A 517,500-nucleotide genomic window follows, 5' to 3' on the forward strand; every position below is an offset into this window, starting at 1 on the left:
CCCATTGAAGTCTATTGCGGTTCGCGAACTTTAACGCGAACCGAACCTTCCGTGAAAGTTCGCGAACCCGGTTCGCGAACCTAAAATCGGAGGTTCGGCCCAACTCTACTCTGGACCTCCTCCACGCATCCAGACTGAGAACAAGGGCAGTCAGGTTCACGAATGACCGGCTCCATCCCGGCAGCCGCTTCTTCAACCGCATGCGCTCAGAATACCGTTACAGGGCTATTTCCACCAAAACCTCCAGGCACAGGAACTCCTTTTTCCCCCAAGCAGTGTGCCTTCTGAACTCAAATCTCACACACAGTATAACTAAATAGCACATCTGTGACCCAGGCCTAAATAAATATGTACTTATCCTGTGGATTACCGCAGGTAGTTTTTTGCTCTAACATACCTTAATTCTTCTGTACTGCACATGTTTTTTGCACTACCTCGTTTAATGTCTTTGTCTGCTCGTCATTGCATGCTTTGATGTACTATGCTCTATGCTGATGTGTACCACAAACAATTCCGAGTGTGGCAACTGCTGCACTTGGCGAAATAAAATCTGATTCTGATTCTGATCAAGGCCAACGTGCAAGTGAATACTCTGGCCTTAAATACCCAAGATGCAGAGCAAAAGCCCAGCCCCCAGAATTGACAGTACCTCCTGCAATAAGGTGTCAGCTGATGACATCACAGCTGACACCCCATCAGACACGCATCCTCAGCCTATAAAGGCAGCTCTGAGCTGCACGCGTCCTGCCTGAAACAACACGCCTAACCCACATCTACAGGGGAGCCGGGGATGCCACTGACCAAAGAGGAAGAAGAAGCTTCCTGCAGCTGCTCCACACTATCAGAACAGCAATCAGAAAGTGTATTTTTTATTTTATTTTTTTACCTAAAAAATGCATAGGAAATAAAGTAATTACTGAAAATAAGCATTGCCCACAAAAAGCTGAATATGTGTAAAAAAACAAGACACAAATCATTTAGGTGAGATACGCAGTAATAAAGTTATGGCCAAATAAATGGGAGGAGCACTGACAGGAGAAAATGGCTCGTGGTGGAAAGGAGAAAATAGCCTGTGGCGTGAAGAAGTTAAAGAACTTCATTAAAAAAAAGTGCTTATTTCTATAAACCAGCGCGGTCACAATACATAAAAGCCATTAGCCAAGTGATGCTGCATCCTTTCTCTAATACTCTAAGATTTTCTTGAGCATTTTGCTGCACCATGCCATCAGATCCTCATCTGAGACAATCTTGCTTCACCTGACATTTATAAGACACACAAAGCAATAGCTTCAGACTCTAAGACAACTTCTCACGAGAAAACTGATATGAGGCAAATGTCAATGTACCTCAAGTCATCTCTGTGGAAAACCATGTGGTGCATCTTGTTTACCAGTTCACATACTAGGGCTCTACCTGAACTAATAACCTTTCCCTAGATGGGAAAAACAGTAAGCACATTAAGCTTTGCTTGTTTCCTATGCAGTACTTTGGTAAGGTGCATTAAGTGCATTAGTGAAATTTTCTGGCTGCTAGTGGCATTACAACACAGTGTGGAGGCAATTGAGAGCTACTCAGCCACAAAGCAGTAGGGCACTTGAAATTACAGAACTATGTCAGTGCATATTGAGGCATATGTTGCATATTTATTTATTTATTAATTCATTCAAGTATTTATATAGCGCTGACATATTACGCAGCGCTGTACAGAGTTTATGGTCTTGTCACTAACTGTCCCTCAGAGGGGCTCACAATCTAGTCCCTACCATAGTCATATGTCTAATGTAGTGTATGTATCATAGTCTAGGGCCAATTTAGGGGAAGCCAATTAACTTATCTGTATGTTTTTGGGATGTGGGAGGAAACCGGAGTGCCCAGAGAAAACTCATGCAGACACGGGGAGAACATACAAACTCCTTGCAGATGTTGACCTGGCTGGGATTCGAACCGGGGACCCAGCGTTGCAAGGCAAGAGCGCTAACCACTATGCCACCGTGCTGCATAGAAGCTGTCTACTTACTGTATAGTCAATAACAGCATAGCTACAACCTTTGAATAGCCTTAAGATTAGCTCAAGAACAGTACACAAAAAGCTCCACGGAATGGGTTTACATTGTAGAGCAGCTGCATCCAAGCCTCATACCAACAAGTTTAATGTACAGTGTTGGATGAAGTAGTGTAAAGGATGTTGGATGTGGACTCTAGAACTGGAGACATGTTTATCATGTGAAGTGATTAATCCCGCTTCTCTCTCCGACAATACGCTTATTTATTTCTTGTATTTATAAAGAGCCAACATATTACGCAGCACTGGACATTAGTTAAGGTTACAGACAATACAGGAATACATGCCAACCAGATCACGCAGAACAGAACAGTATGAGTACAAAGTAATGCTTAATACGGGCATATGGTAATGGACGTGCATGAACAGGTAGGAGACATAAGGAGGAGGACCCTGCCCAAAGGCTTACAATCTAGAGGGAGAGGTGGGGACACCAAAGGTAGGGGACCAGAGTTCAGCTTCGGGTTTAGAGCATGAGTGGGGGTAGGCCAGAGTGAAAAGGTGAATTTTGAAGGCCTTCTTGAAGATATTGAAGGAAGGGGAAACCCTAATGGGGAAAGGTAGGGAGTTCCATAGTGTTGGAGCAGCTTTTGAGACGTCCTGGAGGCATTCATGGGATTGGTTGATGCGGGGGGCAGTCAGGCAAAGTTCATTGGAGGAGTGGAGTGAGCGACTAGGTGAGTACCTCTGGGTAAGATTGGAAATGTAGGTTGAACAGGTTTTGTGGACAGATTTGTAGGTCAGACACAGTATCTTGAATCTGATTCTGGACTGGATAGGAGGGATTCACAGAGGGGAGCCGCCGTGGTGAAGCGATGGGAGGAGTGGATAATTCTGGCTGCCGCATTCATGACTGACTGCAGCAGGGGCAATCGGGTCATAGGGAGACCATACAGAAGGGCGTTGCAGTAGTCAAGGCGGGAAATTATGAGGGCATGGATGAGGAGGTTTTGGATGTGGGGGGTGAAGGAGAGTGCGAAGTCCAGGGTGACACCAAGACGGCGGGCTTGAGAGATAGGGTGATTGGTTGTGTGTTTAACAGTGACATTCACCTTTGGGAGGGTCAGGGATGGCTAGGGGTGGAAAGATCATAAATTCCATTTTGTCCAGGTTTAGTTTCAGAAGCCTTGCGGACATCCAGGAGGAGATGGCTAAAAAGCAGGAGGAAACCTTGTCCATGGTAGTGGTGGATAGGTCAGGGGTGTGGCGATAGATCGGGGTGTCATCTGCATACAGATGACAGTTAAAACCCATGGAGGAGATAGTTTTGCCAATTGATAATATGTATAAGGCGAACAGTAAGGGGCCAAGGACCGAGCCTTGGGGGACTCCCACCGAGAGGTGGTTGGGGGTGGATGAGGACTCATTGAAGGAGGTCGTAAAGTTGCGGTTGGAGAGGTAGGATGAGAGCCAGGCCAGGGCGAGGTCCTAAATGCCCACGGACTGGAGGGACTGGAGGAGTAGGGGATGGTCCACTGTGTCAAAAGCTTTTGAAAGGTCAAGGAGGAGGAGAATGGAGTATTTGCCTTCAGCGTTAGCTAAGGTGAGGTCATTGACCACTTTGGGGAGAGCTGTTTTGGTTGAGTGGGCAGGTCGAAATCTAGATTGCAGTGGGTCTAGCAGGGAGTTGGCATTGAGGTACTGGGTCAGGCGTTTGTGAACCAGACGCTCAAGGAGTTTTGAGGCAAAGGGGAGGAGGAAGATAGGGTGGCAGTTGGAGGGTAGTGAGGGAGGGGTTTCTTGAGCAGGGGTAGTACAGTGGCCTGCTTGAAGTTTGAGGGGAAGGTGCCTGTGAATAGGGAGAGGTTAAACAGGGCAGTGAGGACGGAGTAAGTCAGAAGGGACGGGGTCAAGGGGGGAGGTAGTTTTAATGAAAGTCTGCAGTAGGTGGTTGTGTATGGAGAATGGCAGGAGAATGGTATTTGCCTGACTGCATTGTGCCAAGTAATCAGTTTAGTGGAGGGATGATTATAGTATGGGGTTTGTTTTTCAGGGGTTGATCTTGGTATCTCAGTTCCAGAGAAAGAAACTCTGAATGCTTCAGAATACCAAGACATTTTGGGTAATTTCATATTTACAACTGGGAGCAGCTTAGGGATCCCCCCTTCCTGTTCTGACATCACTGCCTACCAGTGCACAAAGCAAGATCCACAAAGACATGGATGAGAGAGTTTAGTAAGAAAGAACTTGATTAGCCTACACAAAGCCTTTATTTCAACCTAACAGAACACCTTTGGGATGAATTACAGTGATGCCTGTGAGCCAGACCTTTTTGGCGAACATCAGTGCCTGACTTAAAAAGTGCTCAAAAAATCCCAAAACTCCCAAACTTTATGGAAAGTCTTCTGAGCGGTATGGACGAGCTCAGCATGGCCCAGGGAGATTTAGAAAAAAACAAAAACTTTTTGTACATCATGTAGCTAGCACTTGGTTAGCTACATGTGTTGCCCGATTGCAGCCGCTGCCCCCGATCGCCGGCATTATATGTACCCCCCGCCGAAGCCCGCGCTGGCACAGCCTCTTCGATCACCACCAGGCGTTGCTATGGCGAGCATTGGGACTGCGCATGACATTGATGACGTCATGTCCGATCATTGCCATAGTGACGACTGAAGCTGAAAGAAGAAGTTACGGCTCTCGCGGGATCCCGGAGCGGGAAATATTGCCAGCGGCGATCGAGGGCGGGACACAGCACCAAGGCGATCGGGGGACACATGTAGCTAGCCTAGTGCTAGCTACATGATTTAAAACAAGTTTTTTTTAAAAAAAAGGACTCCCGCAGACGAAAGTCTGCAACAATTGAAAGCCAGGGAGGTTAAACAATACCAGTTACCTGGCAGCCCTGTTGATCTATTTGGCTAAAGTGGTGTTTGAACACCACCAGAAACAAGCAGGCAGCCAGGGCTGGTTCTTTCATGATGCAAGGTCTAACATTTGCATCAGGCGCAGAGATTTTAGGGGCAGCATTTTTGTACTGTGTGTACCTTCCTGAGGAGGAATGGAGTGGCTGAGGGTGAGCAGTTTGATTGTCAAAGACTCACAGCCAGCCAGTGTGCTATTGTGGTGAGCTGCAGCATGTCATGTGAAAACATTAAATGAAGCAGAGTAAATTGTTGGGTGCTGTGCGATCATTCCAAATCTGGGTGGGGGCGTATTCTCACAAGTTTGCCTCAGGCAGCAAAAAGTCTAGAACTGGCCCTGCATGCAACTAATCTTGTCATATACGCCTGATCTACTGCATGCTTGTTCAGGATCTGCAGGCAGAGGATCAGTAGGATAGCCAGGCAACTGGTATCGTTTAAAAGGAAAAATATTGTAGCTTTCATATTGCTCTTGTTACAGTTGTCCTTTAAAGTGTACCAGAGCTTAAGGAAATAAAAAGTGTTATACATACCTGGGGCTTCCTCCATCCCCATAAGCTTGGATCATTCCCATGCCGCCGTCCTCCACTATCTGCAGCTTTGGTATCGGGTCATGTCACTTCAGCAAGTTGGGGCCAGTCTACGTAGGAGAAGTGCGCCCTTTACGTATCTCTCCAGCAGGTGCTGGAGAGATACACAAAGAGCCCACTTCTCTTACGTCAGACTGGCCGTGATTGACAGAAGTGACGGGACCCGATACCGAAGCTGCAGACAGTGGAGGACAGTGGCGAGGGAGCTATCCAAGCTTATGGGGCTGGAGGAACCCCCAGGTATGTATAAAACTTTTTATTTCCTTGAGTTCTGGTTTCCTTTAAAGCGGTTGGGTGGGCCAACTCCATATCAAAGAAACTGTGGATTAAGAATGGGACATTACAGTTCATGTGGGTAAAGGCAGGCATCCCAATACTCTTGGTAATATAGTGTAATCAGTGTAATTTATTAAAATGATTACAGAAAAACATACGATAAAAAATAAATAAGACTTTAATATATGCATCTTAAAAAGTTTAACATGACAAATAATTACAGTTTAAAATATTGTACTTAAATACAAAAAGATGAAAAGAAACTATATGACATATAACATTGTGAGCCCAGCACCAATAAAACATTTCCATGTTCTTACAAATCAAAGTCCATTTAATTTTTTTACAAGATTTTGATAAATTTCCCTTTCGAGTTTCCATGAATGGTTGGTGTGGATATATTGCTTTGCGTTATAAATAATTTTCCTTTTAAGAGCTGGTTCCCTCATTAGTCTTATGGACAACTGGACAAATTCCTAAAACACAAAACAGAAAATGAGTTAGAAAAAGAAGTCAAAACATACTGAAAGTCTGAACAAATAATCGCATGACATACAGTATTAAAAGGGCATACAAAACTTGAGACCTGTATTATTACAGTATAATCTAATTATATTAAACTCTGCTATAGTAAACATCCGGATATAGTAAACTAAATATCCAGGTCCCGGCCAAACACTTTTATAAGTATTTGGGAGCAGCCCCGTTTCTTGCCCCGTGCGGAGCGTGCCGCCGCCCGGGGCGCTGTTGGGAGGGGGGCGCTATAATGGAGGGGGGAGCCGGAGCCACGGGGAGGGCAGCCCGACCTCTCCCTCCCTCTCCTCTCCCGGGCGCCCTCCGTGCTCCCCCCTCAGATGCAGAGTTCGTGAGCAGCAGGGAAGCGCTGTTTACAACTCACCGGCTGCCTGGCTCCAAGCGCTGCTCTCTCGCCGCTGGTCTCCTCTCTCTCTCTGTATACGTACTGATACACGCTGCTTCCTGTAGCCGGAAGCAGCGTGTATCAGTATGTACACAGAGAGAGGAGACCAGCGGCGAGAGAGCAGCGCTTGGAGCCAGGCAGCCGGTGAGTTGTAAACAGCGCTTCCCTGCTGCTCACGGACTCTGCATCTGAGGGGAGAGCACGGAGGGCGCCCGGGAGAGGAGAGGGAGGGAGAGGTCGGGCTGCCCTCCCTGCGGCTCCCCCCTCCATTATTGGGGGCATCTACCTATCTAACCTATTCTGGGGACACCTACCTAATCTAACCTACGCTGGGGGGCAGCTGCTAATCTAACCTACGCTGGGGGGCACCTACCTATCTAACCTACACTGGGGGGCACCTACCTAATCTAACCTACACTGGGGGGCAGCTACCTATCTAACCTATACTGGGGGCAGCTACCTAATCTAACCTACGCTGGGGGGCAGCTACCTATCTAACCTATACTGGGGGCAGCTACCTAATCTAACCTACGCTGGGGGGCAGCTACCTATCTAACCTACACTGGGGGGCACCTACCTAATCTAACCTACGCTGGGGGGCAGCTACCTATCTAACCTACACTGGGGGGCAGCTACCTATCTAACCTACACTGGGGGGCAGCTACCTAATATAACCAACACTGGGGGGGGGGGGGGCAGCTACCTATCTAACCTACACTGGGGGGCAGCTACCTAATCTAACCTATACTGGGGGGCAGCTACCTATCTAACCTATACTGGGGGGCACCTACCTAACCTATACTGGGGGGCACCTACCTAACCTATACTGGGGGGGGGCAGCTACCTTATCTAACCTATACTGGGGGGCAGCTACCTAATCTAACCTATTCTGGGGGGCTCCTGTCTAATCTAGCCTATACTAGGGGGCACCTACCTAATCTAACCTATACTGAGAGGCACCTACCTATCTAACCTAGGGGGGGGGCGCGATTTTTACACCCTCGCCCTGGGTGCATTTTAGCCTAGAAACTGCACTGTTTTGGAGTAACGCCTTGTATAGTAAACGCTAAATAGAAATTATATTATAGTATACCTGTTTTTCGGCCACTGTGGTATCCTATATCTTGCTATTGGAGCCGTGGTCGGTGGGTAGGTTAGCAGTCACTTTTAGCCTACTCACTATCTGCACACTACTCTGGGACTGTGTGGATTACCTTAACCACTTTGCACCCAAACCTCGTTTCCCACTTAGGCTAATTTCACACCAGGACGTTGTGTTAGAGGGGGCGTTAAGGTCGCATAACGTCCCCCTAACGGAACGCCTGGTGGTGCTGGATCTGGACGTCAGAGTGAGCCGCGTTGTGCAGCTCACTCTGGCGTCAGTGATGCCGTGATGCGCACTCTTGTGCGCATGCGGCATCACGTGGTCCCGCCGGCCAATCGCCGCACAGAGTGGCCGCTCCAGGAAGTAAACACTGCACGTCACAACGTGCAGTGCATATTAATTAGCCATGTGCCTGGCCGCTCTCCGCTCCTCCACAAGATTACTGAACATGTGCAAGCAGTCTAACGCGGCTCAGCCGCGTCTAAAGTACTGCATGCAGTACGTTGTCTTGTGACGCAGCGTTACAATGTAACGCAACGTGGGCACTGTGAACAGCCCCATTGATTTTTCATTACTGTGCGGTGGGCTGCGTTACAGGCTGCTCTAACGTGCGCCTGTAACGTCCCACTGTGAAACCAGCCTTATGGACCAGAGCAATTTTGACAGTTTAGCTATGTCCTAATTTAATCGGAAATAACTTCATCCCTACTTATGACACAAATGAAATATATATTGGTTTTTTTTTAAGACAAACTAGGCTTTCATTGTATGCCATTTTTTCCCCTCGAACAATTTTGTGTTATATGAAATTTAATGGGAAAACAAGGAACAAAATAAAAAAAAAACACATTATTTCTCAGTTTTACCAATTCCAGTTAAAAAGTGCTACTGTAGATAAAAAACACATTTTGTTTGGCTATTCTTACCGCTTATCACAAAACTTAGATTATGTTCCTGTCACAATTTATGGTGAAGATATTTGATTCTGAAATAATGCTACAGAGTGTATTTTTCACTATGAACTGAGAAAATAAAAGTATTTTTAATGGTAAAAAGCAATCCCATTAGCTCAGGAAAACATATATTCCTGGTCACCAATTAATGCTGCATCAGATAGTGCCAAAAATGTGCATAGGAGCAAGCCCAATCCTGCACAGCACTGCATCTGCTACAAGATGTATATCTACTGACCTCGTGGCTTAGATGAAGTCACAGAGGACGTATATATACTGTAGTGGTGGATGAAGTAGTCTAAAGCACCAGCCAGTGAGACGTAAGCTTCCTGTGTAAGCTGGTGCCTGATTACTGAGGGAATTGCCTGTCATCTTTGACTTGATTGTGCATGGCTGCAACACTACAGTATCATCCAGGCTACACAGAAATGTGAATAGGAGAGCACAATATAAGTATTGTACCCACATTGACTGGTGCAAGCTGTTGCACAATTTTTGCATGCAAATCCCTGCATATTGAGAACTGTGCATTTTGATCTAGCTTAAACATTGTCTGTGCTCGCTTGTTGAAGCATTAAAAAATAAATAAATAAAATACTCCCAATAATTGACTGAATTAAGATGCAAGAGAGGAGAGAACCGAGAGCCCAATATGGTGTAGTAGGTATTGACAATTGGTAAATATTAAAGAGTAGAATAATACTCACAAACCAGGGTTACCTCCAGGTAACCACTGTAAAAGCAGGTGAGGAGTTTGACCTGTCCCCACTCAGGATTAAAAAGTCGCTCTCTGTAGATGAGGAAAAAAGGGGTATCCCCCTCCACCAAGGGTGGATGTAAAGTACAATATAGGCTGAACAGAGGCGCCAATAGAATAAAAACAGTAATTAAAAAGTTAAAAGTTCGCTAAGGAGGCTAGGGTGGCTCCGCCCCCTCCAAGCAGACACAGAAAACTGTGTAATGTAAGCAAAATAAATTTATTGGTACACTCCAGGGTAAAGATATACAACGCGTTTCGCGGGTATGAGCCCGCTTCCTCAGGCAGTAGAAGTAGGAGTACACTATTGGGGGGAAAAACAAACACAAAGGCACGTATTGGTGTGTGGTAAGACAAAAATGCTCACATGATCGTTAATCTGCTTGTTCTTAAATATGCGTTAATTGTTACAGAGGGTTATGGGGGAGTGTTGAGGTGGTTAACATGCTGCGGGGGATTTTAGGGTTTTGGTGTGCAATTGGATGGACCCGGGGTGTGGGGAAGGTATGGGGAAATTTTTTTCCTAAGTTCATTTTTTTCCCCATACCTTCCCCACACCCCGGGTCCATCCAATTGCACACCAAAACCCTAAAATCCCCCGCAGCATGTTAACCACCTCAACACTCCCCCATAACCCTCTGTAACAATTAACGCATATTTAAGAACAAGCAGATTAACGATCATGTGAGCATTTTTGTCTTACCACACACCAATACGTGCCTTTGTGTTTGTTTTTCCCCCCAATAGTGTACTCCTACTTCTACTGCCTGAGGAAGCGGGCTCATACCCGCGAAACGCGTTGTATATCTTTACCCTGGAGTGTACCAATAAATTTATTTTGCTTACATTACACAGTTTTCTGTGTCTGCTTGGAGGGGGCGGAGCCACCCTAGCCTCCTTAGCGAACTTTTAACTTTTTAATTACTGTTTTTATTCTATTGGCGCCTCTGTTCAGCCTATATTGAATTAAGATGCAGTACAATAGTATACTTTATGTGCTTGAGTATGACAATTTCTGATATGGTAAACTACTTTGCCCGGTCCCTTGGAGTTTTCTATAAAGGGTTTCTACTGTAGAATGCTTTTATAAAGAATACCACATTTTCCACAACCCTTTACAGAGTATATCGAAAACAAGTCACATCACTCCTTCATTGGGGTTCACAGTCTAGTGCCCCTACCACAGTCTTTAGGTAACTGTTCAAGAAGAATCCAGTTAACCTAACAGTATATTTTGGGATATGAGTAGAAACTGGTATGTCTGGAGAAAACCCATTAAAACAGAAGGAGAATATACAAACCACAAGCATAATGTGCCAGTCAGAATCCAAACTTGGGACTCTAGTAAGTGTATCTAGCTAACCACCAAAATCTCATAAAAAGGAAGACCCACCATAAGATAATGAATCATTAGAAGAGTGCTAGCTGAGTCTTCATGAGCATGGTGCAAGGTGTACCTCACAAACCGCTCAGAATCTGTTCTTAGCTACATATGCTACATATGGAGTGTTGAGCTATCCACTGGCTTCTTTATGTTTTGGGCCATAGTTCTGAATTTTTGCAAGAAGTGGCCGGTGCACTCTTTTTTCTCACTTTTCCAGGAAGATGTGGATACTTTGATAAAGGCTTCAATGTAAAAAAATAATAAAAAATAAAAGTAGGGTTTAATCAAGGATGACACTAGAGCACAATGATGAATGCTTCAATGGTGCCACTAAAGGATGCTGAGATAAAGCACATCAACATTTCAAGTTCTTACAGGGTCTCTTTTTTAAGCAATTTTGCCGTTTCATGCTCTGATCAAGATACCCTGTGGAATTCTGACATTGTTTGTCTTAGCTTGCTCAACATTAAAGCTTGATACTTTGTTGAACCACAACAATGGGAGCAAAATCAATAAAGCGTTATGTCTGCATTATGGAGCAGGTGAAATTTAGGGGTGTTTAAAATAATGCATTGAAAGGACCTTTCAATGCATTATTTTAAACACCCCTAAATTTCACCTGCTCCATAATGCAGACATAACGCTTTATTGATTTTGAGATACCTCTGCTTTCATAAAAACGTTGTTCAAGGCAGATCTGACAGAATGGTTTACAGTCCCCGAGGAAACGGTAAGGCTCCCCTGTCATATTCCCAACCAGCTGCATCATTATCACAGGATATATGAAAGGAATGTCTGTATTGTTGCTATAAGTATTAGTTCATGGAAGGACAGAATTATTTTATTGTTAGAAGAATAAATGACCAAATTCACCTTTTTCCATGATTCTACTAAATGCAATATGTTCCACTGCTGTTGTTTATAGGTCCATATATAAAACGAATAACATGTTCTTCTAAATGCAAGATTTCTCTATTAGTGCCAATTACAGTATAAAATGTAGATGCTGCCTTGCAATGTTTACTCCTCTTTAAAGTGTTTGTTGCTAAAGAGGCATAACAAGCAGTTTTAGCTGTTGCTATGCCGGGGAATGTAGGGCTGCTGCTAACAGTCTGCAAACAATGGTGATAACAAGGACACTGCAGTCTGTATCAACAAAGTACATTACTTTTACATTTCAGTCATTTTTTTCTCAAGGGAGCAGAGTAATAACATCAACATTAAGAGAAACACTCTTTGAACAATAGTTTTGACATCACAAAGAGGTGACTAAGTTAGGCATACACACAAAGATTCATCTCTATGATTTAAAGGAATACTATCAAAGTTTTTTTTTTTTTTTTCTAAACACCTTTAATGGGCAGAAGGGATTTCCTGGTGACATATAGTGGTAGTAGAAGGGAAAAAAACAAACAAACAAAAATCCTTCCCCTTATCAGGCCTTCTGGAGAGAAGAAGGTGTGGACAATGCCGAAACACGTAGTTAAGTCAGATGGCTCTGTGCACCCTGCAACTGCTGGTGAGACGTCTCCCCCACACTCTCCATCAGACTTCGAGCCCTGGCCAGGCTTCAGGCAGTTCGGGAGGACTCACTGGCGGCCACCTTGATGAGCGCCTTATACACAAACACATTGTAAGTGTACATTTTGTTGTTTCTTATACATCTATAAAGTTAATGCACTATTGGAGTGCTCCCCTCTTGTATTTTTTCTATAGTTACTGGTGCCATCCAGTATCGGGAGCTGCTCCATATATAGTACACCCAGCATTAAAGGGCCATAGTCACCTGTCACTTAGCGCAAGTTTATACATAACTTTCTTCTGGAGAGCTAGGGTGACTGGGCGGATATAAAAATGTGTAATGCTCTCTCAATCCCTCTGCACACTGTCCTGCTTGGATAAACAATGCACGTTATGCCGACAGGAGAGTCATGTGGTGCCGGCAGATTTCAGTCAGTCTGATTCGATGATCTGCCCGCCCATAAGACACTGGGTCAGATTTATCAAAGCATTACCAACAGCTTTCTCTTCTTAAACTGTTCTAACCAACAGAGGAAGTGTTCTCCATGATAATAAGAAACTGCTCAAATCCTATGTAGTAGTGGCAGTTAAGCGTGGATTTTTAGAGCAGAACTACAGTTAAGAAAAGTGCAAATCCATCCCTAAACTGTCACAGAATAAGTTCTTAATAGTAGTTCTACAGATAGTGCAGCAGTGCAGGCTAGACCTGATTTGTGAACGGCTCCCCCCCCCCCCCCCCCCCCTGCTGCAAGGTGTCCTAAGAAGCTGTTCTATGCTTAATCCTTCCAGTGCTGGGCATTGATGCGATACAGCAGATGCATTGGTTACTTTAGCAACAGCAATCTCCCTCACACACTGCACTTCCTGAGAGACTTTCCTAACTCCTCCTATTCCTAAGTTTAAGAAGGAATTTGCACTATTTAGTGATTTCTTAGGATGTCTGAAACAATTCTGCACGTATTTCTAAAAACCTATTCATATTTTGTCTCAGACGCTCTTGATAAATGTCTCCCACTATCCTGTCAACATAACATGTGGTGTTTATCCAATCAGGACAGTGTACAGAGGAAATGAGAGAGCGTTACACATTCTTATAGCTGATCGCAGCCCGTCAGTCACCTCCCCTCAACATGCTAGCTCTCCAGAAGGCCTGGTAAGGGGAAGGATGTTTTTTTTCTCCTTTAACTACCATTATATGTCATCAGGAAGTCCTTTCTGCCTATTAAAGTTTAGAAAAAAAAAAAAAAAACCTTTGATAGTGTTCATTTAATAATTTCTTGGAAAAAATGCTGACAGAACCCCCTATTTTAATATGAAAACATAGGACTGCTCTTGTTTTAACCATTCATTTAATACCCGCTAGATTGTTCTTACGGTGGCCATGTTCTATTCTCAAAGGTAGTCACTCTACCCTTTATAGCAAAAGGGTCATACTATCCCAGGAAAAAACAACAACACATATATAAGTAGATAAATACTTGTTCTACTTTCTTAACATGTATTGTACTATCCACATTTTTATTCCAGTGAGTTTTGTATAGTAAATACAGGAAAACTATTCCAGACGTTTTCCATCTCTACTGCCTCTGACTGAAGTCAATTCTGACGTCATTTCCTCCTTAGGGCTGGTGCACACCAAGAGCATTTCAGAGCGTTTTTAAAAACTTGGCTAATGTATTTCAATGGGATGGTGCACACCAGAGCGATTTGTTTTTTTCCAAAAACGCAAACTCGGGTCCTGCAGCATTTTGCTGATTTCTGAGGTGATTCAGCCTCAATGTTAAGTACAGGAAAGTGGATAATTGCTCTGAAAAACGCTAGATCAGAGCGATTTTTCAAGCGTTTTTATTACAGAAGCTGTTCAGTTACAGCTGTACTGTAACAATACATAAAAACCGCAACACCAACATGCTCCAAAAACCACTAGGCATGTTTAGAAAATTGCTCAAAACATGCCTAGAGAAGTCAGAAAAACCTCTCCAAAAACCGATAGCGTAGGCGGATCAGCTAGCGTTTTTTGGTGTGCACTGGCCCTCACTCTTTTTTCCCCATCTGCCTGAAATTGTGTATGCATTGCCCGCCCTCCTCCCTGAGTCTTCAGACACTCCCACTGAGCTCTGTACTATGGTGTTTTTGCATAGATCGGATTTCAGCAGCTGCTGCATAGTGGTGAGGCGAGTCATCTTCTGTTTTGCTTCTCAGCCTCCTGACACATCTGAGTCACACAATCTTCCTCTAAACTGCATTCAGCCAGTCAGCGAGGAGCAGGAATGTGGGAGGGGAAGAAGGGGAGGAAACAAGGCTTTCCGTATGGAGGTCAATGTACGAGAAATGAGTCAGGGTGTGTACACTTCCTGCAGAATAGATGTTTTATTAACGTCCTATTTGGACTAAAGGTGCACAAATAGGATGTTTATAAAAGTCTATTTTGTAGGAAGTGGTTATCGTTCAATCACCAAAGGTTTCCCCAAGTTCATTCCCTCATAATTCATATAGTCTACCTTTCATCTTGTAGTTATATATATTTGTATGCATTCAGAGTTGAATTATTCTTTAATTTGGCATCGATTTATGGAGTTCTTTCATAAATGAAAAGGTGAACACCTTATGCCCAATCTGACTAACCTCTGTCTTCATTTTTCTGATCTTGCTGTATTATTACATTTCCACCAAGTCAGTAATTGTATCAGTTTACCTCTTGCCACACATTCATTTGTGTACTAGATAAAAAAAAAAAGGCTTTATGTTGTAATTTACTTCATTCTCTCTCACAAGGTAATTGAGTTTGGAATTTCAGCCAAAAAGATCTCCACTGGACTTTCATCCTAATATAAATGATACAAAGTCCATAGCTTTGTGGACAGGCAATAGAAAGCAGCAATAATGCAGCCTCAGGAACAAGGAACAACCTCCGGCAGGGGAGGCATACACCAGTGTACAGTAGCTCTTTCTTGCGTACTGACAAAAAGAACACGTTGCCATTTCATATACTCTTTTCTCAAGCACTTCCCTTTTTATCCCAGAAGCGTCACTTGGCCTATTACTGTTATGCCCTCCTCTACCAACCAATCACATCTCTGTGGGCAAAGACTGACCATACAGAATTAATGGGGAACTGCTTAACTGAAGTTCCTGAGTCACTTGCCACATTATAGGGGAGGGTTTTTTCTCCTATAAAGTATCAAGCGTCCACAAGCCTCAGGGATCAATCTTTGTAGAAAGCGGGGAGCCCCAGTGGGTAGAGGGGTCCATCAAGCCCCTCTTACAATAGTCCAGCCACAACAAATTTCCCATACAGAACTCAACCCTCCAAGGATATATAACCAACTTCTTTTATAGCATGTTAATTGCAGTGATACAGCATAAAAACAGCACTTTTTCTCCCCCATACTGCAGTCACTCCTGAGGCATCGTAAATTCTGGGTTCACAAATTTAGCTACAAGCAGAGAGGATGCAATATAGGCTGAGAAATCACTGCCCTGAAGGGTGGCTTCAAATCGTCAAAAGATAGATTAATAGCAGAGACTAAATTTATAAATTGGTTCAAAGCTGCGGAGACAAACGCTTGAATAAGGACAAAACCGTTTTATATTGGTATGAGGCTGATGATATTTAATGCCATAACTCTCTCATCCTATATTGCATTCAAATGGAAATAATACTTATTTTGCGCCACACATGAATCTTATACTTAAAAAATACTGTCCAATATAATTCACATAAAGTCCTTTTAGTGCGCTGTGTGTCATCCACGTGTAATCAAAATACAAAAAGAAGAAATCCACTGCTCGCTTCCAGGATAACCCTGCAAAAAAAACAGCTCAAAATAGTGTAATACGGTGCAGTACCCAATGTGTAAGGGAAACAAAAATCGGATAGTCAGATTTCATATAACCAACACACTGAACAACCAAGTCCATCGGGTGGATGGGGGGAAGCAAAACCCAAACAACCGGCACCATACCAAGAAAGGTATAATTCACCTAGAGCCCCAAGAGATTACAGACCCCCCAGGTCGGGTAGGTCCCCAAGGGGTGGGGGTTATGGAGATGGTAACCCACAACATCCTAGGAGCAATGGCCAAGTTCCACCATACAATGTGGAGCCCCCAAAAGGAAATATACCCCTATATAATAGGTATGAACCATTTAATTTATCTGACGATCATTTTTTAGATTTGCAGAGGGGACCAGATTGGGGTCGGGGATACCCGGAGAGATGGGAGGAGGAAGCTGGGATAAAAAGAAGAATAGGAGAGGAAACAGAGGAGGATACAGGGAGCAAAAGAAGAAAAGGAAAAGGTATATTCAATATTAGTGGCATTGAGCTTAACCACTTAACATCTCAGTCGCTTTCAGCTTATGCATCCGAGCAATGTTCACCTCCCATTCATTAGCCTATAACTTTATCACTACTTATCACAATGAACTGATCTATATCTTGTTTTTTCCGCCACCAATTAGGCTTTCTTTGGGGGGTACATTTTGCTAAGAGCCACTTTACTGTAAATGCATTTTAACAGGAAGAATAAGAAAAAAAATGAAAAAATTCATTATTTGTCAGTTTTCGGCCATTATAGTTTTAAAATAATACGTGCCTCCATAATTAAAACCCATGTATTGTTATTGCCCATTTGTCACGGTTATTTCACCATTTAAATTATGTCCCTATCACAATGTATCGCGACAATATTTTATTTGGAAATAAAAGAGCATTTTTTCCGTTTTGCATACATCACTATTTACAAGCTTATAAAAAAAAAATAGAGAGAAATATTTCATCTTTAAATAGATATTTAAAAAGTTTAGACCCTTAGGTAAATATTTATGTTTTTTTTTTTTTATAGTAATTTTTTTTTGGTTTTTTTTTATTAAACATTTTATGTGGGCATTTTTGGGAGGGTGGGATATAAAAGTGTTTTATTTGGGGAAATATTGGTGTATTGTAGTGTTTTTGGGAATTTACTTGTAGTTTTGCTTTTTGGCCACAAGATGGCAATCTCGATTTTTTTTACATGACGTCACTCTAAGCGTACAATGTACGCTTAGAGGGACACAGCTTCAGAAAGAGCGAAGCTTCCGAGAGAAGCTGTCGCTTTTTCAGCGGGGGAGAGGAATCAATGATCGGGCTCCATAGCCCGATAAATTGATTCCGTGGCTACCGACTCCGCGGCCGGGAGTGCGCGTGCACGCGCGCGATCGGCCGCGGGAGCGAGCGGGAGCGCGCCTGTCCTCCTTGACGTTTTTATACGTCAAGGAGGACAAAGTGGTTAATGAAGGCCAGTTAGATTTGCGAGACAAGGGCCTCAAATTCGCCCCCTCGAAAGGATTGAATACATTTGAGACTTATGATGATGTTAATAAATATGTGCGTAAACTCAATATGAAAAAATATTTTTTAACCATTTATGCCGCCCGGACATGAAGCTCACGTCTGGGCGGCTGCTCTGCTGCGGTGCCGCTTTTCGGGGCGCTCCTGCGCACGATCGCAGACGTGCCCCCCATGCCCCAGTGGCGTCCCTTGTAGCCCTGGGATCAGTGAACAGGAACATGGTTCTCGATCACCGATCCGTGTCTCCCGCAGAAAAACCGAAGCGCTCTTACAAGAGGCTTCAGTCTTTCTGCGCGTCAAAATTTCCGCATCCCCCTTGTGCCTCCGCTTAGCGAGAAGCATAAGGAGGGAAAAAAGAATGAAGGTGGCCATCTTGAGGCCAAATAGTAAAACTACATCTACATATTTTTTACAATACAATTTACACATATAACAACATTAAAAATTAACTGTTTATTTCCCACACCAATATACCCAAATAACATTTTTAATGACAAAAACAAATGACAATAAAAAAAAAAAGACATAAATAGTTACCTAAGGGTCTGAACTTTTTAAATATGCATTTGAAGGGGGTATACGATGAACATTTTTTAAATTATAAGCTTGTAAATAGTGATGGACGCAAAACGGAAACAATGCACCTTTATTTCCAAATAAAATATTGTCACCATACATAGTGATAAGGACAAAATTTAAATGGTATAATAACTGAGACAAACGGGCAAATAAAATACATAGGTTTTAATTATGGTAGCGTGGATTATTTTAAAGCTATAATGGCCGAAAACTGAGAAATACACACACACGCTGCTTCCTGTTAGCCGGAAGCAGCGTGTGTGTGTATCAGCGTGTAGGCAGAGAGGAGACTGGCGGCGAGAGAGCAGCGCTTGGAGCCAGCGAGGTGAGTAGTTTTGCATAGCGCTTCCCTGCTGCATTACTCTGCACTCCAAGGGGGGATCGGACGGAGGGCGGCCCGGGGAGAGGAAGGGAGGGAGAGGTCGGGCTGCCAGTGACAGTGAGGAGTGTTAGCACGGACGGTCTTGGGAAGTACATTAAGCCGGGGAAAGCGGGACACCGAAAACGGCAAGGAAAGTATCAGCACTGGGCCTGCAAGACACACCGCTGTGATATGCCAATTAACCCTTTGGAGTCTAAGTTGCTGGAGTAGTGCGAGAAGCGCAGTTGTGATTTTTAATTTGTCTGGAGATACTGCGCAATTAGTTTTTTAAATGTTTTATTGAAGAAATTAAAGGCCTTTTTATTCTTGATGTCCGGATATGCGTCACTGAGGTCTGAGTGATACATACAGTTTGAGCGGGTCCCCCACCTGATTGAGAGGTGGCTTCAATGTGGTGAGCCTCTCTGTTTGCGTGGGTGGTGGGAGTACAGCATAACACCACTTTGAGCACCTGCACAGTTGTGGTGAAGCACGAGTGAAGCATATAATTAAAATAGTATTACGCTATTTTGAGCTTTTTTTTTGCAGGGTTATCCTGGAAGCGCGCAGTGGATATCTTCTTTTTGTACTATATTGCATCCACTCTACTTGTAGCTAAACTTGTGAACTTGGAATTTACGATGCCTCTGTGACAGTCTGAGTCCCAATTCTGTGAGTATTGTGTAAACAAGGAGTCTTATCTCAGATAACAACCTCTCACCCCATTTAGATGTCCTGTTTCACTTAAAGAGGAACTCCAGTGAAAATAATTGTAAAAGTGCTTAATTTTTACAATAATTATGTAAACGTGATTTAGTCAGTGTTTGCTCATTGTAAAATCTTTCCTCTCCCCAATTTATATTCTGACATTTATCACATGGTGACATTTTTACTGCTGGCAGGTTATGTCACTGGAAGGAGACACTGCTTGCTTTTTTGGCAGCTGTAAACAGCTGTTATTTCCCACAATGCAACAAGGCTCCCACAGTGTAATGTCAGAACCATGGTCCTGACATCACACTGTGGGAGGGGTTTCACAACAATAGCAGCCATAAAGAGCCCCCTGATGATGCATTTGTGAAAAGGAATAGATTTTTCACGGGAAAGGGGGTACCAGCTACTGATTGGGATGAAGTTCAATTCTTGATTACAGCTTCTCTTTAAGGCATCTTAATGACATGTATTTATGCTTGAAAAAAATCTAAATGGCCCTTTTGATGTTGCATGTATATAGCTCGAAACAAAATGATATAGGCCCCGAAACGATCGTCGGCTGAGATGATTTGGTGTGTATTATATGTGTGCATTGGAACAATAAAAGCACGTTGTTCCTTGAAGACTGTGTGCGGATTCCTCTTCTGACTGTTGGATTATCGCTGCAACAGGTTCCAGCACCAGCACTGCTCTACCATAGGTGTGAAATTCTATCGATTGAATGGACTGCATGTATATAGCTGTCGGTTCCAACAACGAGGAGGGCTATACAGCCGAAAGCTTGCTTTCTCTTATTTTTTTAAGCCCCTAAATGGTATCATCCTGATTCAAAACGTCTTGCTTTTACTTATGGCTAACACGGTACATAACCCTACTGCTACAGATAAGTAAAACAAATGCTTAAAAAAACCACAGAGCAAGTGCTGACTATACTGGCACTACCCTGTATTGCTCAGAGCAGCATGTCCCTGCAGGCAGGGGAAGTGAGACCTCACCCCTGCCTGGCAAGCGGCCATCTCCATTACCAAGACTGCATAAGCTGTTTGTGTAGTGTAATTGTGGCATATTATTTAATATGTCAAGAGTGATGCATATAAGTGCACCTAAGAGAGTTGCTGCTTACTTAGGGCCTGAGCCCACTGATGCAGGTATATCAGCTCTGCAGTTCCACATCAATGTTAGAGATGCTGAAAAGCAGACCGAAGCGGATACAACTGCATAGGTTGGCTCAGGCCCTAAAGGGGAACTCCAGTGAAAATAAAGTTATAATAAAAAGTGCTTCATTTTTACAATAATTATGTATAAATGATTTAGTCAGGGTTTGCAAATTGTAAAATCTTTCCTCTCCCTTATTTACCCTCTGACATTTATCACATGGTGACATTTTTACTGCTGGCAGCTTTTTTGGCAGTTGGAAACAGCTGTAGACAGCTATTTCCCACAATGCAACAAGGTTCACAGACAGGAAACTGCCAGGACCATGGTCCTCACAGTTCAACACAATATCAGTCATACAGAGCTCCCTGATGATCCGTTTGTACACTGCCGTGCTAAACCCCCCTAGTGACCAGGCCTTTTTTCAAAAATTGGGCCACTGCAGCTTTAAGGCCTTGCTGCGGGGCTGCACAACTCAGCACACAAGTGATCCCCCCTCCCCCCCCCCCCCCCCCCCCCACCAACAGAGCTCTCTGCTGGTGGGGTCTGATGGCTCCCCCAGTGTTTATTTTTTTTATAAATAAATATTTTTTGATCACATTTTACTGTTATTTTTTTTATTTTTTTAACCCCCCTCCCTCCCTCCGCCAGCTAATCAGCCTGATCAGTTTTCATAGGCTTCAGCCTATGACAGCGGATCACAATTTTGCCAATGCCTCCCAGGGGGAAGGCCGAGTAACACGGCTGTCCTCAGTACAGCTCTGCCTTAGATCGCAGCGCTGTACTTAATTATTAGACGGCGGTTTAACAGTCTCCGAGCGGCGATCGCTGCTGGGAGACTGAAGGTGGGGTCAGGGCCGGCGCTACCATTAAGGCAAAGGAGGCAGCTGCCCCAGGGCCCCAGAGCTTGTAGGGGCCCCCAGTGGCTACAAGAGGAAAAAAAAAATTTGCAAATCGGCCTTATAGTTTTTGAGAAAATCGATTTTAAAGTTTCAAAGGAAAAAAAATACACATTTAAAAACCTACCGACTTTAATGGTTAATAGCAAATCCACCTTAAATGCTAGAAACCCTAAATTTGCAGGATATGTTAAGGAGATCATTATGATTAAGAGGAAAAAACTATTTTTCAAAAAGACCTTATAGTTTTTGATAAAATCGATTTTAAAGTTTCGAAGGAAAAAAGTATACTTTTAAATGCGGTAAATGTCACTTTTAGTAGCAAACCTAATGGTAGTGTAATTTTACATGCATCAAACGAAAGCGCAATAAATTTCCTGACGGGGTTTCCAGGGGGTCTATACGCAGCCGCAACGCTTTGGCCAGGGATCGCTATACAGCCGCAATATGGCTGTATGAAGATCCCAGGCATTTTTTCCTATTTTCCCTCAAAAAATTATTATGTTTAGAGTGTGGGAATTTTTTAAAAAAAAAATTATGTGGGGTCCCCCCTCCTGAAACTTTTTAACCCCTTGTCCCCCATGCAGGCTGGGATAGCCAGAATGTGGAGCTCCGACCGATTGGGACTTCACACCCTGTTATACCAGCTGCAAAAAAGGTCCCCTAATGCCGATTTTTGTTCCGGGGTATATGTTGGGGGGGCCCCCCAGGTTTATTTTTCCCTGGGGCCCCATTGTTGCTTAAACCGGCCCTGGGTGGGGTGGAACTCCGTCATCAGAGTGGAGATGCGCGCGCATCAGCATGTGTCCTCTCCTCCAAAGCCCATTCCCAGCCGTTCACGCAAATCGGCGTGGAGCGGTCCTGGGGCTGCTGCACTGCTCAAACCAATCGGTGTGGAGCAGTCAGCAAGAGGTATAAATGTAGCAGATGACTCATAGGGCCTATTACTGATTCCCCACAAGTGAGCCACCAGACATCTTGTATTGCCCCTCTCTCATAGGTACTAGGGGGGCGGGGCTTCTGACAATTGTGCCATCAATGACCATGACCCAGTATGGCAGTGCTTCACACATCAGAGTGACTAGCTCACATCCTGATCAGAAAGAAAAAATGCTCAGTATTCCAACTGACTTGCCTGGCTAGACTATAAGAGGATGGTTGCTCAATTCAAATGCCATGAAAACATTACCGACCCCACCTCCATGACCCACCCATAAAGATTGCTGTTAACACAGAAACTGTGATCACAGGTGCAACCACACCTCCCTAGTGACCGGCAGCCTGTGTCTTAGCCCTTTCTATAAGCAGACTGATACAGGTGTTCATATTACAGTAGCAGGAATTACATGCAGCTCCACTGCAGTATCTCCCCATGACAAGTGCCCCATTCTATGCATCCCTGCACACATACCTCCATTACATGCCGCCATCACATGTGTCCACAGAACAGTATTCCTCCAATATATGCTATCACACATATACAGAGCTCAGAAAGGAACATGATGAGTAACACATGTTGTGAACAAGTCCTCCTCAGTCATACAGCCTTCTCTCTTCACTGCATCTGAAAGCAAGCAGCATATTCCTACATACATACACTGCCTGTTGTAAAGTAAACCTGCACTGAAAAAGTTCCCCAAAAGGGTACTTACCTAGGTAGAGGGAAGAATTTGTTTAATCCAGAGCATTCCCCTGCCCCCCTCCTTCTCGCTGTTCCAGTGTTGAATCCTCCAAAGCCCTTTCTTTTGCTGAGCCTCAGTGGCAGCTCTGTGCTATTTCGCAGGTTGCAAGCCGTCCTGTGCCTGTGCAGTGTGGCCATGTTTGTTAGTATGGCACCGAGCTCACAAGCTTTGTGGGTCGCAACCCTAGAAGGGCAAGGAGGAAGGAGATGGGGGAAGCCTTGGAGAATCCAGAGACTTCACTCTCCCAAGGTAAGTATGTGGTCTTTTTATGTTTAAAACTCACAGGTTTGCTTTAACTCTGCTACTTCAGGTCAGGTCACCACATTTTAAAAGATCATTTTTTGCTGCAATAGCCTATTCTAAAACAAAATTGCGGTACTTATGCACTCTATTTACTAAGCAATATATACATCTCTACCTGGAGTTGGGCTCAAAAATTCAGGTAATAAGGCTGCATGGCCATATAAAACAAACCTTGTATCCCACCTATTGCAAGCATGTGTTAATAAAGTTAAACAGACAGATCAATAAATAGTGACAAGGCTCTGGATGCGATATCAGAACCCATAGATCAAGTCATTATTTCATTGAGTTGCCAGAGGGGGGTGCTAGAGCAGCACTTGAACAGCCTGACTTTTGAAGTCAGAGGTTCATGTAAGATTTTGCTAACATACAAAGAGTTGGAATAACTAATAGAGTAATCTCGTTCTGATGCACTTCACTGTCAGAACCATATAAATACACCCACACATTTTCCTTCCTATCACAATAACAATGCCGTTTCAGGGTTATCAGACTGATATAAAATGCAGTACATCATATTCAGACATCTGCTATCTAAGTGGGATTGTCAGAATGTGATATGTGCACAAAGCACTTATCTGAAAATACATGAATAAACCACTACATGAACAGTGACACAAAATGGGAATGATAACAACACTGTGCCTAGGCATGCCACATAAGGCTTACATTTACTGGAACACGTCTCCATTACAATTCCCAAAAATTTACTTTTATCTTTTACATTAACAACATTTTATCTAGATTCAGACACAAAAAGTCAGACTTAATATTTCCAGGTTAGAGTAAGGGCCTGTTTCCACTAGCTGCCGCGTGTGGCTGTGAGACGCACAGCGGCACTTCCTGGTCTGCGAGTATGCAGACGGATCCCAGGATTCGCTGCCTCACCGCATGATTAAATGCTGCAATGCCAGCTGAATCGCTAAGGCAAGCGATTCGAACGGTGGCAGCATTATCCCCTATGGCACTTTCCCTGTGCGATTTGCTTGCGGGGAAACTCTGTGGATTCGGCCCAATTTCCGCAGCAGTGGAAACAAGCCCATAAAGAGCTGTAGGTACTTTAGGCCGGGTTCACACTATAGAGCACACACATCGGATGCATAAACAGCAGGCTAAGCACATCCATTCAGGACGTGAACGGATGCGCTGGCGCTGTTCATACTGGTCCCTGCGTTTGTGTCACCACAATCGATACTTCTGCTGCTTTTCTCGTCGCCTATGCTCGTTTCTGTTGCAGAAGGATTACCATTGGTTCTTTTGCAAGCCGACAGGAAGCACTACAAGTATCCAAGGAAATCCCGCTACACCAAGAGGTAGGGTGAAGTAGAAAAAACTTTATTTTAAATCCATCTTAATATAGCTATGATTAAGGAGCCACACACTGCTCCGATACGCGTGAGCTTTTTTATCTGTACACTGATGATGGATTAAAGCGGAATATAACCCTGCATTTCAACTTTGCTCTAAAACATTATTTACAGTATATTATATGGAACCAGCATTTTTTTTTTTACTAGACCAGCATTGGAAGGGTTACACAGGGCTTTAAAGTCCCTAGAGATTTCTGCAGACCATCCGAACTTGAGTTAGATACTTTTTGTTTACATAAATGTATCTAAGTGTTTATTGTGACTCATCTCTCTCACTGAGAAGGAGTTGGAGGACAGCCAAAGAGTGTGTAACATTTCTAAATATATACGTATAACTAAATAGAATGTAACTATCTGAACGTCTGCACGGAACTTAAAACCTCTGTGTTTAACCCTTTCAATGCTGGTCTAGTAAAAAAAAAATGCTTTTTGCATATAGTATGCTGTAAATAATGTTTTAGAGCAAAGTTGAAATGCAGGGTTATATTCCACTTTAAGATGGATTTAAAATCAAGTTTTTTCTACTTCACCCTACCTCTTGGTGTAGCGGGATTTCCTTGGATACTTGTGGACTTTTGGCGCTGACTTCCCTGCTCCCATCTGTGTACACACGTGAGTGCAGCAGTCTACTCCCCTCTTTCTGTATTGCTCTATATAGGAAGCCCTACAGTTCCTGGTCCGGGACGGTGGCACTGAATTTCTTAAGGTTAAGTAGTGTTTTTCATGTGGGGCGGAAAGCCAAGTGGGATCAGACACTGTCCGTTTCCATAGGCTCATATTTCCTCTGATTTGTATTGTCTCTTTTGGTGTTGCATGTATATGGCTGCTTGCTTTAACAACTTTTCAGCATACAGGATTCAGGTCTGGTGAAGGCAGAATAGCCAAAAGCTTACTCTTTTTTTTAACCTCCTTAGCGGTATGCTGAGAGACACTGTGACAGGTATGCCGCTCAAGAGGTTTAACAGGCCTCATGAGTCACCCCCCTCTAAAACGAATAGGTTATCCGGCTGTATAAGATCATAGCAAGCACTAGTTTAGCTAGTACATGTGTCGGCACCCCCCCCCCCCCCCCCCGATTGCCTCCGATCCCACCAATCAGTCCGCTTATACTTTACCCAGCCAGGCTCCAGCGATCGCCGCAGCCTCCCAGCACAGCTCTGGTCTTCTCCATGGGGAGGATCGGGTCTGCGCATGACGTCAGCGGACTGATCAGGGGGATCGGAGGCAATCGGGAGGGTGTCGACCCCATGTACTAGCTAGACTAGTGCTAGCTATGATCTTATACAGCCTGCTAACCTATTCGTTTTAGTGGGGCGAACTCAGGCTAGCAAAACCTCCTGAGCGGCGTAATGCTCAGGAGGTTGAGTTAGCCAATAAATGGTAAAATCGTGATTCAAAACTTCTTGTATCTCCATGAAGGGGATATATGTGGCCAGCAACAAACTTAAAGCGGACCTGAACTCAGAAAGTCTTCTCTGCACTAAGAGATGCGCAACAGCATAATATCCTTTAAACAAAAAACATTTCTTCGTTACAGCTGATACAAATCCTAAAATAAATCTGCACTGTTTCTACTTCCTGATTCATGGAAGCAGACATATTGCTAACATCCTGTGCTTTCAAATGAGCTTATCTGCCATAGGCAGTCATGTGACACAGGGGAGAGATCAAATTACAACTTGTGAATAGACACAAATGAGGGGGAATTAAACAGGCTAAACTCTCTAAATGCATACAGGCTGCATTTCTCTATGTTTTCCTTCTGTCCTGTTCAAGAGTTCAGCTCCACTTTAAGCAGGTGAAGCATGTCAAAGTAACATTCAAATCATCTAAAAGAAACTGTAATTCATCAGATCAGGTTACCTTTTTCTAGTTGTGGCATAGTTCAAATCTAAAACTAAAATGTCTATTTTGGGTACTTTCAGTAGTGGAGAGGCAGCATGCATGCAATGAGACCGAGCAGTGATTGTAGCTGAAATCTATACCCTATCAGGAATAACAGGCGATAATGGGTGTAGAGAGTTCAACTATCTATGTCCACAATAGGTTAAGCAAGTGGTTTTAATGTTTTATAGAAATCAGTATATTTTCTTTTACAGTTTAAAAAAAATCCATCTAATCTTTAATTGTGCAATAAAGGTCAGTCGCTCTGAATCATGGCAACAGAATGCATTTACCGGTAATTTTCCATCTAGAACAAGTGCCTTTCTCCTTCTTAGCATACTTCTTGTAAGTACGTGGGTAACTTTTTGACATTTGTTTTCTTGCATATGCCTTGAAGAGCATTTTTTTATTTGATTTCAAAGTTTTCCTTTTGGCATCAGATCAATAAACTAATGTCTTTGTTCAGTTCTCATCTGAAGACTAACTGAATTTGATGAGAACATTTTCTTCCCGTAGCAATATGTTGCTGGACCTTGCTCACTTGCCAGGTTAATGCCCGTCCTTACAAGAGCAAGCAGCGCAGACCACAGTGTGGGGTCCAGAGTTACACGCAGCATATGTTACTTAGAGCACAACATCAAGGCGAATCCCTCTCATCTTTTTATCATGAAAGAGCCACAGAACACTCTTTTAAATTATATTTTAAGTTTCCAAGTAATATTCTTTCAGGACCATTTCAATTTCTGTTTTCAAAGAAAGAGCCTGGCTATTCAGACAAAGCCAGAAATAGACAATGAAATCACTTTTATTTCATTTTCTTGGATTATTGTAAACTACCAATTCAACATTACCCTCTTATTATAACCAAATAATAGAGAACGGTTGTAAATTCAAAAGCTGTTCCAAGACTTCAGCATTAATTTGCACAGGAAGAGGTGAGGAATATGGGGACCAGTATCTGGCACCAGGGATAAATCTGTGCCTGTGTCCATACATGCAGAGCATTTCACGTAGGGTGCATACACACATCCAATTTTGATTGGCCAGTATTCAAAGTTTACCACCTCCATGTAGTATATGGGCCCACCTACACAATCTATTCATAGCATCCAAATCTGTTGGCTCTCACACTACATGCAAGAGGTAAAACTGGTCAAACAAAATTGTATGTATGTATGTATGCACCCTTAAAGAAAACCTGTAGTGAGAAAAACCACCTCTGGGGGGTTCTCACCTGGGATGGGGGAAGCCTCCAGTTCCTATTGAGGCTTCCCTTATCCTCCTCGGTCCCACGGCGGCTGCGATAAAGCTCCCCGAACAGCGAGGATGTAAATATTTACCTTCCCGGCTCCAGCGCAGGCGCAGTATCGGCTCTCCGCTCGGAGATAGGCGGAAATAGCCGATCGCTGTTGGGCCGCTCTACTGCGTAGGCGCAAGTCTCCTGCGCCTGCGCAGTAGAGTGGACCCGACAGAGATTGGCTATTTTTGCCTATCTCTGTGTGGAGAGCCACAACAGCGCCCCCGTTGGAGCCAGGAAAGGTAAATAAATCAGTGCTTATCAGGCTTGTCGAGGGAGGATTCCGGGACACTTCGGGGGAGCCAGCGCTGGACTGCCTGCAGCTACATGGGAAGGGGAAGCCTCATTGGTACCCTGAGGCTTCCCCCTCCCGAGGTGAGTACCCTCTATGGGAACTTTTTTTTGTTACAGGTTCTCTTTAAGATTGCCAGACATAATACAATAAAATTATTCAATTTTACAGCTATTCGATAAAAACGATCGGTTGTACAGAAAAATGGAAAGCTCTTTTTTTTATTTGGTCAAAAACTCTGATGGAATTGTCCCTTTTTTATATATTGATTGGGAATGGTGTGATTTTTCTGATCGATTGTTGAGAAAATTGAACGGTGTAGGGTATTGTCAATTTCTTATTCATTTTTTCAGAGTTGTCAATTTTTTTCTCATAATTGGGGAAAAAATGAACACACAGGTGTGGTACATTGTTCAGATTTTTCAAATGTTACAATCAATGTGAAAAATTAATTGCAATTCTTAAATTGAAAAAAAAAATTACAAATAGTATATGGGTCCACGTTTAGAGTGACTTCAACACTGCCAGAAACAGCTTACATATTTGCACAATATCTTGAGAGATTGCACCTTCAGATTACCACAGACTGAAAGTTTCCAGTAGTTTATAAGGAGGACCACCGTAACTGACAATAGTCGTTCACAATACACGGTCTGTTATCTACATGCAGTGAAGGATTCATGTGAAATGGAGCTCTAGGCAAGATCTCAGATATGGCTCTCCATGGCTTCTTTGGTAAGATAAGATAAGGAATGGGTGTCAGAAAAGGAGCCAGCCAGGCCCCTGGACTCCCACCAGGACCTAGGCACCTGCCTTGTGGTCGATCCGACTCTGCCTACATGTCAGAGCTCCTAGAGCCTTGTCACAGCAGCAGTCACCCATGTGACTTTTCTTTCTGACATTATACTTGCAATTGCTCTTCTCATTCAGCTTCTAAGCCTTGCACCGGGCTCTAAGGTCACACTGGGATCACAGGTACATTAAGTATCAGTACATTAAGCAGGTGGGGAGATTAGACCTGACCCCACTCAGGATTAAGAAGTTGCTCTCCGTAGATCAGAAAAAGGGGTATCACCCCTCTAGCAATGGTGGTCTTGTACAATGTAAAGGTAAAGTGAGGAGGCAGTAGGATAAAAAAGGTAAAATGTTTAAAAATAGAGGAGGCAGAGGTGGACCTACCTCCTCCAAGTAGACACAAATTGGTAATGATGTTGCATCAACAAAATAATTTATTTATACACTCCGGAATCTTGGCGGGTATAAATAAATTATTTTGTTGATGCAACATCATTACTAATTTGTGTCTACTTGGAGGAGGTAAGTCCACCTCCGCCTCCTCTATTTTTAAACAGTTTACCTTTTTTATCCTACTGGCGCCTCTGTTTACCTTTACATCATTTGAAAGCAAACCACCTCAAACCCCCTGTACCCGCAGCACATAACATCAAGAGGAAGAACATCAAGAGTAAGAAACATGCATCTTATAAGTTCACATGTCAGATGACTGCTGTGCCGTTTCCCCAGCTAAATCATTCCTTCTGCTGAAAGAGTGCTGTGTCTAAGGCAAATGATACAGCATTTGAAAACACCCCATTAAGAGAGCCTGTCTCCAAGTGTCTTACCTGGCAGTGTGGGATCAACAGGAGAAGCAATCATTTGGCCACTACTATCTACCTGTTTTTCAGTTTTTAGTCTTTTATTGTTATGGCTATACACTGCTTTCATGAGGCCATTTTAAGGACAATTCGGAACTTTAATCTTCCCTATGTGATGGAACTATATAGCTATAGTGATGGAACTATATAGCGTAGTAAAAACCCATCAATTACGCTTCAACCACTCATTCTACACACGATTCTCATTCGCTGCTGCAATGCATCTCTATTCTGACACTTGATGACACTCAGGGAGAGTAGGTGGCCATTGGATGTTGCAGATGATTTTGACCAAATATGCATCTAATCAAACCATAAGGGTTTATGCCATTGTAAATTGTCCAACAGAAATCAATTGTACGCATTCTATTGACATTAGGTGATTTCCAGTAAAGGAAGCTAAGGCAAAATATTTTTAGCGCTGGTGTGAAAGTAGCTAAAAAGAGATTCCTACTGCAAGTACTGGGCACAGGATGTCTTCCTAGTGGAGGAGAAGAAAAGACACAGGCTCTAAAGGTGCCCACACACCATACAGGTTTTTAAACTTTCTTTTCAATTTAAAGGAGTTCTTTCGCGAAAAAAGTAGGCAGTTAAAAAATGTGACAGATGACAGGTTTTGGGCCAGTCCATCTTTTTAAGGGGGATTCTCAGGGCTTTCTTTGTTTTCAACAGCATTTCCTGAACAACAGTTGCAAAATTTAACTGACATAATAGTGTGCAAGTGATTAGGGAGGCCAGCTGGTATCTTGCTATTTTGGCAGTTAAACTGTTGTTCAGGAAATGCTGTTGAAAACAAAGAAAGCCCTGAGAATCCCCCTTAAAAAGATGGACTGGCCCAAAACCTATCATCTGTCACATTTTTTAACTGCCTACTTTTTTCGCGAAAGAACCCCTTTAAGACTTACAGTTATTTTCTGTTTCTTTGTAACACTTCAAAAATCCAAACAATGTAAATGTCAGGATCTCTCCTGTAGCATGTTCTGACTTGTCTGCTTGCATTCGGTTGCGCATTCGCCGTGAGTCTTATTGACATTTGCAATCACTCTGCAGTTCAGAGCAGTTCAGGATGCTGTCAGGATTCCTCCTATGGTTTGCTGCAGTTGAACTGCAGCCAGATAGCCCTGGATTTCCTAAATGCACGTTGTTGCATAGTACTGCATGTATTTGTTACGATTGTCTTTCAGCTAGCAAATGGTAATCGAGACAGCTCAGGATTGAATGATTACCATTCAGCTGTGTGGAAATTTGCATACCTGCATCCATTGGCTGATGCCGGCATAAAAGTCTGCCTCCCATTTCAGACTCTGCCCGACATAGCAGTCAGTACGCTGATCTGCTGGGCACTTTGTCACACTGTAATAGATCTGTTACTGTAGTCCTATGCGACCTTATTACTTGTGCTTTAGCTAGTTCTTGATAAATATATATGCATACCTGCTAATATATATTTATCCGTTAGTTGAGCCGTTTGTTATTTTTCTGTATTATTGTTTATTGCCTTGTTTCTATGCCTGATGGACGTTCGCTGCATCCGCAGTGGGCCAGTGAAGTCCACTATCCTGATAGCTTGGATTCTGCCATCACCACTTTAGTGACTGGTAGTATTCCTGCTACTCTAGTTTCTGGGAACATAACTATAGGCTGCAGTTGCTATTAGTTACATTCTTTCCTGTAGCCTTGCCTGTGTGGATGCTTGCTGGTGACTGGTTTTTAACCTGCTTGCTCTGCTTCTGTGGACATGACTGTGAGCTGCGGTTGCTACTAGTTACGCTCCAATCTATAGTCCTGTCTTGTACCTGTCTGAATGCTTGCTATCGCTAGGGCAGCGCTTAGTCTTGCAAGCATTCGGTCTGTCTTTCTTGTATCTGTTTTGTTACTTAGCCAGAGGTTCAGACGGAATCCGCTCTGGGCAACAGTCAGTCAGTCTATCTGTTCGTTCCTTGTCTGGTTACTCAGACCATAGGCAGAGCAACATCGCACTGCGTTGCCATTGTGTCTTATTTGTAGCAATATCGGAAGCCCAGAGCTGCAGTTACTTGTTTATACAACCAATAATTTTATTGGATCACTAGTGACCTTAGCCCGTTTAAAAATGGGCTAGGTCTGTCACTGCGCATACACGCGCGCCTTTTACAGTTTTGTATTACCACAGCAGAGTAGCTTGTTTCATAAACTGTAGGCAATATTATATGAGCCATTGGGTCACAGCAACTAGTCAGAGCAGTTAGTTGCTAACTAGAGTAACAAGCTGCTGTGGCTACTTTGAGAAGCCCCTAATGTAAGTTACTAACTGCTATCCCTCAAAGCTGTTTTAATACATATTAAATTAAAGCTACAGGTATTATTTGTAGCAACTATGTCACACATGTGACATGACCCTTCTCAACTGCCCTTGCTCATTTCTACGATTATAGAGATTTACATTATCAAAAAACTCAGCATAATTGGTATACTGGGTGTCTTGGATAAACCCCACCCATTATTTTATATATAATAATGTAAGCAAAAAATAAATACAAATAAACGCTTTCAAAAACTAAATCAACCATGAAAAAAAACAACCTTTGAAGTGCTTTAAATGTAAAAAAAAAACATGTTACCTGAGGGTCAGAGAAAAGTAGACCTGTATCTTCGTGTCTTACTATTGCAGCATTGCCTGGGATATCCCTTGCCAGTACTGGCACTTCCAGATCCATAGCCTGAGGAGACAAAGTAAAGAGGTCAGTGTGGGCTGGAGTTTATTCATATGCAAATCCGAGGCACAATAAATAGTTCTCAGTACTTATTTATTGGCAGGCAGTACTGTGCAATGTGCTGCACGGCAACCCTGGACCCACCGGAATGCTGCATGTCACACTGACTTCCACACTGTGCACCCCCTTCCCAACCAGTGCATGTTAGCTGCCTAGGAAATGTCACATAGGCAGTACTGTGCACGGTACAGTACAGCAACCCTGAATCCACCGGAATGCTGCATGTCACATAGGCAGGCAGTACTGTGCACTGTGCAGACCAGGAACCCTGGACCCACCGGAATGCTGCATGTCACACTGACTTCAACACTGTGCACCCCTTCCCCACCAGTGCATGTTAGCTGCCTGGGAAATGTCACACAGGCAGGCAGTACTGTGCACTGTGCAGACCAGCAACCCTGAATCCACTGCAATGCTGCATGTCGCACTGACATCCACACTCTGCACGCCTTCCCCACCAGTGCATGTTAGCTGCCTAGGAAATGTCACATAGGCAGTACTGTGCACGGTACAGTACAGCAACCCTGAATCCACCGGAATGCTGCATGTCATACTGACTTCCACACTGTGCACCCCTTCCCCACCAGTGCATTGTTAGCTGCCCGGGAAATGTCACATAGGCAGGCAGTACAGTGCACTGTGCAGACCAGAAACCCTGGACCCACCGGAATGCTGCATGTCACACTAACTTTCACACTGTGCATGCCTTCCCCACCAGTGCATGTTAGCTGCCTGGGAAATGCCTGCATAGCTTCATATATTATTTCTGTAAATAAAACAAAAATATAGTTGCAGCAGCAAAACTTATTTTTCAATGCAGAGCAAGCAAACTTGTACATCTGAACTGGACAAGCTGAAAAAAAATCCTAACATAAAAACATTGTCAAAAGAACTGAATACTAGTTTATAACTACTGTAGCTATAACCTCCCATATCACAAAAGCATACTGATCAGTTAATTTGTTCCCCTGCAAAATTGGCCTTTGTCTACGATTATGGTAGGAATTACACTGCAAGCTCCTCAGGAACAGTACATGTGTTGTATAGCTTTGCAGCGGATGTCATATAAATAATAACAATTGGGGCATAATTGTTATGTGTTTATCAATTCTTTACACCTGGAATAAATCTCGAAAATGTCTGCACTTTTACTGGCTGGTTGTCAAAGGCAAGCCTATTGCCAAATCAGATGTGCTTAGTGAGAGTTACAGGGACAATTATAACAAAACTAGCCAATTTATATTGTTGTTATTATTTTTCATTTATAAAGCGCCAACATATTCAGTGGCACTTATATTGTTACTGGACATTATTTATGTAATACATTTATATGAGCCCTAAAATCAGCCTGTCTCTATGCTACTGGAAAAAGGCAGGACCTCAGCCACATGCAAGAGGTGAAAGTGCAGCTCACTTAGAGGGGTAATGGTGCCCATACATGGTACAATTTTTAATTTTTTTTTGAATGGTTAATTTTTGTTCGACTATTCAGTTACATCAAATAAAAAGATTTTTCCAACATATCCGATTTTTATTGAAAAATGGGATAATCGTTCTTTTTTCTTGATAAAAAAAAAAAAATAAATATATATATATATATATATATATATATATATATATATAAATATATATATATATATATATGTGTATTTTTAACTTTCATTTGATTTGATTGTTTTGGTTGAATAAACAGGAAAAATCAAACATTTATCATTGTACCATGTATGGGCACCATAACTGTAACTATAACACCCATTATCGTTGCCATGAGGACCAAGGACATTGTGGACTTCGACCCGGACCTATTCCACCATTCTTTTCTTTCGAATTCGCTTTGTAGCTGTGAGATTCTTTTACATAAAGAGGACCATTACTGTATATAACTTAATGAATAAGATTGCTTATCTTTGTAATATTCTTTTTCAAAAGATTTAGTCAATGTTTGCCCATTGTAAAATCTTACTTCACCCCAATTTGCATTCTTACATTTTTACTGCTGGTTAGGTGAATCGCTATTATTATTTCTTTATTTCCCGTATATACTTGTACATAACCCGACCCGCATATAAGCCAAGGTACCCACTTTCCCCTCAGAAACCAGGAAAAAGTGATTCACTTGGGTATAAGCCTCCTCCGCAGTATAGCCCCCTCTACAGTAGCCAGATGTGCCTCCAATACAAGTCAGCCTTCCTTCCCATAGCCAGATGTGCCCCAAGGATTATACAGCTCTGTCACAAGAAGCAACTAGATGGCGTCATAGATATTAGACACAGCAATTGCACACAGGAAGAATCCCCAATTATTGAACAGCTGACAATGCTGCTTGCAAATTCTGCTCCACAAGCCAGGGAACACAGATAGTCTTGAGCAGCGCATTCTGCACACCATGTTGCAGTGGATGGGGAGCACGGACACAGCAGGAAGCCAGCTGGCAAGAGTAGGTTCACTACTGCATGATCCTTATGCTCCTCTGCCAGTAACAAAACCCGTTCCACCATCCATTCTGCTCCACTGACTCGCATATAAGCCGAGGGGGTAACTTTTCAGCACATTTTTTTGTGATGAAAAATTAGGCTTATACGCAAGTATATAAGGTATATAACAGCAACATCTTCTGTAGTGCCCTAGACCAGAGTTCCCCAACCCTGTCCTTAACCTCCTTGCCGGTTTTCCCGACCTGAGCTCGGGGTAGAAAAAATAAGCTATTAGCGGTGATCCCGAGCTCAGGTCGGGGTAGGCATTGCAGAGCTTTACTTGTGGTTGTGGAGTCACGCACGCGATCTCGCTGCGCAGCGGGACTCCAGCCTCTCTCCCCGGCAGTGTGGGGTCTTTCCCTGGCCGCCGGGATCCCCCATGTCCCCGCTATTCTTCCGGGGACCCGGCAGCCAGTTGGAGCAGCGCAGCCGTGGTGGTGGCAGCAGAGCGGTGGTGGCAGCGTGACGTCATCAGGGACGGGGCTAATATTGAAAACGAACTTTTCTATATTAGAGAAATATAGAGAAGTTCGTTTATATGTATATTAGCGCCATCTTGTGGGCAAAGAGAAAACTGCAGCACAGGAGCCCAGGAAGGTACATTTTTTTTTTATTTTGCTGCAGATCTCCCTGCCAGAATGATTTTTTTTCAGGTTTTAGGGTCTGAAAGAGTGGAAAAAATTGCACTGCTTTTAGACCCTAAAATCTGGAAAAAATCAGACCGCCAAGGAGGTTAAGGCCCACCAACAGTACATGTTTTGCAGGAAACCACTAACATTAACAGGTGTTACAAGAAAACAAGAGAGAACACCGAGAGCCCAATATAGTGCAGTATGTACTGGATTGATCTGGGTGATGAGAGGCAAGTATGTAAAGTAATACTCACAAATATGGGTTACCACTAAGGCAACCACTGTAAATGCAGGTGGGGAGATTAGACCTGTTCCCATTAAGGCCTCGTTCACATCAGGGCCGTTTCTGTGCGCTTTTCACAGCGCACTGCCCTGTGCGTTCAGCAAGGTATTGATTTTTCCATGTAACTAAATGTAGCTGGTTCACATCTATGCGCTGCGCTGAGCAGCGTTACAGAAACGTAGTGTTGCAGGCATTTCTGTGCGTTGCCTCCCAACATATCATACAAATTTACGGGTTATCAGCCACCTTAATGTGCCAAGTATCAAAATTTTATTAGTTAGGGAAAGGGGACCTGGAAAGCGCACAGCAATGCAAGTGAATGGGTGCGCTTTTTTAGCGCATAGAAGCGCGTACAAGCGCATAGAAGCGCATGCGTTTTTTACCCCCAATTGGAGAAAAAAATACATTTACATACAAAAACAAAGTTTTATTGACAACTGCTGCTGGTACAACAAGCAAAACGTGCTTTAAAGAAGCGCAGCACAACGCACAGAAACGCGGACGAAAGCGCGCACAAGCGCATGCGTTTTTTACCCTGCGCTTTAACACGTTTTTCAGCGCAGCAGATGTGAACGAGGCCTTAGGATTAAGAAGTCGCTCTCTGTAGATCTGGAAACAAGGGGTTAACAGCCTTCCACCATGGGTGGACTCGAACAACGTGGAAATGAACAGAGGCACGAAAAAAATAAAAGTAGCTAAAAAAATATTTTAAAAATGGGGGAGGCAGTGGTGGCCTTACCTTCCCTAAGTAGACACAGAAAACAGGTTGATATTATATCAACAAGCAAATGTATTCATATATACACTCCAAAGGGTCATCACAACGTGTTTAGCCGGTGTGGCCCCGCTTCATCAGGCAATAGGGGATGGAGCTCCATCCCCTATTGCCTGATGAAGCAGGGTCACACCTGCAAAAGGCGTTGTGATGACCCTTTGGAGTGTATATATGGATAAATTTGCTTGTTGATATAATATCAACCTGTGTTTTGTGACTGCTTGGAGGGGGTAAGTCCACCACTGCTTCCCCCCCCCCCCCCTTTTTTTTTTAGCTACTTTTATCCTTTTGGCGCCTCTGTTCATTTCCATATTCACAGGTGTTGTAATTAGTGTCTCACTGGAGCTAATTATCTACCTCTGTGGATTTCTACAAAACATGCACTGCTGGTGGTACAAAACAAAATACAGTAGTGGAAAGCATGTATACATACACAATTAGGACATACAACAATTCAAATGCATATATTGTTCATGTGTGGTTTGAGACGTCACCAATACTGGTACATGTACATATGATAAATGACAGAAGAATAAGCAACACAAAGGAGGAGGTCCCTGTCCTTGCAGGCTTACAATCTAGAGGGTAGTAGGTTGAAGACATTAGGGAAGGAGACACAGGGGTTAGTGGATGAGGCAGTAAACCTCCAATGCTACCTATAGCAAGTTATAGGCTTGTCTAAGTAGGTGTGTTTGGACTAAACAAAAAGAGGATTCCTGATGGGAAGATATCTAGAGATTAGAGAGGAAATGTAAGGAGGAGACAACTTATGTATCACAGTCTCTGTTTTGTTCCTGTTCCGTTTGGACATCACTACGGATCTTTTTTTTCCTATGACATAAACAGGAACATCACATGATCTCCCAAAGTGCTCTGGGGAAAATGCAGCATGACATCACAGCCTAAAGCTCGTCATACACTATACAATTATTTTGCCCAATTAGACATTCAATTAAACAAAAACCCCTTAATTGGTAAACAAATTGTATTTTTCATCGGTACTGTGATGTTAAATAATTAGAAAAACTCTGCATGCAAGTGAAGACATCAAACTTACATATAACAAAATACATCATAAATGTAAATCAGCTTTCTTGGCTTCTGAATGATGCAATAGTATATAATGTATTTTAAATGGAGAGAAAAAAGTCTCTGCGTCTTATATGCCCTATGCAAGGAGTCCCCAACTTACAAACACCTGCCTATACAAACCGCCAACCCACCTCGTCGGAGACTGCCTGCATTGTCCCCCCTGTGCTCTCGCTCCCCCTGTAAGCTCCACTGCGCCCTGTGTCTCCCGCTCCCCTGTGTATGTTCCTCTGCCCCTCCTGTGTCTCCCGCTCCCCCGTGTATGTTCCTCTGCCCTTCCTATGTCTCCCGCTCCCCCGTGTATGTTCCTCTGCCTCCTACCCCCATGTCTCACGCTCCCTCATGTATGCTCCTCTGCCTTTTGTGTATAATTTGCATAATTAGCAGCTTGGCTCACCTAATCTAGGGCTTCCACAGCGACTGCAGACATAGAGCTGTCTTCTGCCGATGAAGCTATTAGCAGAAGCTGGCAGCAGGGGAGCAGTGAAGGAGAGGAGAGGCCTACAGTTGCTGCAGGAGCCCGGGGTAAGGGGAGCCAAGCTGCTGATTCTGCTAAATACACGAGGGGAAGAGGAGCATACATGGGGTGAGCAGGAGACATGGGGGCAGAGGAGCATATAGAGGGGAGACACACATGGGGGGGGAGCGAAGGGCAAATGGGGACAGAAGGGGACACACCGGGGACAGAAGAGAACACGCTGGGGACAGAAGGTAGCACATGAGGTACACAGGAGGACACAATCATTGGGGGAGAACATCTACACGTAGCTCCTGGAATATAGACGCACCAGGTTTAGTATATATATTTTTCCCCCTGGTTTTTGTCCTGTAAACCTAGGTGCGTCTTATATTCCAGAGCGTCTTATACGCTGAAAAATATGGTAAGTCGTACAAAATTATAGAGCCACAAAAAGCTGCACATCACTATGAATAAAACATAACAATCTCAAAAAAGTTTTTTTTTTTGAGAGAGAGTACCGTAATTGTATATAAGACCTTAAAAGACTTGTGGCAAAGGCAGCTTACTGAGTTCTTCAAAGGAAGATGCTTGCTTTTAGAAAATAAATGGAAAGTAAAGGTTTGTAATGTTGACTTTCGTTCACCGGTTACATTCAAGGATGCAAACACGTGTCACTTTATGTAGTGGGAAAATCTTTGCATTTTTCAGAAATTAACATTTGAAGCTGAACACTGAACCGATGACCAGCAGATGTGAATGCAGGAAAGTTTTTCAGTACTAATTGTTTCCCGACTAAGATCTTACAAACCGGATTCTGCAAAAGGACAGAGAGGTTCAGATACTGCGGGATTTATTGATTTTTCTGTATCAGTATAAAACATTTTGGCATTTACAACACAGTGAAGATAGCATTGCCTTGTGTGGTTTTATCTGTGCGTGTCTTCCTGACAGAGTTATACAGAGGTCACAAGGGAGCAGGAAACAAGCCCTTGATATCATTTTTATTTCTTCTGAATAAAGAGATGTTCTTATTGTCGGATGTTTGGAAACATCTCCATGGCAACTTAGACGTATTACCTTTAAAAGGGGTTTTAAAAAGAGTTACAAATAGTAAACAAAATAAACTCCACTAAAACACCTGAGCAATTACAGTGAAATATGTGCAGTGCAAATAGAATGTGGAAAAAAAACATGCGTTAATAACAAATAATTTACTGCTGTGGGTCACAGAACAGTCACAGAGTTGCACAAAAACACCTTCAAAAAGAAATGCATGATCCTTAAAGGACAAATGTAGCAAGAGGTATGTGGAGGCTGCCATATTTATTTCCTCTGTGTCCATCTGCACCCCTTCCTGCACTGCCTGGGGTACACTTTAAGGAATAAACTGGCAAGTAGTAGAGATGGTCAGCAAGATGCACATACTGTTAATTCCATCCTGCATGAAATTTTCATGCAGATGGCATACAGCTTGGAATTTGGCCAATCAAATTCAGCAGGAATTGCATCTGATTGGTGCAATTCAGAACTGTATGCAATTTACATTCAATTTGTAGCCTAGTAAGAATTATTAGCGCCTCACTGACCAGCTCTAGTAAGGAGATGTCTTGATCAGCTGGTAGATTAGCCAATGCAAATCAGTTTTCTACCACTTTTGAATTGACCAAAGCTGATTCAAATGTAAATCAGAACTATCTGACTGACACTATATACATCAATTCAAACTCTTACATGCATCATCTAAACAACTAACTATTATTGCAAAGGATAATGCCAACGCTTACCTCAAGTATAGCTGCTGACATCCCTTCTGACACTGAACTATTTACCACTGCAAAGCACCTCTTCACCACAGCCTGCAGGTCTGCTTGTGGAATTTCATTTACCAGGTGAACTCCAGAAAGACTGACAAAAAAAGAACAACATTTACCTAGAATATCTATGCTTTTAATTAACCAGACAATGTCCCGACACTCTTCATTCACATTGAAATATGGAAAACAACAGGTCATCAAGCTGATATTTTCGGTCCATCTCTGGAGAATACAAAAGAATCCTTCTGAGCCAGCCGCTAACATAATGGAATGCACTAGGTAACATTTGCACTTAGAACAATATGTGGTTGCAATGACATTAACTGTGATGGTGACCTTAATGGGCACTATTTCAATTGTGGTCAATGCAGAGGCAAATGGTACAGGTAGCTGCCAGTAATACTGCAGAGCTACTGCTTAAGATTTCCCAGCTGCCAGTGAAAGGCTGTGATGTGTAGTTGGTATTCATTTGGTCCTTTAAGGAGAACTCCAAAATGTGATAAATATGGTCTCTTAGTTAAAGCAAACCTGAAGCAAAAATAAACCTATGAGATAAATTGTACATGCAGTACAGCTAAGAAATAGAACAAAAGCAACAAAGAAAAGAGTCTCATATTGTTTTCCAATACAGAAAGAGTTAAGAAACTTCAGTTATCTATGCAAAGGAGCTTTTTGAGCTCCCAACTTGGGTTGCTACAGTGTTGCTTTCTGAAGCAATTAAACAACCAAGAAGCAGTGAGAGACAGGTTTAGAAGAGGTTTTACTGCGGAAAAGAATCATTAGCTCTGCGTTACAACTTAAAATACAGAGCGTGGTTTGTAAGCTGCAAATATGACAAAATGATGCAATGTTATAAATAAAACTATATAACTGAAAATAAAAATATGAGACTCTTGTATTTGCTACTTATGTTCTATTCGGTATCTGTACTACACATACAATTTATCATAAGTTTTTTTTTATGCTACAAGAGGGCTATAATCTTTGTATATTTCTAAGGCTTCTTATACTGCTCAGAACAGCATTTTGAGAGCAGTGTTTCATAAAGTGAGTTTAAATGAGCTTTCAGAAAATGTTTTCCACATACACTGCTGTGCTTTGTAAAACTATCAGTAACCACCGTCAGGCTGGAGTGAGCAGTAAAGCAAATAACATGTTTTGCTGCATTTCTTCTGACTTTTTCAAGCAGGTGAGTTGGCCAGCTGGCTAAAGAAAATGTTGCCATCTTGTCCATTTGGTCATTTTAAAGGATACCAGAGCTGAAGTACTGGCGGTAGTGCGCAGGCACATGCTGCCAGGAGTTAAGAAAAAGTGGGGGGAAGGCTGCGCATCCCTAGACATGCGGCCAGGAGTGCCTAACGGCACAGTGACGTCCCGGCTGCGCTATCCTGCACACTACCGTCCGAATCCGGTGACCTAGACTGAGCCGCGGCAGAGGATGTAGACTACAGAGGAGAGGGACAGGGTGAGCGGTGGGCATAATGACTACATCTAATACATACCTGCTCCCCCCCCCCCCCTATTTTTAATAAGTACTTCACCTCTGGTAAAAAAAAATTAAAAGGTGTAATTACAAATGGTTTTCCTACAAAATGCTGAATTCAATAAACAATGGAGTTATTCTTTAATAATGGGTTCAACTTCTCTCACTGCTACAACTCCTCTCACAGCCAGACCTTTTTCCACAACTGTCTCTGCAATGTGCCAGAAAAAGAATTCAATTTCCAACCTTTACTTTTCTTGCAAGAGTAAAGATATTGATAAGGAAAGAAGATATCATTTCAAATCTAGAGTTCCTCCTAATATATTATATAACTAAAAGTCAGATGTTCTGACCTTGCAATCATGTGAACTCTGTTCCAGATGATTGCAAGGTATTTTTAGCACAGTTAATCAAACATCTCCTTATTTTATCTGAAATTCCTCCAGTTTGCTTAGGGCCATCTCTTTTAATTAAATAAAAAAGGACACACATATGTATTACTATTCCTAGAATAAAAGAAAAAATGGCTTCAGTTTCTAACATGCATTCAGGTTACTTACGATATGATGTGAAAATAGAACATATATATATCCAGCAATCTAAGGCCTAGGCCTTCAACATAGAAAATGCACCAATGTAGGTACTTTATTTTGAAAGTAATAAATCATATGTAAACAAAACTGAAAACACATTTTAGTTAAGTAAAAGCTGTAGTGAACAATGAGATACAATTTATATACTGCTAGGGCATATTACGAATCCATGTAAATGTGGAAAGGAGTACATCTGATAATCTTACCCATACCAGGAAGTAAGAGGTAAGCACAGGCTGAGGATCGAGTGCATGTACAAGTGTCATTCAATGATCACAGATGCCGGATCTTTTAATGACTGCTATCTCTGAGCATTGTTCCCCTTCTTGTTCCTCCCACCATATATAGGGTTGCCACCCAGCCGGTATCTGGCCGGCCCAGCCGTTAATTTTGCTACAAAGCCGGCACCGGATTTTTTTTTTTACCGGCAAGTCATTTGCCGGTAAAAGGCTAAACTGACTCCTGTCTTGGGAGGCTCTTTACTGCGCAGTGGCTGTACCAGGCTGCTCTGCCCCTTCTCCCTGTCACCTGGCTGTGAAGATTCGGCCACGCTGAAGCTCCGCCTCCCAGCAAGTTTTGAATTGAGCGTGTTCTTGCTGGGGCTGATGGGGAGCAGAAGCTGCCGCCAAGAATTCAAGGAGAGGGCTGCGGGACCTGGCACTTCATCGCACTGAAGAGGAGCGATGGAGCAGAACAGCAAACTGAGGAAGGGGAGAAGACAGCCAGAGCCAGCAGCAGCGTGATGAAGAATGCATGTCGGGGAGGAGGAGCAGGTCGTATACGCTGTCTGGCTTGTTTACTTTTTGTGTCTCTCCCCCTCCTCCCCTCCTCTCCCTCCTGAATGTTGTGTGTGGTGTGGGCAGAAAAGGTGTGTATGTGTCTGTGTGTACAGTGTGTGTGTGTGTGTACAGTGTGTACAGTGTGTGTGTGTGTGTGTACAGTGTGTGTGTGTACAGTGTGTGTGTACAGTGTGAGTGTGTGTGTACAGTGTGTGTGTGTACAGTGTGTGTGTGTACAGTGTGTGTGTGTGTACAGTGTGTGTACAGTGTGTACAGTGTGTGTGTGTGTGTACAGTGTGTATGTACAGTGTGTGTGTGTACAGTGTGTGTGTGTGTACAGTGTGTGTGTACAGTGTGTACAGTGTGTACAGTGTGTACAGTGTGTGTGTATTGTGTGTACAGTGTGTGTGTGTGTGTGTACAGTGTGTGTGTGTGTGTAGGTGTGTGGTGTGGGCAGAAAAGGGTGAAGACAGAGATCTGTGTGTCTGTGTGCGTTCGTGCGTGTGTTTTTGAGTGGTGTATGTTCGTGTTTTAAATTGGGGTAGTGTTTTTGTGTCTCTCTGTTTGTGCCGTGTCCTGTGTGTGTCTGTGCCACATCCTCTGCGTGTGTATCTCTCTGTGCCCCTTCCTCTGTGTGTGCGCCTCTCTCTGTCGCCCGTCCTCTGTCCATCTCTCTGTGTGCCCATTCATGTGACATTGTCGGCAGCACTTTATAGAGTATATAGTCATGTCACTGACTGTCTCCAGAGGAGCTCACACTCTAATCCTACCTTAGTCATAGTCTAATGTCCTACCATATTATTATTATTATGTATTTATATAGCACTGACATCTCCTGCAGCACATTACAGAGTACTTAGTCATGTCACTGACTGTCCTCAGAGGAGCTCACACTTTAATTCTACCATAGTCATAGTCTAATGCACTACCATATTATTATTATTATTATTATTATGTATTTATTCAGCACTGGCATCTTCTGCAGCACATTACATAGTCATGTCAGGGTCTGTCCTCAGAGGAGCTCACAATCTAATACTTCCATAGTCCTAGTCTAATGTCCTAACATTATTATATGTATTTATATAGCACTGACCTCTTCTGCAGCACTTTACAGAGTACACGTCATGTCACTGACTGTCCTCAGAGGAGCTCACACTCTAATCCTACCATAGTCATAGCCTAATGTCCGACCATATTATTATTATGTATTTATATAGCCCTGACATCTTCTGCAGCACTTTATAGAGTACATAGTCATGTCGCTGATTGTTCACAGAGGAGCTCACAATCTAACCCTACCATAGTCATAGTCTAATGTCCTACCATATTATTATTATTATTGTGTATTTATATAGCACTGACATCTTCTGCAGCACATTACAGAGAACATAGTCACATCACTGACTGTCCACAGAGGAGCTCGCACTCTAATCCTACCATAGTCTAATGTCCTACCATATTATTATTATGTATTTATATAGCACTGACATCTTCTGCAGCACGTTACAGAGTACATAGTCATGTCGCTGACTGTCCACAGAGGAGCTCACAATCTAATCCTACCATAGTGTAATGTCCTACCATATTATTATTATTATGTATTTATATAGCACTGACATCTTCTGCAGCACATTACAGAGTACATAGTCATGTCACTGACTGTCCTCAGAGGAGACCACAATTTAATCTGTATTATAGTGTACCATAAGTCCTAGACTTTTTTTTCCCACTGTATCTTGTTACTTAGCTTCCACTGCACCCTAGAACCTACTGCATGTCTGTCACCCACTACTTGTTAGCATCTTCTCATGCTGGATCCACACCATACAATTTTTTGGCAGATTTACCTGCCAGATCGATTATTTACAGCATGCCCGATCTGAGCATCAATCAATTTTTTTGAGCAATTTTCTGATCGATTTCTTTTAGTTTCTATGGAAATCTATCAGAAAATGTCTCAAAAAAAAAAAATCGATCCTCAGATCGGACATGCTGGAAATAATCGATCTGGCAGGTAAATCTGCCAAAAAATTGAGAATGAGAAGATGCTAACAAGTAGTGGGTGACAGACATGCATGGTGTGCATCCAGCATTACTACTGTCACTTGTCTCCTGCTGCCTGCCTATCACTACCAGAGATGTAGCGAACGGTTCCCGAACCGTTCGCCGGCAAACTGCTCTGCTATTCTGGGCCTCTTACTACTTCCGGGTCGCAATGACCCGGAGTAGTACGCCTGCACTGCCCGGCAGAGCGCGTCCTAGATCGCGCTCCCGTTGCCGGGCACTTTCTGCGCATGTGCGTGACGTCATGAGTGACGTCACGCTCATGCTCAGAGAGTGCCCGGCAACAGGAGCGCGATCTAGGACGCGCTCTGCCGGGCAGCGCAGGCGTACTACTCCGGGTCATTGCGACCCGGAAGTAGTAAGAGGCCCAGAAAGGTTCGCCAGGCAAACGGTTCGGGCCATCACTAATCACTACCTGCTTTCCACTAAAATATATTCATTAATATCTACCTTTAACTAGAATCTAAAGATCACCACAAGCCTCTCATGTGAATCGATCAATCACTACCAACCTGCCACTAGAATAGTTGATTAATTAAGGTAATCAAGACGGGTAAGTTTACCTTTCTGAATTTGATTTGCCCCATCCAAAGAAGTGATATAGCCCCTGCGAAAGCTTATACTCTGTGCCTGTACTGATAGTAAACTCACTGAAGTGTTGCCTGATCTTTGCTCCCTCCAGTATGTACAGTGTAAGCGGTTACTCTGTGCATGTACTGATAGTAAACTAGCTGCAGTGTGTGCTGATCTCTGCTACTCCCAGTATGTACAGTATAAGCTGTTACTCTGTGCATGTACTTATAGTAAACTAGCTGCAGTGTGTTCTAACCTCTGCTACTTCCAGTATGTACAGTATAAGCTATTACTCTGTGTCTGTACTGAGAGTAAACTAGCTTCAGTGTGTGCTGATCTCTGCTACTTCCAGTATGTACAGTATAAGCTATTACTCTGTGTCTGTACTGAGAGTAAACTAGCTTCAGTGTGTGCTGATCTCTGCTACCTCCAGTATGTACAGTATAAGCTGTTACTCTGTGCCTGTACTGATTGTAAACTAGCTGCAGTGTGTGCTGATCTCTGCTACCTCCAGTGTGTACAGTATAAGCTGTTACTCTGTGCCTGTACTGATAGTAAACAGACTGCAGTGTGTGCTGATCTCTGCTACCTCCAATATGTACAGTATAAGCTGTTACTCTGTGCCTGTACTGATAGTAAACTAGCTGCAGTGTGTGCTGATCTCTGCTACCTCCAGTATGTACAGTATAATCTGTTACTCTGTGCATGTACTGATTGTAAACCAGCAGTATTGTATGTACAGCATTAGCTGTAAAGCCTGATTCACACATACAATTTTGATTAGCCAATTTTACTACTTCTAGGTATTAGGAGAGCTCAGCTCTGTTCATAGTACTGTATATAAAGTCTGTTGGCTCTCATACTACATGGGGGTGGTAAAATTGGTCAGTGATTGACCAATCAAAATTGAATGTGTATGCATCTTTACTCTACGCCTATACTGATAGTAAACTAGGGGCTCCATCCAACATTTTGCTGGGCAGGCCCTTCAGGGGTCTTTCACACCAGAGCCCTTTTTCCGCGTTTTAACGCAAAGTCTATACTTTGCGTTAACCAAGGTAAAAGGAAAGTCCATAGACTTTCCTTTTACCTTTCACACCCGACGCTGCGTTTCGATACGTTGCGGTACGACGCGTCCCGGCGCATTTTATCGTCGGGATTCGCCGTTTCCCCTTCGGGTTAATTAACTACTACCGCCGCTACTCAGCGTCGCACCGGAGTTTCCCGACGACACACTGCAACGCGTGCAGGAGCCGTTCTCCTGCACGCTTTCAGTGTGTAACCAGCCTCATCTTTAGGTTACACGCTGCTAAGTTCATGTACATTTGGCCACGCCCACTCTCTGAATTACCACACCCATTTTTTCCGCTGGTTCTCCCTGCCTGGTGCCCGGATCTCCTGGGATCCTAGCAACGCCCCTGCCTTTCACCCCTCTTCTAAGATTGGCAACAATTCCAGCCAATCACCAGCGAGTGTTGCCGTGCCCCCTGGCTGTGTTATTCACTCGCACAGGCTGGGGTAGGAGGAGGAGTCGGCAGCTGACAGTTCTTGCTGCCTTTGTGAGCTGCACATGTGCCCGGTCTCTGTGCTGGCTGGCTCCACTGTACGCAACAATAATGGCTGGCTGTACAATAGATAGGACCTTTTAATTTCTCTTCACCGGCTGGGAGTCCCATCTAAGGGATACCATGGATAGGTCTCTATATTTTAATGTTATGCCTATTATCAACCATAATCTGTTGTAATCATGCCCTCTTCTTACTGTTCTTGTTCAATTTTGGCAGTCATCTTGTGCAATCTTGGAGGAAAAAAGGGCGTAACAGACCACACCCACTTTTAGGCCACACCCCACAGGTCACACCCCCAAGCCGGTATTTTTTTACCCAAAAGGTGGCAACCCTAACCATATACCACTTCATTGTGTACCATGGCCCTGTCCCTCCTCCCCTCCCTATAGAAACAGTACTATGTTGTTCTGTTGGAGTAGAGGTACAGGTCTCCACCCCTGAATTGTCACTCAAAGGATCCCTTCAGATGACAACAGTGTGCATGTGTACACACCTTAAAGCTCACCTGACATGAGAGGAATACGGAGGCTGACATATTGATTTCCTTTTAAACAAGGCATATTGCCTGGGTGTCAAACACACAGTGGAGGGTATTGCTTGGAGGCAGTGTCAATGATGAGTTAATCCCTCCTCCCTCCCCCCAACAGTCTGCTGTAAAACTCTGTGGAGTTGGTACAAAAATCTTCAGACTCAAACTCAATCTTCTCAGTTTACGATACCACAGACTCCTCTAAATTACATACAACAATCTTGTTGATTGAAAGTATATAGCATAAAAGGCATTTCATCACTGTCAATGCTTAGGAGTTTTAAAGCTATACTGAGGTGGCATCTGCTTTTGGGAACAAAATAAAACTCCTGGCCAAGAAGCTGACACTGTACTCTGTTGACCATCTAAGCATGTCATTGCCAACGTGAATGCCCCAGCATGTGGTTTGTATAATAAGATTCACCGGAGCCCCATATGAGCTGAGTTCCAGCGTGTAGCCCTGCCACCTTCCAGAAAAAGGCCTCTACCTTTTCTATATCTGATATAGAAAAGGCCAGGGACATTTTCTACAAGAGGGCAGATCTATGCACTGGAATCCAGCTGACACGGGGTTCCAGTGAAGCTTATTAAACAGACAATGTGTTAGGACATTTTAACTTTTAAGCATTAGCATACCTCTGCGTTTTTATGTACACCAGAGATGCATTTTAAAGAGACTCTGAAGTCTCCCGAAAATGAGGTTTTTACTTTAAAAACGTCATTAACAGTATTGCCCCTCTTAAAACGCAGCAGAACCGCGGCTGAAAACCCCCTCAATCACCCCAAACTCACCCCTTTATCGGCAGGCAAAATCCACGACGTTCTTGGTCGTGGATTTTGCTGCCGCCTCTATGCGCGTCAATCAGCGCGTATCTCCGCCTCTCTCAGTGAAGGAAGACAGAGGGGTGGGGGAGAGGCGGCGATCCGGGCTGATTGACGTGCATGGAGGCAGAGCTGCGCTGCCTCTATGCGGAAGGAGCCCGTGATGTACCCCCGTGAGTTTGGGGTGATTGAGGGGGTTTTCAGCCGCGGTTCTGCGGCGTTTTAAGAGGGGCAATAATGTTAATGAGGTTTTTAAAGTAAAAATCATTTTCGGGAGACTTCAGAGTCTCTTTAACTAAACTTAGAAGGATATAGCAGTAAAGTAGCTGTCAAATAGAAAAACATAGTCACGTATTTTGTAGTATATACAGGCGCTGATCCAATCTTTATCTCATGTGTATGTTCCACCAGCTGCTCAGGATCAACCACATCCACAATCGGTTCCAAGAAAAATTGCATACAAATCCACAGCGCTTGGTACTCAGATCGGCATCTGCAGTAACCCCACAGTGCTCAAAATCATGTTTCCATAGTGACCATCACCAGAAATAAATCGAGAAAGGTCATTTCTCCATCCAAGAAACATATAAACATTTATTAGAAGCTGAATCTACATCACATATACAATGACTTACTTCCAGGGTCCTTTTGACAGGGACCCTTAGTAGTTAAAAGCATATAGTGTAACCCAGTACACATTTAAAATCCAAAAACGATCTCATATAAGTTGCCCAGTCTCCAGTTCCTACCGGTTTCGGCCTTGCGCCGTCATCAGGGAACGTTCCCTGTCAAAAGGACCCTGGAAGTAAGTCATTGTATATGTGATGTAGATTCAGCTTCTAATAAATGTTTATATGTTTCTTGGATGGAGAAATGACCTTTCTCGATTTATTTCTGGTGATGGTCACTATGGAAACATGATTTTGAGCACTGTGGGGTTACTGCAGATGCCGATCTGAGTACCAAGCGCTGTGGATTTGTATGCAATTTTAAATAGAAAAACATGAGGAGAAAAAGTCCCCGGGTCTTATATGCCGTGTACAGGGAGTCCTCGACTTACGATTGCCCGCCGAAACGAACTGCTGACCCCCCCCCCACTATGTTAGGGACTCCCTGTATTGTGCCCGTGTATCATCCACCAGTCCCCCCATGTCTCAACTGCCTCTCGTGTGTAAATACAATTAGTGGCAGCACTGCTCGCCTAATCCACAGTTCCAGCGTGAACACAGTCCTCTCCTGCATGGCTCCCCTAGTGCCGGCTTCTGCTGATGACGCAAAGCACATGGGGAGCAGAGAAGACATGCGGGAGGACCTGGAGGATGACAAAGGGAGACAGAAGGGGACAAAGGAGGACATGGGGAATGGAAGCCTACACAGGAGGACAGAAGGAGACAAAGGAGGAGAGGACACAGAAGAACAGAAGGGGCAAAAAATGAAATGAGGACAGGAGGGGGCAAAGGAGGAACCACAGGGGGACATAGAAGGACACTGGGACTGAGGAGGACACATGGGGGGCAGAAGAGAACACAGGAAGACACATGGGGGGGGCACAGGAGGAAACAATAATTGGGGGAGAACATCTACAAGACCCTCCTGGACCATGCACCAGGTTTAGTATATTTTTCCCTTAGTTTTTGCCCTCTAAACCTAGGTGCGTCTTTTAGTCAGAAGTGTATTATATGCCAAAAAGTACGGTATATACATCTTAACCAATGTTAACTTTTTTTTTAATGATCTTAAAAGCAGTATTTCATCCCACTGTAGAAGGTACTTACGTTTTTAGCCTTGTTTTGACTTCTTTAGTAAATATTGGGTCCACCTGAAAAAAAAGTGGAACAATTAACCACATTGGCAAAAAATGTAACATCAATGTTTCTAGACCTGTGGGAAGAATGACCACGTAGGTTTCAAGATTCAGACTGCTGCTAGCTCTTATAAAAGGAATCCTGGTGTGAGAAGCATATGAAGGCTGCTATATTAATTTCCTTTTAACCAATACCAGTTGCCTGGCAGTCAGGCTGATCTCGTTGGCTGCATTACTGTCTGACTCACATATCTGAAACAAGCATGTGGCTAATCTTGTGACATTAAATCAGAATACCTGATCTGTATGCTTGTTCAGAGTCAATGGATAAAAGCATTAAAGGCAGAATATCAGCAGGACAACCAGGCAACCTGTATTGTTTTAAAATAAAATATGTCAGCCTCCATTTCCCCTATTTTCTCAGGTTCCCTTTAAGGCCTCTTTTCCACTAGCAGCTAAAGGCAGTGAATTCCCTGTCTGTCAGCTGCTCCCATCCACCCATCCAGACGCTTGTTAGTGCTTGGCACAGGCTGTGGAACAGGTAGCCCCCCCGCCCCCTCCCCCATGTAGTTGCATCAGATGCAACATGAGTCGTTTTTTTTCACTGCAGGGTAACACTGCTGTGTGCCAATTGCAGCTAAATGGCTCTTGAGCCAGCAGTCAAATTGCTGAACTACTCAACAACTGCTCTCCTGAGCTGCTGGGACATTCACCTTGCATTTGGTGGAATACTACAAAATTAAGTTTTCAAAACTGCAGCAGTGGGGTAGGGTGGGGATGGGGGAATGTAAGCAGTGATGACACAGAAAGTCAGGTTAATGGTTTCCCACCTCTTGCCTATTCACATAAATGATTTAAGTTGGTGAAAAAAAATCAGCTTTAAAAATAAATTGTATTCTTTGACATTGGTCTTCTTGTCTAACTGAAAAGCCATCATACCACAATAATGGTACCCTACTGCTGGCCTATTTAAAATTATTACTCAGGATACTTATTGATCTAGACCAGGAAGTGGCGCTGTGTGCTGCTAAACATGTGCCAGGCTGTGTTTTTTTCTAAGTATATTTTAATCATTTGTAGTGAACGTCAATACAGACATAATTGTGTCTTTTGTGTGGCAAGAGAGCAGCTTGTTAAATATATGTGAGCAGACATTCCTCTATCTTAGGGAGTTTTTGTAAGTCTTCAATATATAATAATACATTTTAATTTCATTAGGGATAGTTGATGAGATGCTTAAAAAATCTGAATTGATACAAATTTATGCTGCATAAATTTGCATACAATTAACCTCTTCCCAACAGGTGGTGGGAGGGTGGCGTCACCCGGGCCACCTAACTCCGATTGGCGTCAGGTCCTGGAGGCGAAGATTAGCAGGAAATGCATGTGCACATGCGCGCGGGTCGCCCGATGACGTGCACAGCGGGGATTCTTTAACAGCCTGCCAGCCGTGCTCAGCGCTGGCAGGCTGTTACAGAAAAAGAAGGCAATTATTTATGTGTACAGCGCTGCGATCTAGCACAGCACTGTACAAGGGACAGCCCTGTCACTTAACTATCCCACTGATAGCCTCACAATCTGATCACATACATAGGCTTCTGTATGTATGGATCGCAGTGTAGGACCAATTTAGGGGGGGGGGGGTGTACAAAAAAATTACTTTTTTTTTTTTAAATTACAAAAAAACAACAACAACAAAAACAGACACCAGCAGCAGCAATCGGAGACCTCCAAAATACAGAAATTATAGTGGCAGGAAAAGGAGGTAAGATTAATTTTGCTGCTAAGTTGTATGGCTGAGCAATAAACTATTAAAGCTTCAAAATGCTGAATTGTGAAAAATAGCCTGGTCACTAGGGGGGTATAAGCCTGTGGTCCTCAAGTGGTTAAACTATCATTTGCACCAACTCAAAATGATTTGCATCTCACTGGCCATCCTTTACTATCAATCAATCAATACTATCAACTACATTAACCGATGTAACCTGATCACCATTCCTTGCCTTCCCAGCTCTCCCCCTCCCATATTTGGGGCCCTCTGGAATGCACGCTCTGTAGTCAATAAACTAGCCCATGTCCATGATCTGTTCATCGCTAATGCTTTCACCTTCCTGGGGCTCACTGAGACATGGCTAACCCCATCTGATACTATGTCTCCAGCTGCCCTTTCATACGGTGGCCTCAAGTTTAGCCACACGCCGAGATCAGGTGACAAACATGGGGGTGGGGTGGGAATTCTTCTTTCCGAACACTGCTCCTTTACACCGCTTGCACCTGCACCTTCTTTGGCTTTCTCTTCTTTTGAGGCTCATGCTGTCTGCATCTACTCCCCTCACCACTTCCAGGTTGCTGTCATCTACCGGCCTCCTGGACAAGCCTCCACCTTCATTGACCACTTTTCAACATGGCTTCTCCACTTTCTATCCACTGACATTCCTTCCATCATCATTGGGGACTTTAACATCCCCATAGACACTAACTGTTCCACTACCACAAAATTCCTCTCACTCACCTCATCCTATGACCTCTCCCAGTGGTCCTCAACCTCCACCCACAAAGATGGCCACACTTTGGACCTAGTTTTTACCCGGCTCTGCCCAGTTTCCACATTTAATAACTCCTTATTCCCCCTTTAAGATCACAATCTCATAACTTTTACAATCAGCCCCTCCCTGCCTCCTCCAGCTACCGTAGTGCAGCCATCACGCCTATGCAGGAATTATCACAACATCAACCTCTGCTCCCTAGCTGACTCTCTAAAACCCCTGGGCTCCCTGTCATCCTACACTGACCCCGAGTCAGCATCCATCTACTACTCCACCACAGTCACCGCTGTCATGAACACAGCCGCCCCTCTCACCAACTTCCGCCCCAGCCCTGGCTGACTGATCCCATCAAACAACTGAAAAGACAGTCCAGGGCAGCAGAACGTCAGTGGAGGAAAAGCTCCAATGCAGATGACTTCGCCCACTATAAAAACACGCTGCTGCAGCTCAGGGACGCTCTCTCACTTGCAAAGCAGTCATACTTCTCTACACTCATTTCTTCACAATCCCATAACCCTAAACAACTTTTCAACACCTTCAGCTCTCTTTTCCACCCCCGCCTCCCCCTACAACCACAAGCTTGTCTGCAGAAGACTTTGCAGCATATTTTGTGAGCAAAATTGAAACACTACAGAACAGCTTTCAAAAGCAACCCTCTTCACCGGTCCAATCACCTCTTCCTTTTTCCTCTCTGCCCGGCAGCTCCCCTACTATCAACTATCCCTCTCCACATAACCAATCACCCACTCAAACCTCCTCACCGCTAACAATCTTCTCAGCCTTAACTGAACAGCGTCTTTCTTCACTAATCTCTAAAGCTAATCTTACTACATGCACCTCAGATCCTATTCCCTCTCATCTTATCCCCCAGCTCTCCTCCCCCCTCATTCCTGCTTTAACAACACTGTTTAACCTTTCCATCTCTACTGGCATTTTTTCTTCTTTATTTAAACAAGCTATCATAACACCACTAATCAAAAAACCCTCTTTAGACTCTACTGCCTTTTCTAATTACCGCCCAGTCTCTCTCCTTCCATTTGCCTCCAAACTTCTGGAACGCCACATTTACTCAGAGTTGTCTAACTTTCTCTCTGCTAGTTCCCTGTTGGACCCCTTCCAGTCTGGCTTCCGCCCTCAACACTCTACAGAAACCGTTCTCACTAAGGTTGCCAATGACCTCCTAGCTGCTAAAGCCAAAGGCAGATTTTCGGTACTAATAGATCTGTCCTCTGCCTTCGACACTGTTGTTCATACCCTACTTCTCCAGACCCTCTCAACACTGGGAATCAAGGGCCTAGCACACTCATGGCTCAACTCTTACCTGTCTGGACGTTCTTTCATGGTCTCCTATGCCAATACCAACTCCTCTCCACGCCCACTGTCTGTGGGAGTACCACAAGGGTCAGTCCTTGGACCCCTCCTCTTTTCCATTTACACCCATGGCCTGGGACAGATAATAAGCTCTTTTGGGTTTCAATATCACCTCTATGCTGATGACACCCAAATGTATTGTTCTGCCCCAGACCTCTCCACACTACTATCAAAAATCCCCGAATGTCTATCTGCTGTATCTACATTTATGTCATCCCGCTTCCTTAAACTCAATATGAGCAAAACGGAGATTGTGATATTTTCACCTTCGCTCTCTGTTCCACCTCCCATTGTCACAATCAATGTAGATAACACCCCAATAGCATAAACCCCCAAAGCTCGTTGCCTAGGGGTAACTCTGTACTCTGAGCTCTCCTTTAAACCACATATTAACACTTTAACTACCTCCTGCTACTTCCATCTCAAAAACATTTCCAGAATCCGTCCCTTCCTTTCACAAGAAGCAACTAAAATGCTTGTGCATGCCCTAATCATCTCCCGTCTTGACTACTGCAACACCCTACTCTGTGGTCTACCAAAAAGCAGACTGACACCTCTCCAATCCCTACTAAACTCTGCGGCCCGTCTCATCCACCTCTCTTCTAGATCCTCTGAGGCAGCCCCTCTCTGCCAATCCCTCCATTGGCTACCAGTTGCCCAAAGGATCCAGTTTAAACTTCTCACACTTGCATACAAAGCTCTACACAAGCTATCACCTCCATACAATTCCTCTTTAATCTCCAGATACCTCCCCGCCCGGACCCTCCGTTCCTCACAGGAGACCCTTTTGTCCTCTAGCCTAGTCACCTCCTCTCACTCTCGCATCCAAGACTTCTCACAGGCTGTCCCTCTCCTTTGGAACTCCCTCCCTCAGCCGGTTCGTCATGCCACGAGTCTGGAAACCTTCAAACGTACTGTGAAAACACACCTGTTCAGAAAAGCCTATAATTTGCTCTAGGCAGCACTGAAGGCACACTGGTTAACCCACTAATCATTGTGTTTCCTTCGCATTTGTTTCCTCCCCACTACCCTCTAGATTGTAAGCCCGTAAGGGCAGGGACCTCCTCCTAGTATTTCTCATACTGCTGTTATTTTAACATATGTACATGTACCAACTACATATCAACTATGTATTTATCTATATTTATTCTGTACAATGTCATGACTGTACAGTGTCTTGTATTTCTTATGTATATTTGTTCCCCATTATTTGTTTGTATTATGAACAGCGCTACGGATGATGCTGGTGCTATATAAATAAAAAATAATAATAATAATAATCTTTAATTGGTGTAATATTTAGACACTTTCTGCCAATTGCAATTGACCCACTTTCAAGTTAGTTCGATATGATTTGCACTAAATTTGAGGGCCACACAAAATATTTAGCATTTCATTGATAATCTCTATTTAACATCATCCATAAATGCTCAAAAGGACAATAAAAGGACTGTAAAATCCTAGAGCACCAAGAGTGGAAAGGAACACATATCAGAATATAGAAAGATACAAAACAAACTTAAAGAGAAACTCCGACCAAGAATTGAACTTTATCCCAATCAGTAGCTGATACCCACTTTTACATGAAAAATATAATGATTTTCACAAACAGACCATCAGGGGGCGCTGTATGACTGATTTTGTGCTGAAACCCCTCCCACAAGAGGCTCTGGTACCGTACGGTACTCTGGGCAAACTGCCACAATGTAACAATGACACACACAGGAAATGGCTGTTTATAGCTGTCTGTTAAAGCCAGAACAGCTACATAATCTGCCCACAGTAACAATGTCACCATGTAATACATGTCAGAATGTGAATCTGGGAGAGGAAAGATTTTACAATGAGCAAACTCTGACTAAATCATGTATACATAATTATTGTAAAAATTAAGCACCTTTTTATATTAAATTATTTTCACTGGAGTTCCTCTTTAAGAGAAAAAAAAGACTTACAACAATATATAATAAATGCCAAATTATACATAGTAATATCTCTATGTGTGTAAAGTCAGACTTACCATTGGTCCAATAATGGCCAGGTGAACATTTGGTTCCCTTTCATGCCACTCTAAGAAAATGGATATGCATTAGATTGGCACTAAAAGATTTCATGTAATTTTAACGTAGCGAGCATGGAGTGGAAGCATCTAGAATTAGTAAAGCTTACAGTGAGTTGCTATGATTGCAATTTAATTAACAGCAGCAGAGTATCACCAGGAGAACGGTTATTCAGATTAGGCAAATATTTGTGCAGCCAGGCGTGTTACTGCTGCTTAGGGGCAGTCAGTACAGCATGCACTTTTAATATTTTATGCTCTCGTAATATCGGCAGCAGATACTGAATTCTAAGACTCTCACAAGCAGGTCATACATTTATTTATTTTTTTGGCTTGTTTAAGAAAAAATGCTGAGAACAGTGAAGTAGAGCCCTGCTTGATTACTATGTTTCAATCTGTGGAAACAAAATAGTCAGGCTAATATTAGCTTATGTCTAGTAATAGTCATCTAGAAAGCCAGTATCTACCATCGATTGGTGTGGTTTGTCCACCCGCTTGCATGTCACAAAAGCAAATCACGTAAAATGGGAAATCAATCAGCAGTAGCAGAATCAGCATCCAGATTTTATGTTATCATCAATATTTATTACATATCATTTGAAATTTGATGTGCTTGATTTCAGATTAGGGTGAAACTTAAAGCATTTTTTGGGTTATAGTTATGATCCCACCAAGTTTACACTGCAGTTTGTGATGGAAGAGGACGATGTCTTTCTATCCCTATAGAGAATACATTAATAGGCAGCAACAAGTAATACGTGTCAGTGTGTCTACAGTAGATTTTCCACGGAAATGTATAAGGAGAATGTACTGCAGATAAATTGTCTAAGATATTCAGCCCATGACAGAAGAAAAAGAAAAGTTAGATCTCACCTTACTATATTTCAGATCACAGCTTTACAATTAGTTTCCTTTACACAGGTAATAAACACAGTTGCAGTTTGTGCACACTATTGAAGTGTTACATTGCAAATAAATATAAAATTGCCCTTGTTTAATAATCCTAAAGCAGAATAGTAGGGGTTTTAAAAGATTCACCAGCTATTCTGGAATATCTGCATGAAAGCATTCAGCAAAATACCATTTTGAAATTAGGAAAAACAAACGCGTATGCAGGGCCGGATTTCTGCCTAGGCCATGGCCTAGGGCGCCTAAGGGGCAGTAAGTGTATGCAGCAATAGTGCAAAAAGTGACAACTGACCAGCATCTATAATGTTACTCAATCATGCCGCCCATGGGCTGTGCAGCTGCCTGCTTCAGTTACACTTCCTCCTGTCATCCCCTCTGCTCTCCTCTGTGGCCTTCTTCCTAAACATATCTTAGATGCGCTGAGACCCGCTCCATCCGCGGCCGCCGGCCCTGCATTACGAGCTTGCTGATAGGCATTACATTCGCTAGCAGGCAGCAGGCTGGACGGGCAGGAGTCTCGCACGCACCTGATAATGGATGCAGGGATCAGTTTCTCCGTTCTCCCCCTCTCCTGGGCTATTAATACGAGAGCTGGCAAGGCTCTTCCCAAGGCTTGTGAAGAAACCAAAGTGCCCTTTTCCACTACTAGCATTACAGAATGCTAGGTACAGCTAAACTGATAGAATCCGTGTTGACTGTGTCCATTTGTGTGATCTGTTTGCAGCGTAATTTTCTCCCAATCACAACTGTCGTCCTGCCGCATTTCTGTGTGATTCAGCTCATATACTTTGTACAGGGGCATAATAAAATCGCATAGCATTTTAACGATTTGGCAATTCCTGCTTTTTTTTTTTACTCCTGGGGCAAACTGCAAAACCGACCGCAATTGCGCTGTACACCTGATGGATCGTGGTGATGGAGATTGGAAAGAAGCATGATTTCATTGCAACGCGATTGGGCTTCCTAATGGAAAAAAAAGAGTCCTAACAGTCTAGCCATCCTATAATTCCCTGCAGGCAGGTAAGTGTTACTTAACTCGTAGTGCTGAGATCCTGCCTTCAGGTAAGAAGGTTTTGGGAAGGAAGAACTTGGAACCACTGCTATGAAAATGTATTTAACCTTATTCTTCTATTAGATGGGTTTTCTGTGTAGTCTGATAGGTGGGAAAGCATTAGTAAAATCTAGAAAATCAACTAAGTTTCAAGGAACACGCAGGATTAATTGATCTAGAATTACCTCCTCGCATTCAATTATACAAGACTTTGCATGTGGCTGACCCATCCTCTGGAATGCCCTTCCACAGCACATCCGTCACTTGCCAACCTTTGAAATCTTAAAACGCTCCCTCCAAACTCACTTTCTCAGACAAACATATGCTCTAACTTAGGCCATTCCCCTTCAACCTGTCAAAGTTTTACTCCTTACTAGATAACCTTAACAGGCACTGTGCCTGTATGTATACCGCATACCTCCCCACCTCTTGTCCCCCCTCCCGTTCCTTTAGATTGTAAGCTCGCAAGGGAAGGGCTATCTCACCCATATGTGTCTTGGATTTTGTTGTTCATTTCATAGCTTGCACTCTGTTATAAATTTTATTAATCATGCTACATCTGTCATTGTAACCACCAGTTCTGTATTTTGTACCATTCTCCATATTTGATGTAAATTATTGTCTGTATCATCATGTACCCCTTTTTGTTTTCTTGCTTTGTACAGCGCCATGGAATATGTTGGTGGTTTATAAATCAATAATAATAATAATTGATGGACTGTGAGTTAGATACCTGCTTGGGTCTAATTTTTCTGGTCTGTGGTCTTTATCTGATCTGATTTTTCTGGTCTTATGGTCTTTATCTGATTTTTATCAGATTCTTCTTTGTGAAAAAAAATCGGCTTGTAGGAAGCCATGTGCACACTTTGTAGTTAATAGCCAGATAAATGTCTAGATAGCATTAAATTGAGACATATTTGGTATAATTTCCACCATGAAAAGTAGTATAATAGATTTTAGGGTGTTTTAAGGTTGAGACCTACGTCATGTGAATTCTTTTTAGTGTCAAACTGAAGCAAAAGCAATAAAATTATTATTTTTATATTCTTTGTACCTAAATGAATGTTATATAAGAATCGGAACTCACCATCCAAGGTTTCAATTGCGATGTGCTCAGCTAGACATGCAGCACTCGGGGTCAAACTTCAAACAGAGAGAAGAAGCTGGCACCATCGACTTAAATTATGCTCTTTTATTGTAATGTCACATACAGGAAAAACAGTGACGTTTCGGAGCGTAGCTCCTTTTTCAAGCTCATCTGTATGTGGACTGACACAGTGTGTTAACAAACATTGCTTTATATACCCAGTACAGCTCGTAGCAACTATTCACAAGCATTAATACAAATTGACCAATCACTGTTAGTCCCAGTAAAGCAGACCTGATGGGGAACATATGCTGCTTTAAGCTGATAGGCGCGCTGACCTGGATGCCAACCTCCTAATAATGCATTAGAGTCAGACCAACCTCACTACGCAATGTCATCTGGCAGTGCGGCTAACTGAGTGCATCATCTCCTGAAGGGAAACAATGTACACGCTCGGGGAAAGGGCAGGGCGATAAAAGAGCATAATTGAAGTTGATGGTGCCAGCTTCTTCTCTCTACTTTGTACCAAAAAAAAAAAAAAAAAAAAAAAGCGACAGGATATTAAAGAGAATCCATAAATCATTACTTCCGGGACTCAGTGTTTTAAATATATATGTCATTAGGGTATAGTACTGTTATTTCTATTTATTTTTTATCAGGGCTTGTAATTATTGATACAATGAGACAAAATAAGTTACATGTTTTAATAACTAGGATCATTAGGCAAAATAATATGTTTTTATCTACAATGGCACTGCTTATTTAAAAAATATAATGGATGAAAATGGAAAAATAGTGGTGTTTTTTTTGTTTCCATATTTACCCTTAAAATGCATTGAAAATGAAATAATTACTGGAAAAATATATCACACAAAAAAAGCCGAATTTGTCCTAAAAAAACCTGTATAGATCATTTAGGAGTGATACATAAGTAGTGAATGTTATTGATGAACAAAGGGGAACAGCACTAAAATGTGAAAAAAATGGTCAGAAGTGGTTAAATAGGAATTGCACTCCTACTAAAAAAATGCATACATGTTTTAGCAATAAAATGTACTTCCAATATAAAAGAGAGAGCCAGTCATCAGCAATGCAGGAGGGTGTGGCCACAGCTTCGGCAGGATTTTGTAAAAAAATAAAAATATCAATCAAAAAACGTGTGTATGTGTGTGTGTGTGTGTGTGTGTGTGTGTGTCTCCATCAACTATATAATGAATTATGGCTGTGCTGGTAAGTATTCAACTCCAAGACCCCCAAACCTCCAACAAAAGTGTGGAGCTCAGGCAGTTTTAACTACTTAAGGCAATAAGTGTTTATAAACTTCCTATTTGAGCACTTGTCCCCCGGGCCCATTTTAACTCTTCAATGGAGGGCCGATAAGTGGTTAAATACTATGTGCCATCAGACAGGCAGACACAGAACATTTATATGTAGCTTTTCTCCTGGTGCATTTAAAGCACCAGAGGTGCAGCCACGAGGACACACTCTATAGGCAGTAGCAGTGTTGGGGAGTCTTGCCCGAGGTCTCCTACTGAATAGGTGCTGGCTTACTGAACAGGAAGAGCCGGGATTCGAACCCAGGTCTTCTGTGTCAGAGGCAGAGTCCTTAACCAGTACACTATCTAGAGGTAGAAAATTACTATAAATCGGCTGGATAACGAGACATTTAAAACAGAAGCATTATTGTCACTTTGTTTACTACAATATTAGCTGTAAAGAAAGTTTACTGCTGTAATGATGTAATGATGGAGGTGTTCACTGTTCCAATCAATAATGATCAAATTCAGCAAGTTTTGATTGAATCTGCCAGTAACTTTCCCCATAAAAATGATCAACACTGTTCAATCAAAAAATATTAATGTGTTAAGTTAGTGCAGCGAAACAATAGTTTTTGTACTGTTTATTAATTTGTACAAAACTACTACAGCTGAGACTTTTGATACATTCTGTTCAAATTTCTGATAGAATTCTGAAGGATATAGTGGTTAGTTTGCGGATATTCCCAAATCAGTGTAAAAGCATCAGGTCATCTTTGGTCTATGGCCATATTAACAGGAAGAAAATGTGAAATCTATTTTCTTCTACTCTGTATGCATGGAGACACTGACATACTGCATGTGCAGTAAATACAGAGCGAAGTCCTGATGACCAGGCAAACTAAAGGGCACAGATGGAAGGAGAAAATACTCACTTTTCATTATTTGGAATAAAAGCACATCTACCATCTGTGCCCTCACGTGACCCTCTTATCCTCCAGATTACCGGAAGCAGTAGTGCCTCGGGGTAATGAAGATCGATGTACAACAAGAGTATTGCAATAGACTTTTTTTTACTGCTTCTGAAAAGGGCACATGTGCTATAAAGCAAAAGTTACCCTCTAAGGTCACCATTACAAATACATTTCAATGAGCAGCAACTATGGACTGTTTTAAACCAATGTAAAGATCAAATTTAAAAAGGCATCACTCATGATGGCCGTTATGGTGAAAAAGTTATGGGGAGCATCAAATCTAAATGACCGTAACTACGATAAAATGTAAAACAAGTTGTTACTAGCTTAAAGCGGTATGAAACCCTGACATCATATTCAGTAAAAACACAGTTTCCTACTTTTTATATCCAATATGGTTATCATATTTGCTTTTGTGCATAAGTATTATTATTCATTTAGAAATTACAAGTTTCCAAAGTACACTTTTTTTTTGCTCTGAGAGCTGACTTTGCATTTTATTCATGACTGCTTTATTCATCTTCTAATGTAAGCAGAAATGCTTTCTGGTTGTCTGACTGTGTTCAGGAGAGTCTGCAGTGTCAGAAGTGTTTACATTCCTCACTTGATACAATTAAGTAAACACAAGATAACATTATCTGGGAGCTTCTATGTCTTGTGTTTAACCCTTTGAATGAGAGAGAAAAGAAGACATGCTGGGTTTCATTCCGCTTTAAGATACTTAAACCAGTGAGAGGGTGAATACAGTAAAAGGACTACAAAGACAAGGGCGCTGTACTGTACTAATGTTCTACTGATCCATTCTGTGGTCAAGCAAAGTCATCAAAGACACAGAACTGAGCTGTTATTACTTTCAGTAGACACGTGGTTTGAAATGTGAAAGGTGGTGACTGTTGCCACTCATTAGCCCTGTCACTAGTTTAACTACCATAACCACATAATAAGGTACTTTAACATAAACCTTCCAGTTTCTAACACATAATGAAACAATTTTGTTTAGTTTGAACGTTCACCTGCTGCCCAGATATAGGAATTTGTTGATGAACAGATGAAGGAATACATTTATCTCAACTATCGCTAAATCATTAAACATTTTATACAAAATTCTACCAGGTCCACCTCCATCCCTGTCTCAAGGCACTCAATGAGTTCTTTGACAGTAAAGCAAAATCGTGGTTGTGCACCGATGGAGCTGCAGTAGCCACAACTGGAGATCCACTAGCAGATATTTTGCAGCTGGCACTGGTGCAAGCAGAAACAGCAGTTCTCTAGCCTGGACTCTGCACAGTGTGATTCAATATAGCAGGGGTCCTCAACCTTTTCCGGGCCAGGGACCACTTTCTGACCAAATCTTTCTCTAGGGACAGCGGGGGGAGTGTACTAGTGGCCAGTGCCGTGCGCAGCGGGTTATGGGGGGGGGGGGGGGGAGGTGCGGAGGGCTGGGGTGCGGCGGCATAGCTAGCATAGTTGCCCCAGTATAGGGAGTTTAGTTGCCCCAGTATGGCTAGTATAGTTACCCCAGTATAGCTAGCATAGTGCCCCAGTATAACTAGCATAGTGCCCCAGTATAGCTAGTATAGTGTCCCAGTATAGCTAGTATAGTGGCCAGTATAGCTAGTATAGTGGCCAGTATAGCTAGTATAGTCTCAGTATGGGTAGGTAGTGCCCCAGTATAGCTAGTATAGCTAATATAGTGCCCAGTATAACTAGTACAGTGCCCAGTATAGGTAGGCAGTGCCCCAGTATAGCTAGTATAGTGCCCAGTATGGGTAGGTAGTGCCCCAGTATAGCTAGTATAGTGCCAAGTATAGCTAGTATATTGCCTTTGGATGGGCAAATGCATCTGCTGGTCACTAACCGCAGAACCCTTTCCAATTTGACATTACGGCAGGCAGGACCTATAATGTTCTTTAAGCTTCAGCTGCTTGATCAATTGTTTAGGCCAAGTAGGAGATCATCCAAGCTGGTGGTGGATCCCATGTGGTTACTCATGCATGTGTTGCTCAGGTTGTAAACACTGCTGCCCAGTTTACATACAGTGCTTATCTAATTGTAAAAAATAATGATGGTTTTGTCAGAAGCAGAAGTATAAAAGAATGCTCAGATAGAAAAAGTCCTGATCAACAATACTAGCTTTGGGCTGCAGCAATTCTTGCATATCTTTGCTGCTAGCATTTTGTGATTACTATCTGATGTCTGTTTTTACATACATCTGCTCCTTATCGTCCCCCTGCTCATCACTGTGCAGGTCCATACCTTTAAACCTTCAACTTCCTCTCCTCCTGATCATGTGCACTAGCTTTCTGAGTTACCGGTTTGAGACCACAGACACAGTTATGCTCCTCCTGAGAGCAAGGATTGGGCAACAGTGCTTTGCAGCTCTTTGACCTCTCCCTCTGGTGGTTTTAAGTCAGTAATCTAGATGCTATGCCATAACAGTTCTGCAGACTGAAGTTTTTTTTTCAATTGCTTCTGAGTGTTTGGAGGATTTGGTTCAGTAAGGAGTAGGAGGAACCTGTTCACAACTCACTGCAACCTGCCTGCTCTGTAGGAAATAGAGGAGAAGCTGGATTCAGGTGACAAGCTTGTCTTTGTTCTTAAAGAAAACCTGAACTGAAAATTAAAAGTCAAAATAAGCATACACAAGTCATACTTACCTTCCATGTAGTCTACTCCTCAGTGTCTTTCTCCTGTCCCGCATCCTGTTTGTTCACTGTGATCAAGGGAATTTTCCGTCCTCCATTTTGAAAATGGCCATTACCCATAACAGCTTTCTGGTCAGCACACAGTTAAACTGTAACATCGCCCACGTGAGCCATAGGGAAACATAGACATTACCTGGTACATCAGTTTTCCTCTCAGCTATAACTGACAGCAACTGATATATTTCAGATCTGACAAAATATTGTCAGAACTGGAAGGGATTATTGTCAGAAGAAAATGGTGAGCTTCTGAGAGGAACTGATGACAAGGTAACTATGTAATGTTCATTTGAAGTTACCTCATGTGTTTATTTTAAATATTTTTACTCAGTACAGGTTCTCTTTAAGTATTGAACTTCACTTCAGGTTCCCTTCGAGCCTTGTACACAGACTGTCGCCTGCAAGGATCGATAATTGATCCCTTGGATTGACAGCTTGGGGCAAAGTTCTGCACAAACATGTCACTTGTCTATAGGTTAGTAATGTGTTCAGTTGCTATGGAGAGGGGAGGAGAACTGACAAGGTGGTGCATAACAGAGCGGCATATCGTAGGCAGAGTCTAATCTCTTGCAGACACATCAAGGAAGCACAAAAATCAGATTGGGAGCCACTGAACACACCCTAACCTGCTGCCTCAGCCGAGGAGCATCTAACGTGTATACAAGGTATGAAAATATCACCCTCATCCAGAGATCAGCAATCCGGTATCCCTCAAGACAAACCACTCCCCATGGGTAAAACCAGCGCCTTTTAATCAGTCATTAAAAACAAAGTATCCATAGGATCCTCATTAAAACCACATAACACATCTTATATTCACTGTCTATGCAAAAGCCCTCTGGCCACAGCATTATAAGCTGTCTTCCTCAAGTCCAGCGTGCCTCCCTTAGCTCCACTACATCGGTTTCATCAGCACAGCTGACTCATCAGGGGCTCCTGTGTGCTGACTCATCAGGGGCTCCTGTGTGCTGACTCATCAGGGGTTCCTGTGTGCTGACTCATCAGGGGCTCCTGTGTGCTGACTCATCAGGGGTTCCTGTGTGTTGACTCATCAGGGGCTCCTTGCATCAGGGGATAGTTTAAAAGCACACATAGGTGGATTACCTAGTTCATCAATCAGCTTGTACTATGATCTGTTGTTTTTTTATTTTGTTAAAGGTGTATTGTGATCAAGAGTGGATGTGGTAATTGGTTGCTGCAACATTCTTTTCAACACTGAGCGCTATGCGGATTGGATTGTATGTACACAAGGCTCTACTTTTCTTATGACAACTGCTAAACAAACCTCTCTTATTTTATAAATCTGAGTTTCCTTCATTGTATGTGAAAAAGTGAAATGGTCAATTTGAACTTAAATACCATTTACGATGTGGTTTTTGTCATTAGTACACCAAAAGTTATTAAGGATTGCAAGGGCTTATGGACTTTTAATCATGTGCAGGACAGTGTCATGTCTCCAAATTGAACGTACAAATACAGTATAATATATTTAAACGTTATGTTAGACATACAAAGAAAAGGGGTTGAACGGAAAAAAATCATTAATAATGATAATACATTACAAACTGTAAAAAAAAATTGTGCAGTCAAAATGCCAAAAGACTACATCGGCTGAGATACCACATTACACAGATAGATGGCAGCTGAAGCCTAATTGCAGCTCTTAGCTCCGCATTATAAGCAGTGACTTGAGAGAGGCTGGTGATCTGTGAACAGGAATTCAACCGAGCTGCATGTTCAGATCTCCACTGTGGTAAGGTTTTAACAGTAGTGATGCATACAACTCAAATTCCAGTATCTATGTGTAGCTGTATCCTCCCATTAGTTTTATTTTTCAAATACAGCAATGTGTTCTTGCACAAGCTGTATAAAGTAGGACTCTAGTTTTCTTTATGCTGTAGTATATGACACAAATCATTTTGATGAGGTAACTGATCTGCTGGTCTGGTTTGTCTGAATCCTAAATCAGAACCTCATGTCTCACTTCTTCCTGAGAAGGCAGGAAGCAGACACAAGACATGGTCACACATACAAATCACCTCATCCGATCCATCACTACCTTCTCTGACAATTCTACGCCGTCAACTGATCATTTATATAAAATATACCCGAAATAGCTTAGTCTACATTTAAACGTGTACCTTTTACCCAAAGAAGCTTGCATTTAGATTAACTGCTCAGAAAGCTGATGAGTGAATTACATTTTTAGTAAATGACACAGTGAAAACGAATGAAGCAATTGGATTAGCTTTCATTCACATTGGTTTCTTAATTAATTTATGGTGTTTAACCAACCCCATCAAGCACCAAAATAAATAGAGAACTAGAAACATGAACATTTTATAAATAATTACCGGTACATATTATCCCATCTGAAAAGTTTGGCAGTTTTTTGATTCTGTTTGATCCCCCAGGAAGATCTGACCATTTTTGGAAAGATGAAAGTCAGGTCTTTTCTTTGCACTGGGTCCTGAGTCAATGCGCACCCCATTCCCAAGTTAAGGGGGGGGGCTGGGGGGGGGGAGTTGAGGGGGGTGTCCCCTGCACTTTGCTGCAAAGAGCACAGTGGAATTGAGTATCCTGCCCATGCCAGTAAGAAAGAGAGGAGATGAGGGTGCATAGCTGCGCTGCTCCTTCATCTGTAATGAGAGACCCGGGGCACTTGACATAAGTTTTGAAGACACAGATTTATACTGCGAAGGAAGAAGACGACCTACCGAGTGTGCTGCTTATCATCATGTCGGACAGTCCAATATTCGGGTATCCGAACTACCCAGATAATCCGAACTTTTTTCACTATCCTTGAATAGCAATTCAGATATTTTTTTAAAATCCGAATAGCACTTTCCGACCAAACTCAGATTTCCCATCTGAAATCCGAAATCCAGGCGGATAATATCCGAGCAGAAGTCAAAATCACCTTCAATGGCAAAAATCTCTTTCAAAGGCATTGAGAGAGAGCTCAATTTAAAAGCGATTTAAAGCCCACTTCTGGTTTTCTTCCCGGATATCCGAATCCGGGCGAATATCTGGGATACTGGGTTAGGATATCCGATTCGGATTCCAACATTTCAAACTCGGATATCCGATTCGGATTGGATATCTGGGTATCCGGATCCGAATTCAAGCCAGATTTTAAAAAGGGATATCCGAGCAGCACTGATGTCGGGTTCATACCGTACTTCTGTAATTGCACTTTCTGCAGCCAAGTTCAGGGGACACCCCTCTTTCAAAACCCCATAACTTGGGAACTGAGCATCGTACCGACTCAGAAAGCATAAACAGAAAGCCGGGATTTTCAGCTTTCCAAAAATGGTCAGCTCTTCCTGGGGGAGCAAACAAAACAATAACAAAAAGCTGCCAAACTTTCCAGATGGGATAATACGGAAGTAACTAATTGCCTTAGGCTTGGTTGGTCGGTAACACACAGAGGACTTCTGTTAAGTCTTCTAAATTTCTTTGCGCATTGAGTTAATTCAGTATATTCATATCTAGATAAAAAAAAAAAAAAATCTATCACCCCCAGACACGTTAGCTGATCCATAGGAAGTCAACATTTTTTAAAAAGTGTGGGACAACTTTTTTTTTTAAGACTAAAACAACTTGCCACATAATCGGCACTGCTGACCTGCAGCACTGTTACTTCTTTTTACCCTTCCGATGGCAAACATGGACCTCCCCGTCCCATGCACTTACTCCTATGCACTGACTCCCCCACACTCACAGTGGTAAAAAGAACAGCTGGAATGATGGACAATCCATGAATAAAGGGAAAAGAGCATCCGCTTTGCGTTTGTCGTCTTAGCTATTAAGTCTATTGGTGGGTGCCCTAATGTCTGACCGGGTTTGCAGTTAACTAGGGCCCAATAAAAACTGCCACTATATTAGATATGCCCCTGATATGGAAAACGCAGTCCTCCACCACATTGTGTAGTAAGGGAGGAGGGGGACCCAGTCAATCTTTTTCCTGTGAACTGGCCCTGCACACATCCTTCCTGTGCCCCACAGAAAGAAGCACAAGAAGAAAGTAGGTGTGGCCAGGTGAAGGTTCTAAGCAGAGAAAAAGAACTCGAAGTATGTTGTCAGCTCTATACTTTGTGTGCATATCTCTGGGTCATGTTTTCCAAAGGGGATTTCTCAGGAACAGCTGCAAAAAAGAAAACTGTTCAGTAGTGACACAGTACTCTCACTACTTTTACTAAAAATCAGGGAAGGTGAACTAGGACTTAAAGGCAAAGCACCTGAACAGAGAATCTGTTTTGAGACAAAAATTAATAAAATAAAAGTTTAAAAGTAGTAAGAAATGGTAGGCTTTGTATTTCTATCATGAGAGGTCTACTTTAAATTATTATAAACAGTTTAATGCATCAAATACTCAAAACTCGTTAAACCTCTGTCCGAATATGCTTAAACAGATTTTAGAGATCTTTTTAAAATGAAAACAGTATATCTTTTTTTCGTCTAAGCCAGGATTTGAAAGCTATCTTTAGTTTTCTTCTGTAAAGTCTCATTCTTGATATCCTCACTTTTTCTACTGCTGCTTGTGCTAGCTGCTCCCTGCACTGCACTACTCTGTCTTCTGTAGGCAGTGTTATCTCAGACAAGTCTAAAGACGGAAATGAACTGTGTAGTGTCAGACAAAAAGTGTCTGATGCAGGTAATGTATTTTTCAGAATCTGCAGAGCAAGATGGCAGCCTCCAAGATACGTGGACAACCCATTCTGTAAGCTCTGGTCAGCTAGGCAACAGGGCAATGTGCATCAATGAAATAATGTTATTTTGGTATGTAGAACATGGCAGAGATGAGATTAACGGAAGCAAACATTAGCTGATGTTTCTATTATTTTATTATTACACTTTATGTGCATGAGCTCTGTGTTGTATAATTAGTCATTGGAAGCAAAAACTCTACACAAACTGATAATCATTAGGTTGTTTGTTAGTAACACTTTTTCAATCAGCAATGGCAGGTGGAGGGGGACAAAAAAGAGGCATTTCATACGAGGGATGGTCAATGAGATGTAAATAATTTCAAGTTGATGCAGGATTATGCGAAATGTGTATGCAAACGTATGCATCTTGAAAACAGACCAACCAAATTTTACCTCAGCAGGATTTTATTGGTTCATTTTAATCTGCATTAATTTGCATATTGCGGCATCAACTTGAAATTATTTGTATCTCATTGACCATCCTTATTTCCTACATCAGTGTTTCTCAAACCTGTCCTCGTGACTCCCTAACGGTGCATGTTTTGCAGGCAACCTCACCTCTGCACAGGTAGAATAATTAGTGTCTACATGGAATCCACCTGAGACACTAATTACCACACCTGTGCATAGGTGAGGTTGCTTGCAAAGCATGCACCTTTGGGGAGTCACGAGGACAGGTTTGAGAAGCACTGTACTACATTATGGCATATAAGAGAGATTTATTCACCATGAGAAAAGAAGCATGAAATACCCTGTGCCATAATAATTGGTGTATTTCAGACTCCCCAATGGTTTATATATTTCAGTTTATTATTCTTGCAGTTGCCTCTTAATTCTCACAATTTTGTTGAGTTACACAATGACAAAGTGCTCGAGTATGATTTTCAATCAGCAATTTGGCCAGCTGCTGAGCTTTATCAAATCTCACCTTTTCAGAGCTGGACACAATTCCTACTGAAATGTAAACATGTAGAAATAGTAAAGACAAATCTTAAAAATAATTAGCTTAAAATCCTATTGACATTAAAAATAGAAATGCAACTTCCAATGTGAACAGATGGATTAGCATCCACTTAAACAAGAATTCCCAGCCTAGAATCCTGCCATAGCAACAGAGTTCCATTCTGGTTACCTGACACAGGCGCAATACACGCACACAGTGCATACATACAAGCAGTTTGTCAGAGTGAAATGCACTCAGTTTTTATTTTTGAAACGCAGAAGATAATCTGCTAAATCTAAAATGCATTATTTACAACAGAAACTAATGAAAACTAAATTGGTCTATAGAAGTTAACAATGGGGGAAGGAAGCATATGTAGCATATGCAGATAAATGGGACACCTATGTAAACTGGAAAGATGATGGTCAACTTTAAAGGCTCATACACGTGCAACTTTTTCGCATGACCAACCCAACCGCATGACCAAGTGGTTACGCGACTTGTATTTTTCACGCACCAACCAAATGAATGACCAACTCATTTGTATACCGCGCACGCAAGTGGAACGACCGACCACAGAATATGGCCGCATTCAAAACAAGTACAAGTTATGCAAATGACTTGTGCACACGTGGCCAACTGCATGATATCAGCCCAACTACCCTCCAACAGACCAAGTTTGGACGATAGTTGGGCAGAAAAGTTGCAGGTGTGTATGAGCCTTAGGAATACATGATGAATAGAACAAGGATAGCTTAAATGGCTGCTGATACAGCTATCTTTTAGTGAATCACTTAACCACTTGACCTGTGTCCCCTGCTGACACCAGCACTGTCAATAAAGTCTACGGTAAATAAGTTGTGCTATATCTAATCTTCTCCTGGCCATGGTATTTTGCCGAGTTTGAATTTTAACTCAGTTTTTTTTTAATAAACTACTATTTTTTTTTTACTTGTTTCCACTGTTCCCCTTAACATACAAAACAATGGTGACAATAGCATGTATGGGGGCTTTGCTATTAAACGCTGTCAGTACAAACTTATGTAAAATGATGCCTAATTATGGTTCCTTAAAAAAACAGACACTAACTTAAGGAGAGGGAAGGCTCTGGGTCCTATAAAGCCTTCCTGTTCCTCTCCTGCTCCAGTCGTTCCAGCGCTGGCTCTGTAATGCGCATGTGAGAGAGAGTGCGCTCGCTCATGTGCAGTGCGGTGCGGCCAGTCTTCAGGAGCACTCTAGATGGGAGAGGAACGGAAAGGCACTATAGGCCTAAGAGCCTTTCCTCTCCTTAGGCTAGCATCTTTTTTACTTTTTTCATTTTTTCACTTCAGACTCCCTTTAACGGTTGCAGTTAAAAAATTCAAAAGAAACAAGGGCAAGTTCTAAGTAGGATTGGTGATGTGTATACAGGTTTACTTTACCATGCCATGTGTCACTTCAGGGTTACTTTAACTACTAGCCGACCGCGTCAGCCCCAGGACCACCTAACGCCAATCGCCGTAAAGTCCTGGGGCTCTGTTTTGCAGAAGATCGTGCACAAGCTGCGTGTGCAATCTCCTGATGGTGGGCGGAGCAGAGCTCCGCCTTCAATCGCCGCTCAGGAGACTGTTAGACACCGAAACCGCCGTCTAATTACACGTACAGCGCTGCGATCTGCAGCAGCGCTGTACTGGGGACAGCTGTGTGACACGGCTGTTCTCTCCTGAGGCACAGAGGTGATCGGCTGTCATAGGCTGAAGCCTATGACAGCTGATCACAGGGATTGGCTGGCGGGGGAAGGGAGGGGGGTTTACAGTAATTAAAAAACCCCACTTATTTTTATAAAAAAAACCATACAAATAAACAAACAAACACGGGGACAATCAGACCCCACCAACAGGGAGCTCTGGGGGGGGGGGGATCCCTTGTATGCTGTGTCGCGTGGCCCTGCAGCTTGGCCTTAAAGCTGCAGTGGCCAATTTAATGAAAAATGGCCTGGTCTTTAGGGGGGTTTAACACTGCGGTCCTCAAATGGTTAAAACTTGACAGCCAAAAAAACTTGCCAAGGAGTTCTTACATTTACTGATGAAATGAATTTTAGCCCAGATATTTCATAAAAAAATTATACACTGTCTCAAGAAGACAAATGAACATTGTTACCTCTTTTCTGCCGTGCAACTGTTCCTAATTTCCCAGGTTTTGTCTGTGGGAATTACGGTCTCTGACAATATGTGCTAACAAATGTCTGAGTTCCCTATAATGAGAGTAGCACAAGGCAGTCAGAACATGAGCTATGTTTCTAGTCGGTGTGCCAGGTGACCATGTCTGCATTTAAGTAGTGCATAATGAAGCAATACAAATGGCAAAACTACATTCACTGCTCATGTATAATGCTGGTCAGCCCTTCTGTCTTATATGAACAGACTATAATAATGTCAGAATACTTGCTAAGAGAGGGGAGATATGGCTATGCTATTTTCTTTTCCTTTGGAAGAAGTAAGTGTGGGGATGGGGGGAGGGGGAGAGTATGTTTCAAAAAGGTGCCCATAACAAAGGGCTGGGTGTAATGCCGATAGTCGAATATATTAGCAATATTCTACTATACCCGATTCCCGGTAGTAGAATATTTACCAATATTGTACTATATCACCACCTCCGCCCCAGAGTCTCACCTCTTTGGAGACACAGGAAACTCTTATACGTGCAGCCAAGTACTCCAGCTTACAGCTGCATAGTCCAGCTCTCCCGCTCTTTCTGTCCCATGGCTGGGTTACCAGAAGCAGCTCTGCATTTTGCAGCCATAGCCGGCAGCCTGGCCTGCTCCCCATGAGACCAGGCTGCTGCCCCTGTCAGTTGGAACTCAAAGCAGGTAAAAAGGATAGTGGCTTAAAGCTATGCCCAAATTACACAGCGCTAATTACATAGCAGCCTTTAGCGTACCAGGCGTGCCCCTGCGACATTTTTGCCTGATTTTGGGGGGAAAGGGGAAGCATGGCTTTGTCCATTATAACAAGGTAAGAAGGGGGTGTGCGCGTAGTTATACTTGTTAAACTGAAGCATCTATGCTTGTCATTTGGCATGGCTAAGTTTAGATGAGGGAAGGAGGGATGGCTATACTTATTCGAGAAGGTAATATGGGTATATTTGCTGGGGGGCAGGAGGGTTGTATTATTTTCATTCTGGGATGCAAATTATACATATTGGCAAACACACATATATATTCAAAAATGACGTTTTTGGGATAGGCTAGGTAGAGTAGGTAAAGGTTGGCATCCGTACTGTTCTCTCACTAAATGCTCCTGTGGCAGGGTCTTCAAAATGAAATCTCTTCAATGAGAATGTACACTACATCTGTGGAGGTTTAGAGCTGAATGTGCCTGCAACTTTCTGGTGTTTTCCTCTCTAGGTAGAGAGCAAATGACAAGAGGGAGTGAGGCAGAAACTGCCCCACTGGGACACAGATGCAAAAACAACCCTTGTTTCCTTGCACACAGTCTTACCTTTCCTCGTTTTCATACAAAACTCAAAATAAGGTTCCACTTTACATGTATTCATGCAGTATGTGAACACCCAGTCAATAGCATTAATTATACTGATTATCTACTGAGCAGCAAAACATAATGCTTATATTCAAATATAAACTGATCCAAGTATAAACCTCAGACACCGTAATAATAATTAAACCGAGTATAAACCTTGGGTAGAAACAGAGGTCGCTACTTTTAACAATCCAGTCCCCATATTGCTTCTCTGGTGAGCTAGTGATCCCCCTTCCCTCCCCATATAGCATTCCCTGGTGTCTAGTGGTGACCACTCCGGCCCGGGTAAGATACTTTTCCATCGCTTTTGCTGTCAGGCTGGGAACACACTAGGCAGTTCGGGAAAGGTAGCGTTTTGCGACATATGCGTTTTTAGTGCGTTTTTTTCCCCGCACATGCGGTTTTCTTGCGTTGAGTGTGCGCTTTAATGCGTTTGGACTACGCATATATAAATCTCATAAGTGTTTTGAATGTTTTTGTGTTCTTTTTTTATGCGTTTTATGCAAATCACTAGGAAGTCAACAGGAAGCAGAAGTACTTCATCAAACTTTAAAAAAAATGCATAAAAAATGCATTCAAAACACATAAAAAAACGCACTAAAACGCAATTCCTCTGCATCACCATTGACTTTTATTATGTGCTTTTGAGATGCTTTTTGGAAAAATATGCAGCAAGACCTGCGTTTTTAAAAACACACATTGCACAACGCAAACATATGTGTTTTTTTCATGCAGCCCATTGACTTGCATTATGTGCGTTTTCACTGCATTTTCCGCAATGCTAGTGTGGCGGGAACACCAGGTATGCTGTATGGGAGAGGTAGGGGGACCACTAGACACCACTTGAGTAGTGACTTATGTTTTTTCCATGGGGGGGGGGGGGGGGGGGGTCATTTTAAGAGGAAAAAAAAATCTTGTTTTATACCAGAGTACATGTGGTATGTCTTTGAGCCAACTTCACCTGCATTAATAAAAATATTCAAAACATTTCAGCAGGCAGCAGCCCTCATCTGGGTCACATGTGGCTATAGTAAGGGTTTTTAAATGTATCGTGAAATAGCAATTGTGGAACTGCAGTCAAACACACACGTGCAGGCTGTGCCGGAAGTATTCCTGAAAAAATAAGCCTTGTGCAAACAAACTCACAAACTGTTTCCCATGTGGTTTGGGACTTGCTCCCTAGGGAGACAGTTCAGGGCTGGGTGATGTACAGACTAGCAATGCGTTCTGTTACTATGGACAGTGGATAAGGGATGACATGGCACATGACATAGTGGCTTCCTGGGGGTGGAGTGAGTAAGAGGACAATGCTCTCGGGAATCACACGCCAGATCTTTAGGCATTGAGGTTTCTGTACACGTCAGATTCTTGGCAGAGTTTAATCCAATGTATGTACATCCTGTGGGTGTGCAAACAACTGCAATAGCACAAGCACTAATCTTTTAGCAATTCAATATGCGGTCTGATATAACACAGATAAGGGTTGTAAACATCTGCCATATAATTTTTAGATAATTCTTCAAAAGCTCAACACCGGTTATCTGAATCACGTATGTGGTCCAGCACAGGAAACCTTAGAAAATCACCCCCTAAGCTTACAATAATGAAGAAGTCATCATTCTGAATACATAATCAATAAATCTCACCTGCAAAAGTATCAGCAAGGTAGAGGGGATCTTTAACTCTTCGGAGGCCACAGATCAAGAGGAAAACATGAGCATTTTCTAAATTCTGCTGAATGCCTAAAATACAGAATACAGAATGATTCCTTATAAACCAAGGCAGTGAATTCATACACAGATTTCCATCTTTGATATAAGCATCTATAATGAGTGTTGGCTTGTAACTGAAAAGGGGAAAGAAGAACAAGTTTGGATGGTTGGAGGGTTCATTGCCACCCTCTTCAGACTACGCACGGCAAATACTGTGACAGAAAAACACTAGCATAGTTATGTGAAATGATTGCAAGTGATTAATTCATCACATATTTCAGGAAAAAACTGTCTATGAATAATTCATATAGTACTTCTCGCTTAGAGCCAAGAATCACCTCAACTTCCAGACAAGGGTCAGAAGATTCTCAGCTTGTGAGATCATGTCAGATTACCACACAATACAAACTGGCTCACGCAGGGCAGGCAGCCCCCTCCCCAGCTGAGTAAGCAAGCCAGCACTCCAAGATTCATGTTTGACTGCCGTATACTAGACTGTTCTATTAAGCCTTGTATAAAAGTATGAGGCCTGTCGCCTGCAGGAATTGGGACTTGATCCCTTGGGTAATAGTTCAAGGCCTCATTCTGTATAAACACCTATAGGCATTATGTTGCTATGGAGGGGGCCGGACTGACTGCCTCAGCCAAAAACCATCTAGCATATGTATAAGGCTTAATTCTACTGCCTTTCACTTACTAGTTCAGTTAAAGTGAACCTGCATCCAATTTATATAAACTAAACCTAACATTACATATGTTACGATCTTATGATTGCTTTGTGATGGTCAGAGTTGTAAATAGACCCCACCCATTCCTTCCACACTAAACTGCTCTGTCTGGCCAACTGCCGCCACGTCTTCTTTTTAAAGGGAACCTGAAATGAGTAAAATTATTTAAAATAAACACATGACATAGCTGCAAATGAATATTACCGGTACATACTAACCTCACTGTCAGTTCCTCTCAGAAGTTCACCATTTCTTCTTACAGTGATCCCTTCCAGTTCTGACAATATTTTGTCAGAACTGAATTATACCAGTTGCTGTCAGTTACATATCAGCAGCTGTCAGTTACAACTGAATGTGCAAGGTAATGTGCATGGTTCCCTATGGCTCAAGTCGGTGATATTACAGTTTAACAGTGTGCTGACCAAAAAGCTGTTATGGGGTAATGGCCATTTTTAAAATGGAGGACGGAGGATTTCATTGATCACAGTGGACAAATGGGATGCAGGAGAGGAGAAAGAGATTGAGAAGTAGACTACACAGGAGGCAAGTATGATCTGAGTATGGTTATTTTGACTTTTTATTTTCAGTTCAGGTTCTCTTTAAACTCATCTCCAGGATTAATTATACTGTTTTGTCCCATTACTAACATAAAGGAGTTCCTCATCCTGCTACCCTCCCATAGTCATTGTAACCCTTCAAATGTTATGTAGTGATGACATCATATTCAAGCCCTCATCTGTTTCTAGAGGAGGGCTGTCAAATCATACCAGAGGCCCTGACTTTTATTGTAAAATCTTACGCCACTCATCCCCCGCCATTGCAAATTATTGGAGTAGAAGTGTAATGCAGAATACTCACTTGAAGATGCAGGAAGATGCATCACAGTAATGTAAACCAACGACGGATGTTCTCCGATCCATCTTCCTGCCCACAGGAACACGCGGTTCAAAGGAGAGTTCAAACAATAGCGGCACTTTGTGCATGGGTCGTCAGTGATCTTAAAGAACCAGACCGATGTGATGATCATTATCGCTGCACGTCGCAAAGCACTGGTTGCATAATTGCGCACTCATACCCGCATTGCGGAAACGATCGCTCTTTGCTCAAAAAGAATTGCCGGTCATCAGAAGAATCGCACACAAAATCGCAACATGTACAGGTGAAGGTGCACCAAACATTTCAGGAGAAGCACCACATACACTGAGGAAGGCAAACCCAGAGGAGCAGGTTTCATTTGTCCATTAGACATTGAAAATCTGAATAGTAAAACATTTAGGCAAAATCAATTAGAAAATTATTATTTTCACTCATATCTGCACATGCATTTAACTTACTAAACTAATTTTCAAAAACAGTTTTGTACTAAAAGAGGTAATCTCACTGTTTTCTTAATTTATAGCATATTGTTTGTCTTCCATGTATTAAACAGACATAACAGTACTTCATAATCCTTTTATGGAATTCCGAGCTACCTTCTGCCTTGAAACCTTAACAACACACTGCAGCACAGAGATATCTGCAAACAACATTGCTGAATGTCCCATTCTGCTGTTCAGCGGACAGATCAATATTTACTGACTTTCTTTCCAAAGCCCCATTCAGCTACACTACACAATGCCTTATAACTTCCTGTTTAGTTTCTACTTTTTCCCCAAGAACATTGCCGGCACTTTGTTAAGTTCCATAAATACTAAGTGTTGGCCTTTTCTGCCTCTTAATAAAGGATGCAATGTTTGCTGATTGACGTTCCGTATATACACCGGGCTAGTAGTTCTGTTGATTGCAGAAGTATGCAGGCAATGTAATGTTTCTTCTGCTTCAGATGCCTTATTTACCTCCTTTGATAAACAGCAGACCTAGCATTTTGTACAATTTGAACATTTTTAAGCTAAGCCACAGAAAACCAAGAGCAAAGCCAATTATAACCCATTAGTGAAGCATTAGAGAAGTACATATTATTAAAAGGCATTTCCATCCAAATGGCAAAATGCTATTTAAACTCCTACATGCTTGGCAAATAATGTTCTAAGGTAATGCATGGCAGAGAGGAAAAAAACAGAGGGAAAAGTTATGAAGATCATTGCTTAAAAAGGAACTTTATTGAATATAACTTACTGAATAAAGTTGTTCATTTTTACAATATTTACTTATAAATTATCTAGTAAATGCTCGCCCATTGTAAAAAATTACCACAAACTGATTTACATGGTTCGTATCTGTACTGCCGGCAATGTGAATCACTGTGGATACTCCTTCCTCACCCCTGGGAAGTAAGGAGAAACATCACATAATCTCCCAGTGTGCTTTGCGGCAGAATGCCATGTGTACAGACTATTTCTGCCATAACAAGCACAAGTATTGAACCCAACTAATAACAAAGCCATGATGCCCTCTCCCCCTCCTCTATAACTCTGTAGGCTATAGATCTCCTGCTGTGCAGCCCCTTGTATTGTCTTTTAAATACAATGCTCTCAATAGATATCATCTTTTACATAACGTTGGCCCCAGTAGCCGCAAACCCCTCCATTAGAGTGAACTCAGTATAGTGGGGCTCCTGTTGCACTGCTTTTCATTGGAGTAACCCATATTATTATTTCCTCCATTACAGTGCCCTCCCATTATAGTGTCCCCAACTACTGTGCTGCCTGTTGTAGAGCTCTACATTATAGTGTCCCCATTATCAAGCTCTCTGTTACATTGTATGGGCCCTGCCCTGCCCAGCTTAAGCAAACCCCACCTGAACTAAGAGATGAATGGAGCCTGTAGTACATATATAATGATTCCCGGTCAGAGACAGGTATCCATGTACTTAACTAACATCCTACATTTTCTGAGGGTGGGAGGTTAGGAGGGAAAGATTTGAAACATACTCCTTTGAAACTTACTCCTAGCAAAGCCAATACAGAGAGATATGGAGTATATCATAAAGCTTGTCCATCCTTATAGTCTCTTGGAAGCTAAAGTTATCAGTGCATTTATTTTCAGCTGACCACAGGACATTATACTATCTGTTCTTAGAAGGGATGGACAATGAGACACAAAAAAAATCTAAATTGATGTAGGATTTGACCAAGATGGCGCCGCACCGGTAGCCACAGCCACAGGGCTCCGGCTTCATTTTCTCCTGTCCCTCTCTTTCTATATGTTTTACCCCCTAACCCTCCTTAATCTATAGAGGAGGATGCGGGGAACAAGGCAGAGACACGGACTGGCTCACGGAGACAGGTTCTCATCTACCGGATGGCTGGCTGGGGGCTGCCAGCTGATCGCACGGTGAGCTGATCAGCCATGTGCTCCCCCACTGCCATCTCAGGGCCGCTGCGGGTGGCGGACTTTCCACTGCCGTAGAGGGGGATGCACAAGAGAGAGGATCTTGTCTCGCCGCTCCATACCACTGAGATCGAGGAGGACGCCGGTGGCTGCATGACTTCTCAGCCACACTTCCCTCCCGGCCCCTCACCACGTGGGGCTACTTCGCCGCTGCTACCCAGGGACTACTTCGGCGCTGCTGCCCAGGGACACCAGAGGCCACAGCAGCGGAGGGAGACCACCCAACCACCGCGGCCCATGGGAGAGGCCACACGGGAACCCCCTCCATCCGGCAGGGCCACCAGCAGTGCTGCTCCGTCTGCTGCGGGTGAGTGCCCGCAGGAGAGGCCACACAGGATCCCCTTCCTTCCATCCGGCAGGGCCACCCACGGTGCTGCTGCGGGTGAGTGCCCGCAGGAGAGGCCACACAGGACCCCCTTCCATCCAACCAGGGCCACCCACAGTGCTGCTCCATCCGCTGCGGTGAGTGCCCGCGGGAGAGGCCACACAGGACCCCCTTCCATCCGGCAGGGCCACCCACAGTGCTGCTCCATCCGCTGCGGTGAGTGCCCGCGGGAGAGGCCACACAGGATCCCCTGCCAGATCCGGCAGGGCCACCCACAGTGCTGCTGGTGAGGGCCCATAAGAGAGGCCACACAGGATCCCCTTCCATCCGGCAGGGCCACCCACAGTGCTGCGGGTGAGGGCCCATAAGAGAGGCCACACAGGATCCCCTTCCATCCGGCAGGGCCACCCACAGTGCTGCGGGTGAGGGCCCATAAGAGAGGCCACACAGGATCCCCTTCCATCCGGCAGGGCCACCCACAGTGCTGCGGGTGAGGGCCCATAAGAGAGGCCACACAGGATCCCCTTCCATCCGGCAGGGCCACCCACAGTGCTGCGGGTGAGGGCCCATAAGAGAGGCCACACAGGATCCTCTTCCATCCGGCAGGGCCACCCACAGTGCTGCGGGCCCACAAGAGAGGCCACACAGGATCCCCTCCTGTGCCCACGGGAGGCCACCCACAGTGCTGCTCCATCTGCTGCGGGTGAGTGCTCCATCCGTCTACACCGCTGGCTCACCTCAGCCGCTTCGCCGCCGGCTTCGGCGGGAACACTGCCCACCCGAGTGTCCTCCATCCACAATGCTGATTCCTCAGCACTGAGGCTTCATCGTCGCCGCCGCAAATGAGAGCATGTGCCACCATGGTGCTGCACGCGGGATGAAGCGGGTCGCTCTATCACAGCTTGGAGGGTCAGGCCTCCGCTACTGCTTCAGCTGGCTCGGGGCCTTTTCTCCATCGAGGGATCCCTTTCACTGCCGCTGCCTCGGGAGATCCTTGCACATCAATTGGACTGTTTGTCGGACCCAGGGGAGTTTTTTTAATCTGCAGCCCTAAAAGGACTCTGCCTCTGTCTCTCTCTTCTTGCCTTGGTTCTTCTCTTTGTCTCTCTTAGCTATCCCTTCACACTTTCTCTCTCTCTCTTTCTCTATCCACTCTTTTCAGGACACACTGCTGGCATCTGGAACTGCTGTGGAGCGAGCGAGTGCCGCCGATAGTTGGCAGGCAGCTCCCCTCACATAGCACTCCTGATTTCCCCACGCGTTCTTCACTTCAGTTATGTGCGATATGTACACATAGGCATATGCTTACTTGTACTATTGTATGTGTATTGTACGTGTTGAATTGCATGCATGTGTTTGTATTTGTACCATCTCCGACCCTGTATGAGCCAAAAATAATTCCGGGTACAACTCCCGTTGTACTTGGCGAAATAAATATGATTCTGATTATGAAAATGTTCTATGCAAATGTGGGCAGTTTGCAACTCACCAATAAAATTCCACATTGACAGAATCTGATTGCTCCAATTTCAAGCTGCATAATGTGCATACACATTTGCATAATCATGCATCAACTCAGAATTATTTGCATCTCACTGACCATCCCTACTTGATAGCATTGAAAAACATGTAACATACATCAATCGTCAACATCATTGTATATTTCCAGCAAGTATGATGATGGTATAAAGAGGCAGTAGTGTATGCTAGGGATAGTCAATAAGATGCAAATAGTTCCAAGTTTTTGCTGGATTATGCAAATGTATGCATCTTAAAAAAGGACCATTCAAATCTCACCTCATCAAGATTTGATTGGTCCAGGGGCGTTTCTAGGATCCTTCGAGATCCAGGGCACTTTTGGGCACTCCAGCCAGAAAATGGGTGTGGCCATGCACCAGAACATGGGTGGGATCATGGGTGGAGCCCGGCCCAGGAAAATGTTGGATGAAGCCCCCTCTCCATTGATAAACATAAAAAAAATGCAGCATATCACATAAATAGGCAGTGTCACTTAAACATAACTAGGCAGAGTTACCTGGCTTCTGTGCTGCTGGCTGGTCTGGCTTTCTGCTGGCTGGCAGTTCCCCCATAGCATCCCCTGACCTTCTAGTGGACACCCTCCCATGCTTCCACAGGCCTTCCATTGCAGCACCACAACTCCCAGCATGTCCCCATAGAAGAATCACAGCTTCCTGCATGCCCCTATAAAGGCACCACAGCACCTGGTATGCCCTCCATTAATGCATCACAGCGCCCAGCTGCCACCACAGCCCCCAGCATGCCCACATAGTGGTACCACAGCATCCAACATACCCCAATTGATGCACAACAGCTCACAGCATGAGGCATTGAGGCACCACAGCTGACTTTGCCTAGAGGACATCCGGGGTACCCCAGAATAGATCCGGGGCACGTGCCACTGATTTTTGGGGCTAGCAATGCCCCTGGATTGGTCCATTTTCAAGCTGCAAACATTTGCATAATCCTGCAGCAGCTTGAAACTGTTAGCATCTCATAGATCATCCCTAGGCAATCCTATCTTCATCAGTAACTCTGCCACCCATCATTAAGTTCCACTCTCATCACTTTCCCTCTCCCTCCGATGGGTTGCAACTTGCCAAATGCGCCTTTAATTGTGGCCGGCCTTTGCTGCCACTCTTCCTGGACCCTACAATTGGCCAATGGGGTATTGGAGAAAGAGAGAAAGTCCCAAAGAATGCCTATCAGGTAGACAAATGAGAGTTGAACAAGACATCCAGCTAAATTACTAAAAAAGGAATACCACAAAGAACACTGGAAACTCTAGGTCAGTGTTTCCCAACCCATTAATGTGTCGCGGCAGCTTTGGTCTGGGTATGTGTCACGGAAAATCAGAGAAGTGCAGCCGGCCAGAGTAATGCTACAAAAAAAAATGTAGTGCTGATGTTATTCCGTTTTAGCCCTCCTCTCCACCCATGAAGTGCCGCCCTGTTTCTCCACTGAAGCGTCTTCCTCTTCCCCTGTACTACCCTATTTGTCCCCTGGAGCATGCTGTACCGTCTCTCTCCGGCAATCCTTTTCAGCGAATGCATACAAGCTCACGGGAGGCAGGGCTGAAAGTTCATGGTGCTGGTAGTTTCTATGGCCGGGTGACTGCATATTGCACTGTACAGCAGCTGTGTTCCCTCTTCTCCACTAAGCATACTAAGCCAGCCACACCTACCTCTCCCCAGCCCGCACCCTCACCTGCCTCTCCCTACCCAGCACCCTCACCTCCCTCTCCTAACCAGCACCCTCACCAGCCTCTCCCTACCCAGCACCCTCACCTGCCTCTCCCTACCAAGCACCCTCACCTGCCTCTCCTACCCAACACCATCACTTGCTTCTCCTACCCAACACCTTCATCTGCCTCTCCTACCCAGCACCCTCACCTGCCTCTCCTAACCAGGACCCTCGCCTAGTCCCACCCCAGCCAGCACCCTCACTTGCCTCTCTTACCCAGCACCCTCGCCTCCCTACCCAGCACCCTCACCTGCCTCTCCTACCCAGCACCCTCACCTGCCTCTTGTAACCAGCACCCTCGCCTTGTCCCACCCCAGCCAGCACCCTCACCTGCCTCTCCTACCCAGCACCCTCACCTGCCTCTCCTACCCAGCACCCTCACCTGCCTCTCCTAATCAGCACCCTCACCTGCCTCTTGTAACCAGCACCCTCGCCTTGTCCCACCCCAGCCAGCACCCACACCTGCCTCTCCTACCCAGCACCCTCACCTGCCTCTCCTACCCAGCACCCTCACCTGCCTCTCCTAATCAGCACCCTCACCTGCCTCTTGTAACCAGCACCCTCACCCGCCTCTCCTACCCAGCACCCTCACCTGCCTCTCCTACCCAGCACCCTCACCTGCCTCTCCTACCCAGCACCCTCACCTGCCTCTCCTACCCAGCACCCTCACCTGCCTCTCCTAACCAGCACCCTCACCTGCCTCTTGTAACCAGCACCCATGAAGTGCCGCCCTGTTTCTCCACTGAAGCGTCTTCCTCTTCCCCTGTACTACCCTATTTGTCCCCTGGAGCATGCTGTACCGTCTCTCTCCAGCAATCCTTTTCAGCGAATGCATACAAGCTCACGGGAGGCAGGGCTGAAAGTTCATGGTGCTGGTAGTTTCTATGGCCGGGTGACTGCATATCGCGCTGTACAGCAGCTGTGTTCCCTCTTCTCCACTAAGCATACTAAGCCAGCCACACCTACCTCTCCCCAACCCGCACCCTCACCTGCCTCTCCCTACCCAGCACCCTCACCTCCCTCTCCTAACCAGCACCCTCACCTGCCTCTCCCTACCCAGCACCCTCACCTGCCTCTCCCTACCCAGCACCCTCACCTGCCTCTCCCTACCAAGCACCCTCACCTGCCTCTCCTACCCAACACCATCACTTGCTTCTCCTACCCAACACCTTCATCTGCCTCTCCTACCCAGCACCCTCACCTGCCTCTCCTAACCAGGACCCTCGCCTAGTCCCACCCCAGCCAGCACCCTCACTTGCCTCTCTTACCCAGCACCCTCGCCTCTCTACCCAGCACCCTCACCTGCCTCTCCTACCCAGCACCCTCACCTGCCTCTCCTACCCAGCACCCTCACCTGCCTCTTGTAACCAGCACCCTCGCCTTGTCCCACCCCAGCCAGCACCCTCACCTGCCTCTCCTACCCAGCACCCTCACCTGCCTCTCCTACCCAGCACCCTCACCTGCCTCTCCTAATCAGCACCCTCACCTGCCTCTTGTAACCAGCACCCTCGCCTTGTCCCACCCCAGCCAGCACCCACACCTGCCTCTCCTACCCAGCACCCTCACCTGCCTCTCCTACCCAGCACCCTCACCTGCCTCTCCTAATCAGCACCCTCACCTGCCTCTTGTAACCAGCACCCTCACCTTGTCCCACCCCACCCAGCACCCTCACCTACCTCTCCTACCCAGCACCCTCACCTGCCTCTCCTAACCAGCACCCTCACCTGCCTCTTGTAACCAGCACCCTCACCTTGTCCCACCCCAGCCAGCACCTCACCTGCCTCTCCTACCCAGCATCCTCACCTGCCTCTCCTACCCAGCACCCTCACCTGCCTCTCCTACCCAGCACCCTCACCTGCCTCTCCTAACCAGCACCCTCACCTGCCTCTCCTACCCAGCACCCTCACCTGCCTCTCCTACCCAGCACCCTCACCTGCCTCTCCTAACCAGCACCCTCACCTGCCTCTTGTAACCAGCACCCTCACCTTGTCCCACCCCACCCAGCACCCTCACCCGCCTCTCCTACCCAGCACCCTCACCCGCCTCTCCTACCCAGCACCCTCACCTGCCTCTCCTACCCAGCACCCTCACCTGCCTCTCCTACCCAGCACCCTCACCTGCCTCTCCCTACCCAGCACCCTCACCTGCCTCTCCCTACCCAGCACCCTCACCTGCCTCTCCCTACCAAGCACCCTCACCTGCCTCTCCTACCCAACACCATCACTTGCTTCTCCTACCCAACACTTTCATCTGCCTCTCCTAACCAGCACCCTCACCTGCCTCTTGTAACCAGCACCCTCACCTTGTCCCACCCCAGCCAGCACCTCACCTGCCTCTCCTACCCAGCATCCTCACCTGCCTCTCCTACCCAGCACCCTCACCCGCCTCTCCTACCCAGCACCCTCACCTGCCTCTCCTACCCAGCACCCTCACCTGCCTCTCCCTACCCAGCACCCTCACCTGCCTCTCCCTACCCAGCACCCTCACCTGCCTCTCCCTACCAAGCACCCTCACCTGCCTCTCCTACCCAACACCATCACTTGCTTCTCCTACCCAACACTTTCATCTGCCTCTCCTAACCAGCACCCTCACCTGCCTCTTGTAACCAGCACCCTCGCCTTGTCCCACCCCAGCCAGCACCCTTACCTGCCTCTCCTACCCAGCACCCTCACTTGCCTCTCCCTACCCAGCACCCTCACCTGCCTCTCCTACCCAGCACCCTCACCTGCCTCTCCTACCCAGCACCCTCACCTGCCTCTCCTAACCAGCACCCTCACCTGCCTCTTGTAACCAGCACCCTCACCTTGTCCCACCCCACCCAGCACCCTCACCTGCCTCTCCTACCCAGCACCGTCACCTGCCTCTCCTACCCAGCACCCTCACCTGCCTCTCCTACCCAGCACCCTCACCTGCCTCTCCTAACCAGCACCCTCACCTGCCTCTCCCTACCCAGCACCCTCACCTGCCTCTCCCTACCCAGCACCCTCACCTGCCTCTCCCTACCAAGCACCCTCACCTGCCTCTCCTACCCAACACCATCACTTGCTTCTCCTACCCAACACCTTCATCTGCCTCTCCTAACCAGCACCCTCACCTGCCTCTTGTAACCAGCACCCTCGCCTTGTCCCACCCCAGCCAGCACCCTCACCTGCCTCTCCTACCCAGCACCCTCACCTGCCTCTCCTACCCAGCACCCTCACTTGCCTCTTCTTACCAGCACCCTCACCTGCCTCTTGTAACCAGCACCCTAGCCTTGTCCCATCCCAGCCAGCACCCTCACCTGCCTCTCCTACCCAGCACCCTCACCTGCCTCTCCTACCCAGCACTCTCACCCGCCTCTCCTAACCAGGACCCTCGCCTAGTCCCACTCCAGCCAGCACCCTCACTTGCCTCTCCTTCCCAGCAACCTCGCCTCCCTACCCAGCACTCTCACCTGCCTCTCCTACCCAGCACCCTCACCTGCCTCTTCTAACCAGCACCCTCGCTTTGTCCCACCCCAGCCAGCACCCTCAACTGCCTCTCCTACCCAGCACCCTCACCTGCCTCTCCTACCCAGCACCCTCACCTGCCTCTCCTAATCAGCACCCTCGCCTAGTCCCACCCCAGACAGCACCTCACCTGCCTCTCCTACCCAGCACCCTCACCTGCCTCTCCTACCCAGCACCCTCACCTGACTCTCCAAACCTAACACCCTCACCTGACTCTCCTACCCAACACCCACACCTGCCTCTCCTACCCAGCACATTCACCTGCCTCTCCTACCCAGCACCCTCACCCTCACCTGCCTCTCCTAACCAGGAACCTCGCCTAGTCCCACCCCAGCCAGCACCCTCACCTGCCTCTCCTACCGAGCATCCTCACCTGCCTCTCCCTACCCAATACCCTTAACTATTCTCATCCCAGCCAGCACCCTCACAACATTAATTTCAGGATTATTACTGTATTCATTTTTCTACTATATATATGTGATGTGTCACGGACTTCAGAATGTGCGCCATGATGCGTCACAACTTGAAAAAGGTTGGGAACCACTGCTCTAGGTGATGCAACAACCCTTGCCTGGGTTACCTCACACCATACAGAGCATTACTGAAAGGTTAGGGAGGTAGTATTTGTGTAACTAAAGTCATGTGCAATCACAATAAGCAAGATTTAACCAGTTCACCGCCAAGGGTTTTTACTCTAACGGACCAGAGCAATTTTTACTTGTCAGTGCTCCTCCCTTTTATTCCCTAATAACTTTATTACTACTTATCACAAGAAAATGATCTATACCTCGTTTTTTTCACCACCAATTAGGCTTTCTGTGGGTAGTACATTTTGCTAAGAATTTTTTTATTCTAAATGCATTTTAATTAGAAAAAAACAAAAAAATAGAAAAAAATCATTATTTCTCAGTTTTCAGCCATTATAGTTTTAAAATTAAACATTCTCCAGTGGGTAAAACAAACACATTGTATTTGCCCAGTTGTCCCGATTATTAAACCATTTAAATTATGTCCCTATCACAATGTATGGCGACAGTATATTATTTTGAAATATAGGTGTTATTTTTCTGTTCTGTTTTTTTTTGTTCTAGCCATAATTACAAGCCCCAATGTAATAAATTAAAATTAATTTTACCCCATAAAATATAGATTAAAAAAAACTGAGTCCCTAAGGCAAGTATTTATTTATTTATTTTAAGCTGATTTATTTTTTTACAAGTGTTTTCTTTTGGAGGGGGAGTGTTAGAAGTGGAATTTTATTAATTTTATTACTCATGTGTATGTACTTGTAAATGTATGTATTTTGTACGTGTCATATACTTTTTGGCCACAAGATGGCGCTAGTGAACACTCGTTATAGTAAGTGTTCACTTTTTTTTTTTTACACACTTTATTTAATTGTTACATTTCCTGTTTTTGTGAATGGACGTAGCTGCTGTTCGCGGTCACGTCCATTCACTCCAGGCACTGCGATTGGGTAGAGGACCGTTTGGTCCTCTTTCCCAATCCCTCAGCATGGGATCCTGATGGAAACGGCGGCCGTAGCGGCGCGCACACGGCGGTAGCAGCGGCGGGAACGCGCGACTTATTAATACGTCATGTTGCCGTTAATAGGGTAAAGCATGACGTATTAATGCGTTAGGATGCCACTAAATGGTTAAATAAAAAAACAAAAAAAAAAGATAATTCCACGCTGTAATGGAATTTTTAAAAATAAGTTCTTGCTATAGGTACTGCAGGTGATTGCAACAACACAAATCCTAATTCACTAATTCTTTTACGATCCTTTCTATAGTTTGACCTAGGCAAGGACTGCAGACACTTGTCATCTCATAGATATCTGAAACTCAATCCTGGTTTGCTACATCACTTATGGCCCATACTCACGGGCTACAATTGTCGCCGCGACAGGTCGCCCGTGAGTATGAGGCGTTGCACGGGCGCGCACCCCGAACCGTCGCTCGTCGCTGCTGTCGCCAGGCGATTGCAACTCCACCGCAACTGTCACTAGTCCGCGTGAGTTTGCGGACTAGCGACAGCAACCTCCATAAAGAACATGGAGCTTCCGGCGGGGGGAGGAGGAACGTTGGCGACAGCTTCCGTCGCACCGCTGGTCCCTCTTCCGCGTGTGTACGCGGAGGGACGTGGCGACGAGCTGTCGCTTAACTGTCGCGCACACGCTCCCGTGTGCTAGCGACAGCCCCAAAAAGTTGCCCGTGAGTATGGGCCATTAGGTTCTCAAGCATTGTCACTGTTCTCCCACTAAATCAGCATTATTGTCATTAGTCTGTTTAATTGCTTTGCAACATGATCCGGACTGTGCAGACTGTGGTATGTTCGATAAGCTACTCTTATGCCTGGTACACACCATGCAATTTCCCGTCAGATATATGGGACACACAGTTTATTTCCAACAGGTCCGATCTGATTTTCGATAATTTTTCTGGTCAATTTTGGATAGAAGTGATAAGAAAATCGGTCAGAAAAACGACTGGAAATCAGATCAGGCTGGTCACTTATCCCTATTTATCATATAACATTAGTATTTTAGTCTTATGTATTTTGGGTACAGTTTCTTTTCTGTGTACCCATCTGTGAAAAAGTTCATCACTTCCTGTTCAGACAGGCAGTGGAGAATTCTCTCCAAGAGTAAAGCGTTGTACACACTCTAGATCAGCCTTTCGCAACCTTTTCTTTCCCTGGAGGAACGCTGCAAATAAATTTTGGATCTCAAGGAACCCCTGCAAACATTTTTTTTGGTCTCGAGGAACCCCTACATTTATTTTTCATTTTTTTGGTCTTTAAAAGTAGGTGAGGCTGTTAATTTCACTACCTCCTATTACACTGCCACTCATTATACTGTGCTCATTATTATTCTGACTCCCAAATTTAGTGCTTCTTTTTACAGTACATTCATTCATTTAACCTATTTGCAAACACAAGCAAACTGCAGTATGCTCTATGTTTGTGATTGGGTTGAAAGCGGATCACACAAATTTGTACAGAACACCGTGATTACTATGCTAATCACAGTGCCCTTGCGATCAGTAAGGGCCCTTTTCCACTACGGCGTTTGCGATGGCTGAATCTCAAAACCGCAAACCGCTAGTGATTTTTCAAATCGCCACAGTTTGCTTTTAACATAGGAATCGTGGTAGGTCATTTCCACTACCGCGATTCGTTTTTGAGCTGATCACGATTGCGCGGCGGAGCGATTATTGCCGCGATTTTGCTATGCAGTGCATAGCATAGCAAAATCGCGATCACAAACATCGGGAAATCGCCGGTAATTTTTTACCTTTTGCAATTCAGCAATCGCTAGCGTTCAGCGTGAATGCTAGTGACTGCTAGTGGAAAAGGGCCCTAAAACGGATGCGAATTGAAAAAAATCAGATCAAAGCGCATGCAGGGTGGAGGGGCCCAAATAGTCACAAAGTGAACCTTGGGTGATCCTTTAAGTTTCAATAGCAGATCTGGAGTTAATGCTTTCAGCTATGCAGCTGCAGGTGAATGTCTGATATACAAATCTAGGATTGAACACCACTATTATGCCTCTTTGTCACTATCTGTACTACATCATACCTGGAAGCATGGAGTGCATAGAGCCAAATGCAACTTCCCCACAGCATCATTTAGATGGTCAGTGGTCACTTGGTGACAGAGGTTACAAATCCAGGAAAAGTGAGTAGAGTATGCTCCAGTATAAAACAGTCAATCAAATTTCAGCCATTTATTTTAAATGGGAATATGTAAACTGCAGCCATTCTTACACTGTTAAATTCTCTCCAAGAGTAAAGCGTTGTACACACTCTAGATCAGCCTTTCGCAACCTTTTCTTTCCCTGGAGGAACGCTGCAAATAAATTTTGGATCTCAAGGAACCCCTGCAAACATTTTTTTTGGTCTCGAGGAACCCCTACATTTATTTTTCATTTTTTTGGTCTTTAAAAGTAGGTGAGGCTGTTAATTTCACTACCTCCTATTACACTGCCACTCATTATACTGTGCTCATTATTATTCTGACTCCCAAATTTAGTGCTTCTTTTTACAGTACATTCATTCATTTAACCTATTTGCAAACACAAGCAAACTGCAGTATGCTCTATGTTTGTGATTGGGTTGAAAGCGGATCACACAAATTTGTACAGAACACCGTGATTACTATGCTAATCACAGTGCCCTTGCGATCAGTAAGGGCCCTTTTCCACTACGGCGTTTGCGATGGCTGAATCTCAAAACCGCAAACCGCTAGTGATTTTTCAAATCGCCACAGTTTGCTTTTAACATAGGAATCGTGGTAGGTCATTTCCACTACCGCGATTCGTTTTTGAGCTGATCGCGATTGCGCGGCGGAGCGATTATTGCCGCGATTTTGCTATGCAGTGCATAGCATAGCAAAATCGCGATCACAAACATCGGGAAATCGCCGGTAATTTTTTACCTTTTGCAATTCAGCAATCGCTAGCGTTCAGCGTGAATGCTAGTGACTGCTAGTGGAAAAGGGCCCTAAAACGGATGCGAATTGAAAAAAATCAGATCAAAGCGCATGCAGGGTGGAGGGGCCCAAATAGTCACAAAGTGAACCTTGGGTGATCCTTTAAGTTTCAATAGCAGATCTGGAGTTAATGCTTTCAGCTATGCAGCTGCAGGTGAATGTCTGATATACAAATCTAGGATTGAACACCACTATTATGCCTCTCTGTCACTATCTGTACTACATCATACCTGGAAGCATGGAGTGCATAGAGCCAAATGCAACTTCCCCACAGCATCATTTAGAGCCCCTCAGTGCAACATGTTTAAGGGAACCCGAGGTGAGAGGAATATGGACGCTGCCATATTTATTTCTTTTTAAACGATACCAGTTGTCTAGCAGTTATCCTGATCCTGTGACTCGAAATACTTTTAGCCATAGACCCTGAACAAGCAAGTAGCAGATCAGGTACTCAGCTGACTCAGGTTTTACTGGATTTGCCATATGCTTGTTCCAGGGTTTTGACTCAGCCAATACTTATGCCAGAAGATTAACAGGGCTGCCAGGCAACTGGCATTGTTTACAAGAAAATAAGTAGGGCAGCCTCCATATTCCTCACACCTCAGGTTCCCTTTAAGGCAGAGAGCAAGACATTTACCGCAACTATTCAGATGCTTGCACAGCTGAAGCAAGGATTGCAGTTATAATATTAATGGGTTTTGTTACCATTAGAAACTAGGCTGGGTAGCATCCAAACTCCATCTCTCAATACAATATCCAGTACATAATCAGTATATATATAACCAGTATATAATACCACTCTGTAAGGTAAGGATGAACAATAAAGTCATAAGGGCCTACTCATAAAGGTGCTTTTCAGCCAGGCACCATAAAAATCCCAATATTTAATAAAAGTGGCAATGAGTTTAAATGCTTGCCCCTTTTAAATGGTTCAGCCTGTTTTCAGTGATTTCAACATCTGCCAATATGTATCAGCAATAGCTGTAATACTTGTACCGGGGCAATAACCATAAACGCTACTGTATAGATTGCCAAATATCATTTGTTTCTTTATACAATGTAAGACAGAATTTACCACTTCAACGGTAGATAACACATCTGACTTCAATAAAGCAGAGTGGAGAGCAAGTTATTGTTTTCAAACATATTTTCACTACTACTACAGATCATGTAGTGGCAGATCAGAGTGGCAATCTATGTCCGCTACTGAAGTTAAAGGGAAACTGAAGAGAGAGGTATATGGAGGCTGTCATGTTTATTTCCTTTTAGACAATACCAGTTGCCTGGCAGCCCTGCTGATCCTCTGCCTCTAATACTATTAGCCATAGCCCCTGAACAAGCATGCAGCAGATCAGGTGTTTCAGTGGTTCAGACTTATAAGTCTGATCTGACAAGACTAGCTGCATGCTTGTTTCTGGTTTTAATCAGATACTACTGCAGAGAAATAGACCAGCAGGGCTGCCAGGCAACTGGTATTGATTAAAAGGAAATAAACATGACAGCCTCCGTATACCTCTCTCTTCAGGTCCCCTTTAATGGTGGCCAATTTTCTTTTTTCTTAATTGGCACACGGCTGCTTGCCAATTTTAATCCAAGGTCTAATTCAAGTAAATGGTGCTGTGTACTGGCACTTAAGGGCACTTACGGCAGGCAATCAAAGCATTGATCGCCACTGTAAAAAAAAATAAAAAGTTAGACTGCCTTTTTACAATTATGGGCATCTTACTGAAGCAGGTCTTTTTGGCACGCTTCCTACCACACCCGACCTGGGCGCCGCCATAGAGGTAACGTTACTAAGTTTATAGTGGCTTTTAAAGGACATATGAGGCAAGCATGTTAATCTATTAGTACTTTCCTGAGGCTTTCCTCCAGCCCTTAGCAGTCATTTCGGTCCCTCGCCGCAGCTCTGGTCCTCCTCTGTGTCCCACTAGCCACCCGTAAAGATCGCCTACCCGCCGGCGGGATGGTGCTTCTACGTATGTGTCCAAGACACCAGGCGCGTACTGTGTCTGCACAGTACTACGGTGCAGACGCAAAACTCGCCCGGCGATGTGGGTGCATGCGCTCTCAGAGGCACGTGCAGAAGTGCCGGCCGGACAGCGATCTTTACAGACGACCAGCGGGACACCAAGGAGAACCAAAGCTGCAGCGAGGGGCCGAAATGACAGCTAGGGGCTGGAGGAAAGCCCCAGGTAAGTAAAAATAGATAAACATGCTCGCCTCATATGTCCTTTTAAAGTGTAATTCGGGTCCCGGACGCCAAATTACTTCGCCCTCCTAGTTGCTATGACCAGGAGGGGAATAGTATTTAATGCCCAACTAACCGGGTGGCTAAATAATACGTACGTCATCTTAAAGAACACCTGAAGTGAGAGGGGTATAGAGGCTGCCATAAGTATTTCCTTTTAAAAAATATCAGTTGAAAGGCAGTCCTGCTGAACTCTTTGGCTGCAGTAGTGTCTGAGTCACACACCTGAAAATTCAGTCAGAAACATCTGATTTGCATGCTTGTTCAGGGTCTGTGGCTAAAAGTTTTACAGGCAGAGCATGAGCAGAGCAGCAGGCAATGAGTATTGTTTAAAATAAAATAAATATGGCAGCCTCTTTATCCCTCTCGCCTCAGATGTCCTTTAAAGGGCTAATCTGATTTTTAAAAGTTGAGAACAAAGAAGTAGCGATGAATTGGCAGATTTTCCATTCTTTATAAATCAGCCCCATAGGAAACACTGAGATGCTATAGTAATTGCTCTGAGCTCTGGGCTCCCAGGGCATTCACACAATGAAACGTAGTGCGTTCAGGCACCTCATTTTTCAATCTTAATATCGGCGTTCATACTTGCCCAGTGCTTGTTTTTTCTCTAAATATATTAACAGTTAAGAATCGAGCCAGTCTGAAAAGATTGTTCTCACAGAGGGAATGGTTATTATTATCCAAGTATATATGTGCAGTGTTGTGCTATGATTTATGACGGACGTTATAACTTGGCACTGCTACGTTTAAAACTGGGACACGTGTACTAAAAAAATGACACTTTCTTAAAAATGTGATGAACCTGCTTTGTGGCACGGCTTCATTCGTTACACACAGCAGGGACTCTGGCGAGGCAGACTGGGGGGAAAGAGTACGTAATCATCCTTTAACAACTCCTTACCTGACAGGAAAGAGCTTCAATTCTTTCTCCAGAAAGCACTGTACCTGGCCTTTGTGGAGGCAAACTGAAATCCATATTGGATTTAGAGAAATGCTTCATTCGGATATGTATGTTACCTCACTAATCATGGTCTAACGATTGTGCAGTATCTGTACTTTTCAGTGTTTTACAGCTGTTCTGCAGCAATGCTCTCCCTCACACTGCAGAGGGAGTAGAAGCTCCAATGACAAAGGCTAGTGATAAACCATGTAGTAATGCTCCCTGCATACTTGGAGATGTACAGTGGACCTATTTAACTACACAGGTATGGGTAATTAGGTATTTATGTATTAAGCTGTCTAGCAGTACAGCTTGTTTGCATTTCGGGCAGATAAACAGTACACTGTTGAATAGCAGCTGATTCCTCATTCCTCCCTCCTGTACTCAAGTACCGCCAAGTATAAAACGTTATCAGGTGCAGCTGGAATGATTTATTCTCGAGTGTGGCTGAGGAACTATAATTGTCAGCATATGAGTAAAATAACAATAATCAGGTTTAATGATGTATGACCCACAATAGAAATCCTGGGTAAAGTCCACGGCTCTCACTGGCAGTACCAATGTCAGTTTTACATGAAACTTGCTCTAACGAGCTGTCTCCTACTGGTCAATGGACTAAATAAGTTTACATTGCTTTTAATGTATGTATTATTGGGCAATGGTAATAGGACAGTGGGGCTTCTATGAGATACTGTGACAAGCTCTAGCCATCCTAGCCAGTGGCCAAGTAATCTTTCATGTCACCGGTCTTCTCCTCCACCTTTGCCAGAAGTCTGGCCACAAAGTTGTCACCGTTCAGGAAGCTGGTGAAGTGCTCCTGCAGCGACGACATGGCTACACCAACCTTCCCCGCAGCTAGGTCTAGGTCTAGTTAGCTAGCCTGCCTCAGCTGGTGGCCAATCACTGGCAAAGAGGCTTGTCAGGAGCAGGTGCAGGTGATCTCGGGCAATTGAAAGGTGTCAGCTAGTAACAGTGGTGGACATTACACATAATCTTCCTTCAGATTTATTTTTTTAAATCGCATGCTGACAATTGTGGTTCCTCAGTCAATCTTGGACATAAATTGCTCTGATGCAACTGATAAAATGTTATACTTATGTTGGTACTTGCCAGCGCTGTCACCCGAGTAAAGAAGGGAGCAGCTGATACATGAGGAATCAGCTGCTATTCAACTACTCACTGTGTACTTTTTTACTACCTGAAATGCAGACAAACTGTTCTGCTAGATGGCCTAATATGTAAAAATAAATAAATAAATAAAATACCTAAAAAATTACTTTTATTGTTTCCTGTTAAAAGCTGACTAACTCTTATAGACACAATCTGCAAAACATATGCGGGTCATCCAGAAAGTAAAAGTAATTTGCTTTTATCTGCCACGCAAGATATTCTTTGTGTGCAATTTATCTTGACTCTGTCAGGTCAGCCTTTTCTCTCCCTACACTGCTTTTCACATGACTACAGAACACAGGTAAATGTTTATTCAGCAACATTAACATGAAACCCCTAATCCCTTCAATTCATAGGAGGAGTGTGATGCTACTACAAGGGATTGAATGCTTCATAAAAAGATATGTTAAATGATTAACCGTTTGATGACCAAAGTGCTAAAGACCAGGCCATTTTTACTGAAATGGGCCACTGCAGCAGTGGATCCGAGGTGAACCTTTACTCACTGCATACTTGTGTTCCTTTCCTATGGCCCCGGGAAGATTTTTTAAAATAAAACTTGCGCTATAGTCTTCAGCTAGCATTTCGCTAGCTAATTATGTCCCCCAAGTGCCTCCGGTCCCCACCGATCGCCTCCGATCCCTACCGGTATACATACCCCCCAGGGATCCCGCGATGGCGCAGCCTCCCAATCAGCTCCAGGCTTCGCTATGGGGAGGATCGGGACTGTGCATGAAGTCATGACGTTGATGACGTCATGTCCGATCGTCGCCATAGCGACAGTGAAGCTGGATCGTGAAGCTGCGGCTCTCGCGGGATTGCGGAGGGGAAAACATTAACGCGGCGTTCGGGGGGTTTAGTTGGTTGCCGGGGGGCTTGGGGGACATAATTAGCTAGCGAAGTGCTAGCTTAGGCATATAGGGAAACTTTTATTTAAAAAATCCTCCCGTGGACGCAGCCTCTAAAACTGCGTACTGCCAGGGAGGTTAAATAAACATATTTTTGCTTTAATTTTAACAACCCTCCGTCCCCTGGCCAGCCTATCACAGCGATCGGCTGTGATAGGCTTCAGCCTATCACTGCCGATCACTCTCCTGTGTGACAGCCGTGTCACATGGCTGTCCCCAGTACAGATCCCCAGCAGATCGCAGCGCTGTACTTACTAGAAAGACGGCTAACAGTCTCCTTATCGGAGACTGAAGGCGGGGCGGAGCTCCGCCCCCCCAAGCAGGAGATGCACGTGCAGCCTGCACACGATCTCCTGCATTGACTTGACGCCAATTGGTATTAGGCGGTCCTGGGGCTGCCGCCAGGAGCGGTCATACTGTAGTTAAAGGACAGCGATCAATAAACATGTTTTAAAACTGGGTTGGGAATTGTTTATGTGTTCCTAAGTACTGCAGTAAATCCTTCCCACCTTACCTGTTCATTGCATGTTAAAAAATTCCTTTTAAAATCATTGTTTCCTTTACTAAGAGCATGGGAGCAGTGAAACATCTCTCTACAGCTGTTAATCCTGTGTGTACTTTTTATTTTTTTTGCAGGTGCCAGTTCTTGCTAGCTTGAACTGCAGCTGCTGGTTTTCAAGCTCTGAATGAGTTGCCCAGATAAGATGCTGGGCTTTCAGGGATAGAGTTAACCAGAAGGAAATGTATCTCTTATCTGCTGCATGAGTAAACGTTGTCTGCTGATTGTGTGCGAAACCTAATGCTGGGAACACACGATTTAATTTCCTCTCTGATCGACAAGTAATCTGATGAGAATTTGTATTGTTTGTACATATCCAAACTGCTTCCGATCGATAACAGGATCAATTTTCCCATGATAGCTTCAAAAAATTTACCCCGTTATCGAACGAGAGCAGATCGGACATGCCAGAACTAATCACAAGATCCTGTCAGGAAAGCTTTTCACACTAAAGTTTTTTGCTGTCAAAGTAAAATACTCTGTTCTCTTCTAAAAATGCAGAGACTAGCATTGGCTGTGTTGTCTCATTTCACATGAAGCGCAGACTCCCCTCTGCTAATAGATTGTTCCAATGCAGCTAAAACACACAGTGTACAGCTTTTGGCTTTGATATTTACCATGAAAAGTAGAAAAATGCTTGCACAGTTATTGAATAATACTTACATTATTTGTACATTGTAATTTTAGAACACTTGGTAATTAATGGCTGTCTTTTAAATAAAGGAGGTAATTAAGTAGAGAAATAATCTGAAGGTACGACAGGTGAAAAATTAAAATTTTCATTAAATGAAAACAATGGTTATTTTCCGGATGGCCCTCATACAACGGGGGAGCATATCAGAGTAAAAGAAAGAAAATGCACATCAGGCAACCTGGTTTATTCACTTTGTTTACCTGCATTATGAAGAAAGGTTTCACAATTAAAGTAGAAATTTGGCAGTGTTAAAATTCCTGAAATCAAAAGAACAAAAACAAAACAATATTAAAAAGAGCATAATTTGCATATACAATTCTTATGTTGAGGTTTATATTCATTTTAATCAATGCATTTAGAATTTCATTTATTTAAAGCAAACTTGTGTCCAAAATGTGCTTAATAATTCAAATGTATGAGTGTACTGCCCCAATCTGGTTTATTTTTGTGGTGCATAGATGTTAAATTCTGGTTTTAAATCCCTAATGGGTTGAGGGCACCTGTCTGCTAAATGTAGCTTCCTCACTGTATTTCAGAATGTCCGTTGGTTGTCCTGAGCTGTTTGTCCTGCTTCCAGTGTTGTCAACACTGTCTGATGAGCACACTACTGCACTGAGCTGCAGCAGTGCGCTCTGCCAACAAAATGCTGCATGCATCTGGTGCACAACACTATGCTGTCCAACTCAATATAGCCTTATGGAGTAAACGCTGCAACATTGAGCCAGGGCTGTGGAGTCGGAGTCGGAGTCGTGGAGTCGGAGTCGTGGAGTCGGGCAATTTTGGGTGCCTGGAGTCGGAGTCGGAGTCGGGAAAAAATGCACCGACTCCGACTCCGACTCCTAATGAATTTGTAACTGTAATTAAAATAGAAAATATGATAAAATGTTCTATTTCTCAGATAATAGTCATGAAAAATAATGTATATATACAGTAATAGCTGTGCTTAGTCCACAAAAATGAAATAAACCAATCAAAATTAGTTACTTGTGCTGCTTCAATAAAGCAGTCCCAGTATTTTTAAGGTCAGATATACAGATCTGATTGTGACTGTATATATGATGCGTACACAGGAATCTCTTATATATACTAAATAACATCTATGCTGTAAGAATAAAGCCTGATGTGTAGCTGTGTCACTAATAAAGATGGTCAACAAGATGGAAATAATTCTGCATTGATGCTGATTTATGCAAATGTATGCACTCCCTTTGCTGATGAAATCAAATAATTTGATATGTTGTTAAAATTTGGTTTGGTGACTACAAATTAAAGGGTAACTGAGACGGATGAAAAGTAAAGTTTTATACATACCTGGGGCTTCCTCCAGCCCCCTTCAGGCTAATCAGTCCCTCGCTGTCCTCCACCACCCGGATCTTCTGCTATGAGTCCTGGTAATTCAGCCAGTCAGCGCTGTCCGGCCGCATGCCGCTCCCACAGCCAGGAACATTCTGCACCTGCGCAATAGTGCTGCACAGGTGTAGTATGCTCCTGGCGGCGGAGTGTGTGCATGCGCACTACGCCTGACTGGCTAGAGTACCTGGACTCAAAGCAGAGGATCCAGGTGGCGGATGAGGACAACGAGGGACTGATTATCCTGAAGGCGGCTGGAGGAAGCCCCAGGTATGTATAAAACTTTAATTTCATCTGTCTCAGGTTTACTTTGTTACACAGTAGTACTATACTCTACATATGCACTCCCCACAGAGCTGCAGGGAATCCACTGAGAATGCTGTGCACATTGAACACAGAGGTGTTGTCGGTTTACAATCTCCTCATTCCCCTGCAGAGTACCTGCACATCATTCTTACTTGTACCCACACTTACATTGCCTAGGGCCTGATAGATGTTCTTTGTTCCGGTTTGTACCTTTTACAAGTACTCTTACCAAGGACTAGTTTTAGTCTAAAGGGAATAAATATAGTAGTCTACATATCCTTCTCACTTCAGTTGTCTTGTAAAATTCCTAATCGTTGGCAGTTAAGAGACGAATTTCATGTTACATACTTTTAATCAACAAAATTGTAATATGCAAATTAGAGGAGTCGGAGTCGTGGAGTCGGAGTCGGTGGAATCCTAAACTGAGGAGTCGCAGTCGGAGTCGGAGTCGGTGGATTTTTGGACCGACTCCACAGCCCTGCATTGAGCACACAGGTGCCCAGCGTTTCTGGAAAACACACAGGCCACCAGCTTTTTAGGAAAAAATAGATACAAATTCTGTGTCTATACATTTAAGCAGATGAAACAGCATTTTGGGCAGCATGGTGGCGTAGTGGATAGCACTCTCGACTTGCAGTGCTGGGGTCCTTGGTTAGAATCCCAGCCAGGGAATTATCTACACAGTTCCTATGGTCTCATCAATTCTGCGTGGGTTTCCTCTAGGCACTCCGGTTTCCTCCCACATCGCAAAAACATACAGATATGTTAACTGGCTTCCCCCTACATTGTCCCTAAACTACAGTGGACACATTTGTGGTAGGGACTAGATTGTGATCTCAGAGGGACAGTTAGTGACAGGACTATATATACTCTGTAAAAGCATTGCAGAAGATGTCAGTGCTATATATAAATACTAAATAGTAAAAATGTTTTGCACCTACTAAATGAAACAAATATTAGAGTTTACAACATACATATAATAACATCAGACCCAAATCTACACCTGGTCAATAGTGTAATAATAATGCAATACAATTTATGCCCCTCTGAAGATATACTCTACGAGGACCTCTCAGCTGACTACTGTTTACAAATACTTCTGTGCAGCAACTTCTATGATGTATACACTGTACACACCGATATCTCTGCGTTTTTCCATCTCCCCCATACCTCTCCCAGTAAACCCCCCACTGCTACCCATGTCTTTGTGAATATTGTTCTCATGTTTATGATCTGTCATCAAAACTGAACTTTGCTCCCAGCATATGCCTGTTTCTGTCCATGTTCAGAAATAAGGGAGCGCTCACGTGAAGAAGAATGATAGCTCAAAGCAGTGATCAGACCAGATCTACGAGTTATGCCAGCAAGAATTGAAGCCAAGGATGCAGAAACATTACAGATGCATTACAGCATACACAGCATAACCGCTGTTGTGGAGAAGTGTAACTTAACAACAGGCAGCAAAGGGGTCTTCTCTTCAGACAAAAATAATCAGTTATGTAAAACTTTAAATTCTCCCTGAAGGGCCTTTTTCTACTAGACGCGAGTCAATACGAAAATCAAATTCCGCTCGTACTGCTGATTGCAACAGCACCGCAATAACATGTAAATTCACTGTACTGTTTTTCAAGCGATTTGTTTTTCCCCAATTTATAATCGCCGGCCTGCACAATTTTTGGTGTGTTTGAGCTCATTCCCAACGGATATCGGTGCAATCGTGGGTAGTGTAAATAGATCGCATTTCGTAGTGGAAAACCAGACTAAGGCTCCCTGCACACTGCATGTGATTCCGATTTTAAATCGTTTTTTACATCTGATTTTTAATCGTTACTGTGTTTTTTCCTCCATTTTTATGTTGATTGTATTCAGGGAAAATCGGAATTGCAAATCGGAATGCGGAAACGGAATCACAAAATGGATTTGCAGTGTGCAGGGAGCCTAAAGGTACAAAACAGCTAATACCGGAACTGAAAACTGAAATGATGAAATAAACTTATAATATTATTATATCATCATTAATATCATTATTTTCAGTTCAGGTTTGCTTTAGAGGCTATAGAGCTGGGTTTATGCACACAGGAAGGTAACTATTGTTGTCTGGAATCTCCAGTGTGAAGGTTAAAGTGAAGTAAAAGAACGGGGATAGCGTTCAGGGATCATTTTGTACAACACATATACTGTAACAACGCTCTGAAATTTAAAGGAAACCTAAAGCAAAATAAAAGTGGCAAGTTTAACTTACCTGGGACTTCTTCCAGCCCTCTGCAGTCCTCCTGTGCCCTCGTCATGATTCCACACACCTTGAAAAAGCAGCAGTGCCCTTCTGACAGTTGCACGTGCAGCTCCGGGTCATGCACCTCCTGATCGCGCTCCCATAGTCAGTTGCGTTCTGCACTTGCGCAGTTTGTAAGAACTGGAACTGGCCAGAATAGAATGTTCCCGGTCACAGGCGAGTGATTGAAGAAGCATATGGTCAGAGCCACGCATGGGCAGCAGTTCACGACTGGCAGAGTTGGTCAGCTTTCAGAAAGTTACTGCTCCTGAACAGTGCAATGTGAATTGAGGGTGAGGGACCAGGGAACTTTAGGGGGCTGAAAGAAGGCTAAGGTTAGTTAAACTGGCATCTTTTACTCACTTTAAATACCCTTGAGGCCTCATTTACACTTCCCCGCATCCCCATCGCAAGGGCAATGCAAATCTATGGTGCGTATCCGAGATGAAAAACTAACTATAACAAGTAACTTGTCTATATATCTTATCTAAAGTTTACATAGTTTACACAGCAAATCTAGCTGCAAACAGCTTCAACAGTTTATGATTATTTATTCCTGTGATACAATGAGAGTGGCCATGTTCTGTCACATTACACACAGGCAAGCTGCTGTGCATCTCCAGCCCTCAGCCTGTAAAAAAAAACTTCACTCTCCTCTCCTCCTCCCTCCTCCCCTCTGCCTCTGAAATCTCTATCTAGTAACCTCCTCCTCCTCCTGCCCATACTGCCATAAGCCCTTGTTACTAAGGCTGAGAGTGCCAAGGCTATCTGGAGAAGCTGTGGGCAAGGCTTGTTTAGTTTATAGGGAATTAGAGTATTAAAACGAAACAAAAAAAGTATTTGGCTTGAGGAATGCCCCATAAACATTATGAAAGGAACACAATTATGCAATGAGTAAAAGTTTATACAAGATCCACTTTAACGTGGTGCGACGCAGTGCGCTAGAAGTATCTATACTGCTGCATTCTCATCGTAAAGACTGCAGCACAGATTATGCAGCAATGCAAGTCAACGGGTGAAGCAGCAAGTGTGCACGACAGAAGCTCGGTCATGGCACCTAATTTTCAGCACTGCAGCTCTTAAGGCCCTGTTAACAATTGGGCTCATTTACTGAGGTCTCCCACACTCAAATTCGGAAGCAAAATGACAGCCTATTGAAATCAACATTGCTTCTCTTGATTCATGTGTGGGAAAAAAATGACTGCAGCATATCGCATCGGAATCCCCATAGCCGCATTGGATCCGGATGGGATTCTGCGTCAGCAAAAGTGCCGCATCTGTCTCGGCACTGTGTGGAAAGTAGTCTTATTCTCTTCTCATCACTTCTTAAGCCTGGTATACACCATGCATTTTCCCAGAGATGGGTCAAATAGATAATTTCCAACAGGTCCGATCTGATTTCCGATTGTTTTTCTGATCGATTTGCATAGAAGTGATCATAAAATCGATCAGAAAAACGGACATCTGATCGGATCTGACAGAAATTATCTTTCGACCCATCTATCTGATGGAAAATTGCATGGTGTGTACCAGGCATTATATAGGTATAGAAGTCAGCAAGCTTTCTTTGCACCTCTACAGATTTAGGCTCAGTTCACATTAAGCCAGTTCGGAACGAACAGAGCAGTGGCTGTTCTGATAATGTTTTCTGTCCCATTAGAGTCCAGAACAGATCTTCACCGCTGACCGGAAAAATTGTGCAGGTCAGAATTTTGCGATGTGTTTACCATGTATTCCAGACTGACAGTGTGTACAGATCATACTAGGGACAAAGCAGGGACAGAGGTGTGGCTGGCATCATGGGGGGGGGGGGGGGGGGGGGGGGCTAAACCAGAGGTGGTTTAGCCCCTCCATGATGCCAGCCACTAATCTGGAAGTAAGGGCCGCGTGGCCGAACACTTCTGTGTTCCCTGCTGAATGCTGCCCAGGAGTCGGGACCCACCAAGAAATGAACACTATTGCACCTTTTGAACTGGAGCACCTTGGCCAGCACTGGCAGATGTTAGTAATCGGGATCCTTAGCAACGTCAGCCATCACCGCTGGTTTCTTTCATGAAGAACTGGGTCATCACTGCTGAACCTTTATCTCCCTATGCCTAGAGCGACGGGTGGCGCCATGGTATGGCAGCCTCGGCTCTTGGCTTTCGGACATTATCCCCCCCACCCTTCCAGAACCTGTATGAGCCACAACCAATTCTGGGTACAAACCCCCTTAGTACTTGGCTAATGATTCTGATTTTGAGTTGCAGTGTAAACCGAACCTTAGTTTCAATTTACATCAGTTACAATTTTCATGTTACTGACTGGTTCACTCTACTGATATTCAAGATACAATACAAGACTCAACTGAGTAGCCAGGGGGAAGAGTCAGGTAACCCAGATTTAGAACTTTCTATCTCCACTTGAAAAGGATATGAAAACTCCCTTAACCACTTAACGACCGCCCCCAGCCGATGGGCGGCGGCAAAGTCCGGGCCCAAACGACCGCAATACGCCCATCGGCGGGGGCGGCTGCGGGAGTGGCTATGCGGCGATCGCGTCATTCGTGACGCGATCAGCCGCCGGGGACTGGCTCCGCCCCCCGTTCGCCGTAACCCGCCGGCCGTTCGGAAGCGCCGGCGGGTTACTGGCATCCGGATCGCCGCTGCAACAGTGTATAATAGGCTTTGTAATGTATACAAAGCCTATTATACTGGCTGCCTCCTGCCCTGGTGGTCCCAGTGTCCGAGGGACCACCAGGGCAGGCTGCAGCCACCCTAGTCTGCACCAAACACACTGATTTCCCCCCCCCCTGCCCCCTGATCGCCCACAGCACCCCTCAGACCCCCCCCCTGCCCACCCCCCAGACCACTGTTTGCACCCAGTCACCCTCCTAATCACCCATCAATCACTCCCTGTCACTATCTGTCAACGCTATTTTTTTTTTAAGTCCCTAATCTGCCCCCTACTCCCTCCTGATCACCCCCCCACCCCTCAGATTCTCCCCAGACCCCCCCCCAGACCCCCCCCCCCCGTGTACTGTATGCATCTATCCCCCCTGATCACCTGTCAATCACCTGTCAATCACCTGTCAATCACCCGTCAATCACCCCCTGTCACTGCCACCCATCAATCAGCCCCTGATCTGCCCCTTGCGGGCAATCTGATCACCCCCCCACACCAATAGATCGCCCGCAGATCCGACATCAGATCACCTCCCAAATCCATTGTTTACATCTATTCTCTCCTCTAAACACCCACTAATTACCCATCAATCACCCCCTATCACCACCTGTCACTGTTACCCATCAGATTAGACCCTAATCTGCCCCTTGCGGGCACCCAATCACCTGCCCACACGCTCAGATTGCCCTCAGACCCCCCCCCTTATCAATTCGCCCGTGCAATATTTACATCTGTTATTCCGGGTAATAACCCACTGATCACCTGTCAATCACCCATCAATCACCCCCTGTCACTGCCACCCATCAATCACCCCCTGTCACTGCCACCCATCAATCAGCCCCTAACCTGCCCCTTGCGGGCAATCTGATCACCCCCCCACACCAATAGATCGCCCGCAGATCCGACATCAGATCACCTCCCAAATCCATTGTTTACATCTATTCTCTCCTCTAAACACCCACTAATTACCCATCAATCACCCCCTATCACCACCTGTCACTGTTACCCATCAGATTAGACCCTAATCTGCCCCTTGCGGGCACCCAATCACCTGCCCACACGCTCAGATTGCCCTCAGACCCCCCCCCTTATCAATTCGCCCGTGCAATATTTACATCTGTTATTCCGGGTAATAACCCACTGATCACCTGTCAATCACCCATCAATCACCCCCTGTCACTGCCACCCATCAATCACCCCCTGTCACTGCCACCCATCAATCAGCCCCTAACCTGCCCCTTGCGGGCAATCTGATCACCCCCCCACACCAATAGATCGCCCGCAGATCCGACATCAGATCACCTCCCAAATCCATTGTTTACATCTATTCTCTCCTCTAAACACCCACTAATTACCCATCAATCACCCCCTATCACCACCTGTCACTGTTACCCATCAGATTAGACCCTAATCTGCCCCTTGCGGGCACCCAATCACCTGCCCACACGCTCAGATTGCCCTCAGACCCCCCCCTTATCAATTCGCCCGTGCAATATTTACATCTGTTATTCCGGGTAATAACCCACTGATCACCTGTCAATCACCCATCAATCACCCCCTGTCACTGCCACCCATCAATCACCCCCTGTCACTGCCACCCATCAATCAGCCCCTAACCTGCCCCTTGCGGGCAATCTGATCACCCACCCACACCAATAGATCGCCCGCAGATCCGACATCAGATCACCTCCCAAATCCATTGTTTACATCTATTCTCTCCTCTAAACACCCACTAATTACCCATCAATCACCCCCTATCACCACCTGTCACTGTTACCCATCAGATTAGACCCTAATCTGCCCCTTGCGGGCACCCAATCACCCGCCCACACCTCAGAACGCCCTCAGACCCCAGCCCTGATCACCTCGCCAGTGCATTGCTTGCATCTATTTCCCCCCTCTAATCACACCTTGAGACACCCATCAATCACCTCCTGTCACCCCCTAGCACACCTACCCATCAGATCAGGCCCTAATTTGCCCCGTGTGGGCTCCTGATCACTCGGCCAAACCCTCAGATCCCCCTCAGACCCCCTTCCGATCACCTCCCCAGTGCATTGATTGCATCTATTTTCCCCTCTAACCGCCCCCTGAGACACCCATCAATCACCTCCTGTCACCCCCCTAGCACTCCTATCCATCAGATCAGGCCCAATACATCCCGTCATCTAAGAGGCCACCCTGCTTATGACCGATTCCACAAAATTTGCCCCCTCATAGACCACCTGTCATCAAAATTTGCAGATGCTTATACCCCTGAACAGTCATTTTGAGAAATTTGGTTTCCAGACTACTCACAGTTTTGGGCCCGTAAAATGCCAGGGCAGTATAGGAACCCCACAAGTGACCCCATTTTAGAAAGAAGACACCCCAAGGTATTCTGTTAGGTGTATGATGGGTTCATAGAATATTTTATTTTTTGTCAAAAGTTAGCGGAAATTGGATTGTTATTGTTTTTTTCACAAAGTGTCATTTTTCACTAACTTGTGAGAAAAAATAAAATCTTCTATGAACTCACCATACCCCTAACGGAATACCTTGGGGTGTCTTCTTTCTAAAATGGGGTCACTTGTGGGGTTCCTATACTGCCCTGGCATTTTAGGGGCCCTAAACCGTGAGGAGTAGTCTAGAAAACAAATGCCTCAAAATGACCTGTGAATAGGACGTTGGGCCCCTTAGCGCACCTAGGCTGCAAAAAAGTGTCACACATGTGGTATCGCCATACTCAGGAGAAGTAGTATAATGTGTTTTGTGGTGTATTTTTACACATACCCATGCTGGGTGGGAGAAATCTCTCTGTAAATGGACAATTGTGTGTAAAACAAATAAAAAAATGTGTCATTTACAGAGATATTTCTCCCACCCAGCATGGTTATATGTAAAAATACACCACAAAACACATTATACTACTTCTTCTGAGTACGGCGATACCACATGTGTGACACTTTTTTGCAGCCTAACTGTGCTAAGGGGCCCAAAGTCCAATGAGTACCTTTAGGATTTCACAGGTCATTTTGAGACATTTGGGTTCAAGACTACTCCTCACGGTTTAGGGCCCCTAAAATGCCAGGGCAGTATAGGAACCCCACAAGTGACCCCATTTTAGAAAGAAGACACCCCAAGGTATTCTTTTAGGTGTATGATGAGTTCATAGAAGATTTTATTTTTTGTCACAAGTTAGCGGAAATTGATATGTATTGTTTTTTTTTTCACAAAGTGTCATTTTCCGCTAACTTGTGACAAAAAAAAAATCTTCTATGAACTCACCATACTCCTAACAGAATACCTTGGGGTGTCTTCTTTCTAAAATGGGGTCACTTGTGGGGTTCCTATACTGCCCTGGCATTTTAGGGGCCCTAAACCGTGAGGAGTAGTCTAGAATCCAAATGCCTCAAAATGACCTGTGAATAGGACGTTAGGCCCCTTAGCGCACCTAGGTTGCAAAAAAGTGTCACACATGTGGTATCGCCGTACTCAGAAGAAGTAGTATAATGTGTTTTGGGGTGTATTTTTATACATACCCATGCTGGGTGGGAGAAATCTCTCTGTAAATGGACAATTGTGTGTAAAAAAAATCAAATAATTGTCATTTACAGAGATATTTCTCCCACCCAGCATGGGTATGTGTAAAAATACACCCCAAAACACATTATACTACTTCTCCTGAGTACGGCGGTACCACATGTGTGGCACTTTTTTGCACCCTAAGTGCGCTAAGGGGCCCAAAGTCCAATGAGTACCTTTAGGATTTCACAGGTCATTTTGCCACATTTGGTTTCAAGACTACTCCTCACGGTTTAGGGCCCCTAAAATACCAGGGCAGTATAGGAACCCCACAAATGACTCCATTTTAGAAAGAAGACACCCCAAGGTATTCCGTTAGGAGAATGGCGAGTTCATAGAAGATTTTATTTTTTGTCACAAGTTAGCGGAAAATGACACTTTGTGAAAAAAAACAATTAAAATCAATTTCCGCTAACTTGTGACAAAAAAAAAAAATCTTCTATGAACTCACCATACATCTAACGGAATACCTTGGGGTGTCTTCTTTCTAAAATGGGGTAATTTGTGGGGTTCCTATACTGTCCTGGCATTTTAGGGGCCCTAAACCGTGAGGAGTAGTCTTGAAACGAAATTTCTCAAAATGACCTGTGAAATCCTAAAGGTACTCATTGGACTTTGGGCCCCTTAGCGCAGTTAGGGTGCAAAAAAGTGCCACACATGTGGTATCGCCGTACTCAGGAGAAGTAGTATAATGTGTTTTGGGGTGTATTTTTCCACATACCCATGCTGAGTGGGAGAAATATCTCTATAAATAGACAATTGTGTGTAAAAAAAATAAAAAAATTGTCATTTACGGAGATATTTCTCCCACCCAGCATGTGTATGTGTAAAAATACACCCCAAAACACATTATACTACTTTTCCTGAGTACGGCAATACCACATGTGTGGCACTTTTTTGCGGCCTAACTGCGCTAAGGGGCCCAAAGTCCAATGAGCATCTTTAGGCTTTACAGGGGTGCTTACAATTAGGCACCCCCCAAATGCCAGGACAGTAAACACACCCCACAAATGACCCCATTCTGGAAAGTAGACACTTCAAGGTATTCAGAGAGGAGCATAGTGAGTCTGTGGCAGATTTCATTTTTTTTTGTCGCAAGTTAGAAGAAATGGAAACTTTTTTTTTTTTTTTTTTTTGTCACAAACTGTCATTTTCCGCTAACTTGTGACAAAAAATAAAATCTTCTATGAACTCACCATGCCTCTCACTGAATACTTTGGGATGTCTTCTTTCCAAAATGGGGTCATTTGGGGGGTATTTGTACTATCCTGGAATTTTAGCCCCTCATGAAACATGACAGGTGCGCAGAAAAGTCAGAGATGCTTGAAAATGGGAAAATTCACTTTTGGCACCATAGTTTGTAAACGCTATAACTTTTACCCAATCCAATAAATATACACTGAATGTTTTTTTTTTTATCAAAGACATGTAGCAGAATAACTTTCGCGCTCAAATGTATAGGAAATTTTACTTTATTTGAAAAATGTCAGCACAGAAAGTTAAAAAAGTCATTTTTTTGACAAAATTCATGTCTTTTTTGATGAATATAATAAAAAGTAAAACTCGCAGCAGCAATCAAATAGCATCAAAAGAAAGCTGTATTAGTGACAAGAAAAGGAGGTAAAATTCATTTAGGTGGTAGGTTGTATGACCGAGCAATAAACCGTGAAAGCTGCAGTGGTCTGAATGGAGAAAAAGGCTCTGGTCCTTAAGGGGCGAAAAGACTGTGGTCCTGAAGTGGTTAAAATGCCATCAACACATAGCAATATTAACCCTTTGCACTCCAAAATTCAGCCTGTAAGGCCTCGTACACACACCTGAATTATTAAGCCGATAACAACCACCTCAGCTGATTATCAGGCGTGTGTACGGCAGCCGGCAACAACCGACCCCCAACTTGCGAGCGGTCCTCCGGGGAGGTTACTCAACCCCCGCAAAGCTGACATGTGAGTGTGCAGCCCGCCCCAACGATGTCGTCCAAGGGGGTCAGGTCCTGATCCCCGACGGGCAACATCCGTCAAAAGTGTGTACACACCTCAACACAGACAGCAATAAAACACTAGCATTTTTAAAGTGTTTTTGGATGACAAGGATAGTCCAATTTGTGGGTAATTACTTGTCTAAAAGCCTGTTTCCTGCCTAATTGTTGCTCCATTACCTCTATACCTTTACAGTCTATTTGTTTATAAATGGTGTCAGTTTGAAAGTTTATTGCTCCCTGCAAATTGGTCTGATATATAAAAAAAAGGTAGGAAAAAAAAAATTTAAAAATGTATTTATATTTATGCCTCTATTGCATGTTGTTGATCTCCTACATTCTGGAGTGCAAACATATAAGAATATTTATGATTCCATATCCTGCTTTAAATCACCATATACTTAGAATTAGAAAAAATACGCAACACTGTAAAACCAGTAATCTAAGAAAAATTAAAAAACAAAAGCAACCAGTCTCCATGATGTTATCAAAACACAGCCGGCTGTACACTCACTAGCTCACAGCCACCAGCCACGCACCAGATCCTTAGGGTCCCACAACACCAAACACCCACTTGACGAAGGCCGAAAGAGGTCGATACGCGTGGTGAGGCGCATGCTACCACTCTCCCAGCACTTGCAACGCACCACCGGCTTGCCCCTGCTAAGCCTATTTGTGTCCACCAGCGGAAATTACCATGGAAACGGCTGGGAACAGGGATGCTGCGGGCTTCACTCATATCAAACAGAAACCAGTGCTCACATGGTTCAGACTGCAGTTTAAGCTTGATGGACTGAGTAATGCAACATGGAACATCCGTTCCTTCAACCACTTTAGGGCCGGTTCACACGGACGGCAGGCGGCGTTGGGGCGGCCAGGAAGTCGCGTCGTCCTGTGACGTCCCGTTCGGTGGCGGCGGTACAGAGATCGTCGCGATCGGCGTTTCTCGTCCCCGCAGGGGGACATATAGCCGCGCCGGCTAGCCGTCCCTGGACGTTGCATGCGGCTTCTAAGGACGGCCGAAACGATGCGTTAAATCGGGATCAGAACGCCGCGTTTATGCAATCGACGGTAATCGACGGTAACCGCGCAATGCTAAACGCTCCTATTCACTTGAATGGGAGAGTTTAGCCGATGGGTCCCGAACGCTTGACGGTAGACGCCGCCAAGCGTCCGTGTGAACCGGCCCTAAATCACTGGACAGCTGGTGGGGTGAGAGTCTCTGTGAGGCAACATTCATCTGTAGTGACTGCTTGCACGGAGGATTATGCATTAGTCCACACACAGTTGCCAGTTTAACTCACAGTAGCTTGCCAGTATAGGCCAAAGGCTGGAAGATTTGCAAATTGTTTGCTTTGAACTGTTGTGCTGCTAACTGGGACTCTTCTCTGCTTTGCCTAAATTACACATGATAACTAATTGCCATCTGCCCAACACCATCAAAACAGTTTGTCTTGTGCTTTCTGCGGGTTTATTACCACTGTAATTATTTTACTGAACACGCAGATCAGTGCTGGTGTATTAATTGGGTGTTTGGTGTTGTGGAACCCTAAGGGTCTGGTGCGTGGCTGGTGGCTGTGAGCTAGTGAGTGTACAGCCGGCTGTGCTTTGATAACATCATGGAGACTGGTTGCATTTGTTTTTAAAATTTTCTCAGATTACTGGTTTTACAGTGTTGGGTATTTTTTTAAATAAAGTATATGGTGATTTGAAGCAGGATATGGAAACATACAAGTACTGTTGTTTCCGCCAGATCCAGGCTCCCCCTTTGGGGTACCACCTCTTTACAATAGCCAACGTGTTCCAGAATCTTTTTGTATTGTAGTGTGCAAACATATAATACGTATGGTGAAGTTCCCTTTAATTTTTGAAGGCCATGCCGGTTTAGCAATGCAAGGCAGTTGGCAACGGGAAAACACATTACCAACACTTCTGTTTATACTTGGCAAATTTAAATGATAGCATAGAACTGTACAAAAACAAATGCCATTTCATTTTCAAAACAGTAAAGAATACACAGCCCTTCATTATATAAGCACTGTCACATTTAATAATGCTAGAAAGTCTTACCTTGAGCTTGGATGTGTATTTTATAGATTGCTTGTGGCTATGAAATAATGAAAAAAAAAGAAGAGGCCTTTTTATTACAGAATGAAAACAACATAATTCACATATTGAAAGGTTTTCTCTCTCAGTAAAAGCAAAAGTTTTGACTTTCCTATTGAAAAAAGTCCAGCAAAGTTTCAGCGCACTGCTAGGGTTCATTTGTTGCTATGAGCGTCTTCAAATGGTCATAAAATGTTCTGGGTTTTTTTTAGTCAGCAGGAAGTAAAAGAATTGTAAAGAGCTATTACAACTATCACTATACTGAAAGGAGAAGTTTGGGTTCCCAGAGTTTACAGGGTTTTTCTATTCTAGCCACTCCAGCCTGAAAGCTTTCTGGTTAAGGAGGCGGCTTATTTCAGCGGTTCTGGAGGTGTGTTTAGCTTCTAAGGGCAACAATGGTTAATTTGCATATATTCAGCAGTGATGCACTGGGAGACATCCCGAGCTCACTCCAACCTGAATTATCGCAAATTCTTTCAGTTTTTCTTGTTTTCCTTAGTATTTTAGTAAGGGGGCTTTTAGTACCAATGTAGCCCCTCACACACTCCAATGAGTTCTGGTTCACCATGAGCTTGCTGGTTAGTCTGTACCTCTCGATGTTACAAACCCTACTCCATAGAGCCAAATTAATCCATGCCATGCACTGATGAGGATCAAACAATCCGAAACAGTCTGTATGCATGTTGGATTATTATGGCTCTGTACAAATTAACAAGCTGACACATCATTGCATTCCAGCAGTTCTGGAGGTGTGTTTAGCTTCTAAGGGTAACAATGGTTAATTTGCATATATTCAGCAGTGATGCACTGGGAGACATCTCAAGCTCACTCCAACCTGAATTATCGCAAATTCTTTCTGTTTTAAGAAAGCAAACTCTTGTTTTTCTTTTAAAAACATGCAGTAGCTGTGCTCTGTATAAGGGCTGAGTGAGGACAAGTACTTAGCCAAACATTTTACTATTAGACAAATTTAGACACAAGCATTGGACATAACTATAGACAAGACAAGACAAATAACATTTGTATCACGCTTTTCTCCTGGCGGACTCAAAGCGGCAGAGCTGCAGCCACTAGGGCGCGCTCTATAGGCAGTAGCAGTGTTAGGGAGACTTGCCTAAGGTCTCCTACTGAATAGGTGCTGGCTTACTGAACAGGCAGAGCCGAGATTCGAACCCTGGTCTCCTGTGTCAGAGGCAGAGCCCTTAACCATTACAGCATCCAGCCACTGAGCTATAGCCCCTGCAAACACTGGAGGTCCAAATTAGGAGGGCACAGGGGAGGTGCGGTCCTGTTCCTATCTAATGCAGAGCAGCAGCGCAGCAGAGCATTATATATACCTACTCTCAGTGCGATGCAGGTCTCCTCCACTTCCTGGTGATTTTGCAAGCTCCATACAGCCAGCCAATCACCATGTGGCTTCAGTATTTAGCAAACTTACAAGGAAGTGGAGGCAGGGCCGGCGCTACCATAGAGGCAAAGGAGGCAGCTGTCCCAGGGCCCCAGAGCTTGTAGGGGCCCCCAGTGGCTACAAGAGGAAAAAAAATTTCAAATCGACCTTATAGTTTTTGAGAAAATCGATTTTAAAGTTTCAAAGGAAAAAAAATACACATTTAAAAACCTGCCGACTTTAATGGTTGATAGCAAATCCACCTTAAATGCTAGAAACCCTAAATTTGCAGGATATGTTAAGGGGATCATTAGAAATAAGAGGAAAAAACTATTTTTCAAAAAGACCTTATATTTTTTGAGAAAATCGATTTTAAAGTTTCGAAGGAAAAAAGTATACTTTTAAATGCGGTAAATGTCACTTTTAGTAGCAAACCTAACAGTAGTGTAATTTTACATGCATCAAACGAAAGCGCAATAAATTTCCTGACGGGGTTTCCAGGGGGTCTATACGCAGCCGCATCGCTTTGGCCAGGGATCGCTATACAGCCGCAATATGGCTTTTTGAAGATCCCTGGCATTTTTTTCTATTTTCCCAATTTTTTTTTTATATTCAGAGTGTGGGAATTTTTTTTTTTTTTTAATTATGTGGGGTCCCCCCTCCTGAAACTTTTTAACCCCTTGTCCTCCATGCAGGCTGGGATAGCCAGAATGTGGAGCTCCGACCGATTGGGACTTCACACCCTGACTATACCAGCTGCAAAAAAGGTCCCCTAATGCAGATTTTTGTTACGGCTTATATGTTGGGGGGGGCCCCCAGGTTTATTTTGCCCTGGGGCCCCATTGTTGCTTAAACCGGCCCTGAGTGGAGGAGACCTGTATTGTGCTGGGGGCAAGTATGTATAATATTCTTCTGCACTGCCGCTCTGCATTAGACAGGTACAGGACCGAGCTGACAGATCTCTGCAGGGGGGTCAGGCTGAATGTTGTTACACCCCGGATACAAGGCATTTAAGTACTTAGAGTAAATGTGAAGCGGCACAGTGCTGGGCCCCAGTGAAGTTCTTCAACCAGTTTGGTTTAATAAGACTATGCTTGGGCAGCCTTTGGAAGTACTCCTGTTCCCAAATACTTCCTAAGACGAGTGGATGCAATCGGTTTCACATTTGTCCATTGGGGGGCAACAAATAAAACCTAAACATCAAATTTCTTATGTAGTGAAGTTTTTTACCTTGGAAGGAGGGAGACACCCCAAAAAGTATAAAACACTTTAAAGCAGTTTAAAAGGTAAGAGAAACTTAACTCAGGATGACACAGTTTAGGGTAAAAAGAGGTAGGTTATTAGTAAAACAAAAAGAAACAGAACAAAAAAACACCAGACAAAGCGTTTTACGTGAGTCAACCTGCTACAGGTAAAAAAGCTCATAGCCTAGAGCTATTTTCAAGGTAAAAATCAAAATAAAATAGCTCCATGAATGCATTTCACGACTCTTACTAAGAATGCATAACTAACTAGCTACAGTATGATCTTTTTTTAGTATGTATAATGATATTCATTGATGCAACTATTCTAGTCTGATTTTTACTTGATTTTATTTTGTAGCACTTAGCCATGAGCTTATTTAGCGGTTTATTTTCACACTATTTACTGACTCAAGGAAGTGAGTCGACTTCCATGAATCTGTCTTGTGTGTGTTTTTTTTTAGAAATAAACTACCTCTTTTTTAACCCTAAACTATGTCATATTAAGGTAAGTTTCTCTTCGGGCTGGTTCACACGGACGCTTGGTGGCGTTTACCACCGCCGTCCGGGACTCGTCATTAAACTCTCCCATTCAAGTGAGTCAGATCGTATGTACCGGGCTTTTACCAGCGTTTGCCGTCCGTTCCCAATTTCCCCCCCTTGTTCGGGGCAACCCTGAACGCTACATGTAGGGTCGAAAAAAAAGGTCATTTTTATTTAAAAAATAAAATAAAAGTACATTTAAATTAATAATAAAAAAAACAAACAAACATTGCAGCAGCAATCAGATGCCACCAACACAAATCTCTGTTGGTGTCAAGAAAAGGGTGCAATATTCATTACAGTGCAAAGTTGCATGGCCATGCTATAAACTGTTATATCTGCAGTGGACTGAATTGTTAAAAACTGCCTGGTCACTAGGGGGAAGTAAGCTTGTGGTCTTCAAGAAGTTAAACTCAGGGCTGCAGTCACCATCTGCAGAGATCTTCAATCCCAGGAAGGTTAAATCTGTTCCAACTTTTACTTTTTCTCCATCGATTTGCATATGGTTCATTGGAGCAGATGACATGACTTTAGTTCTCTTGATATTGAAATGACAACAAAGCGGAAAAAAAACTTATGATATAATGAATTGTATGTGTAGTACGGATTTTGGAATGGTAGGGGTGTGTCAACACCCTAGACAAAAATACAGGAAACACAAACGGGAACCCAGTAGTGAAATACGTAGAGATGCAGGATTAAATGAAACGTAAATAGATTTTCTACTCACAAAAGCAGGTTGCAAGGGGAGCAACCAACCACAAAAAGCAGGTGGAGACAATGAACCCGTCTCCACTAAGGGTGGCCCAACTGGACCTGGATACAGTCACTCTACTTGAAAACAGTGACAGACGACTAGCGGGGTCAGGACCACTAGAGGTCTGCCTGGACCCCTCCAACAAGATTTGTTGGGGGGTATACGAAGCACATTTGGGGGAAGAGGCGCCCTGGTATGTGTAAAACTTTTAAAAACAGTTAAAATGGAAAGAATTGAGGTGGCTTACCTCAACAACGAGAACTTCGTAAACACAACGGATATTTATTGAGCACAGGCAACGCGTTTCGCGGGTCTGAGCCTGCTTCCTCAGGCCAATAAAAGGGCCAATTAGATCAAAGCCGTCCAACATAGGAAGCCTCCCTAAAGCAGAAAAAATTACCTTTTGACATTTATGACTAGTCTCTTTAACTCTACCTCAGTTTCAGCCATCAAAGTGGTATCATCGGCATAGCTCAGATTGTTAATACTGTATTCCTGGCTGCTATTTTAATTCCAGCATGTGACTCATCCAAACCAGCTTTCCGCATTACATAGTTGGCATACAGGTAAATAAATAAGGAGACAATATGCATCCTTGCCGCACTCCTGTACCAGTTGTGAACCAGTCTGTTATACCATACTCAGTTTTAACTGTTGCTTCTTGATTTGCATATAGATTCCTTAAAAGGCAAATGAGATGGCCTGGTATTCCTATGAGAATCTGCTACAGTGTATGATGATCTACACAGACAAAAGCTTTTGACTGATCGATAAAGCAAAAGTAAATATTCTGGCATTTCTTTGTTTTCTCTATTATCCATTAAATGTTGGCAGTATAGTTGGCACTCTTGTGTTTTCCATATTTGATGGCAAATTGCCAACAGCATTCCAACAGCATCCTCATGCAAGCTTTTCAGAAGTTCTACCGGGATACCATCACTTCCTAGAGCCTTGCTATTAGCAACATTATTGTTATTAGCAAGATGCTTGGTTAAAGGATAATAGAGCCGAAAATCCTCGGACAAATGGGGTGAGCTGGCATATATAGTGAGCTGTCCTAATGGCCACCCCTCCCCCTGTTCTCCTGTGTCCCCCTCCTTTCTCTTCTAAAGCCTCCTGGCGGCCTCTTCCGGGTCACCGGAGTAGGGCTCAACTGCGCAGGTGCCAGCCCAACTTGTGCACAACCCTCAGCGCACAAACGGGAGTGCTCTGTGCATGCGGTAATCATGACATCTTGAGCAGAGTGCTCCCGGCTGCAGTCACGCGCTGTGGGATGTGCGCAAGGCGGGCTAGCACTTTTGCAGTGGAGTCCGACTCAGGCGACCCAGAAGAGGTCTCCAGGGGGGCTTTAGAAGTGAAAGGAGGGGGACACAGGAGATGAGGGGGAGGGTGGCCATCAGAACAGCTCACTATATGTGCCAGCTCTCCCCATTTGTCCAAAGATTTTTGGCTCTGGTATCCTTTAAGATTGGTGGCAGACATTGATCATTTAGTTGGTTTACCAGTTTGCACCTCTAGATTTGGATTAAAATTCAGCAGAAATCTTGTTCCATACAAGTTGCTTTACCAATGCTAGTGGCTTTGTACTGCGCAATTCAAAATAAAGATATGCAAACGCTGTTCCAGTACTACCACTCCAAGCAGACTTCAACCCCCCCAATGCTCCCAGCTGGCACTGATCAAGTGCAGAATGGATAATTTGATTAGCTATCATTCTACTCGAAGTACAACTTTTAAATACAAAACAGATTTTAAATACAATTAAATACAATTTTATATACAGATTGTTGTTAACTAGGGAGGGGACACATAATATACTTTACTATAATATACAGTATGTTAGATTTGATAAACATTAAACCTAAGTCTACATGCTCCCACTGGGCAAAATAATCCAGAACTATGGCCTAGGATACCATTGTTATGCAGATGACACACAACTGTATCTGTCCTTCAAGCCTGGAACCCAAGACCCATCAGCATCCATAAATGCGTGTCTAGTGGATTTACAAAATTGGATGAACACCAGCTGGCTGAGGCTGAACTCTGACAAAACAGAGGTGTTGGTGGTAGGTGGTCCACACATGATGGATAAAGTTCAAAACGCTCACCACCTCAAACTAGCAATTGGGGGAGATACTGTACAGTATAAAGACTCTGTGCGAAACCTTGGGGTGATCCTGGATGGAAATCTAAAACTCAGACAGCAGGTATCAGCTGTCGTCAAGTCTTCCTTCTTCCATCTAAGAAATATAGCGAAAATCAAACACCTTATCCCAGCTGAAGACCTACCTGCCCTGGTTCACGCATTTGTATCCTCCCGCCTAGACTACTGCAACGCCCTGTTAATCAGATCTACAGATAAGGTTCTGCGCCCCTTACAGCTAGTACAGAATGCTGCAGCCAGACTCCTAGCCAATGCCCGCCGCAGCTCACACATGACAAGACAAGACAAAGACAAGACAAATAACATTTATATTGCGCTTTTCTCCTGGCGGACTCAAAGCGCCAGAGCTGCAGCCACTAGGGGGCGCTCTATAGGCAGTAGCAGTGTAAGGGAGACTTGCCAAAGGTCTCCTACTGAATTAGTGCTGGCTTACTGAACAGGCAGAGCCGAGATTCGAACCCAGGTCTCCTGTGTCAGAGGCAGAGCCCTTAACCAGTACACCATCAGCCAACACATCACCCCAGTACTGCAAACTCTTCACTGGTTGCCAGTAAAATGGAGAATCAATTTTAAGATCTGCCTGCTGACATTCAAGGCTCTACACCACATGGGACCAAAATACATAGCGGATCTATTGGAACTTTATGCCCCTCCACGCACCCTCCGCTCTGCCAACAAGATGAAGCTGGTTATTCCCAGGATACACTTAACATTTGGTGCTCGGGCCTTTTCCTATGCAGCCCCTACTCTATGGAACTCACTTCCACAATCAGTACGAGAGGCTCCTTCTCTGGACAGCTTTAAAAAGAGGCTAAAAACTCACCTCTTTTCCCTAGCCTTTGAGACTGCATAATGCAGGGTCACAGCGCTTTGAGTCCCCAGGGAGAAAAGCGCTATATAAATATTATTGTTATTGTTATTGTTAAAGGAAATATATTAAAAAGGGGGCTTGCATTGCTTTGCTGACTGAATATTGCTCAGGATAAGCTGTTCTGAGGCAAATGGAGCAAAGCAGAATCTGATCCCATAAAAAATGGGATGATGTGGAAAGATGGTAAATGGCCAATGTCAGGTAACAGGTGCATATCAACCATCCACCACATAAAGGGGATTGATGCGCAAAAGTACAGTAACATTGGCATGCACAGACCATGGTAATGTTACAATTACTACCCGCAGCATCTAGCATTATTTACGCTATTAACACAATATGTGGTACTTGAGTAGAGTGAGCGTTGCTACGGTAAGGAGTGGTAACAGTATTACCGTAGCAACGCTCATGCTTCTCGAGTACCGCGAGTTGGGCAAATTTGTGGTACACACTGACCCTAGTAATGGTAATACTGCCTGAACTTTCTGTGCACTGCAGTATTACTGCACTTTTGTGCATCAACCCCAATTCTGGAGGTTCGCATAGCGCATATGCAAGATGCTATTTACTTCTTCCACATGCCAGTCTCAGGCCCTGTTCACTGTGGTCAGCTGCACTGCAGAATAGTCCGGCATGTCAACTCACTACCCATACAATTCTGTGGGGCTGTTCACAGTACTGTGTTGTAACAGATCACAATATAACTTGCTGCATGCTGGCTTTGTATTAAAATCTACATCCAATCTCCATTGCAGTTCACACACATTTTAACACGTGCATTATGCAACTGACCGCTATGAATCCAGCCTTAATCTAATTTTCTAATTTTCAACACAAAATCAGTTGGTACAAAGAAATAGGCAAATAAACAATACAATACCCAGTGTTTTGCTGCAACCTCTCTTATCTTGTTTGTAAACGCAACCACGAATCTGAAGCAAATGAAAAGAAAGAAACTATTTAAAGAATCCAGCAAAAGATAAGCATAAGAGTCCATGTGGATTCATTTTCAATAAACTTTCTCCTAGGAGATTATGCATGTGATTCACACACAGTATGCAGGAAGAAGGGAGTTAGCTGTGCAATTTAAAAATACTCATAAATTCACAATGTGATTTTTGTGCGGCCCATAGCCTTACATTATGAATGATTTTCAATGTGTTTTCACCCCATCTGGCAAAACACATGCAAATCAAATAAATCTGCTCCCAGCACAGGGGAATGGGAAAAAACCGACGCAAACATGGAGAAAACATGCAAAGTGACTGCAGTCAGTGACCTTGCTGAGACCTGGGAGCCTATTGCTGCAAGGTAAGTGTGCTATCCACCACGCCTTCATGCCACTCATGGCCAGCATGGGACCAATGGATGTATTCCAACAGTCTAACCATAACACATAGGCGGTATTGCCAATTGCAGACTCCAGGGAGATTGATGGCTAAAGATCGTCAATGAGATGCAAATAATTCTAGCTTGCATTCAAAATTGTGCTTTTATTAAAAAAAATGCAATGCAAATTGTATGGAAATTGGAATTGGGCCAGACAGTTTCAGCAGGAAGTGCATTATTATTATTGATTTATAAAGCGTCAACATTTTCCATGGTGCTGTAAAGCGTAAGAAACAAACATGGGTTACATAATAATGCAGACAATGGTAAACAGCAAATACAGCCACTGGTCCGAAATACAGAATTGGTAGACTTAATTACAGTGAGAAGTGTTATAGGACAAATAAAATGTACAACAAATTCCAAGACAAAAAGGGGTGAGGATCTGCTGCAAACAATATACACAACATTTGCATGCAAGACAAAATTAATTGCATCCCACTGACCATCTCCACTGATGGCATTATTTCTGCTATATATGTTACAGGCAAAGTACGAAACTCAGGCATTCTATAGAATGCCTGACCATTTTAGGCAAAGTACAAAGTGTTACGCACTTTGCCTAGGCATTCTAAAGAATGCCTAAGACAGGTTCGGCAAAGTGCGAAATGTCTGTTTCTGTTACGTACTTACGTCTCCGTGGCTCCGCGGAGTGACGTCACAGCGCACGAGTGACGTCACAGCGCACGACGCTCGCTGGACGCGGCAGGATTGTCTGTGTGCAGCAGGCTCGGTATCTTTTAGAGCACTAGCCAGTAAGCTATTGCGGAGAGGGACTCTAAATGACAGAGGCGTGCGCCTTGTCACCAGCTTAGTGCATCTCATCTCTGCATACCCCTGTACCTGGAATCAGGTAGCTTGTAAAACAAGGAGCTGGCTGTGTTTTTCATTTTTGATGAAGTTTTCTGACCCAATGAGTGGTTATACACCACTGATCTGTTTTTAACTTTTTTTAAAAATAAACTGGTACGCTTTTACGCGATGTGGAATCCGCTTTTTGCTTACACAGACTGGGAATAGCCAAGAGAGGACTGCCAGAGAGGCTGCGGGGTGGCCAATACCCCGAATGCGAGCATTGGCCTTGGAGGCCTAGAAGTCTGGTGAGTCTTTCCCCGAAGGGGGGGCTTTTTCATTATATGACATATTTGCTGTGTCTAAGAAGGAACAGGCAGAGAAGAGCGCTTAACCATTTTTACTGAAGAAAAGTACATAACAAAACAGACATTTTGTACTTTGCCTAACCACTTCAGGCATTCTATAGAATGCCTGATTTCGTACTTTGCCTGTAACATATACATTACAGGGGAAATAAAAAAAAACTGTTAAACCATCTATATTTGAATTTCAACTCAAATATGTTTGCAGACACACAAGATAAGGTAAGGATAAACAAAAATTACATAAAATGTAAGGGGAGGAAATGTACCGTACATTTTACATGATGTATTTACTCTTTTTACAAAGGTTAATCTGCACTGATAGGTTATAGATGCACAGTCTTAGGTTATAGATGCACAGTCCCTAGTTTAGCTTCTATGTGACTAAACTGGAAGAAAATGTAAAAGATTACACAACTATGTCATCTCACATAACAAGAGGGGGTTCTCTGTCAAACTAACTCCCTTTCAGTTCCTCATTTCTGCCAGCCTGGCATGTGACCTGTTCAAGGTTCATCACTTCCAAGCTCTAATCATCTCTTTACACAGCAGGTCTTTATCAATAGGTGTATCTGCTTCCAAACTGAGGGTTCTACCACTCTACACAGGGAGAGAAGCAAAATCTTCACATATTACTTAGTTACAACCCCCACTCAAAAAATGCAAATGAAAATATAATCATAACCTGCAAATCATAAACTATTTAATCGAAAATAGTACAAAGACAGCATACCAAATGCTTGAACTAGGAAACATTGTTCTTTAAATATATGCTTACAGGTAGTCTCCGACTTACGAACTTCTGACTTGTGAACGACTAGAAAACGGGAACAAGGCAAAAACATTTTTTTTTCCTGAAAGAATCTGTAGTATTTGAGAAAATCAATTTTAAAAAATCTAATAAAAATAGTTTTTTAACTCAGTAAAATGACATTTTGCTGCAATACACTATACCAGTGATGGCTAACCTTGGCACTCCAGCTGTTACAAAACTAGAAATCCCATCATGCCTCTGCCTCCCCAAGTTATGCTTTGAGCTGTCAGAGTATTGCAATACCTCATGGGACTTGTAGTTCCACCACAGCTGGAATGTCAAGGTTAGCCATCACTGCACTATACTATATAGAAAGTTCTGCATACACATTTTATATGTACTTTTTAAAGGACTTCAGATGCGAAAATAATTAATAAGATTTTACTCACCTGGGGCTTCTTTCTGTCCCTGGCAGCAGTCTCAGTCCCTCACCGCAGATCCTCTGGGTTGTCCCGCTGGCCGCTCTTAGAGTTCGTGGCCCTGCCGGCAGATCAGCTCTTCTGCGTCCACATCCTCTGGCGCATACTGCGCAGTAGTTGTGGGTAGGCACAGTATGCACCAAATGACGTGGACGCGCGGGCATCAATGCCTGTGCAGGCAAGCCGACCCGCTGGCGGGATTGCGATCTTTAACCGTGGCCAGCGGGACAACGAGGAGGACCGGGGCTGCAGTGAGGGACTGAGACTGCTGCTCGGGGCTGGAAGAAGTCCCAGGTGAGTAAAAGCTTTTTCATCATATTTGCATCGGAAGTCCTTTAACCCTCCTGGCGGTCTATGAAAAAACTGCCAGGGGGCAGCGCAGCAGTTTTTTTGTAATTTTTTTTTTTAAATCATGTAGCGAGCCTAGGGCTCGCTACATGATAGCCGCTGTGCAGCGGCACCCCCCTACCCTCTTCGATCGACTCCGGTGATCAGGAAATCCCGTTCAAAGAACGGGATTTCCTGGAGGGCTTCGCCATGGCGACGGGGCTGGATGACGTCATCTGGAGTCCCGATCCACCCCTCAGCGCTGCCTGGCGCTGATAGGCCAGGCTGCCCAAGGGGTCGGGGGGGGGGGAGGGGGGGGCGGCGCGGCGGATAGCGGCGGATAGCGGCGGAGCTGCGGCGATCGGTGTGCTCTTGCAGCTAGCAAAGTGCTAGCTGCGTGCAGCAAAAAAAATTTGTGCAAATCGACCCAGCAGGACCTGAGAAATACTCCTGCGCGGCTTACCCCCGCCAGGAAGGTTAAAGCAAACCTGTGATCCCACGCTGGGAGGGCTGGACGTTTGAGGGTATTACATGTAATTAATTCAATTTCAAAGTCTTAATTATGTATTTTCATAATTGCAAAATTTTATATGAAATTTTGCGTAAGCGTAATTAGCACAATACGATCATCACTCGTACAGATGGGGGACATAATGAGGCACAAAGGAGAGGAGGGTGTAAAGGTGGTACAGAGGGACACGGTGGAGGCAATTGGACACTAAGGGCGCAGAGGTGGTACAGGTGACAGAGATTGCATGGTGTTCCGACTTAAAGTGAACCTCCGGACTAAAAATCTACTCAGCAGCACTGAAAAGGCTTGGTGTTTCTTTAACAGTTTCACAGCATCAGAACTTTGTTTTTCTTACCAAAGCATCATTTTTAGCTGCATTTTTAGCTAAGCTCCACCCATCAAAGAAAACTGCCCGGGCGTTTTTTCCCTGATGCTGTGCAAAGCATGATGGGATTTCCTATGTTGTTATTCACGTTGCCTAGCACCTGGGAGGGGTGATCAGCACACAGGACAGTTGAAATAGTGTCTCATGCTCCCTGTCACCTCCTTTCAACCAAAAACATGGCTGCCCTCATGAAAGCAAACATTTGCCTGTTCTTTTAAAACAGTGTGGGTATGAGATTATACTACCTATCTATTTTAATTAACATAACTAATGTAACTTAATGACAGTATGTTTGTTTAGGCTGAAGTTCCTCTTTAAGTATGGATTCAGGTTAGGAACAAACCTATAGTCCCCTACCTCGTTTGTTAACCGGGGACTTATTGTAGTTAGATTTTGATGACAGCAACATTTCAAACAAAGCTGGGACAGGCCACAATGATGACTGTGTTGCACCACTTTTCTTTTAACAATACTCTTTGTACATCTGAGAACTTTACAGACTGATTACTAATAAGTTATTAAAGTGAAATGTTGCCTGTTTATATAGGATTTCAACTGCTCGACAGTTCAGTGGTTTCCTGTGTTGTATTGTTCATTTTGCCAAATGTCTCCAGTGGGTGACAGTACTGGGCTGTGACTACTTCAACAGCTGCTTTTAGTACGGAGCCGCGCAGTTGTACTGATGTCTAAAATCAGTAATCAAGCAACGTAAGTTAATTTTGCAATCTAATAGATGAAAAGTACCTATTTTCATTGGATATACTGTAGGTGTAACTTTTCTAAAAATGATGGAAATGGTAAGTCAAAGCCTGATCAATACCCACTCATATTACACTGATTCAGCTGCACAACATCAGTGGGTTATGAAGCGGCAGGTGGAGGGGGCAGAATTATGGGCGCACAGAGGGGAGGAAGAACTGCCACTTCCTCCCGGCTCATACTCGACGTTCTGCTCAGTCACAGATTACGACTGAGCAGAACCGGGGCCACAGGGGGCACTGGAAGGGGGAGGATGGTGCTGTGACCAATAATAAAACATTATTAAAAGTTTAAAGGGGGGAAACCGGATCAGGGGTACTTTAACTGTCAGGGAGCACAGAAAGGGTTAAAGCCTATGCCTGTCTCTTCCTGTACAAACTGAGCTGCAGAGCCCTGAGTCTCTCTTACTAATAAGGCTAATTACATTCTCCTACAGCTAAATAAACATACACGACTTAGGGCCCATTCACACTTGCGTTTGCAAAACGCTGGCAATTACCACCGGTGTTTTGCAGGAGAGATTTTTCAGTGGAAAAATCACTAAACACTGCGGCGATTTTTCTGCGATCGCATTTAGCGCTTCTGTAGCACTGAAACGAGATCGTCGGGAAATCGCCTGAAAATAGTGCAGGAAACGCGCTTGCGTTTCGTGTTTTTGGGAGATTTGCGGTGATTAGCGCAAATCGCCCAAGTAAGAACGAGCCCATAGGGTTTTAGCACACTAGCGCTTTTAAAAAGCGCTAGCGTTTGAGCGTTTTGACGAAATCGCGGCAAAACACTCTAGTGTGAATGGGCCCTAAGTGCAGTTGATTTCTACAGCATTTGTATGTGGAATGAAAACTTTTAACTGTGTTCTATGCAAAAGTTCAGGTCTGCTTTAATTCTTAACAAAAGAATATCAATGGCCCATCAAGGCTCTGAGAAATTATTTCATATCCTGTTCTACCTACTTCAGGAAGATTTCATACAACTGAAAGAGGAAGCATAAACATTTTTTAGAAATGATAAAAAGAAACAAAAGAAGAAGTATGAGAGATTAGGTCTTATGCTTAGGATTAAATGATTCAGTGAAGAGGAGGAAGTTCGTAATGTTCTCAGCTATTCACCAAGCCATACAGGAAATGAATCCGTCACTTTCTGTCGGTGTATGGAAACTCATCATGAGGCATCATGTGGTGCTGGGTAATACACATGATGTGTAGCCAAATGTGTCAGCAAGACATCATTCAGTTCAAGTACCTGGCCTCCTCCAGTACTGCTCCCATAACTCTGTACTTTTCTTCATTCTTCACATCTTCATTGATGTCTGTCCCACCAAACACTGCCCCAAAAGGGATTTTGTTCCCTAGAATAAAACAGTATATAATTTTACTCATTACTGTCTTCTACCATAAACAGAAGAAACTAAGCAGCATGACAAACTGAATAAAAAGCTGGACATGCTCAACTGGTACGCAAAAAGTATTTAATTTGTCCTTATAAGTTACAATAAGAGCAAGGGAGATACACAGCTGTATAGACATCCGTCACATGGCAGAGTCTCACCAGTCCTTGTAACTGAATGGACTTGTGTGTCAGCTGGTTCCTACGGGATTCTTTGGGTAGCCTGCAAGTGGATTTACCTAAATTCCAGTAAGTATGCTCACTCCTTCACAACAGCCTCTGTGGGTCAGTTGGAGCGCTCATTTACCTCCGTCTCCTCTGAGTCACATGGGCCACTGATATGCTCCGCCCTTTGTGCCTCTCCCAGGAGGACAAAGCACCAGCTACCTCTCCCTGAATAAAATCTGGGCAATGACTACTAGTACTTATAGCTACTTATTACATACACAAATATAAATTAATGTGTATATTTCACATAACTACAAAATAACAAGCAATGTACTAACAGAGAAAATCAGATTACAAGCATAAGTTGTAAATCACAGTATAGAAAGCAGTAATGACTTTAGTACATTCATGTAGCTGCTTCTGGTGTTCCCATTTTATATATTAAGATAAAGCATTTTAATCCACACATTTAATAGTATAAGTTATGCTGAAGGCTTTCCTAAGCAAACATAAATTTGAATAAATCAGATTAAGACATTTGTGTTTGTTCTCTCGTTTTTGTTTGTGTGGGTTTATTTCTAGACCTGAGCTAGGCAATCTTCTTGTTTACAAGTTTATTAAAGGTGTATAGAGATTATTTGGAAACCAGTAGTGGCCTGATGATTTAATTGTTAGTATTACTGATTTATAAAGCACCAACATATTCTGTGGCGCTGATATCCATTTCTAAAGTTAAATTGAATGCATAGTTTTCCACTTGTTTCTTTTGTTCATTGGTAGGTCTATGCAACTGACCCTGTCTAGCTCCAATATACCTTACACTGGTAATAATATATAATAGTCTAAGGCCATGTTTACAGTAATGCGTTGCGGTGTAACAGCCGCTGTGTAACACGTCTTACCGAATTGCAATGCACCATCTATGCGTCATTCACAGTGCAGCGGGAGCATTGCGGTATAACGGGTTGCGGTATGTTAACATATAGCATGCAGTACATTACCGAAAAATGCATGCGTAACAGTAGACGTAAAGCATACATTTAAAGCGGAATATAACCCAGCATTTCATCTTTGCTCTAAAACATTATTTAAACCATATTAAATGCAACGAGCATTTTTTTTTTACTAGACCAGCATTCAAAGGGTTACACACAGAGCTTGACAGTTCAGTGTAGTGAAATGTGGACGCATCCGAAGTAGTAGATTATGTTATCTTGTGTTTACTTAAATGTATCAAGTGAGGAATGTGACACATTCTCTGACTGTGGAGAAGCAGCTCCACACAGTCAGAGCAACAAGAAGAAAGGAAGAGATCGAGAGCCCCCGATAGTGTATTATCGTATGGTATATGGCACAATTGTGGAAAAGAAGGGTTTATACTCACAAGTATGGGTTGCCAATAGGGGCAACCACTTCAATCGCAGACGAGGAGATTAGACCTGTCCTCGTTCAGGTTTTAAGAAAGTCGCTCTCCGTAGAAAAAAAGAAGAGGGGTGTCAACACCCATCCACCAGGTGGATCAAAATGTACTCAAGGTAAGGAGGCGCCAAAAGGATAAAAAGAGGATCCAATATAAAAATGTTAAAATTGTAGGTGGCAATGGTGGGCTTGCTCACCTCACAAAGGACCAGCACTGGTTCAGTGTAACAAAATCACATAATTTAATTACTACTCCTTAGCAGAAAAACAAACAAAATTGCAACGCGTTTCACGGATCTCAAGTCCGCTTCATCAGGCAACAAAAAGTCACATAAGCAGGAGCAACCGTGGTGCTAAGTGGACACGTATGGCGCCTCCGCGTCCACTTAGCACCACGGTTGCTCCTGCTTATGTGACTTTTTGTTGCCTGATGAAGCGGACTTGAGATCCGTGAAACGCGTTGCAATTTTGTTTGTTTTTCTGCTAAGGAGTAGTAATTAAATTATGTGATTTTGTTACACTGAACCAGTGCTGGTCCTTTGTGAGGTGAGCAAGCCCACCATTGCCACCTACAATTTTAACATTTTTATATTGGATCCTCTTTTTATCCTTTTGGCGCCTCCTTACCTTGAGTACACAGTCAGAGAGTCAAATCATTCATCTGTATACAGCCTGCTTGTGTATGAATGTATTTTCTATGTGTGGACATATTGTACATCAACCTACTTCCTCTTTTGGTGGCCATTTTGTTTGTTTATAAACAAACTTTTTAAAACTGTTTTTAACCACTTTTAATGCGGCGGGGAGCGGCGAAATTGTGACAGAGGGTAATAGGAGATGTCCCCTAACGCACTGGTATGTTTACTTTTGTGTGATTTTAACAATACAGATTCTCTTTAAGGTGACTCTGCAGTGTCAGAGAAGTGTTTGTTTACATTCCTCACTTGATACAATTAAATACAAGATAACATTATCTCCAGTTCGGATGCGTCCTGCTTTCCCGGAAGGGAGCTTTTAAGTCCTGTGTGTAATGCTGGGAATACACGGTTCATTTTTTAGATGATTAGATAGTTGGATAGATAATGTCCGACATGTTCGACCTCCCTTTCGATATTTTTGTCGCTCAATTTCTGATAGAAGTGAATGGAAAAGGATAAGAAACAAACTATGTATTCCCAGCATAACTCTTTGAATGCTGTTCTAGTAAAAGGAAATGATTAACAAGTGGGGAACAGATGAGAGTACTGAATCAAATGTTACCCCTAAGTACCATGGCAGAGGAGCTGAGGTCATTGGAATGATGCATCAACGTTTAGTGATGTTTCAGGTGGCTGGAGGCGATGAGTTATAATCAGCTCTGCTTTACATAGGTTCAGGTGAAATTGTTAATAAAAATAAGAGAATATTGTTACCCAGAAGTAATCTTCCAGCTTTGTACAAATGAATGATCAGCCCAGCATCAAACTTCTCCTGCGCAATCAGTTGTGCCACTTCTAATGGGCTCTCTAAGCTAGCAGCATCTCTGAGCTCACACTCATGTCCGGCGGCTTCAAGGTGACTTCTGAGTGGTAAAGAAAGACAGATACAGTTACTGCTCACTGGCATCACATGGTAGAAAAGAGACATATTGTGTAATTTAAAGAGACACTGAAGCGAAAAAAAATATATGATATAATGAATTGGTTGTGTACTATGAATAATTACTAGAAGATTAGCAGCAAAGAAAATATTCTCATATTTTTATTTTCAGGTATATAGTGTTTTTTCTAACATTGCATCATTCTATAATATGTGCAGATTACACAACACTCAGCATTCAAAATGAGTCTTTCAGAGCAGTCTGTGAAGTAATGAACTCTTCTCTAGCAGAGGAAAAGTAAACAGTTCAATTACAGTTGAGATAATAAAAGTCAGATAACAGCCCTCTCCACGACTAAGTTAGTCGGAGAGCTTAATAGCTTTTTTGAATAGAGATAACAACTGGAGTTTCTCAACTCTTCCTGTACTGGAAACAATAAGACTGATGTATCTGATCTTAATGTTTTTTTTCTTAGCTGTACTACACATACAAATCATAATATCATCATTTTTTTTTTCGCTTCAGTGTCTCTTTAAGCTAAACTGTGGGTAATAAAGGACTATAAATATAAATGCATATATATTACAACTATTGTTCAAAATCGAGTTCAGTGATATTTTATGGATTTGTGCTGTAAATCACTTCTTACATGCCACTTGAAGTTGGAAAGAGGAACTTTAACCAAGGACTGAACACTTCATCCCAATCAGTAGCCGAAACCTCCTTTGCCACAAGAAATATTTACCTTTTTCTCTAGATAGATCATCAGGGATCATCAGGGATGTTATATCAGGACCATGGCCTTGACAGTTTCCGGTCACTAAATTGTGTGTGTGTGTGTGTGTGTGTGTGTGATATCAGGACCATGGCCCTGACAGTTTCCTGTTGCTGCATTGTGTGTGTGTGATATCAGGACCATGGCCCTGACAGTTTCCTGTCACTGAATTGTGTGTGTGTGATATCAGGACCATGGCCCTGACAGTTTCCTGTCACTGAATTGTGTGTGTGTGTGTGTGTGTGATATCAGGACCATGGCCCTGACAGTTTCCTGTCACAGAATTGTGTGTGTGTGATATCAGGACCATGGCCCTGACAGTTTCCTGTCACTGAATTGTGTGTGTGTGATATCAGAACCATGGCCCTGACAGTTTCCTGTCACTGAATTGTGTGTGTGTGTGATATCAGGACCATGGCCTTGACAGATTCCGGTCACTAAATTGTGTGCGTGTGTGTGATATCAGGACCATGGCCCTACACTATTGTTAAATCGTTAATTAGCTTTATTGATGTCATAGTGTGACAGTTATGGTGGGCATACACGGTGCGGTCCGGTGGCTCGATTAGCCGCTGGATCAACTCCCGCCGCGTCCCCGCGCGCCCAAATCGATTACCGCTCGTCCCCGCTTCTCTTCCGCTCGATTCCCTGCCATTGTCCACGGGCGGGAATTGAGCGGGGAATCGATCCATTCATGATCGGACCTGTCGGATATTATCAATCGAGCCCATCAGCGGCTCGATTGATAGGAAAGAAACGCACCGTGTATGCCCACCATTAGAGTGTGTGCTCCAGTGCTGCTGGTCCTAGTAGCAAAGGCTGTACACAGTGATAAGCTGTTCAGTGATTAACCCCTTCACTATCACTACACTATTGTTAAATCGTTACTAAGCTTGATTGATGTCATTGTTTGACAGTCTGTGCTTGCTGCAGGCAGCTGCTATGTGTCTGTGTGTGTGCTTTGAACAGACCAGGCCAGCTGCTGCCTGCTGGCCAGCTATTAGCCTTAGGTATAGGTTAGGTAGGTTAGGGATTAGGGAATAGGATTACTGTGTTATTGTGTAGTTAGTTAGTACTGTAGTACTGCAGTCAGTGTGCTAGTAGTTGTTAGAGTAGTAGTACTACTGTGTTACCTTTCTACAGAACTGCTGTGCTGTGAGCAGTGCCAGTGTGACAGTTAGTGTGCACTAGTGTCTTCTCCTCTGCTGTCTGACTGTCACTTGGCAAGTGCCACATGACACTTGGCAAGTGCTACGTGACACTTGGCAAGTGCCATGTGACACGTGCTAAGTGCCAATTGCCACGTCCGGCATGCTCCTGGCACACGTTACACCTGCTGCTGCTGCATTGCCTTGCTCCTGCTGCCTGTGCAGCTCCCACCTATATTTAACCCAAAACACAATTGCTGCGTAATTTTTTGGAGGTGTCTTGGCTGAAAACTGTCATGTCCCAGTTGTGCGGTTGGACTTTGGACACAATGTGGGCTGCACGACCACTGTCTGGAACCTGGGCCTAATGTTAACTGGCAGCCAATTTTTTTTTTGGAGGGGGGGGGGGGTTTAAGTCCACACTTCATCAATTAGTGTTCCCCTTTAAAAAATAATGATGCAAAATGCCTCATTGACTCTTAAAAACGTTTTTAAAGCAATTTAAAGGGCACTTCCGGTTTTTCTATCCGGATATCCGAATCCTGCTGGATAGCCCGGATAATGCGTTCGGATATCCGCATGAACGTAGATATTTAAACGTTCGGATTCGGATATCCGATCCGGATATCTGGGTATCCGGATCAATTCGGATTTTAAAAAGTGGTATCCAAGCACCCCTGAACATAAACAAATTACCTGGCGAATATCAATAATTTAAAAATATCTATCAATATATTAAAACATAATTTTATGAAATAAGCAAGTTTTTACCTGCAGCAAAACATTAAAGCATACTTTTATGAATTTATGATCTATATATGTTCTGATTACAGACACTTACAAGTGCATTGATATACAATAATATACCAGCCCAGCGCAACCTGTTTCTGATCTAGAATATCAATAATTTCTCGATCTATCTTATATTTTTTAACTTCTCACTTAACATCACAATACATCATACGATGTATTGATTTATCCTCCCCCTCCCCTCACTACTGTATTTTGGTAAAGTTCCTCTTTTAACTCACAAAGGAATTATGCCATCGCTGTGGTTAACAGGAGGGATAATAGTAGCAATGACTGGAAAATACTGGCTTTTTACTTCCATTTTCTGCAGATTTTTTGGCAGGGAGATGAGTACATCTAACAAAGGAGCAGGTAAACTCCGGCTTGTACGAGACAAAGACGTAATGGGAGTCTCACATACTAGAGAATACACTGATTTGACACTGATCGAACAGAAAAAAAGAGAAAGAGCACAAACAAGCATCAGCCATTGAAATGGCTATTTTTTTGTCAGAAGCTGTTCTGAAAGCAATAAAATGTCAGTACTGTACAGATGTTAGCTTGAATGAAAATGTAACTTCAAGTTTTCAGGTTAAAATAAATACATAGCTATAAATTAACCTCAACTGAGCCAAATATCTATTAAAAAACAAACAAAAAAAAACGATGATGGGCGACAGTTCAGGTTCCAAAGCTGTACAGATGCACTACTAGCCTCCCAGTTGCTATGCAGGTTGGAGGAGGACTGATGGCAAAACATGAGATGGAGCAGCACAAAATGGGAGATCTCCCTGCGGGCATTGTGAAGAACTGCATCAGATATGCAATGTGCGTGCGTATGCGGATCTAAGCTTCCCTGCTCTTAACAGGGCTGTGGAGTCGAAGACGGAGCAATTATGGGTACCTGGATTAGGAGTCGTGATTTCAATAAACTGAGGAGTCAGATGATTTGGTACCAACTCCACAGCCCTGGTAAGAATAAGACTAAGAAGTAGGAGTTGGAGCAATTTTGGGTACCTGGAGTTGGTGGTTTCATAAACTGAGAAGTCAGAGATGGAGTCGGATGATTTCTGTACCGACACCACAGCCCTGGTTCCTAATAGGCCAAATGATCGTAGCGCTGGGTGTGGGGGCTGTCAAGTTTAACATTACCCGGTGTGGAGCTGTCCAGGTATACCTTCCCCACCAACCTCAACCCCATGTTCTCCTACTCCTTACTGACCCTTCACATAGTATTGGCTTCCATACACTGGCAGACAATAATTCTTCTATTTAGATCTGTGGGGCTCTCCACTGGTCTGAAATGAATGTTTTCAATATCTAAAGGTTCATTCACACAATGGGATTACTGCTGCCCACAAGGAGCTACACAAGCTCAGATAAGTGTAAACAGGACCCAATGGTTTCACAAACTATGAGGACACTATATGCCGAGTTCATGTACGCCCAATCCTGCAATGTATCTTAGCACGTAAAAGGGAAAGAGGCACCCTGGTGTAATAAAAGCATCTAAAATCAGCTTAAAATCGAAAAGTGATATGAGATAGCTTACCTCAATAAACCTCTGTAGTTAATACTATTCTATAGAATGCCTAGGAAAAGTACGTAACAAAACAGACATTTTGTACTTTACCTAATCGCTTCAGGCATTCTATAGAATGCCTGATTTCGTACTTTGCCTGTAACATATACATTACAGAGGAAATTAAAAAAACAACTGTTAAATCATCTATATTTGAATTTCAACTGAAATATGTTTGCAGACACAAAAAATAAGGTATGTCATTGACATATTGCACTACTGGGCTCCCGTTTTTTTGTCTCCTGTGACTTTTTCTACAGGGTGTTCATCCACCCCTACTACAATTGCCTGCAATGTATCTGTTTAACTGGATGGTCATTGAGCAAAAGGAGTAATCAGCAGTACACTGGAAAGCAGTCAATTTTGTGCACAAGGTCACTAAACTTATTGCTAATAAATAGTCACTATCCTAGAAACCTCTGCATGTAATCCATATATCAGTGCATTACTTTCATGCAAAATGGACGTAATTTCAGGGTTGATATTTGAAAAGGACTGAAGAAAATGCTCAGATCTCGCAAAACCAGGGCTGTGGAGTCAGTACAAAAATCCTCCCTCTCCTCCGTTTATGAAATCACCGACTCCAGGACCCCAAAATTGCTCCGACTCCACGACTCCTACTCCTTAGTCTAATTCTTACCAGAGCTTTGGAATAGGTACAAAAGTCACCCGACTCCTCAGTTTTATGAAACCACCGACTGACTCCAGGTACTCAAAATTGCTCCAACTCCACAGCCATGCCAAAAACTTGCACTAAATTGTTTAAATTAGCTACTAAATGCTAAAAGCTATTTTACAATAAAATAATTTTTCTTTCTATAGGTAATCCTCTTGACTCTAACACATTACTGGCATGAAACACAGGGCCGGTTCTAGCTATAATGGGGCCCTGGGGCAAAAGTAACTTGGGGGGACCCCTGACACCCCCTTCCAACCAAGTCACCCCCAGGGCCCCTAAACCAGCTGCCAGGCCAGATCCAATCCCCCTGCATCACACAATATCATTAGGTGTCCATCATATGTCCCCTACAAAGCATTTTTGGGGTTCCCATTATGCGCCTCCTTTTCCTATACAGAGTTAACACACAGCATCCCCACTGTCATGGGTCAGCATAGCTGGAGGGGAGGAGGGGCACCCCCACAGGCAATTACCCCCTTTGCCTCTATGGAAGCGCCGGCCCTGGTTCTTAGGCATGTAAAAAGCAACATTTTGGTGTTTTGTGAGATCAATCCCAATGAGCAATACTATTCAGAAATACAGAGAAAGCAGACATAAAGAAGCTTGAGGCAATGTACAGTAACTGCTGTAAATAATAACCTGCTAAGATTTAAAGAATTTACTGGTCTTCTACAACAACTTTTTATAAATAACTAGAAAAAAAGCCTATCCATTTTGTACAGCATTACCAAAGCAACCGCCTGATATTCTCAGATGATCCTATTATGTCACAGTAATGTAGAGGTTTGTCATACATTTTTTTTTTATTATTATTCTGAAAAGACAAAAAAGAATAAACGGTCATTAAGAAGCCTGACAATGGGCCCATTCATTACAGTGTGTTGGATTTGATCTGCACAGCTTGCTGATCATTAGGGAGTGATACTGCCTAAAGAACGCCGCTTGCAAACAAGGAACATGGTGCCTGGGTACCAAAAATAGACATTTGAGGAAAGAAATGGACTACAAACAACTGACTATTAAAGACCTAGTTCAGCCTCCCATTTTTTATTGCATATCATAGAAAATGTGAATCAATTAGCAAATGCACAACACTTTGTACATTAGGCTGAATTCATTTAGCACATACTGCATGCAAATAGTAAAAGTGTCTGATTGTACAAATAGATAAATACCGAACGTGCACATTCACAAAAGTTGTTTCCTTGGAAACACCGAATGCGGTAAAGGTGGTTGGTTTATTTATTTTTATTCGATAAATTACAGATTTTGTTTGTAAAAATATTATATTTCAAATTTACAAAGCAGAAAAATGTACATTGCACCGGTAAATACCGAATGAAAATGCAGCAACACTACACCTGTCGTTATGTAAAGTTTGAGTGAGTTTGGTTTGCGGAGAGTCAAGATGCTTCGACATCCGACATCTGGTGCCAAAGTATGTTCATGTGACTTATTTGCATTTCTCCGCCTCTAATAATACCCATAATCCCCCTGATCATTTTGATAAAAAAGCAGCAAACTGTTTTGATAAATTACCAAATTCAACAGTATTTCATCAAACAGATTTAAATAATGACAAAGTTACCGCCAAGCTACCAAACGTACGTAACATTCGATATTTTGTTTGGATGCTAATTTCCAATGCGATAAAACATGTTTGATAACAACTCTGTATTTTTTGACCATCTTACTCATTTTTCCCAAACATTAGTGAATTGAGCCCATTGTCTGCCTGTCTTTGCTAAAAAAAAATAATAAAAAAAAGAAAATAATAATAGGTATACAAAGTGCCTGGCTGGCTGAGTTCTGTAGTTCCTTTTCCTGCTTAACCTATTTTGGTTCCTGGACGTAGTTTCTACGTCCAGGAACCATGCGCGCTACCGCGCTCTCCCGCGGCCGGTCGTGCGCGTGGACGCGCACTCCCGGCCGCGGATTCGGTAGCCAAGGAATCAATGTATCGGGCTATGGTGCCCGATCACTGATTCCTCTCCCCCGCTGAAAAAGCGACAGCTGTCTCCTTCCCGATGCGTCACTCTAAGCGCGTGCTACGCTTAGAGTGACGTCATGTAAACAAACTCATGGCCGCCATCTTGTGGTTAAAAAGTAATACTACACCTGAAAAATTTTTTTAAAAAAAATTAACACACATTTACATTATAAATCTATTGTTTACCTCCCACCCTCCCAAAACTACCCAAATAAAATGTTTACTATAAAAAAAAAACCACTACAATAAAAAAATTAAAAAAAACATGTAAATATTTACCTAAGGGTCTAAACTTTTTAAATATCAATGTAAAGATGAAATATTTCTATATTTTTTTTTATTTTAAACTTGTAAATAGTGATAGATGCAAAATGGAAAAAATGCACCTTTATTTCCAAATAAAATATTGTCGCCATACATTGTGATAGGGACATAATTTTAACGGTGTAACAACCGGGACATATGGGCAAATACAATACGTGAGTTTTAATTATGGAGGCATGTATTATTTTAAAACTATAATGGCTGAAAACTGAGAAATAATGAATTTTTCCATTTTTTTCTTATTCTTCCTGTTAAAATGCATTTACAGTAAAGTGGCTCTTAGCAAAATGTACCCCCCAAAGAAAGCCTAATTGGTGGCGGAAAAAACAAGCTATAGATCAGTGCATTGTGATAAGTAGTGATAAAGTTATAGGCTAATGAATGGGAGGTGAACATTTCTCACGTGAAAACGACGGAAAGCGAATGGGTTAAAGGGAAGGTTCAGGGAGGGTGGGTTAAAAATAAAAATCAAATTCCACTTACCTGGGGCTTCCTCCAGCCCGTGGCAGGCAGGAGGTGCCCTCGCCGCCGCTCCGCAGGCTCCCGGTGGTCTCCGGTGGCGCGCCCGACCTGGCCAGGCCGGCTGCCAGGTCGGGCTCTTCTGCGCTCCAAGGCCCGGAACTTCTGCGTCCCACGCCGGCGCTCTGACGTCATCGGACGTCCTCCGGGCTCTACTGCGCATGCGCAGAACTACTGCGCATGCGCAGTAGAGCACGGAGGACGTCCGATGACGTCAGAGCGCCGGCGTGGGACGCAGAAGTTCCGGGCCTTGGAGCGCAGAAGAGCCCGACCTGGCAGCCGGCCTGGCCAGGTCGGGCGCGCCACCGGAGACCACCGGGAGCCTGCGGAGCGGCGGCGAGGGCACCTCCTGCCTGCCACGGGCTGGAGGAAGCCCCAGGTAAGTGGAATTTGATTTTTATTTTTAACCCACCCTCCCTGAACCTTCCCTTTAAACAACATTGAAATGTTATTGGACAAACCAGGTATCTGTTCAAAAACCATTCCCTTTCACAACATCATCCATGAAGTAATCAGTTCTGACGTAGGAGAGGCACCAGCCAGCCCTTTCACTGTGAGTACAAGCCACCCGACTCCATCAACCTCCTCTTTCAGCTGGTGAGAGATGAATACCTTTTGACCAGCACTTCAGTTCAGCAGTGACTTATCGATCTTTTCCTGCTCAATGAGTTGAAAAGCATTTAACCCTTCCCACATTCTTTATAAGAGGGTTCAATGAAAGATTATCGATAAGCCGTTTCTTACTGAAGTCAGAGCGATGAGAGCTACATGTGGCTTTTATAAACACACTAGTAAATGCTTTCTAACACATTAAGCTGGGAGAAAATTGGCAGGAAGATGAGACTTGGCTGAGCTGCAGAGGTAGCCACAAAGGGTTCATTTCTATAGAGGAATGGGTAAGTTAGATGACGTCTCTGTGTTGGGGAGCCATTCAAGCCATCCGTGCCTGCACAGTATTACAGACCCAATCAGGCTCAGCTTTTTCTGCTGAAGCCCAAGCGGGTCCATGTTACTGTGCAGGTGCAGTGATATTCGGGGGTCTCAGCACGTGAACCCAGAAGCTTCCCCCTCCCGAAGTAAGTATCCTAAGAGGAACTGTGACCAAAGATTGAACTTCAGCTCAATGAGTAGCTGATACCCCTTTTTCCATGAGAAATCGAATAGAATAGATAATCAGAGACATGGTTGATATTTTGGTGAAACCCCTCCCATAGTGTGATGTCAGGACCTAGGTCCTGACATCACACTGTGGAAGCTTTGTGCATTGTGTGAAATAACCGCTGTTTCTAACTGCCTAAGAGCCAGTGCACACCAAAAACCTCTAGCAGATCTGCAAAAGGCTAGAGGTTTTTGAAGCAGATTTCAGAGCGATTCTAGGCATGTTTAGATACGTTTTCTACACATGCCTAGCGTTTTCTGTAGTGTTTTTGGGTAGCAGATTACAAATATTGTTACAGTAAAAGCTGTTACTGAACACCTTCTGTAACAAAAAACGCCTGAAAAGCCGTTCTCATCTAGCGTTTTCAGAGCAGTTTTCCACTTTCCTATACTTTAACATTGAGGCAGAAATGCCTCAGAAATCAAAAAAATGCTGCAGCCCCGAGTTTGCGTTTCTGAAAAAATGAACTGCTCTGCTGTGCACCATCCCATTCACTTTCATTAGCCAAGCGGTTTTCGCCCTGCAAGCATTTTAAAAAACGCTCCAGAACCGCTCTGGTGTGCACCAGCCCAAACAAAGCAGTATCTTCCTGTGTGCATGTGTACATCTATAAAAAAGCAACCTATTAGCCTATCGCATTGTTAGGGTGTGGTCATAAATAATGGCAGTTGGTGCGGTCTGTTTTTTTTTTTTTCCCATGTCTGCCAGTAGTAAAGATGATTACATGCAGACTGATTCTGAATCAAATATTATGAACATTTTACATGGCAAATATCAATAATTTCTTGATCTCTCTACTATTGTTTAACTTTTCACTTTGCAAAGTATTGATTTATTTTTTTACCCTTTTTGTCAAAATTCCTCTTCTTGCAAGCCTCACAGGTTTGCTTTACTGGATATTTTTTTTATTATTACATTTCTGCTTTAAATGTTACAGTTTCCAGAGATACTAATGACGTGGTTTGTAGTAGCCTTAGGCAGTGCTACACACAGATCCTGTTTGAATTCTGCATAATTGGGAAGAACATAAACAGCAACAGGCTCTTCATTTACAGTTACCGGTATACAAAGAGTGTTGAATATGGCAGTACATTAAGTGGAGTGTGCTGGAAAACAGCAGGGTGGGAAACTCACTAAAACATTCATTCCCCTGGCTACAAGTCATGTTTTTTTTCAGATGGATTGTTCTTCTAAACCAAGCAATAAAAAGCAGTTCCCCCAAACATATATATATATATATATATATATATATATATATATATAAATATATATATATATATATATACACTAGTAAAAAGTCAGCCTGTTAATAACGGGTGCTAGGTCACAGCCCGCTCCCCCCCCCCCACCCCGCAATGCAGTACTGACGACTCATTACACACACACAGACACACACACACACACACACACACACACACACACACACACACACACACACACACACACACACACACACACACACACACACACACACACACACACACACACACACACACACACACACACACACTAGTTTGGAGGAACTGCTTTTTCTTGCTTGGTTTATGATGTTTATGTTGGGTCCTCCATTTAGATACATCTCAAATCCTCAGAGGAAATATTTCCTGTTAATTTAGACGGGAAATGTCTCGGGCTCAAAGTTAAGTTGATTAGGATTGTTCTTCTAAAGCTCAGCCCACTGCAAAGATCTTAGAATTAAACAGTGTGGCTAAAGAAGAGAAACCTTTCCTCTGCCGGCAGGAAGTAGTTGCATTTCCTCAATATGGACAGAGACAGCAATAAAAACATTGTATTCTTGTCCTTGATTGTCAATGAATAACTACAGAGGGCAGTGAGCAAACCAGCACTAATCATTGCTTTTAAAGTGAACCCGAGGTGAAACCGAACTGATGAGATCAACAATTATATGTATCTTCCTACTCCTAAAAATTACTTTTTTTTTAAGTATCCCAGGGTTTTCCTTTCTTTTTAAACATTCACAAAGTAGTTTAAATGTTTATTGTTTCTAAGCAGTAGCAGTCTATTAAGTGTCCCAGAGTGAAAATACATGAACCATTAACCTTATCCTACCTCTCCCCTGTCCTCAGAAGTTATATTCTGCTAGGAAAACTTTTATGGCTGTAATCTGCTTATCAGTGATGTTTACTATATTCCTGACAAGGTACCAACAAGACAGAAGCTGTCACTTCCATGTCTAAAAATTAACTCTTTAACCCCTTCCCGACTACCTAACGCCGACGGGCATCGGGAAGGTGGAAGCCCCAGGACCGCCTATGGCCGTAAAGCGTCAAGTCCTGGGGCGGGGTTTTGCAAGGGACCGTGCGCGCATCTCCGCTTGTCTACCAGCTGTGATCGCTGCTACCAGACCTTCAGACGGTGAAACTGCCATCTATTTACACTGCACAGCGCTGCGATCTATGGCAGTGCTGTACTGGGGACAGCCGTGACACTCGGCTGTCCCCTGGAGAGGCTAAGAGAGCGATTGGCTCTCATGGGCTTATCTACATCCGTTACACGCGCATGCAAATTTATGCAAAGCATTTGAGCGTTGAATACACTATAGTCATGTATTTTGTGTGCATACTATAACCTTACAGCCAAAAAGTTCCTATGCGCTTAGGATATAAAAAGAATTGCAAACGTGGCGTCTCACTACTGCTGTGTTCACAATATTGTTACATATATAACAAGAAAAGTCTGCGGTCATAATCATAAGCTAGATACAAAACGTCTCACTATCCTTATACAGGTTGTCCACAGACCATCCCGATCAGGATTCCGTGTGTCTTTTCACTCCAGAATGTATCAGCCAAGATGCACGTCATATGCAAAAAAGAGAGACACAGCAAATATAGTGCAGTGTTCTCCCCAGGCTCTTTTAGCCGGGCGCTCCACCCGGCTAGTTTTGGTGACCACCCGGCTGTCATCGGCTCACCTCCTCCTATGCTGTAAGCATAGTTGCTCACAGAAGCACCGGCCCTGCATTCTCTCCTTTCGCCCCACCCGGCTACTTTTACATGCCACCCGGCTACTATTTCATGCCACCCGGCTGGAAAACAATTCTGGGGAGAACACTGTAGTGTATAACTGCATTAAACTGGGGAATCTTCCAACACCTCTCCAAAGTGTCACGTTCCGTCACCTCGCACACTACACCAACTGTGCCAGGGCACCCCCTAATGTGCCCGCACTCACCCAAATACCCTCCAAAGTATCCGGAGGTGGGAATGAAAGCTTTAGGGGTTAGAGATAATCCGCAGTTCAAGATATCCACTAGAGTTCCGATATCAGCACTGTAACTAAAACATACTATAATAGTGTAAAACCAACAAATTTAATACATAGTGAAAGTAATGTACTCACAAGTGGTGGGTATTTCACAAGCATATATGATACAGATGCAGACCCCGGGCGACTGTCCCGATCACAGCCGTCTCAGACCCACGCTCTCTTGCTTGCCGCTCCGTGCGCTTCCGAACACTCTGTCTTGCCTGCTGGTCACGTGTGCTGAAGCTCCGCCCTATGCATTTTGTCAGGGACTGACTTATCATGCGAGAGAGCGTGGGTCTGAGACGGCTTTGATCGGGACAGTTGCCCGGGGACTGCATCTGTATCATATATGCTTGTGCAATACACACCGCTTGTGAGTGCATTACTTTTACTATTTATTAAACTTGCACAGTATGAGTACAAGGTAATGCTTAGTCAGTCACTGGATGGGAGCATGGAGTTAGGCAAGTTAGGTTCACTCAAATGCATGGCATGGGTGCACAGTAATAGAGGTGCATGATCAGGTAGGACACAAAAGGAGTGAGGACCCTGCCCAAAGGCTTACAATCTAGAGGGAGACGTAGGGACACGAGAGGTAGGGGACCAGAGTTCGGCTGTGGGTTTAGAGCAATTGTGAGGGGTGGTAGGCAAGAGTGAAAAGGTGAGTTTTGAGGGCCTTCTTGAAGGTGTTGAAGGAGGGGGCTGCCCTAATGGGTGGAGGTAGGGAGTTCCATACTGTCGGAGCGGCTCTTGAGAAGTCTTGGAGGCGTGCATGGGACTGGGTGATGCGGGGGACGGTCAGGCGAAGTTCATTGGAGGAGCCCGGTTGTGTGGCTTTGCAGCGAGCCATTAAAGCTGCAGATCACAAATTTGTAAAACATAGCCTGGTCACTAGGGGGGTGTAAGCCTGTGGTCCTTAACCACCCTGGCGTTCTGATTAAATCGCCAGGGTGGCTGCGGGAGGGTTTTTTTCAAATAAAAAAAAAACTATTTCATGCAGCCAACTGAAAGTTGGCTGCATGAAAGCCCACTAGAGGGCGCTCCGGAGGCGATCTTCCGATCGCCTCCGGCGCCCAGAATAAACAAGGAAGGCCGCAATGAGCGGCCTTCCTTGTTTTGCTTATATCGTCGCCATAGCGACGAGCGGAGTGACGTCATCGACGTCAGCCGACGTCCTGACGTCAGCCGCCTCCGATCCAGCCCTTAGCGCTGGCCGGAACTTTTTGTTCCGGCTGCGCAGGGCTCAGGCGGCTAGGGGGGCCCTCTTTCGCCGCTGCTCGCGGCGAATCGCCGCAGAGCGGCGGCGATCAGGCAGCACACGCGGCTGGCAAAGTGCCGGCTGCGTGTGCTGCTTTTTATTTGATTAAAATCGGCCCAGCAGGGCCTGAGCGGCGACCTCCGGCGGTGTTGGACGAGCTCAGCTCGTCCAGACCGCTCAGGTGGTTAAGTGGTTAAGGCAGCAAAATAAGGCAAGGAAAACAGCCTGGTTATTAATATGTTTTGTACTATACATACACATGATAATCTCATCATATCACATATCGCCTTGGGTACACTTTAAAGCATGACATAACTGTAGCAACAAAACCAGCCCTACAGTTTATCAAACTGTAAATATCACTGATGTTTTTGATCTCAAAACATATTTAGCACAACACAAAACATAACCAGAATAAAACACAGTACTCTGTGTAGGCACTCTAACAGAGTAACCAAGCAGCTCAGGTTGACCCAAAACCACTAGGAAAGTATAGGAGACTAAAAATGACCGAAAAGCCCTCCTACTAAAAAAAGCAATGCTTAGTGTGGTTTGTCTTCTTAAAACAGAAGGTACTTGCAATAATTCAGATTTAAAGCAGATCCGAGATGAAAAACTAACTATGACAAGTAACTTGTCTATATATCTTATCTAAAGTTTACACAACAAATATAGCTGCAAACAGCTTTAATAGAATATGATTATTTCTTCCTGTGATACAATGACAGCAGCCATGTTGTTTGTAAACATTACACATAGACAAGCTTATCTGCATCTTGAGCAAAAAAACCTAATCCCACCTCCTCCTCCCCTCTGCCTCTGAAATCTCTGGCTAGTAATACCTCCCCCTCCTCCTGCCCAGACTGAGCTCCCATGAGCCCTTGCCACTGTCTGAAAGTGCCTTGGCTCTCTGAAAACCTGTGGGCGAGGCTTGTTTAGTTTATAGGGAATAACAGTATTAAAACAAAAACAAAAAAGTATTTGGCTTGAGGAATGCCCTATAAACAATAGGAAAGGAACCCAATTATGCAATGTGTAAAAGTTCATCTCGGATCCACTTTAAGTGTGAGACTGTGGTTACCCACTGGCGCTATTGCAAACAAGTCAAAGGTTTTCTACATGACAAAATTGCGTGCTCTATGAACAGTGACCCAATACTGTGTGTCATTCAAGATAAGAGACTCGGTGCTCCTCTAAAAATGTTTCTTTCTGAAACACTCTTTATGGCAAGACAAGAGGTGGCGTGCAGTTAAGATGTGTCAATAATGGTTTGCCTTACGAAAAGCTAGTTTAGGCCTTTTTAGTTTAGGCCTCTTGCACACAACAAGCGATTCCGATTTTTCATACGATCCAAAAAAAAAAAAGTACGCATGCTGCTCTGTTTTTTAAGCGGAATCAAAACTCGGATCGTATAAAAAAATGGAATCGCATGTAGTGTGCAAGAGGCCTCGTACACAGAAGAGCTTTGATCTGTTCCATTATTATTATTATTATGGCCAACACCTCACCTTCCCTCCCAGTTGACCTCAAATAGCTGCACTAATATGTGTGGCTCTTGTTATTGATAAATGATAATGCCAAAATTGTTATTATGCAACTAGACGTTTATAACCTGCACTTATGTTTATATGAGAATGCACAGCGTGGTATGCTTTGTGCTAGTATTCAGAAGTACCGTAGTTTGTATGTCAATGTAAGACAATGCACTGTTTCTTCCTCTGTATATGCCTTTTTTCACCTTAATAAACTTGACTTTTGTTTACAAGAAAAGTGTAGATTGCCCTGCTGCCCTGCTAAGGGCTCGTTTCCATTTAAAGCGCAGAGCCCCGTGGCTCTACCGGTCACTGCAAGCAGGGAGGCGGGGCTTGCGATTCCATTCATTACTGAATGGGATCGTGGGCTAAAACGACCCGAAATACAGGCGACCATGCACGGCGATTCAGCTGTGAATCCCAGCGCATGAATGGAAACGGCAGACAGTGCAGTCAATGCACTGTCTGCTGTCTCTGCGATTGTGTTTCCATAAGCGCACATGAAAGCACGCTATATGGAAACGAGGCCTAAGCCTCTGTATCCAATAATCTTAATGTGCGTACACACCCTTGGTGGATGTCGCCCATCAGAAATCAGGACTCAATCCCTTTGGGTGATATCGCTGGGCGGTGCTGTAATGGCGCTGGACAGTTGTGTAGCTGATGACGCGCTGCATTGGTATGTGGGGAGGCAGAGGGTCGACAGAGCGGCCCATGCGTGACATCACACAGTGGGGCGGGGAACAGCGTGAATAATGGGATTGGCCGTGGGTGGGGGCGAGTTGATTCGCCGGGTGGATCGCTTGCACGTTGGGGGCCACTGTATACACGCCTGATTACTGGCTGAGGCAGTCGTTATCGGCCGTCTCAGCTGACTAATCAAGCGAGTGTACAAGCCTTTAGCCATACACCCTGAACAAGCGTGCAGGTCTTTTGTTTTTGACTAAAACCTGACTAGATCAGGCACATGCTTATCTCAGGTGTGCGATTCAGACACTACTGCAGCCAAAGATTTTAAGTAGGACTGCCAGGCAACTGGTATTGTTTAAAAGGAAAGAAATATTTGTTTTGGTGATAACCATAAGGAGCCACCAGATCGCTATCAATTCAGATGTACTTTATTCATACCAGTCTCAATGCTGGGGATTCGGTAGTATTGTACAACTCAGGTAAACAGCAGAAATGAAGGCTTTTATCAGCCAGCGTTGTTTTATGCAAAAATAAACAACGGATCCTATCCTCAACACACGGGTTGTACAGGACATGCTGCGATGGCATTGGATATCAGATAAGGTACAGCCATTGTCACAGTCAAGTTCTCAGCACGGTGACTGTGTGGTCTTGCCCTCTATTTTCTTTTCTTACTGAAGGTCAGTCACTTTACAGGCAAGTACTCTGGGGCGCTTCCTCTTTTCAGCATTGCGTACTGGTGTTAATACATGTGTATTTGACAAAACAAGGCATTTCAAAACACTTTGAGATGGTGGAAACATAAAGCCTAAAGTGGTGATGATAACATTTTAACTGAAAAAAAGGCAAAAACAAACCACAGGCTAGCAAAATGCTGCTTTTTTCACTGAAGGCTTCCGTAAATGCTTCAGTCTTGTTCCACGTAAGCACATGAGGATGCAGTTACTTCCCTATTTCTGCTCTGTGAAGTGTACACACAACCTTCATGCTGCAAGTAGTAGCAGGGCTTCTGTGTTTGCAAAGTGTAACATATGAATGAGCTCTGGATTAGCTGTTGAGATACCACATTATATAGAGGAGTAAAGAGCTAAGAAACCGCTAAGTAAAGGAAGAGAATGCCACTGAGCACTGGCTTTACTGCAAGGGTAAAAAACGAGTTATTTTATTTATGGCAGCCCAATATCAATTTGGGAAAGAAAAATCTCTAACTGCGGGACAAAAGAAAGCACCGCTCCTAGCTTTTCCTTTTTCTGCAGGGCAGTCCCTCTTTGAGAACCGAACCCCTCTGTCCTTTTCCCCCCCTCATATTATAAAAAAATGAGTGCTCAGTACACTTTGTGTGTGTTCACCCATGAAGGGAGGGCACCTTCACAATACGACTATCAAAGCATATATGCCAAGCCCCAGGCGTCCCATGAACATTTATCAGCTCGTATTTTGTAATAGAAATAAAGGTGCAAATATGTTAATCCACTTGGTGGCCAATTGACCATCTGAGGCAATAATTGTTATCGAATCGGATGAAAATTGGTGCCACCAATGCCCATTCGATGATGCAACCAATTTTGGGTCGAAATTAGTCATTCATAGATGAGGGGGAATTAGTCAGGCTAAACTCCCTAAATACATACAGGGTGCATTTCTCTTTGTTTTCCTTCTGTCCTTTGCAAGAGGTCAGGTCCACTTTAAGAGGAGCTTGGTAAGATGTGCAGGAGGGTCCTGGACTGTGGACCACTCTGGACCGGAGGATGGTGTGGAAAACATCTGGAGGATCTGTAAGTATTTGATTTTTGACCCAAGTTTCCTCTCTGGTTCACTTTAAACTCAATAACTTTTGCCACTTTGTAATTCAGCTTTCCTGACTGACATTTCAATTAAAGGGTACCTGAGGTGACAATGAATATGGGCCATATGCAATTCCCTTTTTCTCTTAAGTTTTCTCCTAGGTGATATTTTTTGAGATTTGTCAGTAAAATGCCGTTTAAACCACCAGCAAACAAACAAATAATCAAAATAATGTTGCTGGTACTTTTTCACCTATTTTTGGTACTTTTTCCATTGCAATGTGCTGAAAAGTTAATTTAAACTGAAGATGAACAATTAGCTCCTGAGAGAAAACTCGGGAGAAAAAAATTAATTGCTTATGAGCCACGGTGAGATAAATGCGTATGTACAGTGCCAAGCACACAAATAATTAGGCTGTCCTTTTTATTTTCTTTTAGTACCTCAAAGAGTTAAACTTCAGGCATGCAAGTAACAGTTTCCATCTTGTTGGTTCTTTGTCATTATAGCATAAGCGGTCCCTCACTGATGCAGAATTACAGCCATAAAACTTTTTTTCTACAGAGAAAAACTTCTGAGAGCAGAGGATACATAAAAAAGTTCAATAGTTTGTGTATTCTACTTCTGGGAAACATCATTGATCAGAGACCATAAAACATTAACAATATTACTTTGTAAATGTTTAAACATAGAATAAAAATAGGATATCTTTAAAAAGTAATTTTTAGGAGTAGGAGGATAGATACAACTGTTCTTATAAGTTTAATTTCAGCTCGGGGTCACTGGTAGCTGGATAAAGTACTGGCTAAGAGCACCACCAGAATTGAAACCTTGGCTCTTCCTGTTCAGTAAGCCAGTACCTATTCAGTAAGGAGTCCATGTGTAAGACTCCCTAACACTGTAGGGCGGCCTACTGACCACGCCCTTAGTGGCTGCAGCTCTCAAGCACTTTGAGTCCTACAGGATAGGATGCATAGCACGACTTTGCCAAAGTATCAGGCCATTCAGCGGAGGACCAAAAACCTGAAGTGGGCTGGAGAAAGTCCCAGGGAAGTATAAATCCTCAGACACTATTTGTCGCAGGTTCACTTCAAGGCTACATTCACAGTGGTGTGTTATGGTGTGGCATAACAGCCACTTGGTTACGTGGCTTGCTGCAACGCGCCACGAATGCAAAGTTCACAGTGTGGCAGAATTAACGGTGTGCGGCATAAGTAGTTACTAGAAAACAAGCACAGTGACGGTGAAGCATACTTATCATTGACTGTATGCTTCACTGTATGTGATGCAACACATAGAAAATGTACACCGAAGCTTTCTTGTTCCATTGTGTTCCTGCTGTTACATAACACAACACAACACCCATTGTGAACTAAGCTTCACTAACAACTTGATTATTTAAGGTTAGTCACTAGCTGTCAAGTGGTTTTAGATGCATTCAAAGCTCCAGTTCAGCTTTTGTAATGGTAGCCATATACTACACAATTTTCTTGACCCATTAGACATTTGATTAGACAAAAAACGTCTAAACACCATGTTAAGCCAGGCATACACGGTGCGTTTATGCGCCGGTATCGAGCCGCTGGCTCGATGCCGGAGCGTCCCCGCTCGACCGCACGGATCGATTCCCGCTCGTCCCCGCGGGTGCTTATCTGCCGCTCGTTTTTTTCTATTGTCCGCCCGCGGGGATCAAGCGCAGAATCGATCCGCCGTGGTGATCGGACACGTCAGATCGCAAATAAATAACGTACCGTGTATCCCCAGCATTAGTGTTTGAGTTTCACATCACAATCGAAATACAGAACTGCAATATTGGTTCTTGGTAGATGTCAATCGTAATGTCATCGCAGTGCCAATCAAAAACAAAGGTGTACAGTGCACAGCCGGATTTAAGGCCGGTTCGCACAGATGCTTGGCGGCGATAACCGATAAGCATCCGGGACGATTGCGCAAACACGGCGTTCCGTTCCCAATTTACCACGTCATTTCAGGCGAAACCTAGAACCCGCATGCGGTTTCTAGGGTCGATTCACCGCCGCCTCATCATGTCCCCCACCGATCGCGACGGGACGCGGACGATTGCCGCAGAAAGCCCCCCAAGCGTCCGTGTGAACCTCCTTAATTCTATCTCCAGTAGAGGGAACAAGCAATTTGTATATTTTGGCAATGTTTTGAAAACTGAACTCACCATGTAAGGATAAACAAAAAAAAAAGTGAGGGGGGAGATTTTATTATGCAACTGAATTGTAAAATAAGAGTACATTTTTCTGAGATGGTAAATATTGATAAGTGTGTGTCACACAGGCACACACACACACACAACATGCAGTCATGAAACACGTAGAAAAGACAATCTGTAGCAGCTTCCATAGTGTTATTAGTGATGTGAATGGGAGGCTGCTGCTGCTGCTGCTTACTTGATTCTGAGTGCTGTGGTGGAGTTGCCAGTGTGAGCTCTGAGGCAGGCAAGGAAGAGGATTCTCATAGCTGGCAGTGTCACTGTGCCACGTCTCTGCTCCTCCAATGTAACACCTGCAGCCCATACATGTCACACTCCCAGAGGAGGAGTGCGGGGGAAGGAACAGGCGACACACACACACCGATCACACACCTCTCTCTCTGCTACATGGCATGCACTCCAGCCTTCAATGCAGCCCCTCGGAAACTTCATGCTGCTGCAAAGGTTCCTAGCTGTGCACCTCTTGCTAGGAAACTGAGATCTAATGACAGAAGACATGACAGTGACCAAAACACAGTAGAGACCCAGCAAACTACTGGAACAACGCAAGAACAATGGCTAGTCAAGTGATTGCTATTTCGTTCTCAGAAATTTAGGCTGAGATGAACCTGAACTTACTTTCTGGATAGAAAAAAGCTACACAGTAGATGAATGAATCAAGTGTTATTATACAGAACAATCCCCTGGGCAAATGCATACCGTTTCTTAGGTAAGTGGTTATCATTTCTTTTAGGAAAGGGAGGACGTTTTTAAAGGACAACCTAGGTTACATGATGTGATAGACATGTATATGTACAATAATGTACAATAACTAGGCTGTGTTCCTTTTTTTCTTTCTGTGACTGAAAGAGTTAAAGAGAACTCAAGGTGGATCTTCGGGGGGCAGATGGGACACAGAGCCATGATCTCTGCCTAATGACATGGCTCTGTGTCCCCCAACCGCCGCTCTCTGCCCCCCACCACCGGCCTGCTGTAGCCCCCCGAGTTTAGCGACAAGATGCCCGCCAGGGGTGTTCCTACAGGGTTTCCTGAGCTGCCGTTGGGCAGCTCTCTCCCCTTGGCTGTGCCTCCTGCTGCTCCTCCACCTCCCTGCACGCTATGAGAGACAACTCAGTCCCAGGGGTCACGCAAGTGATAGTGGGCCATAGCGGCTCACGGGAGCACCGTTTTTTGCGGATACCTGATCCGCTCAGCCCTGCAGATCAGGTAGCCTACTTTTTTTATTTTTTGAGCCCACCTTGGGCTCTCTTTAAACATCAGGTATGCAAGTGACAGTTTCTATTCAGGTTGGGACTGGGTCAGACTACAGCATAACCCTCACCGATAAGTAATTAAAACCATAAAACATTTTTCTGTCATTAAAAGGCTTTCGGGAACAGGAAAGAGATAAAAAAAGGGTCAATAATTCATAGGTTTGAGCTCTGGCATAATTCAATGAAGGTGTCATTGAGCAGAGAGAATGAAACAGTAAAACTTAAAAACTAGATTGAAATTTTACATAAAACTGTGGGATATAAAAAATGAGGATATATACAATTGTTTTTCTCTATCAGTTTATTTTCACCTTGGATGTCCTTTAATCAGGAAGATGCTATTTGTTTGCTAACAAATTTCTTTCAGGATAGGTAAATTTCAGATTATTCTCTTGCATTGCGCATAAACATACACTATATGTACTGTACACAGAGCAGCAGGTTCAAGTTAGCCCTGGACAATTGTACTGACATAGCCATAAACCGTGCAATTTTGATTGTAATGGTGATGGTAAACCATGTTATGATAGACATTACAATCGACCACCCAAAAAACAAAGATTGCAATTTCAATCGTTGTGTCGATCATAATTATAACCGTTAATAATGAAAGCCATTCATATTTGCAATCAATTAGACATGTTCGTCTGATCAAGCGCTTAATTGGGCAGAATATTTGTACAGCGTATGGCTATCGAAGTGATAAGCAAACTTGGCTCTCCAGCTGTTAAGGGACTATAAGGGCTCATTTCCACTATCGCGAATTCGCATGCGTTTTTCGCATGCAAATTCGCATAGCAATACAAGTGAATGGGACTGTTTCCACTTGTCAGGATTCCTTTGCGTTCTTCTGTGCAGAAAAAATTCGCATGGCAGAGCCATCAGAATTCGCATACCGCATACCGCTATGCGAATCGCATACAATGTATTTAATAGGAAATTCGCATGAGGTTTGGGCATGCGAATTTTCATGCGAATTCGCATAAAACAAATGAAAAGCACACCAGCACTGCCATGGTTAAATTCGCATACATTGTCATCCGTGCGAATTCGCATGCGAATTCGAATGAAAATTTGCATGGATCCGCATGTGAATTACGCATCTGCATGCAAATTTTTACCGCGGCGATTCGCACCGCACAAGTGCAAATGCAGCCTAAGTCCCACAATGCATTTGCCTTTATGGCTCATGATGTGGCTGTTAGACTCCTGCAATGCATTGTGGGACTTGTAGTTCCTTAACAGCTGGAGAGCCTAGTTTGCCTATCATTGGGCTACCGTAACCGTTTGGAGGAAAGATGGCATGACAGCAATTTCCCACACCTAAAATAAAAACGAGAATATGTTATGTCTGGTCAGACAACCTTAAATTAGCATTCTAGCAATAATTGTTAGTCAAGGCCAGTTTGGGAATGTTTCAAATAGTAATGTGGTGAATAATATTTAATTTATGTGATGCATTTACAGTAAGTGTTATTGATGCTAGGCTCACAGTTAGAGTTTTGTTGCGTTCCCTGTAAAAATGGGAACACAACACAATAAAAGGATAGACAGGGTACACATTTTACTTTCAGTTTTCTGCACGCATTTTCCTGCATGCTTTTTCTGGACGCCATTGGGCTGATTTACTAAACCGTGCTAACTCATAGTACGGCCGCACTAGAGTTTTGCGCGTAATGGTTTACGTGTGCAAATGTGAATTTTCACATGCAAAACTTCAAGTTTTTGCGAGAAAATTCGTGTTTGTGCACATAAACCGTTCGCTAGCGTGCCCGTGCTATGAGTTAGCATGGTTTAGTGCATCAACCCCCATGTGTGTTTGTATGCAGAAAAACGTGATTTTTTTCTGCTAATATACAGTAATTGATAGAGAAAACTGACAAAATGTGCCGAATTATTCTGCACACGAAAAATGCATTAAGTGTAAACTAGTCAATTGATTAACATGAGTTCTCAGTTTTTCTGTGCAGATAACGCACACGAAATGAGTCAAGTGTGCTAAAGCAGCGCAGCTTAATGGGAGGAGCACAAGTTATACGTACACTAAGCGTGGTAGAGCAGCGTAGCTTCCGCTGCAAACTTACTAGCACTCCTTCTAAGTAACGGCCACTCCACTGAACCGGCCCTGAGCCCCGGCGGGCTCAGTGGCTTTATTGGACATGAACTCCGCACGATTGGCCCAGTAGGCAGCTGCCTGTCAAGTGTCGGGTCCCAGCTTGATTACGGCAGTCCAAGGCTAAATGCTAAAAGAGGAGGTAGGGAGAGTTGCTCGTCTCTGGATCTAGGGGAGGTGAATTATCGGAATGGCTGGCAACCAATACAGGGGACACCCATGCCTGGCTACCTATACAGGAGGCACCCATGCCTAGCCATCGATACAGGGGACACCCATGCCTGGTTACATATGCAGGGAATACTTTTTGCCTGGCTATCCATACTGGATGCACCTATACTTGGCTACCTATATATGTCTAGCTACCTATACAGGGGCACCCATGCCTGGCTACCAATACAGGGGGCATCCATGCCTAGCTATCTATACAGGGGGCACCCATGCCTGGCTATCTATACTGGGGGCATCTATAGCTGGGTGGAAGGTCACTCCACCTAATGATTTCTAGATAGGCGTCTGCAGGGGTCCACCTACTAGACCACCAGGGGGTTAGGGACTACCAGGGGAAGGTCACTCCACCCAGTGATTTCTATATAGGCGTCTGCAGGGGTCCACCTACTAGACCACCAGGGGGTTAGGGACCCACTGGACCACCAGGGAATTCAAGTGTACCCACATAAAAGCATGTATACTTATCTTGGGCTTCCTCCAGCCCCGTGGGCTCTGTTGTCCTCCTGGAATGCTCCTATCCACCTCTGGCCGGCCCAGTCTTTCTCTCTAGTCGTCCCAAGGTATGCTGTACTGCGCATGTGCATCGCGGCCACACGCACTCCCGTTGTGCTCATAACCCCACCCACTTTTAAGACCACACCCTCTACATAATAAAATTGTTAATTAACCTTTTCTGTTAACCCCTTCTCTCTTATTTTTACCACTAAAAATACTTATATTATTTTTTTCAGTTCAAGGCAAAGAAGTAACACTGTAACAAAAACCCACCTTTATTTAAAATCAAATATCGTCACCATAAATTGTGACAGGAACATAATTTAAGTTTTCTGATAAACAGGAGAACTAGCCAATCTTAGTAGTGTTTAGTAGTGGTGGTTATTAAATTATTGCTGATTGCATAGGGACATAGCTAAAATGTCAAAACTGCTCTGGTCCTTAAAGGGACTCAGAGCTGAAAATAGTAAAAAGATTTATACATACCTGGGGCTTCCTCCAGCCCCATCTGCTCGGATCACTCACATGCCGCCGTCCTCCTCTGTCTGCAGCTTCGGGAACCGGGTCCAGTCACTGAAGTCTGTCGGCTCCAGTCTACGCAGGAGAAGTGTGCCCTCTATAATAAAGAATTCCTGATCCTGATCTATGTATCTCTCCAGCGGCTGCTGGAGAGATACGCAAACAGCGCACTTCCCCTGCGTAGACTGGAGCCGACTGCCGTAAGTGACGGGACCTGGTTCCCAAAGCTGCAGACAGCAGAAGACAGCGGCGTGGGAGCAATCTAAGCAGATGGGGCTGGAGGAAGCCCCAGGTGTGTATAAATCTTTTTACTATTTTCAGCTCCGGTACACTTTAAGGGTGTTTTATATGTTGGTACTGAAGTGGTTAAAGAGAACCTAAGATGGCCATCAGGGGTGTGTTTATACTTACCTGGGGCTTCCTCCAGCCACATGAGGATCCTGGGCCCCTTCGCTATCCTCTCTGGCCACTCAGTTGACTTGCTATCCCCCCCCCCCCCCCGTTATTCTGCGCAGGAGTGCATGACTGGCCAGTTTACCGGGGGGGGGGGGGGGGGGGGGGGTATGGTGGATATCAAGTGAACTGAGGGAGCCTACGAACATCATAGGATTATCTCAGGTGCACGTTAAGAGAAAAAGTGAATAGGCTTTGGCCCTGTTTTTTCTGTTAAATAGTGAGTGTCTTGTCACACTGAAGGCTGAACAGTCCTTTATTCATCTGTCATTAATTCATTATATTATAAATAATACATTAATTTATCCTATATTCATTCTGTTCAGATGGCCACCTGGCAGGTGGTTTAATGGAAGGGTCGACAGAAGTAAACCACGTTATTAATAGGAAAAATATTGATGGCAACACTCATTCAGCCTGTCAGAAAGCCTGGCTTTTTCTTTGTCCGTATTTTTCATATTTTATTTATGCCTTGATACAGACACATCCATGCTTGCCAAATGATATCACCCAGGACACAGTGAGTATTGGCCACCATCAAAAGCATTGTTTGCTGACACATGATGCTGTCAAAATCATTTTGTTTACACATGATTTATGAGATTATTTCTGCTATGATTACAGCAACCAGCTTAAGAAATAAGCTGCACATCACCAGATTCACGTATAACATTTTAGTTGTGGTACAGGTTATGCATAGTACAGTTTCACAGCAAGGAGAATAATACAAAAAAATAAAAGTATACAGTAGACTTTTTTATTTTTTTTTATTTCAGTAAGTTTTATTGGAATCACAACTACATCTAAACAGAAACAGTCATGAGAAATTAAATCACATAACAGTGTACATCTGTTTCTATGAAAAACACATCATAGCAATAGCAGCATAATTACAACAGTACGCAAATTACACCTTGGTATAGCATAAAATGATATCAGGGCTGTGGAGTCGGTATAAAAAAATCCTCCGACTCCAACTCCTCAGTTTATGAAACCTCCAAATCCGATTCCAGGTACCCAAAATTACTCCGACTCCTCGACTCTGACTCCAACGCCGATTGCACAGCCCTGAATGATATCATAGCAATGGTCCATACACTTATTATTCCTATATCACCCTCCCAACTCCCCATCTTCCCCATTGCCCAACCCCCTCACCCCCACTCTCCCTCTCACAGTGGATCTCAACAATCAACAGCCTGCTAACAAGTACCAGAATAACCAGCAATGCCATCGGCTTACACCAACCCCAGTACAGGAGGTTCTGCTTAGCACAACAGGAACATAACTAATTGCAGACACTGTAGCACTATAATACATATAAACACTGTAGGCCCCACATCAAGTAACCACCCCATTACCAGGAAGTACCCAGCATTCTTATTCCATTCATCTGATTCTTGATATATATGCCATAACAACCAAGAATTTGCATGAGATAACGGCCAGCCACACGATTCTTGAACCAAGTCCTCCATTTGTTCTATATATTCCATTTTCCTATACCAATCCTGGATGGATGGAGCAATAGTAGATTTCCAAAATTTAGGGATAGTGAGATAGGCAGCTGCCAGAAAGTCTCTCAATACAGTAAGGATTTTTTTGAATTTCCGGATTGGCATAGAGAGCATTAACGGCAATAAGGAGGCAGAAGTGTTTGCCAGCTCAATACCCAAGGCAGTCTTTAGCAATTGTACAAATATTTGCCCAAAAAGGTTGAATTAAGGGGCAAGTATGCCATATATGAACCATGGAACCTTTTTACATTTTTGATATGGCAGCGTTCATTTTATTAAGCACTACTGGTGTTCTATACCATCTTGACAAGATCTTCAAGGCATTCTCTTTGAAAAGTAGGGGACATTATTACTGGCAATATAAAAACAGTTGTCTTTAATTTTAGTATTTTTCTTTCAGGCCCCCTGTGTTGTGTTTTTTTGCCGGAAGTATAACACAATGACAATGCAAGGCAATGGAGCCTAGCACACTTACCACCTAGTGTTTCGCCGTAAGTGCCTAATCGGCCACCAACCCGCTGCAAAGTCAACACCGTGTTACCGTCGGACTTCTGCAGCAACACAGCGGAGGTGGAGGTAATGGAAGTCAATAGGTGAGGAAAAAATGTTTACATTTCTTGGCAGCAGCGGTGCGCATGTGTGGACTGACGCAAATATGACGGGTAATCCCAGTGACATACTTTCTATCCAGCAGGGAGTACATCACATGGCGAGGGGCGTGCAGGGCGCTACGCATATGACCCTGTCGGCGCACCCTGGGGCAGGGTCATATGAAGGAGGTTTTTTGCATTGCGGTGGGATGGGGGCACTACGGCTCCTGAAGACTTCTAAAGCCTCCCGTGATGGCACAGAGCAGCCTTTGGCCCATCAGTCCAAGACTGCTAATGGGCGAGACAGCATTGGAACGAGTGGACCGGGAGAGGAACGGAAAAGCTCTATAGGACCGAGAGCCTTTCCTCTCCATAGGCGAGTGTCTGGTTTTGTATTTTACTTCAGGTTTGCTTTAAGTAGCTTTGCCTCTGGTCAGGTATACTTTAAATATGGGTTTGCTTTTATGAAAAAAAAGCTGTCTTCTTGTTTCACTACATTTCTGACAAAGAAAACAGATTGAGTGATAAATACCTCTCTCAACATTTAAAGGTTAGAAGTTCAGAGACATGAAAGGCAGATTCAGTAATAGAAGAAGTATCACTAAGAGGATCAGAGACTCCAATGAACACCATTATTACAGTGCTCAGCAGCCCATACACACTTGAGGCAGGAGTAGCTAATGAGTCCTTGTGGTAAATTCAATAAAGACAACATTCTAAAGGGATAAGTATAAACACTTTTGATAAATGCTGAAATCTATTCTCTTCCTGTTTGTACCCAGATCACTGACCTGGCGACAACAGGCCACAGATGTTTCAGTAATGTATCTAGAGATTATTATCATTTAGTATTTACAGTATAATACACCGACATCTTCCACAGCACTTTACAGAGTATACAGTCATGCATCTAACTGCCCCTCAGAGGGCTACACAGTCTAATCCCTACTATAGTCATATGTCCGTCTAGGGCCAATTTAGGGGAAAGCCAATTAACTTACCGGTATCTGTTTTTGGCATGTGGGAGGATAACGGAGTCCACGGAGGAAACCCACGCAGACACAGGAAGAACATACAAACTCCTTGAAGATATTGCCCTGGTTGGGATTCAAACCAGAGACCCAGTGCTGCAAGGCAGGAGTGTTATCCACTACTACACCACCGTGCTGAGATATTTTATGTTTGTAGGTTTTGCAGAAATTTACATTTGTTTTGTGGGTGTTTTTTTTTTAACTTCCTACACACACGAGATGCCACTTATTCAAGTGGCGAGAATCTAGCATATGTTCAGCAGCCCCGATGAGCTATGATAATGGTTACAGACTTTGAATGCTAAAAGTGTTACTGCTAACCATTACAACAATATGAGAAAAAGAAGTAAAGCATCCCTAGTTAAACTGGAGTTATGGTTTAGCACTGGTAAAGACAGAATAGGATAAACTTGACAGGTAAGGTGTACAATATTATTGCTTTCAACATTTTCAGACATACTCAAAACTTAATTAAGTGAACTGCTACGTACCACAGAGATTTTTGTTATGAGGTGTGCTCCAGATTGTTAGATTCCATACTCCGAGGCCTCGTTCACATTACACACGTTGCCGTCCGTATTTCGGCAATTCGTGCAGGAGGCAGACATGCACATATCATGCTGGAGATGCTGGAGATATTAAGGCAAGAGAAAATGTAACTCCACACAGTGAGAGAGTTATCTTGTTTCTTCATTCCTTAAGTTACCTCCTCTGTAGTTAATTTACCTCCTCTGTAGTTAAGTTACCTCCTCTGTAGTTATTTTGACATGCAGTTAATTAACAACCTGTCTTTAACTCTGGAGTTATTTTAAGGATTGGAGAGTTAACTTAAAGACAGAAGAGTTAACTTTAGGTTTGACTGAAGTAAAATGTTTCCTGAATACTACATGCCTCGTCACCATAGTGATAACTATAGAAACGTTATTAAAGACAGGAGATACGCTTAGTGAATTGAAGCCATTGCGTTCCGATCGCACGGCCATCTGCGTGTGATAATGTGAACAAATTTTTCAGACCTCCCCATAAGTAAACCTGCACATTCTTTTGCCTCTCTGTGTAAGTCCTCCAGACATAAGAGCAGCCCAGCTTGGTCTTTGGAATGGACTTTCCCATTTGTATTCAGCTGACTGAAAACAGGTTTTTGTTTACACAGTCTGACACTTGTGAGTACCTGTAATTATGTCTACGTGTTAGGTTTCAGTTCCCTTTGCCATGATGCAGTTGCAAACGACAGCCTGCATACTATCAATTATAATATTACTTTCTAATATGTCTTTAGTAAAAGAAATTACTTGAAGTAATTGTAAAGTAATGTTGTTCCTATGCCTGCATTCTGCTGCTTGAAATGGTACTTTTTTTTTTGTACAATGATGTTTCCAACTGAAAATGCTTTAAAGCCCTAGATGAGCTTCCCTTTTTTAAAGCATATTAGCAATATGCAAACTCTTTGTGGTCAGCACTGCAGCTCAGCAGTCTCACCACCTCCCTGCCTTCTTCCCACTGCCTGTGTAGTAAAGTACTTAACTTTTCCCACATCCCCAAGTGTGTTTGTAAATGACATGTGTGTATTTCATCACTCTTCCCAGCCTGCAATAAGATAACATTTCCCACGACTCCTTTATTTAACCCTATTTAACACATGCTAGGGTGTAGGAAGGGTTAAATGCTTCTTTTTTTTTTTTTTACAACAAGCAAGGACATAAAGATATGACTCTGTTGAATTATAGCTGCAGTACTAGCTACAAAGTGTGCACAAAGAAAAGCAGTTATCCCCAATGAAAAATGTCTGTACATCGCTCACTCCCCACAGTCATGCATAGATAGGTTAGCCATAAAGTTCCACTGTTTGCAACTGCCTCCAGTCTCTAGCAGAAATAAATACTCTCACCAGTGTTCAGAGGCTGATTTGTCACAGATCAGCTGAATACGTGTTTCTGATGAACTCCAAGTCTTCTCTCCTCTCTCTAGCACCTCGAACCCGGCTCCACTTGTTCCTCAAAAAGACATGTATCATAACATAGCGTAAAACTGTAACTTTATATCTTCCAATTTCCCATACATGCAAAAGTGAGTGTACCCTTGCAGCGTGAGTGCTCCCCACTGCGTGTACCCGTGCTGCAGCCTCCACCGAATTATTTAGGAGAAATTCCTGCTCAACAGATATATATGCTGCCCTGTCACAGACCAGCAGTTAATCGCATAGATGTCACAACTCCGGTTGTTCAATTAGCAGATTTCCACAGTAGTAACACTTCGCCTTGAAGTATACCTCAGAATGAAAGAACAGTATACATAGCGTGAATCTGTCACAATTCACAATTCCTCTTTAGTCCGCTATGAGAGTTATGTATTAGTTCTGCAGGCACAGTGTGAAACGTTTGGCTGAAACCCCTGAGCTGACGCCAAAAGCATTGATTGCTGGTCCATGAGAGGTCAGCAGCCTATCTGGTGAGCGGTTAGGGACATTTTTGGTCTGGTGGAAGCTTGAGCACGGGCGCTGAATGTGGAGGGTGCTCACTGTGTAGAGGGTGTACTCACTTTTGCACAAAGCGGACTAAAGAGAAATTGTGAATTGTGACAGATTCACGCTATGTATACTGTTCTTTCATTCTGTAGGTATATGTCAGCAAGGGCAGCTGTAAGGTGCCCCAGAAATAAAACAGGTACCACAGGCTTGGTGGCAAGAAGGACACGAACTCATGTGGCTAAATTAAAACCTCCCCCTGCTCTACTTATAGATTTTGTGCTAGTGCTGCAGAACTTTTTCTTAATGCTTACATGATTTTAGGGAAATCTGTGATGAAGCTTTTAATACATCACAATCATACAATTTTGCGGGCTGATCGACTGTCCAATAATTTTTTAGAATCATTGGAAAATCGGGGACAAAAAAGCAGGGAAGAAGTGCGCGCGCGGCAAATTTTTGAGAAGATGTGTGTGCCGAAAAACCCGAGTGTTATGTTGTGCGCCGAAAATGGGTGCGGCCATGGACCAGAATGTGGGTGTGGCCATGGGTGGTGACAAATTTTCATTAACTTAGCAATGTGGGACATTAGATTAGGACAGTGGTGGCGAAACTTTTGGAGGCCGAGTGCCTAAACTGCAACCCAAAAGTCACTTTATCTATCGCAAAGTGGCAACAGCAATTTAAACTTTGTACAAACGTTTTAACTCATACATGAACATTATGGAAAATCCAAGTTGAAAATAAACTGTGAAGATAAACAATTTCATTCATCCTACTCCTGAAAAATGTATTTTTTTTTAGAATCTCCCAGTTTTATTTTCCGTTTTAAAAAGCTAAAAAGTAGGTTTAATGCTATTGTCTCATAGGATGATGATTCAGCTTTTCCCAGAGGCCCCCAACAAGACAAATTTAGCAATCATGAGGCCCCCAACAAATCATCAGGCTCCCAACAAGACACATTCAGCAATCTTGAGGCCCCCAACAAGACAAATTCAGCAATCATGATGCCCCCAACAAGACAAATTCAGCAATCGTGAGGCCCCCAACAAATCATGAGGCCCCCAACAAGACATTCAGCAATCTTGAGGCCCCCAAAAAATCATGAGGCCTTCAACAAGACGAATTCAGCAATCATGAGGCCCCCAACAAGACAAATTCAGCAGTCATGAGGCACATAAATAGACAGCATTTCACATAAATAGGCAGAATGCCCCCTTAAAATGGTAGACACCTCTCACCTGGCTTCTCAATTCTCCTCTACTGGCTGCTGTGCCTGGCAATACTGTTTTTGGCTGGATTGGGGATGACGTGCGGGCTGAAAGGCCTTGCGTAATGCTGTGGCCAGGCTGGCTGGCGGTGATGCTGTGGCCAGATTGGCTGGCGGTGATGCTGTGACTGGGTTGGCTGGCGGTGATGCTGTGGCTGGGTTGGCTGGCGGTGATGCTGGGCTGTGCTTGACTGGTTGAAGTAAATGCTGCCCCCTAGTTTAGGTAGCGCCAGGAACCCCCAGGTTAGGAAGTGACAAGGACCCCCCCAGTAAAGTAGTGACAGGGACCCCCAGTAAGGTAGTGACAGGGGACCCCCAGGTTAGGAAGTGACAGGGGACCCCCAGGTTAGGAAGTGACAGGGGACCCCCAGGTTAGGAAGTGACAGGGACCCCTTTAGGCAGCGAGTGACAGGGACCCCTTTAGGCAGCGGGTGACAGGGAGCCCCTTTAGGCAGCGGGTGACAGGGAGCCCCTTTAGGCAGCGGGTGACAGGGACCCCTTTAGGCAGCAGGTGACAGGGACCCCTTTAGGCTGGTGGCCAGTACGGAAAGGCATTGTCAAGGGACCGGGCAGAGCGCATGAGCGCCCACGTCATCTTTTATTGTGTTTTATTTTAATTTGTTTTGATTTTCAAATTTGCTTGTTTTTAATGTTCAATACTGTAATAAAGCTGTGGCCTTTTAAACTCCAATTGAGTGTCATAGCTTCTTTTACAGTAGATGGTAAGGTCGGCTCAATTGGGCCCTACCCAGGTCAAGTAACCTGAGAGCTGAGCACAGCTAGGGCGAGAAGGGGCGTGACCGGGTGGGCCCAGAGCTGGACTGACCAGGAATGATAGGGTTTCAGGTGTGGATTAAGGGTGGAGTATGCTGGCCAGAGGCCAGGGCACTATTAGAGCACTGGAGCTGGAAGATTACTTCCTTTTAGATTCACATGGGATACAGCAAACGTGAGGGAGGGTGCCTTTATTCAGAGGGGTAACATGAAACAAGCAGCAACTATTTCATGCACTGTCCTTCAAGGTGAAATTTGATACACCGAAATAGACTCGATCCGCTTACTCCTCTATTCCTGTTCATCATAATAAAACATCTATTTATTTACCCTGTGACCATTACTGACTAAAATTGTTTTACACCCACCCTTCCATTGCTCTACATATACAGACAACACGCTCTCATCTTTTAGGCTCCTCTAAACAATATCCAATAGCTATTTAACGTCATTTGCACATACACAGCATTTTTCATAATTTCCTATGACTTCCACCTTATTTCTCCTACTCTGTTCAGCTAAAACATTACAATACTACTCAGCATCTACAGCTGATTCCCTGTCTGCTTCTATTTACACATGTGCATATTACACTTCTTGGGCTTCTGCAAATTATGTCAGTTAGGGAAAAAAAAAAAAGGTTGGAAGAGGGGAGGGTGTAACAACCTTCATTGTGGGCGTGTTTTCAAGTGCTAGAGCGAAAAAAAAAAACTTGCTAATCCTGCCAAGAGTAAACAGCTATCCTCCCCATGCCCGTTTCTAGCCCCGTGCGGGGCGTGCCACCGCCCGGGGCGCTGTTGGGAGGGGGGCGCTGTAATGGAGGGGGAAAGCACCGTAGCCGCAGGGAGGGCAACCCGACCTCTCCCTCCCTCTCCCGGGCCGCCCTCCGTGCTCCCCCCTCAGATGTATAGTGAGCAGTAGCCAGGGAGGGAGCGCTGTATACAACATACCTCCCTGGCTACAAGCGCTGCTCTCTCGCCGCCGGTCGTCTTCTCTCTGCATACACGCTTATACACACGCTGCTTCCTGTTTAGCCGGAAGCAGCGTATGTATACGCATGTAGGCAGATGGGAGAAGACCAGCGACGAGAGAGCAGCGCTTGGAGCCAGGGAGGTATGTTGTATACAGCGCTCCCTCCCTGGCTGCTGCTGCTCACTATACATCTGAGGGGGGAGCACGGAGGGCGGCCCGGGAGAGGTCGGGTTGCCCTCCCCGCGGCTACGGTGCTTCCCCCCTCCATTATGGGGGACATCTACCTATCTAACCTATCCTGGGGGGCACCTACCTAATCTTACCTACGCTGGGGGCCAGCTACCTATCTAACCTATCCTGGGGGGCACCCAGTGGCGTAGCTAAGGAGCTATGGGCCCTGATGCAAGTTTTACAATGGGGCCCCCCAAGAACTCTATACATAACAGTTGATACGGCGCACCAAAACCTGCCAATGGCAACTACAGTGTCAGAGGTGCAAGAAGGGGATAGGGAACAGTTTGTTAATGATTACTACTATTCAAAGTATCTATAGAAGTGATTATTATGAGCACAGGACCTATAAAGAGCTAATACTGTAGTTGAGGGAGGGCCTATCGGGGCCCCTCTGGCCCAAGGGCCCCGATGCGGTCGCAACCTCTGCAACCCCTATTGCTACGCCCCTGGGGGCACCTACCTAATCTAACCTACGCTGGGGGGCAGCTACCTATCTAACCTATCCTGGGGGGCACCTACCTAATCTAATCTACGCTGGGGGGCACCTACCTAATCTAACCTACACTGGGGGGCAGCTACCTATCTTTTTTTTTTACACCCTCACCCTGGGTGCATTTTAGCCTAGAAACTGCACTGATCCTCCCACACTGCCTATGGCATTTTTACAGAACCTTGCTGTCAGGGTTTAGATGTATTGGTCATTTCTTCCTATCTATACACCTAATCACTGTCATATACTACTTTTTAGTGAATATTTTATTCTCCTTACAGTTCCTCTTTAAGTGTCATACCCTTCTGAGAGAAATACTGTATACAGAATGTTGATGGGGAACTCATCTGAAAATGCTAGTTGTCTGTCAGTCTCTGTCCAGGACATGGGCGTCTGCACATAGAGCCAGAAGGGTGCCGCTGCCTCCCCCTGGCCGCCCGCTGCCCCCCCCCCCCCCTGGCCGCCGATCACCCCCCTGTAGCCGCCGCTTACCCCCTCCTAGCTGCCGCGTCAGACCTCGATCAGGCGGCGACCAATAGTGCGACCCAGCACACCGCACTGATATGTGGAAGTGACATCACTTCCGCATATAGAGCGGGTGCGTCCAGCGCCCGCACTTACTGGTCGGGTCGCCGCTGATCGAGGTCTGAAGGTGCTGCAAGGTGAGGGGGGAAGAGCGGCGGGTAGAGAGAGGGGGCACCTGTCACTCACTGCCTAAATGGGGGTCCCTGTCACTCGCTGCCTAAAAGGGCTCCCTGTCACCCGCTGCCTAAAGGGGTCCCTGTCACCTGCTGCCTAAAGGGGTCCCTGTCACTCGCTGCCTAAAGGGGTCCCTGTCACTCGCTGCCTAAAGGGGTCCCTGTCACTTCCTAACCTGGGGGTCCCCTGTCACTTCCTAACCTGGGGGTCCCCTGTCATTTCCTAACCTGGGGGTCCCCTGTCACTACCTTATAGGCTCGTCAGTAAACGACGGGATCAGCCCAGACCTAGCGGCGGTACACTACGCATCCTTTGACAGGGCGACAGCCCTGGTGAGAGGAAAAGGCCAAGGGGCTTTAATGGGCAAGGTAGATATAGAATCGGCTTTTCGCCTACTGCCGGTGCACAAGGATAGCCTGCACCTGTTGGGATGCAAGTTTGAGGGAAGATATTATGTCGACCGATGCTTGCCCATGGGTTGCTCAATATCATGCGCGTATTTCGAAGCCTTTAGCACATTCCTAGAATGGGTAGTGAAGAACGAAAGCGCCGACTGGCCGAACTTATGGGGCTTCTACTGGGAGCCTTGAGGTGGTGGAAGAAGATGGCGTGGGAGCAATTGGTGAGGAGGAGGCTGGAGGAAGCCCCAAGTATGTATAAAACTTTTACATCTATTCATCTCAGGTATACTTTAAAAAATGAATTGTAATTTCAGATGCTCAGTTCCCTTAACCTTCCTGGCGGTAAGCCCGAGCTGAGCTCGGGCTATGCCGCCGGAAGGCACCACTCAGGCCCCGCTGGGCCGATTTGCATAATTTTTTTTTTGCTGCACGCAGCTAGCACTTTGCTAGCTGCGTGCAGTGCCCGATCGCCGCCGCTACCCGCCGATCCGTCGCGCCGCAGCCGCCCCCCCCCCCCCCCAGACCCCGTGCGCTGCCTGGCCAATCAGTGCCAGGCAGCTCTATGGGGTGGATAGGAATCCCCTTTGACGTCACGACGTCGATGACGTCTGTGACGTCATCCCGCCCCGTCGCCATGGCGACGGGGGAAGCCCTCCAGGAGATCCCGTTCTTTGAACGGGATCTCCTGATCGCCGGCGGCGATCGGAGGGGCTGGGGGGATGCCGCTGAGCAGCGGCTATCATGTAGCGAGACTTTGTCTCGCTACATGAAAAAAAAAAAATAAAAAAAAAAAGATTTGCTGCCCCCTGGCGATTTTTTAGCAAACCGCCAGGAGGGTTAAAGAGTACTTGAGATGGAGTCATATGGTGTGCTTATACTTACCTGGGTCTTCCTCCAGTCCCTTGAGATGTGGGGGTCCCTCCCTATCCTCTCAGTTCACTTGCAATAACTCCCAGTAATCCAGCCAGTTGTGGGGTATTGCGCATGCGAGCCGTGGCCGCCTACCCCACGCCATGCTCCTGTGCCCAGGAGCATTCTGTGCAGTACTAGTGCACAGCCACAGAACGTTCCCGGCTGCTGGAGCGTGACAGAGGGTGGTGCGCATGTGCATAACCTTATGACTGACCAGATTACTGGGAGCTATTACGGAGTGAACGGAGGGGCCAGCGAGGGACCCCCCACACCTAATGGGGCTGGAGGAAGACCCAGGTAAGTATAAACACAACATATGACACCATCTCAGGTTCTCTTTAATTGTATTCCTGTGCTCTAGAGATCCATCCCCTTACATGTATGTGGCCACAGTTTACCCACCACCCCCATATAAAGTATAGCCAATAGCCATTCTGGATCTCCACTACTTGTCCAATTCCAATCACACTCCCCCTCCTGCAGCATTTGTTCCTGTCCTACTTGCAGAATGTACTATATACCTCTGTATACCTTGTCCTAGCACTGTGCGTTTTCCTTCTCTGCTCTCAAAGCTGTCATTAGAGCAGCTTGGTTTACAGTCCTAATCTGCAGCTTCAGAGTTCTCACATAACATGCTTTATAGCTGCAGATTAGTAGAGATGGGAAGTTCGGATATTTTCAATGATTCGGATGATTCGAATCGGATCATTGAAAAGATCCGGATCTTTGATCCGAATCTCGGATCATTTTACTAGGGAAGCATTCGGGGGTGAAATGACTAGCAGGACAGGACTTTCCCTGTGGTGGACAGAGAGGGGGAGGGGGGTGGACACACAGAGAAGGGGAAATGGTGAACAGAGACGGGCAGGGATTGGACAGAGAAGGGAGGAGGGACGAGCAGAGAGCAGAAATGTTTGTTTGCACACATTACCCACATATTGCAATCGTATGCTTTACATATATTTCACCTATATGTTCATCTGTATACTTTGAATGCAAACGTCTCACAGTGAAATGCCCTGCAATCACAGTGCCTGCCCTGTCCTAGCCCAGCACAAAGTTACTGAGCTGTGCTTCTGAGCCAAAACTTTCCCATTTGTTCACTAAAACTACGGAACAGACAGCCTAAAATGAGCAGCACATTATAGCCAGTATGTGTGCTCTACATATCTGGCAGTGGCACCCATGTCCCCTCTCTCATCTACCTGTCCCTGCAAGGCTGGCTCCCCTCCAACAGAGCGATCCATCTCTGCTCTGCTTCCAGGACCCCGCTGAGAGGAGGGGGGGCGTGCCGCTCCTGGCCCTGCCTCCTTTGCGATCCAAATCACTCATTTTGATGATTCGGATGATTCGACTCACAAAAGAGATTCGGATCAAAGATCCGAATCGTTCATGATCCGGACAACACTACAGATTAGTACAATACAGGGCAGCTTATGACTGCTAGAGAGCAATGAGGAGAAAGGCACAATGCTAGGCAAGGTATACAAAAGTACAGGCCCGGATTTCTGCAAAGGCCACAGAGGCCACGGCCTAGGGCGATAAAATCAGATAAGATCAGAAGGGCGGCATGACTTGGAGAGAGAAGAGGTCATATGTCAAAGTAAATCATCTCCTCTGTTCCCGCAGCGCAGCCAGCCAGTGCCCTGCTCTGCACTAATAGAGGAATTCCAGAGTTCCCCAATCCCTGCACCTCTTACTTCCTGATGTGTTATAACAATCAGGATCAATCATAACTGTCACCTGATGATCCAATTATTTATATGGATCGACATACAGTACAAGTGGATGTGAGAAATACCAGGGATTTACATTACAAAGAAGATAAAACTAAGTTCTGCTGAGTTCTAATGCAGGCATTCACAAACATTTCTGCTAGTTTCTTCGCCTTCTCTTTTAGAGCTGTGACACTGTCTGACCCCAGCAGTTGTAAATTACACTTTCTTATCTAGGCCTAATTTATTGCTTTCTTTTCTTCTTAGCCAGTGATCTGGTCTCTGCTTAAGTTAACTCTTTCCTGACTCATTTTCTGTCCTTCATCTCTGACCATCTATGAGAACTGCTGCAGCCTGGAATAAAAATGCTGTATGCTTCCCTTTCATTGCTAAACTGTCACTGTCACCTGAGCTGTTACTACCTCTATGCTAGTGTGTATGGTTTGGCATCCTGCTTACCTGCAGCAGTAGAGCATTGCACCATCTTAGCCATCAGCAAAAGCAGAGAGTTTTGAATCAGGATGATACCATTTATTGACTTAAAAGAAAAAGAGTAATCGTTCTGCTAATAAACCTTCTTCAGACTTTGTTCCTGTATACTGTCAGTATGTTAGAGCACACCGCCATATGTACATTCAGCATTCAAAAGAGATACGTAGATTTTTCGGCAAATATAAATAAATGTCATTCAGATGCTTTAAAGTGGAGCTGAACTCTTGCACAGGACAGAAGGAAACCATGCAGAGACATGCACCATGTGTGTATTTAGAGAGCCTTTCGAATTCTTCCACATCTGTGTCTAATCACAAATTTGATATCTTCCCTGTGTCACCTGGCTGCCACAGCATATAAGCTTATTTTAAAGCACAAGATGTTAATATATTTGCTTCCATGAAAGTAGGAATTAGACACACTGTCTATTTATTGCAGGATTTGTATCAGCTGTAACAAAGAAATGTTTTTTCTTTAAAGGTTATGTTGTTGAGTATCTTTTAGAGCAGAGAGGAAGTTCTGAGTTCAGGTCCACACTAATTACAACCAAACATCCAAAGTGGGTCTTGACAGGATGTTTGCTACTTACCTGTTCTCTGTTTTGTTTGGGCTTTTCTCCATTGCACTGCCCTGCCACCTGTTTGTGGCTCCAACTGCAGTCAGCTGCACAGAGGACAAAGAAGCAGTGCATGCTCTGGCCACTCGGACTCCCTGTAATTTCCTGCTCCTGCCCAGATGTGCACAGCAACCAAGGCCGGTACAATGTTATGCATTCTTGACGAGTACCGATCATACATCAGCGTAATTTCTAAAGTATGCATTCCCAGAACACTATCGGCTGCTGTGCACATTCGAGCAGGAGCGCAAATATCAGGGGGTGGGGGGGGGGGGGTTGGGGGTCGCTTGGTGATAGCAGGCCTAGGGCACTGGTAAGTACAAATCCGGCCCTGCAAAAGTATACAGTACACTGCACTCTGCAAGCATGATGGGGAACAGATGCTCCAGACTTCAGGAGGAGGGTAGAGAAAGTGTGATGAGATAAAGTCTTGGTGAGGGACACTAACTACAGAGCAGTGTAGGAGTGGAGGACATAAATTAGCAGTGACAGGCAGGGAAGGTCTCAGCAAGTCTGTGTGTTATCAAGCTGAGATAATCAGCTAATCACAACAGTCTGGGATGACACTGTGCAGGAATCTTTATTCCCTCTGCAGGGTGGACTCTTCTAGCCTTGGTGACACTGAAGTTTTTTCCCCCTAACATAGTAACTGCTTCTTGTGACGTTTCTACACGTCACTACCCATGAGGCAAGTCGGGCTAGGGCTAATTAATATACTGCCGCGGATGAAGTCTCTTAGTGGGCGTGGCTTCAGACTTAAAGTGGAAATAACAAAGAAAATTGAATTCAAATGAGAATCAAAGCCAGTTTTTTCTCTATAAAGTGGATGTTCTTTACTCAAAGGCAGTGAGCAGTTAAAGAGGTTACAGTTCCTCTTTAAGGTATGACATTTGTGTTTTCTCCTCATATATGGCTTAGTTTCCTTCCACATATCAAAAACATTATATTGATTGGTGTAGAGGCGCCCCAATGTACACAATTGCTTCTTTCAAAGGATATTCCAGCTGCCGTGCCGAGTATGTCCTTTCATTCTACCAGTGTACAATATGTGATGAATGCCACAGCGCTAAGATAATCCTGATTCAGAAAGCAGTATGCAATAGATGTGTTCCACCTCCAGAGATCAATCTTGACAGATAGCCTTTAACCTGTTAGTGAAATCTCAGTGCACATAAAAAAGAGGGATGCTCTCAGTGGATTTTTCAAAGAAGATTCCTTTTTATTCAGCATAAAAGCATTGGTAAAAGATGTGGCAAGATCCACTTACATTCTAGAGGGTCCTATACCATTTAGGACCCTCTCCGGTAATAGCACTTCCCACCTCAGTGGTACTATCCAATACTTGCGTACAAATCTTTGCCTGCTCTTGGATTATACTGGACTGGACTTCTGCAAGGTGACTATCTTTGCCTCCTGACACCTTATGGGATGCAGAACATTATTTTACAATATGAGACTTGCCAGCTTACTTTCATATAACGTGACAATGTCTGTAGATTAACCAGGAAGTGTTAAATAAAGTTTACTCAGAGAGCAGAGAAAAGGAAAAAAAAAAGAGTAGCAAAGAGTGTGTGTTCCTGAGAGAAACAAAAACATGGAGTCTGTGTGCAGTTTATGCTTCTTCAGCGATCTTCTGTAACTCACAAGATAATATTAGAAAGTAGCATCAGGCCGGTTATCCCATCTCTTAAATCTAAAATGGCAACAAGTTATGGGCCCAGCAGAAAGGGAACAAACCGATGGAACAAGGCTGCTTTTCGACGGAGATGAGAAGAATTATGAGTTGTGGGAGACAAAATTTATATGCTTCTGCACTTGATGAATCCAGCCATATAACACAAAGCAAAGAAATAACTTTTTCTTCCTTAAATTAAAAAGTGGACCTGAACTCTAGCACAGGACAGAAGGAAAACATATAGAAATGCACCCTGTATGTATTTAGAGAATTTAGCCTGCCTAATTCACCCTCATCTGTGTCTAATCACAAGTTGTAATTTGATCTCTCCCCTGTGTCAGCTGACTGTCACGGCAGATAAGCTCATTTGAAAGCACAGTATGTTAAAGGAGAACTGTAGTGAGAGGTATATGGAGGATGCCATATTTATTTCATTTTAAGCAATGCGAGTTGCCTGGCTGTTCTGCTGATCCCGTCTCTAATAGTATTAGCCACAAACCCTGAACAAGCATGCATCAGATCAGGTGTTTCTGATAATTTTGTTTAGCTACATGCTTGTTTATGGTGTGATTCATGCTACTGCAGTCAAATAGCTCAACAGGGCTGCCAGGCAACTGGTATTGCCTAAAAGGAAATCAATATGGCAGCCTCCATATACTTCTCACTACAGTTCTTCTTTAACAATATGTTTCCATGCTTCCATGAAAGCAGGAAGTAGAAACACTACACATATTGTAGGATTTGTATCAGCTCAGAGCCGGCCTTTGGGGGTGGCAAGTGGGGCAATCGCTCCAGGCCCCGCGCCTGAAGAGGCCCTGCAGCTGATGCTCACAGCTCCCAGTTCTTTCCTGTCTCGGCATCTGATGTATTGGTAACAGCGCCCCCAATGATGACGTGACCGCATGTCACCACAGGGGGCGCTGTTACTAATACACAGATGTCGGGACAGGAAGTAGTTGGAAGCTGTGAGCATCGGAGGAAGAAACGTGAGTGTTAACTACCAGTACTATGCCCGCTCTCCCCACCGCTGCAACCCTGCGCTCTATACTACGGGGCTCCTATCTAATCTATTCTACAGGGCTCCTATCTAATCTATACTGCGGGGCACCTATCTAATCTATACTGCGGGGCTCCTATCTAATCTATACTGCGGGGCTCCTATCTAATCTATACTGCGGGGCTCCTATCTAATCTACACTGCGGGGCACCTATCTAATCTATACTGCGGGGCACCTATCTAATCTATACTGCGGGGCTCCTATCTAATCTATACTGCGGGGCACCTATCTAATCTATACTGCGGGGCACCTATCTAATCTATACTGCGAGGCTCCTATCTAATCTATACTACGGGCTCCTATCTAATCTATACTGTGGGGCTCCTATCTAATCTATACTGCGGGGCTCCTATCTAATCTATACTGCGGGGCACCTATCTAATCTATACTGCGGGGCTCCTATCTAATCTATACTGCGGGGCACCTATCTAATCTATACTGCGGGGCACCTATCTAATCTATACTGCGAGGCTCCTATCTAATCTATACTGCGGGCTCCTATCTAATCTATACTGCGGGGCTCCTATCTAATCTATACTGCGGGGCTCCTATCTAATCTATACTTTGGGGCGCCTATCTAATCTATACTGCGGGGCTCCTATCTAATCTATACTGCAGGGCTCCTATCTAATCTATATTGCGGGGCACCTATCTAATCTACTGTATACTGGGGGGCTCCTATCTAATCTATACTGCGGGGCACCTACCTATCTAATCTATACTGCAGGCACCTACCTAACTAATCTATACTGCGGGCTCCTATCTAATCTATACTGTGGGGCTCCTATCTAATCTATACTGTGGGGCTCCTATCTAATCTATACTGCGGGGCAGCTACCTATCTAACCTGTACTGCAGGCATCTACCTAACTAATCTATACTGCGGGGCAGCTACCTATCTAATCTATACTGCAGGCACCTATCTAATCTATACTATGGGGTACCTACCTAACTAATCTTTACTGCAGGCACCTATAATCTATACTGCGGGGCACCTACCTATCTAATCTGTACTGCAGGCACCTATCTAATCTATACTGCGGGGTACCTACCTATCTAACCTATAATGGGGGCACCTACTTATCTAAACTATACTGCAGGCACCTACCTATCTAACCTATAAAGAGTGTGTGTTTCCACAGTGTGTGTGTGTATATCCACAGCATATGTCACTAGGCCCCGCATGTGACACTCGCCCCAGGCCCCGTGTACTCTAAGGCCACCTCTGATCAGCTGTTACAAAGAAATGTTCTTTAAAGGTTATTATGCTGTTGCGTATCTAGAGCAGAGAGGAAGTTCTGAGTTCTGGTCTGCTTTTATTAAAAGGACCCTGAGCAGTGGCAGTAAAAGGAAATCTGGACTTATCTGGGGTTTCCTCCAGTCCACGTAGCCCGCGAGGTCCCCCGGCATCCTCTTTGTCCCTTCCGTGGTTCAGCTGGCAGCTGCGGTAATCCAGCGACTTCGGCTGAAGTTGCGCGTGCCCCTGGCGCATCATCACGCTAGTCATCGGTGCAGGATGCTTACAATGCTTATGCGACTTCAGCGGAAGTCACTGGATTACCAGAGCTGCCAGCGGGACCATGGAATGGACGAAGAGCTGCCAGCCGGACCATGGAAGGGACCTTGCAAGCCACAGGCAGCTGGAGGAAGCCCCAGGTAATGACCCGTTCACATCAACAAACACGGATGGCTGTGCGGTCGGAACACAACGTATACGAACGCATGCCATCCACGTTTGTATGCGTTGCGTGGCTGATCCCATTCACTAAAAGTGAATGTGTCAGCCGTGCGTTTTGGGGAAAAATGTGTGCAGTGTGAACATCAGACAGTGCAGTCTATGCACTGTCTGATGTCGTGCGTGTCTGCCTCCTGCACGCGTTGCCGAGATCCGGACAGCAACGCGTGCAGTGTGAATGGGGCCTTGTCTAGATTTCCTATTACTGCCACTGCTCAGGGTCCCTTTAAGGGATAGGGAATCAAATTAATTAGTAGTGTTAAGAAAATGCTGATCGTGGATCTCTGGCCCAGAGTCAATCCTATCCATAATCCAACATTCAGAACGAATTACATTTGGTTGGATCTCTACTAGGAGACCTCACACACAACTACTAAACACACTTCTCAGTGGTCGATCAACAACTGATCTCCGCCCCACCTCCCCTGACTAGTGTTGTCCGGATCATGAACGATTCGGATCTTTGATCCGAATCTATTTTGTGAGTGGAATCATCAAAATAAGTGATTCGGATCGCAAAAGGGGCGGGGCCAGGAGCGACACGCCCCCTCTCAGCGGGCAGCGGAGTCCTGGAAGCAGAGCAGAGATGGATCGCTCTGTTGGAGGGGACTCAGGGGAGCCAGCCTTGCAGGGACAGGTAGAGAGGACATGGGTGCCACTGCCAGATATGTGTAGAGCACACATACTGGCTATAATGTGCTGCTGATTATAGGCTGTCTGTTCAGTAGTGCTGCACAGTGAACACATTGGAAACTTTTGGCTCAGCTCAGTAACTTTGCAGGCACTGTGATTGCAACGTAATATGATCCTCCTGCACTCCCTCTAAACAGCTGCACTTATCTTTGGGGAATGCTTTCTTTCACTGTACGACGTTTCCATTCAAGGTATACAGATGAACATGTAGGTGAAATATATGTAAAGCACGATTGCAGCATTGTGTGCAAACAAACATTTCTGCTCTCTGCTCGTCCCTCCTCCCTTCTCTGTCCACTCCCTGCCCTCTGTCCATCTTCTCCCCTTCTCTGTGTGTCCACCCCCCTCTTCTTCTGTCCTGCTAGTCATTTCATCCCCCCCCCCCCCCCCCCCGAATGCTTCCCTTGTAAAATGATCCGAGATTCGGATCAAAGATCCGGATCTTTTCAATGATCCGATTCGAATCATCCGGATCATTGAAAAGATCCGAACTTCCCATCTCTACCTCTGACCTCAACCACGTGAAGTCTTGTGTACTTTTACAGAAACAAGAGTTTGGTCACGAGTTATGTGACAGGCCAGAGACAGCAGCCTATCAGCAGACCAGGCGACCGCCGGGATGGACTTTAGCAACCAATCACAATCTTCCGGCTTTAGCACCCAGCTGACAGATTCGTCTGATGGGCGTGGTTTCGGGCAGGCGACATTGGTGCAGTTTGGGATCGGGGAGGAGACAGCGGCTGTGATTGGAGCAGGGCAGGGTTGAGGGCGTGGCGCCGGTGCTGTGGCTCAGGAGTGGGGCGGTACCCGGTGTACGGGGCACTTCCTGTATTGTAGCTGGCTGCTCGGTGGATGGAGCAGCGCCGGTGATCACGTGCTATGGGAGACAGCGGAGAGCAGAGCCCGCTGCTGGGCAGCCGGCCGGAATCCTCCCCGCCGGTTCCGGCTTCCTCCTCGGTGTTCGCGGGCCGCCGCCTGGCCTGCGCCGCAGTCCTGCTGACCGAATTGCTGGAGAGGATGGCTTTCTACGGCGTCACCGCCAATCTGGTGCTGTACCTCAATGGGCCCGTGTACAACTGGGAGGGCGCCCAGGCCAGCCAGGCGCTGCTGGTCTTCATGGGGATGACTTACCTGGTGTCACCGTTTGCCGGCTGGTTGGCCGACGCCGTGTTCGGCCGATTCTCTGTCATCGTGGTGTGCATGGTGCTCTACCTGCTGGGCATAGTGCTCTTCCCTCTCATCACTTACCCGGTCACCCGCTCCGCCCTCTGCGGGGACCTGAGGATGGGCATGGTGAATAACTGCAGCACGGCTAATGGCTCGGCCACGATAGAGACCTGTCCCACTCAACAGTTGCGCTACTGCGCCGCCCCGGTCTTCATAGCGCTGGTCGTCGTGGCGCTGGGAGTGGGATCTGTCAAGGCCAACATCACCCCGTTTGGAGCTGACCAGGTATACCTTCCCCATCTCTCTTCCATGTCTCTCCTCCTCTACTTTCTGATAGTTATAACTTCCATGCACTGGTGCTGTGGACCTCGCCACTGCTCTGAAATGCTTCACCATACATCTTTTTTTTGTTCAATGACCTATGCTATGCTCACACTACACATAAAAGTTCAGATAAATATGGCCTAGAAGACGTGCCAGTGGATCTTATGTTGTCTATAGGATCCATACTGTTTTTTAAAGCAAACCTGTATCAGACAACATAATTTAGGTACCGCTGTGGAGGGAAGCCTCTGGATGCTTAAAAAGTGTACCTGAGACGAAAATGGATACCAATATTTACCTGGGGCTTTCTCAAAGGAAACATCCCAGCAGCTAAAAAAATGAGCAATACTTACCCGGGCTTCCTCCAGCCCCTGGCAGCAACTATGTCCCTTGCCGCAGCTTCAGTGTCCCAGGATCCCCTACGCTTCAGAGACCTACTTCAACAGGTCGGCCTGTGAGTGCCGCTGTCAATCACGCTTGCGTGGTCTGGAGTGTTCAGTGCAGGCGCTGAACACTCCAGACCACGTGAGCGTGATTGACAGCGGCGCTCGCGCAGTAGAGGCTGTCCTGACTAGGTCCGGTTTTGAAACGGAGGTGATCCTGGGACATTGGAGCTGCGGCAAGCGACATAGCGGCTGCCAGGGGCTGGAGGAAGCTCTGGGTAAGTAGAGCTATTTTTTTTTTTCTGTTAGCTGCTCGGATGCTGCCTTTTAAAGAGAACCTGGGATGTGTTTGTGAAATCATATTAGGACACAGGCATTTTTTGTGTACAGTGATCGGCCTCTGTGTCCTTCTATTGTGCCTCTGGCCCAGCCCACCCGACTCTGCTGTCCCCCCCCCCCCCCTTAAAAAACTGACAGGCTAGCAACAAACAGATTGTCGCTAGCTTGCTATTTACCTCTGCCTGTCATTCATCGTTGCTCCCTGTCTGTGTCCCTCCCCACTTCCAATTGGAGGAAGCTTACAGTGGCAGGGAGGGAAAGGACACAGGTGGGGAGCGGCTATGAATGACAGACAGATGTAAATAGCAGGCTAGTGACAATCTGCTTGTCATTAGCCTGGTTTTTTTTGTTGTTTTTTTTAGGGGAGACAGTGGGGGGTGGAGGCACAATAGGACGTAGAGGTTGGTCACTGTACACAAAACATGCCTCTATGTCCTAATATGATTTGACAAACACCTCGGGTTCTCTTTAAGTCCCCATGAGGCCGCCCGGTCCTTCGCTCCAGTCCCTTACTGGACAGCTGGATAGCCTGGTTGAGTTGCGCATGCATGGTCTTGTTGTGATTCCGTGGCCGGCGACACGTGAGTGCCCAGGCATGCGTGACTCAAGGGGGCTTTAGGAAGCCCCACTGAAGTATGGAACCTGAAAATTCTTTTGTCTCGGGTTCACTTTGAGAGGCTTCCCTGATCATCGTCCGTTTGCCGGGACCATCTTGGTTTGCACTGTAGGTAACATGGAGCAACTCGTACGCGGAGTGAAGCAGTGCATGAGCATCTATGTGCCGCTGCATGGGTTGTACTTTCTGCCTGCACAGGGTGGATGCACTCATACACAGGGGAAGTGCAGCCACGAGCAATCAACATTTGATCGTGAATATTTTCTGAGGTTCCCGGCACAGGAACAGCGGTTTATAACATCATCAGCTAGATTATCCGCGGTAGATTATTCTCTGAGGTTTCTTCTGTGCTACAGGTACCCTTTACATACGTCTGTTTAAACCACAGTTGAATGCAAACCAGGCTCTGCACAACTTTTTGTGGACAATGCAAAAGTTGGGGATGCTGACAGAGACAGTAAAAGCCTATGGGAATGGGAAATATTTTTTTCTCGCTAGGCTGTCATGTGCGTTAGCTTATTCTGTCTTCTTTTTGTCTTGTTGCCTTCTACTTTCATTGGTTACCTTCTGCATTAGCTCTGGGGACAAGGGCTGTAATACAGATGGGAGCCCCAGCAGAAGAATGAGAATCCAATTCCTATTGGTTGATTTCAGTCAAGTGGAAAGCACCAACAGTATGCTTTTGCCAGGCTATTGGCATTGTGGTGCTTGTCCCTGGAATCAGAAGAACAGATGCACATTTGAGGGAGTAGTGTGAAACGAGGTGACGTGCGCAATGTATTCACACATGATACTTTATGAAATCACCATTGTTTGTGTGGTGTGCTCCTAGCTTATTGTGTAAACAGAGCTATAGCGCAAAGCAATCCACTATCCAGTGCTGAAGACCATTTTACAGTCATGTCATCTGTCCTCACACTAGATTTTTCTATAAGATTTTATTAAATGATTGTTTTGGATGATGAAAAATCTAGTGTGCATAGCCAATATTTCAGTTTTCACGTCTGTTCCAGCACTCGAATCCCTGCTTTTTCACCTATTGCTCCTTTCCTTGAACATTGACACATTTACCAGTGTAGACCTGACTGATTACGTAAAAAAAGAAATGACCACAGGAGGCTATGGTCTGAGCATGTGCACTTATCAACATTAAGGCTGGGTTCACACTATTGTTGCGGCAAGTGCATCCACCCAGGGCGTGAGCGGATGCACTTCCACCGTTCACACTGGCTTCTGAGTTTGTGTTGCCACTTGTCCACCGGTACTTTAGCCACGTTTCTCGTCGCCCATTATGTCCCCATTTGTCGCTGCTTGTCCAGAGAACATGGAGAGGAAACTAATTCTCAATGGAATCCCATGAAAGCATAGAGAGAACTAACAAACTCCATGCAGAGAGAGTACTTAGGCTATGAAAATATGGGGAGGAGTGGCAGGCTGAATTATAAGAGCCTATGCCAGTGGAAGTGCTTTAGTGCTAATTGACAAATGGGCACATTGTTCTTTAGTCCCCCACAGTGCAGGATCCCTGCTTGCTTGATTGCCACTCCTTATAACTTTACATAGAACAGCCTAGCCTGCTAAGCTGTAGCTGTACAGCATGGCTATGCGATGCTTATTCCCAAAATGGTCACCCTAAACCTCAACTAATGCTCATTAAGGTAAACAGAAATTGAGTGTGTTTATGTAGCTTTAAAAGGCCCCCGACCAGGACCAAAATTCATGTGTCGCACAGATCTTTGAATGAGCGGACCTACTCTTTATTTTGCAGTAAAATGTGTAGTCACATGACTTGTCTCAATGGATGGGATGGGACGGTACCAAATATTGCTTGAACATCATGAATGCTCAGAGCACTAACAGGACAGGATCAAGTTACACATAGGAATATTCTAAGCATGTCTTCTCTGGACTGCAAAATAAGTGGTGACCTTATCCTTTGGACTGGCTCCAACCTGTCTGAGGCTGGTGGACTCGGTGACCCTGTAGTTGAAAGGATATGGCGTTTTCCTGATTTATGTATTTAAAACAATGCTGGTTGCTTGGATGTCCTGACTCTTTTTGTTTTTTTTTTGTTTGTTTGTTTTGTTTGCAGAAACAATCAAGTGGCTGGTGTGGTTATATACTGTATGTTATGCTAGGTACACACCATACAATTTTCTGGCAGATTTACCTGCAAGATCAATTATTTCCAAATTGTCCGATTTTGAATTTTGATTGATTTTCCGATATATTTATTTTTTTATTTATAAATTTTCATTCAGTTCTATGAAAAACAATAAAGAAAAGATTGGAAAATCAAAAAATCGATAAATTCAGATCAGACATGTTGGAGATAATTGATGTGGCAGGTAAACCTGCCAGAAAATTGTATTGTGTGTGCCTAGCATAAGTTAAAGCACCTGATCTGTATACTTGTTTTAGTGTTGTGGCTAAAGTTATCAGAGGCAGGACAGCTGGCAATTGGCAGCATTTTAAAGGAAATTCTTCCTGGTCTCTGCAATCCCCCACTCCCCAACTAGGGTTGCAATGGTATGAAATTCCACTGTATAACTATTAAAAAAAATACCATGGTATGGCAGTATTACTGTATTAATCACTTATTTGGACCCGGGGCCCCCTCCTAAATAATGTGCCCCACCCCAGTAGTAGGTGGCTGCGGCATAGGTAGCCAGGGATAGGTGTAGCCAGTAGAAGGTGGCTGCAGTATAGTTAGTCAGGGATAGGTGTAGCCAGTAGTAAGTGGCTGCAGCACAGGTAGCCAGAAATAGGTGGCCTCAGCAAAGGTAGCTAGGGATAGGTGTTGCCAGTAGTAGATGGCTGCAGTATAGGTAGCCAGGGATAGGTGTAGCCAGTAGTAGGTGGCTGCAGTATAGGTAGCCAGGGATAGGTGTAGCCAGTAGTAGGTGGCCGCAGCATAGGTTGCCAGGGATAGGTGTAGACAGTATTAGGTGGCCACAGCATAGGTAGCTAGGGATAGGTGTAGCCAGTAGTAGGTGGCTGCAGCATAGGTAGCCAGGGATGGGTGTAGCCAGAATTAGGTGGCCGCAGCATAGGTAGCCAGGGATAGGTTTGGCCAGTAGTAGGTGGCCGCAGCATAGATAGCCAGGAATAGGTGTAGGCAGTAGTAGGAGGCTGCAGCATAGGTAGCCATGGATAGGTGTAGCCAGGATTGGTGCCCGCAGTATAGAGCCAGGGAGGACGCAGCAGCAGTGGGTACAAAACAAATACTCGCTGGGAGCCGGGTCCTCCACGCTTTACTGGCTTCATTCTACTTACTGTTCTTGCATAATCTTGTAATACAGCCGGGGGCGCTGTTTCAGGGAAATAGTACAATAACAGGAAGTAGAATGTAGCTAGTACAGTGTGGAGTACCCATCTGCCAGCAAGTCAGTATTTACTTATCCTCACTGCTGTTCGTGTGCCCGCTGCTACGTTGCTCCACCTCTTGGTAGCCCCGCCCCACAATAACTGGTAAAACGAGATTGTGCATGGTATGATTACCATGCACAATCAAACCGTGGCATATCGGTATACCGCAGCAACCCTATCCCCAAACCAGTGTGCTTTAAACAGGATGCGTACTCCTTCATTATGCCAACCCCTTTGTTAGAAATGCCCTTTCTCCACCCTTCTGTCCTCACTCCCGAGGCTCTGTCTCAGCTCTCATGGTTGTGCCGTGACCCAGAAGTTCTTCTGGGGTCGCAGCTATTTTGGACTAAAGTGAAATCTGCACTGCGACCCTATGGGCACCAGCGTAGGCTGGCAAATGTTGGCTTGTTTTACAGAGCTAATGCAGTTTGTATTATTTATTTTAATTTTCTTTTACTACAGAATTAAGCCTCGTGTTCTCTTTAAAGTGCATCTGAGACAATTAAGGGGCAAGAATTTATACTTGCAGCTTCCTCAATCTCCATGTACACCATGGGCTCCTTCATTTTCCTCCTGGGGCACTTTTCTTTTCCTCCGCCAGCTCGGTACATTTGCCAAGAGCTTTCTGTGCCTACAGAATGCTCCATCCACGGGAGCATGATAGGGGCGTATGCAGTAGCACAACTGGTGAATGTACCGAACCTAGTGGAAGGATGAGGCTTCCTCCTAATACTGTGTCAGACTTGCACAGGCACATTAGCGTCTTTCCTTCGGGCTCAGGAAATGGCCAAGCCTGATCAGATAGAGCTGATCCGATCTTGCTTGGCTATTTTTGTCTGAGCCCAAAGGAAAGCCTCTACTGTGCGACACTCACACAGGATTGTTATGATCCTGGAGCCCTGGTCAATCTTTGGTGGCTGAGCATGCTGGAACGGAGGGTCGCAGGAGGATGGGGAAGCCTCATTAGGATCCAGAGGCTTCCCCCTCCCGAGGTAAGTATCCCACAGGGGCACTTTTTTTTCTTACAGATTCTTTAAAGGACTCACGAGGTGACGTGACATGAGATAGACATGGGTATCTACAGTGCCTAGTACACCAATAACTAGGCTGTGTTCCTTTTTTTTTTTTCTCTCTCTGCCTGAAAAAGGTATGTAAATGGCAGTTCCTGTCCGGGTCGAACTCTAGTGTAACCCTCACTGATGAAGAATTGCAGCCATAAAACACTTTTGTGGCAGTAAATGGCTTCTAAGGCCTAGTGCACACCGAGCGTTTTTTGGAGCGATCTGCCGGCCGCATCCGCCTGGAAAAACGCTTGGCTAATGTATTGCAATGGGATGGTGCACACCGGCGGTTTGAGGTTTTTGCCAAGCCGCAAACGCACCTCCTGCTGCGCGTTTGCGGATTTCGGAAGCGTTTCGTCCTCAATGTAAAGTATAGGAAAAACGCAAACCGCTCTGAAAAACCCTAGATCAGAGCGGTTTGCCAGGTATTTTTGTTACAGAAGCTGTTCAGTAACAGCTTTTACTGTAACAATATGTGTAATCTGCTACACAAAACCGCACCCAAAACCGCTAGGTATGTTTAGAAAACCTCTCTAAACATGCCTAGAATCGCTCTGAAATCAGCTCCCAAAACCGCTAGCGTATTGCGGATCTGCTAGCGGTTTTGGTGTGCACTGGGCCTTAGAGCAGGAAAGATATAAAAAAAAAATAGTTCATATATTTTAGCCCTGGCATACTTCAATTGTCACTGAGAAAAGGCCATGAAACAGTAAAAAGTTAAACAGTTGATTTAAAATATAAAATAAAACTGCGGGATAACTTTAAAAGTCATTTTAGGAGGACGACAGATACAATTGTTTCTCAGGGTTTTTTTTTCGCCTCGGATGCCCTTTAAAGGAATTGTCAGGCACAAAAAAAAAAAACGTTTCACTTACCTGGGACTTCCACCAGCCCCCTGATCATTCCTTTTTAAGAGAACCAGAGAAGTAGTATAGTAAGGCTTATATACATACCTGGGGCTTCCTCCAGCCCCATACGCACGGATTGCTCCCACGCCGCCGTCCTCCGCTGCCTGGACCCGCCGGTGCAGGGTCCTGTGGTTTCGGCCAGTCGGCGTCAGCACGCGGCCAATTGTCCGCATCACAGGGGCTCCTTCCATACCCGTACGCGTGCGGCTCCATACTGCGCAGCCGCATGTGTAAGGGTATGGAGGGAGCCCCTGTTCATGCGGACAATCGGCCGCATCCACCGGAAGTGACGGGACCCGGTACCGCCGATACAGGAAGCGGAGGATGGCGGCGTGGGAGCGATCCAGGCTTATGGGGCTGGAAGAAGCCCCAGGTATGTATAAAAGCTTTTTTTCATTTTCCCTTGCTGGCCATCTCTGGTTCCCTTTAAAGTGGACCTGAACTCTTGCACAGGACACAAAGAAACCATAACAAATGCACCCTGTATGTATTTAAAGAGTTTAGCCTGTGTAATCCCCCTCATTTGTGTATAATCACTAGTTGTAATTTGATCTCTCTCATGGCAAATGACTGTCATGGCAGATAAGCCCATTTGAAAGTACAGGTTGTAAACAATATGTCTGCTTCCATGAATCAGGAAGCATAAACTGTGCAGACTTATTTTAGGATTTGTATCAGCTCTAACAAAGAAATGTTTTTTGTTTAAAGGTTATTATGCTGTTTTGTATCTTTTAGAGCAGAAAGGAGTTCTGAGTTCAGGTCCACTTTAAAGCATGCCTAAACTGACATGAGACAAACATTTGTGCCTGTGGTACCTATCATACTAATGACCTGCCATTGCCTAATTTATTCAGTTTTTTTTTTCTTTGCAAGTGTTATCTTTATTTGAATGAAGCATTTGAACAGAAAGCCATGCAGTGGGCTGTCCTGAAGATTAAAGCTGGCCATACTTTTATAGATTGGCAAAACAATTGATTTCTCTTTAACCCCCCTGGCGGTATAATTCCCGCGGCTGCGCAGCCGCGGGAGGGTTTTTTCGCCTTTTTTTTTTTTGCATGTAGCTAGCCTAGCGCTAGCTACATGCTCCCCCTCCCCGCGGCGTCCGCCCGTCCCCTACGATCGCCGCTGGCGGCGCTTGCCCATAAGGAAATCCCGTTCTGAACGGGATTTCCTTGAGAGCTTCCCCCGTCGCAATGGCGACGACTGGAGTGACGTCATCGACGTCACGGACGTCGTGACGTCACAGGGAGTCCCGATCCACCCCATAGCGCAGCCTGGCGGCGATTGGCCAGGCTGCGCAAGGGGTAGGCGGGGGGAGGGCTGTTTCCGCGGCGGGCAGCGGCGATCAGAGCAAACACGCAGCTAGCAAAGTGCTAGCTGCGTGTTTGAAAAAAAAATTATGTAAATCGGCCCAGCAGGGCCTGAGCGGCACCCTCCGGCGGCTTACCCCGTGTCACACACGGGGTTACCGCCAAGGAGGTTAAAATAACTTTATCCGGGAAGGAATTGTTTCCTACCACCCACTGCACATCCGTTTTCAAAGTTAATTGATCTGATCTTAAGGGAATTGATTTCCTGCAAATCAGGGTTGTGGAGTCGGTACAAAAATCATCCAACTCTTCAGTTTATGAAACCACCTACTCCGAACAGTTACCCAAAATTGCTCTGACTCGGCTGCTGGAGAGATACATAGAGGGCACACTTCTTTTGCGCAGACTGGCCGTGACTGGCTGAAGTTACGGGACTCGGTACCAGCCCTACAGAAGGCTGAGGACAGCGGCGTGGGAGCAATCATGTGCATGAGGCTAGAGGAAGCCCCAGGTGTGTATAAAACTTTTATTTAATATTGCCTCTGGTGCACTTTAAAATGTATCCCTAAAAATGTACGTGTTGCACCACTAACGCATAAAAATGTATGTGATGTTCCTGCACTAGCGGGAATGCATAAAAATGTACGCAATGCGGCCCCCAACCTTTTTTTTTTCTTTTTTCTTTTCTTTGCCTGGACCTTCCCTTTTAAGTAGATTCCTTAATAAAGTCGATCGCTTTGTCGATTTTAATAAAAAATTGATACATGTATAATTTTGTGTTGTATAAGGGCTGGTTCAGACGGGCGTCTGAGGAGCGTTTACAGCCAGCATTCGGGACTTGGCGTTAAACGCTCCAATTCAAGTGAATGGGAGCGTTTGTACCAGGCTTTTACCAGCATTTACGCAAACGCGGCGTTCGGGTCCCGATATTCCCTGGCGTTCAAGGCGACCCTGGACGCTACATGTAGCGTCCTGGGGCAGTTAACCGCTTCCCTAGGGGAAGAAAAACGCAGACCGCATCCAAAAGCTACTCGAAGGCTGCTGAAAGCTCGGATGCGTAGCCGCCGCAACGCCGACAAACGCGACACCACAGAAAGCCGGGCAGACGCCTGTGTGAACCAAGCCTAATACAGTAGTACTGTTCATTGTTTCTTGTTCAGCATGGGTAATATTTATAGTTAAACATAAAATGTCCTGTTTTAAAGAGACTCTGTAACTTTAAAAAGATCCCCTGGGGGGTACTCGCCTCGGGTGGGGAAAGCCTCCGGATCCTAATGAGGCTTCCCACGCCGTCCTGCGTCCCACGGGGGTCTCGCTGCAGCCCTCTGAACAGCCGGCGACAGGCCCGACTGTAATTTCAATATTTACCTTTGCTGGCTCCAGCGGGGGCGCTGTGGCTGCATTCGGCTCGGAAATAGACGGAAATACCCGATCTCCGTCGGGTCCGCTCTACTGCGCAGGCGCTGAAGACTTGCGCCTGCGCAGTAGAGCGGACCCGACGGCGATCGGGTATTTCCGCCTACTTCGGAGCCGACAGCCGTCAGAGCGCCTGCGCAGGAGCCAGGAAGGTAAATATTACGTCACCGCTGCACGGAGGGCTGCAGCGAGACCCCCGAGGGACGCAGGACGGCGTGGGAAGCCTCATTAGGATTCGGAGGCTTCCCCCACCCAAGGTAAGTACCCCCCAGGGGACGTTTTGCCGTTACAGTTCCTCTTTAAGTGAACTGCAGCCAATTGTTTTAAAAGGGAAGTGTAAGCCACTTCTGTTTTGAAGAGCATTTTTATTCATATAATGTTTGAAAAGTGGACTTTTTAGGAACCAACACCTACAGTATTACCACCTGTCCCTTGCTGAGCTGTTTCATGAGCTCAGACTTGGCATCTATAGGGTGTTTCCCATTCTGCGGGTGGGGGATATACTGTGCCCTTTTCAATTCCTGCAAAGGAAGCACCAAGTAAAATTTCCCCCTTCTGCAATACTGTTCATGCTTTCAGTTTAGATGTACTTACAAAATGTTTTGCTGTGGTTGGAATTTCATTTGCGCACATGAACAGATTTTAGGAAGTGCTATTTCAATGAATTGAATTACTTTTTCTATTTCTAAAGGTTCATTTTATCTTTAGTTTAACCTCCTTAGCGGTAATCCCGAGTCAGGCTCGTGATGGAAATCCACAGCTCAGAGCGGTAATCCCGTGCCTAAATGAGTTATTTGCAGGAGCTGCTGTAGTTCTCTCTGTGGTATGGTTTTTTTTTTTTTTTTTTTTTTTTTTTTCTTCTTGTTTTTAGGGTCTAATGCCTGGTACAAACTGAGATTTTTTTTTCTGCAGATTTACCGCCTGATCGATTTGTTTCTGATCATATACAATCTGAATTCCGATCATTTTTTTTTCCCCTATTCACTTTTATGGAAAAGCGATCGGAAATCTGACTGGACATGTTGGAAATCGATCTGGCAGTGAATCTGCCCCAAAAAATCTCATTGTGCGTACCAGGCATCAAAGCTTGAGAAAAAAAATGCACAGCTTTTAGACCCTAAATTTAGAAAGAATTAGAACGCCAGGGAGGTTAAAAAACCCCCGAAACAAACGACCTTTTATAACGGTCATGAGGCGCATCCCTGGTTTTACATCATGTCTTTTATAAAAATGGGTTTGGCCAAGTCTGTTGAATAGAATTGGGAGCTGGAGAGCACCTTCTGCCATAAGTATTATGCTGGGTACACAGGTAGGAATTTGGCGATTATGTCGGCTCCCGATTTTGCGCAATTTATAATTGGAAAATCGATCGTTTTATCAGTTGGGTACACTTTGGACATGTACACATGCTGCAACTTCCCATTTGATCACCCGCCGATTGGTTGGGAAATTGCATTTGAAGATTTTTTATTTAAAATTTTAAGACAACTGAAAAACATACCTGCCACTCATACGCAGGTGAGTGACAAGAACACCACAAAAAGAGAAACATATACATACACATGAATGCACATTACTTCTACCCATCCCCCAGCCCCCCACCATATATTTAACTGACATTTTTTTATCGTAACAACCAACGATTTATACAGGAAAATCATGCAGACTAACAAGGAGAAGGAAAAAGCCAAAGAGCCCTACACCCCTCAACCAGGGGTGTAAATAAAGGGGAGCAGCCTTTGCTGTTGGGGGCCCCAACTACTAACTTCCCCTTCCTCCAATACAGGGGACTGTACGTCAGATCAGCTGTTTTGGGATTGCACTTGTTATGGGTGTGAAGATCATAAGTACAACACTTGTTTTATGACAATTGTGAGATGGGCCCCTAGACTGTGAGGGTCACCATGGAGAGGTAGGGGAAGGGGTGTGCACATTAGGGGGGCCCCATCAAAGCTTTGCTGAGGGCCTTATGAATTGTAGCTACACACTGCCCTCAACCCTGGTACTTGGGTGCTTTGTACACAAACATACACACCTGCACACACACACAAACCTGCACACACACACACAAACCTGCAAACACCTGCGCACACACACAAACCTGCACACACACACAAACCTGCAAACACCTGCGCACACACACCTGCACACGCGCGCACACACACACACCTGCGCGCGCGCACACACACACACACACACACACACACACACACACACACACACACACACACACACACACACACACCGCCAAATTGGTTCAAACTTTTGTAGTATTAACAAAGATTTCTTTAGTACAGATTACATATTCTAATAATGCACACATCATGACACTTGTAATGAATTGTTTTTATAATGGGATTCAGTAGCACTTATTTTCAGGGTCTTTTAAATTTGAACTAGTGTTTTTGTTGCTGGTCCATGGCTTCCATATTTTGTCAAATTTCCGAGGACACCCTCTAGCCATATATGCTGCTTTATACCAGTGTGAAGAGTCCTTGATTAATTTTTTCCAACATTGCAAAGAAGATGGATCTACGTTTTTCCAGTTAAGCACAATTGCTTTTCTGTAATAGTATAATGGCAAACCAACAAGTGCTCTTTGAACTCGAGAAGGAGCAAGCTTAGTGGTATCTCCCAGTATACAGTAAGCCGGTTCCATCGGTACATGTATTTTTGTTAACTTTATGTAGTCGCAAATGGTTTTCCAACTGGAGGACAAGGCTGGGCAGGTCTAAAACATATGATCTATGTCCGCATCTGCTGCATCACATTTCCAACACAAAACTGGATTAGAAGAGTTGAATTTAGATAATTTTAAAGGGGTTAAGTACGCCCTATGTAATATCTTGAATTGTATTAGTCTGTCACGTGTTGCTATTAGGTATGTAAATGGTTTTATCCATACGTCTTCCCAATCCCATCGTCAAGAGTTGGTATTAGGTTAACCCATGGTTGCTTAAATGTGGTAAGGTGCGGTTCTGTTAACAGTATAATGCTTTGATAGAGTGACGAAAGGGCTTTATTAATGTTTTTTTTAATAATCTTCAATGTCAGAGGTATTGATTCTAACTGGGCTACTACCGAATTGGGCATCAAATGTGTGTCGCAATTGTAGGAACCTAAAGAAATGTGCGTTTGGAAGGGAAAATTTTTCTTTTAGGCTGCTTACACACCAAGACGTTACAGGCGCACGTTAGTGCGCCTGTAACGCTCCCCCAACGCACAGCAATGTAACACAAGTGGGCTGTTCACACAGCCCACGTTGCGTTACATGTAATGCTGCACGTTCGGTGCAAAGTGCAGCATGCTACGGCGTTGGAGCGGCTATAGCCGCGTTAGACTGTTTGCACATGCGCAGTGGGGGGCGGAGAGGAGGCGGGGAGAGCCAGCTACAGTAGCCGCGCACATGGCTACTTAATATTCACTGCACTGGCGGCAGCTGATTGGCCGGCGGGACCACGTGATGCGGAGTGTCTCGCTCCGCATCACGTGGTCCCGCTGGCCAATCAGCGCCACTCTGGGAGACATTATAGGAATCGAGCCGCCGAACGCGGCTCACTCTACCGTCGGCTTTTGCAGCACCATACGTTGTGTTAGGTGCACGTTATGCGACCTTAACGTGGCACCTAACACAACGTCTTGGTGTGCAAGAAGCCTTAAGGAATCAAATTGCTTAAGCCCACCAACCTTTACAATATCTTCTAAGTGTGAAACCCCTTTGGATATCCAAACTATCGGATCTGGGATGGAGTAAAAATGGGAAAGTCTCAGATTATTCCAGAGTGGAGTATGCAGGGAAAATTTATTATCTGGAGGACGGCTCCATTTATGGACCAAGGCTTTAATAAATATCTTCATATTATCTGTTAAAGGGTAGGAAACTGTGACTCCTCTATATAGAATTTGTTTAAGGGCTTCAAAAGAGCCTAACAGTGCTGCATCCAATACCACTGCCGCATTTGTGGGGTCTTGAGTAAGCCACTAATTGGCCGTTACCAGTTGACTAGCTAAGTAATATTTAAAGAAATCGTGGAAAGCCAAAACCTCCCTCCGTCCATGGATGATGTAACTTTTAAGGCTTGTTTTGGGGTTTTTATTATGCCAAATAAAGCTTATGAGAATGGATGTCAGTTGTCCTTTCCTCGTGAAATCCACACCGGGCAGTTCCTAAATACATAGAGGTATTTGAGTAGAAGCTTCATTTTAATTAAGTTGATTCTACCAATAAGTGACAGAGGTAGACATTGCCACCCTATAAGCTTTTGTTTGGTATGTTGTAGTAGCGGGGCTATGTTATCGTTTAAGTCTTTAGGATTCTTAGATATCAGGATACCTAAATAATTAGTTTGAGGGCTCGTTCCACTATAGCGAATCCGCATGCGGGCACTGCATGCGGATTCGCATACTTAGTGTTAGTGGATGGGGCTGTTTCCACGTGTGCGGCGGCGGCAGCGTTTTTCGGTGCGGGGAAAATCTGCACGACAGGGTCGGGCAGATTCGCGTGCGGCAGGAATGCGGGCGAATCGCCGCTAATGTATTCAATAGGGAAATCGCATGCGGCTTTGTCATGCGGATTTCCCCGCGATTTCGCATGCGATTTCGCATGAAAGCCAATGGAACTTAACACAGGCAGTGACATGGTTAAATTCGCATGGCTCCTTGCCATGCGAAATCGCGGGTAAATCTGCATGCGGAAACGCAGCCGCATGCGATTTCTTCAGCGGTGGAATCCAGGCGATTCCGCACCGCTACAGTGGAAACGAGTCCTGAGAGACTGTTTCCATTGGAACATTAGTTATAGTTGTGGAGTTCAGGAGAAGTATTTTAGATTTGGATTAAGTTACTTCCAGCCCTGTGTATGGGGCAAAATCTGTGAAAATTTGCATTGCACCCAGAATAGAGGTTTCAGGATAGGCCAGGTATATTACCAAATCATCAGCATTCAGGGATACCCTCTCCTCCAGCCCCCCAATACAAAAACCCTGTACATCAGAGCTCTGTCTTAGTGCAGTAGTTGGCTCCATAGCTATAGCGAATGGCGTCGGAGAGAGAGGGCATCCCTGCATGGTTCCCCTCAGTAGCATAATCTGATTGGAAAGATGCGTACCGATTTTAATTTGTGTGATAGGGGAATTATAGTTTGCAAGATATGAGCTTAGTGCCATATCCGAGTTTTGTAAGGGTAGCCCAAAGGTATGGCCATTCCACCGAGTCAAATGCTCGTCGTATGTCAACAAATGCTAATGCTCTAGGGATATTAGAAGTGGCAGATGATTGAATGTGGGTAAAAATCCTCCAAAGTTATATCTGTGGTCCTATGCGACATAAGGCCCATTTGATCTGGATTTATGACTTCTGTGATATATTTATTCATTCTATTGGTTATTATCTTTGTAAGGATTTTTAAGTCAGTATTTAATAAGGAGATTGGTCTATATGACTGGCAGTCTAGGGAATCCTTATCTGTTTTTAGAATTAGTAAGCCCATCCTGCCCTGCCACCAGTCGGAGACAGATCTAGAGACATCCACCATATTATGTGGTGATATCTTATCTCTCGGAGTCTACAGACATTCAGTCACCAGACTTCGCCACTTGAGTCACCAACCTAAGTCAGCTGAGGCAGACGATTATGACCGCTTCAACTGATAATCACACGTGTGTATGGTAGCTCCCATGCGGTCCGCCCAGCGGATCTGCTCGCCCTCAGCAATGCTGATTCCCACGTCAATCCCATTGTCTGCACTGCTCCCCTGTCAACTGCTTGTCTTCCTCCCCCCCCCCCCCCCCCGCCCACACGGCATACAAACACAGCACATAGTCAGCTACACAGTTGACGTGTGTGTTTGTGTGTGTGTGCGCAGCCTGGCCCAGCGTTGTTGCCCAAAGGGATTCGGATCCTAATCCCCAACTGGCAACATCGTCAAAGGTGTGTATGCACTTTAATTAGAGGAGCAGATTACTTGAAGAATAACAGTAGTTGTCATAGAGTAAAATATTTTTTCTTTTTATAATATTAATTTATAAATGATTTACTCAGTGTCTGCCCAATGTAAAATCTTTCTTTTCCCTGAATTACATTCTAAAATTATCGCTTTTACACACGCTTTTAAAGCGATTAGCGGTTTTACTTTACCTTGCGTTGAAGAGCAAACGCTCAGAAAATGGTGCCGGGCCCACGTTTGCCATTGGAAGAATGCTCATCACTCGTGAGAATACTCGCATTGGATTTCATTTATTTATTTATTGTATTTATAAAGTGCCAACATATTACACAAGCTATTTTGAAAATGCTAGTGATTTAAAAAAAAAAAAAAAAAAGCTCCAAACGTTCATAGTTTGAACAAGCTTTCAGAGCGTTTCCCTTTTTTTTTTTTTTTTTTTTTTTTAAGCGCTTCTGCAATGTGTCTCTATGTGAGTGTTCTCACATGAGCGATGAGCTTTCTTTCCAATCACCAACGTGGCTCCTGCATAATTTCAGTTTGCGCTTGAAAAATACATAAGTTTCACACAAAGGAGTGGCACCACACCAAGTACTTATAACTTTTTAAGGTTTTATTAGTGCAGACATGATGGCAACAACAGACTGCTGTTTCGGCCTCCTCTGGCCTTTGTCAGGTTGCTTGGTGATCATACACACTGTGGAACACTTATACATACAGTGGCTTGCAAAAGTATTTGGCCCCCTTGAAGTTTTCCACATTTTGTCACATTACTGCCACAAACATAAATCAATTTTTATTAGAATTCCACGTGAAAGACCAATACAAAGTAGTGTACACATGAGAAGTGGAATGAAAATCCTATGTGATTCCAAACATTTTTTACAAATAACTGCAAAGTGGAGTGCGTGTAATTATTCAGCCCCTGAGTCAATACTTTGTAGAACCACCTTTTGCTGGAATTACAGCTGCCAGTCTTTTACGGTATGTCTCTACCAGCTTTGCACATCTAGAGACTGAAATCCTTGCCCATTCTTCTATGCAAAACAGCTCCAGCTCAGTCAGATTAGATGGACAGCGTTTGTGAACAACAGTTTTCAGATCTTGCCACAGATTCTCGATTGGCTTTAGATCTGGACTTTGACTGGGCCATTCTAACACATAGATATGTTTTGTTTTAAAGAGGAGCTGTTAGGTATAAGGTCTCAGAGAAAATAAACACATATATCAGTAGCTAAAGATAGGCTGTACTTACATTACATATGCATTTCACTGTCCACGTTTGGATTTCACAGAATTTGTATATAGTATATGCAGAGATAGATGCTCCTGACAGCTCATGGCAGGCTCCATGTTTTTCTGTCAAATGTGTCGTCATGTCCTGCCTGCTTCCTGATCACAGATAAGCTGGTACTAAATAACACAGTGTGCAGTGAATATTAATGAGCCATGTGGCTAGGAACAATAGCTGACTCCTGCAGTGTACTCTGCCCGAGATTTATCAGTGCTACGGGATTACAAGCTGCTGTACTGTCTCATTAGCAGCCGAGGGGAGACCCCCAGAATGCTTTGCAGTATGATATGCGGCTTGCGTCTTCTTAAGAATAACAGACTTGCTGATAAGCACACATCAAAGGTAACTGAGATTTTTATCTTCACTAATTGCTTTTGGGCTTCCTTCTAAACTGTTTAACACAGGAGAATAGAGGTTTAAATTGGCTTCTGCAGCCTGACAGTTACTCTTTAAACCATTCCATTGTTGCCCTGGCTTTATGTTTAGGGTCGTTGTCCTGTTGGAAGGTGAACCTCCGCCCCAGTCTCAAGTCTTTTGCAGACTCCAAGAGGTTTTCTTCCAAGATTGCCCTGTATTTGGCTCCATCCATCTTCCCATCAACTCTGACCATCTTCCCTGTCCCTGCTGAAGATAAGCAACCACAGAGCATGGTGCTGCCACCACCATATTTGACAGTGGGGATGGTGTGTTCAGAGTGATGTGCAGTGTTAGTTTTCCGCCACACATAGCGTTTTGCATTTTGGCCAGAAAGTTCAATTTTGGTCTCATCTGACCAGAGCACCTTTTTCCACATGTTTACTGTGTCCCCCACAAGGCTTGTGGCAACTTCTCACGTGTACACCATTTTGTATTGGTCTATCACGTGGAATTCCAATAAAATTGATTCAGGTTTGTGGCAGTAATGTGACAAAATGTGGAAAACTTCAAGGGGGCTGAATACTTTTGCAAGCCACTGTATATAGTACAAAACACACACCCAAAGAGGGCCAGTGACCAATCATAGGAAGTAGAAAATGGAGTACCTGATGGGAAACTTGAAAAATACATTTGTATTGATTCTGTTCCAGGTCAAAGAGTTTTTCTTGAGTGTTGTAAAGAAGAAAGGTAAAAAAAAAATCACCGGACAAAAGCGCTTACAAAAGCACTTAACAAATTGCAAATGGCTCTGAAAGCGAAGGGAAATCGCTTTCAAGAGGGCTTAGCGGATGGCTGTATACCGGACCCTTACTAGTTTGCTCTCCTAGATTTGCCTGATGAAGCAAAACACGTTGCAATTTGGAGTACCTATTAAATGCTATTTTTTGTATGAAATAACAGAATTGTGTCTGTTTGGTCTACTGGGGAGGTAATTCCACCACTACCTCCTATTTTAAATGGGTTTTAGCACTGTTATATCCTATTTTGACACCTCTGTTCAAGCTTCTATACCATAGTCAAGTCCACCCCAGGTGGAGGGGTATAACCCCTTTTTTTTCCTGTCTACAGAGAGCGACTTCTTAAACCCGCGTGGGCTTGGGTCATAATCTCCCCACCTGCCTATACAGGGGCTGGCTGTGTGGTAACCCACTCTTGTGAGTATAACTGCCCTACTTGTTTGTGACTTACACACACACTACACTATATTGGGCTCTCAGTCTCCTTTTCTTTTTCCCGTGTGCAATTAATATGTACACACGTATTTGTTCAAATTTACATGTCTAGTGTAAGAAATAGCATATTGAATGCAAGTAATGTTATTTACAAAATAGCAGCCCCCATGACAAAGAAACAATACATTTTTTTTTTCACTCTGGCCGGCAGTGTGAGTTGGCAATGTGTATTAGTAAAATAGTGTTCTTAAAGTGGATCAGAGATGGAAAAAATAACTATAACAAGTAACTTGTCTATATAACTTACCTAAAGTTTAGATAGTTTACACAGCAAATCTAGCTGCAAACAGCTTCAATAGTTTATGATTATTTATTCATGTGAAACAATGAGGGCAGCCATGTTATGTTTTTCACAGGCTGAGGGCTGGAGATCCTATCAGCTTGCCTGTGTGCAATGTGACAAATCCTGTCCCCTCTCCTCCTTCCTCCTCCCATCTGCCTCTGAAATCTGTCTAGTAACCTCCTCCTGCCCAGACTGAGCTCCCATAACCCCCTGCTACAGTGCCAAGGCACTCTAAAAAGCTGTGGGCGAGGCTTGTGTAGTTTATAAGGAATTAGAGTATTAAAACAAAACAAAAAAAGTATTTGGCTAGAGGAATGCCTTTTAAACTATATGAAAGGAACACAATTATGCAATGAGTAAAAGTTTATCTCGGATCCACTTTAAGGTCTGTAGGGTATGGCTGAGATGAGCTCAAGTGAAGTTTAGACTGGGGTCAGACTTGAGTCAGCGGAAAACGGCTGTGTTTTTGCACTCTTGGCATGCTTTTTGTTGACAGCCAGCTGATAGTAGTTGACTGTGGTCAATAGGGAATGGCATACAGTGTGTGAATCCCCCTCCCCTGCAACCGAAAATGCATGCATATTGTGATCCATAACATAGTTTAGGTTTACTGTTCTGCTCTTGGAAATCAAAGTACTACAATCTTCTAAAGCCCCATCTACACAATACGATTCTTCGTGCGATTCGATTACGATTCTATTCACGATCCGATTAATCTGACATGTCCAATCGGGATTCGATTCAAATGGATTTGCCATTGTTTTGCAATGGCAAATCGAATTAAATCGTATTGAATCCCGATCGGACATGCCACATTTAATCGGATCTTAAATAGAATCTTAATCTAATCGCACAAAGAATTGCATCGTGTAGATTGAGTTTAACAGTTTTTTTTTTTTGTTTTTTTTTTGTTTTTTTTGGCAACAGTAGTAGTAGAAATGGAGTTTGTGCAATAGTAATCTTGGTAAAGTAATGATGAATCCTCAGTCTTAAAATACATTTGCAGGCACATGATGCTGACTCAGGCGTTTTCTAAGGACGCATCACAATCATGAGATGTTTTCCTGACTTGTCTGCTCAACTAAACACTGCACATTCATCATGATGGATAGCTATTATACCTGCAAAACTACGGCAGACAGACGCCTTGCTTAAACTCGGTCTATACTGCATAAATAGCTGTTCCCATTAAGTTTCTAAGAATAGGTGTGCATTACATAACATACGGTAACTCTTGTGTTTCCATCAAAGGATAGGCTTCTGTAGGTCTGACAGATTTAAAAGAATTGTGCTATACAGTACATGCCACATTACACTGCAAGCTTTTTTTCTTTTTTCTGTAACCCTTTCGCGGTCCACGCTTTTTACAACTTAAAGGGAAGGTTCACGCAGGAGCTAAAAAAAAAAAATCCAAATCCACTTACCTGGGGCTTCCTCCAGCCCGTGGCAGGCAGGACATGCCCTTGGTCTTCTTCGGTGGCGCACCCGACCTGGCCAGGCCGGCTTCCAGGTCAGGCTCTTCTGCGCTCCAACGTGCGTGTCACTGGTGCGTGCTGATGTCATCGGACGCTCTCCAGGCTGTACTGCGCCTGAGGCGCATTTTGGAGCGCAGAAGAGCCCAACCTGGCAGCCGGGTCTGGCCAGGTCGGGTGTGCCACCAAAGAAGACCGGGAGCCTGAGGAGCTGCGGGCTGGAGGAAGCCCCAGGTAAGTGGGTTTGGATTTTTATTTTTAGCTCCTGCGTGAAACTTCCCTTTGAATTTCCTGGCGTTTTTGACACTTTTTAGCTTTGTCGTTTTTGATACTGCAGTAACTTTTTAATTATCTATGCCATCTTAGTGATACATATCTTGTTGTTTTTTTTCAGTACAATCTACGCTTTGTTTGGGTAATCTTTTTCTCAAACAATTTTGTTTTATAGTCCATTTATGGGGGAAAATTAGGCGTGAATGCAGAAAAACATTTTTTTTTTTTTTCAATTTTTCCCTCCCTAATTTTCACATCTCGCGTCCCAGTTATAAAACATTTACAAATAAATTATTTGGCCCTTCCCGATTAAAATGATACCCCACATGCCATATATTACTTCTAGCTGAGCATGTGGCGGACAGTTATCTCCAGTCTGCACGTCTGTGGCGATCGAATGCCTTCGCTAGGGCGACAGTTCAGGGGGCATAGAGCTGCACAGATGCATCACTAGGAAACGGCCCAGCGTTACATCTGTAGAGCATTGGGGCCTGAAACTTTGCCTTGCAGAAGAACCTATACCAGTCCATTCACCAGGACTCCATTCACCAGGACTGTCGGTACGAAAATGTTCAGACACAGACTCCTCAGTTTATGAAACCTCCGACTCCAGGTACCCCAAATGGCTCAGACTCCAACTCCTCGACTCAGACTCCTTAGTCTAATACTTACCAGGACTGTGGATTTTGTACAAAAATTATCCGACTCCTGACGCCTCAGTTTATGAAATCGCTGACTCCGGGTACACAAAATGGCTCCGACTCCACAGCCCTGCCATACACTATACAATTTTGCTTTCGATTGTACTTACAATTGCTATTCCGATCGACATGGCAATTAACCAACTAAAAAACAATGTGAATGTGTCGCGATCATAATTACCATCGCAAGTACTTAAATCCACTTTATTTTACGTTCGATTAGATGCTTTGGTCTGATCAAATGTCTAATTGGGCAACAATATTATACCTTAACCCTCTGGGTACCAGCAGTCTCTGGCCCTTTAAAGGGGCACTGTGGCGAAAAATTGTAAAATATCTGCAAACATAAACAAATAAGTGTTTTTTCCAGAGTAAAATGAGCCATACATTACTTTCTATCCTATGTTGCTGTCTGGCAATCTGGCAGAAGCGATAGGTTTTGGACTAGCCCATCTCTTCCTAGGGATTCTCAGTTATTTTTTTCAAAAGCATTTAGTGAATGGCAGTTGCTCTGTCCAACTGCAAAAAAAAGTGTATCGAGCAGGGAAGCTGGCCAGCATGATTGTTTAAATCCTTTTTAGGGAATATCTTTATAAGAATACAAGCCTTGCTGAGAATCCCCTATGAAAAGATGGACTAGTCCAAAACAAAACCTGTAGCTTCTGTCAGATTTCTACTACATCACTATAATGGCAGAGCTCTGAGCGCCGGTCAGGAGCTGCTTTCATTGGCTTCTGACCCTGTCCATCAATGAAAGCCAATATATCAAGTTGTTGAACTGCGCTCTCCACCTTCCTATAAATCAATAGACAAATCGCACATAGCGTAACTCCGTAAGCATACAGTGTGACAATCAACCACCCATGTGAACAATGTGCTCGTGCTGCACTCGTGAATCCGCTCCAGATTTAGATTGCGCTCACCAAATTGCAGCCACCTCAAAGCAAGATCGATCTAGCGTATATTTCACAAACAGGCCCCAGGCTCTTTAAATCTTCAATCTCTGTTTAATACCGCATCAATCCATTCCAGACTCCAGTTATAAAAAACAAACACATCATAGTGTACACTGCTTAAAAAGTATTGCTCACGCAATGAATGCGCACTCAGATGTATCCACTTGTTATCAGGCACATCATAGGTGGTGGCAGTGGGGTCTGCCCTGGCCTCCGTGCTTGGGGTAAACGGCGTCCCGTATCCCTCCTACTGTCCGTCCGCCTAGGTCCTCTCTGCTGCACGCCCTCAGCGCTCAGCTGTTGTTTCGAAAACTAGTGCAGTGACGTCAGACGCGCCGGTCGTAGTCCGCCCGTCCGACGTCACTGCACTAGGAGTTTTCGAAACAGCTGAGCATGGAGGGAGCCTGGGGCCTGTTTGTGAAATATACGCTATATTCACCTGGCTTTGAGGTGGCTGCAATTTGGTGAGCACAATCTAAATCTGGAGCGGATTCACGAGTGCAGCACGAGCACATTGTTCACATGGGTGGTTGATTGTCACACTGTATGCTTACGGAGTTAGGCTATGTGCGATTTGTCTATTGATTTATAGGAAGGTGGAGAGCGCAGTTGAACAGCTTGATATGTCTACTTCTGGAACTCTGAAACAGTGATCCCACAATTTTGAATGAGACGGTCTGCAGTAAGGTCTGATTTCCACTATACGGGATTTTCCAGTGACTTTTTAGGTTTAGGAATCTTGCGGACTTTATGCAATAATATTTAATACATGATAATTGTGTATTACGGATTCAGAAAATCTTTGGTGCTAGATCCGATACTCTAGGCAGCGCAGCCCTATTCATTTGTAATGTAAGCCAATGTGATTGGCTCACAGTGATCACGCGGCCAGGAACCAATGAAAGGTGCTCCTGACTGGCTCACAGAGTTCTGCCATCATATAGACAAACTGCAGTGGGTGCAGAGTGGCAAGATCAGAGGGAGCCAGTGGCGGGAATGGTGAACTCTTTCCTGTCAGAGCCGCACGGCCACCTGCAGGACAGAGATTTCACCTAACGCGGTACAAAAGCAGATAAGGCATTATGAGTATTAGGCCGTGCCCACCCTACAGCTCAGCATAACGCTGTACATACTATGCATGTTAAAATGTGCACCCTGTTCTCATAGCATGGAGATTTGTTATCATACACACATAATGTTGATGCATTCACATGCAGCAACAAGGCACAAAGTCTTCCCTACTATTTGGTGTGGTTACAGCAAAGGGGAGTTTAAATCTACATTCACAGTGGACCTTGCTTTCCCTGTGATGGCCGGAATGCAACAGATCAGGACAGTGGCATTGCACATTATCCTTGCATTGCGTCAGGTATCGTGAAGCGTACAGTCATGCATGTTTTTACTGTTAACACACACGCAATCTGTTATACTGCAATGCACCTATCGCACTATGAATGTCACAAAGGTGGTGCAGTGCAGTAAGCCAGGTTACAAAGTGGCTGTTAAACAACAACCCACCGCTGTTTACTTGGCTTAAAGGGAACCTGAAGTGAGTAACATTATTTAAAATACACATGATGTAGCTGCAAATGAATATTACATACTAACCTCACCGTCAGTTCCTCCCAGAAGCTCACCATTTTATTCTTACAGTGATCCATTCCAGTTCTGACAATATTTTGTCAGAACTGAAATATACCAGTTGCTGTCAGTTATCTATCAGCAGCTGTCAGTTACAACTGAATGTGCAAGGTATTGACCGTGTTTGCCTATGGCTCAAGTGGGAGATATTACAGTTTAACAGTGTGCTGACCAGAAAGCTGTTATGGGGTAGTGGCCTTTTTTAAAATGGAGGACTGAGAATTCCATTGATCACAGAGGACAAATAGGGCGCAGAAGAGGAGAAAGACATTGGCCTCAATTCACTAAGATCATGCTAGAGATAATAAGGCAAGAGAAAACTTACCTCCACACGTGAGAGAGTTATCTTACCTCTTCATTCCTTCAGTTACCTCTCCTGTAGTTAATTTACCTCCTCTGTAGTTATTTTCACATGCAGCTAATTAACAGCCTGTCTTTAACTCTGGAGTTATTTTAAGGATTGGAGAGTTAATTTAAAGACAGAAGAGTTAACTTTAGGCTTGCCTGAGGTAAAATGTTTCCTGAATACTACATGCCTTATCACCATGGTAACAACTCTAGAAGGGTTATTAACCACTTGCCGACCGCCCCCAGCCAATGGGCGGCGGCAAAGACTGGGCCCAAACGACCGCAATACGCCCATCGGCGGGGGCGGCTGCGGGAGTGGCTATGCGGCGATCGCGTCATTCGTGACGCGATCAGCCGCCGGGGACTGGCTCCGCCCACCGCTCGTAGTAACTCGCCGGCCGTTCGGAAGCGCCGGCGGGTTACTAGCACCCGGATCGCCGCATGTACATAGTATAATAGGCTTTGTAATGTATACAAAGCCTATTATACTGGCTGCCTCCTGCCCTGGTGGTCCCAGTGTCCGAGGGACCACCAAGGCAGGCTGCAGCCACCCTAGTCTGCACCAAAGCACACTGATTTCCCCCCCCCCCCCTGCCCCCTGATCGCCCACAGCACCCCTCAGACCCCCCCCTGCCCACCCCCCAGACCACTGTTTGCACCCAGTCACCCCCCCCCCCCCCAATCACCCATCAATCACTCCCTGTCACTATCTGTCAACGCTATTTTTTTTTTTTAATTCCCCCCCCCCCCGCCCACTGCCCCCTCCTGATCACCCCCCCTCCCCTCAGATTCTCCCCCCCTCCCCCCCCCCCCCCCCCGTGTACTGTATGCATCTATCCCCCCTGATCACCTGTCAATCACCCGTCAATCACCCCGTCACTGCTACCCATCAATCAGCCCCTAACCTGCCCCTTGCGGGCAATCTGATCACCCACCCACACCAATAGATCACCCGCAGATCTGACATCAGATCACCTTCCAAGTGCAGTGTTTACATCTCTTCTCTCCTCTAAACACCCACTAATTACCCATCAATCACCCCCTATCACCACCTGTCACGGTTACCCATCAGATTAGACCCTAATCTGCCCCTTGCGGGCACCCAATCACCCGCCCACACCTCAGAACGTCCTCAGACCCCAGCCCTGATCACCTCGCTAGTGCATTGCTTGCATCTATTTCCCCCCTCTAATCACACCTTGAGACACCCATCAATCACCTCCTGTCACCCCCTAGCACACCTACCCATCAGATCAGGCCCTAATTTACCCCATGTGGGCTCCTGATCACTCGGCCAAACCCTCAGATCCCCCTCAGACCCCCTTCCGATCACCTCCCCAGTGCATTGATTGCATCTATTTTCCCCTCTAACCGCCCCTTGAGACACCCATCAATCACCTCCTGTCACCCCCCTAGCACTCCTATCCATCAGATCAGGCCCAAAACATCCTGTCATCTAAGAGGCCACCCTGCTTATGACCGGTTCCACAAAATTTGCCCCCTCATAGACCACCTGTCATCAAAATTTGCAGATGCTACACAGTTTTGGGCCCGTAAAATGCCAGGGCAGTATAGGAACCCCACAAGTGACCCCATTTTAGAAAGAAGACACCCCAAGGTATTCTGTTAGGTGTATGATGAGTTCATAGAAGATTTTATTTTTTGTCAAAAGTTAGCGGAAATTGGATTTTTATTGTTTTTTTCACAAAGTGTTATCTTTCACTAACTTGTGACAAAAAATAAAATCTTCTATGAACTCACCATACCCCTAACGGAATACCTTGGGGTGTCTTCTTTCTAAAATGGGGGCACTTGTGGGGTTCCTATACTGCCCTGGCATTTTAGGGGCCCTAAACCGTGAGGAGTAGTCTAGAAAACAAATGCCTCAAATGACCTGTGAATAGGACGTTGGGCCCCTTAGCGCACCTAGGCTGCAAAAAAGTGTCACACATGTGGTATCGCCATACTCAGGAGAAGTAGTATAATGTGTTTTGTGGTGTATTTTTACACATACCCATGCTGGGTGGGAGAAATCTCTCTGTAAATGGACAATTGTGTGTAAAAAAAAAAATCAAAAATGTGTCATTTACAGAGATATTTCTCCCACCCAGCATGGTTATATGTAAAAATACACCACAAAACACATTATACTACTTCCTCTGAGTACGGCGATACCACATGTGTGACACTTTTTTGCAGCCTAACTGTGCTAAGGGGCCCAAAGTCCAATGAGTACCTTTAGGATTTCACAGGTCATTTTGAGACATTTGGGTTCAAGACTACTCCTCACGGTTTAGGGCCCCTAAAATGCCAGGGCAGTATAGGAACCCTACAAGTGACCCCATTTTAGAAAGAAGACACCCCAAGGTATTCTGTTAGGTGTATGATGAGTTCATAGAAGATTTTATTTTTTGTCACAAGTTAGCGGAAATTGATATGTATTGTTTTTTTTTTTCACAAAGTGTCATTTTCCGCTAACTTGTGACAAAAAAAAAATCTTCTATGAACTCACCATACTCCTAACAGAATACCTTGGGGTGTCTTCTTTCTAAAATGGGGTCACTTGTGGGGTTCCTATACTGCCCTGGCATTTTAGGGGCCCTAAACCGTGAGCAGTAGTCTAGAATCCAAATGCCTCAAAATGACCTGTGAATAGGACGTTAGGCCCCTTAGCGCACCTAGGTTGCAAAAAAGTGTCACACATGTGGTATCGCCGTACTCAGAAGAAGTAGTATATTGCGTTTTGGGGTGTATTTTTACACATACCCATGCTGGGTGGGAGAAATATCTCTGTAAAAGGACAATTGTGTGTAAAAAAAAATAAAACAATTGTCATTTACAGAGATATTTCTCCCACCCAGCATGGGTATGTGTAAAAATACACCCCAAACACATTATACTACTTCTCCTGAGTATGGCGGTACCACATGTGTGGCACTTTTTTGCACCCTAAGTGCGCTAAGAGGCCCAAAGTCCAATGAGTACCTTTAGGATTTCACAGGTCATTTTGCGACATTTGGTTTCAAGACTACTCCTCACGGTTTAGGGCCCCTAAAATGCCAGGGCAGTATAGGAACCCCACAAATGACCCCATTTTAGAAAGAAGACACCCCAAGGTATTCCGTTAGGAGTATAGTGAGTTCATAGAAGATTTTATTTTTTGTCACAAGTTAGCGGAAAATGACACTTTGTGAAAAAAAACAATTAAAATCAATTTCCGCTAACTTGTGACAAAAAAAAAAAAATCTTCTATGAACTCACCATCCTCCTAACGGAATACCTTGGGGTGTCTTCTTTCTAAAATGGGGTAATTTGTGGGGTTCCTATACTGTCCTGGCATTTTAGGGGCCCTAAAGCGTGAGGAGTAGTCTTGAAACGAAATTTCTCAAAATGACCTGTGAAATCCTAAAGGTACTCATTGAACTTTGGGCCCCTTAGCACAGTTAGGGTGCAAAAAAGTGCCACACATGTGGTATCGCCGTACTCAGGAGAAGTAGTATAATGTGTTTTGGGGTGTATTTTTTCCACATACCCATGCTGAGTGGGAGAAAGATCTCTATAAATAGACAATTGTGTGTAAAAAAAAAAATAAAACAATTGTCATTTACGGAGATATTTCTCCCACCTAGCATGGTTATGTGTAAAAATACACCCCAAAACACATTATACTACTTCTCCTGAGTACGGCAATACCACATGTGTGGCACTTTTTTGCAGCCTAACTGCGCTAAGGGGCCAAAAGTCCAATGAGCATCTTTAGGCTTTACAGGGGTGCTTACAATTAGGCACCCTCCAAAATGCCAGGACAGTGAACACACCCCACAAATGACCCCATTTTGGAAAGTAGACACTTCAAGGTATTCAGAGAGGAGCATAGTGAGTCCGTGGCAGATTTCATTTTTTTTTGTCGCAAGTTAGAAGAAATGGAAACTTTTTTTTTTCTTTTTTTTTTTTTGTCAGAAAGTGTCATTTTCCGCTAACTTGTGACAAAAAATAAAATCTTCTATGAACTCACCATGCCTCTCACTGAATACTTTGGGATGTCTTCTTTCCAAAATGGGGTCATTTGGGGGGTATTTGTACTATCCTGGAATTTTAGCCCCTCATGAAACCTGACAGGTGCGCAGAAAAGTCAGAGATGCTTGAAAATGGGAAAATTCACTTTTGGCACCATAGTTTGTAAACGCTATAACTTTTACCCAATCCAATAAATATACACTGAATGGTTTTTTTTTTAATCAAAGACATGTAGCAGAATAACTTTCGCGCTCAAATGTATAGGAAATTTTACTTTATTTGAAAAATGTCAGCACAGCAAGTTAAAAAAGTCATTTTTTTGCCAAAATTCATGTCTTTTTTGATGAATATAATAAAAACTAAAACTCGCAGCAGCAATCAAATAGCAGCAAAAGAAAGCTGTATTAGTGACAAGAAAAGGAGGTAAAATTCATTTAGGTGGTAGGTTGTATGACCGAGCAATAAACCGTGAAAGCTGCAGTGGTCTGAATGGAGAAAAAGGCTCTGGTCCTTAAGGGGCGAAAAGACTGTGGTCCTCAAGTGGTTAAAGACAGGAGATACGTTTAGTGAATTGAGGCCATTGAGTAGATTACACGGAAGGTAAGTAAGACCTGTGTATGGTATTTTTGACTTTTTCTTTTCAGTTCAGGTTCTCTTTAAGCTTTTGACGCTTGCCAAGTCTAGATTTGCAATGTAACTTTACATGAGTTGTAGGTAATCGGTTGGCCTATTTTCCTGCTATCACTTTGATAAACTTGATTTAACTCTAGTTACCTGCTTTTTTGGCTCTCCTTTTTTCTTTTCCTTTTTTTTTTTTTTTCTTGCTTTGAGAAGTGCAGTTGTGGATTGCTGGGGTTAGCGCTTTTTGAACTGCTTCACTCTCATAGCGTTTGTGAATGTTTATCCAAAGCTCGTCACATAGTGAAGCTGTTAGAATTTGACAGTTAACTGTCTTGACAGTTACTGGCTGGTTTCAAAGTGGCTTAATCCATTTTCTTGCTTTATTCTTGGACCCAAGAGAATTGAGGATTATTTCCTGTAAACGCCATTTTTATCTATATATTCTAGACAGGCTTGTACAGAACGTATTTTCTTCCTCAGTGACATTTCAGGATTTTGTTGCAGGCGCAGTAGTTGCATTGCTTCCCCCCTTCCCATCTCTCCATCTAACCCCAGGCAAACTGTTGAATGCAGATAGTCTTATGCCAAGATATTTGTAATTCTTTCCAACCAGCTTTGTGGCTCAGATATACCATCAGCTAATTTATTTGTATTTTTTTAAGAGTGATTGTCGGCCACAAAACCATATTCCATTTACTCACTGCACTGTGTTCATTATGCAGCCTGGAACCTCGCCCTGAATTGCAAGCACTCCTATCTAATCAGGAATGTTTCTGCTGTATTAAATCTTATCTCAGACTGGCTCTATTTGGAACATTGGCAATGAAATGGAAGCTTGTACAACCCCCCCCCCACATTCCTCCTACTCGCTGATTGACTGAGGGCAGTTCATTGTGAACTGCTGAAATCTGAACTTGCTGTGCTCACAAGTTTACAAAGCAAGATTTTAGATCTGACTTAGGCCGCGTTCACATTTGCGTTTTGGCATGCAAACGGTCCGGATCGGATCAGGACCTGATCCGGATCGGAACCGTACGGTTCCTATGCGGATCGGATCCAGATCTGGTCCGTATGCATCAGGCTGCCATCCGGATCCGTGTGGTAAAAACCGCGAAATATAATAAAAAATAGTTGGGGTCAGCAGAAGGTGCACCTGGTGCACCTGTAGAATCAGGTCCTCCGCTGTTTAGGCCTCACCTCCACCTCCGACATACTGCCAAACAGCTCCAGCACGTAAGGTCACTGCTGCTCCACTGCTGCCCATGTGTCCCCATCTGAAATGGCCGCTAACATGCGCATAGGAAGTGGGTTAGAACGTCAGGTGTTTGTATCCTGTGTGTTCTGTGCTTTCCGTTCCCCATAGGTTTCTATTTCCGGATGGTGCAGTCAGGCTCCGGTCCGGGTGCGTGGGCCGGATGATCCGGACACGAAAAATAGCGCATGTTGGAAAAGTGTCCGGAGTCCGGATCCGATCCGGCTCTTTTCTGTACGGAACGTACGCGTGTGAACGTCTGCATAGACTTTGCATTGCTATGCAAAACGAACGTTCCGTTTGTACAGTATACGGTCCGTATCCGATCAGGCGGATCCGGACAGGGAACGCTAATGTGAATCGGGCCTTACTCGATCTGGGTTTTTTTTTTTTTTTTTTTTTTTTTGAGAGGTCTGGTTTTTAGGGATGGCCCTGATTAATAGAACTCATGGAGAAGCATGTGATCAATTTGATCAGCTGATAGATTTGTAAGGTCTGATTTGCTGTGATAACTTCCTGGTTTAACAGCAAATCGGAGCCTTACAAATCTATCAGCTGATCTAACTGATCACTTGCTTCTCCATGAGTTCTCCTAACCAGGGCCATCCCTACTAGTTTTTAATATTTTTGTCCAATTTTATGGTTTTATAGATGTAATTATTAAATCTATTAAAATATTTAATGGTGTATGGGTATCATAATAGAAACAACATTTCTCTGAACTGCTCCACTGATTGCTCTTTTTGATAAATTAGCCACTGAGAGGGAAAACAAGAAACTTTGAATGCTTTTGCATGATGTGTATAAGATCCATTAGATCATTCAGTTTGAAAGTGTTTCTGAATTGCCCTTCATTTTTGCCATGTGACTTCAAATAGCTATCAGATGCAACATGCATATTTAGGGGTCTAGCATGGTTTTGATAGATCAATTTAGTAGGTTTGTTGATGTTGTGAAGAGAGTATGGTATTTACAAGTCATGTTCACTGTTGCAGTGACAGTCTTTACATGTTCTGAGCATGTGTGGTGGTGCAGTGCCACCAATGGAACAGGGGAGGTGACCGGGTTATTGGAATTGGCAGTAGTGGCCCTCATTGTATCCTGACTAAACTATTGCTGCATCGTTCTCTGGGTTTGCCCATGAATCTGGTAGAACCAGTCTGTATGTTTGTGGATTTTTGTCTTAGAAAAACAGTATGTCCTGTTTGTGAATTTGACTTTTCACTTCCTCTGCTGTAACCTTCGCCAACGTTTAGATGTGCTTCTGCTTGAAAAAGAGTGAAAGCAGTGTCTGTAATTGCAGGAGTGCCCTTACAAGGTAAAGTATAGCTTTTGCACCGTGTGTGTGTGTGTGTGTGTGTGTGTGTGTGTGTGTGTGTGTGTGTGTGTGTGTCATCTACAGCAATGTGCGGCCCATTCCCCATGGGTTTGCCCTATGTAATATCATCTTCAATTTCCTTGCAATTGCTGGTAATTGTCTAGGAGTGATGAAAATCAGGATGGTTTAGTTACAGAAATCTTTCCACAAGGTTGGAGTATGAATTCAATGGTGGTGGTGTTATAAGGTTGTAGCTGCTAGGGATCGTCAATCAATGTGAGGCAAGCAAAACAATTATGGCAAAAAACCTACCACACTTATTGATTTGTATAGACCCCTCAACCTCTGTGACGCTGTACAATAAAGGAAACAAAACTAGTCCATAATATACAGAAATTGATATGCGGTACCGGACAATAGATGTTGGTACGTAATATAGTAGTGATAGACGGTATCATAAGTTAGTGACAGTTGCAAGATATCCAGTAGTTAACAAGAGCCAAAAGGGAGAGAGCTCTGCCCCTGCAAGCTCACAATCTAAAGATATTGAGTTTGGGTTCATGGTTGTATACACAGTAAACACGCATGTATTTTTGCACCCATTTTTTCAGACTTCATGGACACTTTTATGCAAAAATATGTGTACATTAGTCCACTTCAACACTATACTGTATAAAAAAAAATGAATAGAACACATGCAGCATCTGAACAGATGCCTCCTCTGGCTGTCTGAATTTTTCAGCATGGATCAGGTGAGGGAAAAATCCTTAATAATGTGAACCATCAAGAACCACCCATTGGTTTTGCGCTTGAATGAATATAGGGCACATCCAAACCTGTGAGGATAAAAACTGATATTTCCTCTACTCAAGATGTTTCTTGGCCCACTGATACACCATGTAGATTACTCACGGGGTCTAATTGAATTTGGCTTTCCTTCAATGTGACCCATGATCAATTAAAATTACATATTTAGGCCTGGTGCATACCAGAGGAGTTTTTCTGAGCGTTTTGAGTTTTTAAATCTGCTGCTAATGTTATCCTATGTGTCTGTGCACCCTGGAGCAATGAGGTTTTGTAAAAAAAAATCATAGCATTATATTAGGAAGAGCTTTTGAAACCTCTAAAAGCTCTTCCCAATGTTATGCTATTTTTTTTTTTTTTTAGAAAACCTCATTGCTCCAGTGTGCACAGACACATAGGATAACATTAGCAGCAGATTTAAAAACTCAAAACGCTCAGAAAAACTCCTCTGGCGTGCACCAGGCCTTAGTGCTTCTATACTTCATAGTAAATGGGGTATATAATTGTTAAAGTAAAGATGGAGCGATATAGTACGGTGACTGCACTTAAGCGCAGTGTAATCTACTTGTTGATCCTTTCTTAGTATAGTGGATTAAAGAGAATCTATATTGAAGAAATGTTATATAAATAAACCTATCAGCCTGTTCGGGGACATCTCCTAGCCCCCTCTGTGACATTTTTTTCAGCTCTCCACCGCAATATTGGCAATAAAATAACAGTTTTATAAACTGTTTTGTAAATAGTAAAGATGGCCGCTGAAACAGGAAGTATACCAGTAGGGCCAACTGTCACGGTCTCACCGTGGCAGTTCTGTTTTGACTCCTCCCTCACGGTGTCACGTGGAGGGGAGCAATCCTCACAGCGAGGAGAGACTAGTCCCACCCTCCTTGCAGAGCAGGAGATTCTGGCTAATAGCAGCAGCAGCAACTTTCCAACAGCCAATGCTGTTGCTGCTCTGGCCATCTAGTAGGAAGAGGGAGGGGCATTATTCAACAGAATCCCTGCAATGTACAGGATCTTCTCAAAAAATTAGCATATTGTGATAAAGTTCATTATTTTCTGTAATGTGCTGATAAACTTTCATATATTTTAGATTCAAATACACACAACTGAAGTAGTTCAAGCCTTTTATTGGTTTAATATTGATGATTTTGGCATACAGCTCATGAAAACCCAAATTTCCTATCTCTAATAATTAGCATATTTCATCCGACCAATAAAAGAAAAGTGTTTTTAAAACAAAAGTCAACCTTCAAATAATTATGTTCAGTTATGCACTCAATACTTGGTCGGGAATCCTTTTGCAGAAATGACTGCTTCAATGCGGCGTGGCATGGAGGCAATCAGTCTGTGGCACTGCTCAGGTGTTATGGAGGCCCAGGATGCTTCGATAGCGGCCTTAAGCTCATCCATAGTGTTGGGTCCTGTGTCTCTCAACTTTCTCTTCACAATATCCCACAGATTCTCTATGAGGTTCAGGTCAGGAGAGTTGGCAGGCCAATTGAGCACAGTAATACCATGGTCAGTAAACCATTTACCAGTGGTTTTGGCACTGTGAGCAGGTGCCAGGTCGTGTTGAAAAATGAAATCTTCATCTCCATAAAGCTTTTCAGCAGATGGAAGCATGAACCCACTTTTGAACCAGAAACAGCAGCAGAAGCGCCTGACCTGGGCTACAGAGAAGCAGCACTAGACTGTTGCTCAGTGGTCCAAAATACTTTTTTCGGATGAAAGCAACTTTTACATGTCATTCGGAAATCAAGGTGCCAGAGTCTGGAGGAAGACTGGGGAGAGGAAAATGCCAAAATGCCTGAAGTCCAGTGTCAAGTACCCACAGTCAGTGATGGTCTGGGGTGCCATGTCAGCTGCTGGTTTTGGTCCACTGTGTTTTATCAAGGGCAGGGTCAATGCAGCTAGCTATCAGGAGATTTTGGAGCACTTCATGCTTCCATCTGCTGAAAAGCTTTATGGAGATGAAGATTTCATTTTTCAGCACGACCAGGCACTTGCTCACGGTGCCAAAACCACTGGTAAATGGTTTACTGACCATGGTATAACTGTGCTCAATTGGCCTGCCAACTCTCCTGACCTGAACCCCATAGAGAATCTGTGGGATATTGTGAAGAGGAAGTTGAGAAACGCAAGACCCAACACTCTGGATGAGCTTAAGGCTGATATATCGAAGCATCCTGGGCCCCCATAACACCTGAGCAGTGCCACAGGCTGATTGCCTCCATGCCACGCCGCATTGAAGCAGTCATTTCTGCAAAAGGATTCCCGACCAAGTACTGAGTGCATAACTGAACATAATTATTTGAAGGTTGACATTTTTTGTTGTAAAAACACTTTTCTTTTATTGGTCGGATGAAATATGCTAATTTTTTGAGATAGGAATTTTGGGTTTTCATGAGCTGTATGCCAAAATCCTCAATATTAAACCAATAAAAGGCTTGAACTACTTCAGTTGTGTGTATTTGAATCTAAAATATATGAAAGTCTAATGTTTATCAGTACATTACCGAAAATAATAAACTTTATCACAATATGCTAAATTTTTTGAGCAGATCCTGTATATACTCTGCACTGAGAGAGGAGACACGTGCAGAGGAGGCTGCTGATCTCTGGGGAATATAACACAGGCATCCTGTGTTTATTTATCTTCACCAAGTCCTGTAGACAGACCAGGAGATAAGAAATAAAGACCCAGCTGAGTGAGCTGCCTTCCTGATGCTTTTTCAGGCTGCTGATGAGTCATTCATTTGATTTTAGCAGGCACACTGTCACTGAATTTAGAGAGGGGGGGGTTCAGTTTCAGTGATCTGATGACATTTCCCTGCATGAAAGCACAGCTCCCAACTGTCCCTCTTTTGGAGCGACAGTCCCTCTTTGGGTGCCCTGTCCCTCTGTCCTTCACATTTGTCCCTCTTTTAGGACTTTATCCTTCTTTCTATGTAAGTATATGTATGTCTCTACTAAAAATGTTTTTGATTGATTTTAAACTTTATTCCCATCCTTTAAATTGATATATTACTAATTGTAGAATGTTAATATGTAGGAAAATGAACCAGGATAGAAAGGATCAGTGTGGTTTGAATTATAAAACCTATTTTTCTTATGAAATCTTCATGGTGTGAGTGACTAGGGGTATGACAGGAGCGTGATCAGGGGTGTGGCAAGGGCGTGGCTTAAGTGTCCCTTTTTCTTATCTCAAAAAGTTGGGAGGTATGAGTATACTGCCTTATGTTTGCATGACAAGTTTTATTACACAGTGAGTGCAGCCTTCAGATGTTACGTGTAAGTTTAGAAAAAGTTAGAAAAAGTTTTACCTTCTGCCTCTGCGGCTCTGTGCCACTGAAGCGTGACAAGAATCCTCAGACTCCTTTATAAACACATCTGTTTCTTCTGAGCCAGGAGTCTGGGTTCTGCACTTGTCTGGGTAACAATTTGTCAGCATGTGAACAGGCAGCTCCCTCCTTCCTCAGCCTCACAGACACTGAGACTGAGAGCAGGGACCTGTCTGTGAGTGAGAAATAAACAAAGCACACAGGAGTGAGCCTGGAGGGGGCGTGTATAATTTGTCCCTATCACAGCAGAGGCAGCTCCTTCCTCTCTGGATGGACAAAGCTTGACAAAGAAAAGAAGATGCAATATATTAGAGAGACAGTGCAACTAGAAAAGGCTGCAGTAAGCCAGAGCACATTAGAACAGATATAGGAACTTGTAGGATAGGAGAAATAAGGCTGAACATGTTAGTTACTTTAAATCCCCTCTCTCACATTTTGGGACTGCATCCGGTTACGCTCTGCACAATTGCTCTGACGTTTAGTTCTGCCTAGAGCTTGCCAGAGGGGACAAATCCACTTTATTAACAAGGGTCAACAAATGGATTACACTGAAAATACAGTCAGCTTACTATGTAGGGCTCTCTTAACTATATTGTCCTATATTGTGTTACAGTTCATAGCATAGAAAAAGAGCTGTCTATCCTCTGAGCAAAACTCACTTTTTTGTCTTTTCAGGTGAAGGACTGTGGGCCGGAGGCGACACGGAGATTTTTTAACTGGTTCTACTGGTGCATTAACTTAGGAACAATCCTGGCTTTTTCTGGAGTTGCCTATGTCCAGCAGAATGTGAACTTCCTTATTGGGTTTATTATCCCTGCAGTTTGTATTATAGTGGCTTTTCTGGTCTTCATCTGTGGAAGAACTGTCTTTGTTACTAAACCAGCTAATGGAAGTGCCTTCACTGACCTATTCCGAATACTGGGCTACACCTGCTGCAGGCGGAAGCGTTCTACGGAAAGCTCAGGAAACATGTATGTATGGTACACTTCTTATAATTCTATATTAAGGAGGAACTGTAGTGAAAATAACGTAATTAATAAAAAATTTTTTTTTTTACAATATTCAATTAAAAATTTAGTCAGTGTTTACCAATTGTAAAATATTTCCTCTACCTTATTTACATTCTGATATTTATCACAGGTGGTGACATCTCTACTGCTGGCAGTTGATTTCTGTGTAATGTTCTAAATGCCCCGTTCACACTTGTAAATGCAAATTGCAGTCGCCTAGTGATCATGATTTTGCATTTATTTTTTTAGCGATTGTGTTTTGGGAAATTCTAGTGAAAGAGAATCATGATGCTATCACTGGGAAAATGCTGCATGTAGCGCGTTTGCGATAATAGCTGCAGCTGCACTTTGCTGATCGGCAATCGGAATCGTTGGCAAAAAAAAACGCCTCAATGTCAATGGGGCCTTACTGAGGGTTATATATGCAGAGGTAATTTACTAAACTCAAGAGCCTGCACTCATCAGTGTTGATACACTTGTTACCCCCTTGGGGGGCTAAAGCATAAACATTCACCAAGAAAAGTCACCCACATGAGGGAAAGTTACTACATAAATGAAAAAAAATGGCCAAAACCAATGTTAAAGTGATCAAATGAATGTCAATTTATTGTGGACTGATCCACTAAAAACAAAATCATGATTAAAATCTTCCTGAATGTTATAACACCCCTCACATACGTAATGTTTAAATCACAAAAAGTGTATATAGATAAAATTGGGACCAGGCAAAAAGATGTGCTACTCTAAATCACATGAAAAACACAATTACAAATAAAACAAGTTGTAAAAAGGATATCCGTGCTATAAAAAAAAGTCACAATCCATAGAAAAACCTGAATCCCCAGCGTGTCCCAGTCTCTATGACTGCAGAGCTCTGTAAGCGGGTCAGAAGCCGATTTTCATTGGCTCCTGGCCGTGTCTGTCAATGTAAGCAATTCCCATTGGCTTACATTGATAGACACGGTCAGGATCCAATGAAAGCGGCTCCTGACTGGCTCACATGACTCTGCTGTCATAGAGACAGGCAGAGTGGTTGTCCTCAGGATCACTGCGGCTTCGGCGGGTATATGCTGCGATTCGTCGGGAATCCGGCGTTATTGTACCAGCAGTCTCTGGTCCTTAAAGGGACAGAGACTGCTGGTACTTAAGTGGTTAAATATGTATGCAATGAGGGTGTATTACTCTTATTGTTGCTAATAAGGGCTTGTAATCATTGGTAGTGTGCAATGAGAAACCGGAAACCACAGCATAGAAAAAATACACCTTTATTTCCAAATATATTGTCACCATACTTTGTACTAGGGACATAATTAAAATCTTGTGATAACCAGGACAAATGGGCAGATAAAATGTCACCAGGAGCGTACTGCGCAGGCCCAGTATGGTCTGTGCCTGCGCAGTACGCTCCTGGTGACATCAGCGGGAGCGAGGACACGGCAACGCAGGCACAGTGGTTTTCAGACTTTAAAGGGGTTCTTTCGCGAATAAGGAAAAAAATAAACAGTGGTTTATGCATAAACTATTAAACGTCTTTCTAAAATATTGTAAACATTTTTTTTTTTAAATGAATGGTTTCATCAATATAAGATGTATTGTAAATAGTGATGGATGACGGCTGGAAGGCTAATCCATTTATTAGGGGTGTTTTTTATTTTTCACAAACATAACTCCTGCCTAAATAGTTTTCAGTGGTATAACCCACTTCTAGCAGGAATCACTGTTATAGCTTAATGGCTGAGCTGCTGAATGTGTTTACATTGTTGCTAGGCAACCAGACCCCGGTGCAGAGACTCGTTTGTGAAGAGTCATAAGCTGCTGGGAGAATCAGTCCCATCTACACCATATGATTCTTTGTCAGATTCGATTCAATTTTATTTGATTCATTGATTTGATTTGATTCAATCTGACATGTCTGATTCATGATTCGATTCAATTTGAATCGAATCATGAATTGAACATGTCAGATTGAATCAAATCAATAAATCAAATCTGACAAAGAATCATATGGTGTAGATGGGACTGATTCATTCTCCCAGCAGCTTATGACTCTTTTCACAATTGAGTGTCTGCATGGCATCTGGTTGCCTAGCAACAATGTAAACACATATTCAGCAGCTCAGCGGAGCTGTTAGGCCTCGTTCACATCAGGGCCGTTTCTGTGCGCTTTCCACAGCGCACTGCCCTGTGCGTTCAGCAAGGTATTGATTTTTCCATGTAACTAAATGTAGCTGGTTCACATCTATGCGCTGCGCTGAGCAGCGTTACAGAAACGTAGTGTTGCAGGCATTTCTGTGCGTTGAGCTGGAAAGCGCACAGCAATGCAAGTGAATCGGTCCGCTTTTTTAGCGCATAGAAGCGCATGCGTTTTTTACCCCTAATTGGAGAAAAAAATACATTTACATACAAAAACAAAGTTTTATTGACAACTGCTGCTGCTACAGTAAGCAAAACGTGCTTTAAAGAAGCGCAGCGCAACGCACAGAAACGCGGACTAAAGCGCGCACAAGCGCATGCGTTTTTTACCATGCGCTTTAACACGTTTTTCAGCGCAGCAGATGTGAACGAGGCCTTAGGGCTGTAAAAGCGATTCCTGCTAGAAGTGGGTTATACCACTGAAAACTACTTAAAGAAAACCTGAACTGAACATTAAAAGTCAAAATAAACATACACAAGTCATACTTACCTCCTGTGTAGTCTACTACTCAATCTATTTTTCCTCTCCTGCATCCTGTTTGTCCACTGTGATCAATGGAATTCTCCGTCCTCCATTTTGAAAATGGCCATTACCCCATAACAGCTTCCTGGTCAGCACACTGTTAAACTGTAACATCGCCCACTTGAGCCATAGGGAAACAGACACATCAGTTCTCCTCTCAGCTGTAACTGACAGCAACTGATATAGTTCAGTTCTGACAAAATGTTGTCAGAACTGGAAGGGATCACTGTAAGAAGAAAATGGTGGCCTTCTGAGATGAACTGATGGCAAGGTTACTATGTAATGTTCATTTGAAGTTACCTCATGTGTTTATTTTAAATAATTTTACTCAGTGCAAGTTCTCTTTAAGCAGGAGTTATGGTTGTGAAAAGAACGTTAAAAAAAACGCCTAACAAATGGATTAGCGTCCCAGTCCTTCATACGTCACTGTTTACATTACATGTTGTATTGATGAAACCATTCATTTAAAAAAAAACAAAAAACTTTTTACACTATTTTAGAAGGATGTTTAATTTATGCATAAACCACTTTTTATTTTTTCCTCCATTCGTGGAAGAACCCCTTTAAAGTCTGAAATTCCAGAAGTGAACCGGAGGCAGGACCGGAGCATCGGTGAGTGGCTGTGCGGGCACAGGATGTCTGTGGGGGAGTATTAGAAGCCCCGGGTAAGTTCAACTCATTTTCTCCCTACCCCCTACAGCAGTGCTGTCCAACTTCATGGGCACGGAGGGCCATTTTTTCTCCAGACCACATGGTGGAGGGCCGGCAGACCTCTGGACTCCCGCAACAACCCCCCCCCCCCACACGGGGAGGGGGGGGACTAGCAGAGGATTTCTTCACAAAATGCAATTAGGGTGATATCAGATTCCCCACAAAGTACAACCAGATTAGCCACAGAATTATACACAAAATGCAATCAATTTGCCCACAAAATGCGGTCAGATTGGCCGCAGATTTGCCCACAAAATGCGGTCAGATTGGCCGCAGATTTGCCCACAAAATGCAGTCAGATTGGCCACAGATTTGCCCACAAAATGCAGTCAGATTGGCCACAGATTTGCCCACAAAATGCAATCAGATTGGCCGCAGATTTGCCCACAAAATGCAGTCAGATTGGCTGCAGATTTGCCCACAAAATGCAGTCAGATTGGCCGCAGATTTGCCCACAAAATGCAGTCAGATTGGCCGCAGATTTGCCCACAAAATGCAGTCAGATTGGCCGCAGATTTGCCCACAAAATGCAGTCAGATTGGCTGCAGATTCGCCCACAAAATGCAGTCAGATTGGCCGCAGATTCGCCCACAAAATGCAGTCAGATTGGCCGCAGATTCGCCCCCAAAATGCAGTCAGATTGGCCGCAGATTCGCCCCCAAAATGCAGTCAGATTGGCCGCAGATTTGCCCACAAAATACAGTCAGATCGGCTGCAGATTTGCCCACAAAATGCAGTCGGATCGGCTGCAGATTTGCCCACAAAATGCAGTCGGATCGGCTGCAGATTTGCCCACAAAATGCAGTCGGATCGGCTGCAGATTTGCCCACAAAATGCAGTCTGATCGGCTGCAGATTTGCTCACAAAGTGCAGTCGGATCGGCTGCTACAATGTGTAATATTTACAGCCCCTCTCTGCTCTGCTCCCCTTAACTCGTTCCCAGGGGGGGGGCGGGGGGGGGGGGTGTTGTTATGGGGGGTGGGGGGGGGTTATAGGTGGGGGGATGCGGGGCTAACACTGCCACAGCAGGGGGGGCCGCAGCAGAAAGCCTGGCAGGCCGGATGCGGGCCGCCAGTTGGACAGCACTGCCCTACAGTATACCTTTAATATTACCAATGTTTTACTATCAAAATCCAATTCCAATATTGCCAACTTTAGCAATATTTTACTAGCGGCAATCCCCTGCAACTTTTTTTTTTGTCCACGTGTCCTTTTTTTTCATGTATGCCAAAGAGAAGAGCATTGCAGACAAGTTTTATGGAATGGTAGTAAAGCTGCCTTGATGCTGCCTTTGGGTTTGGACTGCATTCAGTTCTGTCTCCCTGATGCCACCATATAGTGTTAATGGGAACAGTAAATGAAAGTATTCATTAAATAAAACAAACTTAATGGGGGTTCTAAGGGCATGTTGTTTTCCTGCAAATTTATAAAATGGTAAACTTTATAAAACACGTGTTTTGCATAAAACCATGAAAATCTGTATGCAAAAGTTGGTCTTAACCACTCCTTAAATCTGTAGGTAGGCAATATGCATAGTTTTATTTTTGAGGTCACATTTCTACTTGTATTTGAAAATATTGCCAGTCATGCTAATGTAGAAATTTATGAGTAATTTTTTTTTTTTTTTAAGCAGCCAAACCAATGGGTCACCTAGGAATAATCAAGGTATGCTGGATTTGGCCAAAGCTTCTCGTGGAGGACCTTTTCGAGAAGATAAAGTAGAAGATGTGAAGGCACTTGTAAAAATCATACCAGTCTTTTTGGCACTTATTCCATACTGGACTGTGTATTTCCAGGTTAGTGCTTTTTCAGACACTTACATTTTAATGTTTTTAATCTAGGCTTGTTGAAGCTGGTTTTACACCTGCCCATTGCATTTGCCATGTGATGCTCCGCCCACAACGCACAAATTTGCATTCATATGACCCAGCAGCAGAGTGCTGCTTGTCCTATCCATGGCGTTGCATGCCCTTCCCTGCCCCTCGCCTAGTGATGCACTCCCTGCTAGACAGGAAGTCACTGGGATTTCTGGGTTTCCCCATTGTATTATTTTCCTTCTGCGCATGCACGCCACACCGCCACCAACATTTAAAATTTTGGCGTCGCCCATTGACTTTCATTACTTCCACCACCACTGTATCGCAAATTCGGTAATTCGCTGTTGACTTTGTGGCGGCTTAGCAGGCTATCGGGCACTTCCGGCACAATGTGGCTCCGTACGTGTGCTAGACCCTTTTGCCTTGCGTTGTCGTTGGGTTACCCTGTGGTAAAACGGGGTAACGCAATGCACACTTGCAAGGCAAGTGTAAAAGGGGCCTAAAGTGAACCTGAAGGGAAAAAAGTGCCCCTATGGGGGGGGGGGGGGGGTACTTGCCTCGGGAAGGGGAAGCCTCTGGATCTTAAAGGGTCTTCCCTTCATGTCGTCCTAAAGCCAACTCAACTGTAAAACAATGGCAAATCGAATTGCATTGAATTGAATCCCGATCGGACATGTCGGATTTAATTGAATCGTAAATAGAATTGTAATCGAATCGTACAAAGAATCGTATCGTGTAGATTGGGCTTTAGAGGTGATCCAGCGGTGGGACTCCCGAAAGTCCACTTACTGGCACTGCGCACACACACAGTAGTGGCTTTCAGCCCGATGAGGTCTGCAGTAGAGTGGATTTGATCATCCTCCGCCAGAGCCCAAGCTACTAGTGTGACTGCTGTATCTATTCCATTAGATCCATTGAAAATAATGGGATCATTATGTTTTGTGGATTTGAACTTTTTTTTTTTTTTTTTTTTTTTTTTTTTAATATGCTTTTGAAAGTTGTTTAAAGCCAATTTCTGGTATCTCTCCATCTAGGAATCCTCACCTACCCACTTGCCTAATTCAAGCTGTGCCCTCACCACCTCCAAAGCACCCCTCAAATTGACTTGCAAGAGTTTTCAATGCTGTGACAATGGCAGGTTTAAATAGCCTGTACCGCATCACATAATACATTGTTGCTTGTCTTTGCCACCCCTTGCTGTGGCCATGCATTCTGTAGCATTGTGTGACAGGGTGAACAGGTGGTTCATGTGGCATCAGGTGCCACACCTACTTTCATTAGACCCATAGGATCCAGCCAGAAGATCTTGCTGGGTGACATAGCTGAATCTTCACCATCCGATTTTTTTTTGGGGGGGGTGGGGGGGGAGTTGGTCAGGGTTAATTATTGGGAAGCAGTGTTCTCCCCAGGCTCTTTTTAGCTGAGTTCTCCACCCGGCTAGTTTTGGTGAGCACCTGGCTGTCATGGGCTCACTTCCTCCTCTGCTGTATGCAGAGTTGTGCAGAGAAGCTCCGGCCCTGCACTCTCTCATCTCACCCCGCTACTTTTTCATGCCACCCAGCTGAAAAAAAATTGTGAGGAGAACACTGGGAAGGAGATTCTGAAATAATAGGGGGGGGGGGGGGGGGGGGATAGGATTTTGAAATTATTTCCCCAAAGGTGCGAAGAACACTAAGACAAGATGTCCAGTGCAACCAGGCAAAATTCCTGTTTTATTTTCTGAAAACTGGTTAGTGGCTTTGTACAGAGTCTCCACTTCTGCTCAAGTTTTCTCTGTGCTTGTCCTCATGAATCAGCCCAACTGGGTACATCATTTTGTTAGCATTGTGTTTAGTATTTAATTTAATTCCAGCATAGGTCTGTAAGTTTAAAGGTCGTTGTGAAGGAGCACAAGACCAGCCATAATATACTAATGAAGTATGTACTTCCTAATTCAAGTCACAAGTCCCAGTGTCATGTTTGACATAAATACCGCGGCTCCCAGAAGTCCTACTGAAGAAGCTCATCAATCACAGAAAAAAACAGCTAAATAATGCTAACAGAGCAGAATTAGCTGAGAACATAAAATAACTAAAGCACATGTAAATATTTAAAGAGGAACAGTAATAACGCAGTAGAATGCAGTAAATTATTCAGGATACCCACTTTTTTTGTTAAATATCCTGGTTTCAGCATCTGAAATGCTTCCTATAGCCCAGGGTTTCTCAACATGCGGTACGCGTACCCCTGGGGGTACGCCAGACCATTGCAGGGGGTACGCACAGTGGCTTGTTACCCATGCCAAAAAATCTATTTATCTCCTTCTGCTCAGTGCTGCTTTTTACAGCTCTCCTCCAGCTCTGTGCAATGTCCAGTGCTATACCTTAGTGATTAGATCACATAAAGTTCAATCAGAGGAGACAGGAACTATAGCAGCACCCCTACCAGGCAGAATGAGCTCGTCCACCAGTGCCCCACCTCATGAATGTGGAGGAGGAGAAGAGAAGAGGAGAGAGATACACATTACCACGTGCTGCAATAACGGAGACAGACAGTGACAGAGCAGCGTGAGTTGAAGCTGCTGCTTATTTGTGTGTGTTCTGCTTGTGTATGCTGTGTGTGTTCTGCTTGTGTATGCTGTGTGTGTTCTGCTTGTGTATGCTGTGTGTGTTCTGCTTGTGTATGCTGTGTGTGTTCTGCTTGTGTATGCTGTGTGTGTTCTGCTTGTGTATGCTGTGTGTGTGCTGCTTGTGTGTGCTGTGTGTGTGCTGCTTGTGTGTGCTGCTTGTGTGTGCTGTGTGTGTGTACTGCGTGTGTGTACTGCGTGTGTGTGCTGTGTGTGTGTGCTGTGTGTGTGTACTGCTTGTGTGTGCTGACTGTGTGTGTACTGATTATGTGTGCTGACTGTGTAATGTTTTATGACTGTTTGTATTGCTTGTGTGTGCTGACTGTGTGTGTGTGTACTGCTTGTGTGTGCTGTGTGTGTACTGCTTATGTGTGCTGACAGTGTAATGTTTTATGACTGTTTGTATTGCTTGTGTGTGTGTTCTCCTTGTGTATGCTGACTGTGTGTGTGTGTTTTCTGCTTGTGTATGCTGACTGTGTATGCTGACTGTGTGTGTGTGTGTGTGTGTGTGTGTGTGTGTGTGTGTGTGTGTGTGTGTGTGTGTGTGTGTGTGTGTGTGTGTGTGTGTGTGTGTGTGTGTGTGTGTGCTGACTGACTGTGTGCTGTGTGTGTGTGTACTGCTTGTGTGTGCTGAGTGTGTGTGTGTGTGTTGACTTTGTGTGTGTTGACTTTGTGTGTGCTCACTCTGCCAGTCTCAGCCACCACCCTTGCCTGTCCCTCACCACCCATCACCCTCTGCCAGCCTCAGCCAGCACCCTCACCACCCATCCTCCTCTGCCAGCCTCAGCTAGCATCCTCACCTGTCAGTCACTGCCCACCACACTCTGCCAGCACCCTCACCTGTCCTCTGCCACACCCAGCCAACACCCTCACCTTCCCCTCACCCTCTGCCAGCATCCTCACCTGTCTCTCCCACCCTTCACCCTCTGGCAGCCTCAGCTAGCCCCCTTACCAGTCCCTCACTACCTATCACCCTCAGACAGCACCCTCACCACCTATCACCCTCTGACACCCTCAGACAGCACTCTCACCTGTCTCTCACCACCCATCACCCTCAGCCAGCACCCTCACCAGGTTCTCACCACCTAGCACCCTCATCTACCTCTCCACATCCAGCACCCTCAATCAGCACCCTCATTCACCCAAGCATGTGCGCTTGTGCACACATTTGCGGGGGGTACATTGCCGAGATGGAGAAGCAATAAGGGGTACTTGGTTTAAAAAAGTTGAGAAACACTGCTATAGCCTATATAGTGGTATGTAGTCCCTCCCACCTACTGAGGCTTAGCCTAGGCTGTTTATTATGCTCAACTCTCATCCTCCGGGAGACCAGAAATCTTTTCTAGTGGCTTTGGAACTCTTATTCGAAATTCGTACGGGCGGGGGTAAAGTGGTTAACCACCCTGGCGTTCAGTTTCCCCAGGATTTCCGTGCAAAAAGTGTTTCAATTAATTTCCAATAATTTGCAACCATTTTTTTTTTTTTTGCAACCAATTTTTTTTTAATATTAAATTTAATACAGAAGACACTGGGGAAGCTATCAGAGGTACGCGACGAGGGATCAGCATGCCAATGGTGAGTATAAGACCCAGATGTATAGGTAGAAGATGTGCAGCCAGGTATAGTTAGCCAGATGTGCAGCCAGGTATAGTTAGCCAAGTATAGTTAGCCAGGTATATAGTGAGCCAGGTGTTTAGCCAGGTATATAGCGAGCCAGATGTTTAGCCAGGTATATAGCGAGCCAGGTGTTTAGCCAGGTATATAGTGAGCCAGGTGTTTAGCCAGGTATATAGTGAGCCAGGTGTTTAGCCAGGTATATAGCGAGCCAGATGTTTAGCCAGGTATATAGCGAGCCAGGTGTTTAGCCAGGTATATAGCGAGCCAGGTGTTTAGCCAGGTATATAGCGAGCCAGGTGTTTAGCCAGGTATATAGCGAGCCAGATGTTTAGCCAGGTATATAGTGAGCCAGATGTTTAGCCAGGTATATAGTGAGCCAGATGTTTAGCCAGGTATATAGTGAGCCAGATGTTTAGCCAGGTATATAGTGAGCCAGATGTTTAGCCAGGTATATAGTGAGCCAGATGTTTAGCCAGGTATATAGTGAGCCAGGTGTTTAGCCAGGTATATAGTGAGCCAGGTGTTTAGCTAGATTTATAGGTAGCCAGATGTCCCCCTCCCGATCCTTCCCCCCCCCCCCCCCCAGCACACTGTGGGTAGTGATCTGTGCTACCCACAGCGTGCAGAACAAGCATCCAGCCACCCTAGGGAATCCCTGGGCAGCCAGCGGGGCAGAGAATGTGCGGGGGATCCCCCTTGTATGTGGAGGTTGTGCTGGCGGGGGATCCCCCTCTGTGCGGGTGGGGGGATCTCGTTCTCTGTACAGTTACATTACGAGACTTGGTGACGTCACCAAGCCTCGTAATGTAACTGTACAGAGACCGGGACTTCGGAGATGGAGGAGGAAGTGCTGCTGCCGTCGCTGGAGAAAGCCCTCGGTGAGTAAATCTATTTACTCAATGGGCTTAGAGGGGGGGGGGGGGGGGGGAGATCGGGTGGGGGGACATCGGGAGGGAGGGGGAGGAGGGGGATAGGCCGCCCGCAACAGCCACAATAGAAGGGGGATCCCCCCACCCGCACAGAGGGGGATCCCCCCGCCCGCAAAAGCCACAATAGAAGGGGGATCCCCCCACCCGCACAGGGGGGGATCCCCTGCCCGCAACAGCCACCATATAAAGGGGTTCCCCCCGCCCGCACAGAGGGGGATCCCCCGCCAGCACAGCCTCCACATACAAGGGGGATCCCCCGCACATTCTCTGCCCCACTGGCTGCCCAGGGATTCCCTAGGGTGGCTGGATGCTTGTTCTGCACGCTGTGGGTAGCACAGATCGCTACCCACAGCGTGCAGTCAGGCATCCAGCCATCCTGGGGAATCCCTCTGATGAGAAAAAAATGCAGCCGGCGGGGCAGAGAAACAGGAAATCTCCCTGTCGGCATGGACGAGCTCAGCTCGTCATTAACGTTTTTTGCAAGTTTTTGCTGGACGAACTCAGCTCGTCCATACCGCCAGGGAGGCTACACAGCATTGTAAAAACAGTCCAGCTTTACTATAGTTATTACTATAGTTATTATAGTTATCTCCTCCTGGATGTCCGCTAGGTTCCTGAAACTAAACCTAGACAAAACGGAATTTATGATCTTCCCACCGTGGTCATCCCTGGACCTCCCAGATGTGCATGTCACTGTTAACCACACTATCATTCGCCCTACCTCTCAAGCCCACTGTCTGGGTGTCACCCTGGACTCCGCACTATCCTTCACTCCCCACATCCAAAACCTCACAAAGTCCTGCAACTTCCACCTTCGTATGTAAGATTCGCCCTTTCCTGACCTCTGCCACCACCAAACTCCTCATCCATGCCCTCATAATTTCCCGCCTCGAGTACTGCAATGCCCTTCTGTATGGTCTCCCTATGGCCCGAATTGCCCCACTGCAGTCAATCATGAATGCGGCAGCCAGAATTATCCACTCCTCCCATTGCTCCACCAGGGCGGCTCCCCTCCGTGAATCCCTCCACTGGCTTCCTATCCAGTCCAGAATCAGATTCAAGATATTGTTTCTGATCTACAAATCCGTCCACAAAACCTGTCCAACCTACATTTCTGATCTTACTCAGCGATACACACCAAGCCGCTCACTCCTCTCCTCCATTGAACTTCGCCTGACCGTCCCCCCGCATCACCCAGTCCCATGCAGGCCTCCAGGACTCCTCAAGAGCCGCTCCAACACTATGAAACTCCCTACCTCCACCCATTAGGGCAGCCCCCTCCTTCAACACCTTCAAGAAGGCCCTCAAAACTCACCTTTTCACTCTGGCCTACCACCCCTCACAATTGCTCTAAACCCACAGCTAAACTCTGGTCCCCTACCTCTCGTGTCCCTACCTCTCCCTCTAGATTGTAAGCCTTTGGGCAGGGTCCTCCTCCTTTTGTGTCCTACCTGATCATGCACCTCCATTACTGTAAACCCATGCTATGCATTTAAAGAGACACTGAAGCGAAAAAAAAAATATGATATATTGAATTGGTTGTGTACTATGAATAATTACTAGAAGGTTAGCAGCAAATAAAGTATTTTTAATATTTTTATTTTCAGGTATATAGTGTTTTTCTAACATTTTATCATTCTCTAATATGTGCAGATTACACAACACTCAGCATTCAAAATGATTCTTTCAGAGCAGTCTGAACTAATGACCTCTCCTCTGGCAGAGAAAAAGAAATTTGTTCACTAACAGTTGAGATAATAAGTCAGAAGACAGCCCTATCCACGACTTTGAAAGTCTTAGAGCTTAATGGCTTTTTTGCATAGAGATAACTGGAGTTTCTTAACTCTTCCTGTACTGGAAACAATTAGACTGATGTATCTGATCTTAATGTTAAAAGAAGAACCGAGAGCCAAATATAGTGTAGTAGGTTAAGACAATGGGTAAATGTAGAAGAGTACATTGATATACTCACAAACCAGGGTTACCTCCAGGCAACCACTGTATGGGCAGGTGAGGAACTTAGCCTGTCCTCACTCAGGAATAAAAAGTCGCTCTCTGTAGACAGGAAAAAGATTTTTGGGGTATCCCCCTCCACCAAGGGTGGATATTAAGTATAACGTAACGAGAACAGAGGCGCCAAAAGAGTAAAAACAGTAATTAAAAGTTTTTAAAAAGAATTGCTTAGGAGGCAGTGGTGGACTTACCTCCCACAAGCAGGCACAACAAGCTGTGTATTCAGAAGTAAAAAGATTTATTGGTACACTCCGGGGGGTAGTCGCAACGCGGTTCCCAGGTAAAACCCGCTTCCTCAGGCAATAACAAACGGAGTACATACAACAGCAATATGTCCGGGTGAACGAGGCGCCAGGTGTTACCCGGACATATTGCTGTTGTATGTACTCCGTTTGTTATTGCCTGAGGAAGCGGGTTTTACCTGCGAAACGCGTTGCGACTGCCCCCCGGAGTGTACCAATAAATCTTTTTACTTCTGAATACACAGCTTGTTGTGTCTGCTTGTGGGAGGTAAGTCCACCACTGCCTCCTAAGCAATTCTTTTTAAAAACTTTTAATTACTGTTTTTACTCTTTTGGCGCCTCTGTTCTCGTTACGTTATACTGATCTTAATGTTTTATTTCTTAGCTGTACTACACCTACAAATCATCATATCATCATTTTTTTTTTTTTTTTTTTGCTTCAGTGTCTCTTTAAGTGAACCTAACTTGCCTAATCTACATGCTCCCATCCAGTGACTGACTAAGCATTACCTTGTACTCCTATTGTGCTGTGATCTGGTTTTCTTGTATTCCTGTATTGTCATTGCTGTATGTCACCCCTAAATATTGTCTGTAACCTAAAATAATGTTCAGCGCTGCGTAATATGTTGGCGCTTTACAAATACAATAAATAATAATAATTACCTAGAGTCCAGCTCATAAATTCTCTCCACTGCCTATGGTTAGTTGTGGACCAGTTTAGCCAGTCAGTCCTACCTCCACGATGGTTAATGTTTTTGCTTGGTTAGTTTCCTGACTTCTCGGGTTTGTTTAGCTATGGTTTGGTATGGCTATGATAATGCAGTATATGGTAAATCTGTTGTTATACTAGCAGCTAGATGGAGACTTAGTACTGGGTGTAAACTTAAAGAGAAACTGTCGCGAAAATCTTAAAATTTAAAATGTGTACAAATAAGTACATTTCTCCCAGAGTAAAATGAGCTATAAATTACTTTTCTCCTATGTTCCTGTCACTTACAATAAGGAGTTGAAATCTTTCATTACCAACAGATTTTGGACTAGCCTATCTTCTCATAGGGGGTTCTCAGGATTTTCTTTATTTTTAAAAGCACTTAGTGAATGGCAGTTGCTCCGTCCAACTGCCAAAACAGTGAGCAGGGAGGCTGGACAGCATCTTTGTATAATTTTTTTTTTTTTTCTTCAGGGAATGTCTTTATAAAGAATAAATGCCATGCTGAGAATCCTCTATGGAGAGATGGACTAGTTCAAAACCTGTTGGTAATGTCAGATTTCTACTACCTACTGTAAGTGACAGCAACATAGGAGAAAAGTAATTTATGGCTCATTTTACTCTGGGAGAAATCTACTTATTTGTATGGGCTTTAAATTGTAAGATTTTTGCGACACTTCCTCTTTAAAGCAACACTGAAGTGAGAGGTAAATGGAGACTGCCATATTCATTTCCTTTTTAGCAATACCAGTTGTCTGGCTGTCCTGCTGATCCTCTGCCCCTAAAGCTTGTTCCTGGTGTGATTCAGACACTACTGCAGCCAAATAGACCGGACTGCCAGGCAACTGGTATGTAAAAGGAAAGAAATATGGCAGCCTTCCTATATCCCTCAACACACTTGTCCTTTAAAGCAATACTGAAGAAAAAAGTTATACTGGTCTATGTAGAGGACAGGCTCTAGATCCCACAGAGCTATCCTGATCCTCTGTGTGCTCTTGATCCATTGCTTTCCCCAGCGCCTGATTTACCATAAGGCAATGTAGGCTTGTGCCTAAAGACGCCTGATGATGAAAAGGTAGCTCATTTTTCCCCTAGTGCCTTTCTCCCTCCTTCCTACACAGAGTCCTAATGAAAGTGTGAGAGGTTACTCACCTTGCTCTCGGCATTTCACTGACAAGATCTCCCTTCAGTCGGGGGCACCATTAGCTACTTAATACTGAGGGTACCTCTGGCTACCTAAGGGACACACCTGTAGCTATGGTAGGAAAGGGAGAAGTGACAGCTTGGACAGCCAGCACACTTGCGGTTCGGGGAGGAGGGTTGTAGGTTCATGGAGGGCGGAAATCTAGGGTGCCAGAACATCTGTGCATACAGCCTCCTCTGATGTAAATGCGGGCCTGGCTGTCCTTGTTGAAATTCTGCGCCTTCGGGACTCCTCGGAAGCACTTGCGTGCCAGATTGCTTCTAAAGAAGACAATTGCATTCTTATTACGCATGTGTATTTTCTGAAGCCTTTATGAGGAGTCCTAAAATAATTTCTCCAGGGGGACAGCGGTGTTCTGGGAGGACCAGGAAGGCTTCCTTCTACATAGGTGAGTATTGCCTATAGGTGGAGGCAGATACCGGGGATTTGAGGCATTCAGGAGGTGGAGGAGAGCGTTGGATGTTCCTTTTTAATTATAATTATACTTTAATATATCATATGCAAGGGCAATAACAACGATTACAAGTAGATGCAGGTTTCCTACATGAGTTTTCTACAGTTATACTACCCTTGAGGAAAGGTAGCTATACCTCCAATGTTCAGGACATTGATAGACCGTCATCCTGGCTTGCCTAGACGTCCTTTATATTTTCTGTTTTGTGTATTTTTCATGAACTGCATTGTTTAACCCTCATTTGAATCATGGCTAAGTATTATTATAATTGATTTATAAAACACCAACATTCTGTGGAGCTGTACACAATTAGAAAGCAACATAGGGTACATAATAATACCAACCAGAAGCTTTGAATCGTGATGATAACATTTTTTGGCTAACTAATGCTGGGGATACACGGTACGTTTCTGTACCGTGAATCGAGCAGCTGATCCGGCCAGCTGATAATATTCAGCTGGTCCGATCACGCTGCTCGACCCCCGCCCGCTCGATCCCCGCCGGCGGACAATGGCAGGGAATCGAGCAGCTGATAAGGAGCGCCGGCGGGGACAAGCGGTAATCGATCCGTGCGGACGAGCGGGGACACGCCGGGGGTCGATCCGGCAGCTAATCAGCTGCCGGATCGACCCGTGCATTCCCAGCATTAGAGATAAATAAAGTGAGCTTTCGGCTAATAAGCCTTCATCGGACTTGGTTCCTGCATATACTGACAATGTAAATAACACAGCTTATATATACTGACTTAGAGGAGAAACATTATTTAGCAGTCATAAATAAATGATGCTCGAATTGTCACTTCAGGAGGCTTTCACATTCATCCTTGCAGAAAATGGTCCTGGCCTTTTCTATATAAACATATAACAGGGTAGAGTCCTTTCTCTGTATATGGGCAGGGCTACACACTGGAAACAGCTATATATGGGCTTTTGGTGACTCTTATTACACAGACAACATACGGTACTTGGGCATTCAGGTTTACCCTGTCAGCCACCCTGGCCTGTCATTGTCAAGTGTCAGCTTCCTAGCCAGGAGCTGTTTGTTCCCAAAAGCAGATGCCGTCTTTAAGGTAGTGAGAAGAATATGGAGGCTGACTTATTTTGTTTTAAACAATACCAGTTGCCTGGCAGCCCTGCTGATCGATCTGGCTGCAGTAGTGTCTGGATAACACCAGAAACAAGCATGCAGCTAATGTTGTCAGATTTGACAATAATGTTAGAAACACCTGATCTTCGTATGATAGTTCAGCGTCTGTGGCTAAAAGTATTAGAGGCAGATAAGCAGCAGGACTGCCAGGTAACTGGTATTGCTTAAAAGGAAATAAATATTGTAGCCTCAATTTCCCTCTCACCTCAGTTGTTCTTTACTACAATATAGCTTTAACATGCCTAAGCGCTCAGCAACACTATACGCGCCTTTGTGAGCGCTTTGTGATTGATTAGTGCTTTTTGAGCGCTTTTTAAAAATCGCTCACATTCACTTTCATAAAAAGTATGGAAAAATTGCTGCGATCGCGTACGCAAAAAATTGCTGCACTTTTTACTGCGACTTTAATGAACGTGAATGGGAGCGCTTTAAAAAAAAAAAAAAAAAAGTGCTCAGAAAGCACTAATCAATTACAAGAGCTCAGAAAAGTGCTTATAGTGGCTGAGCCCTAAACGTTCGCAGTGATGATGCCTTTTATGTTGCGTACTTCCAGTTAATACGCTTGTAATATGCAAATTAGAGGAGTCAGTCGAGGAGTCTGAGGCGGTGGAATCCTAACCTGGATTGTTGGAGTCTGAGGTTTTTTGGACTGACTCCACAACTACTACAACAGTAGCAGCTTTTGCTGAGCTGCATCGCTGCTCCAAACTCCTTATAACACTGGGATACAGGTGCCGTTATGTGGTTCTAACAGGTGTTCAGTAATATGTCCTCTGGTATAATAATTTGTGATCTGAGCAGTTGTGTGTTTCAGTTCAGTGAGCAGCTTATTTTTTTTCTATACATAAAACAACGCGCAGACAGGTTGCCTTGTGTAATTTTGCCCAGGAAGTCTTGTATCATTCATCTGGATTTTACAGCGTTTGCACTTTAGTCAGTAAAGAAATGTCTGTATATCTAAACACAAATTATCTTTTGTCTTGTAGATGCAAACAACATATGTGCTTCAGAGCTTGCATCTGAGAATCCCACAGATTTTTAATAACCAAAATCATACGGTAAGGTCTGCCTGCACGTTTTATAAATCTGTGCTAAATTCTTTTTTCCACCTCTGTATTTTTAACCCCAGTCCTTTTTTTTTCTTTTCAATCTTTTCGTCTTTCTTTTATCTCCCCGAATAATGCTTTGTTGATAGATCAATCATGTATGATTGTAATGAACAAAAATGAGTGTTTAAAGGCCTAAAAATGATTGTAAAAAGTATAAAACCTTTCTTTTGAGTATAAAGTCCTCTTCTTAGACAGTTGCATACACATCACAGTAAATCGTTACACGCATGCGCCGATCGCTCCCGGCCATGGGTTCCTTCCTGTGGTACGCTTGCCAGCAGCGGATGCGTGCTGTAGCACACGGGAAGCCCGTCCAGAAGGACGCAATGCTTCTGACCCGGCCGTCCAGAAGACGGGCAATGCCAGCTACAGCAGGAAGCAGAACATAGAATGGGGGGAGCAGTGAGCATCAGGACAGCTCACCATACATGCCTGCTCCCCCCTATTTCTCATATTTTTGGGGGCTCTGGTATCCTTTAACCTCCTGAGCGTTATGCCACTCGGGAGGTTTTGTTACTTTTTGCCCGATAGTAAAATAATTGTCCCAAATGACTGTAAACCCTGTAGCTAGCACTAGGCTAGCTAGTAAAGGTGTCCGGCTCCCCCGTTTATACATTACCCAGCCTGGATCCAGCGATCGGCACAGCCTCCCCGCACAGCTCCTGTCTTCACTATGGGGAGGATTGCTTATGACGTCGTCGACGTCATGGGCAAACCCGATCCTTCCCATAGAGAGACCGAAGCTGTGCAGGGAGGCTGCACGATTGCTGGATACATGGAGGGTAATGTATAAATGGGGAGTCGAGGGGGGGGGGGGAGGGGAAATCTGGGGTTGCCTGACACCTTTACTAGCTAGCCTAGTGCTAGCTAAAGGGTTTACAGTCATTTGGGACAATTATTTAATTATGGGGGACTCCGACACTGTCGGGCATACCGCTAAGGAGTTTAAAGAGAACCCGAGGTGGGTTTGTGAAATCATATTAGGACACAGAGGCACGTTCTGTATACAATCACCTGCCTCTGTGTCCTTTCAGTGTGGCTCCAGCACATCAAACAGTAGTATTTTACTTTATCCCTGAAGTAGAGGTGACAGCTGGGGATGGTTAATTAGATGCAAATAATTTTGAGTTGATGCAGGGTTATGGAAATGTTATATATACGTTTATGCAGCTTTAAAATGGACCAATTGAATTTTACCTCAGCAGGATATTTAATTTGCATACAAAATTTGCAAAATGCAGCATTAACTTGAAATTATTTGGATCTCATAGACCATCCCTAGTCACAACTAGGGATGATCAATGAGATGAAGGATTTTTATAAAAATGCAAATGAGGTATATGCAGCTTGAAAATGGACCAGTCAATTTAAACCTGGGTGGGACTTGATTGGTTCATTTTCAAGTTGCATTCATTTGCAAAAAAATGTACATAAGCCTGCATGGACTCAGAAATATTTGCATCTCATTGATCATCCCTAGTCACAACTAGAGATGGTCAGTGAAGGGGTATAGTGCTGATATTATGGAAGCTTATGCAGCTTGGACGTTGACCACTCAGATGCAGGAGCTCAGTGCCTACAAAGCAGTGGATGGATCTTTGTGCCAGATTTTGGAGGCCAGGGTTGTGATTGACTTTATGAAACAGCCTGAAGATTCTGCCCAATTCCCAGCCTTAAAGAGAACCCGAGGTGGGTTTGAAGAATATTATCTGCATACAGGGGCTGGATCTGCCTATACAGCCCAGCCTCTGTTGCTATCCCAAACCCCCCTAAGGTCCCCCTGCACTCTGCAATCCCTCATAAATCACAGCCACACTGCTGACAAACAGCTTGTCAGAGCTGGCTGTGTTTATCTCTATAGTGTCAGTCTGCTGCTCTCCCCGCCTCCTGCAGAACTCCAGTCCCCGCCTGCATCCCTTCCCTCCCTGCTGATTGGAGGGAAGGGACGGGGGCAGGGACAGGAGCTATGCAGGAGGCGGGGGAGCGGCTGAGACTGACACTACAGATGTAAACACAGCCTCACAGCACGGCTGTGATTTATGAGGGATTGCAGAGTGCAGGGGGACCTTAGTGGGGTTTGGGATAGCAACAGAGGCTGGGCTGTATAGGAAGATCTAGCCTCTGTATGCAGATAACATTCTTTAAACACACCTCGGGTTCTCTTTAAAGAGAACCCGAGGCAGGGTTCTGGGTATTAAATCCCCATACAGAGGCTGGGTCTGTCTATAGAGCCCAGCCTCTGTTGCTATATAGATTGCTCCTAAGCCCCCCCTGCGCTCTGCAATACCCCATAACGCACAGCCACGCTGTGCGGCTGTGTTTACTTCTCCTCTGTCAGTCTCTGCTGCTCCCCTGCCTCCTGCATCACTCCGGTCCCGCCTGCGTCCCTTCCCTCCAATCAGTGGCGATGGAAGGGACGTGGGCGGGGACCGGAGTGATGCAGGAGGCGGGGAGCGGCGAGATTGACAGAGGAGAAGTAAACACAGCCGCACAGCTGTGAGTTATGGGGAGAGGTTAACAGTGTGCTCTGACAAGCTGCGTGCCAGCAGCGCGACTGTGTTTTATGGAGGGATTACAGAGCGCAGGGGGGTGGGGGTTAGCGGCGATCTATATAGCAACAGAGGCTGGGCTCTATAGACAGACCCAGCCTCTGTATGGGGATTTTATTCTCAGAACCCCGCCTCGAGTTCTCAGATGCAGAGCCTGCCTGTGTAGCTGCACATTAGAGATGGTCAATGAGATGCGAAGAAGTTTGCCTAATATGCAGATTTCATGTAAATTCAGGTTGAAATTGAACCAATCAATAGATAGATAGATAGATAGATAGATAGATAGATACAGATAGCTATATAGATTTTTTTGTATTATTTATTCTATTTCAAACTGCCTTTAATTTACATGACATTTAAATTTTAGGCATACTTCTTTGCATCACATTGGCCATCTCTACTGCACATATAGGTGGCAGCATTTCAGTATAGGAAGTGGTCAGTCAGAAAAGGGGAGGGAGCAGCCTTGGAGACCAAGTAAGGTTGGCTAAGTGTAGCCCTTGGTTCCCATCGGCGATAGTCTTGGTTGTATAGTTTTTACCAAATCTATGTAGTAAAGGGTAAACTGAATATACTCATATCACATGGATGTGGTAACATTGTGCAATCAAAATTATGTAAATGATGGGCACTTTGCTGACAATTTTTAAAGCGTTCCGTTCCACTTTCAGAATGACTTTAGACCTGTTACTTAAAGGACATCCCACTATGGAAGTGACAGCGTGACCCAGAATGTCGGAGAAATGGATATAAACCAGCCTCTCTGCTCCCTCACATATTTTGACAATTAGACTTAGCAACTGCTGTTCAGGAAATGCTTTTGAATACAAAGAAAACATTGAGAATCTGCCATGAGGAAATGGAGTAGTCCAAAACATGTTGCTTCTGTCAGATTTTTAACTGCTCACTATTTTCACTGTAGTGGTCCTTTAAAGTGACTCTGTAACAAAAATTACAACGTTTTTTTCTACCATCCTACAAGTTCCTAAACCTATTCTAATGTGTTGTGGCTTACTGCAGCACTTTATACTATGACAGTCTCTGTAATAAATCAATGTATCTTTCCCCTGTCAGACTTGTCGGCCTGTGTCTGGAAGGCTGCCAACTCTTCCGTGCAGATCTGTTCCTCTATGCACACTGCAGTGTGTGTGTTATTTACATAAGCCAGCAGCTTCTCTGCTATCTTATCAGTGATAGAAGAGAGCTGGATAAAAATCCTAGGCTGTGAAAGGAGCTGGAAGGTCACATACTGAGGAATTAACCACATAGGCAGAGCTGTCTGCAGGAAGCCTGTCACTTCAGTGGGTGAGAGCTGAAGGGGTCAGAAGGTAAACACACACAAGTGATCTCTTGAGATTCAGAAGTAAGGCTGTATACAGCCTGCTTGTGTATGGATGTATTTTCTATGTGTGGACATACTGTACATCAACCTACTTCCTGTTTTGGTGGCCATTTTGTTTGTTTATAAACAAACTTTTTAACCACTTCACCACTGAGGGGTTTTACCCCCTGAGCACCAGAGCAATTTTCACCTTTCAGCGCTCCTTCCATTCATTCCCCTATAACTTGATCATTACTTATCGCAATGAAATGAACTATATCTTGTTTTTTTCGCCACCAATTAGGCTTTCTTTAGGTGGGACATTATGCCAAGAATTTTTTTCTAAATGTGTTTTAATGGGAAAATAGGAAAAATGTGGGGAAAAAATAATTATTTTCAGTTTTCGGCCATTATAGTTTTTAAATAATGCATGCTACTGTAATTAAAACCCATGAAATGTATTTGTCCTTTTGTCCCGGTTATAAAACCATTTAAATTATGTCCCTATCACAATGTTTGGCGCCAATATTTTATTTGGAAATAAAGGTGCATTTTTTTCATTTTTGCGTCCATCCCTAATTACAAGCCCATAGTTTATAAAGTAACAGTGTTATACCCTCTTGACATAAATATTTAAAAAGTTCAGTCCCTAAGGTAACTATTTATGTATTTTTTTTAATTGTAAATTTTTTAATTTTTTTTTAATTACAAAAAAAAAAAAAAAGGGGGAGTGTGGGAGGTAATGAGTTAATTTTATGTGTAAAAGTCATTTATTTGTATGTGAAAAATGTGTAGGGTGTAGTTTACTATTTGGCCACAAGATGGCCACAGTAACTTTTTGTTTTAATGCGACCTCCAAGCTTCCTTCCGGAAGCTTGGAGGAAGTATAAGGAGGCTGGACACGTGAGTTTTTTCTCACAATGATCGCGCTGCCCATAGGAGAGCAGCGGATCATTGCGGGGCTTAGATCAACGAACGGGAATGGATTTTCCCGTTCATTGATCTCTGGGCGAGCGGGCGGCGGCGTGTTTACTAGCGGCGGGCGGCGTGTTTACGAGCGGGAGCGCGGACAGCGTCGGGAACGCGAAAAGTACGTATTTCTTCGTCCCTGGTTGTTAAAGGATGGAAAAAGGGGCGGAGAAATACGTACGCGCGGGGGTAAAGTGGTTAAAACTGTTTTTAACTACTTTTAATGTGGCGGGGAGCGGCGAAATTGTGACAGAGGGTAATAGGAGATGTCCCCTAACGCACTGGTATGTTTACTTTTGTGCGATTTTAACAATACAGATTCTCTTTAAGTAAAGAAAAACTAACAGCAGAGTGTGTGCAAAGTGATGACAGGGGAGTTATGACCCATTTTTGCACATTTTGTACATGTTCAGGTCCACTTGCCCCGGAGCTAGCTTCCAGTCCTGTCTTGTGTCTGCAGCTCAAACCTCCCTTTTTTCCTGAAAGTATGAATTCTTATATAAACAATAAGTTTCCAAAACTTGCTTTCATAAGTATATTTAGTCAGCAGTGCTATAAATAATACAGAGTTCATGGCAAACAGATGTCATCATCCATAAATCTAGATATGTCAATATTATGCCAGAACACTGAGATTTTGCAGCAGTTTGTCTGTTCCAAAATCTATAGCAGTTTGACATTAGCTTGCCACATCAGCCTCTCCCTCAGAATATCAGCACAGCTTGATGAATAGCCTGACTTAGAGCTGTCTTATTTGTATAGATTATGAATAAACTAGTTTTAGCAGCCAGGTATACTGCTGAAAGAGAGAATGCCATTGTAGAGGTGAAGTTTCTGTGCGTTGGTTTTGAGTTTGTGTGTGTGTGTTTTTTTTGGTTTTTTTTTTTTCTTCCCCTAAGCAGACTGCCATAGCTACAAATACTGCAGCACTCAGCTGACTGCATCTTTTCCAAGATTACTTCGTGTAAAAGTAAAAAATGATTTGTATTTTTTTTTTTTATTTTTTTTTTACAATAAAGCTGAACAGTTTCCAGTCTAGCACCATAGCGGTGGCTCAGTCAGCGGCTCACTCTCCTTCCGCTTACGTCATCAGCTGGGCAGGCCGGCCACGAGCATCAATAACTGAGTCCACAGGCCTGTCAGTCAAGCTTCGGACAGTTATCAAGCCTGGAAACCACAATTTTTGGCTTGGACTTAATCAAAGCTCCGCCTCCATTGCACAGTAACAGAAAGACAGGAAGCCTGGATGAAGCACAGTGTGATGTGTTAATCTGCCAAGCTGCTGTGTGTTGCTGGGCACTGTGCAAAGGAGCTGCGATTAATCCGTAACCAAAATTGTGGTTCCAGGCATAACTGGCCAAAGCTTGACTAACAGGCCTGTGGACTCTCAGAGAGCTAAGGAAGGACTCTTTAAGTTTCTCCCAAACTGATCCTTGTGGCTAGCCCGTCCAACTGATGATGTAGGCGGAAGGAAAGAGTGAGGCGCCAGGAGTGTTGAGAGCCACTGCTGCTGTGCATGGAGCGGAGAGCTGTTACTACTGCACAGTGGGCTTCAGGAGAAGGACTAGACTGACCCATTCTCTGCCCCTACGTCCAGAGGTGGTAAGAGTAACGGTCTTAGCTGAGATCATCCTTTGTGTTTCTTCATTTTGAGCCCTGGGACTGGCTCTGTATCCCTGAAATCATGAATCGAATTGAAATCTTAATTTCTGACACAAAAATGGCAATTCAATCTTTTCCTAAAATCTATCAGCCCTATTCAAATTGCGCGCGAGTCTCAATGGCTCCCCATGCGAAATGCAAACCTTTGCATACATTTTACAAAGAATGTAAAGGAGGAGGAAGTTGTCATATGTGAGAAGCATATGGAAATTTAGCATAAAACGTACACCTTTTTTATTTTCGTTCTGTTTGAAACTATGCAAATTCTTACATGTGAAACACAAGCCTATAGTGGAAACAGAGCCTAAATTGGTTCCCACCAAAACCGATCATAAACTGTGGTAAGAACCTCTAAGAGACACTTAGTGACATAACTATGTACTCTGTAAAGTGCTGCTGAAAATGTGGCTTTAGAACTACATGAGTATTCACTGTAATGTATCACACATTTGTATTGCAGTTTCCGGCAGCATGGCTCACTATGTTTGATGCAGTGGTTATTTTGATCATGATTCCGCTGAAAGATAAGGTAGTGGACCCAATTTTGAAAAAGAGAGGCTTGTTACCGTCATCGCTCAAGAGGATTGCTGTTGGAATGTTTTTTGTCACCTGTTCTGTTCTGGCTGCTGGTAAGACTGGATTTCATTGTTGTGCACAGCTTGCTTATCTGATGAGAACTGCGATATATACACTCCCTTAATCTCTCCCTGGAGGGAACTTACTACATTTGTTCAAAGAAAAAGTCCTGGCTCCTGCTCATCCCATCTCATCCCATTACATTATTCCAGATTATAATTTTTTTAACTTTAGCACAACAGCCTGCATTCCTGTTCTGTACGGGTAGGTACCACCTTCAGCACAGACTAATGGAAGGTCTCTCCACCAGTAGGAACCATTTATTTATTATTTTGATACTTATAATGGAAATGTGGGTTACCTGTGTGCACTTTAAATTACTCCTCGAGCAAAAAACGAGGTACTGTAAGCCCATGATGCACCTTTAGGTAACCCCTTTTCATGCTACTCTGTCTTTGAGGTCCCTCCCACCCCCTGGCCTCTACTTATACCATTGGTTTGCGCAGTTGTATAGTCCGGCAGAAGTAAAAACAGGGAACACCAAGAGCCACATTAGTGTAATTCGTACTGGACAAGGTGGCAATAAGTTTGTATTGCTAGATGCTCACAAGTCAGGGTCACCAGCAGGCAACCACTGTAAAGGCAGGTGGGGAGATTGTCCTGACCCCACTCAGGATTAAGAAGTCACTCTCTGTAGACAGGAAGAAAGGGTAGCAACCCTCCACCAAGGGTGGACTCAAAATTGTATACAATGAACAGAGGTGCCAAAAGTATAAGATTAGATTAAATGAACTTAAAAACCAACTTACATGGCAAAATTGAAGGAGGAAGTGGTGGTCTTACCGCCCTCAAGCAGACACGACAACGACTGCGATTCAGACAGTCAAACACATTTATTCCGGGTACAACCCCCATTGTACTTGGCAAAATAAATGATTCTGAACTGCACTATGCAAGTTCTAAACCATGCGTGTGCAGCAAAAATAAACACTTCTGCACAAAATCACTGTCCTTGTGGCACCTTTGTAATTATAAAGGGGTTGCATCCATCGCGTAAAAATATTAAAAAAAACTTTATTTAAAATACTTGGTGTGTACACCCTTAAAAAGTAGTTCTTAACTGCAACATACAGAAAGCACATTAGGCAAGATCGCAAAAAGTGGCATGGTTATGCGTAGGAAGGTAATGGAAAGTAATGTGGAAAACCGCTTCTCTCCATTCGGCCAAATCCCCACCACTCATGTAATTCCGACGTGTAACGCTAACCGCATCCGGCTAGCACCACATGGTCAAAACGTCGCTCTGCCCTATGCGTTACGTTGCCTTGGCAACTCCTCAAGGGCTCACGTGTTTGAATAACAGAAACAAGCATGCAGCTAATAATCAGATCTGACAATGTCCGAAACACCTGGGCCTTGATTCACAAATCAGTGATAACGGTTATCACACTGTGAAAAGTGCTTTGCGCAAGATTTATCGTGAAAACTGTTATTGCGCGCAAAAATGTGCATTTGCGATAATAGGAATCATTGCGCGTGATAACTTCTTTCCGCGCGAAGACTCGCACAAACCACTTTTTCACAGCCGTGATAAGTTATCACGACTTTGTAAATCAAGCCCCTGATCTGCTGCATGCTTGTTCAGGGGCTATTGCTAAAAGTATTAGAGGCAGAGGATCAGCAGGACAGCCAGGCAACTGGTATGGCTTAAAAGGAGATAAATTTGGCAGCCTCCACATCGCTCTCATTACAGTTGTCCTTTAACACAACAAGCTGAGAATAATGCACTAACGACCTGAAGTCTGAGCTATCACTAAGGCTCAACACACACCATACAATCTTGGTTGTTCAATCTTACCACTTTCATGTAGTAAAAGAGCTTATCCAATCAATCATTCAAGGTATTTTCAATCTGTTGGCCCTTATACTACATAGATTTGGTAAATATGTACAACCAAGATTGTATGGTGTGTGTTGAGCTTAAAATGGTTATGTGATCAGTTTCATGCAGAAACCGCATGCAAAATCACATTTGATGATAGTCTATGGGCTGCATTGTAAATCACAGCTGTCTGCAGTTTACAATGCACGTTTTAAAATCGCACAGTGTTTCTTCTTTCCTCATACTGAATGCAAATCACCATGCCTCCTATTGGGGAAGAGGTTGCCAGCATTCTTAGAAAATGGATATCTTTTATTTCCATCTGAAAAAGGGAGATTTCAAGATGGAAACACATGAAAGTGCTAATGCATACTATATTGTACATTCAAACAAACAAAAATATTTTTCTCTCAAAGTTGAATTTCCCTTCTAGGAACAGGAGGGTCATTTCTGTTTTTTTTCCCATCCCTCCGGCTCATGATTAGCCTGGTGTTTGCTGAAGGGCTGATAATGATCTGCAGGGATATAAGAATGCAGAGGGACAAGTTACAACATTCTCAAACAGAAAACATCTACAGAGTTCTGTGTATACAGATACTGGGTTAACACACACCAGCTTGAAAGGGGTATAATAAATATTGCAGGTATTGTGCGTTGCTTTGCAGGGCCCCATTTTACAATATTACAATCATATTGCATAACTGTGCAGCGTCTTTTTTAAGGCCTCTTAAACATGCTAAGGTTTTTGTCATGACTATTTAATAAAAAAATATGCTCCCTGAGATCTGTCAAAGTGGACCTGAACTTCTGCGCTGAAAGATGAGCAACAACATAATGACCTTTTTAAGGAAAACATTTTTGTTGTTGCAGCCAACAGAACTGCAATAAATCTGTGGTGTCTACTTCCTGCTTTCATGGAAGCAGACATAGGGTTAACATCCTGTGTTTACAAATAAGCTGCTCTGCCAAGATTCCTTAGTGATCAAATTACCAGGGCTGTGGAGTCGATACAAAAATCCACCGACTCTGACTCCTCAGTTTACGATTCCTCTGACTCCTCGACTCTTGTTGATTGAAAGTATGTAACATGAAATCCGTCTAACTGCCAACACTTAGGAATTTTAAAAGACAACTGAAGTGAGAAGGATATGGAGACTGCCATATTTATTCCTTTTAGTCCTAGACTAAAACTAGTCCTTGGTAAGAGTACTTGTAAAAGTTAGACTGTAACAAAGAACATCTATCAGGCCCTAGGCAATATAACTGTGGGTACATGTAAGAGTGTTGTGCAGGTACTCTGCAGGAGAATGAGGCGATTCTTCCTGTCTAATGCTGTGCATACACAGGTGGACACGGCGGCTCGATTAGCCGCCTGATCAACTCCCACCGCGTCCCGCTCGTCCCCGTAGCCATCCGGATCGATTCCGCTCCTTATATTCCGCTCGATTCCCCGCTATTGTCCGCCTGCGGGAAATCCATCCGGCGGGTCATCGGACCTGTCTGATATTATCAATCGAGCCATCAGCGGCCCGATTGATAAGGGAAAAAACGACCCGTGTATGCCCAGCATTACAGTCTTCATGCACAATCTGAACCAGGTTAATGGGTGATAGACAACACCTCTGTGTTCAATGTGCACAACATTTTCAGTGGATTCCCTGCAGCTCTGTGGGGAGTGCATATGTAGAGTATAGTACTACTGTGTAACAAAGTAAACCTGAGACAGATAAAATTAGTTTTATACATACCTGGTGCTTCCTCTAGTCCCCTCCAGGCTAATCAGTCCCTCGCTGTCCTCCTGCGCCACATGGATTGAAGGAAGAAATAATCATATACTGTTGAAGCTGTTTGTAGCTAGATTTACTGTGTAAACTATCTAAACTTTAGATAAAATATATAGACAAGTTACTTGTTATAGTTTTTCATGTCAGATCCACTTTAACACCTTTTAATATGTGCTGCCTGTCAGGATTGAGTTTGATCCTGTGGGTGACACTGCAGTGTAACGAGTGCATATATAGCGGTTTGTTTGGCTATAGCAAAGCAACTCATTGTGTTGCAATGTAGAGAGTTAAGGAAGGATGATAGCACAGATTACATTAGAGCAGTAGGCAGGGTAAGGAGAGTGAAAATGCATGGTGTGCTGCATATTTAATCAGCCTTGGATTAAATATGTGCACACTCAGAATTTTTGGCCTAGATGGCCCTGAACTCTGCTAAAGTCTGTCTATCTAGCATGTGGATGAAGCTTTAGGTTCTCAAGAGAAGTCAACGGTTGCATAACAGTCTGACACATACATCTGTAATGGCCTTCTTGAATAAATCTGTATATGGGAAAAGTAGCAGCTTATTGTAACACCAGACCATGCAGTGAATGCTGCCATCATTGCATAACCTCAGTTTTCCTGTTATGGTTTGGCTACACACACTTTCACTTCCACTTGTAAAGAGAATCTCTTTCCTGAGTGATGACCACTGCTGTGATCATTAAGCTAGTTGAATGGGCTTCTATGTTGTTGTTCTAGCAGCCTAAATAGATGCATAATTAATTACAGCTGCTTGAAGCAGTTTAACTACCGTAAAACCGCTCAACATGTCAGTAGATGGGCAATCCCCAAAGATTTGGCTTTATACTGTAAGCACCAGTGCTGGGGAGATGATGTGCATCTCTCTGGTTCATTATGTCTAACAAGCGGCGAGATGGGGCTTGCAGTCACCTAATGCTTGGCATGTAGTGACAGTGTAGCTATGTTGTCATACACACAAATGCCTTCTGCTCTCATTATGAAGGTTAGTAAAGGCAGCTAAATAAACACTTTAAAGCTGTACAGTATAACTATGGAATATATGTTATGTTAAAGGACTGTAATAAGAGGGATATGGAGGCTGCCATATTTATTTCCTTTTGAACTATACCAGTTACCTGGCTATCCTGCTGATCCTCTGCCTCTAATATTTTTAACTATAGCCCCCGAACAAGCCTGCAGCAGATCAGGCATTTCTGACATTATTGCCAGATTTTATTGGAATTCCGCGTGAAAGACCAATACAAAGTGTACACGTGAGAAATGGAACGAAAATCCTACATGATTCCAAACATTTTTTACAAATTACTGCAAAGTGGGGTGTGCGTAATTATTCAGCCCCCTGAGTCAATACTTTGTAGAATCACCTTTTGCTGCAATTACAGCTGCCAGTCTTTTAGGGTATGTCTCTACCAGCTTTGCACATCTAGAGACTGAAATCCTTGCCCATTCTTCTTTGCAAAACAGCTCCAGCTCAGTCAGATTAGATGGACAGCGTTTGTGAACAGCAGTTTTCAGATCTTGCCACAGATTCTCGATTGGATTTAGAGCTGGACTTTGGCTAGGCCATTCTAACACATAGATATGTTTTGTTTTAAACCATTCCATTGTTGCACTGGTTTTTTGTTTAGGGTCATTGTCCTGCTGGAAGGTGAACCTCCGCCCCAGTCTCAAGTCTTTTGCAGACTCCAAGAGGTTTTCTTCCAAGATTGCCCTGTATTTGGCTCCATCCAGCTTCCCTGTCCCTGCTGAAGAGAAGCACCCCCAGAGCATGATGTTGCCACCACCATATTTGACAGTGGGGATGGTGTGTTAAGAGTGATGTGCAGTGTTAGTTTTCCGCCACACATAGCGTTTTGCATTTTGTCCAAAAAGTTCCATTTTGGTCTTATCTGACCAGAGCACCTTCTTCCACATGTTTGCTGTGTCCCAAAAATGCCTTGTGGCAAACTGCAAACGGGACTTCTTATGCTTTCTGTTACCAATGTCTTTCTTCTTGCCACTCTTCCGTAAAGGCCAACTTTGTGCAGTGCACAACTAATAGTTATCCTATGGACAGATTTCCCCACCTGAGCTGTAGATCTCTGCAGCTCGTCCAGAGTCACCATGGGCCTCTTGACAGCATTTCTGATCAGCGCTCTCCTTGTTCGGCCTGTGAGTTTAGGTGGACGGCCTTGTCTTGGTAGGTTTACAGTTGTGCCATACTCCTTCCATTTCTGAATGATCGCTTGAACAGTGCTCCGTGGGATGTTCAAGGCTTTGGAAATCTTTTTGTAGCCTAAGCCTGCTTTAAATTTCTCAATAACTTTATCCATGACCTGTCTGGTGTGTTCTTTGGACTTCATGGTGTTGTTGCTCCCAATATTCTCTTAGACAACCTCTGATGCCGTCACAGAGCAGCTGTATTTGTACTGACATTAGATTACACACAGGTGCACTCTATTTAGTCATTAGCACTCATCAGGCAATGTCTATGGGCAACTGCCTGCGCTCAGACCAAAGGGGGCTGAATAATTACGCACACCCCACTTTGCAGTTATTTATTTGTAAAAAAAATGTTTGGAATCATGTATGATTTTCATTCCACTTCTCACGTGTACACCACTTTGTATTGGTCTTTCATGTGGAATTCCAATAAAATTGAATCAGGTTTGTAACAGTAATGTGACAAAATGTGGAAAACTTCAAGGGGGCCAAATACTTTTGCAAACCACTGTAATTCGCAAAGCTTTTTCACCAGTTTTCCTCTGTTTGCCTTATCTATGTTACTTTTTAAGCTCCCAAAGCGCAAAATATTATATAATTAAGGTAAGAAAAGTAATATTGAAATTACGTTAATCAGGAACAGCTTACTTTGAGTGACTGCTTTGCTTGTAAATGTGCTGAAAGGTTATTTTTATCAATTAGGTGATAAGTCATGTTTGAGAAGTATTGTGAGTCGAGCCCACTGGATCACATTCATAAGTCATTCCTTCCACTTATGGGAAGAGCACTTCTTTATGTGATATGTACACATAATGTTCTTTGATTTCAAAGGGTGGTGAGGGCTGATAGAGAACAATAAAATGTTCATAAATTGCTGCAGTATTGGAAGGATTATCACCTTTGCCTTTCAATCTTATTGTGGGTCTCTGGGCCAGATTTATCAAAGCATTGTCAGTTATTTCTTATTAAACAGTTCTAACCAGCAGAGGGGGAACTGTTCTGCATGATAAGAAAATTCTTAAATCCTACTTAACCTCCCTGGCGATAATCCTGAGCTATGCTCGGGCTAGCCGCCAGAAGCTCTATGCAGAGTACAGCACACAGCGGGCGGTTTTACTCACCTCCCAGGGGATCCAGAAGTCCGTAGCTGTTCTCCTTCCTGTCCCCAGAGGCTCTGAATTACTCTGAGATCGCCGACATTGATCTCACCGAAGTGTTACAGCTCCACCCGGAGGACGGAGGTAAAATTGCAGCGCTAGAGCCCAGTGAGGTGAATAAGAGCAGGGGCTACTGCTAGCAGTCTGGCGGCATGATTTTTCTCCCATGATTTTGGGGTCTGAAACCTTTTAAATAGACCTTAAAATTCAAAAATAATCATACCGCCAGCAGATTCTTGGATCGCTCCACACAACCTGCACGCAATGGAAATTGTTCCCGTTACCATGCATTGGTTACAGTGCAGCTGCGGTGCTGCTATGTAGCAGTACAGTGGAAATTATTTGCATTACATCTTGTCAGTTAACCAAAATAATATATTTATGCTATTATAACTTCCTTTTTCTGTATCGATACAGCAGGTGAATTGTTTACCTCAGCAACAGCAATTTCCCTCACACAGAGACACTTTCCGAACTCCTCCAATTTTAGAACAGTGTAATAAGGGAACTGCACTAGCTAGTGATCTCTTAAAGCCGATCCGAGATGAAAAAGGAACTATAACAAATAACTTGTCTACAGTGGGTTGCAAAAGTATTCGGCCCCCTTGAAGTTTTCCACATTTTGTCACATTACTGCCACAAACATGAATCAATTTTATTGGAATTCCACGTGAAAGACCAACACAAAGTGGTGTACACATGAGAAGTGGAACGAAAATCATACATGATTCCAAACATTTTTTACAGATCAATAACTGCAAAGTGGTGTGTGCATAATTATTCGGCCCCCTTTGATCTGAGTGCAGTCAGTTGCCTATAGACATTGCCTGATGATTGCTAATGACTAAATAGAGTGCACCTGTGTGTAATCTAATGTCAGTACAAATACAGCTGCTCTGTGAGGGCCTCAGAGGTTGTCTAAGAGAATATTGGGAGCAACAACACCGTGAAGTCCAAAGAACACATAAGACAGGCCAGGGATCAAGTTATTGAGAAATTTAAAGCAGGCTTAGGCTACAAAAAAAGGTTTCCAAAGCCTTGAACATCCCACGGAGCACTGTTCAAGCGATCATTCAGAAATGGAAGGAGTATGGCACAACTGTAAACCTACCAAGACAAGGCCATCCACCTAAACTCACAGGCCGAACAAGGAGAGCGCTGATCAGAAATGCAGTCAAGAGGCCCATGGTGACTCTGGACGAGCTGCAGAGATCTACAGCTCAGGTGGGAGACTCTGTCCATAGGACAACTATTAGTCATGCACTGTACAAAGTTGGCCTTTATGGAAGAGTGGCAAGAAGAAAGGCATTGTTAACAGAAAGCATAAGAAGTCCCGTTTGCAGTTTGCCACAAGCCTTGTGGGGGACACAGCAACCATGTGGAAGAAGGTGCTCTGGTCAGAGGAGACCAAAATGGAACTTTTTGGCCAAAATACAAAACGCTATGTGTGGCGGAAAACTAACACTGCACATCACTCTGAACACACCATCCCCACTGTCAAATATGGTGGTGGCAGCATCATGCTCGGGGGTGCATCTCTTCAGCAGGGACAGGGAAGCTGGTCAGAGTTGATGGGAAGATGGATGGAGCCAAATACAGGGCAAACTTGGAAGAAAACCTCTTGGAGACTGCAAAAGACTTGAGACTGGGGCGGAGGTTCACCTTCCAGAAGGACAATGACCCTAAACATAAAGCCAGGGCAACAATGGTATGGTTTAAAACAAAACATGTCTGTGTTAGAATGGCCCAGTCAAAGTCCAGATCTAAATCCAATCGAGAATCTGTGGCAAGATCAGAAAACTGCTGTTCACAAACGCTGTCCATCTAATCTGACTGAGCTGGAGCTGTTTTGCAAAGAAGAATGGGCAGGGATTTTAGTCTCTAGATGTGCAAAGCTCGTAGAGACATACCCTAAAAGACTGGCAGCTGTAATTGCAGCAAAAGGTGGTTCTACAATGTATTGACTCAGGGGGCTGAATAATTACGCACACCCCACTTTGCAGTTATTTATTTGTAAAACATGTTAGGAATGATGTATGATTTTTGATCCACTTCTCACATGCACACCTCTTTGTATTGGTCTTTCACGTGGAATCCCAATAAAATTGATTCAGGTTTGTGGCAGTAATGTGACAAAATGTGGAAAACTTCAAGGGGGCCGAATACTTTTGCAAGCCACTGTATATATCTTATCTAAAGTTTAGATAGTTTCCACAGCAAATCTAGCTGCAAACAGCTTCACAAGTTTATGCTTATTTATTGCTGTGATACAATTTATTGCGGTGATACAGCCATGTTCTGTTTGTCACACTACACTGAGGCAAGCTGATAGCATCTCCAGCCCTTAGCCTGTGGAAAATTTCACTCCTCACTTCTCCCCTCTGCCTCTGAAATCTCTGGCTAGTAACCTCCTCCTGTCCAGACTGAGCTCCCATAAGTCCTTGCTGCCTGGGACTGAGTGCAAAGGTTCTCTGAAAAGCTGTGAGCGAGGCTTGTTTAGTTTATAGGGAAACACAAGGGATGGGGAGACAGGAGAGCGCTCCGTAGTGCATTAAATGGGGTATGCTAAATCAATAAAAACATGTAAATCATCACACTCACATTTAGTAATATAGTTCGCCTCTGCGCCTTGAACTTGTCCCGCGGGTTGCCTCGAACCATAGGTAGCCTGGCCAGGGCAAAATGGTATGGATGGAATGAGAGGAGCGTCCTTTCTGGGAATATTTATGATTGGTCCATCACCGGGCACAGTAACATACGGCCGCCGCCATACTTGTAGAGGGATTCACTTTGACCTTCTCTTGCTAGACGCAACTTACGCTGGTCTCGCTTAGATGACGTAATAATCACCGCAATGCTAGAAAAGATGAAAGTGGGGCGGAAGACTTCCGCCCCACTTTCATCTTTTCTAGCATTGCGGTGATTATTACGTCATCTAAGCGAGACCAGCGTAAGTTGCGTCTAGCAAGAGAAGGTCAAAGTGAATCCCTCTACAAGTATGGCGGCGGCCGTATGTTACTGTGCCCGGTGATGGACCAATCATAAATATTCCCAGAAAGGACGCTCCTCTCATTCCATCCATACCATTTTGCCCTGGCCAGGCTACCTATGGTTCGAGGCAACCCGCGGGACAAGTTCAAGGCGCAGAGGCGAACTATATTACTAAATGTGAGTGTGATGATTTACATGTTTTTATTGATTTAGCATACCCCATTTAATGCACTACGGAGCGCTCTCCTGTCTCCCCATCCCTTGTGTTTTACAGTCACTGGCACCATCCAGTTCACGAGAGCAGCACCGAGTGCATTGTTAAAGGGCCAGTGCTAATTTGTTTGAGCGCAAGTTCTCTCTTTCTCTTAGTTTATAGGGAATTGGAGTATTAAAAGTAAACAAAGAGTATTTAGCTTGAGGAATGCCCTATAAACTATATGAAAGGAACACAATTATGCAATGAGTAAAAGTTTATCTCGGATCCACTTTAAGATGTCTGAGACAGTTCTGCACGGATTTCTAATAACCTACCGTACCAATATTTTGTCTGACACTCTTGATAAATGTCCCCCTTTGACTCTTGTGGGCAGGGCTGACCGCTATCCTTATGACAAGAAGTACACTATTCTGTACCACCCTTCACTGATGGTGAACGTGTGCAATTGTGTACACACACACTCCCTCACACACAGGCCTGGTGCACACCAAAAAACGCTAGCAGATCCGCAAAATGCTAGCAAATTTTGAAACGCTTTTTCTTTTTATGTAGCGTTTCAGCTAGCATTTTGCGGTTTTGGGAAGCATTTTTGGTGTAGTAGATTTCATGTATTGTTACAGTAAAGCTGTTACTGAACAGCTACTGTAACAAAAAAACGCCTGGCAAACCGCTCTGAAGTGCAGTTTTTCAGAGAGGTTTGCGGTTTTCCCATACTTAACATTGAGGCAGAAACGACTCCGCAATCCAAAATCTGCAGCAGCCCGGGAGTATGCGTTTCTGCAAAACGCCTCCCGCTCTGGTGTGCACCATCCCATTGAAATACATTACCCAAGCAGATCCGCACCCGCATGCGGATCGCAAACCGCAGCCCGAACGCTCTGGTGTGCACTAGGCCACACTCCCTCACACACACACTCCCTCACACACACACTCCCTCACACACACACTCCCTCACACACACACTCCCTCACACACACACTCCCTCACACACACACTCCCTCACACACACACTCCCTCACACACACACTCCCTCACACACACACTCCCTCACACACACACACACACACACACACGCCCTCACTCACACACACACACACGCCCTCACTCACACACACACACACGCCCTCACTCACACACACACACTCCCTCACTCACACACACACACTCCCTCACTCACACTCCCTCACACACACACTCCCTCACTCACACACACACACACACACACACTCCCTCACACACACACACCCTCACACACACACACACACACACTCTCTCTCACTCACACACACACACACACACACACTCTCTCTCTCACTCACACTCACACACACACACACTCCCTCACACACACACACTCCCACACACACACACACACACTCCCTCCCACACACACACACACTCCCTCCCACACACACACACACACACACACACTCCCTCCCACACACACACACACACACACACACACTCCCTCCCCCACACACACACACTCCCTCACACACACACACACACTCCCTCCCACACACACACACACACTCCCTCCCACACACACACACACTCCCTCCCACACACACACACACTCACACACACACACACACACACACACACACACACACACACACACACACACACACACACACTCCCTCCCACACACACACACACTCCCTCCCACACACACACACACTCCCTCCCACACACACACACACACACACTCCCTCCCACACACACACTCCCTCACACACACACACACACACACACACTCCCTCCCACACACACACTCCCTCACACACACACACCCACACACACACACACACACACACACACACACACACACTCTCCCTCACACACACACTTACACACACACACACACACACACACACACACTCCCTCTTACACACACACACACACACACACACACACACACACACACTCCCTCCCACACACACACACACACACACACACACTCCCTCCCACACACACTTACACACACACACACACACTCCCTCCCACACACACACACACACACACACACACACACTCCCTCCCACACACACTTACACACACACACACACACTCCCTCCCACACACACACACACACACACACACACACACTCCCTCCCACACACACTTACACACACACACACACACTCCCTCCCACACACACACATACACACACACACACACTCCCTCCCACACACACTTACACACACACACACTTACACACACACACACTCCCTCCCACACACACTTACACACACACTTACACACACACACACACACACTCCCTCCCACACACACTTACACACACACTTACACACACACACACTCCCTCCCACACACACACACACTCCCTCCCACACACACTTACACACACACTCCCTCCCACACACACACACTCACACACACACACCCTCCCCACACACACGCCCTCTTCAGTTCTGTTGACATGAATAACCTAATGTACCACTGTGATGAAAAAATATAAAATGTAGAATTCATAAATACAAGATTTGTACATTTACATTTGTACTAGACTACATTGTATTTGTAAAGATTTTTTTCCTATGTAGTTGCCACCCAAAGGTTTTTCTTTTCTTTTTTTAATAACCTGACAACTCTGAAACTCTTACTGACAAATTTTGAACCAGTCTGTCTCCATGGAGTATTTTTAAAAATACTTTTCAGTCTATTAGTTTTGTTAAATGCATTTATATGCTGTATTTAATTTAGAACTGTCAACTTACACATTATTTTTGTTGCTGTGGCTGGCATAGGTATTCTAGAAAGCAAGAGACTGGAGATAGTGGCGAGCGGACAGATAAAGACCCAAAAGATCGGAAATGTCACATATTATGCTGCTGATCTCGCCATATGGTGGCAACTGCCTCAGTACTTTTTAATTGGAATCAGCGAAATATTTGCTAGCATTGCAGGTAAGCTGTGTGAAATGCACTAACCGTGTCTGCCTAACCTGTAGTAAAGTTTCTTCAGCTAATCAGGTTACATGTACAGGTATATGCTTATCCAAGCCTGTGAATATACGTGGTTGCCCGTAAAACAAGCCTGAGGCACTGTTATGTTGTGTGTTTTATCTTCAAACAATGAGAAAACTCAGTTCATTACATTTATTTTGAGAATGGTTAGTTGGCATTACTATTAGCACCTGTTCTCGCGTTGGCATCTTGTAATATCCAGAACAGGATGGCTGGAGGGAGTTATTGGGTCCTCCAGTTTTTACTCAGTCAGTCACACAAGCTGGTGGAAGCTTAGTGGCAGGAGGATAAAGGCTCCCACTAAGACATACACGTCAAACTCCGACCCGTGGGCTCACTCTGGCTCTCGGAGCCGTGTAATTTGGCCCCTAAGAGGTTTCCCCACTTTGCATTATGTTTGGCCCTCTAGACCACCAGGAAAGCTATATTGGAGGAGAAGCCCTAGAACACCAGGGTAGCAATATGGAGGAGGAGGTGGGGGGGGGAGCTCTAAACGCTAGGCAACTGTATAGGGGAGAGTTGGGGTATCTAGACTCCAGGGAACTGTTTAGGAGAGGGAGGACCACAAGGCACCAGGGAACTGTATAAGGGTTGGAGGGGGCCATAAGACACCAGGGAACTTTATAAGGGAGGAAGGGTGCCAGTAGACATGGAGGTTTGCCCGCAACTAGGTCCCTGTGTACAATATCGCCCCACTTTGCATTTGAGTTTGGCACCCCTGCACTTACTTCCACATCATGTGTGGCCATCGGGAGCGGAAAGTATAATGTCCACCGTGGTCCAGCTGTTGCCAGATACGCTCCCCCATAGGCTATATGGAGGAATGCATCCTGCCCAGGATTATCATGGACTGCACAGAAGTGTGGTCCACTTACTGCCACGGATCCCGCAGATCTGTTGCAGCATAACAAGTGTGAACGGCTCCAATGTATAACATAGGAGCCGTTCACTCCGCTTCTCCAATGAGTTGGAAATGGACAAAGTCTGTTCTCCGCTTTAGTTGGAACACAAGCTTAAAGCAAGTGTAAAGTTAAACCTACTCACAGCCTTCCGTTTCTCCTCTAGGTCCCCATTTTCCATTGCTGGATCCCTGGTTTAAATCTCCCACTGTGGAAGGCTTCGGGCCGCTCTATACTGGGCTTGTGCATGCGCAGTACGGAGCGGCCCGCCTTTGGTAGCCCAAGTGTTGCGGAAGACTCCCGAAGCCTACCCAATGCGGAAAATGGCAATCTAGGAGCTATGGGTCATAGACTGCTGATGAGGAAGCCTGCAGGGACAGTGAGGCCACTAGGGAGGCTTTATTGGACCCAGAGAAGTCCCTCTCCTTACATGCATATCTATCTGTCTGTCTGTTTTTGTTTTTTTAACTTCAGACTCCATTTAAGCTAATTCACAGTGCAGAAATGTAAGATCCCAAAATGTTGCCTGGCAGGGCTTCTTGGGTTACCAGGCCTGCTAATCTGTTTGTTATATGTAAAATACCTAAAATATGTATGTAATGTAGACATGAACCAATGGATATGAGAAATGCTGACCTACCTGTCTTTCTTTCTTTTCTTTATCTTCTAAAACTTTTCACTACTGTACTTCAGTTTTTGAATGAATATAAATAGGCCTTTCCTATTCTTGTTCCTATTACACAACGCAGTACACATATTTGCAGATAACCCAGTTCTACATAGTACAAAACTTTCATATGCAGATCATTTTATTTTCCAGGTAGTATTAAATTAGACGTATAGAATAATGTACAAACAAACATTATGAAGGGTTTCTCCATTGCTGTGAGTTTAATTCTACATTTCGTATTGTAGCTTCAGTGAAGTCTGTGTTCAGAGTCCATTGTGCTGTATTATATTGCTGTCTGCAGGCTGTGTTTGGTATTGCAATGCACAAACTTTAATCTTTCAGTGCTGGATTCTTTTAAACACCAGCATTGTTGCTCAATACATTTATTGCTGAGTTTTCAATTGTTAGTTTACATACACTTTAACAGTTTTTTTTTAAAGGGAAATTAAAGTGAGAGGGATATGATGGCTGTCATATTTAATTCATTTTAAACAATTCCAGTTGCTCGTTAGTCCTACTGGACTCTTTAGCTACAGTAGTGTCTTATTCACACTCCTGAAACAAGCATGTGGCTAATCTAGTCAGATTTCAGTCAGAGCACCTGATCTGCATGCTTGTTGAGGGTCTATGGCTAAAAGTATTAGAGGCATCGTGGGACAGCCAGGCAATGTGCATTAAGAAGGAAATGTATGTCAGCCTCTATATTTTCCTTACTTAAAGGACTTCCGAGGCCTTTAAGTAAGGGAAATAGAGTGTTTAAGTGTGAAAAAAATTTAAATACCTTTTCATACTCCAGATCCATGGAGGACGCCATCCGCGCCCTCCCGTTCATTCCGCCATGGCTCCCGCAGTAATACCAGCCCCGGTCGGGTCCTGACTCCTCCGAACGGTTCGAGTTATAATTCCCCCCTCAATATGGCCACCACAGATTGCCACAGCTGCGCAGTCTGCATAGACGTGATTGCGGCTGCGCAGCTCTAGGGCCTCCTCCCGATGCGTCAGATGTATGCGTGCGTATTGATGACGTGGTGTGAGGAGGCCCTAGAGCTGCGCAGCCGCAATTGCGTCTGTGCGTACTGTACAGCCGCGGCAACCTGTGGTGGCCATTTTGAGGGGGGACTAAGAACCCGACCCATTCGGAGGGGTCGGGAGCCATGGCGGATGACGTCCTCCATGGATCTGGATTATGAAAAGGTTTTCAGTGTTCTCCCCAGAATTTTTTTTCCAGCTGGCTGGCATGAAAAAGTAGCCGAGTGGGGAGATGAGAGAGTGCAGGGCCGGTGCTTCTGTGTGCAACTCTGCTTACAGAATAGGAGGAGGTGAGCTGATGACAGCCAGGTGTTCACCAAAACTAGCCGGGTGGAGCACCCGGCTAAAAGAGCCTGGGGAGAACACTGGGCATTTAAATTTTTTTTGTGTTTTAAGTTGCAGTGGGTGAGGTACAAACTCCACATGAAACCTTAGGCCCCATTCACACTGCAGGCGTTGCCGTCCGGATTCCGGCAACGCGTGCAGGAAGCGGACGCGCACGACATCAGAAGTGCATTGACTGCACTGTCTGATGTTCACACTACATGCGTTGCAGACCAGTGCGGTCTGCGAACGCATGCTGCGCGCATTTTTTGCCCAAAAGCATGGCTGTCCCATTCACTACAATAAATGGGAATCGGCAACGCATGCAAGTGCATATGGCTTGCGTTCCGATCGCACAGTTACCTGCGTTTGGTAATGTGAATAGGGCCTTAGGATTTTTGATCAGGCCTTCAAAAAACACACAATCTTTTCCAGTATTGTAATTTTAGGATATGTTTTGAATAAAACCATTTTCAGCAATGTATTTTCTCTGTATGATGTGACTTCTTCAAATGTGATGTGGTTTGTAGGACACTTCAGTTACACCATCAGCCTTTCATGTTAAAATAGGTCAGCCAGGGATGCTTGAGGCTGGCCACATATGCTGGTCATTTCTAATGCTGTAAATGATGTCAGTATTTGCATCTTTTATCAGGCAGTCAATTAGGGCAGCACTATGCATTACCATGGGACTAGTGCACTTAAAGTAAAACAAATTACTGGGTCTCAACCTGGATTTAAAGGCTATAAAAGCTCAATTCTTGTATCACAGCACCTATGCTGTGATACAATAAAGAATTGGGCTTTTATAGCCTTTAAATCCAGATCGAGACCCAGTCATCTTCTACTTTGAGCTCGTTTGTCTGCACCTCCTCTGAGACTGGGTGCTGACTGGTGACTCCCTGGTGGTTTACGGTAACCATTGTGAACAGTCGAGCGATTGGACAATCCATCTTGATTGACTGGTGCACTTACAGACAATCCAGTAACAAACTGGGCTCAAGAGAAAAATGTTGTGCTATGTAACTTTATTTATTTAACAGTAACTTTACAAACTGCAAGGCTAAAATGAAAGTGTACAGGGTTCAGTAAAAAGTAAATATCTAAGTATTCATAAGGGCCCGATTAACTCTGCAGTAAAAAATGCGCCTAGGGAATCCCATATTAATACAAGCAGAGCAGAGAAGTTACCGTGGCTTCCCTGCAAGGTTATCCCCCTGCCTCTCCAGCAGCAGGCGCAGATCCTCCTCTGCCGTACACTTCCGCTGTACTGTCCGATGCGGGATGCAGCTTGATGTTGTCATCAAGCCGAATCCCGTTACTGTGGACAGTAGACCGGAGCTGTATGGCGGAGGAGGATGTCAGATCACCGCTAGAGAGAGGCACAGAGAGTAATTCTCACATGTGGGGGGGGGGGGGGGAGAGACTTGCACTATACTGGCATAACTATAGCTGGCTAACCTATACTGAGGCTACTATAGCTGGCTTAACCTATATTGGGGCATCTATAGCTGGCTAGCCCATGGGTAGGGAGCGCAGTTTTTACACCCCCGCCCTGGGAGGAATTTAGCCTACAAACTGCCCTGATCAGAAGCTTAGCTTCCAAGTAGCTCCCTGCATCACGCACACTGTACCTCCAATAGCTTCCAGTGTCTTCTTCCATGTACCTCTGCAGGCTCGCGGTTTGCACATTGAGATTTTAACCATGTCCATGCCGGCAAGCATTGACATGAGGTTTTAAGCAGAAATGCAGGGAAAACCGCAAGACTAAAATCCTTGCGGTTTTCCTATTTAATTACATTACCGACGAAGCGCGTGTGGCGTTGGTGTTCTCCCCAGAATTTTTTTTCAGCCAGGTGGCATGAAAAGGTAACTCTACTTGCCGCATAGGATGAGGTGAGCCGATGACAGCCGGGTGCTCACTAAAACTAGCCGGGTGGAACACCCAGCTAAAAGAGCCTGGTGAGAACACTGGGCGTGCGAATTCTGATGGGTCTGCTGTGCAGATTTTTTTTCTGCACAACAAACCGCACAGAATCCCGCACAAGTGGAAACAGTCCCATCCACTTGTATTGTTTATGCGAATCTGCATGCAGGAAACTCATGCAGATTCGCTCTAGTGGACACAGGCCCTAAGGGCCTGTTTCCACTACACGCAGATTGGATGCAGAAAAACTGACTCCAATGAATGTCTGAAAAATGAAGCACTTTTTTTATTACATTATTTTCACTGGAGTTCCTCTCTAAAGGGGCCCATACACCTAACGATTTTCCCGCCAATATACAGCAGATTTGATCAGTATGATCGAATCTGCTGTAAAATCGTTGCGCAAACATTGACCGAACGATCGATTTCCGACCGAAATTGATCGTTCTTGTCCGTGCGGAAGATTTTGCTCTATCCCCGGCTGGTCGGGAGTGCATCGATAGTGGCGTTTGAATGCTCGACGACCAACGCAATACATCACCTGTTCCACCGGCACGTGTCCCCACTGTCACTGCAGCTCCTTCTCCGCTGGGCTCCGAGTCCGGCAGGCTTCACTTCTTCCTGTCCCGGCAGGAAGTTTAAACAGTAGAGCGCCCTCTACTGTTTAAACTTCCCCGGACAGGAAGTTCAGTGAAGCTGGAGCCGAGTGCGGAGAAGAAGACAGTGGAGACCGGGGGACTCACACCAGCCGGATCAGGTAACGTGTGCGGGGGGGGGGGGGGGGGGGGCGGCGGCAGCTTCACAGATTGTGATCGGTTTCATGCTGAAATCGATTCACAATCCGTTTGCAGTAAAGGCAGCCATACGATCCCTCTCTGATCAGATTTGATCAGATTTAGAGGGATCTATCTGTTGGTCGATCTGATTGCAAATAGACCAGTGTATGGCCACCTTAAGGGAAGTTAGCGAGGATATTCCTGTCTTACTACTGTAATCTAGTATTGGAGCAAGTTCTATTGTGTGTTTGATCAGGTGAATCAGGGGAAGGGAGGTGAGTTTGTATAGTTTCCAAATATTTTTGGAAATCCAAAAAAAACCTCTTCTAGGTTAGTTTCCTTACTTTCCAAGATCTAATGTCCAGAACGGTTGTGCACCCCAGCGTCCTCCATGCCATAACTGGTGAGGTATGTGCTCCTGTAGTACAAGTCCGGCATTTCTAGCCCCTCACTTCCTATTCCTCCACAGATGGTTCCATGTTTTCCCAAAAAAATAAGACCATATCTTATATATATTTTTTCTCCAAAAGATGTGCTAGGGCTTATTTTTAAGAGGATGTCTTATATTTCTTTGAACACCATGAACAACGAACTGCAAATATTGTTGTAGCTATTACATTTTTTTTCTTTTATTTAACTTTAGCTGGCTCCTACTTAAAGAACCACTGAGGTCTCATTTTTTTACCTCTTTTCTTCATATAATCCTGTTCTGCATGAATGCCCCAATAGATTTGCCGCATCCCTGCGGCAAATGGGTAATTTATTACTGTGCAAGCGACCAGCAAAGTTCCACAACTTTGCTGGTCGCAGAGCATGCTGCCCTGACACGCAGGGCTTCTCTTCCTGGAGAGGCTGAGCTTTGAGCTGTAGCTCAGCCTCTCCACAATCAATCTCCGCGGATCTCCGCCTCCTCACCACCCCTCTCAGGGAAAGAAGACTGAGAGGGGCGGGGAGAGGCAGTGATCAGCAGAGATTGACTGCGGAGGAAGCAGAGCTACAGCTGAAAGCTCTGCCTCTCCAGGAACAGAAGCTCCGGAGGTTGGCAGGGCTGTAAAAACCGTAATAAATCGCCCATCTGCTGCGGGGATGCGGCAAATCTATTGGGGCATTTATGCAGAACAGGATTATATGACGAAAAGAGGTAAACGAGACTTCATTTCAACAAGACTTGGTGTACAGAGGCGCCAGAGTAGATGCAGAGCACTCTCTGCATCTAGACCCCATTGAGTTATACTCCTGTTTGCCTGATGAAGCAGGACCACACCTGTGAAACGCGTTGCACTAAGTGGAGTTCAACAAAATATTTTTGTATTGATATATTGTGACTCAATTGAGTTTTATATTTTTGAGGGAGGTAAGTCCACCTGAACATCCCCCTCTTTTAGACGGTTTTTAAATGTTTTTATTCTACTCTGGAGCCTCTGTACACCAAGACTTGCTGAAATCTTGATTCCACCCTCGGTGGAGGGGTGCTACCCCGTTTCCTATCTACAGAGAGCGACATCTTAAAAACCTGAGTGGGGTCAGGTTCTAATACTCCCCACCTGCACTTGAAGTGGTTGCCTATGGGTAACCCATGTTTGTGAGTATATCTACATATTTTGCTTTTAACCACAACCAACTTAACAATACTACACCATATCGGGCTCTCGATTTCTCTTTGTTCTTCCAAGCAAACGAGACTTCATAGTCGCGTGGCTTTATAGCTTCAGAGCTGCACGTGGCTTTATAGCTGTTAAGTGTGCCAGGCTCATGTACATTTTGTCAGACGTTGCTCACAGTAGATGGCGGACAGACACTGCATTTAAAGGGAACCTAAACTGAGAGGGATATGGATGTTTCCTTTTAAACAATACCAGTTGCCTGGCTGTCCAGCTGATCTTTGTCTGCAGTAGTGGCTGAATCACACACCTGAAACAAGCATGCAGCTAATCCAGTCTGACTTCAGTCAGAGCTCCTGATCTGCTGTATGCTTGTTGAGGGGCTGTGGATAAAAGTATTAGACACACAGGATCAGCAGGAGAGTCAGGCAACTGGTATTATTTTAAAAGGAAAAATCCATATCCTTCTCAGTGTAGGTTCACTTTAAGAGCACTACGACCGTGGGCCCTTCTGCATGCACAGCATGTCAAAAGTGGCCTTAATTTTTTTTTCATTAATATAGTAAAAACAGATTTAAAAATGTTTTTCCCATCCAGAGACAATTTAACTTCTTGTCCCCATGCAGTTTGTTATATGCTGGCTGATTCCTTTGTCTTCAGTTTTGCGTCTGTCACTGTGTTGTTGTTTTAGTTAATTTGTCCAAGGGTGTAAATGCTTGCAGATCTGTTAATCCCCTATTAGGATTTCACTGATATACTTTCTATAAACATGCCATTAACTCACTTAGGACAAAAACAGAAGTTAATGGTGTGAAAACAATAACATTGCAGTGACATTTGCTGACAAATGAGGCCTGCATAGTGGCTTGTCCTTTTTTCTTTGTTTAACTTCCCTTTAGCAGCTGCTTTTGGCTGTATGTTTAAAGCTGAACGAAAGGCAAGCTTTATTCGACTACAGAAAGCATGTTTATATTTTGTTTTGTTTTTTTAAAGATCCAAAGTTACGATGTTTCTGATCAGCTGGTTGTGTTCAGCAGATTCCATTTCCCATATAACCTTATAGTGGGTACTACCATGGGGACAGGAAATGTGATATAAACAATCACTATATTATGACTGAGCTGGTCACAGGGTCTCAGGGTTTGGCGGAGTGAGGACTCCTCCATGAACTGCTTTCTTGTGCTGGCCTGCTTTGCCTAGGCTGTCTAGTTCCTTCATCCTGCACTCAGGGTATCCCGGTGTTCCCACTTCCCTGTTCTCTGTACTTTCCCTCTCCTCCTTCCCATCTGCTGCGGTGCTCTGCTTTTTCCTGTGAGTCCAGGCATCCTTATCAATATCTGTGTCCTACTTTGGTCCAACCTCCCCTACCCATTGCTTAATCACGGACAATGCTGGTATACACCATAGTAGCTTTGTAGTCATGTGGAAGACACAAAAAAAGTGTGTTTGGGGCCAGGTATGTCCTTTATCATATTATGCTCCACTATAGCAAATTTTCAAATGGTCAAGAGTACATTCCCACTCCAATCAGTGGTCGGCGTGTGCAACCGTTCTTGTTGGTAGTTATCAGTAATGATGAAAAAATCGGTGATAAATGGCTTCAATTACAATGCTAAATTTGTAATTAGTGCCTGTTCCATTGCTCAAGTAGCTGCATTACAAAGTGCAGTACACACAGCAGCCAATCAGAATTAGCGGTACCTGGTTGCCATGAGTTACGCCTTCCTGTGTATGATCTATTGAATAAGTCTGCACAATAAGGACTGGTTCTCATTGGCAGCTTGAAGTGAACCAGATACGAAGCACCCTCATGTATTTTACCATATATATCAATGGGAACATTAGAGAAAACACCTACCCTGCTCTCTGCTTCATCCTTCACTGCTCAGCCTGCTTGTTATCAGCCCGATAAAATCCCTGATTAAGCATTCAGTCTGGCTTTGCTCGGGAATCATTATAGCTGAGTCATTATAGCAGAGCCAGAAGGGGGAAGGCTTGGGCTTAAAAATACATCAGAGAAGACTCGGCTATAATTATTCCTGAGCAAAGCCAGACTGAATGCTCAGTCAGGGATTTTATCAGGGCTGATAACAAGCAGGCTGAGCAGTGAAGGATGACGCAGAGAGCATGGTAGGTGTTTTCTCTAACGTTCCCACTGATATATATTGTAAATACATGAGGGTGCTTCATCTCTGGTTCACTTTAACCACCCTGGCGTTCAATTTTCCCAGGATTTCCGTGCAAAAAGTTTCAATTAATTTCCAATAATTTTCAACCTTTTTTTTTTTTTTTTTTTTTTGCAATCAATTTTTTTTTTTTTTTTTATATTGTATGCAATACAGGTTATTGTATTGAATTCTCTGTGTAGTTATAGTACGAGGCTTGGTGACGTCACCAAGCCTCGTACTGTAACTACACAGACCGGGACTTCTGTGATGGAGGAGGAAGTGCTGCTGCCGCCGCTGGAGATGGCCCTCGTAGACCTCAAAGGGCTTCAGATCAGAGGGTTTTGAAGAAGAGGGGATCGGAAGGGAGGGAGAGGAGATGGTACGAGGGAGGGAGAGAGGCCACCCACAGCCCGCCCGCATAGAAGGGGACTCCCCCCATAGAGGGGTAGCCCCCGTCCGGCCACCAGCCTGCACAGAAGGGGAGCCCCCGCCAGCCCTGCAGAACTCTGCCCCGCTAATCCGCTGCCCAGGGATTCCCCAGGGTGGCTGGATGCTAGTTCTGCACGCTGGGGGTAGCACAGATCGCTACCCGCAGCGTGCAGTCAGGCATCCAGCCATCCTGGGGAAACCCTCTGATGAGGGAAAAGTGAAGCCGGCGGGGCAGACAAACAGGAAATCTCCCTTGCAGTATTGACGAGCTCAGATCGTCGATACCGCTTTCAGCATGTTTCTGCTGGATGAGCCAGGCTCGTCAATACCGTCACAAAGGCTACAGAGTCTGTTAAAGTGACACTGAAGCAAAAAAAAAAAAAAAAAAAAAAAAAAAAAAAAAAAAAATTGTATGTGTAGTACAGATAATTAACAGACAAGAAGCAAAAGCGATCCTGCACAAACTGCTGCACCACCAATTATGGATATAACAAAGCTTTATTGAACATTCTATATAAACATCATAAAAACATTTAAAACAGTTGCCATGCACAACAAGACACCACAATACAGTTTAATGTGGGTACAATATCACAAATGCCTCACCTCCTATGTAACAAGTGGACCCTAATGGCTGCCAAAATCGATGCTCAAAGTGGGTTCATGCAATTGAACCCCCCATTGGTATGTTAGACCCGGGTCTAGGCCAGTAACTGTCAATAGAGAAGAATAAACACCACCAATAGAGGATCTCCTATAACAACCGTGAGGAAAATATCAGAAAGGTACTGTGATATAGCAATATGCTCTTGAATCATGAGAAATGGTGAATATGAACATATATGGACAGTGCATATAGGGAACATAGGTACCTGTGTATTAGGGAGTATACATACATAGCCCAGGATGGTAGAGAGAGGCAGCCATGGAGTAAGGGTGGAGGGAGGCACACAAGACGCTCCACGCGTGGCGTGGTTCAAAAAAGATCACTTCCTCAAGAGGCTCCTGAGGAAGTGGTCTTTTTTGAACCACGCCACGCGTGGAGCGTCTTACATAGTTACATAGTTATTTTGGTTGAAAAGACATACGTCCATCGAGTTCAACCAGTATAAAGTACAACACCAGCCTGCTCCCTCACATATCCCTGTTGATCCAGAGGAAGGCGAAAAAACCCTTACAAGGCATGGTCCAATTAGCCCCTAAAGGGAAAAATTCCTTCCTGACTCCAGATGGCAATCAGATAAAATCCCTGGATCAACATCATTAGGCATTACCTAGTAATTGTAGCCATGGATGTCTTTCAACGCAAGGAAAGCATCTAAGCCCCCTTTAAATGCAGGTATAGAGTTTGCCATAACAACTTCCTGTGGCAATGCATTCCACATCTTAATCACTCTTACTGTAAAGAACCCTTTCCTAAATAAATGGCTAAAACATTTTTCCTCCATGCGCAGATCATGTCCTCTAGTCCTTTGAGAAGGCCTAGGGACAAAAAGCTCATCCGCCAAGGTATTATATTGCCCTCTGATGTATTTATACATGTTAATTAGATCCCCTCTAAGGCGTCTTTTCTCTAGACTAAATAAGCCCAGTTTATCTAACCTTTCTCGATAAGTGAGACCTTCCATCCCACGCATCAATTTTGTTGCTCGTCTCTGCACCTGCTCTAAAACTGCAATATCTTTTTTGTAATGTGGTGCCCAGAACTGAATTCCATATTCCAGATGTGGCCTTACTAGAGAGTTAAACAGGGGCAATATTATGCTAGCATCTCGAGTTTTTATTTCCCTTTTAATGCATCCCAAAATTTTGTTAGCTTTAGCTGCAGCTGCTTGGCATTGAGTACGATTATTTAACTTGTTGTCAATGAGTACTCCTAAGTCCTTCTCCAAGTTTGATGTCCCCAACTGTATCCCATTTATTTTGTATGGTGCTAGACCATTAATACGTCCAAAATGCATGACATTACATTTGTCAACATTGAATTTCATCTGCCATGTATGTGCCCATATAGCCATCCTATCCAGATCCTGTTGCAATATGACACGATCTTCCTGAGAGTTAATGATTCTGCACAATTTTGTATCATCTGCAAAAATAGCAACATTGCTCACTACTGCATCTACTAGGTCATTAATAAATAAATTGAAGAGCACTGGACCCAGAACAGACCCCTGTGGGACCCCACTGCTAACAGTCTCCCATTTTGAGTATGATCCATTGACCACAACTCTTTGTTTTCTGTCCATTAGCCAGTTCCCTATCCATGAACACAGACTCTTCCCCAGTCCTTGCATCCTCAACTTTTGCACCAGACTTTTGTGGGGAACAGTGTCGAAGGCCTTTGCAAAGTCCAAGTATATCACATCTACAGCATTCCCAATATCCATATTAGCATTCACTACCTCATAAAAGCTGAGCATGTTAGTCAAACAGGACCTGTCTTTAGTAAACCCATGTTGATGCTGAGAAATAAGATTATTTTCTACTATGAAGTCATGTATAGTATCTCTTAGTAACCCAACAAATAGTTTGCATACAACTGATGTTAAGCTTACAGGTCTATAATTTCCTGGATCTGATTTTTTGCCCTTCTTAAATAATGGGAAAACGTGGGCTGTACGCCAATCCACTGGGACTCTGCCAGTTGCAAGAGAGTCACAAAAGATAAGATAAAGGGGTTTATCTATAACTGAACTTAATTCCCTTAGGACCCGAGGATGCATGCCATCCGGGCCAGGTGCCTTGTCTATTTTTAATTTATTTAGTCTTGCCTTCACTTCTTCCTGCGTTAAGTATTTAATATTACAGTTAGAAGATTGAGACTCTTCCACCTCTGTAGTTTGCAACAGTGCTGTTTCTTTTGTGAAGACAGAAGCAAAGAAAGCATTTAATAACTCTGCCTTACCTTGGTCATCCACCATTGAGTTCCCATCCTCATCCTTTAGGAGTCCTATACAGTCAACCTTTCTTTTTTTAGAGTTAATGTACTTGTAAAACTTTTTTGGGTTAGATTTGATATCCTTAGCGATTTGTTTTTCAGCTTCAATCTTTGCCTGCCTAATTTCTTTTTTACAATTTTTATTGCACTCCTTATAATTGCTTAGTGCAGCCTCTGTCCCCTCCTGTTTTAAGACCTTATAGGCATTCTTTTTCCTCTTCATTTTATCTTTAACCTTTCTATTCATCCATAGAGGCCTTTTTTTATTCCTAGACATTTTGTTTCCATATGGGATATACATACTACAGTATTGATTGAGTATAAGTTTAAAAGCTTGCCATTTCCCTTCAGTGTCTTCCCCTTGTAGTACATTATCCCAGTTCACCAAACTTAGTGCCTGCCTAATTTGAGTGAACTTTGCTTTTCTAAAGTTCATAGTTTTAGTGGTCCCGCTGCCCCGTGGCCTATCAGTCACCAGCTCAAACGTTATCATGTTGTGATCACTATTTCCCAAATGTTCTTGAACCTGCACATTTGATACATTATCTGGTCTATTAGAAATGATCAGATCCAGTAACGCATTCCCCCTAGTTGGTTCAGTTACCATTTGAGTCAAGTAATTGTCCTGTAGTGCTGCCAGAAATCTGCTGCTTTTACCAGAATGGGTAGCCTCAATACTCCAGTCTTGTGTGCCTCCCTCCACCCTTACTCCATGGCTGCCTCTCTCTACCATCCTGGGCTATGTATGTATACTCCCTAATACACAGGTACCTATGTTCCCTATATGCACTGTCCATATATGTTCATATTCACCATTTCTCATGATTCAAGAGCATATTGCTATATCACAGTACCTTTCTGATATTTTCCTCACGGTTGTTATAGGAGATCCTCTATTGGTGGTGTTTATTCTTCTCTATTGACAGTTACTGGCCTAGACCCGGGTCTAACATACCAATGGGGGGTTCAATTGCATGAACCCACTTTAAGCATCGATTTTGGCAGCCATTAGGGTCCACTTGTTACATAGGAGGTGAGGCATTTGTGATATTGTACCCACATTAAACTGTATTGTGGTGTCTTGTTGTGCATGGCAACTGTTTTAAATGTTTTTATGATGTTTATATAGAATGTTCAATAAAGCTTTGTTATATCCATAATTGAAGGTGCAGCAGTTTGTGCAGGATCGCTTTTGCTTCTTGTCACGTAACCTTTCTTTGATCCTGTAGCTAGCACACCGTGTATATACAAAAAAACAATATTTGGAGTGCGGATGCTATCTTTTTTCTATACACAGATAATTAACAGAACATTAGTAGCAAAGAAAATGGTTTCCTATTTTTATTTTCAGTTCTATAGTTGATTCGACTATCAGATTTCTGTCAGATACCTGTCAAGTTGAATCTGACAGGAATCTGATGTGTGCAGGGGCATTAGTACCTGGTGGATCACCGCTATATCCTGATATGACCCGTGCGCATCTATAGCCTCAGCATATTTGTGCATAAGCCAGGTCATTTCTCCCTCCCTGTTATTGCTGGATATTGTTATGTATGTTGATGGTGCATGGGTAGTATGCTGTATTTAATTGCATTACATTTTTTAATGTGGCAGAGAGCTGGTTGTGATTATGCCTGCCTGTGTGACTGGAGTTTTGTTTGTAAACAAACCACGACATGATCTCCAGTCTAATCAGGAGGTGAAGGAGGTCTTTCACTTCCTCCTCCCTCCGCTGTGCTCAGTGCTGTAAGCTTTCCAGCGTTGCCATGGTGCCCCTGCAGCTACCAATCAGTGACGTCTGAGCGGTTCTTTCCGCTGACATCACTTCCTCCCATAGGAAATGGCATGGAGCGGAGCTGTACAACTCTATGCTCATGTCCTGGTGCTGGCTGAACACAGGATGAAACGCTTTGGGGTTAGAAAAGGACTAGTGACTATGGATGCAGCAATATTTAGGTGGGTGGATACCTAAACAGGTGTGGCAAAGTAGCCATTAGTGTTTGTATATAAGGGCAGTGTTTGATACCTGCCTCAGCTCGGTCTTGGGCTATAATGCTGGCGGAATCTCTGGTGTGGGGTTACTATTTATATTATTTGTACGCTGTGTCTTATTTCTTGACGAAGCTCTTTTCATAGAGGGAAACTGGTTCTAGTTGAATTGACACCTGAGCACTGTAATTAATGTACATATCACCCTTTCTACCTCAGCTTTATACCTTCTGTGAAGGCATTTTTATACTACTATGTAGGAGCAGCCTGGTTGGTTTGTGAATGTTGGTAATTGTTTACCAATCATTCACTGCTGAGATATTAACCGCACTCCTAAATGCCATATATAAGTATCTGTATTTGCTCTGTCACCTTGCTGTGATGTGAATAGCTACACCCCAGTATTTGTTGACTGATTTCCAGCCACCTGGGGAGATCAGCAAAGACCTCTCATTACAAAGCATTGTGTTTTTAATAAATACTGTATATGTATTGATACTGACTGGTGCGAGACAGACCTACAATGGCAATCATTTGCTAGTTGCTGATCTCGCAAATCGTTTTTGTGACCTGTTGATCACGAGTGTACATCACTCCATACCCAGCTGACCAACCAAGTGATATTCTCTGTCACTATTTTTGTACATATAGGTCAGGTCCCCTGTTGGGACATAGTTTGTTATTATAAGGAATCTGATGTGTGCCACACACTATGTACAGATTTCCAATAGATTTCAGAATCAAATCTATTGGAAATCGGTCTAAAAGCATTATTGGACCATTAGATTCATTGCAACTCCATGGGCCATTGATCTGCTGCTATCAGCAGATTGACCTAGATTTTCCATCCTGTCAGGTAGTTCAAATGGAACGGAATCTGCCGCAAATCAATTGATTTGATAGAATCTATTTCCGATCAATCGATTCCAGAGGAATTGGACTCCTATCCCTGCTGCTAATGTTTTATTTCTTAGATGTAGTACACATACACATTATCTCATAAGTTTTTCACTTCAGATTCTCTTTAAAGGGAACCTAAACTGAGAAGGATATGGATTTTTCCTTTTAAAATAATACCAGTTGCCTGACTCTCCTGCTGATCCTGTGTCTCTAATACTTTCAGCCACGGCCCCTGAACAAGCATGCAGATCAGATGCTCCGACTGAAGACTGGATTAGCTGCATGCTTGTTTCAGGTGTGTGATTCAGCCACTACTGCAGCCAATGAGATCAGGACTGCCAGGCAACTGGTATTGTTTAAAAGGAAACATCCATATTCCTCTGTTTAGGTTCTCTTTAAGCAGACTACTGGAACAATTCTAACTGATGCGAATGGATCCGTTCACATTGCTCGCAAACTGAATGGATCAGAAATTGATGCCAATTGAAAACTGATCTGTTTCATCAGTTTTTACACTGATCAGTTTTTGATCTGTCCAGAGTGAACCGGGCCTAATGTGGTGCTGGTATATAATATTGCATGGAATGAATTTCACATGTCTTTGTTTTCTGACAGGACTGGAATTTGCTTATTCGGCAGCACCTAAAACTATGCAGAGTGCCATTATGGGTCTTTTTTATTTCTTTTCTGGCATTGGGTCATTTCTGGGATCTGGACTGCTTGCTTTAGTGTCTCTGTCGCTAATTGGATGGATGAGCAGTCATACAGATCAAGGTACGTTTCTGTTAGCAATCACCCAGCATTATTCATTTGTATGTAGGTCAGACTATAAATCACAATGTTGATGTAACAACAATAGGCAAGCGTAGGTTATGGGGATATATACTGCAGTTGGTGTCACTGTATTAACACTCTTATGATTGAGAGACTGTAAGATGTAGAGGTTGTCAGTGCAGCCTCGGAATTGTATTATTATTGTGCTACTTCTTTTTATGTAACATGATTGTCACATTTTGTAAATGGATAATAATATATTATTACTGGCAGCGCTACTAGAAATTATACCAACGTCCTAGTATGAATGTCCTGAGAATCTGTGAGTTCGCTTGGAAATGTCCTTAGATACAGATGAGTAAATTATTCCACTGCGCTCTGACACAGGATTCAGGCTAAAAAACAAAATCAGAAACTCCACATCGCGTGATTCTGTCTAATATATGGCTTTATCACACCCGTGCTAGTGTAAAGCGTGATTTCATTCAAAATCCACCACCAACATCAAGGGGGCTCACCAGATGAAGGCCACCTCGTTTTTCAGGTGGGTCTCAAACTCAATCTGTGTCTCACTCTGCTCATCAGTGAAGTACACCATCCGGTCTCAGTAAAACGTTTAATCTTGGTAAAAAACTTTAAAACAAAATACAAAACCTCCTCATTGCATAGTATGTCTGCACATTGAGCAATACATCCGCGCTTCTCGCGCCAATTGCCTACTTACAGACTAGTAGATTGATATAGGCACGTCTCAATGGTGAAGCTAGAGCTCCTTTGCAGCTACCCAGCGGTTTTCCGGCGGCGTCCCGCACTCTGAACGATCCCCGCTACTGCCACGGACATCACCTAGCTAACCACCGTGAGTTTCCGGACGTGATGACGTCACACGCACTAGATATCAATCTATTAGTCTGTAAGTAGGCAATTGGCGCGAGAAGCGCGGATGTATTGCTCAATGTGCAGACATACTATGCAATGAGGAGGTTTTGTATTTTGTTTTAAAGTTTTTTTACCAAGATTAAACGTTTTACTGAGACCGGATGGTATACTTCACTGATGAGCAGAGTGAGACACAGATTGAGTTTGAGACCCACCTGAAAAACGAGGTGGCCTTCATCTGGTGAGCCCCATTGATGTTGGTGGTGGATTTTGAATGAAATCACGCTTCACACTAGCACGGGTGTGATAAAGCCATATATTAGACAGAATCACGCGATGTGGAGTTTCTGATTTTGTTTTTTAGCCTGAATCCTGTGTCAGAGCGCAGTGGAATAATTTACTCATCATCTGTAAATGGATAATGTGGTGTTTGCTGGTCAGTTTTTATTTAACAAGAATTGTGCTCAAGCTGGCCACTAAAAGTATAACTTTACTTTCAGGACCTGTTTCCACGAATGCGGTGCGAATTCGTTGTGGAAAACCCAAAAACGAATTTGCATGTGAATTCGTACGTGGATTTTACAGCAACTTTGTGTACATTTTCGCGTATGTTAGTAAGTTTGTGAATGCCTGTGTGCTCTTACATTGATTTTATGCGAAAACGTAAACAAATTTGCATGGAAAATTCGAAAATCAAACGCATGCAAACTTCCTATTAATTACATTGTATGCAAATTCCGATGGCTCTGCTGTGCTGTTTCTCCTGCACAGAAAAACGCTCTTTTTTTTGCATGCAGGTAGCTAGCGACTGCACAGTAGACCAGACCTGATCGCGCTCGGCTACTGCGCCTGCAGGCACCGCCGCCAAGTGAACATTTGGGGGTCCCCCCCTCCCCCGGAAAGATAATTGCCCCACAGGGACACCTTTTTTTCTTCCCTTCAGGATCACTTTACCCATTACGGACCGGGCTAATATTGGAAGATCTGTGCTGGGTGGGCTCTTCAGCCCACAGCACAGATCTGGTTCCAGCCAGGGCGATCAGACTCCTCCCCCCCCCCTTCTTCCCCACTAGGGGGATGTTCTGCTGGGATGGTCTGATCGCTGCCGCTCTGTGGCCGAGCGGGGGGGGTGGGGGGGCTCCTCAAAGCTCAACGTTTTTCAGCCTCCCTCTCTTTGCCTCCCTCCCCTCCTTGCTGTATCGGCGGCACAGGGCGGCGATCCATCCTGCACCGCCTCTGATAGGCTTCAGCCTATCAGATGCCAGCGTTCCCCGACCAATCCGAGGCCGGGGATCGCCCCGATCTCCTTTATGGCGCTGCTGCGAAGTACACTCCGGGGATTTCTTCCCTGTGTGTGTGTACATTTCGGCTGCGATCGGAGGCTCGCAGGCTGTTCACGGAGACACCCTCCATGAACTGACATGGAACGTTTCCATGGTAACACCACTTCGACCTGCCGACGCCTATCGGCGTTAGGCGGTCGTTAAGTGGTTAAGCCTGTCATAAACAGAATGTTTACAGATGTGTCAAAAAGGTAGATCCCTCTCTGATCTGCATCTGATCAGAGATGGTACTGCCGCACACTGCACATCGATTTTTAATAGATTTCAGCATGAAATATATTAATATTGCCGCTGCACCCCAGGTGTCCCCCGCCATACTGCTTCCTGAGTATTAGAGCAGCAGAGCAATACTCTTCTGTCTAGCCAACACACTCCTTCCGGTGTGCTTCCATTATCTCCTGGTGTCTGTACTTCATGACACGGCAGTTTTATGCAAGTATGTACATGCCGTTGGGTCACAAAGTACGGGCATCGGGAAATCCCTGAAAGACACACGAAGGAGCATGCTTCTATAGTACTTTCCACTCTCCGACCTCCAGTTGATTGAGAAAGTGGAAAGTTCTCCTTCCAACAGGATAAAAGGTATTTGCAAGTCATTCTCCTACAGATTGCTAGCGCTGCAATAATCAGCTGATCATTAGGTCCTGGCATCTGCACCTCTAGCATTGTCCTCCATCTTTCTTCCACCTACGTCGCAGAGTAGGTGGGTGGGTCTTCTCTTTGAGCACAGGGGAAGACAGTACCGACTTCATCCATTGTTGATGACACGGACAGCACAAATGCATGCACTTAGAAACACTTGGTTTATTGCATCAAAAAATAAACAGTTCCCGACCCAAGGTTTCGACAGGACATCTTCGTCTGGGGAATTGTGTCCTGAATTGTGTTCCTTATTAGATTAAATAACCGGGTTCCCCAGCCATGATTTTTTCATGAAGAGTAACCGTGAATAGAACTGCCACTACTAGAACCCAAGGTGTTTTTTTTGCTAAAGCTAATAGGACACAGAGGCATGTTCTGTGCACAATCACATGCCTCTGTGTTCTTACTGTGCACTCCTGGTCTCCCCTTGGGTTCTGCCCTCCCCCCCCAAAAAAAATAGCGGCCGGCAGGTGACACGGGACTAGGGACGCACAGTAAGGACACAGACATGTCATTGTGCACAGGACATGCCTCTGTGTCCTATTAGCTTTAGTAAAAACCACCTTGGGTTCTCTTTAAACCATTTATATTTCATGCAGCTGGTCTAGAAAAACTCACCCATCAGAAATATGGATGAGCCAACATGTAGGACATTGTCCCAAGCAAGACAGAAATTTGCATTTTAATGCACCTAGACGTTGCATGGCAGGTAATGTTGAAAAGGCCTTCTGTCTCCCCTCTTTAACCTCCTGAGCGGCGCACAGTTTTGCAATATTGTGTCCCCATGCCTAATTAATTTGATCTATGGGCTGCAAAACCTTTAGCTAGCACTAGGCTAGCTAGTATATGTGACCGGCACCCCCCCCCCCCCCCCCCGATCGCCCCAGATCCCCCGCTTATACATTACCCGGCCTGGCTCCAGCGACCGGCGCAACCTCCCCGCACAGCTCCGGGCTTCTCTATGGTGAGGAACGAACATGACGTTGCCTACAAAAAATGGGCGTGTCCACATAATGCAGTGGGCGTGTCCATAACATACAGTGGGTGTGGCCAATTAAAATTTCCTAGTAAGAGTGCAGCCCAAAGTCGGTGGGGCCATGTTTTCTCCACGGGTATGAGTAAAGTGACCCTAAAAAAGCAAGTAGGAAATGTTCACCCCCCCCCCCCCCCCAAAAAAAAAAAAACAACACACAGCCAGTGTTCTCTCGCACAAAATAGTGGTAGGTATTAGATTGTGAGCTCCCCTGAGAAAATTCAGTAACATGACTATGTTCTCTGCAAAGTGCTGCAGAAGATGCCTGTGCTATATAAATACATAATAATATGGTAGGACATTAGACTATGGCAGGATTAGATTGTGAGCTCCTCAGAGGATAGTCAGTGACATGACTACGTACTCTGTGAAGTACTGCTGAAGATGGCAGTACAATATAGTACAGTAGTATGGCAGCATGGTGGCGTAGTGGTTAGTGCTCTCGCGTTGCAGCGCTGGGTTCCCGGTTCGAATCCCAACCAGGTCAACATCTGCAAGGAGTTTGTATGTTCTCCCTGTGTCTGTGTGGGTTTCCTTCAGATACTCTGGTTTCCTCCCGCATCCCAATAAACATACGATACAGATAAGTTAATTGGCTTCCCCCTAAAAATTGGCCCTAGACAACGATACATAAACATATGACTATGGTAGGGATTAGATTGTGATCCCCTCTGTGGGACAGTTAGTGACAAGACAATACATACTCTGTACAGCGCTGCTAATATGTTAGCGCTATATAAATAATTCGTATAAGTACAGTATAAAGTAGCCAGGTCTATAGGTGTCCCCAATGTAGACATACTATAGGTGTCCCCAGTATAAATAGCCAGGTCTATAGGTATCCCCAGTTTAGGTAGTAGTCAGGGGCGCAACTAGAAATCACTGGGCCCCCTTGCGAAAATTTGGATGGGGCCCTCCCCATAGGTGCCAAATCATAATGGGTCAGCGTTTAACTATAAAATAATGTAATGGTGCAGCGTTTCACCAGAAAATAATCACAATGCAGCATTGTTTCACAAGAACATAATCGCAACATTGGCAGCATTTCAGCAAAGAATAATCGCAATGTGGGTAACATTTCACCAGAAAATAATCGCAATGTTTGCAACATTTTACCAGAAAATAAAATAATTGCAAGGAGTGCAACATTTCAGCAGAGAATAATCGCAATGTGGGCAACATTTCAGCAGAGAATCGCAATGAGTGCAACATTTCAGCAGCGAATAATCGCAATGAGTGCAACATTTCAGCAGAGAATCGCAATGAGTGCAACATTTCAGCAAAGAATAATCGCAATGTGGGCAGCATAACACCAGAAGATAATCGTACAGTGGGCATCATTTCAGAAAAGAAGATAGAGTGGAGCGGGCACACAGCAGCGTGAAGGAGGGGGGGGGGGGAAGAGTCCTCACCTGGTGTTCCCGCTCCTCCTTCCCCTCAGTGCAGCCAGAGTATAGGGGCAGCCCGGGCAGCGGCCAGCAATCAGCTTACCTCGTCCGTCCGGCGCGTGAGCCATGAGGGAAACTGCATGCCGCCTCCTGGTCTAGTGACGTCACTAACTAGACTTCACCAGCGGCATGCGGAGTTCAGGATCACGTCCCGGTCGGCAGGGGTGCAGCTAAGGTTGTGGTGGCCACAAGCAGCCCATGACTTGAGGGCCCCCTCCCTGAATTAGTGGCATGCGAAGTGCACTGCGTCAAAACATGGGTGTGGCACCAACAACAAAGATAGCACCGCGGCAACAAAATTGGGCATGGCCAAGATGTGCTGTGGGTGGAGCCAAATACTAGCAAAATGCAGATAGTGTACAGGTGGTGCCCTCAGTTTAGGCAGCGAGCTATAGGTGCTGGAGTATAGGTAGCCAGGTACAGGTGCTGCAGTATATGTAGCCAGATACATGTGGCCTCAGCAATGTTCTACCCAGGCTCTTTTAGCCGGGTTCTCCACCCGGCTGTCATTGCCTCACCTCTTCCTATTCTGTAAGCCGAGTTGCTCACAGAAGCATCGACCCTACATTCTCTCATCTCGCCCCACACGGCTACTTTTTCACGCCACCCGGCTGGAAAAAATTTCCGGGGAGAACACTGCTCAGTATACAGTATGTAGCGAGCAATAGGTGCCATAGTATAGGTAGCCAGGTACATGTGGTGCCCTCAGCATAGGTAGCAAGCTATAGGTGCTGCAGTATAGGTAGCCAAGTTTGACTATGGTAGGGATTAGATTGTGAGCTCCTATGAGGACATTCAGTAAGGATGGCCCTGCCTAGGAGAACACACGGAGAAGCATGTGATCAGTCAGATCAGCTGACAGATTTTTACGGCTCTGATTTGTTGGTCATGATCATGTGCTAAACCAGGAAGTCATCACAGCATTCAGAACCTTGAAAATCTATCAGCTGATCAAACTGATCACATGCTTCTCGGTGAGTTCTCCTAGGCAGGGCCATCCCTAACATTCAGTGACATGCTTATGAACCCTGTGTAAAGCACCAGAGAAGACACCTGTGCTATATAAATTAATAACATTAAGGTAGTTAAAGTCTGAAGCGTGCAAAATTAACTTTTTTAGGCAGTCCTCTTCAGCATTAATGGCCTAACTGAAACGCCACTATCCTGCGGCAAAATGAGGCCTTAATCACCCTGAAATTGTGGGGCAAATTGCAGGGCTTCTTCCTGTTAGAGGCAGAGCTTTGTGCAGTAGCTCTGCCTCTCTTCACATCAATCCCCGCTGATTGCCACCTCTTTCACTGAAAGGTGCGGGGAGAGGTGGTGATTCGTGGAGATTGATGCGAATGGAGGCAGAGCTACAGTGCTAAGCTCTGCCTCCCCAGGCAGCAATATCCACAACCTAGAAAGTCATGGATTTTTGCCCCGGTAGTTGTGGTGACTAAGGACTCGTTTTGAAGCAGGATAGAGGTGTTTCAGTTATGCCATTAATGCTGAAGAGGACTGCCTAAAAAAAGATGTAATTTTGTAAGCTTCAGACTCTCTTTAAGGTCAGACATTGCTGATTATACACCCTGAGGTGGGTGTATAAAACAGAGTAATAAACAGAATAGGAAGGAGATGGAGTAAAAGAGACAGGGAAGAGAATACAGAGTAGGGAGTGTGTGGGAAATAGGACACATGAATGATAGTGGCAAAAGGAAGAGAAACGTGGAAAAGAGGAATATAAGAAAGAGGTGGAGGCATAAGAGGAGATAAAGACAGTCAAAAAGTATGGGGTAAAAGAGGAACAGCAGGGCCAGGGAGATCTCACCAGGACTGTAGCCTTCACTTGTCCCGTTTGACAGGACATGCTGATAAACACAGAGGGGGAGGGGGGCTGGAAAGAGACACTGGAGGAGGAGAGATCAGAGGCATAATCTAAGCTGCCCCAGCTTACACAGTGCTGCTCCTGGTACTACAGAAGTCAGCTGTCATTATTGCCTGTATTACTGGCCACTGCAAAACCAGACTGCCCTGCATTACTGATTCATTATTCTGATCAGAATAATGAATCAATATTCCAGGACACTCTGTGTCACAGCAGCCAGTGATGCAGGCAATAATGACAGCTGACTTCTGTAAACTGGAGAGTGAAGCACTGTGCACATCTGCTACCTCTCCCTACTAGCCTGTCAGTCAGAAAGCTTGCCAGAAATCCTTTCCTTCCACTCACCATGCTGCTGCTGCTGCACAGATCTCCTCTGGCCAGGGGGAAATCGGAAGATCCATAGTGTAACCAGATTCTGCCTCAAAGACGCATTGAAACTGCCGCCGTTTGGCCGGGACAGGAAGGGGGTGAGGCCCCACATCCAATACAGGAAGAAGCAGGAGGCTCACAGGCTCACTTGTACCGCACTGGTGGCGCCCCTGCCGGCTGGCCGCTGCCACTCTGCTGGAGGGCGGGGGTTCCCCTCCATGTGTGTGTGCACTTTTTTTATAACAAATTTTAAAAGAAAAAAATAAATAAATGAACTATAGGTGGACGCCCAAATCCCTCCCCCCCCCCCCCCCAGCTCCCCGAAGACCCGCCCATGCCACAGGCCCACAAGTGCCTCTTGATAGATACGGCCCTGCATACTGCTAAGGAGGTTAGTGCATAGGAATGTAACCATTAATTTTGTACCAATGATTCTGTATAATCCATTCTCCTTCAAAACATGTTAATCACACCTTCTTTGTGGCTGCTCTCCTGTCCCTAAATGGGTGCCCGATTGGTTCCATGCTATGACACAGGCAAGGGCTGCCTTGTATCTGCACTCATTTATGGGCAGGAATGCAGCCGTGCAACCCATTCAAAGGCTTGTCAAATAGGTTCAGTGCTGGAATGGCGAACACAATGGGGATGGGGAAGGAGTGAAGTATTAAACTTTTTAACTGCTTTCAGGTGCAGTTTAAAGTGGACCTGAACTCAGGACAGAAGGAAAACAGAGAAAGGCACCCTCTATGTATTTAGAGAGTTTATCCTGTCTAATTCCCCCTCATCTACACCTAATTACAAGTTGTAAGTTGATCTCTCCCCTGTTTCACTAGACTGACAAGGCAGATAAGCTCATTTGAAAGCACAGGATGTTAACAATATTTCTGCTTCTATGAAAGCAGGAATTAGAAACAGTGCAGATTTATTTTAGGATTTGTGTGAGCTGTAACAAAGAAATGTTTTTCTTGAAAGGCTATTATGCTGTTGAAAATCTTTTAGAGCATAGAGGAAGTTCTGAGTTCAGGTCCATTGTTTTTTCTTGTCCCGACCTTATGACCACTAAGTGTGTATGATCCTTAAATAACTAGCATCATTGTTCACTTTGTAATTTCAGGCAACATCAATGACTGTCATTTGAACTATTACTTCTTCCTCCTGGCTGCTGTGCAGGCAGTGACCCTTCTAGTTTTCCTCATCATCTCTGTGAAGTATGAGCGCCAGCAGAGTAGAGCAAGCGGCAAGTTATAAGTGTATTGTGAGAAGAAGACATGTTCTTGAGCACTTGTTTACTGGGCAGCTTGATATGAAAGTGCCTGCAATACTCTCCGATATCTCTGCGCTGTCATCCTCTGTGTACATGGCTCCAAGTGCCCTTTTCAGAGTAGACTGCATTTTAAAGGTCACTTACTTTGCACTACTTGGATACTGCAGGACTGTTCCAAGCTCAACAAATGCACTGAAAAGAACGGCAGACCTGCGGATGTCTACAAAGCTGTCTCTGGAATGTGGAATGATCTGTGCTGATATTAATATTTCTGGGGTGTTTCATAATCTTACTGCTCTGCTAGAGATCCTATTAGTCGTTTTACTCCTTAACATAACTGATGACATCTGAGGTAACAAATGTGTTTTAGGGAATAATCACTCTTGGTTCATTCGTGGTTATATGTATGCCATTTTAACGACGTGTCAAATTTGAAATCTAATAAACCATGCAGTTTCATTTATATATATATATATATATATATATATATATATATATATATATATATATATATATATATATATATATATATATATATATATATATATATATATATATATATATATATATATATATATATATATATATATATATATACCCTTTCGTAATCCAGATCTTTCCATTTAAAGGAAACTTGCTCCAAATCTTCTTAACTGTTGCCGCTGACCAAAGTTTACATGTCCTTTTGAGCAGTACTTTAGGTGAACACTGAGGCCGTAGTTCATTGACGCAGCAGTATTCTTAACTTGCCCAGTTTTGATCCACCAGGCCAGTATGGCCAGCAACAGCAAGCAGAAGATTAGAAGGGTGTAAAGGGTTACCATGCAGGTTGTTCTAGATTGGTGGTCTGCTTTGAATGTAAAGTGGCAAAAATAAAAAGTGACCTCATCACTGTTTTGTAGGGGACGGAACAAGTCCAACCATTGCTTGGTGGCACATAGAAAAGTAGACTTGAAATCTACAGCATAAGTCAGTTTACTCTTTGTTTTTTTTGTTTTTTTAATTAAAAGGTCAAGTTCAGTTTAACATTTAGTGGAACGCAACTATACCCTACCTCCCTGTGTATACAAAGAATAAACCTTTTTGGTTGTAATTCTACAGAGTAGGCCCCTCGCCTCCTTATAAGTGTCCCCTGCAAATGTTCATTGTTTTGTCCTGTTCTTATAACATTAATAACCTTTACAGCGCCACTGTGTTTATTTCTGTACCTTGCATAGTATACCGGACAAAATTAGCGATTTAACTTGCTATTTGTGGATATTTTCATTCTTGTGTAGCCTTTTGCCTGTAGATTGTTCATAAGACAACGTCAATAGCAAAAAAAAGTGTTTTAATTCATAATGTTTAAAGCTTTGAAGTCATAATTATTATTATTACTAGTAATTGTATTACCTTCAAATAAGACCACCAGTACATATTTGAAATTAACATTTTTTTTTCTTCCTCTGAACGGCTACACATTACCAAGTGGTGTGCATACTGCCTTTGAATAGAAATGTTCATCTCTCTCATAGATATGAATCCTAGAGATCAGTATTTTTTTATCCTCATTTGTAGAATGCATTTCTAATTATCATTTATTGCCATGGAAACATGACCACTGGCAGTAATGTTATATTTGTTCTTCAGTTTTCAAAGAATGATGCGGTACAGTACAAGTGGTATTATAATATTTTAAGTACGTTGCCATAATCTATAGTCCCTCATTACAATTTTGTCTTGTCTGATAGCATTATAATCTGATTTTGTTATTGTAGTTTAAGAATACAGTTAGCGCTTTCCATTGGGTTATTAAATAATTGCCTCTGGTGTCAGAATGTTTTGGGGGAGGGGGGCATTTATGCCATGTGAGTCTGTTTTTGTTTGAGCTGGGAGTTGCTTAACCTGATCAGGAGTACAGTAAGCAAGACAATTTACACCACTCCCTAATGAGAAGTTTAATGGTACTAAATGTCCTTTGTACAGATCTAATTGAATGCTGAACACACTCCCATTAAGCCGCATCTACATGCGTAGATGCGGCCGCGATGCTCCTTATCAATCGAGCCGCTGATGCGGCTCGATTGATAAGATCCGACAGGACGGATCTTGCTTCCGCCGATTCCCTGCTCGCTCCCCGCTAGGGGACAATGGCAGGGAATCGAGCGGAAGATAAGCGGCGCGGGGACGAGCGGGTATTGATGCCGGCGCGGCGAGCGGGGACGCGGCGGGCACGCGGAAGAGGCGATCCGGCGGCTAATCGAGCCGCCGGATCGCTGCAATGTCCCATCGTGCAGATGGGGCTTTAGGCTAACTAAATGGAACCTTTTTAAAAGAATGCTTCTGGTTAAATCCATCTGTCCCTCATAGGCATTTCAAGTTGTCAAATGTGTATTACTTGCTTTTTTTAGTAATTGTTTACTATAGGTATTTAATTATGCTGAGTGGAAAAATGAAGAAACTTTCTTCCCTGCTTTCAGTTTGTCTGCAGTCTGCCCAACAGAAACCTCTTCAGCTATAGACTGTACATTCCCAGGCTTTTAGTGAGAGAGAGACAACATAAAGGCTTGTCTGTTTTCTAGACGCAGGTACAGATCGGTTTATGAATGTGCTTGCTTCCCATTTCCGTTTAGAAGAGGGAACATGTCTCCTAATTAAAGATTCTGCACTTTTTTCTTAACCCACTGAATTGTATTGTCCCTTGGGGAGTAAGTGCCTATTACCATATCCTGCTTTGCGGAGTATACAAAGGTGCTTGTAAAGAGCACACCTATTACCTGCCACTAAATGTGGTCTCCCTAAGCAGCTCTGAATGGCAGTCCTTTTATAACGACATGACAGGGCATTAGAGCTCTGTCCACTCATAATAAATACACAAAGGGGAGAAATGTTTCTTTTCTCTTCCACTTTCTTCTCTTCTTTTCTTTTCTTTCAGTGAGGTGTTTTTGCAAGAAAGCATTGAAATTGGCGCTGCACTTTTCTGCTTGTGTCTAATGAACTGGTAAGAGGGCCTACACCAGGCATGGGCAGCTGTTACGGAACTACAAGTCCCACAATGCATTTGCCTTTATGAGTCATGACTGGCTGTCAGACTCCTGCAATGCATTGTGGGACTTGTAGCTCCTTAACAGCTGGAGGACCAAGTTTGCACATGCCTGGCCTACACCCTTCACTCATTCACTGACAGGATTGCCTGCACACCATTTTAGAATGGCAAACTCTGTTTTGTTTGTTTTTTTCTTAAACAGGCAAATCTTCGCTCATGCTGAGTATCCCACTGACCACTACAGAATTTGTGCTTATCCCGGCTTACTTTCTGGTACAAGGCGTTGCATTTTTCAGTGCTGTCAAATTTTAAAAGTAATGGTTCTCAAATTCATCTATCTTTTTGTAAAGTTATCATGGTATAAAGTTGTATTAATTCTGAATTTGTCTCAAAACATTAAATATAACCTACAAGTTAAAGGTGAACATGTAAAGACACACAAGGAGTCAGTACAGGTAGTCCCCGGTTAACGAATGATAGGGACTGTAGGTTCGTTAGTTAACCTGAATCTGTTTGTCGGAACATTGTGCCATCTTTGCCCCCTGTACCTCCTCTGTGCCTCCAGTGTCCCCCTCTGTGTCACCTCTGCCCTCTGTACCTGCTTATACAAGTTTAAAAGCCATTGTTGCTTTGATTTTTTTTTTTTTTTAATCGATTTTTCTCAAAAACTACAAGTCCAATTTGACTTTTTTTTTTTACTTGTTCCCAAGGAAACAGAATTCATGCCATTCATATCGGCGGGTCATTCTTAAGTCAGGCGTTCGTATGTTGGGGGACTACCTGTATGTGTTTTTTCTCTGCTTTCAGCAATGCAATGGCTAGGTGCCCAGCAGGGGCAGGAATGGACCTCTCATGTCAGTTACTGACACGACACTGAGCCATGTCTTTGTAAGAACCCTGAAACTCTATGAAATTGATGGGGTTCTGCACATGTTTGTATAACCTGCATTTTGTTCTGAAATGCTGAAAAACAGCAATGCTAAACAAGCAACAGTTGCCAGAACTGCATGGGCTCTGAGGTTACGTAGCTTTTGTGTAATCTTAGCTCTTTGTTTTTAGTGATAGGTTCAGGCTATGGTTGACGCAGGGTATTTCGTAGCTTAACTTCTTTGTTAGCTAAGTGTTTTGGGGAGGGTATTTCAAGGGCATAGAGAGGGAATCATTTTTTTTAAAGTTGGGAAGTGGGTATTATTTTGGGAGGGTTACATTAGTGTGGGATGGTGAGGATATGGAAGGAAATAGATTTTACATGGAGGGCATATTTGAGGGTGAGCTATTGAGACATGGCAGGGAAACTATTTTATTTACAAACATTTACTACACTGGGTCTCATGATGGGAGGGGCGATCATGAAGACTTGGAGGGGAGTAGTGTTTAATGTTGGGGTAATTTGGAAAGAAAAATGATTGCTTTCTTCCACCATTCTAGTTACAGGCTATTTCTAATGATCAAGTACTATGCCATTACCAAGATTATTCTACTTAAAAGTAATGTGGTAGGTCACTGATGTTTGATCATGTGACATTATCAGGATAAGAGGGTATTCTCTCAGCCATGGAATTAAAAAAAAAATATTTGCTACTTGCAGGCAATGGTAGACCCTTTTAAATATACAAAAGAAGGTTTTGTAGAAAAGCAGAATTCACTTTCACAACCCCCTTCCATTTGTAAACTATTATCACCAGCAGGTGGTGCTAGTGAAATGAAGAATGAAATACATAGGGCCTGATTCACAAAGCGGTGCAAAGTGTTTGCACGCCTGTGAAAAGCCCTTTATCGCGCCTAAACTCAGTTTAGGCGTGATAAAATTAAACTCGCGCAAAGTTTTGCGCGTGCAGTCGCGCGGCATGCGGTGCAGTGCGCGCGATGCGCCCATTAAACCCTATGGGCGCGGGACTTTGTGCGCGATAACCAGCACAAAGCGGTGCTAACTCAGCGGTGCAAAGGTCATCACGCCTAAAGTCTTTTAGGCGTGATAACGGAGTTATCACCGCTTTGTGAATCAGGCCTATAGTGGCAGGTTCATGCAATCACTCTGCTCTCCAGGAGATGAATGCATCTTTTGAAGTGTATGTATACAGTGACCTTTTAAAAGCTGATTACATCAATGTTATATGTTGAGATTTAAAAAAAACTTGTTGAATTATTATTTTTTTTGCACATAATAATGTAAACTGAGAATTGATTTTTGTTGCCTGGTTACATAACTGTGTATTTTGTTTTCCTTGTCTGTTCTCTTTTCATGCAGTGGTATTTTCTAAAAGTTTGTCTTAAAAGAAATAAAAGTATATTCATTTACGTTTTTGTCCATTTAATTTTTTTTCTTTTAAAAAAATGTGTTTAAATACAAGAAGAAATCCTTCAAAGAAAATAAAAAAGATTGGATTTTGTCCACAGTACAATACACCTTAGTTAATGTGCAAATGTATTGAAGGAAAAAGGTTTTCTTGCTTACATCTTCCCAGATTTAAAGAGACACTGAAGCGAGAATAAATCTCGCTTCAGAGCTTATATTCAGCAGGGGCATGTGTGCCCCTGTTAAAACGCCGCTATCCCGCAGCTAAACCAACTTGCTCGTAGATTTTGCTGCTGTTGAGGCAGGGATAACAGCTGCAGCCCTGCCTCTCAGTGCCGTCTATCAGCGGCGCATCACTGCCTCTCCCCCGCCCCTCTCAGCGAAGGAAGACTGAGAGGGGCAGGGGAGAGGCGGAGATACGCGCTGATAGACGCTCGTGGAGGCAGGGCTGCGGCCATTAGCCCTGCCTCACCAGGAAGAGATCCCCGGGCACCACGGAGGGGATTTGGGAGGTAAGGGACCCCCGTTTAGCTGCGGGATAGCGGCGTTTTAGCAGGGGCACACATCACCCTGCTGAATATAAGCTCTAAAGCGAGATTTATTCTCGCTTCAGTCTCTTTAAAACCCAGAACTTGCATCTGAAAAAGAATGGGTGAGTTGGGAATTTTATTTTTTCTCCACTGAAAATCTAAGTGCGCCATGATTTATTCACAATTTTTGCAAATTTTAACTGGTCTATATCACTACAATTTGAAATTTTAGTGGCATGATTGCAGACTTTTGATGATTCATTAACAGAAAGAAAAAACTGGAAATGACAAGAAAATCTTGTAGAATGGGTAAGGCCCCGTTCACACTTGCGGTTCTCTGCCAAACGGACCGGATGACCTGACCGGATCCGGATCGGAACCGTACGGTTCTGATCCGGATCCGGTCAGTTTGCATCAGGTGTTCATCAGGATGCGATCCGGATCCGTTTGGCAAAAGATAGTAGAAAAGGAATAAAAATGTTGGGGTCTGGGAGGTCAGCAGAAGGTGGACCTGTGGAATCAGGCCCTCCGCTGTTTAGCACTCACCTCCACCTCCGACATGCTGCCAACATCTCCAGCACGTTTAAAATCACTGCTGCTCCACTCCAAAATGCTTGCCCATGTGTCCCCATCCAAAATCGCCGCTTCAATACTCATAGGAAGTGGGGTAGAACATCCGGATTTTTAGCCAGTGTGTTGTGCGCTCTACGGTTCTCATTGGTTTGTATTGGCCGGATGGTGCAGTCCGGCTCCGCTCCGGATACGGCTGCCGGAGGAGCCGGACCAAAAAATAGCGCATGTTGGGTCTTATGCCGGAGTCCGGGTCCGGACGAAACGGACGCATGTGAACGGACGCATAGGCTTTCATTGCTATGCCGTGCGTCCGTTCTGCATGCGGTCCGGCTCCGGCACGGCGATTCCGGACGGCGACCGCTAATGTGAACCGGGCCTTAGTGTGTTGGGTCTAAGGATGGTCAATAAATTCCAAGTAATTTCCCCTTGCATTCAAATGTCATGTAAATTATATGCAACTTTAAATCTGAATAGCTTCCTGGCAATTTTTATTGGTCCAAGTTCAAGCTGCATAAGTTTTACATCACATTTTAATGTAAGAAGAAATTATTTGCAGTTCATGCTACCGTATTTTTCGGACTATAAGACGCTCCGGACTATAAGACGCACCTAGTTTCAGGAGACAAAAAATCTGGAAAAAAAAATAATTGAAACTTAGTGAGTCTATAGTGCACAGACATCTTATGGTCCTTTCCCACTCCTCCACCCCCAGTCTGTCTCTATTTATATTACACTGCCCAGCCTAACTAACCCCTACTGCCCCCATTACCTACACTAAGCTATACTGTCCCCCACAACCTACACTAAGCTATACTGTCCCCCACAACCTACACTAAGCTATACTGTTCCCCAAAACCTACACTAAGCTATACTGTCCCCCACAGCCTACACTAAGCTATACTGTCCCCCACATCCTACACTAAGCTATACTGTCCCCCACAGCCTACACTAAGCTATACTGTCCCCCACAGCCTACACTAAGCTATACTGTCCCCCACAGCCTACACTAAGCTATACTGTCCCCCACAGCCTACACTAAGCTATACTGTCCCCCACAGCCTACACTAAGCTATACTGTCCCCCACAGCCTACATTAAGCTATACTGTCCCCCACAGCCTACATTAAGCTATACTGTCCCCCACAGCCTACACTAAGCTATACTGTCCCCCACAGCCTACACTAAGCTATACTGTCCCCCACAGCCTACACTAAGCTATACTGTCCCCCACAGCCTACACTAAGCTATACTGTCCCCCACAGCCTACATTAAGCTATACTGTCCCCCACAGCCTACACTAAGCTATACTGTCCCCCACAACCTACACTAAGCTATACTGTCCCCCACAACCTACACTAAGCTATACTGTCCCCCACAACCTACACTAAGCTATACTGTCCCCCACAACCTACACTAAGCTATACTGTCCTCCACAACCTACACTAAATACTAATATATTATTCATACAACAATTCTAATACCCGTAGAGGCATGCTGCCAGGGACACAGGATCCACAGCTGTTGGTCTGGAATCATGGAGTCTCCAGGTCCTCTGCAGTGGCAGGGTCGGGCAGGGTCTCTCATCAGCAGCGGTGGTGGAGCTGGAGCCATTGCAGGAGGTGCTCATGTGGTTCGCCCCCTGATCACAGATGGGAGCCCAAGTGCCACTCTTGCGTCCTTTGTGAATATCAGGGTAAGAGGCAGCCCAGCAGAAGGTCCAGCGAAGTAGTGACAGGGTTGGAGAAGCGGCTGCACACATGGTGAGCCAGAGAGCGAAGGAGTCACTGGCGAAGAAGCAGTGATAGCGGCGGTGGAGCGGCTGTAGTCACACCACGTGGCACCGAGCGCAGGATTCTGGGGTGCGCAGCTCATCCGCCCAGCAACATCGGCCCGGGTCAGCGGCAGTGGAGCGGCTGTAGTCATACCACGTGGCACCGAGCGCAGGATTCCAGGGTGCGCAGCTCATCAGCCCAACAACATTGGCCCTGGGTAGCGGCGGTAAAGGCAACTAACAGACAGCTGTGAGGAAGTCAGGAGGCGGAGACACGTGGGCAGCAGCGGTGAAATCAATATCCGGGTGGCGGTGGTGAAATCAGTATCCGGGCAGCGGCGGTGATGGCAGCATCTGATGAGGCATGAGAGGCAGGAGCCAGAGTCCCATGTGGGCAGCTCAGCTGCCGATGTTCCGGTGTCCGGGCAGCGGCGGTGATGTCAGCATTGGATGTGGCTTGCGAGGCAGAAGGCAGAATCCCACGTGGGCAGCTCACAGCGGCACCGGCCAGTGGCGGTAGTGAAGAATGGGACACAGGACCTGGAGTCACGTGGGCAGCTCACCTCAGATGTTCCGGGGTCCGGGCAGCGGCGGTAGTGGAGATGGGACACAGGACCTGGAGTCATGTGGGCAGCCCCAGCTGATGGCCCACGTGACTTACTGGGTCAGCGGCGGTGAAAGCATGGAGCTGAAAAAACAGCGGCAAAGCCCTTGCAGAGTGCACATGGAAGCAGGATGGAGTATTCGGAGACCGCAGCTGGATAGGGGAGAGCTGCCGGTACGTTCTGCACTTGCTTGTGGGGGACATCTGACCGTGCATTCGGACTATAAGACGCACTGACTTTTCTACCCCACTTTTGGGGGAGAAAAAGTGCGTCTTATAGTCCGAAAAATACGGTAGTTGGGATCCTTTTCCACTGAAAATCCTGATTGCAAATGCACCACGATGAGCTCACTATTTTTTCCAAATCTTATTTTCAATGCAATTCTGTGCAATCTTTCATTTTGTGTGTGATTGTGTTTTTCCAATAAATCATTAACAAGAAGATAAGTAAGTCAATTAATTGCAAGAAAATCGTACAGCCGCCTTTGGGTCGGATTTTTTTTTTTTTTTTTTTATGCTTCCATTGACTTTAACCCAAATGCAATAGTAGAAAAGATGCTGAATTCACTGCATCCGCGTGTGGGGAAAATCGGACTGCAACAGTGGAAATGGGGCACTGCAATTTCCATGATCTTGCCATTGTCCTTGCAGTTAGCAAATCACGTGTACAATCCAACAACTGGATCAACGTGCATTTAGTGGAACCTTGCAGTTTTTTTTTTAAAATGACACACAAAAAAAACATAACAAAACAATCATCACAAGGAGAGAAAAAGGCACAAAGGGGGGAGGGAGGACACAGTTTAGATCAAGCATGGACAAACTTGGCCCTCCAGCTGTTGAGGAACTATAAGTCCTACAATGCATTGCAGGAGTCTGACAGTCATGACTTATAAAGGCAAATGCGTTGTGGGATTTGTAGTTCCTTAACAGCTGGAGGGCCAAGTTTGCCCATGCCTGGTTTGGACAGAGGTGAACACTGAGGGGACAGAGGTGACACAGAGGGGGGTACTGGGGCACAGAGGAAGTACGGGGGGGGGGGGGGGCAGAGATTGCACAGTGTTAGGGCTCGTTTCCACTGTTGCGACGCGATTTCGCCGGCATTCCGACGCTTGTAAAAACGCATGCGGATGCGTTTCCGCATGCGTTTTTACCCGCGATTTAGCGTGCGATTTCGCATGGCAGGGTGCCATGCGAAATTAACCATGACACTGCCAGGGCAAAATAAATTTGAAAAAGGTGCGAAATCGCGGGTAAAAACGCATGTAACAAACGCATGCGTTTTTACTATTAAATACATTAGCGGCGATTCGCATGCATTCCACTCGCAGGCGAATTCGTTGGCTCTTTTGTGCGTTTTTTTACCGCTGAAAAAAACGCACCTCAACAATGCTACAGTGGAAACAGGCCCATCCACTTGCATTACATGTGCGAATCTGCATGCGTTGGACGCATGCAGATTCGCGATAGTGGAAACGAGCCCTTAAGAATGGATTCAATTTAAGGACAAACCTACCTTGTTCCTTAAAGGGAATGTGAAGAGAAAATAAACTTAGGAGATAATGATTTGTATGTGTAGTACAACTAAGGAATAGAACATTAGTAGCACATATCTGAGTCTCATATTGTTTCCAGTACAGGAAGAGTTAGGCCCTGTTCACATCTAAAACGCTAGCACTTGCGCAGGTGATTTTACCATGATTAGAGTGTTAAAAATCACTGGACACTTCCGCGATTCAGAGCGAGCAGCGCTTTGCTGAGCACTGTACCGCGATTGCTCCAGAATCGCCGCAAAAGTGCTGCCGGTAAGGAGTTTTGCGATTGGCGCTGATCATGGGCGTTTTGCAATTAGCACCAATGGCGGCAGTAAGAACACTGCCATAGGTTAGAATAGCACTAGCGCTTTGGCAATTAACGGGAATCGCTCACTAATTGCCCTAGTGTGAATGGGCCCTTAAACGTCAGTTGTTATCTAAGCAAAAGAGCTTATCTGAGCTCTCCCGACTGATTTAGGCAGAGAGCAGTGCTATTTCTGAAACGCTTATTTCAACCTCTCACTTTTGGGGTACTGTTTAATAAATGTGACTGCTACTATTCAGACAGTCTTTTGTGTCTGCTTTATGGAGGTAAGTCCACCACTTCCTCCAAGCAAATTGTAAAGGTTTTATCCTGCTGGCACCTCTTTTCTCCTCTCGCTGTTTCTTGTTCATTTAAAGAGAACCCGAGGTGGGTTTGAAGAATATTATCTGCATACAGAGGCTGGATCTGCCTATACAGCCCAGCCTCTGTTGCTATCCCAAACCCCCCTAAGGTCCCCCGTCACTCTGCAATCCCTCATAAATCACAGCCACGCTGCTGACAAACAGCTTGTCAGAGCTGGCTGTGTTTATCTCTATAGTGTCAGTCTGCTGCTCTCCCCGCCTCCTGCATAACTCCAGTCCCCGCCTGCATCACTTACCTCCCTGCTGATTGGAGGGAAGGGACGGGGGCAGGGACCGGAGCTATGCAGGATGCGGGGGAGCAGCTGAGACTGACACTACAGATGTAAACGCAGCCTCACAGCATGGCTGGGCTGTATAGGCAGATCCAGCCTCTGTATGCAGATAACATTCTTTAAACACACCTCGGGTTCTCTTTTTAAGGTTTTTCTGCCAGGAAGTTCAATGAGTAATTAGCTCTGCTCTGTTCCATCTATAACATTGCAACATTATAACTGAGAATAAAAATGGCTTTTTTTTTCTTTTCTTTGTAACTAATGTTCTATTAACTATCCATACTACACATACAATCCGTTATATCATACATTTTTTTTTTCTCTCTTCAGTGTAACTTTAAACCGGGGACTACCTGTATTAGCATCCCATTGAAAATAAGAGTTGGTGACATAAATGGTTAAAGTGGTACAACACAGGACCTCTGGATTATGTATGCCATACTGAAGTCAACTTTTCAAAGTTCCATTTGACTGGCTGTCATGCTGATCTTTTGACTTTAGTATTCTGACTAAACTACACGGTAGAGAGGCGCCCAAGAATTATAAAATTAAGTTTTAAAAACTTGATGTGGCTTACCTCAGACAACAAATCACTTATGGTACAGTAAGAAATTAATCACAAGGCAACGCGTTTCGTGATATTCGACTCGCTTCATCGGGCCAATCACTGTGCCAGATGAAGATAAACCTCTAACGTCGGGCGCCTCTCTCGTTAAATCTGACATTTCTCCTCTACTTTTGAACGTGCTTCACCATTTGGTCTCTCTTTTTTTCCCCTCAGGATTTCGTGCCCACTATTGTTTGTTCTGACTAAACGGTTGCTGTTTCAACGCATCAAGTTCTTTATCAAGTGCAGTAGTACCATGTTGCAGCAAAAGGCACACGAAGCAAGAATACTTTTTAGTAAAAGTAAGATGTGCTAATATTTGACATCTGTCCAGCCATTAACAGTGTCATTTTTAGCAAACAATCTTATTTTCGATCAGATCAAAAGAAAAGATTGTATTTAATGTATCGTATTAAAAAAACCAACTTGTATTTGTATCCAATATGATGACATCTATGGAAAAAAAAATCTGCCACACCGATCGACCATTTCTTTAAGGAAATGATTGATGCAATCCTTCAGGCTCAATTGGGCCCACCAGCTTTTCTGTATCTATACAATACAATTCTTTATGGTAGTTTACTAAAAATTGTACTGTTAATGGGCATCTTTACAGGGATGTTAACATACTGCTACCAAATGTGCTTTGTCTCAGCTACCTGGTTTATTGCAGGAATGGTAGTTTGATCACCTCATACTACTTCTGGATAATTATTTAAAAGGTTTTAAAGGCAGAGGTTTAGCACAAAGAACTTTCTGTGCTTTTTGAAATCTATTTCTCAATCTTATAATCCACTAGGCATATAAGGTATTGCAAATAAGAACAGGAAATTTGGGCATCGGCGGCACCACAAAAGTTTGAGATCCTCATAGGCGCTGTCACAGGAGCCCTAGTGGCTGACCGCACTTAGCCTTCTAAACGGTGCCAGCGCACAGATCGTGCGAACTCTGGTCGCAGTCAATGCGCAGGAACCGTTAAGAATTAGCCGCAGACAACCCAGAAGGGAGCCTGTGAGACACGGGTAATTACAACGTACACACGATTCCACGGTATCTGCCACCACCACTGGTATGGGCCAGTGGACCCGATTTACTGACTGACTAGTCCTGCGAATAAAACGGTTAAACACACGGTATTCTGTCTAGCCAACAACAAACAAACAGTAGCGTATCTTCAGAGACCCGGGATCAGTTCTGTGTGTGCTGATAAGCAGGGTAGCGGGCAGTGAATGACTTGGAGAAAGTCGTTTATTCACGCAATATAAATAATTAATATATACAATTATTAAAATCAACAATTATTAAAACAGTAATAGCCAGTATAAAAAAATAAAAGGGAGAAAAATACTTAGTTCCTGGAAAGATGTCCTTTTTGTGGGAAAAATCAGAGTTCTGGGTTTCAATCAAAGTTCAGAGTTCAGACCAGGTGGATGCCAGCATATCCTCAAGCTGGCACCGATGAGTTCAAGATGTTTTCAGGGTGGAGGACACTGAGTTTGGCTCCTCTGCCATTCTTATGCCCCTGATTCAGTAGGAGGGAGTGAGGGCGGGCCCACACACCCCCTTAGAACATGAGATGAGTCCTCCCCTTGTCCTGGGGACCAGAAATCATGCCTTAACCATATATGGGCTCTATCTCACAGAACCGTACAGGTCAGGGCAGATTTACTAATATTTTCAGGTCTGCCTCGATGTACCCAGCAGCCTGATACCAAACATGAGGGGTGGGACCCCTGTGGTATCATTAGGGCACTGTTGAACTGCCTAACGGGCAGTCTTTACCTCAGAAGGTTCTGAAATGTTCTCAGAACCAACGCCAGACCGGGCCCTACATGCTCTGTTAGTTTGGAGGGTCTGCCAGCCTGGCAACACAGAAAATATGATACATATAGCAGTTTATGGAATATGAGATACCCCTGGAATTTATAGCAGGTCATTCCCAGGCAAAGGCTCTTTAAAGTTTGGGGCAGCTAGCTAGGTGTCAGCTCCCCTGCTGGGAGGGAGCCAGAGGTCTGGCTTTTCCCCCAACTAGATTGCTTCTGTCATGGTCTATACCTGATGGATGGGCCATCAGCACAGCTTGAAGCCAGGGACTCTCTGGGCCCAGGCTCATTAGCATATAAAAAAAGCCATCCTGCAGGTCGGCTGATGCTACCTCTCTGCTGGGAAAAGACTCAGCTGCTCCTACACACTTAACCCAGATGGTATCGATTTGAAGCGCAATCGATGCAGAGAATCGAGTGCGATCGCTTATCTTCACGGGCGGTTACAGGACGCGCCTGCGGCCCCGCAACCGTCCGTGACAGGCGCCCATGTTAAAATTGGCTATTGATGGAAATGTTGGCGCTGAAGCCACCTTGTAGCCACAGTTTGTATGGTGTGTGGCCCTGGTGCTCACTATTTTATAGCCAATATGAACATGAGCCCCTGTAAGACGCCCAAACTTTCGTGGTGCCCAATACTGTGTATATCGACCAAGGTGGTGCAGTTATGGTTCACTATGTCCAGTATATTTTTAGCTTTGGTGAAACATATTCCTCCACTTTAGCCGAGATAATAATCATGCAGCCAACACTCGTCTGCCTCTTTCATCCATGGATGGATAAGCATGCCTAAGGCTGGGAGCACATTTGTCTGTCAGTTTTCTGTGTGCATTTTTATGCATGCGTTTTCTGCACACCGTGTGTTTGTATGTGGAAAAACTTGCAACATTTTTCACAGCAGCAAATGTAATTGATAGCAAAATCGCATTGCTGCAGTACGTTTTTTTTTTTTTTCTGCATATGAAAAATGCATTTAAAGTGTACCTGTGATAAAAAAAAATGCAAAAGATAGATGCTTGACTGCGCAAGTGCAAGGACGGCCTGCGCAATAGCATGGAGTCGCTCGAGCACTGCGTCTTCATCCATGTGCAAATGCTTCCATGCCACTGGGTGCTGTCACTGTTCCTGCACACACTGGCTGTGAACAAGTTTCCTGGTGAGCAGAGGCTGCTCTAGTATTTAAAACACACTTGAGAGGAATATGGAAGCTGAAATATTTGCAGGGTGTCCCAAACAATTAGCGACAACCCTTACTTGAAATTAAACCGGTCCAACAGTGATGTAGAGTGACATAACGCTGAGTTGCGTACATAAGGAGCGCTCAGCTTTGGATAAGGTAGTTATCACAGAAGTTAGTGTAAAAATGGGGAAAATGGAAGATTTAAGTGACTTTGAACAAGGGATGGCCGTCAGTGCAAGAAAAGCTGGTGCTAGCATCTCTGAATGATGGCTTTTAGAATTTTCTCGCCAACAGTATCTTGGGTTTTGGACTATTCCATCTCCTCATGGGGGATTCTAATGGTTTTCTTAGTACTAAAGTATTAATTGAATGACAGTTGTTGTAAAATAGTGTGCAAGTGAGTAGGGAGGCTGGTCCTCTCTTTGTATAGATCCTTTCCAGGCAGTACTTTTGTAAAGACTAAAAGATAATGAGAAGAGGAGATAAACCAAAACAAGCCAGATCTGTCAGATTTTTACTGCCTAGTGTAAGTGGCAGCAATGAATTAAAAAAAAAAATTGTTGCCTTTTGCTTTGTGAGAAAAGTACTTCTTACATAAATTTTAATATTTTACAATTTTTCAGGATAGTGGTCCTTTAAGGAGGAAATTCCTGTATGATAAAAAAAAACACTGGTGCGAATAGCATTTAGAATTTCTCTAATGTAACACTACAGGAAAAAACAGGCCTTGGAACACCTCTTGGCTAAATTAAAGAAATAAGATATAAAATACAAGTTGTTTTCCTTTTACCCTGATGGCTACAGCGGCTTAGAGGTGCCCAGATTTTGCAGCTTACTAAGAATTCCTCAAGAATATGTGCCCGACATGGTGAATTTCAGCTGACTGAGGTCTTTGGCCACATGCATAAAAGTAGCCCCAGTTCAAGAGATTGCTCACAGAGGGACACTTCCTAACTGCCCATCTAGGGAGAGGTACTTTTTACAGAATTGTCCGAGTGAAAGATCTGATCCGCAAAGTAACCTCAACATCCTCTTTCTTTAACTTCTAAAACCACAAGTACAGCTCTCCTAGATTAAAACTCATTTACTTACACGTTTATACTCTTTATATCTCTCACATTGTACATTTTAAATTTAAATCTAAAATAAGGTTATCAAAAATGTTTTGGTTCGACCTCATTCAATAAATATGATTCAGACAGATCGTTAGGCTGTCCTATATTCTTATTTTTGTAAACTTTCAGTAGTCAACAATATACCAGTGATTTTATAATTTATATTTTAAAATTACAATGCACCACTAAGGGTGTGTTCACACTACACTATATTGCCTTGCAGAACATTTCTACATGTGAACGGAGTGTTTTTTTGTGTGTGTGTGTTTTTTGGGGGTTATTTTTATACTTCTTTCCAGTATTGCGCCTAACATACCCAGCAAATTTGGTGCAGTTGTAATGCATGGGGGCTTTTCTATTAAATGCAAAGTCTGCGTCAAAAGACAGAAATCTGCGAAATGTCATTTTTTTTCATAGTTTAAAAAAACTATTTTTAAAATCAACTTATGTAAATGATAGAAATTCTGAATTCCGTGATTACCAATACTGTTTCAGAATGCCAAATTTGTATGCAAAATGTTAACATCGGAATTCCATGTAATTTAACTGCTTATCCCTACTGGGGATCAGATTGGAGATATATGCACATGAATATTCAATAAATACATCTGACTTACACCCCGACTGGGTATTACTAAAATAAAGTACCTCCCTGTTGGCTAAAGCATCATATACATGAGATCCCTTGGGTGACAGTTTAGGGTTGAGTCTGTACAGACAAGTTGCTTGTCTGTTGTTTTAGGTAAAGAGCGATGTGTGCGGCATCTAGCGGGCAAGTTGAGTGGCTAGAACAATGCACTCAGGGGTCACCTGGGCATTGGACTTCACTAAAGACTTCATCTGCAGCTCTTTGCATAGTCTGTAGTCCTATCATTAACTATCCTCAGAGGAGTACACAATCTAATCCTTACTATAATCAAAGGCCACATTTGACTAGGAAACCCATACAATACAGGGAAAGCATAATACTCCATGCAGATAGCGTCTTGTCCCAGATTTGAACCTTGGAGATTCTACCACTGCAAAGTGGTGTGCCAGCCCATGCTATGCTTTCCTCATATTTTTATATTAGAAAAAGTAAAAGGTAAATAGTTGTGTGTTTTTTTGTTTTTTTAATTTTAGAATCGCTCAAATTCACTGTAGTAAATATATATTCACGTAGAACTTTGAGTTAATATAAAAATTGATTTTATAATCCGTTAAAGAGATGCTGTATTTTATTACGAGAAATGAATGTGGAAGTTTTCACACTCCAAGCAGTTCTGGCTGGTAATGGATTTGTCAAGCGTTAGATATTAGGTAGCAGCACTACAGTTGCTTTTCAAAGCTGTCCAAATCCAGATTCAGCTGACACACATTAGTTTCCCCTGGGATGTGTGGAGTTCTTGCTGTATAATTTCTTCTTCTCCGAGTCTCCAGAAAACTAGTCAGGATAAAGGGGAAAAAGACATACAGAATACTTTGAAAATACCACATAAATTCCTGGGTGATTAAGGAAAACCAAGACCATTTACAAAAGTTCAGATTGTATCCAGGATCGCTAGTTTTTGTTTAAGCAAACCATGTTATTTGCAGAAGAGGTGCATTCTTATTAATATAAGATTGTATTTTTATTGCCAGAATTTTAGTTGCCATCGATAGTTTGTGGTATTTGGAAGTGTCTTTAGAAATGTGGCTCATATGACTTACTTAAAATAAATCTACTTCTTTACTTACTACTGCTGCAGTACTTTTCTTAGTAACATTGCTCTGTTGAGCCTAAGTGAGTACGGGTGTTTGGCAAGACTTCCTGGTCTCCAACCTCCCTTACCCTTTGGTGATGCCATTGCCTGGTTTCTGAATCATGCATGTATCTTGTGAAAAGGGAGAAGGAAGATAAGCCTTGATTCTGATTCAATTGTTGTGACTTTTCAGGGCTAAATAGAGGTGGATTGTCATAGCAACCAATGCTGGTGAGGTAGTAAGCCAAATGGGACTGTGACCCACTCACTACAGGGTCACTTTTTACAGTGTTGCTGCCTGTTGTGCTGATTCTATGCATATTAAAGTGTTCCTACAGGAAGGAAAGGAGGGCCACTTTTTAATTTGCATTCTGTAACCAGCTGTAATATGTTCCAAGTTTCACTGCTTACCAAAAAAAATCTCAATAAAAAAACCTAAATCGGGTCATTTGACTGCCACAGCTGTTAGCCACACTCATCGCCGCCATAAACTGCAATGTAGGTTTGTGGCAATAGTGTATGGGGTATTTAGTTGGGGGCCTGACATTTAGGTAACTGCTCTGGAGTTTGGTTATGATAAGCTGAGCTCCGGACATTGGCTAATATCAGGTAGTTAATGATTTGGTAGGATTAGCCAAGCATCACATATCTGTTAATGTTAGGCACAAATGGAGAGGAGGTGAGAATGTTAGGCAAAGAAAAGGGGTGATATTTAGCTGGGGTGATGTTTTAGTGTTAGCTTGGGGGGGGAGGGGGTGTAGTGTGACGTATAGGTCACAGAAGCCAACAGTAGAATAAATTAATAGTACATTAACTAACTATATCCAAGCTATCGGCAGCACCAAATGAACAGACACCTGTGATATACATACTCTAAAAAGACCATGTTATGTTGTGAACACTATAAAATTCAAATGGTGCTGCTGGACAGAAGCAGGTTACTCTCTTTTTGAGACTTTGTCTACCCTTGTCCCCATTGTGAGATAACTTTGTTTCTTAGCTGTATTTAATACGCCACCAAACCTGTTTAGTTTAAACGAACCCAGTTTTAAAGGTGGGGTGGTTCCACTATTGTGAAGATTCCTTCCCTTCTATAGCTACTTTACATTCTGTGAGACACCTTTTATGAGAAGACTCTTACCCGTTACAGACAGCTTTGCCTGCACACAATAAATGTTCTTTGTCAGCAGATCTAAAGATGAATGACAGGCTGTACTTCTCTACTCAGGAATCATGTCCTGTGAATTTTACAGCAGAAAGGCTGCATAGCTGGAACTCTTCTATGGCTGTCATTCTGGGCAACATGCAGCCCAAAAAAGTGAAAATAAGAGCAAGCTATATACAGTTGCCAATATAAGCCCTGGACATTTTTTTTTCTCAGAAGTGTTCTTTTCTTCCAATAGTATTTTCATATTTTTTTTTTCTCACAAAAGTTCAAATATAGATTCAGTTTATCATTCTGCTGTTTTCATGTGCAGAAATGAATGTGTGCGTTCTGTAGATTTTGTGTTAACTGCCTAGCGACTGCTCCATGCAAATTGGCATGAGCAGCGCGGCAGTCCCTGGACCACTCCATGCCAATTGGCATGAAGTCCTAGGGGTGGAGATTGCAGGGGATCGCACGCGCCGATACGCTCTGCTCCATCATCAGCCCCCCAGCGGCGATCGCCACTAGAGACTGTTAGATGGTGAAACCGCTTTCTAATAACACTGTACAGCGATGCGATCTAAGGCATCGCTGTACTTTGGGACAGCTGTGTGACACGGGCTGTCCCCTGGGAGGCAGAAAAGCGATCACACTGATTGGCTGGCAGGGGAAGGGAGGGAGGATCAAAAAAGGAAAATGTTTTAAAAAATAAACCAGGCAGGAGGGATCAGACCCCACCAACAGAAAGCTCTGTTGGTGGGCATAAAAGGGTCTGGAATCACTTGTGTGCTGAGTTGTACGGCCCTGAAGCAAGCCCTTAAAGCTGCAGTGGCCTATTTTGTAAAAAAAAAAAAAAAAAAACAGCCTGGTCACTAGGGTGGTTTAAGACCACGGTCCTCAAGTGGTTAAAATCCCACTGCCGGCAGCAAATTGTTTTAGTCCTATGTCGGCACAAAGGTATCAATCTTGTTTTTGTCTGTGTACAAGCTTCTCGATTAAAAGTGATTTATTTACATCAATTTAAGGACTTGGACAGGAGCACAGACATTGACCAAATCTTGCACCACATGTTGTCTTTGCTATAAGGTGCAGTTTCCTCATAGAGATTTATTCTGTGCCTGCTATCTTTGCAGTTTGAAATGTGGGATGATGCAATACAATTAGATGCAGCAGCCCAATGCAAAGAGCCTGAAACTAACCTTTTACACAGCTGCTTGTGGTTAGCTTTAACGGTTTAAATTCACACAAAGAGGTAACTTGATAACCCTGATTACTGAGCTGTTAGATGGCATTTTAGATATGTTCTTGGAGATGGGCTGTAGTGTATTGTTGACTTTCTTTTCTGCTTTATAACAGTTACTGGCTTTGTAGTCCAATTTTAAAATGTTTGTTCTGTGTTGTCAGTCCTTGATGGCTGCGGCATGTGCCAACTACTGGTGGAACGGTCTTGTCTGCTCTGGTAATGGGGAATTTTTTTATTTAATTGAATGTGTATTCTCAGGCCTACATCAGGGCAGCCCTGTCTATTCTCCTGTATGGAGATTCAGTACCTCACATTGGCCACCTAGTGTCATGATTATTTTCAAATTATGTTTTCCTTTGAGGCATTAGCAAGTTCGGTAAATGTATTATCTTAGCAACAATAGAACTCTTTTCCAACCCTAACATTCCATTTTGTGTCCAAAGTAAAAAAATAAAACTATTAAATCTCTCAATTTCCAAAATGCATCTCAAGTAGCAAAAAAGCCCAACACCAAATCTGTGGTGGAGTGATTAATATAAGCTGTACCTGAAAACTGGATTCCGAGGATGAACAAGACCTAAATTACGACATGCTGATAAGTACAGTATTTTGTGCAAACTGTATCCATAGCAACCAGTTACTGAATTTAGTTGACTACTGCATTTTAAAATGCAAGTCCTGCTAGAGTTGATACGGCAGGCAAAGTAGTAAGGAAGGGACCCCTGTGGGAGAAATGCCTGCACGCGGCAGTCCTGCTGGTGACATAATCTACGATTTATGTCCAACCGAAGCCTCCCACCTGAATGCTGCCTAATTTATGCAATTCCTGCTAGATTTGGTACAGCAGGCAAAGGGTGTATAACTATACACCTGATTGGCTGACAGACGCCTGCTGACCAGATACAGGAAGGAAATAGCTAGAGCTGAGAATGAGCAATTGTGTGTGTTGCAGTCAGCATGCAGTATAGAGGCAGTGGGGGTGAACTCCTTGGTGGTGAGCGTTCTGGCGCCCACCCGCACTTCCTTCTAGGTATCCCATGGTGGTTTGGGGGCCCTGGCTGTCTTGTGAACCAGTGTTTGTGATTTTAAATGTATGGTTTTGTTTTGCAGCTCCCAGGATGCGGGTGACAGGTGAGTGGTTAGGGAGGGACCCCTGTGGGGGGATCCCTGCACAGGGGCAGTCCTGCTGGTGACCTAATCTACGATTACGTCCAACTGAAGCCTCTCACCTGGATGCTGCCTAGTTTATGCAATTCCTGCTAGATTTGGTAAGGCAGGCAAATGGTGTATAACTGTGCACCTGATTGGCTGACAGACGCCTGCTGACCAGATAAAGGTAGTTGTCTCTTCACAGCCTGGGGGATGGAGGGGGAGTGCTAAAAAATGATCCAGTTTGGGGTCCCTAACAGGCGCTTCGATTTGAGATTATTGTGTAGTCACAATGGTTTCTTCCCCTTCTGTAGGTGTGGGTTTATTTATTTTAGTGAATGCTGTAATCAGGGTTTGTGTGTTGAGTAGTTCCTCCTCCTGTGGTTTTTAAAGGTTACATTGCTCTGGAGTTTGTGTCAGTAAATTCTGATTTACAGTCTTTGTTTTGGGTTTGTCGAAGTGAATATCTCTTTTATTGTTATATTTTCCATAATAATTATTTGTAGAGATGGTGTAGGGGCGATCATTATTGTGCCCATTTTGTCTAATTATCCTTCCCTGTTTTTTGGGTCTAGCCACTTCTACTTCATAATTGTTTTTTTCTCCCAATATTCCCGGGTATGTTTTACCCTCTCATCATTTAGTAAAATGCTGACTGAGAAATTGACAAACTCTGGTTGTGGGATTCTGGCTGGATCATTTGGATTCCTCCATGGTCTTTTATTATTGGGTGATTTCTTCCCTATTGGTGTTTTGTTCAATCCTTTGTATTCCCTTTTTCAGTTATTACATTTATTCTTTAGCCATCTCTGTGGGGTATCATATTTGTCATGATCCCTTAGGGCTGGTTTTTGTTTTGGAGCTTCCCCTGTTGGTTTTTTTGAAGGGGTTTTTGTTTGGCTCCTTAACTGGTGAGTTAATATTGTTGTTAAAATATTTTTCCTGGGACCAGTTATAGACCTGCCCTAAGGCATAATCCTTTTTGTCCCTTTCAAACTTCTTGACCTTTTTGGTGATTTGTTCCTTTTCAAAGAATTATATGGTGGTCGTTGTTTTTAACTCCCATTTTCCATAGTCAGCTCCTTAAACTTACTCAAATCATTCCGGATGATTGGTAGTACTTCTCTTACTCTAGTAAGATTCCGATTCCGTTGCAGGATAACAATTTTCATCAACTGAGAAGTGCATATATATTGGCAACTTTTTTCCATAGTTCGAGCCTCCCAAGGAATAGGTCACCTAAGATCAATCCCTATGCATAATATCACTCAGGCTCAAATTCCTGCCAATGCGCATACCATTGAGCGCCCTCTACTTAAACACCTCTCATGGGCCCCTACGTCACCTGAAGAAGGCGTGGAACGCCGAAACCGGTAGTAACGTAGAGGCTGTTACGTGTAACGGCCACGCCCCCTCATCCCCTCCTGGTCTCACCGCGTACAGCGCACATCGCAGAAACACTGGTGCGGCTGCGAGTCCTGGCCAGACAGCGGCAGAGGAGGTTGATCGTGGGTGGCCAACAAACACGCTGTTTTGAAAGACACAGATCATGTAAGTTCAATTTGATGTTGCGTGGATTTGATTAACCAGTTCGGCCTATCTGGACGAGCTTCCTCGTCCAGATAGGCACTGCTGCTGCCGCCGGCTGGTGCGTGCGATCTGGCGCGCCCCCGTGCGCGCTCCCGCTGCCTGCCGCTAGCCCCCCGATCAGTGAATGGGAATATAATTCCCATTCACCGATCTACCTTCCCTGCAGAAATACCAACACTTTCTCTCCAGAGAGCGCGGTATTTCTGCCCCCAGGAAACATCTCCCCAGCATTTTAGTTCCTGGATGCGAGATCGTTCGCATCCAGGACTTTTTTCACTGTGGCCATCTTGTGGCCAAATAGTAAACTGCACCAACATACAATTTTAATAAAAGAAAAATATAATTTTACATTTAAAATTAGCAGTTTCCCTCCCACACCAAAAATTACCCACATACACTTTTTTTTATTAACCTCCCTAGCGATGAGCACGAGTGTAACAGTAAAAAAATGCTGAAAGTGGTAAGGACGAGCTACACTCGTCCTTGCAGCCAGGGAGATTTCTAGCTTATCTCCTCTACTGCTCCACTTTTTGTTTTTACTTACAAGGGATTCCCTAAGACTGCTGGATGCCTGCCAGCACACTGTGGGCAGCGATCTATGCTACCCAAAGTATGAAAACAGACATTCAGCCATCCTGGGAAAACCCTTGTGTGATTGGGAGCCAGCAGAAAAGAGAAGCTGCAGATGTATACCCCCTCCCTTCTCCCCCGCCTATGCATCGAATCTCCCCTGCGCTCTCACGCTGCTCTCACCCCGTCTGTGGCATTCTCCTCTCTTCCTCCCCCTGTCTGCAGCCAGTGTATTGCCTTTTTTTGTGCAACCATCCCTGACACTTTGTCCCATGCCCTCCTCCCCCCCCCCCCCCTTCCTCTGTGTAGCGATCCCTGGTCCTGCACTGTAAATACTTATTTACTCTGGAGCATGTTCGTCCCACGATCACACCTCATCTCTGTAGCTGCAGGGCGAATCTTCTCTGTTCGGGACACAGTGACACGGCTTGGTGACGTCATCAAGCTGAATCACTGTGTCCCGAACAGAGAAGACTGGCCCTGCAGCAGCAGCAGAGATGAGGTGCAATCGTGGGGCAGAGAGGCTCAGAGGCTCTGTAAGTATTTACAGTGCAGGGCCAGGGATCGCTGCACAGAGAAAAGGGGAGGAGGGCGGGGGACAAAGTGCCAGGGATCGCTGCACAAAATGGAACACGCTGGCTGCAGAAGGCAGATGAGAAAGAAGGAAGGAGAATGCCACAGACTGGGTGAGAGGGCAGTGGGGATTCAATGTGCCAGGGATCGCTACACAAAAGAGAACACTCTGGCTGCAGACAAGGGGAAGAAGGGAGGAGAATGCCACACAGACAGGGTGAAAAGGCAGGGGGGATTCAATACACAGAGAAGGGAGGAGGTATGCATACTGCGCCTAAACTAAACTGGGGACACATACCTGCCTACCAGCCTAAACTGTGCTGGGTGACACATGCCTACCTGCCAGGGATGGATCTAGACCAAGTTGCGCCTGGGGCAAGGTCAGGTTTTGGCGCCTAACCTGCCATTCCCCATACAAATTTTACCGCCTTTCTAAGAATTCAAAAAGCTGCGTCTGGGGCAAGAGACCCGCCTGCCCCCCCCCCCCCCCCCCCGATCCGTCCCTGCTATCTATACTGTGGGGCTAATCATGTGCATCACGTACATGGGGGGAGACATGGGAGGAATGTCTTATACTCACCATTGGCATGCTGATCTCTTGTTGTGTACCTGTAATAGTGACCTGTTCCCCGGCGATCAGAGTTGATGTGGTCAGGAGCACGTGGCGTCATCAACACCTAGCGGCAAACTTTTTTTTTTTCTCATTGAATTCAATACAATAACCTTCATTCAATCATTATACTCAAAATGTGTACTAGACCCTTGCTTGACACAATTTGGTAAGTTACAGGAAAAAAGGTTATGAAAATTAATTGAACCACTCTTTGCACAGAAATCCTGGGGAAATTGAATGCCAGGGAGATTAAAAAAATATAAAAAATACAATAAAAAAAAACTAAAACATAAATAGTTACCCAAGGGTCTGAACTTTTTAAATATGCATGTCAAGAGAATATGTTATTATATTATTTAAAATTATAAGCTTATAAATAGTGATGGACGCAAATTGAAAAAATGCACCTTTATTTCTAAATGAAATATCGGCACCATAAATTGTGATAGGGACATCATTTAAACGGTGTAATAACCGGGACAGATGGGCAAATAAAGTACATGAGTTTTAATTACGGTAGCGTATATTATTTCAAACTATAATGGCCAATAACTGAGAAATAATGAATTTTTTTCATTTCTTTCTTAATCTTCCTGTTAAAATAAATTTAAAAAAAAATAATTCTTAACAAAATGTACTACCCAAAGAAAGCCTGATTAGTGGCGGAAAAAACAAGATATAGATCAATTCATTGTGATAAGTAGCAATAAAGTTATAGGCGAATGAATGGGAGGTGAACGTTGCTCGGATGCATGAGATTTTCGGACTGCGGTGCTGAACCGGTTAAATGTTTTAATGCACTACAGGAGCGCTTCTTGTTTTTCTCTTTTTTGTGCATATAAGTACTGGTTCCACCCAGAGAGAAGCAGCTCCATAATGCACCAACGAAAGACATTTGCAAGTGTACATAGCCATTTAGTTAGAAAGTTAGCGCAAGACATTGCTGATTTCAAGCAATTAGTAGTTTAGATGATGTTAACATACAGCCAGCATCCAGTATTTATAGCAGGATGTAAATAAAGCCTTCAGTACAAGTAGTAGCTCTTAGACATCCACAGTGTAGTAAGACACACTTAAAGTGTGTCAGGCATAAAATAAAAAATCAATTATTTATTTTTATCTGGTAAACCAGTAATAAGAATGCTAACCGGGCAATCCAAAAGTTAAAATCACTCTTAGTTTTCGTTTATATAAAACATTCTCCGACTGTCCGTTGTGCTTCCACCCAGTCACAATGTAAACACAACTTCTCCTAAGTGTCTTACTACGCTGCGGACAACACTTTAGTTAATAAAAGGAATCCAAATATAATGAATGATTTATTTTCCAAGTGAATATCATGTGCCATTCTTGAAGTGAAATTCCACTTTTGTTAAGAAATACATAGAAAATATAAATAAGCCATCTCATCAGTTTAGCTTTACACATTGTTAGGACTGATGGCACCTAGTATTTAAAACTGCTTACCTTGTGTATTTGAATTCAAATGCTGAACTCTCCCACACTTGTGAACACAAACTGTCAAGACTAGAAATGTTAGAGCTTCCTGCCAGTCACTCAGCTAATTGCTGCTGCGGGAAGGGGAAGCTAAACTTGCTACCTGTACTGAAAACTAGTGCATTAGGGAGTATGAATTTTACACTGGGAAATCAATGTAGCTTGGATTTGCAGACAGTTTTGGAAATACATACCTAGCTGCAGTCTCAATTGGAGAGGTAATTTTTGTAACAGCATTAAATGGTAAAAAAAAAGTGTGTATCACTGATAAATGTTAATCTATGTATTTATATGACTCATTAGTGAAAGTTACTGTATATACATTAGCAGTTGACATTCATACCCTTCCACAGGGCTATAATAGCAATTGGATTTTTCTGTTTTGTTTTTTTTTATCAACTATACTACATCACTTTCCATATGTCACAATTCAGCGTGCATACCTTTCAATGGAGATGTTACCACACCAGTAGGACAGCATTATACAAAGATGACATTTGGTCCTTTTCATCTTGACTAGCACCCTGGTATTTTTTTCCCTTTTTGGTCTTTCTTGCCAGAGATAGGTGAGTCACTTCCATTCAATGACAAGTACTTGGATACTATACTAATGTAGCAGAACCATTAAGTCATCCTGAAGGATTGCTTATTCAGTACCTGACTGGGGTCTTGTGTCAAGAACTCTAATAGTGGGCCACACCTGATAGGAGCTCAGTATCTCTCTCATGTGGTGTTTCAGAAATGAGAAGGCCCCACCAAATGTAAGACTTTCTGGTCTCTCACCTTCAGCAGGATACATCCCAAAAGGACTTGATGATCTTAAATACAGTTCTAGTCTGCAATTCTTATGAAATTACTGCTCCCTTCAGCCGTATGCTTTCAGTCCCGATTAAGGGGAGTGAATTCAAGCACTGCTCCAGTGAGAGATTGTTGAGTGGAAAGTGCACCTTCTCTGCACATATGCCCTATACTGCCATCACTGCCACTTATTATTATATTTAATGCTTATATAGTGCAAACATCTTCCACAGTGCTAAGTACTAAATAATAATATAAAAAAGGAGTATATATAGTCTTGTCACTTACTGTCCCTCAGAGGAACACGCAATATAATTCCTACCATAGTCATATATCTATTGTAGTCTAGAGCCAGTTTAGGGTGAAGCCAATTAACTTATTTGTATGTTTTTGGGATGTGGGACGAGAGGAAACCCACACAGACACAGAGAACCGGAGACTCATCGCTGCAAGGCAAGAGTGCAAGACAAATGATGCTATCAACTATGCCTTCGAGCTGCCCCTCCTGACTTTGCACCAAATTCCAAATGACTGTTCAAACAGATGGATCATTGGAACCGCATTGCCAGTGTTAGATGTCACCAGCCAGTACATGTGTGGGTGATGAACTGCCTGTTTTTTAAGGCATTAATTAACCAGGGCCCAAAAACTCATAAGCTACAAAAGAGAGAACATTTATTCTGATGAATAAACAAATGTATACCATGTAGATCTCCAGTGACCTATTTAGAGAGTTAAATTAAGCCAATCAAAGCCTCTAGATGCTGATTTACTAACTAGCTAACAACTAATTGTACACTTTAATATAGCCATGCATTTTATTGCACACACATCGAAAGTCAAAAACTAAAGGTGGCAACTATCGGTCCAATTTCTAGTGAAAAATCGTTTGAGCGATCAGAAATTCTGATCGGATTGGATGTAAATGATCTCCATTGGTGGACACAATCGATTATGAATGAGTGAAAAAAATGTTGTCCGAATGAATTTTCGTCAAACCAAAATTTGGATTTTCTTGTTGGTTGTGATAGATAGGAAGCAAAGATTGGTTTGTTGATAGTGTAGTGAACGATGTATTACAATATTTCACTTCCGATCAGAATTTCTGATCACTCTAATGAATTTTCGCTAGAAATTGGACCATTAGTGACCAGCTTTAGTCTCAAATGCTGAAAGAGTTATTGTGCCATCTTGTGGCTGAAATGCTAACTGCAGCTCCCCTCTGTTCACCACATGCTTGTAATGGCCAGGGAGCACGACTGAGCTCTATTCTGAGTCAGTAGCGCACTCAGTCCAAACACACACTGCAAGAAAGGTTACAGCACCAATGTAATATAACCAGAGTGATGTTTCCTTGAAATGTCCTTGCAACCATACATTTATCTGGTAGTTGTGCTGTACACTAGGCAGTATTACTACCTCAGCAGCACTGGCTCCTGTCACAAATGTAGCGCTATAGATGATCAAGGGGTCCCCATTGTTAGACGAGAATCCAACAATGTACTCAACTACTTACTGGCCTTGGTATTGATCCAGAGGCCAGGTAATGTCAACGGGGAGGGAGGGCATGGCTGGGCTTACTAACCAGGATAAACACTGAGACACATTTAGGTTCAGCAGAGCCTTGTTTGTGGCAGCAGGTGATACAGTATCCAGCCATACCACCAATTTATTCACATGCACATCTCCATAGGTTTGCATAACTGCCAATAATAGGGAAAAGGGATGACTGGAAAAGACACCCATTATGTCAATGTTCTCTCCATTAGCAAATGAATGTCACTAACCATTAGTCAATAACCTGGAAAATTTGTTAATCGACTGTGGGGATAGCAATGAAATTCACTATTCAATCTCAATTAGTTGACAATTAGTCAGCTATTTAGTTTCAAATTATTTATTGAAATTTTACAATAGAAAAATACAAGTAGTGTTTTGTCCCAAAGGCATCATCATGGCAATATCTTTAGTCAGTTGTTTGATGGTGGCTTCTATTATTTGCTAGTACAGCTTCCACTTCCCAGGTGAAATTTGCATGTCAGTGAATACTTTGCTCTTCCATATCAGGGAGCGTTTTCCTGCTTTCTGCTCTAGATCGAGATGAAAACACATGCAGGCGAAACTTGAAAAATTAAAATATTGTGCAAAAAGTCCATTTATTTCAGTAATTTGACGTAAAAGGTAAAATTAATACATGAAAAAGGCTCATTACATGCAAAGCAAGATATTTCAAGGCTTTATTTGTTATTATTTTGATGATTAAGGTTTATAGCGTATGAACACCCCAAAATCTCAGACCATTAGAATTTTGGCTCAGTGTCAGACTCTAATCAGCAAATTAATCCAAAACACCTGTGAATGGTTCCTATCATATATTTGTTTCACCTTTTTTGAATAACTGAAATAAGTGGACATTTGCATGATATTCTGATTTTTTAAGTTTCGTCTGTAAATACTGTGGAGTGAAAGGCAACATTTGTTTTTGAAAAACACATGGTGCTTGATTCACTAAAGCGTGATGGCACAGTTATCACATGTTAAAGTGTACGCTGTTGCGGTTTGCGCGATAAGTGCGCTTTTCGCGTGATAATTACGGCGCTTCATGCGTTAAGCAGATAGTTGGGTACTGAAAGGAGCAATGGTGCTGTGAAACATGTGAGTTAATTCAATTACAGCGTAATTCATTGCGCGCGATATTCTTTACGCGCAGTGTGTAATTTAGTTTCCTGCTGTTTTCAATTGGACTATTTAGTGTGCGTATACAAGGTGTTTTTTTTTTTTTTTGGAGGGGGGGGGGGGCGGAGGGGGGGGCGTGTTCTACGCTGATTGCGCGCAGTTTCAAACTGATCGCTTGATGTGCTGTGTGCAGTTATAATGCGTGATCTTCAGTGATATCATGTGATACTGATGTTTATCACGTGATATCCCGCCTTAGCGCGCAAAAGTCATTTATCGCGTGCTTACCTTTGCGCACGTGAAATTGCGCGCAAAAGCGCTTATCACAGCCGTGATGAGTGTTATCACGCTTTAGTGAATCCAGCCCATGGAGCCTCCATAATTCCTTCTGTTGAATCCAGTGGTTGTTGGTGACAGTGTTGCTGACATTGAATTCTCTTGTGGCCATTTCACTAGGGACAGTTGGCAACATGTCCGACACAGTGTCACATTTGTATTCTTACAGCTTTTTGCTGAAAGTACGTTCTTGTTATATAAATGATCCACCAACATACTGTCAGATTAAGATCATGTATTTCTTCAAAATGCCGCAGGCAGTATTTCTGTAGTGTTTCTCATGCTAGCTAGAGCTGCTGTACTAATACAGATTTGGCTCATGAGCCTTCTAAAACTCTCCAAATCGACTGAAACATGTGCAGGGCATACTCTCACTAAATGCTGGTGAATGCGATCAGTGCAACTTAAAGAGGAACTGTAACGACAAAACGGCCCCTGGGGGGTACTCCCCTCGGGTGGGGGAAGCCTCCGGATCCTAATGAGGCTTCCCACGCCGTCCTCCATCAGTCAGGGGTCTCGCTGTAGCCCTCCGTGCAGCGGTGACGTAATATTTACCTTCCTGGCTCCTGCGCAGGCGCTCTGACGGCTGTCGGCGCCGAAGTAGGCGGAAATACCCGATCTCCGTCGGGTCTGCTCTACTGCGCAGGCGCAAGTTTCCGGCGCCTGCGCAGTAGAGCGGACCCGACGGAGATCGGGTATTTCCGTCTATTTCCGTGCCGAAAGTCGCCACAGCGCCCCCGCTGGAGCCAGCAAAGGTAAATATTGAACTGACAGTCGGCACAGTCCCCGGCTGTTCGGAGGGCTGCGGCGAGACCCCGTGGGACAGAGGACGGCGTGGGAAGCCTCATTAGGATCCGGAGGCTTCCCCCACCCGAGGTGAGTACCCCCCAGGGGATCTTTTTGATGTTACAGTGTCTCTTTAAAGTGAAATCCTACCTTTACAAAAACTGCTACAGATGTAGATCAGTACTGCATGTGTTTTTGTAATTTTAAGCTCAACTAAAATCCTGAAAAATTAAAACAATTTCAAGTTGTGCCCAGTCCATGGAGGGTATGTTTGCGTTTCCACAATTACCTGTTCCATTCTTGTATTATCACTGGAAAATGTGCTGCAACACTGACCATCGGACAAAGGGCTAAGAGGAGTGAAGGTGGCCATACTATACTCTATTTATTTGTATGATTGACCAATCAATTTGATACTTTTATCAGATTGATGAGGAATCAATTATTTTCTGTTCTGCTCGATCAATGGAAATTGCCCGACATCTGGTCGTATTTACGCAATTGGACAGGATGGACGATATAGGTCAATTGTAAAGGTATTGGCTAATGTTCACATGATTTCGGTCATCGCAGAAACCATTTTTTGTTTCAGGACTTGAAGGCACAACATCATTCAGATTAATAGTGAAGGAGAATAGCATAGGATCTCACTTGTAGTGTGTGGGCCACTAGTGAATCGACTTTCAACCGTACTGTTGTTGATTGCCCAATAAAATAGATTGTTTAATTGCTTTAATCGCAAGTAATGTATGGCTATTGTGACTGATTCTGTTCTAGGAGATCTGTCTCTCAAGGGACAGACATTTGTCCCTTCCTCCCATCCATTCCCTGTACTATAAGGGTCTTTGTCCACTGAATGCTTTCCGATTTTTGGATTATATGCCACCAACCAACCATGCCCCACCATTGGAATAATAGAAATTGTGGTACACCATTTCTCTTACCGTCACATCTGAGGTTTTACCCCCAATGCAGTGCCTGTTGCATTTTTTCCTGCCATTGATTCTTGGTTAAAGTAAATGGAGCAAAAAAAGGTTGCAGACCAAACCCAGTGCTATGCCATTTTCTTGCTATATCCCTGCGTATTTTTTCTTTTTCTTTTATGGAACCATTCGCAAAAACACACACGTATCATCAAAAAATAAAAATTGCACAACACAAACACATCATGGCAACTCCGTAGTGTGAGTCAATTTGCATAATGTGAACTCACCCCCTAGCTATAAAAAAAAATCTGGAGTCAATTTGTGAGAATATTAACATTTAAAGTGACCATACACATTTGCTTTGTTCCTTGTCCAAAGAAATATAGTTGTCATCTTCACCTCTTCTGTCCCGTCAGGAGGTGGGAGTAACTAACCCCAATTGTTTAATTTCTGAGACATTTTATTCATACAAGCCCAAAGTAAATTAAGACCCCTTGAATAGTTAAAAGAAACCCAATATGAGAGCCCTATGGAGGCTGACATATTTCTTTCCTTTTTGACAATACCAGTACCTGCTGGTTAGTAGGGTAAATCACACACTTGAAACAAGTATGCAGCTCGTCTTGTCAGATTTGTCATAGATATCTGATCTGCATGCTTGTTTATGATCTCTGGCTTAAAGTATAAAAGAGAATCAGCAGGACAGTTAGGCAATCTGAATTATTTATAAGGAAATGAACATGGCAGCCTCCATATCCTTCTTAACTCGGGCTCCCTTTAAAATGCACCTGAACTGAGAGGGATAGGGAGTTTGTCATATTTATTTCAATTCAAACAATACCAGTTGCCTGGCAATCCTGCTCATTTTCCTGGTGCAGTAGTGTCGGAATCAAACATCTGAAACTAGCATTTGGTTAATCCGGTCAGACTTCAGTCAGATAACCTGATCTGCTGCATGCTTGTTCAGGGTCTATGACTAAATATATTAGAGGCAGAGAATCAGCAGGATAGACTGGCAATTTTCCATTGTTTAACCTTTTGCCGACTGCTCCGCGCCGATTGGTGTGAACAGCTGGGAATGGGCTGTTCAGGAAAGCCGCTTGGAAGGTGAAGCAGAGCTCCGCCCTCAGTCTCCCAGTGGCGATCGCCACTCGGAGACTGTTAGACACCGAAACCGCCATCTAATAACTGTGTACAGTGCTGCGATCTAAAGGCTCATACACACATCAGACCATAGTCTTTGGAAAATGAAAGATCACAGACCAATTTTACCCCCTTCCATGTAGTATGGGAGCCATACCTACACAGTCTATTCTATGGAGCTGAACTCCCCATCAGTCAGAAATCTTTGCAAGATGCTGCACACAAAGATGCTGTACAGACACAAAAGATCAGTATCTGCAAAAGATCTGTCCCTGCCAAAGATCCGTTCCTGCAAAATGCATTCATAGTCTATGATATCTGCAGATCATCATACACACCTTGTTTAACAGACATTCATCTGCAGATCAGATCCACCAGGATGGATTTTCAGATCTGCAGATGATTGTCTGATCTGCAGATGAATGTCAGTTAAACAAGGTGTGTATGATGATCTGCAGATCTCATAGACTATGAATGCAATTTGCAGGAACGGATCTTTGGCAGGAACAGATCTTTTGCAGATACTGATCTTTTGTGTCTGTACAGCATCTGTGTGTGCAGCATCTTGCAAAGATTTTTTTCTGATGGGGAGTTCAACTCCATAGAAAAGACACTGAAGGTATGGCTCTCATACTACATGGAAGGGGGTAAAATTGGTCTGTGATCTTTCATTTTCAAAAGACTATGGTCTGATGTGTGTATGTGGCCTAAGGCAGTGCTGTACTGGAGACAGCTGTGTGACACGGTTGTCCCCCTGGGAGACAGTATAGTGATTGGCTGTCATAGGCTGAAGCCTATGACAGCTGGTCATGGGGGTAGGCTGGCGGGGGGAGGGCGGGATAAGAAAAAAAAAAAGTAAAAAAAAAAACGAGCACATTTATTAATAAAATAATCAAATATTTACAAAAAAAAAAAAAAAACATTTGGGGAGCGATCAGACCCCACCAACAGACAGCTCTGTTGGTGGGGAGAAAAGGGCTGGGGGAATCACTTGTGTGCTGAGTTGTGCGGCCCTGCAGCAAGCCCTTAAAGCTGCAGTGGCCTATTTAATAAAAAATTGCCTAATCACTAGGGGGGTTTAACACCACGGTCCTTACGTGGTTAAAAGAAAATAAATGTCAGCCTCCATATCCCTTTCACTTCAGGTGTGCTGTAAAGGATTTTCACATACTTTCATAAATGTAAAGGTCTTTGCTTCCCATTGTCCTGGAGTTACATTTTTGCATGTACTTATTTTGTTTGTTTTATTATATTTTTTAAAATATCTATAGCTACACACACTGACTTTAAACTAAACAATGAGACATAAACAAGTGTTTCAGTAAATGCAGACAGTTTTGCAGGTCACACGGAGAGAGAAATGTTGTTAATCCCTGCACACTCCCTTACATGCAACTTTTCTGGGGTTTAAAAATATTTCTCTGACCCTTTCAGTAGAGAAGCTGCTCAATTTGTGATTTATCATTTCCCGGATCTTGGCCTGATTCCACGTACAAACCAGTATGAAAGTTTTATGAAGATTAATTCTGCACTTCAATTTCAAGCGCAAAGACACATTTTGTTGTGCTAAGCTTTTGCTTAATCTCTTTCCAGTTTCTAAACTGCACACCAGTGATTCAAGAAAATTGGGAACAATCAAATCCCTTCCTGTGTAAGCAGTGTAAGTAATTGCTAGAACACCTGAACTTACTGCCGAGGGGAACACATATTTCTTCATTACATTAGTCTGAACTCTAACTTTTTGGTTAAAGTAAAAATAAACTTATGGTATTAAGTGAAATAATGACTGTGCAGAAAGTAACCAGTAAAATATACAACGATAATTATTACATCCATGGTGTAAGGAGAAGTTAATAAAAGTACTGCCAAAAATGGGCGCAATTATTATTTATGGTAATATTGTTAGTGGTTGTGCTATTTAGCGGGTGGCTGCAATTAAATTGTTGTTTATCATATTATTGTTAGCAGAGATCGGGGTGTCTTAGCGTTAGGCACCACCAGGAGGGTCTTGGGGTTAGGCACCACCACAGGAGGGTTCTGTGTGAGAGTAGGGAGAGGTTAGGTGACGGTCAGATTGTAGTGTAGACTATCGGTATTACCGCAATTCAATTATTTACTGTTTTAATTATTATTGAAAACAAAAGTTTGCTCAATTAGAAAGTAAATACACCTCCAGATCCGCTGGAAAGCAATGATGATACATCATTGCATTCCAGCGAATTTGGAGGTGTGTTTAGCTTCCAAGGACAACAATGATTGATTTGCATATATTCAGCAGTGATGCACTGGGAGACATCTCGGAGCTCACTCCAACCTGAATTATCGCAAATACTTTGTTTTAAGAAAGCAAACTTTTTTGTTTTCCATAACATCTTAGTAAGATGGCTTTTAGGACCATTGTAGCCCCTTACACACGCCAATGAGTTTTGGTTCACCATCAGCTTGCTATTTAGTTAGTTATGGTTATTGTAACTTTTCCTAAACCTATTCTAATGTGCTCTGGCTTACTGCAGCACTTTCTACTATCACTGTCTCTGTAATACTATCACTGTCTCTGTAATAAATCAATGTATCTTTCCCCTGTCGGACTTGTCGCCCTGTGTCTGGAAGACTGCCAACTCTTCTGTGCTGATCTGTTATGCACACCACTCTCCATGCCCCTCCATACACACTCCAGTGTGTGTGTTATTTACATAAGCCAGCAGCGTCTCTGCTCTCTTATCAGTGAAAGAGAGCTGGATAAAAATCCTCCTCTGTTAGGCTGTGAAAGGAGCTGGCTGACACATACTGAGGAATTACAAACAGGGCAGAGCTGTCTGCAGGAAGAAACGATCAGCCTGGCTGTCACTATTCAGTGCATGAGAGCTGCAGGGGACAAACGGTAAACACACAAATGATCTTTTGAGATTCAAAAGGAAGGCTGTATACAGCCTGCTTGTGTATAGATGTATTTTCTATGTGTGGACATACTGTACCTCAACCTACTTCCGGTTTTGGTGGCCATTTTGTTTATAAGCAAACTTTTTAAAACTGTGACTACTTTTAATGCGGCGGGGAGCGGCAAAATTGTGACAGAGGGGAATAGAAGATGTCCCCTAACGCACTGGTATGTTTACTTTTGTGCGATTTTAACAATACAGATTCTCTTTAATGGTGGGCCTAAATTATTTACTGTTATTATTTAACGTCATGCCTAGCATTAGTATGCAACTAATGTATGCATGGTGTAGTGATACTGCTGCAGCAGGTAATGATGGCATGGAATAGATGCTCGTCTATGTTATCGAGGTCCTTCTGAAAAATGCACATAAGAGTTTGCAACTACATGACCTCTTCCCATTGGTTATGAAGATGCCAAATACCTCTCAATGGCCCATAGGCAATTACCTTTTTCTCTTTAAGTTTTTCATCTTCTATTTAAAATCACCTTTTAGCACTTTGCAATTGAAAAAGTACCAAAAACTCGTCTGAAAAGTTCTAACAAAACTATTTGAACATTTTCTTGCTTGCTTGATGATTTAAAATGCATTTTATTTCAAGTTTGAAAATATCACTTAAAGAGTAACTGTCAGGCTGCAGAAGCTAATTTAAACCTCTAGTCTCCTGTGTTAAACAGTTTAGAAGGAAGCCAAAAAGACATTACTGAAGATAAAGATCTCTCTTACCTTTGATGTGTGCTTATCAGCACAGCTTAGACCTAAGCAGGACGCAAGCCGCATAACATACTGCAAAGCATTCTGGGGCCCTCCCCTCGGCTGCTAAGGAGAAGACGGGATCAAGTTTCAGCAGCTTCTAAAACTCAGTCCAGCCACAGCACAGATAAATCTCGGGGCAGCGTACACTGCAGGAGTCCGCTATTGTTCCTAGCCACATGGCTCATTAATATTCACTGCAAACTAGTGTTATTCAGTATGAGCTGTTCTGTGATCAGAAGCAGGCAGGACATGAGGACACATTTGGCTTCACAAACATGGAACCTGCCATGAGCTGTCAGGAGCATCATTCTCTGCATATACTATATACAAATTCTGTGAAATCCAAACGTGGACAGTGAAATGCATATGTAATGTAAGTACAGCCAATCTTTAGCTACTGATATATGTGTTTATTTTCTCTGAGACCCTATACCTAACAGCTCCTCTTTAAGAGAAAACAAGGAGAAAAAGTTAATTGCATATGGGCCAATCTATCAATTCTGAATGGGTGTCAAAGATGTAATGCCACAAACACAAGCGATCAGATCACCAATGAAAATGCTAGAAAGATGGCACATGAAGAAAAGGGAAGGAAGCAACATGTAGTACTATGGAATGGCATAGGAAAAAATTACTTCCTTTGTGACACCCATATTACTTCCTGTTAGCTGTTGGACAACAGAAATTCACGTTGCTTGCCAGAACAACTGAATTTAGTGGTGAGAAGAACAGGTATTTCTTCATTACATTAGCCCAAACTCTTGGTTTGAAGTGGAAATTTGTCGTCACACTTCTAGTATACTGGATAGATAGATATACTGTAGATATATAGATACAGTGGGATGCAAAAGTTTAGGCAACCTTGTTAATTTTCATGTTTTTCCTGTATAAAACGTTGGTTGTTACGATAAAAAATGTCAGTTAAATATATCATATAGGAGACACACACAGTGATATTTGAGAAGTGAAATGAAGTTTATTGGATTTACAGAGTGTGCAATAATTGTTTTAATAAAATTAGCCAGGTTATTAAAGGGACTCCGAGCACAAAAAAAAAAAGAAAGTTGTACTCACCATGGGCTTTCTCCAGCCCAGTGCTGGTCGGGAGGTCCCACGCCGGCGTCCTGGCTCCTCTCCTTCTCCCCGCTCCGGAATGGCTGGCAGGCCGCAGCCCGGGCGACACTCTCCCGAGTGTCGGGCTTCTTCTTCCGCATATGACGCGGATTACGTCACACGCCGGCCGCCTCGCGTCATCATGGCGGCAGGCGTGAAAGTACTGCGCATGCGCGCTTTGTTCGCGCATGCGCAGTACTTTCACGCCGGCCGCCATGATGACGCGAGGCGGCCGGCGTGTGACGTAATCCGCGTCATATGCGGAAGAAGAAGCCCGACACTCGGGAGAGTGTCGCCCGGGCTGCGGCCTGCCAGCCATTCCGGAGCGGGGAGAAGGAGAGGAGCCAGGACGCCGGCGTGGGACCTCCCGACCAGCACTGGGCTGGAGAAAGCCCATGGTGAGTACAACTTTCTTTTTTTTTTTGAGCTCGGAGTCCCTTTAATTCCAAAACCTTTAGAACTAATTATTAAAACTCACATTGGCTTGGTAAGCTCAGTGACCCCTGACCTACATACACAGTTGAATCCAAGTATGAGAGAGAGTATTTAAGGGGGTCAATTGCAAGTTTCCCTCCTCTTTAAAGTTTCTCTGAAGAGTAGCAACATGCAGGTCTCAAAACAACTCTCAAATGACCCGAAGATAAAGATTTTTCACCATCATGGTTTAGGGGAAGGGTACAGAAAGCTGTCTCCGAGATTTCAGCTGTCTGTTTCCACAGTTATGAACATGCTGAGGATATGGAAGACCACAGGCTCTATTCAAGTTAAGGCTTGAAGTGGCAGACCAAGAAAAATCTTGGATAAACAGAAGCGATGAATGGTGAGAACAGTTAGTCAGCCCGCAGACCAGTACCAAAGACCTACAACATCATATAGCTGCAGATAGTCACTGTGCATCATTCAACCATTTGGCGCACTTTACACAAGGAGATGCTGTATGCGAGAGTGATGCAGAGGAAGCCTTTTCTCTGCCCAAAGTACAAACAGAGCCGCTTAAAGGGGCACCACAGCGAAAAACTGTAAACAGTTAAAATATGTGCAAACATATACAAATAAGAAGTATGTTTATTTCATAGTAAAATAAGCCATAAATTAATTTTCTCCTATGTTGCTGTCACTTACAGTAGGTAGTAGAAATCTGACGGAAGTGACAGGTTTTGGGCTAGTCCATCTCTTCATAGGGGATTCTCAGCATGGCTTTTATTCTTTATAAAGATATTCCCTAAAAAAGTATTTAAACAATGATGCTGGCCAGCTTCCCTGCTCGCTACACAGTTTTTTGGCAGTTGGACAGAGCAACTGCCGTTCACTAAGAGCTTTTGAAAATAAATATATCCCTGAGAATCCCTTATAAAGAGATGGACTAGTCCAAAACCTGTCACTTCTGTCAGATTTCTACAACCTACTGTAAGTGTCAGCAACATAGGAGAAATGTAATTTATGGCTCATTTTACACTGGAAAAAATGTACTTATTTGAATATGTTTGTACATATTTTCAATTTTATAGTTTTTTTTGCTGTAGTGCCCTTTAAGGTATGCTAAAGCACATTTGGACAAGCCAGCTTCTTTTTGGAATAAGGTGCTGTGGACATATGAAACTAAAATTGAGTTATTTGGGCATAACAAGGGGCGTTATGCATGGAGGAAAAACACAGCATTCCAAGAAAAACACCCACGTACAGTAAAATATGGTGGTGGTTCCATCATGTTGTGGGGCTGTGTGTCCCGTGCAGGGACTGGAAATCTTGTCAAAGTTGAGGGACACATGGATTCCACTCAGTATCAGCAGATTCTGGAGACCAATGTCCAGGAATCGGTGACAAAGCTGAAGCTGCGCCGGGGTTGGATCTTTCAACAAGACAACAACCCTAAACATTGCTCAAAACCACTATAAGGCATTCATGCAGAGGAACAAGTACAATGTTCTGGAATGGCCATCTCAGTCCCCAGACCTGAATATAATTGAAAATCTGTGGTGTGAGTTAAAGAGATCTGCCCATGCTCAGAAGCCATCAAACCTGAATGAACTAGAGCTGTTTTGTAAAGAGGAATGGTCCAAAATACCTTCAACCAGAATCCAGACTCTCATTGGAACCTACAGGAAGCGTTTAGAGGCTGTAATTCCTGCAAAAGGATGATCTACTAAATATTGATTTCATTTCTTTTTTTGTGGTGCCCAAATTTTTGCACCTGCCTAATTTTGTTTAAACAATTATTGCACACTTTCTGTAAATCCAATAAACTTCATTTCACTTCTCAAATATCACTGTGTGCGTCTTCTATATGATATATTTAACTGACATTATTTATCGTGACAACCATCGATTTATACAGGAAAATCATGAAAATTAACAAGGTTGCCCAAACATTTGCATCCCACAGTGTGTGTGTGGATAGATAGATAGATAGATAGATATGATAAACGTTATGTTAGTTGGTTTCATATGGCTTTTAAGTCACTTTAGTAATCCCTTGGGTGGTGTTTCTCCCCTTGACACTTTAGGCTATTTCATGAGTTTAAAGAAGAAGAAAGCAGCTGTGTCTGGATTTGTATAAGTTGGACTAAATATTGGTGTTTAGTCCACCATCATTCGTTTGTTGAACAAAAAGGCATCTAAGGTTAGGTGGCCCATACTGTTTCATCCACTCTACTACATTGCAGGGGTAAAACGTGGCCAACATAGGCCTGCCTGACTTGGAAGCTGTAAAGCTGTATTATAGTTTTGTTGTGCTGGAGCTTTTTAAAGTGTACTGCTAAGATCTTACTATTATCTATCCTATCTTAATATCTATCTTCTTCTACCACCCTCATGCCTACCACTGCTGTCCCTTCAAAGGACCACTGTGGCAAAAAAAAAATCCAAATTTAACTATCGGTACACTTACATTTAAAGGCCAGGGTCACACTAATGAATGTGAATTTCTTTCCTATTCATTCATCTCCCCGCTAATGGGCGGCGACAGGAGTGTGCGCGTTGGAGCGAGCGGCAGCCTCCTGCCCCTGAGGACATGTATTCACGGCCCTTGGACTGCAAATAAAGTTTTTCCAGGCCGTGATTATTCTGCACCTGGTGCAGTAAGTAGTTAAATTATATTGTTAAGCTCCTGAGCTGGTAGTTCTAGCACACTGGAAAGAGTTAAGTTACACATCCTACGTGCACACCTAGATTTTCCTTGCCCAAGACAATAGTTTATGCTCATTTTCTTTGGAAATCTAGCGCCTGTACAGGTATCCCCTGACATCAGCAGCTTCAAGTACAGTGATTAGCTGAGGCGGAAAGCGCTTTGCTGCTATTTTATTTCCTGCAGTAGAGCGCCTCCCACTTACCTAATGCTTGTCCTCTGCCCTCTCCCCCCTTCCACAGAAAAGAACATGCTGCTTGGAGAGGAGCCAAGCTGCAATAGTACAATAATTGGAAATCAACTGTCTCTTGATATGCGCTAGACTGATTGTTCCAGAAATCCATAATGTCTACTTTATTTAGGTGCATGTAAAAATAATCTATAACTTATGCATGGCATAAAATAACAGTTAGATCAAGATTGCTACAGCACTAATGGTTGGAATATGATGTGCAAGGATCCACTCTGGAGCACCGAGTGTTGACAGCAACTACTAAAGATCCGCACCATCAAAAAAAGTCCATCTTTATTATGGTATCAAAAACATAAAAACATAGTAAAACAGCGTGGGAGAATGGCAGATGACGCACAGGCGTTTCGGACCTCCCAGTCCTTTCTCAAATCATCATAGACCCACACTCATGGACTTTTTTTGATGGTGCGGATCTTTAGTAGTTGCTGGCATAAAATAACAGACATGTATCACTGTGCTCTCATAGCATCTCTGTAACCTGAAGGATTACCGGTAGCTTTTTGCAGTTTCTCCTCTTCACAGCAGCACGTGTAATTCCCTTTGTCAGTGGCCTCCGGCCAAAGAGAAAACCCTTGGCCAATTTTACTGTAGTTCCTGCAGTGGAGTACCTCAACCTCATGTCCATTCTCCCCCCTCCTCTCTTGCCTGTCAAGGATAGATCTGTAACAGAATAGCTCAAGACACGCACTGGATAACTGTAATGATCTGCTCTGCTGTCTGCTTAGGCAGACAGCTTTTTGACCATTTGTTAGGTCTGAGTGCTGCAGGTCCCTGGAAAAGAGACCTGTCTCCACTCTGCAAGCTGCAGAGTTGCTGTTCTGGGGAGGAATTTGCATCCACTTGTCATGCAAATTGCTTAGCTGCTTCCTCTGATGGCTTGCAGTATAAAAACCATTTCCTCCCAGAATTCCTTGCTGGTCATGATGGTTTGTTCCTGCTAACTTACCTGGAGTCTCATCCCTTTGTTTACTGTTTGCTAATATTGCTATCTTAGAGTAGTTCCTGGGGAGGGCCCTAGCATTCCAGTTAGCATAGTCAGGTTGTTTGTTGCCTGTATTGCTTTATACTGTCTATCTGTTGCGATTGTCTTTGTCACCAGCGGCGGTTGACAAGAAATCGTTCTGTCTGTTGGGATCACATTTGCCCTAGCGGTAGAGGCGGTGGTTCCTTCTGTACTCTGTCTGGGAGTGTAGCCAGAGCAACGGTTGCTACTGGCTGCTCCATCTGTCTGTCTGTCTGGAACGAACACTTGCTGTCGTCTCGGTGAGGTAAACGTTTAGCAAGCGTTCGCGTTCTCTTTTGTTTTCGTGCTTCTTTGGTTAATCAGGGTTGGTACGCTTTGTCACTATTGCGCTCCTCGTGTGGCGACCGTGCCGCGCACGCGCTTTGCCGCTATTGCGCTTAACGTGTGGTGACCGCGTGTAGTTAGTCCTGTCTGCTCCTGTGTGTTGGATTACTGTTTATCAGTTCTGTCTTTATTCTGTTCCTTTGCTCTGTATTACTCAGTCTGGTGTCGCTATTAGCAATTGCCATTCTGGCGATTGTGTTCCCACTTGGTTTTTGTTGTGTGTTCACCGTCGCCGAGTGGCGACTAGATTGGTGGACACACATACATTCTGTCTCTGTGCTCTCTCTCTCTCTCTCCAAGGGCTATCTTGCCCTATATTGCTTCACCTCGTACAATTCCCATCTGGCATCTGTGGCAGCGCAGAGGGTTTATTCCTCTGCACTCCACAGCTCCATCTGCTGGTGGAAATTTCCCTCTACAGGTGCTTAGCACCATAGCTGGGTTCTGTTATTTTACACGCTTGTGGAGGATTTCCGCAGTGTCAGCGCGCATCTTGTGCGCTGACCACGGAAATAATTCCCCAATCGTTACAATAACAAACGTGTCCGTCAGTCACCTGAGCTGGGTTTGCCATATCTTCCTGAGGGGTGATGACCGTGTGACCATCAGAATAGACACTTTGTGTATTCGATCAGCGACTTCTTGGGATACCTGTGGCATCTCCAGGGGAGTTGGTGCTGAACAAAATGAATTGTCTGCAATTCCTAGTGGTTTCTAGCCCTTACAAATTGTGATCGTAAATTGCTGGTGTTTTATGCAAATGTTTTGTAAAAGATTTCATTAGCAATTTTTGTAGTGATGTTAAAAAGTGTTAGCTTTTTGCCAGTGATTGTGATTGCGATTAGCGATTTCAAATTCCAATGATTGGTCGTTTCAAATTTTTTTTATTTCAAGTTTGCATGTGTGTTTAGCAGCGCTTATATACTTTACATTGAAGCGCAAATGTTCCCAAAATGCTGCATGTCTTGCAATTACGGTACCCTAATCACAATCTCTCTAGTGGGTTCCTCTCAATTAACTTACATTGGCAAAGCGTTTTTTGGAAATCGCCAGCGATTTATGATGATCCAAAAATGCTGCCAAAAGCCGCCCCTATCTCTAATTCATTGAAATAGACCATTGTTCTGACTTAGAGACTCTAGAATGTCTTTTGGATTGGTTACTATGTAGCCGTTGTGCTTTTGCCCATAGCCATTCATTTTCTAATATAAGACCGATACATCTTCTGTAGCCGTTTCTTTAATGCATTGTGTTCCTCACAAAGTATGGAGGTATGATCTGTGACAGAGAACATATTATGGAAGATCAACATGCACTTCTTACAAATTCTGCCATAATTCAGCAGACAGAATAGGATACCTAGGGACAGCTTTGTGATCCAACATCAAATAGATCACACAAAGCGCTTCTTTTCCTTGGCTTTCACTATAAAATAAAAAAAAAACCTCAGTAATTTTTTCTCATCATGTTTAAAATGACAAAAAGAGGTCAAACATTTATGGCACAAATCAGAAGAGCCTTTATTTTCTTTCAGTAATATTCCTTTATATCTCTATCATTAGGGACTTGCTAAGTTAAACTATTTGCGTCTTTGCCAGGGAAAGATCGTGAATCTCAGGCAGACATGTGGTTTATTCGGGGAATATAACTTTGGCCATTATCTTTTTGGAAACTATAGCAGGAGTAAATCCTGGTATTTATTTTACAGCCTGCAGCCATTACTTCCCTCATTGACCAAATATTTAAAGTGTCTGAAATATTTAAACCCAGTTTAATCATTTTCAAATTGCATTGTATATCACAGAGCAACTTCACTTTTAAAATAAAGAAGTAATAAAAGTTTGATGTGAAGCTTATTAAATTTTTTTCCCATCGCATCAGACTCTCATGATCTTGCTTCTCAGGCATTTAGACGTAATATGTAATTGGCCCTGTGTGCGATAGACCATGCAGTGGGCATTGATTAAATATTTTTGCAGGATATCATTAAGCAGCCTTTGTTGTAGATGTGAAGAGAAATAATAAATCTTTGAAGTACTATTGATAATGTATAGTAGCAAGAAAATACAGGAAAAACTGTGCAAGTGCCGGACATATATAACCATTCTTGAATTCTTTATTACAAGGCATTAAGAACTGAAAAAAATCATTGTTTAAAGTGAATGGGAGCCGCATTTAAAAAAAAATGAAGCAAATACTTGAGAGGGAAGGCTCTGGGTTGTATAGAGCCCTCCCGTCTCCTCTCTCGGTGCCCACTATCCTGTGCTGGCTTCACCCCGTTTCAATCCCCCACTGAAAGGGTATTTGGAAGTCTTGGAGCCGTGTTCTCCCGAAGACGTGCGGCTCCATACTGCACAGGCGTGAGCGTGCAAGAGAGCATGCTTGCGCAGGCGCAGTACAGGGCCGCCCTTCTTACGGAGCACTCGGGCTCCCTAAAGACCACTTACATGCAGAGCAATGCATGTGGAGGTGAATAGGGACGACAGTATGCTCAGGAACACCTGTACCCTCGCCTGATTCTCAGCTGAGCCACCTTCTGTTTGCATGTGTAACGGTGAGTTACCCCCTCCCCCATACATACACATTTCTCAGAGTTGTGGACATTGTTTTTCTAAATCTAAATACAGGGCCTACCTTCTTGTATCCCACTTCAGAGATTCAACAACTGTGAGAGTGGATTTACTGACCACTGCAGTTGGCCATTGTACAGTTTAGTCTTTATCGTGTTGGTTGGAAAGAGGAGGGCAGGGGGTGAAAGGGGGTTTTGTTGCAAAGGAAAAAAAAAATGAAGAAATGGTATTTAATCCTTTCCAATCCTATGTCTGACTATGTTCAACACTGGCATTTTCCTCTATACTTTCAGTGTTCCCCAACCCTGTCCTCAAGGCCCACCAACAGTGCATGTTTTGTAGAAATCCAGAGAGATAGTTAATTGGCTCTGCTGAGACACTAATTACCTCACCTGTGAATGTTTGTGGTTTTCTGCAAAACGTGCACCGTTGGTGGGCCTTGAGGACAGGGTTGGGGAACACTGCTCTATAGGACCACTGTCGGACATATGCCACTAGATAGTGCTGTTGCCAGATAAAATGTGTCATAGCGTCATCCTGTTTAAAGAGAACCTGTACTGAGTAAAAATATTTAAAATAAACACATGAGGTAACTTCAAATGAACATTACATAGTTACCTTGACATCAGTTCCTCTCAGAAGCTCACCATTTTCTTCTGACAATAATCCCTTCCAGTTCTGACAATATTTTGTCAGATCTGAAATATATCAGTTGCTGTCAGTAAAATATCAGTTGCTGTCAGTTATAGCTGAGAGGAAAACTGATGCATCAGGTAATGTCCATGTTTCCCTATGGCTCAAGTGGGTGATGTTACAGTTTAACTGTGTGCTGACCAGAAAGCTGTTATGGGTAATGGCCATTTTCAAAATGGAGGACGGAAAATTCCCTTGATCACAGTGAACAAACAGGACGCGGGACAGGAGAAAGACACTGAGGAGTAAACTACATGGAAGGTAAGTATGACTTGTGAAAGCTTATTTTGACTTTTAATTTTCAGCTCAGGTTTTCTTTAAATCAAAGCATTGGACTCCAACATTCCCCATCGCTGCACCACGTAATATAATTATTTTGTGGGCGTATTTGGGTTAATCACTACAGGCACTGCTGCTAGATCTAGTTTGGCACGGTGTTACCCCATGTGGATCAATGTCCGACCTCTCCAGTACCATGCAGCACTGCATAACAATGAAATTGTGCTTGCATGCATGCAGGGGGTGGAGTTGCATCATGCGAGCTGGCGCTGTCCCCACCACTGTTACCAGGTCACCTCCTCACTCTAGTACGAGGAGGTACAGATTCTTTGGATCGCCACCACCTCATACCTCCATCACCCACATCCCCGCAGTTTTCTGGAAAAATGAAGTGCTGAAGGTGGGTGATCAGGAAAAACGATTGGAAGGGGTTATAGTATACATAAGCACATTACTTCTTACCCTTTCTTGACTTTGAAATAAGCACATTACTTGCATGACATAATACTGTACTTGAAACTTTATAGACAAATTTTCAATACTCGCATTTGTTGAATCACAGCAAAAAAAAATTCAGCAATATCCTTCAGAGCAAACCTTTAAAGGAGGCCAGAGATGTTATAATACAAAGATTCGATACTTACCCAGGGCTTCTTCCAGTTAATGCGTAGAAGACCCCGACTGATGCGACTTAGCCAGTTACCAGGGTTGATTCGGCTGAACAGCAGACCGCTGGAGGACGGCGAGGGACTCAGACATGCTTATGGGGCTGGAGGAAGTCCCGGGTAAGTATTGAATCTTTCTATTATAACGTCTCTGGTACACTTTAAGAACTTTGCCTATCCAACGTTCGATGTCACCCAATTACTGACGTTTTCAATGGTCATTAATAGCACAACAGCACCACCTAATGTTGGAAGCATAATTTAAGAACGAAAAATAAAAACATGTTGCTGTAATTTCTTTGCATTTAGCTGTGATAGAGCGGGTCATTGAGTTAAGATAATGTAAAGCCATACATGGAGTGGATTCATTAGCTGCAAGATTCAAGCAGAATGCCAAATCACTGTCTACACTGCAGTGTGCTTTTGGATAATGTGTGTGAAAGCACATGTGTTACAAAATAACTGACCTGACCAAGCTATGAAATAACGTGTGCATTTTAACATTATTATGGGCACACTACACAGTGTGCATATTGGGAACAAGCCCTAAGTGATTTTTGCAGGCTTCACTCACAGTGTCTACTGTCAGGCATTTTGATGGACTAGATAGCAGACTGGGTTCAAAATTACATTGCACTGTTGCATTATAAAAAAAAGAATAGGAATCCTACCTAGCAACAGGGAGGGTTGTCATTGGTCCACCATGAACCAATGGGAATTTTCTCATTTTTTTTTTTTTTTTTTGCAAACTATTGGGGTGCCTCAGACTCGCCTTGCAGCACTGGGTCCCAGGTTTGAATCCCATGCAGGGCACTATCTGCAAGGAGTTTGTATGTTCTCCTGATGTGTGCATCAGTTTCTCCCGGGCACTCCTGTTTCCTCCCACATCCCAAAAACATTCAGATAAGTAAATTGGCTTCCCATTTAATTGGCCTTAGACTACGATACATACACTACATGATACATACTTAGACATATGACTATGGTAGGGATTAGATTGTGAGCCCCTCTGAGGGACAGATAGTGACAAGACAATATACTCTGTGCAACGCTGCTGAAGATGTTGGCACTATATAAATACTAAATGATAATAATGGTGGGCGCCAGTGGTGGTGGGACCAAATCCACCAAACAGGTGAGTCAGTGTTTTGCGTACGGCAATCAGCCTAGTCCGTACTGTTTCCATAGGCTTCCATTGCATATGATGTTGGCATGATCACGATACGGTTGTGGAAAAATGCAGGGGGTCATAGTGCAGTCTATACTCGTTGCGTTTGCGTTCCGATTTACAATGTTAATGCATCTTATTAATAACATGGATGCGTTCACGGTCTAATTTTGTGGGGTTTTTTGCATTCTGGAAAATGCAGTGTTTTTTATTGCAGTGTGAATGGGACGTAACACTGCCCATCTGCGATGAATAGCAGGAAGGGGGACTTAAAGTGAAACTCTGCTGTTAGGGCCTGAGCCTACTGACGCAGTTGTGTCCGCTTTTCAGTTAAACAACAATGTTACAGATGCTGAAAAGCGGACAGAAGAGGATACAACTGCGTTAGTGGGCTTAGGCCCTTCATGAGAAAAAAGCAAACCCTTCATCTCAGCTCTCTACATTACAGGGACAAAAGCAAATCTTATTTCATCTTGGTTACATGTAAAATAAAAACGTAAAACACAGTAATTTACAACCATCCATTAACCTCCCTGCCGGTTATCCCGAGCTCAGCTCGGGGTAACCTGCCGCGGAGGATTCCTCAGGCCCTGCTGGGCCGATTTGCATAATTTTTTTTTGTTACACGCAGCTAGCACTTTGCTAGATGCGTGTAACTTACGATCGCCGCCGCTCCGCGCCGATTCGCCGCAACCCGCCGCATCAGAGGGTGCCCCCTCCCCGAGACCCGTGCGCTGCCTGGCCAATCAGTGCCAGGCAGCGTCGAGGGGTGGTTCGGGACTCCCTCTGACGTCACGACGTCGATGACGTCGGTGACGTCATCGCGCCCGTCGCCATGGCGACGGGGGAAGCCCTCCTGGAAATCCCGTTCAGAACGGGATTTCCGGATGGGTATATGCGCCGGCGGCGATCGGCGCATTCGGGGGGACGCCGCAGGGAGGGGGGAAGCATGTAGCTAGCGCTAGGCTAGCTACATGCTAAAAAAAATAATAATAATGCCAAAAAACACCCTCCCTGCCGTGCGCAGCAATTTTTTATAACGGCAGGGAGGTTAAGGTGGCCACTAATGGTACAATTACTAGCGAAAAATTGTTTGAGCGATCAGAAATTCTGATCAGATTAGTTGTAAATACTCTCTGTTGATGGGCAAAATGGATAACAAAGGATTATCATCTGATTGGATTTTCTTGGTTGTGATAGATAGGAAGCAAAGATTGGTTCATTGTTGGTGTAGTGAACAATTTCACTTCCAATCAGAATATCTGATCGCACGAATTATTTTTTGCTAGAAATTGGATCGTTAGTGGCAACCTACACAAACTGTGATACAGATATGCCCAAGTTTGCAGACAGTCTGCTGCTAATGTTTCATGCAGATGGGAGCTTCCAGGCAGTACAAACTCCAGAAAGAGTACAGCCATGGGCTTCCTTTGAAGAGTATTTCCACATTGCTTCAGTTTTGCTTCTTGTTTAAACAATTTTTTTTTATTGAATAGAAACATTATGCAATGTACAGAATGAAAACAAATCACAATCATATAACCATCAGTAGATAAAGCAAATAGATTGATACTGCAAGATTAATAATTATCATATTTTACATATCACTCAAGACTTGGAGAATCATAGCACATACAGATGAATCGTTCTTCAAGAGCTAATTAACATCTGAAAATCTGTTTACTCTTTCCTATACCAATCTTAGATGCCACTAGGCCCTCTGATGACTATAGGGGGATCATGATTGAGCACTCTCTCTGGGTACCATTGCGTCAGCCTAAATAATTCCACAATTTGAGGCAGATTCAGAAAAATGTAACGCGCCTGTCAGTGCAAGTTAGGAGTGCGAGTTAATGTTAACAAGCACACGCTACACACAGTTCTGGCAGTGTACCATGCGCTCTTTAGTAATAGTCGATCCGTCTAATGGTGGCCACTAATGATCCAATCTTTTTCATCCAATCTTACCAAATCTATGTAGTAGAAGAGTAAACTGATGGAATATATTAATTGGATATTATAGTCAGTTCCCTTATATTAGATAGAAATGGTAAGATTGGATGAAAAAGATTGGATCATTAGTGGCCACCATAAATGCAGCGTGATAATGATGTAGAGCGACCATGATACTTCACTAGTGCGGCTGCTACTACATTAATTAACATAGTAGCGGCCGCACCAGTGAAGTATCACGGTTGCACTACGTCATTATTGTGCAGCATTTATAGACAGATCGACCATTATTATAAAGTGCATGGTACTCTGCCAGGACCGTGTGTAGCATGCGCTCATTAAAATTAACTCGCGCTCATTAAAATTAACTCGCACTCCTTAAAATAACTTGCGCTGATGGGTGCATTACTTTTAGTGAGTCTGCTACTTTGTTCTTAAATCGGTTTAGCAAGGGTGTCTATAAAGCTTTCCCATACCTCAACAAATATGCGTGTTTCCTTGCAAAAATATTTTTTTATGACATCAGTTTGCAGAGCAATAATATACTGTATGTCTGTAGTCATTTTCTGTGGCAATTGTGACATTTTCTGTGAGAGTTTCACTTTGCACTGCCAGTTTCAGTGTGCTGCATCTTGTGGTATATGGTTATGCCATTTGCTTACATTTTAACCTTCCATTACTAAACAATATAAAATATCCTTTGGAGAGCGGCACATTTTCAGGTCCATCTTTCCCTACTTTTATGTTTATTTCTTCCTCTTAGAAAACAGCACTCGGTATAAGTAAATGTTTCTCTCCTCCTTTTGCCATTCATTTCTAGTTCTTTTTCATGCTGATTGCAAAGATTGCCAAGCTTGTCCAAGCACTTGATTGATGTACCCAATTTGAGAGATATGCTGGCTGCCACCTCATTGGCCTCCCTGTAGGGGAACTACTCTGAGCCTGGAGAATAATTTGTGCACATACAAGGCACTTCAGAAGTCCGCGTGCGACAACTGATGGGTAATCCAGTTAGAGGCAGCAGAAAAGATTTGTTAGTTTGATGCCACAGTTTGCTGGAGCTGGGAATACTCTGCTGTTCTTCATTTTCATAATAGCTTACTTTAACTAAAGCAAGGCCTCTGAACAGGGAGTCATTGTACAAAGCACATAGATCACCATCTAACTGCCAGCTGTTGGGAATAATAACAGAAAGCAGTCTGCTGTGTGTTTTCCTCTGTTCAAATATTGACTGTATTTATTAGTGAAAGAACTGTGATAATAGCACTGGGGACCTGACAAGCGCTCTGGACCAGAGGTATCGGCGCTGCATGACAACAAAGAATTCAAATGTTCTCACAATGCATCCTATTAAAGAACAAGTAAGCATGGGATACCTTTGTCTAAGCAAGAGCTGGGAATAAGATCTGCAATAATGTATAGAAGACATCTGCCAATTGATTTAGACAGGCTATAAAGCTTGATATTTTTTTTTGTGTTTTTCTTGTTCCTAGTAATTTTAAAAGACAACTCCACATTTTGTTCTTTTTTTTTTAAATGCATATGACAGCAAATGAGCATGGATCAGTGTATATTCAAGTTATCTGGTTGGCTGCGATCTGTTGCTTCTTGCTGCCAGGAGAATGGATGATGCTTCCCCAGTGCAGAGCCATGTCTTGCCCAATCCCACCTCCTCCCTCTGCTGAAAGAGAGTAACCTATTGTAGCTGGCACTGAAGGTCAAGAGATCCACTATGCTTGCTGTGTTTATGAAAAGCCATGTGTACCTCTCATTTTCCTTTGTTAGTGAAATGATTAGGGGTCTGTGACATGCGTACATAAAAATAAGGTGCCCGATAAAAAAAAAGGGTGCCAGAGATGGCTGCTATTAGAATATTGGTAATATTACCGATATTCTACTACTTACTTATGATAGTTAAATATTGGTAATCTTTACCCATATTTTACTATGCCCTAACCCTGCTCTCACACAGAACCTCCCCTCCACCACTGCTTAACCCTAAGACCTCCCCTGGTGGTGCCTAACTTTAACCCCTCCCCCTGGTGTTGCCCAACCTTAATCCCTAAGAACCCCCACACACACGGATAACACTTAAAACTCCCACCTCCTAACCCACCAAATTTTGCCACCATAAGCCTCACTGTTAAAAGTCGCAATCAGTGGCTATAAACTATAAGTACTATAGACCTCAGACTCCAAAATTACCATTTATAGCCGCTAATCACAGCTTTTGATATTGGTGCCTATGGCACTGCCGTATATAACAGGGCACCTCCGGCACCCTTTTTATCTGCTTTGCTGTGACATTACTTGCAAAATGTTTATATTTGACACAGCCATTCCAGAGAAAAGTCATTCATTTATGCTGCAGTTTTTTCCTAAAAGGAAGCCTTTTCAATTCTACCATCAAAATATGACATATAACTATGGTAGGGATTAGATTGTGAGCCCCTTTGAGGGACAGTTAGTGACAAGACAATATACTCTGTACAGCGCTGCGTACTATGTCAGTGCTATATAAATACTTAAATAAAATAAATAAATTAAGGATCCACTGAGAAAACTGCCCAGAGGAGTGGATTTTCTCCAGCTAGTGATTGGCTCCCAGTCCTCAGCACAGATTTATCATCTGAGCCTACCAGTGGCGTAGCAATAGGGGATGCAGAGATAGCGACCACACCAGGGCGAACACAGTGAATCCAGCACAGGAGACTTGGGTGCAGCCGCGCCACCATTGGCCGTAATAGGAATTACAGCTATAGCAGCGCACAGGGAGTAACTTTGGCGCCATCAGTTACTTTTAAAACACAATAATTCGGCTTCCAGCAGTTGCTGGAAGCCGAATTACATCATTCCCCACTATCCATGGCGGCCTGAAGGGGGAATAGTATTTAACACGGCCGGGAACTTGTGCAGCAGCAGGATCAGCCATATACCGGCTGTATCCTGCGCCCAAGTCTCCCCCGCCGATTCCTCTCGTATGCCACCAGGGCCCCTGGACCAGAGGTGTGCACTAGTGACTCCTTTGACCACTTTATTAGCTTTTTTTGTTGCTATGCTGGTAATGATCACCTCTATGTGTGTTTTGATTAGTTGTAACCATTAATAGACTGTGCCCCTCCCCAGTCTACCCCTCTCAAACATTGTAGCTGTCCTTGGCAGGTTTTGGTGCTCCATATCAATTGTTATTTATAGAAAACTTGAGGGGGCCCAATGTAAAACTCACACTGGGGCCCAGAGCTCCTAAGCTGCGCCACTGGAACCTACTCATTCCCTACCTATCTTTATCATCCTGCTTAGTTCTTTCTGCTCAGTGTGTAATAAAGCATCTGAAGGACCACTATATGTGCATGCGTTTGTATATAAAATGTACTTTTGTTTTAGAGTAAGTTGAAGAGTATGAACAGCAAAATCTCCAGGAAAAATGCATAATCTCTACAGGAAATGGTAATTCTCTCACACAAAACCTTCAAGGACCGGCAGATGGATTTCCGATTAAACTTCACTCCTATTAGAATTTATGCTGCAGATTTCTCTTAAAAGGAAGCCTTTTTTTATTCTACCATCAACATAAATATGAAACTTATTCACAGGGCTTATATTAACCCTTTCAAACGTAATAAAATATATCCATCACTGATGGCCTGTGTTTTAGAAACCGGGGTTTTCTCACAGATGGTGAACTTGACCTAGGACATACATATCAAGCTCTGGCCCGCAAAGGCATTAAATTTGGCCCGCAAGTGGTTTTTCCACTTTGCATTATGTTTGGCCCACTCTAGACCACCAGAGAAGCTATATTAAGGGTGAAGTCCTAAATCAACATATGGTGATATGGAGGAGGGAGGGTGAAAGCACTAGACACCAGGGAACTGTATAGGGGAGGGGGGTCTCTAGACACTAGAGATCTGTTTAGGGGCATATCAATTATTTATTTGATGAAGACATGTCTTATCTGTGCTGCACCTACTGTAAGTTCCCCATCAGGACCTCCAGGGGTGCATCTTCATTGGTGTTAAAGGAATACTTAAGTCAAAAATAAAAACATATTTTTACTCACCTGGGGCATCCCTCAGCCCCCTGAAGCTGTATGGTGCCCTCGCAGCCTCGCTCCGATCCTTCTGTCCCCGCCGGCGGCTACTTCCGGGTTCGGCGACAGCCGCCGACAGGCTGAGAACGCGAGTGATTTTCCGCGTTCCCAGCCGCTATATCACCCTCTATGCTGCTATAGCGTATAACATATACTGTACGCTATAGCAGCATAGAGGGTGATATAGCGGCTGGGAACGCGGAAAATCACTCGCGGTCTCAGCCTGTTGGCGGCTGTCACCGAACCCGGAAGTATCCGCCGGCGGGGAAAGGAGGATCGGAGCGAGGCTGCGAGGGCACCATACAGCTTCAGGGGGCTGAGGGATGCCCCAGGTGAGTAAAAATCATTTTTTATTTTTGACTTAAGTATTCCTTTAAGGGATTATTTAAAGAGCTTGGTGTTGTGTATTAGTGAGTGAGTGCACCTATAGGCTTGAAGACAGGCATCCTAGCCTGAAACAGCTTATGACCTGTGTCTGTTGCCATTTCCTTAAAGGGATGCATGGATTGGACATTGTAATTGGTCGGACTCATTAGCAACCACTTAATATCGCTTTTATATTCAGATAGATCTGGCATGTTTGATGGACTCTAATTACCAGTGGTAATTATCCTATTACCAATTGATCTACTGGATTGTCACTATTTTTGTATTGCATGTAAAATCACTGAATCAAGTAAAAGTTACTTTTTCAGTCACTGTTTTGAGAGTGCTGGTCTTTTGCACAATATACTTGTATAGCCTGCCTGGGCTCTGGTGGGCTGGCCATGTATGCACCTCATTTTTATGTAAATGGAATTTGATTTTATGGCTGACAATCCTCCTTTAATGGACACTTTAACTGTAAAAAAACGTACATGATTATCTCAGTAGTGGGAAGTCGCTGGATGGTCAAGAGGCTAACCATATCCTCCTGCAGCCCACCATTCCATTGCGGGGTCCCTGTATATCTATATGACTTGCGCCAGTAAAATAGGTTTCTACTAGGGATGATTGGAAAGAGCAAATTCCGTTCCACCGGAATTTCGTCAGCGCTAAATTCCGTCGCCATTACATTTCTGTGGAATTTTGCGAATTTCCGCATTCCGGCAGAAAAATGCTCACCACTATACCACCAACACTACATGCTGAATTTGAAGTCTAGAAGATTCCAGGGCAAGGGTAGGAAGGATGAAAAGCTAGGTGGCCATGCAGCCATTCCTGCTAACCTAAAGCTTACTTGTGGCTTACAACACATTGGCTTCAATTCATCAAAGGGTGTTCGATAACAAAATCCCAGTCCTTAAAATACCGCATTCGGTATTTTACACTTCACTGTGCTAATTCATCAATATTTTCACATGTGTGGTAGAGGTTCGTTAAGTTACCGAAGTACTACGGCTTCAGTTCATCAAAGGCTGTTGGATAACAGCAGAGTGGTGCAGAGCAGCTTGGACTCGGAGTGTCTCTGTGTTGTTACAAGCTGATAACAATAGACGGCATCCAGACATCCCTTTACATGTAAACGTGTTATATTTACTGTTACTTATACTGCCTCTGCTGCTCTGAATCTGTCCATCAGTGTTTCTTAACATTTTACTTATTTGCCACAACGTAGATAAACTTCCTGGAGACATTACAAATGCCATGCTTGGTGATTTCACCACTTGCATCTTTGCATATTCAAACAGGGACTCAAGGGGTTACACCACCGAAGGGTATCTGGGGATATCTTTTGTCCCGTTCTCTCTGCTCACTGCCTGGGGGGGTCTGGAAACTTGTGTGGAGAAGCCTGTGTGACCTATCAGCACCTATCAGCTGCGCTTGCAGGAGAACAGGGGCTGTTTCTATTGGCTGCCTGCTCCTGCTAATCATGAAAACATTCACACAGAAGGCTTTCCAAGCCTGTAACGACAGGGGAGAGCTGGAGATAATCACTGAATGTGTTAGCGAATGTGGTAACCTTGATGAATTAACATTTACTGACATTTGCTGACATGTGTTGAGCACATGTCGGTAATTTATCTCATTGCTCTGTCATTTCAGCTTCTCATTCGGTAACAGCTTTGATGAATTAACATTTTCGAAAGTGCTCCGTTAAGTCAGCTGTTTTCAGCATTACCGAATGCGGTAATGCTTGATGAATTGAAGCCATTGGCTTAAGACTTTACCAAATCCAATGCTCCAATATGGGGAAGATTTGCTGTTTGCTGGTTTTTTGTTTTTTTGTGTGGTGTCACAGTTCACTCATCTCTTCAACTACAAGAAAGGCCCAGGAGTAGTCTTAGCTACCGTAATATCTATGTTACGGCAGGGCCCTTATTACACATTCTCTTACAGGGCTATGGAAACCGTTTTGCCCATGCAATAAAGCGAGGTGCAAGAGAGAGAGAGAGATTTTTTCTGCCGGATCATCGTTTAAACTTCTTCTAGGGCAGGGGTCTCAAACTCAATTTACCTGGGGGGCCGCAGGAGGCAAAGTTAGGATGAGGCTGGGCCGCATAAGGAATTTCACAATCGCGGCACATCGCTGCCTCTGCCCGCCCCTCTCACTCTTCCTTCACAGAGAGGGGTGGGGAGAGGCGGCAATCCGTGCGGCGATTGATGTCAGGAGGGGCAGAGCTGAAAGCTCTGCCCCTTCCAGGAAATGCCGGCGGTTTGCCCCCCGGTCGATTTGGGGGCTCTGCAGCCCTCGTTTAGCGGCGGGGATGCGGCGGATTACTTGGGAGCACTGAAGCGAACTATAAGGAAGCTTTTGCCGGCGAGGGCCACAAAATATTGTATCGAGGGCCGCAAATGGCCCGCGGGCCGCGAGTTTGAGACCCCTGTTCTAGGGGCTTTCTTGTGATTGGTGAACAAAATTCTGCATTCCGCCGGAATTACGCATCATTCCGCGGAATTTCCGCTGTAGCTCTATGGCAATTCCGTTCTGATGCGACGGAACGGAATCATCAAATTCCGTCCGGAATCGTGGATAACGGAATTCCGCGGAAAACGGTGAGCATCCCTAGTTTCTACCAGCACTGTACAGTAGACAAGTGCATCCGAACTGGGCAGGCATGAGTAAGGCTTGCGCATGCCCAGTACAACGAAACACTTGTGCACGGAGGAAAAAAGGCATGTAGGAGCAAGGCAAGAGTAGAGCTTACTCACACCTACCCAGCAAGGCCAGATTTATACCGCTTCCGACCCTAGGCCTAGTATGTTGTGGCTCTCCATCTATGTGCAGCAGCGCCCCTCCCATACCATGTGTAGCGCCCCCTCCCTTTTATGTGTAACATCTGTGTACTGCAGCATTTTTCTTTCATGAATAACTCCCTTGGGCATCAGCTTCTCTTTTTCATGTGTTGCACTCCATTTGCAGCCTTCCTCTTCATATGTAGCAACCCCTATTTCATGTCCAGGCGTCCCCTTGATCTGCAGCCGCCCCAGGACCCAGGCCTTTGTAGCCTTCCCAGAAATCCAGCCCTGCTGCCCAGTCACCATGGTCTCATCCACTGTACCAAGATAAACCTATTTAACATGCACAAATCAAATAGGTATGTGATGGACTGTGGGTTGCAAGGAGATCCAGGAGGCCTCTACTGAGGTATGTAACTTTTTTCCAGTTCAGGTGTCTGTATTTTTGTTACTTGATGACCACAGGCTAAAGGATTAAATGAGTGTTATGTGATGGTTGGAAAGATGATATGAAAGCAGCATTTTCTACACAGAGTTTGTCAGCAACTATAATTAGTTATTTCGTTTTATTTGACGTGTGATTCCGTTATTGTAACAGAAAATAAATCTAAGCATGCAAAGGTATGTATTTTGTTGAATGATAAGCTTAAATAGAAATTAAAATTAGCATAATAGGTACATGTGATGAATACCATATTAAAGCTGCAGGGAAAGACTTCTTCTGTAGATATTCATTCAGACAGAACAAGGCCACATCTGCCCACCAAAGTTCTCTCACTTATTTGCATGACAGTGGAAAAAAAGCCCTGAAGTGACAAATTGATGTACAGACAATAAGGATGGTAGCAGTCTGTGGCCTTGACAGGAAACCGTGCAGTTTTGTATGCTTCAAATTCATGATGTCATGTTCATTTAAGGTGATGAGCAGAAGTTTTCTCAGCAAAGTTTATATGAACGTGGAGAACTGTTCTATACAAATGTAGCAAATCTGTACAAAAAAAGTACTGTCGTTTGTTTGTAAAACCAGATACATTCTGCTTAAATCCAATATACTGGTTGAAAATTACGAACAGTTATGTTTACATATTGGTGCCATGGTTTCAAAACTAGTCATGGTCATGTTCTTCCTGAGGCAACTGAGGAACTTTGGGATGCTGCAGGAACTAATGACTATCTTCTACACTGCCACCATTAAGTCTATCATCTGGTCCTCCATTGTAGACTGGTATGTACTTCTGATTGTGTCTAAATGCTGGTTAACTGTACTACAGTATTCCATGAGGTTGTACCACAAAAAATTCTGGATGTGACATCCGTCGTACTTGGCGAATAAAGCTGATTCTCATAGCCATATAAACTACTTATCTATGACCTGCCATTTTACTGTCCTTCTGCAGGCGCTTTGCCAGAGCCCTCCTGTAGCTACCATGTTAGTGTCGTCCTAGAAGTTCCATTTTACTTTTCTTCTTTAAGTGCCACTGAACTGTCCTCCTGTAAGCGCCATGTTACAATGCTCCTGTGGATGCTATTGTACTGTTCTGTAGGTGCCATTTTACAGTGTCTACCCCCTGATCTACCACAGTAGCCTTTATCTAGGAAATACTTATCTCACCTTTCATATAGTCACTAAGAATGTGGGGACTGTTAAAAGTATTAGAACACATCTTATATACCAATCTGGAATTGGTTAAAAATAATCTAAAACTAAACTTTCATATAACTGTGTGTTTGGGTTTCCAGTTTTAAGTTTAGGCAAGATATGGCAAGACAATAGTCAGACATTTGTGAGTTGACAATGAAGGTATTTGGACCAATCTAACAGTGTTTCTTCTTCAATTTAAAGCAATTCCATAGAAAGTGAACATTTACTGGTATAGAAAGAGAAGATTTACTCTGAGGTTTAACTCCAGTCTCAGAAAAGATGTAATCGATATAACTTTCACTATGGTCAGGCTACATTTCTAAAACCAAACAGCCTACTACTGTGCAATGTAATTGCTTTCATTAGACCCTGAATTATGATATGTTAAACTGAAAATGCCTTCCATACTTTCTGAATAAGACAATCAAAGATGTGCGTTAGGTGTATTTTATCTGCCCATATATGATTGTGTGTACATAACCTTCTTTAAAGGAGTCATCAGAGAAAACTTAATAAAATAAGTGCTACTTACCGGGGGCTTCCTCCAGCCCCGAGCTCCCAGCATGTCCCTCGCTGCAGCTCTCCCTGCAGCCATTCGTCGCAGCTCAGTCCTGGCGATGACGTCAGGGCGACCTCCAGGTCGGCCTGTACTGCGCCTGCGCAAGCAGCGCTGTGAATCACTGCCACGTGGGCCAGAGCGGACTGCGCAGCCATCTCTTTCATGGAGGCAGCCATATTTTTGGTTGAAAGGAGGTGACAGGAAGCATGAGACACAGTTCCAACTGTCCTGTGTCCTGATCACCCCTCCCAGCTGCGTAGGATAGGCTTCATATCTCAAATTTATCCCATCATGGTTTGCACAGCATCAGGGGAAAATGCCCAGGCGGTTTTCTTCTGTGCAGCTAAAAATGAGGCTTGGGTAAGAAAAACAAAGTTCTGATGCTGTGAAACTGTTAAAGAAATACCAAGCCTTTTCAGTGCTTTTGAATAGATTTTTAGTTTGGAGGTTCACTTTAATTGTATTTCTGAAGATGTGGTTATTTGATTACTATATTCTCCTGCCTGGGATGTTCCATTGAGGCACTGTGTCATAGATAATAGATGCCGGCCCTTATTCAAGTTCCCTTTTTTTCTCCTAAGTTTTCTCCTAGCAGAAGCAGACCAAAGCAGAAATGTTAAATACTGTCAATATTATTCTGAGTATTTTCTTGCTTGTTGGTGTCTTAAAATTTTTATTGATAAGGTATGCAAATATCACCTAGGAGAAAAATGTGAATTGAATAAGGCTCTAAATCTATTATTTGCCAATATGTAGACAGGAGGGAGGTCTTGCTAACTCTAGCCATCAATAATAGAGGAGAGTTAGCTAGATGAGCACAGTAAGACAAGAGGACTTTAGCGGCCATGAGAGCACATTTAACCAGCAAAAACTGTTTGTTTCTCTTTTTTTGTAAATAGCAAATGGAAACTGGAACTGGTTGGTTGAGGATCGCTATTCCTTATTCAATCAAACACAGTACCTGATGGATCTTACAAGAAACAAGTGTGACAGAAGGAAATTTGATGCATGCTTTATGTGCTTGTTGGAATGTCATGTTTGGACACAGGCAATCCGCATCATGTGGTCACCGACATGATTGCAAACCTAATTTATTTATGGGTTTGTTTAGTAATATGAAACTCCCCGGTTATCTGATTGTATACAGAGTTTGCTATCAAGGGACGCATGATTTTCTACATAAATTGGTTAATATGAATAGAAATTGCTGCTACAATATTCATGACCAAAGTCCTATAGCGGTGTCCGCATTTCCAATGACATTAAACTGTCACTTATTATTTACTGGGGTGGCAGAGTTCAAACCCGTTTCTCAAAGGAAAAAATAAACCTGAAAGATTCCAACTGTATTAATTTGTGTCTTTTGTCAAAGTGTTATAAATAAAGCTGACAAATGCAGACATGCGGAAATGTAAGATTGGGGTGAGCCAGCCAGGCAGATGTGGATAGCAGGGGTTAAGGAGAATCAGGCTTGTTCAGATCCGTGCATCATTTCTGGATGGAATATTTGTCTAAAGGTTGATCTGATGGCGTATAGATAAATATTAATGATTTACTGTGACATGTAACTACAACCTTAGCTGACTTATGCTGTCAGTTGCATTCCCTTACAATTCACTTCCACTTTTACATATAATTATTAAGAGAGAAGATTTTACTAAAACTATTTCAATATGCATATTTGCAGCAGCATTTTATTAAAGCAATGGTCTATTTAGTATTGAAAATGATTTATTTTACATTACTGACTTTTATTCCATTATAATGTGCAAAGAGAGGTAATTTGTAGTCAGTGGGTTTACTGGTTCATTTTGGGCATTCATGAATTCCCTTTGGTTGATTTACGTTATCCATCCATTGGATAGTGTACTGGTTAAGGGGGGCTCTGCCTCTGACACAGGAGACCAGGGTTTGAATCTCATTCTCAGCTCTACCTGTTCAGTAAGCCTGTAGGAGACCTTGGGCAAGACTACCTAACACTGCTACTGACTGCAGCTCTGGCGCTTTGAGTTCACCACGAGTAAAACGTGGTATAAATGTTCTGTGTGTTGTATGTCTTCTGGCAGGTAGGGCAACTGCCTCCAGGGCAATTTAGCCCAAATCTCTTAAAATGTTTGTTTGAGTTAAAGTGGACCTGACAGGACAGACAGAAAGCAGAGAGAAATGCCCCCTGTATGTATGAGAGTTTAGCCTGTCTAATTCCCTCTCATCTGTGACTAATCACAGGTTGTAATTTTATCTCTTAGCTGTGTGGCTGGCTGTCTTGGCAGAGCTGCTAATTTGTAAACAAAGGATGTTAACCCTATGCCTGCTTCATGAAAGTAGGAAGAAGACACACTGCAGATTTAATGCAGGATTTCTTTCAACTGTAATAAATAAATGTTTTTTTTTGTTGTTGTTTTTTTTAAAAAGGTTATTATGCAGTTGCTTATATTTTAGACCAGAGAGGAGTTCAGGTCAGCTTTAATGTGGAACTGAAGTCAGTTTATCTACTTCTTTTCGTATGAGGGCACAGTTATTGACTGACACAAAAATCAGTAATATTTAAATGTAAAAATGTATTTTTACCTTTAAGAAACCCAATTTACAGCCTTTGCCCCAACCCCTTTTAGGTGACATTTGTGAGCTACTTGTGAGCTACCAGCGCCACTTTGTGGCAAGCTAGTAAAAAATAATGTATGTTAATAGATGTGACTGAAGAATGATTTTACTACAATAATAAATGTGGGTTCAAAGACACTTTAATATGCTCATATGAAAACTAACATTATTGAGATGCATTAATTAAAAAGTACTGTATGTGGTATCATGGGTATTGGTGCTTTGCGGGTACAATGCTTGTGTCAAGTTTATTAGGAACATCCCACATTTAAAGAGAAACTGTAACAAAGAATTGAACTTCCCAATCAGTAGCTGATACCCCCTTTCCCATGAAAAATCTTTTCCTTTTCACAAATGGATCATCAGGGGGCTCTGTATGGCTGATATTATGGTGAAACCCCTCCCATGGTGTGATGTCAGGACCATGATTCTGACATAACACTGTGGAAGTCTTGTTGCATGGTGGGAAATAACAGCTGTTTACAGCTGTTTACAACTGCCAAAAAAAGCTAGCAGAATCTCCATCCACTGACATCACCTGCCAGCAGTAATACTGTCATAATGTGATAAATGACAGAATGTAAATCAGGGAGAGGAAAGATTTTTAAATCATTTATACATAATTATTGTAAAAATAAAGCACTTTTTCATTACATTATTTTCACTGGAGTTCTTCTTTAAGTTCTGAAAATGTAAACTGAACATCAGTAATGTTGGAGGGTAAACTTCTAATGCAACAGACCAAGCAGCAGCTAAATCTGGTGGCTCTGAGCACTGCCATAGCTATGTGGTAAGAAACAGGTCTTTTCATGTAGATTTCAGCAACAATTTTTGAGGTGACACGTTTACTATTGGGTGCCTGAGATCACATGGTATATGGTCTCATCAATGGTATTTAAGTTTAAGCCATTTTACATCTAATAGGAATTCACAGCCTGGTGGTCTAGATAGTTAGATTGAAGCTGTGTAGCAGGTTTAGTTAGAGAGTATATTTGGTGGAAGGAGCAGTTATTTTCATTACAAGGTAGGGCTTATTCTACTGCATTTTGACCAAATTACAAACTAGAGGGTGGCAGCAGTGCTGTATCTGCTCCACAAAGCAAAAATGCTCAGAATAACAGTTAAGGTACCCATATATTTAGCGACTTGGTCAATCGACCATCTGATGCGATAATTATCATCAAATTGGATGAAAATCAGTGCATGCCCGATAGACGATGCGACGAAGTTCGGGTCAAGTATGTCGATCGGACATGCTGCGAGATGTTGGGTTGATCGGATGAGCGACGCTAACAGTAAGCGATATCAGCACAAGCAACTAAACCCCCACCGCTGTCCCCCCTACTCCCATTATTTATAACCACAACAACCACTAACATTATAATAGGCTAAAAGGTTATTTTTTTTTATAGATATACATACTGTATGCACAGAGGGAGATACTGGTTGCTGGGCAGTTGGAAACAGCTGCTATTTCCCATAATACAACAAGGTTCACAGACAGTAAACTGTCAGGACCTAGGTAAAGATTTCTCATGGGAAAGAGGGTATCAGCTACTGATTAGGATGAAGTTCAATCCTTGGATACAGTACCTTCTAAGGTGGACACACACGAAGTAATCAGAATGTTTCATTTTCCCATTTTTTTACAAAAACGATGAGTTATATAGAAAAAGCAAATGTTTTTAATTTTTATTGGTTGAGAAATATGATTAAATTTCCCATTTTTAAATCAATTTTCCAGAAAATGTAATGGTGTAGGATAGATTATAAATCTCTAAATTTATAGACCCCACTATTTTTTCAGAGTTTTCAATATTTTTTTCATAATTGGGGCAAAATTAAAAAGAGGTATGGGATACAATAATCAAATGTTACAAAAGTTGCAACCAGGGAACAAAGATGCTAGCGTTGGGATGCAGAATTGTTGTTTTACAACACTGGACTGATGCTGTGTAGACTCACCTAGTTACTACTTCCTCCTAGTAGTCCAGTGCAAATTACTTCTGTGCACAGACAGAAAGCAATAGACACATAAGCTAATGATGCAGAGGCAGGTCAAATCTCTGAAATATATGTAGATGTACAGAAATAAAGTTACAATTTAAATTATCTAATTAGAGAAAAAAGATTAAATAAATGACATGACTGTGCCCTTTCTTTACGAAAAAAAAATGGTTAAGGCTACTTACACACTAAGACGTTGCGTTAGGTGCTACGTTAAGGTCGCATAACGTGCACCTAACGCAACGTATGGTGGTGCGGGAGAGGACGTTAGAGTGAGCCGCGTTAGGCGGCTCTATCCGCATAAGGTGTACCAGAGTGGCGCTGATTGGCCGGCGGGACCTCGTGATGCGGAGTGAGACACTCTGCATCACGTGGTCCCGCCGGCCAATCAGCAGTCGCCAGTGCAGTGCATATTAAGTAGCCATGTGCGCGGCTACTGTAGCGGCATCTCCCCGCCTCCTCCTGCCCCCCACTGAGCATGTGCAAACAGTCTAACGCGGCTTAAGCCGCTCAGAACGCACAGTACGCTGCACTTTGCCCGAACGTGCAGCGTTACTGTATAACGCAACGTGGGCAGTGTGAACGGCCTCATTAACTTTGTAGTGCTGTGCGGTGGGCTGCGTTACAGGCTGCACTAACGTGCGCCTGTAACGTCCTGGTGTGTAAGTAGCCTAAAGGCTCATCTTCAAGAGTATTATATGGCACCAGTGTCTTGCAAATTTAATATTTCTCTCTAGAAAACAAACACTATTTCTGTGGCGTAAGAACAATGTCTGCAGAGAACCACACAATAAACTCCCAAATAAAAATCATGGATTTTAATCAATTGTCTGCAATATAAACAACCACAAGCACCTTTTCTAATAAAGGTAGTAAACAAACTTTAAGTTCTCGATAGAAGCTGAACTCTGCTCCTTCTAGCGTGAAGTGTTCATTACCGGAGAATAAACATTGAGCTTTCGCTAGTAAGAAATGATGATGATAATTTCAAAATCACATTTGCAGCAGTAAACAGTTCCCCGCTGCATAAATGTAGCTTAGAATGTGATCTTCCACCCCCATCTTCGCTAAGCTTTCTAGTGCCAAGAATTCCTAAACACTTTAACTGTGCACACATTTTAAGAGAATAGCGGCTACTGCTGTTGTCCGAGTTATTTGACAATTTGTCACAAGTTAGCGTGTGACAAAGCCAGCACTACATCCGCAGGCTATTAAACTCAAAGCAGAAATAATATCACAAACCATACCGTGCTACACGGTACAGCCTGTCTCCTGGCATTAAAACTTTATTTTGGAATAAATCAACTTATAAGTGGTTATTTATGAACGTGCTGAAGCTATACACAGGTTGAAAATCCAGCGCTCCTTTCTGTGCAGATATGCAACTATACTTCTGTGCCTGGCTTTATTTAAAGTGTGATTCCATGTTCCCTAGAAATACAAACAAAACGAAAAAAAAAAAAAACGCTTATCATGTAATCTTCACATATTTCGAGTATTTTTGCAAACTATGTACCGGTAATACCACCTATGATTGACTTGGGAACGCTTTACCATCTTCTGCATATCTACAGATGAGGAGGGCTCCTCCCAAAGTGGGAAATTTGGGTGCGCTATTGTAAGAAACTTGAGCAACACTCCATAGGCACCATTATAAATAGTGGCTATAGTGTGAAATTTGGGCACCAAATAAATAGCAAATTTCACACTAAGTGCATCTATGGTGGCACCCCAAAGTTGTCATAATAGCGGCAAATTGGCGGCAGGGGTCAGGTGCAAGGGGCGTGGTTAAGATTAGATATTAAAGTTTTTTTTTTTAAGGGTTAGAAATGGGGGCCAGTTAAAGTTAGGTGTGGAGGGGGTGCTTTTAAGGGTTAGGTGGGGTGGTTAAGATTAGGCATAGAGGGGGGTGCTTTTAAGGGTTAGGCATGGTGGAAGGGGGCTTTTTAAGGGTTAGGCATGGGGGAATAGTTAAGACTAGGCATGGAGGGGTTAAGGTTAGGTGTGTGGGGGGTATATTTAAGTCTTAGGCGTAGGAGGGAGGGTTATGGTTAGGCATTGGTAAGGGAGGGTTGTGTGTGAGAACAGTGTTAGATTACCTTGGAGTACAATATCGGTATTATTTTCCAGTATTTTATTACAATAATTTACAGTTTTATAACATAAAATAGCGGTAAAATATACCTATATTCTAGTAGCTGAAATTGGGCGCCCACATTTCCTTGCTTATTCATGCATAAGGCTGGATTTATACGTTTTGTGCCCCTAGGTACACTGCCCAGACGTCCCATTTTACCTGGGACACGTCCCAGGTTCAGGGTCCCCTGTCCCAGGCCGCAATGTGTCCCAGGTTATGTCCCACTTTTGGCCGCTGAGTGTCCCAGCCGTGAGACTCTGTGGCCGCATGAGGTAATGTTTGCCTCATTTACTGTTTGCGGAGTCGGAGTAATCGTTTTCTAATGCATTTCATGTGTCAGAGGTAACGGTTATTGCAGTTCCTGTGTCAGAGGTAACAGTTGCTGCAGTTATTTGATGGTCATAGAGACTGCATTTTCTACTTTGGGGTTATTGTTGCAGCATTTGGCATGTTGTGGGCTCATGGTTATTAAATGGTATGCTAATACTGTAGCATCAGCAGCTTCTGCAGATTACATGCACAGTCTAATCCCACCATAGTCATAGTCTAATGTCCTACGATATTATTATGTATTTATATAGCACTGGCATCTAAGGCAGCACTTGACAGAGAATGTAGCCATGTCCTTGGTGGAGCTTACAATCCAATCCCGGCCATAGTCAAAGTGTAATGTCCCACCATATCATTATTATGTATTTATGTAGCACTTGCATCTTCTGCAGCACTTTACAGACTAAATAGTCATGTCATGTCATGGACTGTCATCCATGATGCAAATCTCCCATTTCACCACATCATTGTGGGAACACTGCTTTTACTCATGTGTCTGGGGAACATTGCCTAATTACCTTTAGGGTCACATTGCCTATCTGGCCCACTGCATCAGAGTTACATTACAGTTCACTCCATCCACACTCCATCCACATTTTCCTACTGTGATCATGGACACGCCCATTTTTTGGTGCAGCGTACTACCCCCCCCCCCACACACACACACACACACACCACCTCTGTCCCAGGTTGAGCCAAGAAAAATCTGCCGTACTACCACCTCCCCCCCCCCCCCCACACACACACACACGCCACCTCTGTCCCAGGTTGAGCCAAGAAAAATCTGCCGTACTACCACCTCCCCCCCCCCCACACACACACACACGCCACCTCTGTCCCAGGTTGAGCCAAGAAAAATCTGGTCACTGTACCCTAGGCCAAGTATGTTGGGGCCCCTTCCATGTGCAGCAGTACCTCCTCCTATTCCATGTGCAGCCCCTCTTCCATGTATATCATCCATGTACAGCAGCCTGCTTCAATGAACACCTCCCTTGAGCATCAGTTACCCTTTTTCATGTGTTTCTGCCTATTTTCAGCCTCCTCTTTCTTATGTAGCAACCCTCTTTCATGCCCAGGTGCCATTTGGGCTGCTGCTGTTTTCCAGAAGGATGCATTTAATTTTACATCCTAATTTGTGCAGAACTCAATGAACCAATGACACAAACAGAGATATGAAAATGATCTATGACACCAAGGAGTTTTTTTTAGGAATCTTGCTATAAATGTATGAAGTATACAAAAAATTTGGTTTTGGATTGAGTTCAAATTTTATTAATAATTCTAAGTATATGGGTAACTTTACATTAGCAAAATGTTTGAGGCACCATAGTGACATATACTGTGGTAGAATGCAGTAATTTCTAAATAGCTGTATGTAATGTAGCCCCACCTTCCCAATTATGTTTAGTCTAGAATTTTATTACCTAGAATCTAGAAGACAGCAGGCAAACATCACCAATACTAGTGCGTATTATTCAATGATAAATTAAATTCCTGTATTTCTCCATGAGGGGATCTTCAAAATACACAGTCACGATGAAGTTAAAATCAAGCTGCAGCATAAAAAAGGTTTGAACTTTTAAGTTGTGTCAACAGTTTTTTTTTTCCTTTTCTAGAAAATTGGTTCTAATTTAGCTGGCTTGGAAAAGGCTGATGAGCACTGAGCACTTGTGTTTCCCCTTAGAATAAAAGCCTCTTCATTTTGGAAGATTTTCATTAGCATGCTATGATTATACTCAGCTTTATCCAGGGATTTAGCTGATGAATATATGTAAGAAAATGGTTTGCGCTCCAAGCAGATGTTTCATTACTACTTTGGAAGTGTAATAGTTGTGATACTTATTATGATAGATGGGAATCGCAGAACAAGGCATTTTCTGAGAGCTTTGCCAAGATCTAACTCCGGCAAGGAAAAGTTACACCAACTTCTCTTTACTTCCAGAGCATTGTTCAGCACGGTACCCTGCATGACTTATATATTACATGCACTTATTGCTGGAAAAATAAAACTCGCGTATGTTTTTGCATTTTTGTGTAAGTATGCAAATGTAACCATGTCAGTGCCTGTGTGCTTTTGCATTGATTTTATGCGAAAACGTACGCAAATTTGCATGGAAAATGAGGTCACAGGGCCGGTGCTACAATTCAGGCAAAGGGGGCAATTGCCCCCAGGCCCCAGAGTTTGTTGGGGGCCCCCAAGCATCTCCTATTGGGCCTTTAAAAATGTTGCAGCCATCAGGTGCTGTGGTGTGTGGTGCGTGTCTGTGACTGTAACTGTCTGTGGTGCGGAGGGAGGTGGCGGAGGTGAGGTGGCAGAAACAGGCAGGGGAGGGAGGCAGCCAGGGACATACTTTACCTGATTCGGGCTTTTTCCATGAGTTCTGTCCCTGCTTCCTGGTGTGGGGTCACATGGTGCAGCGGCTCCCTCCCCAATGTGACAAAGGCATGTGACATCACATAAGCACGTACATGCCTGCGAGGAGGGAAGTGGTGCTCTGCTCGCTGTCGTTGGGGTGGACTCTGGCTGGAGTGACTGCGGCTGGTGGACGGACATGTCTGATTTCATGGTGGTGAGCCAGACAGTGAAAGTAATGCTGCTGATGATCTATTTTACAGCTAAGGGCACAGTATGTATGTGTGCGTGTGTGAGTCTGTGTGTGTACGGTGTGTGTGTATATGTGTGTGTCCTTTTTGGGGGGAGCTTGTCAGTATAACACACAGAAACACACACTCTCTATCTTGTAATTATAGTAGCACCCGCGCTTCCGGATCCCCCAGGTGGTCTCTCCCAACTGCTCCTGGGGCCCCAGGGCCCCTGCACGATGTGTGACTGGCTGCATTATAATAACTTACCTGTCCCAGCGCTGCTCTGTCTGTGCTCCATCCTCTTTCCTGTAGCCTGCCTCTTCTCCATCAAAAGACGCAGGTTATTTACCCTCAGCATGAGTCACATGGAAATAAGGTAGGCTGCGGGGCTGAAGACAGAGCAGAGACAGAGCAGCTTGCCAGGAAAGGCAAGATATTATAACATAGCTGTAACGATTGTGGAATTCTCTCCGTGATCATGATGATCATGAATCATCATGAGCAGAATGTACAGGAATATTTACTGGAACACACACTGACTCCCTAACTTTAATCTCATTGCACCCAGAATTCTGCGTAGCAGTCAAACTAGCTTGCAACTCCAAAACTGCAGAAAAACAGGTGAGTATAGTAGCAATACCTAGACGAGCCTCTAGGGACACTGCAGGAGACTCAAGGCCATATTAACTCATCCAGAGTACAGGGTGCAGAAACAGCATTTTCCTCAGAACAAGAAAGGGACTCACAAATGTCAGTGTGATTGGACATCATATTGTTATTCATGGTACAGGGCAGGCTCAGAGAAACTTTCTCTGGACCCAGCAAAGATGCTTCAGAGTCAGATTCGCAAAACCGAAGCGCTGTCTCACTCTTAGATTCGGCTAACAATGTCAAATTCGAGGAGTCAGAACGCAAAACTTGCGAATCAAAAAACGCTTTAGGTTGTGAAACTGACGCTTCCATAGCGCAAACCTCCGCGATCTGCGGGGCAGACTGTAAGGCGTTCAGGACAGAAACATTGGAGCAACTGTCACCAGGCAACGGGCCCTTACAGGTGTGAACAGGGTGAGACAAAGACGCATCTGCAGTAGAAATAGCGATAACATCAGGTAAAACTTTATTAGACATATTAATTTTACTTTTGATGCTGCATAATTTAGGAATTTTCCCCATAGCAGGATCACAGATGGAATATCTTAAAGATCTGTCTCTAAATGACAAGGGGTCCCACACATCCTTGAGAAAACTGGCACATTCATGCCGATCACAATCTGCAGGAACATCAGAGAAACAGGCATCAGATCGCACGGATTCAAACTGCACGCAGTCAGGAGAGAATCCTTCAGGATTCGCACAGGAATCCACCACAGTGGCACACCCACTCACTTCAGATCGCACAATGTCACGAGTCACATGCTTTACCCCAGAAAGGCGGGAACAATCATCCGACAACGATGTCTCTTTATTGGAATCAATTGATTGGTGTGTGTGCAACTCATCCAAAATCGTCTGCCACACATACAACACTGGATCCACAAAACACCTGTCACACTCATCAGAATCTATCAAAGTGTACGCGGAATTGAGACAATCATTCAAGACATCTTCGCTTTTTGCGATGTAAAAATCGCAAAAGGCTTTCCAATCAAAATCAAATTCCTCCATCAAGGCCCCAATGTCCCATAAGGCAAATGGAGGTTCAAACAGGCCAGTATTCAGATAATCTCCATATGGGTGGAGTTCAGGTACAAGAACAGACTTTTTAACTGCTTTAATATAGTGTGCGATCCTACCTATAATAGGATCCACAGAAGCTTTGGATTGGGGCAAAAAACCCGGAGACTGAGAAACATCATTGTCATACTGAATGGTTTTGTACATTTCAGACTTGACAGAAATAACCTCTTTATTTGTGGTTGCTATGGGCAACGAATCTTTTGGCTGACAAGCCAAATCAGCAGATTGGCCTGCAAGCATCAATTCATTAACATATGGTAATGACACTGAAATGTTGCATAACCTAATCTGATCAGCATCATGCTCTGCAGGAAAAAACTCATAGAAATAACCTGGCAGGGGAATTATAAGCTTACGAGAAAATACATGACTCAGAAATCTGCGAGGGTTATGTCTCAGATTCACGTGTCTGGCCCACTCATCCGCCCACACAAACAGATCCCCTTGGAAACGATTGTAAGCAATCTGAGCACTCCAAGTGGAAATATTGGTGGCCTGAAATTCAGGATTTGCCAAGAATCTGGAACATTCTGATATAAACTCATCTCTGGTTTCAGAGTCCAGTATCTTAAACCTCTTAAAGATACAGGACCCATCTTTGACCAAATCGTACAAATCGGAAATTCCCTCTACACTGGGAATTTCGGTTGGGCTGGTCATACTGTAACGATTGTGGAATTCTCTCCGTGATCAGCGCACAGGACGTGCGCTGACACTGCGGAAATCCTCCACAAGCGTGTAATTTGCGGGAACCCAGCAAAAGGTGCAATGCACCTGTAGAGGGAAATTACTGTCGACAGATGGAGCTGTGGAGTGCAGAGGAACAGCTCCTCTGCCCTGCCACACACGCCAACCAGGAATTGCACGAAGGGAAGAAACGCAGGGCAAGATAGCCCTGAAAGAGAGAGAGCAAAGCGACAGAGGGTATGTGTGTGCACCAACCTAGTCGCCAACCCGCGACGGTGCGTACACAACGGCAGATATGAAGTAGGAATGCAATCGCGAGAGAGGCGATTGCCAGAGGTGACACAAGGCTACAGCAAGGCAGAGCACGAGAGTAGCAAAGGCACAGCAAATCATACAATGAGAAGATAAGGAAAATAACAAACGCTAGCTAAACGCGAACACCGCACTCATTCGCAACAGTGCACGCGTTTATGCGCGGTCCCCGCATGATGAGCACAACAGAGACAAGCACGCCTAACTAACCACCGACAGATAAACATAAAACAGGGGACGCGAGCGCTTGCTTAATGGTTACCTCACCGAGCCTCCAGCAAGCGTTCGTAGCAGACAAGACAGACACACGAAAACAGGAATACGTAAGAGATACGATCCACTGCTCTTTCCGTCAGAGCGAGTGCGATCCAAGTAAGGCAACAACAGAACAGAGAGGCCTACCAGTAACAACCGCTGCTCTGGTTAGCACCCCACAGACAGAACAGGCAATACAAATAATGCAATCCTAACTGCACTAGGGAAACTGCCTAGTGCAGTTCCAGGAATTACTCTAGGCTAATCTTCAAACAAAGAGCAAGGCTGACACTCCAGACGAGTGTTACACAGGAACTAACTCTTATGACCAGCAAAGGACTCTGGGAAACATGGCTCTTTATACTGCCAGTCATCAAAGGAGGCAGGTAAGGGATTTGCATAACGAGTGTATGCAAATTCCTCAGCAGCAAAACAGACCAGAAAATTGTAATGGAAAAACAGGTCTCTCTTGCAGAGACCTGCAGCCCACAGACTAGAGGAATGGTCAAACAGCTGTCTGCCAGTGCATCCAGCTGAGCGGATCATTACAATAGCATTATTTCAGAATCAAATATATTCACCATAAATTGTAACATTAACATAATCTAAAGGACAACTGAAGTTAGAAGAACATGGAGGCTGCCCTATTTACTTCCTTTTAAAAAATACTACTTGTCTGGCAGCCCTGCTGATCCATTTAGCTCAGTAGTGTTTGAATCACACCAGAAACAAGCACGCAGCTAATCTTGTCAGATCTGACATTACTGCCCGAAATACCCGATCTACATATGCTTGTTCAGGGTCTTTGGCTAAACGTATCAGAGGCAGAGGATCAGCAGGACAGCCAGGCAACTGCTATTGCTTAAAAGGAAATAAATATGGCAGCCTCCATATCCCTCTCACTTCAGTTATCCTTTAAGTTTTGGGATAAACAGTAGAAATAGCCAAACACAATTTGTGATTTTTTTTTTTTATCTACAATAGCAATAGTGCTTTTTATTTTTAAACTGGAATTGGTAAAACTGAGAAATAATGTGGTTTTTTTTTCTATTTCTTTCCTCTTTTTCCTATTAAATTGCATAGAAAACAAAATTGTTTGAGAGAAAAAATGCCATACAATGAAAGCCTAGTTAGCCTTGAAAAAAATGATATACTGTATATTCCATTTAGGTATCATAAGTAGGGATAACATTATTGCTGATTAAATAGGGACTGGGAAAAAGGTCTGGATGCAAAGTGGTTAATAGACTCTAAACTTTGTTCCCATCCTTTGAATTAATATATTTCTTACTTTCAAATGTTGATATTAAGGAAAATGAACCAGGATACAAAGCACCCATTATGGTTTGAATTATAAAACATATTTTTCTTATTAAATCTTTATGGTATGTGTGACTAAGGGTGTGTTGGGGGTGTGATTAGGGGTGTGGCAAGGGTATGACTTAAGTGTCCCTCTTTATTATTTCAAAAAGTTGGGAGGTATGTTATAATGCAGCTATCCAAACATTGTGCAGAGGCCCTGGAAATGGAGGGGGGGGGGGGGAAGGGGGGCATGGCAAGCAGCTGGAGTCAGCCCCGGTGCTGACTCTGCAGGGGAGCCAAAGTGCCTTTGCCCTGGGGAGGCACGTGCAGCTTAAACTGGCCCTGAGGAGGACAATAAGTGAATTGTATCAGGTCCTATGTGACCAAACTATTTGCGTTTTAATATTAGTATCAGCCCTTCTAGTGAATACTCTGGCTTATTTCTTTAAAGGGAACCTGTACTGAGAAAAATTATTTAAAATAAACACATGTGGTAACTTCAAATGAACATTACATAGTTACCTTGCCATCAGTTCCTCTCAGAAGCTCACCATTTTCATCTGACAATGATCCCTTCCAGTTCTGACAACATTTTGTCAGAACTGAAATATATCAGTTGCTGTCAGTTTTAGCTGAGCTGACAACTGATGTGGCCAGTAATGTCCATGTTTCCCTATGGCTCAAGTGGGCAATGTTACAGTTTAACAGTGTGCTGACCAGGAAGCCGTTATGGGGTAATAGACATTTTCAAAATGGAGGACGGAGAATTCCATTGATCACAGTAGACAAACAGGACACAGGAAAGGAGAAAGAAATTGAGGAGTAGACTACACAGGAGGTAAGCATTACGTGTGTATGTTTATTTTGACTTTAAATTTTCAGTTCAGGTTTTCTTTAAGAATTGACTAAAATTGACTGATTAGATCTTTAGTAGCTTTCTTCACACCCACAGTTCAAAAGCATCAATTTTTCTATGCATGACATTTTTAAGTGGTATTACCTGCTTATAAATAATTAATGGACAGTCTGGCCAGCAGCAGTGTGCAGTGACTAGCAAGACTTGGGTAGAGTGAAGTACTGTCTTGATGGACTGGAGTGAAGGTCTGGCAGGAGGCAGGAAATGATTGGAGGGAAATACTGGCAGGATGGACTGACTGGTGACAGGACTGACTGGCAACAGGAGGATAATGATTTGCATTGTCTGCAGCTAACAAATGCAGGTAGTGCAACTAGTTACGTGTAAGGGGCTGTTCACACCTATTTGAATTTGCATGTGTTTAGCATTTTGGCAAAATCACATTTGTGACACATCTAACGTATTTCAATGGAATTATTTTCTTTCTGCACTTTAAATATGTAAGGCAGATCTGCTTTTTATCATGTACAATTCATCTTTAATGCAGTATAATCGTAATTTTAAAGTTAGATACATTTTTATGTAAATTAACTTCATTGGTATGAATGGAAAAATCGCAAAATAAAAAATCGCATACAAATGCACATTCAAAAATTGCAAAAATGTCCCCAACATTGTAATTTTAAAAACCCTGAGAACTCACAATTGTAAATTTTTGCATGCAGTGAATTTACATGCAGAATTCACACAAAAGGCCTTTAACCCATTAGCAACTTCAAAGGAATTATCTCATTTGGGATAAGTGCAATGCTTTTGACCTCAGTTGGCAGAACTCATTGTGCTGTAAATTCTTGGAATGCTTTGATCTCTCTCTACTAGCAGAGAATAAAGAAACCGAAAGCCAAAGTCCTCTGTTATTGTCTCACACCGCCCCCTAGTGACAAGAGGCTATAAAGACACATCAGTATAACTTATTAGCAAGGACATGTAACAAATAAATAAGAAGAAATGTGCTAAAATAAATTGGCCTGGGGCACTTGCAATCCTCCAAATAAATTGGCTGATAGAGAGTTAAGGGAGTAATTCCTTTTCACCTTGGCTCTATGGATACTCTACCATTTACCTACACAAATTAAAAAGAAAAGTGTGAAAAACTGTGTTGCATACCTACTGGAGATCCCATTGTCTAATGCTACACATTTCTTAAGGGTGAGAAACCATTCATTGGGAAGATATATTCAATAACAGAATAAATATTTTTTTCACACAGCTTTATTAAGTTAATACTTTGACATTGGAAAAAAACAAAACAGGATCATTTACAGAATTACTCATAACACGCAGCCAGATATATTATCACCTCGGAACAGCCAGAACAATCAAAGACCTTTTTTGTAATTTGGCCACTTTACATGCTGTTTTGTGCATCATTTATTAAGCTTGCTCTTTCCTGCTGTGAATCATTTAATAAGCATGATGACAACAGAGCCCTAACAAAAAAAAGCATTCATTGAACATAAAAGAAAAAAAACCCATAATGAGCTGGAATATTTTATTTTGTGAAGAGAATGGGTTGGTGTCTAGCTGTAGGTGTAATTAGGTATGTGTCCATCTCAGGTTGGTCATTTATAAGCCGGAATGAAATGAAATGACAGTGAAGCATTCACAAATGCCTCCAGTGGCCTCTTTGTTTTGAGGAAAACATTCACACAGCTCACATAATCACTCTTTGCTGCTGTACAATGATCTTTAGAATCAGAATATAGCCGAGTTCCTTGAGGTAAATTCAAAGTACACACCATCTGCTTCCTAACTATCCGAAAACTCATTTTCTTGTCATTTTTTTTCTACAGTCAACATATTTTCGTTGATGTTGCCAATCACCTTCTATGATATCTCATCCTCACATCCACTTGTTTAATTAAAGGAAATGCAGAACCTGAACTTTGATGAGTTTGTACCATAAGTTATACCCTATGTCAGGTACAATCTCTATACACAGTCATTTGTGCGGGAGAAGACTCCCATTACAATGATGTAAAGTACACATGGATGACAACCATTTAACCTGTGTGCCCCTGTTACAGGAAGTGAATTAAATCCGCTCTCACAAGCAGCTAAAAGCCATCCGTAAATCATAGCCAGCATGAGTAGTCTTACAAGAGATATCTTGAGCACTGAAGTATACTCCAAACATTTTCTTGTCAGAGCTGGTAAAGTGGATGAATGCTCTGCATAGATCTCAGTTCTATGTATTTCGCTGTCATCAGTCACAATTTCACACTTGGACATGCACTGAGATACGACAGACTAGTCTTTATCAGACTTTGCCAGGCACAAAGAATTCTTAAAGTGGATTCTCACCTAAAAATAACATTGTAACAAGCTCACCTAACTGGCGTTCCAGTGATGCCTCAGGCCGGTTTCACACTAGCAGCCAACATGCGGTGTGTTCGGATGATTGCATTGCACCACAACGTTAAAAATAGGCTTTGGAGATTACTGCGGCAATGCACGGTAATCTCACTTCTGGCTGCAAGCCAAACTATAAGTCTGGCTCTCTAGCACTTACTTCCTGTGGCTGAAATAAGAATGGCATGGAAGTGTATTGAAAAAATATGCTTTTGCGCATGCGCTCTGCAACGCAAATTCAAAAAAAGTTTAAAATATCTTCGGCACCATTGACTTACATGACTTTTGGTCAGCGCATGTCGCCGCAAATGTTGCCCGGTAACGCTCTGTTGCTTTCACGGCAGATGCGATACTTCTGGCGCATCGCACCGCTGCAGGTACGAAATGTCCCATAGACTTTCATTGCTTCAGAGTTACCATGCAGTAAAAAAACGTAACCCAACACAATGCAAATGCCCCAGTGTGAAAGGCGCCTCAGGCTCTTTTGGGGGCCGGAGTGGTATCCCCAGTGGCCATCAGGTGAGCACAAGCCAATGTTTCTCTACATGGACCAGGCAGATCTGTGCCTGTTTTATTCCATCTGGCAGTGCTGCTAGCAGCTGGAGGCAACTGTTCATTTTTAGGTTTGTTTTTTCGGCTGCCTATAGAATGCTGGGACTTGTAGTGCCACCTGACTGGTTCCTGCCCCAATAAAGCTCTGCCCCTGTTCTGTGCACCTTGCCTGTTAAGTCATTTAACCCTTTGCACACACACACACAAATACCCATAAAAAAAGAGGTTTTGTTTTGCAAAACAATGCATCATTTTACAAATTCACATACTGTATACTGCACAGAGGTTCCTCTGTTAGTATGTGTCCTAATTCTGGCTCTGTAACATGCGTAATGCAGCATGCAAGCATTCAGTGTGTCAAGCCTATCAGCAGATTAGGAGCACATTTGCTTATTGCTCCTCTACTAGGGCAGATAGTGCATCAAGACTAACCTCTCACGGGCGCTACTTCCACTCACACCATACACACACCAGTAAGGGCCCCTAGACACGTTTATACTTAAGTTGGTTGAGGTGGTCAACAATGACTGCCTCTGACAATAATCCGACATGTGTACAACTGCCCCCGACCAGTGCATGGCCAGTCATCTGCCAGGTGGATCAATTAGGCTAAGACAGTCAATAGCTTTGTTCTACTTGCTCACGTGTGGCATCACATCTGCGCCACTCTGTTAGCGCTTCCACAAATTACAACAAAATGCGTTGTTAGCCTGTAGGCTAACTAAACGTCTATACAGCCCAGACAGTGTTAACAACCAGTGAATTGGGTCCTGCTCCCTGTCGGGTGACCTCTATCTACAATATGTACAGGTCTAAAGAGCTGTGTAAATGCTGACAGTGGTTACAGGACTGAGAGAGAGCACTAGAGTTAACCATAGCCAAAAGAACTGCAGAAGACAGCCGTACTGTATGTGACTAAGCAAATTAATGCACTTGCATAATTGCAAACTAGAACCTCTGCTTTTTAATTAGCTGTAGGGTTAGTGGTTCCTTAGCATTATGTTTAAATGAGTATTTGTTTGCAAGTGTGCAAGGGGTTGACGTACTTGGCTATTTTATTGGCCATACCCCTGCTGCCTGGACCATTGACTACTTGTGTACCCTGACCTGCCTTTGTTTGGCCCTTGGATACCGTGAACCTCTGACCTTCCATGTATGACCTTGACTTGAACTGGACTGTTTACTGCTTTATGTTTTGCACCATGGGGCATTACTAATATTACGGTTTTTGACTGCCTGACTACACTTTCCCTGTGCCCTGTCTAGTGGGATCCTGGTGTGATTTCTGCCTTCTTGCCTCAGTCTATAAGTCTTGCATACTTGAAGTGACCTTGTAGCAAAAGAGTGCCGCTGATGGGTACTTACCTCTGTAGGGGGAAGCCTCTGGATCCTAAAGATCCTAAAGTGCTGGGACAATGCATAAAGTCTTCCCATGGCTAAGTGAGTACACGCCATTTGGGGTGAAGGCTATAAAGTAGCTTTGGACATAGTCTGAAGGAAGACAAGAGACCCACAAGGCTTTTAAAGAGGAACTCCAGTGACAATAATGTAATAAAAAAGTGCTTCATTTTTACAATAATTATGTATAAATGACTTAGTCAGTGTTTGCCCATTGTAAAGTCTTTCCTCTCCCTGATTTACATTCTGACATTTATCACATGGTGACATTTTTACTGTTGGCAGGTGATGCCAGTGGAAGTAGATGCTGCTTGCTTTTTTTGCAGTTGGAAACAGCTGTAAACAGCTGTTATTTCTCAAAATACAACAAGGCCCCCACAGTGTGATGTGAGAACCACCGTGTGATATCAGACAGGAGGAATACAGAGCACCAAGAGAAACATTAAGATGCAGAACAGAAAAAAGTAACAAATTAAAAACAGGACTAAAGATGAAAAAGAAGTACAGATAAGAACAGAAAAATTACAGATTAACAAAAGACTTATAGTAGAATTACAATGAGGGGCCTGATATACTGCAGGGGGATGGAAGAAGCTCCAGGTAATACATCTGAACTTTCCCACAAATCTTGGTATTCCATTAAGGTGCCCATCCATGATACAATCTTGATTGTACAATCTTACCATTTCTATGTAATATGAGTAACTACCTAAAGTATACATGCAATGTATATTCACTCAGTTTACCTGTCTATCACATAGATTTGGTAAGTTTGTACAATCAAGATTGTATCACTTGTGAGCACTTTTTGTTAATATTATCTGTTTTTCTGCCTTCCCCTTTTAGCCAAAATAAAATACATGCTACCCTATAGTGGATGAAAATTGGCTTCTTTTCAGAAATTACATTCCATAGCATGTGCAGGGTAGACCACCACATACACCGGAAGATGCTGAGAGACCTAGAGTAATAATATACATGATCTACCCCTTGGTGTAATCCATAAAGGTCTCTTTGATTGTAGATCCCACAGCAATATAATTGCCTCTATTTGTTTATATCAGATATTTGTTCAAGAGGGCGCCATTTATTGCAGGGAGTAATGAATTTTATTTTGGATCATCTAGGCGATTTTAATTAAGAACCCTTCCACCAGTACAAGGGCCCAGGATCCTGATCGTAGCATTAATCCCATCATTTAGATAACAATGACTGCCAACCAACCTTTGCTTATTTTAGCTGAACGAACATGTTAGAAAACGAAATAAAACCAGAACATTGATCCTGCACCCTCATTCTGGACTCCAATTCAAGTCAAAACCCCTCTGTTTATTAAGGGGTGAGTCACATGGATGTCCACACAGCGGTAAATGACAGCCATGGCACCTGTCTTTCAAGCACTGTCCATTCAAGTGAATGGACAGCTGCCAGCACAATCGTTTACCGTCATTCGTGCAAATGCTACACTCGATTCTGCCATATCCCATCATCTCTTTTTGACTCGGTTAACAGCAGTGCTCCCTTGTCCCCCAGCGGTGGTCAAAACACAATACATTCCCTGAACTGTGCTGAAGGTTGCCAAATGTTTTTCTGCTCACTAGAAGAAAATCATTTGACCGAGAAGCTGAATGGCTGTTATAGACGCCCATCTGAACCAACCCTTGAAAACTCTGAAAATTAAACCCTTTGTTATAAAAGAAAATACATGGTGATTAACCACCCTGGCGTTCTATTAAGATCGGGAGTTTTTTTAATTTAAAAAAAAATATTTCATGCAGCCAACTGAAAGTTGGCTGCATGAAAGCCCACTAGAGGGCGCTCCGGATGCGTTCTTCTGATCGCCTCCGGCAATTAGAAGTAACAAGGAACGCTGCAATGAGCAGCCTTCCTTCTTTGGCTTTCCTCGTCGCCATGGCGACGAGCGGAGTGACGTCATGGACGTCAGCCGACGTCCTGACGTCAGCCGCCTCCGATCCAGCCCTTAGCGCTGGTCGGAACTATTTGTTCCGGCTGCGCAGGGCTCGGGCGGCTGGGGGGACCCTCTTTCGCCGCTGCACGCGGTGGATCGCCGCGCTGCGGCGGCGATCAGGTAGCACACGCGGCTGGCAAAGTGCCGGCTGCGTGTGCTGCTTTTTATTTTATCAAAATCGGCCCAGCAGGGCCTGAGCGGCAGCCTCCGGCTGTGATGGACGAGCTGAGCTCGTCCATACCGCTAAGATGGTTAAATTAACATGATTCACTTTAAATCCTGGTTTATTATAATTAGATCACTCATCTGTAGAAGGTAAAAGAGCTTCTTCTACACTGGTGAACAGACTATAGGAAGATAAAATTATACATCCATGATACCCATGCCCATAAATCCATAGACTATCAATGTGGTGAACAGGATAACCAAACCGTTGACTGAAGGACTGTGCATAGTGAACAACAACGACCATTCACCTGCTCATGCTGAGTGAGCAAAATACAAATTTGTTGCAGAGCATTTCCCCCTCCGCCATGCCACTGTCTGGGTTTGTTTACACTTTGTATACCTTTTTTAAAGAAATTGTGGCTGCAGAGATGCCCTGAAGCTTTCAAACTTTGCTCTGCCATTAAAGTCTTTGGTGCTTGCCAGTTCCCAATCGCTCAGCGTTTGCAAACTCAAAATCTTGATGTTTGCCCATCACTGGTGGTGAACACTGCTAGTATCCATTTATTTTTTTAAGACATTGCATAAAATTCTGTTACACTTTGACGTAACTAAAATTGATGAGGCTTCTCCCCAGCAAAACTTTGATGGCTTTCCCCCAATGTTCACACCCCTTCCCATGCCTCCCCTTGGTGCCCTTTACAGCTTCGTGGCCCATGTCACAACGGGTCAAAAAACAAGTGTGGCCATCATGATCTTTCCACCCATAACAAGTGTAGCCACAAAAACACCTGGGCCCATATGCAAATAACTTTTTTTCCTGAGTTTTCTCCTAAGTGATATTTTCAAACTTGTCAATAAAATGCCTTTTAAATCACCAGCAAGCAAAAAAATACTTCAAATAGTTTTGATAGTACTTTTTCCACCTACTTTTTGGTACTTTTTCATTTGCAAAGTGCTGAAAGATTATTCTAAATAGAAGAAGAAAAATGATCTCTTAGGAGAAAACCCAGGAGAAAAAGTTAATTGCATATGCACCCTGATCTGAAGTATAGTCCCCTGTATCGGAGGAAGGGTAGATTGTTGGTAGTTGGGGTCCCCGCAGCTCTGGGCACCCTGCGTTTGCAGCGGCGGCTCCCCTCTAGTAATGCTCCTGCTGCAAACAGTTTTGTTATCCTTACTTAAACACTTTACCCCCGCCCGTAGGAATTTCTCCGTCCCTTTTTCGATCCTTTCACCCCCAGGGACGGAGAAATCCGTACTTTCCATGCTCCCCCTGCTGCCCGCGCTCACGCTCGTAAACACGCCGCCCGCCGCTCGCCCGGAGATCAATGAACGGAAAAATCCATTCCCGTTCGTTGATCTAAGCCCCGCAATGATCCGCTGCTTCTCCGCTAAGCAGCGCAATCATTGTGAAAAAAAAAACTTTCCCAGCCTCCTAGTACTTCCGGACGCTTGGAGGTCGCATTAAACAAAAAGTGACTGTTGCCATCTTGTGGCCAAATAGTAAAACTACACCCTAAAGCATTTTTCACATACAAATTCATTACTTATACACAAAAAATTAACTCATTACCTCCCACACTCCCCATTTTTTTTTTTGGTAATTAAAAAAAAATTACAAAATTTACAATAAAAAAAAAAAATACATAAATAGTTACCTCAGGGACTGAACTTTTTAAATATTTATGTCAGGAAGGTACAACACTGTTACTTTATAAACTACTGGCTTGTAATTAGGGATGGATGCAAAACTGAAAAAAATGCACCTTTATTTCCAAATGAAATATTGGCGCCAAACATTGTGATAGGGACATAATTTAAACGGTTTTATAACCGAGACAAATGGACAAATACATTTCATGGGTTTTAATTACAGTAGCATGCATTATTTAAAAACTATAATGGCCGAAAACTGAAAAATAATGAATTTTTTCCTGATTTTTAATTCTTGGCATAATGTCCCACCTAAAGAAAGCCTAATTGGTGGCGGAAAAAAACAAGATATAGGGCTGGTGCACACCGAGCGGCTTTTTGGGCGTTTTCAGATCCGCTTGCGGCTGCGGATCTGCTTGGTCAATGTATCTCAATGGGGTGGTGCACACCAGAGCGGCAGGCGTTTTGCAGAAATGAAAAATGCCTGGGTGAGGCATTTTTTGGATTTCGAAAGCGTTTCTGCCTCCAATGTTAAGTATAGGAAAAACGCAAAATGCCTGTAAAACCGCTTGATCAAGCGGATTTTGATGTGGATGCGGATGCGTTTTTTTCAAGAATGCGCACTTCCAGGTCAAAGTGTGCTTCCTGTGTGGCAGATTTGCTTGAGGGATTTTAGACTGCGCAGGAGGAAGATGGCAGCAAAGTCGTTTACCACAGAAAACCTGATAATTAAGATTGAAAACAGCCCAGAACTTTATGACAAGTCTTTGCCTGGATATAAAGACCACCAAAGGGCTCATGAAATCTGGAGCAACATTGCAAAAGATTTTCTTGGAGAAAAATGGAATACTTTGAGCCAAAAGGGCAAGGATTCTAAGAGTAAGTATATGTGTACAGAATTGTTGTATTTTATTGATTTCATGCAGCACTTTGCAGACAATATATCATCACCCCTCCACTAAATGAGTAATTAAACAATTAGAAATTTCATTATCACAGGTCTCTGGCATAGCTGTTCTCTCTATAGCCATCTCTCCTTATAAACAGCAGGTACATATGTGTGTATGTACTCACATGTATTATTAGGGCGCTATTTGCCACTTTAGAGTGTCATGAATGATATAGACATACAACACGGTTTCAAGAATGTTTATTTGCACAATAATACTGATCTCGTCATGTAAGTAAATAGCAGCCTGCAGGTTTTTTAGTTCTTACAGTTATGGCACAAAATAATCAGCTAATTTGTCTCTGTTGTGAATGGCAGAAATGGGACCACGTAAAGTAGCTGGTGGTAAAGTGACAAGAGCACTGTTTGAAAGATCCCCCTCTTCCTCCTCTATGGTCATGCTATCTAGTGTTCTCACATAATTATGCAAAATACATGTTGCCTTCACCACTATTATAGCATACTTTGGTTGCATTTTTATAGCAGTGTGATAAATGCGCCATTTGTTTGCCAGAATTCCAAAAGCACATTCTACTACTTGTCTGGCTTTGGTCAGGCGGTTATTAAAGACTACTTTCTTATGAGTCATATCTCTCTGTGCATACGGTCTCATAACATGCTCAGACAGTGCAAAGGCCTCATCAGCCACAAACACACAGGGGTAAGGTGGTTCTACAGTGTCAGGCCAGGGGCGTGGTGGTGGTAAAGTCATCTGGCCTGTGCGAAGCTTCACGCCAAATCGACTGTGCTGGAAGACTGAGGAATCATGGGAACTTCCGTAAGCCCCAACATCCACATAGATAAATTTCAAATTAGGATCCACAACAGCCATGAGCACTAGTGAAAAGAATTTTTTATAATTGTAATAGAGACTGCCAGTGAATGCAGGCATAACCAGTCTGACATGTTTCCCATCCACTGCTCCAAGGCAGTTAGGGAAATCATGTTTCTCCCAAAAAAGCTGCATGTTAGCCTCCCACATAGGTACGTCAGGAGTTGGCATAAATTCCGGTTGAAGTACTTTCCAGATCAATTTGCAGGTGTCCAAAACTAAGTATCGGATTGTACTTCTTCCCATGAGGAATTGGTAGTGAAGTGCTGCATATGAATGCCCTGTTGCCAGAAATCTGCAAAAGAAAAGAAATAACATGTATGTTTATTTTTATTCCTAGTTGCCCTCCTGCGGACAAGATGGAAGTCGGCCAGAGACAGTTACAAAAAGGAGATTGAAAAGCAATACCATGAATCCAAAAGTGGGTCTGGAAGTTCGCAGCGAACAAAATATAAATATTGTGGCATATTAGAATTTCTAAGAAAACATCATGAACCGGCTGAGTAAGTATGGCGTAAATGTTAACCTATTGCAATGTTTGTCAACTTCGCCAATAGAACAGTGAAGGAAGGAGTAGGCCCACAATGCAATTCAGTAGTGTGGAACGCATAATCTGCCATCACTCTACCAAATATATTGGGGGACGTAGCTTAATGTAAGGATGGCATAGGTCCAGTTTAAAATGATTATTACATGACAGGAATGTGGATTGTTCGTTACCCAACATAACAGTTGCCTGACAGTGCTGGTTATATGTTTGGCTGCAGTAGTGTCTGCATCACACATCTGTAACACACATCTACCAAAATCAGTGCTAGTTTACTCAGGCCAGTTTTGCTCTATGCTTGCTCAGGGGCTGTGCCTAAAAGCTATGTACACAAATAATGGGAAAAATAGACAGGCTACTGCTATTGTTTTGCAATGAAAGATGCATCACATTGTGCCCATATATTTGCTATGACATCCATGGTCACTATTCCATGAACTAAAGTTGTGCTTTCCCCTTTCCAAAGGACTGAAGATAGCCTACCACCAGATCCTGAGGAGGACGATGTAGAGGTGCCACCTACCAACACCAGTGATGTGGAAGTTGAAGAAGACACTACACAGGATGTTGACACTGCTACACTGGAAGACAGTGACTCTACTACCCCAGATCACACACCACACAGCCCAGCGAGTAGTCGGACACGCACAACTGTCAGGTCTAGTAGAGGTGTGAGGGTAGCTACACAAGGCAGGAGAATAGGAAGAGGTATGAGCAGGGCTGAATACGACCAGAAGCTGATTAGTTCAATAGAAAAGGCTGTTGATCATATGGAGAAGCGAGAGGATGAAATGAAACAACTTAAAGAGCCATGCACACAGTATCTTTTAAGTTTGGTGCCACTATTACAAAAAGTGCCTCCTGATAAGCAATGGGCAGCCAGACATGCCATCTCTGAGACCCTGGGGAGATTCTTACTACCTGAGAGCCGTGCAGATGACAATGTGCACAACTACTTGCAGCAACCACACCTGCCTGCTTCCAGCCAACAATATAATGCACACCCACAACTCTCTTACCATATGCAACGCATTTATGACCCACCCCACTACCCACCAATGCATATGCATAACATGCCATATGGTCAACAGCCTCATTACTCTATGCCTCCACCTCAGCGCCCTGATCAAGGTATGCGATTTCAAACATCATCTATGCACAGTGACTCTACAGTGTACACTGATTTAACATCGCACAGCCATCCTCATACAAATGCTGAATCAGGTACACATGCTTACAATCAGGGCCCTGGTAGTATGTGTGATTTGCTATCACAACATGACTAGTTTTTTGTAGTTTTACATTTTATTTTATTGTTCAATGCTCAGATTTGGATCTTAGTTTACATTACCTCAATGTTATGAGGAGTCGCTCAGTTGGTGTGATTGCTAGGCGAACGTTAGTGTCTTGTCGGCGAAGGGCATCCTTCAGTTTGGCTAAAAGGCCATCAAAACTAGGAAAAAAGAGCATGCTTATCTTTAGATCTACTGTTGTTTGTTGCAGAAACATTTTTCATTTGTGACATATTACTTTTGCTGCTGAAAGCAAAGTATGGACAACACATGTCCAAAATATTCTTTGCACAGAAGAACAAAACATTAAAACGAAAGATTTTGTTCAAACATTGCTTCATTACTGTGTCCCATATGCTGATTGTTGCCATATACTTAATGAAGTATGCACCAGGAGTATGTAAGGTCATAATATACTCCAAATGTTTTGGGTAAACTATGGATATATAATATAGTAGTTACTCCTATAGAAAAATTAGATGGAGGCCTTAGGCATTGAATACATAACACACCAGGATCAAGTATCACAGTTATTTGGTCAGCTTATGTATACAGCGGATTGATTATTGTGTTGTTTTTCTGTTTACAGTCAAACACAGTTAACTAAGGGCCAAAAAGTGCTTCCAATTTCATTCCTCCCCAAAATACTTAGCCCCATGATAAAAATAAGTGACAAGTATTCTTACCTGGACACAGACATGCGGGTGTAACCAAAAAACTTTTCTGGATGGTGCCTCAAATCTCTATATAGGGTCCTAAATTGACCCTTCCGGCGCCGCTGTTGTAGCATGGGATGCACCCAGTATCTCCTTGTCCTTGGCCTACGTCTCATATATGCTGCTACACAGAGCAATAACAGCACATCAGGAAACATTTTCAAAAACAAGTCACTCTTCTCTCCAAACCACAGTGTCACCTCTCCTGAACTAACCCACAATGTTGTTAAGGACCCCACCCTTTTTATATTGGGTTTTTTACTTCAATTGCTCAATGTGCTTCACATGTGTCATCAATATATCGCACTTTAACCCTTTGTTTAAGGTCTTTCTACCTCTTTTCCTGAAAAACGCAAAACGCAAAACGCTTCCAAAAACGCTTGCAAAAACGCACGCAAAAAACGCAAAACGCCCCCAAAACGCCCCAAAACCGCGCTATCAAAATGACACTAAGCGGTTCAAAAAACGCTAGCGTTTTGCGGATCTGCTTGCGGTTTTTGGTGTGCACCAGCCCATAGTTCATTTAATTGTGATAAGTAATGATAAAGTTATAGATGAATGAATGGAAGGAGCGCTGAAAGGTGAAAATTGCTCTGGTGCTCAAGGGGTAAAACCCCTCAGTGGTGAAGTGGTTAAAATATAAAAGTAAAACAAGCCACATTCATAAGTGTCTCTTCTCCATTTTTATTGTTTCTCTCTCTGCCATGGATGTTCACCTAAGAACTCTGTGAAATGTAGCATGATTAGCTCACAGAGACCAGTGATTTGAAATGTCTTAAACTTGGTATCACTCAGCACCACTGTTAAGTGCTGTAATAAAGCTAATCAGGAGCGAGAAAGGCTCAAGCAAGGGTAATTATCCAATGAGCCCATATCAATTGCAGCTTCAGATCAATAAGGTAACAACCTCTCTAGGCACAATAAACCTCCTCTTGTCCTTCACAGATCAACGATTTATATTCACCTATAAGAGCAGAGCAATTTAACGTGCATCAATTTCACTACTGATGTAACTACAATGAGCACAACCTAATCAGACCTGTCTCACCACACTGGGGAATTTCATTTCATTTTGGAGAACTCGCCAAAAGCTCAGCTGATCAATACGAAAAGAGCAGAGGGTCCTGGCGGACCACCTATTTTTCTTGAAGTCTCGCAGTAGAAAATAGATTTCAAGTTAGAAGATTAAAAAACTATGCATCCAACAACACTGACTCCCACGTGCCAAAAGCCTAAGATTGAATTGTTAGTTACAATTGAGTTTAAATACAAGCAGGTTGCTGCCTTTGGGACATTATGTCCACTGCTAGAGCGGGCTCAGTACATTAAACCCATCTGTACTTAAAACATTGTATGACAATGCAGAGACAGGTCTCAATGAACCAGGGCCATGAGGTTCACGTGTCTGCATTTCGAGGCATAGAATTAGCTGGTACACTGAAGTAAACAACTAAGAAAATAAAGAGAATGGGGTTGATTTAATAAAATGCAGTACAGTAGTTTGTTTTAACTCAGTTGTTTTTTAGGTTCACAATTATCTCATGTTTCACCATCATGAGACATGAATTTTGATGCACAAACATTTAAACATATGCACAAAATTATACTACAGTGTCCTCATTTGGTGTTTTCAGCTGCTTAAAAAGTGTTTCTCATGTGTGACTTTAAGTGTGCCTGAGATGAATGGAGGCAAAACATTTATACTTACCTTTCAGCACCCTTCAGACCATGGCTCTGCTCCAGTCATCCATTAGCCGCCCTGGTAATTCAGTGACTCATGATCCATTGCACATGTGCGGCCAAGCCACACGCACCCAGTGCTTTCTTTTGGCCATTAGCATTGTGCAGGCATTACTACTGCACAGGCACAGAGCGCTCCTGGCCACGGTTGATGTTCAAAACAATATAAAAGCCTTCCTCAGTGCTGAACACGAAGCAACAGCCATGCATTTTCAGCACCTTGGAGAGCTCCTTTTCTGCTACGCACAGACATCCCACCAAAGTCCCATAACAAGTGGAGCATATATATATTATTGCAGCTACTTCCATGTGTGGTAATTCTCACACTTGGTTAACAAATCTGTGTAAATGAATGTTCAGCGTACCACAGCTGTTTGAAATTGTAATTAATTTTAAGCTTTCACATAATGCCAATATAACTTTAGAGAAAATAATAATGCTGTGCATGAAACAGCACAACTGAGGGAGGGGTTGGACCCTGAAACATGTAGTGTATTTCTGTGGAGTGCCTGCTCATCTCTTATTGACTGTATTGTGTGTATATACTGTGTATGTGTGTATGTATATATATATATATATATATATATATATATATATATAGTGTGTATATGTGTATATACAGTGGGTTGCAAAAGTATTCGGCCCCCTTGAAGTTTTCCACATTTTGTCATATTACTGCCACAAACATGAATCAATTTTATTGGAATTCCACATGAAAGACCAACGCAAAGTGGTGTACACATGAGAAGTGGAACGAAAATCATACATGATTCCTAAAATGTTATACAAATAAATAACTGCAAAGTGGTGTGTGCCCCCTTTGATCTGAGTGCAGTCAGTTGCCTATAGACATTGCCTGATGAGTGCTAATGACTAAATAGAGTGCACCTGTGTGTAATCTAATGTCAGTACAAATACAGCTGCTCTGTGAGGGCCTCAGAGGTTTTTTAAGAGAATATTGGGAGCAACAACACCGTGAAGTCCCAAGAACACACAAGACAGGTCAGGGATCAAGTTATTGAGAAATTTAAAGCAGGCTTAGGCTACCAGGTGCTCTGGTCAGATGGAACAAAAATGGAATTATTTGGCCAAAATGCAAAACGCTATGTGTGGCAGAAAACTAACACCGCACATCACTCTGAACACACCATCCCCACTGTCAAATATGGTGGTGGCAGCATCATGCTCGGGGGGTGCATCTCTTCAGCAGGGACAGGGAAGCTGGTCAGAGTTGATGGGAAGATGGATGGAGCCAAATACAGGGCAAACTTGGAAGAAAACCTCTTGAAGACTGCAAAAGACTTGAGACTGGGGCGGAGGTTCACCTTCCAGCAGGACAATGACCCTAAACATAAAGCCAGGGCAACAATGGAATGGTTTCAAACAAAACATATCTATGTGTTAGAATGGCCCAATCAAAGTCTAGATCTAAATCCAATTGAGAATCTGTGGCAAGATCTGAAAACTGCTGTTTACAAACGCTGTACATCTAATCTGACTGAGCTGGAGCTGTTTTGCAAAGAAGAATGGGCAAGGATTTCAGTCTCTAGATGTGCAAAGCTGGTAGAGTCATACCCTAAAAGACTGGCAGCTGTAATTGCAGGAAAAGGTGGTTCTACAAAGTATTTACTCAGGGGGACGAATAATTACGCACACCCCACTTTGCAGTGTAAAAAATGTTTGGAATGATGTATGATTTTTGATCCACTTCTCACATGTACACCACTTTGTATTGGTCTTTCACGTGGAATTCCAATAAAATTGATGCATGTTTGTGGCAGTAATGCCACAAAATGTGGAAAATTTCAAGGGGGCCGAATACTTTTGAAACCCACTGTATATATATGTATATATATATATATATATATATATATATATATATATATATATTATTGCCCATATTGAAGTGATTGTGGTGAGCCACTGAGTGGCTTCCAGATTGGTTTACCTGTAAATGGCAACAGAATGATGTTGATTTGCCTCTGCGCATGTCAGTGCTTTAAAGGGGAGAATTTCACCTTTCCTAATGACATGTATTTATGTTTCCTAAAAAATCCATGTATCCCCTTTGCGTAACGATCGGTGTCAGCACGCAGAGAGAATCTGATTATTGGCGATCTGCATTATCACCAAGAATGCAGATATATACCAGATTGATGATCTGCAGTATCACCGACAATCCGATATATTGCTAACCTCTGGACACCAGCAAAGTAACACAATAAAGACAGTAATATATCAGATAGTGTGGAAATATCCACCACACGGCAATTCCTCAGAGGTGTGGTTACCTCTGAATGGGAACCCCGTGAGTGAGATCCTCTAACCAGGCAGAGTCAGGAATCTCGACCCCTAGCAGTAATCGTCTGCTTGGGGCAGGCGTCTCAGAGAGGCAAGCCTCAGAGATAACCCTCCAGTGGGAGACATTCAACTGAAAGGAGAAAGGTCAGACAGGCAAGGGTTCAGCAACAGAGATGACGGCAGCAGTACAGGAACGGAAGACAGAAGAGTAATCAGAAATCAGGCAGAGGTCGGCAACAAGAATCAGATAGGCAAGGTACAATAACGTAGAGCGAGAGAGTAGTCAAGGATAGCCGAAGTCAAAACACAGATACAATATCAAAATACAATCCTAACTAAGGTGTGAAATCCTTAGTATCAACACCAGGGCACTGAGCTAAGGTCTGAGCGCTAACACAAGTGTATTCACGACAGCAAACAAGGAGCAACTGACAGACAGCTCCTTTTATGCTGGAGAACACTCTAGCAGCGTCGCCCAGCCAATCCCCAGCACTGCTGGAGTCAGCTGACCAGCCTGGTCAGCTGACTCCCCTTCGGGAACAATAAAGTTCCTGTCTCCTCGTGCGCGCGCGCGTTAACCTGAGAGACTGAGCCGGCGAGAGGGCGGGGAACCCTCTGGGCAGCAAGCGTGCGGCGGAGTCCGTCGGACTTACAGACTCCGCCGGCTGTCCCATTGCCCCCGCCGGCAGCAGAGCAGGATCCCTCTGGGATGCGGAGTCAACCGCCACGTGTGTTCCGGCGGCGGCTCCGTCATCCCTTACACTTTGATGTTGCATGTATATAGCTGTCTTGTAAGCATACAGGATTCAGTCTGACGAAGCCTGCACAGCCGAAAGCTTACTTATTTTTAAGTTATCCAATAAATGGTATCATCCTGATTCCAAACTTTTATAAAGGACAATAAAGCATAGGATAGACATGAAAGATATCGTAGTTAAAAATAAGAATATGACCCAATAATTGCTATCCCTCAAGGACAAGTACAAGCAATACATTAAGTGTTCTAAAGAGCCAGTAAGGAATAGTTGCATTTCTTACATACATCAGCTTCACCGAGGAGGGGGAAGTTGGGGCTAGCAAATCACTGAACAATTAATGCAGATTCTGGTTAGAAGCAGTTGTTTTCTGATCTTGAATGTTGCCTCTTGTGTGGGCTAATCAGCATATTAGTCTATTTTTTGATCATCTATATCGAGAATATATAGACAGCTGTCTGCATGTGAATGAGGAATGGAGGAATTTACAATGATGTCAAAATGTAGCTCAAGCTGAGCTCAGCACTCTGGCAAGACATGAAGACAAGTGCCTGCTGCCCATTATTCAATTTCTGACAGTGATTTAGAGGATATAGTTGTTCATAACTTGCAATGGTTACTTAGGGTGAAAAGTAGGTACCCAGCATATTGCAACCAATTTGACTTTTTTCTAAATTACCAGAAATACTTTTAGAATGAAGTGAAATGAATTAAGTTTAAGCATAGTTTTTATATTATTTTAACAGAGCTCTGATTTATATGAATAAATATTCATAAAAAGGTTTTTGAAAAAACTGCAGACAGCTGTCTGTTGCTGTGATGGTGTCAACTAGTGCAGCAGGCAGTCTCCTTTTTAGTGTATGTGTTAGTAGTACGCCGGCAGTGAGCTGGGTGCAGGGTGAGCCGAATGATGGCTCACCATGCTGCTGCTCAAATCCACAGCAGTGTTAATTACTATTTCCCTTCCGAGTCGTAGAAACTTGGAGGGAGGAGTAATTTGCCAGAACCCCTAATTACCCTTACATGTCCTGCGCGGTATAACATTACTGCTATGGTGCTGCTAAGTTTCGGCGCTCATTGCTGATCGCCATGTGCCAAAACCACTTGCTTTGTCCTTTTTATGCTTAATTAATGTAAATAAGATTCTTTTAAAAGCCTATAAAAAAAATCTGGTGCCAGAACTGGGCCTGTAAATTATCAAGGTATGACAGCCTAAATCTTGGATGAAAATGTATTTTCATTCTGGATCTTGTAGAAAATGCACACACTCTCTATTAGGCTTTTACTGCTGTCTAATATGAGCCTAAAATGTTCAGTTTTGTTTAAAAAATTACATTATAAAATTACATAAGCACGTTAGGGGAAGTGAAACATGAATTTTAAAGAAAACCTGAACTGAAAATAAAAGTCAAAATAAACATACACAAGTCATACTTACCTCCTGTGTAGTCTACGCCTCAATCTATTTTTCCTCTCCTGCCTCCTGTTCGTTCACTGTGATCAAGGGAATTCTCCGTCCTCCATTTTGAAAATCGCTATTACCCTATAACAGCTTCCTGGTCAACACACAGTTAAACTGTAACATCGCCCACTTGAGCCATAGGGAAACATGGACACATCAGTTCTCCTCTCAGCTGTAACTGACAGCAACCGATATATAACTGACAGCAACTGATATATTTCAGTTCTGACAAAATGTTGTCAGAACTGGAAGGGATCACTGTAAGAAGAAAATGCTGAGCTTATGAGAGGAACTGCCGGTGAGGTTAGTATGTAATATTCACTTGCAGCTACGTCATGTGTTTATTTTAAATAATTTTACTCAGTACAGGTTCTCTTTAAGCAGCACCACACTGGGTCATACACTGAAACTTGCACACACTCTGCTAAATCCTGGGTCTAACATCACTTGCCAAAAGAAAACGAAAACAACAGAAACAGATTAGAGTGTGGCGTACCTGAGACTCCAGATTATGATGGCTGTTAATGCAATCTTCTACCATGATTAGAATGATCCCCTTCCAAAGCTGATTGGCTAATCAGAGGTCTTTAATGCACAAAGTATTCTGAGGTAAACCAAACCCCCCAGTGACCATTTAAAATATCCATAAAGGCAATGATTAGCCAGAAATAAGGGCCATGCACTGATTGATAGTAAGCTTTGGCCAATTAGCACCTTTGCTTACATTGTCAGCAACAGTTTAGAAGATTTGCTCTCCTCTGAAATGACACATCCACACTGAAAATATGCTGGGAACACAATCAGCACTGCTCAGAGGACAGCCAGGAGGCACAGCCAGTTGTGATCGCTCAGGTATCAGCAACCTTTGTAAATATGTCAGGAAAAGGACTACCTGTGTCCCTTAGCTTGTGGAGTGGAGCATGCAAGCAACGTGCCAGTCGAGCAATGATCAGGGATTCTTCTGTTGTGGCAATCGCTGTCTCATATTTATGATGCCATCTAGTGGCATCTTGAGACACAGCTGTATCATCCTTGGGGCACATGTGGTTATGAGGGAGGGTTACTTGTACTGGGGGGACATCTGGATACTAGGAAGGGGGCTTATATGTTAATCGATCACTTTTTCCTGGTTTCTGAGGGAAAAGTGGGTACCTCGACTTATACGCAGATCAGCTTATATGCGAGTATATAAGGTAGGCAGAGCAGGTAGATTGGTAGATGGTGCACATTATTCTGGTACTACCATGGAGAAAATAAATGTTATAAGCTCAAACAGATATGACTTGGAAGCAGGGCTATAGCTGAGCACTAGCTGTCTGCTACAATATATCTGAGCACCAGGTCACCGCTACACTGCATAATTTGGTTGTCAACAGCTAAAATTACATACTGTAGCTGATAACTCATGTATAGCTCAACCTTCATATTGTTCTACTGCTGTCAGCTATAAGTCCCCAGTGCTTTGATTCAGTGCCAGGGGAAGAAAGTATGATGGAAGTTAAAGTGAAGACTAGGCTTTAATTTAGAAGGCGTTAGGGTCACCTGTTAGGGCTAGCCATAAGAAAGGAGTTACTGTGGGGTAGGTAGGTCTTACACCTCGTTAAGGGTTGGGGAAAGTTAGGTATACAAAATAATATAACCTTTGGGGAGTTTTGAGTTGGGCATCATGAATGGGCTTTCTTAAGGGGGTTGTTAGGGTTAGGCATCAAGTATAGGAAGGAGATTGGATAAAAAGAGTGAATCAGTGGGATTAAAAGAACTGGAAGACTGTGAAAGGTGCTGTGTCAAACATTGTGGTGTCAGTAAGGCTAATTTACTAATTTATTAGCCTAACCTGGTCCCTAAATTAAGTGGTGCAGAAATTTGCTAATTTATGGCCTTTGACATGATGTATATTTTGAAAATAAAACATACTTATGAAAACCCTCTTTCCTAGTTTCTGTTAAAGTGGTATGGAACTCAACATTGCTTCTGTACTTAAATGACAACTAAAGAAAGAGTGATATGGAGATTGCCATATTTATTTCCTTATAAGTAATACCAGTTGCCTGGCTAGCCTGCTAATCCTCTGCCTCTAATTCTTTTAGCCATAAGCCCTGAACAAGCATATGCAGATCAGGTGTTCCTGACATTATTGTCAGATCTGACAAGATTAGCTGCATGCTTGTTTCTGGTGTGATTCAGACATTTCTGCTGCCAAATAGACCAGCTGGGCTGCCAAGCAATTGGTATTGCTTAAAAGGAAATAGATATGGCAGTCTCCATATTCTTCTCACTTTAGTTATCCTTTAAACACAGCATAAAACTAACAGAAACCTGTATAATGTCACTGAAAGGCAGAGTTCTGTTTCATGAAAGCTAATTGATAACATTGCTGGTTGCAGGACAAATGATCAAATTGTCTTGTAATTAAGTTATTGATGAGCAAACAAAACAGAGAAAGTTATCTGCCGCCCCTGGATAAAAGGAGATGAAGACAGACAGTCTGGCACATGATACTTGCAGGAAGTGAAACAGCTGATATGGGACACAAGAATAACATGGTGTCAAACCAAGTCCAGTATTACATAGTAGAACAGGTGAAAGAGGCACCGTTCCTTTAAAATCCCTGTATTCTCAGCTAGGCAAAGTGATATGGTGGTTCATGACTGCTGTTTCATGAGTCATCTCGCTTTATCAGCAGCAATACACCATGAGAAGACTCGAAAAGACTTGAAAAAGGTGTAAGGGTACATTTATGCCGCCCCCTACTGTTATAACCATTTTTTTACTATGCAAATGCACCTCAACACAATCTGATCATTCTGTATACTGCAATGGTAGTCTTACCAATTAGCTGGTGAGTGAAGTGCAAGTTTGATTATTAACCCTTCCAGTAGCTTAAAAGCAATCATATATTTTTTTTTCATATTACTGTTTTTTTCAGACTATAAATCACTCCTGGCCATAAGATGCACCTAAGTTTAGAGGACAAACAAGGGGAAAAAATATATACTAAATCTGGTGCATTAATGGTGAAGGGACCTCTTTTGGATTATCCCCCCCTTTGTACCTTATGCTCCTTCGTACTTTTTCTGTCTCCCTGTGTCATTCTTGTGTCCTCATGTGTCCTCCTCTATGCCCCTTTGTGTCCCCCTTGTGTCCTCCTCTATGCCCCTTTGTGTCCCCCTTGTGTCCTCCTCTATGCCCCTTTGTGTCCCCCTTGTGTCCTCCTCTATGCCCCTTTGTGTCCCCCTTGTGTCCTCCTCTATGCCCCTTTGTGTCCCCCTTGTGTCCTCCTCTATGCTCCTTTGTGTCCCCCTTGTGTCCTCCTCTATGCCCCTTTGTGTCCCCCTTGTGTCCTCCTCTATGCCCCTTTGTGTCCCCCTTGTGTCCTCCTCTATGCCCCTTTGTGTCCCCCTTGTGTCCTCCTCTGTGCCCCTTTGTGTCCCCCTTGTGTCCTCCTCTATGCCCCTTTGTGTCCCCCTTGTGTCCTCCTCTATGCCCCTTTGTGTCCCCCTTGTGTCCTCCTCTATGCCCCTTTGCGTCCCCCTTGTGTCCTCCTCTATGCCCCTTTGCGTCCCCCTTGTGTCCTCCTCTATGCCCCTTTGTGTCCCTCTTGTGTCCTCATCTATGCCCCTTTGTGTCCCCCTTTGTCCTTCTCTAAATAGGCACAGTACAGGGAGTCCCTGACATTGCGGCGGGTTGTAGGTTCGTTTCAAAAGTCAGGGCCGGATTTAAGCCAAGGCCGCATAGGCCATGGCCTAGGGCACCACAGGATCAAGGGCGGGTGGGCAGCAGGCTAAACTAGGGGGAAGGGAAGGAAGGGAAGGATCACCTTGCTGCCTATACTGGAAGGAGGGGGCGTCATCAGGCTATCTATATGGAAGTGTGGGGAGGGTCATCTGGCTGCTTATGCTAGAGGGATGGGGGAAGGGGTGATCATGATACCTATACTGGAGGGAAGGGGAGTCATCAGGCTATCTAAACTGAAGGGGGGGAAGAGTCATCTGGCTACCTATAGTGGAGGGAAGGGTCAATGGGCTACCTATACTGGAGGGATGGGGAAGGGTCATCTGGCTATCTATACTAGAGGGAAGGGTCATCTGGCCACCTATACTCGAGAGGGTCATCTGGCTATCTTAACTGAAGGGGGCAGCTGCTGACAGTGGCCTTGGGCAGTAAAGAGTAGAAATCCGGCCTGCAGGGACTCCCTGCATTTCTCCCCACTTTGGGGGAGAAAAGCGAGTCTTATAGTCCAAAAAAATACAGTAGATTTATGCTGTGCTTATTGTTTTAGACCAGAGATGGAATTTTCTTAACTCTGTAAGGGTAAAGTTGCTTATTTTAACGCAAAATTGATCTTGACCTCCATGGCTTTGATATGATCTTTGGCTGTCCTGGTGAGACAGGAATATTAATAATAATAAAAATAGCCACTTAAGGCAGAAAGTAAAGAAATGTTTCCCAGATGGGAACTCTTCCACATCATCCTGAACAAAAACATACATTTTCCTTGAGTTGCTGAATAGCGCATGTTTTGTATTATGTGGCCCCTAAAAGGCAATAAAAGCAGCTGTTGTTTTAGTCAATCACTAGAGTCATAAAAAGACTTCAGACTCTTTTCTCTGTAGAGAATGAAATAACTGCTGATTTGCCGCACAAGGAGTTGATTTTCTTAGATAATGATATTTATATGACATTATGCCATCCATAGAAGATGATACATAGTGTCATTAACTTGGCCCATTCTAGAAATAAATATCTACATAAATTAACTGCTGAATGAAAATGGAGTGAGCTGAACGTAAATGGGGTTTCCACTGAAAAATGAAACCTGGCTGTCTGCTATTTCCAAATGTGTGGGCAGAATCAGAATTAATATGTGGGCAGACATATCCTAATATGGCCGATAGAGAAAGAATAAAATGGAACAGCTCTATCTTTTCCAATCTCTTTCCACCCTTTTCACCACTTGCATTTCTCATTAGTTCTACACCACTAAATATGCTTAAATGATTAATAAAGTACATAGTTCTCATCTGTACCAGTGACTTCGCTGGTTTGTTTTGTTGTGCTAGTTTTGTACACATTAGTAAGGGTGGTAAACTGTAATAACAACAACGGTAACAACGGTATTGTTTCCATTATTGACCCCTTTGCCTTAAATTAGAAAGCGAAAAGTCCAGTTCAGATGTGTAGAGCCCAAAGCATTACATAAAAAGGAACTATTAATAGTTATGTTGATGCAACAATAAACAACGAAAGTCAGTATTTTAGGCTAGGTTCACAGCGGGAGTTGCGTTGTGTTTGCTGTAACAGCAGGAATGCAATGGAATAGGAAAGCACCACCACATGTTATCTGAGCATTGCATTGCATACAGTGAAGCATGCAGTCATGAAAAGCATGCTTCGCTGTCACTGTTAACATACATAATTTGTAGTAATGCACTGCATGCAGTGCAATATGATGCTGTACTCCAGTACACTGCAACACACCCGCTACACTGTCAACGTTGTGTAGGTCGTGCATTGCAGTGTGGTAAGTCACATCACAAAGCGGCCGTTATGTACCCTGTCAACTAATTGTTGTAAAAAATGCAGCTAATCCACAACGACAAACCATCGATATGAAATATTCTGCCCAGTCCAATCAGTGGATCAATTCAGACGACTGTTGGGCAGATATAGTGAAGTCTGCCAGTGTGTACAAGTCGTACAAATGACAGTCGTTCCAGAGCATGCACATAAGTCCTGTGAAATGTCACTTTCGGCTTGCTCGTTTGGACAGTGTTGTTTAAGTACTTTTTTCGTTTTTTCCAGAAAGTGTTTGAACGGCACCGCTCATTTGTGTGTGCAGACGTTTATCTTGCATGTTTAATGAACTTAAAGGGGAACTTTAAGCCAGGATTGATATCCCTTTGCCCATGAGAAATCTTTACGTTTTCTCAAATAGATCATTGGAAGGACTGAGTGGCTGATAATGGGTGAAACCTCTCCCACACTTATGGGTCTCTGGAAATTTCTATTGCGTGTTATGCTCCAGGCAAGGAATCCAATGATCACCAGTACTGTTTAGCTATGATTTTGGTAAGGGAAATCGTTTTAGTTTAGTAAAACACCCCTGAAAACTCAAATAGATATACTAATAATTAAAAATACTGTCAAAACGTTTGATTGTTTTTGAGTATGTATAACTAAACTACAAACACTCCTAAATCACATGTCTAACAATGCAGGTTTGGTGGTCAGCAGTGAAGGGCTACTGAGCAGCATGTGGTTGCCTCCCTCAAAGCTAATGCTAATGGACACTTGGATGGTGCAGTGTGTGTGTGTGTGTGTGTGTGTGTGTGTGTGTGTGTGTGTGTGTGTGTGTGTGTGTGTGTGTGTGTGTGTGTGTGTGTGTGTGCAGGTGTGTGTGGGTGTGTGGGTGCAGGTAGGCGTGTGTGCATGTGTGTGCGTGTGTGCGTGTGTGTGTGTGTGTGTGTGTGTGTGTGTGTGTGTGTGTGCAGGTGTGTGTGTGTGTGCAGGTGTGTGTGCAGGTGTGTGCGTGTGTGTGTGTGTGTGTGTGTGTGCAGGTGTGTGTGTGTGTGTGAGTGTGTGTGTGTGTGTGCAGGTGTGTGTGTGTGTGTGTGTGTGTGTGTGTGCAGGTGTGTGCAGGTGTGTGCGGGTGTGTGTGTGCAGGTATGTGTGTGTGCATGTGTGTGTGTGTGTGCAGGTGTGTGTGTGTGTGTGCAGGTGTGTGTGCAGGTGTGTGTGTGTGTGTGCAGGTGTGTGTGTGTGTGTGTGTGTCTGCAGGTGTGTGTGTGTGTGTGTGTGTGCAGGTGTGCAGGTGTGTGCAGGTGTGTGTGTGTGTGTGTGTGTGTGTGTGTGTGTGTGTGTGTGTGCAGGTGTGTGCAGGTGTGTGCAGGTGTGTGTGTGTGCAGGTGTGTGTGTGTGTGTACAAAGCACCCAAGTACCAGGGTTGAGGGCAGTGTGTAGCTACAATTCATAAGGCCCTCAGCAAAGCTTTGATGGGGCCCCCCCAATGTGCACACCCCTTCCCCTACCTCTCCATGGTGACCCTCACAGCCTAGGGGCCCATCTCACGATTGTCATAAAACAAGTGTTGTAATTATGATCTTCACACCCATAACAAGTGCAATCCCAAAACAGCTGATCTGACGTACAGTCCCCTGTATTGGAGGAAGGGAAGGTTAGTAGTTGGGGCCCCCAAACAGCAGAGGCTGCTCCCCTTTATTTACCGTATTTTTCGGACTATAAGACGCACCTAGGTTTAGAGGACAAAAATTAAGGGAAAAAAAAATTATATTGAACCTGGTGCATCCATAGTGCCGTTGTGTCTTATATACCTTCCCTCCCACAATGATTGTTCCTCTTGTGCCTTTCTGATACCTCTTGTGTCCCCCTGTGTCCTCCTTTATTCTCTGCCCTGTGTCCTTTGTCCCCCTGTGTCCTTTGTCCTCCTGTGTGCTCTATGCCCATGTGTCCTGATGTCCTCTTTGCCTTTATGTAGCCCTGTGTCCTCTGTCCCCATGTCTCTTATCCTCCTGTGTCCTCCATACCCCTGTGTCATCCTGCCTTCCAGTATCCCTGTGTGTTGGAGTGCCTGTCCCCCTGTTCCCTCTGATGTCCGCTGTGCCACCTCCTTAGTCCTCTGCAGTGTTGATACCCCTGCACCCTTAGTCCTCTCCAATGTCGCTGTTCCCCGCCCCTCTAGAGAGTGGCCACCATCCTGTCCCCTCGGCGTCCATTACATGCCTGAGATGACGGCTGCAAACGTTTTCTTCAGGCTACGTCCCCTCCGGCGTCCATTAAATATTGGAGGTGAAAGCTGCAAAAGTATTCGTCAGGCTATGTCTCCTCCGGCCATTACATACCGGACATGACCGCTGCGCGGTTACCCAGAAGTGGCTACGGAACTAGTAGCCTCACAACTTTGGCGCTGCCCCAGACCGCCAATCACAGCTCTCGCTGCTCTCTCCTCCTTGCTGATAGGAGCCGCGGTCTTTCGGGCGGGACAAGTCTCGGCATCGGGGCCAATCACTGCACTCCATGCACGGACAGCAGTGATTGGCCCCAATGCCGAGACTTGTCCCACCCGAAAGACCGCGGCTCCTATCAGCAAGGAGGAGAGAGCAGGGAGAGCTGTGATTGGCGGTCTGGGGCAGCGCCCCTCCGCCTGATTCGCTGATCTTTTTCAAAGTTGTGAGGCTACTAGTTCCGTAGCCACTTCTGGGTACAGCGGTCATGTCCGGTATGTAATGGCCGGAGGAGACATAGCCTGAAGAATACTTTTGCAGCTTTCACCTCCGATATTTAATGGACGCCGGAGGGGACGTAGCCTGAAGAAAACGTTTGCAGCCGTCATCTCAGGAATGTAATGGACGCCGGAGGGGACAGGATGGTGGCCACTCTCTAGAGGGGCGGGGAACAGCGACATTGGAGAGGACTGAGGGTGCGGGGTATCAACACTGCAGAGGACTAAGGAGGTGGCACAGCAGACAGCAGAGGGAACAGGTGGGCCAAAGGACAAGGGACATGGGAAGTAAAAAAAAAAGTAGTATTCGAAGTATAAGACGCACCAACTTTTTCACCCCACTTTTAGGGGAGAAAAAAGTGTGTCTTATAGTCCGAAAAATACGGTACACCCCTGGTTGAGGGGTGTAGGGCTCTTTGGCTTTTTCCTTTCTTTGTTTATACCTGAAAAAGGAGGTAGGTAATTGAATGGGGATATCATTAAAGAGGAACTTCAGCCTAACCAAACATACTGTCATTAACTTACATTAGTTATGTTAATTAAAAGAGATAGGTAATACAGTGGGATGCGAAAGTTTGGGCAACATTGTTAATCGGTATGATTTTCCTGTATAAATCATTGGTTGTTACGATAAAAAATGTCAGTTAAATATATCGTATAGGAGACACACACAGTGATATTTGAGACATGAAATGAAGTTTATTGGATTTACAGAAAGTGTGCAATCATTGTTTAAACAAAATTATGCAGGTGCATAAATTTGGGCACCACAAAAAAAAATGAAATCAATATTTAGTAGACTCAATTTTAGTTTCATCAGCCCACATCACCTTATTCCAAAATGAAGCTGGCTTGTCCACATGTGCTTTATCATACCTCAAGTGGTTCTGTTTGTGCTGTAGGCTGAGAAAAGGCTTCCTATGCATCACTCTCGCATACAGCATCTCTTTGTGTAAAGTGCGCCGAATGGTTGAACGATGCACAGTGACTCCATCTGCAGCAAGAGGATGTTGTAGGTCTTTGGTGCTGGTCTGTGGGTTAACTCTGACTGTTCTCGCCATTTGTCGCTTCTGTTTATCTGAGATCTTTCTTGGTCTGCCACTTCGACCCTTAACTTGAACTGAGCCTGTGGGCTTTCATTTCCTCATTATGTTTCTAACTGTGGAAACAGACGGCTGAAATCCCTGAGACAGCTTTCTGTATCCTTCCCCTAAACCATGATGGTGAACAATCTTTGTCTTCAGGTCATTTGAGAGTTGTTTTGAGACCCCCATGTTGCTAATCTTCAGAGAAAATTAAAACAGGAGGGAGGGGAACTTACAAGTGACCTCCTTAAATATACTTTCTCATAATTGGATTCACCTGTGTATGTAGGTCAGGGGTCACTGAGCTTACCAAGCCAATTTGAGTTCCAATAATTCGTTCTAAAGGTGTTGGAATCAATAAAATGACAACAGTGCCCACATTTATGCACCTGCCTAATTTTATTTAAACAATGATTGCACACTTTCTGTAAATCTAATAAACGTCATTTCACTTCTCAAATATCACTGTGTGCGTCTCTTATATGATATATTTAACTGACTTTTTTATTATAACAACCAACGATTTATACAGGAAAATCATGATGATTAACAAGGTTGCCCAAACTTTCGCATCCCACTGTATATTCTCTTACCCATCCTTTTTTAAAAGATCAGGCAAATGTTTGTGATTTCATGGGGCAGCCATGTTTTTGGTTGAAAGGAGGTGACGGGGAGCATGAGACACAGTTCCAACTGTTCTATGTCCTGATCACCCATCCCAGCTATGCGCGCTAAGCTTCAAATCTCAAATTTTAAATTAAAAAAAAAAAACGTGCGCCAAAACAGCAGAAGGAGAACAAAAACATCAGAAATCCCATCATGCTTTGCACAGCATCAGGGAAAAAATGCCCAGGCAGTTTTCTTCTGTGCAGCTAAAAATTAGGCTTGGATAAGAAAAACAAAGATCTGATGCTGTGAAACTGTTAAAGGAACACAAAGCCTTTTCAGTGCTGCTGAGTAGATTTGTAGTCTGGAGGTTCACTTTAGGACCCCACACCTGTTCACAAAGGTTTAATACAATAATTAAAAAAAACATATTTAATGGACTAATACACGCATATTTGATTTTAAAAGTATCTTTTTTTTTTTTACTACAATTCTGCACCGTAATCAATGTCCAAATGTAATATTTTTTAATTGTAGAACTGCTGACTGACTTTACTATCTATCTATCTATCTATCTATCTATCTATCTATCTATCTATCTATCTATCCATCTACATACATATATCTGTCTTTGTAGGTCTGTCTATTAATCCCTCTCTCAGTATACATGCGTATCCCAGGAGACAGGATAATATCAGAGGCTATTACTCACATCTAAAGTGATAAAATAAATGATTTCAATAATAAATAAGGCACTCCAGTACCCTGAGTTTATTGCGACAATATGTATTACCGCGTAGTACCGCTGCACATTAAAAGCCATTAATCAGCGACTGAGGATAAGAGCCGTGTTCCAGGGGAGAACAAAACACGGATCAGGCACTTCCCTGCTGATAATTCTCATTCCTGGCAATAAGTCTTGACAGGAAAACAAACTCTGCTTTCCTCTCGTTATTAAAAACAGTCTTTACAAGTTAGATGTCTTCGCACATCACGCAGGTCATGCATTTTGTAGGCAACCTAAGCAGCAAATAATAAGTTCAATTACAGTATGACATCATCCCCTAATAGGAACTCATAGATGAAAAAGTTATCATCTTCATTGCTCTGGCTTGGGTTTAACTACCCTGCTTTGGCATGTAAAAAAGTGAATATATATATATATATATATATATATATATATATATATATATATATATATATATATATACTGCATACTTTTTTGGCCAACCAATATGTGAAGTGGCTGGGCTACTATAGCTGGCCAATGCACGGGGCAGGTTCTGAAGCAATACATTTATTTATTTATTGTATTTATAAAGTGCCAACATATTAAGCAGCATTGTGAGGACCCCCCCCCCCCCACACACACACACATTGGGGTTGATTCACTAATCCGTGCTAACGCATAGCACGGCCGTGCGCGTTGTAACGCGCATAAAGTTGTACGCGCGCAAACAAAGGTTTTCACGTGTTAACACGGCACAACTTGCGCTAAACTCACCAAACTCTATCTACATCACGCACACGGTGCTATCGGCGTTATGCTGTACGCGTAATAATTAATGTGGCACGCTATTTCCTAACACGCATGCTATAAAATAGCACGGTTTAGTGAAACAACCCAAATCTGTGCAAAGCCGGACCAGAAAGGAGAAGGAAGGAGAAGAAAGGAGAGATACATCGGGCTGTGTATTGCAGGCACTGGCACTGCTCTTACCTCCCTTCCCTTCCTCCAAGACAGCATCTCCTCCCTGCTGGCCCGGGCTCTGAACCCAGGATGCCAGATATGTGCTGCACCAGTGTTGCATCACTCACCCGCTCTCAGCAGATTAGCGATAGTATCACCAGCCACACATGAAGTCCAGCTTCCACTCTGACTACAGCAGCGCCTCATATGACACAGCAGTACGTAACAGGTTACATGAATCATGATGCACCATTGAAGCCATGGATACAAGATGCTGGATGGAGATCTGGCATGGATACAAGATGCAGATGGAGATCCCATTGCTGGAATCCTGAGATTAGGTGAGTGAAGTGGCACTGCGCATCTAGAGAGAGGGAGTGCAAGGAGGGAGCAATTCGGAGAGCCACCTCTTGCCACCCTCTAATTGTTGCTGCCCTGAAGCACATGCTTCACGTTGCTTCATGGAAGAACTGCCCCTGCCAATGTACACTATGGCTGGTCAATGTGCAGAACAAAACCTGTTCAGCTGATGTTTTTGGACTTTGGCCGGACAGAACTGGAAAATGACAAGAGATGGCCAGATCCCGAAGTGGCCAACTTCAGGATTTGGCCATAACACACACACACACACACACACACACACACACACCATATATATACAGTATATATACACACACACATATATAGCATAGTTCCTGGTGGCAACACTTTTTAATGTACACTAAAGGCATAGGCACTATAGACCAAAAATTGGAAATCAATACTGTACAATGTAAACTTGATTTATTATCTGACAAATGCATACACAATAAATAACAGTAAATACAAACAAAAACAAATGCCGAAAACAGAAAAGAACGGTACATTTGAAAAATAAAAAAAAAACAGGAACAGAGCCAACGTAAGATGCATTTTCCACTTAATTAATCAGTTGGGAAAATATTATATTTCAGGGATGTGGTCTGGCATTGATCGGAAGGAGGCCTGAGACTTCCCAGTAAAATCATTAGTTCCTGTGAACATGACAATATTATATATTCCACTGTCTTCCCAGTTGTGTGTATTGAACCTGTGTTCGTACAGTATGTGTAATGGAGCCAAGGTCATTGCTGAATCCTATGCTGGTGTGTGAATAATTGAATGCTATAGCTATTAACTATTCCTTGTTAACCCCGTTATAGGGAACCTGAGAAACTATTTGAGGAGTCCAGGCATTCCAGCTCATGTTAAATGCATTTCCCTCTAAACTCCTCCTGCACTGTGATTGGGTTCAGGTATGTAATAAACCCTGCGGGTATTAACGGGCATATATGACTACATTTTCCTATATTTGACTTAAACTGCTGAATTAATAAGCATGTGAGAGCAATGTCATCTTCCATAACTGAGTCATATACATGTAATGTAATGCATATAATAATTACTTCAACACACAGCATAACTGAGGAAAACCACATGTGACAAGCATTTTGTCCATCTAGCAGTAACAAATAGTCTAATAATAAAACAATTAATTATAGCAGATATGTGAAAATGCCCTGGGATATAGTATATTGATTTACTGCTATAACATCCATAAAACTACCAGACTGCCTCTTTTGTGTCTTGGAATTTGCTATACATTATGTTCAACATGTTACATTTGTCACCGTAATTAATTTGTCTACCAATTCTGTATTATGTACCAATGTCTGTATTTTGTGTATACCATTGTATTATTATGTATCCCATGTTCGTTTCTTACTCTGTACAGTGCCACAGAATATGATGGCCCTTTAGAAATCAATAATAAGTTATTAACCATTTTTGGACAACGCCAATTATATACGATTTCACTCACTTCCGCCACTCCCTCTCGCCACTACCATCGATCACGCCGCTCTCTCCCTTGCCATGGCCCACTCACCCTGCCCTGTGAGGCGGTCAGGAGCTGATTTTGTTGGCTTCTCACCCCATGCTTACTATGAGCCAATCTCATTGGCTCACATTGATCACAGGGCCAGGAACCAATGAAATCAGCTCCTGACCGACTCGAAGAGCTCTGTCGTCACATTGACAGCAGAGCTAGTGGACTGGGGTGACGGGCGAGCGGCGAGATCGGTGGTAGAGGCAATTTCATGTGGCATGATGTTGGCGAGCCCTTGTTTTTGGTGCCAGCGGTCGCTAGTCCTTAAAGGACCACTATCGCAAAAATTTTTAAAATGTATTTAAATCCAGATTATTTAATGAGAAAGTGCAGCAGGACCATTTTTAGGCATAGGCAAACCAGGCAGACGCCTAAAGGATAGGGCCCCACATAGCTATTCTTAGCGCCCTGTGTTTTATGGTATTCTTACACACAACTACTAATTCTAATAAGAAAGAGAGGGATAGTAATTTTTGTCACCTGAATGGGCACTTTGATTGGAATAACAAAGTAGACTTATATAGCATAACAATGACATGCCAGGTTCTATTGATGTGCTACCTGGACTTCAGTTGTTTCAGATTTGGTCGATATAGATTGCTGCAACTGTTCTGGATTTTCAGGACAATTGTAACCTGTAAAGATCCAGGCTGGACATAAACAGTGGAATATCTTTGAAATTACGCTACACATGCCCATACTAATTATAGGAGTGGTACTCCCAGTGGTGAAGGCCAACTTCTTAGGCTGTTTGTGGGCAATGCTGTGCTTAAAGTGAATCTGTAACAAAAAGATAAAAAAATAACCCCTGAGATCCAGAGCTAGCAGCACTCGAAAGGCACAGGCGCAGTAGCGGCTGCATTATTTACCTACCGCACTCCTGCACAGACGCAGTAGCAGCTTTCCGATTGGCTCCATCAGAAATAGTTGAGCTTGATCAGGTCCACTGTGCTGCACAGGCGCATGTCGTCTGGGCAGTAGAGGGGACCCGATTGGGCTCGGCTAATTCCACTGGTGCCTGTTGGAAAGCTGCTACTGTACCTGCGCAGGAGCGTGGAAGGTAAATATTTACATGGTCACAGTTCGGGGGACTGCCAGTACTGGATCTCAGATCCCGGATTAGGATCCAGAGGCTTTCCCCTCCCAAGGTAAGTACCCCAAGATTTTTATTTTTTTTGTTTTTTTTTACAGATTCTCTTTAAAGACTGGGTTCCACAGCTCTCCCAAGGTTAATATACTTTTAATCACTGTATTTAAACATTAAATACAGAGGTCATGGTATGTATATATATGTATTATAAGTATATAGTTCATGGTTTGTATATAGAGTCAGTGGCGTAGCAATAGAGGTTGCAGAGGTAGCAACCGCATCAGGGCCCTTGGGCTAGAGAGGCCCCATGGGGCCCACTGTCAACCACAGTATTAGCTCTTTGTTGGGGCTGTGCTTGTAATAATCCTTTCTATACATGCTTTGAGTAATAGTTATCATTAACACACTGTTTCCCATCCCCTTCTTGCACCTCTGACACTATGTTATCCTTGGTTGGTTTTAGTGCGCTGTATCAATTGTTATGTAAAGCTTGCTTGGGGGGCCCCAATGCAAAACTTGTACTGGGGTCCACAGCCTTTTAGTTACGCCACTGTATAGAGCAGGGGTCTGCAACCTTTAAGAATGAAAGAGCCACTTGGACCCGTTTCCGAAAAGAGAAAAAAAACTGGGAGCCGCAAAACCATTATAAAACAGATATGTCCCCAATATGCACAAATCGTTAGCAGATATGTCCCCAATATGCACAAATCGTTAGCAGATATGACGGCCTCTCTGATAGGCTGCCGGCCAGCGGCAGCACACGTGACGTCACACGCGCAAACGTCACACGCGCGCCGCAACCACTGACACCCACTACCGGTGTAGTGTCAGAATGGGCAGCCCTGCAGCACCGGAGCCGGGACTGAGCCGCGGCAAAGGGGAAAAAGAGCCGCTTGCGGCTCCGGAGCCGCGGGTTGCCGACCCCTGGTATAGAGTATTGTATTAGCAAGGACTATTTTTAAAATTGAGTTTTAAAGTAAACTTGAGATGGTGAGGGAGAAAAAATATACATACCTGGGCCTTTCTCCAGCCCCCTCCAGGCTGATCACTTTCCCTCGCTGTCCTCTTCCTGGGTCGTCCGCAGTTGGCTCTGAAAGTACTTTGGTCTGGGGCATTCTGCCCATGCATGGCCCAGTTGTGTATGCACCCCCATTGGGCTCCTGTAGCCGGGAGCATTCTGTGCCTGCGCCGTACTACGACGGGGGAGCGTGCATGATTGGACTGCATCTACCCTGACTGGGGCCGACTGGAGAACTTTCTGGGGCCAATTGCGATGATGCAGGCGGCGGAGGAGGATGGCGATGGAATGATCAGCCGGTAGGGGGCTGGAGGAACCCCCAGGTGTGTGGTTTTTTTTCCTCTCTCCCCATCTCAGGTACCCTTCAAAGTGACACTGAATCCCCCCAAAAACCCAACTTGTATGTGTAGTACAGATAATTAATATAACATTAGTAGCAAAGAAAAGAGTCTCATAGTTTTACTTTACGTTATATAGCTTATAACATTGCATCATTCTATCATATTTGCAATTACAAATCTCTCACTGTACTATGAAACAGAGTAGAGCTAATGACTCTTTGAACTCCCCTACAGTAAAATCTTATCTAAACTGAAGCTGTGTCTTACTGTTTCTTTGATGTATAAGTGCTTCAGAAAACATGACTGTCTCTGACCCAAGTTGGTTTGGAGAGCTCAGAGAAGTTCTTTTGCATAGATAACAAGTGAAGTTTCTTAACTTTTCCTGTACTGAAAACAATATCAGACTCACAAACAATTCATTATATCATAAGTTTATTTTCACTTCAGATTCCCTTTCAAGCAACCATGAAAGCACATTTATCCGGCATGGGCTGATCCCCATTGGTGCCAGATAACCACATTGGGCTTGATTTACTAAGAGGTGCTAACCTACTTAGCACGTCTAAAGTCTTAAAGGGAAGGTTCAGGGAGGGTGGGTAAAAAATAAAAATCAATTTCCACTTACCTGGGGCTTCCTCCAGCCCGTGGCAGGCTGGAGGTGCCCTCGCCGCTGCTCCGCAGGCTCCCGGTGGTCTCCGGTGGCCAACCCGACCTGGCCAGGCCGGCTGCCAGGTCGGGCTCTTCTGCGCTCCAAGGCCCGGAACTTCTGCGTCCCATGCCGGCGCGCTGACGTCATCGGACGTCCTCCGATCTCTACTGCGCATGCGCAGTAGTTCTGCGCCTGCGCAGTAGAGCCCGGAGGACGTCCGATGACGTCAGAGCGCCGGCGTGGGACGCAGAAGTTCCGGGCCTTGGAGCGCAGAAGAGCCCGACCTGGCAGCCGGCCTGGCCAGGTCGGGTCGGCCACCGGAGACCACCGGGAGCCTGCGGAGCAGCGGCGAGGGCACCTCCAGCCTGCCACGGGCTGGAGGAAGCCCCAGGTAAGTGGAAATTGATTTTTATTTTTTACCCACCCTCCCTGAACCTTCCCTTTAAGGTGCGCTAACCAGGGTGCTAAGTAGGTTAGCACCGGATTTCTCAATCAGATTGCGCGCAAAGTTTTGCGCGCAAAGTTTTACGTGCGCAAAGTTCTATGCGCGTGCTAAGTCCCATAGGCTTTAATGGGCACTTCGCGCGGAGCGCCCTGCGCTCTGTGCAGTGCGCGCGCAAAACTTTGCGCGCGGTACTTTGCGCACGATCACTACTTCTCACATTTCAACTGAGTTTAGACGTGCTAAGGGCCAGTGCTAAAGTTAGCACCGTTTTGTAAATCAAGCCCATTGTCTTTTATGTGTTACTCTGGATCTGTAACTAGTAGGAACTTCCAAGCAAAGACTATCTGACAATTTCTAACCAGAGTAGAGGTTTCTATGCTCTCAGTCACACACTACCAGCTGGCCTGTGTAAAATTCACATGTTGCTGTTTCCATCTTCTTGCCTGGGCTTGTTTTGCTTTCTTTCAGAACTGTTGCAATCCTCCTAACTTGTAAGGAAAGTCTCCTCTTCCTAGTGTGTCTTGTCTCTGATGTACTTTTCTATGAAACTGCTGGATGTCATCATACTATGCATTAACTATGCATGGATTTTTATTGCATACTGTGCATGAACTATGTATGTGTTTATGGTACCTGCAATTGTCTACAGAGTGTCACGGAAGATGGTGATGCTGTATAAATAAAATAATAATAATAAAAAAATAATAACACCAAAATATTCTCAGTAATAAACATGAGGCAAAAGAAGCTGAACTGCTACTGAAAATATGTCTTGAAGAACATTGCAGATGGTGATGTATTTCTGTCATGCTATTATTTTGTATCTAAAAGGAAAAAATTAAACAAAAAAAGGAATTCCCTTCTCCCGACAATGTAGCATGGCATCAGACTAACAGGTAGTGGCTTCGACCCAGAGATGTATTAAGATGTTAGGGGGTCCTAGGCAAGGTAGTAAATTTGGGGCACCCTTGTGATCTTTTTGTTAAGCTGAAATGGTGAGAGGTCAGAGAAGGTGGCTGGTGGGCCCCTAGACACTCACTAGGCCCCAGGCACCTGCCTACATGCCTGGGTAATGATCCTGCCCTGCTCTGACCCATCAAGCTCCTAAGACTGAATTTATATAAGTTTAAAGTCTCCTACCACTTGGGCTATTATAAGTAACACTTGCCAAAGCTATTTAAATATTAAGAAGGGAAAACCCTGTTATGTCATGATACAAGGTCTGACAAGGATAATTATAGTAAATGTTAGTTACAATTTGTGTAAAGCTGTTTTCATGGCATCATACTAAAGGGACAATACATTGACTAGCCAGTCAAGCAAGGGAATGCTTTCATGCCAATCTTGAATGAGTAACAGATAGAATACTTCTCCCCAGCTAAAGCACACCTGACCTGAGGCAAAGCCACCTAAAGCAGGGCTGGATTTTCCATAAGGCACTGTAGGCCCGTGTCTACAGGCGCCTGATGATGGATAGGCGGCTCACTCCCCTCCCCTAGTGCCTCCCTCTTTCCTTCCCTATACAGAGTCCTGAGCAGAGCGTAAATGAGAGGTTACTCACTCTTGGTATTCCACTGATGAGATCTCCCTTCCTTTGGGGGCACCACTAGCTACTTTATACTGGCTACCTCTAGCTACCTAATGATAAGGAACACCTGTAGGAACCTATGACGGGCAAGGGAAGTAAGAGAAGTGACAGATGGGCCAGCCTGCACACTAGCAGTGTAGTTCGGCAAGGTTTTGTAGGTTCACGGAGGGGTAGTCTAAGGTGCCAGGACATCTGTGCCTATAGGCTCCTGTGATGTAAATCCGGGCCTGACTCATGGTAAGCACAGAGGTTTGTTCATGCTGAATCCACATACCCCTGTGCATTGCCTATTTTTCTTAGTTCCACTAACAGAAGATGAAGTAGTGCGGTACTCTGTATTGTATTATAGTTAAAAGCTCTCACCACGTCCTGCAGCTTGCTTGCATCTCCTGTTTCTGTGCTCCAGCGTAATTGGAAGAAGAAAGAAGAACAAGTATTGATGAACAAGACAAAGGGGCGGGCAACAACCAGGGCTGAATTTCTGGAAGGCCAAAAAGGCCCGGGTCTTGTGTGGCTGCAGCCCAAGGGGAAACCTGAACATGAAAGACAGATTGCTGCATATGAAAGAGGAGGCTGAAAATGGGGAGCAACACATAAAAAAGGGAAACTGAAGCCCAAGGAAACTGTTCATGAAAGAGAGGGCCTACAGTACATGCGCTGCTGCACATGAAAGGCAAGCCACAACATAATTGGCCTAGGGGCACAAAGAGTATAAAACCGGCCTTGGTACTAACTGCTGCTGAAACAGTCACTTTTTATTCAGATTTCCAGAACACTAGTATCATGCAGGAAAATACAACATCCACTTCTGGTGTGTAACGGCAAACGCCGTGCGTGGCAGAGTAAATGGACATGGGAGAGGAGGTGTGCACGTGGGCAGTAATAGGACCAAATGACAGCCATTTCTCATCTATGATGTCATGTTGTTCTCTCCGGTTACAAACAAGCTTTGCCAGGCTCGGTTGACACATAATTGCATTTGTGCTGTGCATCTGCTGTCAATGTCCACCACATAAATCCATGGTCAGAGTGTTTCCTTTGTGTCTGTTGCATCAGATATGTCATACATAGGGGTTGTTTCACAAAGCAGTGCTAATGCATTTAGCGTGCAATGTGACGCGTGTGAAGGTTTGTGCGCATAAAGATTTACGTGCGCACACAGCCAAAGGTTGTCGTGCGGTAATGTGCGCACTTTTCCGGGTTAGCGTGCGCATGTAACCGCATGCTAACCGTTACGCACACACACCTTCGCGCGTGACACATTGGGCCTGATTCACAAAGCAGTGCTAACAGTTAGCACGCTGGTGAAAAGCCCTTTGTCATGCCTAAACTCAGTTTAGGCATGATAAGTTTAGGTGTGATAAGTTTAGGCATGATAAGTTTAGGTGTGATAAGTTTAGGCGTGATAAGTTTATGCACCAACTGGGTTAGCACCGCAGTGCACAGCTGATCAAAAGTTTTGCGCTAGCAAAGTCTGGTGCACTTCGCATAGAGTTTAACCACTTCCCGACCGCCTAACGCACAGAGGCGGCCTGGAAGTGGAGCCCTTAAGGACCGGCTCACCCACAGAGGGCATGGGCGGAGCAATCGCGTCATCCGTGACGCGAACCTCCGCCGGCGCCTGTCACCGCTCGCCCGCCGCAACATCCCGCCGGCTATACGGAAGCGCCGGCGGGATGTTAACCCCGTGATCGCCGCATACAAAGTGTATAATACACTTTGTAATGTTTACAAAGTGTATTATACAGGCTGCCTCCTGCCCTGGTGGTCCCAGTGTCCGAGGGACCACCAGGGCAGGCTGCAGCCACCCTAGTCTGCACCCAAGCACACTGATTTCTCCCCCCCCTGCCCCAGATCGCCCACAGCACCCCTCAGACCCCCCCTGCCCACCCCCCAGACCCCTGTTTGCACCCAATCACCCCCCTAATCACCCATCAATCACTCCCTGTCACTATCTGTCAACACAATTTTTTTTATCTCCCCCCCCCTGCCCACTGCCCCCTCCTGATCACCCCCCACCCCTCAGATTCTCCCCAGACCCCCCCCAAACCCCCCCTCCCCCTTGTGTACTGTATGCATCTATCCCCCCTAATCACCTGTCAATCACCTGTCAGTCACCTGTCAATCACATGTCAATCACTCATCAATCACCCCCTGTCACTGCCACCCATCAATCAGCCCCTAACCTGCCCCTTGCGGGCAATCTGATCACCCACCCACACCAATAGATCGCCCGCAGATCCGACATCAGATCACCACCCAAACGCAGTGTTTACATCTATTCTCTCCTCTAAACACCCACTAATTAACCATCAATCACCCATCAATCACCCCCTATCACCACCTGTCACTGTTACCCATCAGATCAGACCCTAATCTGCCCCTTGCGGGCACCCAATCACCCGCCTACACGCTCAGATTGCCCTCAGACCCCCCCTTATCAATTTGCCTGTGCAATATTTACATCTGTTCTTCCCTGTAATAACCCACTGATCACCTGTCAATCACCCCCTGTCACTGCCACCCATCAATCACCCCCTGTCACTGCCACCCATCAATCAGCCCCTAACCTGCCCCTTGCGGGAAATCTGATCACCCACCCACACCAATAGATTGCCCGCAGATCCGACATCAGATCACCACCCAAACGCAGTGTTTACATCTATTCTCTCCTCTAAACACCCACTAATTACCCATCAATCACCCATCAATCACCCCCTATCACCACCTGTCACTGTTACCCATCAGATCAGACCCTAATCTGCCCCTTGTGGGCACCCAATCACCCGCCTACACGCTCAGATTGCCCTCAGACCCCCCCTTATCAATTCGCCAGGGCATTATTTACATCTGTCCTTCCCTGTAATAACCCACTGATCACCTGTCAATCACCCATCAATCACCCCCTGTCACTGCCACCCATCAATCACCCCCTGTCACTGCCACCCATCAATCAGCCCCTAACCTTCCACTTGCGGGCAATCTGATCACCCACCCAGAACCAATAGATCGCCCGCAGATCCGACATCAGATCACCACCCAAGCGCAGTGTTTACATCTATTGTCTCCTCTAAACACCCACTAATTACCCACTAATTACCCATCAATCACCCCCTATCACCACCTGTCACTGTTACCCATCAGATCAGACCCTAATCTGCCCCTTGCGGGCACCCAATCACCCGCCTACACGCTCAGATTGCCCTCAGACCCCCCCTTATCAATTCGCCAGTGCATTAGTTACATCTGTTCTTCCCTGTAATAACCCACTGATCACCTGTCAATCACCTGTCAATCACCCATCAATCACCCCCTGTCACTGCCACCCATCAATCACCCCCTGGCACTGCCACCCTTCAATCACCCCCTGTCACTGCCACTCATCAATCAGCCCCTAACCTGCCCCTTGCGGGCAATCTGATCACCCACCCACACCAATAGTTCGCCCGCAGATCCGACGTCAGATCACCTCCCAAGGGCAGTGTTTATATCTGTTCTCTACCCTAAACACCCACTAATTACCCATCAATCACCCCCTGTCACTGCTACCTATCAGATTAGACCCCTATCTGCCCCTAGGGCACTCAATCACCCGCCCACACCCTCAGAATGCCCTCAGGCCCCAGTCCTGATCACCTCGCCAGTGCATTGCTTGCATCTATTCCCCCCTCTAATCACACCTTGAGACACCCATCAATCACCTCCTGTCACCCCCTAGCACACCTACCCATCAGATCAGGCCCTAATTTGCCCCGTGTGGGCTCCTGATCACTCGGCCAAACCCTCAGATCCCCCTCAGACCCCCTTCCGATCACCTCCCCAGTGCATTGATTGCATCTATTTTCCCCTCTAACCACCCCCTGAGACACCCATCAATCACCTCCTGTCACCCCCCTAGCACTCCTATCCATCAGATCAGGCCCAATACAACCTGTCATCTAAAAGGCCACCCTGCATATGACCGATTCCACAAAATTCGCCCCCTCATAGACCACCTGTCAACAAAATTTGCAGATGCTTATACCCCTGAACAGTCATTTTGAGACATTTGGTTTCCAGACTACTCACGGTTTTGGGCCCGTAAAATGCCAGGGCGGTATAGGAACCCCAGAAACTGACCCCATTTTAGAAAAAAGACACCCCAATGTATTCTGTTAGGTGTATGACGAGTTCATAGAAGATTTTATTTTTTGTCAAAAGTTAGCGGAAATTGATTTTTGTTTTTTTTTCACAAAGTGTCATTTTTCACTAACTTGTGACAATTTTTTTTTTACGAGATTCAGGTTTATAATCACGTACACTTCAGGCAGCAAAAACGTCAAAGCAGATGCCCTCTCCAGGTGTTTTGAACCTGAGACAGCACAGCCCCCCCGCTCCTGAATCCATCATCCCGCAGAAGCTGGTGTTAGCCGCCACAGAGACTTGGGAGGATTGGACAGAGATTTTGGGTCCCTTTCAGCGGGATGTTCCGGAGGGGAAACCCGAAGGGGTCTTGTTTATCCCACTGCCATTCCGGTTACAAGTTCTGCAACTCTTTCACGCCCATAAGAATGCTGGTCATCCTGGAGCTGCCAGAACACAAGATCTAATTGCCAGGTGTGCTTGGTGGCCTTCCTTGGCAACAGATTGCAAGGAGTATGTTAGGGAGTGTGCGATATGTGCCCAGAGTAAACCCTCCCGGCTGGCACCTGTAGGAAGGTTGCAGCCTTTGCCCACCCCGAGTGAGCCATGGACCCACTTGTCCATGGATTTTGTGGGGGAATTGCCCAGGTCTGAAGGCATGTCGGTCATTTGGGTGGTAGCCGATCGGTTTAGCAAAATGGCCCATTTTGTGCCCCTGAAAGGACTCCCCTCGGCCCAAGAACTGGCCGAATTGTTTATCATTCACGTCTTCCGACTGCATGGCATTCCGGAAGACATTGTGTCTGATAGGGGAGTCCAGTTTGTGTCTGGATTCTGGAGGGCATTTTGCCACCAAATGGGCATGAAATTGTCTTTTTCGTCAGGCTACCACCCACAGACTAATGGGCAGACAGAACGCATTAACCAATCTCTGGAGCAATTCCTGAGATGTTACGTTGCGGAGACACAAAGTGACTGGGTGAAATTTTTGCCCTTCGCGGAATTCGCCCAAAATAATTTAAAGAATTCCTCGTCTGGGTTTTCCCCATTCCAGATTGTAACGGGGAGGTCACCCAAATTCTCCCCTTTTCCAGTTGTCTCGTCTCCATTTCCTGCACTGGAGGATTGGCAGAGGTCACTCAGGGACAATTGGGGAATTGTTAAGGGGAATTTGCAGAAGGCGTTCCAGAGTCAGAAGGGTCAAGCAGATAAGAGACGGTCCGTGGAATGGAAGTTTCAGCCAGGGGATCTAGTCTGGGTGTCCACACGTCACTTGACCCTGGAGCAGCCATCTGCCAAACTGGGTCCCAGGTTTGTGGGCCCATTTTCCGTGACCCGAAAGATTAACAATGTTACTTATACCATTGACCTTCCCACCAGCATGCGGGGGGTGAGGTCCTTCCACGTGTCCCTTCTTAAACCAGCAGTCCAGGTGGGTCCCACTCCTCCTCCTCCCGTGTTGGTGGATGCCCAACCCGAGTATGAAGTGGAGAAAATATTAGATTCTCGCAAGGTACAAAACTCGGTACAGTACCTCATACATTGGAAAGGGTATGGCATTGAGGAGAGGCAATGGGTACCTAGGAACCGTATGCATGCGGATGAGTTAGTGAGGGAGTTTCATGCTTTACACCCAGAAAAGCCCGGGAGGAGCTGTCCGGAGTCCACTCCTCAGTGGGGGGGGGGGGGTACTGTAAGGAAACGCGGAAGAGCCGCCGCCATGAGCCAGCGGCAGGCGGCTCTTTCCGCGCGCAGTGTTGCTGCACACAGAGAGGCATGAGGCGGCTGTCTCCGTGCAGGGACACATAGAGAGCGGAGAAACCGCCGCGTCAGACGCGGCGGTTGGTCCGCATACCCCCGCTGCGGAGACACCGCAAAGCGGGGCTGTTGTGGCTGGGACTCGTAGTCCCTCTGAGGGTAGAGTGACGCGCGCGCGCACACTCAGGCAGAAGATTTATGGTACGCAGGAGGGAGTCAGCTGACCAGGCTGGTCAGCTGACTCTAGCTCCAATCCTCATTGGTCCAGCACTTAGGGTGGTGCTGGGGGGACACCTGGCTATATATACTGCTGGCTGTTCACTTGCTCCTTGTCTGGCGTTGCGATCACATATGTGGGAGCACCCAGATCCGTAGTCAGATCCGCAAGTGTGCCGGGACCAGCTGGAGCTGTAATCCTACACTTAGCTAGATTCTGTTGATAGCTAAAGTACTAGTTTGATTGTGATTATCTGTTATGACCGATTGCCTGCTCGACCATTCTCCTGAACTCTGATCTTGTACCTCGATATTTCTGATACTCTGTTGCCGAACCCCGGCTCATTCCTAGACTCTGCTTCTGCCTTCTGATTTTGTACCCCGATATATCTGATACCCCGTTGCTGAACCCTGCTTGTACTTTGACTCCGCCTTTGTCTTCTGATCTTGTACTGTATCTGTCCGTGTGTGTACGACCTGGCTTGTCCGACCTCGAGAACCGACCTTACCGTTAGAGGCGGTTCCTCGCTCTGTTAGCGACCCTTCCTCCTGAGGGTCACTTTCAGACAATCCTTCCTGCTGTCAGTCTGACTCCTCCCATCTAGGAGAGCTCAGGTCTGCGGAAGGAATCTGTGCAATACTCCTTGCTGCACTGAGGCCTGGTCCTCTACTGTTACTGTTGCACCAAGCACTACACTCTACTCAGGTGAACAGAGGTTAGGTTGTATATCGGATTATCGGTTATACTGCAGATCACATATAATCTGGTATATATCTGTATTCCCAGTGATACTGCAGATCACCGGTAATCAGATTCTCTCTGTGCTTCACCGATCGTTACAATTAGCACTGCTTTGTGAATTAAGCCCATTGCATTGCTATCTGGGATCTTAGCCTACAAAAACATACCTGTACTTTTGTGTTCATGTAATAGAAAACACAAGTACAATTTGTAGAACAGAAGACTTTTATGAGTTTAATAACATGGTGCAAACAATACAGCACATCATTTTGCAGTTCATAATGACAAATCTGTTGTTTATTTTTCTTGGTCTGTTTTGCATGACTATGCTCATTGCAGGTATGAATCAGTTGCTATGGATTCATCTTGTTTGTGTTACGGTATTCATTTTCCACGGGTCTTTTCCTTTATTTGATATTCTTGTTTGTGTGACAAACAGACTAACAAGTTTTCTTTTCGCAATCACATTCCATCTGTAGAAATGTGATAAAACTCTGGCTGCATGTATATGTATGTGCATAGTCATATTTTATTTATTTGCTTATTCAGAGGGCGACTTGAAGCACATATGGATCAAAGATAGCTATCACTCATTCTGGCTATTCTTGGAAAGAATGTTCCTTTTTAGAAGAGATAAAGCAAAAAATACAATTGAAGGCACCCACATCCGCCATATATGTGTCTCAGCTCCATCCCTTGCTAAACTTGATAAATCGCTCATTCATTGTACAAAAAAAGTATTTTTCATACAGTAGAGCTTTAAAATGTACAAGCATCGTAGCTCTTTAAAGCATCATTTGCAATACCTTACAAGGGTGTTGATGCACAACATTGCAGTAATACTGCCTTGCACAGACAGCGTACAGCAGTATTACACTCACCTTCACCAGTACGGCAAGTTACACTTTTAGCGCGACCCACAGTACTTAAGTAGCGCGGCAATTTGTAACTCACGCAACCATAGCAATAGTCTCGCTATTCATGTACCATGATTAATAGCGTAACTACCTACTGACAGAAGTAACGGTGATACTGCCATGCGCTGTCTGGGCATGGCAGTATTACTACAATGTTTGTGCATCAACATCTTTAAATTGCATTATCATTTTTAAGCACGAGTGCTCTTCTGATCACTGTAGCAAGCAATCTCTTCTTATACACTATCAGTACTATAACACTCTAATAATAAGCACTGTTTTTATGTTTCACCAACATAATTGTTATTGATTTTTATAGCATCAACATCCTCCATGGCGCTGTACAACAAGTTCTACAGAGTAACAATACGATAAAAACAACACAACTATTAACAATACAAGACAATGATGGATTACAGTTGATGCAACGAATCAACTACATATTTTTACACAGGGGTGGATATGATATATATGCACATTACACAGCATTAAGAGACAAAGGCAAATCAACCTTAAATTCTAATGGGTTCAGGGGCGTTGTAGGCATAGGCTTTACAGGCCACTGCCTGGAGAGCCATTGGAACTGGGGGGGGGGGGGGCGCAAGTCCCCTAATTAAGCCATGCCCCCTAACTAAGCCCCACTACCCAAATGAAGCTATGCTTCCCAAACAAAGCCACATCCCCACAGGTGTTTGTACCACCTTCTGTCCCCCATGTGCCTCCTTCAGTCCCCCTTTGCTACCTCTGCCCCATGTGTGTTTCTCTGTCCCTCCCTCTTTCTCCCTTTTTGCCTCCTTCTGTCTACTGTTGTGCTTCCTCCTGTCTCCTTGTGCCACCTTCAGGCCACCTCTGCCTCCCTGTGTGTCCAGAGATGGATTGAAGTGAAATGATGCCCTAGGCAAGCAACATCTTTGGGCCCACACTTCATGGCCACCTAGCTTTCTTGGCCAGATCTGTTGGGGCAAGCATAAACTGGGCCCCTTGACTCTCCCCAGGCTCTAGTGCATCCCTGGTGATGCCACTTACTTCTGGCCTCTGTCTCGTACAGAGACTGAAATGAACATATTTATTTGGCAGGTAATTGCCCAGTTGTTCAGGCCTTAAATGTGGCTGCCCAAAAAAAGTTTGAGGCAAGTAATTGACAAATCGTTCAGGCCTACGGTGTGGCTGGCAAAAAAATGTTTTAGCAAGGTAATTGACAAACTTTTGGGTCCTCACATACTGGGGCTGGAATTTAAAATGTTTAGGTAGATAAATACTACATTTTTTCAGGCATCTCAGACATTGGCTGCACAGAACAATTTTTAGGCAGGCACACACGGCATCCATTCTAAATACCTTTATTTGACAAATCTTGAAACTGTATGTGATTTTTGGCATTTACTCATCAAAAGGTCTCTGTGTAAAATAAGTATTTTTGGAGGAACATTTTGCACTTGATCCACCTCTGCCTTGTCACTGTTCAGGTTTTTGTACACTTTGTACTCCTTTTTAAAAGAAATTCTGGTCGCAGAGATGCCCCGAATGTTTTTGATGTTCGCCTGCCATTAAAGTCAGCAGGCCTGCTGTGAATATCTGGTTCGTGAATCTTCACAGTAGCCATCGCTAAACCTCAGTGTGTGTGTTTGACAGGAGCACGGAAATAGTTCAAGTTCAAGCACTTTATTGTCATTGTGTAATACAACAAAATTACTTTTCATAACAACCACCCCCAAGAAGAAATAGAAGAGTTATACAAAGTATGCAAAATATTTCAAATATTTAAAAATGTTGTATACACAGTGTTAAAGGAACACTATCAATAACCAAGTTTTCTAAAAGGACAATGTACAAATAATGTCTAAGTAGCTAGGTAAACATTTTCCTACTTTTCATGTTAAATATCAAAGGGTAAAGCTTTAAAGTGACACTGAAGCAAAAAAAAAAAAAAACAAAAAAAAAACTTATGATATAATTAATTGTATGTGTAGTATGGATAATTAATAGAACACTTGTAGCAAAGAACATAGTCTCATATTTTTATTTTCTATTAGATAGCTTTTCTACAACATTGAATCATTCTCTAATATTTGCAGTTTACACACTACACTCATTTTAAACAATTTCACAGAGCAGAGCTAATGACCTTTTCAACTTTCCTCTGTAGTAAAACCTTAAAGGATAACGGAAGTGAGGGGAATATGGAGGTTGCAATATTTATTTCCTTATAAGCAAGACCAGTTCCCTTACCATCCTGCTGACCCTCTGTTGCTAATACTTTTAGTCATAGACCCTGAACAAGCATGCAACAGATCAGGTGTTTCTGACATTATTGTTAGATCTGACTGGATTAGCTGCATGCTTGTTTCTGTTGTCATGCAGCCAAATAGATCAGCAGGGATGCCAGGCAACTGGTATTGTTTAAGAGGAAATAAATATGGCAACCTCCATATCCCTCTCACTTCAGTTGTCAATTAAACAAACAAGATACAGTGAGAGACAGTTGAGATAAATGCTTCTCTGGTTGAACTCGATGGACGTATGTCTTTTTTCAATCCAAATAACTATGCAACTATGCAACTATGATTCAGAAGACAGAGCTCCCTGCGATTTGGCAAGTGGCAGAGCTCAGAGAAGCTTTTTTGCATAGATAACTAAAGTTTTTTTTAACTCTTCCTGTACTGGAAACAATATGAGACTCATATCTGTGCTGCTAATGTTTTATTTCTTAGCTGTACTACACATAAAAATTATTATATCATAAGTTTATTTTCACTTTAGATTCCCATGAATTTGTTGTGTGTAGATTTTAGCTGCATTGGAATAATTCATTTGCAAAGGTGAGTCTCTGCTTCAATATTACAAACCCAGTGCTGTTCTTTGCATATGAGACTACAGAGTTATATGAAAAGCATCAGGTGTCAGGTTTCACACACAATTACAAACAAGATACATTTCCTCTGCTCTCTGTGCAGACAGCTAATTCAGAGACAGAAACAGCTGCAGTTAAGCTAGTGAGAGCTTTCTCACACACAGGGTTAACAGATGTAAGGAGAGGGATTCCCCCCTTCCCTCATGACTCACAGGTCTGTCACCCTGCTCAGCCTGTCCACGTTAGTAAATTGTAATAGGAATTTCACAGCAGTAAATAAAGAGATAAGCAGTAAGATGTAAACTCCACTAGTTGGAAGAACTTCCCAAACTATACTCATCTCAATTTAAAAAAACATGTTAATCGATCGTCTTCCTTTAAGTGGTTAGCAGCATAATTGTTATTGCACATTACCAATATAACTTGTTGCATATGTTTGTTTAATTAAAAAATTATCTCAGAGATGATTCAGAGTTTAGAAAGTTTATGGCAGATGGGAAAAAAAGCTGTTTTTCAGTCTGTTTGTGTATAGACAGGTTGATCTAAACATCTACCTGATGGTAGGAGCTCAATCAAAGAGTTTCCAGGATGAGTGTTGTTCTTGATAATGTTTTTGGCCCTCCTCATACAGCATATCATATGGGTTAGCCTATCAAAAGACCAGCCTCTCTGCTTGTCACAATCGTGAGTATAGAGACAAGCGTTGACCGGTCCCGATGCGCCTCTTACTCTATCCCTGCTGTGTGTGTCCTCTCTGGCTTAATTGAAGTTTGTGTGACCTGCATTTGCTGCTATATGGGTAACACCCTTAAAGAGGAGCTGTCAGCCATACAATCTCAGAAAAAAAACATATATAAGTAGATACATACTTGCTCCACTTACATAACATATGTATTGCACTGTCTACCTTTTGAGTTTAGTGATTTCTCTACAGTAAAAAAGAGAAAATCCTTCTCAGCATTTCCCATTTTAACTGTAGCTATTTTGAAGCTAACCCTGTTGTTATTTCCTCCCTTACTCTCCTCTGCCTGCTTGTGTATGCATTGCCTGCCCTCCACTATAGAAAGTGCATTGGGCCTGATTCACAAAGCGGTGATAACTCAGTTATCACGCCTAATAGACTTTAGGCGTGATAACCTTTGCACCGCTGAGTTAGCACCACTTTGTGCTCTTTATCGCGCGCAAAGTCCCGTGCGCAAAGTTTTGCGTGTGCAATCGCGAAATTCCGCGCGCAGCGCCCATAGGGTTTAATGGTCACATCGCGCGCCGTGCACCGCGCGACTGCGGGAATTACGCGCGAGTTTCATTTTATCACGCCTAAACTGAGTTTAGGCGTGATAAAGGGCTTTTCACAGGCGTGCAAACACTTTGCACCGCTTTGTGAATCAGGCCCATTGTGTCTGAATGAGAAATATTGGTCAATCAGAGAGGAACAAAGGTGTGGGAGGGAAAAAACAGGAGGGAAAATCAGGCTGCATTAGTTAAGTCTTAGGGGAAAGTAGAGAAGCAAAAAAGACAACCCAGCATGCCCTGCAACTTCCTTTGTGTGTACCAAATTTTGTGTGTACCAAATAAGAGTCAGATCAACTGGGGAATGATCATTTATCAACAAGAAAAGTAATAGTGATTTTAACTTTTGGATTGCCTGGTTAGCATCTGTATTACTTGTTTACCAGATACAAATAAAGAATTGATTTTATGCCCAACAGTTACACTTTAAAGTGTCCCTCTTTCTTATCTCAAAAAGTTGAGATGCATGTTTAAATTGTAATAACAATTTATTTGAAACATAAAAGCAAATGTGTTTTTGTACATAATTTAAATACTGTATTTTTTTTGCCAATATGAACCTCCAACCCGCCGCAATGTCAGGGACTCCCTGTACTGTGCTCATGCAGAGGAGGGCACAGGGGGACAAACAGAGGACACAAGGAGTGCACAAAGGGGCATAGAGGAGGACACAAGGAGGACAGAGGCAGAAACATGGGGGGTACAGGAGGACACAGGGAAACACAAGAGGTACAAGGGAACATGAGGTACAAAGTGGGCATAATCCAAAAGATGCCCCTTCACCATGGATACACCAGGTTTAGTATAGATTTTTTTCCCCCTGGTTTTTGTCCTCTAAACTTAGGTGTGTCTTATGGTCAGGAGCGTCTTACAGTCTGAAAAATATGGGTATATTAAAAAGTATTTTGTAACAAACTTACCTGGTGTGGCCTCTGCAGTCTGCTCTGATAGTTTGGAGCAGCTGGAGGAAGCTTCCTCTTCCTCTTTGATCAAAGGCATCCCCGGCTTCCCTGTAGATGTGAGTCGGTGTGTTGGTTCTAGCAGGACGCGCGCAAGCCAGAGCTGTCTTTATAAGCTGAGGAGGTGTGTCTGATGGGGTGTCAGTGGTGATGTCAGCAGCTAATACCTTTTTGCAGGAGGTGCTGTCATTTCTGGGGGCTGGGCTTTTGCTCTGCCTCCTGGGTATTTAAGCCAGAGTATTCACTTGCTCGTTGGCCTTGATAATAATCAGTACGCTGGTTCTTGGCCTAGCTAGCTACTATTTTGAGCTACATTTATATATTGTGTAGACGCGCATTATATATGTACTCTAGTTAGTCAGTCTTGTATTTGTAGTTATATTATATATTTTCGTAATATATTGTAGTAACACCTGATTGTATATTTATCTGTGTACCGACTTTTTGCCTGCCTATTGACCTCGCTCTTGTCTTGTCCTTCTGTACCACTGCCCTCTGATACAAGTGTTCGACTCGGCCTGTCCCTGACTTCGTTATTGCCTGATCCTTACAATACGACTGACATCTGACTTATGTGTATGACCCTGCCTGTTTATTGACTACGATATTGCCTTGCTACTCTGTACCTCGATACCTCTGACTACTTTGTGTACGACTACGGCCTGATCCTGACTACACTTTACGTACTACTGTTTGTGTATACACATGTACGTTACCTCATCACGTATCAGCGTGATATATTTTGTAGCCAGCTACAAGTGCAAGCCTAAAATCTGTGCATTACGTGAAATACGGACAGCACAGAACTCTCGCATTTTGTTTCATGAATGTTTCAATGCAGAAATTGAGAGCTTGTTACGCAAAATCAAGTACGTGTGAACCTGCCTAAGTAGTGTTTGCATTACAGCTTCCCGAGTTTACAAGTATACATGCTTGTACTGTCTGTACATCAGGATCTTGTAGAACATTCGGTGCCCTGTTGACCGACTCCTGATTGAGTCCGGCTGGGCAACACTCGTTGTAAGTAGGTATCTGGCTTTACCATTGTTGTCATAATTTATGGCACCAATATGATTTTTTTATTTTGATTTTTTTTTTTATCATTTTTGTTTTCTGCATTGTACAGTATGTCCTTTTTCAGCTGTAAATTGTCTGGGTGTTAGGAGATAGATGGAATTCTAACATTATGAGAAGTAGCACATTTTCCAGCATTGCCATCACAGGGAGACGTTCAGGAACACCAGAGGAAGATAGTTATATGGGTTGTTCTGCTCTTGGCTGCTTAATGTATGTAAGCAGAGGAATTCCCACTGTGTGCTTGCCGTAGATTTGAGAGCGCTGATTTTCAAGATATGCCCATTTGCTATAATGCTGAATAATTACCATCTTGAAGTGATTCTATTAGTGTAATCTACATGCAGCTGAATGTAGGAGATGAGATTATGAGCACATTAGTAGCTGTGCAGTGAACTGATTCTGACTGATCATATTTTGTAAGAAGCTACAGAAAGAATTGCTAAAATACAGTAAAGGCCTGCACAGACATTCAGAAATCATTAATGATTATTTTGGGGGACTTTTTTTTAAGATGATCATTGTACAGAAGCACTGTTAAGCTACAGCCCAGTACCCTGTACTGCTCTTTGGTAAAAGGTGGTGGACAAGCACTGGGTGCAGAACAGTGCTGTGGCTACAGAGCCATGGGCCCCATTGCAAATTGGACATTGAGCCAGCCAGCATTGTATGTGTAATAATCACATGATACAGACCACCAAATCCGAATCTGGGCTCTTTTCCACTAGCAATCGCCTAATGCAAACACAAATGCAAACACAAATGCAAGCACTTGCGATTTTTCATCAATATTGTATATGCGATTTTGCATTTTTCTTTTACACTGAAGCACAATCGCAGGTAAAATCGCTCCAAAAAGTGATCGTGCTTTACAGAAAATCTGATCACGGTAGTGAAAAATACTTTTCATGATTCCTATTCTAAAGTAGCGACCCTAGCGATTTAAAAATTGCTAGCGTTTTTGTGATTTGAAGCAAATCGCTCTCAGTAGAAATGGGCCCTTAGGGGAAACTGAAAGACAGACACCATGTAAGAGAGGTGTCAATAGAAGAAATGGGTTGCATTCTCAATGATTAACACTATTCCAAGCAGATAACGAGATGATCATTACCACTCAGCAGCAATAAACAGTTAATGCAGTGACTGGAGGAAGGCCCCACATGCGCCTCTGAGGTCCAGGGTCCCTGGGGCACTCACAATCTCTGCATCCCCTCTTGCTATGCCACTGGCTATCCGTGTATATCGCTTATGCTGGGCATACACAGGTCGATCCGGCGGCCGATTAGCCGCCGGATCGACCCCCGCCGCGACCCCGCTCGTCCGGGTTCGTAGCACTCTCTATGCTACTCTAATAAGGCGTGTTAACTTTGATACAGTGTTAAACTTTGAAAAGGCCCTATCTATGCTACTCTGATAAGGTGTGTGAACTTTGATAAGGCGTGTTAACTTTGGTAAGGTGTGTTATCTCTGATAAAGCATGCTATTTGTCTAATGAATCAAGCCCATTGTAAGGTATGGGTTACAAAAATAGTCAAAAGAACTACATTCATTAAGCATATTTACTTTGACCCAATTTTCAACTGCCTACTTGGAGATGCATTTTGCTGAATAGACCACACATAGGGCTCTATTCACAAAACTTCTTATACATGACTTATGTATCACCTAATTGATAAAAATAACCTTTCAGCACATTTACAAGCAAAATAATCATTGAAAGTAAGTTGTTACTGATTAACTTAATTTCAATATTACTGTTCTTACCTTAGTTATATTATATGTTTGCTCTTTGGGGGCTTAAAAATGTAACATAAGGTGAAAACAGGTGATAAGGTGAGAACAGAGGAACACAAGTGAAATCTTTGTGAATCATGTTCATTGTCAGTTAACTGGGCTAAAACCGACTGGGTCAAATGGAACTATAATCTAAAATATATCACAGTGGATTTCAGAAGTTAAAATACACCTGAATTGTACCCAAACAGTAGATTTTTCTTAGCTGGGGGATTCTACTCCCAATCGTATTTCAGGTCCTTTAGGTCCCCTCAGGGGTGAGCCTGGGGTGCCTGGCACCTGGGTGCAAGATTTTCTCTGGCGCCTATGGGAGTGGTTAAATTTACCGTGCCCAACCACATAACCACACCCGTGTCCTGCCTAATCACACCCACACCTTCCACCTCTTTCCGCATGCATGTGATACCCCATTCCTACCCACTACTTCTTCCATGGGCTTGCTCCTGGCTGGCTTTGGCTTCCTGCGAGTCTGCTAGTCTCTGGACTGACTCAGGCTGAGAGGCTCTGCGAGTGCGACGCAGTCACACACTGTGTATTTATGGCTGCCTGCGGCCACCCTACTCTCGCTCGCTGTTGTCGGCTCCTCCCCCCGCCAAGCCCAAGCGTGAGGTGGGCTGCCTGTATCTTTCCCGTTGCGCCGCGCAGCCTGCCAGTGTTGCCAACCTTTCACGTTATTTTTTTACTGACAAATACCTAAAAATTTACTGACAAAAGATTGTTTTTACTGACAAAATTTTCCCACTAAATGCACATAAGAGACAGCTTTTCCCCATTTAAATGCACATAACAAGAGACCGCTTTTCACCAGCAAATGCACATAACAAGAGACCGCTTTTCACCAGCAAATGCACATAACAAGAGACCGCTTTTCACCAGCAAATGCACATAACAAGAGACCGCTTTTCACCAGCAAATGCACATAATAAGAGACAGCTTTTCACCAGCAAATGCACATAATAAGACAGCTTTTCACCAGCAAATGCACATAATAAGACAGCTTTTCACCAGCAAATGCACATAATGAGACAGCTTTTCACCAGCAAATGCACATAATAAGAGATTTTCACCAGTAAATGCACATAATGACAAACAGACAGTGTCCCCAGGATAGGTAGCCAGGGGGTATATGCGCCCAGGATAGGTAGCCAGGGGGTATATGCACCCAGGATAGGTAGCCAGGGGGTATGTGCGCCCAGGATAGGTAGCCAGGGGGTATATGCACCCAGGATAGGTAGCCAGGGGGTATGTGCGCCCAGGATAGGTAGCCAGGGGGTATGTGCGCCCAGGATAGGTAGCCAGGGGGTATGTGCGCCCAGGATAGGTAGCCAGGGGGTATGTGCGCCCAGGATAGGTAGCCAGGGGGTATGTGCGCCCAGGATAGGTAGCCAGGGGGTATGTGCGCCCAGGATAGGTAGCCAGGGGGTATGTGCGCCCAGGATAGGTAGCCAGGGGGTATGTGCGCCCAGGATAGGTAGCCAGGGGGTATGTGCGCCCAGGATAGGTAGCCAGGGAGTATGTGCGCCCAGGATAGGTAGCCAGGGGGTATGTGCGCCCAGGATAGGTAGCCAGGGGGTATGTGCGCCCAGGATAGGTAGCCAGGGGGTATGTGCGCCCAGGATAGGTAGCCAGGGGGTATGTGCGCCCAGGATAGGTAGCCAGGGGGTATGTGCGCCCAGGATAGGTAGCCAGGGGGTATGTGCGCCCAGGATAGGTAGCCAGGGGGTATGTGCGCCCAGGATAGATAGCCAGGGGGTATGTGCGCCCAGTATAGGTAGCCAGGGGGTATGTGCGCCCAGGATAGGTAGCCAGGGGGTATGTGCGCCCAGGATAGGTAGCCAGGGGGTATGTGCGCCCAGGATAGGTAGCCAGGGGGTATGTGCGCCCAGGATAGGTAGCCAGGGGGTATGTGCGCCCAGGATAGGTAGCCAGGGGGTATGTGCGCCCAGGATAGGTAGCCAGGGGGTATGTGCGCCCAGGATAGGTAGCCAGGGGATATGTGCGCCCAGGATAGGTAGCCAGGGGGTATGTGCGCCCAGGATAGGTAGCCAGGGGGTATGTGCGCCCAGGATTGGTAGCCAGGGGGTATGTGCGACCAGGATAGGTAGCCAGGGGGTATATGCGATCAGGATTGGTAGCCGGGGGGTATATGCGACCAGGATAGGTAGCCAGGGGGTATATGCGACCAGGATAGGTAGCCAGGGGGTATATGCGACCAGGAAAGGTAGCCAGGGGGTATATGCGCCCAGGATTGGTAGCCAGCGGGTATATGCGCCCAGGATTGGTAGCCAGCGGGTATATGCGACCAGGATAGGTAGCCAGGTGGTATCTGTGCCCAGGATAGGTAGTGAGTGACAGGAGCGCGCCCCGCCGCCGCTCCCTCCTCCGCTCCCCCCTCACCTTGCTGCAGCTTCAGTCAGACCTCAATCAGCGGGCGACCCGACCAGGAAAAGGGCGCCGGACGCACCCGCTCTATATGCGGAAGTGATGTCACTTCCGCATATCAGTGCGGCGTGCTAGGTCCTAGCCCCGCCCGCCTGATCGAGGTCTGACGCGGCGGCGCCGGCAGCTAGAGGGAGGGAGGGAGCTTGAAGCTTCGGCCACAGGGGGAGAGCGGCGGCGGCCACAGGGGGAGAGCGGGGCCGGGCGGCGCCTCTCAGAGGCAGGCGCCTGGGTGCCTTGCACCCGCAGCACCCGCCCAGGCTCGGCCCTGGGTCCCCTCCATTGTGCCACAGCCCCCTCAAAAAGATCTGCGACTAGCACTCAAGTTGTGAACTAACGAGCATACATGGTCACATTTGCGTTCCTCCTCGATCATGCTCCTGTCTTTTCCACATGCGCAGAATGCTCCCAGTGATGGGAGTGTGATCCAGGAGGTGCTTGGATGGAACTGAGCATGTGTCCGTGACTGGATTTCTAGTTGCAGGTCTTTCAAAAGGGGGCAGTGTCACTGTTATATCTTCGGCCACTGTTGATTCTTCCACCGCAGGAAGAGATGTTGCCCAGTAGTGGAGTCTAAGCGTCCACGGGTCTTCACCGACAAACCCCCGAAGGGAAGGCTGGACTTAGCTGCCTAGTGTGCACCAGGTCACTACTGGGATAATCTCAGCTGGTGGTCGAGAGAACAGTGACACCTCAGTGTAGAGTATCCAGTAAGCGTAATCCGGGTCCAGGCAAAGGTCAAGGCGGGTGGCAGACAGGCGTGGTCGAGATGCAGGCGTAAGGTCAAGGCAGGCAGGCATTGGTCGCGATTGAAGGCGTAAGGTCGAGGCAGGCGGCAGACAGGTGTAAACGAGTTGCAGGCAGGATCGAGGCAGGCGGCAGACAGACGTGGTCAAGTATCAGGCAAAGGGTCAAACCAGGGGCAGAAGATCAAGAGTAGTCAGGCAATCCGGGTCACAACGGCAGATCAAACAAGTAGAAGGCTGGCCAGAGCTCAAGGGCTAGACAGGCGAACCACACACTAGCTGCCAGAATGAGCAGCACCGACTGCTGGGAGAGCAGGCCTTTTATAGGGGCAGGGCTGCACTTTGGCGCGTAATCTTGAATGCTGCGCATGCGTACGAACGTCCGCCAAAACCCCGCGCATGCGTACGCAAGGTCTGACGCCATTCCGTACGAATGTACGCATGCCCCCGGCAGCCGTCGCTAAACAGCGGCCAGCAACGCGCACGTGCACAGAGACCAGAGGACGCCAGTGCAACACGGAAGTCGCATGCGGAAGACGCCGAGGACTGAGCAGAGCCACGTGAGTATGACAGGCACAAGGGAGAGGACCTGAAGGACATTGAGGGACCTGAAAGGCTATTGTGGGCTGGAAGAAGCTTCAGGTAAGTAATAGTCAACTTCCTTGGTTTAATTCAGATGTGCTTTAAGATTCTTTTAGGTTGGTACATTTTGGAGATCGGGGGAACATACTGAAAGTAATTGAACAAACGTGATCTGGATTTATTATTGTTATGTAGTAGTATTTATATACTGACATCTTCCACACTGCTGTATAGAGTGTATGTATTCTTGTCGCAAAGGGCCCTTTTCCACTACGGCTAGCAAACCGCTAGTGATTTTTCAAATCGCTACAGTTTGCTTTAAACATAGGAATCGCGGTAGGTCATTTCCACTACCGCATTTCGTTGTTTACCTGATCGCGATCGCGCGGCGGAGCGATTATTGCTGCGATTTTGATATGCAGTGCATAGCATAGCAAAATCGCGATCGCAAATATCGGAAAATCGCCGGGAATTTTTTACCTTTTGCTATTCAGCAATCGCTAGTGTTCAGTGTGAACGCTAGCGATTGCTAGTGAAAAAGGGCCCTAACTGTCCCTCACAGGAGCTTACAATCTAACCCCTACTATAGTCATATGTTCATTTTAGTCTAGGGGCAATTTAGGGGCAAGCCCTGTTCATTGGCTTTAAGATAAATAGCGGGCCCTGTACTCCTTCTGGGTCGCAATGTCCTGGAGTAGTGCATAGCATAGCATTTGCAAAGCGGGCGGCCCCAGTGCCCACTATTAAAGCAAGCGACCTTATCAACAGGACATTGACAGTAGAGATGCTGGCGAACAGCTCGCCATCGAATCTCTATGGGCAGTCTGGCCACAAACTACTTCCGGATCGCAATGTCCCAGAGCAGTAAGCATGCCCGTGTCTACACGCATCCTTTAGTACGTATGCCCTGGCCCGGCGGTACGCATCCCTAATTGCAACAACGTGCACCGCCGGGCCAGGACATGCGTACTAAAGGACGTGTGCAGACACAGCATGTGTCTGCACACGTACTAAACGTACTAAAGGATGCGTGTAGACACGGGCATGCTTACTGCTCTGGGACATTGCGACCCGATGGCGAGCTGTTAGCCAGCATCTCTACTGTCAATGTCCTGTTGATAAGGTCGCTTGCTTTAATAGTGGGCACTGGGGCCGCCCGCTTTGCAAATGCTATGCTATGCATTGCGTCTGCTATCTGTAGCCGCAGTTTGCATAGCAGATGCTATTCTCAACATGAACTGATGATCTATTTGAGAAAAGGTAAAGATTTCTCATGTGAAAAGGGGCATCACCTACTGATTGGGATGAAGTTTAATCTTCACTTATGGTTCCTCTTTCAGCTTCATTTGGGTGTGACTACTTAGTTAATACAAATGCCATTGTTATATAAAATAATATCTTATATCCTATAGTTCTTAAGCCTGGTACACACATCCAATTTTAATTGCTCAGCGATCGGAAAATGTTACCTCTTCCATGTAGTATGAGAGCTAAACTAACATATTATTAGATACAGTACAAAAAATCAGTTGTCCGTCACGCTACATGGTGGTGGGGTTTGAGCAAGCATTAAAATCTCAAGCCTTGCAATTAATTATGCCAATCTGTGTTCATTAAGGCTTTGTTTATGGCCGGTTTTACCCTGGATGTTTGCGATGCGATCATCGCACTGCAGAAATAAGACTTCATATGACCCTGCGCCATGGTGCAGCGACAGTGTCATATGCATAGACCTGCCCCCCCCCCCCCGGTTAGTGACATACTCTCTGCTGGGCAGGAAGCACGTCACTGGGATTCTAGTTAGTCCTGTCATGCACACTGCCTGCATCACCCATTGACTTGCATTACTGCATAATCCATGCGTTAGGCATAGATCATGCGGTATCGCACTGCAACCTTGCAACAATTTGGGTACTTCAGTCACCTGAACTGTGCATGTCTCCATGGACCTTGTGGCGGGGAAGAGTACCGCAGTGCAATACAGTTATCCAGTCTACAAGGGGCCTATAAGTAACATTGATTGCTCTAACAAAATAAGCCGGAAGCACACAGATGGCATAATTTTTTTCCAACAGGAAATGATGCTGTTATCTCTGTGTAATCTTTCCTTCAGAAAGTGGAATTGTGGGCGATAGGGGTGCTGTTCACTCAATTAGTGCACAAAATAACTAAACTTCCTATATTGTGCAGCTGATTACTCATACAGAAAGCGTAAACATTCAGGCTATTTAGAGTATAGATTGAAAACTAGAAATTAAGTTTGCGCATACAATTGGTTTTGAAAATGGCTGCAAATTGAGATAAAAAACAGCATGGCGGTGTAGTGGTTTGCGCTCTTGCCTTGCAACGCTGGGTCCCCGGTTTGAATCCCAGCATGGTTAACATCTGCAAAGAGTTTGTATGTTCTCCCCGTGTCTGCATGGGTTTCCTCTGGGCACTCCAGTTTCCCCCTAAATTGGCCCTAGATTACGATACATACACAGACATAAGACTATGGTAGGAATTAGATTGTGAGCCCTTCTTAAGGAAAGGTAAGTGACAAGACAATATACTGTATACTCTGTACAGCGCTGTGTAAGATGTTGGTGCTATATAAATACTAAAGAATAATAATAATAAAACATTTGTGCAGCTGTGTATAACACAGTTTAGTTTGAGCAGAAATTCAATATAAAAATAACAACGTGGTGATTGCTTTCTGGACATTCTCAATACAGTCTCATGTTTTCCATGCATAGGGAGGGTATGGCAATTTTACCAGTATTCCCAAAGGAAGCACGCATTGCGCAATTAGCGTGACTCGTGTTACCTAAGTAACGTGCATTTGTTGCCAGGGTACCAAACATTATGCAAGTGTGTTACCTAGGCTATGCAGGTCATGCTAATTGCGCAACACATGCCACCTATACTTCTTATATGCACAGCAACTTTACTGTACTTTGCTGAATACACCCCATTGAATGCAGGGTGAAAATGAGGCCTATCTGCAGACTGCCCCATTGCTATCAATGCATAGTTGTGCCAGTGCAGTCAAAAAGCTTATATACAGCTTTAGTCTTATGAACATTTACGGAAAAAAAGTAACAGTGGCATTCTTTGTATGAAAATATGATTTTGCTAAACAAAAGACAAAACAATGCTTTTCTATTTAAAATGTTAAGTACACAAAAATAAGAAAAAGACACATTTGCCAGTTTCCACCTTGCAGTAGTTTTATTCCCATCCCTCTGTTTTCTTTGCTGTTTTATATACTTTGTGATGCTATGAAGGGATGTTTCTTTGGATGAGGCTGTGTTAGAAAGCTTGCAGGATGCAGTAACAGCAAACGTTCTGAAGATGGAGAAGTGGTTCCAGTTAAGAGAATAATGTCTGAAACAGACTGCAGTTTTAAAAGAAATGCTGAGCTCTGTGCTCAATACACAACATGGAGATTGTCTATTCATACTCCTTCTACATGGTTCTAAACAAACAATGCCCTGCACATAGAATGACATACATAATGTAAACCTATTCCATACAAATGGGGTCTGATTAGCGAGGACCTCCAGGATTGTAGAGACCTGGAGAAGTGAGCAGCACACCTGACCTGGATTTTTGTTTCACATTTTATTTACTGTTTGATAGCAAAAGTTTTCTACCTTTGCTTAGTTCAAAGCGAACCATAGTGACGATTCTGAAAATTGTGCACATTTTGACACATTGGCAAAATATATAGAACAGAAAATATGCGTTATGTCCAGAAAAAAAGGTGAACCTGACACATTTTACAATGTGAACAGAAAAATCTTGATTTTGCCAACCGTTCATAGGATAACATCTGTACAGTACCTGTGTGGACAAATGCATTTTCATATAGCGTAATGACATTTAAGTTTTGCAGAGTCCCTCCTGCCTCTATGTAGGCCTATTCTTTATTTCCTATTTCTGTAACTTTTCTCTAATGTTGCATCCCTTATCCCACTTGCTGCACTGTAGGTGATGCATTATATTAATTAAAATATAGTAATATGATCTTGTAATGTTGAACGTATGTTAAAAGTACTTGTGGCACATGTAACACTTTGGTCAATGTGATTGCATGGTTTACAAAACTTATGCCTGTATGATTAAAGCTACCCATACACTATTTGACCATGGCAGCAATCATCCTGCAATCTACCTGCAATTGACATTACAACTGAGATCAATGGTGGGTCGTGGGAAAAATGCCTATCCCAATCATGAGATGTTGATCACGGACAACTGTGGTGCCATGGATAACCACAATTTCTGCCCAGTTAGACATTTTGTCAAATCTTACATTTAGTTAGAATAATGAACAAGTACTTTTAGTGGCTGGATAGTGTACTGAAGTGACTGGATAGTGTACTGGTTAAGGGCTCTGCCTTTGACATGATGGGAGGCCAGGGTTTAAGTCCTGGCTAGGTGCAGTACCAATTCAGTAAGGAGTTCAAGGCAAGACTCCCTAACACTGCAGGGTGGCCTCTTGAGCGCGTCCCAGTGGCTGCAGCTCTTGAGCGCTTTGAGTCCGACAGGAGAAGAGCGCTATACAAATGTTCGTATTATTAGTTTATTTTACCTTGTATTGTCGTGCCTCACAGCTCAGCGGATTCTGCCAATAGTGGTCAACATTTTCTTAGCAAGGTGCAGAATTATTATTATTATTATTGATTTATAAAGCACCAACATATTCCACGGTGCTGTACAAAGTAAGAATCCCCTGTGATTGGTCAGTATGGTAAGAGATTGGTATATACGATGAGATGATGTGAAGATGATGTGAATAAGACTCAGTGTGGGACTGTCCAGCCTGAAGAAAGGCTGAGAAGTCTAAAACAGCGGGCTGTCGCTGGAATCCAGCTCCATACCATGTTTATCTACTTTTATGGATCTTTTTTAAAAATTTTGAATAAAGAGCTATGTTTTAATGTAAAAGAGCTACTTTTTTTTGGAAGTGCTGACCACTTCTCTGGAAATCAAACTAAGAATGTCCTCAACGATGAGATGGAAGAAGATTGCGAAGATGTGGAGTCCGTTTGGGTAAATATTCATGGTGGAAATAAAAGTTGCCAATTGCTTATTGGGGTATGCTACAGACCACCTCTTATTAATGAAGCTGCAGAACTGCGATTACTACAGCAGATTGAAAAAGCTGCAAGTAAAAATGAGGTCATAATTATGGGCGACTTCAACTTTCCAGACATTGACTGGGGTATTGAGGCTACCCATTCTGGTAAAAGCAGCAGATTTCTGGCAGCACTACAGGACAATTACTTGACTCAAATGGTAACGGAACCAACTAGGGGGAATGCGTTACTGGATCTGATCATTTCTAATAGACCAGATAATGTATCAAATGTGCAGGTTCAAGAACATTTGGGAAATAGTGATCACAACATGATAACGTTTGATCTGGTGACTGATAGGCCACGGGGCAGCGGGACCACTAAAACTATGAATTTTAGAAAAGCAAAGTTCAATCAAATTAGGCAGGCACTAAGTTTGGTGAACTGGGATAATGTACTACAAGGGGAGGGCACTGAAGGGAAATGGCAAGCTTTTAAACTTATTCTCAATCAATATTGTAGTATGTATATCCCATATGGAAACAAAATGTCTAGGAATAAAAAAAGGCCTCTATGGATGAATAGAAAGGCTAGGGATAAAATGAAGAGGAAAAGGAATGCCTATAAGGTCCTAAAACAGGAGGGGGCCGAGGCTGCACCAAGCAATTATAAGGAGTGCAATAAAAATTGTAAAAAAGAAATTAGGCTGGCAAAGATCGAAGCTGAAAATCAAATCGCTAGGGATATCAAATCTAACCCAAAAAAGTTTTACAAGTACATCAACTCTAAAAAAAGAAAGGTTGACTGTATAGGACTCCTAAAGGATGAGGGTGGGAACTCAATGGTGGATGACCAAGGTAAGGCAGAGTTATTAAATGCTTTCTTTGCTTCTGTCTTCACAATGGAAACAGCACTGTTGCAAATTACAGAGGCAGAAGAGTCTCAATCTTCTAACTGTAATATTAAATACTTAACGCAGGAAGAAGTAAGCCATTGCAAGACTAAATAAATTAAAAATAGACGACACCTGGCCCGGATGGCATGCATCCTCGGGTCCTAAGGGAATTAAATTCAGTTATAGCTAAACCCCTTTATCTTATCTTTTGTGACTCTCTTGCAACTGGCAGAGTCCCAGTGGATTGGCGTACAGCCCATGTTTTCCCATTATTTAAGAAGGGCAAAAAATCATATCCAGGAAATTATAGACCTGTAAGCTTAACATCAGTTGTATGCAAACTATTTGAGGGGTTACTAAGAGATACTAAACATGACTTCATAGTAGAAAATAATCTTATTTCTCAGCATCAACATGGGTTTACTAAAGACAGGTCCTGTTTGACTAACATACTCAGCTTTTATGAGGTAGTGAATGCTAATATGGATATTGGGAATGCTGTAGATGTGATATACTTGGACTTTGCAAAGGCCTTCGACACTGTTCCCCACAGAAGTCTGGTGCAAAAATTGAGGATGCAAGGACTAGGGAAGAGTTTGTGTGCATGGATAGGGAACTGGCTAATGGACAGAAAACAAAGAGTTGTGGTCAATGGATCGTACTCAAAATGGGAGACTGTTAGCAGGTCCCACAGGGGTCTGTACTGGGTCCAGTGCTCTTCAATTTATTTGTTAATGACCTAGTAGATGCAGTAGTGAGCAATGTTGCTATTTTTGCAGATGATACAAAATTGTGCAGAATCATCAACTCTCAGGAAGATAGTGTCATATTGCAACAGGATCTGGATAGGATGGCTATATGGGCACATACATGGCAGATGAAATTCAATGTTGACAAATGTTAAGTCATGCATTTTCGTCGTACCAATGGTCTAGCACCATACAAAATAAATGGGATACAGTGGGGGACATCAAACTTGGAGAAGGACTTAGGAGTACTCATCGACAACAAGTTAAATAATCAGCGATAGGAAAGGAAGGTCCGCACTGATGTCTCCACATCCAATGTACTTTTATTCAGGACATATCCAATTACAGTGTTTTACCTGTAATTGGATATGTCCTGAATAAAAGTACATTGGATGTGGAGACATCAGTGCGGACCTTCCTTTCCTATCGCTGTTCATTGGGCTTGGCCGCTTGTGTTCCTGCACGGTCCCACCCAGTACGGTGTAGCGGTACCCTTGTCTATTCTCTCAAGTTAAATAATCGTACTCAATGCCAAGCCGCTGCAGCTAAAGCTAATACAATTTTGGGATGCATTAAAAGGGAAATAAAAACTCGAGATGCTAGCATAATATTGCCCCTGTTTAACTCTCTAGTAAGGCCACATCTGGAATATGGAATTCAGTTCTGGGCACCACATTACAAAAAAGATATTGCAGTTTTAGAGCAGGTGCAGAGACGAGCTACAAAATTGATACGTGGGATGGAAGGTCTCGCTTACCAAGAAAGGTTAGATAAACTGGGTTTATTTAGTCTAGAGAAAAAACGCCTTAGAGGAGATCTAATTAACATGTATAAATACATCAGAGGGCAATATAATAGCTTGGCGGATGAGCGTTTTGTCCCTAGGCCTTCTCAAAGGACTAGAGGACATGATCTGCGAATGGAGGAAAAACGTTTTAGCCATTTATTTAGGAAAGGGTTCTTTACAGTAAGAGTGATTAAGATGTGGAATGCATTGCCACAGGAAGTAGTTATGGCAAACTCTATGCCTGCATTTAAAGGGGGCTTAGATGCTTTCCTTGCGTTGAAAGACATCCATGGCTACAATTACTAGGTTATGCCTAATGATGTTGATCCAGGGATTTTATCTGATTGCCATCTGGAGTCGGGAAGGAATTTTTCCCTTTTGGGGCTAATTGAACCATGCCTTGTGGGGGTTTTTTCGCCTTCCTCTGGATCAACAGGGATATGTGAGGGAGCAGGCTGGAGTTGTACTTTGTACTGGTTGAACTCGATGGACGTATGTCTTTTTTCAACCAAAATAACTATGTAACTATGTAACTATGAATCAAACATGGGGTACATAATAATACAGACAATGGTATACACCAATATACAAAATTTCTAACAAAATACAGAATCGATTCAAAATACTGTACAGAATCGGTAATTACAGTGACAAAAGTATCATGCTGAATAATAAATATATAAAAAATTCCAAAACACAAAAGGGTGAGAGAGCCATGCCCTTTCAAGCTTACAATCTACAGGAATAGGGGGAAACCAAGAGTTGGGGTAGAATACAATAAACATACAGTATGTAGAAGCAACTTAGCCTTAGGTCAAAGGGAGAATAGCCTAAGGTAGAGCGTATACTTGTTGGAAAAGTGATTTTTTTTCCTAAAGATATTACAGGTATTAGAGTGACGGATGACTTGTGGAAGGGCATTCCAGAGGAGGGGTAAAGCACATGTAAAATCTTGTATACTTGAATGTTAGAAAGTAAAACAAGGTCATGTGCAGACCTGATCTAAGTAACTTGATCTTCACCAGAGTGTCACGCAAGGGTGATTTGGTTGCCATCCCTAGTAGGCAATGGACAGCTTTCCTGCAAGTTGTCACCATTCCTTGAAATTGCCCAACCAGAGAACAGCCAATATTGTAGAGCGGCAATAGTCAAAGGTTAGACGGGAATAGGACTGTCTGAATACAGGTGTAGTTTGGAACATAAAATTAATTCAGTGTAGGCAACAGACTGATGTAGTTAGGGTCGATGCAGGCAGTAAACAGCCATAAGCAGAGTCACAAGCCAATGGCAGGGCTGGCAGCAGACAATGCAGTCAAGTGCACAAGCAAAGGTGAGTAACCTTTGCTTGTGCACTTGAAAGGAGGGAAGTGCTAAGTGAGGGGTGTAAGCCACCTTTCCACCATCAGGTGCCTGTAGGCACGCACCTACAGTGCCTTATAGTAAATCCAGGCATATATATATGTCACTAATATTATAAATGCGAAAGTTTGGAAGTTTTTTTACTCAATCACGCAGCAATGGCTGAATGGATTTGAATGGGATACTTTTTATCCCCATAACCAAAAAGTGGGTGGAGACAAATACAAATTTCACTTGGAATAGAATGTAAATTGTAGCTTTTCTTACACTGTTAATGGTAGGGTTCTCAAACTTTGCAACGTTGGTCACTGGTTGACTGGGAATCATATAAAAAAAAATGGGTGGAGCCTACAAAAGCCGATCAAAATTCACCTATTGGTTTTCAAGGGGAATATTTCATTGCTGCCATTCTTGCACTGTTAATGTCACAGGCCCTAAACCTGGTACAGTTGATCATTGAGTGACTGGGGTTCAAATTCACAAAAGGAGGTGGAGCAACAGCCAATCAGATTTGTTTTATTTCGATGAACATTATTGAGGCCAAAGACAGCAAAGCTCACAAACTAGGTCATTGAGCGTAATTGAGTAATTGTGTGTTAGGGTTAGAAAAAGTGGGTGGAGCCAACACCAACCAAATAACTCAGTATGTACGGTATATATTTGTAGTCACTTATTTTCTATACTTCAATATGTGTACTATTATGTCTTTATTTTGCCACTTATCTTGATGTACATATGTTTACAACTATATCATTTATACAATTCTAAAAGGGCATTGTGTTTTGTTTTTGTTTTGTTTTTTTAGATGGCAAACCATACCCACCTTGTGCCAGTGTGTAAAAATAATAATAAAGGACACAACTCTGTGGCCATCTTATATTACTAATACATTTAACACTTAAGACTAACAAGGCAAAAAAGAGTTTGTGCTGCTGGTGCATGTGAATAGTTAGCCATACACTGGCTGCAAAACTATTGCTGTATTGAGTGGACAAGAACACTACATGTTACGGATAAAACTATCCTTCATCAGGTGTCAAACAGCAATGAAGCGTACAAACACAGGTATATATACAAATCCATCTGTGAGCAACCCACCCATCATTGCTCCTCCCTTGGAGCTGGTTAACTCTTAAGTCCCAAGTCTCAAAAGTGTACATAAAATGAAGTGGTAATTTGGCACTCCTTCATGGCTACCAACAAAAATAAATCAATAACTGACCGTACTCCTGGCACTTCCAGGAAAGGACTCTCATAGAACCACCTGTAGAGAAGACGTGGTTATAACAATATGTCAATACATGCTACAATCATAAATAGATACAATCAAGGTCACATTGCACAATCCCTATAAAAACACTTGAGAGGCAACCTCTCATTCATGCCTCTAGGGGCCACTACATCCAGGGAATAAATCCATCTTGCCTCTTTTTGTTTCAGCAGTTTCTCTAAATTGCCTCCTCTGCTAGAGGGATTCACAGCTTATAATACGCACCATCTCAGCTGTTCAGCATTATGTCCTGCATCAAAAAAATGTCTGGCCACAGATGTCTCGTAATTCCTGCGTTCCCCTTCCGCATACTTGGTGACTGCCCGTTTATGTTCCTGTACGAGTTCTGACAGATCTGGCCCTTTGATGGCCACCCTATGACCTGTATGGGGATGGCATATTTTATCTCCTTTTTTAATGCCACTGCACACGTTGCAGTTCAAGCATGGATGAGTTCCTGCCTTCCCTGTAGTGGTGTCACTCTTGTTTGGGGCCGTGTCAGTATGTCTCATTCTATAGTAAATAGTTCTACCTCTTTTAATAGAGAAAGAGGTAGAACTATTTATGAAAGAGTGAGACATACTGACACGGCCCCCATCAAGAGTGACACCACTACAGGGAAGGCAGGAACTCATCCATGCCTGAACTGCAATGTGTGCAGTGGCATTATAAAAGGAGATAAAATATGCCATCCCCATACAGGTCATAGGGTAGCCATCAAAGGGCGACATTATTGCTCTATGGCATGGGTCGTATATGGGCTCAAATGCCCATGTGGGCTCATGTACGTTGGTGAGACCATCCAGATCTGTCAGAACCCGTACAGGAACATAAACGGGCAGTCACCAAGTATGCGGAAGGGGAACGCAAGAATTACGATACGTCTGTGGCCAGACATTTTTTTGATGCAGGACATAATGCTGCACAGCTGAGATAGTGCGTATTAGAAGCTGTGAATCCCTCTAGCAGAGGAGTCAATTTAGAAAATCTGTTGAAACAAAAAGAGGCAAGATGGATTTATTCCCTGGATGTAATGGCCCCTAGAGGCATGAATGAGAGGTTGCCTCTCAAGTGTTTTTTATAGGGATTGTGCAATGTGACCTTGATTGTATCTATTTATGATTGTAGCATGTATTGACATATTGTTATAACCACATGTCTTCTCTACTAGAGATGTCGCGAACCTCCGATTTTCGTTTCGCGAACCTCGTTCGCGAACCTTCGCGGAAGGTTCGGTTCGCGGAAAAGTTCGCGAACCGCAATAGACTTCAATGGGCAGGCGAACTTTGAAAAATAGAAAAAATTATGCTGGCCACAAAAGTGATGGAAAAAATGTTTCAAGGGGTCTAACACCTGGAGGGGGGCATGGCGGAGTGGGATACATGCCCAAAGTCCCGGGGGAAAATCTGGATTTGATGCAAAGCAGCGTTTTAAGGGCAGAAATCACATTGAATGCTAAATTGCAAGCCTAACGTGCTTTCAAACATCTTGCATGGGTATACATCAATCAGGGAGTGTAATTAGAGTTCTGCTTCACACTGACACACCAAACTCACTGTGTAACGCACCGCAAACAGCTGTTTGCGTAGTGACGGCCGTGCTGGAGTGGTGCGCACCGTGGCCAGAGTGTAGGCTGTGGCGTTTTTCAAGCCCATATGGTCGCCGGGCTGTGGTAGCTCAATGATAGAACAACAGTGACTGTCCAGCTGATCAAATTTGGTCTGACCACAATGAAGCAACGACCTTATTATCTTTGGTGTGCCACCCCCACCCGAGACACTCAAATAGCCAGCGGTCATTGCTTCATTGTGATACGCAAGCCCCTTCACCGCGGCAAGGTAATGATCACGAAGGGGGATGGGCACATGTACATGCCTTTTGTTTTTTTGATGCAGCCGCCCGCAGTGCAGCCAGAAAAATTAGGCAGGCATGTACACGCACCAGAAAAATTAGTGTAGTGGCCGCTGCTAGCAGCGGCCTTAAAAATTCAGGAATCCGCCTAGAGTCCTGGACCCTGTTGGTGGTGGCGGAGAAGGCAAACGGCCTGCAGGCAGAGATGCTGTGTGTGGGGACTGACTTAGTCTTCGGTCGTGCAGTAGCCCTCCGTGATCCATTCCTCATTCATTTTGATAAAGGTCAGGTACTGAACACTGTCGTGACTTAGGCGACTTCTCTTCTCAGTAACTATGCCTGTAGCTGCACTGAAGGTCCTTTCTGACAGGACGCTTGCGGCAGGGCAAGAGAGAAGTTGTATGGCAAATTGGGACAGCTCTGGCCACAGGTCAAGCCTGCGCAACCAGTAGTCCAAGGGTTCATCATCGCTTTTCGCAGTGTCTACATCCACACTCAAGGCCAGGTTGTCGGCTACCTGCCGGTCCAGGCGTTGGTGGAGGGTGGATCCGGAAGGACTATGGCGAGGAGTTGGACTAAAGAACGTCCGCATGTCCGACATCACCCTAAGATCGCTGGAGTGTCCTGTCCTTGCCTGCGTGGACTTGGGAGGAGGAGGGTTACTGCCAGTGGTACCTTGATTGCGTTGTGCAGCCACATCACCCTTAAACGCATTGTAAAGCATCATCGACAGCTTGTTCTGCAAGTGCTGCATCCTTTCCGCCTTCTGTTGAGTAGTTAACAGGTCCGCCACTTTGTGCCTGTACCGAGGGTCTAGTAGCGTGGCCACCCAGTACAGGTCATTCGACTTGAGTTTTTTGATACGGGGGTCCCTCAAAAGGCTGGACAACATAAAAGAGGACATCTGCACAAAGCTGGATGCAGACGTACTCTCCATCTCCTCTTGCTCTTCCTCAGTGACGGGACGCAACTCCTCTTCCTCTCCCCAGCCACGAACAATACCACGGGAACGTGGAGCAGCAGAAGCCCCCTGTGATGGCTGCCGCGGTTGTTCTTCTTCCGCCGCCTCTTCCTCCTCCACAGAAACACCTTCCTCATCATCACCATCATCAGAGTCTGACTCCTCTCCTTTCCCACACGACTCCTCTTCTTCCTCCTCCCCCCTCTGTGCTACCACAGGTGTTGTGGGAACATCGGGTTCGGGTGTAAATGGCTCCCACGACTCATGCTGCCATAACTCTTCTCGTTCACGCTCCTCCACAGCTGTATCCACCACTCTACGCACGGCACGCTCCAGGAAGTAGGCGTAGGGGATCAAGTTGCTGATGGTGCCCTCATCGCGACTCACCAGTTTGGTCACCTCCTCAAAGGGCTCCATGACCCTGCATGCATTTCGCATCAGTGTCCAGTTGTTGGGCCACAACATCCCCATCCTCCCAGATTGTGTCCTTGTACTGTAATGATACAAGTACTGGGTGACGGCTTTCTCCTGGTCTAGCAGGCGAGAGAACATCAGCAGGGTGGAATTCCAGCGAGTCAGGCTATCGCAAATCAGGCGTCTCACCGGCAAGTTGTTTCTATGCTGAATGTCTGCAAAGCGTGCCATGGCCTTGTAAGAGCGCCTGAAATGGCCACACAACTTCCTGGCCTGCTCTAAGCCTGGGTACTTGGACACAAATCTTTGCACGACCAGATTCAGCACATGTGCCATGGAGGGTATGTGTGTCAGCTTTCCCAAATTCAACGCAGCAATGAGATTGCTGCCGTTGTCACACACCACGTTGCCGATCTCAAGCTTGTGCGGGGTCAGCCATTGCTCCACCTGTTTGTTAAGAGCAGCCAGGAGAGCTGCTCCAGTGTGACTCTCAGCTTTCAGGCAAGACATGTCTAACACTGTGTGACACCGTCGTACCTGGCATGCAGCATAGGCCCTGGGGTGCTGGGGCTGTGTAGCTGGAGAGTAGATCGCGGCACCAGCCAAGGAGGAGGAGGAGGATGATGACAACAAAGCGGTGGTAGCAGGTGGAGAGGAGGTGGCTGGAGGCCTGCCTGCAAGCCGTGGAGGTGTGACAAGTCGGTCCGCTGCACAGCCACGTACTCCCTGCTTGCTGCCATTGGTCACCAGGTTGACCCAATGGGCTGTGTATGTAATGTAGTGGCCCTGCCCGTGCTTGGCAGACCAGGCATCCGTGGTCAGGTGGACCCTTGACCCAACGCTGTGTGCCAGAGATGACACCACTTGCCTCTCAACTGTACGGTACAGTTTGGGTATGGCCTTTTGTGAAAAATAATTGTGGCCTGGTATCTGCCACTGCGGTGTACCAATGGCCACAAACTTACGGAAAGCCTCCGACTCCACCAGCTTGTATGGTAATAGCTGGCGAGCTAATAGTTCTGCCACGCCAGCTGTCAGACGCCGGGCAAGAAGGTGACTGGCAGACATTTGCTTCTTACGCTCAAATACTTCCTTCACAGACAGCTGGGTACTGCTGTGGGCAGAGGAGAAGGAACCGCTGAAGGGGAGAGGCGGTGTGGAGGAGGGTGGCTGTGAAGGTGCAAGGGAGAAAGTGGATGAAGACGATGCACCTGAAGGAGGAAGAGGAGAAGGAGGGTGGCTTGTCTTTTGAGAGGTGCTGCTTTTCCTCAGGTGTTCTTGCCATAGCTGTTTGTGCCTTCTCTCCAGGTGCCTTCGTAAGGCACTTGTCCCTACGTGAGAGTTGGCCTTTCCATGGCTCTATTTTTGCTGGCAGAGACAACAGATGGCTTTGCTCCGATCTGAGACACACACGTGAAAAAATTTCCAAACCGCTGAGCCCCCCTGGGGTGATGGCGCTACGGTGGCATCAGCAGCTGACGTTGAAGGGCATGTTGGCTGGCTGGCCATAGCTGGCGATACATGGCGCCGGACACTGCCCCCAGCTGTTTCTGAGGATGAGCTCCCTCTGCTTCTATCATGGAGTCGTCTCCTCCTACTCCTCTCTGACTCCTCCTCTGAACTGACCCCCTGGTCATCTCCTCTACCGGGAACATATGTGGTATCCGTATAATCGTCATCATAATCCTCCTGGCCAGCTGCGCTTTCCTCAGACACCTCCTCAACTGCACCAACTTCAGGTGGTCCATCATCCCCATCCACACACGTTACGTCCATACTATCGCCACCTAACTCAGACGTATGAGGTGGTGTACCTGCGCCTTCTTGTTGTTGTTGCAGTAGTGGCTGGGAATCAGTGATTTCACCACCACCAAATAACTCCTGCGAAGTGTCAAATGCAGCGGATGTGGTGCTTGTTGTAGCGCTGGTGGCTGCGGGAGATGAGGTGTTCTGTGTTAAATACTCAAGCACCTCCTCACGATTTTGGGAAGTGATGGCACGTGCCTTCTTCTGAGCACTGTACTTTGGGCCAGGTCCGCACAAAATCACAGCAACACCACCTTGCACAGCCACAGACCTGCCGGTGCCTGGTGGCCTTCCTCTCGGTCTGCCTCTACCTCTTCCTCTACCTGGTTTGTCCATTTTGTCCATCTCGGGGGGATGCTAGGTATATGCAGTGAGGTGGGTTCACTCAACACAACAGGTAGTTAGATGCAGTGAGCTGGGTTCACTGAACAGTAAAGGTACTTAAGATGCAGTGAGGTGGCTTCTCACTCAACACAACAGGTAGTAAGATGCAGTGAGCTGGGTTCACTGAACAGTAAAGGTACTTAAGATGCAGTGAGGTGGGTTCTCACTCAACACAACAGGTAGTAAGATGCAGTGAGCTGGGTTCACTGAACAGTAAAGGTACTTAAGATGCAGTGAGGTGGGTTCTCACCCAACACAAGAGGTAATTAGATGCAGTGAGGTGGCCAGGTGGGTTCACTCAACACAACAGGTAGTAAGATGCAGTGAGCTGGGTTCACTGAACAGTAAAGGTACTTAAGATGCAGTGAGGTGGGTTCTCACCCAACACAACAGGTAATTAGATGCAGTGAGGTGGCCAGGTGGGTTCACTCAACACAACAGGTAGTTAGATGCAGTGAGCTGGGTTCCCTCAACACAAAGCTAGGTATATGCAGTGATGAGGTGGGTTAAGTAAACACAACAGGTACTGGGGTATATGCAGTACTGGGTAGTACAATGTGCAGCTCCCTGTCACACACACAGGTAGTCACTGAATGTGCTGGGCTGCTGGCAGTGGCACACACACTATCAATTAGCAAGGCTGTGCATGCAACAAAAGTGTCAGTTTGACACACAGAAAAAAAATATGTACAGGATGAGCTCTGAAAAGAGCTGGTGCTGTTGATGGGTGCTTTAAAAGCAATAATAATCAGTCAGGAGCAAGCAAAGCAGCCTAGAACCTAACTAATCTATCCCTAGGAGAAAAAGTCTGCAGCAGCTGTCCCTTTCCTCTCTCTAGCAGGCACACGAGTGAGTGTAATGGCCGCCGGACCCTGCCTTATATAAGGGGGGGTGGGGCTCTAGGGCTTAGTGTAGCCTGAATGGCTACACTGTGCCTGCTGACTGTGATGCAGAGGGTCAAAGTTGACCCTCATAGTGCATTATGGGGCGAATTGAACTTCCGCAAAAGTTCACCTGGTGCAGGCGAACGTGAACCCCCTAAGTTCGCCTGGAACCGTTCGCCGGCGAACCGTTCGCTACAGCTCTATTCTCTACAGGTGGTTCTATGGCAGTCCTTTCTCCAAAGTTCCAGGAGTATGGTCAGTTATTGATTTATTTTTGTTGGTAGCCATGAAGGAGTGCCAAATTACCACTTCATTTTATGTACACTTTTGAGACTTGGGACTTAAGAGTTAACCAGCTCCAAGGGAGGAGCAATGATGGGTGGGTTGCTCACAGTTGGATTTGTATATATACTTGTGTTTGTACGCTTCATTGCTGTTTGACACCTGATAAAGGATAGTTTTATCCGTAACATGTAGTGTTCTTGTCCACTCAATACAGCAATAGTTTTGTAGCCAGTAGTGTGCCGTCTCTTTTGTGGTTTTATGCGAGTTTGCAAGCTGTGTGAGCAATCCAGCTGAGACTTTCCACTGGCAACGTTCCATGCTTACTACGCCTGTGATGCTGTTCACCTAACTATTTCCATTGCACATGTATAGTTAGCCATACGTCTGCCTGGCACTCGATGGCTCAGCAGTTCTAGGTCTGTGTGGCTTTGGCCACATTATATATAAGTTTAGGTACTGTATATTATGCTGCCTATTGTGTAAGCTTTGGAAAGTGTGGTTTTATTTTTGATGCTTTTATCACAGCCACTATTTAGTTGGTAGGTGGACATGCATGAGAAATACATTTAAATGCAGATGCCCTGTGGAGCTTGAGAAGTTCACACCTACAGTGACTCAATGTCCAGGTTGCCTGTCTCCCACCATCAATGCCAGCTAAGCAGTGCACACAACCATATAGAAAGAAGCTTTAACTGAGAAAGAAATAAGCATGTAGGCCAGGTTTCCTCTCCCTAATGTGTCTCTATTCATGGAAATACAATGGCGAAAAGAGGGGTAGGGGTTAGAGAAGGGCAGGGGAGGACACAAGGTATGTCCTCTAAAGCCATTTCTCTGTAGATGAAGGAACATCAAGAAGGCTACAAATTCAGAATCAAAGAGCTCATCTCAGCAGTGGTGAGGGAAGACAGAACTTTTAATGGTCAGGAACTAAGCCTTTTCAGATATCAGTAGGAATTCCTCTGTGACCTGTGATAGCTCCACCACCCATGATGTGAAAGCAGGAAGTGGCAGTAGTACCACCATTATTGGTATGTATAACAGAGGCTTTGGAAAGTTTTCATGCCATAATAACTAGGCCTACCAAGCATAGCTAGGCAGCACTTATTAATGATGGTCAAAGAGTATGTGAGCTCCAGTTTAAATACTTACAACCTAAAAAGTGAAGACTTCATGAACTGCTGGATGTCTAGGCAGGTTAGGGGCTAGAGCTTACAGAATATGCTCTAGAGGTGCGTGCCATCCCTGCCACGAGTTTACTACAGAAATGATGTACAGTGCAGTGACCAGCAGGTGGATTTACCTGTCTGCAGACAATGTGGATAACATCACTTTTATCAGTATGAACTAGGCTGAGATCCTTGATTATTTCCACACCCCCTGGCAGTTTCCACTGATTTGCAGCAGCAGTGCATTGAGTTTCCTTGTCTACAGATCATATATTTCTAAAAATAAATAAGGGCCGACAATACTTCCTTTACATGGTGGAGCTGCTGGGGATGCTGCTGCTGTCATTGCTTTCTTTTCATTCCTCTAGCTAAAGTGTATCTGTAATCAGCAATAACCTCTTTATCCCCTTCCCAATTTACCAACCACTCCTCCTCATCTACTCCCTTTCTAAAGCTCTCCACTATATAGCATCTGTCTTGCATAAAGCATTGATAAACATCATCACACTATGGGACATCTGCCTTGCGTAAACTTGCCCATTGCTGGCCACTACCTATGATGAGTGCACAGATGTCTGTATACAGGGGATGAGCTCTGCAAAGCTTTATCTCACATTAAGCTTGCACAAAACAATATCTGCAGTGCTACTATTATTTTTCCTTTATCTGGCCCATTGCTGACCAGTACCTGAGAAGGCATATGTGTCTGTACATAATAGAGGACTGCTGCCTGTCACTGCCTTATACTTCAAAATGTATTAAACAATGACAAAACATTCAGTGAAACATGTTTACCTACATTTTAATACCCATACAGTTATCATATTTATTTTTGTGCACAAGTATTATTGTCTGTTTACAAATTACAAGTTCCCAAAAGTACAGTTTATCTGCTCTGAATGCTGCCATTGTAATTTATTGCATAGCTGCTGTATTTATATATTACAATGTATCCAGTGAGAATGTTTCTTCTTCTGTGAACATGTTTGGCTTGTATTCAACTGAGACAATGCTAACAGTGTTTATATGTTTAACTGTTTGAATGCTGTTCTGTGACCAGTGTTTTTGTTCTGGTAGTACATTTTTTGTTGTAAAGATTTTTTTAAAGCAAAGAAGAAATGCTACATTTCATATAACTTTAAACGTATGCATCAGTGCTATCATTACTACACCTTTGTTTTGACTTGAAGCAAACCTGAACTGAAAATAAATGTGTCTATCTCATTATGTCGCATGTCAATGCAGGTACACTTTAAAGTGGATCTGAGATAAACTTTTACACATTTCACAATTGTGCCCCTTACATATACTTTATAGGGCATTCCTCAAGCCAAATTTCTTTTATTTAAAGTTATAATGCCTTTATTCCCTATAAAGTAATCGAGCCACTGCCATAGCTCCTCCACAACGCTGTGGCGTTTGACTCCCATGTTGCAATTTCTCATGGGAGCTCAGTCTGGGGAGGAGGAAGAGGAGGCGTTTCAACCTTTTCAACCATTGAAAAAATACATTATCATATAAAATGGAAACGTATGCGTTTTTACGGCTCCATAGGAAAGAATTGTATGCAAATCACATGCAATTCACATATAGTTCAAAACGAAGAGCAAGAGTTCAAAACAAATAGGTATGTACCAGTGCTAGATGGTGTGCTGCCTGGGGGATAACCAAACCAATCCCTATATTCAGTACATAGAGTTATCATACACAATATTGAGTTCCCAGCGCTATTGATGTAAGTCTTACCACCTGACCTTATATCAGTATTTGTATTCCACTGCATGGAAAAAAATCTGTTCATTACCCACAATCAGTGACACAGTTTCTTCGATACAAAAAGATATTCTCCCGGTGAGTCATGTACAAGACTCTGTGCTGTTGTCTTTCCGGCAATTAGACCACGTACATAACACTGAGGCATCGGGAAAAAAATGGCACAGGGCGATGCCAATAATGGCATTTTGCTACTAATGTTATTTAATGTTTTATAAATGTCTCAAAACATTAAATGAGTAAATACGTGTAAAACAGAGGCGCCAAAAGTATAAAAACAAATTCTTAAAAATTTAAAATTGCTTTGGAGGCAGTGGTGGACTTACCTCCTGTAAGCAGACCCAAGAGGCTGTATTATTTCAACAAAGTATTTATTGGGTATACTCCAGGGAGTATATATATATATGAGTAAATACGTGTAAAACAGAGGCGCCAAAAGTATAAAAACAAATTCTTAAAAATTTAAAATTGCTTTGGAGGCAGTGGTGGACTTACCTCCTGTAAGCAGACCCAAGAGGCTGTATTATTTCAACAAAGTATTTATTGGGTATACTCCAGGGAGTATACCCAATAAATACTTTGTTGAAATAATACAGCCTCTTGGGTCTGCTTACAGGAGGTAAGTCCACCACTGCCTCCAAAGCAATTTTAAATTTTTAAGAATTTGTTTTTATACTTTTGGCGCCTCTGTTTTACACGTATTTACTCATATATATCCACCCCTGGTGGAGGGGGATACCCCTTTTTTTCTACTGTCTACGGAGAGCGACTTCTTAAATCCTGAGTGAGGACAGGAAAATCTCCTCACCTGCCTATACAGTGGTTGCCTGGAGGTAACCCTGGTTTGTGAGTATAAATTTATACTCTTTTCATACTTCACTTGCCTTAACATATTACACTATTGGGCTCTCGGTTTCTCTTTTACATATATCAAAACATTAAATAACCTTAGCAATAAGATGTCATTAACGGCATCTGTGATACATTACCTGGTCTCCTCTCCACTTCCTGTTTAGTTTGAAAGAACCCTGCAGGCAACCAATCACCATGTGGGGACTGAATCTGTATGGTGATTGGCTGGCTGTGGGTTCATTAAAACTAACAAGTGGAGAGGATCATCCAATTGGCAGGTAATGTATTATTTAACCCTTGCCGCTTGTCACACTGAACTTTCTGGAGCACCAAAAAAAAGTAGGGTAAACGTTATTTAGCATTTTGAAGTGCAACATTCTGACGCAGTGATAGATAATTCCCGGCAGTGTGCCAGAATGTTGCACTTCAAAACAGTTCAGACTATTGCAATTGATTGCTCGGTGTCAGATTGGACAGGGAAGACTCTGTAGAGTCCCCAGGCAATGCAATTAACTGCTTTTCAATTAAATCCTGAAAAAAATATACTGGAGAAGTTCTAGCTGTCAAGAGGTAAAAGTCAGGTATCCTGATCCTCACTGGTTTCACAGCATCCATGGACACCAAGTCATCGTTACTGGATGCCAGATAATCTATTGTCCATTTGGCATAGGTGTCCTGGAAAGGTGTCAGGTAAAACTATCAGCGAAGGGGAACCTTCCACAGTTAGGGTAAGGTTGGTATCCTGTCTAAAATGTTTTTAAGAAAAATGGACCTAATAAACCTATTAACATCTAATAGGGTGTCAAAGACATTCCAACAGTTTGTGGGAGCAAAACACAGACCTTTAGAAAGTACACGGGACTCAGCATCTGTGAGTGTATAATTCAAATAATTGACCACATTAGAAACATCCAATGGGATTTTACCTCTGTTTTTTCTACTTCCACCCTTCTGATCCTCCTCCTTTTTTCCCTTTTCTGTGATTTTTTTAGTTGTTTCCTGTAATAAGAAATCAGTCTCTCCGAGTTTTTTGAAGACCTACTATTGCTTGTATCAAATGACCCATCACTTTCATGGGTAGACATAGAGGGAACATTAGATGGCAAAGTGGGTGGGTTCTCATTTTCCTTTATTACAGATCGGAGAAACCTTTTGTTCACTAGATTGTTTTTCAGTTCTTTTCGGGACAGAAAAATTCACCACTTCTCCTATCTACAATTTATCTTCTTCATACTTTATAATAAGTCTCATGAGTTTAAGGTAACAGTCCGGGAGGATGGTATTCCACTCTACCACAAACTCTTTGGAATACAGGGTGGGCCATTTATATGGATACACCTTAATGGATACACCATGGATACACCATGGATACAGTCAGCCACTGATATTTATTTATTAGTGACAGATTTCATGCGTCTACATTTTGGCAAATCCAACACTGAACCAGTTTCACAAAACTTAGCAAGCAGTTTGCTAACTGTAGCATAGGAGATGGGTGGTCTCTTAGGGTGTCTTGCTTTGAAATCTACTGCAATGACCCGGTTACTGCATTCCCCAGACATCAACACAATTTCTATCCGCTCTTCACGTGTTAGGCCCGGTTCACATTAGCGTTCGCTATCCGGATTTTCCGGATCTGATCCGGACCGCATACTGTACAAACGGAACGTACGTTCCGCATAGCAATGTAAAGTCTATGCGGACGTTCACACACGTCCGTTCCGTACGTACCGGAGCCGGATCCGATCCGGACTCCGGACACTTTTCCAACATGCGCTATTTTTTGGGTCCGGATCTCCGGCCCACGCACCCGGACCGGAGCCGGACCTGAGCCTGACAGCACCATCAGGAACACAGAAACCAATGGGAAATGGAAGGCACAGAACACACTGCCTACAAAAACCTGACGTTCTACCCCACTTCCTATGAGTATCCAAGCGGCCATTTCGGATGGGGACACATGGGCCAAGCATGTCTGGAGTGGAGCAGCAGTGACAGACGTGCTGGAGCTGTTTGGCAGAATGTCGGAGGTGGAGGTGAGGCCTACAGCAGAGGAACCTGATTGTACAGGTGCACCAGGTGCACCTTCTGCTGACCCCAACAATTTTTCTTAAAATTTCGCTATTTTTTGCCCACAGATCCGGATTGCAGCCTGATGCATGCCTGATGCAAACGGACTGGATCCGGATCGGAACCGTATGGTTCTGATCAGGATCAGGTCAGGATCCGATCAGGATCCGGTCCGTTTACTTGCCAAAACGCAAGTGTGAATGGGGCCTTATCCTCGGCGACATGTCAATGGCTGTAAACAAAGAGAAACTTGTAAATAACTCACGAAAGAATAAAGTTATGTTAAAACCAAGCACACCATTGTTTTTCTTGTGAAATTCCCAATAAGTTTGATGTGTCACATGGCCCTCTTCCTATTGAAAAAACAAAAGTTAGATTCAAAATGGCCGACTTCAAAATGGCCGCCAAGGTCACCACCCATCTTGAAAAGTTTCCCCCATCACATATACTAATGTGTCACAAACAGGAAGTTAATATCACCAACCATTCCCATTTTATTAAGGTGTATCCATATAAACGGTCCTCCCTGTAGATTGTGGTGGGAATCTTTTTTTATGCTGAGCCCTCGTGGTATAATGCCCTCTGCTGCATTTTGTTTAAGGCTGGAAAGATCCCACCAGACCTTAGTTTCCTTCCCCATAAAGTCTTCCAGTTGCAAAAAGGCAGTCCTCAAGCCTATGTCTTGCTCAGTCTGGCAAACTCCTGTTTGTATTGCAAATACTGCTGCAAACTTATTGTACCGGTCAAGATGTGAGTCCAAGTCCCCCAAAGGAATAATATGTTTCTCATGTTGAGAATGAGATCTATGCTGGGCATCCATGGCCACAAACATGTCTTTAATTGTATATTAGCTTTACAAAAATCCAGGATCTGCTCAAATTGCTCGGGAGTAAAGGTGGACTCCTGGTTAGGGAGCTTCTCAACTGTTCCTACTGTAATATCTTGGGGCAAAGATGTGTCAGGTGAAAGTACATGCTTCATCTCATCGTGTCACATGTCACCTCGGGTATCCTTTAAGGGGTCTCACAAAGCTGTCTTACCCATTTTGCCCTTGAAGCTGTTGTGCACATCACTCCCCCCCCAGGACTTGACGGTGGGGGCACAGGGGGGCAGCAGGACCACATCATGTCAGAAACGAATTTCTTGGTCCCGAAGTGGTTAATGGAGTCCCATTAGCTTATGTAGTCATATATTGCATTTGCAATAAAGACAGGATTTCTCCCCTGTAATCTAACTGAAGCATCAGATTCTGATTTATTCTTTGAATCCCTCAGTTTACAGGTTTTTCCTCATTATTTGTTTTTCCAGCATTTACCTCACATCCACTTCTGCTAAATATTTTCTGTCATTCTCTGTAAGTAACAGACGTGTTGGCTTTAGCTTCAATCTCTTTTTAAAGTGCCAAATCAGAGTGATTCCCCGTTGCCAAGTAAATCAAAACTTGGTGTTATTTTACAACAATAAAGACATTTGTGTCTAATTTGCATATTCCACTAAGCTATAATTAATGGCCCATATTAAGAGAGTTACAGTACAAGCTGGCAGCGGGATTGCATAGGCTGTTGTATGTCATTGTCAATAAATATCATGCCACTGTTAGAAGCCACTTATAAATAGAAATGGTGTGACATTTACTATGTGAATATCTCACAGTACGAAGATGCAAAACATATTTACTGAATAAAATGCAAATTACTCAGTTCTTTTCTTTGCATGCCTAAGGTTAGCCATAGTTTCTGTACATGCAGGTCACAAGACTGGACCAGAAAAGGTCCTTGTTATGTACTTCCCTTTATGGTCTGCAAGTAAACTTACCAGTGCATGCAAACAAACTTTATGAATGCAGGAATATTAGGTATACTGTAATAATGAAAGAATTATGTGACACAGTATATATGCTTTGTCATCATACGCTTAGTAGAGATGGCCCGAACGCTTCGCCGGCGAGCACTATTCGGCAAAGATCGTGTATTCGCACTTGCTGTGAAGCACATGGTGCTATTCGACCCGCCCCCATACATCATCATTGGGCTAATCTTTGACCCCTTACATCACAGTCAGCAGGCACATGGCAGCCAATCAGCCTGCACTCCCTCATAGCCCCCCCGCCCCCTATAAAAACACTGCAGCGCCCGCCATGTTCCAGTCTGTCTTCGGCTGGAATAGTGAGAGGAAGGGACAGAGCTTGCTGGAGAGAGGGAAAGCGTTAGCTAGGCTTGTTTATTTTGATCCCCGCTGGCTGATTGCTGTTAAATCACCCCAATCAGCCCTTCTGAGTGCACTCCCTCATAGCCCCCCCTCCCCCCCCTATAAAAACACTGCAACGCCCGCCATGTTCCAGTCTGTCTTCGGCTGGAATAGTGAGAGGAAGGGACAGAGCTTGCTGGAGAGAGGGAAAGCGTTAGCTAGGCTTGTTTATTTTGATCCCCGCTGGCTGATTGCTGTTAAATCACCCCAATCAGCCCTTCTGAGTGCTATTTCATCCTTTTGCTGTTTTTTTGTTTTATGTGTGTGACACTCCACAGCCCCCAGGCAGCCACCCAGAGCTGTGCCCAGTGCCCTCTATAATTGTGTGTCACATTAGACACAAGCACAATAGTGCTCCAGGGCATCTGTTATTATCACTGTATTGTGTTTGAACTGTTGCATTCTCAGTGTCTGTCTGATGTGCACAGACAGAGCCACACCTGAACCCACTTATAATGATATTAAATTGTGTGTCACATAAAAGCACACAAGCAGAGCACTATCACCACTGCTCCAGGGCCTGTGTTATTATTGTATTGCGTTTGACCTCACCACCTGTTGCATAGTCTCAGTGTCTGTTTGATAGTGCACAGACAGAGCCCACTGACACTGAGCCACACATGTGCCCACTTATAGTGATATTGAATTGTGTGCCTACATAACAGCACACAAGCAGAGTACTACCACCACTGCTTCAGGGTCTGTGTTATCACTGTATTATGTTTGACCTCACCTGTTGCCTATTCCTCTCAGTGTCTGTCTAAGAGTGCACAGACAGAGCCCACTGGCACTGACTCACATCTGTGCCCACTTATAGTGATATTGGATTGTGTGCCACATAACACACAAGCACAGTTTTACCACTACTGCTCCAGGGCATGTTATTATCATCTCATCACTGTATTGTGTTTGAACTTTTGCGTGTCTCGAAGTGTGTGACTATACACAGCCCACTGACAACCAGAGCTGTGTACACTACTGTTATTGTTGTTGCCACATTCAGTTAAAGGTATAATAGTACCTCCACTACTTTTCACTTGTTGCAGGCACAGTACCCCAATTAAAAAAAATGACAGGCAGAGGCAGGCCACCTGGCAAGTGTCCTCGAGGTTGTGCTGCTGTGATTTCCTGCAGCTCTGGAAGAACGCACAGTGTTCAGAGGGCACGTACCCTCAACCCCCCAAATTCTGAGGACTTAGTTGACTTGTTTACACAGCTCACCCCATCTTCTACAGCTTCCATCCCCACAGCTGCTCCACTTGATATGTTAGAGGAATTATTCACACATGATGCATTTAGAGATACACCTGGGGTCAGCCAGCCAATGCGCCCTTCAATGCCTGCTGTTGCCACCACCAGAATGCCGACATCCTAAAGCTCACTGGTATGGCATTTTTTGTTGTTCTTAGTGTGCCTCTGATACCAGCAATTCTATCTGCAACCTCTGCCAAAAGAAACTGAGTTGTGGGAAGCCCAACACCCACCTAGGGACAATTGTTTTGGAAAGGCACCTGATCGCAAAACACAAACAAAAATGGTATGCATACATTAATAAAAGCAGCACACAAACCAAAGCCACCTTCCTCCTCGTGGTCCAGCATCTTCAGCCCCGTCAACCTCTGCTGTCCTTGAACCCTCTCAACCACCCCTCAGCTACGTAGCATCAGATAATAAACTGTCAATCTGCACAAAAACAAGGAACATCGAGCAATACCTAACTATTGTTCCCAAAATATCCTACCCTTTTGTGGGATTAAATTATGAGCAATTCCAGACTTATTCTTGGGAACCTACCAAAATCAACACATATTAAAGGAACAATATTACATCAAAGATAACCCAGCCACCCACCCTCCTATGTGCTTAAAGGGAACCAGAGACGGCAGATAAAATATTTTATCACATAAGTAGAAACAGAAAGGAAGAATGCTGGCACTGCAGGAGCCGTCCTCTTATCCAGTGAAGGAGAGGGGGGGGGGGGGGGAGAGACAACACAGGCCTAGACACAGGTGTGTGCGCAGTGGATCCTCAGCGTGCTCAGGCCAAAAGTGACATCTGTATACATGAAGAAAGAGGAAAGCGCCGGCACTGCTGTCAACACTTTAATTCCAAATTGTTAAAATCGTGAACAAATACGAAATACTGTCCATAGGGTGTAGGGCCTGACGGCCGTTTCGCGCGTTTGCGCTTCTACGGAGGCTGCAAAGGCTGCAGCCTCCGTAGAAGCGCAAACGCGCGAAACGGCCGTCAGGCTCTACACCCTCCGCACCCACCGCACCATTCACAGATGCCTATGGTATGTGTCATCAACTCCTTGTATGGACAGTATTTCGTATTTGTTCACGATTTTAACAATTTGGAATTAAAGTGTTGACAGCAGTGCCGGCGCTTTCCTCTTTCTTCATGTATAAAATAGTTTATACATACCTGGGGCTTCCTCCAGCCCCATACGCACGGATCGCTCCCACGCCGCCGTCCTCTGCTTCCTGTATCAGCCAGTTCCGGGTCCCATAGTTTCGGCCAGTCAGCCAGTGGCTAATTGGCCGCATCACAGGGGCTCCCAGCATACCATTATGCGTGTGGCTGTCTACTGCGCAGCCACACGCGTAAGGGTATGCTGGGAGCCCCTGTGATGCGGACAATTGGCCGCGTCCGCTGAAAGTGACGGGACCCGGTACCGGCAGATCCAGGAAGCGGAGGATGTCGGCGTGGGAGCGATCCAGGCTTATGGGGCTGGAAGAAGCCCCAGGTATGTATGAAATCTTTTTTTCTTTTTGTACGTCCAGCATCTCTGGTTCCCTTTAAAGAGGAACTTCAGCCTAAACAAGCATACTGTCAATAAGTTACATTAGTTATGTTAATTAAAATAGATAGGTAATATAATCTCTTATCTACCCTGTTTTAAAAGAACAGACAAAGGTTTGTGATTTCATGAGGGCAGCCAATCTTTTTGGTTGAACAGAGGTGACAGGGAGCATGAGACACAGTTCCAACTGTCCTGTGTTCTGATCACCCCTCCCAGTTACTAGGCAACGAGAACAACAACATCAGAAATCCCATCATGCTTTGCACAGTATTAGGAGAAAAATGCCCGGACAGGTTTCTTTGATGGGGCGGAGCTTAGTTTCTGTACAGCCAAAAATGAGGCTTGGATAAGAAAAACAAAGTTCTGATGCTGTGAAACTGTTAAAGAAACACCAAGCCTTTTCAGTGCTGCTGAGTAGATTTTTAGTCTGGCGGTTCACTTTAATGTCAGAAAGGTAGCAGAGAAAGTGCAGCTTTAATACTACTACGTGACATAATTGAGATTAGCAATAACTTTAATTCAACAATCAAAACATGGTTAGTGAAAACATTTAAAGAAGCTCTGGTAACTCGTATCACTTACTAGCTAAATAATGTGTACAGAACACTAATTTATTTAAAAAGAAAAAAAAAAAAACATATGAGGTGTACTTTGTAATTAAAGAGACTAAATCGATACGCCAATTAATGGTGGATCATTAAGTGGATGTTCATGTGTGATTAAAACTAGTTTTCATCCACCTTGCTGTTAAACCATTTATTCTGTCTTACTATCAATAAAACAGATTAAAAAAAAAAAACTAGTTTTCATTGTGAAATGCAGTAAAAGAAAAGCACAAATTTATTAAGTTGTGGTGGTTTCCAAAATTGAAAAAAAGTCAAATAAGTTGATATCTCAGGTGGGAAGTGGTGGTTGCTGGGTTTCCTCCTGTGAAATATCACATATTATATATTATAACAAGTTCCTCCCATGACTTGTTTTTGCCCTTCATCTGCGTGCATAACTTGTACATGAAGATGGGCATGAAGAGCCCACTGTGGAAGAAAGGGAATTTTCCGAGTAGAACTCAAGTCCGTCAGGTGGCCATTGTAAGTGTTGATTACCGCACCTTTGTTAAAATGAATGAGGCATGGATCCTGCAGGGCTAATGCCTGCCCAAAGACTTTTACCTCAGTCCCCACCCAGCATTTCTGCATGCCGCATGACTGACTGACACTGAGCCAGTCTGCTTGCTGCTAGTACCATCACAAAATTATGTAATTAATTTCCCATCCAGGCCTCTGCTACACATGACACCACACTGGTCCGTTCATTTGAGCAGCATGCACTAAATGAATAAAACTTTTTGGTAAATGACATTAACATTTTTTTCTAAAAAAAACAACATTTTTTTTATGAATAACAACGCCCAAGCTGGTCCGTTCAGTTGAGCACACATGCAGCACCACACACACACCTTGCAGACCTGTTAACGCTCAATCTCGGTAAATGCAGCATTTGGTCTGTCATTGTGAAGCGGGCATAACCCCTACATTACCACTCTGGACATTTAAAAGCAGCACTTTCAGGGCAGGTATTTCACCCTCAGTTCCCCAGGGCTTATTCCACATCCAACATCTCAGTGCAGTTATAGTATTTTTTTTCAAAATAACAATTACATTTTCTTCATTAATAACAAACAATTTTTTTTCCTCAAATTAAATGAGTGTGTGTAAATCTGCGCCATCATGTGCAGAACCAAGACACCACATCTCTGGCACACAGTGTTGAGGCAAGGGTCCATCTAACCACTGACAACTGGTCTGCAAAGCATGGTCAAGGCACGCATATTATCTATGCCGCACATTGGGTAAAAAGCTCATTATTTCTTGTGAATCTCACAGGAACTCATGAATTGCGTGTATGCGGTTTGCCATTGAAAAAAAATGTATGGGATTTTGAACTTTGAATGTACTAGTAAACGCACACAGTAAATTTGCAGTTGATGACAAAGTCATATTATGAGGAAAAGTCGTGTGAAATTATTATTGATTTGTTTTGTATTATTCAATGCTATAACAGAGATTTGGAGATATAAAGGATATGAGTGAAATATAGATTTGCAGAAAAGAACAATATCACAGTTCTTAGTGATTCGAGAATAATACATCTTTGGTCTGAAATCTGAGTCACGGTTAACCCGTTTGCTGATGGAAGAAACATTTTTTTTCAGTGGCACTATGGATCATTCCCACAGAAGAGGAATACAGGCTTGTACATTGGCTGATCTGTAAATGCTTCAGTAGGAAATCATGCACAGAACAGACTGGATTGAACTGCCAGATGACAAGAGGATCCTTTATTGGGCCAAGCAGCCATATTTTTGTACAACTATGACAGATGACAACTAGATATAGAAGTCTCCGTGTCATACAGTGCCACCCACCTAGCCAGGTCATCAGTGGTTAATTGCTCAGGGTTCCACTTCTTGCACCCACACAGATCTGCTTCAAATCCATTTCCTTCAAATAATCCTTACCAGTCAGCAGGCTTGAACAATGGTAGCAGGAACAAAAACCAGTAACTTTCATTTGCTTGCCCCTCCCATGCATAAAAGCACTTCCTGGGCAGGGGTTGAACATGCAGTGTCATTTCATCGAGTTTGAACAAATGCTTGGCAAAGCGAATATGGATGGGGTCCACTGTTTTGATGCCATGAAGAAGTCCCCAAAAGCCATTCTGATGTATTAGGGGTACTTGTTAAGAAAGGCACCCAAGACTGTAACAAGTAATGCATCATTAGATAGGAGGTAAGCATAGCATTCATGTCATATAGTCTGATTTATTTGGCTATTTAACTTAGATGTTATTGGCACATAAACACTGTGTTTTATTGGTCACTTGGACACTCCCAGAGTGCAACTCAAAACCTTTGGAGCCAGAGCTTTCTGCTGCCCCTACCCTTTCAAATTACCTACCACACCTAGTAAAGACAGTCCCATCCCTGGAGTTATTCATATCCAGACTGAAAAGTCACCTGCAGACTTGTAGATCTTCTTCTCTGTTCCACAATTTATCTACCAGCTAGGTCCGAGCCATGCTTATGCACTTTGAGTACTACAGGAGAAAAGCGCTTTATGAATGTTGTTTGTTGTTGTTATTGATCTGGCCAGAGGGGCCCCGTGGGGTCCACCTTCAACCACAGAATTAGCTCTCTATTGGTCCTATGCTGGTATTAATCACTTCTATAGGTGATTTTATTAGTAGTAATCATTAACAAACTGTTTCCCATCCCCTTCTTGCACTTCTGACACTGTGGTTGTCATTGGCAGGTTTTAGTGTGCCGTATCAATTGTAATGTATATAGTGCTTGGCGGGCCCCAATGTAAACCTTGCATCTGGGCCCATTGCTCCTTAGCTACGCCACTGGCTGGGGTCTCACTGTCTTTGAGCACTTCTTAGGACGTACTTCAAACAGGTGCATGTGTGATGGAGGTAGAGGTGAAGTTAAGGGTCCAGCTATTTATCTAGTATAGGAATGGGAAAATTGTGTTATGTAAACTGCTGCTGTCGAGTATTCTTCATGTAGTTCCACACTCTCTTATTTATACTGTACCTAAGTGATCATCTCTTAGCAGGTCAAGTGAAGTGAAGGCACATCAGGCCCAGCCTTCTTCACAAGAAGGGCTTCACCCCAGGGTTTAAAAACCCTTAAAGAGGAACTTCAGCCTAAACAAACATACTGTTATTAAGTTACATTAGTTATTTTAATTAAAATAGATAGGTAATATAATCTCTTGCCCACCTTGTTTTAAAAGAACCGGCAAATGCTTGTGATTCCATGTGGCAGCCATCTTTTTGGTTGAAAGGCGATGACAGGGAGCATGAGACACAGTTCCAATTGCCCTGTGTCCTGATTAGTGTTGGGCGAACAGTGTTCGCCACTGTTCGGGTTCTGCAGAACATCACCCTGTTCGGGTGATGTTCGAGTTCGGCCGAACACCTGGTGGTGTTCGGCCAAACTGTTCGGGGTTCGCCGAACTGCTGAATGCATGGCCGAACAGGGCCCCTGTTCGGCCGAACAGGGCCCTGTTTGGCCGAATACTGCCCCCCATGGGGTCGCAGGCATAAGGGGGGAGCATGCCCCGATCGCGGGGGGGGGGGTCAGAAATTCCCCCCACCCCCTCCGCTAGCGCTCCCCCCTCTGCCCGCTTCCCCATACAAAAAGTTTAAAGCAAGTTCAATAGTACCTGGTGGCACTGGCTGGCAGTGGAGTGAGGAGGAGGAGGAGTCCGAGTAGCAGAGTGACGTTGAGGCCGGGCAGCGGGCGGTTCAGCGCTAGTACCCTTGTGGTACTTCCGCCCTTTCTCTGACCTCACGTCCTCGTATGCGTCATCACGCAGAGGACGTGAGGTCAGAGAAAGGGCGGAAGTACCACAAGGGTACTAGCGCTGAACCGCCCGCTGCCCGGCCTCAACGTCACTCTGCTACTCGGACTCCTCCTCCTCCTCACTCCACTGCCAGCCAGTGCCACCAGCCCAGGTACTATTGAACTTGCTTTAAACTTTTTTTATGGGGAAGCGGGCGGAGGGGGGAGCGCTAGCGGAGGGGGTGGGGGGAATTTCCGACCCCCCCCGCGACCGGGGCATGCTCCCCCCTTATGCCTGCGACCCCATAGGGCCCCCAAAATGGGCATGTTCGGGGGTCCCATTGACTCCCATTGAGTTCGGCGTTCGGGCCGAACATGCCGAACATCTGGCCCATGTTCGGCCTGTTCGGCCTGTTCGGCCCGAACCCGAACATCCAGGTGTTCGCCCAACACTAGTCCTGATCACCCCTCCCAGCTGCACGCGCTAGGCTTCATATCTCAAATTCAAAATTTAAAAAAACAAATTTGTGCCAAAACAGCAGAACGAGAACAACAAGGTCAGGAATCCCATCATGCTTTGCACTTTACATTATTATCAATATATATAATCAATATACCTGATTCACCTGAGTGGAGACAGGGCCATACTTCCCAGATGCCTACAAAGTGGAGGACAACCCAATTTTGTGCAGTCCCTTCCATACCCTTCCATACTACTCTAGGCCACATTTCATATCTCAAATTCAAAATTTTAAAAACAAATTTGTTCCAAAACAGCAGAACGAGAACAACAAGATCAGAAATCCCATCATGCTTTGCACAGCATCAGGGGAAACATTCCTGGGCAAATTTCTTTGATGGGGCAGTGCTTAGCTTCTGTGCAGCTAAAAATGAGGCTTATAATAATAATCTGAACATTTGTATAGCGCTTTTCTTCTGTCGGACTCAAAGCGCTCAAGAGCTGCAGCCACTGGGATGCGCTCAAGAGGCCACTCTGCAGTGTTAGGGAGTCTTGCCTTAAACTCCTTACTGAATACACAATAAGGGTATAAGAGGCACCCTGGTGTAATAAAAGCATCTAAAAACAGTTTAAAAATGGGAAATAAATTTGAGGTAGCTTACCTCAGTGACGAAAAAATCTTTGTATTTTACAAAGGTTTTTATTAGTAGCACAGGCAACGCGTTTCGCGGGTCAGAGCCCGCTTCCTCAGGCCAATAACAGTGCCAAACTAAATGACAGATTCAGCAAAGGGAGCCTCCCTTTTTCGTCACTGAGGTAAGCTACCTCAAATTTATTTCCCGTTTTTAAACTGTTTTTAGATGCTTTTATTACACCAGGGCGCCTCTTATACCCTTATTGTGCAATCATACCCCCTTACCTCACCCGTCTGAGGGGTGGGTACAGACCACACGTGGCTTCGACCACGGCGGATATCTGTCCCCTTTCTTTTACCAAGGAGAGCGACCGCATCCAGGTCCCTAGGGACCACACCGAGTGGAGTCGGGTTTGTTGTCTCCACCTGCTTCCTGTGGTCGGTTGCCCCTCTGCAACCCACCTTTGTGAGTAGTGTCTTACTTTTATTACGTTCAATTGTTTTTGACATACTACACTATTGGGCTCCCACTTTTGTCTCCTGTATCTTTTCACTAGAGGGTGTTTTTGACACCCACATCCCACTACGTCCTTACTGAATAGATACTTGACCTAGCCAGGATTTGAACCCTGGTCTCCCATGTCAAAGGCAGTGCACTTAACCAGTACACTATCCAGCCACCACCTTGAGTAAGATATAACAGATGCTGTGCATCTGTTAAAGAAACACCAAGCCTTTTCAGTGCTGCTGAGTAGATTTTTAGTCTGGAGGTTTACTTTAAAATAAGGGTGGTATTGATTTCTTGTGTCCCACAGACAACCAATACTGCACTTTATTGGCAATATTCCCACTTTCTCAGGACTATCTGAGCTAGAGCTGGGACAGTATATGCCATAAGCACCTCTATTTTACACCTTTTTAATATACATGTCTGACTCTATAGTACACAGCGTTATTCTACCTCTTTGAGGTTGGTTTTTATGTTCTTACATTATTATCAATATATAATCAATATACCTGATTCACCTGAGTGGAGACAGGGCCATACTTCCCAGATGCCTACAAAGTGGAGGACAACCCAATTTTGTGCAGCCAGTCCCTTCCATACTACTCTAGACCAAATTTGTTTATTATACTACACTATTGGTGGCTGGTTGTGCCTGCATGCCTGCTTCATTGCTGAGACCCTTGGCCAACTTGAAGCAGAATTATGCAAATTTTGCATGCATATTTATGCAGTGTGGAGAGAGACTGATCAAATTTTACCTTGACAGGATTTGTTTGGTCCATTTAAAGCTGCATCAATCTGCATTAAAATGTTTTAACCCTTTAGCAGTCAATTTATTTGAAGGCTTGCAAGTGCTCCAGGCCAATTTATTTTAACACATTTTGTTATTTCTTCTTTGTTACAGTTCCAAACTTCTAATTAGTGCTGCTGTAATGTGTATTTATGGCCACTTGCCACTAAGGGGCAGTGTGAGACAATGGCAGAAGACTTCTGCTTTCATTTTCTATGTTTTCGGCAAGTAGGGAGAGATCAAAGCATTCCAAGAATTTACAGCACAATGAGTTCTGCTGACTGAGGTCAAAAACAGTGCACTTATCTCAAACAAGATAACTCTACTGAGGCTGGCGATGGGTTAATACTGCATCAACTCAGAATTATTTGAGTCTCATTGACCACCCCCATTTTTTTCAAAGATATTATGTGTGTAAACATTCTCAAATGACATCTCAACTCCCAAGCTCCTGAACCTGCCCCATTCATGTAACAATGAGAATTAGTGACTCAAGCTAGTCATGTGTACAACAATTTCTGGATAATGATTGCAGCATGTACTGAAAACAAATTCAGCTGAAAATGGCTATTTGATTTCAATATTACCACACACACAAAACAGCTTAGTCTCATTTCTGTTGTTGGAGTCATACTTTAAGCCATCTGGTTCAAGTTTACAAGATTTTATTACATTTCTAAATATATTTGGAAAACGTACATAAAAAGGCAACACAATATTTTACCAGCTGTGATTACTGAGTTAACTGTATATATGTTGAATTTAAAAATAAATGGAACCGGTAATAATGTGAAATTTTACTTATCCGTTGCAGAGATGAAAATCCTGTTTATTAACTTCGGATGCCAAAAAATGAAAAGATAATGCTGTTTCAATAAATATTAATTCCTTTTCTGCTTTAGGTATCTGTTAAGTATTATTGTTCTGAATATTTCAGGAGGCAGCATCTTCAAAAATATAGCGGGATGCTCAGACATCAGACCTGCGAGTTTCAAGGCAAGAAGAATGTTATTGTAAGACATACTGAGGCTCAAAGCAGCTGCCTGGCAAGTCAGTTCTATAATGATACTGTGTGGGTGTTCACGCTGGTGGCATCCCTTCATGAAATACTGTACTCAAGCAGTATAATCTGTAGTTATCATCATTCCGGATATACCCCCTCAATACAATTTCCATGAGCGAAAATAGTTTTATACCAGGCATGACTGCTGAGATAATAGCATAAATATACAGATGGCTGCAATAATTGCTTTCTCTCCAAGATTTTATTTAGTTGTAGATATGTTTTACTTCTGTTAAAGTAAAACTGTGAGGATTTAAAAGCAAAAAGATGAATACTTACCTCGGGAGAAAGAAGCCTCTGATCCAGAGGCTTCCCCTGTCCCCTTCTGCCAGGCTGATCCAGCAATGAGACCCTCTAAGCTTGTGGGTGCGGCTGCAATGTGCCTGTGCGGTTGCATGGACCCATTTGGCGGAAAAAGCTGAGCCCGATTGGGTCCATGCTACTGTGAAGGCCACATTTATACTTTTTGTGCCCCCAGGCCAAGTATGTTGTGGCTTCTCTTTTATGTGCTCCAGCACCCCTCTCATTCCATGTGCAGCTTACTACTCCATGTGTATCATCCATGTACTGTAGCCTCTCTCATTCATGAACCGATCCCTTGGGCACTAGTTTCTCTTTTTCATGTGTTGCTCCCCATTTTCAGCCTCCTCTTTCACGTGTAACAACCGCTCTTTTATGTTCAGGTGCCCCCTTGGGCTGCAGCCACTCAAAGCCTGGACCTTTGTGACACTTCCAGAAATCTGTCCCTGGCTACTGTGCTGGTTCAGATGCTTTGCGCATGTGCAGTAGCATGGACTTGTTCTGGCTTTGGCAGAAAAAATAGAGCCCAGTCGGATCCCTGCTACTGCTTATACAGAGAAACCTCTGGATTATCTATCGGGTGAGGTAAGTACCCCTTTGAGGCACTTAGAGGTACACCTTAATAGACATGTGGAAGGTATGCACTAATAACTCTGATACTTTTTCATATGTCTACATTGGCTAGTCACTTGTTTTGGAGGGAAGGAGGTGTTTGTGCCAATGACCAAGCAGTCTTTCAGAGAATCTCATAGTGGTGTAGTGGACAGCACTCTCGCCTCATAGTGGTGGGTCCCGATTTGAATCCAGGGCTCTATGTGCAAGGTATTTGTATGTTATCCCTGTGTCTGTGTGGGTTTCCTCCGAGCTTTCCGGTGTCCTTCCACATCCCAAAAACATAGAGGCTCCACCAACTAGGCACAATGGGAGAAAATAAGTCTACACATCAAGCAGGGTGTAAAATCCACAAATACTTTTGGCTAATAAAATCTGTGGCATTTACCTTCTGCTTGAAGTTCAGACCTATCCTTCTCCTCTTCTACAGAACCTCACGGTATGCACTTCTGCCACCCCATACAAGATTTTTGGCTACTATAGTTATGTATAGTAGCATGTTCATACACTGGTTGAGCAATGCTCTGGTGCATTGTCTTGTCTTTCCACCTGTTTGGGTAGTTGTGTTGGATTTGTATTTTCTCCACCAAGCGAAGCTTGTTGCTTTCTTGAATTGGAGGGCATGCAAGTTGCCATGTGGCAACATGGTGACTTAAGTTAATCAGGGGTTTGCAATCATAAAAAAGTGTCCTCTTTCTCTCTTCAATGAAGCCTTTGAGAAAGCTGTTCTGAAATGTACTAAAGGCCACAACACAAGGACTCAGGTCGGTGGGTACTCCCAAGTACAGGAGCACCTTAGACTAACCAAACACTGATCTGAGCCAGTACATATGCATACGAGCATGTTCTTTCAACGGTTTGGCCTGGAGGGTTATGGCTGTTTATATTTTCAATAGCCTTTCATACCTAGGCTTGCATACATATGTTTGGAAAGGGAGTTTACTTTATAGTACACTTACACACTATGGTGAAAAGCACCAAAAAACAAAGCAAAACAGCCTTTAAATGCATTTAGATAGGAACTAGTCAGTAGTCACATAAAAACTACCGTAATGAGACAAACGTAATGTGGAGTTTAAACTCACATATGCAAACACAGACGTGAACTGGATACCTTAAAATGACCCTGAAGTAAAACATAGGGAAGGACACTGTTTAAAAGCCACTAAAAGGAGAATAATATGCAGATTAGTATGGTTGATACAATGGTACAGAAAATATATTGTCAACACTTTTTGATATCCATTTTCAGAATCGGGAACTGACCCTGGAGGGAAAAACTGTTCAAATGAAAAAGGGAAAGAATGCGTACTTTCATGTGTTCTTGTATCTGCTCATCTTCACATTGAGGAAATGCCTGATCCAAGATTGCTTTTTGTGCCCTTCAATACATTATGCACTTCTGGGCCTACTTTTTCAGTCTATGTGATTGTGTGCCTTCCCACTACAGTGGTGGTGCCAAACTGCCAGACAGATCAGGCCATTTATGTTACATGTTGCAAACACATGGATTGCATGCGGGCGGGGAGGGGGGGGGGGGAGGGTGTTTAGGAAAACATATTTCACACCACATGGCATGGCTTGGTTCTATTACTGTCCTTCACTTTCCAAATTTCACTGATGGTAACAATGAAAATGGAGTGTTACTGATTGTAAGGCCCTGTGCATGTGGATGTTGTTAGTGAACACAGGTTTTGTATATGGTTTTCCAGATGTTTGAATAGCTTGTGTTTTGTTTTGAAGTAATTATTATGAGGTAGCTAATCTAGGCAGTTTAAAGGGAACCTGAAGCGAGAGGAATAGAACACCATATTCATCTCACTTCACATGCCCCTTAATGCCTGGGCAATTAATCATGTAGGTACAGGAAGTAGTGACCAGTCCTTGTGGCCATTTTGTTTTGAATGGCTAAGCAGAGAAGTAGTAGGTAAATTATGAAAATACTGTACATCTCAGCATGCAGTTACAAGCTTAGCAATCATGTAGAATAATACATACCAACATTTCTTGGTTGTCTGGAGAGTGGAGACATCTGGCTCTGTAAAATTTGTAGGCTCACTTATAGACCAGAGATTCTGGATTTGGGCCTGGCTTTCAGGAGCATAAACAGATGATTTGCACATTCAGGAGTCATGCATCATTGGAAACCACACTTGGGCCCATATGCAATTCACTTTTTCACCTTAGTTTTCTCCTAAGTGATATTTTTACAACTTCCAAATAAAATGCCCTTTAAACCACCAGCAAGCAAACAAATACTCAAAATAACTTTGACAGTGTGTTTCACTTATTTTTTGGTACGTTTTCTATTGCAAAGTGCTAAAAAGTTATTTTAAATCGAAGATGAAAAATTATCTCCTAGGAAAAAACTCAGGAGAAAAAATCAGTTGCATATAGTTCTTGGTCACTAAAAGCTGAATTATTACAAACATCTTCTGTTTTAAGAAGGCAAAACTATATTTAGCGCATCATATGTATTATCCATGATACAGAAGACCTGTTGGGAAAACTGTTTACATAGTAGGCATCTGCGATTAGTCTCTACATGAAGTCGTACGGCCAAAGCCTCTCCTTTACTGCGTGTTAGGGATGATTGGAAATGACAATTTCCAATTTTGTTCAGATTCCAATTATTGAAAATGCTGATTCCGCTGATTTCTGTAAAAATCTGAATTTCTGATACCAATTACCGATTTCCATTGAAAGGGGTTTGAAAGGGTTTTTTTTTAAATCTTTGTTAATAAAGTTATTCATTTTTTAAGTTGTTTTGCGGAATTCATTATAGTTTGTGGATGTCCACTATTATATCAGTTGGAGAATGTCAAAGTTTACTTCCGAAATCAGAATACCACAAAAATTTTAGACCAATCATATGACTCTGTAAAACTCGGTAGCATCCATGTCTTGTGATTGGTCTAAAGTGCCTGTGGTATTACTGGTATTCTGATTTCGGAAGTAAACTTTCACATTCTCTGATTGATTCAATACTATCTAGTATTTCCAAGTCCTGTAATTGGCCAATCACAACACTCGAAAGTTGGAAATACTCAGTAGTATTGGACCAATCAGAGAATGCAGTCATTTTCAGTGGAAATAATAATACCGTGGGAACTTTAGACTAATCACAAAACATGGATACAATTAAGTTTTACCAAGTCTTGTTATTGATCTAAAATGTCCACGGTATTCCAGTTTTTACGGAAAAATTCTGCAGCCTGTGATTGGGCCAATGTTTCTGAGCTCTGTGATAGGGCTAAAATTTCAGAGTTGCAGTAATGCGATATTTCCACTGAATACCGATTTCCGATTACTGCTGTGGTAAGCCCATTTCCAATTCAAAAACTCAGGAATCGGTATTCCAGGGACATTTTGTGACTATCCCTACTGCCTGTATTAATTCATAAGTCATGCTACATGTTTGCTGTAATGTGTCTTAAACACCTCCACTATTTCATTGTAGGCATTTATCTGTGTTTGGATACATTTGTTTGCCCCTTCTGGATGCTCCATGCTGGGCTTACTCGACCACCCAGAAACATGATGTGCTAGAGCTGCTCTGGGGAGGTAAAATGCGGTCTGGAAACCGTCTTTGCATTTTTTCTTTAAAAACTGCATGTGTTTTCTTTTGCTGTTTATGAATGGAAAGTAGCTTATGGCAACAATAAACTTTACAGGTGGCTTACCATATTATAGAGCTGGTGCAAAAATACCCAACAGCTTGATTAATTATTCAAGACGATGGATCATTAATCATACCTCCAGAACACTGGAAACGCTATCCAAAGATTATCATGTCCAACAGTTACATTCTGTTCACGAGTAACAGGGAAATATAATTTCACTGTACAGTTAAGTTAGCTTTAAGGTGATCTTTAGGGTGATGTTTTATCACAAAGTTGTTGCTTTCCAATAAATCATCTGTATACAATCTTATTGCTGGATATAGGTTCCCCTTAGCAGCTATAATCAACACATGTTGCTATGTGACAGCTATAAATATGCCAATATGCAAGATAGGGATTGTAGATGGATGACTCCTTAGAAAGCAACACATGTAGCATGAATGTCCCTGAAGCTAATTGTGTTCTGACAAGATGGGCATATTGTGTGGCATTTTCATATATATATATATATATATATATATATATATATATATATATATATTGTGACGTTGGGGGTTAGCTCTGGGATTGCAGCGAGCACGCAGGAGACAGGAAGTTATATGAAAGTCCAATTTATTAGGGACTCAGCCACAAACAAATGAACAAAATAGTGCTTTCTCCTCAGCAACAGAACATAAAATGCACTTGGCTTACTTCAGCCTGTTGGCAGAGTCCATAGTCCATAGAAAATCCACTTTGTAAATCGTCTCTTTTGGTAAAGTCCAAACAATAGCAGTCCTGGTGTTAACCAAACATCCATCCAGCTAGCAGCTCACCTGCTGCATACTCTAGCACCACGCCCCCCTTCCCAGAGCACTCTTATCTCCTGACAAGGCTGCTTCCCAAAACCAGGAATGGACTGGGGGTGGAATAGGAAGGCCCACCCAATTCCTTCCCTCCTGTTCCAGAGCATCAGGACCCTGTAACCAACAAAACAATGGCAACCGATGGTCGCCAAAACTACCCTGAGCTATTTCCCCAGTCCACACCTGTTTTCAAAAAGGACCCTTGCAGAAAATAAATGGAAACATACCTTCCATCCAGGACTTGTCCCTTGAGTCTTGTACATATCCCGCCCTCTGCCTCAACCTCGGGGAGGTGGAGGCATTAGAGGAGCCCAAACAATGGACTCGGGAGAGGGCATCAGCATTTTGATGCTGTCTCCCAGGCCTGTGCTCCACTATGTACTTAAATTCTTGCAGCGCAAGAAACCATCATGTCAACCTGGCATTTGACCCCTTGTTCTGCTTCATCCATGTTAGAGGAGCATGATCAGACACCAGCCGGAATCTCCTACCCAGCAGATAGTAGCGAAGAGAATCCAAGGCCCACTTAATGGCCAAACATTCTCTCTCCACTACTGCATAATTCTTTTCAGCTGGGGTGAGTTTCCGGCTAAGAAAAATCACTGGATGCTCCTCTCCATTGATAACCTGAGACTAAACGGCCCCTAGGCCTACATCTGAGGCATCCGTTTGTACTACAAATTCCCTGGAAAAATCAGGAGCCACCAATATAGGATGCTGAGTCTGCTGACAAAGTGCCGACTCGAGTTCTCGGAAAGCCTTCTCAGCCTCTGAGTTCCACTTTATCATGACTTTCGACCTTTTGTCAAGTCAGACAAAGGGGCTGCAAGTGAAGAAAAATTGGGTATAAACCTTCTGTAATATCCAACTATGCCTAGGAAAGCACGCACTTGTTTTTTTGACAGTGGTCGGGGCCAATTTTGAATAGCTTCTATTTTTTTAAGCTGGGGTTTTACCAGGCCTTTTCCTACAAAATAGCCCAGATACCGTGCCTCCTCCATCCCAATTGCACATTTTTCAGGGTTCACAGTGAACCCACCTTCCCTTAGTGAGTCCAGTACCGCCTGTATAGTTTTGGCAAGTGAGATTCCCAATCCCTGCTAAAAATTACGATGGCCATCAGGGGTAGAAAATGCAGTTTTCTCTTTGGCAGAATCTGCCAACGGTATCTGCCAATACCCTTTTGTGAGATCAAGGGTAGTGATAAAACGAGCGGGGCCTAGCCTCTCAATTAGTTCATCTACCCGAGGCATCGGATAGGCATCAAACTTGGAGACTTCATTAAGTTTCCGGAAATCATTACAGAATCTCAGAGTACCGTTGGGTTTGGGTACCAACACGATTGGGCTTGACCACTCACTCTGGGATTCTTCAATGATTCCTAATGCCAACATTTTTTTAATTTCCTCTGAGACTGCCTGTCTTCGTGCCTCGGGTATGTGATAGGGCCGCACACAGACTTTTACTCCAGGCTCTGTAATAATGTCATGCTTGATGACATTAGTGAGTCCAGGCAAATCTGAAAACAGATCTCTGTTCCTCTGTAATAGCTCTCTCACTTGTTGTGTCTGAGCTTTAGTCAGAGTGGTGGCTACCTGGATGCTGCTTGTGCTTCCCTGAGGCTCAAATCGTGCACCTGTCAAAGCAGCCACTGGCTCTCGATCTCTCCAGGGTTTCAACAGATTTATATGGTAAATCTGGTAGGGTCTTCTTTTCCCCGGCTGGTGCACTTTATAATTAACCTCTCCAATTTTCTCAACAATTTCAAAGGGGCCAAAAACTTACTCTCCACTGTGGGGATAAGTACAGCGACTCTGTCACCCACCTGAAATTGTCTTAATTTGGCAGATTGATTGTACACTCTGCGCTGGGCTTCTTGAGCATTCAGCACATGTTCTTTGACTAATGGCAGGACCCCTGAAATCCTTTCCTGCATTTGTGCCACGTATTCCAACACACTTTTGTGAGGACTAGCCTCACTCTCCCAGGCCTCTTTTACTATATCCAACAAACCTCAAGGTCTGCGACCGTACACCAACTCAAACGGGGAAAATCCTGTAGATGCCTGTGGAACCTCTCGAACTGCAAACAGTAATGCAGGTAGTAAATGATCCCAATTCTTACCATCTTTTTGAACCACTCGTTTCAGCATTTGCTTCAAGGTCTTATTGAAACGCTCCACAAGGCCATCTGTCTGTGGATAATAGACAGACGTACGCAACTGTTTAATCTGGAACAGCCTGCACACGTCTGCCATCACCCTTGACATGAAAGGTGTTCCCTGATCCGTGAGTATTTCCCTGGGAAAACCCGTCCTTGAGAACATCTGAAAAATCTCTCGAGCAATTGCCTTAGACGTGGCCTTTCTCAAGGGAATAGCCTCGGGGTAACGGGTGGCATAATCCAGGATCACCAATATGTATTGATGACCCCTGGCAGATTTTATCAAAGGACCCACTAAATCCATAGCTATCAGTTCAAATGGCACCTCAATGATGGGCAGGGGCACCAAGGGGCTACGAAAATGTGGGGCCGGAGCAGTCAACTGGCAGGTAGGACAGGATGCACAATATGTTTTTACTTCAGACTTTATATCTGGCCAGTAAAAACGGTCCGTCACTCGGGCCTCAGTTTTCTCAGCCCCCAGGTGGCCACCCACCACATCATTGTGTGCCATATCCAGCACCATGCGCCTGTAAGGCTGAGGAACCAATAACTGCTCCGTGACTTCTTCTCGAACCTTTGTGACCCGATACAGCAGATCATTATTAAGAGCAAAATGGGGCCACCGTTCATTAGCACCAAGTTCCTGGGGTACACCATTAACAACAGAAATTTGCTCTCGAGCATGAGCTAGAGTGGGATCCCTCATCTGTGCCGTGCCAAAGTCTCCCCGTGGCACCTCTAAATCAGGCTGTACAAGCTGAGAAAAGTTATCTTCATCTTCCTCCCCAATCATAACCTGCAAAGGAGAGGCATCCCCCCCCCCCCCCTCAGAGTGCACCTCGACTTCTGTACTGGGATGTCTTTCCTTCTCTGGATCACCAAGGATATTATCTACATTACTACGACCAAGCTTGTCACAAACATCCTCTGGCATTTCAATAACAACATCATTATTATTTTGTACATTTTTCACACTGTCATCAGCAAATAGAGTTGGGGAAAAAACATCGGACTGTCCCTGAAACACTGGGCGAGAAACAGTCTCCCACAGTTCCCAAAACAAAGGAAAATCCCGCCCCAAAATCACAGGATGCAGCAAATTTCTTACCACTCCAACCTCATGCTTGACGGTGCCATTGTCAGTGGTGAAAGTCACAGCCACCACTGGATAGGACCGAGTGTCCCCATGAATACACACCACCTGGAGGACCTTGGCAGTAAATCCCATTTCACCAAGTACACTGGCTCGTACCAGGGTCATCATACTTCCAGAGTCCAATAGTGCCCTGATTGGTACTTGGTTAACTGACACCATGCATTCAAACTGCCCCTGTCCAGGAATGGGGTGCACAGTGCACACTTGTTGAGCAAAGAAATAATGTTTCCGGAGTGCTCCATACTGCATAGGTTCCTCTTGCACCGGGCATTGGGCCCTAGTGTGTCCCCAAGTATGACACCTCCAACATGGTCCAACTTGGCGGGATGTAGACGGACTGGACGGCTTTTCCTGGGAGGGTATGAGTTGCGCATTCCTGGGGAAAGTGAGACTCTGTGAAAATGGCAGATTTTCCTTTGACCGAACAGCCACGGATTTCCCCCTGGTTGGGTTAAGGAGTTCCTCTGTACCAGTGTACCTCTCAACCATCTCGACCAACTGTTCCGCTGTTTTTGGATCGCCATGACTCACCCATCGTTGTAGGTCAACTGGTAAGGAGCGCAGATACCGATCCACCACCACCCGCTCAACCATCTGTGGTCCCGTCAAGGCTTCAGGTTGTAACCACTTGGTCACTAGCTGAATCAAATCAAACATCTGTGACCTGGGAGGCAAGGTGGTCTGGTAGGTCCAACGGTGTACCCGCTGAGCACGGACAGCTGTGGTGACCCTGAGGCGTGCAAGGATTTCGGCTTTTAGCTTGTCATAGTTCACAGAATCAGCTGGAGCCAGATCATAATACGCCTTCTGGGGTTCTCCAGACAAGAAGGGGGCTATCAGGCTTGCCCACTTATCTTTCAGCCATCCTTCTCGCTCGGCGGTCCTCTCAAAAGTAGTAAGAAAAGCTTCCACATCATCAGTGGGGGTCATCTTCTGGAGGAAATGGCTGGCTCGAGTGGTTGCCTGGTTGCTATGGGCAACTGCAGCGGATTCCCTCCCTGAAGCAAGCTGCTGCACTGCCTCATCTAGAACCTTTGCCTGTACAGTCACAGATTCTTGCAACACCACTAGCTGAGCACCTGTGGAGCTTTGCTGAGCTGCTATTGCTGTCAGCTGCGCCTGCATGGCTTCCTGCTGAACTTTGGCGGCCTCTCTTCGGGCTGTCAGCTGGGCCTCTGTGGTCTGTTGCTGCACCACCATGCTTTGTTGTAACTGGACTGTAGCCTTGGCCATCTGATGCAACAGTTCCTCCATCTTTAAACAAGCACTGTCCCTTTAAATGTCAGTCTTCAAAATAAACGAAAACTTTTTCTGCCGTGCTGCTTGCCTGTATCCGAGCACCAGTTGTGACGTTGGGGGTTAGCTCTGGGATTGCAGCGAGCACGCAGGAGACAGGAAGTTATATGAAAGTCCAATTTATTAGGGACTCAGCCACAAACAAATGAACAAAATAGCGCTTTCTCCTCAGCAACAGAACATAAAATGCACTTGGCTTACTTCAGCCTGTTGGCAGAGTCCATAGTCCATAGAAAATCCACTTTGTAAATCGTCTCTTTTGGTAAAGTCCAAACAATAGCAGTCCTGGTGTTAAAGGGGTTCTTCCGCGAATGAGGAAAAAAAATCAAAATGGTTTATGCATAATCTATTAAAAATCCTTCTAAAATAGTGTGAAAAGTTTTTTAAAAAAAAATGAATGGTTTCACCAATACAACATGTAATGTATACAGTGACGGCTGACGGGACTGTGAGGCTAATCCATTTGTTAGGGGTGTTTTTTTTGTTACTGTCATCTCACAAGCTGCTCCCTACCTGGTTTTCATTGCTGTAATGCAGGGCTATGATGAAGTGCTGTGGAATGGCAGTTACAGCTGTTAAAATAACGGCTGTGCTGCTTTGTAGTTTCTGCTTGTACTTCCTTACAGAGCTGACCCCCCTCCCCCGCCTCTCCCTGTAGGCAGAGGTTGGGCAGCTCTTCGGAGCAAATCACGTGTTTACCTCGTTGCCCGGCAAACAGACTTCAGCGTCTGTGCAGAGGACTTCCTATCCTCTGCACGGCAAGTTAGCTGCCTGAGCTACAGTTCATTGTTACACAGTGAGTCAGCACTCATGCCATCTGTTAATTTAGCTGCAAGGAGAAGCACACTGTGTAACAATGAATTGTAGCTCAGGCAGCTAACTTGCCGTGCAGAGGATAGGAAGTCCTCTGCTCAGACGCTGAAGTCTGGTTGCCGGGCAATGAGGTAAACATGTGATTTGCTCCGAAGAGCTGCCCGACCTCTGCCTACAGGGAGAGGCGGGGGAGGGGGGTCAGCTCTGTGAGGAAGTACAAGCAGAAACTACAGAGCAGCACAGCCGTTATTTTAACAGCTGTAACTGCCATTCCACAGCACTTCATCATAGCCCTGCATTACAGCAAGGAAAACTAGGTAGGGAGCAGCTTGTGAAATGACAGTAACAAAAAAAACACCCCTAACAAATGGATTAGCCTCACAGTCCCGTCAGCCGTCACTGTATACATTACATGTTGTATTGGTGAAACCATTCATTTTTTTAAAAAAACTTTTCACACTATTTTAGAAGGATTTTTAATAGATTATGCATAAACCATTTTGATTTTTTTCCCTCATTCGCGGAAAAACCCCTTTAACCAAACATCCATCCAGCTAGCAGCTCACCTGCTGCATACTCTAGCACCACGCCCCCCTTCCCAGAGCACTCTTATCTCCTGACAAGGCTGCTTCCCAAAACCAGGAATGGACTGGGGGTGGAACAGGAAGGCCCACCCGATTCCTTCCCTCCTGTTCCAGAGCATCAGGACCCTGTAACCAACAAAACAATGGCAACCGATGGTCGCCAAAACTACCCTGAGCTCTTTCCCCAGTCCACACCTGTTTCCAAAAAGGACCCTTGCAGAAAATAAAAAGGAAACATACCTTCCATCCTGGACTTGTCCCTTGAGTCCTGTACAATATATATATATATATATATATATATATATATATATATATATATATATATATATATATATATATATATATATACATGTTTTTGCCACCTGCAAAATTTAATTATTTGTGTGATATTAGTTTAAGCAGACTATGATTCCTGTGACTTAGATGAAGTTCAGACCACATTTTATGACCAATTTGTGCAGTAATCCATATAAGTCCAGCACCTGCGCACTAATGCCCAACTCCGGGGACCCAGAAAAGGCTGCCAGGGGGCATTTAGGTAGGATTTGAAGAGCAGGGAGGGGAACGGGGGAGTGATGGGCATCAGGACAACTGCCAGTACATGCCCCCCCTGTTTTTCCACCTTTGTTTGCCTCTGGTATCCTCTAACGAGATGCAAATAATTATAAGTTGATGCAGAATTATGCACATTTTATTGCAAATTTATGAAGTTTGAAAAGAGACCAATCAAATCCCACATTGGTTTAATTTGAAGGGTTGATTTGGATCATCACTTCAGTGACCACCACGGTACTCTAAACAAAGTGGCTTACCAGATGCCCATTAAACTATAAGAACCATTCTAGATTTCTCACTGTCCCACTTCAAGTAGATATTTTCCCTTGCTTGACAGTCAGTCACATATGAACAAAAGTATATGCCAAAAAGGATTAAGTCATCAGCAAAACATTTTTAAAATTTCAAATTTTAAAATGACAAACACACTTGGTTCAGATATATTAGAAGTAGTGAGTACAGGTATCATGCGTGTCAAGCCCTAAAGGTGGCCACACACTATACAATAAAATGATCTGATTTTATGGCATTTCCATAAAAAAAAACGATTGTTTGTCCCACAATAGTTTGTTTTTTTATTCGAACAAGAAATCTGTTCGGACTTCCCATTTTTATTTGATATAATTCGATTAGGAGTGGTGGAATTTTCGGATCAATTTTCATGAAAATGTAATGGTGCAGGGTAGATTGTCAATTTCCTTATACTGTATATACTCACAAAACATAACTGGGGAAAAAATTGGTCAGACTTTTTAAATGTTACAATCAATCAGAAAAATTGATTGTAAACCTTGAATTGAAAAGAAATTTAAACATTGTATCATATAGAGCCACCATAAGAAAGATGCTGTAATGTTAAACAAAATGAACATAATAACCCCCCCCCCCCCCCCACACACACACACACACACACACACACACACACACACACACACACACACACACACACACACACACACACACACACACACACACACACACACACACACACACACACACACACACACTCTAATAGACTAAATATTTTTTTTCAAGATGATGACAAAAACAAATACAATGCAAGAGACACAAAGAACAAAACACTAAGTACAAAAGTAAAGCCCTTTTCTCTCTTTGCTCCTGATACCTTGCTTAACTAAAATCCACAAGCACAAGTTGGTACAGTCTATTCAGAATCGGAATTCAGAAATTCTAATCAGAAACTTATTTGCATGTGGTCCAATATTAGTCATGGAGAGCAGGGCCGGTCCTAGACTTTTTGCCATCTGAGGAAAACTTGTGAGAATGCCGCCCCCCCCCCCCCTCAATCCCATAGGTAGCCTGGAGAGGGGAGCAGCCAGGAAAGGGGATCATCGGGCACAGTGGAGGGGGGTCAGACCCCCTCTCTCTCACCTAAGGCTTCCACGTCCGCGCTCCTCCTCCTGCTATTTTAGGTAAATTTAAGTCACCGAAGCAATTACCCACTTCAGTGGGCAGCATTGCAGGAAGTGATGTGGCGAGCAGTGGAATGCAAGTAAGGAAGTAGGTAATTGCTTTCCCATTTGCTGCCTTAAATTTACCTAAAATAGCTGGAGGGGGAGAGTGGACGGGGAAGCCTTAGGTGAGGGAGAGGGGGTCTGTCCCCCTCCCCACCGCTGTGCCCGCTGCTCCCCCTTCCTGGATGTTACCCTCTCCACCTCAGCTACCCCCCACCCACGGCCAGGCGGGCACCGCCCCCCTCCTCCACTTCTGCCGCCTGAGGAACCTGCCTCACCCGGTCTCCAGGGGCAGCCCGGGGTCGATAGAGAGAACCTGAAGACATAACAACAAAAGTTGTTTAGGTGATACCTTTAATGACTAACTGAACACGATTTCTTTGCAAGCTTTCAAAATGTTAACATGCCTAAAGAAGAAACTCAAAGTTTTGAGTGCTTGCAAAGAAAACTTGTACAGCGGTGCCCGCCTGACCGTGGCCGAGCTGTAGGGGATAACAACCAGGAAGGGGGAGCAGCGGGCAAAGTGGTGGGGAGGGGGACAGACCCCCCTCCCTTAACTAAGGCTCCCTAGTCAGTGCTCCCCCTCCAGCTATTTTAGGTACCTAAACAACTTTTGTTGTTATATTTTCAGAATCAGAAACTCAAAACTCTGAAGTCTCATCACTAGATGGCACTGTGTAATAAAGATAATAACGTAAAACATCTGGTATAACTGTGATTATGAAAGGAGGTGTGGCTGATTAAATTAGCAATACCAGGAGAAAGATGAATCGAGAAAAAGAGGAAGGATTAGATTCTGACGTATAATATGCAATTGAGTAATCCGAAGACATAACAACAAAAGTTGTTTAGGTGATACCTTTAAAGAGACACTGAAGCGAAAAAAAAATTATGATATTATGATTTGTATGTGTAGTACAGCTAAGAAATAAAACATTAAGATCAGATACATTAGTCTAATTGTTTCCAGTACAGGAAGATTTAAGAAACTCCAGTTGTTATCTCTATACAAAAAAAGCCATTAAGCTCTACGACTTTCAAAGTCGTGGAGAGGGCTGTTTTCTGACTTTCATTATCTCAACTGTTAGTTAATTTTTTACTTTTCCTCTGCCAGAGGAGAGGTCATTAGTTCACAGACTGCTCTGAAAGAATCATTTTGAATGCTGAGTGTTGTGTAATCTGCACATATTATAGAATGATTCAATGTTAGAAAAAACACTATATACCTGAAAATAAAAATATGAGAATATTTTCTTTGCTGCTAATCTTCTAATAATTATTCATAGTACACAACCAATTCATTATATCATATATATTTTTTCACTTCAGTGCCTCTTTAATGACTAACTGTACAAGATTTTTCTGCAAGTTTTCGAATCTTTAAGTTTCAAGTTTTCGAATCTTTAAATTTCTACTTCAGGCATGTTTTAGAACTGAAAAAATGTATGCAAGTGTGCGAAGGGTTAATAGATTTTTGCTGTTTTCTAGCCACACCCCCTTCAGCACCTCCCTTTCCTTAATAACTTATTTAATGTCCTAACTAGAGGCCATGTGCCTGGATATATGTATTTTTTTCTTGTTACTGACCCCTGTGGCTAGGGTCCAATTCAGTGCACTCCCTCCCCTGTATGTGTTTGTCAGCATGCACACAGCTTATGCTGGTGTATGTGCATGGTGCACATGGATACATTACGTTAGCTCCCTTGTGCGATTGGTAGATGCACTGTCTGTCCCAGGAGAGGACGTCAGGATGTGTGCTCCTAATCCATTGATAGGTTTGATGCAATGAATGTGTTTGCATGTCTGCACTATGCATGTTACAGGGCCAGAGTTAGGACACCTATGTTTACCTGGGTACTTCTGCGCAGTATAGGTGACTAAGCATAAGAATGCGTCCTTCTGTGATCTAAAACCCCGGCTTTTAACTTAGCTGTAGGGATAACAGTTGTGCCTGGATGAGTGAATCTGTGAATGCATTTGTTTGAACATTTGCATGCGAGTGTGCGAAGGGTTAATAGATTTTTGCTGTTTTCTAGCCACACCCCCTTCAGCACCTCCCTTTCCTTAATAACTTATTTAATGTCCTAACTAGAGGCGATGTTCCTGTATATATGTTTTTTTTCTTAGAACTGAAAAAAGATACATATATCCTGGCACATCCCCTCAAGTTAGTACATTTAAATAAGTTATTAGGGAGGTGCTAAATTGGACGTGGCCAGAAAAATAGCAAAAAAAAAAAAAAAAAAAAAAACAGTAACCCTTTGCACACACATGCAAATTTTCAAACAAAATGCATGCACATTGATCAATCATCCAGGCACCACTGCAGCTACAGCTAAGTTAAAAGCCGGGGGTCTTAGTTACAAGAGAATGCATTCCCTTGCATAGTCACCTACACTGCATAGAAGTACCCAGGTATTTGTATGTGTCCTAACTCTAGCCCTGTAACATGCATAGCGCAGACATGCAAACATTCATTTGCATCAAACCTATCTAAAAGATTAGCAGCACATATCCTGATGTCCTCTCCTGGGACAGATAGTGCATCAAACTAAACTCACAAGGGAGCTATCGGTCCCAGGAGAGGACGTCAAGGTATGTGCTCCTAACTTTTTAGATAGGTTTGATGTAATGCATTTGTTTAAACATTTGCATGTGAGTGTGCAAAGGGGTAACTGTTTTTTGCTTCTTTTTTTTTATGTTTCGGAACTGGTTCTGAACCAGTTCTGAAATATTCCTGAAGAAGAAACTTAAAGTTTCGAAAGCTTGCAGAAAAATCTTGTACAGTTAGTCTTTAAAGGTATCCCTTAAACAACTTTTGTTGTTATGTCTTTGGATTCTCTCCATGACTAATACCAGACCACACGCAACTGGCAATTGAGTAACAGCAACTATAGCAAAAGTAAACAGCTGTAGTGGCAGTCATGGTGGGACAACGTGGTTCAGTGCAATAGGAATTGTTACATCACTTGAAAATCAATAGATGTACCATTGACCAGCTGCTGTAGATTGTTACGGGAAATGGCACAGATTTTCTGCTATTATCTCAGAGCATCCTGGGTCCTTTTGAAGGTTTCAGTACTGAACTACCAATTTCACAGATGACTAACAGATTGCTTGTGTAATGACAACTCCCAGAGTCCTAACTGAGTTTCAAGTTCCTATTTCGTTAACATGACTAGGAACTTATACACTATATGTGATCTGAGTGCTTGGTGTGGGTGACACAGCCTGTTGTATGATTCATCTGTCTGTACTTCTATTCTTCACGAAGCAAGCAAACAACCTCTCTATTTTCTACTTTTTTTTTACACCAGAATATCTCTTAAGGTGCCTATTAATGATACAATCTTAATTGTACAATCATACCAAATCCATGTAGCAGAAGGGTAAACTGAGTAAATATACTGTATATACTTGTGGACAGGCTCATCCATGCATAAACCTTCCACCATTTCTGGCCTAAAAAATTTGTCAAATCCAGTGACCCGCCAAAAGGCCAACCCCCTCCCCCCCCCCCCCCAATATGTGCACTAACCCTCCTCTCCTTTAAGAGTGTAGATTGGAGCATGATAGTGAGCCTGGAACTCTTGTGTCTAGTTCAGAAGCTGTTGGGGAGTAATGAAGATGTAAACTGGAGCAAGGAGAGGTAGCTTTGCATTCATCATGGAGGACTCTGCACATATATATCACCCGCAGATAAGAAAACCCCCCACTTTACACTCAAAATTTGGGTGTAAAAAAATTGGCTCATCTGCAGTGATATATGGTACTTTGTATGGATACTTTAGATAAGTGTCCATGTAAAAAGGGTGCCCCAACAATTTGGGGGCCGGGGAGAATTGCAAGTAGAATATTGGTAATTCACCAGTATTCTGCCATAAAACGGTGGGTAATCTCAATAGTGAAATATTGGTCATTTTTACAGATATTTAAATAAAATCTAACCTAAACTAACTCTCATACAAGTCTTCCTTCTAATAATGCCTAACCCTAACTGACCCCTCCAGATAATGCCGAACCCTAACCAAACTCTCCCCCCCCCCCCCAGATGCATAACAAACAAACAAACACAGAACATATATATCACACTTTTCTCCTGGTGGACTCAAATCGCCAGAGCTGCAGCCACTAGGACGCACTCTATAGGCAGTAGCAGTGTTAGGGAGACTTGCCCAAGGTCTCCTCCTGAATAGGTGCTGGCTTACTGAACAGGCAGAGCCCTTAACCATTACACTATCCAGTAACCCTTCACTAACACTCACCATTGCAATCCCTGTCGATACTTGCTACTAAATAGCCATCAGGGTAGTTTGGGCACCATCATAATAATTTTGTGCCCGCTATTTGTAGCCGCAGTTTGCATAGCAGGCGGCCCCAGTGCCCAAATTTCCAGTAATAGCTGCAAAATAGTGGTGCCTGTAACGGTGCCCAGAATGATCTACTTAATTAGGTAGTCTCTCATATTACATAGAAGTGGTAAGATTGTACAATCAAGATTGTATCACTATTATATGAATGAGAGAACTTATAAAAATGTGAATGTACCTATTTTCATTTCTGTATCTTTTGTGAATATTGTCTAAATTGATACCCATCATTAGCTAGAATAAAGCAGAAAAATTCTATAATTATCTGCATTCAGCTTTACAGACAAATGGGGGCAGTCTAAAGATGCAAATTCTAATTTGTGACCTGATAAAAATAAGTTAGGAATGTTTCACAGCCTGCTAGTTTTCCCAGTGAGACAGCCATTTAGATTTCCTTTTGATAGAAAAGGGCTTTTTTTGACAACAGTTGTGGTCAGCGGGAGATAAATTACATTTCATGCAGATGTATGTGAACAGCTTTCTGTTGATGTTCCACTGGACAAAAAATGTGGCTATTAAAACTGCATGAGTGTTACATTTCATTCCAGCCTATTTTGATCCATTCTAATATAAGCAAGGAGGTGGGAGGAAATGTATCTCTATTAAAATGACCCCAGCAGTTATGGCAGACAAAAGCTGCCCATTTTGTAATATTTCCCACAAAGAAACCTTCTGTTAGATTAATTGATGTTTTATAGAAAATTAAAGAAAGTTTACATTGAGATGCAAGAGGAGAATGGTTTTATATGTTAAGTTTAAATGGCCGCTACAGTGAATATATGGCATTCTGAACCCTTAGAGTTATTCAAATATAATCATAGCATACAATCCATATTGTACTTTGTGTAGAGAAAAAAATAACGGGGCAGGTCATTTCAGCACACGTTCTTCCGTGTGCTGCACCTGACCTGGGAGCCGCCATAGACATAATGTTATTGCGTCTATGGCCACACAGCAGTGTAACTTGGGTGCCGACGATAGCCAGACCACAAATTACTTCTCCCTCCAAATTTCCTACGACTTGGAGGAGGAATAGTAATTATGCTGCCCGGAATTTCAGTGGCAGCAAGGTGAGCCGTCATTCGGCTCACCCTGTGCCAAAGTGACAGGGTGGTGAAACACCATGTATGCAAAAGAAGAATGCTCTTCAAAGAACCCGTAACCAAAAACTGAAGTTCATCCCAATCAGTAGCTGATACCACCTTCCCAATGAGAAACCTTTACCTTTTCTCAAACGGATCATCAGGGGGGTCTGTATAGCTAATGTAGAATGTACTCTACCTTATGTTACTTATTTCTATATTAATGACCAGACACTTGAGGTCTTCTCAAAGGGTTAAATAAAAGGGGTTTATTTACATATGTACAAGTTACAGCATATACAATATAAAATCTATGATTACATAATTGCGGGCTCAGTGTACAGTACTATAAGGAGAATTCTTAGGCTAACCTTTCAACCCATACACACCGCATTCGCTAGCTGTGCCCTGAATCTATTATCATCTTAAGTCCATATCAGTGTGGCAGGAGAGAGAGCTTCCCAAGAACTGTCTTTTATCTGGATACCACAGGTATGCAGACCCCTTCTCTGTGTTATACATCAATAGTTCCTGCCATTGGCAGCTGGGGGGGGGGGGGGGGGGGGTAAGAACCTGTTAGCGGTTGTTGCAACCATTCCACTTGCAGTTAGCACAGCCCTTCACCATACCAGATTAACAAGCTCCTCAAACCTGGTTGTAGGAACTATTTGGTTTCAGTTGAAAGAGGACATGTCCTTCCCAGAAACTCTTGTGTTGACAAACCGGATAAATCAGCTTCCTCTCAGCTTGTGCATTCATCTCCTGGTGGCATTATCTGAGGACCATGCCATTGTGTTACCCATTCATATGAAGATGTTGTGTGGCTGTAAAAAAAAAGTCATCTATGAAACACAGGGTTTGCTTAAAGAAAACCTGAACTGAAAATTAAAAGTCAAAATAAGCATACACAAGTCATACTTACCTTCCATGTAGTCTACTCCTCAGTGTCTTTCTCCTGTCCCATGTCCTGTTTGTTCAATGTGATCAAGGGAATTTTCGGTCCTCCATTTTGAAAATGGCCGTTACCCCATAACAGCTTCCTGGTCAGCACACAGTTAAACTGTAACATCGCCCACTTGAGCCATAAGGAAACATAGACATTACCTGGTACATCAGTTTTCCTCTCAGCTATAACTGACAGCAACCGATATTTTATTGACAGCAACTGATATATTTAAAATCTGACAAAATATTGTCAGAACTGGAAGGGATTATTATCAGAAGAAAATGGTGAGCTTCTGAGAGGAACTGATGGCAAGGTAACTATGTAATGTTCATTTGAAGTTACCTCATGTGTTTATTTTAAATATTTTTACTCAGTACAGGTTCTCTTTAAGGCCCAGGCTGATCACTACAAACATTTCATTGCAACATAAATGTCCAGACATGCTTTTCCATGAAGGCACACGTAAAAAAATATGTAAAATACTACAGCTAATATTGTGGAGAAACCCCTCCCACAGTGTGATGTCAGGAACATGGTCCTGACAGTTTCCTGTCTTTGAACCTCATTGCATTGTGGGAAATGGCTGTTTTCAGCTGTTTCTAACTGCCAAAAAAGCAAGCAGCATCTCCTTCCACTGACATCACCTGCCAGCTGTAAAAATGTCACCATGCAATAAATGTCAGAATGTAAATCAGGGAGAGGAAAGCATGGGCAAACACCGACTAAATCATTAATACATAATTATTGTAAAAATGAAGCACTTTTTTATTACCCTACATTATTTTCACTGGAGTTCCTCTTTAAAAATAACAGTTAACTTAAAAATGACAATACCATTTTTCTTTCAACTTGATGCTTAAAGAGGAATTTAGGCATAACTTTCTTGCTGGGGAAAACATGCAATATACCCCCATAATCTTTCATGCTCTGCACCATGTATTGTTCCTGTTCTAGTCACATCAACCCTCTTCCCTGGGCTTGTGATAGTTTAGTAATGCACATCCTATCCCCTGGCAATACAAATGTGCTGCCATCATGTCCTCACGGTTACATCAGCTATATAATAACTGAAGCCATCATGTCCTCCTTATGACATGCACTGTCATCAAGTCCATCATATGACATGTATATTCATCATGTTTAGTTCACATTGCTTCCCTGCTCATTTCTACCTTGGGGGAGCAACAAGGCAACAATAGAAAGGTGTGTGTGTAGATAACACTGACAACTTACACAGTACCACTTATTTACACACACACAAAAAACAACTTGTAGACAGCCATTCCACTTATATCATCCAGCACAGGACACATACACTACGCTCATAAGAGGTGACCGGGGAGGCCAGACTTTGGAAAAGTCTGTTGGAAATGTAGAAATTAATTTTTATTTTACCACTTAGTGTGTCATGGAGGCCAGTCTGTACATCCACTATATCTCAGTTATTGCCAGGAATTTGTTAAATTGTAGCTCCATGATTGAGTGGAAAATTGACACCAGAGTGTCAGCCTATAACAATAGTATCATTCCACAGAAAAAGATCTTGGTAGCTGCAGAATGTATATAGTAAAATGCTGTGTGCTGTGTTGCAACTCTCAAGATGCTGGCAATATTCACTGATTGACAAAGCCTGGAGCTACAGGCGATACTAGTGGCAGGGAAACGCTGCAACACTACACAACCGGGGTCACCAAGCTCATAGAGGTGAGAGGCTAGCTAATGAGCAGCCCACCCCAGGAGACTATGGAGAGGCAATGCTGAATAAGGTGCTTAGCTGCAACTGGGGACGGGCAATCCCTACAAGGCGGAGGATGTTGTGATATGCAGATGTGACAGTCTGGATCTGTGAGTAGGAGTCTGACTGACTGACTTAAGGGTGAGAGCATCACAGAGGCAAACCTACTCGTGGACCTTGCAAACCACTCTATACTGCAGTAAGTTTCTGTCTGCTTACTAACCCTGCTATTACCACTAATCGTATACATCTGCCTAAAGCTGGAAATAGACCGGGCTTTCATGCAGAGGTTGAAAACTGTCCTGTCTGGGAAACTCAGTTGTTCCATGATCATGATGACCCCACAATAAGCTTTGTAAAAGATCCTATGAACTCTACAGTTTATACTGTTGGAATTTGGGAACAGCAAGCCATTACATGAAGATCCTATATGTATGTACGTATGATTGAAGCAGTAATGAGTGTAATTTGGCACAGCCAACTGTGTATGATCATTTAACATCTTCAGTTGTGTTGCAAGCAATGTTTTTAGGGAGGGGTCCTTTTTGATACTTTTTTATAGGCAAATATTAATAAAGAAAAACACTTGTTAAATTTGAAATGAGCGAAGGTGATTCTTTTACTGCATTCTGGCAATAAAAAATGTCAATCCTGTCAGCCCTATAAAGTGAAGCTGCTATCTCTATCTCTTCAGTGTTTTCATTGGTTTATGATGTAACTGATCATGTGACTGTCCTCAGACCTGCAGCAAAGTGCAGGTCGCTCCTGATTGAGTTTGCTGTCAGGTTTGTGTTTATAATTTGTTCAGAAACCTGCGGCTTTCAGATTGCCATGTAATTTTGTTCAGCATCAAGCAAATCATAAATATATAACGGAAAAAAGATTTATTTCAAAGTTTGCACCAGTATTCGAGGACTACATGCGTTAACAAACCTCAAAAGAATTATAATTGCATGCTTCAGTGTCTGGAAATTAAAAATTAAATTTCAGGAGCTTGTGGGCAAAACATTCTTTCTTGTGCCTGATTCAGAAATAAATGGATTGAAACAGAGAAGAATTGGTGCAACTGGTTTCATTTCAAAACTCCCAAATATCCTGAGCTCAAGCAGCAAACGATACCTTCTGGGAAGATGGGCATTTCATTTTAATAATTTAAAGTCATGAGATGTTCTCACCTTATCTGATCCATTTCAATCTTCCCTCATATTACCATAAGTTAGACTTAATTTTCAGAACATCATTTTATATGTATGTCTCTGTAGATCCCATTAGCTAACATTTCCAAGTAACAAAGTCCAGTAAAATAGACATTACTTGTAAACAATGCTATAGCTGTGTCACAGAGGTGCACAAAAATACTAAACTCATGGCAAGTGGATAGTTTGCAAAGTGCAATATTTCACATAACTCATTAGAAAGGGCAGTGCTATCTATTCATACAAACACCAGCATATCGAATGTGGGGCCTTTAGCATGGGACATGGTCATTACTGAGTCTAATCCCATGAAGTACCATAGTGCATTTATTCTAAAATTATTTTAGAAAAGGACAATTAACAGGTCAGAGAACAGAAGGAATGGACGAATGTGGCCATTTTTGTTTCACAAAAATGTCAAATTTTTGCACAAATGAGAATATTCGCATCAATATATTGTCACGAGAAAACTAGTTTTCACTGAATGCATTGGAGCCTATAAGCATGAGGATTAATTTCACACAAATTACCATAGTATACAGTGCTGCCCATAATTATTCATACCCCTGGCAAATTTTGACTTAAAGTTACTTTTATTCAACCAGCAAGTAATTTTTTTGACAGGAAATGACATAGTTGTCATCCAAAATATAATAAGATGATACAAGAGGCATTATTGTGGAAAAAAACATTTCTCAGCTTTAGTTTACATTTGAGCAAAAAGTGTCCAGTCCAAAATTATTCATACCCTTTACAAACTGTCACACTGTGGAAAAATCCAAAGTTCTATACCATTCCTAATAGTCCAAGCTGTTCTAAAGCATCCTAATTACCCTGAATAATTAGGAACAGCTGTTTTACTAAACTCAACAGATGAAAAACAGCAGCTCTCTGCAGTTGGCTTGTGGACAGTCATGGCTAAGGCAAAGGAGCTCAGTGAGGACCTGCGGCTGAGCATTGTGGCTGCTCACAAATAGAGTTGGGCCGAACGGTTCGCCTGCGAACGGTTCCATGCGAACTTCAGTGGTTCGCGTTCGGGTCCCGCAGGCGAACTTTTGCGGAAGTTCGGTTTGCCCCATAATGCACCATGAGGGTCAACTTTGACCCTCTACATCACAGTCAGCAGGCCCAGTGTAGCCAATTATATAAAAAACATCACTCAGAGATCAGACCGGTTATAAATGCTATGTTATTGTACAAAACAATTTACCACATACAGACAACCCGATCCCTAAGTATTGCACAACCCTTACAAACACCCGGTGCGGTGGCCACCTATCTAGCAATTGCATAATTCCCCCATCAGGACCTGAACCAACCCCTCCATGCAATTTCCAACTGTTCCAGCAAGGAAAAAGACTTTATGTCACAAAGGACACTGATGGAAGTCCACTTCATTTCTTCCCTAGAAACACTGATACTTGCATGGGGCTAGAATATAAAGCAGTTCAACATGCAAAGCCCTGGTATATGCATGCGCTATGGGGGAGACAATACAAACTGACGGCAGCTCACTCAGTCCTCCGGAATAGCAATATTGATAAAACCTCTGGCACTGCCAGGCTCACCCAACTTCAGACCTCACCCCAGTGCACTTGGGGGGTCCCTTGTACCGGCCACTCCAGTCCGCTTAGGGCAATCACCGCTTCATTACTTCCACTGCGCATATGTGACTCAGTGCGGGCGTCCCCGCAATTGAGGATGTTTTCCGTACAGCATATGCGGATGCTTGCCGCTTGGTTGCCCAAACTCCCGTCCGCGTCCTCCACTGGATGCGCGGTTAAACTTGCGGCCAGAGGGCATAGTTGTCATCCAAAATATAATAAGATGATACAAGAGGCATTATTGTGGAAAAAAACATTTCTCAGCTTTAGTTTACATTTGAGCAAAAAGTGTCCAGTCCAAAATTATTCATACCCTTTACAAACTGTCACACTGTGGAAAAATCCAAAGTTCTATACCATTCCTAATAGTCCAAGCTGTTCTAAAGCATCCTAATTACCCTGAATAATTAGGAACAGCTGTTTTACTAAACTGAACAGATGAAAAACAGCAGCTCTCTGCAGTTGGCTTGTGGACAGTCATGGCTAAGGCAAAGGAGCTCAGTGAGGACCTGCGGCTGAGCATTGTGGCTGCTCACAAATAGAGTTGGGCCGAACGGTTTGCCTGCGAACGGTTCCATGCGAACTTCAGTGGTTCGCGTTCGGGTCCCGCAGGCGAACTTTTGCGGAAGTTCGGTTCGCCCCATAATGCACCATGAGGGTCAACTTTGACCCTCTACATCACAGTCAGCAGGCCCAGTGTAGCCAATTAGGCTACACTAGCCCCTGGAGCCACCCCTAATAAAAGGCAGGCAGCGGCGGCCATTACGCTCACTCGTGTGCCTGCGTTAGTGAGAGTAGGGCGAGCTGCTGCAGACTGTCTCTCATAGGGAAAGATTAATTAGGCTTAGCTTGTTCCTGGCTGCATACCTGTTCTGTTCAGTGAGCCCACCATACCTGTTCTGTTCAGTGAGCCCACTGGATACCTGCATACCTGTTCAGTGAACCTGCCACTGCATACCTGTTCTGTGAACCCACCACTGCATACCTGTTCAGTGAACCCACCACTGCATACCTGTTCAGTGAACCCACCACTGCATACCTGTTCAGTGAACCTGCCACTGCATACCTGTTCTGTGAACCCACCACTGCATACCTGTACTGTGAACCCACCACTGCATACCTGTTCAGCGAACCCACCACTGCATACCTGTTCAGTGAACCCACCACTGCATACCTGTTGTGTTCAGTGAACCCACCACTGTATACCTGTTCTGTGAACCTGCCACTGCATACCTTTTCTGTGAACCCGCCACTGTATACCTGTTCTGTTCAGTGAACCCGCCACTGCATACCTGTTCTGTTCAGTAAACCCGCCACTGCATACCTGTTCTTGCCATGGTGCGCACCAGTCCAGCACGGCAGTCACTACACAAACAGCTGTTTGCGGTGCGTTACACGGTGAGTTTGGTGTGTCAGTGTGAAGCAGTACCTTAATTACACTACCTGATTGATATATACACATGCAAGATGTTTTAAAGCACTTTAGGCCTGTCGTTTAGCATTCAATGTGATTTCTGCCCTTAAAACGCTGCTTTGCGTCAAATCCAGATTTTTCCCGGGGACTTTTGGCATGTATCCCACTCCTCCACCTGGGGGTCCAGGTGTTAGACACCTTGAAACATCTTTTCCATCACTTTTGTGGCCAGCATAATTTTTTTTTTCAAAGTTTGCATCCCCATTGAAGTCTATTGCGGTTCGCGAACTTTTACGCGAACCGAACCTTACGCGGAAGTTCGCGAACTCGGTTCGCGAACCTAAAATCGGAGGTTCGGCCCCACTCTACTCACAAATCAGGAAAGAGCTACAAGGCTATTTCTAAATGTTTTCAAGTTCCAGTGGCTACAGTGCAAAGTATTAAAAAAAATACAAGATGTTCTGCACTGTGGAAAATCTCAGAGGACGATGTCAGAAGCCAAAAGTGACACCTGTGCTGATGAGAGAGGTGAAAAAGAATCCAAGGATCACCACCAAGGACATCCTGGTGAATCTGGGCTCTGCTGGGGGCAATGTCTCAAGGCAGACAATCCAGCGGACACTGCACACTGCTGGGTTACATGGATGCAGACCAATGAGGACTCCACTTCTCCTGATAAGGCACACAAAAGCTCAAATGGCCTTTGTAAATGCTCATCCGGACAAAGAAGAAGACTTATGGTCTTCTTTGTTATCGTCAGATGAAACAAAAATTGAATTCTTTGGTCACAATGATGTTTCCTTCAATTGGCATTAAACAGGAGAAGCCTTCAGCCCAAAGAACACCATCCCCACTGTCAAACATGGTGGTGGGAACTTAATGTTACAGGGGGGGGGGGGGGGTACAGCCAACGAACCAGGGAACTTAATCACAGTAAACAGCACCATGAAAAAAGGGCAATATATGAGGATTATCAATGACAACATCAGGCAGTCTGCAGAGAAACTTGACCTTGGGCACCAGTGGACATTTCAGCATGACAATGGCCCAAAACACAATGCAAAAAGTGGTGAAGAAATGGTTAGCAGACAACAATATTAACGTTTTGGAGTGGCCCATACAGAGTCCTGACTTGAATCCGATTGAGAATCTGTGGAGGGAACTAAAGATCAGGGTGATGGTAAGAAGACCCTCCAACCTGAAAGATTTGGAGCTCATTGCTAAAGATGAATGAGTAAAAATACCTGTGGAGACATGCAAAAAGCTGGTCTGCAATTATAGGAAGCGCTTGATTGCCGTAATAGCCAATAAATAAATGTAAATAAAGGCTGAGATATTTTTTTTTTCCACGATAATGCCTCTTGTACATTGTCTTATTATCTTTTTGGAGCCCCTATGTCATTTCCCGTCAAAAAATATATAAAAATGATTTGCTGTTTAAATAAAAGTAACTTTAAGTCAAAATTTGCCAGTGGTATGAATAATTATGGGCAGCACTGTATATACCAAAATGTGTGAGCTTTTTATGCAAAAACACATTTTCACCAAATTCATTGAATGGGCAAGAGAAAACACATTTTCAAGAAAGTGCTTGATGTATTTTTGCTAATATGTGCATATTGCAAACATTCCAGTATGTTTTCAAGAAAGATACAAGACAAGACAAAAATGCAAATATTGATGATACAATGACTGTCGGAAATTTGGGCTCATCCCCAGTAAAGAAGTTACTGTAAGCTGCATCATGTGATGTCACTGACTGACTCCACCAAAGTCATGGTACACATAGTCATTCATTTAGTGCAGATATTATGCCTTCTTCTTACCCAGTCCACAGGACTATTATGTTGCAGACAGTACACTGATTGTTGCTGGCCACGTGTAGCTTTTTCCGCATTCCCGGCTGTAATTAGCGCTATTGCGGGCCACAACGCGTACAAAAATACGTGTTGCCGCATTACTTTTTTGTATTTTTGTACGCGTTGCGGCCCGCAATAGCGCTACTTACAGTCGGGAATGCGGAAAAAGCTACGCATGGCCAGTCCTGATGGGCCTGTCGGCAAAAACAAAACTAGCTGGCAGCGGGGGACCAGAGGTTTAGTGAGTGGCTGCGAGGGCTCAGGACTGCTGCAGGGGGCTGGTAGAAGCCCCAGGTGAGTAAAACTCATTTTTTTTCTGGCTTAAGGTTCACTTTAAGCATGGAAGAAAAAGAGCGTTCCAAGAAAAACACCTGCTACCTACAGTAAAATATGGTGCAGGGACTAGGAATCTTGTCAAAGTTGAGGGATGCATGGATTCCCCTCAGTATCAGCAGGTTCTGGAGACCAATGTCCAGGAATCAGTGACAAAGCTGAAGCTGTGCCAGAGCTGGATCTTTCAACAAGACAACAACCCTAAACACTGCTCAAAATCCACTATAAGGCATTCATGTAGAGGAACAAGTACAACGTTCTGGAATGGCCATCTCAGTCCCCAGACCTGAATATAATTGAAAATTATAGTTAAAGAGAGCTGTCCATGCTCGGAAGCCATCAAACCTGAATGAACTAGAAATGTTTTGTAAAGAGGAATGGTCCAAAATACCTTCAACCAGAATCCAGACTCTCATTGGAACCTCATTGGAAAGGCAGCTTTTAGAGGCTGTAATTTCTGCAAAAGGATGATCTACTAAATATTGGTTTCATTTCTTTTTTCCAAATTTTTGCACCTGCCTAATTGTGTTTAAACAATTATTGCACACTTTCTGTAAATCCAATAAACTTCATTTCACTTCTCAAATCTCACTGTGTGTGTCTCCTATATGATATATCTAGCTGACATTTTTTATCGTAACAACCAACGATTTATACAAGAAAATCATGACGATTATCAAGGTTGCCCAAACTTTTGCATCCCACTATACTCTAAAAAGTCCTACATTTATGATGACCCCCAGAGAACCGATCTGGGAGAGGCACCCTAGGTTCATGCGCTGGAGCTGGCAGGGGAGTTAGTTCTCAAGAGACTGACAACACTGCTGCTTCGGACTCTGGATTGTGGAACAGAGGTAAGTAATAGCATTGTGCAAACATTCGGTGGAATTCTCCTCCTCAGCAGGGTTACAGTTTGGCTGTTGCATACTGTCAGAGTTCTCTTGATCTTGTCACTGGTTACGGAAACAGGCAGTCCCAGGCCATGGAGTCTAATGCTAGGTACACACCATACAATTTTCTGTTAGATTTTCTCTTAGATTTACCTGCCAGATAGCTTTTTTCCATGTTGTAGGTAAATCTAACAGAAGAATCTAACAGAAAATTGTATGGTGTGTACCTAGCATAAGAGAGCACGGGTCTTCACCAGCACAATACGGCAGGGGATGATGCACTGTCACCTCTAATGGGTGGCGGACTACTTTGCTTCCTGGTGTTCTCCAGGTCACCACACCTAAGACTAGCACACCAGTGATGAGAAGAACAAAAGAGGTATATTGGCAATAGGGAAGGAGTATAGAACAGGACTGAGTGACCAATGAAACTAATAGGACTGGACAAATTACCTGAACAGGACAGTGTGAACAGGATAGGACGGATGGGGAGGACTGAACAGGACGGACATGACAGGATGGACTAAAAGGGACAGGCTGGGGGAACTGGATTGGAAGGATTGGAGAGGACAGGCTGGATAGGACGGAATGGATAGGGACTGGAAGGGACAGGCTGGACAGAACAGGGGGAATGGGGACTAGCTCAATAATTACTGGAGTACTGGACAGGGGACACTGGGTAAGTACCAAAGTACTGGAGTGTGCAGCCTGGAAAAGACAATGCTGTACTGACAAGCCTGTACTTATGGGGCCATACTAACAGAGCCGTATTGACAGGGCTGCACTGACGGGGCTGTACTGACAGGGCCCAGACTGGCGGACAGGGCAGCCAGGTAGTGACAGGTGCAGACTGACAGATTGGGCAGACAGACTGACAAGTGACAGGATTGGCAGGGTTAGGACTAGTGAGACAGGACTGACCAACAAGGAAGAGGCAGTTGACTAACAAGGGTCTAATTAGCAGACTAACAGGCAGGCAGGGAACAAGGAACAGGTAGAGATGACATGGGAGCACATCACGGCTGTATAGAGGTATGCAACAACCCTGAGTGATGAGAGTTCAGGGTTTAAATACCCTGACTCTCGCTCCAGGGCTGCAGCCAAGCCCCCAGGACAAAGTGAGGAGGAAGCATGCATGCATGTGCTAGAAATCAGGGGACGCCAATCCTGAAAGTCCACTGGGTCGGTGTTCCCCCGCTATTGATGAGTCACTGCTGGACTCGGGGTGAGGTACGTGAATGGTTTTACAGTTTAATATGATCACTGAATCTACACTACACTGAGATGAATTTACTGAGGACGGTATCAAAAATTGGTTGGTAGGGGGTACATTAATTTTAGTAAAATCAATGTCAGGGAGGGATTCTTGCAATGGTGCCTTCATTTCGACTGTGCTCAATAGCTTATTGAAAGTATCCCCTATGATCAACTTGCCTTACTTATCAAATCTTGTACATTGAGGTTCTGGAACCTGGGGACTCACTGTTGGTCCACTGGCCCTTGGGGGTACTTTCAAATGGTGTTTATTCAAAACAACATTGATACTACATTTATTTTTGTTTTTAAAATTGTTATTTCAGTTTCTTTTATTAGAGACAACCTGCCATCCAGAGAGAACATTTACTTTGTCTAATCTGGGTTGCTGTGGAAAATGGGTGGAATTACCAAATTCTGATTTCAATAAAAATCTGTTGGTAAATTCCAGGTTGGATTCTGATTAGATCCAAATTCTGAAATTTTGCATTGAAGTCTATGGAATTTATTTTCCAAGTTATTTCAAAGCGACCAAACATGCTATCCTCACTAAATTTACCATGGAGTTCAGGGCCATTTGTGGGAACAGGGGTATATCTACATTGTGCCTCTGATCTGTTAGGGGTTGTGAATAAGAAGACCCTGTATTTTTTCACATTAAAACACCCTACTGACTTAGCTTGGAGTTAATACAGGTGGGTGTCTGACATTATCTTATCAATAGAGGATGCAGAGGTTGCAACTGCACCAGGGCCCTTGGGCCAGAGGGGTCCCAAAGGGCTCTCCCTCAAATGCAGAATTAGCGTGTTATTGGTTCTGTGCTTATATTGTGTATATATGTTTTGAATAGTAGTGATCTTTAACAAATTGTCCACATCCCCTTCTTGCACCACTGATACTACGGATGTCCTTGGCAAGTTTTGGTCCACCTTACAAATTGTTATGCATAGAGTGGTTTGGGGTAGGGTGGGGGGAGGGGTCATTGCAAAGCTTGCACTGCCATAGCTCCTGCCATTTGTTTTCTGTCTCACTTGTCACAACAAGTTATTCTTAGGTTTTTTTGAAATATTTAGTTTAAAAGTCACTGCTGGATAAGGCCAGGAAAGTGTCCTGATGTTTTTGCTGGCCTTTCTGTTCCAAGCCAGAAAACTTGATTTAGAAGCAGCAAGTCTCTAAAATTGGTCACAGCTAGAAAAAGTTACAAATTCAATAAAGACAAAAAAGTTGAGCATACTATGTGGCAAAAATGATTGGATGCTAAGGGACAGCAGGGTTACGTTTGACAGATACTAGTGTTTAGAACAGCTACATAGGTAAGAACAAAAAAAGTGAATGTGATGTGAGATTTGTTATTTTGATTCTACCTTTTGTCTCTCCAGTTTCCTTCTGATGCCTTTTTTCAGCTTCACCTTTTAGCACCATGGCGATGGGGATTTTAAAATGACCTAAAATTTACAGTCCAAAAATACATTAAAGCCTTTATATACATTCCAGTGTCTATCTTACTTGCTCACAATGTAGTATAATGTCTGTTACAAAGTGACAGGTCCCCTTTACAAGTTAGACCAGCGTACGGGGTATCTGAAAAGCTGCGTAAAAAGAAAATGATCCTGATGGTATCGGATATCTCACAATGTCCATTTCCATACAATACCATTGTAGAGATCAGTAGAAACACTACACGGATCTTAGGAAACTGACGGTTTCAATTAGTGCTCCTGTCTGTTTGTATCCCAGAGGAGGCTGAACATCCATGGTTCACCGCACTTTGACATTTTTGTTTCTCATGGTTGTGTTCAGTAGAAATATACTGTCCATCAAAGCATACAAGACAAATAAGATGACGCTTTATTAATAATAAACTAATAAAATGTTTAAAAAGTAACTTATGCATCGTAAGTTAGGAAACAAAACTTTCCTCTCACAACTATCTAACCTCACACACATTTCCCTTGCCGCTTTTAAAAAGAGCATTGTTATGTCCTGTTTGCTACAGTGTGAGGTGTGCTTTATACTGCTTTAATACTGCTTTTAGCTGTACAACGTCAAACATGCTGAAAGAATGGAATACTTTTGTGCTTCTACTTTCCCTGCCTGAGTGTGTTTATTGATGACTTTCAGAAATAGATAATAGTGAAAGCCATTGATTTTTGTTTGTCGTAAAGTTTATTTCAGTTCACGAAATCTTGCACACATTGTAAAAGAACATATGTCATGGGAGGAAGTATCAACTAAGGTATAATATAGAAAATTGCTGGTTTATACTCCACATCTGATAGCTCTTGTATTGATTTCCTATATTGTTAGTTCAAATGGTTACACATATTTATTACGTGACGATTCTCAGTCTACTGAAAAGTTTTTGTCACTCACTGTCCCTCAATGGGGCTCATAGTCAGAAGCCCTTACGACAGTCCAGGGCAAATTTAAGAGAAAATCAATGTATCCTGATTGCAAATTCACTAAGTAAAGCAAGTGACCAGTGATGAGCGAGAATGCCGATATTCTTTTTGCATTAATTTTTGCAAAAATAATGTACAATTTTACTTTTGAGCAAAAATGCCATCGAAAATCATTTGTATTAAGTTTGTGATTTTTTTTGCATTTTTCGCTCTTAAAATTTTTTTTTTTAAAAATTTGCACTAAAAATAAAACAATTTTCCTATTTTCGAGAATTTTTGCATCAGAAAGAAATGTTTTCCTCTTTGACAGTATTGCGAAAATACACTGCAATATATTTTCTCGAAATAAAAAAAAAGTGTTCTCTATGCAAAAATAACCGATGAAAATGTGCATGCAACATTGCAAGTGACATGTAAATAGCTGGCAATATTGCTTTTGAAACTTTTGCTTGTCAGGAATATATTCATTAAACATCCTTGCAAGCTCAGATGAGTTTTATAATAATGTTTTAGTTGTTTTACATTTTATTAATAAAAAAACTTTGCCTTTCCACTAGGATGGTTTGTCATAGAGCTTCAGCTCTTAGCCACTACCAACCCACAGGGGGTGGGGCAGAAAATCTCCACTCCATGAAAAGGACCTTTGTACTATTGTTAAAGTGTTCCTTAAGTCAGAAAGAAAAAATAACTTTTACTCACCTGGGGCTTCCAATAGCCCCCTGCAGCTGTCCGATGCCCTTGCTGTGTCCCTCCGATCCTCGTGTCCCCGCCGGCAGCCACTTCCAGTTTCGCCGACAGGAGCCGACAGGCTGGGAACGCGATTGATTCTTCACGTTCCCAGCCACGATTGCGCCCTCTATGCTGCTATATGCTTCATGCTATATTCTATAGCAGCATAGAGGGCGCAATTGTGGCTGGGAACAGGAAGAATCACTCGAGTTCCCAGCCTGTTCGCTCCTGAAGGCGAAACCGGAAGTGGCTGCCGGCGGGGACACGAAGATCGGAGGGACACGGCGAGGGCACCGGACAGCTGCAGGGGGCGATTGGAAGCCCCAGGTGAGTAAAAGTCTTTTTTTTTCTGACTTAAGGATCACTTTAAAGTGTACCTGTTAATAGAAGAAAAAAAATAACATTAAATCAGAGCCAGGACTAGGTCCTCCATCACCCAAAGCGGAGACACCAAAGTGTGCCCCTCCTTCCCTCCCACCCCAGCTCTCACACACTGATTGCTCTTAGACTAATGGCCCATACTCACGGGCAACTAAACTGCCTGTCGCTTGCACACGGGAGCGTGTGCGTGACAGGCCAGCGACAGCTCGTCGCCAGATCCCTCCGCATACACACGGCGGAGGGACCTGGCAACTGATGCGGCGGAAGCTGTCGCTGTTGTCCCTCCCCCCGCCAGAAGCGCCGTCTATTTGTTATTATGTTGCTGTCGCTAGTCCGCGTACTCACGCAGACTAGCGACAGTTGCGGCAGAGTTGCGGCGGCGACTGTCGCCAGGCGATTGAAAGTTTCAATCGCCTGGCGACATCAGCGACGGGCGACAGTTCGGGGCGCGCGCGCGTGCAACGCCGCATACTCACTGGCGACCTGTCGCCACAACACGCGCACGCCGCGTGTTGCGGCGACAATTGTAGCCTGTGAGTGTGGGCCATAAGAGACGGCCCAGGGCTCCCAACCCTCCAACACTTTAATCTCTAGTCATCTGGCTTGCAGTCACTGCCATGTATCCCCTTTTCTTATTTCTCTCTGCTTCAAACACAATAGGGGAATGATAGCTGAGTGAGTTGTTCACCCCCTCCTACAATGTGCCCTGAAGCTGGAGCCTCTCTCACCTCTGCCTTGGCCCGGCCCTGCATTAAAATACTTACGCCAGTAGAGGAAAGCTTTTGGACTATCCCACCCTCTTCAAACCCAATGATCCAGCACTGGGACCCTCTAAGCATATCTGATAAAAGCTTGTTAGATAAGTTCTCGTGGTTGTGCTCTATTCTGTGTACAAGCACGACCATACTGTGCATGCATAATTACAGTCTGCACCTGCATAGTAGCATAGTATGTCCATGCTCAAACATAGATGAGAGTGTGGCTGCAAAGACTGAATTCAAACCCAGATTGAAATAAATGGTAAACAATCTCAGCTATGGAAATGGAATAGAGATATGTGCATAGCAGCATAGAAACCTTGTGCCCTTGATGGAAGAACTAAAGGAGTATAATGATAATATCAGCAGTTTAGGGACTAAAGTAGAGAGGAAATTGGATAATATATAATGGGGAATTGGGATTATTTTATAACTGTAGTGATATTAAATTTGGCTCGACTGGCTTATTCATTCAGAATACACACAAGACAGCAATATTGAATTTTAAACCTGTAAATAAAAAAGTGCATCTTTAAAATGAAAGCCTATCTCTTTATCATCTCCTTTATATGTTTGTATGCACTGATGGAAGAGGATAAAGAAGCAGAAAAAGACATCTTATATGAACAACTGGAGCATAAGTTACAACTTATTACAAAACATGATGTCAAGGCAATTATGAGACATCGGCAGTTGGCGGAGGGATTGCTTTTGAAAAAACAGCAGGTAAGGAGACCCTCCATGATTCAACAAATTATAAGGCACATAGGCTGATCGATTTTGCAATGGGAAAGGGCATGATCAGAAAGAGCATGAGGCTTCAGAGAAAAGGTATCAAAAAATCATACGATGTTTTACTGATGGAGTCATCAGATATTAAACATATTGTGTTGAAATAAATAAATAACATGCATCATTTACAGTGCCCTAGTTCTACTGAGTATAGTACATCCAAGATATTTACTTGGAGGCAGTTACTACATGTAGAGCATCTTCTGTGGGATTACCAGTGTGGATTCAGGGCTAATAGATCTACTAAAGATCAGATTTTCACAATCCAGCAGATTCTGGAACAGTTCTATAAATATAATCAGCGTTTATTAATTGAACAGGTGCATGACAGTGTTAATAGTTAGAATCTCTTCACAACATAACAGAGCTAGGAATAAAAAATAAACTCAGTGCCACAGAATATCCACTTAAACCTATCTGGATGAGTATTCTCGTCAAGATAGGCGCCGCTCAAGGCTAACCGGACGAGTATTCTCATCCAGTGTTTAAGCGGCGGGGTGTGCATGCATGCGCACGTGACCAAGTGGCGGTATTTCCATGTCAGCAGTTGGGGAAGGGAAGCAAGGCTTCCCCGAACCAATCACAGTGGCTGTAATGAATGGACACGACCCCAATCAGGAGCCATGTCCATTCATAACAAAGTACATGAATGAAAGTAAAAACAGAACAAAAAATGAAACACTTCCTGGTAAACCAGGCAGTGTTTCTAGTGCCATCTAGTGGCAAAAAGTAAAGTTATACTTACCACAGATTTTTTTTTAAATATATATATATATATAATTAATGCCTTCCAAAGCCCCACCCCAGTTACAAAGCAGATTCCAGTTATAAAGCAGATTGAAGAAAAAAAAAGTTCAAAAAATCCATAAAAAATATATAAATATATATACTTTAGTATATATGTCATGAGGGTATATTACTGTTATTTTAGTACATAAGGGCTTACAATTGATGTACTTAAGGGCTTACAATTGATGTAACAAACCAACAAACAAACAAAAATTAAAAAAAATACACCTTTATTTCCACATAATATATTGACACCATACACTGTACTAGGAACATAATTTAAATGTTGTGATAGCCGGGGCTAATGCGAACAAAAAGATACCAGAGAGCACTGCTTAAGTATTATTATAATACTGCAAATGTGCATATCTAGAGTATACACCAGATTCTAGACATAAGAAAAGGTCTCACAACACACCATCTTTGCCAAAAATATAAAGATTATGATTTTATTAGTCCTTAATAGTACATAAAAATACTACACAATACAACACAATGAAAACCACACAACGGGGTAGACAAAACAGTAATAAAAATACCCCATGATAAGGGGGCGGTTTGCCGGCGACATACGTGTCAGACCTTCGTGCTTAGGGTGGCTGCGGCGCGTTATATGGGCACTGGCGTGGAGCTGCGAAGCAGGTAATTTGGCAGAGACCTTGTCACTGGCATATATTACCGCATACATTGCGCTGGCATCTCTATTCAGTTCGACTTTAGGACTGACTTCTCTGTTGCACTTTAGAAATATAGGACCTCTCCCCTATACCGATTATTGCACTTTGTATTTTGCACTATTTTGCACAAATTGTTATATAGTCTGGCTGCACATGCCATAACTACGCTGCTATTTATCTTTTTAGATTTGTATTATAGATTTTGCTTATCTCTGTACTGTTGTCTGCACTGCTATGATAAATATCAATTAATTTTGGATGACCAGAGCTAGTGATAGCTATTACATATATTAGATCTTTACTGTATTTGGATTATTGTACTTCTCTGCTTTTTCTGTGAATTGATGTATGAAATTAATTTCTATTGATACATTTTTGATACCTGCTGCTAGCTGCCAATATGCTGGTGCATATACAATTATGCTTATTTCTGCAGCCACCCTACCCTTATCATGGGGTGTTTTTATTACTGTTTTGTCTACCCTGTTGTGTGGTTTTCATGGTGTTGTATTGTGTAGTCTTTTTATGTACTATTAAGGACTAATAAAATCATAATCTTTATATTTTTGGCAAAGATGGTGCGTTGTGAGATCTTTTCTTTTGTCTAGAAGCCGGGGATAATGGATAAAAAAATGGGTGGGTTTTATTTATAGTAGCATTGCTTATTATAAAACTATAGGAAATGGAATTGGAGAAATAGTGTATTTTTTCTTTTCTTTTTTCTTTTTTTGTATTTGCCTTTAAAATGCATAGAAAATAAAGTTACTACTGAAAACAAGTATTGTCCACCGCATGCTTTATTTGTGGTGAAAAAAAAGATATAGATTATTGACGTGCGATGAGTAATGAAAAAATGATTGGCAAATGAATGGGAGGAGCGCTGATGGGAAAACTGCTTCCGTCCTGAAGGTGAAAACACCTGTGGGCTGAAGTGAATATATTTGCGCTTCATAAATCAACAATAATAATAATTTACCCATAAAATTGGCTAAAAAAGTGAAATGTTAAAGTAGAAGGAGATATGCCAAATGGTTTGAAGTTAACCAGGGATTGAAGCAAGGTTAATGTGTTGTCAACGCTTTTGTCTAATATTGCAATAGAGAAAGTTATGGGAAATACTAGCATGAGTAGTCCTGGAGCGGATCAGTTAATATAATCAAGGCCAATAATGGTCGCCTGCTAAATAGCAGGCGCCGGGGCTGCCCGCTATGGGAACTGTGGCTATTGGCCTCCTGGCCCCTTCCATGGTCCCGCTCGTGGCTCTGGTAATCTGGTGACTTCGGCTGAAATCGCACGTAGACGCCTCCAGCGCGTCATCACCCAAGTCGCAATAAGCGACCTGTGCATGCAGGGTTCAGTCTATAGTGAACTGCACACAACCCTTATGGCAACAGACGTGATGACATGTGAGGTACGCGCCAGGGGATTACTGAAGCAACCAGCGGGAGCAGGGTGGTGTTGTACTTTATTTTCTGTTTGAACTCGATGGACGTATGTCTTTTTTCAAACCGAATGACCATGTAACTATGTAGAGTAGACATGTTTTTCTACTGTATTTCAGCTGAACTTTAATTATAAAAAATAAAATCTGAATTTATGTCATCAGTTGGAAATGATGACATAAGAGAACAATCCATTTTTTTGTGGGGGGGTTCTTTCTTCTTAAAAGCTCAAATCGAGGTATAAATATGTTCTTAGACTCTTGTAAGCATTCAGTTGGCAGACCTTGTTTTTATCTTGTATAACCTTCTTGGTCAACTGAAGTCAAATAATTCACTACAATTCCTGCATTTCTCTACAACTAACATGTTTGGAATAGCTTCAAGTAAGTTGGATAAATGGCCCTATATTTGTGTCCGCATCTATACAATAAATCAGAATTTCTCTATGCAGCCAAGGTCAGGAGAGAAGTGAAAAAAGAGAGACTTTATTAGTTTTGTGTTACTGATAGAAATGACAGTATGGAAATGCAGCATATGTATAACATTAAGTGGAATAAAAGTATATTGAAGTAATGGACTAATTACTAATAAAATCCATGTAAAGATGAGTTTTCAAATAGCTTATTTTATTATAGTATTCATTTATAAATTATTAAGTTGATATTTGCCCATTAGAAAATCTTAGTTCATTATGATTTAGGCTGGATTCACACTCACATCGGTTTTCTGCATGAATTTTCTGACAGTGCTGCATTGCTGGCAGTTGTTTTTTGTGAAGAACATATTCATGAATTAGCCCATTGATTAAGATTGGTATTCAGTTTTCCTCTGCAAAAACACAGAGAAAAACAGTGAATCCCACTTTACATTCCCAAAGGACTACTATTCCAAAAATATAAAATGTAAAATGCATGTGTACATATACATATAAGACATACATTTCCCCCAGAGTAAGTTGCTCTTTAAATTACTTTTCCCCTTTGTTGTTATCATTTACAGTAAGTAGTAAAAATCTGACAGATTTGACAGGTTTTGCAGTAGTAAAACTCCTCATGGGGAAGGTAGTTTTTCCTTAAAAAAAAAGCCCTCCCTGGCAGAAATCTATACAAAAATGATGTCTGGCTGGCCTACTAGCTTGCATACCGGTAGCTGTACTGGGCAGCTGCTATTCTGTAAGCACTTTATGAAAATAAAGAACTGAGAATCCCCCATCGGTCAAGCTCAGATTTGTCAGATTTCTAATATCTACTAAGGGCTCAAACCCACTAGCAGCGCTTTCTAAGTGCTAGGGATTTGAAAAAGCTCTTGCTAATGAAATGCTATGGTGGATTTTTATAAAATTACATCGCTCCAGTGGGATCACACCCATAGCATTACATTAGCAAGAGCTTTTCAAATCACAAAGCGCTCAGAAAAGTGGGTTCTAGGCCTCATACTTACTGTACCTACTGCAAGTGATGGTGCAGTTTACCCTGAGGCAAGGGTGCATTTTACTGTACATGGTTTTATTTTTTTTATGACAGTAGTCCTTTAAATTTATCAGATACATCTTTACTGCTGCCAAGGTGAATCACTGTGGGAGGTTTATTTTTTCCCCCATCTGTATAGTGAGTAGTGACGACAACTTATCTCCTAGAGTGCTCTGGGGATGAGGGCTGCATGACATCATAGCCTAGGCTAAACATCACTGGGAGAGTGGGGTTCAAACCTATGTACACCAACATATAGATATAAGAAGCGGTTCTAATGCTGAAACCAGAGTAATGAAGGTAAAATGGGTATCTTGAATAATTGATTGTTTTGTTATATGTCCTTTTGGTCCCTCTTTAACCTGTTAACAGCCGCAAATGAGTTATCTCACTTTTAGATAATGCACTGCTTTTGTTTTCAGCCGGCAGAACTTGTTGTGCTGTAAATGTTTGGCTTGCTTTGATCTCTCTGTACAAGTAGAAAAACAAACATTAGCCTTAAAACAGAAGATATTTGTGATTATTCAGATTGGAGTGAGCATAAGATGTCTCCCACAATGCATCACTGCTGAATGCAAATCATCCTTTGCTCTCCCTTAAGCTAACCACAACTCCAGAACCGCTAAAATGCTGTGTCATCTTGTTAATTGTACAGAGTCATAATAATCCAACATGCATACAGACTGTTTCAGATTGGTTGATCCTCATCAGTGCATGGCATGGATTAATGTGACTCTAGGGAGTAGGTCTTGAAGCACCCAGAGTTACAGAGTAGCCAGCAAGCTCATCGTGTACCAGAACTCCTAGGAGTGTGTAAGGGACTACAATGGACCAAAAAGCCCTCTTACTAAAATGTTATGCAAAATAAAAGTTCTGGCTCACCATGAGCTTGCTGGGTAATCTGTAACTCCAAGCAGAAAACACAGAAACTGAAAGCAGAGGTCCTCTTTTATTGGGCGCTAAAAGGAACTGGAGGCACCCCTTAGTGAAAAGGTAAATATATATATATTTCTTTGTAAGGTAGTAGCCAACAATATTCTAAGAGGTGTCCTACCTTATGGAAGTATCATTCTAGACAAAGACAGTTGTAGTTAAGGGTAAAATTCAAACCGATTTTATTTCTGCACTTGACAACACGTTTCACAGAGGAAGCCGCTTCCTCAGGTCAATAATTGTGCTATAATGAGAGAAATGTTGTGCAAGTTCAGAAATAAAATCGCCTCAGACAGCACCCTACTTTTGTGAGTATATCTATTGTTATCTTTTCGATTACCCTGGTGACCTAACGATATTGTGCCAGATTGGGCTCCTGGATCTCCCTGCATTTTTTTTTCTCCACAACTCTACAGTCCTCTTTTATTTTCTCATACTGCACCTAGTGTCAAGTGGCCATGAATACACATCACAGCAGTACTAATTACAAGGTAGGATACAGTCGCATAGCAATAGGGGTTGCAGAGGTAGCAACCGCATCGGGGCCCTTCCTCAACCAAAGTATAAGCTGTTTATTGGTCCTGTGGTGGTAATAATCACTTGTATAGATGCTTTGAGTAGTATTAATCATTAACAAACTGTTCCCCATCCCCTTGTTGCACCTCTAATACTGTGTAAGACCTTGGCAGGTTTTGTTGCACAGTATCAAGTGATACGTATAGAGAGCTTGGTGGGGCCAAATGTAAAACTCGCACCGGGGCCCATAGCTCCTTAGCTACGCCACTGGTAGGATATGTAACAAAGAAGAAATAAAAACATGTGCTAACATAAATTGCCCTGGAACACTTGCAAGCCTCTAAATAACCTGGCTCCTAGAAGGTTAAGTGCTTGCAGCTTGGCAATAACTGCTACGTATATGCAGTATGTCGTGTGTTTTTTCTCAGTTCCATTACAGCAAGTTTAAAACATTCTAAATAAATGGGTTTAACTGGCTTTAATGAGTGCCTGCTTTGCTATTGGTAATGTATAGCTACAGCAAGCTCATGTATGCAGTTTATCTAATTAGAGATTAGCTTTTCAAGTGTCATTGATGCCTGTAGTTTATTCCGACACATTACTCACATCTATGCCCGCTACATACAAATGGAGAAACTTGAATTTCAGGTAGTGATTTAAACTGTTTCCTTTTTCTCCAAGCGCTGTGACTGCCTTAATGGTGTCTATCCATACTTGTTTATGCAGAATGCAGAAGACTATGCAGAGGGAAGTAGTAAATAACAGGGAAGAGCTGTGAGGCAAGGTCAAGAGATTGTAAAGCAACAGGTAAAATAAGCAGAATAAATTTATTGGAGCATAATGAGTTGCTGTCACACTCCTGTACTCTTCCATGTAATGTTCACTCCCGCTGATTACCTACATGTCCATCCATTTCCTGGAGAAACTCAGGCATGCAGCAGCAACAGTACAGGATATTTCTGAATCTACACAACTATGAACTCTGTATGCTTAAAGGTCTATGTCATCTTTGTCACATTCTTCTGTTTTTTCTCTTTTATCTGATTTATGACAAAACATCCACCTAACATTGAAAATTCCATACGTACAAATCATCATGGTGTGCTATACTTTATCTTGTGTTTGCGGAAAGATCATCTAAAGCCCGAGTTCCATAATGTCAATCCAATGACGAAACGTTGCCAGATAAGCAGAGGCAAAAGACGGCAGTTCCTCCCAGGATTTCTTCTTTGTTTCCAAGAATTTAAAATTGTTATGCATTAGCCAAGCATGGAGCTAGAAACCATATGTACCTTCCAATTTTTTTGCTCTATGCTTTCAGTTACAGGATCGCCCTTAGAGCTCACAGTGTGATAGGTTTTAAGGTATGTACACATTTTAGATAGAAGTAGTCTATAACAGACAATAACGACCACTCTAGCCAATGATCATTTGATTACGTAGTGTGTGTACAGCGTCCCCCCGTTGTCGCTTAAGAATCCTTAATGATGCCCGAACAGCCCAGATTGCATTGTCTTTTCACTCCTCCTACCCATGGGAAGCCAATTTATCGTGTGTTGTTTGTCATCTCACCATAGCAACAGAATGCATCACTAGCCTGAAGGGTAACAATGCATCTGTACAGAATTGGGCCCTGAACTGTCACACAAAGGATCATTTGCCGATCCCCGAGAAGCGACAATAATCTAATGTGTGTACGTAGCTTTTGCACAGTGACCAGTTTGGGCCATCATACATTTACTTTCATAACATTACAAATCTTTTATTTCAAATGAATATTAACATATTTAGATCAAATGTATATGGTAATCAAACAATACTGTGACTCTGGACAATTTAGCATTTAAACCATTGCATTGCAGTGTTGGAAGAGTTCTGTGCTATTGTGAGACCATAGATAGGCCCTTGCTTCCAGTATGTTCTCTTTATGACAGGCTTAAAATATACCATAGTTATACAACATTTTGGTTAGGTAATCCATCTTTTATAGGGTCATCTTTGTAGACTTGTACCCCTGCCATTCCTCTAATCCTCAACACCCTTTTAAAACTGAATTTTATTACTTAAATTAACCATAGCCACATCAGCCCATGAGACAACCATGTGACATACGGTACAGATGAGAACTTCCTGTGTCCTGTCCAGAAACCTGACCTTTCTCTTCACTAGGGTTGGCAGAAACATTCACCGGCAAATGGTGACTAATGGCTAATAACGACCATCTGCCTGTTCGCGCTTAACACAAATTTTCGTGCCAAAATTTGCATTCACATTTAACATTGAAGTCAATGGCCACTGAATTTAGCAGTTAACAGCTAAGCCCCCTTACATGCTAGAATCACCAGATTTGCAGGGTATGTTAAGGACAGTGAACAGTATGTTAAAGGGACTCCGAGCACCTCTCATAGGCATGCCTTTAAGACTCCGACCAGTACTACAAAGTCCTTAAAGAGACTCTGTAACGACAAAAAGATCCCCTGGGGGGTACTCACCTCGGGTGGGGGAAGCCTCAGGATCCTAATGAGGCTTCCCACGCCGTCCTCTGTCCCACGGAGGTCTCGCTGCAGCCCTCCGAACAGCCGGCGACTGTGCCGACTGTTCAATTCAATATTTACCTTTGCAGGCTCCAGCGGGGGCGCTGTGGCTGCTTTCGCTCAGAAGGAGGCGGAAATACCCGATCTCAGTCGGGTCCGCTCTACTGCGCAGGCGCCGGAGACTTGCGCCTGCGCAGTAGAGCGGACCCGACTGAGATCGGGTATTTCCGCCTCCTTCGGAGCGAAAGCAGCCAGAGCGCCTGCGCAGGAGCCTGCAAAGGTAAATATTACGTCACCGCTGTACGGAGGGCTACAGCGAGACCCCCGAGGGACGGCAGACAGCGTGGGAAGCCTCATTAGGATCCTGAGGCTTCCCCCATCCGAGGTGAGTACCCCCCAGGGGACGTTTTAACGTTACAGATTCTCTTTAAAGATGCATACCATTCTGTGGCTTGTGCTCTACTCTTTCATTTGATGCCTAAATCGCCGAAGCAAATAGTTTTCATTCGATTTCAATTTAAAAATCACAGATGTTATAACTTCTGGGTCACCCCTGTCTTCTCTGTTAGAGGAGTGCATCACTGAATGAAGCAGGAAGAGGAAGTGACACACATGGCCATTGCAAGAGCCTCCTCCAGAGGGTCATGGCACGACAGATTGTGGGCAGCCTCTAACACCCGCTGTAACCACTTTTTAAATGTAAGTGCAATATATTGTGTTTGCAAACATAAGTAAATAAGGTTAATGCACCATAGGAGCGCTTTTTGTTTTTTCTTGTTTTATTCAGTGCTTGGTACCACCCAGTTGAAGAGCAGCACCTAGTGCATATGACAAGAAGAATACCCCTCACATATATTAAAATCTGCTGTCCTTCAGTAGCGCATATATAGATATACATTTCTTTCATCTGTGTAATCACCACTGTAATTTGATATCTCAGCATTGTCAGCTCAGGAATATCCTCTGTCTGGGCAGAGCAGCTAATTTGTAAACACAGGATGTTAAAGCTATGTCTGCTTCCATAAAAGTAGGAAGTAGACACCCTGCAGATGTATTGCAGAGACATTTTTCTTTAAAGGTTATTAAAGAGACTCTGTAACAACATTTTCAGGATTATTTCTTCTATCCTATAAGTTCCTATACCTGTTCTAATATGGCCTGTGTTACTGCAGCCTTTTTTAGTTGCACAGTGGCTGTGTTATCTCTGTTATATGATCTAATCTTCTCTCTTCTGTTGGCTCTGTAGGCTGAGGCTGGAATGTGTGGAATGTGCTGCACTGCTTGTCATTGGCAGAAGCTATACACACCCTCTCCAAGCTCTGTATGAGTCAGAGACTGAGCTACTCTCAAGCCTATCACACTCTAGTTAGAAGCCATGTCTTTTGTTTGTAAACACTGCCTAAAAATGGCAATTACAAGCCAGGATTGCAGCAGGAAGTGGCAAAAACAGCACCGAGGGGCCCAGGAGAACATAATGAATGGTATGCTTTTTATTGTAAGAATTTTAGAGTACATATTCTCTTTAAACTGTTGCTTATCTTTTAGAGCAGAGAGCAAGTTCTGAGTTCAGGTTCACTTTAACTGCTGAACAAAAGCAAGCATTGTGTGCTTCACTTCATTTTGTGAGCATGATGATAACAGACAGCGCGACAGTTAGGTGCAGTACGCTGATCATATTTTCCCATAAATTTAGCTCTCAAGTATGCTTTTATATGAAAGAGTTTATAATGAGAATTTAATAAGGTTGATTTGTAGGAGTTTATATTGGTTGGATGACTTCCTCGCCTCAGACATATGCAGCTCGAGCAATACTGTGGTTCATCAATCAGCGCATGTTGTAACTTCAATTTATTCTAACATAGTCGCACATTAACTCCTTCATCAGGGCAGAACAGGCTGCAAATGTCTTTGTCTGAGCTGAGCACACTTTTACAACGGTACTGCAAAACAGGAGGAGGCAAGGCAACCTTCAATGACATGACATGTTCCATCACATGTGGAATAATATAGATTTATTTATAGATATAAATAGATATTACATTCTTTCAGTCTACAATGCAGTTCATTTATGACATGTTATCACTCTCATTTGTGTTGAGTTGCTCTGTTTGTTTAATGTGAATTAGAGACTGACTAAATAGGCTTTATTTAATAACTCATCATGTGACCATTTGTCCTAAACATGTGTGGACACTGAAAAATCAGATGTACATTTTCAGGGAGGTCCAGGAACCATCTCAATCTGTCATAGTCTGATCATTATAAAGATATGGCACAAACAGCACAAAGGAAATGCTCTATTTGTGTGGGATCTCCTTCGTACTTTTACAGTATGGTCAGTAGTTTGACTCATGACAGAAGCAGAGCCGGATCATCCACTTGGTGTCTATGTCCCGAGCCGGATCATCCACGTGGTGTCTATGTCCTGGTAGCTATCCAGGGGCCTGGCTGGCACTTTTTTTTCCACCAGTCCCCTTCTTACCTTTACCAAAGGAACCAGGTGGCCAGCAGCGAGGTTCAAATCTGCTAACTTGCCTTGGGTCCCATTAAACCTTCTCTGGACAGAAATAATGATGCTGTGTCACTAGTGTCAGATAGTGTGATTAAGCAGTGTTGCTCAAGCTCAAGCCATTTGCATAATTGGCTGCAATGAAAAGTCATGCAGGTGATTTGCTGCTAGTGACTGTGTTACTAAGCTTGGTAAAGTCTATATGCCAAAGCCTAAGCCTGTGGGACAAATAACCAGCGCAAAAGTGGAGTAGATGCCCACAACAAGGATTCTGATTGGTGGCTTCAAACAGCTGCTCTACTTTTGTACCAATGTCCCTTTCACTGGTTATGATTAACTTCTCCCTACGAGTACTAATGGATAATAGTAATGCTACATTTGTATAGCGATTTTCCGCTACCCTATTTTTCTCCACCGTAATTATAGAACAGGGTACTTGTAATAGAAAAACAGGATAATGTTGATGAAATCCTGATACATTTAAAAGTGATGAGTAGAGATGATCAATGAAATGCTAATAATTTGAAGTTGATGGTAATAAAATGCAAATTTTATGCAACTTGAAAATGGACCCATCAAATGCAGCTGGAGCTGATAATGTTGACTGGTCCTAATTTTAAGCTGCATACATGTGCAAAAATTTCATTTAAAATATGCACCAACTCAATTAGCCTCTCACTGACCATTCGTAGCCATGACCAGCTAAAATGTGTGGACAGGGATCAGTAAAGATGCTGAGTTCCTTTCATTCCTTTATATTGTAAGCTTGCAAGGGCAGAGCTCTCTCACCCTTTTATGTCTTGGAATTTGCTATTCATTTTGTAGCTTGTTCTCTGTTATACATTTTATTCATCATGTTACGTTTTTCATTGTAATGACCAATTCTGTATTTTGTATCACTATCCATATTTGATGTATATCATTGTCTGTATCATTATTTACCCCATGTTTGTTTTTCTTACTTTGTACAGCACCACAGAATATGTAGGTGCTTAATGAATCTATAATAATAATGATGATAATAATATATAAGGCATTATACATCACTTTTTTCCCTATGCCAATGTTACTTACAATAAATACTAAAAATCTGTAAAATTTGACATTTTTTGAGCTGGTCCATGTCCTCCTGGGGGATTCTCAGTATTTCCTCTATTCTGTACAATAGCACTCCCTGGAAAGGATCTATACAAACATACAGACCAACGTTCCTACTTGTTTGCACACTATTTTGGCAGCTGAACTGAGTAACTGCAGCTCAGTAAACGCTTTTAAAAAATCCTGAGAATTGTCAGATGTTTACTACGTACTGTAAGTGTCCGCAATATATGAAATAAGTACTTTATTGTGTATTTTATCCTGGGACAAATGTACATCGTATGTATGTATTTTACATTTTACATGTTTAGCGATAGCGGTCCTAAAGTACTTTGTTTGCTCACTGCAAGCTAAAAAAGTATTTTATTGATAGCTGTGAAAACATGTCCTATCAGAAAACTCAGAAGTGTACTGAATTAGGGTCTTTGAAATCTAGAGCAATTCATGAATAAATGCTACAGTCATTTCAAATGCTTAGATATTCCTTGTAGGTAAATTAATTTTTAAACTTAAAAATTGTACTGAACTCCTATGTCATGGACTCCAAGCTAGATGTATGAATAGAAACACCAATAAAAACCATTATATAATTGGTGAGTACTTTTCAGGAGAGCACCAAAACCTCTACAAACAATTCCACATTAACACTGAAACCCATATAAATGTTCCGCTCATCAATCAGATCAGTCCCAATCTCAGATACGTGGCATCCAGTCTACCTAGTGCTACTATGTATAAGTACCAAAGGAATTCCTCACTTGTAAGACACTTCAGCAGTATGTAAGTCCAGTGGCGTAGCTAAGGAGCTGTGGGCCCCGATGCAAGTTGTACAATGGGCCCCCCAAGCACTCTATACATAACAATTGATACAGCGCACCAAAACCTGCCAATGGCAGCTACAGTGTCAGAGTTGCAAGAAGGGGATGGGGAACAGTTTGTTAATGATTACTACTATTCAAAGTATCTATAGAAGTGATTGTTATGAGCACAGGACCAATAGAGAGCTAATATTGTAGTTGAGGGAGAACCCTTCGGGGCCCCTCTGGCCCAAGGGCCCCGATGCGGTCGCAACCTCTGCAACCCCTATTGCTATGGCCCTGAAGTCCACCTACCATATAAGTTAGTCAGGTCATGAAAGTAGTTATGGTCTACCTTGGCGCTGCAGACTCTCAGTGCTTGCCTCAGCAGACTCTCACTGCTACAAATGCCGCCACTGCCACAATGAGAAGTCTTCACTTCAAACATATAAATGACAAAACCCTAAAATTGGAATGTACTGTAGTATAGTTGCAGCTTTTTACTTGGTTACTCTTGTATTTTAACTGTATTGTGAATTTTCACACTGCGCTTTATGAGTATGTTTTGCACATTTAAATATTGCCCCTATGCAAACTGTATATGATTACATGTGATTATTGATGCCAGACCTCTTTCATTGCACAATTGAATGATCCACCACCGCATTGTTATTTTTATTACACATTGATAGACATTTGTACAGTGGAAGATATATTTGTACCTGTTTTTGTGCATATGAAAGACTCCCAGAACTGTACAACCACTAGATATGTTTGGATTTTTGGGCCTGGTGGCCATGCCATGCTTTTAAATTGTTTTTCATGATAACAGGCAGGTTTTCAATAAAGGTACTTTTGTGGACACACAGTGTGATGTAAATATTTTTCTTCTGTTTGACGTGAGAGGGGAAATCTTTTCCTTTGGTGTTGCTGGGCATCATTTCTACCTTTGTTAGACCTTGCATGTTGTACCTGGCAATCTAACCTTGGTGCTGGTGAGCAGTGATGACGAGCGAAAATGCCAATATTGTTTTCGCATTAATTTTAGCGAAAATAGTGTTACATTCTACTTTTGAGCAAAAATGTCATTGACAATCATTTTGTAATAAGTTTGTGACTTTTGCTAAAAGTAAATGACTTTGAGTTTTCACAAATTTTTCCGGTAAAAATATCGCTTTCCATTTTTTTATGAATTTTCACCATATGATGAAAATACAGCGTGAATATTTTCTTGAAATCGAAAACAGCATTTTTGTGTGAAAATGACTTTGGCAAAAATTCGCAAGCAACACTGCTGGTGAGCTTGTTTAACTTCAAGGTTCTTCTGCTATTTACCCTACGTTTTTACCCTGGGTCACATTTAGTCTGATTACATGGTGTTGGGGTTCTTTTTTCATCTTGCCTTATTTTATTTTGGTTTATTCCAAAGGGTCTTCCATACCCTTAGACCATTTCCTTTTGAGTAAGGAATAAATTGCAGCCCCAAAATGTTTCAGAGCAATTCATTATTCTATTGGTTTTTGGACATGTGAGATTCATAGAAAATCATAACTGGATGATTCGGAATAAAAATCAGAAATGTATTAATTGATTTGTTGTACAATGATAATCTTACTTACTAAAGTCTGTCTTATGCCTGTAGAGACCAGTGGCATAGCTAAGGAGCTGTGGGCCCGATGCAAGTTTTACAATGGGGCCCTCCAAGCACTCTATACATAGCAATTGATATGGCGCACCAATACCTGCCAATGGCAACTACAGTGTCTGACGTGCAAGAAGGGGATGGGGATCAGTTTGTTAAAGAAAATCTGTACTCTAATATTCTTACAATAAAAAGCATACCATTCTATTCCTTATTTTCTCCTGTGCACCTCTGTGCTGTTTCTGCCACTCCCTGCTGCAATCCTGGCTTGTAATTAACAGTTTTAGGCAGTGTTTACAAACAAAAGACTGGCTTCTAACCACAGTATCATAGGCTGAGAACAGCTTACTGTGTGACTCATGCAGAGCTTGGAGGGGGTGTGTAAAGCTTCTGCCAATGACAAGCAGTGCTGCACATTCCACACATTCCAGCCTCAGCCCGACAGACACGACAGAGGAAAGGAGATAAGATTTATTACAGAGACAGTGCAAGTAGGAAAGGCTGCAGTAAGACAGGCCACATTAGAACAGGTATAGGAACTTATAGGATAGAAGAAATAAGGCTTAACATTTTGTTACAGAGTCTCTTTAATGATTACCACTATTCTGTCTGTAGAAGTGATTATTATGAGCACAGGACCAATAGAGAGCTAATACTGTAGTGGAGGGAGGGCCCTTTGGGGCCCCGATGCGGTCGCAACCTCTGCAACCCCTATTTCTACGCCCCTGGTAGAGACATTATCCATCCTTTGAAAATTGATCATATTGTGGTGGGGGGATTTTATTGGTGCTTATATTCACATTGTAACACTATATTGACTTAATAGCTAAATGTCTGTGATTGGGGTTAATCTGATCTGATGAGCGCAACTTCTATATGTCTTTTAGTGTGGACTTACATTTTTAAACAAAATATTTCAGGAAAACAGTTTGGCTTTTACCCATTACAACAGAATACCCAAGCAGCTCGGGGTGACCCAAAACCACAAGGAAAGTAAAGGGGACTAAAAGAGTACGAAAAGCCCTCCTACTAAAAAGAACGCTCACCTGCCTGGCTCTTCTACTGACCACATATGCTATTGCTCCGTTGTTATTGCCTGATGAAGCGGGATCAAACATGCGAAACGTGTTGCATATTTGGAGTTCATAAATAAAATATATTGACTGTCTTTACTACAGTCATTGTGTGTCTACTTGGAGGAGGTAAGTCCACCACTGCCTCCTCTATTTACCAAGAATTTGGTTTTTAAGCTCATTTAGCTTCCCTTTATCCTTTTGGTGCTTCTGTTCTCCTGCATAATATTGAGTCCACCCTGAGTGGATGGTTGAACCCCCTTTTTCTCATCTACAGAGAGTGACTTCTTATTCCTGAGTGGGGTCAGGAAAATCTCCCCACCTGCCTTTACAGTGGTTGCTTAATGGTAACCCTGGTTTGTGAGTATTAATATTTACTCTATCTAGTAACCATTCCCCATTACATATTACACTATTGGGGCTCTTGGTGTTCCTTGTTTTTAAGATTTTAACCCAGGTCGCCTGTGTCAGAGGCAGAACCCTTAACCAGTACACTGTCCAGACACTACCAACCTTCCTTATGTCAATTTAGATTAAAAACATACCCGACACAGGTTTAAGTTCTATTTGCAAGTTACATGTCAGGATAATCTGGTCATTTTTTTCTGCTCTAGCATGATAGTAACCTAGCACAGAAAATCAACAACAAATTCAAGGCTAATCTGTTTTCAAGAATTTATTTCAGTTCCGTGCTTGAAACTTGAAAGTTTATTGATAATCATTGCCTTTTAAACAATGTTATTAAATAAAGCCTTAATGCTATTAAATAGTTTTTTTTATGACAATCTGGTTAATTTTTTTCATAAAGAATATTTTAATCTGTTGGATCTTTGGGCTCATCAGTAACTTTTGTTTCTCCAAATATCTTACCTTATTCAGTTTTGCTGGCTTCCGCAGCTCTTAAAGGGAACCTAAAGCGAGAGGTATAAGGAGGCTGCTGTATTTGTTTACTTTTAAACAATGCCAGTTGCCTGTCAGTCCTGCGGACCACTTTGGCTGCAGTAGTGTCTGAATCATGCACCTAAAAACAAGCATGTGGCTAATCTAGTCAGATTTTTGTCAGAAACATCTGATCTGCATACTTGTTCAGGGTGTATTACTAAAGGTAATAAAGTAATTACTAAAGCAGAGGGGGGTCAACAGGACTGCCAGGTAACTGGTATTATTTAACAGGAAATACTATAAATGTGTCTGCCCCCATATCCCTCTCACCTCCGTTTCCCTTTAAAAGACACCAGTGGAATGTTTAAGCAGAGAGAAGACACTTCACTCTCCTACTACGGTTTGAGAGTATAGTTTAATATTGTCATTTGTGAAGATATGAATGCAAATTACTATACCCATTCTGAATAACAGGATGACTAATGCATTTATCTGTGGAGCACTGTAATTCATACTGAACGTGACAAGCTTAAGCTGTTGAAAGATATTTAATGTATCTCAGCCACCATAGTCATCCAGATGATCTGTCGATAAGAGTTGACATAATAGCACCAACAGGCCAACACTCTTTGGCCTCGATTCACAAAGCGGTGATAACCCAGTTATCACGCCTAAAAGACTTTAGGCGTGATGACCTTTTCACCACTGAGTTATCACCGATTTTTCCTGCTCTTCGCGCGAAGTTACCTTTGGGCTCGATTCACAAAGTGGTGCTAACCCAGTTAGAGACTTTAGGCATGATAACCATTGCACCACGCTGGTGAAAAGCCAGTTTAGGTGTGATAAGTTTAGGCATGCTAAGTTTAGGTGTGATAAGTTTAGGCATCATAAGTTTAGATAAGTTTAGATCGCTTGCAAAGTCCCGCACACAAAGCAGCGCCATTAAACTTTATACGAAGTGCACCAGACTTTGCTAGCGTAAAACTTTTGATCAGCTGTGCACTGCGGTGCTAACACAGTTGGCACTTAAACTTATCATGCCTAAACTTATCACACCTAAACTTATCATGCCTAAACTTATCACACCTAAACTTATCACACCTAAACTTATCATGCCTAAACTGAGTTTAGGCATGATAAAGGGCTTTTCACCAGCGTGCTAACTGTTAGCACCGCTTTGTGAATCAGGCCCTTTGACTAGTTGCCACGTGTCCCTCTCATTTATATATTGTACCAATTAGTGCAGACGGGTGTAGTGAGATGCTTCCTTCCTTCCTTCAGATTTTATCATTACTATAGATATTCATTGGGTCCTCGTGTAATAAGAACATTGAGCAAATTGCAAAATTCCTTCGCTTGCATTAAAAAAATATATATATTTGTCTCCCCCTGACTACGCCAAACTGAGCTAAAATTGGATTGGTTGCTTTTGGTTATGGCATATAACAAACTCCCTGCACAGGCTACTACATTACATTCATGTGTATTTACACATATGATTTCCATTGATATAGAAATGCCTTTACTTATTACACTATGGCCTTGATTCACAAAGCGGTGCTAACAGTTAGCACGCTGGTGAAAAGCCCTTTATCACGCCTAAACTCAGTTTAGGCATGATAAGTTTAGGTGTAATAAGTTTAGGCATGATAAGTTTAGGTGTGATAAATTTAGGTGTGATAAGGATAGGCGTGATAAGTTTAGGTGTGATAAGTTTAGGTGTGATAAGTTTAGGTGTGATAAGTTTAGGCGTGATAACTATAGCACCAACTGGGTTAGCACTGCAGTGCACAGCTGATCAAAAGTTTTGCGCTAGCAAAGTCTGGTGCACTTCGCATAGAGTTTAATGGGGCTGCTTTGCGCGCGGGACTTTGCGTGCGATCTAAGCTTATCTAAACTTATCACGCCTAAACTTATCACGCCTAAACTGGCTTTTCACCAGCGTGGTGCAATGGTTATCACGCCTAAAGTCTATTAGGCATGCTAACTGGGTTAGTACCGCTTTGTGAATCAGGCCCTATATTTGATATATTTAAAAGGAACCCAAGGTGTGAGACCTATAGAAGCCTATTCCATAGCCCTATTTATTTCCTTTTAAACAATACAAGTTCCTGGCAGTGCTGTTAATCTTTGTGGTTAGTAGGATCTAATGCTGGGTACACTCCATGGGCCTGATTCACAAAGCGGTGCTAACAGTGAGCACGCTGTTGAAAAGCCCTTTATCACGCCTAAATTCAGTTTAGGCATGATAAGTTTAGGTGTGATAAGTTTAGGCGTGATAAGTTTAGGTGTGATAAGTTTAGGCGTGATAACTATAGCACCAACTGGGTTAGCACCGCAGTGCACAGCTGATCAAAAGTTTTGCGCTAGCAAAGTCTGGTGCACTTCGCATAGATTTTAATGGCGCTGCTTTGCATGCGGAACTTTGTGTGCGATCTAAACTTATCTAAACTTATCACGCCTAAACTTATCACGCTTAAACCTATCACGCCTAAGCTGGCTTTTCACCAGTGTGGTGCAATGGTTATCACGCCTAAAGTCTCTAACTGGGTTAGCACCGCTTTGTGAATCGAGCCCCAGGGGCCTTATTCACAAAGCAGTGTTAACAGTTAGCACGCTGGTGAAAAGCCCTTTATCACGCCTAAACTCAGTTTAGGCATGATAAGTTTAGGTGTGATAAGTTCAGGCATGATAAGTTTATGGGCCTGATTCACAAAGCGGTGCTAACAGTTAGCACGCTAGTGAAAAGCCCTTTATCACGCCTAAACTCTGTTTAGGCATGATGGGCTCGATTCACAAAGCGGTGCTAACCCAGTTAGCATGCCTAAAAGACTTTAGGCATGATAACCATTGCACCATGCTGGTGAAAAGCCAGTTTAGGCGTGATAAGTTTAGGTGTGATAAGTTTAGGTGTGATAAGTTTAGGCATGCTAAGTTTAGATAAGTTTAGATCGCTTGCAAAGTCCCGCACGCAAAGCAGCGCCATTAAACTTTATACAAAGTGCACCAGTCTTTGCTAGCGTAAAACTTTTGATCAGCTGTGCACTGCGGTGCTAACGCAGTTGGCGCTTAAACTTAGCATGCCTAAACTTATCACACCTAAACTTATCATGCCTAAACTTATCACACCTAAACTTATCACACCTAAACTTATCATGCCTAAACTGAGTTTAGGCATGATAAAGGGCTTTTCACCAGGGTGCTAACTGTTAGCACCGCTTTGTGAATCAAGCCCGATAAGTTTAGGGGCTCGATTCACAAAGCGGTGCTAACCCAGTTAGAGACTTTAGGCATGATAACCATTGCACCATGCTGGTGAAAAGTCAGTTTAGGTGTGATAAGTTTAGGCATGATAAGTTTAGGTGTGATAAGTTTAGGCATGCTAAGTTTAGATAAGTTTAGATCGCTTGCAAAGTCCCGCACGCAAAGCAGCGCCATTAAACTTTATACGAAGTGCACCAGTCTTTGCTAGCGTAAAACTTTTGATCAGCTGTGCACTGTGGTGCTAACGCAGTTGGCGCTTAAACTTATCACACCTAAACTTATCACACCTAAACTTATCATGCCTAAACTTATCACACCTAAACTTATCACACCTAAACTTATCATGCCTAAACTGAGTTTAGGCATGATAAAGGGCTTTTCACCAGGGTGCTAACTGTTAGCACCGCTTTGTGAATCAGGCCCTAGGTGTGATAAGTTTAGGTGTGATAAGTTTAGGCATGATAAGTTTAGGTGTGATAAGTTTTTAGGCGTGATAAGTTTAAGCACCAACTGGGTTAGCACCGCAGTGCACAGCTGATCAAAAGTTTTGCGCTAGCAAAGTCTGGTGCACTTCGCATAGAGTTTAATGGCGCTGCTTTGCGTGCAGGACTTTGCGAGCGATCTAAACTTATCTAAACTTATCATGCCTAAAATTATCATGCCTAAACTTAGCACGCCTAAACTTACTATGCCTAAACTTATCATGCCTAAACTGAGTTTAGGCGTGATAAAAATGGTTATCACGCCTGGGGCCTGATTCACAAAGCGGTGCTAACAGTTAGCACCCTGGTGAAAAGCCCTTTATCACGCCTAAACTCAGTTTAGGCATGATAAGTTTAGGTGTGATAAGTTTAGGTGTGATAAGTTTAGGCATGATAAGTTTAGGTGTGATAAGTTTAGGCATGATAAGTTTAAGCGCCAACTGCGTTAGCACCGCACTGCACAGCTGATCAAAAGTTTTACGCTAGCAAAGACTGGTGCACTTTGTATAAAGTTTAATGGCGCTGCTTTGCGTGCGGGACTTTGCAAGCGATCTAAACTTATCTAAACTTAGCATGCCTAAACTTATCACACCTAAACTTATCACACCTAAACTTATCACGCCTAAACTGGCTTTTCACCAGCATGGTGCAATGGTTATCATGCCTAAAGTCTTTTAGGCATGCTAACTGGGTTAGCACCGCTTTGTGAATCGAGCCCCTAAAGTCTTTAACTGGGTTATCACCGCTTTGTGAATCGAGCCCTATGTGTGATAAGTTTAGGCGTGATAAGTTTAAGCACCAACTGGGTTAGCACCGCAGTGCACAACTGATCAAAAGTTTTGCGCTAGCAAAGTCTGGTGCACTTCGCATAGAGTTTAATGGCGCTGCTTTGCCTGCGGGACTTTGTGCGCGATCTAAACTTATCTAAACTTATCATGCCTAAACTTATCATGCCTAAACTTATCATGCCTACACTTATCACGCCTAAACATATCACGCCTAAACTGACTTTTCACCAGCGTGGTGCAATGGTTATCACGCCTAAAGTCTCTAACTGGGTTAGCACCGCTTTGTGAATCGAGCCCCATATGTTTTTCTGCTCGATAGATGGGTTTTATAGATAATTTCTGACATGTCCGATATTCCTTCTGATTGATTTCTCATAGAAGTGAATGGAAAAAGATAGAAAAAACGAGCAGAAGATAAGAAAATCGAGCGCAGAATCAAGTGGAGAATCGGTTAAAAAAAACGATCGGATGTAAAATCGACCGGAAAAACGTATTGTTTGTACCCAGTATAAATCACATACTTGAAACAAGCATGCAGCTAATCTTGTCAGATTTGTCGTAAACATCTGACCTGCATGCTTCTTCAGGGTCTATGGCTTAAAGTAAACCCAAGGTCAAAATAAACTGATGAGATAAACAATTGTTTTTATCGTCCTACTCCTAAAATGACTTTTTCAATCATCCCATGGTTTTATTTTATATTTAAACATTTACAAAGTCGATTAAATGCTTTGTTGTCTCAGTGGAATCCTATTAAGTGTCTCTTAATGAAAATACCCGACTTATTGACCTTTTCCTATCTCCCTTTGCACTCAGAAGTTGTATTCTAACAGGAAAACTTTTATGGCTGTAATTTACTTTTCAATTATGTTTACAATATTCTTGACAAGGTACCGACAAGACAGAAGCTGTCGCTAAAAATTAACTGGTTATTAATATGTTTTGCACTATACACATGTTTATCTCATCATGTCACATCCTGCCTCGATACACTTTAAAGTATTAGAGGCAGAGGATCAGCAGGACAGCCACGCAATATAAATTATTTAGACAGATACAAACGTCAGCTTCCATAACCTTCTCACCTTGGGTTACCTTTAAGTTTCAAATTGTGCATTTCTGAGATGTGAGATGACTGTACCCAATATAGACAATAAGAGGTAGATATGATATTAGCCTCTGCACTGTTTGTTTCCAGGCGTGATCAATAACACAGAATGTCAAGTAGACTCTTGGCAACTAATCAATTTTCACTTATATCAGGTGACTCAAAGATGAATTCTGATTTGTTGATCTTCTCTTATATCACTATGCATTTCTTTTATAGTAAAAACCATATAATTTTGAGATAACTTAAAAATGCTGACTACAGCAAGACTCCATGCCTTGACCTTGTACGCACGATATTAATGATTAGCAACGGGGAAGACTATGGTTTCAATGAGCGGTGTATCTTATTGATGGATTACCATCACACAATCGTCCATGTAGGCCCTTGTGAACATTTTGATAACACAGAAACTTCAGTTGACACAGCTGCCCTCCCCATTTATTCTACATATTTACAGAAAATGGAGCAAGGAATAATTTTAACGCTTGTGAAAATATTGTTTTACATCTTGTCCTTTAGTTACAGTTTTAGAAATATAAAATAATTTTTTGAAGTTTTTAATTATTTTTTACAAACCATTTTTGGTACCTCCACTGTATGCATGACTTTTTATATAATTCTCTTGCGAATTTCATTTAAAAATATAACAACATTCATATGCTGACTGATTTCCTTGCAGTCTTTCTTTCCATCTGAACGTTCGTGAACTCTGTCAGAGATAACTATGCATGTTTTGGCATCTAAGTGTTAGTGGACACTTCTGGTTTGAGAACCCACTGATTTTATCACAATGAATCCTATAAAACTTGAAGGCATCAATGTTTTCAGAAAATCTTCCCACCCACCAGTACATATGTTTTATATTTTGTCTTTAAGCTTCTGCATATAGTTTCTGAGGTCCTTGGACTCTCCCAGGTCCATATCTTGACACACCCATTTAATATCATCTTCATTTGCTGTCAATAATGAGTTGACTGTTGGACAACTATCATCAGCTGGAATAGTGGTGAAGGTAGTAAATTTTACTCTCTTTCTCTTAGATGTTGGAGAATGTAAGGGATCATTTTTCTTGTTTTTGTTTGATTTTTCTACTTCTTCACTAGATCGAGTCATTGGACTTTTCTGCACATTGCCATTGAAGAGGTGATGGTTTTCTTCTAAGGGTAGTCCCCTGTCAATGATGGTGGTGTGCTCATCTTGTTGTGGGGATACATCGGGTGTACTTTCAAGTAACTCAGTCTCATTGCCCAACCATACCCAGTCATGAGAGTGTGCCAAGTTTGCTTGTCCTTCTATTGGGATCTGCTTGTGCCGATATCTGAGGGCAAATGTGGCACAGTTAATTAGGAAGACGAGTATGGCAAGACAGAAAACCCCAAGCAATGCATACATTCCAATTTCTAGATCACTTAGCCCTCTAGCTGCATGTATGAGGTCATTGTCTTCTGTTTCTTCATTGCCTTTTGGCAAGTCTACTTGGGCAGGAAAATTTGTAAAATCTATTGGGATGTTTTGTAAAGGACTGTCTTCAGAAAATCTGTTCCCATCCATCCTGTTATTTAACACTGATCTGGCTGTGGTGCTACTCTTTCTTATAGAACTTTTATCACGTTCCATGGCTGAACCATCATACCTTCCATCATTTCCATAACGATCATGATCTGATATTTTCTGTCTGCGGTCACTAGTGTGATTTTCAATCTCCATCTCATCATACTCGCTCCCACCAGTAGAAATGGCATCATTCTGTCCAAATTTGACTTTGATATATCCATTCCCCACTGCAAGAACACTTTTCCTTTTTGATTTTTGACAAGATTCAGAAATCATGAAGTCTACTTTCACCAAAGGACCTTGCCCTTCCCCCTCTGCTATTACAATGGGCCATTTTAGTGGGCTGCTCTGCTGAGTTGAGACAACCGATTCATCCAGAGATGCAACAGATATTGCAAAGTCTTTGTAATCGTAGATATCTAGAGGTGTCACAACTCCATCGCTGAATTGTATCCAGACACTGACCACAGCTTCCTACAAAATAAAAACAAAAATATCCTGAATAAAAATACATTCTACTTTTAAATGTAATTTGTTCTAACAAAGCATGAAGATAAATTAAGCTCAATTAAATGTGTTCATTGGGGTGTGTGCTCTGTTCACAATAGGTGTAAGCAGGATTCTGTGTTTTTTTATGATTTTTGGTTTAATTATTGGGAAGGCTTAGTATCAAAAATAATTAAGTATTTTGGGTCATATTAAATATCACGGTGGGAAACATGGTGGCATAGTGGATAGCACTCTCCCATTGCAGTGCTGGGTTCCTGTATTCGAATCTTAGCCAGGTCAACATCTGCAAGGAGTTTGTATGTTCTCCCCATGTCTGCGTGGGTTTCCTCTGGGCACTCCGGTTTTCTCCCACAACCCTAAAACATACAGATAATTTAATGGGCTTCCCCCTAAAAATTGGCCCTGGACTACTGGAGACCAATGACTGAGGTAGGGATTAGAATGTGAGCCTCTCTGAGGGACAGTTAGTGACAAGACTATATACTCTGCAGAAGCACTGCAGAAGACATTAGCATTATATAAATAATAATAATATCACACAGAGCTGAAATTTGTTTAAAGCGCCACCTGCTGTTTTGACTAGCAAGCTTTATAAGCTAATAAAATGCCCCAGTTTTACTGCAGAGTAGTAAAGACAATGACATAGAGTAGTAAAGACAGCAGAAGAGTAGTAAAGACAGTGGCATAGTAATAAAACCAGCAGAAGAGTAGTTAAGACAGTGACAAAGGAAAACTTTATTTTAGAAACCTGCCAAAGAAATGGTACACAATCTAACAGAACAGTGCAGTAAACAAGTATGAAAATAATCTATTCTTATGGTTAAGTCTAAGAACATGTAGTGTTGCTATAGCACTATTATGTTCTTCAAACATAATAAAAATAATTAATAAACAAAAAAAATACTCTGTGCTAGAGTATTGTACCCATATATATACATAACACTAGAGTACATACAAATGTAAAATGAGACGTGCATAGTTTATCAATGAAGGATCATTCACACTATGTAAGTTGCAGTGAGTTTCGACTCACTGCACATAGTGTGCATTTTACATGGGAACATGAAAGTCCATAGACTTTCATTTTATCATTCACACTACAACGGTGAGTTGCTATCAGTGCATTTCAACTCATCAGGAGTTTAAACTCATGGAGATGCGTAGAAATGCATGGAAATGCACAGCAACTCACAAACCCATTCATACATTTTTTTATTCATGCATTTTCATGCATTTCAACTCACTGACTAGCACCTGGAAGCAAAGGAAGGGTGCTACACTACTTCTACTCAACTCACTGATGAGCCCCAATGAAAGTGCAGCTATGCTAACTTCAGCCCCTACCCACAGATAACAGCAATCATATACAGACTGAGCAGAAATCCTAAATATCTGGGTAGTTGGGTCTGAAGTCAAATTTTCATCCAGGTTCAAGGCCCTGAAGGGCATATATTTTATAATTGCTCCTGTTAAACTGCTGATTGTTTGATTAATGGCAATGTAATATTACCAATATTCTAATATTAGTTTCCTTTACCTATACCTCACAATTCACCCACCTATACCTAACACTAACCCTCCTACCTACACCTAACACTAATTCCCTCACCTATGCCTAACGCTAAGCTATAAGCTGAGTGTCGCAGCTGATTACACTAGTTCACAGCCAGTAATGATTCTCAGCTACACATATAGCGATAACACTACTTGGCTATACACAACTGATACCGTTACTTGGCTATATGTGTGCCAGAGCCGATCTGGTGTTTGTCTATATACTGTCATCCCATCTGCATGATAACCAGAGTTTAGCTATGTAATAACCAAACTCCGGCACCCAATTTAATCACTTAGTGCTCCATAGCTGCAATTTAGATTGCAGTCTTTGATGATGCCTGATTTCACGATCCATCCCAGGGTTTCACCTCAAGGTGCTCATGGGAGCCCAATTTGGATTCAGTGACGGCCCAAACAAGGAGATAAGCTGCACTGATTTTTAGTATGTAGCATTAACACCAGTAGTCTCAAAATAAGCATGATACAGAGGACCACATACAATATAAATAGTGTGTATCAGTTTATTTTTGGTGGGGGGTGGAGAGTAATGTCACCATAATAATAAAGTAAAAAAAATGCTTCCCCAATTTATAGGGCACAAAGTGCACTAGCCATTCCCACATGTTATACAGTTCTCCTTTTTGCCACACGTTATACGACTGTAATCTATAGCCAGTATGCTCTAGCTGATTATATTACACTTCATGGTACATCATTTTTGTCCCCTGTGACCCTAAGATGTATCACATATATTATGTGATATTGGCAGAAACATATTAAGAATTCCATTCCTTTTGTAATCTCCAATGCAAATTATATTTTGATGAATTTCAGTTTTCAATTCTTGCATAAAAGAAATCAGTAATATTGACTTTAAGTAATATAATTGACTTCACAATTTATTGGTTAATCCAAGCTTGCCGTAAGTGTCAATAGTGGATGGTGAAAAGGCAGGGCAGATCCATATTAAATGTGTACATTATGTTGTGAATTATAAGTGTAGATCGCTCAATGCTCCCTTGTGATGGTATAAAGTGGCAAAAGAGGCAAGGTTGGAAGAAGTGTGTGTCCTCGGGCTTGCGTGTTTGTGTGTACATAAGTATTTTCACTTAGCTACAGAAAATAGATGAAATTGAATAGCTCTGCTTACAACAAGCATTAAGATAAGGGAAGTATTTAGAGCACTTGGACAGTTTCCTAAGGTTTATTACAACTGCTCCCTAACATCCTGAATAAGGTCCTGTACTCATTAGTGCTCTTCTGTCTGCTTAGATCTGCCTTTTAGCAACACATATCAGTCAACACTGTGTTGCTGAAACATGGAAAGATTCCAAATACTTTTCTTTAAAAATTTCAAATCAATGTTATGTAAATGTTTAAAAGAGCATTTCTCTGGTGGGGCTCTCAGTCTTCTTCAGAGCATCAGATACTTATGTCCCCTCTACTGTGTGCTTTTTAAAACACCCCAGTTACAGAATATGTATTAGGTTCCCATTCTAGTACCCATTCTACACCTCTGAGAAATGCAGGAAGTTGATCCTATTGATAGAAAACAACTGGGAGATGTTAAAAAAATGATTTGAAATGCAGTATTGTTCTGTACCAGACCATAAAATGCCAGGTGAATGGATGCAATGAAAGCCTTTGACCTACTAGGCTGGACGCTGCATGTAAAATGCAAATACTTACCTATCCCATTGATTTGGTTTCTCTGCTGATAGTACCCGTGGCCGTGGCTTGGTCCACTGCAGATGCAGAAGACTGGAACCTGGCAGATGCATGGTGCTCCCCATTACATTGAAACAGACCAATGGCAATCATCCTCAGCAACAGGGAGGAGTCTAACTAGACCAATAAAATCCTCCTTGTTGCTAGAGAAAATATGTATTTTGTAAACAAATGGGTAACCCCATGCTCCTGCAGGCCTCTGGACTGTGTATACCGTCTATTCCCTGGACTGAGTGGTGTTGGCAGCAGATGTGAAGGATGGGGAGTGGCAGAATGGATGGAGCAGGCACAAAAGGACAGGTAATGTGAACAATGGTGCGGACATGCAATGGAGCTCAGTGCATTCTGAGTGGATGTGCTTTTACTGTGCCGTTTTGCATCCACTCAAGTGGGAATACCTAACACTTAGAGACAACAGTTTGGTAATTTCAGAATGTTTATGAACTCAAAGGAGATATGGACAGATCAAAGGTAAATCTAGCATCTATGTCTTTGGCTTACTATAATGAGAGAAAATTCATACAGGAATCAGAGTCAGGCAGCACTAACTTTTGAAGGTCTTAACTACTTCAAGACCGCCTCACGCCAACGGGCGTGACAGTGGCGACAGCCCCAGGATTGCCTAATGCCAATTGGCGTCAGGTCCTGGAGCTGGCTTGTGCAGCAGATCACGCGCAGGCTGCACGCGCATCTCCTGCTCCGCTTTGCCTTCAGTCTCCCAGCAGCGAAACCGCCGTCTTTTCACTTAGTACAGCGCTGTGATCCGCAGCAGCACTGTACTAGGGACAGCCATGTGACATAGCTGTCCCCTCCATTGGCTCCAGAGTGATCAGCTGTCATAGGCTGAAGCCTATGACAGTTGATCACAGTGATTGGCTGGCAAGGGGAGGGTGGGAAAAATTCAAGTAAAATGCACATTTTTATAAAAAAAATAAAAAATAAAATAAATATTAGTAAAAAATAGACAAACATCTGGGGGACGATCAGACCCCACCAACAGAAAGCTCTGTTGGTGGGGAGAAAGGGGGGAGGATCACTTGTGAGCTGTGTTGTGTGGCCATGCAGCTTGGCCTTAAAGCTGCAGTGGCCAGTTTTACAAAAAAAGTCCTGGTCTTTAGGGGGGTTTAACACTGTGGTCCTCAAGAGGTTAAAGGGACCTGAGCACTTGTTAAAAATGAAATAGTGACTTACCTGGGGCTTCCTCCAGTCCACTGTAGGCCGGGAGAGGAGGTAGGAGGATGCCGGGGGACCTTGCGGCCTATGGTGGGCTAGAGGAAGCCCCAAGTAAGTCACTATTTCATTTTTAAGTGCTCAGGGTCCCTTTAAATGGATACAGTAAATCTGCAGCTGCAGTTATAGAATTTAATGAAAACAATTTCTACGTCATTTTCATCTGGTCAAAATGACAGTTGTATATTCAGATCTCTGTGATTTGAGGTTTACTTTCATTTAAGCCATTAAGATAGAAAAAACACCTTACATGTGTTCTTGCGCAGCCACATGATCCACGGAGTTTAGGTTTGCTTTAACTTATCTATCCTCATGACCTTTCTACTTAGCACTGGAACAAATCCATGCATATTGAATAAAATTGTGCAGACAGCAATGTGAATGCAGAATGTGTGATGACCAATGAATAGCAATCAGTTTTCAGTTTACAGAAATTTCTGAAAGTCAAATGCAAGTGTTGCTGTTAGTTACCGGTCACTTTACACATTATGGTCCTTTATATTAATGAATCTGTGTGACCAATAATATTGCTATGATAAAAGGGACATACAGGTATCCCTTAAAGGATACCAGATGCGAAAGCATTGGTTAAAAACTAGACCTTTACTGGGTAGGGGGGCATAATCAAATACTAACCGTGCCTCCCATTCCTCTCTGTCCCCCACCACTCTTCTCTGGTCCGTCCCGTTGTCCTAGGCGACTTCGGCGACTCCAAACCCGGACATACTGTGCCGCACGTGCACAGTTTGTCGGTTCTGCTCCCCTTTGGCTGAGTAGTGATGTCATAGCAAAGCTCCCATAGCGTAAAAATGTAAAATCACTTTAATCATAAAAGAAATGCACACTTACAAACCAAGCCGTGGGTGATTGCACAGAGTTTTTATGGGCTCTACCCCAAACGTTGGCTGCCGAGTTGGCTATGTAGCGCTGTCTCCTGTGCCTCCCTCTAGGCTTCCACATCCTTCCCCACGGTGGTTAGTACAGGCCGCATGTGCTTTACTAGTTTCGTCATTTAAAACGACTCATCAGAAGCATGCGCGGCCCCTCTATTGCTAAAAACTTATACCTATTACGATAAAACCCCTCCCACGCTCCCTCTCCCTACCCCAGAAGTCGTCAGAGTGGCACCCCTCCACTCATTGGCCGCCGCTCGCTACCCGGAAGTGGTTCGGATGTTGTCAGAGCGGCAATCCCTCCACTCATTGGCCGCCGCTCGCTACCCGGAAGTGGCTCGAATGGCTCCTTAACAACAATACAGGCTGCCGTGGCTGCCGCTCACTACTCGGAATTGCCTTGGATTACTCCATAGCAACCTAGCCGGCTGCCCTGGAGGTCCTCCCACCTACGTCACAACCCCCCCCCCTCGACATTGACCCATAGGCCACCCCTCAATCCAATAGCATAATTACTGGTTTCCCACGCGAATGGCCAGCCCTGTTAGCTTCCTGGTTTCCCAGCAACCGCTCTGCTCCATTCCCCAGTGATAACGTTGGGGATAATCCGAGGCATTTCCGAGTAGTGAGCGGCGGCCAATGAGTGGAGGGATTGCCGCTCTGACAACATCCGAGCCACTTCCGGGTAGCGAGCGGCGGCCAATGAGTGGAGGGGTGCTTCTGGGATAGGGAGAGGGGGTGTGGGAGGGGTCTTACCGCAATAGGTATACGTTTTTAGCAGTAGAGGGGCCGCGCATGCTTCTGATGAGTAGTTTTAAACGACAAAACTAGTTAAGCGCACGCGGCCTGTACTAACCACCGTGGGGAAGGACGTGGAAGCCTACAGGGAGGCTGTAACGATTGGTGTCAGCTAACAGATTTTCTGATTATTGGTGATCTGCAGTATCACCAATAATACAGACGCTATACCTGATTATGTGGTGATCTGCAGAATCACCAATAATGCTAGTATAGCCAGACACAAGACTACCAATGTGAGATAGTGATTGGTGCAACAGTAATGAGGAAGATAAGGTCTCCCGAGGAGCGGGTGACTACAGACAATACTGCAGCCAAGGATCACCTGAGGAGCAGGCGAGTCCGGCTGTGTAGCAGTTAAAGAGCACCTGAGGAGCAGGAGCTACTAGTATGCTTCAAAGTTGATCACCTGAGAAGCAGGTGATTCAGACAGTACTGTAGCCAATGGACACCTGAGGAGCAGGTGCCACTGGTAAGCTAAAGAGGTGATCACCTGAGGAGCAGGTGACTAAGACTATACTACAGCTATTGGATACCTATGGAGCAGGTATTACAGACAGTACCACATTAACGCTTCACCTGAGGAGCAGGTGACAGCTACAGATCCCTCACCAGTGGCTAGGCCCACTGGCGAGGATAGAGAGGTCAGACAAGCAGAGTTGGCAACGAACGGACAGATAAGGTACAAAGACAGAAGACTGATTCAGAGTTGTTTTTCAGGCAAGGTCGGCAACGTGAATCAGATAGGCAGAGGTACAGAGTCAGCAAGCAGGAGAATAGTCAATGGAAGCAGAAGGTCATAACAGATAATACAATGTAATTAGTACTTTAAGCTATCAACAGAATCTGGCTAAGTGTGGATCCCCGGCTCTGGCCGGTTCTAGCACACTTTGGGATCTGACTAAGGTCTGAGCGCTCACACGCAAGTATTTGCAACAGCAGACACCGAGCAACTGACAGTCTGGTACTATATATACTAAGTTGCTCCGCAGCGCCGCCCCAGCCACTCAGCCAATCCGAAGTACTGTTGGAGTCAGCTGACTTGGCAGATCAGCTGACTCCCCTTCTATTCGCATAAAGGTCCTGTTGCCTGGCGTAGCTCTCAATCTATGTGCAATGGAAGGACCAGGCAGATCACCCGCATGAAACTGCAGAGGCCGCCGGCTGATACGCAGAGACAGCCGCCATGCCGCCTGTCTCCGTGGCGGCATCTATGCTAACCCTTACAGAGGCACAGGATACAGCGCTACATAGCCGACCCGGCGGCCAACGTTTGGGGTAGAGCCCATAAAAGCTCTGTGCGATCACCCACGGCTTGGTTTGTAAGTGTGCATTACTTTTATAATTAAAGTGATTTTACATTTTTATGCTATGGGAGCTTTGCTATGTCTTATTTGAGGTGATGTGAACTAGCAACAGCGGCTTGGAAGCAGAGATCGAGTTGTCCTTATATAGCAGGGGGTGGCCAGATGACCCTATAGGGCTGAAGACCCATCTGACAGAGGGTCATGGTATAACGGTGAGTGGCCACTGCTTGGGGTGTGCTGGTGGTTATCTCACTGAAGTGGATTATCCTGCACCTGCGGTAGAAGAGGACCCTGATTTGTGTACTTGTGTACTTTGCTGGCCACCGGTTTCCTGGAAGGACTGTGTGCTAAGACATTTGAGCACAGCTTTGTTGTGTACTCTGACAGTAGTCAGTTGCTGGTAACACTGCACAAATAAAATAACACAATTTGATTTCACGATTGCCTTGTTTCTGCCTTCTTCAATTGTAAAATTAGATTGTGGATTGCATGATTTTTTTTTTTCTTTTGCATATTTTAGACTGATCACGCAGCTAACACTCCATTTACTAACGACCGACACTGAAGTCAAACATAAAAACTTGGTAAGACATCGAACTGTTTGTTAAAACCCTGGCAAGGTTTAGAAGTGACCTAGAGGGAATTGCTTATTTCCCCACTTTAAATAACTGCATTTTTTAATTTAGGTGGAAGATTCAACATTAGTGTTAAATTTCTTTTTAACAAGCGCTGCTGATAAACAGTCAGTGTCTGATCATTATGTTACCAAAAACCTCGGCTTCAATGTAAGACTCCATATTGACTTAACAAGCAGTAAGCAGGTGCTTAATAAAGGTAACTGCCAGAAATGAAAGCCGACAATGCTATTTCCAATCAGGTAAAATGAGATGTAGCCGTTTAGTAATTAACAAACACGACTATCTGTCAGTCCTGCGACTAAGTGATCAGGATGAGGGCAAGCGTCTCTTTCATTCCCTTCAGATAAGCAGCCTCCAATCCATCTTGATCTGTTGATAGTAATTGGAGAACCTTGTCAGGGACCGGACTGGATTTATTGATGTGGTTCATCGGATTTGCAGAAACAGCTCTCTGAAGGACACTACACTAAATCACGGCAACTTTTTTTTTTTTCCCCTTCAGTTTAAGGCACGTCAAGCTTTCCTATGGGAATATCAAACACTCCAAATAATTCCCAAGACATTTGTGCTGTGGAAAAAAAATGTAAATGTGTTGCAGCTAATTTTCAAGCTGAATCGTTTATACTTATTGGCATTCAAGCAGAAAAAGACTCTGACTGAGAGTTTTAATTTCTGTGCAAACATTTCTTAAAGAGAAACTCAATGTGTCTGAAGATAAAAATAGATAAGAAAAATGTTATTGCCACACAAGTTATTTGGCAATTTAATGTTATTAGAAAGATCCTTTACGTTGCAGTCTGCAGTAAGCTCAGATTTTCCAGCTATGCAACATATGTTTACTTACAAACATGGCAACAGTACATAATTCAGTTGACAGCATGTCCAAAATTTCTGTTTCACACAGCCTAATCTGTTCATTGGGTGACACACCAAGTTAACACTTTGCCTGTGTTCACATCGATACATTGTGGTGTGTAGCCTGTTAATACAGGATCACAACACTATGAAGGGTCACATCACAAAGTCACATCACACGCTTTGTGTGGTGCAAGGCATACAGTAACAATTCATATGGACGGCGTCCATCCCCAACAATTACACCCACCCTATACAAATTCACATGCACATTCACATCTAGTGATGACCCGAACGGTTCCCCGGCGAACGGGAACTGGCGAACTTCCGGGCTTCGCGATCGCGGAGAACCGCAAACTTTTCCGGAAGTTCGATTCGCCCCCATAGTGCACCATGAGGGTCAACTTTGACCCTCTACATCACAGTCAGCAGGCACATTGTAGCCAATCAGGCTACACTCCCTCTTGGAGCCCCACCCTCCCCTTATAAAAGGCAGGCAGCGTCACCCATTTCACTCACTCGTGCCTGCAGTAATTAGAGAAGGGAGAGCTGCTGCTGCTGCAGAGACCTATAGGGGAAGCTAAGTTAGGCTCTTGTAGGCTTGTTAGCTTGCTCCTTGCTGATTCTTATTGCTAAAAAAAGCACCCCTCAACAGCTCTTTTGAGAGCTAATCTTGTTCTTGTGATCGATTTTGTGTGTGTGTGTGTGTGTGTGTGTGTGTGTGTGTGTGTGTCCCACAGACACTTGTGTTGCATAGAGAGCCTTGGTAATTCCTACTGTGCCACTGCCAGGCCCAGCACATTCAGTGACTACCTGTGTGTGTGACAGGCAGCTGCACATTTGTAATCCCAATCAATGCACCTCACCTGTTCACTGTTCAGTGCACCTACCTACCTATACCTACGTGAGCGCACGCATTGTTAATACCACCAGTCATTGCACCGGTTCATGGTCCCTGTGTGTGTGTGACAGGCAGCTGCACATTTGTAATCCCAATCACTGCACCTATTCACCGTTCAGTGCACCTACCTACCTATACAACCAGTCATTGCAGTCTGTATGTGTGTGTGACAGGCAGCTGCACATTTGTAATCCCTATCACTGCACCTACCTACCTACCTATACCTACGTGAGCGCAAGCAGTGTAATATACCACCAGTCATTGCACCTGTTCACGGTCCCTGTGTGTGTGTGTGTGACAGGCAGCTGCACATTTGTAATTCCAATCACTGCAGTGCGTACCTGTAACCTGTTCAGTGCACCTACATGAGCGCAAGCAGTGTAATATACCACCAGTCATTGCACCTGTTCACGGGCCCTGTGTGTATGTGTGACAGGCAGCTGCACATTTGTAATTCCAATCACTGCAGTGCATACCTGTAACCTGTTCAGTGCACCTACGTGAGCGCAAGGAGTGTAATATACCACCAGTCATTGCACCTGTTTGCGGTCCCTGTGTGTGTGTGTGACAGGCAGCTGCACATTTGTAATTCCAATCACCTGTTCACGGTACCTATGTGTGACAGCTGCATATTTGTAATACAAATCCCTGCATACCTGTTCACTGCACCTGTGTGATGGCACACTGTTTAGTATACCAGTCCGTTCATACCTGTTAACTGCACCTGTGTGACAGCTGCACATTTTATTGTAATGCCAGTCACTGCTACCTATTCACTGCACCTGTGTGACCGCACGCTGTTTAGTATACCAGTCCGTGCATACCTGTTAACTGCACCTGTGTGACAGCTGCACATTGTATTGTAATGCCAGTCACTGCTACCTATTCACTGCACCTGTGTGACCGCACGCTGTTTAGTATACCAGTCCGTGCATCAGGGATGGTCGTAGTCACTAAACTTCGCTACGGTAGAAATACGCGTAGTTTTCGCAACTACGCGTAGAGAAAATACGCTTGGGTACACCACAACTACGATACGAAATGCACTACGCCGTTCCATCGTAAACTTCGCATAGTCGCGTAGCCGATCGTAGTCATATGCGTACATGCATGGGCTCATGCGGAAATACGGGCGCTTGATCTCAGTTAATAATACACGTACTTAGAAAGCAAAGCGAAATATTATGCTTTTCACCATCGCGCATGCGCATGCGTACTTTTGACCCGTAGCCGTAAAACTAAGCGTACAGCAAATACAGGAAGTAGTAGAGGAAGTGGTCAACTCGTGCGTGCATACTGTGCGACTGTACGCATTGGACTGCACTCAGTGGTTAACTGCCTGGCTGAGTTTGATTGACAGTGCCACACTGACAACAACAACATGCCTCCGAAAATGCCTCCGGGAATGAAAAGAATGGTCATTGAGGTAAGCAATCTTCTATTTTCAGTTAACAAAATGCATTTTTTGGGGGTTATTTTTTCTGAATGCTTTTCTTTAATGTTTAATGCTCCCACATGGCGATTGTTTTCTGGTGAATTCTGCGCACATAACGATTGTTTTCTGGTGAATGTTGCGCACATAACGATCGTTTTGTGGTGAATGCTGCGCACGTATTTTCTGGTGAATGATGCGTACGTACATTACGATTGTTTTCTGGTGAATGCTGCGCACATAACGATTATATTCCGGGGAATGCTGCGCACATAGCGATTATTTTGCGGTGAATGCTGCGCAAGTAGCGATTTTCTGGTGAATGCTGCGCACATAAAGATCGTTTTCTGGCGAATGCTGCCCACGTAGCGATTATTTTCTGGTGAATGATGCGTACGTAGATAACGATTGTTTTCTGTTGAATGCTGCGCATGTAGCGATTATTTTCTGGTGAATGCTGCGCACATAACTCGTTTTCTGGCGAATGCTGCCTACGTAGCGATTATTTCCTGATGAATGATGCGTACGTACATAACGATTGTTTTCTGTTGAATGCTGCGCAAGTAGCGTTTATTTTCTGGTGAATGCTGCGCACATAACTATCGTTTTCTGGCGAATGCTGCCTACGTAGCGATTATTTCCTGGTGAATGCTGCGTACGTACATAACGATTGTTTTCTGTTGAATGCTGCGCACATAACGATTATATTCCGGGGAATGCTGCGCACATAGTGATTATTTTGCGGTGAATGCTGCGCAAGTAGCGATTATTTTCTGGTGAATGATGCGTACGTACATAACGATTGTTTTCTGTTGAATGCTGCGCACATAACGATTATATTCCGGGGAATGCTGCGCACATAGCAATTATTTTGCGGTGAATGCTGCGCAAGTAGCGATTATTTTCTGGTGAATGCTGCGCACATAAAGATCATTTTCTGGCGAATGCTGCCCACGTAGCGATTCTTTTCTGGTGAATGATGCGTACGTACATAACGATTGTTTTCTGGTGAATGCTGCGCACATAACGATTATATTCCGGGGAATGCTGCGCACATAGCGATTATTTTGCGGTGAATGCTGCGCAAGTAGCGATTTTCTGGTGAATGCTGCGCACATAAAGATCGTTTTCTGGCGAATGCTGCCCACGTAGCGATTATTTTCTGGTGAATGATGCGTACGTAGATAACGATTGTTTTCTGTTAAATGCTGCGCAAGTAGCGATTATTTTCTGGTGAATGCTGCGCACATAACTCGTTTTCTGGCGAATGCTGCCTACGTAGCGATTATTTCATGATGAATGATGCGTACGTACATAACAATTGTTTTCTGTTGAATGCTGCGCAAGTAGCGTTTATTTTCTGGTGAATGCTGCGCACATAACTATCGTTTTCTGGCGAATGCTGCCTACGTAGCGATTATTTCCTGGTGAATGATGCGTACGTACATAACGATTGTTTTCTGTTGAATGCTGCGCACATAACGATTATATTCCGGGGAATGCTGCGCACATAGTGATTATTTTGCGGTGAATGCTGCGCAAGTAGCGATTATTTTCTGGTGAATGATGCGTACGTACATAACGATTGTTTTCTGTTGAATGCTGCGCACATAACGATTATATTCCGGGGAATGCTGCGCACATAGCGATTATTTTGCGGTGAATATTGCGCAAGTAGCGATTATTTTCTGGTGAATGCTGCGCACATAAAGATCGTTTTCTGGCGAATGCTGCCCACGTAGCGATTCTTTTCTGGTGAATGATGCGTACGTACATAACGATTGTTTTCTGGTGAATGCTGCGCACGTAACAATTATTAGCTGGTGAATACTACCCACATAGCGATTATTTTCCTTTCCACTGGCATCTTGCTACTAATTGCCCTATTTCCTCTGGGTGCTATGTTTTCAAGTAGCGTTTATTTTCTGGTGAATGCTGCGCACATAACTATCGTTTTCTGGCGAATGCTGCCTACGTAGCGATTATTTCCTGGTGAATGATGCGTACGTACATAACGATTGTTTTCTGTTGAATGCTGCGCACATAACGATTATATTCCGGGGAATGCTGCGCACATAGTGATTATTTTGCGGTGAATGCTGCGCAAGTAGCGATTATTTTCTGGTGAATGATGCGTACGTACATAACGATTGTTTTCTGTTGAATGCTGCGCACATAACGATTATATTCCGGGGAATGCTGCGCACATAGCGATTATTTTGCGGTGAATATTGCGCAAGTAGCGATTATTTTCTGGTGAATGCTGCGCACATAAAGATCGTTTTCTGGCGAATGCTGCCCACGTAGCGATTCTTTTCTGGTGAATGATGCGTACGTACATAACGATTGTTTTCTGGTGAATGCTGCGCACGTAACAATTATTAGCTGGTGAATACTACCCACATAGCGATTATTTTCCTTTCCACTGGCATCTTGCTACTAATTGCCCTATTTCCTCTGGGTGCTATGTTTTCAAGTAGCGTTTATTTTCTGGTGAATGCTGCGCACATAACTATCGTTTTCTGGCGAATGCTGCCTACGTAGCGATTATTTCCTGGTGAATGATGCGTACGTACATAACGATTGTTTTCTGTTGAATGCTGCGCACATAACGATTATATTCCGGGGAATGCTGCGCACATAGTGATTATTTTGCGGTGAATGCTGCGCAAGTAGCGATTATTTTCTGGTGAATGATGCGTACGTACATAACGATTGTTTTCTGTTGAATGCTGCGCACATAACGATTATATTCCGGGGAATGCTGCGCACATAGCGATTATTTTGCGGTGAATATTGCGCAAGTAGCGATTATTTTCTGGTGAATGCTGCGCACATAAAGATCGTTTTCTGGCGAATGCTGCCCACGTAGCGATTCTTTTCTGGTGAATGATGCGTACGTACATAACGATTGTTTTCTGGTGAATGCTGCGCACGTAACAATTATTAGCTGGTGAATACTACCCACATAGCGATTATTTTCCTTTCCACTGGCATCTTGCTACTAATTGCCCTATTTCCTCTGGGTGCTATGTTTTCAAATTGAACGTGGCACCCATGCTGCTGCAAAGCTGAACTGATATATCCATGCCATGCACAGCTATAGGGATTCAGATATGTGTGTGCGCTTCAAGGTGGTGTGGAGGCGGGGGGGGGGGGAGGAGGGGTTGGGGGGCTGTTGTTGCCAGGAGGGGGCCCACATCCAGATTCCGCATCGGGGCCCGGAGGTTTGTACCTACGCCACTGGAAACAAGCATGCAGCTAATCCAGTCAGACTTCAGAGCACTTGATCTGCATGCTTGCTCACGGTCTATGGCTAATGCCAGGCATACACGGTACGTTTTTCTCCGCAGATCGAGACACTGGCTTGATTCCGGCGCGCCCCTCCGATCTTCTCTGTCAGTCAAATCACACATGAAATGATGTAGTTATTATGGCTAGCAATATCTGTCAGCAGCAGTTATAGGTGGCACTTATATCCTCTTGTAGTCATCATCCTTGATCCCTAGTATCTGTCCGCAGTCATAGTTGGTCGGTTCACACAATTTTTTAACACTGTCATTATGAATAATATTATAATCTTTTACATTATGCTGCAAGTAAAAAGATTCTTCATTAATGTATTATACAGTGGTCATTAATACAGTAATATTTCTTTTTCAGGAGTTCACCAGAGGCAAGTATGACCTCTCCGCCCCTGCAGCTAAAAAAGATGTTGTGAGGAGGGTGCAGGGGCTTCTAAGGGCCGACTTCCGAAGAGCCCTAACCCCGAAGCAGGTCCAGGTCTTATGGAGTGACCTGAAACGGAGGGACCTGGACCTGGTGAAGCGGGTGGCGGCAAAGATGAGGTGTAAGTCAGCAAAATATTTGTTTATGTATGTCTATCTTGGGTTTTATATGCTGTATGTATTTTTCTTAAAAAAATTCCATGGGCTGAATACTATAGAGTTGTGCAGTATGTACAGTTAAAGTATATATCCGGAAGGTATTCACAGTGCAGCACTTTTCCTACTTTTTGTTAGGGTCTTGTTCCAAAATGGGTTGCACCTGTGTGGGCATAGTGATATTTGTGCAATATGTGCTGATTATACTGCATTCATGCAAATAAAAAAATTAAAAAAAAATGGGCCCCTAGGCTTAACATTGGTTTTTGATAACCACTGATGATAATTTTTTTTTTTGAGAAAAATTTGATAGGTGCTGTCGTCCATCTGGACGCTAGATCATGTCCAGGACCTAGGCAAGTGCCTTGGTTTGCCTTGTGGGTGATCCGGCTCTGGTGCACAGCCAATTTTTGAAGATCTCTCCAGAGCTATTCAATTGTATTGAAGCCTACGCTCTTGCTGGGTCACTCAAGGACATACATAGAGTTGTATCGAAGCCACTCCATTGATATCTTGGCTGTGTGCTCAGGGTCTTATTCCTACTACAAGGTGAACCATTGCCCCAGTCAGCGTTCCAAGTGCTCTCTTCAAAGTCTATCCTAGTTTTATTTTTCTGTATTGAAGAGTCATATTCTTTCATGTCCAATAAATAAATAAAAGGTATAAGAATATGATTTTTGGTTCTGTGTTTAAATAGAGTAAGGTCCTTATCAAAGTTTACTTGAAAATAGAAATAAAAGTAGTTGTAGTTCAACCAAATAAGTTATTACTTTTTATCCATATTATAATATATTTTGATCACAATCTATTATTCATTACTCCTTATTACAGCTGCAAGTGGTACCCGGGGAGCCTCTGCACCCAGGCCTTCCTCCTCCAGGTCTTCCTCGCCTGGCCCCAGCCATCACAGCCAAAGGGCCCACATAAGGAGAGCCAGCGCACCGCTATATGGTAAAATGCTGTTACTGTATGATTAACATTGCATACTATGGGAAAGCAATTAAATGCTATGTTATATGTATTACATTACAGGTTCTTATTTTTAGGGATGATCAATGAGATTGAAATATGCACAAGTTGATGGTGTACTGAGTTAACCTATTTTCCCTATTTTTTCTACAGTTCCTCTATCGACATACATGAGGCACAGGCGCCAGGCGAGGAGGAACCGGCGGATCCAGGCCCGGACAAATAAGGTCCTAAAGGCCCAGGTGCTGAAGCTGCGGGAAAATATGGCCCGAGTCCAGGAGGAGATCCGACAGCTCAAGGGCACAGGGGGTAGAAGGGACTAAAAATGGACTCAGCAGCACTGAAAAGGCTTTGTGTTTCTTTAACAGTTTCACAGCATCAGAACTTTGTTTCTCTTATACAAGCCTCATTTTTAGCTGCACAGAAGAAAACTGCCCGGGCTTTTTTCCCCTGATGCTGTTCAAAGCATGATGGGATTTCTTATTTTGTTGTTTTCTCGTTCTGCTGTTTTGGTGCAATTTTATTTATTTTTTTCATTTTGAATTTGACATTTGACGCCTAGAGTGTGCAGCTGGGAGGGATAATCAGGACACAGGACAGTTGGAACTGTGTCTCCTGCTGCTTGTCACCTCCTTTCAACCAAAAAGATTGCTGGCCCCTATGACAAAGATGGCAGTCTCCATGAATCACAAACATTTGCCTGTTCTTTTAAAACAGGGTGGTTAAGAGATTATATTACCTATCTATTGTAATTAACATAACTAATGTAACTTGATGACAGTATGTTTGTTTAGGCTGAAGTTCCCCTTTAAAGAACAAGCGGCACCCATGCTAACCTAGAAATAAAAAAACACATACAGTGGTGTGAAAAACGATTTGCCCCCTTCCTGATTTTTTTTTCTTTTGCATGTTTGTCACACTTAAATGTTTCTGCTCATCAAAAACCGTTAACTATTAGTCAAAGATAACATAATTGAACACAAAATGCAGTTTTAAATGATGGTTTTTATTATTTAGTGAGAAAAAAAACTCAAAACCTACATGGCCCTGTGTGAAAAAGAAATTGCCCCCTGAACCTAATAACTGGTTGGGCCACCCTTAGCAGCAATAACTGCAATCAAGCGTTTGCGATAACTTGCAACGAGTCTTTTACAGTGCTCTGGAGGAATTTTGGCCCACTCATCTTTGCAGAATTGTTGTAATTCAGCTTTATTTGAGGGTTTTCTAGCATGAACCGCCTTTGTAAGGTCATGCCACAACATCTCAATAGGATTCAGGTCAGGACTTTGACTAGGCCACTTCAAAGTCTTCATTTTGTTTTTCTTCAGCCATTTAGAGGTGGATTTGCTGGTGTGTTTTGGGTCATTGTCCTGCTGCAGCACCCAAGATCGCTTCAGCTTGAGTTGACGAACAGATGGCCGGACATTCTCCTTCAGGATTTTTTGGTAGACAGTAGAATTCATGGTTCCATCTATCACAGCAAGCTTTCCAGGTCCTGAAGCAGCAAAACAACCCCAGACCATCACACTACCACCACCATATTTTACTGTTGGTATGATGTTCTTTTGCTGAAATGCTGTGTTACTTCTATGCCAGATGTAACGGGACAGGCACCTTCCAAAAAGTTCAACTTTTGTCTCGTCAGTCCACAAGGTATTTTCCCCAAAGTCTTGGCAATCATTGAAATGTTTTTTAGCAAAATTGAGACGAGCCTTTGTACTTTTTGCTTAAAAGTGGTTTGCGCCTTGGATATCTGCCATGCAGACCATTTTTGCCCAGTCTCTTTCTTATGGTGGAGTTGTGAACACTGACCTTAATTGAGGCAAGTGAGGCCTGCAGTTCTTTAGATGTTGTCCTGGGGTCTTTTGTGGCCTTTCTGATGAGTTTTCTCTGCACTCTTGGGGTAATTTTTGTCGGCCGGCCACTCCTGGGAAGGTTCATCACTGTTCCATGTTTTTGCCATTTGTGGATAATGGCTCTCACTGTGGTTCGCTGGAGTCCCAAAGCTTTAGAAATAGCTTTATAACCTTTACCAGACTGATAGATCTCAATTACAGTACTTTTG

At 43.6% G+C, this 517,500-nt stretch overlaps 4 protein-coding genes and 1 long non-coding RNA gene across 7 annotated transcripts in view; 2 read left to right on the forward strand and 3 right to left on the reverse strand.

Moving 5' to 3' along the window:
* Window positions 1–5,981: 5,981 nt before the first annotated feature.
* On the reverse strand, window positions 5,982–149,092 carry GLT1D1 (glycosyltransferase 1 domain containing 1). Its single transcript, XM_068271598.1, has 12 exons — window positions 148,868–149,092; window positions 128,787–128,935; window positions 125,644–125,749; window positions 119,524–119,575; window positions 111,642–111,678; window positions 97,638–97,694; window positions 75,224–75,319; window positions 56,387–56,436; window positions 50,421–50,464; window positions 40,202–40,322; window positions 32,552–32,650; window positions 5,982–6,265 (listed from the first exon to the last, which is right to left on the reverse strand). The coding sequence occupies exons 1-12, from the start codon at window positions 148,933–148,935 to the stop codon at window positions 6,113–6,115; spliced, it is 1,032 nt and encodes a 343-aa protein (XP_068127699.1). The 5' UTR covers window positions 148,936–149,092; the 3' UTR covers window positions 5,982–6,112.
* A 92-nt stretch (window positions 149,093–149,184) lies between these two features.
* On the forward strand, window positions 149,185–156,309 carry LOC137555920 (uncharacterized). Its single transcript, XR_011028590.1, has 3 exons — window positions 149,185–149,398; window positions 155,671–155,863; window positions 155,962–156,309. It is a non-coding gene; the product is annotated as an uncharacterized lncRNA (long non-coding RNA).
* Window positions 156,310–173,851: 17,542 nt separating this feature from the next.
* SLC15A4 (solute carrier family 15 member 4) lies at window positions 173,852–274,223 on the forward strand. 2 transcript variants are annotated; one of them, XM_068271600.1, is made up of 8 exons: window positions 173,852–174,543; window positions 210,574–210,869; window positions 215,966–216,131; window positions 228,058–228,129; window positions 235,142–235,310; window positions 248,286–248,444; window positions 264,773–264,931; window positions 273,627–274,223. In XM_068271600.1, exons 1-8 carry the CDS (start codon window positions 173,971–173,973, stop codon window positions 273,758–273,760), a joined length of 1,728 nt encoding a protein of 575 aa, XP_068127701.1. In that variant the 5' UTR covers window positions 173,852–173,970; the 3' UTR covers window positions 273,761–274,223. The 2 variants fall into 2 exon arrangements, with proteins under 2 accessions (XP_068127701.1, XP_068127702.1); XM_068271601.1 differs by having other exon boundaries at window positions 215,969–216,131.
* Window positions 274,224–356,968: 82,745 nt separating this feature from the next.
* On the reverse strand, window positions 356,969–447,319 carry LOC137532847 (uncharacterized). Its single transcript, XM_068253842.1, has 4 exons — window positions 447,169–447,319; window positions 446,563–447,046; window positions 359,514–359,615; window positions 356,969–357,910 (listed from the first exon to the last, which is right to left on the reverse strand). The coding sequence occupies exons 1-4, from the start codon at window positions 447,317–447,319 to the stop codon at window positions 357,055–357,057; spliced, it is 1,593 nt and encodes a 530-aa protein (XP_068109943.1). The 3' UTR covers window positions 356,969–357,054.
* Window positions 447,320–496,002: 48,683 nt separating this feature from the next.
* The window catches only part of TMEM132C (transmembrane protein 132C), a 762,868-nt gene continuing 741,370 nt past the window's right edge, over window positions 496,003–517,500 (reverse strand). For both annotated transcript variants that reach the window (XM_068243755.1, XM_068243763.1), the window contains exon 9: window positions 496,003–499,207. In XM_068243755.1, the coding sequence (XP_068099856.1) occupies window positions 498,038–499,207 (1,170 nt within the window). In that variant the 3' untranslated portion in view covers window positions 496,003–498,037. The remainder of the gene's footprint in view (window positions 499,208–517,500) is intronic.

Source organism: Hyperolius riggenbachi, chromosome 1 (genome assembly GCF_040937935.1).
Source record: "Hyperolius riggenbachi isolate aHypRig1 chromosome 1, aHypRig1.pri, whole genome shotgun sequence".
NCBI lineage: Eukaryota > Metazoa > Chordata > Amphibia > Anura > Hyperoliidae > Hyperolius > Hyperolius riggenbachi.

Excerpts from the sequence above, each read along its gene's own strand:
- GLT1D1 (XM_068271598.1), bottom strand. The coding sequence starts at position 148,935 with ATGAGAATCCTCTTCCTTGCCTGCCTCAGAGCTCACACTGGCAACTCC. Across the intron at positions 128,936-148,867 it reads ACCACAGCACTCAGAATCAA|AAGTCACCTTGAAGCCGCCG; the intron begins GTAAGCAGCAGC and ends TTTACCACTCAG. Across the intron at positions 32,651-40,201 it reads TGTCAGCAGCTATACTTGAG|GCTATGGATCTGGAAGTGCC; the intron begins GTAAGCGTTGGC and ends TTGTCTCCTCAG.
- SLC15A4 (XM_068271600.1), top strand. The coding sequence starts at position 173,971 with ATGGGAGACAGCGGAGAGCAGAGCCCGCTGCTGGGCAGCCGGCCGGAA. Across the intron at positions 210,870-215,965 it reads ACGGAAAGCTCAGGAAACAT|CAGCCAAACCAATGGGTCAC; the intron begins GTATGTATGGTA and ends TTTTTTTTTAAG. Across the intron at positions 235,311-248,285 it reads CTGTTCTGTTCTGGCTGCTG|GTATTCTAGAAAGCAAGAGA; the intron begins GTAAGACTGGAT and ends TGGCTGGCATAG.
- LOC137532847 (XM_068253842.1), bottom strand. The coding sequence starts at position 447,319 with ATGCAGGAAAGGATTTCAGGGGTCCTGCCATTAGTCAAAGAACATGTG. Across the intron at positions 359,616-446,562 it reads ACCCTTGATCTCACAAAAGG|TTTTGATGGCCTTTTAGCCA; the intron begins GTATTGGCAGAT and ends CTTTTTTCCTAG. Across the intron at positions 357,911-359,513 it reads CGACTCCTCATAACATTGAG|ATTTCTGGCAACAGGGCATT; the intron begins GTAATGTAAACT and ends TTTCTTTTGCAG.